This window comes from Jaculus jaculus, chromosome 9 (genome assembly GCF_020740685.1).
Source record: "Jaculus jaculus isolate mJacJac1 chromosome 9, mJacJac1.mat.Y.cur, whole genome shotgun sequence".
Classification (NCBI taxonomy): Eukaryota; Metazoa; Chordata; class Mammalia; order Rodentia; family Dipodidae; genus Jaculus; species Jaculus jaculus.
In genome coordinates this window covers 132,453,998-132,927,211 of record NC_059110.1, presented here as the reverse complement: position 1 = coordinate 132,927,211, position 473,214 = coordinate 132,453,998, and the positions used below count along the sequence as shown (strand labels likewise).

General features: G+C 46.3%; 3 protein-coding genes and 1 pseudogene across 4 annotated transcripts; 2 read left to right on the top strand and 2 right to left on the bottom strand.

Annotated features, from left to right (window-relative positions):
• Positions 1 to 29,664: 29,664 nt before the first annotated feature.
• Positions 29,665 to 56,200, bottom strand: Nol11 (nucleolar protein 11). The gene is made up of 18 exons (XM_045159488.1): positions 56,022 to 56,200; positions 52,357 to 52,470; positions 52,175 to 52,231; positions 49,839 to 49,987; positions 46,431 to 46,488; positions 45,348 to 45,489; positions 44,039 to 44,227; positions 39,878 to 39,954; positions 38,798 to 38,918; positions 38,303 to 38,388; positions 37,438 to 37,512; positions 36,158 to 36,339; positions 35,653 to 35,778; positions 35,266 to 35,502; positions 33,341 to 33,419; positions 32,592 to 32,684; positions 30,273 to 30,380; positions 29,665 to 30,043 (listed from the first exon to the last, which is right to left on the bottom strand). Exons 1-18 carry the CDS (start codon positions 56,160 to 56,162, stop codon positions 29,927 to 29,929), a joined length of 2,151 nt encoding a protein of 716 aa, XP_045015423.1. The 5' UTR covers positions 56,163 to 56,200; the 3' UTR covers positions 29,665 to 29,926.
• A 13,260-nt stretch (positions 56,201 to 69,460) lies between these two features.
• On the bottom strand, positions 69,461 to 404,308 carry Pitpnc1 (phosphatidylinositol transfer protein cytoplasmic 1). Of its 2 annotated transcripts, XM_045158271.1 has the most exons (10): positions 403,537 to 404,308; positions 243,734 to 243,882; positions 224,872 to 224,960; positions 223,522 to 223,529; positions 198,906 to 198,977; positions 133,558 to 133,653; positions 98,701 to 98,856; positions 93,007 to 93,070; positions 80,518 to 80,636; positions 74,674 to 74,811 (listed from the first exon to the last, which is right to left on the bottom strand). In XM_045158271.1, the coding sequence occupies exons 1-10, from the start codon at positions 403,582 to 403,584 to the stop codon at positions 74,806 to 74,808; spliced, it is 807 nt and encodes a 268-aa protein (XP_045014206.1). In that variant the 5' UTR covers positions 403,585 to 404,308; the 3' UTR covers positions 74,674 to 74,805. The 2 variants fall into 2 exon arrangements, with proteins under 2 accessions (XP_004655180.1, XP_045014206.1); XM_004655123.3 differs by lacking the exon at positions 80,518 to 80,636 and having other exon boundaries at positions 69,461 to 74,811; positions 403,537 to 404,307.
• Positions 268,636 to 269,354, top strand: LOC101597977 (annotated as a pseudogene).
• A 19,937-nt stretch (positions 404,309 to 424,245) lies between the features above and the next one.
• Positions 424,246 to 451,391, top strand: Psmd12 (proteasome 26S subunit, non-ATPase 12). The gene is made up of 11 exons (XM_004655124.2): positions 424,246 to 424,446; positions 432,555 to 432,614; positions 432,707 to 432,835; positions 436,040 to 436,147; positions 438,187 to 438,291; positions 440,033 to 440,182; positions 440,271 to 440,405; positions 442,011 to 442,123; positions 445,609 to 445,783; positions 448,012 to 448,089; positions 450,830 to 451,391. The coding sequence occupies exons 1-11, from the start codon at positions 424,339 to 424,341 to the stop codon at positions 451,037 to 451,039; spliced, it is 1,371 nt and encodes a 456-aa protein (XP_004655181.1). The 5' UTR covers positions 424,246 to 424,338; the 3' UTR covers positions 451,040 to 451,391.
• Positions 451,392 to 473,214: the final 21,823 nt, after the last annotated feature.

The window sequence follows — 473,214 nt, the reverse complement described above, 5'->3', positions numbered from 1 at the left end:
CGGTGACTGGGGGAACCGACAGCGGCCGCAGGCCCCGGAGCGCGGTCACGTGAGCGGCTGCGCCTGCCGACGGAGCCCGGGCCGCGGCGGGGGCCCCGAGGCGGCCGCTAGGGGGAGCGCGGGAGCGCCGCGGCGGGGCCGTCGGGGGCGGGGAGCGCCGCGAAGCCGGGCTGGGGGTGGGGGCGGCGGGGCGCGGAGCGGGAGGCTCGGCCCGTCGGCTCGGCGCGGCGCGAGCGCGCGGGGACGGCGGGGTGCCCGCCCCGAGGCCGAACTCCCCTGGATCGCCTTCCTGGACTCGCGCGGGGGGCGGGGGGCGGGGGCGCGGCGGGCTCCTCCCCCCCCCCAAAATCACCGCCCACCCCCGGGGAAACTGATGCCGAGCCCTCTGGAGAGGTTGTCGCCGAAGGGTGGCGGCGACACGCGCCGCTGATCGCACTTCTGCCAGCCGCCGAGGGAGGGAGAGGCGAGCGCTGCCCCCCGCCCCAAAGAAATGTAAAGCACCCGAGGCTTGGATCGTTTCTGCTAGAAGGTTTTGGAGATTGAGCCCCAGGACCACCGCTGCCAGGACTGCCAGGAGCCTGACCCCCCCAACATCCCCCAACGGGGGGTCCCTCCGGGGACTTGTTGCATAGAGAGGCTCCACTCAAAATTGCTCGCTCCTGCAGCACGTTCGAGTCCCCCACCCACCCGGAAAGCCTGCTAGAAACTCCAGAACGTAGCCACATTCCAGCCTCGCATCACCTTTTCTCGCCATCCCAGCTGGGAACTCCACCACTTCCACTTGGGCAGCAACCTGTCTCTCTCTTCCTCGCCATGGAGAAGATGGCATCCTGCCTAACATCTACCCCGCAGCGTTGTGTATGTGTGTTATCAGGAAAGGTTTTCTTTCTAAACTGAGAAGTCACCAGGTCTGACTTTGGCCCAGACAACGAATTGTGTTCTAATTTCAGGTACAGAGCCGGGCGTGGTGGAACACACCTTTAATCCATGCGCTCGGGGAAGCAGAGGTAGGAGCATCACCACTGAGTTCAAGGCCAGCCTGTTGACTACATAATGGATTCCAGGTCAGCCTGGGCTACAGTGAGACCCGACCTCGAAAAACCAAAAATAATAATAATTTCAGGTACATGCACCTACAAAAACACCAAAGCAGGGGCACCCAACCCAGAGTCCTCAATTTAGTTCTGGGAATAAGATAAAGGTTTTATGAACATACATGATTAGATATAAGGGACAAAAAGAAAGCAACCTATACAAAACTAGCCAAGTATGCTGGTGCATGCTTTTTTTTTTTAATTTTTTTTTTTTTTTTAAATTTGAGAGCGACAGACATAGAGAGAAAGACAGACAGATAGAGGGAGAGAGAGAATGGGCGCGCCAGGGCTTCCAGCCTCTGCAAACGAACTCCAGACGCGTGCGCCCCCTTGTGCATCTGGCTAACGTGGGACCTGGAGAACCGAGCCTCGAACCGGGGTCCTTAGGCTTCACAGGCAAGCACTTAACCGCTAAGCCATCTCTCCAGCCCTGGTGCATGCTTTTTAATCAGAGCACTTGGAAGGCTAAGATAGAATCACCTGGTACCTGGCCTATAAAGTGAGCTCCAGGTCAGTCTGGACTAGAGTGTGACCCTGCCTCAAAACAAACAAAAGATAATAGGAAGCCGGATGAGGTGGTGCCTGCTGTTAATCCCAGCACTCAAGAGGCAGAGGTAGGAGAATCACCATGAGACTATATAGTGAATTCCAGACCAGCTTGGCTACAGCAATCCCCTACCTCGAAAAATCAAAAAATAAATGAATGGTAATAGGAGTACACACATAAGAAGAAAAAAAATACGAGTGCTAATTGCCAATTAATTTGCAATTGATTCACTGTACTTCAGTGGAGAGTAGTAAATTTACATACCCACAGGGACCAGGTAAGTGCAAAGAAAGTAAGAAGGCTTCCTTGGCAAGCAAGTGCCTATGTTTTGTTTAGTATTCTACCCACCCTCCCCCAGAGAGAATTGGCATACCAGGGCGGTCTGCTGGTGCAGCCGAACTCCAGACACGTGGGCCCCTTGTGCGCATGTGCAACATTGCAAGCTCTTGTCACTGTGCGTCTGGCTATGTGGGACCTGGAGATTAGGCTTCGCGGGCAAGCTCCTTAACCACTAAGCCATCTCTCCAGCCCTGCTTGTTTCTTTTTTAAAATATTTATTAATTGAAAGAGAGATAGTGAGTTAGAGCATGGGTGTGCCAGGATCTCCAGACACTGAAAACGAACTCGAGGTGTGCACCATCTTGTATATCATAAATAAAAATAAAATATTTTTAAAGAAAATTAAAAGGTGCCAGGATCTAATGTAGACGACGTGGCAGAAAGAATGTAAGAGCAAAAGGAAGGATAAGACTCCTTACAACATGTCCCCCAAAACACAAAATGGCCTGGATATCCATGACCTCACAGTGCCTGACATTACCTACACAAGACCATCATAAGAGAAGGAAAAGGTCATGATATAAAAACAAAAGAGTGACTGAGATGGGGAGGGGATATGATGCAGAATGGACTTTCGAAGGGGAAGTGGGGGGAGGGAGGGTATTACCATGGGATTTTTTTTTTTTTATAATCATGGAAGCTGTTAATAAACAATTGAAAAAACTTAATTTTAAGGTGGAAAAAAGGGGGGACTGAAGAGATGGCTTAGTGGTAAAGGTGCTTGCCTGCAAAACCAAAGGACCGAGGTTCAACTCCCCAGGACCGCATAAGCCAGATGCACAAGAGGGTGGCACACACCTGGAGTTTGTTTGAAGTGCCTGGAGGCCCTGGCGGGCCCATTCTCTCCCTCTACTACCTGCCTATTTCTGTATCTCTCTCTCTCTCAAATAAATAAAAAATAAAATGGGAGCTGGCCGTGGTGGCAATCCCTTTAATTCCAGCACTCAGGAGGCAGAGGTAGGAGGATTACCATGAATTTGAGGGCACCCTGAAACTACCTAGTGAATTCCAGGTGTAGCCAGGGCTAGAGTGAGACTCTGCCTTACAAAGCCAAAAATGGGGTGCTGGAGAGACATTAAGGTGCTTGCCTGTGAAGCCTAAGGACCCAGGGTTTTTTGTTGTTGTTGTTGCACAAGTTGGCTGGCGTATGCATCTGGAGTTGGCAGTGCTAGAGGCCCTGGCACACAGTACCCGCCTCTCTCTCTCAAATAAATAAATAAAAAGCCAGGCACGGTGGCACACGCCTTTAGTCCCAGCACTCAGGAGGCAGAGGTAGAAGGATCACCTTGAGTTCAAGGCCACCCTGAGACTACATAGTGAATTCTAGGTCAGCCTGGACTAGAGTGAGACCCTACCACGAAAAAAAAAGGGGAGACGAGAGATGATTTAAAGGTTTAGGCATTTGCCTGCCAAGCCAAAGGATCCCCATCCGATTCTCCAGGACCCACTTAAGCCAGATGCACAAAGGGGCACATGCATCTGGAGTTCCTTCGCAGTGGCTGGAGGCCCTGACACACCCACTCTATTCATCTCTATCTCTCTCTCTGTCTCAAATAAATAAAATAAAAAGCTAGGTGTGGTGGTGCACGCCTTTAATCCCAGAACTTGGGAGGCAGAGATAGGAGGATCACTGTGAGTTCAAGGCCGCCCTGAGACTACATAATTAATTCCAAGTCAGCCTGGACCACAGTGAGACCCTACCTCGAAAAACAAAAAAATAATAATAATAATAATAATGCATGCTGGGTGTGATAGCACATGCCTTTAATCCCAGCACTCGGGAGGTAGAGATAGGAGGATTGCCATGAGTTGGAGGCCACCCTGAGACTCCATAGTGAATTCTAGGTCAGCCTGGGCTAGAGTGAGACCCTACCTTGGAAAAAAAAAAAAAAAAGAATGCAAGCTGAAAACGGTCACATCTTCTACTTTTGATTCTGGTGGTACATTTTCTTTGTGTTCAAGGTCAGGTCTCACTCTAGCCCAAGCTGACCTGGAACTCACTCTGTAGCCCCAGGCTGTCCTCAAACACCCAGCGCCCTTCCTACTTCTGCCTCGCTCCCAAATGGTGGGATTAAAGGTGTGCAGCACCACACCCAGCTTTTGTCTCGAACTCCTTTAATGCTGAGATTACAGGTACATGCCAACTGTGCTGACTTTTTTTGATGTATGTTGGAAGGAGGTATACATGTGTGTATACATGTCCATATATGTGAAAGCATGTGTGTGTGTGCCCGGATGCTCATACATGTGTATGGTCTTGTGTGTGGAGGCCAAAAGTTGATGCCAGGTATCCTCAATGGCTTTCCACCTTGTACTTTTTTTGAGACTCTGTCACTGAATCTAGCTAGCCCTAGGGAATCTACCTGTCTTCACCTCCACAGCAGTGGGATTACAGGTGTTATCATTACACCTGCCTGGCATCTTACATGAGTTCTGGGAATCTGGATTTAGGTCCTCAAGCTTGCACAACAAGCACTTTACTCACTGAGCCATCTTCCCGACCCCCCACTTATCTTTTCAATGAGAGAAAAGAAAAGGGGGGTGGCTAGAGAGAATGTTCTGTGGTTAAGGCACTTGCTGCAAAGTCTAAGGAACTGAGTTCAATTTCCCAGTCCCCACAAAAAGCCACATAGACAAGGTGGCGCATGTGTCTGGTGTTCATTTAAAGTGACTAGAGGCCCTGATGCGCCCATTCTCTCTCTCTCTTTGCCTCTTTCTCTCTCTCTCTTTCAAATAATAAAAACTAAGGTCTCACTACATTGCACAGCCTGGTGCCAAGCAATTTCTGGCCTCAAGTTGTCCCACCTCAGCACCCTTGAGTGTTCAGACTATAGACACATACCACCGCACTGTGTTAATATTTAGAAAACATTTCAGACTGATGGAAATGTACACTTTACAAGTTTACAATCTGTGACTTAGACTATGTGAAAAGTACTGTGCTGAGCACCGCAGAGCAAATAAAGCTATAGGAGAAGTGGAGACAGCCTTCAAAGTTCACAGCCTAACAGTGGAGGAGGAAGTCTGTTAACAAATAGATGTCACAATGAAACATGTTTTTGTATTTCTTAGAGTTTTCAGTTGCTAGCAACAGAAAACCTTGGTCTGATTCATTTAGTCAGAAAAGGAATTCAGAAGGACAGACACCTTTAGAACTGGGGATCCTGGATGGGCATTGTGGCACATGCCTTTAATCCCAACACTCGGGAGGCTGAGGTGAAAGGATCATTGTGAGTTCAACACCAGCCTGAGACTACATAGTGAATTCCAGGTCAGCCTGGGCTAGAGGGAGACCCTCCCTCAAAAAAGAAAAAAAAAAAAAAGAGAGAGAGAATTGCAGGTCCTAAGTCTAAATGTAATCCAAATGTTCCCTTCTGTCAGCCTTGGAATCCTGACGTTCTATAGAGGAAGCTAGCCATGACTTTGAATTTGAGTCAAAGTACCAAAAAAAAAAAAAAAAGAGCCAGGCTGGGGTTCTGGCCACGTGGCTAAAGCACTTGCTGCATAAGTGTGAGGACCAGGATTTGGATCCCCAGAACTCACATAAATGCCAGGCATTATGGAGAGGGCCTGTAATTCCAGAACTGAGGAGGCACCAGGCTCACTGGCTGGCTGGGCTAGCTGAATTAGGTGGAGGGGGCCTGGGAAGATAGCTAAGCAGTTAAAGGCACTCACTTGCAAAGCCTGCTTGCCTGGGTTCAATTTCCAACCCACCCACATAAGCCATACACACAACGTGATGCAAGCGTCTGGAATTCACTTGCAGCAGCAAGAGGCCCTGGTGTACCGCACACATGCACACCTGCAAGTGAGCAGGAAGATGAGGCACGATAAGGAAGATCTGACGTCACACTCTGGCCTCCACATGCATACTTGCAAATGTGCTCCTACACACATAAGAACACACACTTTTGGACTGGAGACATGGATTAGCCATTGAGGCACTTGCTTGCAAAGCCAAAGGACGTAGGCTCAATTCCCGAGGACCCATGTAAGCCAGATTCACAAGGTGGCACATGTATCTGGAATTCATTTGCAGTGACTAGAGGCCCTGGTGCACCCATTCGCTCTCAAATCAATCAACAAAATAGTTTTTTAAGCTGGGCATGGTGGCATACACCTTTAATCAGAGGTAGGAGGAACCCCTGAGTTTGAGGTCACCCTGAGATGATGACGACATAGCGAATTCCAGGACACCCCAAGCTAGAGTGAGACCTTACCTCGTAAAACCAAATGCTGGGCTGGAGAGATGGCTTAGCAGTTAAGGCACTTGCCTGTGAAGCCTAAAGACCCAGGTTCAGTTCCCCAGTACCCATACAAGCCAGATGCACATGGTGGCACATGCTCCAGGAGTTCTTTGCAGTGGCTAGAGGCCCTAGCATGCCCATTCTCTCCCTCTCTCACACACACACATAAATAAATAAGTCATTTTGGAGGGTTTTGAGGTAGCATCTCACTCCAGTCCAGGCTGACCTGGAATTCACCATGTAGTCTCAGGGTGGCCTTGAATTTATGGTGATCCCCCTACCTCAGCCTCCCAAGTGCTAGGATTAAAGGCATGTGCCACCAGATGCAGCAAATAAATCTTTAAAATATTTTATTTTTATTTATCTATTTGAGAAAGGGAGAGACAGAGAAGGAGGCAGAAAGAGAGAGAAAATGGGTGCATCAGGGCCTCCAGTCACTGCAAACGAACTCCAGACGTATGCGCCACCTTGTGCATCTGGCTTATGTGGGTCCTGAGGAGTTGAACCTGGGTTCCTTGGGTTTGGAGGCAAGCTCCTTAACTGCTAAACCATCTCTCCAGCCCAATAAATAAATTTTTTTTAACGTTGATTTGAGGCTGGAGAAATGGCTTAGCAATTACGGCGCTTGCCTGCAAAGACTTAAGAGCTCGTGTTCCAATCTCCAGGTCCCATAAACCAGACGCACAGTGACACAAGCGCACAACATGATGTCACACAAGTGGGCACGGGGAGGGCACATGCTGAGCCTCAGTTCTAATCTTTTCTCCTTTTGTGTGTGTGTGTGTTTCTATGTTTTTCAAGTTAGGATCTCTCTCTAGCTGAGGCTGAGCTGGAATTTACTATGTAGTCTCAGGTGGCCTTGAACTCACAGTGATCCTCCCACCTTGGCCTTCCCAGTGCTGGGGTTAAAGGCGTGTGCCACCAAGCCCAGTTTATCAGGACTTCGTGAACTGTACTCTATACCTCTGAAGAGCCTCTGTTCTACATTGTGGTTTAACAATAACAGTAGTCTCAAGTCCCATTGAAAATGGGACAGGGTTGGGGAGGTGGCTGGGAACTTGGGTGTATAGCCTGCTGGCCTAGATTCAATTCCCCACTACTAACATCTTTGATTAGAATCCTGCATGACCTTTTTTTCATATATATATATGAAATATATATAATAGAATTTATTATCCTGAAATTGTGGTGTTTCTTTCTTTTTTCTTTTTCTTTTGACAGCTCCCATGATTGTAAACAATATCCCATGGTAATTCCCCCCCGCCACTTTCCCCTTTGAAACTCTACTCTCCATCACAACACCTCCCTATCTCAATCAGTCTCTCTTTTATTTTGATGTCATCATCTTTTCCTTCTAGTTTGATGGTTTTGAGTAGGTAGTATCAGGCACTGTGAGGTCATGGAGATCCAGGCCATTTTGTGTCTGGGGGAACCACGTTGCAAGGAGTCCTACCCTTCCTTTGGCTCTTACATTCTTTCTGCCACCTCTTCTGCAATGGTCCCTGAGCCTTAGAAGGTATGATAAGAGACATTGCAGTGCTGAGCACTCCTCCATCACTTCTTCTGAGCACCATGATGCCTTCTGAGTCATCCCAAATCACTGCCATCTGAAGTTTCTCTAACCAAAAGTGAAAGTAGCATTAATATATGGGTATGAACATTAAGAGAAGTGCTTACTGGGCAGTTTGGTGAGCATAGTATATACATTTAGCCAGACAGCAGCAGACATTGCACCCCTAGGGCTCATGACACCTCTGTTGCAGGTTTTCAGTATCAGGATTGTATTCCCTCGAATGGAGCAGGCCTCCAGTCAAATTAGAGGGTGGTTGGTTTACCCCATAATAGATGTACCACTGTTGCACCCATTGGTTCATTTGGCCTGGATGACCAAATATAAGGCTTGCAGTGTCCACTGTTGAGTCTCTACTGGTGGTTTCTCTCTCCCCCATTGAACTGCCTGAAGCATGGCTTTTTTTGTTTTGTTTTGTTTTGCTTCTTTTCGAGGTAGGGTCTCACTCTAGCCCAGGGTGACCTGTAATTCACTATGGAGTCTCAGGTTGGCCTCCAACTCATGATGATCCTCCTACCTCTACCTCCAGAGTGCTGAGATTAAAGGTATGTGCCACCATACCCAGCTGCAGCTGGCTTTCTGTCAGCTAGTCTACATGGAGGAGGTTTTTAGCTCAGCTCCAGCAGGATTTCTCAGTGACCTTGCAGCCCAAGTATGTGGAGTCTTTAGCAATAGGGTCTTACCATCTATTCCTGGTGGGAAACCAAGGTCCTCAACAGTGGCCTGTAATGTTCTAGGGACATCAGGGGCCTCCCTGGCCAACAACTCAATGGAAGGTATCCAATCCCTGGCACTGAAATTTTTCTAGTAATAATCTATGGCTCTTGTGTGTTCTATTGTCCAAAAAAGTAGGTTTCCATATGACTTATTTATATCCTCTTAGATTTTGATTAGCCCTCCCTCCACCTTTCCTTTACTTAATCTCTTCCCCTGACCCCACTTACGCTTTTTCACCCCTATTAATCTGTTCTTCTACTTACATATATACAATGCCATCCTATTATGTCCCCCCTCACTCCCTTTCTATTCCCTTTATATCTCTTTCTAGCTTACTGGCCTCTGCTACTGAGTTTTCTTCCTACTCACACAGAAGTCCAATCATTTGTAGCTAGGATCCACATATGAGAGAGAACACGTGACATTTGGCTTTCTGGGCCTGTGTTACCTCACTTAGTATAATCCTTTCCAGATCCATCCATTTTCCTGCAAATTTCATAATTTTTTTGGTTTTGGTTTTTGGTTTGTCAAGGTAGGGTCTCACTGTAGCCTACGCTGACCTTGAACTCAAGGGAATCTCCTACCTCTACTTCCATTCTGCTGGGATTAAAGGTGTACCCCACCAATAGACACTCCAACAAACTCCTGATGCATGTACCACCTTCTGCATCTGGCTTTATGTGGGTACTGGGGACGTGAACTCAGGTCCTTAGGCTTTGTAGGCAAGCACCTGAATGACTCATTCTAAGATTGGCTTCTTTGCTGGGATGATAACCCTTGTCACCCTGGGCAAGGAAAGGGGACCAGGAGGGTGGGAGGTGATGTGGCTTGTTACCTGGGCCTCACTCTCTCACAGAAGAGAGGCCTGGCGGCTTAGCCCATGGTAGGTGGGGGAAGCACACTCCCTTGCTATACTCAGAGGCTGTTAGCTGCCATCACCATCCTAATGCAGGGTCCCAGCTGGCTGGGTCCTCCAAACTCCAGTGCCCTTTTTCTTGGGCTGTGTTAGAGTGAGCATCTTTTCTGTAAACCCTCTCACACTGTTGTCTGTTACTGATTGTTTTGATAAAAATAAAATAAAATAATAAAACCTGGTATTTTCTAAGCCGGGCGTGGTGGCGCATGCTTTTAATCTCAGCACTAGGGAGCCAGAGGTCAAAGAATCACTGTGAGTTCAAGGCCACCCAGAGACTACAGAGTGAATTCCAGGTGAGCCTGGGCTAGAGTGAAACCCTACCTCAAAAAAAAAAAAAAAAAAAGCAAAAAACAAACAAAAAAACTCACAGTTTCGGTCTAGAGTAGAGCTTTTTGGTAAAGAACTTGTCTTGTATGTACAGTGTCCTAGGTTCCAGTTCCCAGTGCCATGACAACCCACACACACACACACACACACACACACACACACACACACACACACACAGGCTGGAGACTGGCATGGTGGTTAAGCGGCTTGTCTGCAAAACCTAAAAACATGAGTCCATGTAAAGCCAGATGCACAAAGTGGCACATGCAGCTGGAGCTCATATGCAGTGGCTAGAGGCCCTGGCACACCCATTCTCTGTCTGCTTGCAAATAAATCAATAAATACAAGTATTGAGAAAAAAAAAGCAAAAGTGGAAGCCGGGTGTGGTTGTGCACGCCTTTAATCCCAGCACTTGGGAGGCAAAGGTAGGAGGATCGCCATAATGAAGGCCACCCTGAGACTACATAGTGAAATCCAGGTCAGCCTGGGTTAGAGCAAGACCCTGCCTTGAAAAGCAGACAAATAATAAATAAATAAATAAATAAATACAAATATATTTTTAAAAAGTGGACCCAGGCATGGTGGCAATGCCTTTAATCCCAGCACTTGGGAGGCAGAGGTAGGAGGATTGCCATGAATTCAAAGTTACCCTGAGACTACATAGTGAATTTCAGGAGACCCTACCTTGAAAGGCCAAAAGAACAACCACAAAAAAAAAAAAAAAAAAAAAAAAAAAAAGGAAAGAAAGAAAGAAAAAGAAAGGTTAGAGACATGGTTAAGTCACTTTCCTACAAAGCCAAAGGACCCAGGCTGAATTTCCCAGGACCCATGTAAACCAGAAAGATGTGCAAGGTGGCACATGCATCTGGAGTTCATTTGCAGGGGCTGGAGGCCCTGATGCACCCATTCTCTCTCTCTTTCTCTCTCTCTCCCTCAAATAAATAAATTTATTTAAAAAGTGCTGTGCAATACTGATGACTGGAGTTTAGATCCACAGACCCCATGTAAATCTGAACACAAGTGGCGTAAGTGTGTGTGTAATCCCCTAGCATCTACAGAGAGAAGGGAGGCCAAGCCAGAAGAATCCTGGGACTTGAAGGCCAGCTAGTCTGGCATTTGCAACAGGATAAACCAAGAGAGATCTGGTGTGGTGGAGCATGTGTTTAATCCCAGCACTTGAAAGGCAGAAGTAGGAGGATTGATGTGAGTTCAAGGCCGGCCTGAGACTACATAGTGAATTCCAGGTCAGCCTGGGTAGAGTGAAACCCTACCTCTAAAAACCAGACAAAAAAAAAAAAAATTAGTAGGGCCTGGAGACATGGCTTAGTGGTTAAGGAACTTTCCTGCAGAGCCAAAGGACCTAGGTTTGATTCTTTAGGACCCACATAAACCAGATGTACAAAGTGGCGCATGCATCTGGAGTTTGTTTGAAGCAGCTGAAGGCCCTGGTGCACCCCTTCTCTCTTTCTCAAATAAATAAAATTAAATTAAAAAGATTAGTAAATTGCTGGGCTTGGTGGCACATGCCTTTAAGTCCATCACTCGGGAGGCAGAGGTAAGAGGATCACAGTGAGTTTGAGGCCACGCTGAAAGTACATAGTTAATTCTCCAGTTCAGCCTGGGCTAGAGTTAGACCGTACCTCGAAATATCAAAAAAAAAAAAAAAAAAAAAAGATGAAGTAACCAACACTCTTTGTTTATTTGTTTTGTGTGTAGGCATGGGTACACATATGTGCCACAATATACGTGGGAGGTCAGATGGCAACCCTGGGATGTTGGTCCTTGTCTTTCACCTTATTTGAGACAGGTTCTCTCTTGTTTTCTTGATTTTTTTTTTTTTTTTTTGAAGTAGGGTCTTGGTCTAGTCCAGGCTGACTTGGAATTCTCTATGTAGTCTCAGACTGGCTTCCAAGTTATAGCTATCCTCCAACCTTGGCCTCACAAGTGCTGGGATTAAAAGTATGTGCCACCTTGCCCACACTGGGTCCTCTCTTGCTTTTTTCTTTCTTGCTTGCTTTTTTTTTTTTTTTTTTTCTCGTTTTTTTGAGGTAGGGTCTCACTCTAGCTCAGGCTGACCTGGATTCACTCTGCAGTCTCAGGTGGCATCAAACTTTCAGCAATCCTACTACCTCTGCCTCCTGAGTGCTGGGATTAAAGGCGTGAGCCACCAGGCCTCCAGGGCTGGCTTTTTTTTTTTTTTTTTTTTTTTTTGGGTTTTCGAGGTAGGGTCTCACTCTGGCCCAGGTTGACCTGGAATTCACTATGTAGTCTCAGGGTGGCCTTGAACTCACCACAGTCCTAATTCTGCCTCCCAAATACTGAGATTAAAGGCATGCTCCACCACGCCTGGCTAGAAAATACTTTTTTAGAAAAACAATTATTGTTCAGCATCTTTTTTTTTTGTTTTTTGTTTTTTGTTTTTCAAGGTAGGGTCTCACTCTAGCCCAGGCTGACCTAGAATTCAGGGGCCTTGAACTCACAGCGATCCTCCTACCTCTGCCTCCCAAGTGCTGGGATTAAAGGCGTGCGTCACCACGCCCAGCTAGCATCTTTTTTTTTTTTTTAATGCACTCTTTTTCTAAAGATTTATTTGAGACAGAGAGAGAGAGAATGGATGTGCCAGGGCTTCTAGAAACTGCAAGCGAACTGCAGATGCATGTACCACCATGTGCATCTGCTTTACTTGGGGCCTGGAGAATCAAAACTGGGTCCTTAGGCTTTGCAGGCAAGTATCTTAACTTCTAAACCATCTTCCCATGCTTTGTTCAGCATCTTAATCAGGGAATCAATTTCTTGCCACATTCTGGGTGAAGAGAATGAAATGATTAATCATAATTAATAATAATGATAACAATGGAAACAGCATGTAAAACAAAATGAGAAGAAACATACATTTCAAACTAGTGTTCTTTTTTTTTTTTTCCCCCAATGGAGGGTCTCACTTTAGTACCTATGTACTAGGGACCAAAGAGATTGCACGCCACTTTTTTATTTTGTTTCAAGGTAGGGATTCACTTTAACCCAGGCTGACCTGGAACACATTGTAGCTCCAAACTCGTCTGGAACTGACAGCCATTCTCCTAACTCTGCCTCAACCTCTGCACAACCACCCCACTTTTTTTTTTTCCTGTTTTTTCGAGGTAGTGTTTCACTCTAGTCCAGGCTGGAATTCACTGTGGAGTCTCAGGGTGGCCTCAAACTCACAGCCATCCCCCTACCTCCACTTCCCGAGCACTGGGATTAAAGGTGTGCGTCACCACGCCCCGCTCCACTTTCACTGATGGAGACAGTCTATCCTTGGAACCCAGAGTTTGCTAGGTTGTTTTGGAAATCTTAGGTTCAGTTCCCCAGGGTGCTGGGATTATCCCCACCCTGCATTTTCATGGGTGAGGGGAATCTTAACTCATCCTATTTACATGACAAGCTCTTTATCCACCGAGGCACCTACCTCTCCCGATCATTTGCATGACAACTGTTGTGCCCCAGTCAGTGTAGCTCTCCAGCCCCAGTGTGTGTGTTTGCACGTGAGTGTTTGCTTGTGCAAACAAATGCCCATCTGCCTTACCTGGGTGCTGGGGAATTGAACCTATGCCAAGCTTTGCAAACAAGCACCTTTAACCACGCATGGTACCATCTCCCCTGCTGTTTTTTTTTTTTTTTTTTTCCGAGGTAGGGTCTCACTCTAGCTCAGGCTGACCTGAAATTTACTATGTAATCTCTCCAGGTAGCCTTGAACTCCCAGCGATCCTCCTACCTCTCCCTCCCAAGTGATGGGATTAAAGGAGTGAGCCACCACGCCCAGCATTATTTTATTTTAATTTTTTATTTTTATTTAAAAGAGGCAGAGAATTTTCTGGTCTTTGTTTGGTTTACTTTTTGTGAGTGTGGAGGGGGCAGGTTTCAAGATAGAATGTACTCTAGCAGCTCAGGCTGACCTGAGCTGACCTGAAATGACTGTCAAGCTGGTCCTCAAACTGACAGCAATCTTCCTACCTTGGCCTCCCAAGTGCCGAGGTTAAAGGCATGTGCAGAGAGAGACAGACAGAAAGAATGGGTGCCTGGCAAACAAACTCCAGATGCGTGCACCACCTCCTGCATCTGGCTTATGTGGGTTCTGGGGAATTGAACCAAGGTCCTTTGGCTTTGCAAGCAGGTGCCTTAACCACTAAGCCATCTACCCAGCCCTTCTTTCTTTTTGATAGGGGCTCATTTAGACCAGGTTGGCTTTCAGCTTATTATGTATCTGAAACTCACCTTAAACTCCTGATTCTCCTACCTCCATCTCTCCAGTCCAAGTACAACAGGTGGCGACACCGTACCCTGTCTTTTTCTGATAGGTTTCACACTAAGCTGCTCTTTTGTCCCTCCTCCTCCATGTCCTCCATGGACAGGACCAACTAATAGAAAGCACAGAAAGCAGACTCCCCTCCCCCCGCAAATCCCAATTAAGTCTTTCTAATGGGTCATTCACAAGATTCACAAGGAGTAATAGGGCGGCAGAATATTTTTATTTCCTGATTGGCTCAAGCTGTTTCATTATTATCTCCCCCTCCCAAATGTCACTTTCTCAGCCAGGAAACGATAAAGCTATCATCTTAGGAGATTCAGAATTTCATTAAACATTTATTTGCATTACTCAAATTACTCAAAAGTGAATGTATGCTAGCTTGCTCATAATAATTATTTGTTCTGAGAGGAAGGAAGGTAAGAAATGAAATGGGCTACACACTGCCAGCTGATGCTGAAGACATACAAGATTTCCCTGATTGTCCAGAAATAAGAGGCTGGCAGGCTGGGGAGGCACAGATATTCTCCACTGCTAGGGTAGAACAGCGCATCCGGGAATTGATGCTGGAAGATCTGCTTTGGCCTGTCCAAGGAACCCCTACGTGAGCATGTACACACACCTCCCACACCATGCACACACATTATACCTCCACACACACACTACATGTCACACACACGCTTCCATACCCTACACACATATTCCACACACGCCGTATAAACCTCCTCTTCACACACTGCCACGGTTTTGGGTTCTAGATGGAGTCACGAGTCACTGAGACAAAAGGTTTCTTGAGGTCCAAGACCATCTATATCTATCTATCTATATTTGAGAGAGTGTGAGAGAAAGAAGCAGATAGAATGGGCAGGCCAGGGTCTCTAGCTACTACAAATGAAGTCTAGACACATGAGCCTCTGTGCATCTGGCTTTGTGTAGGCACTGGGGAATCAAACTTGGGTTGTTGGCCATCTCTCCAGCCCATTTATTATAATACCAGGGGAGACTGGTGGTGCAAAGCCACAGGAAGAGAGAGGAGGGAGAGAGAGACAGAGAGAGAAAGGAGGAATATATATACCAGAGAATAAGAAAGACAAAGAGAGAGCCTGGTGTGGTGGCACACACCTTTAATCCTGGCACTTGAGCAACTGTGAGGCACAGGATGAAGAATTTCTGTGAGTTTGAGGCCACCCTGGAGGGAGACCCTACCTTGAAAAACCAAACAAAAAAAAAAAAAAAAAAAGAAAAAGAAAGAAAGAAAAGAAAAGGAAAGAGGCAAAGGGGGAAGGGACAAGAGAGTGAGGATTTTAAGGGTTCTGAGGAGACCTTGGGTGATGTGCTGAGTGGAGAGTGGGGGTGGGGAGGTTGGTATTCCTCTTTCTTCACTTACCGTATCAGAAGGGGGTTCTAGAACCCTAGACTTAGTGTGAGTCTGGTCAGGTGGAAGGAGGGAGAAGCTCTGGGAATCACACACACACATGGTAGTTTGCCCTCCATACCAGGCATGGCCAGGTTGGACCTAATGTAAAGTAGTTATTTATTGCCCAGAACACTGCCTTGCTTGGCTGATTCTCAAACTTCAGAAAAGTAGCCCCAGGTCCTGGAGGAACGCACTAGAAGGCTGACTTCCAGACATGCCGCAGCCTGCATGCAGAGATCCAATCCCCTTGGCCAGAGCAGTGGCCCAGAAATGAACGAATGGAATCTCTTAGACTGCCTGCAGCTCTGCCACCCACTGACCCCTCCTTGTGTGTGGGGGGGCTCTACTTAATTGAGGAGGTAACTGAGGAAGATGGTAAGAGTTTACCTCTGTCCAGCCCTGCTTGCAATTTCTTTTTATTGTTTTCTTTTTCGAGAGGTAGGGTCTCCCTGTAGCCCAGGCTCACCTGGACTTCACTATGCAGTCTCAGGGTGGCCTTGAACTCATGGTGATCCTCCTACCTCTGCTTCCTGAGTGCTGGGATTAAAGGCATGCGCCACCACTCCTGGCTTCAGAGAGCAATTCTTTTTTTTTTTTTTTTTCAAAATTTTCTTTTTCTTTTTGTTCCCTCAATTTTTAATAACATCTTCCATGATTATAAAAAATATCCCATGGTAATACCCTCCCCCCCCTTTACCCTTTGAAATTCCATTCTCCATCATATCCCCTCCCCCTCTCAATCAGTCTCTCTTTTATTTTGATGTCATGATCTTTTCCTCATCTTTTGATGGTCTTGTGTAGGTAGTGTCAGGCACTGTGAGGTCATGGATATCCAGGCCAGGTAGCAGTTCTTAAAATATTTGTTTACTTAGTGAAAGAGAAAGGAAGGAGAGAGAGAGAGAAAGAGCGAGCGAGCAAACGAGCTCCATGGCCTCCTGCCATTGCAAATGAACTCCAGACACATGCACTGCCTTGTGCATCTGGCTTTACCTGGATACTGGAGAATTGAACCTGGTCAGGCTGACTTTGCAAGTGAGTGCCTTTTCTGAGCCATCTCTCCAACCCTTGAGACACTGTTTCATGTAACCCAGACTGCCCTCAACCTTGCTATATATCCAAGGATAGCCTTGAACTCCTGATCCTCCTGCCTCCACTTCCCAAGTGCTAAAATTACAGGAATAGACCACCATGCCCCAGGCCAGAGTGAAAAACCTAAGTTGCTATGGATCTGAGATGGGCATTAGAGGCAGAATTCATCATGAATCTTGAGCACTTTGAGAATGTGGCAGCAATGTTATTCTTGTACACAGTATCTGGTACCTGCTGTCTTCCAAGGGCTATGATGTAAGGGTCCAGCTCAGCTTTCTTTCTTTCTTTCTTTCTTTTGAGGTAGAGTCTCACTCTGGTCCAGGCTGACCTGGAATTAACTATGTAGTCTCAGGGTGGCCTTGAACTCACAGTGATCCTCCCACTTCTGCCTCCCCAGTGCTGGGACTAAAGACGTGTGCCACCACGCCCGGCCCAGCTCAGCCTTCAGAGCTGTGAGCTTTTACTGGGTGACATCCTTATTCATTTGCCAGACTGGCCTGAACTTTGATCCAACATTTCCAGTTCAGCATCAGGGGCGCCACCTCCAGGCCACTCTGTACTTTTCAAACAACACATCCTAAACATGCAGAAGGTCTGAGCTCCTGGATTGGGAAACACCTTCCCCCACAAATTCTAGAATCCAGATGACCCTAAATTTTTTTTTTTTTTAAGGTAGGATCTCATTCTAGCCCAGGCTGATCTGGAACTCACCCTGTAGTCCCAGGCTGGTCTTAAACTCACACCAATCCTCCTACCTCTGCTTCCAAAATGTTGGGATTAAAGATGTACACCACCATGCTTGGCCCTTTATTTTATTTTTTTGGTTCTTCAAGGTCTTACTCTAGTCTAGGCTGACCTGGGATTCACTACAAATTCTCTGAGTGGCCTCAAACTCACAGCGATTCTCCTATTTCTGCCTCCAGTGTAGTACTGGGTTGGGATTAAAGGCATGCGCTATCATGCCCAGACTGACCCCTAATTTTCATCTTGTTGGCTTTAGATGGGTATGTGATTCCTCTGATAGCATTCTCACTGTCTGTTTTATTTCACACACAAAAAAATATATATATCCAGGTGTGGTTGGGCACCCCTCTAATCCCATCAGTAGGGAGATACAGGTAGGAGGATCACAACGAGTTTGAGACCACCCTGAGACTACATAGTGAATCCTAGGTCAGCCTGGGCTAGAGTGAAGCCCTACGTTGAAAAACAAACAAACAAAAAAAAAAACAACTATTTATTTATTTTGTTTTTTTGGGTCTAACTCTAGCTCAGGCTGACCTGGAATTCACTATGTAGTCACAAGGTGGCCTCAAACTCACAGTGATCCTCCAACCTCTGCCTCCCAAGTGCTGGGATTAAAGGCGTGCACCACCACAAATGGTATCCATCCATAGTCTTTTTTTTTTTTTTTTTTTTTCCAGGTAAGGTTTCACTCTAGTCCAGGCTGACCCAGAATTCACTTTATAGTCTCAGGGTGGCCTTGAACTCATGGTGATCCTCCTACTTTTGCTTCCCAAGTGTTGGGATTAAATGCATGTGCCACCACACCCAGCTCTATCCATAGTCTTTTAAAAAATTTATTTACTCAGGCTGAAGAAATGGCTTAGTGGTTAAGGCACTTGCCTGCAAAGCCAAAGGACCCAGGCTTGACTCCCCAACACCCACATAAGCTAGATGCACAAGGGGGGACACGATTCTGGAGTTTCATTAGCAGTGGCTGGAGGCCCTAGCATACTCATTCTCTCTCTCTCTCCCTGCCTATTTCTCTCAAATAAATAAAGAAAAATTTTATTTACTGAGCCAGGCATGGTGGCACACACCTTTAATCCCAGCACTTAGGAGGCAAATATAGGAAGATCACCATGAATTCAAGGCCACTCTGAGAATACATAGTGAATTCCAGGTCAGCCTGGGCTAGAGTGAGACCCTACCTCAAAAATCCAGAAAAAAATTTTATTTACTGGGCTGGAGAAATGGCTTACCAGTTAAGACATTTGCCTGCAAAGACAAAGGACCTCAGTTCGGTTCCCCAGGACCCACATAAACCAGATGCATAAGGGGGTGCAGGCACCTGCAGTTCATTTGCAATGGCTGGAAGCCATGGCAACCCTCTCTCTCAAGTAAATAAATAAGTAACAATTTAAAAAAATTAAAAATTTATTTACTTACTCACTTATAAGAGAGAGAGAATATGAATATGGGCATACCAGGGCCTCTAGCCATTACAAATGAATTCCAGATGCATGTGCTACCATGTGCATCTGGCTTATACATGTTCTAGGGAATTGCACCTAGGTTGTTAGGCATTACAGGCAAGTGCTTTAACCACTGCACCATCTCTCTAACCCCATCCACAGTCTTTTTTTTAAAAGGTAGGGTTCACTCTAACCCAGGCTGACCTTAATCTTCTCCTATTTGTGTTTGTCTTTCTCCCTGTCTTTTATATTACTTATCTTTTTCTTCCTTCTCTTCTTGGGTGCTGACCTGTAACTCCCAGTATCAGCATGTGGCTATCATCTACAATGAGTTCTTGATCAGAGAAACCTACAAGGTTTCCCAAAAGAAGACATATTTCTGTCAGAGTACTTGATGACTCACCAAAGTTTAGTGGGAAGACCCTACTGCTGAAGACACCATATGCTGTTGGTATGGCTGGAAGCTGGAAGAGAGTTAGTCCCCAGTTAGCTCGGCTAGTGTCAGAAGGTGCTACATGAGTGACCAATATCTGTCCAAGCAACTCGTGGCCTAAATAACCTGATGTGATGCTCATACAAGTGTAATAGTGGTGCACAGCCATGGTGGGAAACCAACTGCTCTTGATTTGGCTAACTGATCTGCTCAGTGGAATGGATCCCAAAGCTGGAGCTGGGAATCAAGTCAGAACCATATCCAAAATGAGTCTGCGCTCCATTACCAAGCTCCCACCAATCGCAGGCTACAAGACCTATTAAATTTTCTCTAAAAAACAAAGGTTATCCCATCTACCCAGTACTAACTTCACTCTGTTGGGGAACTTGCTTTTCTTTTTCAGATGGACACAGATTCTAAGGAGAGAACCAGCCCATCACACCTCAAAAGGGACCCCGCCAAAACTAAGAATAATTGGGAGAAATGAGTAAGAGTGCTTCTTTCTTGTTGAACCTGGTACCAGCACAAGGGTGAAGGAGATAGACACACAGAACACTCAACTGCTACAAAACCAGAGATCCAGAGACAGAGGTTCCCAAGACCTCATCACTGAAGCAGACCTAAAATGAACACAACATGGCGCAGGGAAATTTGCAGAAGAGAGGCCAGAAAGAATGTTAGAGCCACACGTTGGGTCATGATATACAGACATATTGCCTCATACCCATAACTGATGGCTATCCCCACAATGTATGACCCATATTCCCCAATGAGTGGGGGAGGGCAGGGAGGAGGCTAATGATGGTACCAATTTGACTATATACACTGAGTACAAAACCAATAAAAAAAAAATTGTGGGCTGGAGAGATGGCTTAGTGGTTAAGCGCTTGCCTGTGAAGCCTAAGGACCCCGGTTCGAGGCTCGGTTCCCCAGGTCCCACATTAGCCAGATGCACAAGTGGGTGCACGCGTCTGGAGTTCGTTTGCAGAGGCTGGAAGCCCTGGCGCGCCCATTCTCTATCTCTCCCTCTATCTGTCTTTCTCTCTGTGTCTGTCACTCTCAAATAAATAAATAAAATATTTAAAAAAAATTGTAATCTGCCGGGCATGGTGGCACATGCCTTTAATCCCAGCACTTGGGAGGCAGAGGTAGGAGGATCACTGTGAGTTCAAGGCCACTCTGAGACTACAGAGTGAATTCCAGGTCAGCCTGGGCTAGAGTGAGACCCTACCTCAAAAAAAAAAAAAAAAAAAGTAATCATAAAGGATAAATGAGTGGGGTGTGGTGGTGCACACCTTTAATCCCAGCACTCAGGAGGCAGAGGTAGGAGGATTGCTATGAGTTCAAGGCCACCCTGAGACTACAGAGTGAATTCCAGCTCAAAAAAATCAAAGAAAAAACAAAACAAAAAAAGACAAGCAAGGTCACTTCTTGCTCAACAAAGGAATGATATAACATGAGCACATCACAATCATAAATATACATGCCCCAAACACAGGGACACCACAGTTTATAAAACAAAATCTACTTGACAATAAAACAGAAATAAACACCAACACTATCAGAGTTGGAGACTTCAATACTCCACTATCATTAACAGATAGATCATCCAAGCAGAAAAACAACAGGGAAATAGTAGAGCTCAACAACATCATAGATCAACTAGACCTAAAGGATATCTACAGAACTTTCCACCCCAACTCTACAGAATACACATTCTTCTCAGCAGCCCATGGAACCTTCTCCAAAATTAACCATATATTAGGCCATAAAGCATGCCTTCATAAAGTCAGGAAAATTGACATAACTTCCTGCATCCTGTCAGATCACAATGCTTTAAAACTAGAAATTAACAAGAGACACATCAAGAACACCACCAACTCCTGGAGACTAAACAACACACTTTTAAACAATGAATGGGTCATGGAAGAAATCAAAAAAGAAATTGACCAACTCCTAGAATTGAATGATAATAAAAACACAACCTACCAAAACTTATGGGATTCAATGAAGGCAGTCATAAGGGGAAAATTCTTAACCCTAAATGCCTTCATTACAAAGACAGAGAGATCATAAATCAATAACCTGACTGTCCACCTAAAGGTGCTAGAAAAACAAGAAATATCCAACCCAAAGAGCTCCAGATGGAAGGAAATAATCAAGATTAGAGCAGAAATTAATGAGTTGGAAACTACGAAAACAATTAAAAAAAAAATCAATGAAAGGAAGAGCTGGTTCTTTGAAAAAAATAAACAAGTTGACAAACCCCTGGCCAAAGTAATCAAGCACAAAAAAGAGAAGTCTCAAATTAACAAAGTCAGAAATGAAAAAAGAGAGATCACTACAGTCATCAATGAAATTGAAAGAATCATCAGGGAATATTTCCAAAACCTTTACTCCACAGGATTAAATAATCTGGAAGAAATGGATGAATTCCTAAACACATACCACCTACCAAAACTAAACTCAGAGCATATTAATCTCCTAAACAAACCTATCGCATCCATGGAGATTGAAAAGGTAATCAAAAACCTCCCCAAATGGCCAGGGTGGTCCCTGATAACTTCAAAACATTACAGGCCATTGCTGAGGCCTTTGGTTTCCCACCAGAAATACATGGTAAGACCCTACTGCTGAAGACTCTACATACTTGGGCTGCAAGATCACTGAGAAATCCTGCTGGAGCTGATCTGATAACCTCCTACATGTAGACCAGCTGACAGAAAGCTGGAAAAAGCCTTAGTGCAGTTCAATGGGAGAGATAGAAATCACCCGTGAACTTACAAGACTCAGGGTCTATTGCAGAAGAGGTGGTGGAAAGAATGTAAGAGCCAAAGGAAGGGTAGGACTCCTTACAACATGCTCCCCCCAGACACAAAGTGGTCTACATCCACAGTGAGCTGTTGATCAGAGAGACATACTAGATCTCCCAAAACAAACAAGACAGATTTCTGTCAGAACACTTGATTACCCACCAGAGGTTAATGGTAAGATCCTACTGCTGAAGACACCAATCACTGTCGGCAAAGACCATGGAGAGACCTGATTGGAATCCCGAGGAGAGCCAGTCCTTAGATAATTAGCCCATCTAGTGCTGGAAGGCGCTACATGAGCTACCAGGGGCAAGTGGCCAACATCTGTCCAAGTAACTCAAAGTGTAAGCGACTCAGAAGCAAACAACCTGACATGATGCTCACACAAGTGCAGAAGTGGCACACAGCCATGGTGGGCAACCATCTGCTCTCGGACTGGCTACCAGATCCGGCTCAGTGGAAAGGAAACCATATCTGGAACTGGGAAACAAGTCAGAATCATATCCAGATAATGATTCTGCTTTCCATGGTCAAGTTCCCACTAACCTTATTCTACGAAAGTGTCTAAACCCTTATAATTCTAAATTAGTAACGGTTATCTTATTTCACTGGGGCTGTCTTTTCAGATGGGAACTGGACTTGAGGAGATAAAGGACCCAACACAATTCACCCTGGCCCCAGCTGAAACCACAGAGGAACTGGGGAAATTAACAAGAATGCTGCTCTCTTAGTTAAGCTGACATCAACACAAGGGTGGAGAAATATCCTTTGGACACTCAACACCTAACAAACCAGACACCTAGATGCTCCTAAGTGGACATCACTGAAGTAGATTTAAAGTGCTCCTAGCATGGCTCAGGGAATCTTGCTGTCGAGGGGGCAGATTGTTAGAGCCACAGTTGGGACATTTTGCAGAGACATTGCCTCTCCCCCATAACTGACTGCTGACCCCAAAATGCATGACCCACAATCCCCATGGGGTTGATCGGCCTCCCCAACGAGGAAGGCCTCTTCAGACAAGGGGCAGGGAGGAGGGAAAGGATGGTACCAACATGTGATGTTTAGATACAAAATGTGTCCATATCTAAAAAATACAAAAAACAACTCATGGTGATTTCCTACCTCTGCCTCCCAAGTACTGGGATTAAAGGCATGCGCCACCACGCCAAGCCCATCCACAGTCTTTTAAACAGGTTCTTTCACTGGCCTGGAGCTCACCAAGTAAGCAGGCCTCGCTGGCCAGCAAACCCCAGGGTTCTGCCTGTTTCTCACGTGTGCTACTATGCAGGGCATTTTTACATGGGTTCTGGGGATTAAATTCAGGTTCTTTGAGGCAAGCATTTTGCTGACTGAGCTATCTCCCAGACCATTCTTTCTTTTTTCTTTTCCTTTCTCTTTTTTCCTTCCCTCCCCTCCCCCATGGTAGGGTCTTACTCTACTTACTGTAGCCCAGGCTGGCCTTGAACTCAGTGTGATCCTCCTACCTCTGCCTCCTGAGTGCTGGGATTTAAGGCGTGCACCACCACGTTGGGCTGCGTCTGGCTTTATTTCTAACTTGTCCTTGGCCTCCCCCAATCAGCCCTAGCCTTCCATCTTCAAGTCCACCCCTTCCTGCTGGTTTCTCAAGATGTTCCAGCTAAAATGATTTCCTGACCTACACTCTATGCCAAGAACTTGTGATGGCTAACTCCAGTGATGTGGAAAAAAAAAAAAAAAATCAGAATTGCTCGTACTAGCAGAGGAATCCTGTTTGGCAATTATCCAGTCAAAAGACAAAATGAGAGAGGGTGACAGGAAATTGCCACCCACAAAGCACCATGACCTGAGAATGTTGTAGCCATGTCAACCTTTGGGGTCTGGATTAGACCAATCTGGGGCAGAGATCCAAGCCCAGTGAAACATACAGAACATGTGGGATCCTCCTCCACCAGAACAGCCATTAATGTCCAGCCTTTGGAAGTTGTACACAGTGCTGGGATTGGACAGGACACCTCAGCATGCCGCTGAGGATCAGCTGAAATCCTGAACTTGGCCCAAGGGAGCTTAGGGTGGCCCTGTGGTCACTAAAACTCATCCTATTTTTTTCTTTTTAAAAAATATTTTTATTTGAAAGTGACAGAGAGAAAGAGGCAGATAGAAAGAGAATAGGTGCGCCAGGGCCTCCAGCCACTGCAAACGAACTCCAGATGTGTGTGTCCCCATGTGCATCTGGCTAATGTGGGTCCTGGGGAATTGAGCCTCGAATCAGGGTCCTTAGGCTTCACAGGCAAGCACTTAACTGCTAAGCCATTTCTCCAGCCTGCTTTTTTAAAAAATTTTTAAGTTTTTCTTTCTTTATTTGAGAGACAGAGAGAATGGGTGCATCAGGGCCTCCAGCCCAGCCACTGCAAACGAACTCCAGATGCATGTGCCACCTGGTGCATCTGGATTATGTGGGTCTTTGGAAATAGAACTTGGGTCCTTTGGTTTTGCAGGCAAGTGGTTTAACCGCTAAGCCATCTCTCCAGTCCTCCTCCTTTCTATTCTTCCCTTGAGATAGGATCACAAGATGCAGCCCACTGACCTGAATGAAATTCACTATGTAGTTTGAATTGGCCTGAAAATTGCAGCTATTCTCCTGTCTGACGCCTGAGTGTTGGAAGATGACACTTTTGTAGTATAAGGTTAGTGGGAACTTGACCATGGAAAGCAGAAGATGAGCCACCTTGCCTGGCTCATCTTGCTTTTGCTATGGAATTTTCATTTGGGAGTTCCTTCCCATCCTCTTTCTGCTTGGTACCTGGGTTCTGATTGGCAGTGGTGCTCCTGTGGTGCTGGGATGCCTAGAGCCTAGCTGTTGGGAACATGTGCGGCCTAAGGAAAAACAGCACTTCGGGCACAAGAATAAGCCCCAAGTGGCAGAGTGAAAGGGTGGGAGCTGCAGTTACTTTCTCGTCGCTGGAGTGAAACACCTGACCAAAGCCAGTTTGTGGAAGGAAAGGGTTTATTTTGGCTTCCAGGCTCAAGGGGAAGCTCCATGATGATGGGAAAAATAATGGCATGGCCAACTTCAGATGGACAACAGCAGCAGTAAAGTGTGCCAAACACTGGCAAGGGGAAGCTGGCTTTAATGCAAATAAGCCCGTTCCCCAAAACACATCACCTCAAGGAGGCTTCAATTCCCAACTGCCATTGGGGATCAAGATTTTAGAACACAAGAATTTATGGGGAACACCTAATTCAAACTACCACAGTGGGCTTTCCATTCTTACAGTTATGCGCCCCATGTGCATCTGGCTTATGTGAGTCCTGGGGAATCAAACCGAGGTCCTTTGTCTTTGCAGGCAAATGCCTTAACCGCTAAGCCATCTCTCCAGCACCCCCTTTTTTTGAGGAAGGGTCTCACTCTAGCCCAGGCTGACCTAGAATTCATTATGTAGTCTCAGGGTGCCCTTGAACTCACAGCAATCCTCCTACCTCTGTCTGTGTTGGGATTAAAGGCGTGCACCACCACTCCCAGCCACTCTTCCCATTCTTATCTCTGACCCAGCCATCAGGTCTGAGTTATCTGAGTCCCTAGACTAACCAAGAAAAACTCCTACAAGATCAGTCTTTGGTACAAACTCTGTAAGGTACGGCTAGGACCACAAACAATGCTGTTCCTTTCACTCTGTCTGTGTGACACAGAACACTGATTAGAAGTGAGGATGAGGATCTGTACATGGTGGCACAAGCCTTTAATACCAGCACTCGGGAGGCAGAGGTAGTAGGATTGCTGTGAGTTCAAGGCTACTCTGAGACAATACAGTAAATTCCAGGTCAGCCTGGGCTAGAGTGAAACCCTTCCTTGAAAAACTAAAACAAACACGAAGTAAAAATAAATAAATATATTTTAAAAAGAAGGAGCTACTCAGGAGGCAGATGCCATGAGTTTGAGGCCACCCTGAGACTACATAGCTAATTCCAGGTCAGCCTGGGCCAGAATGAGACGCTGCCTCAAAAATGCAAAACCAGGGGCTGGAGAGATGGCTTAATGGCTAAAGCATTTGCCTGTGAAGGCCAAGGACCCAGGTTTGATTCCCTAGGACCCACATAAGCCAGATGCACAAGATGGTGCATGCATCTGGAGTTCATTTCCAGTGGTTAGAGGCTCTGGTGCGCCCATTCTCTCTTTCAAATAAATACATTAATTAAAAAAAAAAAAACACACAACAAAGGGGGGTGGTGGCTGGAGATGGCTCAGTGATCTCAGTGCTTGCAAAGCCTAACAACCCGAGCTTGATTTGCCAGTACCCACATAAACCCAGATGTCCAGTGGTGCAGGCATGTGGAGAGTTCATTTTCAGTGGCTGGAGGCCCTGGTGTGCCCATTCTCTCCATCTCTCCTCTCTCTTTCTGCTCACAAATAATTTTGTGGTTGTTTTTGGTTTTTCGAGGTGGCCTCAAACTCATGTGATCCTCCTACCACAAGGCCACCAAGACTACATCGTGAATTCCAGGTCAGCCTGAGCTAAAGTGAGACCCTACCTCATGGAAAAAAAAAAAAAAAAAAGAAGAAAAAGTAAAAGCAAGCCCTCAGCTTGCTTTCACTTTTTTTTTTTTTTCCAGTGGTTAGGGTGCTTGCCTGTGACGCCTAAGGGCCCATGTTCAACTCTCCAGATCCCACAAGTTCGTTCATGCTCTTGGACTTTTGCAGTGGCTGGAGACCCTGGTGCACCACTTCTCCCTTTCCCTCTCTGTCTCGTAAACAGGGGTAAGGTGAAGTAAAGCCATTCCTCCCATAAGCTGCATCTGCTTAACAAGGTTACTAAGACCTTAACAACAGAACCATGGTCTCCTGGAGGCAAAAGATGATGGTAGTTCCAGCGCTGTCCTGCCTTGAAGTGCCACAGTCACAGGTCAGCTCCCTGTCTGGGAGAAACTTACCCTGTACACCATGAAAGTGGCTGTGCCCAGACGTGGTCACAGTGGGTGTTTTAGAGGACAGATGTACCTAAGATATCAGACAGACTGACAAGATTACAGCTTGCATCTCTTCCACAAGCAGTGGGCATCGCTGAAGGGAGCCAGGTCAGAGGAAGCAGCAAATGCTGGTGGGTGATCTGGTGTGTGCAGGCTTCTGGGGATGCAGCAGTATGTGGAAACCGAGTAACACTATGATTCTTTCTTTTTCCTTCCTGGTTTCCTGAGGTCTCACGCTAGCCTAGGCTGATTGGGAATTCACTATGTACTCTCAGGATGGCCTTGAATTTACGGTGATCCCACCTCTGCCTCCTGAGTACTGGGATTAGAGATGTGCACCACCACGCTCAGCAAGATTTACAAAAATGTCTTTGAGACAGGCCTTTTGAGACTGGGCATGCCAGGGCCTTTACCGCAAATGAGCTCCAGATGCACGCACCACTTTGTGCATCTGGCTTCTGTGGGTCCTGGGGAATAGATGCTAGGTCCTTAAGCTTTGCAGGCAAGCGCCTTCATTGCTAAACCATCTCTCTGACCATCTTTTATTTTATTTTTTTAAATTTAATTTTGGCCTACATGGTATGTGTTGCAGTCAGGTTCACATTGCTGGTAGAAATCACCCAAGAGCATCTTGAGAAGAAAAAAGATTTATCTTGGCAAATAGGCTTGAAGGGAAGCTCCATCATGGCAGGGGAAATTGATGACATGAGCAGAGTGGACATCACCTCCTCACCAACATCAGGCGGGCAACAGCATTAGTAAGAGTGTGACAAACACAGGCAAGGGGAAAATAGCTATAACACCTATAAGCCTGCCCCCAACAATACACTGCCTCTAGGAGGCGTTAATTTCCAATTGCCATCAGCTGGGGAACCTAGCATCCAGAACACTTGTTTATGGGGAACACCTGAATCAAACCACCATTGTGCGTGTTTGATTTTATGTGACAGTGAGAGAACCCGTCAGTGCATACGTGGGGAGGCTAGAGACATATAATGGGGATTTTTCCTCAAATGTTCTCCACCTTTTTCCCCAATATATATATATATATTGGTTTTTCGAGGTGGGGTCTCGCTCTAGCCCAGGCTGACCTGGAATTCACTATGCAGTCTCAGGGTGCCCTCCAACTTAGGGCACTCCTCCTACCTCTGCCTCCTGAGTGTTGGGATTAAAGGCCTGTGCCACCATGCCTGGGTTCCCCAAATATTTTATTTATTTATTTATGAATGGGAGAGAGAAAGGGCACACTAGGGCCTCTAGCCACTGCCAACAAACTTTAGACATATGCACCAGTCTTGTGGTTTTACATGTGTACTGGGGAATTGAACCCTTATTAGGCTTTGGAGGCAAGTGCCTTAACCATTTAACCACTAAGCCATTTCTCCAGGGCCCCTTTTAATTATATTTTTATTTATTTATTTGCAAGCAGAAAGAAACAGAGTTGAGAAACAGAGAAAATGTGCATACTAGGACCTCTAGCCACTGCAAATGAACTCCAGATTCATGTACCACCTTGTGCATCTGGATTTATGTGGCTAGTGAAGAATTGAACCCTGGTCATTAGGCTTTAAAGACAAGCACCTTAACCCTTGAGCCATCTCTCCAGCCCCTTACCCCCCAATCCCAAGGTAGGGTCTCCCTCTAGCCCAGGCTGACCTGAAATCCACTATGTAGTCTCAAGGTATCCTTGAACTCAAAGATCCTCTTATCCCTGCTTCCCCACACCTGTCTCCCGCTTTTAAAAATATCTTAATTTATTTGAGATAGAAAGAGGCAGATGGAAAGAAAATGTGCACATCAGGGCATCCAGCCCCTACAAACCGCAGACCCAAGTGCCACCATGGGCATCTGGCTTTCCGTGGGTACTAGGGAAAGGAATCTGGGTCTTTGGGCTTTGCAGGCAAGTGCCGTAATCTCTAAGCCATCTCTCTAGCCACCTCCCCACCTTTTTTTCTAGGTAGGGTCTCACTCTAGCCCAGGCTGCCTGTAATTCATTATGTAGTCTCAGGATCTGCTTCCTATGTGCTGGAATTAAGGGTGTGTACCACCAAGGGCGACTCCCCCTTTTTTTTTTTAATTTTATTTATTTGAGAGAGAATGGGCACACCAGGGTCTCCAGCCATAGCAAATGAACTCCAGATGCTGAGCCACCTTGTACACCTGGCTTATGTGGGTACTGGGGAATCAAACCTAGGACTTTAGGCTTCATACACAAGCACCTTACCAGCTAAGACATCTCTCCAGCCCTTCCTTATTTTTTTCTTTCGGTTTTTTGAGGTAGTGACTTGCTACCCCAGCCTAACCTGGAATTCACTCTGTAGTCTCAGGGTGGCATCCAACTCATGGTGATCCTCCTACCTCTGGATCCTGAGTGCTGGGATTAAAGGCATGCGCCACCATACCCGGCTAATTCACTTTTGAAATGTTTTTGAGGAAAGATTGTTATTACTTGGCAATGTATTTTTATAACCTAAACTGCTCTTTACCCTCATCAATCGGTCACGGAGGTGATTTCAGTGACAGCACTGGAGGCAGACTTTCTCAAGCCGTAGCAGGCAGAAGCGAGGGGGTGCAGTGCGAGCGGCTCAGGGAGCTGGCAGAGGCGCAGCGGGCGAGGGCTCCTCTGTCACCAGCACAGCCGGGCTGGGACTGCCCGACAACCTCGGCATTCTTCCTGAACTTGCTGCTTCATTTTTTTTTAATTAAAAAAAAAAAAACTATCCAAAACACATAAGAAATTAAGACTTTTATCAGTACACAAATAAGCTTACTTAAAATCAGCTCAGTTGCTTATTAAAAAAACAATTCCATAACCTGTTCCCACAGATGTCCACGACCTAGAAAGGATTCCTGCAAAACCTGTACTTCTGATGGGGGACATCAATATTCGATGACCCAGGTACTCAATGGTCACAAACAAAAACTCTCTTCTGGATGAAGAGGAAGATTTGCATAAAGTAGCTCCATCTGTCCATGAAGGAAAACTGGTGACATCAGAAGAGCTCCAGCACTTCAATGGAGTATGACCCTTTACTCCGCTGTTCTTGGTTTAATTTCCGTAGTTCCCGAAAACTTACTTCAATCTTATTGAGCTCCGAATAGACAGATATCTAAAAAAGAAAGTTTCAGAGGAATTTTTGCCTCTACTTCTATATATAGACAAATCTATGCTTACTAATGACTAGCCATGAACACTTTTATTTTTATTTTTTTGGACTGGGATGAAACTAAGTCTTGAGTATGCCAAGTACAAGCCCACCACTGAGCATATCCCCCAGATTCTAATTTAGGTAATAACCGGGTTCAAGTAGAATGTATATATATTAAATAACCACAAACCTGAGATTTCACAAACTTGTAAAGATGAGTCAGGAGCCTTTTTGCTTCTGGTATCATTAACACAACAGTAAAATTAGCATCTAGAAGTAAGCATATCCAATCCATAATCTGAAGATAAACATAAAATGATTAATTTATGTTACAAGTTCATCATTATCTCAAACAGAAGAAAAACAAGACTAAACACACAGTTTAAAGAGATGGATTAGCCATCATGGTGGTGGCGCATGCCTTTAATCCCAGCACTCGGGAGGCAAGGGTAGGAGGATCGCCGTGAGTTCAAGGCCACCCTGAGACTCCCTAGTGAATTCCAGGTCAACCTGGGCCAAAGTGAGACCCTACCTTAAAAAAAAATTAATTAATCAGCAGTAGGAATGCCATATGATATTTAATCCAAGAGAGTAGTCCCTTGTCCTTTGCCTGGAGTGGTGGCACACCTTCAATCTGAGCATTGGTGAGGTTGAAGCCTGAGGACTACCGTGAATTTGAGGCCAACATGGACTATATTGTGAGTTCCAGGCTAGACTGGAGAGAGACCCTGTTTCCCAAAAAGCAACAAAACAAATCACTTAAAATCGCATGTATGAGTGAACATATATATGGGTGCACTCTAGCCACAACCACAGCACAGAAGGAAATAATAGTATCTCTAAAAGCCCTAGAGGTGCACTTTTTGTTTTTGGTGTTGCGAAGGCGGGGTCCTGAGCCCTGGCTGACTTGGAAATCACAGCCCAGGCTGGCCAGGGAATCAGAGACCTTCTATCTCAGCGCAGAGTGCTTCCACTACAAGCATGGGATGCCACACCCCACTGAAGCTTTACTTCCATCTCTCCGGCCCAACTTTTTTTCTTCTTCTTTTTGAAGGTAGGGTCTTACTGTAGCCCAGGCTGACCTGGAATTCACTAGGTAGTCTCAGGGAACCTTGAACTCACAACAAGCCTCTTACCTTCGCCACAGGAGTGTTGGGAGAAGAGGTGTGAGCAACCACACCCAGCCTTCAGGCTAAAAAAATTTTAAACATATATATATTTCAAGGTAGGAATGGTGGCTCATGCCTTTATTTTACTTTTTATTTGAGAGAGAGAGAGGAAGAGGCAGAGAGAAAGAGAGAATGGGCATGCCAGAGCCTCCAGCCGCTCAAAGGAACCCCAGACACACGTGCTGCTTTGCGCATCTGACTTTTGTGGGTCCTGGGGAATTGAACTGGCGTTCTTAGGCTTTGCAGACAAATGCCTTAACCACTAGGCCATTTCCCAAGCCCTCCAGCCCAATTTTTTTTTTTTTTAATTTATTTGAGAGCGACAGACACAGAAAGACAGATAGAGGGAGAAAGAGAGAATGGGCGTGCCAGGGCTTCCAGCCTCTGCAAACAAACTCCAGACGCGTGCGCCCCCTTGTGCATCTGGCTAACGTGGGACCTGGGGAACCGACCGAGCCTTGAACCAGGGGTCCTTAGGCTTCACAGGCAAGCACTTAACCACTAAGCCATCTCTCCAGCCCTTTTTTGTTTTTTGAGGTAGGGTCTTACTCTGGCTCAGGTTGACCTGGAATTCACTATGTAGTCTCAGGGTGGCCTCGAACTCATGGCGATCCTCCTACCTCTGCCTCCTGAGTGCTGGGATTAAAGGCGTGCGCCACCGCGCCTGGCTCCAGCCCAATTTTTTTTTTTTTTTTTTTTTTTTCCAGCCCAATTTTTAATGGTCCATGTTTCTCAAATAAACACTCGAGTTTACCTGAGTGTCTCTGTTAGCCACTGTTACATTAATCTTCATGCTCTTGCTATGAAGCCCAAGCTGGCCTGGAACTCCTGATCCTCTGTTCTCAGTCTTCTGACTACTGGGATTATAGCGGTGTGCCACCATGCCTTTTTTATTTTTATTTTTATTTATTTATTTATTTATTTATTTATTGTTTTTTCGAGGTAGAGTCTCGCTCTAGCCCAGGCTGACCTGGAATTCACTATGTAGTCTCAGAGTGGCCTCAAACTCAGAGTGATCCTCCTATTTCTGCCTCCCACGTGCTGGAATTAAAGGTGTGTGCCACCATGCCTGGCTCATTCTCTTAAAAGATTATTAGTTGGGACAACCTATTACCAACCCCTTCTTGATTTATCCAAATTCTTGGAAAGGGTCACAATGAAGAATCAGGCATTGGGAATGCTAATATAAATTTGGAATCTAGAAATGTACTAGATTGATAGGCCTGCTCCAAATCTAAGTTTATATAAGAAAAAGAACAGATTCTAGTCAAGGCAAGGAGCAAACAATCAGTCCCCAAGTTCCAGCTGCTGACAGTGCACAAAGTGAGAAGTTACCTGACCTGGCTCAGGGTTGGAGGGTGTTTTCCAGGAAGAGTCATAGGAGCATTCCCACTACACTTTAGATAAAGGAAATACAAATACTGGAGAAATAGCTGGGGGAGAAAAAGCACAATTCACCACTTTGGTAGAAAATTTCCTCTGCACATAAACTTTAACACTTACTTGAATTTAAAATGGCTATTCAATTTAATAACCCATGTCAAACAACTACGACACAGAAATGAGTCATATATAGTTCCCGCCATCACTGAGGGTGTCTCTGGTTTGGGATGAGTGAGTGATAAGCTTACATCTGTAAGTAACAAGTATAAAAGAGAAATTGTTCTTTCAGAAATTCTTTATTTTTGTTTTTTTGAGGTACGGTCTCACTCTAGCCCACGCTGACCTGGAATTCACTATGTAGTCTCAGGGTAACCTCAAACTCATGGTGCTCCTCCTACCTCTGCCTCCCGAATGCTGGGATTTAAGGTGTGTGCCATCATGCTTGACTTGAGAAATTCTTTTTAATGTCTATTCACTTACAACTTAAGAAGGTATAACCTAGACTCCAAGCATGGCACAAGGAATATGCTAAGGTCTAAGCTCAAAATCACTCATTTCCTCAGCAGTTTGTGTCCTAAGGACTAGGTAATCTCTTATTCACACAAAAGAAATTTCCAGTGTTTACAATGTCCTAACAGCTGGTCAGAGTTAAGTAGCATAATCCAAAATAGAAATAAAATTCCACAAAACTACCAGAACAACTTACAGTGATATGCTGTGCAGGGATGTCCTTCAAGTGTGGCAGAAGAAAGGCCTCGCTGTATGCTGAATGAAGAATTGCATTTCTACTTGGACTCAAGGAAAAAATTTTTCTTTTTTAAAATTTTGAGGTAGGATCTTACTCTAGCCCAGGCTGACCTGGAATTTGCTATATAATCTCAGGGTTGCCTCAAACTCACAGCAATCCTCCTATCTCTGCCTCCTGAGTGCTGGGATTAAAGGCATGCACCACCACATCCAGCAAAAATCTTTTTATTAAACTATTTTTTAATTTAAAACTATTTTATTTGGGGCAGGTGAGATGGTTTAGTGGTTATGTCTCCTGCCTGAGAAGCCTAAAGGACCCAGTTTAACTCTCCAGAACCCACATAAGCCAGATGCACAAGGTGACACATGTGTCTAGAGTTCAACTGCAGTGGTTAGAGGCCCTGGCACGCCCATTCTGTCTCTCTCTCTCCCTTTTTTTTATGGTTTTTCAAGGTAGAGTCTCACTCTAGCCCAGGCTGACCTGGAATTCACTATGTAGTCTCAGGGTGGCCTCGAACTCACGGCGATCCTCCTACCGCTGCCTCCTGAGTGCTGGGATTAAAGGCGTGCGCCACCGCGCCTGGCTCTCTCTCTCATTAAAAAAAAAAAAAAAATTAAAGGGAATATGATGGAGTGGAGTTCCAAAGGGGGAAGTGGGGGAAGGAGGGAATTACCATGGGATATTGTTTATAATTATGGAAGTTGTCAAAAAGTTAAAAAAAAAAACTTTCCTATGAAGCCTAAGGATCCAGATTTGAGGCTTGATTACCCAGTTTGACTCCCTAGAACCTACATAAGCCAGATGCACAAGGTGGTGTATACATCTGGAGTTTGTTTGCAATAGCTGGAGGTCCTGGCACTCCCATTTTCTCTCTGCCTGTCGTTCTTAAATAATTAAAAGGAATACCTACATTAAAACAAATTACCCTTGGGGGCTGGAGGGCTTAGCTGTTAAGCGTTTGCCTGTGAAGCCTAAGAACCCTGGTTCGAGGCTCAATTCCCCAGTACCCATGTAAGCCAGATGCACAAGGTGGCACATGCATCTGGAGTTTGTTTGCAGTGGCTGGAGGTTGTGGCACGCCCATTCTCTCTTTCTCTCTGCTTCTCTCTCTCTGTGTCACTCTCAAATCAATAAAAATAAACAAAAAAATTAAAAAATTACCCTTATATGAAAAAATTATTCTATTCAGTTTGGAAGGAAGGAGATAAAAGAAAATGGGCCCATTTAGGCCTCTAGCCACTGCTAATGAACTCCAGATGTATGTGTGCCACCTTGCACATCTGGCTTTACATGGTACTGGGAAACTGAACCCGGGTTGTTAAGCTTTGCAGCCAAGTGCCTTAACCACTGGGCAATCTCTCCAGCCCCACAAAATCTTCCATTATTTACTTTTTTTTTTAAGGTTGGTCTTGCTCTGGGGCCCAGCTGACCTGGAATTCACTCTGTAGTCTTAGGTCAAGCTGGGCTACAGTAAGAACCTGCCTCGAAAACAAACAAAAATGTCCTACTTATTTAGAAGACAATATTACCACAGACTTTTCTAGCATTAAGGATGTAGAATACTTTCACTTAATCCCAGCACTTGGGAGGCAGAAGTAGGAGGATCATCATAAATTCAAGGCTACTCTGAGACTACAGAGTGAATTCCAGGTCAGCCTGGACTAGAGTAAAACCCTACCTCGAAAAACCAAAAATAGAAAAAAAGAATAAACAGGTTTAAGTACATCATTTGAATATAGCACTGTAATATAATACATTTTCAAGCCAAAACTGAAAAAGTTGAAAAAGAAAACCCAAAAATATCTAATTACTCGTGCACTCTACTTTGGTATGTAACTGTACTTCTAGAAGAGAAAGCACAGGAAGAATGTTTCAAAGGATACAGCAGAGCCGCTCGCTTGGGTATCACAGGACATGAGGTCACAGGGTGTAAGGCAGTCTCTGGTGCAAACGGAGGCTTTTCATGCGACTCCTGATGACAGTTACTGCAGTTGCTGTCTACGGGATTGAAGCCGTTGTGCAGAATTTCACTTTGCTCTTCCATTTTCTCATTGTGGGCACTATAATCAAACACTGAATCCATACTGATATTAAGGTCCTGAAGACTGTCATCAGCAATGCTACCATGTGAAATTGAAAGCAAGAGGTTAATTCTCATTACTACTTGAACCCTTGGGAAGAAAATTCATTTTCTAAGCATCCAGTTTTAGAACTCAAATAATGGAAGGTTTAAATGCAGTGAAGAAAAAAAGACCACTGGGCCAACCTACCTCAAGAAAAGTTTCAGACAGGCGGAGGTGACAGACTCTGGGATGTCGGGGAACTGGCGCAGGCAGAGCTGCAGCAGCTGCACGTCCTTGTGCTCCAAGGCCAGCTCCATTAAGCCAGGGCACAAGCTGAGACACAAAACCAGAGATCAGAATGGCCTTTTTTTTTTTTTGGTTTTTCGAGGTAGGGTTTCACTCTGGCTCAGGCCGAACTGGTATTCACTCTAGTCTCAGCGTGGCCTTGAACTCATGGCAAGACACCTACCTCTGTCTCCCAAGTGCTGGGATTAAAGGCGTGAGCCACCATGCCTGGCTTAAGATAAGAGTCCCAGTATATAGTTCAGGCTGTCGTGGAATTCATGGTCCTCTTACCTCAGCCTCTCATGAATAGAAATACAGTTATATGGCCATGACTAGCTTAGGTTCAACCTTACATGCTAAGAAAAAACTCAGCTACACAAAAGGTGAATGAATTCTGCACGTAAAGCATAGCTTGCTACGTGTCTACCTGTAGGAAAGCACATGTGTCTGGATGAGCGGCACGAAGCAGTTCCGGGGATAAAAGGACGGCTCTGCTTTACATCTTCCCAGAAGTCCTGCCGTTACGTCCCCAATGACACTATGAAAGGTCGGTGTCCACTTGGCCAACAATTTACGTAGCTCTACTTCAATGTGTTTTTCTGAATCTTTCTGCAGGGTAGAATTGAAGAATTTAGTCTGGTATGGTAATAAATAAAAAAGTGTCATTCCAAAGGGTTCATTAACAATATTCATGCATTCCTGTGAAACAAGTTGATACTAGAATTTGCAAAACACACACACACACACACACCCAGCAGCAGCTCAGGAAGTGACAGAATCACACAAGTCCAAGTGTGGGCCCTCCACCCTTATCTTCATCCTCCCCTCTTTTTTCAAGGTAGAATCTTACTCTAGCCCAGGCTAACCTGGTATTCACTGTTTTCTTAGGGTGGCCTTGATCTCATGGCAATACTCCTAATTCTGCTTCGCGAGTACCTGGATTAAATGTGTGTGTCACCATGCCCAGCATTCTCTCCATTTTTCGTTTCTCCTTCCTCTCTCTCCTCCTTGCCCCTTCTCTCTCATCCACCACAATAAAGTTTTAAACTCAAAAGAAAGCCAAAATTTTGGTCAAGTCTGACAACTTAATATATAATACAGATATTACCTACAGCTAACAGGAAATACTAGTGGTTAAAGGTGTTTGCTTACAAAGCCTCACGGCCCTGGTGCACTTATTCTTTCTACCTCTTTGTCTCTAATAAGGTATTTAAGAAAAAAAAATAGCTATGGGCTGGAGAGATGGCTCAGCAGTTAAAGTGCTTGCCTGCAAAGCCTAAGGATCTGGGTTTGATTCCCTAGTACCCACGTAAAGCCAGATGCATAATGTGGTGCATGTGTCTGGAATTTGTTTGCAATGGCTAGAGGCCCTAATGTGTTAATTCTCTCTATATATCTGCCTTTTTTTTTTCCCAAAAATAAAATTAGAAAAATTTTTTTTCTAAAGAGGCAGAATAAAAAGTAGATGAGAGCCAGGTGTGGTGGCACATACCTTTAATCCCAGCACTAGGAAGGCAGAGGTAAGAGGATCACCAAGAGTTTGAAGCCACTCTGAGACTACATAGTGAATTCCAGGTCAGCCTGGGCTAGAATGAGAGCCTACCTTGGGATAAATAAATAAATAAATAAATAAATAAATGGCAGATGAGTTTCCTTTAACCATTTGAGTAGATTTTTTCCCCCCAAACTTCTAGCACTTAAACTTACCCTTATTGCTGATAAGAGTTGTTCAGATCCTGGAATGTTTGATTGTGAATTCGTTTCAATTTTTTTCCTCCTTAACTAGAATTAGGTAAACTGATTAGGATCACAAAACAATGTAAAAGGATATATTAAACATTTAGGACATGAAACATAGGTCAGAAGTATGTCAGGAATTATACTTAAAAAAAAAAAAAAATTAGCTGCCACAGCACTCAGGAGACACAGGTAGGAAGATCACCATGAGTTCAAGGTCACCCTGAAACTACACAGTGAGTTCCAGGTCAGCCTGGGCTAGAGCTTGGCCCTACCTCAAAAAACCGAAAAATTTTGAGTGTTTTGTAATTGTCTGGAGATATGGCCTCACTATGTAGCTTAGGCTAGCCTAGAACAAACTATGTAGCTAAGATCAGCCTCTAAGCTGCAATCTTTGTGCCTGTTTGCTAGGTACTGAGGCCTCCACATCTGTCTGAGTTTGTTTGTTTTTTTTTTTTGTTTGTTTTTGAGGTAGGGTCTCACTCTAGCCCAAGCTGACCTGGGATTCACTATGTAGTCTCAGGCTGGACTTGAACTCATGGCGATCCTCCTACCTCCGCCTCCCAAGTGCTAGGATTAAAGGCGTGCACCACCATGCCCGGCTTGGTTTTTTCTATAACTAGACCCTATTAGTTAATACCACACACACACCCCCATAAAAATAAACAGACTATACATGTCAATTTTTGAAAAAGGCCCTGATGCTACAATGTAAGAATCAGATTGTCTTATTATTATTAAGGCCAAACCTGTAAGAGTTATGCAGATATAAATCACTACTTTTTCCTGTTTTTCAACTTTTGCCTAACAGTTCTCATTCAACTACTACACTTACAACTCTTGACTGCTCCTCACTGTAGGATTCAGGTCCACACCCCTGACAGGTTTCCCAGTTCACAAAATGTGGTAGGGGATGAGTGCCTAAGAAAACACAAAACATACAACGTTTGAACTGCTTCGACATATGGTTATTTAAAGGACAATAAGATCACTTGCTCACATATAACTGCAGAGAGGCTTCAGAGTCTATGTGAATCAGTGTAGCCAAGGGCTACATGCCCAGGTCAGCAACAGCGAGCCAGTGGAGGTGGGCCCTGATAAGGGACTTCCCCTCAGCTCCTGAGAACGCTGCCATTGAGAACAATGTGGTTTTTCAAAGCACGGCAGCACTAGCAGTGTGACCGTCCCCAAGGCAGCCACCAAGGCCAGGGAGGTTTCAATGAACAGCAGCAAAGTTCACAATGAAGAGCAGGTAGGCAAGTAGGAGGCTATGTGATCTACACAGAAGCCGGGGTCACTCAGGTATGAATAAAACAAGTGTAAGCTTCACCTGGATCTTTACGCTGGAGTTTTCCAAGGGCGCCTGCCAACGATGACACACCACACTTGTAAGGAATCACAGTTAGAAGTTTCCCACGTAGGAGGAATAAAGTTTCCCCGTAATACCAGAGCTGCAAGTGGAAGAGAAATGTAAGCATTTTTTTCTTTTCTTTTTTTTTTTTGGTTTTTCGAGGTAGGGTCTCACTCTGGTCCAGGCTGACCTGGAATTAACTCTGTCATCTCAGGGTGGCCTTGAACTCATGGCAATCCTCCTACCTCTGCCTCCTGAGTGCTGGGATTAAAGGTGTACGCCACCACGCCCGGCTCTTGTTTGGTTTTTTGAGGTAGGGTTGTACTCTAGTCCAGGCTGACCTAGAATTCACTATGTAGTCTCAGGGTGACCTTGAACTCTCAGCAATCCTCCTACCTCTGCCTCCTAAATGCTGGGATTAAAGGTGTGCGCCACCACGCCTGGCAAAATAATGGATTTTGTCATGACATTTTCATACATGTATATCACGTACTTTGCTCATATTTCCTCCCCATGACCCTCTCTTGACTTAAAGCTAGCTGATTTAGGGCTGGAGAGATGGCTTAGGGGGTAAAGGTATTTGCCTGAGAAGCTTAAGGACCCAGGTTCAATTGCCCAGGACCCATGAAAGCCAGATTTTCAAGAGGGCGCATGCGTCTGAGGCCTTTGCAGTAGCTGGAGGCCCTGATATGCCCATTCTCAAATTAAAAAAAAATAAAAAAAAAACCCTAACTGACTTAGTTTTTCTTGGGAAGTGAGATACAGAAACTATTATAACTTTAATCATATTTAGATGTACAACGATCTCTTCCTTTACAAAAATACTTATCAGTATCAAAATAACTAACTTTGGTCCAGTGTGATAGGACACACGTATAATCCCAGTATTCAGAAGGCTAAGACAGGAGGATTCGGATTCCAAGTGTGAGGCCATTCTGGGTTACATACACAGTAACACCTTATCTCAAGCAAATGTACACACCAAATCCAAAACCAGACCCAAGTTTGAAAAGTCAAGTGATTAAACAAAAAAAAAAAAAAAAAAAAAAAAAAACTTACTTGACCACTGGTTCCTTGTGGCAACTCTTTTGAAGTCTGTAATGTCTGAAATTTTATGTTCCATATGGAGAGGCATTCTAGAAAAGAAGATATAATTTCAAGGGCTGGGGTGTGAGTCACTGGTAAAGTACTCACTGCTCAAGCCCAAGCCCGAGTGCGTGAGTTCAAGCCTCCCCAGAGCCCATGTCCACGGCAGGAACCCACGGAGAGCTTCTGCAGTCACACTATGTGGGTGGCAAGATGGGAGGCAGAGAAAGGAGAACTTCCCAGAAGTGCTTGTGGTGGGAGGAACAAAGGAAAACCATGGAGGGACTCAGGGTTCAGAGAACCCTGTCTCAAACTGAGGTGGAGAGGTGAGAAATGAGCTGAAAGTTGGCCTCTGACCACTACACACACTCTGTGGCATGTGCAAGCCACTCTCACAGGCAACTGAACAACCCCCCCCCCTCCACAGTTTAAAAAAAGATACAATTTCAAGCTGGGATGGTAGGCCTTTACTCCTAGCACTCAAGAGGCAGAGGTAGGAGAACTACTGTGAGTTTGAGGCCAGCTTGGGCTAGAGTGAGACCATACCCTGAAATTATATATAAAAAAAAAGGTACAATTTCAGAAATAAATTGCAGAGGTGATAACCTGTGGTAGGGAAAGAGTCAGAGATAAACATGCAAGCTTTGGTTTATGAAATATAAAACTAAACAGTGCACAGAACAACTTCCACAAGAACTGAAGGGAATGAGCACTCAGGACAAATGAAGAGGACAGGACGGTGAGCTGAGGGAGGCCCCAACGGCTACATGGACTGTAATTAAGCAAGCTGTAATCAATACAAAACACCCAAAAAGAAAAGCTCAGGACTAGGTGCCTTAATGCATTCTATTAAACATCTAAAAAATTAACACCGAACTATTTTTTTTTAAGACTTTTTATTTTGAGAGCACAGAGGAAGAGGCAGAGAGACAGAGAATGGGCACGCCAGGGCATCCAGCCACTGCAAACGAACTCCAGACGCGTGCGCCCCCTTGTGCATCTGGCTAACGTGGGTCCTGGGAAATTGAGCCTCGAACCGGAGTCCTTAGGCTTCACAGGCAAGCGCTTAACTACTAAGCCATCTCTCCAGCCCCTTTCTTTTGTTTTTCAAGGTAGGGTCTTGCTCTAGCTCGGGCTGACCTGGAATTTACTATGTAGTCTCAGGGTGGCTTTGAACTCACAGCAATCCTGGTACTTCTGCCTCCTGAGTGCTGGGATTAAAGGCATGTGGCACCATGTCTCGCCTAAGACCAATCTTATAAGTGCACCATGAGACTACACAGTGAATGCCAGGTCAGCCCAGGCTAGAGAGACCCTATCTCAAAAAAGAACAACAAGGGCTGGAGAGATGGTTTAGCGGTTAAGTGCTTGCCTGTGAAGCCTAAGGACCCCGATTCAAAGCTCGATTCCCCAGGACCCACATTAGCCAGATATACAAGGGGGTGCACGCGTCTGGAGCTCGTCTGCAGTGGCTGGAAGCCCTGGTGTGCCCATTCTCCGTCTGTCACTCTCAAATAAATAAATAAAACAAACCAAAAATTAAAAAAAACAACAACAAGGGCTGGAGAAATGGTTTAGCAGTTACAGTATTTGCCTGCAAAACCAATGGATCCCAGTTCAACTCTCCAGGACCCACATAAACCATCTGCACAAGGGGGTACATACATCTGGAGTTTGTTTGCAGTGGCTAAAGGCCCTGGTGTGCCCATTCTCTCTCTCTCGCTCAAATAAATAAACAAGATGGCTCAGCTGTTAAAGACGCTTGCTTGCAATGTCTGTTGGCTTGGGTTCAATATTCTATAAAGCTAGATGGACACTTGTCTGCAGCAGCATGAGACTCTGTGTGTGCATACACACACGGTACAAATAAATAAGTAAATAAATAATTTTTTCTTTTCTTTTTTTTCCAAGATAGGGCCTCACTCTAGCTCAGGCTGACCTGGAATTCACAATGTACTCTCAGGGTGGCCTGGAACTTAAGGCAATTCTCCTGCCTCTGCCTCCCAAGAACTGGGATTAAAGGTGTGCGCCACCACACCCCGCGTAAATAAATAATTTTAAAACATGGCTGGAGAGATACCTGAGAAGTTAAAAGTGCTTGCTTGCAAAGTAAATTCAGTTGCACAAAATGACACATGTGTCTGGAGTTCATTTGCAGTGGCAGGAGGCTCTAGTGCAGCCATGCTCTCTCTCTTTTAAATAAATAATCTATAACCAGGGCTGGGAAGATGGTTCAGCCATTAAAGGCACTTGCTTGCAAAGTCTACTGGCCCATGTTCAATTCCTAAGCCAGATGTAAAAAGTGGCTCAAGTGTTTGTGTTCATTTGTAGTGGCAAAAGGCCCTGGCACACCCTCCCCTCCATGCAAATAAATAAAAAATAAATGTGGGCTGCAGATGGCTTAGCGGTTAAGGCGTCTGCCTGTAAAGCCAAAGCAATCAGGCTCAATTCTCCAGGACCCAGGTAAGCTAGATGCATAAGGTGGCACATGACCCTAGGCTTTGCTTACACTGGATGGAGGTCCTGGCGTACCCATTCTTTCTTTCTCTCCCCCCCCCCGATATAAATTGATAAAAGTAAATGTGACTAAGTGGGACTTGTTTGAAGGATGCAAGAAAGATTCAACATAAAAAACTGACAAGGGTCACACACCGTATCAGTACAACACAGGGAAGAAAACACACCATCATTCTTAGTCGGCACAAAGAAAGCATTTGGCAAAAATCCAACACTTCTTCCTGGTAAAAGTACTCAGAAAACTACAAAGTGCAAGGGACTTCTTCAACCAGATAAAGGGAGGGCACTTATTAAAAAAAATGCACAACTATCATGCAAATGGTTAGAGGCAAAAATTTTCCTCTAAGATCAGGAGCAAGAGAACAACAAAAAACTGAGCCACCCTGAGACTCCAAAGTGAATTCCAGTCAGCCTGGGCTAGAATGAGACCCCCACCTCGAAAAACCACAAACAACTTCACTTTAGTAGTTGACAGAATCTTACATAAAAAATTCCCAAGAATATATACACACAAACTAATATTAAATTCAGTGAAGCCATAAGACTAGCATATAAAAAATTAGCCATGCTTCTTTTATACCCTAGAAATAAAAAATCTGAAAAGGAAATTATCAAAATAGGAGAGGACTGGTTAGGAGGAAGGAAGAGGTTTAATAGGAGAGGTATTAAGGAAGGGGGACAAGAAAGAATGATGACAGGGTTTATGATCAAAATATATTACAAACATGGGCTAGAGATGGCTCAGCAGTTAAGGCACTTGCCTGCAATGCCTAAGAACCTGGGTTTAATCCCAGTACCCATGTAAAGCCAGATACAAAAAGGGGTGCATGCATCTGGAGTTTGTTTGCAATCGCCTGGCATGCCCTTTCTCTCTCTGCTTGAATATATATATTTCACATACAAAAAACTGTCCATGGAAGTGACAAAAATTCCTTCACATTAGAATCTAAAAAACTAACTTTAACTGAGGAAGCAGATGATTACATACTGTAAGCTGTAAAACACTGATCAAATGAAAGGAGCCAGGAGTGTTGGACAACACCTTTAATCCCAGCAATCAGGAGGCAGAGATAGGAGATTGCTGTGAGTTTGAGGTCACCTGAGAATAGAGTGAATTCCAGGTCAGCCTGGGCAGAGTGAGACTCTATGAAAGGAGGCAACGATGAACGGAGGGGATTGTCAGTTAAGACGGCAACAGGCGAGGCAGCACATACCTGTGATTCCAGTGTCTGACAGGCTGAGGCAGGAGGACCCTGGGCACAAGGCCAACCCTGACTATACAGCAAGACTCTGTCTTAAACAAACTAAATGAGAGAGTAATAAAAAGAAATGGAAGGGGTTGGAGAGATGGCTTAGCAGTTAAGGTGCTTGCCTGCAAAGCCAAAGGACCTAGGTTCGATTCCTCAGGACCCACGTAAGCCAGATGCACAAGGTGACGCATGCATCTGGAGTTCATTTGCAGTGGCTGGAAACCCTGGCATGCCCATTCTCTTTCTCTCCCTTTCTCAAATAAATAAGTAAAAATAATTTTAAAAAGAGAGAGAGAGAAAGAAATGGAAGGCTGAAAGCTAAATTTGAAGGAAAATATGCAAGGAATTCTTTAGTGCTTTCAGTTACCCTTGGAAGCTGGTAGCGGAGGCCCCAGGACTGCAATGTGATCTTGATCCAGAATGCTGAGGGCAACACCACCGTGAGCAGCACCCGACACGACAGTCTTGAGCAGCAGTGATCTCACTACTTTCTGATTATTTTCTGTGTCACTTGAATATATTGGTATCAAGGATTCATATATACATCCATCAGAGCCTGTTGGGAAAAACATTTGTTCATTAGTGAGTAAGGGACAGATTTACTACATTAAGACTTTACCAGTCTAAGACAGAACATCCAACAGTCATGCTCTGTGCCTTTCTTTAACAAACATGCTATAAATTTAATAGGAAAGGGGGGATTAGCAGGAGTCAAGTAGGAAACATCTCAATCAGCTAGGCATGGTGGCATGTGGCTTAACCTCAGCACTCAGGAGGCAGAGGCAGAAAGATCTCCAGTTTGAGGCAAGCATGGGCCATGTAGGAAGACTATCTCAAACTAATACAAGAAGTTTAATAGCTAAGAAATAAAGACTGACCATCGAGCTGAGGCTGGCGTGCAGGAACAGAGCATTTGCCTGGCAGTTGCCAGTCCTGGTTTTGATCCTTAGCACTAAACCAAACAGCTATAAATGCCTGTTGTAAGTCAGCCTCATGGTAGGGACCATTCATGTGAACAGAGACACTTTTCTGTCTGTGTGGCATGATGGGGAGGCAACAGCAGGTCTTGTGCGTGCTAGGCAAGCACTCTAAAATGGGGCTAACTCCTAGTCTGTGGTGTGTTTTTTTTCTTCGAGGTAGGGTCTCCTCTAGCCCAGGCTGACCTGGAATTCACTATGGAGTCTCAGGGTGGCCTCGAACTTATGGCAATCCTCCTACCTCTGCCTCCCGAGTGCTGGGATTAAAGGCGTGCGCCACCACGACCGGCTTAGTCCGTGGTTTTTTGAGACAGGCTCTTACTCTGTTCTGAGGCTGGCCTTAAACTTGTGATGTGGTTTTCTTGACATGGCAGGTAGAAAAAGCAAACAAAGCAAGAAGGGCATGGTGGCACACACCTTTGCTCCCAGTACTCAAGAGGCAGAGGTAGGAGGATTGCCGTGAGTTCAAGGCCACCCGGAGACTACACAGTGAATTCCAGGTCAGCCTGGACTAGAGAGAGACCCTACCTCAAAAAATCAAAACAAAACAACAAAAAAGAAAGAGCAAAGGCATAAATGCTTACATGCAGACGTGGCAGAAGGGCCGTAACAGAAAACCGCAAAAAGCTTAAGAACTGAAGCTACACACTATCCGACTGCGCCCGCCTAGTCCCCTTCTAGACGCTGAAGAAAACTTACCTAATGACATCAAGGAGATAAATTTCCGATCCACACATGCAGTAAAATTTGGGTTAGCAGATTTTTCTTGTCCAAGTAAGAGCGTATATTTGCTTAAGTTATGTGATTTGCACAATTGTATATAAGCAAAATAATGTCCATGCTGCAACAAAAGAATTTTATTTGATAAACATTCCCATTTCCACTAGCTATATTTAAATGTTGAAACTAGAACTTGTTACTCCATTTTAATTACTTTAATGAATACTTAAAAAACCTCACATCCAGCCTGGTTGTGGTGGCTCAGGCCTTCAATCTCAGCACTTGGGAGGTTAAGGTAGGAGGATCACCATGAGTTCAAGCCTAGCCTGGCTATAGTCAGGGCTATAGGAAGACCCTGACTCATAAAAAGATTAATCAACAGCCAGGGTGCAGTGGCGCACACCTTTATTCCCAGCACTCAGGAGGCAGAGGTAGGAGAATCACTGTGAGTTCAAGGACACCTGAGACTACATAGTGAATTCCAGGCCAGCCTGAGCTAGAGCAAGACCCTACCTCAAAAAAAAAAAAAAAAAAAAAAAAAAGGTATTTTCTTCCACAATGGGGATGGACCCAAGGTTCTGTGCATGCTAAGCAAGAGCTCTACTTTTTTTTTTTTTAGTTTTTCGAGGTAGGGTCTCACTCTGGTCCAGGCTGTCCTAGAATTAACTATGTAGTCTCAGGGTGGCCTCGAACTCTTGATGATCCTCCCACCTCTGCCTCCCAAATTCTGGGATTAAAGGCGTGCGCCACCATGCCGGCAGAGCTCTACTTCTGAAGTATATCTCTAACCCTGCGTTTTTTTTTTGTTTTTTTTTGAAGAGTTTCACACACTAGCTTAGGCTGATCTTAAACTCTTCTTCCTACCTAACCCTACTAAGGACTAGGATTCCATGGTGTGTGTATCACCATGTCTGCTTGGCTTCAATCAAACTTAAAATACACAAAAATATCTGCTGAATTTAGGCACAGAAGTAGTAATAACAGACTTTTAAGAATCTTCTAAGAACAATACTAAGGTGGTGACTTTAAAATTTCAAAAAATGACCAGAAGATGTCACTTACTTTTTCAGTAATAAAAATTAAAACTGGATGCTTAAACACCATGAAAAACTGTGACCACCTTTAAAAAGAAAGAATTACATATGTAAAACTCAGTTGAGCAACATTATCAGCCAAACTAAAGGAAATACCTATTTCTGGGGCTGGAGACGGCTCGGTGGGTAGAGGTGCTCGCATGCAAAGCCTGACAGCTCAGGTTGGCTTCACAGATTCCCACGTAAACTAGATGCACAAAGCTGTGCGTGCAATGAGAGTTCATCTGCGCTGGCAGGAGGCCCGTGTGTGTCCATTTTCTGTCTGTATTTATTTATTTATTGGTTTTTCAAGGAAGGGTTTCACTCTAGCTCAGGTTGTCCCGGAATTCACTATGTAGTCTCAGGGTGGCCTGGAACTCATGGTGATCCTCCTACCTCTGCCTCCCAAGTGCTGGGATTAAAATTGTGCACCATCATGCCTGTATATCCATTCTCTCTCAAATAAGTAAATAGATCTTTAAAATAAAAAATATACATCTGGGGCTGGAGAGATGGTTTAGTGGTTAAGGTCCTTGCTTACAAAGCCAAAGGACCCAGGTTTGACTCCCCAGGGCCCATGTTAGCCAGATGCACAAGGGGGCACATGCACTGGGAGTTTGTGTGCAGTGCTAGAGGCCCTAGTGAGACCATTCTTATTCTTTCTCTAGTTCTCTCTCTCTCAAATAAGTAAAAAACTAAAGTATTTTAAAAAATCTGTTATCTGGGGCTGGAGAGATGGCTTAGCTGTTAAGCGCTTGCCTGTGAAGCCTAAGGACCCTGGTTTGAGGCTCGATTCCCCAGGACCCACGTTAGCCAGATGTACAAGGGGGCGCACGCGCCTGGAGTTCGTTTGCAGTGGCTGGAGGTCCTGGTGTGCCCATTCTCTCTCTCTGTCTGTTGGTCTCAAATAAAAAATAAAAAAAACCTGTCATCCTTTTCTGCAGTAATAAAGACACCAAACACCTAAAATCTGTTTTAAAACATACACTTGGGCTGGAGATATGGCTCAGTGGTTAAAGCACCTGCCTTCAAAACCTAATGACCATAGTGAAATTTCCCAGTACCCACATAAAACCAGATAGACAAAATGGGTGCAAGCATCTGGAGATCATTTGCAGGGGCTAGAGGCCCTGGCGCACCCATTCTCTGCTTGCAAATAAATTAAATTAAATTAAAAAAGATAGACAGCACTGGGTGTGGTGGCACATGCTTTATCTCAACACTCAGGAGGATGAGGTAAGAGGACTGCCTTGAGTTTGAGATGCCCCTGAGACTACATTGTGAATTCCAGGTCAGCCTGGGCTAGACTGAGACCCTACCTCAGGAAAACAAAACAAAAAAACCACGGCAGGCAGGCAGTGGGCAATTCCCTTCACAGACAATTATGACACTGTGAACTCTGAAGTTCACTGCCTCATTGCCTGTCCTCAACATTACTCTGGAGGCCAGTGTTGAGGAGAAACCAGGATCAGCTGCTTTCTTCAAACAAGGGAGGAAACGGAGTCACAGGAAAGCCCAAGGACTCATAACCAAGGCAGCTGTGATGCAGTGGAGATGACAACCCAAACATTCCCCCAGATGGCCGCTCATACCTGACAGGAACACCAGGTCAGAGTGAGATTGGGCAGTGCTTGCTCACAAAGTCTTCACTTTGATTTAAAGAATTTCAGTTTCTACCAGGTGGACTTGGGGAGGCAGCCAGTCAACTGAACAGGACATGTGATGAAACAGTAAAGATCAGAAAGATGTGAAATTGTGGACCGTCCTTCTACCGCCTGGAGGAGTCATTTTTCCAGTTATTCCAGAATCAGGGAAAGCAGGGTTTGAAGCACCATCATGGTCTCTTCTCCATAGGAAAGCAGTGTGGCCTGGCCACCTGGGCAGTCAAGAGGCTTGGTCTTTTGGGACTATCCCATTTCTTCTGCAGAGAGCTGACTGCCTAGTTCTGTCATTTGACCAGGACTCCTATGACTATGGTTTTCTCGAACGTCCATCACCCCACGAGCTCTTGGGGATTTTGGTCAGTGTAGGAGTGGTATCTTGTTTTCAGGAAGAATCTTATTAAATTGCCCAGGTTGACCTGGAACTTACTCAGTAGCCCAGGGTGGCTATAGTGTCCTGAGTGTTGGGATTATAGGTGTAAGCCATTATGCCAAGCTATTCGTGTAATTTTGTTTGGTTTTTCAAGGTAGGGTCTCACTCTGGCCCAGACTGACGTGGAATTCACTATGGAGTCTCAGGGTGGCCTTGAACTCACGATGATCCTCCTACCTCTGCCTCCCCAGTGCTGGGATTAAAGGCGTGCGCCACCACGCCCGGCTCTATTCATGTAATTTAAAAAATATTTATTTGAGAAGGAGATGGATAGAGAAGGAGCATATGGGCACACCATGGCTTTTGCTGCTGCAGACACACTATCACTTTCTGCATCTGGCTTTAAAGCGAACACAGGCCTGCAGGCCAGTGCCTTTAACCAATGGGCTGTCTTCCGAGCCCCTATAAACTTTATTTTGGTGGGGGGGAGGCGCTCTCAGGGTTGGGTCTCACTCTAGCCCAGGTTGACACTTTTTTTAAGGTAGGGTCTTGCTGTAGCCCAGGTTGACCTAGAATTCACTAAGTAGTCTCAGGCTAGCCTTGAACTCACAGCGATCCTCCTACCTCTACCTCCCCAGTGCTGAGATAGGCATACACCAGCATGCCCGGCTACTGACATTTTTGTTCTTGGGAAGCTGGGCACTGACGCTAGACTTTGTATGTGCTAGGCAAGTGTTGTACCATTGGGTTACACTCCCTATTATGTTTATAAAAAAAAAATTACTGGCCGAGCATAATGGGGCATGCCTTTAATTCCAGCACTCTGGAGGCAGAGGTAGGAGGATTGCCGTGAGTTCGAGCCCTGAGACTCCATAGTGAATTCCAGGTCAGCCTGGGCTGGAGTGAGACCCTACCTCGAAAAACCAAAAACAAACTAACAAGCAAACAACAACAAAAAACCAACAACACTAAGTAAACTACTTAGCCTGAACTAGAGCGAGACCCTACCAAAAACCCCCTCAAAAAAAAGGAAAGAAAAATTACTTTCAAAATTATTTTTTTATTTAAGAGAGAAGAGAAAGAAATCAGACAGAGAGATGAGCGCACCAGGGCCTCCAGCCACTGCAAACGAACTCCAGATGCATGTGCCACCTTGTCCATCTGGCTTATGTGGCTCTTGGGAATTGAACCTGGCTTCTTTGGCTTTGTAGGCAAGTGCCTTAACCACTAAGCCATCTCTCCAGCCCCAGAAAAATTACTTTTAAACATGGTACAGATTATTCACATGCCTAAGATTATCCACAGCACCTTTTCATGTTGTTAACAATTTACTTACAAGTCACTGACAAGTATTGGAACTTACTTAATCACTTCTTCATTTGGTATGATGGTTTCAATCTTCTGCTGAGGCTCTGCAAGCAAGGCCTCTAAACCACGAACAGCACCACTGCTGAACAATACTAACGGTTCTGTCCCTTGTATTGAGTGGATCCTATGTACCTCAGCTGACAACTGAAAAACATTAAATTTTATGCACACACACACACTTATATACGTATATCGGATTTTTGAGGTAGAGTCTTACTCTAGTCCAAGCTGACTTGGAATTCACTATGTAGTTTCAGGGTGGGCTCGAATTCATGGCATTCTCCTACCTCTGGCTCCCAGTGCTGCAAATAAGGGTATATACCACCACACCCGGCTCTGATTCCTATTTACTGAAAGCACACACACGAGCACGCAAGGCCTCCAGCCACTGCAAACAAACTCCAGACTCACGTGTCACCTTGTGCATTTGGCTTGCATGGGTTCTGGGGAATCAAATTTGGGTTCTTAGGTATCAGTTAAGCATCTTAACCACTAAACCATCTCTCCAGCCCAAGAGTATTTAAGTTTTATTCTAAAACACTTCATAAGCAATATGACATTTACAGAAGATTTTCTTCTTGGATGAAGTTTTGCTATGTTCTCGGGGTGCTCTCAGATTGATGACTTTCCCGCATCAGTCTCTCAAAGAGCAGGGACTACAAAGGTATGCCACGGCACCACTAAATCACCTCTCCGAGCCCAGAAGACTTGCTTATTTATTTATTTATTTACTTATTTGTGTTTTTGTTTTCCGAGGTAGGGTCCCACTCTAGTCCAGGCTGACCTGGAATTCACTATAAGGTTTCCGGGTAGCCTCAAACTCACCATAATTCGCCCACCTCTGCCTCCCAAGTGCTGGGATTAAAGATGTGCACCTCTATGCCCAGCCAGAAGGCTTATTTTTCAAGAGACCAATTTTCTCTTTCTTGCTGCTAATTAAAAGTGGTGCTGAGACCAAACCTAGGGCCTTCTACAAGCCAGGTGTGTCACTACGCTCTGTCCTAAGCCCTTATAGATGGGGTTAAAAACTTTCACTGAAAGGGCTGAAGAGATGGCTTAGTGGTCAAAGCGCTTTCCTGGGAAAACTAAGGATCCATGTTTGACTCTCCCGACTCTACATATGCCATACAGACAAGTGAGACAAGCACAAGGTCATACAAGACGACTAGGTGGCACAAGCTTCTGCAGTTTGACTGCAGTAGCTGAGGCCCTGGCATGCCAAATTCCGGCTCTCTAAAATAAAAATAACCACCACAACAAAACCTTGCCTGAGGGCTGGAGAGACGGCTCAGAGGTTGAGGGGCTTGCCTACAAAGCCTAATGGACATGAACTTGATTCCACAGTACCCTTGCAAAGCCAAATGTACAAAGTGGCACAGGTGTCTAGAGATTGTTTGTAGTGGCTGGATGTTCTGGTGTGCGCACGCGCTCTCTCATCTTTGCTTGCAAATAAATAAATATAAAACAAAAAATAAAAAACCTCCACTGAGTAAAATTCAGGATATATATACATATACACATACACATGTACATATATTTCTGTTGTTGTTTGTTTGAGATGGGGTGTCACTCTAGCCCAGGCTGACCTAAAACTTGCTGTTGTCCCATGCTGGCCTTGAACTCAATAGTGATTCTCCTACCCGTGCCTGGATTAATGTCAGGAGATAGCACATCCAGCTAGACAGAACTTTCCAGGGTCCAGGTTAAGAACTGTATTTTATCTGAATTAGCCTTATTGTTGAGTCATTTCTAATTTGTGCCAATTATATTTTATCATTTAGAACTATAAGTGTACATTAACCTCATTTGTGATTCTTAGTTTTTGAAAAATATATTTTATTTGACAGAAAGAGAGAATGGGCATGCCAGGGCCTCCAACCACTGCAAAAGAATTCTAGATGCATGCACCCCCCTTGTGCACTTAGCTTACGTGGGTACTGAAGAGTTAAACCCAGATCCTTTGGCTTTGCAGGCAAATGCCTTAACTTAATGTTCCCAAGGCCCCCCATTTTATGAATTCAAAAAGAAAAAGGCTAATTAACATACTTTGGGTCACTCTCAGAAAAAAATATTGTTACTCATTTCTTTGGGGGGCACTCTATGTTGTTCTCAAAACAGTGTAAGCCGGGTGTGGTGGTGCACACCTTTAATCCCAGCACTTGGGAGGCAGAGGAAGGAGGATTGTCATGTGTTCAAGGCCACACTGAGACTATATAATGCTTCAGGTCAGCCTGGGCTAGAGAGAGCTTACCATGAAAGAACCAATAAATAAATAATAATGAAAAAAAAAAAAGCTCCCTTTTACCAATAGTTTGGAAAATACAGACTTACTGTAGCTTTAAATACTTTTTCCAGGTTTACATCTTCATTGTTCCATATTCTCAAAACCTTAAATTAAAGCACACAAGTTAGAAAGTGTTCTAGTCTGTACTTACAAGGAACAAATGTAACAGTGAGCACATCAACATTCAACTTGTACTGTACATATTATCATCTACAAGTGTTACACTTACCTTATGATCATGTACAACAATATATTCTCCAGTTTGGAAGTTGCACACAGCTGGACATGTTATAACTTGGCCTTGTTTCACTGACCAGCTCCCCAAGGGTTTCTGATCGGAAACCTAATGAAAGTAAAAGGGACACAACAGTCAAGAAGTCATTTGCATTAAAACAATCAAGTTTACAATAAAATCCAGACAATATCTAACAAATCTTTTTTAAGTACGAACATAAGCAATCATAGACAAATCCTGTAGATTCCACTCTATAAAGTTCTGAAGTTGTCAAAACTGACAGAAAATGGTGGTTCCCATGGCCGGGAGGAAGCCCAAACTGGCTTCAAATTCATGATCCTCCTGCCTCGGTATCCTGAGTGGAGAGCTATTTAAGTTATTTTGTTTATTTATTTGAGAGAAAAAGAGAAACAGAATAGGCATGCCAGGGCCCTTTAGCCACTGCAAAGGAACTCCAGACACATGCACTGTCTTGTGAGTTTGGCTTTACGTGGGTACTGGAGAATCAAACCTAGGTCCTTTGGCTTTGCCAGCAAGCACCTTAATGGCTAAGCCATCTTGTGGAGAGCTATTTAATGAATATAAAATCTTAGGGCTGGAGAGATGGCTTAGCGGTTAAACGCTTGCCTGTGAAGCCTAAGGACCCCGGTTCGAGGCTCAGTTCCCCAGGTCCCACGTTAGCCAGATGCACAAGGAGGCGCACGCGTCTGGAGTTCGTTTGCAGAGGCTGGAAGCCCTGGTGCGCCCATTCTCTCTCTCTCCCTCTATCTGTCCTTCTCTCTGTGTCTGTCACTCTCAAATAAATAAATAAATAAATAAAAATTAAAAAAAAAATTTCAGTTCAGGTAGCCCAAGCGTGATGGTATGCCTTTAATTCCAGCACTTGGGAGGCATAGGCAGGAGAACTGCCTTGTGTTCAAGGCCACCCTGAGACTACATAGTGAGCTCCAAGTCAGCCTGGGCTAGAGTGAGACCCTAGCTCAGAAAACCAAATAAATAAATTTCAGTTCAGAAGATAGCTGTGGTGATGGCTGCTCAACAAGGTAAATGTTCTCACATCTTAATCATTTTTGGTAAGTACACTGAAGATGGTTAAGATGTTAAGATGTGGGCCGAGGAAATGGTTCAGCAGTTAAAAGCACTTGTGTGCAACCCTGCTGACCTAAGTTTGAGCCTCTCTAGCTCCACATATGGCTGAATGCAAAGTGGTGCATGCATGTGTGATCCCAAGGTGCTTACAGCAATGGGAGGCAGACTCGGAAGCTTACAGATCAACTAGTCTGGCTCATGTGGTGGCCAGTACAAGAGAGACCCTGTCTCAAAGAAGGTGGAAGGAAAGGGTGGACACCTGGAGGTTGTCCTTTGAATTACACATGTACACTGTGGCAGGCACACACATAATCCAATTTAAAAATAAGGCTGGAATCAGGTGTGGTGGCGAACACCGCCCCGCCCCAGGAGGCAGAGGTAGGAGGATCGCTATGAGGTTGGGACCAGTGTGGCACTACAGAGCAAGTTCCAGGTTAGCCTGGGCTGGGATGAGACCATACCACAAAGGGGGGGAGGGACGGGACTGCTAAGTGGTTAAAGTCTTACCTGCAAAGCCTGTAGCCTGGGTTACATTTTCCACTAGCCACGTAAAGCCAGATGAACAAAGTGGAGCATGCATCTGGAATTCATTTGCAGTTGCTGGAGGCCCTGGCACATCCATTTCCTTATTCCCTCCCTTCCTTCCTCTTTGCTTGTAAATAAACTAAATTTAGCTGTGCATGGCGGCCACGCCTTTAATCCCAGGCAGAGGTAGGAGGATCACCAGGAGTTTTAGGTCATCCTGAAACTACAGAGTGAATTCCAGGTCAGCCTTGGCTAGAGACCCTACCTCAAACAAGAAAAAAAAAAAATTAGGCCCCCCAAATTCAAAAGAAATTCTAACTAGGAATGATAGCTAACAACTAAATTCTGACACTAGGAAAGCTGAGGATCACAAATTCATGTTCAAGACCAGCCTGGACTGCAAGAAAAGTAATTAATTAAAAACAGCTACAGGGGCCCGAGAATGTGGCTCAGTTGGCAAAGTGTTTGCTAACATGCACGAAAAGCTGGGTTTGATCCCTAGCACCATACAACTGCTTGGAGCCATGGGTGGTGAGGCGCACCTCTGATCTCATCACTGGAGGAGGCAACCGTGGGGGGACTGCGTGAGTTCCAGGTCAGCCTGGGCTAGTAAGACCCTACCTTGGAAAAACAAAACAAAGCAACAACATTAAACCCTGCTTGGAGGTACATGCCTGTAATCCCACCACTTGGGAGGCAGTTAGATCAGATGTTCAAAAGACACCCTCAACTATACAGCAAATTTGAAGACAATCTGGGCTACATGAGACCCTGTCTCAAAACAAAACAAAGAACATGGTTACATTTAAAAATGGATTCCAGGGCTGAATAGATGGCTTGCTTGCCAGCAAAGCCAAAGGACCCAGGTTCAATTCTCCAGTTCCTACGTAAAGCCAACTGCACAAGGTGATGCATACACCTGGAGTTCTTTTGCAGTGGCTAGAAGCCCTAATGTGCCTAGAGAATTCCAGGTCAGCCTGAGCTAAAGTGAGACCCTACCTGAGAAACCAAAAAAAAAAAAAAAAAAAAAGGAATTCCAGGCTAGAGAGATGGCTTTGCGGTTAAGGTGCTTGCCAACAAAGGCAAAGGACCCAAGTTCTATTCCCCAGGACCCACATAAAGCCAGATGCACAGGGAGCCCAAGAATTTGGTGTTTGTCTGCAGTGGCTAAAGGCCCTGGCACGCCCATTCTCTCTCCCTTTCTGCCTCTTTCTCTCTCAAATAAGCAAACCGTATATTGAAAGTGGATTCCATTATGAGTCTGGAAAAAGGGCATGGTAAATTAGGTAGTTCTAACTAGGATCAGGTCCAGTCAATTCTCGCTGGCCACTGTCTTTCTATGCAGGAGTGGCAAGCCCATTGACCTGCCCAAAGAAACATCACTAATCTGCAGAGGAGTCTAAACAAACAGTTGACAACGTGGCCTCAAAATCGCAAAGCAGATGGGTTATTTCTCAATGACACATGAAACTACTCAGCATTCCGGAGTTTGTTTGTCGGTTTCTTTTTACTGCTTTCTACAAGACTACCTAAAGTTAGGTTACTTTTGCTGAGCCAGTATCGGGTAGACAAATCCAATCGGACGTGCAACTTTCCAGGGACTCACAGCGTGAATCCGAGTTGCCCTCAAACAAATCACTCGAAGTCAACATTCTTTGCAGGCTATCAAGAAATCTCCGTCTCTTCGTCCGCAAAAATAATATAAAAATAAATAAAATGAAACCCCCTTAAGAGCGGGGTCAGAAGAGCCTGTAGACAAGAGACGGCATGCACCCTGTCCGTGGCATCCTCCGCCGGCCAATCTCCGCCGACCCTTCGGCAAGCCAGCGGCGCGGGGCGACGGCCCTCGGCGAGGAAAACTCGGGCTCCCAGCGGGTCCCACGTGCACGAGAAATAATGCCTCCGGGACCCGAAAGCCTGCAGGTCCTGGACGTCGTTCCCAGCGTCGCACACCGGCGACCGCCAAGCCCACGACTGCGCTTTCCAGCCTGGGAGAACACCGCCCCCCGCCCCGAGACGGCAGCCGGGCGCTCCTGCCGCCCTACCTTATAGAGCACGATGGTCCTGCCGCTGTCCGTCACTAGGAACTGGTCTGCTCTGTCACTCGGCTCCACGCCGAGGAGCCCTTCAGGCCCGGTTCCCAGGACTCCAGTAGACAACGTGAATTCTTCTTCCAGGGCTGCCATCTTGAGCTCGTCTCCGCACGGCCGAGCATCCCTCCCGGCAGGCCTCGCGCTCGCTCTCGCGATACCGAACGAGGCTAACGGGGTTCGCGCGCTCTGCGACCCCTGGCGGTCAGAAGCGGCTCCCGGAGCCCAGGGCCGCCGAGTGGGTGGAGCCTGGGCCTCGCGCCTAGTCTCCGCCTCCTGAGGACACGCCTCCCAGGGTCCCGGATGTGCCCCTGATGGCGCTAATCTTTCCTATGTCCGCAACTGCCTTACTTTGCGTCAGTCGCCCTAGGGAAAACTGAAGTTTCAGTTTAGAAAATGACTTCATCGGCCGGGCGCGGTGGCGCTTGCCTTTAATCCCGAGACTATGTTGTGAATTCCAGGTCAGCCTGGGCTAGAGTGAGACCCTGTCTCGGAAAACAACAAAATAAATTGTTTTTGACTTAAAAACAAAAGGAACTGGAGGGCGCTTGCCTGCAAAGCCAAAGGATCCAGGTTAGATTCCCCAGTACCCACATAAGTCAGATGCACAAGGTGGCGCATGCATCTGGAGTTCGTTTGCAGCAGCTGGACGTCCTGGTGTGCCCATTCGTTCTATCTGCCTCTTTCTCAAATAAATTAAAAATAAAAAATGCTTATCGCTACAGAGGGACTCTTAACCTGCTTTTCCTAAATGGCTAATCACCCTTGATTCTCTGAAGCTTTCCAGTTCCATTGGCATCTGGGGGAAGTCTCAGTGTCTGCATGGCCCAAACTGAGGCGGGCGCAGGAGGATCATGAGTAGGAAGATAGCCTGAGCTCCTGGGAGATGCTGTTATAAATAGTGAAGTTCAAGGTTCCCTGAGCTATTTTTGGCCAAGCTCCCTTTCTGGGAGAAATGTGTTACTAGATAAGTGTGGGTAATTCAATAAGGTTAATAAAACAAATGGGTGTGGTGGCACTTGGCTTAATTCCAGCATTTGGGAGACTGAGGTAGGAGGATCACTATAAATTCAAGGCCAACTTAGGCTACAAAGTGAGTTCCAGGTCAGCCTGGGCTACAGTGAGATCCTACTACAAAAAATAGGGCTGGGCTGGAGGCCCTGGCGTGCCCATTCTCTCTCTCTCTGTCAAATAAATAAATAAATAAATATTTAAAATATGTAACTAAACCAGGAGTGGTGGCTTACACCTTTAATTTCAGCTAAAACATGACCCTACCTTGAACTTAGATAAAAAGAAGAGGCACTTAGCAAACCATCTGTAGCAGATACCTTCTCTCTCTCTTTTTAAATATGTTATTTATTTATTTGAGAGAGAGAGAGAGAGAGAGAGAGAAAATGGGTGTGCCAGGGCCTCCAGCAACTGAAAACAAACTCCAGATACATGTGCCACCTTGTGCATCTGGCTTACGTGGATCCTAGGGAATCAAACTTGGGTCTTTAGGCTTGTGCAGTTAAATGCCTTAAACTCTAAGCCATCTCGCCTGCACAACAGATACCTTCTCCTTACTGGGATAAGACACCCACCTGTAGCAGCTTATCAGAGGAAAGGGTTTATTTCAGATTTATATGTTTTTTTTTTTTTTTTTTTTTTTGAGATAAAGTCTCACTCTGGCTCAGTCTGACCTGGATTATTTCACTATGTAGTGTCTCATGTCAATCCTCCTACCTCTGCCTCCCGAGTGCTGGGATTAAAGATGTGTGTCACCATACCTGGCTTTCAGATTTAACAGTTTTTTTGTTTTGTTTTTCTTTCTAGTCCAGGCTGACCTGGAATTTACTATGTAGTCTCAGGGTGGCCTCAAACTCACAGCACTCCTCCTACCTCTGCCTCCTGAGTGCTGTGATTAAAGGCATCCACCATCATGCTTGGCAGGCTTACAGTTTTGAGGGGAAGTTTAATCACGGTGAAGAAAGCATAGCAGAGGATTGCTGGGAACCACATCTTGCAACAACGTTTAGGATACAGCAGCAAGAGTGAGCTTGCTCTGGCCAGGGGGACTTGGTCTCTAACACCCCAAGTGATACACCTCCTCTAGCAACACCCCACCTCCCAAATTGCCACCAACTGGTGATTGAGGCTTAATCATAGACGCATGAACGCACAGGGCCCATTTCACATTCAAACTGTTATACTACCTTGCTCAAGTCCTGAAGCCTGGGTCAGGTGGAAGGGCCCCACAGACTGTGGAAGAATAGCAAAGGGATCCCATCCCAGAATTAAAGGTCCAGTCCCCTTCTCTCTCTTTCTGATGTCCAGCAGATCTTAGAACGAGGAAAACAACAGAGCTTCTGGCTGGCTTAGAATGTGATATGTAGCCCAAGCTGGCCTCAAAGTGATCTTCCTGCCTCTGTTTCCCTAGTGTTAGGATTACAGGATGGCACCACCATGCCTAGCTTCTGGGATCAAGGCTTTTTTATTTATTCGGTTTGTTTAAGGTAGGGTCTCACTCTAGTCCAGGCTAACCTGGCACTCATTCTGTAGTCCCAGGCAGGCCTCAAACTCATAGTGAACCCCTCCCTCTGCCTTCCAAATGCTGGGATTAAAGGTGTGTACCACCATGTTTATGGAATCGAGTTTTGATAGTTTAGGGATTTCATAAAATATGCAGGTTAGATCTTAATAATATTTCACCTTCAGACCAGGTGGTAGTTTCTGCAAGATGTAATTTATTATTATACTTCATTATTGACATTATAGTAAGTGGTGGGGAAGGAAAAATCAGGTTCAGAAGGAGAGAATTAAGTGTGAGTGTTGGTATGTATGTGAACATTTCTTTTCTTTAAAATATCTTATTTAGGGCTGGAGATATGGCTTAGCGGTTAAGCGCTCGCCTGTGAAGCCTAAGGACCCCGGTTCGAGGCTCGGTTCCCCAGGTCCCACGTTAGCCAGATGCACAAGGGGGCGCACGCGTCTGGAGTTCGTTTGCAGTGGCTGGAAGCCCTGGCGTGCCCATTCTCTCTCTCTCCCTCTATCTGTCTTTCTCTCTGTGTCTGTTGCTCTCAAATAAATAAATAAATAAATAAATAATGAACAAAAAATATAAAAAAAAGATTTAAAATATCTTATTTAAAGCTGGGCCTGGTGGTGCAAGCCTTTAATCCCACCACTTGGGAGGCAGAGGTAGGAGGATCACGGTGAGTTTGAGGCCACCCTGAGACTACATAGTGAATTCCAGGTCAGCCTGGACCAGAGTGAGACCCTACCTCAAAATAAACAAACAAAAATCTTATTTATCTATTTGTAAGGAGACAGTGAGAGAGAGAGTATATATGCCAGGGCCTCTAGCCACTGCAGGTGAACTTCAGATTCATGCACCAGTTTGTGCATCTGGCTTTATGTGGGTACCAGGAAACCAAACCCGGGTCATTAGGCCTTGCAGGCAGGTGCCTTAACTGCTGAGCCATCTCTACAGTCCTATCCTATGTGGACTTTTTTTTTTTTTTTTCAAGACAGGGTCTCGCTTTAGCCTAGGCTGACCTGGAATTTACTATGTAGTCTCAGGCTAGCCTCAAACAATCCTTCTGCCTTTGCCTCCTGAGTGCTAGGATTAAAGGCATGCACCACCACACTCAGATAAAACTGTCTTTTCTTTCTTTCTGTTTTTGGTTTTTTGAGGTAGGGTTTCACCCTAGTCCAGGCTGACCTGGAATTCACTATGTAGTCTCAAGGTGGCCTTGAACTCACGGTGATCCACTTACCTCTGCCACCCAAGTGCTGGGATTAAAGGCGTGCACCACCATGCCTGGCTATAGTTTTATTTTTTTTAAAGATTTTGTTTTTATTTATTATAGATAGAGAGGGAGAAGGAGAGACAGAGGGAGAAAGAGAGAGAGTGTGTGTGTTCAAACTCCAGATGCATGTGCCACCATGTGCATCTGGCTTATGTGGGATCTGGAGAATCAAACTTGGGTCCTTAGGTTTCTCAGGCATGCGCCTTAACCACTGAGCCAACTCTCCAGCCCCCGGCTGTACTTTCTTTTTAAAATATTTTTCATTTTTATTTATGTATTTGAGAGAGGGAAAGAGGCTGAAAGAGGGACAGAGAGAGAGAGAAAGAATGGGCATCACTGCAAACAACCTTCAGATGCGTGCGTCTCCTTGTGCATCTGGTTTATGTGGGTGCTGGGGAACCACACTGAAGTCCTTTGGCTTTGCAGGCAAGTGCCTTAACTGCTAAGCCACCTCTCCAGCTCATCCTGGCTATACTTTTTAATCAAATGAATGACTACGTTTTTATGTCCATACCATTGACATTCGCAACATTAGGGGAAAGCAGGACTTATTGGTTGAGAAACCTGGAATAGTACTTGTATATTCATTTGTAAATCCGAGTCCAAGTTTGGTAACTGTTAAAGGAGCTTGCAATCCATTTTTAGAAAGAACACCAGCTGTAACAAGGGAACTAGGGACCTTCCCAAGCTAGCCTAAGCTAGGAATGGGTCAAAATGTTCCCCTTTCAAAATGCATCTATCAAGGTCAGTGAGCAACAGGTCTTGACTATTCATCACTGGCGAGAGCCATGCAAGGGCCTCAGTCTTCAAGGACAGCTGTGACCTTGGTCGTTTTACTGTGTGTGGTGGAGGTTCTGTCTGGTCTGCTTGTTTGTGTGGCTTGGCTGCCTCTCTGTGAGGACCGTGGGAAGATAATGCCTCTCACCTGCCACCCCTAGGGTGAAATGAGTGATACGCATGCAATGAGTAAGACCGACTAGAAATGGGCATCAAGGGTTGGGAAGATGGCTCAGTGGTGAAAGGTGCTTGCTTGCAAAATCTGGCCTGGGTATGAGTGCCCACTATCCGCATAAAGTCCGATGCACAAAGCGACACGTGCATCTGGAGTTTGTTCGCGGGGTAAGAGGCTCTGGTGTGCTCTTGCAGTCCGGTTCGCATAGCTGGTAGAAATCACCCGACCAAGAGCAGTTTGTGGGAAAAAGAGGTTTATGTTGACTTATAGACTCAAGGGGAAGCTCCACATCGGCAGGAAAAATATGATGACATGAGCAGAGGGTGGACATCACCCCCTGGCCCACATAAGGTAGACAATAGGAACAGGAGACTGTGCCAAATACTGGCACATGGGGAAACTGGCTGTAACACCCATAAGCCCACCCCCAACAATACAGAAGGCATTAATTCCCAAATCTCCATCAGCTGGGAACCTATCATTCAGAACACCTAAGTTTATGGTGGACACCTGAATCAAACCACCACATGTGCCTATTCTCTCTCACACAAATAAATTAAAAAAATAAATAAATAGCCAGGCATGGTGGCTTACTCCTTTAATCCCAGCACTGGGGAAGGCAAAGGCAGAAGGATTCCTGAGTTCAAGGCCACCCTGAGACTACATTGGAAATTCCAAGTTAACCTGGGCTAGAGGAAGACCCTACCTTGAAAAACCAAAACAAAACCAAAAATTAATAATAATAAAATAAAATAAATAAATAATAAAACGGGTAAGAAGAGATACTCGCCCATATTCAGAAGGGAAGGTCTTGCCAATTATGGATTTGTCTCAAAGGTTAAAAGTTGGTGGCATATATCAATGCATAAGTGGGGCATAGTTCATTTATTTGATTTAAAAATTTATTTATTTGCATGTGTGTGTGTGTGTGTGTGTGTGTGTGTGTGTGTATGAGTGTGCCAGGGTCTCTTGGTACTACAATTAGATGCTGTTGTAGTTATCTTTGAGTTTCTGGGATAAAACATCAAACCAAAAGCAGCTTATGGAAGGAATGGATTTATTTATTTATTTAATATTTTGTGTGTGTGTGTGTTTGAGATATAATTATATATAACTTATATATAGTTATTATATATAATATATAAATATATATTATATATATTTATATATAATTAAATATTATATATATTATATATATGTATAAAATGAGAGAGCAAGCAAGAAAATTGTTGTACCAGGGCTTTAGCCACTGCAAATGAACTCCAGACCTGTGTGCCACCTTGTGCATCTGGCTTATGTGGGTTCTGGGGAATTGAATCTGGGTCCTTAGCCTTTGCAGTCAAGCACTTTAACTGCTGAGCCATCTCTCCAGCCATCAAAGCTCCCTTTTATTTATTTATTAATTTTTGGTTTTCCAAGGTAGACTGGGGAATTGAAACCAGGCTTTCAGGCTTTACAAGCAAGCACCTTTAGCAGCTTAGTCATTTTTCTAGTCCCATCCTTGAAGCATTTAAAAAATATTTTTTTAAAGCTGAGCATGGTGGTGCACGTCTTTAATCCCAGTACTTTGGAGGCAGAGGTAGGAGGATCTCTGTGAGTTCAAGGCCACCCTCAGACTACATAGTGAATTCCAGGTTCAGCCTGAGCTAGAGTGAAACCCTACCTTGAAAAAAAAAAAAAGAAGAAAAAATAATTTTTAAAGATTTATTTTATTTATTATTAGAGATAGAGAGAGGGAGAGAGAGAGTGTGAGAGACAATGGATGTGCCAGGGCCTCTAACTACTGTAAATGAACTCCAGACACATGTGCCACCATGTGCATCTGGCTTACATGTGACCTGGATAATCGAACCTGGGTCCTTAGGCTTTGCAGGCAAGTGCTTAACTGCTAAGCCATTTCTACAGTCCCTAAAATTTTTAATTGATTAATTAATTAATTAATTTGAGCAAGAAAGAGTCAGATAGAGAGAGTGTGAGTGTGGAAGTGCCAGGGCCTCCAGCCACTGCAAACGACCTCCAGATGCATGTGCCTTTTTGTACAGGTGGCTTTACATGGGTACTGGAAATTGAATCTGGACAGTCGGGCCTTGCAAGCAAATGCTTTTAACCTCTGAGCCATCTCTCCAGTCTAAATCATGTTACTGAAAGGCGAGTATCCAGAAATTGTGATCCCCACAGGAAAGAGAAAAATTTCTCGGAAAAAAATTATTTTATTGGGCTGGAGAAATGGCTTAGTGGTTAAGATGCTTGCCTGCAAAGCCAAAGGACTGACTTGCCAGGAGTCACGTAAGACAGATTCACTAGGGGGCACATGCATCTGGAGGTCGTTTGCAGTGGCTGGAGGCCCTGGAGTGCCCATTCTTTCTCTCTCTCTCTAGCTGCCTATTTCTGTATCTCTTTCTCAAATAAATTAATAAAAATAAAATAAAAAATTATTTCATTTGTAAGGGGGGAGAGAGAGAGAGAGAGAGAGAGAGAGGGAGAGAGAGGGAGAGAGGGAGAATGGGTGCACCAGGGCTTCACATTGCTGGTAGGAATCACCCAACCAAGAGCAGCTTGTGGGAAAAAGAGGTTTATTTTTGGCTTACAGGCTCGAGGGGAAGCTCCAGGATGGCAGGGGAAAACGATGGCATGAGCAGAGGGTGAACATCACCCTCTGGCCAACATAAATTAGGCCACAGGAACAGGAGAGTGTGCCAAACACTGACATGGGGAAACTGACTATAACACCCATCAGCTCGCCCTCAACAATACACTGCCTCCAGGAGGCGTTAATTAATTAGCTGGGAACCTAACATTCAGAAACCTAAGTTTATGGGGGACACTTGAATCAAACCACCACACCAGGTCATGAGGCTTTGCAAACAAGTGCCTTTAACTCCTGAGCCATCTCTCCAGCCCAACGTATTGTATTGAAAGGTGGGTATCCAGAAATTGTGTTTCCCACAGGAAAAAGAAAAGTTTCTTTTAAGTGTGGGGAGTAGAGTTGGGGAATGAACATTTAGTCAAATTCTAAAATATTCAACAGTGGTAACATATCACATCCTTGGATTTATATCACAGATTTTATTTTATTTATTTATTTGGTTTTTTTTATTTTTTATTTTTCAAGGAAGGGTCTTGCTCTAGCCCAGGCTAACCTGGAATTCACCATGTAGTCTCAGAGTGGCTTCAAACTCACAGTGATCCTCCTACCTCAGCCTCACGAGTGCTGGGATTAAATACATACGCCACCATGCCTGGCTATATCAGAGATTTTTACTAAATGCAGAGAAAACTCCAAGACGGTGGTGGGAAAATTCAAACTTGTAGAAATCTTTCAAAGTTTCCAAGGAGTCTTCAGAGAGGAGACAAAAGCTGCTTTGAGCCCTGACAGTGACTTCCAGTGTCCTGCGCATGGGGAGAGGCAGCTGTGTTTGGAACACTCCAGTACAATCCCTTGTATGCGTAAGGACACAAAACGACTCTCAGGGGTCGCTGGAGAGCTGCACACAGCCAGCATCATGCAAGGAGGATCCCCTGGGAGCAGGAAAGCTATTTTGGAATAAGACTGAAAAATCACCCAGATCTGGCTGTCTCAAAGTCCCTCCAGTGACAGCCCCAAATCGCTCTTCATTAAGCTTAAGACAGGCCAGTGTCTTAGGGAGACTGCTGACTGAGTGTGGCCATGCTGCAAGGGTGACAAGAAGAAAGACATGGGAAAGTCAGCCAAAAAGGATAAAGACCCAGCAGAGCAAAGCAAACAGAAGTGGTTCAAAGGCAAAGCTCCGTCGCTCTGTCTTGTCTCACCATGCTACCAGGACAAGGTCAGTGAGGAAGTTTCCAGCCGAGTCTATGACCCTCGCTGTGTGTGTGGGAGAGAGAGGGAGAGAGAGAGAGAGGGAGAGAGGAAAAGAAGGAGAGAGAGAGAGAGAGAGAGAGAGAGAGAGAGAGAGAGAGAGAGGGAGAAAGAGAGAATGGTGCACCAGAATCTCTAGCCACTGCAAACAAACTCCAGATGCATGCGCCACGTTGTGCATCTGGCTTACACGGGACCTGGAAAATCAAACTTGGGTCCTTGGGCTTTGCAGGCATGTGCCTTAACCACCAAGCCTTCTCTCCAGCCCTGTATCCTGAATTTAAAACCAAGGTGCCCCTGGAGGTCAGAAACCTGAAACCCCTAGTGGAATGTCATTGGAGGAAAAGTTTTTAAAAAGCATGTGGGGGCTGGAGAGATGGCTTAGCGGTTAAGCACTTGCCTGTGAAGCCTAAGGACCCCGAGGCTCGATTCCCCAGGTCCCACGTTAGCCAGATGCACAAGGGGGCACACGCATCTGGAGTTCGTTTGCAGTGGCTGGAGGCCCTGGCGCGCCCATTCTGTTTCTCTCTATCTGCCTCTTTCTCTCTCTGTCACTCTTAAATAAATAAAAATTAAAAAAAAAGCATGTGGGTATTCCAAAGTTTAAATATGGGCTGGAGAGATGGCTTGGAGGTTAAGGTGTTTGCCTTCAAAGCCTAATGTCCAGAGTTCGATTCCCTAGTACCCAAGTAAAGCCAGGTGCACAAAGTGGTGCATGCATTTGGAGTTTGTTTGCAGTGGTTAGAGGCCCTAGCATGTCCATTCTCTTTCAGTCATTTCTCTTCTCCCTATCTCTTGCAAGTAAATAAATAAACTTAAAAAGTCTAAGGTTATGCTCAAACGAGAAAACATTTCTTTTATTTATTTAATTAATTAATTAAAAATTTTTTTTGGTTATTTATTTATTTGAGAGTGACAGACAGAGAACGAGGCAGAGAGAGAGAGAGAGAATGGGCGCGCCAGGGCTTCCAGCCACTGCAGACGAATTCCAGATGTATGCGCCCCCTTGTGCATCTAGCTAACATGGGTCCTGGGGAATCGAGCCTCGAACCGGGGTCCTTAGGCTTCACAGGCAAGCGCTTAGCCGCTAAGCCATCTCTCCAGCCTGAGAAAACATTTCGATTAAAAGTTCTACTAAGAACTTGAGGGTGTTACAAAAACTTATGGATTTAACATTAGATATTTAAATATTTAACCTTCCCAGCTAGTTCAGCAATATGCTGTAATCCCCAAACTGTTGAGTGAACACCCAGCCAGATGATACCCAAGATCCTGAGTCAGCCATCAGTTGTGTGGGAGTTTCGTGTGTTTTGAATGGAAAATTAAAAGGCAGGATGGGGGTGGTGATGGTGAAGTTGAATCTACAGAAGCACATATTGTAGTTAATATTGGATTAGTGGATTGATATTTTATAGTTTATTATTGGATTGATAGTATATACTTTATTATTGGATTGATACTATATAGTTTATTATTGGAACGATACTGTATAGTTTATTATTGGATCGATACTATATACTTTATTATTGGATTGATACTATATAGTTTACTATTGGATCGATACTGTATAGTTTATTATTGGATTGATACTATATACTTTATTATTGGATTGATACTATATAGTTTATTATTGGATCGATACTGTATAGTTTATTATTGGATCGATACTATATACGTTATTATTGAATTGATACTATATAGTTAGTTTATTATTGGATTGATACTACATAGTTTATTATTGGATTGATACTATATAGTTTAGGGAAATGTTCAGTGTAGGAAGCTGTGTGTCTGGTCCCCTCAGAGACCAGCCTGTGACATTCCTCTAAAGACTAAGTAGAAGATGCAATGGGGGGCATTACTTCTAACACTCCACAGAGACTAATGGATGAGGGCAATGAAGCATTTCTGTTCTCACACTACCCATCTCCAGAGGACCTGTGTGTAAAAAGCAGGAGTTACTTGAGACAGAGAAACCCCAGCAGAATGAAAAGTGGCCCGGGGTAGATAAAATTGCTCCCAGAAACCAGAGGTCATCCAGCGAAAATCCCAGTGCCAGGGATGGGCTACCAGTTGTTGGTTGACAGGGGTCGGCTAAAGCTCCCAAAATAACACAGGCAATTGCTACTGCCATTAGTTGCCCACCAGAACTCAAATGCCCCCACTGCTGAAGATGCCCCACACCTTGAAGATGCAAGACATAGACAAACTAAAATCTGGGAACGCCTTTAATCCCAGCACTCAAGAGGCAGAGGTAGGAGGATTGCCATAAGTTGAGGCCACCCTGAGACTATGTAGTGAATTCCAGGTCAGCCTGAGTTAGAGTGAGACCCTACCTCATAAAACAAAAAAACAAAACAACAACAACAACAAAAAAATCCACATAGAGAAAATGAGCTGGAACTGATTTGAAAGCTTCCTCCCTGATGGCTGGTTGTCATAGCGCTGGAAGGTGCTACAGCAGCTGCCACCAACAGTCGCTCAGCTATGTGCCCTGTGAGCAACAATACCAACTGGCCAGGCAAGTCTGTTATGGGGGTAACCAACTGTTTACTTATTGGATTTATCTCAGCTCCACATCTGGTATGGTAAGCCTGGCCAGATTGTATTATTATTATATATTTTATATTACATATATTATTCTTATATACAAGAGAGGTCATAGGCCCTAGCGGAGAAACTACTGCTATTGTTTTGGTACATGGACATAATGTGCCCATCCGACTGCCTTCGGAATCATTGCTCGTGTCCATAGATTAGAGCTACTGTCACTTAGACCAGAGAAGATCCTTTTTCGCAGTGGTCAACAGTGTTTGCGAAGACATAACATCAAAGTGCTGATTGATAAGTGACCATTTAGTACTGCTTTCGTTAGCATCTCATTGCTGGGACAAACACCTGACCAAAGGCAGCTGATGGGAGGAAGGAGTTTATTTGGGCTTACAGTCTGGCGGGGAAGTTTCAGCACGGCAGGGAAAGGACGGTAGAGCAGAGGCTGGACATCACTTCTTGTCAAGGCAGCGGGCAGGAAGCAGCAAGAGTGTGAGCTAGCAAGAGGGAGCTGTTTTTTGGGGTTTTTTTTGTTCATTATTTATTTATTTATTTGAGAGTGATAGAGAGAGAAAGAGGCAGATAAAGATAGAGAGAGAGAATGGGCGCGCCAGGGCCTCCAGCCACTGCAAACGAACTCCAGATGCATGCGCCCCCTTGTGCATCTGGCTAACGTGGGACCTGGGGAGCCGAGCCTCAAACCAGGGTCCTTAGGCTTCACAGGCAAGCGCTTTGCCGCTAAGCCATCTCTCCAGCCCGGGAGCTGGTTTTAATACCCCAAGGCCCCTCCCCGCCCTCCCCCGCCTCGCAACACACCTCCTCCAGCAAAGCTTCACCTCCCAAACTGCCACCAGCTGGGAACCAAGTATTCAAAACACTTGAGGGAAATTGGATTCAAACCACCACAAGTGTTCAGTCTAAATGGGACATCTGTATTACCCCTTCCAAAGCTCAGAGAACATTCTGGAAAGAATTTAGGAACAGAGAAAGTAGTGCAGTGACCTGTACAATATGTTTATTTATTTATTTTTTTTTTGAGGTGGGGTTTCACTCGCTGATCTATGTAGTGTCAGGGTGGACTTGAACTCATGGCGATTCTCCTACCACTGCCTCTGAGTGCTGGGATTAAAGGCGTGGGCCACCATGGCAGGCAAAGATGTGATTATCTTCAGAGGATCGGCCCAGTAAATATCTGTTGTGGGGGTTTGAGTGGCTAACCAGGTCCACCCCTCCCTGAGAATTTATCTACAGTTAATGGTTGCTGGGGGAGGGGCAGACAGACACTTTCTTCTGGTAAGGTGACCACGCCTCTATAAACAACCCTAGTGACACTCATGGATTACAGAAAGAAAAAAAAAGACATGAAAATAGAAGGGGGCTAGTTTAGAAAAGTGATTTCTGGAAGTGAGAGAGGGACAAGAGAGGGTAGTGGGGGAATAGAATCAAAATAAATTATGTACCTGGATGGAAATGCCATAATGTACCTCCTGTGGGTTCCATCTCCAGCAGTGAAGGAAAAGGACGGGGTGGAGCGCCTGCCTAGCGCGTCAAAGCCGTGGGCTGCACCTCGGGAGCTGAGGAAAAGGATGACTGAGCTATCATGAAAAGCATCTGGTGTCCCTCTGGGGGAGAGCTGCCCATGGACTCCCCTGGGGTATGTGAACTGGAATTCCATGAAGGGGAACAATGTGCCTGATAGACAGATCAGTGAGTCCATGCTCATATTCTATGGGGTATAGACTCACCTTGACTCTATATTTGGTTGGAAAAACCAGAATTCGGGGCTGGAGAGGGCTTAACGGTTAAGGCATTTGCCTGCAAAACCAAAGGACCCAGCTTCAATTCCCCAGGACCCAAGTAAGCCAGATGCACAAAGGGCACATGTGTCTGGAGTTCATTTGCAATGGCCAGAGGCCCTGACGTGCCCATTCTGTCTGTCTGTCTGTCTTCTCTCTATCTATCTCTCTGCTTGCAAATAAATAAATCAAAAAACAAACAAACAAACAAACAACAAAAAAAAAACAAACAAAAGAAAACCAGGTTTCCCAAACATTTTCTTCCATTTCCTGATTCAAAAGGGCACCATGTGCCCATTAGTAGATGAGGCATCCTTACATACCAGGCCCTACAACTGGGTCTTTAGTAGCTGCAGTTGGCTTCCTCCTTCCTGCAGATCTTCCTCATCTATCCTCAAGTTAACAAGGGCCCCCATTCCCTGGACACTGGTTGGGAGAGACAGAGAGGAAGCCACACTTGGAAAGAAGATTGCTTTGTACTTTATTTACAACAGAATGTAAGAAAAGGTAAGTTATTAACAATAATAAATAACGAGGGGGGACAACGACGCCGAACAGCCGTAAAATGACACAAGAGGATGGCGCATGTGAGGAGCGACTTCCGCTTGCGTGGCTAGCACTGTGCACCCCAACACTCGGTCCTTCGGTGGTGGCAGTGGTGTTTTGACTACTTTAACCAATCGAGATTGCAGTTCCAAATGTAAGCACTGAAATTACACGTAAGTGGCATAGGGGTAACATCAACTCAAACCTCTCTTCCTGGTTATGCAGAGAGACCGAAGGGAGACTTGTAATTCAACAGACCAGCATTCAACTGGAAAGCAAAAACACCAAGAGGCTTGTCCTAAAGGAAGCATCGGGTAACTTCACAACAATGTGACCGTTAACAGTGGTATCTGCAGAGTTCTGAACATAGTCACATTCTCTTATGGCGCTAATGCCGACCAAGTTGAGACACCTAGATTTCAAATGTGAATTATTTTGAAGGTAGAACACAAAAGGGCCCAGTGCGTTTTGCCTCAGCATGCCACTACTGGGTAACACGTTAGTTTCAGCAAGAATAAAGAGCTTAACATATATAGTTTATTCAGGATCAACGTACAGTCACCAGATTTTTTGTTTTAATTATCAAGAACTGTGGCTCAGATGGCAGATTGTCACCTAGCCTCCTAGTCAGATGACCAGAAAAGTAATGAAACTATTTAGACAATTTTCTTTCTATTACATTATCTGGCTATGGATTTTAAGTAGATTAATTCTACTCTGCTCTTTCTCAAAATATGAAGATTCCTGTTGTGACTTATTACCTTGTTATCTCTGAGCTATGAAGAGACACTAAAGAAAGGAAAATTAATTTTTTTTTGTTTTTTTGAGATAGGGTTTCGCTCTAGCCCAGGCTGACCTGGAATTCACTATGAAGTCTCAGGGTAGCCTCGAACTCATAGCTCCTACCTCTGCCTCCTGAGTGCTGGGTTAAGGGAATGCTACCATGCTCAGCAAGAAAGTAAAATTTAAAAGTATGCATAAACACACACCAGCCTTGAAACTTTCACTGGGAAACAATTGATCTGAATGTGTAAAATTCATTCCCTTAGTTCACTTTATTATGGTGCCTTGAAAAAAAAAAACAACACATACTTTCAGCAGTATTTCTTAAGAGCGTGTGTGTGTGTGTGTGTGTGTGTGTGTGTGTGTGTGTATACACCAGGATCTCTTGCTGCTGCAAACAAATGCTTGTCTAGCTTTATGTGGATGTCTGAGAAATTGAACTTGGACCTGCAGGCTTTGCAAGCAAGTGCTTTTTAACTGCAGAGCCATCTTCCCAGCCCCTTGGTGTGTGTGTGTGTGTGTGTGTGTGTGTCTTCATTATACACACTTACAATTGGGCCAACTTGTTTCCACATTCCAAAACTGGCCAACATATACCTCTAAATAAATGAAAGCACTCCCCGCCCCACATAAATGCAAAACCACGATGGAAGATTTTACAAATGAGCTCACTTACGGACTGACACTGCTTCCATTTGTTGTGACAAGCAGCAGTGTCATAGCCTCCCTTCATCATGACCTGTTTCCTTGGCTTTGTGTTACTGCAGCCCCAAATGAAATGACCTTCAGAAGGGAACTTCTGCCCAAGTGTAAGCACTGCGAGCCCCGGAACCTCCTCATCCCAGGAAAGCGCAGCTGAAGTGAGGGTGCTGTGGGCAGGCCAACCCATGCACAGACACACTCCACATTGGAACTCCACCCAAGCCGAGAAGCGTATGGCCATTTTGGGGGTGTCCACTCACACGAGTGATGGAGAGGGAGCAGACACACATGTTATCCTGTGGGTTATTTACTTCAGTTTGGCTACCAGAGACGTAAAATTGGTGGTGTGTAACTCACTATGCTACATTCATATATATATATGTATCTATATATACAAGTATAATACAGTTTTGGTGAACAAAGTTGAAGGTTTCCACATGGCAGACAGAGGCACTGAGTCAAGGATTCTATTTTTTCCTCAAACATGCTTAGCGAATTCAAGTTTCTGCTTTTTTTTTTTTTAAATTTTGTCTTCTAAATTCCCATCATGCAGCCATTGGATTTCCATCCTTATGAGAATTACTAATGTTCTATATACACATTCATCGCAGGCTTGGATTCCCACAATAACGTATTCGTGGATGGAGAAAGTGAAACGATGCCCGGAAACCAAGATTCAGTGAATATTGAAGTCGTGTAGGCCTTGTGACGATGACGGGATTAAATGTTGAAAAGCGGCTAAAGTAAATATCTGCAACCCTACGTGTAACCTACACACAGACCACATGGAGACAGAAAAACTGAACATACCTTAAGAGCACACACACATGTTGGCTAAGAATCATGTGATCTTAAACAACTGCAAATTGATGTCTAAGGTATGATTGCACTGACTAGAAAAGAAAACTCTATATTTTATAATCATGGAAAATGTTAATAAAAATTAAAAAAAAAAAAAGAAAACTCACAAAAGGAAATCAGAAAGCAGCTCTCTAAAACACACTGTTGGCCTTGACACACAAGCTACTTTACACAGGGAGAACAGCACAGTATGGATGGAAAAACTAGGTGCCAAGATGTGTTAACAACCTGCCCAAAATCAATTTGTTCTATGTGAAAAGAACGAGCCTACCCCGCCCTGATTTCAGTACGCAAATGGTAACCAAATGCACATACGTGATCTCCATGTCTTCTGAATGAAGAATTTCAACTACTAAAGCCAAATGTTCGCCTTAAGTACTTAGTACTGTGTGGAGAGGAGAGTCCAAGGGGCTTGATAAGAGATTAAGTTTTCCCACGAGCAAAATTCATGCTTCGATACCATGCAAAGAAGGTGGTCATACTAATAGATATGCTTCTTAAGAAAAAGGTGCGCTGTTGATCTAAGTTCATTTGCCACTGGTTTCCTTTGAGTACTGGACCTATATATAGAGATATATGACTTTTTTTCTTTCAAGCTAAATGCCCATCTATAGATAAAGAAATGGTGTAGACACTCTTAAGCACTTTTGTGCTGGGCTCATTGGGCCAGTGCGTGCACCTTGGGAGAAAACCAGAAAAGCACTAGCGTGTGAGGGCCACGGAGAGGAAGCGGGCCAGGGGCCCTGGCTGAGAAGTGGGTGGGGTAAGGAGAATCGGCTCTCTGGCCTGTTCCGTTTCCTTTGGAATCTGTGGGTGTGTGAGGGTGGGGGGAAGGTTCCTTTCCTGAGGTTGGAGGTTAAGGTCAGGAAGGCTAGCTATGGCATCATGGGCTTTGAACTTGCCCAATCACCTTGCTTTCTTCTTTCCACGGAGGACACATGTCACAGGTGAGGTTCTGCTTGCCCTCCTCCTGTGTCTAAAGGCAGTGAGGTGCAATGGTGACAGACTTCTTTCTTGATGAACGGCCCTGCTTGCTGTCATCCTTGATTCTAATCTCGCCTCTCTCTCCTTGGAGCCATTCAAGTAAGAGAGAGGGGTGTTTAGGATCGGTTCTCTGTTTTATAAACAGGAGTCAGCAATTCTACTTATTTTCTCCTCCCACTTGGCAGTTTTTACTTGATTTCTGCAACATCCCCAATATTTGAATTGTATGTTTGTTTTTTCCTTCAGTGTTGGGGACTGAACTCGGGGGCTCATGTATGCTACATTGAGCTACATCCCAGGCTCAAATATTTAGATTTCAAGGAAGAAGCAAGAGAATGACAGTCTTTTCTAAGGTCTAGTGAAGAGCAACCCATTCTATGGAAGCCTGGATGTTAGTAAAAGTGAAACCAGGAGCGGGCAGGCGATTCTCTCTTGCAAGGTTCCTAACCAGACATGTGGTACGGTGAAGCCCAGTTAGCTTGGTCTACCCTGAACATCTAATGGGCAGAGAGTCAATGAATTCTATTCAGTTAAATGAAACTTCTAAGGCTCTTAATGGATGATGGAAACCGATGAGTCAAGGGTCGTTGAACCTTATAGAGAAAATGACGTTTGTCTCACCTGGGGCCCCTTGGCTCCTAAGGTGAGGCATCCCACAGTCTGTCAGCTATGGTCCTAAGTCATCTATGCAAATCTTAGAGACTTCTGAGGCCACAGGGGGAAGTTATTAAAAGACAGAAACAAGTGGTATTTTTTTTATTAAATTCTGTGAAAGGTATAAATAAGTTATCATTAAATGTACTTGGAGCCTCTAGAAGTCGGTAATTAAAATTTTCAAAAATTTAAAGAGCTAATTAGGCCCCAAATCCTGAGTCAGATTAATCAAAATAGGAATCTTAGCAACAATTGGTATTCAAGTATTGGTGGTCAGCAGTTCAAAATTTAAGTTCGGCATGTGACACCTGAGAGTGTGTAGTTTTTTTTTTGTTTTTTTTTAAGAGAATTTCAGGTTTGATGGGAAGAAATTGACTTCACTTTCTCACCACACCTCGCATCAGCTTTGTATCCATTGACCCCTGAGGTCCATGCTAACCTCATGTATTGCCCAATTACAAGGATTCTCTCCTGGCTCACAGTTGTGGCTATAAAAGATTCCTTCTGGGTTCTGTTTTTGTTTCTATTTTGAGACAGAATCTCATGTATCCCAGGCTGGTCTCAAATTCGCTATGCAGCCAAGGATGACCTTGAGTTTCTTCCCACCCTCTGCCTCTCCTTCCTGAATGCTGAGGTTAGAGGCAAGTACTACCACACCTGGTGTATGCAGTGCTGGGAATCGAACTCAGGGCTTCATGCCTGCTAGGCAAGCACTCTGCCCCCTGAGCTACACCCCCCAGCCCTTCCTTGTATAATCCTTACATCTCCCATCTACTGTGATGCTGTGTGGCCTACTTGGAGATTCTTTTTATCTGTGAAATTACTTAACCACGTGCACACTTGGAGATCAAAGAACATGTTTGAGTGACAAGGCAGTCTTTTCTTGTATCAGAAGATTCTTAAAAAAAAAAAAAAAAAAAAAGAGCCTCAAATGAAAGTATAAAACCCCATGGGATATTCACATGAAGTTACTCTGACTTGGGCCGACATGGCTTATCTGAAGAGTGCATGACAGGCAAATTGAGGGTTGCTTTTTTCTCAGGATCTGGAAGCGTGAGAGTTTCTGGAGCAGACTTTTTCCGCGGCCGGTCTTTGGGGACCGACAGAAATTCTGGCGCATCTGTGGAGAGCGGGGTGGAGGGAGCGCTGGATGGCGCGTTGCGCACCGAGGAAGGCAGCAAGGAGATGCTCGAGATAGAAATCGCAGGAGGGAAAACGCCAATCTTCTTGTTGGTGGCTTCCTGAGTGGCTCGTTCGAATTCTCGAACCTCATCCATTGTCATGTCTGCAAAGAGGAAAACATCCAGAAAGAGGAGCAGTTACGTGACATGCAAATAGATTTGTCACTATACCCGATTCAGCCATGGGGACGCTACCATTAAAGAGGCCTTGGGTAATTACCAACTCAAATGTCTTTGAAATACTAACTCTCATTTTCCCTTGTTACTGAGGACCACCCATCCTTCCTTCTTTCCTCTATTTCTTCCCTCCCTCCCTCCCTCCCTCCTTTCTTTGTTTCACTCTTTCTTTCTTTCTGAATGCCTTTGGCTTAATAGAGAGCTAGAGAATTGAACCTAGGCTGGCAGGCTTTGTCAGCAAGCATCTTTAATTGCTGGGCCACTTCCCTGGCCCCAATATTTCTTTTTGAACATCCACCCAAGATTTTCCCAGTGACTCTTCAATTAGCATTGTAACTATCCTAAATACAAATATAACAGAAGCGCATAGAACTTGATGCAGAAATGTGTGTGCATGTGTGTGTGTTATTGTGGTTATTGTGGGTTATAATATTGGCTATAAGGAGAAAGTTATCAAAGCACTTAGTGGCTTTGACAATATTATTGTGAAGTTTAGATGACAAAAGAACCAGTATGCCAAGACAAGGTAAACTCAGGTAAATCACGAGAAATCCTTAACAGGCTATCTTCTTAATAAATAGGTTTCATGACTACCAGGGGCACACATGTGCTATGATTACAGACTCCCTGACTGCGTATCACCCTGGCATTGTCAAGATGCTACATTTTAATCCACCATAAGAAAAACCAAGAGGACAATAGCAATAAATCCTTATGTTTATTCCAAAACCAAAAAAAAAAAACCCAAACCCTACTTCTCAAGGAAATAGAAAAGAGAAAGAATAAAAGGAATGAAAAGAGAGCATAACTTATGACCAAGATTTATTTCAAGAGGAAAAGAAACATTATGTGAAAATTCAATGAGTCAGTCAGTCATGCCTTATGTAACAAGCATTGTCAGATGATGTGCTTTTTTCAAATGCCCAAAACTTTCTTTTGGTTTGTTTTTTTTTTTGGTTTTTTGAGGTAGGGTCTTGCTCCAGCACAGGCTGACCTGGAATTCACTATGTAGTCTCAGGGTGGTCGAACTCACAGTGATCCTCCTACCTTTGTCTCCCAAGTGCTGGGGATTAAAGGTGTGCACCACCACACCTGGCGCAATATATATATATCTATATCTATCTATCTATCTATCTATCTATCTATCTATCTATCTATCTATATCTATATATATGTACACACACATATACATATATATACATACATATATTTTTTAATGTACATCTTTCCTTAATCTATTTAACATATGTAGTGCATATATTTACTACCTTAAAGACATGACATTGAAACTATATCACTGGGTAACAATTCAGTGATGGTTTCCTTCTGGGGTCTATTTGTCCTATGTGGCTTGGTATTTCTTCTCTGGAATGGTATTTTCATTGTTATTATTAACTACTCTTAGTCTGGCTATTCCTGATGTTCTGCTTTAAAAAAAAAATTATTTATTTATTTGCAAACAGAGAAAGATAAAGAGAAGAGACAGAGAGAATGGGCTCATTAGGGCCTCCAGCCTCTGCAAACAAACTCCAGATGCATGGCTACTTTGTGCATCTGGCTTTACGTGGGTACTGGGGAATTGAACCCAGGTTGTTAGGTTTTGCAAGCAACACCTTAATTGCTGAGCCATCTCTCGAGCCAACTCTGTGCCATTTTTATTTACTGGAAACTGGAAAAATAGGTAATTTGGATTTATTAAAATAACCATGAAGTGTGGCCCATGGATTTTCTATGTCTGTTTTGGCTCTCAGAGACCCATTTTTCTTTTCTTTCTTTTTTTTTTTTTTGGTTTTTTGAGGTAGGGTCTCACTCTAGCTCAGGCTGACCTGGAATTCACTATGGAGTCTCAGGGTGGTCTCGAACTCACGGTGATCCTCCTACCTCTGTCTCCCGAGTGCTGGTATTAAAGGGGTGTGCCACCACACCTGGCTCATTCTTTTATTTTTAAATATTTATTTATTAATTTATTTGAGAGAGAGAGAGAATGGGTGCACCAGGGTCTCTAACAATTGCAAACAAACTCCAGATGCATGTGCATGTGGCGTAAGCAGGTTCTGGGGAGTCTAACCTGGGCCATCCTGAGACTCCATAGTGAATTCCAGGTCAGCCTGGGCTAGAATGAAACCCTACCTTGAAAAATGAAATATATATATACATATATTGCTTTCTCATTTAACATCTTAACTGTGCATGGTAGTACACGCCTGTATTCTCAGAACTTGGGAGGTAAAGGCAGACAGATCAAAGGCCAAAAGGGTCCTCAGGCTCTGCAGGCAAGTGACTTAACTGCTAAGCCACCTTTCCAGCCCATTCTTCATTCTTTCTTGCCCTTTGCCATTACTTAGGAGTTAACACTTCCTCAGGTAAAAATACACGACTGTATATTCACTTCGGGAATGTTAAAGATGGCGTGAATATTCATAACACAATATTATTAACTAGGGTTCTATTTGGTGCCAGGGGTCAAACTTAGGGCCTTAAGCATGCCAGGCAAGAGCTCTACCACTAGGGCACATACCTACTGCCATTGTTAGGTTTTGTAACCCCTGAACAAATGTTTTTCATAAAATGAAATCCGTGAGGATTTCCTTGTGAATAACCACCAAATTTTCCTGAAAGAGAAAAGCTTTCACAAGGGAGTTCAAGAATTACAACTGGGTCTGGGGGAATGGCTCAGCAGTTAATAGCCCTTGCTTGTAAAGCACGCTGGCCCAGGTTCACTTCCCCAGTACCCACGTAACGGCAGATGCACAAGGTAGTGCATGTGTCTGGAGTTCACTTGCAGGGGCTAGAGGCCTTGGAGCAACCGTTATCTCTCTCTTTTTCTGCTAGAAAATTAATAAATAAAATTTAAAAAGAAAAAGAATTATAATTGAGTTGTTCTTATGTGAAATTCAGACTATTTTAAGAACACATTTACCCATGGGCTGGAGAGATGGCTTAGTGGTTAAGTGCTTGCCTGTGAAGCCTAAGGACCCCGGTTCGAGGCTCGATTCCCCAGGACCCACGTTAGCCAGATGCACAAGGGGGCACACGCGTCTGGAGTTTGTTTGCAATGGCTGGAGGCCTTGGCGCGCCCATTCTCCCTCTCTCTCTCTCTATCTACCTCTTTCTCTCTCTATCTGTTGCTCTCAAATAAATAAATAAAAATAAAAACAAAAAAAATTTAAAAAAGTTTACACATAAACTTAGCACTTTTAAAAATATTGAGTATTAAGCTAATAAACAAGACTAAGTTTTCTAAAAATAGTATCTACTTAGAAGTAAAACTGGGCTGGAGAAATGGCTTAGCAGTCAAGGCAGTTGCCTACAAAGCCCAAGGACCCAGGCTCGATTCCCCAGGTCCCTGGTTAGCCAGATGCACATTGTGGCACATGCATTTGTATTGGCTATAGGCCTGGGCACACTCATTCTCTCTCTCTCTCCCTCTGTATCTAATAAATAAACAAAACAATAAAAATATTTTAAAAAAGAAGTAAAACTGAGATTCTTGGAGAAATTTTAATGACTTGGGCTACTGGTACGTTTTTGCTGTAATAAGTGGATAGCATCCTTGAAAAATTACTTTGCAAGCAAGTGGCTGACTATACTGCTCTACTAGATACGTCCAGCAGGGGGCGGAACTCATCCAGAACAGGGAATCCAGTTTCCGCTCCCAAAATCTATCGGAAACTCCTTTCCTTCAAGGTTTTGAAACTTCTCAATTGAAAACTAGACGGTTGTTTCTTTATTGCTGTGCTCATAGATGTTAAACATTTTGTCTAATTTCAATCTATTTTTTCCCTGTACAGGGTGATGATTTAAATTTTACTTTTGCCACCCATCATGCTGTTCATTTTATTTTTTATTTTTAAAGCCAGGGTCCTACGTGGTCCAGGCTAGCCTCAAACCTTGAAATTGTGATCCTTCTGTTGGTACAGGTGTGGACCATGACCTCAGTTATGCAGTGCTGAGGACTGAATCCCCAGGCCTTTGTAGATGCTAGGCAAAGTACTTTACCAAGGGAGTACATCTCCAGCCTCCTAGGCAGTATTTGTTTTTAATTTTATTTTTTTCAAGCTGGGGTCTTGCTCTAGCCCAGGCTGACCTGGAATTCACTAGGTAGTCTCAGGGTGGCCTCGAACTCACAGCAATCCACCTACCTCTGCCTCCTGAGTGCTGGGATTAAAGGCGTGCACGGCCACGCCAGCATCTCTAGGCATTTTTTTTGTGTGTGCTAAATATAGCCTCTTGATTTTGACTGTTTTTCATTATGATAGAGAGGAAAGACTGTGGAAAAATAAATGATCCCCAATTTCATAGAATTCTAAAGAATAAGGGAAATGTCACAACATTCAAAATAAACCACTTCGTGTAACTTTATGGAGGTAGGTAGGGAGAAGGCATCTCCTACGCTGATGACATGGGAAAAATTGTGATTTGCAGCCAGAGAATATATTAGACTTGTGGAGGGCAGAAGACCCATTCTAGCTTATCACCTTCCACACAGCCAATTAACTTTATAATACCAATGATAATAGTAATAATGGCAATAACAATAAACAGTAAAGCAGAAAGAATGGACTGGAGAGATGGCTTTGTGGCTAAGGTGCTTGCCTGAAAGGCTAAAGGACCCAGGTTCGATTACCCAGTTCCCAGGTTAGCCAGATGCATAAGGTGGCACAAGCATCTGGAGTTCGTTTTGGTGGCTGAAGGCCCTGGCGTGCTCCTTTTCTCTTTATCTCTGCACCCCCACCCTCTCTCAAATAAATAAAATAAAATAAAGAGGAAAGCAGACAGAAGACCATAAAAGAGACTTAAGCTATAAGCACACACCATATCGTCAGCTCTCACAAAGCTATATTCTAGTCACATGCTTGGATTTGAAAGCATTTAGGGTGCATTATTCCAGGCCCTGGGCTTAGCAGGCACGGAATCTCAAAGAGGAACTCAGAGAGAACACAGCTCTAGCTGAGAATGGAAATGATTTGGTCATATTTTCCATCGTTAACTGTACCTCCTCTTTATTAGCCTGAGTGATTGAGAGATAACTATATTTAAATGCTGGCACACAGCATACAGCCAGCCTTCAATTTCTGACTCAGTAACCTAAGCCTCCCCCAGGCTTTTGCTCAGTCTCGGGCTCCATCCGCTGCCCAGCACGCAGTATCCCCACTCCCAGCGCATCCCTCACTTCGCTGCTGCTCGCGATAAGGACCGGCTCGTCTCGAGGTGACCGTAAGCAGAGAGGAACCGGCTTCGAACATGCTCGTAACGAAACCCCAACTAGCAGCCGAGCCCAAAGCCCACCCCCGAACGCGTGTGCTCGCCGTGTTCGAAAGAGACACTGGTGTTATCCTCGCTTCCAGCTGACAGCCTCGCCCACTCCTTTGCTCTTTTAGGATCCCTGCGGGCTGTTCTCCTAGAGCCACAGAAAAACACCTTCCCGCGCTCCACGTCCTGAGGCTCCGCGACTACAATGACAAGAGGGCAAGCCGGCCGTGTCTGGAAGAGACAGGGGACTCTGCCCATCCTAGGCTCAGCTCAGCATCTTCCTCAGTGGCCTCTGAGTGATGGAAGGCCGGGATGCGAGAGACGAATACACGTGTCTGTTTCGTACCGGGTGGGCAACGTGTTTGAAAGGTTCTACATACACTCGTTTGGGCATGGCTCTCTATGTCATCCACAGTGGAGGAGTGCTGATTGCAAACTTTTATGTTGGTTTGTTCATGCATGTTTTTCTCGTATTCCCGAACATCATCCATTGTCATATCTGAAAGAGGTCAAGATGTCGGCAACTTCCGTTATTAAATGCAAACTTTTCAATGGGGACTTTAGGAGAAAGGATAGTAGCTTAGCGGTAGCCAGAGAGGTTTTATTTATTTTACGTATTTACTTTTCTTAAAGCAAGGAACTGACTAACTTTATGGAATGAAACATAAAGTTAGCTAAACCAGCCAAAGAGGGAGCGAGGACAAAGAAGTCACGTCGAAAAGAGACTTAGGACAGAGAAGAGTGGGGGTGATTACTTAGGGGTGATTCTTGCCAAGTGAGCTTGGTGGTGCAGAGGACAGCGTGTGGGCAGTGCGTCGCCCGAGATCTCCTAAGCTTGGGTTAGAAGATCCCTGCGGGCACAGAGGGCCAGGTTTGTTTTGGCTGCATACTTACCTTCCATAGACCTTTCCAAAGACATTTGGGGCATCTTTGAATTAGTGCATTCCACAATACAAAGGACACTTGCATTGCTATGGTAGGAGACAGGATGAGGAAGGGGAAAAAAACCACAGATTCACTGGTACCAGCTATTCCCACACGGAGGTGCTTTTGCCTAGAATACCTGGTGTCAGAAGGTGCAGGCCTTCAAGTCTAGCCCAACAGCTTGAAGGTGGCTGGCACCCCTTCCACCCACACTGATCTATAAATAATATGACACATGACACGATCTTTGGCCCGAGTCTGCAATTTTTCAGCATTTTAGGATAACGATCTCTTAATCCATAATGATTCTCAACAGGAGACAGTTTGGTGACATTTTCCGTTGTTATGACTACGTATGGGCTTCTTTGGGCATATATTGAGCAGGTGTAGGCCAGACACACTGCAGAACATTCCTCATACATGTGATCCCAGCTCCCAACAAACTATCATCTAACCCAAAATGTTCATCGTGTAAAGACCAAGGAATTCTGTCTTATTCCAACTGATTAAAAAAAAAAAAACTTGGGGCTGGAGAGATGGCTTAGCGGTTAAGCGCTTGCCTGTGAAGCCTAAGGACCCCGGTTCGAGGCTCGGTTCCCCAGGTCCCACGTTAGCCAGATGCACAAGGGGGCGCATGCGTCTGGAGTTCGTTTGCAGAGGCTGGAAGCCCTGGCGCGCCCATTCTCTCTCTCTCCCTCTATCTGTCTTTCTCTCTGTGTCTGTCACTCTCAAATAAATAAATAAATAAATAAATAAATAAAAAACTTAATGGTGCTGGAGAGATGGCTCAGGGGTTAAGGTGCTTGCCTGAAAAACCTAAGCACCTGGGTTCAAGTCCCATAATACCCACATAAAGCCAGATGACCAAAGCGACAGATGCGTCTGGAGTTTGTTTGCAGTGGCAGGAGGCCCTGGCACGCCTAGTCTCTCTCTATTTCTGTCAAATAAATAAAAAATTAATTAAAAAAATTTATTATAAAAAAGAAACAATTTAGCTGGGCATAGTGGCGCACACCTTTAATCCCAGCACTCGGGAGGCAGAGGTAGGAGGATTGTGGTGAGTTCGAGGCTACCCTGAGACTACATAGCGAATTCCAGGTCAGTCTGGCCTAGAGTGAGACCCTACTTGAAAAACAAAACAAAATCTTAATTTAGCAAGGGCATGGTGTTAACACCTGCAATACCAGCACTCAGGAAACTGAGGCAGAAGGATTATGAGTTTAAGACCAGGCTGAGCTATATGGTGAAACCCTGTCTCAAAAACAAACAAACAAAATTCTGAAAACACCCTCCTTAAAAAAGAATCCAGAGGGCTGGAGAGATGGTTTAGCGGTTAAGGCGTTTGCCTGCAAAGCCAAAGGATCCTGGTTCAACTCCCCAGGACCCATATAAGCTAAATGCACAAGGGGGTGCACGCGTCTGGAGTTTGTTTGCAGTGGCTGGAGGCCCTGATGTGCCCATTCTCTATCTGCCTCTCTCTCAAATAAATAAATGAAAAACTAAAAATAAGAAAAAAAAATCCAGAGTTGGGCGTTGTGGTGCACGCCTTTAATCCCACACTCAGGAGGCAGAGGTAGGAGAATTGCCATGAGTTTGAGGCCAGCCTGAGACTACAGAACGAATTCCAGGTAGCCTGGGCTAGAGTGAGACCTTACCTTGAAAATAAAAAAATCCAGGGTTGGAGAGATGGCTTAGCAATTAAGGTACTTGCCTGCAAAGCCTAAGGACCCAGATTTGATTCCTCAGTGCCTATGTAAGCCAGATGTACAAGGTAGCACATGCATCTGACACTTGTTGGCAGTGGCCGGAGGCCCTGGCATGCCCATTCTCTCTCTCAAATAACTAAATAAATAAAATGTAAAAAAAAATCCATCCATCTTCAGTATGTGAAATGTATAAAATTGACATTAGTCTCTCTAAATGCTTCCTTCATTTTGTTCCCACTCCTTAGTTATTTCACCATATTTTATCAGTGATTTTTCCCAGATGGACAAATTTCCCTATTATTATCTTGGTGGAATTTTACTTCATACCTCTTTACCAATGAAGGGATGCAGCATAATTGTCTAATCTACTACCCTGATCACTAATTAGCTTAGTGGGGGATTTGTAGTGTGTATTCACAGCCGGAAGTTTCCTTAAGTATTTTCTGGAACATGTGGCCCAGTGTCTTTTGATATCAATCCATGTGTCATGAGAGATTGTTTTCGTTTCCAAAGGGCAGACATGCCAGAACTCATGATTTAATTCAATGTGGTCTGGGGCCAAGATGGAATATGCCTCTAAAACCCAGGTCTGTGTTTTTTTTTTTCTTTTTTTTATCTAATGACACCCCTCCCATGCTAAAATCATCAATCAAACCGCTGCCCATAAGCAATGTAAGTATCAAGAATGCCAAGCGGCAAGCTGGCCAAGCAAGGAGCAGGCTTTTTATTTGGAAAGCAGAATGAACTGCAAAGCAATGAGAGAAGGCTTTAGGGTGAAAACAAACACATCTTAAAAACACATCCCACAACATAACCACTTTAATTTCAATGGCTAATCACTAATAGTTCTTACAGAAAACACACCTGGGATGAATCCTAAGCGGTCATCCTTAACTAAAAGTTGAAGATTTAAAGAAATTTCTTCATGTATATATCATTAAACACTTAATAAAGAAAACAAAAGCAAGGGGGTTCTCGTCTTTTGCTCTAGTGAACCCCAACAGAAATCATTCCTTATTCTTAATTAGCTCAGGGTTGGGAAGGGACGCTGTGTTAAGAGTGTGACTATGGGCTTTCCAAGATATATCAATTTTATGGATGTGACAAAAGATTTGGCAACAAAGATGCTCATTACTGCCTTGTTCATAATAGTGAAAAACTGGAAATAGCTCAAGGGACTGTTTGTTCTAAGCAATCACTAAGCATGAGGTTGAAGAATATTGAATACTAGTATGGAAACATATTCTTGATATATTATCAAGCAAAAATAGGAAGAGAAATTACACATCATAAATATTATAATTTTAGTCAGAAAAACATCATCTACATGCAAAAACAATCAATGGAAGCATACATTTCAAAATGTTAAGTGGCTTCTTTTTGAGGTAAAGGTGTCATGTAGCCCAGGTTGGCCTCAAGTTTGTTTTGTACTCAAAGATGACCTTGAGGCTTTAATCCTTTTGCCTCCACCTTCAAAGTGTTGGAATTATACTACGTCAGGATTTATGCAGCGCAGGGCTTGAACACGGGGCTTCAGGCTAGGCGGGCATTCTGCCAACTGATCATTTTGAGGAGTTGAAATAACAAGTAACTTTCATTTCTGCTTCGTATTTTCTTTTTTTTTTTTTTTTGAGGTAGTCTCAGGGTGGCCTCAAATTCAATGTGATCCTTCTACCTCTGTCTCCCTAGTGCTGGGATTACAGGTGTGTGCCACCACGCCTGACCTTTTTTTTTTTTTTTCTTTTTCTTTTGAGGTTGGGTCTCTAGCCCAGGCTGACCTGGAATTCACTATGTAGTCTCAGGGTGGAGTTGAACTCATGGTGATCCTCCTACCTCTGCCTCCTGCATGCTGGGGTTAAGGACGTGTGCCACCACGCCCAGCTTTTTTCTGCGTTTTCTGTATCAAATATGTATTATGTAGATAAGCAAGAAATAGATTTAAAAATCTACTCTTGCTGGGTGTGGCTATCCACACATATAATCTCAGCATTCAAGAGGCTGAAATAGGAAGAATGGATGTGAGTCTGAGGCTCAGCCTGAAGTACAGAGTGACCTCCAGGTCAGCCTGGGCTACAGTGAGACACTGCCTCAACCTATCCCCCTGGCCTGTCTAAATCTACTCTTTTGGGTTACTAGAAGATGAACACCATAAATTTGGAATTGGAAAGAAGATAGACTTTTTTTTTTTTTTTTTTTTTTACAATTTCTGGTTACACTAAAAGTACAATTGCTAAGTTTTTCAAAGAAATGAATAATTAAGAAACAGCGTTTTGGGGATTTGGGAGATGATTCAGGGGTTAAAGGTATTTGCTTGCAAAGCATCCTGCCCTGAGTTTAGTTTCCCAGCCCATGTAAAGCTGACGGGTATTCATTTCCAGCAGCAAGAGACCCTGGTGTTCTTTTGCTCTCTCATAAACAAAAATTGAAAAGAAAAAAAAAAAAAAGAAATAAAACTTCAGTTCAAATGAATTCAGTTGAGGGGGGATTCAGGAGAGTGCAAAGGGAGCGTGGTGGGAGGGGACTACAATCATGATCTATTGTCCATATGTATGGAAGTTGTCAATAAAACATTGAAAAAAAATTCAGCTCAGTTGTTAATGCTTGCTTAGCAGTCATCATTTGTGGGATCCTGTCCTCAGCTCTGGAAAGGAAGGAAGGAAAAGAAAGAAGAGAAAGGGAGAGAGAGAAAAGAAAGGACTTCAGAAGATTCCATCTAAAACAGACCACATAAGGATGGGCATGTGTAACTGATCACTTTCTAACGAATGATGACAATTTGGTCTCTGCTGATGCTGGAGGAAAATGTGTGCCTAAATCCTGAAACATCCTCATATGCAATCCGTCAACAGGCACACGATGTAAGCATTTCAGTCTTCCTCAGTACTTTATGGAAATCCTCCTAATCAAGTGAAAATGCCCCCTGGCTCAGGTTATCTGGCAAAATCACTGAGTCTTGTGTTTGCAAAGTATATTGCCTCAAAATCTATATACAAAGAAAAAAAATCTATATATGAATCAATTTTGAGGAACATTCAATTACATGTGTCCAATAAAAATGAAACTTTCAGGGCCGATTCATCTTCATTACTGATTGATTTTCAATGATCAGAGTGACTTCTAATAATTGAAGTACAGATCTCTGAGCTTGCTGTGAACAAACACTTTCTTAGATGCACCAGACAAACTGTGCATACATGTGTGTGCGTGCACACGCCACAGCACACGTGTGGAAGTCAGAGGACCACCTGTAGGTGTCAGTCCTCACCTTCACTTGTTTGAGACAAGATCTCTTCTCTTGGTTGCCAAATAACAGACTAGCTTTCCGGTGAGCTTTGGGATCCTATTGACTCCACCTCTCAATGCCATAGCAACATGGGGATTACAGAAGTGTGTGCCACTTTGTGTTTGGCTTTATGTGGGTTCTGGGGAATCTGAACTCCGGTGGTCAGGCTTGTGTGGCAAGCATACTTAACCATTGACCCATATTCCAAGCCACTCAGGTAAACTCAATGAAAGAAACCTATGGCAAATATGATTTTTGCAATTGAATTGGTAAATAATTACCTGTAAGTTTATAAATTTTGAAAGGTCATTTATTGATTGATTGATTTAGTTTTGGTTTTTCGAGGTAGGGTTTCACTCTAGCTCAGGTTGACCTGGAATTCACAATTTATCTCAGGAATTAGGAATATATCTCAGGGTGGCCTTGAACTCATGGTGATCCTCCTACCTCTGCCTCCTGAGTGTTGGGATTAAAGGCGTGTTTCACCATGCCTGGCTTCATCATTTATTTTTATTAAGTAAAGTTTTAAAATTGTGGCCTCTGCTGGGTATGGTGGCACATGCCTTTAATCCTTTAATCCCAGTTTAAGGCCAGCCTAAGACTACATAGTGAATTGCATCCTGGGCTAGAGTGAGACCCTACAACCAAAACAAGACAGAACAGAACACCAGGACAGCCAAATGGAACCAATGCCTTGGTGAAGCCCTGGTGCCAAGAGGAATTCACGGAGCTCGATGCCTTCCGTGGGAATCCCACTGCTATTGTATGTATTTGGAAGAGCATGAAAAATGTGTTAAAGTCTTGGTCCCCAGCTTGGCACTGGGCATTGGGAGGTAGTGAAACCTTTAAGAGGAGTGACCAAGTGAGAGGAAGTGAGGTCATTGGAAGTGTGGCCATGAAGGATAATTTGGGATCCTAGCCCCTCCTGTCATTCTCTTTGCTTCCTGGTCTCCATGAGGTGAACAGGCCTGTTTGGCCATATGTTTCCACCATGATACATATTGTGCCACCCAGACCCAAAGCAATAGGGGAGGGAGGGAGAGAGAGAGGGAGAATGGGGCATGCCAGGGTCTCTTGCCACTACAGATGAATTCCAGATACGTGTACTACTTTGTGCATCTGGCTTTACATGTGTCCTGGGGAATCAACTCTGGGCCATCAGGCTTTGCAAGCTAGCACCTTTAACCACTGAGCCATCTCTTCAGCCCCTTTTATTTTTTATTTTTTAATTTGTGTGGCCGGGTATGTTGGCACAGGCCTTTAATGCCAGCACTTGGAAGGCAAGTAGGAGGATTGCTGTGTCTGAGGCCAGCCTGGGACTACATAGTGAGTTCCAGGTCAGCCTGGGCTAGAGAGAGAACATAGCCTCAAAAAAAAAAAAAAAAATTGTGTGTGTGTCTGTCCATGCGCATGTGCGTATATAGGGGTGTGTAGATGCGTGGCACAGTGAGAGGTCAGGACAGCTCCAAGGCGTCTGTCCCCTACTTTTACCTTCTTTGAGACAGAGTCTCTCTGTTCTTTTGCCACTGGGTACAACTGCATGTGCTGAACTAGCTGGCCAGCGGGGTTTGGTGTTCCCCTGGCTTCTCCTCCCGTTGCTGTGGGTGCGTTAGGATCACGGATGCATGCCCCACTTCACATCCAGCTTTACGTGGGTACTGGGAGGGACTGAACTCAGGCCATCAGGCTTGCAAGAAAGCACCTTTAGAATAATTACAATTCAACACATGTTGGTTACAAAAGGCTTAGGGTGCCTCTACCTTCTTTTTAAAAAGTACTTATTGATTTGCACGAGTGTATATGTGGGTCTCTTGTTGCTGTAAACAAACGTCCATCCAGCTTACTTGGGTGGCTGGGAAATTAAACCTGGGCCAGCAGGCTTTGCAAGCAAATGCCTTTAGTCACTGAGACATTTCCCCAGCTCCATCTCTACTTTCTTTGTATTGAATTGAAAGCTTGCTGTGAAGCCTTTCCACGTCATTCAAACCAGTAAGAGCTAGAACTATAATTGACAGCTACACTTTTTATCCATTGCATTATTTTTAAAAATTATTTATTTATTTATTGTAGAGAAGGGAGGGGGAGAGAATGGGCACGCCAAGGCCTCCAGCCACTGCCACCAAACTTCAGACGCATTGTGCCGCCTTGTGCATCTGGCTCATGTGGTTGATGGGGAATGGAACCTGGGTCCTTAGGCTTCCCAGACGAGTGCCTTAACTGTTAAGCCACCTCTACAATCCTATCCCTGGTATTCTTTTTCTGTTTTGTTTTCTGAGATAAGATTTTATTTTGTATCCTTGGCTGGCCTATAACTCACTATGTATCCCTGGCTGGCCTCATGCTTGTGGTGATGCTCCTGCCTCTGCCTCCTGAGTGCTGGGATTATAGGCACATAGCACCATACTTGGACTTCCTCTCACTTTAACTGGAGTTAGAGTCTGGACAGAGGGTTTACAGATTCCTTTGAGAATCTCATGGAAAGTTATGAGCCCTGTCCTTATAAAAATAAACATAAGCACACTCACGTAAAACGTTGCGTAAGTCTTGACACTCAAGGTCATAGTTTGGGGAACTTGGAGCCATTGGAAAAGGCTGGCCTGATAAACTCACCCCGACATTTCTCCACCTGAGCTTGCTCTCTTCATTTCCTGCTCCAGGGACTTTGGCCGACTTCTAAGTCACTTTCATGAGACAGTTTCATGTAGATGAGCCAGAACTCACCCTCCCTCGTACATTTTAGGAAGAGGTGGGTTTTCAAAGATATTCATGAGGTCCCCCTCAGTCACAGGACCCCTCTGGCAATCTTCAGTACTCCTCTCTGAGAACACTTGCATATTTAAGAAGCAAGAGCATGTTTTTGTGAAGCTGGGTTGGCTATTTTTATCCGCCTCCCCTCTCACCCCATCTCCCAAGATGCGTTGATGTGGCTTCTCTGATTAGTGTTCTAATCATACAGAGAGACTCCGGGCTCAGGGGCAAGGACCAATCAGGGCCTTGGAAAATGAACTCAACTCCTCTAACATGGAAATGGTTACACTTTACACCGAACACGAGCAGAATAAAATCTGTTTAGGGAAATAGTTTCGTGACAGCCGAATGCTGGAACTCAGAAAAGATGCAACATTAATCCTCCGGTGAGAAAAGCTCACCCTCTCTACAGTGTCTCTTTTCTTCACTCAGAGTGAAGCACTGGAAGTGGACAGTCCAGTCAGAGAGGAGGACAGCCAGGGCCGGATGATGCACACGTGTGTACAGTGAGTGTGCACTGTGTGAACACATCAGGGGCTGAACGGGGCTAAAACTCAGCCCCCAAAACACAGTATCTGCTGAGTGTGTCCAGAAGGGGTACCTTTTCCAATCCATTTGTTTAAACAAGGTTTTTTTCCCCCCCTTTCCTAATCCTCACAAGGCATCAGGGCTTTGGCAGTTGGGTCTGAAGATGTCTATGATTCTCTAATATATATACGGTCTGGATTATTTAAACTGTCCTTGCAATCCAATCTGGTTTACAGCTCATGCTACCAGCCAATAGTTCAAAATTTTCTGGAAGGCTTTCTAAAACACTGGGGTCCGGGGATTTGGAAATGTGCATTTCTTTTTTTTCTTTTCTTTTTTTTTTTTTGAGGTAGGGTCTCACTCTAGCTCAGGCTGACCTGGAATTCACTATGTAGTCTCAGGGTGGCCTCGAACTCATGGTAATCCTCCTACCTCTGCCTCCTGAGTGCTGGGATTAAAGGTGTGCGCCACCATGCCTGGCCTGAAAATGTGCATTTCTCACAAATACCTGGGGGGCACCGATGTTGCAGGTCCAGGGACCTCACCTTGAGAATCGGACCTATAAGCTGTGGCTGCAGGTGAGGATTTCTTTACTTGAGACCTCGTCCATGATTACTAAGGAGAGCCTTATGGAGTCTGTATAGAAGACAAAAGAAAACTAAACAGCTCCAAGTACCCAAACTGAAGCTCCACCTTGGCATGTGCTTGGCCTTGGTTATAGACACGTCCATTTACCTGAAAGGCCCAGTGTACCCCTCACAGCCTTGAGTCAGTGGTTGAGGAGGTGCTCTGTGACAGGAGCTGTTACTGTTCATTTCGTTTCCTGAGAAGCTGGGTCAGGTAATGAAGGGGCCACTGTGTTCCTAGCCAGCAGCTCCAGGCTGCTGAGGCCTGCGGTGAAATTGATGGTGTGGCTCTTGGATGCCACTTGAAAAGCCTGCTTGTTTTGGTTGGGGCTGTGCTTGTGGATGTAGGGGGTGGAGACCCGCACTGGGGCATGCAAGCACCCTGGTGATCTACGTCCCCAAAAGCCAACGCCTTCCTCCTCCCATCCAGACACAGAAAGGATCTTGTGATGGACAGACTCCTCCTTGGGTTGTTAACTGTCCTCCTCCCTAAACCAGTCTAAGTAAATAGGTAGTTCTTAAGACAGAGGAGTCTGTATTTCCTTCAATGTATTATTCTAGCTCTTGTAATAATCTGAGAATTCTTTTTTTTTTTTTTTTTTTTTTTTTTTTTTGAGGTAGGGTCTCATTCTAGCTCAGGCTGACCTGGAATTTACTATGGAGTCTCAGGGTGGCCTTGAACTCATGGTGATCCTCCTACCTCTGCCTCCCAAGTGCTGGGATTAAAGACATGTGCTACCACATCTGGCTTAACCCCTCTTTTCTGCTAAGACTTGCAGTGTTTCCTCCCCTTGATCAGAGTCCAGCTTCCCATTTTGATGTCTTTTGTGTGAAGTTCCCGGTCACATTATGGTGCTAGAGAGAAGCCTATCCATGTGATCTGCCTCTTGGTCTTCCGAGTGGGAGGCTTTTGGTCTTCTGGGCGCCTGTCCTTTTGCCAAACTCCTAATCAGCTCAGGACCCCTGGACTATCTGTAGGCTATCCCCCAGGTCCTGGCAGCTAGAAAACCACTACAGTTGAAAAGGACAAGTCACAAGACGCCTGAAGTCAGTTGTTCACTTTGGTATTTTTTTTTTTTTTTCGAGGTAGGGTCTCACTGTAGCCCAGGCTGACCTGGAATTCACTATGTAATCTTACAGTGGCCTTGAACTCCCGGCAATCCACCTACCTCTGCCTCCCAAGTGCTGGGATTAAAGGCGTGCACCACCACGCTCAGCTTACTTTTTTTTTTTTTTAAGGTCTATATTCCCTCTGAGAATCTGAGTAAAGCTTGCAGAAAGAAAGAAAAAAAAAAAAAAACCAAAAACCACCCAGAAAGATTTATTTGGGGATGGGCTGATGGCTCAGTGGATGGGTATAGCACTTTCTGTGTATGCATGAGGTCCGGAGTTGGGATCCCCAAAGCGTCCACGGAAATGCCGGGTGGACCTGTAATTCCGGTGTTTGGGAGACAGAGACAGAGACTGCTTGGGACAAGCTGCTGGCTAGACTGGCTGAATCTGTGAGCTCTGGACTCAGGTGAGAGACCTGCCTCAATAAATGAAGTGGGGAGTGTCTGAACACACCCAGTGTCAGCCTCTGGCCTCAGCACGCATGCCCACACACGTGCATAAGCACCTGCACACCCACATATGCAAAAAATAACAAAATACAATAAAATAAGGGTTTCTTAAGGTATCAGAGGATATCATGTTTTTCCCCCACCTTGCCTTACAAAAGACAAGGCGGATAGGTCTTGGGGAGACTTCCTGACCGTGGGGTGCATGAGGGAAGCATCCTAGGGATGCGTGAAATGCTAGTCAAAATGATGATGCGTGTTTGGACCCACTAGGAAGATGCCTTCCCTCTTTGGCAGGTGCAGATCTGGGAAAACTGAAAAATCAAACTAAATAAAACCAAACCTAGAGCCTAGAGAACCGGCCCTTTTCAAATGTGGCTCAGAAACAGCTGGTCAATCGCTAACTTAACAGCTACCACTGTCTCCCCTTCCTGCCCGGTGCACCCTTTCATTTTAGGTTGAGGGCCTTCTGCTAAGAAAAGGGAAGGAATGGGTCAAATAATGATGGACCAAAATACAACCTAGGTGACATTCGTAGCACATCTAATGTGACTTAGGAAAAGGCCAAGGAGGAGGGCATTTCATCAGACAGTGGATTTGACAATCCCATTTGGAGTGTTCCTTTCTATTTCTAGCCAAGGACATACGCCACCTGACAACTGAGTCGGAGGGTGCAGGATTCCTGTGGACACTGAGCATCTGGGGGTGCATGGTTCATCCATCATGGGACGAACCACACCTCTGTGTACATTTTCTGGCAGTGCGCAGAACTTGTTTCAAACTTTCCGTGCCTTGACGAATAAAAAAGCCAGAGCAATAGTTTCAGTAAGAATTAGCAGGGCAGCTATGCCCTTGAGTTCTTGTAGAACCCTCGTGTGTTTGATGAGGGGCTGCTTCAAGAGCTCTCTGAATCAAAGACCGCTTTCACTCAGCATGACGCTCCAGACAGCTTTGATCTTGAATGGGAGTTTGGGATGAATTGGAACGCGCTTGACGTCCACGCAGCAGGGAGGAACGGAGCCCTGCCTACCAGCCAGGCGGCACCGAGCGCCCTGAGCTCCCACCCAGCCAACAGTCCTGTGGTTATTTTTGACCAGGCTTCTATAATTACATCATTAGTGTGCCCGCTGGGCAGTGCTATTTCCGATCCAGGAAGCAGGAGCCTGCCTTTCTTCTCGTCCTTCTAAGGTGGCCTTTGAAGCCAGATAGACTGAAAGTCCAAGCCGGCACACTATGACGTTGCTCTACAAGCCGGCACACTATGACGCTGTTCTACAAGCCCGCACACTGTGACGTTGCTCTACAAGCCGGCACACTATGACGCTGTTCTACAAGCTGCACACTATGACGCTGTTCTACAAGCCCGCACACTATGACGCTGTTCTACAAGCCCGCACACTGTGACGTTGCTCTACAAGCCCGCACACTGTGACGTTGCTCTACAAGCCAGCACACTGTGACGTTGTTCTACAGGCCTCCCAGGAGAGGGACTTACCGTACCACTCGTCAACCCACGCAAACGCTTGTCTGTGTCCAATCAGCAGAATGTCCCGGACCACCTAAAAAAAGTGCGAGAAAGGTTGAAATACGCGGGGGTTCATCAAGAAGTGGGAAGTAGGTATTCCCAAGTAGTATTTCCAGTGCTGGAGATCATGACAACCGCGGGTGTCTCAATCCCTCTGTCCACTTGTGATGACAACCACAGGCTAAAACACACAGATAGGGGCCTGCTCACGGCCCGCCCTTGCCCAGCTAACTTGTCATAAACCAACCCTCCATCTTATGTGCGAGTCCAGCCAAAAGCATGCAAACTAATGACAGCTACTTGACAGTCACCTGGCAGGAATTCAAACGACCTTCCAGGCTGAGCATGCCCCACTCTGAGCACTTGGCTTTATGTGGGTACTGGTGAGCCAAACCCGAGCCTTCAGGCTTCGCCAGCATCTTAACTGCTGAGCCATCTCTCCAGCCCCTGCCCCGCCCTTTTTTTTTTTCTTTTTTAGCTAGCACGGAATCTACTTTTCTTTTCCTTCCTTCCTTCCTTCCTTCCTTCCTTCCTTCCTTCCTTCCTTCCTTCCTTCCTTCCTTCCTTCCTCTCTCTCTCTCTCTTTCTCTCTTTCCTTCTTTCTTTTTTTTAAATTAATTAATTTATTTATTTGTGAGCGACAGACACAGAGAGAAAGACAGAGGGAGAGAGAGAGAATGGGTGCGCCAGGGCTTCCAGCTTCTTCAAACGAACTCCAGACGCGTGCGCCCCCTTGTGCATCTGGCTAACGTGGGACCTGGGGAACTGAGCCTCAAACCGGGGTCCTTAGGCTTCACAGGTAAGCGCTTAACCGCTAAGCCATCTCTCCAGCCCTCCTTCTTTCTTTTTAGGTAGGGTCTCACTCTAGTCCAGGCTGACCTGGAATTCACTATGTAGTCTCAGGTTGGCCTCAAACTCACAGAGATCCTCCTACCTCTGCCTCTCGAATGCTGGGATTAAAGGTGTGCGCCACCATACCTGGCTTACTTTTCTTTATTTCCTTTGTCTTTTTGTGGGTGTGGGTGTGGTGTGTGTAGGTGGGTGTACATGCACATGTGTGCACAGGCCAGAGGACAACCTTGGGTGCTATCCTCCGGAATGAAGCTCACCTCTCTTTCAGATAGGGTCTCTCAGTGGCCCAGAGCTCACCAATTAGGCCACACTAGCTGGCCAGTGAGCCCCAGGGATTCCCACTTCCTCAGCACTGGATTATAGGTGTGTACTGCCACACCTGAATTTTTTTTTTTTTTTTTTCCGAGGTAGGGTCTTGCCCAGGCTGGTCTTGAACTCCCAGAAATCCTCCTACTTCTGCCTCCCAAGTGCTAGGGTTAAAGGTGTGTGCCACCATGCCCAGCCCAAGAACATTCCCCCCGTCCCCCCGGACATGGTGGCTCACGCCAGAACTCCAGCCCTTGGTAGGCTGAGGTATAAGGATTGTCATGAGTTTGAGGCCAGCTTGGGCTACTGAGTTCCAGTCAGCCTGGGCTAGAGAGTAAGATTCTACCTGGAAAACAAAACACAAATGCTTCCCAAGCAAAAAGAAAACAAGCAAACAAAAAACTCCCACACTTTTGTGAATAGCAAGTCACTTCTAAGCAAAGATCATTTAGCATTCTTTTCTCACTGACAAAATATCCTAAATGTTGATTCAATTTTTTTTTTATCCTTCTAGACTTGATTTCCATGTAATAGAAGGGAAAAAAACAAAAACAAAAAATGGTTAATGAACTATTACTGAGAGAGATGACATAAGAAAGCTGGACTAAAGCCAGCCGTGGTGCCTCACACTTTTAATCCCAGCACTCAGAAGGCTGAGGTAGGAGGAATGCCATGAGTTCAAAGCCAGCCTAGGTTACAGCATGAGTTCTAAATCAGCCTGGACTAGTGAAACCCTGCCTTGAAAGAAAGAAAGAAAAAGACAGAAAGAAAGGAAGGAAGTAAGAAGAAAGAAATAAATCTGAACTAGAAGGGTAATCATTATTGGTGACCCAAGGAATGCCCCTATTTCCTACGGAGACCATGGTAAAAGAAGGTACGGAGGAGAACATTGTGTGCATGTGTCACACGTCCCACTACTCATGTGTCCTTCCTGTTGGGGTTGCCTTTTCGTCCCATACAAACATGCCTTTTTACACTTCTTGGGTACTCACAGCTCCCCCTCCCCCCAGCATTCCTTTCTTCCTGCCAAACAAATTCAGTGATTGTAAAACACACACACACACACACACAAAACCCCAAAACAAACAAACAAAAACCCCCACAAAAACCCTCTCCTGGAAGGCTGAAGTGTGTTTCTGGAAGGGCAGGACTTTCATCTGCAGAAACAAGGGAGCATTTCTAATGAAGTGTTTATTCCTCCAGGCCTCTGGATAGCTGGGGGTGGAGGGGCTTTGTGATTTGGAAAGAGGAAACGTGTGATGAATATAAGACACAGGGGCAGCCGTACACACTTGAGTGCCGAGTGTGTCAAACTCATCGAAATCAAAAGAACAGCCTGGAGGCATCAGTGAACATCCCCTATTACATTAAGCACAACACAGCTGTCTGCTGGAAACAAGAATTCAATAATGTGCTAATGGCTTGCTTTCTGCCTTCCAACACCCCCTCACACTGTGAGTACATTCTTAAAACAACAACAACAACAACAACAACAAAAAACCAAGGTGTTCAGAGAAAGGCATCCCCAGCACTTTCGTCCTGTGCAAATGCTCCCCTTGTTAGCAACTCCTGTGCCCAGAGCAGGTGCGCGTTGGGGGTGTAGTTGACAATGCTTCACTCCATTTGGAACCGGGCAATGGAGCACACGTGGTCAAAGCGGCAGGCTTACATGTGTTTTAAAGAAATAGTTTCTTCAAAATTAGCCCAAGTCATCTGCATGGATATAAATGCAATGAGCTGCAAGCAATATAAACATGCTTTATGAGAGAAAATAAACCCCACAGTGATGAGCACCCTAGGGAGAGGAGATGGCTTGGAGGTTAGAAAGAACGCCAGCACGGCCACTAGAAGAAGGAGGAGGAGGAGGAAGAGGAGGACTAGGAGGAGAAGGAGAAGAGGAAGAAGAAGGGAGAAGGAGTGAGGAAGGAAGAGAGGGAGATAGAGAATGAATATAAGGAATGGTTGCAGGAAGCAAGGAAAGTACAGGAACAAAGCCACAGCCAAGGCTACAGAATATTTGCTCTGTGAGATGTGATGATTTTCTTGCTTAATGACCAGGACATAGAAAGAAAATAAGGGGGGCTGGAGAGATGGCTTAGCGGTTAAGCGCTTGCCTGTGAAGCCTAAGGACCCAGGTTCGAGGCTCAATTCCCCAGGACCCCTGTTAGCCAGATGCTCAAGGGGGCACAACGTGTCTGGAGTTCGTCTGCAGTGGCTAGAGGCCCTGGCGCGCCCATTCTTTCTCTCTCCCTCTATCTGTCTTTCTCTCTCTGTGTCTGTCGCTCTCAAATAAATAAATAAATAATTAAAAAAAAAAAAGAAAGAAAATAAGGGGACTCTAAGCTTCACTTCTGGACCTCTCATTCCATCCCTATGCCTGGCTGGCAGGATGAATTTCAAAACCTAGCAGAGATTTGCGTGTGTGTAGGAAAGGACCAAAGCACCAGGATGCTCTAATGTGTTCCAGAGTCTGCTATTGCTACAAGCCTCAGAGATGAAGGGTAGAGACAGTGCATTCAACTTCTAAGTTCTACATTCAAGAACGAAGCTGGGCGTGGTGGCGCATGCCTTTCATCTCAGCACTTGGGAGGCAGAGGTAGGAGGATTGCCGTGAGTTCAAGGCCACCCTGAGACTACACAGTGAATTCCAGGTAAGCCTGAGCTAGAGTGAGACCCTACCTTGAACAACCAAAAAAAAAAAAAAAAAAAAGAATGAAACTTCCATGCGCTGGGCTGGAGAGATGGCTTAGCAGTTAAGGTGCTTGCCTGCAAAGCCTAAGGATTCATGTCCAACTCTCTCGAGGTCTCACATTAAGGCCAGATGCTCAAGGTTGCACATGACCACTAGGTGGCGCAAGTCTCTGGAGTTCAATTGCAGTGGCTGAGATCCTGGGCCAATTCTCTCTCTTAAAAAAAAGAATGAAACTTTCTGAAACCTCAGCTTGTGTGGAGGTTGAGGCAGGAGAATTTCAAGTTCAAGGCCAGCCTGGTCAATGTGGCATGAACCTCACGTCAAAAACAGGGCTAGGGTATGTGGTTCAGCAGTTAAAGGCACTTGTTTGCAAAGCCTGCTGGCTCAGGTTCAATTCCCCAATACACAGTAGAGCCAGATGCACAAGGTGGCAAATGCATCTGGAGCTCGTTTGCAGTGGTAGGAGGCCTTGGCATGCCCTTCATTTTCTCTCTACAAATACTATATATTTATATAAAAGAAAACCCAGCTGGGTGTGGTGATGCACGCCTTTAATCTCAGCACTCAGGAGGCAGAGAAAGGAGGATCGCCATGAGTTCAAGGCCACCCTGAGACTACATAGTGAATTCCAGGTCAGCCTGGGCTAGAGTGAGACTCTACCTCAAAAACAAACAAACAAACAAAAACCCCACAAAAACAAACCCTTAAAATGGACTGTTGCTTGGCTACCCAGTCAGTAGATAAGCCTAGTTAAGAAATGAAAGGCTTTAGTGCATGAAGGAAGAATACCGGAGTCCCCAAAAGAACTCTGGATAGCCACTCTTCATCAGTTTTTAAGTGGAAAACAAACAGATGGCCAGCCTCCCCGGGACATAGCAACAACTTGGAGACTATTCATTCTTACGAACATGAAAGCAGCTATACAGGGCACCTCATTTCTCATTATTTTAGAGTCACATGGATAAGTGTTGTATCAGAACTCCCAAGAAAGCTTCAGTCATCACCAAGTGGCTCCTGCTACAGAATTAATCTGATGAACCAAAGTGAGCACACTAGTGATTTCTACAGTTTTAAAAAATGACTTATTAACTTGCATGTGTGTGTGCGGGGGGGGGGTGCTCTTGATACTGTAAACAAACACCATATGCTTATACCACTTTTTGCATCTGGGATATGTGGGTAGCTTGGGAATTGAACCCAGGCCAGCAGGCTTTGCAAACAAATGCTTTTAGCTGCTGAGCCACTTTCCTAGCCCTGAAGTCTGTGTTTTGAGATGGTTAATCATTTTTTTTTTTTTTTTGTTAATCATTCTTTAGTACCAGAACAATTAGGTGAGTAGAAACGCTGAGCTATGCCTTCTAATAAGACTACACGGAGTTCTGTTCTGTCTCTTGAGGCATCTCCTACTTCTTGTGCCTACATCTGCACGATCTCCTGAGTGAGAATTATCCCTGTGAGCTATGCAAGCAGAGCGAAGGTTTCTGGCCTCTTCCCAAGTGCCTCTCTGCCTGAGGTAGATTAGCCTGCTGCCAAAGTGAGAGAGACACGCTATAAGCCTCATTTCCCAAATATATTCATCCAATACACACAGAGGTCACAGAATGAGAGCGGAAGTGTGAAACAGCTATGTCTACTAATGGGATGAAATTTGTCCATAAGTAAAATACATTTTTAGCCAAAAAGCTATTATCTGGATAAAGGTACCTGGTACTCATTCAGCACTGGGGTACCAGATGCATATCCAACTTGCCTCCAGCTTGGCAGTAAGGGTAGTGGCCTTGTCTTCATCCCTGGGACCAAGGTTGATCACTTACCTTATGCACAAATTGTTCCACTCGGGTCTGGAGGCCCCAGACCTCAAACTTCACAGTCACCAGCTTGTAGGAGCACATGATGGGCTGGTGATTGTCTCTCCAGCCTTCCCTTAACTGGCCTCGGCCTGTCTTCTCTGACTTGAAGTGCTTAGGATCCTAGAAAAGATAGATCAAAGAAATTGGTATGTAAAAAGTTTAGGCCAGGGGTGGAGAGATGGCTCAATGGTTAAAGGTGCTTGCTTGCAAAGACTGCCTGCCTGGGCTTGATTCCCCAGTATCTATGTAAAGCCAAACACTCAAAGCGGCACATGCAGCTGGAGTTTGTTTGCAGCAACAAGAGGCCCTGGTATATTCATACTCATGCTCTTTCTCAAATAAATTAATGGTTTTTACTTTTTGAGGTAGGGTCTCACTCTGGCTCAGGCTGACCTGGAATTCACTATGTAGTCTCAGGGTGGCCTCGAACTCATGGAGATCCGCCTACCTCTGCCTCCTGAGTGCTGGGATTAAAGGCGTGTGCCACCATGCCTGGCTTATACATTTTTTTTTTTAAATTAGGCCGGTGTGGTGGTGCACAGCTGTGATCCCTACACTCAGGAGGTGGAGGCAGGGGGATCAGGATCAGGAGCGCAAGGTCATCCTTGGCTAGACAGTAAGCTCAAGACCAATCTGAGCTACATGAGACCCTATCCAAAAGAGACAGAGGGAGGGAGGGAGGCTGGGAAGATGACTACGTGGTTAAGGGAGATTGCTTTCAAAGTCTGCCAGCCTGACTTAATTCCCAAGCCACTCATGTAAACTGAACAGAAGTAACCAGAAACAATTCAAGTACACGCTGTGTGATGCAGATTGAAATTTGAGAACAAGCACGGCATGTCTATGGTATTGAAGGCTAGAGGACTTCACAAAACCCTCCCCCCAGCAATCGCTCACTACCTGTAACTCCTCACGGAGGGATGGGGCACTGGAGGCCCTCCATTCTCCATGATGGAACGTGGGTGTGCCCAGTCTTGAACAGGTCTTATAACGGCAGCCAGAGCTGTTGAGAGTTTAAGAGAGCAATAGCCATGCCATGTCCAAGAGTGTCCCACACACTGCCCCTTCCTTTAGGAAAGCGTTCAACAACACTCCATCCATCCATCCTCTGATATCTTTTCCCTCCCCTTTTCTGAAATGTTCTTTGAACCTTAGTAACCCTAATTAAACTCACTTTTACACACACACACACACACACACACACACACACACACACAACACACACACACACCATGAAAGTAGGAGCAGAGGGGGGACTATTTGGGATGAGGAGGGGATCAGTAGGACAGGGAAAAGGGTAATGGGAGTGAATGTGGTCAAAGTATATTAAATATGTGCATGAAATGTCATAATGACTTTCCAAGGCTCAGGGTCCATTGTGAAAGAGGTGGCGGAAAGCCAAAGGAAGGGTAGGACTCCTTACAATGCACTCTTCCAGACACAAAATGGCCTGGACATCCATGACCTCACAGTGTGTGACACTACCTACACAAGACCATCGTCATAGGAGGAAAAGATCTTGAAATCAAATTAAAAGAGAGACTGAGCCAGGTGTGGTGGTGCATGCCTTTAATCCCAGCACTCAGAAGGCAGAGGTAGGAGGACTGTCATGAGTTCAAGGCCACCCTGAGAATACATAGTGAATTCTAGGTCAGCCTGGGCTAGAGCAAGACTTTACCTCAATCCCCCCAAATAATAATAATTAAAAAAATAAATTTAAAAAAAAGAGAGACTGAGGGGGGAGGGGATATGATGAAGAGTGGAGTTTCTAAGGAGAAAGTAGGCGGAGGGAGGGAATTGCCATGGGATATTGTTTACAAATACAGAAGTTGTCAATAAAAAAAATAAACATTAAAAAAGAAATGAAATCCATTATGATGAATAATGAATATATATTCATAAAATACTTGAAAAATAAAAGTGGAGGTCTAGAGAGATGGCGTTAGTGGTTAAGTGCTTGCCTGCAATACCTAAGGATTTAGGTTGGAGGATCTATTTCCCAGGACCCATGTAAGCCAGATGTACAAGGTGGCCCATGCATCTGGAGTTCCTTTGAAGTGGCTGGAGCCCCTGGCATGACCATTCTCTCTCTCTCTCTCTGCCTCTTCCTCTCTCTGTCTGTCGCTCTCAAATAAATAAATAAATAAATAAATAAAAATAAAAATATTAAAAAGTGGAGAATTAGTAGCATCTCAGGAGGAAGGTAAATTTGAAGAAACATGAAAACATTTCTTTTTTTTTTCTTTTTAAAAATTTTTTTCTAGGTAGGGTCTCGCTCTAGCCCAGGCTAACCTGGAATTCATGTAGTCTCAGGGTGGCCTCAAACTCATGGTGATCCTCCTACCTCTGCCTCTCAAATGCTGGGATTAAAGGCATGCGCCACCATGTCTGGCTCATGGAAACATTTCTGAGATGATTGACTATATTAATCTTTTAAAAATAATTTATCTATTTTTAAATACATTTTGTTTTAATTATTTAATTGTTTTAATTAGTTTTAAGTAAAATGTTAAAGCAAGTGTGTGTGTGTGTGTGTGTATGTGTGTGTGTGTGTGCACCAGGGCCTTTAGCCAATGCAAATGAACTCGAGGTGCATGTGCCACATTGTGCATCTGGCTTTATGTGGGTACTCAGGAATAGAACCCACGCCTTCAGACTTTGCAAGCAAATGCCTTTAACCACTGAGCCATCTCTCCTGCCTGGTTATATTGATGTTGATGTAGTATGCAAAATCCAATCAGTTCTATACTTCAGACTTTTTTTTCTAGTTTTTTGAGGTAGGGTCTCACTCTAGCCCAGGCTGACCTGGAATTTACTAGGTAATCTCAGGGTGGCCTCGAACTCATGGCAATCCTCTTACCTCTGCCTCCTGAGTGCTGGGATTAAAGGCATGTACCACCACGCCCGGCCACTTCAGACTTTTTTTACACTTCAATAATAAGAATGAAGTAAAGGGCTAGAGAGATAGCTTAGTGGTTAAGGAGTTGTGTGCAAAACCAAAGGACCCAGGTTCAATTCCACAGGACCCATGTAAAGCCAGATGCACAAGGTATTGCATCTGGCATTTGTTTGCAGTGGCTAAAGGCCCTGGCACGCCCATTTTCTTTCTCTCTGTCTCCTTCTCTCTCTCTGTCTCCAAATAAAATAAAATAGAACAAATGATAAAATATTAGAAAAAAAGAATACCATCAGATAACATCTGAAACCTGTATCAGTGACTTCCCCACTTGGCTGTAACTTGCCTACGTTGTCTCCACCAATGTATTTGGAAAATACTTTGATTTATGACTTTCTTTTGTTCTGTGTCTAAAAAACACCGTGAAAATGCTTCCACAGTGGAACATGTCACTCAGAGCAGCGTGAGTCTGTGTTCTTGGGCCACGGTCACTCATAATTGGCTCACGATAAACTATGTCTTATTCCCTTTAGAGCGAGAGCTGTTTTGCATTCACCTTGCTCCTCCCACTTCAGGCCCCCAATCTCCTATTCCAGAATATTCTCTGAAACCAAAAGAAATCCTGACCTCCTTGCTCCTCTCCTCGGAGTCTGCCCATGGCACCATGAGTTGAAGACACAGTTCAACGCTAAGCATGACATCCTAGACTCTTCACACTGTTGTCTATCTAGCATTGTATCTCGACCACTGTCTCTACGGAGTCTCAGGCTGGCCTCGAACTCATAGTGATCCTCCTACCTCTGCCTCCCCAGTGCTGGGAGTAGAGGATGCATCCCCATGCCCGGCTCCTGGGGAACCAAGCCTCGAACCGGGGTCCTTAGGCTTCACAGGCAAGCGCTTAACCGCTAAGCCATCTCTCCAGCGCCCCTAATTTTTTTTTGAGGTAGGGTCTCGATCCAGTCCAGGCTGACCTGGAATTCACTATGCAATCTCAGGGTGGCCTCGAACTCATGGTGATCTTCCTACCTCTGCCTCCTGAGTGCTGGGATTCAAGGTGTGCGCCACCACGCCCGCACGCCCTCAGGACTCTTGAACCTCCTTGGCAGGCAGTGATTCCTCTTCCTGGGCTTCCTTCTCCCTAGCCAGGCCTCCGTTCTGTCTCTGCAGGTGGGTGATGTGGCAATCATGAGCTGCACAGGCTTAGCTATCTCTGCTACACTGTGACTTCCTGCAGGACAGTGGGTCCCACTGTCATGGTCCTGGAACACCACGATGTTCATTTCAGGGTCATACTTCTCAAGAATAAAACAAGACCCTGAAATATTAAAACCAGAGCCTTGGTGGAAGGCTTTTCCAAAGTACTTGAGAATTACAGGACTTCCCAGCAAAATTTACTTCAGAATGAGACCAGAAAAGTATTGCTTCCACAGCAAAAACTACAGAGGTGGTTCAGCCAATTTGTGATTTAAAATTTTCTTTTAATATATTTATTTGAGAGCGACAGACAGACAGAGAGAGAAAGAGGCAGCTAGACAGAGAAAGAATGGGCACGCCAGGGCCGCCAGCCACTGCAAACGAACTCCAGACGCATGAGCCCCCTTGTGCATCTGGCTAACGTGGGTCCTGGGGAATCAAGCCTTGAACTGGGGTCCTTAGGCTTCACAGGCAAGCGCTTAACTGCCAAGCCATCTCTCCAGCCCCAATTTGTGATTTGTTTTAGAAAAAAAATTAATAATTGGGCTGGAGAGAGAAAGAGATGGCCTAGAGGTTAAGTGCGCTTCCTGCACAAACATGAGAGTGTGAGGGGGCTGGAGACTACACAAGTTCGAATCTCCAGAGCCCATGTAAACAGCTAGGTGTGACCATTAATGTCTGTAACTCCGGTTCTGTGGGAGAGTGGAGACCAGAGACCTTCTGGGGCTGACAAGTGACAGGCTGCGGAATCAGTAAGCGACTCCATTGCAAGGAAAAACAGGCAGGTGGGTGATGGAGGGAGACACCTGATGTTCTCCTTCAGCTATTGCATAAACATATACATATACCCCCCCCCCCACACACACACTACACATACTACTAAGCCCCTACAAAAAGCACTCAGTTAATATCTGGGTGTGCATGTGCATGCCCAGAGATCGGAGAACCACCTCAGGTGCCATCCTTAGGAATGCCACCTCCTTTGAGACAGGGTCTCTCATTGGCCTGAAGTTCACCAGTTCGGCTAGAGTGGCTAGCCAGCAGGCACTAAGGGTCCACTGGCCTTTGCTTCCCCAGCATTGGGATTTCAGGCACATGCCACCATGCCTGGGTTTGATGTGGGCACTGGGGATCAAACTCGGGTCTTCACGGTTAGGAGGCAAGCAATTTCCCCACTGAACTGTCTCCCCAGCCCTCAATGTGTGGTCCCTGATGGCACCATACGGTTCTTAACTTGCATTAGGCTATCGCTAAGTCAAGCCGCGGGAAAGGGCGAGGCAGGAATGAGAAATGTACGGTTCACGAGTGACCCAGACTGCGGAGACCACTCTGAGGCAAAGCTGGGAGCTTTTGTTCGGGAAGAACATGAGCTGCCAGGACTGACTCTGAAGAGGAAAGCACAGTCCACTTTGAGGTTACAGAGAGTGGGCTGCATAGAGCTCTTCAGCTGGGAAAGGTGAGGCAGGGAAATAGCTAGGGGGTGAGACCAGAACAGTGAGCAGGTGACCCGAGAGATAAGGGGCAGGAAACCTAGACCTGGGGCGTTGTTAGGCAAGGAAGGGAAGATGGCTGGGCGGTCCCTGAGGAATGTGGATGGCCCACTTCCTTGTGTCTCTGTCTCCATCCTGCTGACTCCACTTTGTCCTGACCCAGCAAGAAGTATACTGTGTCTTCAAGAGTCGGTGTAGAATTTTGAAGCTAAAGGCGACAATTGGGTTACATGCCCTCAGTTTTAGAGAGGAGGACGCTGAAGCCTGAGAGAGCTGAGATATTGTGCCTCCAAGTCACAGGCCCCCCATTACAGGTATCTCCCCTCACCCTGCCTAATTCCACTCCACTGTTATTTCCACAACAGTTAACTTTAATTTTGATGTTATTTATGAGGGTGAGCCAATGAGTGAGAGACAGAGAAAGGAGAAAATGGGCACACCAGGGCCTCTAGCCATTGTCAATGAACTCAAGATGCATACGCCACCATTGTATCTGGCTCACATGGGTTCTGGGGAATTCAATATGGGTCTTTAGGCTTCATGGGCAAATGCCTTAACCACTAAGCCATCTCTCCAGCCTTCCCCCCGCCCTTTGGCTTTTCAAGGTAGGGTCTCCCTCTAGTCCAGGCTGACCAGGAATCCACTCCATAGTCTCAGGCTGGCCTTGAACTCACAGTGATTCTCCTACCTCTGCCTCCCAAGTGCTGGGATTAAAGGTGTGTGCCACCATACTTGGCAACATTTACTTTTATTTATTAATTTTACTTAGAGAGAGAGAGAGAAAGAGAGAGAGAGAGAGCCAGAGCGAGAGAGAATTGGCACTCCAGGGCTCTGGCCACTGCAATCCAACTCCAGATAAGTGCACCATCTTGTTTACATGCGCGATCTTGTGCATCTGGCTTACATGGGCTCTGGGGAGCTGAAAACAGGTCGTTAGTGTTCTCAGGCAAGTGCTTTAACTGCTAAACCATCTCTCCAGCCCAACATTTACTTTTAATATTAAACAGCAAAAGGGTGTATTTTTTTTGCCATAGCTACATGCCAAAGAAGCAATTAACAATTGGGGCTTTTTATGGTAACAGTGTGTCGATTTTTTGCAAGACTGGTGGCAGAGCTACAGCTGATGATTTCATCTCGTAAATTTCAAACATGGCCTATAATTAGAGTCACTATGGAAGTGGGGAGGAGGCAAGAGAGGAGGGGCTACCAAAGGACACCTTTAATCAAACCTCCCCATCAGCTCAGTGCGTTTGAATGGCAATGAACCAAGAAAGGGAGGGGAGATTGTCAGCAGGTGATGTCTGCAACGGTCTAGTCACCACAATGTCTCTTTTCACGTTCTCCCTGCCCTCCGGTCTCCCCCGCCTCCCAGTGTCCATCACTCTTGAAATAGGCCCTTCTGCTCTCTCTTGCACTTCTGAAGCCAAGTGCTAAGTGGCTCTATTTACACACCAAGTAGCCTTTCTTACAACCAGTTTTCTTGGGAAAGATTAGTCTTAGATGTATTTGTTTATTTATTAAAAATAATGGGGCTGGAGTGATGGCTTAGCGGTTAAGCGCTTGCCTGTGAAGCCTAAGGACCCCGGTTCGAGGCTCAGTTCCTCAGGACCCATGTTAGCCAGATGCACAAGGGGGCGCACGCGTCTGGAATTCGTCTGCAGTGGCTGGAAGCCCTGGCGCGCCCGTTCTCAACCTCTCTCTCTCTCTCTCTCTCTGTCACTCTCAAATAAATAAATAAATAAATAATGAAATGTATTTGGGCTGGAGGGATGGCTTCGTGGTTAAGGCGTTTGCCTGCAAAGCCAAAGGACCCAGGTTCGATCCCCCAGGATCCATGTTAGCCAGGTGCACAAAGGGGGCACACACGTCTGGAGTTTGTTTTCAGTGGCTGGAGGCCCTGGCGCACCCATTCTCTCTCTCCCTCTTTCTCTGTCAAATAAATAAGTAAAAGAAAAATAGGGCTGGAGAGATGGCTTAGCGGTTAAGCGCTTGCCTGTGAAGCCTAAGGACCCTGGTTTGAGGCTCGGTTCCCCAGGTCCCACGTTAGCCAGATGCACAAGGGGGTGCACGCGTCTGGAGTTCATTTGCAGAGGCTGGAAGCCCTGGCGTGCCCATTCTCTCTCTCTCCCTCTATCTGTCTTTCTCTCTGTGTCTGTCGCTCTCAAATAAATAAATAAATAAAATTAAAAAAAAATAAAATAAAAGAATGCATTTGTTTATTTATTTATTTATAAGCAGAGAGAAAAGGGGGGGGGGGAGAGAATGAGAAAGTGCACCAGGGCCTTTGGCCACTGCAGAGGAACTCAAGATGCATGGGCCATTTTGTGCATCTGGCTGGGGAATCAAACTGGGGTTGTCAGGCTTTCCAGGCAAGTGTCTTAACCACGGAGCCATCTCTGCAGCACATATTTCTTTTCTTTCTTTCTTTTTTATTTATTTGAGAGAGGGCTGGAGAGATGGTTCAGCAGTTAAGGCATTTACCTGTGAAGCCAATGACCCAGGTTTGAGTCCCTAGGACCCATGTAAGCCAGATACACAAGGGGCACATGCATCTGGAGTTTGTTTGCCATGGTTACAGGCCCTGGAATGCCCATTCTCTCTCTGTCTGTCTCTATCTCTCTTGCTCTCTGCTTGCAAATAAATAAATAAAAATTTAAAAAAATGTTTATGAGAGAAAGAGAGAGAGAGAGAGAGAGAGAGAGAGAGAGAGAGAGGGAGGGAGGGAGAACATCAGCATCTGGCTTTATGTAAGTACTGGGGAATTGAATTCTGATCATTAGGTTTTGCAGGCAAGTGCTTTAACTTAACTGCTGAGCCATCTCTCTGGCCCCTCTTTTTCTTTTTCTTTCAGGGTAGGGCTTCACTGTAGCCCAGGCTGACCTGGAATTTACTCTGTGGTCTTGAACTCACAGCAATGTTCCTATCTCTGCCTCCCGAGTGTGACACTGCATGGCTTTTTTTTTTTTTTTTTTTGAGGTAGGGTCTCACTGTAGTCCAGGCTGACCTGGAATTCACTATGTAGTCTCAGGGTGGCCTCGAACTCACAGTGATCCTCCTACCTCAGCCTCTTTAGTGCTGGGATTAAAGGCATGCGCCACCATGCTCAGCTATATTATTTTAAACCCATTTATTTATTTATTATTTGTAAGCAGAGAGGGAAAGACAGAGGGAAGGAGGGAGGAAAGGAATAGGCACACCAGGGCTTTCTACTGCAAATGAACTCCAGATGCATGCGCCACTTTGTGCACCTGGCTTTATATGGGTACTGAGGAATTGAACCCAGTCTATCAGGCTTTATAAGCCAACACCTTTTATTGCTGAGACATCTTTACAGCCCCAACATTTTTACTACTGCTACTACTATTATTTTCTTGTTGTTGAAGTGGTGGGGATGAAACCCAGGCTAGCAAGCACCACTGGAGTATATCCTTGCTCTAGGTTTCCTCCTATTTACTTTTTGGGTTCTGAGGTAGGGTCTCACTCTGGCCCAGGCTGACCTGGAATTCACTATGTAGTCTCAGGGTGGCCTTGAGCTCACAGCGATCCTCCTACCTCTGCCTCCTGAGTGCTGGGATGAAAGATGTGTGGCACTACACCTGGCCCAAGAGCTTTTTTTAAAAAAAAAATTATTTATTTATTTGAGAGTGACAGACACAAAGAGAGAAAAAGAGAGACAGAGAAAGAGAGAGAGGGAGAGAGAGAGAATGGGTGCACCAGGGCTTCCAGCCACTGCAAAAGAACTCCAGATGTGTGCGCCCCCTTGTGCATCTGGCTAACATGGGTCCTGGGGAATCGAGCCTCAAACCGGGGTCCTTACGCTTCAAAGGCAAGTGCTTAACTGCTAAGCCATCTCTCCAGTCCCCAAGAGCATTTTTTTTTTTCCCAAAAAAGCATTTATTTATTTCTAAGGGGGGAGAGAAGAGAATGGACACACTAGGGCTTCTTGCTACTGCAACAAACTCTAGATAGATGCACCCACTTTTGTGCATCTGGCTTTATATGGGTACTGGGGAATTAAACCCTGGTGGTTAGGCTTTGCAGGCCAGCACCTTAACCACTGGCTTTAACTCAGCACATGTCAGAGAGGTGTGGTAGTGAATTTTGTTATTGGGTAATAAAATGCAACTTGGGCTGGGTGACAAGAAGCAATTCAAGGGAAGAAAGGTTTAGTTATACAGGCTCCTGGTTTCTGAGGGTTCAGTTCATCACGGTAGGGAAGATGGGACGGGGGAGCTCACGGGGGGGGGGGACCCCTCACACCTTGGACAACCAGGAAGCAGAGCAGCAGGCCAGAACCAGCAGTGGGTACGAGCTTCAAGGCCCTGATCACCTACTTCCACCAGCAAGGCCCCATGTCCCCAAAATTCCACAACCTCCCAAAACATAGTCACTGCTGGGGGACCAAGTGCTCAATAACAAGAGCCCATGGGTGGCATCTCATATTCAAATCACGTGCAGAGTATTTCACAAGGCCGTGTCTCCCAGCTGATGCTACCATTTTCCACTGACTTGGTCACGGAATTCCCCAAGCAAGCTGTTGGATCCCCTCAGTTTTACGAATATAACTTTCTTTTTTCTTTTGGTTTTTCAAGATAGGGTCTGCCTCTAGCCCAGGCTGACCTGGAATTCACTATGTAGTCTCAGGGTGGCCTCAAACTCACAGTGATCCTCCTACCTCTGCCTCCTGAGTGCTGGGATTAAAGGCGTGTGCCACCATCCTCCAAAGATTATGAAAGCAAGGCTCTTCTTATCTTCAGGGACCTGCCAACTCCTGTAGCCCAGCAGCTGGCTGGCTGGGAGGTGTGATGCCATGCCCGTCTTCTGGCTGGGAGCTGACAGCTACATCCACAATGAGCTTTCTAGCCCCGGATGTTGCTGGCACTCTAGGGGCTAGGCAGATGGTCAACTGGACCCTTGCAGTCAAAGCCTAACTATAAATAGCAGGAGCTGAGCTGGTGCCAGGGCCATGTTCCCAGGACTTGGCTGGCCACCTCTTTCCTTTGGCATACCTTCCTGGGAGGGCTTTCCCTCCATGGGGTCAGTCACACGTGCAGGCATTACCATCTTACTGTGGGAAGCAGGTGGACCAGGGGTGCTGTGGGCTATGTGGTTTATGCAGCCTGGGGGACAACCTGGAAGGCACAGGACATTTCGGTCCAGCCTCAGCCAGTTGCGTCTCTGAAGCAACATTATCAGGTGCCCTTTGCTGAGACAGAAACAACCCAAACCACTAAGGACAATAACCAACAGGGCCTTGCCCTGCCCACTGAAATTAGAAGCTTTTGGTAAACGTTAAACTGCAAGAATGGCTAAGCAGGAACCTCACCAGGTCTGCTACATTATATAACTGCGCTACTCGGCCCTAAAGCAGAGGGAAACTTAACAAGGCACGGATTACATGTTAGGACTTTTACTGATTTCTGAAACCTTTCTCGAACTTTCCCTCGTCCTCTTCCCATGTTGTTTGTGCTTGGGCTTTTGAGACAGCCTAGTTTGTTGTGTAGCCCGGGCTAGCCTGGAACTTATGATCCTCCTGTCTCAGCCTCCTCGGTGCTGGGATCCATTTTTCTCCAATGAATGGCCATTTCAACCAAAAAAGATTTATCCCTAAATTTAGCGTGAGATTTATTAAACTTGAATCCTAAGATGGATACACAAAGACACTAAGGACCTTTCAAGGAAGCTTGTCCCAAAGGGCCATATGATGCCATTAGACAAAATGTCCAGGGAAGGGAATCGATGGAGACAGAAAGTGGATCAGCGCCTGCCCAGGGCTGGGGTTGAGGTACGCAGCAAGCGGATAGGGATGCTAGCTAACGTGCAGGTGGTTTCTTCTTAGAGTAAGGAAAAAAAATTTTAATTTTCGTTTATTTATTTTTGAGCCAAGAAAGAGAGTGAGAGGGAAGGAGGAGGAGGAGAAGAAAGGAGAGGGGGGGGGAGGAGAGGGGAGGAGAAAAGGAAGGAGGTGAGGACAAGAGGGAACGCACCAGGGCCTCTTGCTACTACAAACAATCTCCAGACACATACATGCACTACTTTGTGCATCTGGCTTTACATGGGTACTGGGGAATCGAACCCAGGTCAGCATGCTTTGCAAGTAAGTGCCTTTAACCACTGAGCTATCTCTCCAGCTCCATAAAAATGTTTTACAAAGTTGATTGTAGTTATGATTACAGATATCTAGGACTATGATTATACACTCAAAGTGAATTCTGGGGTGTATTATGTATAGCTCAGCAAAGGTGTAAAAAAAAAAAAAGCCAGGGGGAGCATTTAGGGTGTACTGAGAATTAACCCAAGATTACTTAAAAGGTCAGCTTTGATACACCAGTCAAAAACACAAAACAAAATTCCCTAAGTGCAAATCATAACCAGAAGAGGCAGTTCTTGCTTTGTTAGCAGTTAATACCTAAAGTGCTATTTTTAAAACCTTTGCTCTCGGCACCAGAGTGTACCGCGAACACAGCAATTTACGCCATGCCTTTGCAAAGTGACTCTATTAAAGGAGTTGGGAGTTTGGCTCCCCTAAGTTTTGTCTGACAAGGAGGTGGCTAGAGGAAAAGGTGCTGGAGTGGGGGAAGTGCTTTGGTGTGAGTTTGGTGCCCTTCTCGGGGCACAATTTGGGGTCACAAACACTTAAAACTCACTATTCTGAGAAGAGACTGTGAAAATAGGGACTTTGTGTCCACACCATGGAAGAACTCCATAGTCCACAAAGATTAGCGCACATGCGTATGTTCAAGAGCTGCTACGACCCACCCCCAGACCAGGTCTGGAATTCTGTTTTGTTTCGAGGTAAGGTCTCACTTTAGCCCAGGCTGACCTGGAATTCACTGTGTAGTTTCAGGTTGGCCTCGAACTTACAGCAATACTCCTACCTCAGCCCCCCTAATGCTGGCCACCACCAGGGCCAGGTCTGCCATTCTGGAATGACTTCCAAATTGAGTAAGCAAGGACTGAGAAAGGCCGCTACGTCCCCTGCCCGCAGCTCCTGCCTCAGTCACATCACACAGGGCTCTTCCCTGGCAGTGTAGTTCCCCACCTCCTCTCTCCCTTCATTCTTTCTTTATTTTTATTTATTTATTTGAGAGAGAGAGAGAGAGAGATACAGAAATAGGCAGGTGGAGAGACAGAGAATGGGCACGCCAGGGCCTCCAGCCACTGCAAACGAACTCCGTATGTATGCGTCCCCTTGTGCATCTGGCTTATGTGAGTCCTGGGGAGTCAAAACTGGGTCCTTTGGCTTTGCAGGCAAGCGCCTTAACCGCTAAGCCATCTCTCCCATCATTCTTAAAAGCCCTCTCCTCTCCCTAGGGCTTCTGTTCCTACTAGTTTCTCCTGGCATTAAATAAAAGTCTTGGGCCTGAGATGCAGTTTGTCTCCAGTCTCCTCTACCTTGAACCCAGAACCAGACACACTACTGATACCTTCTGGGGCCTGGGGTAGAAACTAGGGAAGAGTAAAAGTAAAAGGCCACCCAAGGGGGCTGGGGAGAGAGGACTGGGCAGTTCAGGATGCTCTCTTGCAAAGCCTACCAGCCTGGGTTCAATTCCCCAGCACCTACTTAAAGCCGGATGCAAGGCAGAAGATGCAGGTGGGACCCCAAAGGACGCCTGACAATGGGAGGTGGAGCTGCCAGAACCTCCAGTGAGAGGGTCAGTTAGGGGGCGCCCCACGCGGACCACTGCTTACAGAAGCGCTCCCATAGTTCCAGGGCCCGTGTCAGGCACTCTGGACCCGGTCTCTCAATCCTTGTGGCGTAAGGAGAAATATATTTGACATTTGTTCTGGAGCTCTCACAGGCCTTAGAATTTCCAGAGATTCAAGTGTCTTTGCTACTCTTAAGGAGCCTCTTCCATCACACCTTAGTTTATGCTAATAAGGTGATTTAGGGTAGAGTCCCAAACTGGAAAAGCCGATGGCTTTGGAGCTTTCAGTTTACGGTCCTCTGGCCCCGTTGCTCTGGGCCCGCGGTGGCTCAGTATGCACCACGGCGGAAACAAATGGCCAAACAGACCTGTTCACCTCATGGAGGCCAGGAAGCAAAGAGAATGAATGACAGGAGGGGCTAGGATCTTTCATGGCCACACCTCCAATGACCTCACTTCCTCTCACGTGGTCACTCCTCTTAAAGGTTTCACTACCTCCCAATGCCCAGTGCCAAGCTCGGGACCAAGTCTTTAACACATTTTCATGCTATTCCACATACATACAATAGCATCGAGCTCCGTGAATTCCTCTGGGCACCAGGGCTTCACCAACGCATTGGTTCCATTTGGCTGTTCTGGTGTTCTGTTCTGTCTTGTTTTGTTTTGGTGGTAGGGACTCGCTCTAGCACAGGCTGACCTGGAATTCACTATGTAGTTTCAGGCTGGCCTTTGAACTCACAGTAATCCTCCTACCTCTGCCTCCCTAATGCTAGGATTAAAAAGGTGTATACCACCACGCTTGGCTCTTTTCAATTTTTCTAATTAGAAAGTCAGTTCTTTAGGTCTGAAGAGAAGCTCAGTGGTTAAGGCACTTGCCTGCAAAGCCTAACAACCTGGGTTTGATTCCCCAGGACCCACATAAGCCAGATGCACATGGTGGCACACACATCTGGAGTTTGTTTGCAGTGACTAGGGACCCTAGCGTGCCCATTCTCTCTCTCTCTGCTTCTTTCTCTCAAATAAATAAAATAAAATATAACAAAATACCTGAGACTGTGGGGGACATACATTCAAACCACCACAGTGATTAACAACGAACTCTTGAAGTCTGTGGGGGTCATGACTCTTCTTGTCCCCAGAGTCAGGCCTGGTTCCCAATTCCGGTTCAACAAGAGACGTTTCCCAAACATCCTGTTACATAATGCTACCCGATGCCTCTTGGCACTAACAGATATATCAAGATCACTGCTAATCAAAGTCAACAAGATGACTCAAGGGCACCCAGGAAAGGACCTCATCTTAAAACATGTGACCGCAGATGGCCAGGGACCAGTACTTCCAAAGCCACTGAACCAAGTTCCTCCATTAAGGAAGCCAACAGGACGCAGCTGGGTTTGTAACCTTTGAGCCAGGACTGCCTTTTGAGACGGTCCCCACCCACTCTGATTTAAGCAGTATTCCACACAGCCCTGATCCATATGGAGAATGTACAGTTTGGCCCATAGATAGCTCAAGTTAAATAATAAAAAAAGAATCATAGGCTCACGAATGTTCTTTTTTTGGGGGGTGCGTCTGATGTATATAAGCACGTACGTACGCACACGTTCATGCGCATGTGGGGTGCAGCATGTGTGTGGAGGTCAGAGGACAACTTTCTCCTTGTTCGGTGCTGTGTTCGCCAGGCTAGCTGGTCCACGAGCTTCCAGGAAATTCTCTGGTCTCCTCCTCTCAGCTCGCTGTCAGCACGCTGGGATTACGGCAGCCCAGTCTGGTGACCCAGACTCGGATACTCAGCAAGGGCTTCTTTATCGTTCGGTATCTGCCCAGCCTCAGCAAGAGTCATCTGGTTTCTGTGGGTCCTGGGGAATCAAACCTGGATCCCTATGCTTCGCAGGCAAACGCCTTAACCAGAAGACATCTCTCCAGCCCCCTCATAATATTCTTTTGTTTTGTTTTGTTTTTTGAGGTAGGGTCTTGCTCTAGTCCAGGCTGACCTGGAATTCACTATGTCATCTCAGGGTGGCCTTGAACTCATGGCGACCCTCCTACCTCTGTCTCCCAAGTGCTGGGATTAAAGGTGTGTGCCACCATGCCCGGCCCATCACAATACTCTTAATGAATCAACAGGGACTGGCATTGGATTTAAACTGCCTGCCCGTGAGGCTAACTTGCCCTGTAATCTACTAAATGATTTTGGGAAACTTGGATCTCTAATTTGCTGAACAGAAACTAGAAGAGAGATGTTCAATAAGTCAATCATGCCTTAATTTGAAGACATAAAGGAATTTCCATTTGGACAACTGGATAGATTGAATATTTATTTTAACTTTAGAACTCATTTTGATTTTCCAGGCAGGTAAACATGATTAAGTGGAATTGATTCCTTTGGGTGGTTCAGCCTTCAATGTTTAACACAATATAGCTATTATTATTATTTTAAAAAATATATATTGTTTTGTTTTGTTATTTTTTGAAGTAGGGTCTCAGTCAGGCTGACCTGGAATTCACTATGTAGTCTCAGGGTGGCCTCGAACTCTTGGTGATCCTCCTACCTCTGCCTCCCTAGTGCTGGGATTAAAGGTGTGTGCCACCATGCCCAGCTATTTTAAAAATATTTTATTTATTTATTGGAGAGAGAGAGAGAGAGAGAGAGAGAGAGAGAGAGAGAGAGAGGGAGAATGTCAGGGCATCTAGCCACTACAAACAAACTCCAGATGGATGCACCACCTTGTGCATCTAGTTTATGTGGGTTCTGGGGAACAGAACCTGGGTTCTTAGGCTTTCACAGGCAAGCACCTTACCCACTAAGCAATCTCTTCAACCCCAATATAGTTATTTTATTTTTATTTTTATTTTTTTTTATTTATTTATTTGAGAGCAACAGACACAGAGAGAAAGACAGATAGAGGGAGAGAGAGAGAATGGGCACGCCAGGGCTTCCAGCCACTGCAAACGAACTCCAGACGCGTGCGCCCCCTTGTGCATCTGGCTAACGTGGGACCTGGGGAACTGAGCCTCGAACCGGGGTCCATAGGCTTCATAGGCGAGTGCTTAACCGCTAAGCCATTTCTCCAGCCCAGTTATTTTATTTTTTGCAGCAGGCTCTCACACTAGCCTGGGCTGACCTGGAACCTGCTCTGTAGCCCTAGGCTGGCCTTAAACCCACAGCCATCATCATGCCTCCGGCTCCCCAATGCTGGGATTAGAGGTGTGAGCCACTATACTGCTTGCTTGTTTATTTATTACCCTGCTGACAGGTGCCACTATATGGTTAGAGGTTTCAGGAACAGAACTGAGGGAGAACTTTAAAGGCTTGGAATGAGACACTCCAGCAACTATCGTATGAATGAAGGCAAGTTATTCAGCTCCAAAAGTGTGGAAGACATCATAGACATCATGAGGAAAGTAATAGTTTCCAAACTGGGGTCTATGGATACATTCTTCAGGGACAATGTTTATCTTTTCTTTCTTTCTTTTCTTTTCTCTTCCTTCCCTTTCCTTTATTTTCTTTTCTTGCTTGCTCTCCCTCCCCACCTCTGCCTTTGGTTTTTCAGTGTAGGGTCTCACTCTAGTTCAGGTTGACCTGGAATCCACTATGTAGTCTCAGGGTGGCCTTGAACTCTCAGTGATCCTCCTACCTTTGCCTCCCCATGCACGGCAAATAAAATATTTTTTAAAAAAGAAATAGCTGGAGCCAGGCATGGTGGTGCACGCCTTTAATCCCAGCATTGGGAGGCAGAGGTAGGAGGATTGCCATGAGTTCAAGGCCACCCTGAGATGACAGAGTTAATTCCAGGTCAGCCTGGACCAGAGTGAGACCCTACCTCGAAAAACAAAAAACAAAAACAAAAAAAAAAAAAAAGAAAGAAAGAAAAGAAATAGCTGGGCATGGTGGTGCATGCCTTTAATCCCAGCACTGGGTGGTGGGGGGACAGCAAAGTTAGAAGGATCACCGTGAGTTCGAGGCCTGAGACTACACAGTGAATTCTAGGTCAGCTTGGGCTAGAGTGAGACCCTACCTCGAAAAAACAAACAAACAAACTATATATATGACTTATTTATTTGCAAGCCTGGCAATAAGTAAAATATTTTTAAAAGAATGAGTTTGCCAGGTGTGGTGGCACACATCTCTAATCCCAGTGCTCAGAAGGTAGAGGTAGGAGAATCACCGAGAGTTTGAGACCACCCTAAGACTACATAATGAATTCCAAGTCAGCCTGAACTACAGCAAAACCCTATCTTGAAAAGTAAAAAAAAAACAAAAAAACAAAGGAGTTTCTATTAGTCAATTGAAGGATGTACAGTGTGTTTTCTCTAGGCCTGAGTCTGCTTTGACCATCCACTATTTTCTGGAATGCTCGTGAAGAACTGCCCCCTCCCAGATCAGGGATTGGACTTCCATCGGATCAGACTGCCAGGCCGTGGCAAAGGTTCCTCCTCTTCCGTTACCTCCTTTCCCTGGGACCCCCCATCCATAGGCCAGTGAGGGTGCAGTTTGTGAGATATATTTAAGGGGAAAACAATCTCTTAGAACGTTGTGCAAAGACAACAGCGATTCTCCAGTTTTCTTTGGTGTGGGGGAAGTGCTTATCTTTGGGCGTTGGACATGTAGGGGTTTGAATTCAGGCTTCTAGAAACTTCCAGTAAGTTACTTAGACTTACTTAAGTGCTCAGTGCTCTTATTCATCAGATGGGGACAATCTCTACTTTTCAGGCTGTTAGGATTAAATGGTACCATTGAATCAGACACCTTCACCTCACATCTATTCTTTTTTTTTTTTTTTTTTTTCTCCCCCTCAGACGTTAATTCCTGACCCTGTAAAGCTAGGCTGAACAAGTCGGTAAGAAATCTGTTGAACATTCTAAGGCCCAAGTTAATGAGCTAGTAATTTGTATGTCTTTCTCAGAACCCCTTTAACAATACAAGATGCAGACAAGTACCTTAATAGCATCTATTCTTTCCTGGATATTTTTGGAGCCAAAGCTGAACACTTGTACTTGGCGTCTGAATAAATAGGAGAAGCAGAGGAGGCAACCGCTGGGTCAGGTCTTATTAACACAACAGGAAAAATACCACTTCCAGCATCCCGGCGTCCTAGCCACAGACTGGGAGAAATCAACTTCAACAAGGCTCAACCCGAAGTATCCCCAACTCTGGAGCAATTTAGGGGGAAATCTACAGAGTCAAGTCATGATTAACTCTTGTATGATGGTATCAGTTTTTGCCCATCAGATGGGATGCCATTCTAAGCCACTCCCTCCCCTTTAGTAGGGGAATAGTCAGGCTTTTGGGTTTATATTGCTATCCTCCCTCTCAAATTAAGTATCAATAAAATGACTTAGGGCTGGTAAGGTAGCTCAGTCAGTAAAGTGTGTTTGCCTCACAAGCATGAAGACTTGGGTTCAATCCCTAGAAGCCATGTGAAAAAGGCAGGTATGGCTGGGCATGGTGGCGCACCCCTTTAATCCCAGCACTCGGGAGGCCGAGGCAGGAGGATCACTGTGAGTTTGAGGCCAGCCTGAGACTACATAGTGAATTCCAGGTCAGCCTGGGCTAGAGCGAGACCCTACCTCGAAAAACCAAAAAAAAAAAACCAAACACCAAGAAACAAAAAACGAACAACAACAAGAAGCCAGTGTGGCCACATGTGTGGGGAGGTAGAGACAGTCTAGCTCAGCTGCTGAGTTCCAGGCATTAGGAGCCCGTCTCTGCTAGGCACAGTAGCGCATGCCTTCAAGTATAGCAGTTGGGAGGCCGAGATAGGAGGTTCACTGAGTCTGAAGCCAGCCGGGGACTACAGAGTGAGTCCTAGGTCCCTGGGCTGTAGTGAGACCCTGCATCAAAAAAGAGACTCTGTCTTTAAAAAATTAAAAATAATTAAAAAAAGGGAAACAGTGACAAGAGAAGTTGTTGTCTTCTGATCTCCATAGGCACTTACACACACACTCACTCACTCTCTCTCTCTCTCTCTCATTTAAAGTGACTAGTTTAAAGACTTGAGTACAATAACCAAAGCTGGCTTAGGCAACCCTCCCTTACTTGGAATGGATAACAGACTCTAAACAAACCATTCCCTGGTCTTTGAGCAGACAGACTAACTCCCTACCTCAGCCTCCTGAGTGCTGGGCTTAAATGCACAGCTACTACACCTAATTTTAAAAAGTATATTTTAATTTATTTGCAAGCTGAGATAGAGAGATAGAGATAGAGATAGAGAGAGAGAGAGAGAGAGGGAGGGAGGAAGAGAAGGAGGCACACTAGGGACTCTTGCCATTGCACTTGTTCATTTGGGCCACTTTGTGCATCTGGTTTTACGAGGTACTGGGGAATCGAACCCAGGCTACCAGGCTTTACAAGCAAGCACTTTTAATGGCTGAACCATCTCTTCAGCCCCTTACTTCTTTAGATGGAGTCTCACTCTAGCCCGGCCTGGCCTTTAACTCATGGTCATCCTCTCACCTCAGCCTTCTGAGAGCTATGATCTGAGGCACGGCTTCTTCTCCTCATTTGTGAGCTTCTGAGACCTTCTCCTGTCTCCACCTCCCTTCTCACTATAGGCACACGGGGATTATGGAAGCCTGCCACAGCGTCCAAGGTTTATGTGGGGTCTGAGGACGCGCAGCCTTGTCCTTTCTCCACTGGGCCATCTCCCCATGCCCCGGAGCTCTTTCACTGACACAACCGCTCGGTACCATTATAGGCAACCCATTCCAGCCAGATATTTTGAGCGCCTGGTTTTGATTTGGCATTTAGAAATTTATCTGCCTAGATTTTGTTTGATTTACTTGGTCTGGTATTTCACTACCAAATCCAATTGGTAAGATTTCCAACTGCTGTTTTGGACATTAGGCTTAGGAGTGCGGGAGCCTCATTCATGCAAATTATGGAGCAGATTAAATTGTCTTGTTTTTCCTTTGAAAATCAGAAAACAAAACCCCTTTATGTACTACTATTTCTTCAGCATCCCCAATAAGAGCCAGCTTTGTCAAAATGTCATAGCAGTGCCACATAATTAAGACAGAACATCAACAGTGGTTCAAACCTGGCCCCAGGGGTGGGGAAGCTCAGTGGTAGCACGCCTGCCTCACGTGTGCAGGATCCTAAATTCAATCCATGGCATGCAAAAAATAAATAAATAGGCCAGGCATGGTGGCACATACCTTCAATCCCAGCACTTGGGGTGGGGAGGATCGCTACGAGTTCGAGGCCAGCCTGAGACCCCATGTCAGCCTGGGCTAGAGTGAGACCCTACTTCAAAACAAACAAACAATCAAAACCCAGGGCTGGAGAAATGGCTTAGTGGTTAGGCTTGCCTACAAAGGTAAAGGACCTTGGTTCAATTCCCCAGTACCCACGTAAGCGCACGTGTCTGGAGTGCATGTGCAGTGGCTGAAGGCCCTGGCATGCCCATTCTCTCTATCTACCTCTATCCCTTCCTCAAATAAATAAATAAAAATAAAATAAAACAAATAAATAAACTCGGGCTGACTTTGGGCATGGCGGCTTAAACTCAGAATTCCAGGACTTAAGAGGCGGAGGTTGGGAGGCCTGTGTGAGGCCAGCCTGGGCTACGCAGTAAGACCCCATCTCAAAGTCAGACACCAGCACCCCAGTAGCGGACATGGCCCTTGAACGAGTTTGGAGTCCCAGCTTCTGAAGGTGAGGTCTGAAGGTGAGTGCCCGTCTGCTCCTTGGGAAGCAAACTGCCAATTATTCTTCTAAAAATAATGCAGTCAGAGGGGCTGAAGGCTGGACTTCTGCTTAATGCCCTTTCGTTTCCAAATCTTTCCACTCAGTAACAAAATACTTTTATTGACAGGGTGAATGATACAAAAGTGGGAGGCGGGGGTGGGGGTGGGGGTGGGCAGAGGTGATGGATGTGGAGGGAACCAAACCTTTTAGCACCCAGAAGCTTGTTCTCACCATCCCCATGAGAGCAGTCTCTCTAAGAAGGTCACAAATGGAGTCACCTAGCATGACGGCTGGTGACTTTTGCTTTGGAAGCCCCATGCCACCCAAAGAATAAAGGTCACAGTCCTTGGTTAGGCGTTCTGGGCCTCCCCTTTCTGCTGCATTCAAGCCGCCACTCATGGGACCTGCCCTCCTTGTCGGCATTGGCTACACTGCCTGGTCTTATTTGCCCCCCCAGATCAGCCTGAGTCTGGGGGCAGTCTGGCTGTTTCTCTAGAAGCATTTAAACCAACAGATCCACTGACTTACCTACTCTGCCTTGAGACTGAACATCCAAATGATATTTAGGCTGCTTCTTGTTATTGCAAAAGAAGACCTTCAGTGTTCACCGAATGGAGACTCATAAAGATAGCTGCTCGCTGCTGGAATTCTAGGACTTGGGAAACGGAGGCAGGAGGATTATGAATTTGAGGCCAGTCTGGGGCACACAGTGAGTTCCAGGCACTTCTGGGATACAGCATGGGACCTCTTCCTCCTCAACAATAACAACAAAAAGCAAGCAAATGAAACAAAAGAAAAAAACACACTCCAGGGCCATTTCACACACGTTTTAAGCTACGATGACATGCTAGTGAGTTGGTGATGTGTGCCCAGTACACACCGAGCTTCATAAAATACTGCGATCTATGCAGACTGCTCTGGGATAAACAGCACAGACCTCCACTTTAACAAGAGCTGCATTTGGGATAAGAAGGTCATGGGACATTGCCTCCCCCCCCCCCCAGGACTGAACTCAGGGCTTCCTGCATGTTAAGCATATGGTGTGGCCCTGAGCCCCTGGCACGTGCTGTTTACTTTTGTATTGCTGGGGGTGGACCTCGGGGCCTGGCAGGTGCTGTGTAAACACAACAGAATCGCACCACAACGCTTTCCCCTCTTGGTTTTGCTCTCTCGTTTTTCATGTGTGTGTAATGCAGTGTGTGTGTGTGTGTGTGTGTGTATCTATGTGGTGTGCTGCATGATGTATGCACGTGTACGTGCCCGTGTGATGCCACAGGCACTCACCTATGGTGGTGGTGGGCCCACTGGAGGTGGCCGGAAGGGGAACATTGGGGTGTCCATCAATTTTCTGCCCACTTTTTTTTTTTTTTTGGTTTTTCGAGGTACGGTCTCACTCTGGCTCAGGCTGACCTGGAGTTCACTATGGAGTCTCAGAGTGGCCTTGACCTAACAGCAATCCTCCTACCTCTGCCTCCCAGTGCTGGGATTAAAGGCGTGCGCCACCACGCCTGACTTTTCTGCCCATTCTTACTTGATCTAGAGCTTACTGATCCCAGAACGTGGCCCCCCACCTCCCCCATCACCAGCCTTGGTGATTTTCCTGGTCTCTCTGCTCCCTTACAGGACTAGGGTTACGGATGAACGGGGCTCCACCCCGCTGTGTCTGTGGGTCCTGGGGAATGCACACAGTCTCTAGGCCTCACACCCTAATGCGTGCACAGCAATGAAGCGCTCCTAGCTGCTGCCCCCTCCCTCCAGCCCTCCCCCCTTGGTTCCTAATAGAACAGGCCTCGCTCAGACTCGCTGCACAGGAAAGGCCCTGGGCCCTGGGAGGCAGCAGCCGCTGCGGAGTCCACCCTGGCATGCTTGCAGGCTTCCTACTCCTTGGCTTCAAGAATTACGCTGGGGGGCTGGAGAGATGGCTTAGCGGTTAAGCGCTTGCCTGTGAAGCCTAAGGACCCCGGTTCGAGGCTCGGTTCCCCAGGTCCCACGTTAGCTAGATGCACAAGGGGGAGCACGCGTCTGGAGTTCGTTTGCAGAGGCTGGAAGCCCTGGCAGGCCCATTCTCTCTCTCTCTCTCTCTATCTGTCTTTCTCTCTGTGGCTGTCGCTCTCAAAATAAATAAATAAATAAAAATTTAAAAAAAAAAAAAAAGAATTACGCTGGGGACCACTGTGGTGGTGAAGACGTCCCCCCACATCAAGGGTGCAGTGGCTCCTCTTACTGTCTGGGAGGCCCCCAGATCCCTATACGTTGGCACCATCACAAAACAGCTGTGACCCTCTCAGAAAGAAACATGGCCTGAGGGGGAGGGAAAGGACAACAGCAGCGACACCCCCAAGCTGCGCTTAACCACGCACCCCAGCACAAGGCAGCTGTGTTAAATCTGGTCATTTGGAGACAACTGACAAATCTTTAGCACCCTCACTTGCCAAGATGAGGACCCAAAGGAAAATATTTTTAATTTGAGAGAGCCAAGTGGTTTGGAGGAGGCACTTTTGTGTTGAAGGCTAAGGCCAACCCTATTTTCTCATCTGGTGCCTCTGCTCCGTTTCTGGGGGCCAGCTGTCCTTAGCAAACAGAATTTCATCTCTTACCCCTGACAGTTATTGGAAAACTTAGATGTATCTGTCTTTGTCCTCTTCTCTCGGCCTTAAGAGAAAATTCAATGGACGTTTGGGTTCGTGTGGCCGATGAGCCGCTGTCCAGGGTTCCTTGGCCAGGAAGACTAAAATCCAGGGATCTGGAGGCTGAGTTTTAAGTTACCCTGGTGGCACACGCCTTTAATCCCAGTGCTCGGGAGGCAGAGGCTGAAGGATTGCTGTGAGTTCGAGACCACCCTGAGGCTACATAGTGACTTCTGACCCAGCCTGGGCTAGAGTGAGACCCTGCCTCAAGAAACCAAAGAAAAACAAAACCTAAACCATACATTTCCCCCAGGAAAATGACAACACTCTATCCTTGTAAGACAATGACTCCCTTACGTCCTCCCAAATGATAGGGAAAGTCAAGTTCAGAAGGCAGCAGAATGCAAGACCTTTGAGATATGACACTGTCTTATCTTTATACCCTCAGTGCTGTGGCACAGAGCCTGGCACCTAGCCAAGGAAATACATTAGAAGGGCACATGGTGGCACATTGCAGTACTGAGGAGGTAGAGGCCGGGCTGGGCTTCCTGAGACCCTGCTTCAGAAACAACAAACCCAAAACAAAAGAACCGATGAGAAGGAATTAATTATGGTCTTGCTACTCACGGATTTTTAAAAAATTAAATTTACTTATTTATTTCAGAGGAGGAAGAGAGAGAAAGAGGCAGATACAGAGTGAGAATGGGCACACCAGGGCCTCCAGCCACTGCAAACTGACTCCAGACGCGTATGCCCCCTTGTGCATCTGGCTTACGTGGGTCCTGGGGAATTGAACCTGGGTCCTTAGGCTTCGCACTCTAGTGCCTTGACCGCTAAGCCATCTCTCCAGCCCCACAGATTAGTGTTATTTTTTTTAAGTTTTGAATTTCCTGCCCTTGGGCTGGGCAACATCAGAGTGTCTGGATCGCAGCTAAACTGACGCCTGTACTGTGGCGTGTGTTCTGGGTGTTGTAGAACGTTCAGTAACCTTCCTGGCAGCTGCCCACCGAGTGCCATGGCACTGGCTGTGATAAAAACGTCTCCAGACGTGGTGCGATTTTCCTGAGGGGCAAAAGTTTTCCCCAATGGAAAACTGCTGGCGTCGAGAATCCCGTCCTTTGCATTTATGTAAAACAATGAAAAATTTAAAAACAAAACACAAGGGACTGGGGAGATGGCTCAGTGGTTAAAGGTGCTAGCTTGCAAAGCCTGTTGACCTGGGTTCGATTCCCCAGCACCCATAGTCATACCCAAACAGTCAGACCCCAAAAGTGGCACAAGCATCTGGTGTCTGTAGCAGCATACACACACACATGCAAATAAATAAATTTGAAAGTATATATTTTTATTTTTTCATTTTTATTTATTTATTTTGGGGGGGGTCAAGGTAGGGTCTCACTCTGGCCCAGGCTGACCTGGAATCCACTATGTAGTCTCAGGGTGGCCTTGAACTGACAGCGATCCTCCTACCTCTGCCTCCCGAATGTTGGGATTAAAGGCGTGCGCCACCACGCCTGGCTATTTATTTATTTGAGAGCTACAGACAGAGAGAGAAAGGGAGAGAGAGAGAGAGAGAGAGAGAGAGAGAGCGCATACTAGGGTCTCCAGCCACTGTAAACAAACTCCAGATACATGCACCACCTTGTGCATCTGGTTTATGTAGGTACTGGGGAATTGAGCCTCAAAACAGGGTCTTTAGACTTCATAGGCAAGTGCTTAACTGCTAAGCCATCTCTCCAGCCCTAAAAAAGTTTTTTTTTTGTAAAGGTGGCACACACCTTTAATCCCAGCACTGGGGAGGCAGAGGTAGGAGGATTGCTGTGAGTTTGAGACCACCCTAAAAAAAAAGTTTTTTAAAAACCCAAAACACATACATACACTGACACATAGACTCCTTCTAAATTTTCTCCACTAGGGAATTACATTTCTTTTTTGTGGTTTTCCTAGATAGGGTCTCACTCTAGCCCAGGCTGACCTGGAACTAACTCTGTAGTCTGAGGCTAGCCTCGAACCCACAGCGATCCTCCTACCTCTCTGCCTTCTGAGTGAGTGCTGGGGTTCAAGGCGTGTGCCACCACGCATATTTCTTTTTCCTCCATGTCTGATAATTTAGAAGCTGGACATTCCTACACATGGCCAGCTTGTGTCCCCAGGGAGGAGCTGCAGGGGGCAGCATTGAGACCAACAAAGGTGCCATCATTCTCTGGGCACACCTGCCTTGTCACCGGAGCCAAGCCCAGGAACCACAGCACTGAATGAGAAGGCAAGTGTACCAGACTTAACATAAGCCAGCACTACTGCTTCTCTGAGCTCGACTTTGGAGACCATCCAGGGTGGACTAGTCCTGCAGGCTGGGCACTGAGATTTATTTTAATCATCCTAAAACTGCCTGCTCAGCTTTATAGCACCCATCTTTTAGCCTGTGCCCTCTGCAGGGGTGCAGTGACTTACTGCCTGGAGGGCCTCCCTCTTCGGCTGGGATTGTCACCTTGAAATCTTGGCAGAGCATCAGAGTCAGAATGGAAATCTTGGCAGAAGCAAGAAGCCATGTGTCAACCTCATAGCGAGGGCAACCTGCTCCAAGCTTGGCTTCATCTCCTCCCCGGCTTCGGTGCCACTGATGGATGGCCAGCTCCACGGGGAGCCAGGCTTTGGTGTCTGCGTTGCTGAATGGATTTTTCCCTGTCTAAAAATATCACACTGGGGCTGGAGAGATGGCTTAGTGGTTAAGGTGCTTGCCTGCGCAACCAAAGGACCTAGGGTCGATTCCCTGGGACCCACGTGAGCCAGATGCACGTGGTGGCATATGCGTCTGGAGTTGGTTTGCAGCAGCTGGAGGCCCTGGTGCTAACTGCCTCGTCTTCTCTCTTAAGTAAATAAAAATTTAAAAAGTATTTAAAAAATATCACACTGGGGGTCGAGGAGATGGCTCTGTACCCGAGTTCAAACCCCAGCACTCAGGTAGGAAGCCAAGCATGGCTGTTCATGCTTGTAACCCCATGGGGTGTAGAGATAGGAGGACTGCGGGACGCCCTGCTCAACCAGCCTAACTTGGGGAGCTTTGGGTTCAGTGTGAGACGGTAGAGAAAGTCTTCTTCTGGCTTCTGAGGCACACACATAAAGTGTGCATATCTACACTTACATGTGCATTACACACACACATACACACATACACACTCCCCACATATTCCCCCCCAAAAGAAAAACTACTATTTTTTTTAAACAATCAAGCACTGACTATAGGATCCTCTGATTGAGGCTAAGAGGCTCTTAGGAGCAGCCACTGGGGCCCTTGATTAGGATAGGAAATAGAGGTACTGTTAAAATAAAACTACAAAGAGCCCCGGGCTGGCCTATCAGCTGAGGCTGAGTCCCCAAGATTATCTTCTTGAATCCTGGTTAGTTGTGGTGTGAAGGCTGCCAAGAAGAGACCAGCTATTGGAAAATTGCCATATCTGGTCACCTTAATGAGGGACAGTCTTGGCCGTATGGCCTAGATGTTTCCAGGGAGTGACAGTAGCCTCGCTGGGCGGAGAGGCCTACACCCCAGACGACCCTAGTCTGGATTCATCACCATCAGAACAATCTCACAACAGGGCAGCTGGCGAGATGGATCAATGGATCAAGTGCTCACAGCTCAAGGGGGAGTAACCACGTTCGATCTCCAGCCCTGCGTAACAACCTGCAGCTTCTGTGATCCCGGCTGCCACTGGCCGGTGAGACAGGAGGCTGAGACTGGAGCATTTCCTCGTCCTACAGCCAGACTTGCAAAGCACAACAGCAGAGCAGGAATCCCGAGGGAGAAACCCCAGCTCGCCGAGGTGGACACGCGATGAGGGACCCAGAAGTTGCCCAGCTGAGAGCTGGCTCAGTGTTCGGGTGTCCTTCCTGCACGATCACGAGGGGCTGCAGGCTCCCAGGCCCACTAGAGTTCAAAAGCACAGACCTCACGGTGTGGCTATGCATGCCTGTGACCCAACCCCAGAGGGGAGCAGAGACCAGAGCTTCGATGGAGCCTTGCAAATTCTGGAAACAGTGAAGAGAGATCCTCAAGCTCAAAGCTAGGCCAGGTGGGGTGTCCAACGTTTTACGCTGGGCCACTGCAGGTGAGTGATCCCCACCACCCAGCTGCAGGCAAGCGTATGGGGCACTGCAATGACACATACATGTGTTTATATCACACGCACCACACTACACACACACACACACACACACACACAGAGCAAAAAAAGTTGTTCTCTGATTTTGATGTGTGACACAGGCGCACTCACAAGTATACACTTAGATACACAAATGAAAAAGTCTTCCAGCAGCCCGCAAGCACTCGCCCCCCCGCCCCCCCGCACAGAAAGCAAGTTCTGGGCTGGAGAGATGGCTTAGAGGTTAAGCGCTTGCCTGTGAAGCCTAAGGACCCCGGTTCGAGGCTCGGTTCCCCAGGTCCCACGTTAGCCAGATGCACAAGGGGGCGCACGCGTCTGGAGTTCGTTTGCAGTGGTTGGAGGCCCTGGCGCGCCCATTCTCTCTCTCTCTGCCTGTTTCTCTCTCTGTCACTCTCGAATAAATAAATAAAAATGAACAAAAAAATTTAAACAAAAAGTGAGGTCCTATGTACGATGCTGACAGAGCGCACATGCAAGGGTGGGTGGGAAGGCAGCCACGAGGTAAGTCTCAGGTTAACAACGAAAAACAACTCCGGTTCACAACCACTAGCTGCATGGCCACAAGTTCATTCTCTCTGACATTCGTTCTGAAGCTGTCACGGCTGGATGAAAACACAAAGCCTGTGGCCCTCGCTGGCTCCTGCAACAACTGTGGGCCAAGCACCGGCCGAGTGAGGGTGCAGATGTAGCAGGTGAAGTGTGACAACAGAGGCAAGTGACATGGGCCCGAGAGTGGGTTTGGAGGGGCCGTGTGCTCAGGACGGCCCACTAAAGGGAAGTCAGGTCTGAGCTGTGCAGAGAAATGGAAGGTGTTAACTGTTTACTGTGCGCTGGATAGAACCGTACTTGGAAATGATTTTGCATCTCAACCGGTTGCCATTCTTTTTTCTGAAGGAATATTTTATTATTTTATTCATTTGCAAGCAGGGAGGGAGGAGAGAGACAACAGGTACACCAGGGCCTCCTGCCCCTGCAAACAAACTCCAAGTGCATTTGCCACTTTGTGCATCTGGCTTTACATGGATGCTGGGGAATTGAACCCCGTCATGCTCTGCAAGCAAGTACCTCTGACCTCTGAGCCCTCTGTCCAGCACCTCCACCCTTTTTGAGGTTGGGTCTCGCTCTAGCCCAGGCCGACCTAGAATTCACTCTGTAGTCTCAGGCTGACCTTGAACTCATAGTGACCCTCTACCTCTGCTTCTCGAAGACACCTTCCCATCTTCCCACGAGCTCTCCAGCCAGGGCTGCATCGACTCATCGGCATCCCGCTGCTCTCTAGTCTCGCTGCTCCGGGGCCTTCCCCATTATACTTTGTGCTCTTTCCCTGCCGTGCGCTCCCAGGATTCTAAACGGCCTCTCAGCTGTGTCCCCAGCCCAGGTCTTGACTACGCTTCAGATCCGTGGCTCTGTTTTAGATGTCTCATGAGCATCGTGAAATTCACCCCTCTTCCTCTGAAGCCCGTTTTTCTTTTCGTCTTCCCACTTCAGCCGAAGGCGCCTCTATCTGACTGTTGCCTGTGGCGGGATCTGCGGGGTCTTGTGGAGTTCTCCTCTCTCAGCTGCACGTGTAGCCCATGGCTGATCCCTGTCAAATTTGTCTTCAAGTCGTACCTCCAAACCTCCCGCTTCCTGTCTGCTGTCGGCGCCTCAGTTTCAAGCCACCACATAACCTAAGTAAGCAAAGATGTGACGAACTACAGCCATCTCGTGGTCCTCTGACTTCCACTTTGTTTTTTCTCTAGTGCAGTCTTCACCCAGAACAATCTTTGAAAAGCATAAATTAGACCACATGATGCCCAGGCTTCAATTGCTTCAAAGATATTCTACTGTACCTGAATAAACCCCAAAGTTCCTTTTTTTAAAAAAAAAATTATTTATTTGACAGAGAGAGAGAGAGAGAGAGAGAGAGAGAGGGAGACAGAGAATGGACACGCCAGGGCCTTTAGCCATTGCAAATAAACTCCAGATGCATGTGCCACCTCATGCATATGGCTTACATGGGTACTGGGGATTTGAACCTGGGTCCTTAGGCTTAACAGGCAAGTGCCTTAACCACTAAGCTACCTCGTCAGCACCCCCAAATTGTCTTAACATAGACTTTCCCTCCTTTCTAACCTTCATTGTATCACTTTTCCTCCTGCTTGTGCAGTCACCACCATTTTGGTCTTCTTTAAATACGTCACTGTGGGGTGCAGTGCCCACACATTGGATGTTATCCCCCAGCACCTTTCACCATTGTCACTTCTTCCAGATCATTCTCATAGAAAGCTTCCCATACACATTTTTGTTTGTTTATTTGAGGTAGGGTCTCACTCTGTTCCAGGCTGACCTGGAATTCACTATGGAGCCTCAGGGTGGCCTCGAACTCACAACGATCCTCCTACCTCTGCCTTCTGAATGCTGGGATTAAAGGCGTGCGCCAACACGCTCGGCTCCCATACTCTTAAATTCATTTTCCTATCATAGTCTCTCCTATATTTTCTGCTTACATTTGTGACTTTCTTTTTAAATTTATTTAGTTGCAAGCAGAGAGAGAGATAGATAGAAAAGAGAGAGAGAAAATGGATGGCCTAGGGCCTACAGCTGCTGCAAACAGAGTCTAGATGCATCACCACCTGCCTTTATGTGGGAACTGGGGAATCGAACTCAGGTCATTAGGCTTTGCAGGCAAATGTCTTAACTGATGAGCCATCTCTCCAGCCTCTGTACTTGTGACATTTATTTATTTAGAGAGAAAGGGGCAGATAGAGAAAGAGAGAGAGAAGGGGCACACCAGGGCCTCTAGCCATTGCAAACCAACTCCAGACACAAGTGCCACCTTGTGCATCTGGCTTTACGTGGGTACTGGGGAATCAAAACCAGGCCCTTTGGCTTTGCCAGCAAGCACCTTTAATTGCTAAGCCACCTCTCCATCCCGTGACTTTTCACTCCATGTGTTCATGAGCTTATTTCTTTTCTTTATTCTTTTGCTTGTGTATGTGTGCAGCGCATGTGTGTGCACATGCGTGTGCTCATGCATTTGCCTTGTGTGTGGGTGCATAGAGTGGCCACAGGAGAATGTCGGGGGTCCTCCACTATAATTCAACCATGTTTCCTTCAGATGGAGTCTTTGAATTTAGAGCTCCTTCCTTCCTTCCTTCCCTCTATCTCTCCTTCCTTCTCCCCTCCCTTCCTCTCTCTCTTCCATTTTTAAAATTTTTATTTAGAGAGAGAAAGAGAAACAGAGAGAGAGAGAGAGAGAATTGGCACGACAGGGCCTCAGCCACTGCAATCGAATTACAGATGTTTGTGCCACCTAGTGGGCATGTGCAACCTGGCGCTTACCTCACCTCTGTGCATCTGGCTTACATGGACTCTGGAGAGTCAGACATGGCTTTGCAGGCAGGTGCCCTAACTGCTAATCCATCTTTTCAGCCATCTGTATTTTTTTTTGTCAAATGACTGACCAGCGATTCACCAGTCTCTGCTCCCTACAAGGCTGGGGTTACAGGGGTGCATGGCCAGTCCCAGCAGTTTACACAGACGTTGGGACATCAAACTCAGTGCCAATCAGCACCTCTGAGGCCTCATCTTGCATGACAAATGCTCTTAGCTGCTGAGCTCCCTCCTTAGCCCTCCTTCTTTTCTTTTTGAGACAGGCTCTCATGTAGCCCATGCTGGTCTCGAACTCACTATGCAGCTGAGGATGACTTTGAACTTCGGACTCTCCTGTCTCTACTTCACAAGTGCTGGGATTACTGTGCATGTCCACCCCCAGCTTACGGGATCCTTTATGATTTGACTCCCCTGCTAGAGAAGTGTCATGGGAAGGGGACTCTGAGACTCTCCTTGGTTCACTGCCACATGTCTCCCTTAACCTTGCATGTGATACACAGTGGATGCTCCTGGGTCAAGTTGCATCCAGGAAAGAATGCTCTGTGACCCAGAGAGAGATGCGAGTGTGCCCCGTGTCTGTGAAGGACAAGAGGCTTTCAAGTACTGATTCTTGGGAGCACAAAGCCCAGGGAAGTGAGTCAGGCGCCCGCTGACCTTCAATGAGACATGTTGACTCCTTCTTGAATGTTCCCTATTTGTCCCAAGACTTTCCACTACCTGGGGAAGGCGAGACCAGGCAAGACCTCACCAAGGCACTCTGGGAGGAAGAGCTGAAATTAGTCCAGGGTCTGCCGACAATACCTTCCTGGAAAGAGCAGAGGTGTCGGAGAGGCAACAGGACCCCTTGAGCCAAGAGCCACAGAAATGATGTGACAACAGCCTTGCTCAGTGCTTGTACTTTGTCAGAACCCCAAGGATGTGACATCCGGGCTTGGGAGGAAAGCACGCAGGTAGCTTTGCAGAGGGGGACAAGGGGAAGGAAAAACGGGGTCCTCTTTTATCCTCTTGTCCACAGGTCCACGGTCACGCGGGGAGCATTTCACTTCCTCCCTCCCTTCATGTGTGCGTGTGTGTGTTCGTGTGTGGGCGTGTGCATGCCACAGCACACGTGTGGAGGTCAGGGGACAGCCAGAAGCGTCGCTCCTCACTTCCCGCCCTGTCGTACGCGGGGCGTCTCATTATTCAGCACCCTCTTTGCCTAGTTGGCCCACGAGCTTCCAGGGGATCCATGTGCCTCTGTCCCCCGTCTTTCTGTAGGCACAGCGGGGTTGCAGACTACTGAGCTACTCCTATGTCGGGCTTTATGTGGGTTTTGGGAATCCAAACCCAGGCACCCCAGCTTGTGCAGCAAGTGCATTACCCAGTGAACCCCCAGACCTTGTGTTGCGCTCTTTTCAAGGCAGGGTCTCACTAAGCAGTCCAGGCTGGCCTCGAACTCGTGGTGATCCTGCTGCCTCAGTCTCCCGAGTGCTATGATTACAGGTGTGTGCCATCACATCTGGCTCTTCAACTTTTCTTTCTTTTTCTTTTTGGTTTTTCGAGGTAGGGTCTCACTCTAGCCCAGGCTGACCTGGAATTCACTATGGAGTCTCAGGATGGCCTCAATCTCATGGTGATCCTCCTACCTCTGCCTCTCGAGTGCTGGATGAAAGGTGTGCACCACCACGCCCGGCTCTTAACTTTGCTTTTCTTAAAATGCACAAGTGTGGTTGGCTGCGGAGTATAATATAAGTCGATGGCAACGTGTTCAGCCTTTGGGTTCACGTGTGAATCAGACAGCTGCTCCCCAGACTTCAGGGAACAGCAGCTGGTGAGCCTCAATTAAGCAGCTACACCACGTAAGAGGTTTTTTTTTTTTTTTTTTTTTTTTAGTTAGGCTCTCACTGTAGCCCAGGATGACTTTAAACTCACAATGATCCTCCTGGCTCCAGTTAAGACTTCTAAACATTTTACTTTAAAAATTTATCTACGAGAGAGAGCACATGGGTACGCCAGGGCCTCCAGCCATTGCAAACAAACTCCAGACACATGTGCCACCTTGTACATCTGCCTTACGTGGGTCCTGGGGAATCGAATCTGAGTCCTTTGGCTTTGCCGGCAAGCACCTCCAGCCCCAGGTAAGACTTTTTTTGGGGGGTGGGGTTTCATGGTAGGGTCTCACTCTAGCTTAGGCTGACCTGGAATTCACTATGTAATCTCAAGGTGGCCTCGAACTCACAGCGGCGATCTCCTACCTCTGCCTCCTAAATGCTGGGATTAAAGGTGTGTGCCACCACGCCCGGCCTAGGTAAGACTTCTAAAGTCAAAAATATATCCAGAATATGGAGGAGAAAAAACAAATTCGCACCACAGCACAGTCCATGTTGTGTGTGACCCAGTGAGATTCACTTTTAACGGGGTTCTCTCTGATATCTTCAATCAGCTTTAATGAGTCTGGGAGGAAAGCTGTGTTAAAGGTCAAGGACGCGCCTGCCCCCCCCCCCCCCAGTCCAAACACACTGTGATTGGCTGCATGGGGCTAAACCACAAAAACAGCTCCGCAATTTGTTGTCATTGCAGGGCTGGGACATTACTTACAAGCCGGTCACTCAAGCTCCATGAGCAGCCATTAAGAAAATACTAAGGAGCTAGAGACGATGGCATGGCCCTAGCAACCAGAAAGGGAGAAGCAGGGCGGGCAGTGGCTCGTGGCAGGGGGCGAAGCAGAGGGAGGGGGGTTCTCGTTAACGGGGCCTCATCTGGGGAGAAGAAAGAGGCCTTCGTCCAGGTTCTTGCTATTTTAGGGGAATGGTTTCTGGGCCAACTATCAAAGTTGGGAGGATTGATTGAGGATTTTCTTTATGTTAAACCCCCAGAGATAGGAATAAAATAGAGTCCCTGTTCTCACAGAGACAGAAAGGCCAACGCATCGGACCCTTGGCCCTGTGAATACTGATGTCGCACCGGGTGGTGGCAGTGGGCGGATAGGAAAACTGAATGGAGACCAGGCGTCAGCCAGGTTTACCGACGGGCCTTGAGCAGCGAAGACTGAATGTGGAGCTGTGCATTGAAGGACTCAGCAAGTGGGGCTGGGGAGACGGCTGCATGGGTAAGGCGCTTGTCTGGCAAGCATGAGGACACAGGGTCGATCCCCAGCACCCACGTGAAAACGCTAAGGATGGCAGCTTGTGTCTGTAATCCCAGTATTGGGGAGACAGAGACCTGGGGACCCCTGAAGCCCGCTGGCCAGCCAGTCTAGCCTACCTGGTGAGTTCCAGCCCAATGACAGACCCTGCGTCAAAAAGGAGGTGGATGAAAGTGCTGGGCATGGTGGCGCACGCCTTTAATCCCAGCACTCGGGAGGCAGAGGTAGGAGGATCACTTTGAGTTCAAGGCTAGCCTGAGACTACATAGTGAATTCCAGGTCAGCCTGGGCTAGAGCCAGACCCTACCTCAAAACCAAAAAACAAATGAAACAAATGAAAATAATTAAAACCACACACACACGGTGTTCCTGTGGATAACACCTGAGGTTGTCCTCTGGCCTTCAAACACATGTTCCCACACACATGAACATGCACACTCATACATGTATACCACATATACATGCACATATGCAAGCACAAGAAAAAGAAAAGAAAGAACCCAGCAAGATGTGAGACCAAAGTAAACGACCACAAAGACAAGCAGAAGGCTCCCAGGACGGGAAGCTGGGGCCGACGCGAGTCTCCTCCACACGGTGGCCCTCAATCGCTTACCTCAGACTCTTTGTAGTAGCGCTCCGGAATTTCATCACAGGCAATGTCAATAAAGCAGACTTCTCTCTCCAGGTCTTTGGCTTCATTGTCAAAAATCTGAAAGTGCAGAGCAACATATCAAAGGTTAGTGATGTCAGAGGAAATCCCCCAAGGGGAGGCTGAAGAGATGGCTCGCCAGCAAAAGCTCTTGCTTGCAAAGACTGCCAGCCTGGGTTCGATTCCCCAGTGCCCACATAAAGCCAGACACACAGTGGTACGCGCATGTGGAGTCCATTGCAGCGACAAGAGGTCCTGGTGCACCCACTCTCCCCCCCTCCCCCCGTGTTTGCCGAAAAAATAAAAATGTTTGAAAAAGAAATTCTCCAAGGAGCCTATGGGTCAGCCATGCCAGAGGCAGAATAATAACACTCCACAGTGGGTCTTCACGACTCCGTGCGTCCCCAGATAGAGCTCTCATCTGCCTCAGAATGTGCGAGAATCAAAATAAGCCTTTATTCGTCCCTTGGGCTGTGGCCCATCAGAGGCAGGTGTAGCATCCTTCATCTCATGGTGAGGGGTGGAGGAAAAGGTGGGCTACTTTTAGACGTTCAAGAGTGAGGAAATAAATCTCTTCTAAAAAACCTCTTCCAAAGCTGAAGACTGCTGAGTTCTGGCTGGGAAGGGTCTGGTTAGAGCGGAGGCACATCCGAGATGGAGAGAAGGAGGCGTGTGCGTTTCCATCCACCTTTCATGTGGATTTAATTTCACAGATAACACGTACTTATTGCAGAAAATAGAGAAGAGCAAAAGGAAGAAAATGAACCTCACACTGCAGTCTCACCGCCCAGTGATAAATGCCTGTCTTTTCTTTCTCTATCTTTTTTCCTTTCTTTTATTCTTTCATTTTTTTTTTTGTTTTTTTGAGGTAAGGTCTCACTCTGGTCCAGGCTGACCTGGAATTAACTCTGTAGTCTCAGGGTGGCCTTGAACTCACGACGATCCTCCTACCTCTGCCTCCCGAGTGCTGGGATTAAAGGAGTGAGCCACCACGCCCAGCTTCTTTTTCTCTTTTATTGTATCTTTCTTTCATTTCTTCCTTCTTTCCTTCCTCCCTCTTTCATTCCTTCTTTTTTTTTTTAAGTGGAAGAGGAAGTCTCTCCCATTCTTTTTTTTTAATTATTTTTTTTATTTTTGTTTATTTATTTGAGAGAGACAGGGAGGGACAGAAAGAGGCAGATAGAGAGAGGGAGAGAGAATGGGCGCAACAGGGCCTCCAGCCACTGCAAACGAACTCCAGATGCGTGCGCCCCCTTGTGTATCTGGCTAACGTGGGTCCTGGGGAATCGAGGCTCGAACCAGGGTCCTTAGGCTTCACAGGCAAGCGATTAACCACTAAGCCATCTCTCCAGCCCCCTTCTTTTTTTTTCTTTTAATGAGGGAGATTGAGAATTTGTGTGCCAGGGTTTCCAGCCACTGCAATCGATCTCCAGATGCGTGAGCCACCTTGTGCCCATGTACAACTTTGAGCGCTTGTGTCACCGTGTGTGCCTGGCTTGCATGGGATCTAGAGCTGAATATAGGTCCTTAGGCTTTGCAGGCAAATGCCTTAACCACTAAGCCATCTCTCCAGCCCTCATTCTTTTTTTTTTTTTTTTTCTTTTGAGACAGGGTCAGCTCATACAGTCCAGGCCGGCTATGTACATCAGGATGACCTTGAATTGGTGCTCCTGCCTCCACTCCTAAGCACTGGGATTACAGTCGTGTGCCACTGCATGTGGTTTATACAGTGCTGAGGATGCAGCCTAGAGCCATGTATATGCTAGGCTACCACTCTACCAGCCGAGCAACTGAGGCACACTCCAGCATCAGATATTTTTTTTTTTTTTCCTGGGGTAGGGTCTTGCTCTAGTCCAGGCTGACCTGGAATTTACTATGTAGTCTCACAGTGATCCTCCTACCTCTGCCTCCCAAAGTGCTGGGATTAAAGGCGTGTGCCACCACACCTGGCTCTACAAAGCACAATTTTGGAGATGGCTTCTTGCCAGTCCATTAAGTTCCATTGGTCTAGAATGCCCATTAATTGCCACAAGGAAGGCACCCGCAATATGTAGATATAATCTGGCAGAATGATCAAGTTCCTCTAGCTTGTCCCCTAGCCCTCCCACCCCCCCTCCCGGTCTAAAGCAATGAGAATGCTTTGGAAGGACAGTAAAGAGGCCAGGCTTGGAAAACCACTCCATCCTAGGCAGAAATATTATCTGTACCCCCCCCACACACACACAGCTGAGCTAGTCCCTGCAAGGAGTCATCAGTTAACACTAATCACATCAGTGGAAGATTTTGGAAGAACGGGACGGTTGATGCCTGAGAACACTGTCTTGGTTCATATTTGTTGCCCATCAATAACATGACTCCCTGTAAGACAGCACCCGCAGGGCTCTTTTCTTGAGTCCAGGTGGGAATTTTAGCCCTCTGCAAAGGTTTCCCAAATCCTATCTTCACCGGCACTTGTCTGCCATTTGCTCTATTAGAGCATGTCTTCTTCTCAGACGTTTGGACTCTGCTTGGATAAATGTCTTCAGGTGGATTGGAGGAGAATGACTAACCTCCAGTCTGCCCCAAGATAACCACACCACATTTTCCTTAAAGGTAGAGAAGGATTGGCCCTTAGACCAGCCAGGATTCCTCCCCTTGCCTCTTCAAGTCAAGGCAGTGGGCAGACAGGCTCAGGGAGCAGCGGAGGGAAGTCGTGGAAGAAAAGACTGGGCCTCAGCTTGTGTGCGCCAGAGTCTGTCTCACGCTCCCTCCAGTGTGAGCCAAGAAACAAGAGGGAACAGCGCTCTGGACGCGAGTGAGCTTCTAGACAGTAAATTACAAGTGAAGCAAAAGAGGCTTTGGCAAAAGAAATGGGATTCAAAGAAAGGAAAATTAGCAGGGGTTAAGGGAGCTATTGACAAGATATGTGACTTTAATTTAGTTAGGACTCTGCGTGCGTGTGCATGTGTTGGGTGTACATGTGTATACATGTTCCTATGTGTGAGCATGTGTTTGGAAGACAGGGGCCAATGCCAGGTATCTTTCTTAATTGATTTCCACCTTAATTAAAAAATAATTATTTATTTGCATACTAGGGTCTCCTGCCACTGCAAAAAAAAAAAAAAAAAGCCCATCTGGATTTATGTGGGTGGCTGGGGAACTGAACCTGGGCTGCCAGGCTTTGTTAAGTGAGAGCCTTTAAGTACTGCTCATCTTCCCAGCCTCTACCATTCTTTTCTGATTTATTTTATTTATTTATCTATTAGAGACAGAGAGAGAGAAAGAAAGAAAGAAAATGATCACACCAGGGCCTCCAGCCACTGCAAACGAACTCCAGATGCATTCGCCCCCTTGTGCATCCGGCTTCTGAGGATCCTGCGGAATCGAGCCTCAAACCGGGGTCCTTAGGCTTCACAGGCAAGCGCTTAACCGCTAAGCCATATCTCCAGCCCCCTGAAATTTTTTTTTTTTTTGCTTGTCCATTTATCACCTTATTGTCTCTTAGCTTTAAACACACCCCTTGGCCTTTGAGGTGCTTGCTGGAAGGGACTGCCCCTTGTATTTTGCCTTTGAGCATGCACTACCCGAGGCTTGCCAGCAGGGGGCGATGAAAGGCTATCGCAGGGAGAAGGGCTCTTGGCTTCTAAGTTTGGATGTTGGAGTGGGTACGCTGAGTAGCGTTGTGCCCTGCTGTGCACCTGAGGGCGGTGACCCAGTGACCTTGCAGCCCTGGCCTGGGCCCAGGAGTCACTTCACTGTGGCCCACATGATGCAAGCACTATGCATTTCAGCCTTGCGTTGGCAGCACGCTCTGACTCCACACACCTGTCCTCCAACCTCCTCTTGTCTAGACCCAGGTGACTTCCTGCTGCCCAGTGACCGTGAGCCTGTTGTGGTTCAGGCAACCCAGTGGGCTTCTCTGCCATCCTGTGGGTGACATCTGTGAACACCCTAGCCATGGAGAAGGGCCCCTTCTGGGTGTGCCCTTTCTTGGGTATTTGCTCATCCTTAGGGTACCTTCCTGAGTGCCCCATCCATCTTGGTATTATCAATGATGAATAACTTCCTACATTCCACCCATCCTGTTCAAATTATTGGGTGTCTTCTGTCTCCTGCTTGGGCCTTGTGGTGGTCTGAATGTAAAAAGTCACTCATAGCCTTATGGGTTTGTGACTAAAAGTTTCGCGCTCATTTCCCCTGCTGGTGGGAGCCTTTGGGAAATGGAACCTTGTTGGGGGGGTGGGTTGCTGGGGCAGCCCTTGGGGTAGCCCAGCTCTGCTTGCTAAATGTGGTGGTTTGATTCAGGTGTTCCCCCATAAACTTAGGTGCTCTGAATGTTAGGTTCCCAGCTGATGGAGATTAGGGAATTAATGCCTCCTGAAGGGAGTGTATCGTTGGGGGCGGGCCTATGGGTGTTATAGCAAGTTTCCCCTTGCCAGTGTATGGCACACTCTCCTGTTGCTGTGGTCTACCTTATGTTGGCCAGGGGGTGATGTCCACCTTCTGCTCATGCCATAGCTTCCCCCTGCCATTGTGGAGCTTCCCCTCGAGCCTGTAAGCCAAAATAAATCTCTTTTCCCCCAGAAGCTGCTCTTGGTTGGTTGGGTGATTTCTACCAGCAACGCGAAACGGACCGCCACACTACACTTGGCTTGTTCTTGCTGCTTCCCTGTGCTGCTGTGTGAAGACGCGACACCCTCCGAATGCTCCTGCTGCGCTTTTCTTGCCACAGTGGCACATCCCATCGAAAATGGAAGCTGGAAACAACCTGCTCCCTTCTGTAAGTGGCTTCTGGTTGGGTGTTTTGTCCCAGCAACGTGAAGGTTAACTGTTACAGGCAGTGACCGGCACACTCGTTGCACGCAAGTGCGGTCGTAGCCTTGGAGGACGACGGAGACGCCGTCCAGTGAGAGGTTATTACCCCGACTTCAGAGCAGAATAAAGCAAGTACTACAAAAGAACAGGTTGCAGATCCAGGGAGAGGAGCCACTGAACAAGAACAACGCTATTTAGATGACATTATCATTCCAGTCACTCAGGGTCATCCAGTCAGTCAGCAGAGAACTCGGATCAGAGGGCGAGGCTCACACTCCATAAGCAGGCTCCCCACCCCTGACAAAAGGCTGCCTACTGACAAGACAAATACTAGCCCAGTGTGCTTTTTCTAGAAAGATGTGCTCAGCACCTGGCTGTCCTCCTTATAAAATGCATGTCCTGGGGATCTGTCACTAAGAAAGCTCCTGAGACTTGGGGTCCTTTGGTGCCTTGGCTGAATGGCTAGAGCATTTTACTTATGTATAACCTTAGTACAGCCTCTGATCTCCTCCACGAATATGATGTTTAACTTGTGCCCAAGCGTGGAACGTCTGCATGACGTCAACTTCTTTACAGTAAACACTTCAGGGCGAGGGTTCCCTACCACCCAAACAATGGCGCCCGAGGTCACGTGAGCATGCCAGCATCTTCAGGCATGAGATGACAGAGTCTAAACTTCCAATGAACAACGTGCCTTCTAGTGATTTGAGATTTTAGGAAGCACTTGTAAGCCTGAATACTGGAAGGCATAAGCTTCAATTTCCAAAGAAGAATCGATGGCAGGACTGCTTAATGACTGATTTTAGTTTCCTTGCATTTTGTGTTTTTTTTAAATCTTTGAAAATTTTTGTTTATTTATTTATTTGACAGAGAAAGAGGGAGAGGGAGAGCATGGGCGCATCAGGGCCTCCAGCCACTGCAAACAAATTCCAGATGCGTGTGCCTCCTTGTGCATCTGGCTAATATGGATCCTGAGGAATCGAACCTGGGTCCTTTGGGTTTGCAGGCTTTGCAGGCAAACGTCTTAGCCGCTAAGCCATCCCTCCAGCCCACCTTTTGGGATTTTTATCTCGCGCGTGCGTGTGTGTGTGTGTGTGTGTGTGAGAAAATGCAGGTGTGTGGGTGTTTTGGTATGCTTGTGGAGTTCAGAGGACAAGCCCAGGAATCTTTCCTCACTTTGCACCTTGTCTGAGGCAAGGTCGCTCGTTTGTCCCTGCAAACACTAGACTAGCTGGCCCATGGAGTGTCTGAGGACTGTCTTGCCCACCTCCCACCTCACGCCCGTTACAGTGTTAGGATGACAGATGCAATCTACCACATCTTCTTTGCTCTGTGGATAGACAGGCTTTGTCTCCTGACATGGGTCTTGGGTTAGGGAGGTAACTGAGGCTCCTCCCACTTCACCTGTAGTGTGCTAGCCTTCAGGTGGGTGTGCATCACGTACATTGTACCAGCATGTTTCCATTGCTACAATGAAATACCCAAAGCAGGCTAGCTTTGCAATGAAAGAGGTTTGTTAAGCTCATAGTTCTGGAGATTCTGGGGCACGGAAAGTCAATGGCATAAGCTGGACCCTGGTGTGGCCTTCATGGTGGATGGCAAGAGTGTACGTGAGAGGGCTGGAGACATGGCTTGCTGTTAAGGAGCTTGCCTGCAAAGCCAAAGGACCTCAGTTCGATTCCCTAGGACCCATGTAAGCCAGATGCACAAGGTGTTGCATGCGTCTGGAGTTCGTTTGTAGTGGCTGGAGGTCCTGGTGTGCCCACTCTCTCTTTGCCTCTTTCCCTCTCTCTGAAAAGGAAAGGAAAGGAAAGGAAAGGAAAGGAAAGGAAAGGAAAGGAAAGGAAAGAGTGACCGTGAGGGGGTGAGATTCTATCAGTAAACAGGAAGCGAGCATGCATTTGAGAGAGAGGAGGGAGAGAAAACATAGTCCTATAATCCCTTCCAGGGTACAGCTCCAATGAACCTGATGATCTCCCTTTAGCCTCATCTCTTAAAGGTTCTACAATCTTTTAACACTAGCTCCACGGGGCTCCGGCCAGGGAAACCACACTGAGACGTAGCAGGCATGCAGGGAAGCATATTTATCTCGTATCTGCTCATGCGTCATCCTCAGTAGGTTTTGGTGTGAACTCTCCTGACCTCCATCCCCATGAGGGAAGGAACACTCAAGAAGACAAATTCCTCGTGTGGACTGAACAGCGCAACAGTGACGCCATTCACATGGCAAAGCTGGAAGACTACCTTCCAGGTCCCAAAATAAAAAGGAAGAAACTTCTCTCTCTCTCTCTCTCTTTTTTTACAGTAAAGCATTATGAACAAGTATCTTAAAAATCTGCACATATTTTGACTTAGTGAATTTATACACTGAGACTTTATGTAAGGACATAATCTTAATGAAGAAAAAGGTTTTTTTTTTTTTTGTTTTTTGTTTTCTCTGTTTTTCAAGGCATGGTCTCACTCTAGCCCAGGCTGACCTGGAATTCACTAGATAGTCTCAGGGTGTCCTCAAAGTCATGGCAATCCTCATACCTCTGCCTCCTGAGTGCTGGGATTAAAGGCATGCGCCACCACGCCTGGCATTTTTTTTTTTTTTTTTTTTTTGAGGTAGAGTCTCATTAAGCCCAGGCTGACCTGGAACTCACTATGTAGTCTTAGGGTGGCCTTGAACTCGTGGCTATCCTCGTACCTCTGCCTCCCGAGTGCTGGGATTAAAGGCCCGGCAAGAAAAGCTTTATGTACAAAGACTTTCACTGAAATATCATTGTAACAGCAAGGGGAGAGAAGACAGAAAAGAGAAGAAGGTTAAGTATTCCATTATGGGAAAATGAGCAAGAAAATCAGGGTAAATCTATTTGTTCAACTACCATGCGTGGTGTGGTCATAATGGAGGGAGAGGCGCCCTCAATAAACATGCGATGAGTCTTCACATTCCAGATTCCCTTTGAGGAGGCTGCTTTCTGGACTTGACATTCTTTCTTGTGTTTTTCTCAATTTTGTAATTTGGTTCTGTTCTACTGGGGAGGACTCTTAAAGATCCCAAACCCGTAGTTCTTGACACTGTCGCTTCTGCAGACCGCTCTCTGTTAGAACTGCTTTCAGGCCTGGGGAGATGGTTCAGTTGAACTGCATGCCTCACAATCACAAGGACCCGGATTTGATCCTCAGGACCTGAGTAAAAATGCTGGGCACACGCACATGCACACATATGCGCACACACAAATACCCCACACATTAAAAAACAAAAGGGGCTGGGCGTGGTGGCGCACACCTTTAATCCCAGCACTCAGGAGGCAGAGGTAAGAGGATCGCCGTGAGTTTGAGGCCATCCTGAGACTCCACAGTGAATTCCAGGTCAGCTTGGGCTAGAGTGAGACCCTACCTTGAAAAACCAAAGCAAAACAAAACAAAACAAAAACCAAAAAGATCCAAACTTAGGGTCTAGGGGTGTAGCCCAGTTGAAGCATGCATGTCGACCATGCATGAGACCCTAAGTTCAATTCCCAGCTCCCTAAGGGGAGAGAGAAAAAAAAAAGAAGAAATAAAACAAGCTTAGATGAGAACTCTTTGTACTTTCACACAATTCTCTGTAAACATAAAAGTGCTCTACAAAATAAGTTCCTTTTTTTTTTTTTTGAATTGAGGTTTTAAAAAAGGCCCAAGCTTGTGGCTGTGTGGATTTCTGACTCTTCTTGCCATGTGCCAAAGCTACGTGAGGAGCGTGGGTGAAGGCTGCTGACTGGTAGAGATTTTGAGAAAAATTGAGCGTCATCTCATCTTACGTTTCAGATGTGACTAAAAGGACAAAGAGGCCCAGCGAAGTCACGGTTCTCTTCCACTTTATTTTCAGCGCTGGAGGCAACTGAGACATACCAAGAAAGGACAGGGTCAGTGAGAGGGAACGCTGGAGGCAGAAGGGCTGTTTGAACAGTGCTTGCCCTCCAGAGATCTGGATCGGCACAGGGGCCACTGGTTTGGGGGCGGGGCTGCTGGTGGCTGGCTAAGACTTGGGTCTATGGGGACCACAGTCAGTGTGCGGTTTATCCATGTTACCTGAGAACCACGTGTCCAACTGGGGAGAGCCAAAGAAGCACTTATAGCCACGGCATAAAAAGTATTCGGGGGCATGGGCTGGAGAGATGTGGCTTAGCGGTTAAGCACTTGCCTGTGAAGTCCAAGGACCCCTGTTCGAGGCTCGATTCCCCAGGACCCACGTTAGCCAGATGCACAAGGGGGCGCACGCGTCTGGAGTTCGTTTGCAGTGACTCAAGGCCCTGGAGCGCCCACTCTCTCCACCCCCCACCCCCGCCGCCCTGACTCTTTCTCTGTCACTCTTAAATAAATAAAAATAAACAACAAAAAAATTTTAAAAAGTATTCAGGAGCAGAGGCTAGACAGATGGCTCAGAGGTTAAGGCATTTGCCTATAAAGCCTAACAACTGTGGTTCGATTTCCCAGTACCCAGGTAAAGCTAGAGGCACAAAGTGGCACATGCATCTGGAGTTTCTTTGCAGTAGCTGGAGGCCCTCATGTGCCCATTCTCTCTCTCTCTCCCTCTCTCTCTCTCTCTCTCTCTCACACACACACACACACACTCACCACCCTCTCTCTTTTTCTCTCTAGCCCTCAGATATATAGATATAAATTCAGGGCCCTAAAGCAATAGCTCAGCAGTTTAAGATGCTTGCTTCTAAGCCTGCCAGCTTGAGTTCGATTTCCCAGTACTCAGTAAAGCTGGATGTATCTGGAATCCCAATGCACTTATGGCAATGGGAGGCAAAGCCAGGAGGATCTGGAAGTTCACAAGTAGCAGCAGCAGCAAGAGAGTCCTTGACTCACAAGAGGGTAGAAAGAGGGGTCCTCTGACCACCACATGCATGCTGTGGCAAGTGCGTGGGCACACACGTAAATAGTAAACATCAAAGCTGGGAACGGCGGTGCAGGCCTTTCATCCCAGCACTCAGAAGGCTGAGGTTGGAGTACTGCCACAAGTTCCAGGCCAGCCTGGGCTACAGAGTGAGTTCTTTTTTTTTTATTTTTTGGTCATTTTTTATTTATTTATTTGAGAGCGACAGACACAGAGAGAAAGACAGATAGAGAGAGAGAGAGAATGGGCGCGCCAGGGCTTCCAGCCTCTGCAAACGAACTCCAGAGGCGTGCACCCTCTTGTGCATCTGGCTAACGTGGGACCTGGGGAACCGAGCCTCAAACCAGGGTCCTTAGGCTTCACAGGTAAGCGCTTAATCGCTAAGCCATCTCTCCAGCCCCAGAGTGAGTTCTTGCCTCAAAAAAAAATTGAAAAAAAAAAAACCCAGGTTATTAATGATGCCACTGTCATCTCATTATGCTGTCTGTTCTGGCACCGTCACTGAGAACATGCTCAAGGCCACACAGCTCACTGGTGACTTCTTCCAAGGTACGTGTGCTCTAGGAAGTGGCCCAAGTGCATTTGAACTTGTCTTCCATTAAGCCAGGGGGAAAAGACTAGCCTTCCCTGACCTCTTAAAATTCATTTATTCAAAAAAAAATCTCTATTTTTCCCTCCCCCCCACATTTTCTGGGATAGGGTTGAGTAACTTACTCGTCCAAAAGACAGATTTATCTAAGGATGGTCCTCTGCAGAGGAAGGAGCTGGATACGCATCAGCAGTATTTATTAAGCACCTATTATCTGTTCCACATGGTGCCTCTTTCCTCTAGGGGGCTTAGAATTTTGTAGAGAGTAGGCTTTTTAAAAATGTATTTTTTCTCTTTTTAATTTTTTCTCTTTCTTTTTTATTATTAATTAATTTAGTTTTTTATTAATTAGTTTTGCACTCAGTGAATACAGTCAAGTTTGTTAAAAAATATTTTTTCTTTATTTATTTATGAGAGAGTTAAAGAGAGAGACAGAGAGTGAGAGAGTGGGCACAACAGGGCACCCAGCCACTGCAAATGAACTCTAGACACATGCACCACCTTGTGCATCTGGCTTTCTGGGGAATCAAACCCTCGTCTTTATGCTATGCAGGCAAGTGCCTTAACCACTGAGCCATCTCTCCAGCCTCCCCCTCCTTTTTTGCTTGTGCATGTGTAATGTGGGGTGTGTGTTTGTTCCCATGCAGTGCCCCCTGTGGTGGTGACTGGAACAGAAATCAGGTGAGGGGCTCCATCACTCTTTTGCCAGTTATTCCCCCCCCCCCCCCCCCGAGTCATTATCTCTTACTGATCTAGAGCTTGTTGCATCTTTTTTCCCCTCAGAGCTCTTGGGTGATTCTTGGGCCTCTGCTCCCCTTGGAGACTGGGGTTACAGACCTGTATTGCCACACTCAGCTGTTTATGTGGGCCCCAGAGATTCAAACTCGAGTGGTTTCTCAGGCCACCTCAGGCCCTCATGCATGCACAGGAAGTACTCTTAAGCACTGAGCCATCTTTCCAGACCAAGGTTTAAGCATATAAGATCACATAGTATATAATCTATAAGTACAGCTGCCCTCTGATATTCCTGGGGTTCATTCCAGGACCCATTTTGAATACCAAAACCCAAAGATGCCTAAGTCCTTTACATGTAAATGGCACAAAACCCACAAGATCCTTCTGTGTACTTTATTTTTTTAATTTATTTTTTATTTTTACTTATTTTTTTGAGAGTGACAGAGAGGAGGGAGGGAGAGAGAGAGAGAATGGGCACGCCAGGGCTTCTCTCCAGCCCCCTTCTGTGTACTTTAAGTCACCCATAGATTATTTATAATATCTAATACAGGGCTGGAGAGATGGCTTAGCGGTTAAGCGCTTGCCTGTGAAGCCTCAAGGACCCTGGTTCGAGGCTCGATTCCCCAGGACCCACGTTAGCCAGATGCACAGGGGGCGCACGCGTCTGGAATTCGTTTGCAGTGACTGGAGGCCCTGGCGCGCCCATTCTCTCTCTCTCTTTTTCTCTGTGCTTCTTTCTCTCTCTGTCTCTCACTCTCAAATAAATAAATAAAAAATTTTTTAAAATTTAAAAAATCTAATACCTTGTCAATGCTATGTAAATAGTTGTCTTACTGGAGTATTAGGAAATAATGACATGAAAAAAGTATACCTATTCAGAGCTAATATAATTTTTTTGGTATATATGTATATTTTTTATTTATTTTGGGGTGAGGGCATGTGCCATGGCACACAAATGGTGGTCAGAGGGCAACGTGAAGATGTCTGAGCTCCACCTTCTTTGAGACAGGGTTTCTTGTCACTTCAAAGGAACTACCAGACTACAAACAAAGGTCACACTGCCTGGTACTGAAGCTTTGGATCCTCTTGGCTCCACCTCCCGTTGTCACAGGCCTGTTGGGATCACAGATACATGCGTCACTTGTCTATGGGTCCTGGGGGATTGAATCCAGGCCAGCAGGCTTTACAAGCAAGCTCCTTTAATCAGTGAGCCACCTCTCTAACCCTCACTATGCTTTTTAAAATAATTTCTATTTATTTATTTATTTATTAGCAGAGAGAGAGAGAGAGAGAGAGAGAATGGGTACACCAGAGCCCCTAGCCACTGCAAACAAACAAACTCCAAATACATGTGCCACTTTGTGCATCTGGATTTACACGGGTACTGGAGACTCAAACTCCAGTCATTAAATTTTGCTGACAAGCAGCTTAACTGCTTAGTCACTTCTCCACAGCCCTGCTCAGTATGTTCTTTCTTCCTTCCTTCCTTTCTTTCTTTTTCCCCGAGGTAGGGTCTCACTCTGGCCCAGGCTGACCTGGAATCCACTGTGTAGTCTCAGGGTGGCCTTGAACTCACAGCGATCCTCCTCCCTCTGCCTCCCAAGTGCTGGGATTAAAGGCGTGCGCCACCACGCCTGGCTCCTCAGTATGTTTCTGATCTGCAGTGGCTGCATGGGAATGTGCCAGAGGAGCGAGTTCTCAAAGGTGCGCTTTAGATGACAGTGTCCCATCCAAACTCAGGAGAGAAACCCACACAGGCCACGGCCTGCGCCGCGGGTGCTCTGGACTCTGGAGGCTCTGGGTGCAGAGGAGAGTAGAATCCCATGCAATAACGGGCTGCATGGTGGGCCCCAGAGACCCCAGGCTCAGGGGTCTAACCCGCAGCCACAGAAGTTTCCAGAACTGACTGCTGGTGTTGCGAGACCTGGGGGGAGGAAATGGCCTCAGACCCACTCTTGAACTGACCTTGGTCTTGGAGCTCAATTAGAGCCCCAGCTGGCAGTGCAGTGGGAGGTGAACTGCTTTTTATTTAATCCTCATCAAATGTTCCACTCACCACAGGCTTTAGGGGTATTAAGGCTGGGGCTGGGCGGGATCGACTTGGAAGCTGGGTAAACGGTAGGTCTCTCTAGAGAATGCTCCCGGTGGATAGCGTCCTCCTTAGGCCTTTGGTCGGGGAGAAGTGAAGAGGGCTTTTTTAATACCAGCAGGGAGTGGCAAAGCAAACAGCGTGAGGGGTTCGGTCCTGGGAGTGTCTGCTCCGGGAAGGGGTTGCCAGGGCTGGCAGGTGGGCAGGGGCTCCGGAGCTCCATGGCTCTCTCTGGGTTCTGCTCTTTTTTTTCTCTGGCTCACTGACAGCTCGATTGCCGCCAGTGTATACAGTTTTAAGGACTTTCCTGTTTCCAATTTCTTTTTAAAAATATTTTAATTATTTATTTATTTGAGGGAGGAAGAGTGGGGGGAAACGAGTATGTCAGGGCCTCCAGCAACTGCAAACAAACTCCAGACACACGCACCACCATGTGCACGTGGTTTCTGTGGGGACTGGGAAATAGATCCTGGGCCCTTAGGCTTTGTGGGCAAACACCTTTCTTTCTTCTTTCTTTTCCGTCCTTCTCTCTCTTTTTCTTTCTTTTTTAGTTTAGACAGAATGAGAGAGAGAGAATTGGCATGCCAGGGCCTCATCCACTGTGATAGAATGCCGGATGCTTACACCACCTAGTGGTCATGTGCAACCTTGCGCTTGCCTCACCTTTGTCATCTGGCTAACGTGGGATCTGGAGAGATGAACATGGGTCCTTAGGCTGTGCAGGCAGGTGCCTTAACCACTAAGCCCCCTTTTATTTCTATGTTAAAAAGTATATTTAGTTATTTGCAAGCAGAAAGAGAGAATGGGCATTCGAAGGCCTCCTACCACTACAAACGAACTCCAGACACATGTGCCACTCTGTGCCTCCAGCTTTACATGGGTACTGGGGAATTGAACCCAAGCTATCAGGATTTGCAAGCAAGTGTCTTTACCTGCTGAGCCATCTCTCCAGCCTGTGTTATCAATTTAAAAATTTTTAATACGTGTATATTTTGTAATCTAGGTCTCTTTTATATGGGACAAATCGCTGGGCTCACACCCAACACTTATTTTTTAGGGGCTAAGGAGATTGCTCAGTGATTAAAGGTGCTTGCTACTGGCCCTGATTCGATTCACCAACACCCACATACATGGGTACTGGGGGAATGAAACGTAGGCCATCAGGCTTTGCAAGCACCTTTAATCCCTGAGCCATTTCCCCAACCCCCACGGTATAACATTTTAATATATGTATACAAGGTGTAGTGACCAGATTAAGGTAACAGACACCCATCATCTCAAACATCAATTTTCGTGTGTGTGTGTGTGTGTTAGAAGCATTCAAAAATCTTCTCTCTTAGCTATTCTTCAAATATCCAGTTAATTGTCAATCAGTTACCCTAACGTGCTGCAGAACATAGGGAAAAAAATCATCTCTCTTATCCATATTGGGGCTTGCTTTTGTAGGCAGTGTTGGGGATCAAATCAGGACATCAAGCAGGCTAAGTATTCGCTACCCCTGAGCTATGGCACACCCCTAGCCGGGGGCTGTCCCACGGAGGGCTCTAGACGACCTAGTGAGGAGACGCTTCAAAGGAGTTCTCACTCTAGAAACCTGCCTTTGCAACTTGGTTAAACTGTTCCACGTACGGGATTCAGGAAAGAGCCAGAGAGCGATCAGGGTGTGAGTTGGTCATGTGAGGGTGTTAGAGAACAGCACACTGTTGACCCACAGGTAGGACACTGGCACAGCCTGGCAATCCACTAGCTGCCCCTGGGGCAAGTCTGTTGAGTGAGAAGAGGCGGGGGGCGGGGGGACACTTGGTGCTCTTTTATGCCTCCAGAGCCGGGGGGCGCCACATGGCCGTCCTCACACCCCTACCTGCAGTCTGCATAGCTCTTCTGGTCTCCGAGGAGGCCATCGCACACTGGGAGAGCTGGTCAGGGCTCCCACAGGGATGCTGAGCACCTGGAGGGAGGGTCCCAATGGGGGGAGGGGGCCCTTGGGAGGCTGAGGAGCACTAGCAAAGAACTCCCATATCTTGAGTCACCAGAGGGAGCAGACTGAGCAAAATGGGGGTACTGATGGCGGCAGGAAAGGAGGTTTACTTGATTCATTCAATAACGGTTCTCTGTATCAGTGTAAACTAATTAAACTCCAAAATAGAACTCTCTGCCCAGAAGGCTTGTAAGATGGAAGCTGGAGGAAACCTGGCCTAGTGGCATTTCCAGAGGCTGGGCTTGGAGCTCAAGGCCTCTCAAATGCTTAGGCGTGTGCTCAACCACAGTCCCTATGTTATATGATTGTTATTTTGGGGAGGTTTCTTTTCTTTAAATATTACTGACAACTTTCGTGCATGTAAGTGATGTATTTTGACCATATTCACCTCGCCCCCTGCCCCCACCTGTGAAACCCCTTCTTCCCAGCTTGCCCCACTTCGACTTTAATGGCTCTCTCTGTTGCAGTTATCATCTCCCTGCTGGAACCCACACCCGACCGGAAGCAGCCGATGAGAGTAGCGGTGTTCATTTTGGCTTATCGTCTCGAAGCGAATCTTCGCGATGGCAGGGAGAAGATGGTAGCGCAAAGGCTGAACATCACCTCCTCGCCAACATCAGGGGACAACAGCAGCAAGGAGAATGAGCTGAACTCTAGCTAAGGGGAGCTGGCTAGAACACCCCTAAGCCTGCCCCAACCACACCCCTCCTGCAGCAAGTTTCCACTTCCCAAACTGCCATCACCTGAGAATCAAGCATTCAGAACACATGAGTTGGGGCTGGAGAGATGGCTCAGCAGTCAAGGCACTTGTCCGTGAAGCTTAATGACTTGGGTTCCATTCCCCAGTAATGATGTAAAGCCAGATGTACAAAATGGTGCATGCATCAGGAGTTTGTTTGCAAGTGGCTGGAGGCCCTGACACACCCATTCTCTCTGTCTCTCTTCTATCTCTCTCTGCTTGCAAATAAATAAATGAAAATACTTTTTAAAACCACATGTGTTTATGGGGGACATCTAATTCAAATCGCCACATTTTCTCTCTCCTTTGCTTTTTTTCCTTTCTTTTTTTCAAATATTTTATTTTTATTTATTTATTTGACAGGGAAAGGCAGGGGAGGGAGAGAGAGAGAGAGAGAGAATGGGTGCATCAGGTCCTCCAGCCACTGCAAACAAACTCTAGACACGTGCACCCTCTTGTGCATCTGGCTAACACGGGTCCTGCAGAATTGAACCTGGGTCCTTTGGCTTTGCAGGCAAACGCCTTAACCACTAAGCCATCCCTCCAGCCCCCTTTCCTTGGAGTCTAATTAAGGTTGCTGCCACGAGCATGGGTTTGGAGTTCCTTGCCAGAGCAGCCAGGCAGCTTACCAGTGCCTACACCACTGAAGAGAACCTTATTTTATTGTTATTATTTCTTTCTTTTCTTTTCTTTTTGTTTTTTTCCTGAAGACAGGCTGGTCCTGAACTCATGATCCTCCATGGAGTTACAGGTGTGTGTCACATGTCCAGAACATTCTCAGTTTGAGCACTTAGAAACAAGCAGTTGTGACCCATATTCTTTTATTTTTTTAAAAAAAATAAATTTGATAGAGACAGAGTCAGACAGAGGAAGAGAGAAAGATAGAGAGATGGGTGCACCAGGGCATCCAGCCAGTGCAAACGAACTCCAGATGCATGCACCATCTCGTGCATCTGACATACATGGGTCCTGGAGAATCAAACCTAGGTCCTTTGGCTTTGCAGGCAAGTGCCTTAACCACTAAGCCATCTCTCCAGCCCCATGACCCATCTTCTTTTAGTCTGTCCCCTTCTTGTGTGAAAGCACATGGAGGCACCCACCCCTTCCCAAATTGTTTGTTTCTTTCATTTTAAAAAAAGGTTTCTCAGGAACTTACTGTTTTTAATATGAAAGATAAAATCAAGTACAAGCAAGAAATTAGCAGCTATCCTAAAGAGGCATCTCAACTGGCTAATCCTTCACTTTTATACAAAATGTAGTTCCATCTTGTCACGCACAAATGCAAATGACAACCTCACACCTTTAGTAAGCTATAGAGATCTTTGTTTTGAATGTTAGTCTTTGTCCTACAAATAATCTTTTTTAAAAAATGAGTTTTAGCCTGGCATGGTGGAGCACGCCTTTAATCCCAGCACTTGGGAGGCAGAGGTAGGAGGATCACCATGAGTACAAGGCCTACCTGCGACCACATAGTGAATTCCAGGTCAGCCTGGACTAGAGTGAGACCCTACCTCTGAAACCAAAAAAAAAAAAAAGAAGAGTTTTAGCTTGGCATGGTGGTGCACGCCTTTAATCCCAGCACTCAGGAGGCAGAGGTAGGAGGATCACCATGAGTTCAAGGCCACCCTGAGACTCCATAGTGAATTCTAGGTCAGCCTGGGCTAGAGCAAGACCCTACTGTGAAAAACAAACAAACAAAAAAGAAAACAAGAATTTTTTTGGGAGAGACTTATAATTTAGTGAATTTTAACATGAGTTTTTGCAATCACTACTACAACTGTTCCATCACCCCAAGAAACAGATTCACAGGGCTTACTCCTACATCCCTGCCCCTGGCAATCACAGACAGGTTCTGTGGTGTTGGCTTTGCTAAAGTTTCAAACAGGGCTTGAAGTGGTAGCTAAGTGATACTGCATTTGTCTAACACGCATGAGACCCCGGGTTCGATCGTCGGTCCTTTAAAAATGAGAGTGAAATTCCAGGCTCGTGGAGTTATGTAGATGTAACCTTTGGAGACTGGCACTGCTCACTTAGTATAATGCCCGTGAGATGCAATGGTGGCGCTGGATGGCGTTGCATGCCACAGTGTTTGTTCCTTTCTAGTGCGGAGTGGTGCCCTACCCACGCCTCTGAACAAAGCTGCTAAAAGCATTTGTAGACAGTTCTGCGTGCACGTGAGTATGTGAACATCAGTTTTCACTTCCCGAGGCTCGGCAGTCAAGAGTGGGATTTCTGGAATGTATGGTGTGCATGTTGATTATTCCTTAAATGTAGAGACAGCTGAACTGCTCTGGTAGATGGAAAAATGTCCCCTCCCCAACACTTGTCTGCCAGGAAACTCAGAATGAGTTTATTTGATGACTTTATTGAAGCACAGGGTCTTTGCAGATATGATTAGTTAAGGATCTGGGGATGAAATCCTGGATTGAAGATGTCCCTAAATCTAATGACAGAAGTCCTTATAAAATGGAGGAAGGGTACGGACACAGTGAAGAGAGAGGACAGCTGGTATAGGGAGAAGGGGTCCTGTAGAGAGACGCAAAAACTAGATGTTATGACCCACAGCCACAAGTTGAGGAATGCTGGTGCCACCAGATGCTGGAAGAGGCACGCTCCTCTGTAAGGACTACGGTGCTGCAAACACCCTGAGTCCAATTCAGGCGTCCCGTACCGTGAGCGGGCACATTTCGATACTGTGTGTGGTGCATGTGTGGATGTATGTCCGTCTATGAGGGTGCAAATGTCTGTGTGGGGGTGCATGCATGTGGGTGAAAGCACAGCACAGCAAGCATCACATCATCTGGGAGGGCTCAGCAAGAGTTAACTAGCCCTCAGATCCAGAAGGCTGGACTAATAATCCTCAAGGCTTGCCAACAATGACACACCAGCTTCAGTAAGGCTCCACCTTCCAAAGGCTCCACCAGCAGGGGACCAAGTAGGAGGCTTAATCACAAACATTTGAGGTACATCTTATTTTTTTAAAAACTTCTTTTTTCCAAATAATTTTAGAGAGCGCAAGCGAGCGCGAGAGAGAATTGGTGCGCCAGGGTCTCAGCCACTGCAATTGAACTTCAGACCCTTGCGCCACCTAGTGGCCATGTGTGACCTTGAGCTTGCCTCACCTTTGTGCATCTGGCTAATGTGGGATCTGGAGAGTCCAGTGCCTTAACTGCTAAGCCATCTCTCCACCTCACTGTGCCCTATATCTGCCTTCCCAGCTCTGGGATTATCGGTGCATAGCACCGGCATTTTTATGTGGTTCCAGGGATCCAAATTTAGGCTGTCATACTTGTTAGGCATGTCACTGCCCCAGCCCATTTCTATCGTGTTCAGCCTCCTAGCTGGTGGGGTTTGCACAGCAGTCTAGGAAGCTACCATAACCCCTAGTCTTCATGCCGCAGACCAAGATGGTGCTCTCCCTCCCTGAAGTCAGAAAGGCTCATGTCCTAAACGTCCACTGATGAAGGCAACGAGGCAATTTGTCCTCTGTTATTAAATATGAGGTGCGGAGAGGCCAATGGTGGACACATCTTCCTTTTCTACACCCACCTCAAAGGTAGCCAAAATTTTAAAACACCAGACAGAAGCCCTGTGACCACAATGCATCTGAGAGATGGGAGGACAGGAAGAGCTTAGGGCATGGCCCCTTGGTGAGATTCAACATAAAAAGCCACCAGTAAATGCACCTGGGGGGAGCCAGGACAATAAGATAAAAGAGCAAAGGATGCTGGGAAAAGTGGTAAGGCAGAGAGACCCAAAGGTAAAAGAAAGTAACACAACGGATATGAATTCACAGTGGCAATTCCTTTGAGGGAAGGGACATTTCTATTTTGGGCTTCGTGTCTAAAAGGAGTTCCTGCAAACCCAGAGGAGGGCTGAGAACTATGTCAAACCATGCCCTCAAGTTCCATTCTAGGGACCTGATGATCCCAGGCCCATGTGGGTGAGACTAAAGCGGAGAAAGAAGGTTCATTAGAGTGTAATCAGAGTGTCATAGTGATCGATGAGCAAAAGATTCTATTTGGGAAAACAATGTCCTAATCAAGGTGCTCCAGGCCACGGCAACTAATTACACGGAGGGCAGAGAAGCACATTAAAGCCGCGCGGCTGGGTCACAAATGCTAGGGCTCCATTCATTTACTAAAAAGGCTTTCAGAGGCACAAAGAAAATTTGTAAGTTTCAGTTCCCAGGGTAGCTGTAACAAGGCTCCTTTCAGAAGGAGCCTGGTCTAATTTCGGTGCAGAGTACACCCCATCCAAAATTTCCCCCTGCGTTGGCCACAGCTTGCTCTGGAAATAATGTGCTCGGGAGAGTGGGCCTGCCCCTCCCGTGGGCAGGTGTGGATATTGGCATCGGGGCCAGGGTATGGTTTCCCTGCAGTAGGATCAATAATGTTTCCAAAAATAAGACTGAGAAGCTGGGCTTAAAATAGCTCCAATTTCTCCCAGTTCTTTCTTATTTCAGTTCCCAGGGTGGTCTCTGGGAACGGGAACTGCTGGTTTTCTCGCAGATTGGCAAATCGATATTGAACCTGGAAATGCTCCTGGGCCTGCGTGGGGCCGGCCTTTAATAGCCTGTGTTTGGTGTCTGTCTCCTCGAGGTGACTTTGACCCTGCCGTTCCCTAAACTTCTCTGGAGCCCAAACAATGAATGCCTTGCAACAAAAAGGCTGAGTTCCTGACACAGAAAATTTACGGACGCAGGCTTTTCCATGAACTCAGCCTTGAGAGAAGAGGCTAACCTATGAGAGATGGATGGACTGAAGCCCATGGGTGGGGTGGATGGCCCTTGGGGGTGGGGGGAAAATGAAAGGGATGAGGCCGGTAGCCTGGATGGCTGGAGGTCAGTTTCCTTTGTCGCTGTCAAACCAGCTTCCAGAGGCACTTTAGAGTCTCTGTCTCCTTCCAGCTTATTCCTGCGAAGCTCTCTGGGCAAAACAATGCAGCGGGCACCAGCCCAGAACCACTTAAGAATCGTGAGAGATTGCATCTCTTGTCAACAAGGACAAAATCAAAGAACTGGTATGTTTTCCTCATCAACGTTTTGTTTACTTTTCCCTTCCACGTGAGAGGGTTGTAATTCCTCTGAAGACAGAGACAGGAACTAAGCAAGGCTCCCCAGACTGAACTGCACAGGCTGCCCCACCCTGGCAGCTGTGGAAGCCTCCAGAAGGTGGAGGCAAAAGGAAGACAGACCTGGGCCAGCAGGTGGGCATCAAGAGGTTGACATCTAGAACTCTTCTCAAGGTAGTGATAATGAAGAGGCCCTAAGTCCCATGGTGGGTCCATTCTAGTTTTCCTCAGTGGGAAGGTGCCCACTGCCTCATCTGGCCTCAACAGACCAGCTCTCAAATCCACTCTTGTGGGGCTGGAGAGATGGCCCAGTGGTTAAGGTGCTTGACTGCAAAGCCTAAGGACCTTGGTTCAATTCCCCAGTACCCACATAAAATCAGATACAAAAAGTGGCACATGTATCTGGAGTTCGTCTGCAGTGGTAGGAGGCCCTGGCATACCTATTTGCCCTCTGTCACTGTCAAATAAGTAAGTAAATGAAGTATTTTTTAAAAATCCACTTGGCCGGGCGTGGTGGCGCACGCCTTTAATCCCAGCACTCGGGAGGCAGAGGTAGGAGGATTGCCGTGAGTTCGAGGCCACCCTGAAACTCCATAGTGAATTCCAGGTCAGCCTGGGCTAGAGTGAGACCCTACCTCAAAAAAAAAAAAAAAAAAATCCACTCTTGTCTGGGCATGGTGGCAAACACCTTTAATTCCAGCAGTTGTGTGGCAGAGACAGGAGGTTCCGTGAGTTCATGGCCACCTTGAGAGTACATAGTGAATTCCAGATGGGCCTGGGCCAGACTGAGACCCTACCTCAAAAAAAAAAAAAAAAAATTAAATTAAAAAAAAAAAACTCTCCTGTGTGTGATGTCATTTAAAACATAATTATTTAAGGCCAGCCTGAGACTACATAGTGAATTCCAGGATGAGACTACCTCTAAAAACAAAACAAAACAAAACAAAAACCATATGTATTAAACTGGGCATGGTGGTGCATACCTTTAATTCCAGCACTCGGGAGGTAGAGGTAGGAGGATCGCCATGAGTTAGAGACTACATAGTGACTTCCAAGCCAGTCTGGGCTAGAACCAGGCCGTACCTCCAAAAAAAAAAAAAAAAAATTATTTATTTGCAGGTATGTATGGGTGTGCCAGGGTATCTAACTAGACAAACACTAGATTCATATTCTATTTTCTGCCTGACTTTTTGTGGGTGCTGAGGAATTGAACCCTGGTCATCAGGCTTTGCAAGCAACAGCCTTTGGCCACTGAGCCATCATCCCTGCCTGTGTGATGTCATTTTTCAGTGAGCAACTTTTTCTTCTTTCTTCTTCCCAATAAACTAGACCAGTTTCTTATTATGATACTTAAAAAATTATTTTTATTTATTTACTAGAGAGAGAGGCAGACACAGAGAGAAAATGGATGTGTCAGGGCCTCCAGCCACTGCAAGTGAACTTCAGACTCATGTACCACCTTGCGCATCTGGCTTACGTGGATACTGGGGAATTGAACCTGGGTCCTTAGGCTTCACAGGCAAGTGCCTTAACCGCTAAGCCAGCTTTCCAGTCCAATAATACTTTCTGTAAATGTATGTTCATGTAACTTTTAGTGTTTTTCTAAAGATTTGTTTTGGGTTTGTGCTGGAGGTGGAACCCTGGGTTTTATACATGCTAGGCAAGGGTTTTACCACTGAGCTATATCCCCAGGCCATAGTAATTCTTTTTAAAAAGATATTTATTTATTTGAAAGAGAGAGAGAGAAAGAGAGAGACACAGAGAAAGAGATAAAATGGGTGTGCCAGGGCCTGTAGCCATTGCAAACAAACTCCAGATGCATGCGCCACCTTGTACATCTAGCTTAATGGGTACTGGGAAACTGAACCTGAGTCCTTAGGCTTTGTAGGCAAGCACCTTGACCCCTAAGCCTGATCACTCCAGCCCCATAATAATCCTTTTTTTTTTTTCTTTCAGTTTTTCAATGTAGGATCTCACAATAGTTCAGGCTGACCTGGAATTCACTATGTAGTCTCAAGGTGGCCTTGGACTCTCGGTGATCCTCCTACCTCTGCCCCCCTAGTGCTGGGATTAAAGGTGTGTGTCACCACACCCAGCTAATAATTCTTTATTATAGAGCATATAGTGTTGGAGCAAAGAGTTCAGTGGTGGAGTGTTTTCCTAGCATCAACAAGATCCTAGGTTCCATCCTCAGCAACTCAGTGGGGATATATATGTGGGGAGAGAGAGAAAAAAAATACGGAGTCAGGGACCAGCAGAGCTAGCTTGAGATCAGTGTCTGTTGTGTGTGGCTGGGTGGTCCCACTGCTCTGTGGAAGGTTACTGGACTCCCTTTCTCACCTGTAAGGTAATAGCACTAGTGAAGATTCAGTGGCATTAAGCAGGTAAAACCCACTTTATTTTGACTTAGCCACGGTAAGTGCCCTGTGTTAGATGCTTGTATTGTTAAGGGGGAAAATGCTCACAAATCTATAACATTTTTTCTTTTTTAAAACATATTTTTATTTTTATTTACTTATTTGAGAGACAGAGAAGAAGAGGCAGATGAAAAGAGAGAGAAAATGAGCATGCCAAGGACTTTAGCCACTGCAAACGAACTCCAGATGCATGTGCCACCATGTGCATCTGGCTTACATGGACACTGGGGAATTGAACATGGGTCCTTAGGTTTCTAGGCAAGTGCCTTAACCTCTAAGCCATCTCTCCAGCCCATACGTTATTATTATTTTTTCTTTACAAGGGATGGAATCTGGGACCTTGTACATGCCAGGTATCCCTAGACACTTTTTAATTTGGTTTTGAGTTAGAGTTTTATTAAGTTGCTCAAGCTGGTCTTGAACTCACAATCCTCTTTCTTGCTCTAGTCTCCAGAGAATCTAGGTATGTGCCTCCAAACCCTTAGACCCCAGCTCTCATTTTTTTTTTTCAAGGTAGTGCCTTACTCTAGCCCAGGCTGACCTGGAATTCATTATGTAGTCTCAGGGTGGCCTTGAACTCACAGCAATCCTACTACCTCTGCCTCCCAAGTGCCGGAATTAAAGGCGTGCACCACCATGCCTGGTTTATTCCTCATTCTTTAAGTATTTCTAATGTTAAACAAGGTGACTACTGAGCCAGCCTGGGGTACATAGCAAGACACCATCTCTATTAAAACAAAGCAATAACAATGACAAAAAAAATTCCCACTAGCACTTACTTTTTATTGTTTGCGTGGTTAAACAGCACAATTAAATACCATGAAACCCAAGTTTTAAAAAAATATTTTTGGGCTAAAGAGATGACTTAGTGGTTAAGGTGCTTGCCTGTGAAGCTCGGTCTCTCTCCAGATCCCACTTAACCAGATGCACAAAGGTGAGATAAGTGGAAGGTTGCACATGCCCACTAGGCAGTACAAGAGTCTGGAGTTAGATTGCAATGGCTGGGGTCCTGGCATGCCAATTCTCTCTCATGTGCACAATCTAAAAAATACATTTAAAAAAATTTATTTGGGTCATTAGACTCTGCAGGCTGAGCCATCCATCTCTCCGCCTCCACCTCCACCTCCACCTCCACCTTTTTTTTTTTGGGTGAAAAGGCTTTTTTTTTGTTGTTGTTGTTGTTTTTATTTTTCGAGGTAGGGTCTCACTCTGGTCCAGGCTGACCTGGAATTAACTATGTTGTCTCAGGGTGGCCTAGAACTCATGGCAATCCTCCTACCTCTGCCTCCCGAGTGCTGGGATTAAAGGTGTGCGCCACCACGCCCGGCTTGAAAAGGCTTTTTTGTTTTGAGCCTGTAGCCTAGGCTGACCTGGAACTCACTCTGTAGGCCAGGATGGCCTCAAATTTAGGATGATCCTCTCACCTCAGCCTCCCAAGTGCTGGGATTATAGGTGTGAGCTGTCACTCCCAAGCCCCAAATTTAAAAAAAAATATATTTTATGCATTTATTATGAGAGAGAAAAAGACTATATATATATATGTATATATATATATATATATGTATGTATGTATGTATGTAGGGGCGAATATGGGCGTGCCAGGGCCTCCAGCCACTGCAAACAAACTCCAGACACAAGTGCCACCTTGTGCATCTGGCTTTACATGGGTACTGGGGAATGGAGCCTCCCCCTGATCCTCAGGGTTTGTAGTCATGGGTCCTGAGGAATCAAACCTAGGTCCTTTGGCTTTGCAGGCAAATGCCTTAACCACTAAGCCATCTCTCCAGCCCCCCCTTTTTTGTTATTGCTTTGTTAACTGCTAAGCTATCTCTCCATGCCACCAAACCCCAAGTTTTAACATTAGCATTTGTTTGCTGGTAGTTGATTCATTTTGTCGTCTGCCAGAAGATGACTTCAGGAGAGCCAAAAAGTAGCAGCAGATGTCAGTTTAGGGGTAAAAAAAAATGTGACAGGAAAACAAATTAAATTCAGACTAAGCGCATCTACTAAATTGATTTTATTTCTGAATATTAGGAAAATAAACAATTTCAAATTGAATTTGGGGAGTTAGACCTCTTGAATCAGAGGCTAGTTTGGGAATCATGACCTAGTAGCAAAGACCACAGAATCTGAGGAGCAACTTAAGTTCCTTGTCTAAAACATGCCCTTCCCGCTCATTCTATTGAGGCTTTTCTTGTTTGGATGAGTGCTGAAACACTCAGGGAATTGTGCTTGCTTCAGCACAAATTTTTTTTTTTTTGGAGATAGGGTCTCGCCCTAGCCTAGGCTGACCTGGAATTCACTATGTATTCTCAGGGTGACCTCAAACTCACATGGATCTTCCTACCTCTGCCTCCCAAGTGAATGCTGGGATCCAGCTCAACACAGGTTTTGATTCAGTGGGTTTAGGGTAGGGCCTGAGATTCTAACTAGCTCCAAAGTAATGCAGATGCTGAAGATTCGTCAGATAAATTTGAGGCTGGAAACATGGAATAGTGCTGGGCGTGGTGGCGCACGCCTTTAATCCCAGCACTTGGGAGGCAGAGGTAGGAGGATTGCCATGAGTTCAAGGCCACCCTGAGACTACATAGTAAATTCCAGGTCAGTTGGGCTAGAGCCAGACCCTACCTTGAAAACTGAAAAAAAAAAGGGGTGGGCCTGGAGAGATGGCTTAGTGGTTAAGGCATTTGCCTGCAAAGCCAAAGGACCTAGGTTTGATTCCTCAGGACCCATGTAAGCAGATGCACAGGGGGGCGCATGCGTCTGGAGTTCATTTGCAGTGGCTGGAGGCCCTGGCATGCCCATTCTCTCTCCTTCTCTCTCCCTGTGTCTGACCCTGTCTCGCTCAAATAAATGAAAAGGTTTTTTTTTTTTTTTTAAACAAAACAAAAACCCTGAAAATACAAAAAAGAAGAAGAAGAAGAAGAAGAAAAACATGGAATAGATGAAAGGGAAAGAAGGAAAGCAGTGGCCGGATGATAGAGAGTCTCAGATGACAGAGGTCATGGATGACAGAGGGTCTCGCGTACCAGGTTCTGGTAATGGGAGTGACCGGGGAAGGGTCAGATCTGGGTCTCAGTAGACGCCCTCACCTACAGGCAGTTGTGTGGGAGATGGATGCACTGAAGAAGACATTGGGGTCTTTATGGTCACTGGAATGCCAGAGTAAGATGGATGTGCTATTGTCTTCTGATGGAGCTGAGGCCTGAACCCAGAACCTTGCAAAGCCTACCAACTGAGCTATCTCACCAGCTCAGAATGGATTTATTATTTAAGAGACCAAGCCATCCAAACAATGTGCTCAAATTAGGTATAAAAGACAGGCTTGATGCCAACTGAATTTGGCCTGTTTTGGTTCATTGAGTCAGATCCAAGGCTGCTTTTGTTGTTTGCTGGACTGGAGAGATGGCTCAGCAGTTAGAGGCGCTTGCTTGCAAAACTTGCCAGTCCAGGTTTGATTACCCAGTACCCACGTAACGGCCAGGTGCACGATGTGGTTTTGTTTGTTTACTTTTGAGACAGGGTCTCATGTACCCAGGCTGGCGTAGCGTTCACTAAGTAGCCAAGGATGACGTTGAACTTCTGATCCTCCTTCCTCCACCTCCCTACTGTTGGGATATTAGCTCATGTGCGCACACAAGCAGTCCACCAACTGAGCCACACCCCTGCCTCTCGCTCGCTCTCTGTATATTTTTATTTTTGGTTTTATGAGGTAGGGTCTCACTCTGGCCCAGACTATATATCTATTTTTTAATTAATTAATTAATTAATTTGACAGAGAAAGAGAGGGAGGGAAAGAGAGAATGGACGCTCCAGGGCTTCCAGCCACTGCAAACGAACTCCAGACGCGTGCTCCCCCTTGTGCATCTGGCTAACGTGGGTCCTGGGGAAGCAAACCTGGGTCCTTTGCAGGCAAACGCCTTAACCACTAAGCCATCCCTCCAGCCCCTATATTTGTTTGTGAAGCAGATCTCACTGTGTTGTCTGGGCTAGTCTTGAACTCATGGGCTCACGTTATCCTCTTGCACCCGTGACCATTCCCAGGAGCCACCTCGCAGACTGGTTCTACTCTGAATGAAGGTTTCACGAGCATTTCTTTTGCACGAGTTTGAGGCCAGGTGGGTTGTGTTTCAGGATTTGCCCCACTCGCTCCTCCAGGGGAACTCTGAGGCCAAAGCAGCCAATACAACAGCCGGAGTCCCGGCTCACACGGACCCCTCATACCCCCTCATACCAAGCCCGTACCAGCTCTGAGATGGGCGTAGCGTGGAAAACCAAAGCAGACCAAAGTCTTATCAAAGGCTAGAAATGCAGAGAAGCGGGAGGCCACCCAGGAGGGGGACAGGACATTGGGAAGGTGCATAAAGACCAGATATGGCTCCTGCAGAATTCCTGCTGAAGAAACAGTCTGAGTCTAATCCTGGAAACGCAGTGAGGAAAACCTGAGAGTGAGAGATGCCATGGAATGACCAGTGCTTTTCAGAAAGACAAAGAAAACTGGAGACCATGCCACACAAGAGGACACGCAAGGGAACAGCCATCAAAGGCAAAACAAGAACATGTATTAGAAGACAAATGATCAGGAAGGTGTTTTTTTTTAAACCATTTTTTCAGTATTTTATTTGTGTGTTTGTATGTGTGTGTGTGTGTGTGTGTGTGTGTGTGAGAGAGAGAGAGAGAGAGAGAGAGAGAGAGAGAGAGAGAGAGAGAGAGAGAGAGGGAGAATGGGTGTGCCAGGGCCTCTAGCCACCACAAATAAACTCCAGATTCATGTGCCACATTGTGCATCTGGCTTTACATGCATGGGTACTGGGGACTCAAACTCAGGTCCTTAGGTTTTGCAGGCAAGCACCTTAACAGCTGAGCCATCTCTCCAGCCCCACCATGAAGTTGTTATTGCTGTTTGTTGTAAAAGTTACTGGGATAGCTGGGTGTGGAGGTGTACATTGTAATCCCAGCATTTGGGAGGTAGAGGCAGGAGGAGCAGGAATTCAAGGCCAATATCAGCTATATAGTGAGGTTGAGGTCAGCATGGGCTACCAGAACCCCTTAAAAAAAAGTGATTGGTACAATTGGTGAAATGATCTGTATCTCAGCTATTAGTGTTGTATCAATGTTAAAACCTTCAGAATTCAACCATTGCACTGTGGTTACATAAGGGGAAAGTCCTTGTTCTTAGTACACCCACACTGACGTATTCAAGGGTGAAGGTCATGATGTCTGTAACATACTCTCAAAGGGTGCTGAGGAAAAAAAATTCATGTGTAAACATTTACACACACACACAAAGAGAGAGAGAGACAACGTGAATGAATAGAAATGTTAACAATTGGTGAATCTAGAGACACATTACTCTTCTTGGAAACTTCTGAGAGGGCTTGACATTTATCAGAGGACAAAGCTGAAGACGTGTGCTGGTCTGGGGAAAGCGGGATTGCTGGGTCCCTCATCCAGTCTCCAAGGGCTGCTTGCATGGGAGACCCCTACCCATGTGTAGAGCTCAGACGACGGGCAGTCAGCGACGCGTGCCTGGAATGGGGCGGTTGTGGTGGTTAGAGCGCCCCCCACCCACCAAAGCTCTTTTAGAGCATCCACTTGGGCTCTGTTGCATGTTCAGGCGCTGGTCCCTCCTCCCAAAATCCCAGAAGGTTATGCTCCCGTGGGAGCGAGCGGGCTGCTGGGAAGGCGGGATCTCACCTGGGTGTCACTGAATGCTAGAATGATCCTCCACACCGGGGCTCCGGTACCAGAGTTTCCAAGCTCTGCACGGTCCTTCTTTTTCTTTCTTTCTTTCTTTCTTTCTTTCTTTCTTTCTTTCTTTCTTTCTTTCTTTCTTTCTTTCTTTCTTTCTTTCTAAATATTCATTTATTTATTTGAAACAGAGAAAGACACAGGGAAAGAGAGAGAGAGAACAGGCACGCCAGGGTCTCCAGCCACTGCAAAAGAAACTCCAGATGCATGAGCCACTTTGGGCATCTGGCTTATGTGGGTCCTGGGGAATCGAGCCTATGTCCTTTGGCTTTACAGGCAAATGCCTTAACCACTAAGCCATTTCTCCAGCCCTGCACGGCCCTTCTTGATACATGAGTGTGGCAACCCCAAAATCTGGCTCCAGCAATGCGTCTTCCTCCAACTCCAAGTTGTAATGGGCCCAGCTGACCATCAGTCCTCCTGTGTTGGAGGTAGCTCTGCACATGGGCTGACCAAGGACTGCTGCGTGGGGCAGGCTGGAAGGGTTGGTACACAGACCATTTTAAGGTCAAGCCATTGCCAAGTTTTCAAACAGGCCCTGAGTGGTCTGTTTGCAGGCTTATCTGGATATTCAAGGACAGCGATCTGAGTGAGGTGTGTCAAACAAGAATTGGTTTGCAAAAACTTCCTTCTCTTTCTTTTTCCATCTCTCTGTCTCTCCTCTTGGTGATTATTTTTTAATGAAAAGTGGGTGATAGCGGGGGCGGGGGGAGGTGAAAGCCATCACCTCTCCTGGCCCTGAGTCTAAAATCTTACTTGCGATGCTAATCTCTCTTGGCTGGCTCCATGCCATTGCTCTTGGCTCTGTGCCAGTTTAATATCGAGGTTGCTGATAGCAGGTTGTGGCAGTACTTCCATTATGAAGGTTGGCATTACAAATGCTTCTGAGATGGAGATACAGCCTTCCAGGCAGAGGCACCTTACGAATACTTGTCTTCCAGGAGCGGCCAGGAGTCTCCAGCCCGCATTAGTCAACCTCTCCTATCTAGTTCAGTTCAATGTGGTACTTATGTCTTTGGAAAAGCCAGTTCCCAGACTGAGGCTTCATTCTCTAAACATTGTCCCATATATCTCTGAGGGATCTGAATTTGGTTGAGATTAAGAACAAAAACAAAAATGGGGGGGGGGTGGGCTGGAGAAATTGCTTAATGGTTAAAGCGTTTGCCTGCAAAGTCAAAGGATCCCAGTTTGATTCTCCAGGACCCAGGTAAGCCAGATGCACAAGGGGGCACATGCGTCTGGAGTTTGTTTGCAATGGCTGGAGGCCCTAGCACACTCATTCTCTCTCTCTCCCCCCTATCTCTCAGCCTCTTTCTCTCTCTCAAATAAATAAATTAAAAAATATTTTTTTAAAAGGAGGGGGTCGGGCTGGAGAGATGGCTTAGCGGTTAAGCGCTTGCCTGTGAAGCCTAAGGACCCCGGTTCGAGGCTCGGTTCCCCAGGTCCCACGTTAGCCAGATGCACAAGGGGGCGCACGCGTCTGGAGTTCGTTTGCAGAGGCTGGAAGCCCTGGCACGCCCATTCTCTCTCTCTCCCTCTGTCTTTCTCTCTGTGTCTGTCGCTCTCAAATAAATAAATAAAAAATTTAAAAAAAAAAAAAGGAGGGGGTCACTTGAGGGCCTTCAGTGTGATGTGGCTCAATGGTAGAACAGTCCTGGGTTCAATTCCCAGCACCACCACAAAAACGTTGAATCACTTGTCTCAATAAGAACAACCAAGTTCAATGCCACAGTGAGTACCAAAGAAAGGACGCTTTCTCCAAGACTTGATTATCTATTTCTCCTTTTATTATCCTTCCTCGTTTCTCTCAACCCCATTTTTCATGACTTCCATACATAAGACTTGTTTATACACTGAGAACTTTTCAACCAGACTTACTGCTTAATCCCCTCATTTATCACCCACTGACCATTTTCCATTAATACAGCCAGCCAGGTTAGGGCAAAAAGCGTCTATCTCTGAGAAATCACCCCCAAGACCCGCTGTTCAGAGGATCTGCTTCTGGAGCAGATGTGGTTGAGTGTGAGAAGGATGTACAATCAAGACAGGGAACGTGTGTGTGTGTTAGAAATGCCATGATCGCTGGGCGTGGTGGCGCACGCCTTTAATCCCAGCACTCGGGAGGCAGAGGTAGGAGGATCACCATGAATTTGAGGCCACCCTGAGACTCCATAGTGAATTCTAGGTCAGCCTGGGCCAGAGTGAGACCCTAGTTCAACCCTCCCCCCCCCAAAAAAGAAATACCATGATCTCTAGGGAGCCGTCCCTGTACGTGTGGGCGTGAGCTGAGAAGACACTCCGTGTTACAAGTGTTGGGTTTCACGCTTCACTGCCAGGATCACCCAGCAGCTCTGGGCATTGCACACTCACAGGGCTTCTCTAACACTGCGCAGGAGCCTCGCTCCACAGGAGTTTCCAACCTGGCTTTAAGAGCCGTCTTCCTGCCATTACTGATTATTTTATTGTCCACTGCGATTCTCAGGAACAGCCCGCCCCAAACTCAGGGCCTCACGGGCCGCCTTCACTTACAGCCAGCATAATGGAGAGGCCTGCCAGGCTACGCGAGCGGCTAATGCAATTTTCCCCCAGCTAAAATCTTCATTAACAAAAGGTCGGGAGGTTTCCAGGATGAAGATGCAAAACCAGAGAAGTCCACAGTGAACCTGGTGGGGACTCTCCAGAGTCAGGAATGAGATCAGTTCCCCAGGGTGGCGGGCGGCACGTATCCGACGCCTCACCCGGACTACGGAAAAGCCACAGGCGGTTCAGGTCAAGGCAGTTGGCGGCACTGACTCTCTCTCCCCACGGGGAGATATGCTGAGGAGTTTTGGCTGTGGGTATTTTGAGATGTCCTTTGTCATCTGATCTTGGCTAAGGGAGGCACGTGGAGGGGATGGACTGAGAGGTAGGAAAAATAAACTGTCCAGGCACTGGGCTCTAGGAATAGACTTCTCTGTTCAACTTTGATCCTGCCAAGGGGCCCTTACGTTTCATCTTTCTTTTATTTAAAATTTATTTCCTTTGCCTGTGAGTCTCCAGGGCCAGACATTTTCCTACCATGGTGTTCCCACCAAGATCCTCTTTCTCTCAGAAGATGATTGTTTTCCTGAGAAACATCCTGCATGTTCAGTTATCAGCAGCTCACTAGTACTGGCATCAGCCTCACTGTCTGCCTTAGCCTGTTTTGTGCAACTGTATTCAGACCTCTGCGGCCGAGTACGTTGACGAGGAAAAGGAAAGGAGACCAGTTTGGAGTGCAGGGCTCTAAAGGTACAAGGTTGAGAGCTCACATCTAGTTGTGGCCTCTTAAAGGCAAGGTTCCAAGAGGGCATAGAGCATCACATGGTAAGAGATGGGTTGGAGAGATGGCTTAGCGGTTAAGCCCTTGCCTGTGAAGCCTAAGGACCTGGCTCGAGGCTCGATTCCCCAGGACCCATGTTAGCTAGATGCACAATGCATCTGGAGTTCATTTGCAGTGGCTGGAAGCCCTGGTGTGCCCTCTCTCTCTCTCTCTCTCTCCCCCCGTCTGCCTCTTTCTCTCTCTGTCGCTCTCAAATAAATAAATAAATTTATTTTAAATAAAGAGATACTGTGTGTGTGTGTGTGTCTTCTTGTCTCTCTCTTCTAAAGCCATGAGGATTCCATCACTCTGAAGACTTTAGCTAATCCTAAGCCTTTCCAAAGGCCTGCCTCTGAAGACCACAGCTGAGTTGTTTCTACCCTCTTATTAAAAAAAAATTATTTATTTGTATGCATATGGGTATGCAAGGCTCTCTTGCCACTGCAAATGAATGCCAGACATCAGGCTTTATGTGGGCTCTGGGGAATTGAACCCAGAACAGCAGGCACTGCAAGAAAGCAGCTTTAATTGCTGAACCATCTCTCTAACTCTGTCTCTACCCTCTTAATACCTCACGGGCAACAGGGGAGCGATTCAGCTTCAACCCTGGAACATAACACAGCACATCCAGCCCACAACCTTCTCCACTCATAGCAATCTGACTCGGGTTAGACTTAAGATGATCTACCTCGGTCCCTCTTCCACTTTTGAAGATGTCTAAAAACCAAGGACATGGCTGGAAAGCCATTTTCCTGAGTACCCAGTTGATAAACACCTCTTGTGAGACACAAAACTTCCCAGAAAATCATAACTAATATAGTTATTAAAATACAATGTGATGCGATATATTACCATCATCATGATTGCTTTCAGGAATATTTGCTGCCCTACCAAAACTTGGAAGGAGAAAAATAATTTTTGGGGGGGATTTTTCAAGGTAGGTCTCACTATAGCTCAGGCTGACCTGGAATTCACTATGTAGTTTCAGGGTGGCCTTGACCTCATGGCGATCCTCCTACTTCTGCCTCCCAAGTGCTGGGGTTAAAGGTGTGTGCCACCATGTCCGGGTATTTTTTTCCTTATTCTCCTTGGTTTTTTCTTTTTTGAGGGAGTCTTTTTGTGACCCTTCCCCAGTGCTGAGGACTAAACACAGGCGGGTCAAGCACAAAGCTAAATCCTCAGTCCCTCAACCAGATTTAAAAGTTCAAGTAGGGGCTGGAGAGATGGCTTAGAGGTTAAGTGCTTGCCTGTGAAGCCTAACGACCCTGGTTTGAGGCTCGATTCCCCAGGACCCACGTTAGCCAGATGTGGAAGGGGCCACATGCATCTGGAGTTCGCAGTGGCTTGAGGCCCTGGTGTGCCCATTCTCTCTCTTTATCTGCCTCTTTCTCTCTCTGTCTGTCACTCCCAAATAAATAAATAAAAATAAACAAAAAAATTTTAAATAAAAATATAAATAAAAGTTCAAGTGGGGTTGGGCATGGTGGCATATGCCTTTGGGAGGCAGAGGTAGGAGGATTGCCATGAGTTCGAGGCCACCCTGAGCCTGAGCTAGAGTGAGACCCTACCTCGAAAAACAAAACAAAATGAAACAAACAAAACCTCAAGTAAAGATTCCACATATAGTTTTATAAATCCATTTTAACTTTATTTTAAAAACCTTATTACTATTTTGCAGTACTGGGGATTGAACCCAGGACCTAGACACTTGCTAAGCAAACTGCTCTACCACTAAGCTACATCCCCAGCCTAATAGTGCATGGTTTGGGGGCCAAGATTTACACAACAGCTGTGTGGAGCTTGCTTTTCAAGGCTAAATGGATCTGCAGTGGACTCCCAGGTCCGGCACCTGCCGGCTCTGACCCAGCGTGGATCGCCGGTGTTCACTGAGCTTCGTGCTGGCTGGTAAGGCCTCTCAAGGACTTAACGAGGTGGTAACTACAGGCAGGATGCTGTCACTGCTGTCATTGTCACTAGTGATCTTCCACATGGTTACTGCCTCCTTGGAATTGCTGGTTACCTTGTCTGGTTGGCTCTCCCTCCCTGAGAGACAGAAAGGAGCCTGCCAGCTCTGTCTGCGCTTCACAGAAGGGCCGTTAGGTGGGGCCCTTGCCATCACATCACCAGGGCAGCCAGTGGCTGTGACTTTGGACTTTGAAACCCAGGGAGAAGGTATGAGAGGACTTTCAATGTTTTGAGGTAGGGTTTTACTGTAGCCCAGGCTGACTCTGCACTCACTCTGAAGTCCCAGGCTGGCTTTGAACTCACAGCATTCCTCCTACCTTAGCCTTCTGAGTACTGGGATTAAAGGCATGCAATACCACGCCTGGCTCTGTGAGAGGACTTTTAACTTCTGTGTCTACTGCTCAGACCGACCCAACAAACCCATTCACTGTGGTGCAGGAGGCAGCCCAGGGTCTGTAGGGAGGCCTGTGTATTAACCCAGTCCACCCCACAGGCTCCAATAAGGGTCCATGGGGGGCACCAGCTGGGCCCAGCATAGGGAGAAGGGGAGACATGTGTCTCCCTCGAAATACATAGCTCGTTATTGAAGAGACAGCAAATTTGAATCATTAAGCCATTTCTAGAATGTAATTACAAAAAGACATTTGGAGTGACAAAAAAAAATAATAAATAACACATGAGCACACTAAAATTCCTAAGAGGTTGGGCTGGAGAGATGGCTCAGTGGGTAAGGCATTTGCTTACAAAGTCTACTGACCTAAGTTTGAGTGCCCAATACACATATAAAGCCAAATGCAGAAAGTGATGCATCCAACTGGAGTTTCTTGGCAGCATCTGGAGGCCCTGGCACACCCATTCTCTTCCTCTGTCTGCTTGTAAATTAATGCCATACACACACACACACACACACACACACACACACACACACACACACATATTTTTCACTCTAGCCTCAGGCTGACCTGAAATTCACTCTGTAGTCTCAAGGTGGCCTTGAACTCACAGCAATCTACCTACCTCTGCATCCTGATTGCTGGGATTAAAGGTGTGTGTCACCATGCCCAGCAAGTAAAAAAAAAAAAAAAAAAAAAAAAAAAAAATATATATATATATCTCTTGGTTTTTTGAGGTAGGGTCTCATTCTAGCCCAGGCTGACCTAGAATTCAACAGGTAGTTTCAGGGTGGCCTTGAACTCATGGCGATCCTCCTGCCTCTGCCTCCCAAGTGCTGGGATTAGAGGTGTGAGCCACCATGCCTGGCTAACAAGTAAAAATATTTTTAAAAAATTCCTAGAGGCAGGCTGGAGAGACTGCTCAGCTGTTAAGGCTCTTGCCTGCAAAGCCTAACAACTCAGGTTCAATTCCCTAGTATCCACGTAAAACCAGATGCACAAAGTGGAACATGCATCTGGAGTTCATTTGCAGCAGCTGGAGACCCTGGCACACCCATCTTCTCTCTCTCTTTCCATCTCTCCACCCCATTTGTCTCTTTCTGCTTGCAAATAAAAATAAATAAAATTATTTTTTATAAAAGGCTAGTGGTCACCGGCAGGAGGCCTCACACGACTCTTGGGGTCCTCCTCAGTCTAAATGTGTTCTTTGAGCCACAGGGCCTCACTGATGATCCCTGCTGCTCACAGACCACTATGAACCCCAATCCCTGACCACCAGATCCTACCATGCTCCAGTCCATGTCTACACCCTTATGATGTCAGTGTCCACTGGGCAGCCAGTCCATCAGCAGCACAGGCCAGCCTCCTGTGTCCTTTGCTGTGTCTCCTCCTTTGACCTTTAACCCCATTTTACTTTAGCTAACCATGTTCCCTGTAGACTGAAGCTCAAAGTGGAAAAACTACACCTGCGATAGACATTGAAGTCTGTTCAGAACTTCAGTGGTTATGCGGAGTTGGAACATTGACGGTCCAGAGCTAAATTATCATGGGAATTATCACAGCCCCCTTAAATAGACATAGAACACTGAGTGTGACCTGACATCCTTGTGACTATTAGGTAAATTATTTTATTTTTTAAGTATTTTATTTATTTAGTTAGTTGAGAGAGAAAGAGGCAGATACAGAGAAAGAGAATGGATGCTCCAGGGCCACTGTAAACAAACTCCAGATGCATGTGCCACCTTGTTCACCTGGTTTATGTGGGTCCTGGGGAATCGAACCTGGGTCCTTAGGCTTTGCAGGCCTTAACTGCTAATCCATCTCTCCAGTCCCATTTTATATTATTTTACTTTTAAATATATTTTTATTTATTTGAAAGATAGAGACAGAGAGAGGCAGATAGAGAGCAAGAATGGGCACGCAAGGGCCTTTAGCCACTACAAATGAACTCCAGACACATGCACCACTTTCAGCATCTGGCTTATGTGGGTCCTGCAGAATTGAACCTGGGGACTTTTGGCTTTGCAGACAAGTGCCTTGACCACTGAGTCATCTCTCCACCCTGACAAATTATTTTAGAATGTACTAACCCCTAGCTTCCATCAAATTGAGGCTTACGGCAGAGATTTCCCCACTTTGCTGTAAACCCACCTACCTGATGACCCACCAATGTATTTGAAAAGTGTGTTGGTATTTAGAGAGAGAGATTAGAATGGTGGATTAGCTGCTTGGAGTCAAATTCCAACACCTAGCCGGGGGACCTTGGGCAAGTTACACATATTCGCTCTTGACCGGCTTATTCTTGTGTAACATGCTCTTTCTTATGGCAGGGTGATTAGAACTTCATGACTTGGTACATGGGAAGCATGCAGAATGCTACCTGTAACAGTCGGGCTCTGCAGACACTGGTTATCATTTCTTACTGTCCAAAGTGCACACTGATCTGAGGAATTGTGCCTCTTCACAGTTGTACAAAACGGCTAGCGTTTGTTGCTTCAAATATTGTAGCAGTCACCTTCTCGCATCTGGGACAAAGTACCCAGCCAGAAAGAGCTTATGGGAGGAAAGGGCTTATTTCGGCTTACAGTCTTGAGGGGGAGTTTTATCATGGCGGGGAAAGCATGGCCGAGCAGGCAGATGAGTGTCACATCTTGTCACATCAGCTGGAAGGAAGTAGAAAGAACGAGCTAGCTAGCGCCGCCTGGGGGGCTGGGCTATAAACTCCCAAGACCCGCCCCCAGTGACACACCTCCTCCAGCAAGGCTCCCCCGCTGGGGAGCAAGTATGAGGTGTCATCATCCACTGCGGGGGACATTTTATATTCAAACCACCTCTAATATTCATACCTTTGCTACTACTTCCTCTGTGGTTCTTTTCTGCTCCAATGAGATAGCAACTTACCTCTTCCTCCTTTTTATTTTACAAGTTATTTATAAAATATACTTGGGTCTAGGAGGATGGCTCAGTGATAGAGCTCACAAGGCAAGTGTAAGAACTTGGTTGAATCCATAGCATGGTGTGAGGGTTGGGCGGGGGGGGGCAACTGGAAAGCAACTTCCTACTTTTGTCTACAAGTGGGTGTGTTCCTCAACACTGCCCTCTAACTCAGTAGCCATGCCTTCAGTTGCATCTACCCTAGACTTTATCTTACCTACTCTACTGGCTCTTCCATTTCAAGAACTCAGTCCCCAGATATGTTTTTTCCCCCTCACCCCAGCTAGGCTGGCATCAAACCCAGGACCTTGGGCATGCTAAGAAAACACTCTGAGCCCGGTGTAGTAGCACACACCTTTAATCCCATCATTCAGGAGGCAGAGGAAGGAGGATCACTGTGAGTTCAAGACCACTTTGAGATTATATAGTGAATTTCAGGTCAGCCTGGGCCAGAGTGAAACCCTACCTTGGAGAAAGAAAGGAAGGGAGGAAAGAAGGAAGGAAGGAAGGAAGGAAGGGAGGGAGGGAGGGAGGGAAGGAGGGAGGGAGGGAGGGAGGGAGGGAGGGAGGGAGGGAGGAAGGAAGGAAGGAAGGAAGGTTGAGAGGGAAAGAAAGAGAAGGAAAGAGAGAGAGAGAGAGAGAGAGAAAACATTCTGCCACAAAGCCACATGTTCAGCTATTTTTGTTTGTTTGTTTTGGTTTTTGAGGCAGGGCCTTGCTCTTGCTCAGGCTGACCTGGAATTCACTATGTATTCTCAGGATGATGGCAATCCTCCTACCTCTGCCTCTTGAGTGCTGGGATTAAAGGTGTATACTACCATACCCAACACCAGCTATTGGTTTTTTGAGACAAGGACTTGCCAGGAAGCCCAGACTGGCCTTGAACTCACGATCCTCATTCACGCATCCCGAGTGCTGGGATCACAGGAGTGTACCACTGGGCCCTCTTTTCACAGCCAAGCATCTCTGAATTCCTCTTTGGTTCACTGCAAGCTGGCTTCTGTCCCACTATTTCAACTGCTGCCATAAAGGTCACCAATGACCTTATTACTCAGTCCCCCAGGACCTTCTAAATCCTGTTCATTGAACTCTGTGGCTGTTATTGTTGGGGTACAGTTTTCCTTGGCGCTCTCACCTTCCTAGACCTGTAACCTCTAAGCATCTCGATTCTTTTTTAAAAAAATATTTTATTTTTATTTATTTGAGAGGGGGAGAGAGAGAGAGAGAGAGAGAGAGAGAGAGAGAGAGAGACAGAAAGAATGAGAATGGGTGTGTCAGAGCCTCCAGCCGCTGCATTCAAGGCATGGTCTCGCTCTAGAGCAGACTGGCCTGGAATTCACTGTGTAGTCTCAGAGTGGCCTCAAACTCACAGAGATCCACGTAACAGGTTTGTGCCACCATGGCATCTCAATTCTTGTGTGACATTACAGATGATCCTCCTCATCTGTCTTCTTCTTCTTTTAATTTTTATTTATTTGAGAGAGAGAGAGAGAGAGAGAGAGAGAATGGGTGCACCAGGGCTTCCAGCCACTGCAAGCAAACTCCGATTCATGTGCCCCATTGTGCATCTGGCTAATGTGGGTCCTGGGGAATCAAACCTGGGTCTTTTGGTTTTGTAGGCAAATGCTTTAACCACTAAGCCATCCCTCCAGCCCCTCACCTGTCTTCTTAAGATGCCCATGCTTCACTGAACACCAGTCTTCTCATGGTCCCATCTCTGATTGGCTCTTCTCTTGACTCCTTATGTGTCTTTTAGGAAGTAGTCTCCGCCTGTACAGCTTCGAGACCAACTTCATGACTTCCAGACCTACCTCTAGCTCTCAGCTTTGAAGTTTTGACACCCAATTTCCTCTACTGGTTATTTTCACTCAATTTCCCAGGCTCACTTCAGGCTGCCATAACACAACACCCTGAGCTGCAAATTTATTTCTCACAACCTTGGAGATTGGGTTTGGTGTGTGATGGAGGCACATTTGTCGGATTAGAGATGGCACATTTTTGCTGCGTCTTTACATGGTGGGAGCATTGAGGGTCTCAGTGAGGCTCACTTTATAAGGGCATTAATCCTTTATGGAAGGGTTTCCGCCCTTAAGGCCTGATCCCTGCTGTCAAGATGGAGGGTGTGAATAGGGTTGCAACAAGAATTTGGGAGGACAGGGGACATGAATGTAACATCTCCTGGACCGCTTAAAAACATTCCTTATGGGCTGGAGTGATGGCTTAGCAGTTAAGCACTTGCCTGAGAAGCCTAAGGACCCCGGTTCGAGGCTCAACTCCCCAGGACCCACGTTAGCCAGATGCACAACTATCTGGAGTTCGTTTGTAGTGGTTGGAGGCCCTGGAGTGCCCATTCTCTCTCACTCTCTCTCTGCCTCTTTCTCTCTCTGTCTGTCGCTCTCAAATAAATGAATAAAAATAAACAAAAAAATTAAAAAAAAAAAAAACTTTCCTTATGGCTCAGGGTCTATTGCGGAAGAGGTGGTGGAAAGACTGTAAGAGCCAAAGGAAGGGTACCACTCCTTACGTGCAACTGTCTGGACAGAAACTGGCCTCGATATCTATGACCTCGCAGTGCCTAGCAATACTTACACAAGACCCTCATAATAGGAGGAAAAGACGATGACATAAATAAAATAAGTGACTAACGGAGAGAGGGAGGGGATATGATGGCGGGCAGAGTTATGAAGGGGAAAATGGGGGAGGGGAGGGAAATGTCATGGTTTGTTGTCTCTAAGTATACAAGTTGTCAATAAAGAATATATTAAAAAATAGTTCAGAAATGGGAAAAAAGAAAAAGTATATTCCTTGTGGCTTGAGAGGTGGCTCAGCGGTCAAAGGCAAAGCCTAATGGAGCGGGTTCAGACCCCTGGTACCCACGCAAAGCCAGATGCACGAAGTGGCACATGGTCTGGAGCAGCAAGAAGCCCTGTTGTGCCCATATATGCTCTTTTTTGTCTTCTTGCACATAAATCAATAACAATACTTAAAAGATATTCCTTGTCCGAGTTGATAGCGCCGCTCCTCCCCTGTGAATCTCAATAATTGACCTTAGGGTTAGTTGTCACATCTTCTTTCCAAATGCAACTAGGGACCAATGACCCTGATCACCACTTCTACCGTCACCTAAGTCCTGGGCTGCTTCTCTCTCGCCTGATGTGCTTCCAAAGTCTCCTGTGTCCTCATGTCGCCTCTCCCTGCATCCAGTCCTGTCCTACCTTCCAGGCTCACCCGCCACCCAGGCTTCTCCACACTAGACTGCAGTGAATGACATACTTGCTTCCCCAGCGGACCAGCAACCCTTGCTGCAGACAGATGCTCAACTTGTCTCTTGTACAGTGAAGTCAATGCACCGTCGCGATAACTCTCCACTTTCAGCACAAAATGAAGGACTTTTCAGGTCCTTCCTTTTCAGTTAAGACAAAGGATTGAGAAGATGACAAACACCTGTTTGGAACTACAAGTGGTTTATATCAGTTATTTGATACAATTTCTTTTTTTGTTTGTTTTTGTTTTTCAAGGTAGGATCTCACTCTAGCCCAGGCTGACCTGGACTTCACTACATAATCTCAGGGTGGCCTCGAACTCATAGCGATCCTTCTACCTCTGCCTCCCAAGTGCTGGGATTAAAGGCGTGCACCACCCCGCCTGGCTAATTTCTTTTTTGTGACGGTGTTATGGACCCCAGACTGGTTTAGGATTTGCAATGTAACAGGCTGGCCTTGAACTCCCGACCTTTCCACCTCCCCTCTCAAGTGCTGGGATCACAGGCATGCTACACCAAGCAGGGCTGATTCACAACATTCTTTATGATTTTGAAAGATGACACTGGGGAATAAAGAAAATTGAAAGGAACGCGTCTTTGCTAGCTCACAAGGAGACAGAGAACACCCAAGGGAACAGTCTTCAAACCAGAAGTCTTCCCATCCTTGTCAGTTTAGAACAATGGCTGTGTGAATTGTGAGTAAATCAAGGTCTGTTGGAAACAGGACCAACCCCCCTTCCATGGCAGGCGTGGTCTGCCCTTGAGATGGGCCAGGACTATTGAAGGGTGTCAGGCACCTTCGTGGCAGGAGAAGACTATGTCTGTTTTAGAACATTTCTCCCAATAAAATCACTTCTTGACACTGCCCAGTGTAACTAAACACCTGTTATCTGTAGGGACACTGGCCTGGTACGAGATAAAACGTAAGGACGTGGAAAGTTCTTTACACTGGACGTTCCTGTTTGCACGAGGGCGTGATAGTTTTTACCTGCTGCACATGCCGTCCCTCAACACCTCACTGTGCAAACTCACAAGAGCAGCAGCCACAGCAGCTATGGAAGAGACCCGACAAAACAGTGCTTAAACATCTATGCCTCGAGAGGGTCACTGATTAGTTTTTTAACCTTTATTATAATGCGAGATTTTTTTTTCAGAGTAAGAGTCAATATAACAAGGTCTTCAGTAGGCATTAGAGGGAAAAGATGATTTAAGCATGATTTAGCAGCTGAATAGATTTTTTTTTTCCTGAAGTGGGGACTCACTCTAGCCAGGGCTAAGGCCCCAGGCTGGCCCCAAACTCATGGCCATCCTCCTACCTCAGCCTTCTCAATGCTGGGATTAAAGGTGTGTACCATCACACCAGGCCAACCTCCTCCATTTTTTGAGACAGGTTCACAGAATAGCCTCAAACTAAGTAGTTAAGTCTGGCGTTGAGCTCCTGCTCCTCCTGTCTCCACCATGTGAGAGCCGAGACTACAGGGTCTCTCATCAGCTGGATTGGCTGGCTAGTGAGCCCGTTTTTCTCATGTCTCTACCCCTCCCTCAGCACTGGGGTTATAGGCATGTGTGGCCATATCTGTCTTTTTATGTGGGGGCTGGGGACCTCAACTCAGGTCTTCAGGCTTGCTAAGTAAGTTTTTATTTATTTATTTATTTTTAAAATTTTTATTAGCATTTTCCATGATTATAAAAAAAATCCCATGTTAATTCCCTCCCTCCCCCCAACACTTTGCCCTTTGAAATTCCATTCCCCATCATATTACCTCCCCATCACAATCATTGTACTTACATATATACAATATCAACCTATTAAGGACACTCCTCCCTTCCTTTCTCCACCCTTTATGTCTCCTTTTTAACTTACTGGCCTCTGCTACTAAGTATTTTCATTCTCACGCAGAAGCCCAGTCATCTGTAGCTAGGATCCCCATATGAGAGAGAACATGTGGTGCTTGGCTTTCTGGGCCTGGGTTACCTCACTGTTTTTTTTTTTTTTTTTTTTTTTTAACCTATAGAACCATCTCTCCAGCCCTGAATCCCTGTTTTTTAAAAAAGCAAACTGGTTTGCTTTGCTTTGCTCGGCTTTCAACCCAGAGTGCTTCATTTGCTACAGCAATACTCTACCACACAGCGACACCCCCAGTTCCAGCAAGACTGTTCTCCGTTACAAGAAGCCCCAACAAAGGCACGCCATGTGTGCAAATGGCATAAAATCTATTCCAAGAGACCCAGATGGTTCTAAGCAAATTTAGTTGGGTGCTGAAAACAAGGCTTCCCCTATAGATCAAAATAATGTTACTAGGGGAAAAAAATAAAAGATCTTTTTAGTGTCCTTCATTGCTGAGGATTTTCCTAGTATGTTTCATATTTCGTTTCATTAATTCAGTTTAGTTTTGACAGGCAACCAAGGTGAAGTCGAGTGAGAAACCATCTCCTACCAGATTACTGAACCTAGATATAAGTGCCAATTAAGACATTTTAGCCCCAAGGATCAGTTTTTTGGTTTTGCCTTTAAGTATCTACTCTGTGATGTTATTTATTCACTTATATGGACTGTGTGTGTGTGTGCGCGCGTGTGTGCGCGTGTGCGCACGATGTGCGTATATATATGACAGGTGTGAATGAGTGCGGGAAAACATAGGAAGTTCTGAAAACAACCTGGGGCGCTTTGTCTTCTTTACTTTGCTTGAGACTGGGACTCTGCTGGGCACTGCCAGGCACAGGCTGGAGCCTTCAGGAGACGGGCCTGAGCTGCCAGGCATGGCTAAGGACCCCCGGGCTACAGGAGGCCACTCCCGCTCCAAGCCCGGCACACCTGAACTTAGGCTCTGCCCATCGCCCTGTGACCTCTGGCCAGTTGCCTAGGAAACTCCTGATCTGCCAGCAGCCTTCACACAGCCCCTCCCCCAGCGACCCTCTTCCGCCACCATGCATATCACCTGACTCTCTCCCTACGTGCTGGAATGACCGTCCCTAGGCATCGGCTGGCAACTTGTGAACCCACCAATCCCCTCAGGACCCTCTTCCTGCTCTCAACTGTTTATAAACCCATTTCCCTGACAAATACACGAGCTGTTCACTGAGTCTGCCTCCCAAAGTGGTTCTTTCGTCGTGCTCACGGCCGTTCAAGACCCTGCTCTCCATGGTTGCCTGGACGCCTTTGGGGAACTGCAGCCCTGAGGATCCAGGGACCCACAGGTCTCCTTTGTTGTTGTTTTAAAATTTATGTATTTATTTGCCTTCTGTGTGTACACATGCATATGGGCATGCCAGGATCTCTTGCTGCTGCAAATGACGCCTGTCTGGCTTTATGTGAAATTCAACCCAGGCCACCAGGCTTTGTCAGCAAGCACCTTTGACTGCTGAGTTGTCTCCCCAGCCCTGTTGCTGTTTCTTGGTTTTGCCACTTCATTTCATATGTGCCAGTCTAGCTGGCTCGTGAGCTTCTTGGCTTTGCCTCCCACTGCCATGGGCATGCTCAGATTACAGATCGGCGCTCCATCTTGAGTCGGTTTTTACATGGATTCCGGGGAACTGAATTCAGGCCAGCAGGCTTGCAAGCAAGTGCCTTTTCCTGCTGTGGTATCTTTCCAGCCTTATTAATTTATTTATAGACAAGGTCTGACTCCGTAGGCTCAAACTCACTTTGTAAGCACGTAGCTCAGGCTGACCTTGAACTCACTATGTAGCTACATAGCCTCAAATTCACGATCTTCTTGAGCACTGGGATTATAGGGGTGAGCACCACACCAGGCTTCATGAAGGCATTCAGCTGACACTTTTCCTTCCTCCCTTCCTCCCTCCCTTCCCTCCCTCCCTCCCTCCCTCCTTCCCTCCCTCCTTCCTTCCTTCCTTCCAAGATATTTTACTTATTTGCAAGAGAGAGAGAGAGAGAGGGAGAAAGGAAGAGAGAGAGAGAGAGAGAGAGAGAGAGAGGGAGAGAGAGAATGGGTGCACCAGGGTCTCTTGCTACTGCAAACGAACTCCAAATACATGCACCGATTAGTGCATCTGTTTTTTTAATATGGGTACTGGGGAATTGAATCTGAGTCAGCAGGCTTTGCAAGCAAGCGCCTTTCACTAAGGAGCCATCTCCTCAGCCCTCAGTGGACACTTTCAACATCCATTTATCAATAACCTGATAAGCATAATTAAGATAATTAAAATGACTCCAGAAAGGTTTGTATATTCCAGAGTTATTGATGACCAGATACTTAAAGGTCGGGAAGAGGACGAAACATTTCCAGATGCAAGTCCATGAAGTTTTTATTTAATTGACCTAGGTAACAAATGGTTGTATATATCTGAAGGAAGAGAAATAAATCTTCAGCCAGACATGGTGGTGCACGCCTTTAATCCTGGCACTCAGGAGGCAGGAGTAGGTGGATCACTGTGAGTTCGAGGCCAGCTTGAGACTACAAGGTGAATTACAGGTCAGCCTGGGCTATAGTCAGACCTTGCCTTGAAAAACTAAAAAAGTAAGGACTGGAGAGATGGCGTAGCGGTTAAGCGCTTGCCTGTGAAGCCTAAGGACCCCAGTTCAAGGCTTGATTCCCCAGGACCCACGTTAGCCAGATGCACAAAGGGGCGCAAGTGTCTGGAGTTCGTTTGCAGTGGCTGGAGGCCCTGGCGCGCCCATTCTCTCCCTCCCTCTCTGCCTCTTTCTTGCTCTGTCTGTTGCTCTCAAATAAATAAATAAATAAATAAATAAACAAAATTAAAAAAAAAAAACTAAAAAATAAACACTAAGTCTTCAATCAACATTAGTGAAGGAAAGGTGAGTTAAGCATGCTGGGACAGCTGGTACTATTCTCAAGGTGTTGCTCTTAGTCTCAGAAGAGCCACAGCTGACACCCTGCTGCGTGGCTCAAAAGCACAATGTGTGGCGAGCGCAGGAGCAGACGGAAGCGCCACACTGAGGACATCGGAAGACTGCTTAAAAGCTGCGGCCACTGAGTCATTAACGTTTCCGTCTGCTCAGCTTCCTTCCGCCATACTCTTGTCCCCCTATCTAAAAAAAAATTATTATTTATTTATTAGAGAAGGACAGAGGGAGAGAACGGGCACACCAGGGCCTCCAGCCACTGCAAACAAACTCCAGACGCGTGCGGCCCCTTGTGCACCTGGCTTACATGGGTACGTGGGGAATCAACCCTGGGTCCTTAGGCTTCACAGGCAAGCGCCTTAACTGCTAAGCCAACTCTCCAGCCTGCACATATACATACATACATACATACATACATACATACATACATACATACATGTGTGTGTGTGTGTGTGTGTGTGTGTATATGTATACACACACATATATTTAGAAGCTAAAATAACCAGCCAAGACTTTGTCCTTGAAGGTGTGGTTGTCAGATAGAGGGCATTCGGGGATTTTATTTTGAGAGAGATCCATTTTACAAGGAGGACGACTCTGAAACTTCCCATGGGAGGCAATTCAGTGGTCCCCTTTCCAGAGCTCTCTTAAGTGATCAGCATTACTAGGAAGTCTGTCAGAGCTCTGGGGAAAAAGTAACACTCTTCCAGGCCTGAATGACTGAGTAACCCAGTATTTAATGACTTTTCTTTGGCAGAATCCAGTGGCCCTTTCAAGGAGAAAAAAGAAATGTATCTGAAACTCGAAGTCCATCCTCCCGGCAGGAGGCGCTCCCACAGAGGCTCTGGGGTGTGGGCCGGTGACCCTCCTCCACCTTGGAGAAGTGAACTCATCTACCCCTGGGTTCAGTAGATAAAGGCTGACACCTGAAAGTTGTTCTCTGACCTCCACATGTGCATGGTGGCCTAGATGTGTCCCACCCCCTATGAACACACACACACATGCACACACACATGTACAAATGCTCCCGTGTCTGAGGGTGCCCCTGGGTGGTGGGAAAGGGGAGACTACAGGCTTCAGAAACGTGAACGCTCAGCACCTTCTCCAGACTAATTTCCCCATTTGCAGATTTCTGGAAAGTCCAACTCCGAAGTGGTTCCCATAACTGAAGCCAAACAGAAGAAGGGGGCCGCCATTGGCAGAGAACATTTGGCATGCAGCATCTCACCGGACAGTCCTGTGACCGGGGCCGCATTTCCTCATTTGTCAGCTGGGCTGTGACCACAGCGCTCTGCTTTGAACCCCGTCTGCTCCAAGGCTGGTGACTTCACTGAGCCTAGTACATCACCCTACTGAGTGGGTCTGACCAGCTGTGAGCTTTTGGGATTCCTAACGTGTCCTCACCCCACGTGCCCCAAGACCCCAAAAGCTGTTGACCACCATCTGTTGTGAGCAGTCCATCCCCAGCAGTGGCAACAGCAGCTCAACAAGCATAAACACATGGACCTAGGTAAATAAACAGGACAGCTGTGCCTTGTTGTTTTTTATTTTTTAAGTAAAGTGCAGCGTTTTCCCACAGTAATTAGGTCTCTTATGACGGGGATCTGAAAAACGACTGCAAAGCTAAGGACGGGGAGCTGAGAATGAATTCTATTATTATTATTATTATTATTATTATGATTATGATTTTAGAGGTTGGGTCTCACTTTGTGTATCTGTTAGGCTTTGCAGGCAAGCACCTTAGCTCCTCAGCCATCTCTCCAGCCACTTATGTTCTTTAATTTAATTTATTTATGAGAGAAAGAAATAGGGAAAGAGAGAGAGAGAGACAGAGAATGGGTGTGCCTGGGCCTCTTGCTGCTGCAAACGAACTCCAGATGTAAACACCACATTGTGCATCTGGCTTTATGTGTATACTGGGGAATCGAACCAGGGTTATTAGGTTTTGCAGGCAAGTGCCTTAACTGCTGGGCCATCTTTCCAGCCCCGATTATGTTATTTTAGCACGTGAAAGGTCAACTAACCCAATGTCCCTTACCATGGATGTTACCTTTCCTCCCCTCTCTGACCTGAGACAACAGATTTACTAAGCATCAGACTTCCATTATCAGCTGAGCTCTGTCCTGCCTTTGGGTCTTTACCACACCTTTTCACAGGTTTTGTAATCTGATAAGATGAATCTCTCTAAATTATTTGTCCTGGCTATTTTTTGGATTTTTATTTTTCCATTGATCTTTGCAATGACAACTCTGCTAGATTTCCATTGGAATTACATATAATTAGGTGGTTAATTTAGGAAAACATTTACTTTTTTTAAAATGTGTGTAAAATCCTGTTTCCAAAAACCAAAGTCTTGGGCTGGAGAGATGGCTTAGTGATTAAGGCATTTGCCTGCAAAGCCAAAGGACCCAGGTTTGATTCTGTAGGACCCAGGTAAGCCAGATGCACAAGGTGGCACATGTGTCTGGAGTGTGTTTACAGCGGCTAAAGGCCCTAGCACGCCCATTCTCAATCTCTTAAAAAAAAATGAAAAAAAAAATTAATTCACCAAAGCCTTTTGGCCAGTTGTTTTGTAAAAAGTGTTGCTCAACTTGTTTCTGTCCTCTTATTTCATTATGATTAAACTCAGGGTAAACATTTTGGAAAGGGTGTTTCTTATGTGAGGGAGTGTCCTTTTCAGTGGGACACAATGGAAGTCCCTTCCTCCCTTCCCCCATGATTAGGGATGTAAAATTTGCTCCATGTGGTGTGTGCAATATACTCCTTTATCATCAGTCCCTAATCTTTAAAATAATACATTCAAATAGTAGGAGCATCCTGTTCCCCAGCACTTGTTCCACTCAATGGATTTGGAGTCCATTCATGAGTCATTGCTACCATGGTAACTGTAAAATGGTCACCCAAACCTTGATGCTTGATGTGGTAGTCCTTTGATGGTTATTTATTTATTTATTTATGAGAGGGAGAGCAAGAGCGAGTGAGAGAGAAAGAATTGGTGTGTCAGCCACTGCAAATGAACTCCAGACACACGTGCCACCTGGTACAGCTGCCTGACATGGGTCCTAGGGAATTGAACTTGAGTCCTTTGGCTTGGCAGGCAAATGCCTTAACTGCTAAGCCATCTCCCCCCGCCCCCTGCTGGTTTTAAACTCTGGTTTCCCAGTCACGATTCAGTACTGCCTCTGATTTCCGCTGCTTTCGATGGTTTACTTATGTTTGTGTGGTGGTTCGATTCAGGTGTCCCCCATAAATTTGGGCATTGTGAATGCTAGGTTCCCAGCTGATGGAAATTTGGGAATTTACGCCTCCTGGAGGCGGTGTTATTGTTGGTGGCGGGCTTATGGGTATTATAGCCAGTTTCCCTTTGCCAGTGTTTAGCACACTCTCCTGTTGCTATTGTCCACCTGATGTTGGCCAGGGGAATGATGTCCACCCTCTGCTCATGCCATCATTTTTCCCTGCCATAATGGAGCTTCCCCCTTGAGCCTCTAAGCCAAAATAAACCTCTTTTTTTTTCACAAGCTGCTCTTGGTTGGGTGATTTCTACCAGCAGTGTGAACCTGACTGCAACAGTTTGTTTATTTATTTTTATTGTTTTGAGATAGGGTCTCCAGGCTGTCCTGGAACTCTCTATATAGCCCAGGAGTAGCCTCCAACTTAAGGCAATTTTCCTGTCTCAGCCTTTCTTGTACTGGGATTACAGTAGTGTGTCACTATGCCCAATTTGTGTTTCTTAAAAACAAGCAGGGCTGGAGAGATGGCCCAGTGGGTAAGGACCTGGGTTTGATTCCCCAGGACCCACATCAGCCAGATGTCCAAGGCGACACATGCATCTGGAGTTCATTTGCAGTGGCTAGAGGCCCTGGCATGTCCATTCTCTCTCTCTTTCAAATAAATAAATAAAATGTCATTTAAAAAAAAATCCAACTCCCAGGTGACAAGTTGTACTGCAAATAGTAACGACCACATGGTAACAAATCAAATACGATCTATCTCTATTGTCCTTGGAATGGTACCATTAGACACCGACGGAGCAAGGTACTGACTTTCCACCAAAGTGGACCATAATCCTCTGAAACTGAAAATGGGGTGTTTTGTGCAGCCTCCTTTTCCCCATGTACTGACTTATTAGAGAAAATTACAAATTTTGTAGGTGGCTGGTGATAATAATCTAAGGTTAAAAACAGAAGCATAAAAGTTGAATACATCAGAGACCATCTCTAAAAATAAAGCCAATGCTTTTTCCCCCTGTAATCCTCAATTAGAAGCCATTTAAGGCAAAAATAATCTGCTTCAGAGACCTGTAAATAAGCAGGTTTTGGTTCTCATAGGCACTCCTTCACAAATTAGTCTTAGTACATTGTGAAATGTGTTCAAATTATTTTAGCATGTTGCCCTCTGGATGTTACAAATACTAATAATGAAACAAGCCTTCTTGAACACTATTGTAATAATAAATTCTCAATAAATACAGCTCTTGGAAAAGGATAAAGTTCCCCTTCTGTCAGCAGATAACTCTTAGGGGTCAGAAGGCATCTAGGTGTGGCCATCTTGCACAGCAGGGCAAGTTGAGCTCCATCGAAGCATTGAGATGTTTGTGAAGTTGACCCAAAAGTGGCTCCCAGGGGAAAACAAACAAACAAACTTGATTTCTCTGGTTTGTTTTGTAGTTAACTAAATGAGGTCTAACTTCCTGAAACCAAGAATAACTTAGCAAGTGAACAGAGTCCTCAGCCTTGCCTGGTGCGCAGGCATGTAAATGGGCAAGGCTGAGACCGGAGGATTACAAATTCAAGCCTGGGCTAGAGAGGGCTATCTTGGACAATTTAGTGAGATCTTGTTTCAAAACAGGAAGTAGAACAAGAGCTGGGGGTAGCTCAGTGGTAGAGTGATTGCTCAGTAGGCACCAAGGCCTAGGTTCAATCCTGCACTACAAACACATAGACAAACAGAAAATGAGCTTAACCAAGGACCAAACAGCTATGGAAGATCCTTTTCAGGACTGAAGAACTCTGGAACCTTCTATTTTCTTTCTTTCTTTCTTTCTTTCTTTCTTTCTTTCTTTCTTTCTTTCTTTTCTTTTTTTTCGAGGTAGGGTCTCGCTCTAGCTCAGGCTGACCTGGAATTCACTCTATAGTCTCAGGATGGCCTCGAACTCTCGGCGATCCTCCTACCTCTGCCTCCTGAGTGCTGGGATTAAAGGTGTGCGCCACCACGCCCGGTTTTCTTTTTAAAAAATTATTTGAGAGAGGGGGGCCAGAGAGAGTCGAGAAGAGTGGAGTGTAGGTGTGACAAAGGCCTCCTGCCACTGCAAACTCCAGACACATGCACCACTTGGTGCATCTAGCTTTACACGGGCAGTGGAGAACCAAACCCAGGCTGCCAGGCTTTACAAGCAACTGCCTCTGACTGCTGAACCGTCTCTCCAGCCAGAACATTTTATTGTCTGCCACTTAGCCCCTGAATAATGTCACCCATTTCCACCTCTGACTCATGATCTACACCTCTCTGAAGTGCAGGTTTATATATCCAACTGCTACCTGTCATTGCTTGAAAATATCACCGGAGGGCTGGAGAGATGGCTTAGCGACTAAGGCACTTGCCTGCAAACCCTAAGGACCCAGGTTCGGTTCTCAAGGTCCTACGTAAGCCAGATGCACATGGTAGCACATGAATCTGGAGTTCGTTTGCCAGTGGAAAGGTCCTGGCATGCCTATTCTCCCTCCCTCTCTCTCTCTAATAAATACATAAAAATGAAAACTTAAATAGAAAATATCACTGGAACCTCCATTAGCCTGTCTCACACAGCACTCTTGATTTTCTGCTTGGCGCCTCCTTCTCCCCTACTGTTCCCTGCTCAGGTCAAAGGACAATGCTAGGAATCCTAAGGGCCTCTGTGTTTTGTCCCTCTTTCACGCCTCACATCAGTTCAAGTTCAACAGAGAGCAGGTTTGTTTCCAAAGTGCAGCCCTTTCTTCCTACACAGCCACTCCCCAGCTCAACCCATCTCCTCGATCCGGGGTGCGGCGGCACCCCGTTAAGTGGACTCCGGGCTTCCTTCTTGAGATCTGAGCACTTGCTCTTGGCACTCTGTCGCTACCAGCTTGCTGGAGCTGCGGTGACAAACGACCACGGACTGGCTGCTCAAACAACAGAATTTGGCGGCTTCTTAGCCCTGGGGATGGGAGCTCTCAGATCAAGGTGCCAGAAAAGGTTGGTTTTATCTTTTTCTTTTTCTTTTTTTTTTTCTTTTTGAGGTAAAGTCTCACTCTAGCCCAGGCTGACCTGGAATTCACTATGGAGTCTCAGGGTGGCCTTGAACTCACAGCGATCCTCCTACTTCTGCCTCCGAGTGCTGGGATTAAAGCCGTGTGCCCCCACACCGATCTTTTCTTTCTTTCTTTTTTCTTTTCTTTCTTTCTTTCTTTTTTTTTGGTAGTAGGGATTGAGCCTAGGGTCTCATACTTGCTAGGCATGTGCTCTATTACTCATTTACTCAGCAATTTCTCCAAGGCTTGCAAACGGCCAATTACTTACTGTGCCCTCACCTGGTATTTTCTGGTGCCGCACTATGGACCTAAGTTTTCTTGTAAGAACATAGGTTAGGCTTCTTTAGAGCTAGCATAATGACTTCATTTTAACTAACTTCCTTCCTTCCTTCCTTTCTTTTCTTTTAATAATTAATTAGAAGCTGGGTGTGGTGATGCATGCTTTTAATCCCAGCACTTGGGAAACAGGGATAGGAGGATCACCATGAGTTTGGGGCCACCCTGAAACTACATGTGAATTCCAGGTCAGCCTGGGTTAGAGTGAAACCTTACCTTGAACCCCCCCAAATTAATTAATTTGTTTGTATGGGTGTATGAGCACGCCTGCATGTCATGGTGTGTATGGGGAGGTCAGAGGACACCCTCGGGGTACTGGTCCCTCTCTTGTTATTTTTACTGCCAGGTCTGCTGATCCCCCAAGCTTAGGGTTTCTCCTGACTCCACGTCCTGTTGCTGTAGGCGCTTTGTGACTATAGGTGCCCGTGCCTCTTTTTGGCATCTGTCTTTATGAGGGCGCTGGGACCAAACTCTCGTAGGCAGGCTTGTGAAACAAGCACTTTCAACCACCTAGCCACTTTCCCAGCCCCAACTTAATAATTTCTTAAAAAAAAAAAAACCAAAAAACATTTTATTTATTTATTTGAGAGAGAGAGAGAGAGAGAGAGAGAGAGAGAGAGAGAGAATAGGTGCACCAGGGCCTTTAGCCACTGCAAACAAACTTCTGACATATGCACCACCTTGTGCAGCTGGCTTACGTAGGCTCTGGGGAATCAAACCTTGGTCCTTAGGCTTCACAGGCAAGTGACATAACCACTAAGCCATCTCTTCAGCTCACCTTAATCATTACTTTAAAGGCCCCATCTCTGAATACAAATCATGTTTTGGGGGCTCTAACCTTTGAATTTTGGGGAGTAGGATGCACCTGTCAGATGGCTGGCTCTGTCACAGACTCAGGTCCCATGAGGACTTTCTGTCTATCCTAAGAGACCTTCCTGACAATATGATTTGGAGCTGGGGCTTCCCATCCTGTTTAATGTCTTCTTAGCACTTAATTACAGCCGTGATCATCTTGTTCAGTTACCTGGTCAGGATGTGCTTTCCTCCATCCTGTGAGCAGAGGGGGACTGGCCAGTCCACCTACTGCCTGGCACATAGTAGGTGCTCCTAACTTGCTAAGCAACAGATGGTGCTTTGACAACTGGGAATGAACCAGTGTCATTGGGAAAACATCACCAGCTCAAGGCATGGCACAGTTCAGTTTATATGGTGTGTCCACATGAACTGGGATCTCTCCTCACTCAGATCCATCATTTATCACTACTTTCTTCTTTTAGTTTTCAGTGTGTGTGAATGTGTGTGGCATGTGTGTGTGCACGCACACTACAGCGTGTGCACGGAGGCCACAGGACAACTTTCTGGGTTTGTTCTTCACCTAATACCTTGTGGTTCACAGCTCTGTTCTCCAGGTGTGGTGGTTTGAATGTGAATGTGTGCTCCCCATAGACTCAGGTGTTTCATCCAAGCTTATAACTCGGGTCTCCGACCACCTGGCTAAGGAAGTGTTACTGGGGGGTGGATCCCGGGATCCAGTCCAAAGGTGTTCAGAGAGGTCTAAGCTCTGGCAGGGTCCCTGCTGGCTGCTTTTTGGTGTTTGCTGGCTGCTGGTGGTTTTTCTCTCTCCGCTTGTATGTATGAATAGGAGCCAGTTTCTTCTGCCATTGATGGAACATCTCCTGGATCTACAAACTTCAAATCAATCCCTTCCTCCCATAAAACTGTGTTTGGTTGGATGTTCATCCCAGCATCTTGGAACTGACTCCTACACCAGGCTGGCTGGCCTACCAGCTTCAGGGGAATGCTATGTCTGCCTCCCACCTCACCCCCAGTGTGCTGGGGTCACAGAAGCCCGCTGTGGCTCTGACTTTTTACGTGGCATCTGTGGTTCTGAACTCAGGAGCTCAGGCTTCTGTGGCAAGTGCTTTCTCATTGAGCCATCTTCCCCAGCAGTATTCTGCTTTCTTAATAAAGAAGCCAAGAGCCAGACCTTTAATCCCAGCACTCAGGAGGTAGAGGTAGGAGGATCGCCATGAGTTCGAGGACAGCCTGAGACGATATGTGAATTCTAGGTCAGCCTGGGCTAGAGCAAGACCCTACCTCGAAAACAAACAAAATAAAATAAAAAAAACCAAGACTCTGATTAACTTGAGGTCAGGTCATAGAGGTAGAACTTCAATGCTGATCTTTCTGTCTCCCAAAGAACAACTCTGTTCTCTCATTACAACACAGATCAACCAGGAATTCAATACAATCCAAACACTCCTTTCAGGCAACCTCCCGGGAGATCTCTGTGAGAGGCGAAACTCAATTTCCAGGAACTGGAAAAGAACTAGACGTCCTTCTGTTCTTATCGGAGGACTTCCCTCACTGAGGAACTACGTCCTTGGTGATGAATGGCTAACAGGAAGATGGACAGTTCCCTGTGGCCGCGGGGCCAGCTGGTGGTTACAAAAAGGGCTTTTGGGAAACTGTTCTATTTTCAGGGAGCATGAAGAACTGAAAACATCTGGATAACCTGCTTTCCAAGTTTTTTTTTTTTTTTTTGTCTTCAGTCAGCTTTATTGCCCCTTAGATTCACCTGGAGGTGTTTAGAAACCCTAGTACTTAGATTTTACCCACGACCAGTGAAATCAGCGTCCCTCAGAGTGGGGCAGAGGCATAGGATTGCTGAGTTTTCCAAGTGACTTCAAGATGCAACCAGGGTTAAGAATCATAAGTCCAGGGGCTGGAGAGATGGCTTAATGGTTAGGGCACTTGCCTTCAAAGCCAAACAACCTAGGTTCAATTCCCCAGGACCCTTATAAGCCAGATGCACAAGGTGGTGTATGCTTCTGGAGTTCGTTTGCAGTGGCTGTAAGCCCTGGCATGCCCACTCTCTCTCAAACAAATAAATAAAAATGTTTAATTAAAAAAAAAAGAATCACAGGTCTGGGGGTGGAAATATTGTAAGAGGCACAGGCTGGGACAGCATGCCTAGAGGCATTGCCTTTCCCCCCAAACTGACTGCTGCTCCCAAAATGCATAACCCACAACCCATGGGGAATACCAGCAACTGCAGTGAGGAGGGTCCCCAGCGGAATGGGGGCAGGAATGAGGGGGAAGAGGGTACCGACACATGATGCATACATACAAAATACATTGTTAATAATAAATAAATAGATATAAAATAAAATTGTGACATATTCATTAAAAAAAAAAAAAAGAATCACAGGTCTAGGGCCTGAGAAGATGGCTCAGAGATTAAAGACACTTGCCAGATGCAAAGTGGTGCACGCGTCTGGTGTTTGTGTGGAGCAGCAAGAGACCCTGCTGCTCCCATGCACCCACACAGGTATATAATTAAAAAAATAGAATGGCAGGTCTAGATTCCCACAGAGCGTGGGGACAGCACATTCTGTGTGTGTCCCACCAAAAGAACATGCGAGGCACAAGTAGACTGTCAAACTATGCTCATGCCCATTGGAAGAATTCAGTCTTCTAAAGAGGCCTGCGTCTTCCTTTGAGTCTGCACTGCTAGTTGACCAGCCTGTATCCAAGACCCATGCAACCCAACTCCCGAGTGCTGCAGGCAAGGGACCTAAGCAGTTAAAACTTCTCAAGGGAGTTGGATCTGGCGACACAGACCTGTAACCCTAGCAGTTGGGAGGTGAAGGCGGGAGCATCACCCTCGAGTTTCTGCTCTCCCTGGACTGCACGGCGAGATTTTGTGACAGACGACAGAAAGGCTTAGGTAAGCCTAGTGTACGACCAGGGCTGAGGATCACTGCTTTGTTTGGAAGAGGAGCCTGAGGCCAGACTGCCCCCATTAACCTCAGGGCACACGGGTCACCCGGCAGCAGATGTCATAGGCGCCGTCTCCCCTTTGGCTGAGTCAGGCAGTGCCAAGCACCGGCTCTCTGGGGTCCAGATTTATTATGGCCCTGGACAAGCGAACAGCACCTTGCCTTGGCATGGTGCCAACCTCTGCAGCACTAATTAAGGCCTAAATAATTCTCATCAGTATGTGCATAAGATAAATAGGCCTCAACTTAAGACAACTTCCCCATTGTATCCTGGCTAGTGTAATCACACTGTAAGTTTGCACAGTCATAAAATTTACTAGTTTTATTTTTAACGAGGAGAAGATATTTATATCTAGTCACCCTGCCACTATATATATATATTTTCTAACTAGAATTTTTGGAATATGTTAAGAATTTACTTATATGATAATTGATAATAGGATAACAGCATGTACTCTATTCAGCCACTAATCAATGTGATTATCACTAGAGTCTTTCAATTTAATTATTGCTTCTTATCATCACCCATTTCATTAAATTTTTGGCAGGTAGGGAAGGAAACGGTGTACGGAATAGATCACAGCGTGAAGGATAGCAGATGAGTGATAAGATTGCATGCCCAGAAAAGGCAGAGGTGAACCGACTTTATTAAATAACTTGGCAATGCAGCGAAATGAGTGAACTATCCACTGCCGGGCTGATTTCGAAACCATGCTGGCTCCCGCGCACTACACAGGACAGAGGAGCCAGCCAGCACAAGCCATTTGCTCAAGACTCTGGATCTGAAACCCTGGCTGGACAGAGCTGTCTCGTCATAATTGACAGTCCTAGATAAATGTGTCCATGTGTTCCGGAAGTATTAGCAAGCATGAGTGAAAACCGAGTCCTCCTTCTCTTCCTCCCTCAAACCGACTTTGAGCCTGCCGAAGGAGGAACCCTGCTGTTGATTTTATTTGTTTATTTGAGAGACAGAAAGACAGAGAGATACAGAAATAGGCAGGCAGAGAGAGAGAATGGGCACGTCAGGGCCTCCAGCCACTGCAAACGAACTCCAGACATGTGCGCCCCCTTGTTCATTTGGCTAGTGTGGATCCTGGGGAGTCGAACCTGGGTCCTTTGGCATTGCAGGCAAGCGCCTTAACTGCTAAGCCATCCCTCCAGCCCTGTTGATGATTTTAAATGAGAGAAGGGTGACTTGGTAAAGGATGATCATCAAGTGAAGACTGGGTTCTCTGGTCCACCGGTGGCCCCAGAAGGAAGACCTGGAGACCCAGAAGTAGAACTGGGTGGAGATTAAGGGAGGGATGTCAAGCCAAACCACATGTAGGGCCTCTCGGGAGAAGGTGACCGAGTGTGGACTTGAGCAAGGTGAGGGTCATGTTAGAGTAACGCAGCCCCTCAGGCACTGTCACGGTCAGCATGCCGGGGTGGAGCCAGACCAGGACATGGGCTGACATTTCTCCCAAAACTGGTGAACTGAGGTCAACAAGACACACAGCAGTGCACGGGATGCTGACTTGGCATGTCACAGACCTGGATCCTCACACTAAAGTCAGACTGACAGATATTTTAAAAAATACCTAGAGGGTTGGAGAGATGACAAAGCCTAAGGACCCTGGTTCGAGGCTTGATTCTCCAGGACCCACGTTAGCCAGATGCACAAGGGGGCGCATGCGTCTGGAGTTCGTTTGCAGTGGCTGGAGGCCCTGGCACACCTATTCTCTTTTTCTCTCTATCTGCCTCTTTCTCTTTCTCTGTGTCCGTTGCTTTCAAATAAATAAATAAAAATATACAAAAAATTTTTTTTTTTAAATACCTAGAAATTTAGAGGCTAGGGAGAGAGCTCAGTGAGTAAAGTGCTTGTCTCTAAAGCCATGAGGCCCTGAGTTGGAGCCCCAGGATCTGTGTGAGATACAGGGCATGGAGGCCTGTGCTGTAACCCCAGTTCTGGGGAGGTGGAGACAGGAGGACCCCAGAGGCTTGTTGGCCAGCTTAGCCCAGTTGGTGAGCTCCAGGCCAGCGAGAAAGCCTGCCTCAAAAAGAGGTGGACGGCGTTTCTGAGAAATAACACCAGAAGTTGTCCTCGGGCCTCCACATACAAGTACACACACATGTACATGCACACACATGTAAGGTTTGAAAGTTTTGATACATGATAATTGTACACACATCAGTGTACATAGACAAAAATGCACTGCCCAAATTTGCATAAGTAAGCAAATCCGTATTCAGTAAATAAATCTGTATTCAATATGTAAACCTATAATCAGTACGTAAATTTGTATTCAATATGTCAGATCAGATCAAGGTAATTGGCAGATCCATGACCCCCAACATTTATCATGTTACAGGGTTGGAACATTCAAAAGTATAACCTGATTTTTTTTCTCTTTTTTTGGTTTTTGTTTTTTTGAGGTAGGGTCTCGCTCTAGCCCAGGCTGACCTGGAACTCACTATATAGTCTCTGGGTGACCTCAAAGTCACGGTGCTCTTCCTACCTCTGCCTCATAAATGCTGAAATTAAAAGTGTGTGCCACCATGCCCAGCCTTAACCTGATATTCTAAATTCTTAGTTAAGTAGCAAAAAAATTAAAAAGTGCCACATTTCTGGGCGCCTAGGGGAAAGAATGTAGCACCTTCCAGAAAGAGATACAAGCTACAAAATGTAAACTGCAAGAGAACTCCAGATGCACACGCTCCCTTGTGCTAACGTGAGTCTGGGGGAATCGAACCTGGATCCCTTGGCCTTGCAGACAAACGCCTTAACTGCTGTCCCTCCAGCCCTGTACACTTCTTTTTGATCTGGTCTTGACATAGGCACAGTTTGGAAAGACAAATCCAAACAACAACAACAAGGAACAAATGGGGGCCGGGAGCTGGCACACTGGATAAAGCACTTGCTACAAGCATGCATGCCTGAGCTCGGATCCGCAGAACGCATGTGATATTGCAGCGCCAGCCTCTGTCCTTCCAGCAGGCCAACAGAGAGTAGCGAAGAGCACACAGGGAAACCTGCTGGGAGCTCAGGGGTTAGCGAGCCTGCACAACCAGAGAGGTAAATGATGAGGTACCCTGCCTCAATGTGGTATAAGCGTGCGACCAACGCTTGACAGTTGTCCTCTGACCTGCACGTGGGGGGACATGGATGCAGTGTCCACTCACACACAGAACAATGAACACGGGGCTGGACCGATGGCTTAGTGGTTAAGGCGCTTGCCTGTGAAGCCTAAGGACCTAGGTTCAATTTCTCAGGACCCACGTGAGCCAGATGCACAAAGTGGCCCCCATGTGTTTGGAGTCCATTTGTAGTGGCTGGAGGCCCTGGCATGCACCTGTCTCTCTCTCTCAATCTCAAGTAAATAGAATAAAATGAATTCCATGAGTTCCTTTCCTTTTTTTTGGGGGGGGGAGGGGTTTTGAGGTAGGGTCGCGATTTAGCCTAGGCTGACCTGGAATTCACTATGCAGTCTCAGGGTGGCCTCAAACTCATCACGATCCTCCTACCTCTGTCACCTGAGTGCTGGGATTAAAGGCGTGTGCCACCATACCTGGCTCTTCTTTCCTCTTTTTTGGTGTCTGTTTGTTTGTCTGTTTAATTTTACTTATTCATTTGAGAGTGACAGACAGAGAGAGAAAGAAGGAAAGAAGGAGAGAGAGAGAGAGAGAGAGAGAGAGAGAGAGAGAGAGGGAGAGAATGGGCACACCAGGGCCTCCAGCCACTGCAAACAAACTCCAGATGTGTGTGCCCCCTTGTGCATCTGGCTAACATGGGTCCTGGGGAATTGAGCCTCGAACTGGTATTCTTAGGCTTCACAGGCAAGTGCTTAACTGCTAAGCCGTCTCTTCAGCCCTCTCCTTTCCTTTTTTAAAGAAGAAAAAAGCCAACAATGCACATGCACTCATACAACACAACTCATGCACATGTTCCGTCCCTCCCCCCCCCCCCGCAAAAAATCCCCACGTCTTCCAATCATGGCAGGAAAAGCAGTTCTGGTGTCTAATCTTCACTGTTACTTCCCTAAAGTGCCCGGCTATGCCCACTTCACCATCCAGCAAGCAGCAATTGCTCCAAGTACACTGACGTATGGGAGGCAGTAAGGTCATTAACATTCATATGGGGAAGGTACATCATGCCTTGTTAAAAATAGCATACTGTATGACTCAACTTTGGAGAAACTGGCTAGAAAATAAATCATTAATGACCAACAATGTGAACTGAAATGCTAGTGACACTCATCTCTGAATCATGGGACTACTATTGGCTTCCTTTTCCTTTAAAAAAAAAATTAAAAAATTTAAAAAAAGATTTAAAAAGGTGTGGTGGTGCACACCTTTAATCCCAGCACTTGGGAGGCAGAGGTAGGAGGATGGCCATGAGTTCAAGACCACCCTGAGAATACATAGTGAAATCTAGGTCAGCCTGAGTTAGAGTGAGACCTTACCTTGAAAAACCAAAACCAATATATACATAATTTATTTGAAAGCAGAGAGAGAGAGCGAGCGAGAGAGAGAGAATGGGTGCACCAGGGTCTATAGCCATTGCAAATGAAGTCCAGTTGTATGCACCATTTTGTGCAGCTGGCTTGCATGGGTCCTGGGGAACTGAACCCAGGTTGTTAGGCTAGCAGTGAAGCACCTTAACTGCTGAGCCATTTCTCTGGCTCCTCCTTCTCCTTTTGCAGCTGTTTTTTTTTAAAAGCATATTTCTACTTCTTTTCTTCATTTATTCTTATTTATTTATGAGAGAGAGAGAGAATGGGTGCACCAGGACCTCTGGCCACTGCAATCAGACTCCAGATTTTACGAACCATCTTGTGTGCATGGGTCACCTTGTGCACCTGGCTTACCCGAGTTCCAGGGAGTCAACCTGGGTCCTTAGGCTCCACAGGGAAGTGCCTTAACCTCTAGGCCATTTCTCCAGCCCCATATTTCAACTTTTAATAACTGAGCATTAATTTCCCAATCAGAAGAAGTCATTATTTCGGGCTGGGAAGATGACTTAATGGTTAAAGGCACTTGCGTGCAAAGTCTGTCAGCTCAGGTTTAATTCCCCAAACACCCACATAAAGCTGGATGAAAAGAGAGGTACAAGCATCTGGAAGTCACTCGCTGCAAGAGCTATTGGTGTGCCCATGCACATGTGTGTGCATATACACACACTCACTCAAATAAACAAATATTTAAACAAGAAAGCTCATTATTTTACAAGGATTCAGATGTAACACTGTGTGATATTCTTAGGCATGGTGGTTTTGATGAAATTGGCCAGCAAAGTGCATTGATTTTAGGCTGTGGACAGTGTACGCATTTACTTTGGATAACCACCTTGGGGGAGGCTCACTGTGGGTTTTCTTTTCCTCCTCCCCTTCTCCTCCTCCTTCTTCTTTTGTTGTGTTTTTGTTTTTTTTCAAGGTAGGGTCTCACTCTAGCCCAGGCTGACCTGGAATTCACTATGTAGTCTCAGGTTGGCCTCAAACTCTTAGCAATCCTCCTACCTCTGCCTCCCGAGTGCTGGCATTAATCAGCCTGGCCTTTTCACTATGGGTTTTCTAACATAGTCAGAGGACAGAGGACAGTACCCCTGCCAGGGGCGTTCTCTCTGGAAAGTTCCGGGAACTCTGGAGTAGGCATATGGCTGTGACAACTGGTGGGGAGATCAACAAAGCAGCCAGGTTTTGAGATCTTGGGGGCACCAATCTGTTCTGAGTCTTTCGAAGCCAGAAACTTTTTTTTTTTTTCTAGAAAGATTCACAGTGTAAATACATTGGGTTTTGCTGGTTATGTGATCTTTATCGCACCCATTTACCTTAATGGTTGAGAAACAGTTGGGATAATTCCCAATGGATGGGCATGGCTATGTCTCCAAAAAGCTTCCTTTGGAAAGTTGTCAGTTTGCAACATCTGAAGAGCTCGAACTGCCCTCACATAGGAACCGAACAGGCTCCAGCCAGCTCAGTCCCCGTTAAACAGGCGGTGGGTCTTTATAGAAAGCACTGCTGATTCTTTTTTATTATTATTTTTTATTTCTTTGAGAGAGAAAGAGGGAGAGAAAGAGAGAAAACAGGCATGCTAGGGCCTTCAGCCACCACAGACAAATTCCAGATGCATTGCGCCAGCTTGTGCATCTGGCTTACATGGGTCCTGGAGAATTGAACCTGGGTCCTTCGGCTTTGCAGGCAAGTGTCTTAACCACTAAGGGATCTCTTCACACCAAGCACCACCAATTGTATGAGTTGATAGCTGGAGACTTCACAAACGGGGTGTGTGTGTCGGCGGGAGGGGGGGGAAGGCAGATAAACTATTAGTATATGATATGACACTTGAGCTTGCTTTTTGAGGCAGGGTTTCATTATGTAGCCCAGGATGCCCTCAAACTGAAAGATCCTCCTCCCTCAGTCTCCTGAGTTCTGGAATTACAGGCATGTACCATTATACCCAGCAAGTCTGTATTGTTATTCCCATCCAACTGGCTCATCCAATGGCCTGTAAATACTCGGCACTCCCTTGCTGAATGAATGAATGGCTCCTTTCACGGAGCTGTTATGAAGCAGATTTTGGGTGTCACCTCTTGGGACCCACTTAAGCTCACGCAGTCAGACACTCCACCTTGACTGAGACCTTCTGTGCTTCTGGGATTGGGGAGAATAGCCCGAACAAAGAGCCAGGCAACAAAAAAAGTGTCCCAGGGCCTCTGATGTTCACTTGCTCCACAGTAGCCAAGAGTACACACTGCAAGCTTGTCTGTCCCACAAATACCACCATACCCGCTAGAGAAATTTGGTCCTACTCAGGGCAGAAACTTTCTAGAAACTTTTAGAAGATGCCAACACAAAGAACCACACAATAGGCCTGGTCAAAGTGATCCATTCTGCAGTGTTTTTTAAATAGATCTTCTCAGTAACTTTTTTGTTTTTGACGTAGGGTCTCACGCTAGCCCAGAATGACTTGGAATTCACTATGTAGTCTCAGGCTGGCCTTGAACTCACAATGATCCTCCTACCTAGGCTTCCCAAGTGCTGGGATTAAAGGTGTGTGCCACCATGTTAGGTGGCTGGTTTTTGTTTTGAATATTTTTTTAAAATTTATTTATTTATTTGAGAGACAGAAAGAGGGAGGGAGAGAATGGGCACACCAGGGCCTCCAGCCACTGGAAATGAACTCCAGACACATGCACCACTTTATGCATCTGGCTTTATGTGGGTACTGGGGAATTGAACTCTGGTCTTTAGGTTTTGCAGGCAACACCTTAACTGCTGAGCAATCTCTCCAGCCCTTAATATTTTTTATTTATCTATCGGACAGACAGAGAGAAAGTATGGGGGCTGTAGGCCTTCTGACACTGCGCACAAACTCCAGACGCATGCATCACATCGCTTCTAGCATCTGGCTTTATGTCGTACTGGGGATTTGAACCTAGGGTGTCAGGCTTTGCAAGCAGTGTCCTTAACCACTGAGCCATCTCTCTAGCCCTCTTTTTTTTTTTTTTTGAGGTATGGTCTCATTCTAGCTCAAGCTCACTATGTAGTCTTAGGATGGTCTCGAACTCTCTGTGATCCTCCTACCTCTGCCTCCCAAGTGCTGGGATTAAAGGCTGCGCCGCCCTGCCTGGCCCTCACTGACTATTTTTAAATTTCTTTTTCTTTTGAAAAAAATTATTTTAGTATTTTATTTTTTATTTATTTGACAGAGAAAGAGGGAGAGAGAGAGAGGGAATGTTTTTAAACAATGGTATTGGGCTGGAGAGATGACTTAGCAGTTAAAGCATTTGCCTACAAAGCCAAAGGAGCCAGGTTCAAGTCCCCAAGACCCACGTAAGCCAGTTGCACAAGGTGGTGCATGCATCTGGAGTTCATTTGCAAAGGCTGAAGGGCCCTGGTGCGCCCATTCTCTCTCTCCCCCTCTCTACCTCTTTCTCTCTCTCTCTTAAATAAACAAATAAACAATGGTGTTTGTGTTCTTATGTCTTGCTTGGTGGCACCTTGCTACCTTCACAATCCCGGCAGCCTGTCTTGTACCCACCCCTTTGGTTCAGATAGCCCCACACGAGTCAGCTTGTCATCAAACTCTCTCTTACCAAGTTGACCCAGTCCTGATGTTCCTCACTCTCTACAAGCACCAAACATGTCAACAAGGCGGCAATGAATTCTCGTAGGTTCAAGTCCAGCCTGTTTTCCTCACAGGACTGGTGGAACCTAGGGCCCCATCACCAGTGAGAACCTGGGTGATACCGAAGCACTCACTCCATGAGGAGGGAGCTTAGAATCAGATGGCCAGACAGGAAGGATGGGGAGGGGGTGGTCAAAGCCAGGTCAGAAGGTGTATTTTCAGCAATGTTAATAAGCAAAGTATTTGACTGAATTTTGTAAGAATCGGAATGGCTGCTGAGGTAAACATTTTGCAGAGATCCCCCTGATTTCCAGGTAGTACTTGAGTTTAAGTGCATAAACATGTGAATACATAGTCAGGCCATGTGGTACGTACACAGATATTTGAACCTTGAACCTTGTGCTTCGACCTTCCAAGGGCTAAGATTACAGGCAGGCATCACAGTTCTGAGCAGACAGGAGTCGTCACTGAGAAGGTATTTGCCCAGTGCTGTAGTCAGAAGCCAAATCCTGAGGGTGGGAAGGGGTATCCTGGCATTGCCTTCCCCCGAGACTGACTGGTGCATTCATGACCCCATGGGGAATACCAAGAACCGCACTGAGGGGCCCCTCAGGGAAAAGGGATATAAGAGTATAACCAGATGAGAATATGACCAATGTGTGATTTGTTCATACAATAAAGTTCATAGTTTTAAAAAAGTAATAAAAATTCAAAATTAAGAAACCAAGCTGGGCATGATGGCACGTGACTGCAGCATTTAGGAGGCAGAGGTAGGAGGATGGCCATGAGTTGAGGCCACCCTGAGACTACAGAGTGAATCCAGGTCAGCCTGAGCTGGAAATTCCGGTCATCCTCCCCACCCCAGACATGAAGTCTCCAATCACAGAGACGCCCATAGAAAGGACCGAGGAGAAGGAAGAAAAGCTGCCCCACAAGCCAGTCCGAGGCCAAGTCCCGGGAAATGAGCCTTGGAGGGTCAAAGGCCCAGACTTCTCTACGTCATGGGTGCCCGGGGCTGGGCGGAGCGCTGAGCGCCAGCGGGGAGCCGCGCCGGAGCCAGGGTACTCACGCTGTCGTTGCTGCCTTTGTTGTCCTCATACTTGGTTTCTATGTGGATGGAGAATTTCGGCAGAAAGGAGCACTAGGGAGAAAAAGCAGACTTTGATTAGCACTGTGTTGTCTCTGGTCACACTCTAGGTTTGCTGAGCTCCCTGGGTTCCTGGGGACCCCACCTTCACTTTAATGGAAATCAGCATGTAAAATTAGAGACATGGCACGGTGAAGCTTAGAGTCAGCAGTTACTCAAGTCAGACAGAGCTGATGTTAGATAAGTCATTTTTGGAACTCCAGGTATTAAAACATAAGTTACTGGCCTGGAGAGATGGCTCAGCGGTGAAGGTGCTTGGCTGCAAAGCCTAAGGATCCAGGTTCAGTTCCCCAGGACCCACGTAAAGCCAGATGCACGAGGTGGCGCATGCATCTGGAGTTCATTTGCAGTGGCCAGAGGCCCTGGTGCATCCATTTCCTCTCTCTCTCTCTCTGCCTCTCTTTCTTGCAAATAAATAAATAATATAAAAATAGATCATTATCTAAGCATGGTGTGGCGAAGGCATATGGGGGCTGGTGAGATGGCTCAGCAGTTAAAGACGCTTGCTTGCAAAGCCTATCAGCCTGTGTTCTACTCCCCAGCATCACACACACACACACACACACACACAAATAAATAATAATAAATAAAATGACATGCATAAAAATATAGTGCCCAGAGGCGGAGGTAACAGCTCACTGGTAGAGTGTTTCAAGCCCTGTGTTCATCTCTGAGTGAACGTGCAACGTGATGAGCGTGAGGCTGGGGGGCCTGACCAGAAAAGGCAGCCGCCCTCCATAACTACGCGAGGGACAGAGGCCTCAAAAGCAGCGCTGCCTTAATGTCTCAGTCCTGTCTCATGTCTCCCGTAGATTTAAAAGGTGAAGAAGTCTGCAAAGAGGGTTCTGCTGGATCTTGATGAATGTTGGTGTAACGGCCCTCCTGCTGGCAGTTAGCAGGACATTACCTTTCTTGGCCACCAGAGATGGGACTGAAAGCTAATGGGCAAAATGACCCAGTGACTCCACTGCGAAGCGGCAGGTGTGGGAGCAACGAGACGTGGCTTGCTCTGGCCACAGTCACAAGAGGCTGGGTCCTCTACACACTTGTCCATATGCTCTCTGCATCTGGCATCTTCCGAGTGCTTTCAAGGTCTTACGTATTTGGAAAAGACCCCAAGGGGTAAACAGTGTTACCAACCCATCTTTCAAGATGAGGAATGGAGGTGCCGAGAGGTTAGGTCAACAGTCCCCAGTCACGAGTAGCTGTGAGTCCCAGAACTAACACTGAAGGCTAAGTGGCTTGCTCCCAGTGTCCATGTTCTTGGCCACAACCCCAGTGGTTCTTAAAGTGGGGTGTCTATTCCAGCAGCAGCACCCCAACTTACTAGAAAGGCAAAGTCTCAGGATGCTGAGGTGGCTCGGTAGATAAAGCGCTCGCCGCATGGGCATGAGGCCCTGAGTTCAGTTCTCCAGAACCCACACCAAACCTGGGCATGGCAGTGTGCACCCCGAATGCCAGCACTGGGGAGGCCGAGGCAGGAGTATCCTTGGGGTTGTTGGCTAGCTAACTAGTCTACCCAAGGCAGTAAACTCTGGCTGCAGTGAGAGATCTCTTCTCAAAAAAGTGGTGTAGAAGGCTGGGAAGATGGCTTAGCAAGGTGCTTGCTTGAAAAGCCCGGCCGTCTGGGTTCAATTTCCCAGCACCCATGTAGAGCATCTGGAGCTTGTTTGCAGTATCAAGAGGCCCTGGTGCGCCCATGCTCATTCCCTCTCTCTCAAATAAGTAAATAAAAATATTTCTTTTTAAAACGAGGTAGGTGGGCTGGGCAGATGGCTTCGCTGTTATGGCACTTGCCTGCAAAGCCTAAGGTCCCAGGTTTGATTCTCCAGAGCCTGCGTAAGCCAGCTGCACAGGGTGGTGCATGTGCCTGCAGTTGATTTGTGGTGGCTAAAGGCCTTGGCATGACCATTCTCTCTCTCTCTCCTTCCCCCTCTCTCTATCTCAAATACATAAAAATAAAAACAACAACAGTAAAGGAGGTAGAGGGAACTGGAGAGATGGCTTAGTGGTTAAGGTGCTTGCCTGTGAAGCCAGAGGACCCAGGTTTGATTCTCCAGTACCCATGTAAGCCAGATACACAGGATGGCGCATGCATCTGGAGTTTGTTTGCAGTGGCTGGAGGCCCTGGGAGCAATTATTCTCTCTCTCCCCCTCCCTTCTTTCTCTCTCTCCCAAATAAATAAATAAATAATATATCTACACACACACACACACACACACACACACACACACACACATACTTTTTTTTAAAAATGAGGTGGAGCTGTCAACCTCTGGCTTCCACAAGTAGATGCACATATATTAACAAGTACCCACACAGACATGTGCGCCCATACACATATGGACAGATATAAACACATACAAGCATACCACAGGCACACAATAGGAACAACAACAACAACAAAAAGACACGCAACGTCCTGTCTCTCCCAAAGAACAACTGAGTTTTGAAAACCTGGAGGTGGAATCCAGCAACCGAATTTTCCCAAGTGGGTGCACGCTTCCGCAGAAAAGCCAGCTCACCGCCCCACCCGATGGGAGGGAAGCGGAGATGGCGCCATCTAACACCAGCCGGAGGTGGTTTGAATGTAAAATGGGCCCCATAGCTTCATATGCTTATGAATAAGCCTCCTGCTTACGCCCCGGCTGGTGAGACCTTTTCCAGGTAGAGTCTTGTTGGAGAAGGAGTGTCAATGGGGGTGGACCTTGGGGTTCATTAGTCCAGCCCCACTGGGTGTTCAGAGCTAGCTCACTCTTCCTGCTTCCTCCCAGCTGATGTGACACCCTGCTGCCTGTTTTTGCCAAGTTTCCCCTGCGACGATGAGAAGTCCCCTCAAAAATGTAAGCTGAAATAAACCCTTTCCCTCCATAAGCGGCTTCTGGTTCGGTGTCTTGTTCCAGAAATGAGAGGGCAACGGCTACACAACATCTACAGACGCCGCTCTGAGCTCATGGGATCCAGCCCCCACCATGACCACACTGCCCTTTTGGCTCAAGCCAAGACCCCCAGGGGCATGGGTACAAGAAGGTGGAGGCCTTGGACGTGCCATGGCTAATTCTTCTAGCAACACATGCCAGTATGCACCTGGCACACACCCGTCTGCAGCCGAGGGAAGCAGGCGGTCGGAGCCGTGACTAAGGCAGTGCGGAAACAATCAATCGCGGTAATTGCCTCGAGGAGACCGAGGACCTGCGATTACTCATCAACACCTTCCCGCCGTTTCCTCTCCAACCTTGCACTTGGTAACTGCTGCCCTCGCACCCACTTCCAGGGACTCCCAAGGAGGGGCCGGTCATCTCGGATCACGACCCCAAGGGACTCAGAGCCCCCAGCGGGGCTTTGATTGACTCATGAGCATGGAGACATGTCCTTGCAAAGAGACCTTCTTAAAGGTAACGAGCTTTCAGGGAAATCAATTTTGTACTTTTTAAACCATAATTCATCTGACGGTCAATCCGGTCAGTGGCGTGAGAGAAGAGGCTGATTGATGCAGGGTGTGAGTGGGTCTCAGGTGACATAGAAAACCGCGTGGGCTTTCTGTTTGTGTGGTTTTATTTTATTTAATTTCTTAGATTACTTATTTATGAGACAGATAGAGAGAACACTAGTCTGTTGCTGCTGCAAACAAGCGGGGCGTGGTGGTGCACACCTTTCGTCCCAGCACTGGGGAGGTGGAGGTAGGAGGATCACTGTGAGTTCAAGGCCAGCCTGACACACTACATGGTGAATTCCAGGTCAGCCTAGGCTAGAATGAGACCCTGCCTCAAACAAACAAAAAACCCTCACCCATCTACCTTTATGATTGTAGGTGGCTGGGGAATTAAACCTAAGCTGGTAGGCTTTGCAAGCAAGCACCTTTAATTACTGAACTATCTCCCCAGCCCCCCCCCCATGCCACTGTTTTTCACTTGAATCTTTAAACCATTTGCTAGGTCAAACAAATTTTAGAGTTTGGGCCTCAAACCTAAATATGAAATCCAAATATGAAGTCCAAAACTCCCATGCAAATTGGCAGTTTTTTTTTTAATTTTTTATTTATTTATTTGAGAGCGACAGACATAGAGAGAAAGACAGATAGAGGGAGAGAGAGAATGGGCGCGCCAGGGCTTCCAGCCTCTGCAAACGAACTCCAGACGCGTGCGCCCCCTTGTGCATCTGGCTAACGTGGGACCTGGGAAAGCAAGCCTCGAACCGGGGTCCTTAGGCTTCACAGGCAAGCGCTCAACCACTAAGCCATCTCTCCAGCCCAGCAGTTTTTTTTTTTAATATGGGCCTCTGTGTGTGTGTGGGGGGCACATACACCTTGGTGTGTGCAAAAGTCAGAGGCCAACCTCTCCTTCCACCTTCTTTCTTGTTGCTTTGTTGCTGTGTGCGCACCAGCTTGATGGATCAGGAGCTCCCTGATTCCCCTCCTGGCTCCTCCTCCCATTCCCCGGGGCATGTTGGGATCACAGAACTGTGCCATTCTGTGTCCTGCTTTACATGGGCGCTGGGGGATTGAACTAGGGACAGCAGGATTGCAAGTAAACAACCCTAACCACTAAGCCATCTCGCCAGCCCCAGGCGTTGCCATTTTTGAGTGGAGGGCTAAGATTATTTTCCTATTAGAACGATAACTTTACTGCAAGGTGGAGGATGCACCCGCCTTCAGCCAGGCCACCAGAGGCCTGGGGGTGAGCTCTTCTGAGGCAGATAGGGTGGGGCTGGAAAGCCCTGTGAGATATCTGGTGGCTGGTCCTCAGAGTCCTGTGCATGTGTCTAGTTAAAAACCAAAAGTCTGGGTGTCTCCAGGCACTTTAGAGCTGTCATTAAACTTTCTTCTCTGTGAGGTGTTCATCTCAAGATCAACTTCTCCTTGCCCCACGCAGGCTGAAACCCAGCCTCACTTAAGGAAAAAAAAAAAAACAACACAAAAAAAAACCCAGAGATTTTTCTCTTGGCTTTGAAGTTGAGGGCCAGGTGGCTGGGATGAGTGGTGAGCATCTGGTGGCTAAGGGGACAGCCAACTGAGAAGGGGGAATAAATCCTACCTCCACAGGGAAGCACAGACGTGAGGCTGGCAGACGACGGCAGCCCCGGATGCAGTGGGAGTCTTGAGGCTAACATACCAACTTCAACATGCACAGGAGCTCAGCCAGCCTGGGCCTCAACTCCTGCCCTTGAAGACAGCGAGATGATAATTTTTTAAGTTACATATATATATATATTTTTTTTCTATGTGTTTAAATTAGAATGATGAGGAAAGGTATAATAAAACTTTGTTTTTCTTTTTGAGGTAGAGTCTCACTTTTAGCCTAGACTGAACTCACTGCAACTCCGGGCTGGCCTTGAATTCATAACCCTACCTCTGTGCCCCAAGTGCTGGGATTAAAGGCATGCACCACCATATCCAGCCTAATATATCTTTTTAAAAATAATATTTTATTTTATTTTGTTTATTTAAGAGAGAAAGAGACAGATAGAGACATACACAAAGAGAGAGACAGAGACAGAGAGAATGGGTGCTCCACGGTCTCCAGCTACTGCAAATGAACTGTAGATGCATGTGCCACCCTGTGCTTCTGGCTTATGAGGGTCCTGGGGAATTGAACCTGGGTCCTTTGGTTTTCTAGGGAAGCGCCTTAATGGCTAAGCCATCCCTGTAGCCCATAGCCTAATATATGTTTATGAAATAGTCATCTTGACATGAACATTTGAGGGAGATTGCTGCCAAAAAGGCTTTCCAGCTAGCAGAGGGTGTGTGTGTATGTGTGTGTGTGTGCACATTTGTGCATGTGTGTGCACGTGTGTCAGCATGTGCACGTACACACATGCACACAAACGTGTGCCAGAGGACATCCTTGGGTTCTATTTTTCAGACACCAGCCACCTTATTTATGTATTAATTTATTTATTTGAGAGAGTCAGAGAGAGAGAGAGAAAGAGAGAGGAGAGAGAGAGAATGGGCATGCCAGGGTCTCCAGGCACTGCAAACAAACTCCAGATGCATGTGCCACCTTGTGCCTCTGGCTTACATGGGTCCTGGGGAATTGAACCAGGGTCCTTTGGTTTTGCAGGCAAACACTTAAACTTCTCAGACATCTGTCCAGTCCACCAGTCACCTTTTTGGAGACAGGGTCTCTTGCTGGCTTGGAACCCACCAAATAGGCCCGACTGGCTGGCTAGGGAAGCCAGGCTCCACCTCCTCGGCACTGAGGTTGTAAATGCACATCATCATGTCTGGCTTGTCCGTTTGTTGGTGTAGTTTCTGAGGCAGGATCCTGACCTGGGCTCTGGCAGTGCTAGGACTGAAGGTGTGTGCACCATGCCCGACATTGTTTTTTTCTTCTAAATGTGGGTTCTGGGAATTGAACTCAGGTCCTCATGCTTGCAAGACAAGCACTTTGCTGACTGAGCAATCTCTCCAGGCTTTGCATTTCTTGTTTTTTTTAATCTTGCTGAGCTTGTGGAAATTTTGTCACATGGCAATAGAAAAGCAAACAACACCCAACTTGGTAACTGTTCCTCTTGCAGGTCATTGGTGCGGTCAAGTTCGCACTGCTGGAAGAAATCACCCGACCAAGAGCAGCTTGTGGGGGGAAAAAGGTTTATTTTGGCTTACAGGCCAAGGGGGAAGCTCCATGATGGCAGGGGGAAACGATGGCATGAGCAGAGGGTGGACATCACCCCCTGGCCTACATAAGGTGGACAATAGCAACAGGAGAATGTGCCAAATACTGGCAAGGGGAAACTGGCTATAACACCCATAAGCCTGCCCCCAACGTAAGCCTGCCCCCAACAACACTGTCTCCGGGAGGTGTTAATTCCCAACTCCCCATCAGCAGGGAACTTAGCATTCAGAATACATACTTTATGGGGGCCACTTGAATCCAACCACCACATCACCCATTTGACAACCATGTGTTAAGAGCTCGTTTTACAGTGTGGGCACCAGGGCATGGGAACCTCTACTCTTCCTAAATTGTCATTGCACCCATGAGCTGACCTGTCTCATCTGTGGCCAGTGCTGACTGCCCTGATATTTACTAGCAACTGACCCCAGGAAGCTTGTCACACACTTGGAGGTGTGTGCCTGATCCACACACAGGAAAGATAGGGGTGCAGTAGGAAGAAAAGAAAAGAAAAGAAAAAAAAATTCAGGTTTTGGAGTTAAATAGACTTGAGTTCAAGCCCCAGATCTCTTCTCCCAAAGTTTGTGATTTTGGAAGGGAAACAAAGAAGAGGGGGGAAATCATACAACTATTTCTCATCCACAACTCCCTGCAAGGCCCAGGGAGTAGGGGAAGAAGGAATCTAAGAGCTGGAGAGCAGGGAGGAAGGCTGTGGAGCTCTTGCCATGTTGCCTGGCTCTAACACCGTCACCGCACTCAGGAACGCACAGCAGCTGCAGTTACCTGCATAAGACTTACACAAGATTGGGGGGCCAGTCAACATTCTACCATGGATGGGAGAAGGCTCATAAGACCCCACCTTTCCCTGAGGAGCTTGGCCGTTTTAATGGGTGCTCGGGGACGGGATTCATTCTCATCAATGCTGTATCCCTTAGTATGCTGGGATGGGCAAGAAAGGGGTTCAGGGGCTGGGGAGATGGCTCAGCAGTTAGGTACTTACTTGCAAAGCCTGCTGAACCAGGTGTGATTCCCCAGTACCCACGTAAAGCTAGATACACAAAGTGGCGTATGTATCTGGAGTTTGTTTGCAGTGGCAAAAGGTCCTGGCACACATATATTCTCTCTCCAAGTAAATGTATATATGTGTACGTATATATGTGTGTGTGTATTTTTTAAAATAAGGGGGCTGGAGAGATGGCTTAGTGGTTCAGACGTTTGCCTGCAAAGCCAAAGGACCCAGGTTTGATTCCCCAGGACCCATGTAAGCCAGATGCACAGGATGGCGCATGCACCTGGAGTTCGTCTGCAGTCTCTGGATGCCCTGGTGCGCCTATTCTCTCTCTCTGCCTCTCTCCCTTATCCTCTCTCGGTCTTTTTCTTTCTTTCAAATAAAAAAAAAATAAAAATATTAAAAAAAATAAGGGATTTAGCAGGACCAGGGACAGGATAAGAAAGGGCAACAGAGAATCTATATGATCAAAATGCAATATATGAGTATGACATTGTCAAAGAGTAAATAAAAAGTATTTCTTTCATGATGCCCAGGGTTTGTTGCACCATCCATCTGTGAAAAAGAGCAGCAGAGTCATGAAGAAATCAGGATGGTGGGACAAAAGCCACCTTCGACGCATTTCTGATTGTGCGGCTTAGACCCTCCCAAGTAGGTAGACTTTCATGGATGTGGCTGCCACCTGCTTCCCACCGTCACCAGCTCCCTTTGTGTGGTGTATCGGTACATCTTTAATTAGCCTTCTATCCCAATGGAATCTACCAGAATAAACCTGCTATTGAAAAGTGATCACTGGGTACCTGCTAAATCTTCAGCACTCAGACTGAACACGCAGAGGGGGATGGCTTCGTTGAACACTGAAATGAGTCTATTTGGGGCTTTTGGAAGTGATGAGGGAGGGGGGAAGCGACGTGAGGCGTCTGGGCTTCTGCAAGAATAATTTCCAGACACACGCCCTCCCAGGTTCAGCTTCGGGCAACGAAAGCAGTGTACGCACAACGCGACGGAGAGCTGCGCTCCCAATTCACTACAGACACGCTTGGGGGGTGGGGGAGATGAAAGAGCTATTTTTGGTCCTGTGATTGATTAGGGTTGCTATAGTGATAAGAAATGCTTAAGAGAACAAAACTAAATGTAAGCAGAGAGAAAGAGGTAAGCGCACAAGGAATTTCAGAGTCAGTATGAGTGGTGCAGGAAGCCCTTGCGGAGGGTGCCACGCTGTGCAGGGAGAGGAGCTGGTGGCCAGGGGGACAAGCCAGGACCCTGACCTTCGGAAGCAGAGAGGAACAAAACTTCTGAGAGAAAGCACAGATGCACTTTGAAGACTGTCATTATCGCCATCCAGGGATATGATACTCCCATAGCAAATAGCCCACAGCCAAATGGTGCTACTTTCTGGTGTAAAATAAAAAAACTATTCTCCATAACAATGCATTTCTAAAGTCTGTTTAACAATGCTTCATCTGCCCATCACATTCCAGATTCTAGGGGGCTGGGGAGAAGGCTTAGGGGGGTAAACTACTTACTATGTAAAGCATGAGTTTGGATCCCCAGCACCTATGTAGAATGCCAGGCATGTACCTGTGATCTCAGCACTGGCGAGGCAGAGACAGAAGGCCCCCCAGCTTCTCTGGCTACCTAGTCTAGCAGCTACAGTGAGCCCCAGGTTCAGCAAGAGACCCTATCTCAAAAAATGAGGTAGAGTGTAATTGAGGAAATCACCCTCCCGCCCCCCACATGCGCTCACATAAATATGAACTAGGATACACACATGCAATCAAGAAGAAAACCCAAAAGATTTCAAGTCTCTCTCCTAATGATTTCCTTCAAGAAAGTTGGTGGAGTGCTGGTGCCCACCTCCAAACTTGGAGTTGAGTTTTCCTTTGTTTTATTTACTTTTTGTTGTTGTTTTGTTTTTTTGTTTTTTCCAAGTAGGGTCTCGCTCTAGCCCAGGTTGATCTGGAACTCACTATGTAGTCTCAGGATGGCCTTGAACTCATGGCGACCATCCTACCACTGCCGCCCAAGTGCTGGATTAAAGGTGTGCACCACCACGCCCGTCTGATTTATTTACTTTTAAAAAGTATATTTTATTTATTTATTTGAGAGAAAGAAGGAGAGAGAGAAAGAGAGAGAGAGAGGATGGGTGGGCCAGGGCATCTCGCCACTACAAATGAACTCCAGATGCATGTGCTCCCTTGTGCATCTGGCTTACGTGGGTCCTGGGGAATCAAACCTGTGTCCTTAGGCTCCGCAGGCAAACGCCTTAACAGCTAAGCCATCTCTTCAACCCTGATTTATTTATTTATTTATTTTTATTCATTTAGGAACACCTGATGCTTGTGCCACTTTGTGAGTCGGGCTTTAGGTGGGTGCTGGGGAGTGGAACCAAAGTGGGCCCAGCAGGCTTTTGAGCAAGTGCCTTTAACCCTAAGCCATCTTCCCCAGCCCTTGTTCTATGTTTTGAATTGTTTCATTCAGAGACCAGGCACAGAGAACAGGCTTAATATCTGGGAGGCTCTGGGTTCCATCGCCCGTATGAAAGCAGCCTTATTCACCACGGACGCATTTCATGGATACAGCTTAGTAGCTCTTATCATGTTCACAGTGGTGCAACCATTGCCAAAGCCTAACCCTGGTGCATCTTCATCATCCCCACCCAGCCCTGTGGCCCTTAGCACTACCGTCCTGCTCAGGTCTCCCCTCAGCACCGCCTGAGAGCCGCTGCCCCTCCCTCCGCCACCGGGATTTGCTGGCTCGGCATCGACGGGATCCTACTACATGCGCCTTTGTGTGGGTTTAGCTTCTTTCAGCTGACATAAAGGACCAGTACCCCACTCCCCTATCTGGCTCAGGATCGCTCCACTGTATGGACAGACCCCACGAACTGTAGCCACTCATTAACGACGGTCTCACTATTTAGCCCAGTCTGGACCTGTGATCCTCCTGCCTTTGCCTCCTGAGTCCTGGGATTACAGGTGTGTGCCATCACATGTGCTCTGTCCATCCATCTATCGTCTACCATCTAATCTATGTATCTATTTACCCGTTTATCCATTTTGCATTGCTAGGGCCTTATGCACACGCACCAAGCACTCTGCTGTTGCGCTTCACTCCCAGTCCCCAATCACTGTTTTGTTTTTGTTTTTTTCCCTTTGGTTTTTCAAGGTAGGGTTTCACTCTAGCTCAGGCCAACCTGGAATTGACTATGTAGTCTCAGGGTGGCCTCAAACGTCGACCTCTGTCTCTGGAGTGCTGGGATTAAAGGCATGTGCCACCATGCCTGGCTCCAATCACTTCTTTTTGTTTGGTTTTCTGAGGTAGGGTCTCATCTAGCCCAGGCTGACCTGGAATTCACTATGTAGTCTCAGGGTGGCCTCAAACTCTCGGTGATTCTCCTACCTCTGCCTCCCGAGTGTTGGGATTAACGGTGCGCACCACCACGCCCGGCTCCCAGTCACTTTTTGTTGAATGAATTGCTGCACTGGTGACCCAGCCCTGCCTGAGTATGTTATTTCACACCCTAATTTCTCTCTCTCTCTTTCTGGTTTTTAGAGGTAGGGTGTCACCTAGCTGGTGAACCATGGCTGGTCTAGAACTCACTATGGAGACCATGCCGGTCTCCAACTTGCAGTGACCCCTCTGCTTTGGCTTCCTGGGTGCTGGACTACATATTACTTAGATTCACCATGTCCAACCTTGGGAGCTAGGTCTAGAGTTCCTTCTCCCTTTCTTAAGCTTCATCACGCCAGGACCCCTTGCCACTGCAAAAAGACACCAGACCAGACCTTGCACCACTTTCTGGGTCCAGCTTACGTGGGTGGCTGGGGAATTGAACCTAGGCTAGCAGACTTTGCAAGTAAGTGCCTTTAAACACTAAGCCACCTCCCCAGGCCCGTTCATCAGGACATTTTTTATCTTTCCATGTTGACAGAAGTCCAGCCCATGCATAGAAGGCAAGATATAAACTTCTCTGCCATGTGGCGGCGTCCACCGGCCCGCCATCCTCTCGTCATGCGGGCAGAAATGCAATGGAAGTGAGGGGAGACCTTTGGGATCCTGGGCTCTGATGGCCAAGTAGGAACTCTCTGTAGATGTGGTCTATGGGCACACTGAACCAGAAGTTGGGGGGGGGGGTTGCAAAGAAGTTAATTTCAGTGTGCAGAATTCAAGTGGAGAAGACAGGAAAAGAATTCTTCAGCTACAAGGAGAGGGAGAGATAGCACTGCATAGGAATCAAGTAAGGGCTGAGGATGAATCAGAGAGTGACTTCCCAAATATAAACTGCACAGGAGGAAGCACGTGTCCGAAAATGGTGGAGGGTGGGAGGAAGTAAGCAAGGCAGGCAGAGTGCTGAAGAGCAGCCGGAAGCAGCTGCCTGTGTCCCAGGCCTCAGCAAGGAAATAAAGGCTCGAGGGCCAGCAGCCCGCGGCTCTGTTCATTCATTAGTTCAGCCATTGATGGAGCCCCACCGCCCTCTCATGCACTGGAGCACCAACCGCTGGAGAAGCCCGGCCAGGAGGGAGCCCGAGCCGAGCACATGAATGAGAGTGTGGTTTCTGAATGGGGAGTGAGCTGCCATTGGCACTTCTGGGCAAATGGAGCACAAGGAAATTACACTGAGCTTCATGCAATCTGGAGCTAGACCTGAAGAGGCAGAAATAAGCAGGGGTGCCAGTGAATACTGATAACTACACACCATGATGGCAAGGCAGGGATTTAAAGAGACGGGCTGACCACCTCCCTTAAACCTGTATTGTGAGCCGGGCATGGTGGCGCACGCCTTTAATCCCAGCACTCGGGAGGCAGAGGTAGGAGGATCGCTGTGAGTTCATGGCCGCCCTGAGACTACATAGTGAATTCCAGGTCAGCCTGAACTAGAGTGAAACCCTAGCTCAAACAAACAAACAAACAAACAAACAAACAACAAAAAAAACGTATTGTGGAGAGATGGCTTAGCAGTTAAGTACTTGCTTGTGAAGCCTAAGGACCCCGGTTCGAGGCTCAATTTCCCAGGACCCACATAAGCCAGATGCACAAGGGGGCGCATGCGTCTGGAGTTCATTTGCAGTGGTTTGAGGCCCTGGCGTGACTATTCTCTCTCTCTCTCTCTATCTGCCTTTTTCTCTGTCTGTCACTCTCAAATAAATAAATAAAAAGGAACAAAAAAATTAAAAATAAAAAAACCTCTCTGGGTAGTAAAGATGTGTGCTGTCTGGGTTCCAAGCAGTTTAGAGACTGCAAAGGTTCAAAGAGAAGGGGTGACTTCCATTCACTTTAGTGATCAAATGTGCTACCCTACTATACCAATGATCACAAATGTTGGGTTTTATTCTTTAGTGCATGCCTGTGTACTGAGTGTGTGGGTGTGCATGTGTTGGTGGAAGCTAGAGGACAACCTCAGGTCTCATATGTGTGTGTGTGTGTAATTTTTTTTGAGACTGGGTCTGTCCTGGATTTCACCAGTTAGGCTAGATGGGCTGGTCACTGAGCTTCACTGCTCCCTGACCCAGTGTGCCCGCCGCTCCCTGATTCGCCAGTGAGTTCGCCGCTCCCTGATTCACCAGTGTATTCTACTACAAAACTTCTAATATGGTTCACTCTCTAACATGCCCCTGCTTCTCTGTCCTTCACCACTTGTTTTGAGTCAGGGTGTTCCTATATAGCTGTAGTACTTACTTTGCCTCACTGTGACAAAATGCCTGATGGAAAAAACTTATAGGAAGCAAGAATTATTGTGGCTCTCATCTGTTGGGCATTCACTCAATCATGGTGGGTGGGGTAGCTTGAATGGGTGTCCCTCAATATATTCTGAGTTTATAACTTGTGCCTGGTTTGGAAGTTCATTGCAGCGATGTTGAAAGCTGACTGACTACTATAGCTGAGAAGGCTCAGCCCAGCAGGTTAGTCCATGGCAGTGGGAGTGTGTGATGGAGTGTGTTCACATCACGATGGATCAGAAAACAGAGAGAGGTTATGCCAGGGGCTGGGTGTAACCCCAGTGGCCCATTTCCAACCCCCCCTCCCACCAGGTTGTGGTTTGACAGCCTCCCACAATAATGGCACCGGCTGGGGAATAAACATTCAAAACATGAGCCTGTGGAAATCGTTTCAGACTCAAATCACAAGCAAGCCAGTCTGCGCTCAAACTCCTAGTTCCCCAACCACAGTCCCTTGAGCACTGGGATTGTAGGTGTGGGCCACCATGGTGGGCATACAGTCCCATTCCTAAAAATGGTTGGGGGGGGGGGTTCTTTTTAGGTGTAAAGGGACTCCAAGGCTGGCCTGGAACTCACTGTGGTCCTCCTACCTCAGCCTCCTGAGTGCTGGGACTCACGATGTGCGGCAGCACTCCTGGATCCCTAATATTTGTGAGCTGGAGGGATGGCTTAGCGGTTAAGGCACTTGCCTGGAAAGCCAAAGGACCTAGGTTCAATGCTCCAGGACCCACGTAAGCCAGATGCATGAGGTGGAGCATGCAGTTTGTTTCTGCAGATGGAGGTCCTGGAGCGCCCTTCCTCCCTCCCTCTCTCTTAAATAAATGTGTGTGTGTGTGTGTATGGGCATGCATGCCAGAGTATACATGTGGAGTTTAGAGGACAACCTTGGGGTATTTGTCCTGTGGTTCTGCCTTCCTTTTGAGGCAGGGTATCTTGTTCTGCAGCTGTGTGGGGGTCACTGTGGCTGGCCCACAGCATCTGCATTCCTCTGCTTCCACGTTCCATTGCTGTGGGCGCGTTGAGTTCGCCTGGAGCTTCCTCTTCAACCTGGCTTGATGTGAGTGCTAGGGAGCTGAGCTCAGGCTGGCTGGCAGGCTTGCAAGCAAGCACTTTAACCACGGAGCCATTTCCCCAGCCCCTCAAATGGATACATTCTTTGTTCCCAAAAGTTATGTATCACACTGGATAGTCGGCATTGACTGTAAGGCAGAGATAGAAGTCAGCGCCTAATGCATGTGTCCATGACCCCAAAGAAGGGCACCTGGAGACTGTTATTCTCCTAGCTTATGTGGTAGTTGAGCTGGACAGATGGTTCTCTAATTTTCTTCCAAACAGAACCAGTCCTTGAGTTCTGATATAATCAACACATCCTTCCCTGCCCTTGTCTCTGGCTTCCTCATTACGTGACTCAGTAGTTTACCCTACCCTTAGGCTGGGGCTCTGGAAGGTGTGAAGGGAGCTTTAGCAGGGGGAGAGGGACCGAGAGGGACAGAGGTCATCAGTTCAGAGGCATTTGTCCCCGCTTTATGACTGGGGAAGCCGACAAGGGCCAGACAACATGCATGTCCTACTCAAGATAGCGAGCTGCTTTCAGAATATGCCCTCAAAAAAAAAAAAAAAGAAAGAAAGAAAGAAAGAAAAGAAAAGAAAAGAAAAGAAAAGAAAAGAAAAGAAAAGAAAAGAAAAGAAAAGAAAAGAAAAGAAAATGCCCTCCATTTCCCTGTTACCATTTCTCGGAAGGATGGCCCGAGATCCCGTTGCATGACTGACCACAGACTCTCAGCTGTGAACAACATCCTTTACTCTCCTGCCTCAGGCTGGTCTAGGCCTGGTTTGAGGAGCTCACTAAAGAGTCATTTCAGGGCTGGAGAGATGGCTTAGTGGTTAAGGCATTTGCCTGCAAAGCCAAAGGATCCCAGTTCGACTCTCCAGGACCCAAGGGGAGCACACGTCTGGAGTACATTTGCAGTGGCTGGAGGCCTTGGTGTGCCCATTCTCTCTCTCAAATAAATTTATATACATACATATACATATACATATATATATATATATATATATAAAATATACATACATACATATATATGTATGTATGTATATTTATTTATTTATTTAAGAAAGAGTAATTTCATTCTCCTGTTACAACTTTATTTTTCTCCATCTTTCATCTAAATCATTGAAATGTGTAACCGTGGACCATCCCTCACAGCCTGGTTTCACTGTAGAGGGGGGTCATTTAACTAACAGAAAGGGACATCTACATGCACCTCAGGAGGCAGAGGCAGGAGGATCTCTATGAGTTCGAGGCCACCCTGATACTACATAGTTCATTCCAGATCAGTCTGGGCTGGAGCAACACCCTACCTTGAAACACAAAAACAAAACAACCCCACCATACGTGTTGGGCTGGAAGGATGATTCAGCGGGTAAGGTGCTTGCCTGCAAAACTTTGTGACCTAGATTCCCTTCCCCAGAACCCACATTAGGCCAGACACACAAAGTGGCACATGTCATGTGCAGTGGTAGGAAGCCCTGGTGTACTCATTCTCGCGCTCTCTCTCTGCTTTGCAAATAAATAAATAAATATATTTTTAAAATATAAATAAGTAAATAAAAAGGGCATCTACCTGCAATGCATGGCCTCTTCCACGGATTCTCTGTGTGTGAATGGGGGCTGCTACATGTGTGTTCACAGCGTCATAGACGCAGACATGTATGGAGACCAGAGACTGACACTGGTGTCTTCCTCAGTGACTCTCTACCTTAATTCTTTCAGACGGCCTCTCTCCCTGAGCTCAGAACTCACCAACTGGGCTGCACCAGTTAACCAGTGAGCTCCAGACATGTTAGGGTTACAGGTTCGCTCTATCAGGTCTCACTTCAGGTAGGTTCTGGGGGTCTGAACACACTATGTAATTCAGGGTGGTCTCGAACTCACAGCAATCCACCTACCTCTGCCTCCCAAGTGCTGAACCTTCTCTAAGCCCCAGATTTTTTTTTTTAAGCTTCAAGGGAGGGAAAAACCCAAACCAACTACCCTGGAAAACAGCCAGTCTCCTTCAGTACCTTCCTTTGTGACTCGTGAAACTTCAGGAGGATCTGCCAGTTTTGAAGAACTGGCTAAACAGTCTGTCCTCTGGAGAAATGCTGTGGCATACTTCTTTGTTTACTGTATAATTAAGATTTTTCCCATAATCAAGTTAAACATACTTTTCCACTTCCTGAGCAAATGAAGTTTCCATTATAATTCTAAACACACAGCCACTCGCAATGATGAAAAAGGCTTTGATGTCTTGATCACTGGGGTAATGTTGACATCCAGACAACCCTGTAGAAAGTCCTCTTGCCTGGGTTTTGTTGTAAATAAGGGCAGGCTTAGGTCTAAGCAACAGGCTGGACCGTCACATCCAGACCTAGGGGATCCTGAGTGCAGACTTGCCATGTCTCTGGGTGACCGGGGTCTGAGCAGACACTTTGGTCTGGAGGCTTGTAGCCCCAGCACTGCCTCCCAAGGGAAAGGACAGTGTGGTATCCTCCTACTTGGGAATCTGGCATTGGGGAAGTTTTGTTTTTGGATATAGAACAGGAAATCTGGAGCCTGAGCCAGACATCAAAAAGAGGTATTTAGATTTAAAGGACTGGGAGATAAAGAGCTCAACCAGAGCACATTTGCAACAGGAAGAAGGATGACGGTGGTTGAAGGCATCCGCCACCCGTCCTGGAGGCCGACCTGTGCTCAGAATGACGGGTGGGCAGAGGGCGTGGGAATAGGGAGACGGAGCCAGGGGGTGGCAGCTTCACAACGTGCTCTGCAGGCCTGAAGGAGCGCACCTGGAGCCAGAGAGAGACCGTTCCAGAGCCCTAGTGACGGGAGAGATGGAAAGAAAAGCTAGCCTATTTCGGGGATGGAAAATAAAGCGAACTAGTGGGAACAAATGGCTTCCCTACGGAAGGCTAATTGCAGACCTTGACCCAACATTCAGAGGACCATGACTGTCCCTGTGCTCATCACATCTGCACCGCGGGCCTGGACGTGAGCATGCTCTGCAGTCCTCACCCTCTCCGGAGCTCGAAGTCCTAACTCCCAGTGGGAGCTTTAGAAGGAAGTTAGGCTTAGATAAGGTCATGAAGGCAGAGTCCCCGTGATGACATTAATGCCCTGATACAAACAGAGCAGAAAACGTGTTTTCTCTCCTGGCCATGTTTGGATATAGGGAGAAGCTGATCATTTGCAAACAAGGAAGAGAGCAGTTTCCTGTGTGTAATGGGCACAAATGCAGAGGCCAGAGGAAGACACTGACTGTCTTTGGTGACTCTCCCGCCTCACTCCCCTGAGACAGAATCTCTCACTGAACCTGCCCTGTTTTTTGGCCAAGCTAGTTGACTAGAGAGTTCTAAAGACCCTCCTGTCCCCTCCTGACTCACTGCTAGGGTTGCAGCCATGGGTTCCATGTTCCACTTTCTTTTGTTGTTGTTGTTGGTGGTGGTTTTTTGAAGTAGGGTCTCGCTCTAGCCCAGGCTGACCTGGAATTAACTGTGTAGTCTCAGGGTGGCCTCGAACTCACAGCGATCCTCCTACCTCTGCCTCCCGAGTGCTGAGATTAAAGGCATGCGCCACCACACCCAGCATGTTTCACATTAAAAAAATATATTTTATTCGTTTATTTATTTGAGAGAGAGAGAATCGGCATACCAGGGTCTCCCGCTACTGCAAACAAATTCCAGATGCATGTGCCACTTTGTGCATCTGGCTTACATGGGTCATGGGGAATTGAACCTGGGTCCTTTGGCTATGCAGGCAAGCACCTTAACCACTAAGCTATCTCTCCATCCTCATGTTCTACATTTTATGTGAATGCTGAGGATGGAACTCAGGTCCCCACGCTTGCACAGCAAGCACTCTTACCCCACTGGGCCATCTCCACAGCCCCAGTCTGTGGTATTTTTTTTTTACAGTGGCCAAGCTGGCTGACTAAGACAGAGTAGGTATCTGCAGGGGTGAGTTCTATTGTCCCTCAGGTTAGCTTAAATGTCACCTCACAGAAATCTTTCTATATTTTACCCAGAGAACATTTCTTTCTACATTCCTCTGTCCTGTAACGTTTATATATAACACAGATCTTCTTTGAAATACTGACACTTATGGATCCATCTGCTCCCACTTAATGCCCACCAAGTGCCTGTCCATGTCCCCTCCTGTGTCAATCCCGATCAAGGCAGGAGGTACTTGTCAGGGTTTCCCACTAACACTTGACAGCAGAACAAGTTCCCAAGTTAGCCACTTCCTGTCCCTTCTCCTCTCTTGGCCCACCAGGGTGCCTCTGTTGTCATAGACAAATTATCTTTTTAAAAAAATGTATTATTTATTTGCAAGGAGGAAGGGAGGAAGAGAGAGAGAGAAAGGGAGGGAGGGAGGGAGGGAGGAAGGGAGAAAGCGCACCAGGTCCTCTCGCCACAGCAGAAGGCGCTCCAGATGTATGTGCCACTCTGCATCTGGCTTTACGTGGGTACTGGGGAATTGAACCCGGCTCATCAGGCTTTGCAGGCAAGCACCTTACCTGATGAGCCATCACTCCACCAAAAGACTGATTATTCTAATTGGGTTCTTAAGGACCTGCTTAAGGACAGTTCTACCGAACGGCCTTCTCGAAAAGAGGGCTGCCGGATAAAAGACAAGACGACAATCTTTTATAGTAACTATTGTCCATGTAGTATTTAAGGGTGTGTGTGCGCGTGCGTGTGTGTCAGGGGAGGGATGGAGCCCAACTAGACAGCATGTAGCGCAGGTTTGTAGCAGCTGGGGAAGACTTTGGACTGCTGATCCTCCTGCCTCCACCTCTGAGCTCTGGGAGTACAGACACACACCACCACACCTGGTGCCCACAGCGCTGGGGACTGAATCCAGGACTGCGCATGCTAAGCAAGCGGTCTACCAACTGAGCCACTTCCCCAGCCCCCAGGGAATACGTCCTCCTATGGGAAGCTACCATTTCTCTGAAAACACACGCATAACTGACACCCTGTACTTTTACTTACTGAGGCTGACGCCCTCGCCTCCCCAGGGTCAGGCAGCGACGACCTCTACTCCTGCCTGTCTCCCTCACAGGGACTGAAACCCTGTCCCTGAAATCCAAGGCCTCAGTCCAGAGGCTGAGGCATGTCTGCTTGCTTGGATTCCCAGCCTCCTGGCCTCCGATCTGAACCTCAGCTGGCGGCTGGCCTTGGGCTCATCCAGGCCTTTGGAACAGATCTAGTGCTAGCTGAGTCTTCTCGGGGCTCCAGAAAACTCCAGGAACTTGCTGACAATTCGGAGGCTTTGTCTAAAATGTCCAGATTATTTGCCATCAGACTGTCACCCCCAAAAGGCAGAAAGGATGGCTCAGTGGTGGCGATGGTTTTTTAAATATTTTTACGTTTATTTACAAGGAAAGAGAGAGGGAATGTGGGGTGCTCCAGGGCTTCCAGCTGCTGCAAATGAACTCCAGATGCATGCTTCACCCTGTGCATCTGGCCCTATTGGGTACTGGGCAATAAAACCCAGGTCATTAGGCTTTGTAGGCAAATGCCTTAACTGCCGAGCCATCTCTCCAGCCCTAGCATAGTGCTTTGCACACATGGATGTCCCATAAATGACTGTTGACCTCATACTCAACGATGTAGCCCAAAAGACTGGAGAGAAAAAGAACTGGTGAAAAATAAGGCAGAATAATGAGAGACCACGTAAGAGAGAGTAAGCGATATTTTGGGTCAAACAGAATAGCATATATTATAAGCATGTATTATAACTAGAATGAACTTCCTCTGAAATGTTTTGTCTCCGAATGTTCTGGAACAGGAATAAAGTAATTTTTATACCTCTTTAAAAGTCTCATAAAAATTTCTCTTCTCAGGGCTGGAGGGATGGCTTGGCAGTTAAGGTGTTTGCCTGCAAAGCCAAAGGAACCAGGTTCGATTCCCCAGGACCCACGTTAGCCAAGAGCACAAGGGGATGCACGCATCTGGAGTTCGTCAGCAGTGGCTGGAGGCCCTGGCACACCCATTCTCTCCCTCACTCCCTCTTTCTCTGTCACATAAATAAGTAATATTTTTTAAAAATTTAAAAAATTCTCTTTCAGATGGCAGCGACTACTGTGTAGACTCAAAACACCTCAGTGTGCTGAGAAGAAGTGACTGTGGAGTGTTTAGAATTAAATGAGGCATCTCCACCACATGCTCCTAGGCTCAGGTCCCATTGCAGAAGAAGAGGGGGCAGAAGGAATGAAAGAGGCAAAGGAAGGGGAGAAGTATTTTGAAATGCTGTCTTCCAGATACCAAGTGGCTGTTGCATACATGACCTCAGGGTGGTTGATGCTGCCTATAAGACCTGCGTTACATGAGGTAACAAAACTGAAGACCCCCCCCCTTGCAATGACTGACTGAGGCTCTCACATCTACACCCTGCAAAGCTAGGGGGAATACCATAATCCCACTGTGGGGGGCCCTCAGTGGAATGGGGGCAGGGAGGATGGAAATGATAACACTAACATGTGGTTTTCATACAACTTCCTACCTAATAAAAAAAATTTACATAGGAAAAACATGGCATCATACTAGAAGAGGGATTACCTGGAAAGAACTGCCTTGGGATGGCGAGGCCCGATGGGATAGCATCCGAGTCATGTTTCCTGTCTGCTTCCAGAACCCCCGCCCTGAATACACCATGACAGCTAATAGTGACTGTCAACTTGACAGGCTCTACGATCGCTGACGAGACAAGCCTCTGTGCATGTCTGTGAGGGAGTTTCTAGATCATGCTCACTGAGGTGGGAAGCACCATCCCCAGGGGTTGGGGCCCCCAGAATGGGCTCAGCACGAGAATTCATCTCTCTCTGCACCCTAACTGGGTGCCGCAGACCAGCTGCCTCACGCTCCTCCTGCCTTGTCAGCCCAGATGGACTGTGCCCTCAAACTGTGAGCAAAATAAATCTTTTCTTCCTTCAGCTGCCTTTGCCAGACGTTTGGTCATAGCTATGAGCACAGCAATGAATGCATACAGATTCTTTAGAAATGACCACAGTAAGTACGGCTCAGCCTTTGATTCCCTGTTACCTGTTACGTGGGCATTTCATGCACCATCACGAGCTTATAGAGAATGAGTGATGTTGGTTTTGGGTCAAATCAAGGTGACTTCATTCCAAGGCTCACCAGGCAAACAGCTGCCTTTGTGTAGTTATCCAGACAAGAAATCCTCTTGTCCGCATAACTATTGATTCTACTGCAAATCAAAAGTCCAGGCACAAGCTGTCAGGGAAGTGGGGAGAAGGAGAAGATCAGATGTCTCTAAAATAAAACAACTCCCTTGACAATTAGTGCCTCCCAGTGTCAAAACCAGAGTCAAGTCTGCCTTGAAGAGAAATAAGATCTGTTCCCCCCACTTCCAGACAGTGTCCATTGTAGAGAGCGCAGTTCCCAACACCCCAGAGCCCACAACAAAGAACACATGTTGAACATTAACCTCGGGCCCAGCATTTCAAGAAGCAAGTGGGGCATGGTGGTGCACACCTCCAGTTCCAACACTGGGGCTACACAGTGAGTTCCAGGCCATCCTGGGCTAAAATGAGCCCATGATTTCAACAAGTTATTTAATACAATATCATATCACCTTTATGAGATAATTGTTACATTTTCCTAACTTAGATGGAGGCTTAAAGGGAGGTCATTGGCAGGTATAGGAGGCAGGCTACAACCAATCCCAAAGTCTACCTTTGATGATTATCCAATGGCCAGAGCAATGGAACCAGGAGCAGGGCTGCTGGGGAACGACCAAGTTGTCAGCTGTCCGCAAACCATGAGCTGGCAGTTTCCCATGCCACAGTGCTGGGGTTGGCACACTAGCCTGGGTGAATACAAGCATGCTCACTGTCTATGACTGCTCTGGCAGTGTCAGATACTATACTGACCCTTTAATGAAAGTGTTTTCCAGCCCTGGTGTTTGATCATTGAATCCTTCTGCTAATAGTTCTAGGAAGGAGGGACCTGGGCCAGTTCTAAGAAATAAGAAAACATGTTCAGAAAAGTTAAGCTACGTGTTGTAAAAACAGTGGTTCCTTGACTTTTAAGTTTGGATTTTGTTATAGAGTGACTGCTTCTTTTATATATATACATGTACAGGCTAGAGGGATGGCTTAGCAGTTAAGACATTTGCCTGCAAAGCAAAAGGACCTAGGTTCAATTACCCAGGACCCATGTTAGCCAGATGCACAAGGGGGCACATGCATCTGGAGTTCGTTTGCAGTAGCTGGAGGCCCTGGCACTCCCATCCTCTCTCTCTCCCCTCCCCTTTATCTTTCAAATAAATAAGTAAAAATAAAATTAATATATATATATATATATTTAAATTTACTTATTTGAGAGATAGAAAGAGAGAGAGACAGAAAGAGAGAGAGAGCAAAAGAGCGAGCAATCATGGGCATGCCAGGGCCTCCAGCCACTGCAAACTAACTACAGATGTGTGTGCTACCTTGTGCATCTGGCTGATATGGATCCTGGAGAATCAAACCTGGGTCCTTTGGCTCTGAAGGCTAGCACTTTAACAGCTAGGCCATCTCTCCAGCTACTTTTATTTTTAAAGTTAGGAGTGTGAGATAAAATAAATACTCTATGTTCCTATCAATTTATAAAAGAAAAGACACTTAATATGCAAGTCCTTCAGATGAAACTAATTTTATGGAAAACTTTGAATATTCTCTCCCCTTTTTTTCCATTCTGTAGAGAACAGGTGAGAACAAGGTCATGGGCCAGCATGAGTCCAAGAACTGGAACTTGGGGCTTATGTGCTAAAGAACTCTTCCAAAAAGAGATAAACCAGAAACCAGAGAACACCCGGTCTATCTGACTCCACAGCCCATGAAGTTACATCTCTCTCTCTCTCTGCCATCTATCTATCTATCTATCTATCTATCTATCTAATCACAAGTACCTTCTTGTTGCTGGGACAAAACATCTGACCAGAAGCAGCATATGAAAGCAAAGGGTTTATTTCAGCTTTCAGTCTCCAGGGTAAATTTCTTCATGGCATGGCAGAGCAGAGGCTGGGCATCCCATCCTACCACAGCAGTGGCAGGGTAGCAGCAAGAGCTAGAGTTCTGTCAAGGGTGGGCATGGTCCTTGACACCCTAAAGATAGATTGCCCCTAAGGAACACACCTCCTCCAGCAATCCTCCATCTCCCCAAAAGCCACCAGCTGGGGATTATGAGTTTTAAACACACACACACACACACACACACACACACACACACACACACACGGAGAGAGAAAGCGAGCTATGGGAGACATTTCACATTCAAAACACCACATTATCTCTCATGCATCCATTCTCTCATTCCACAATGACTTATTGAGCACTTACTAGATGTTATGCTTACATCAAGGACATGATTAATCATTCCCCTCCATGTCCTTCACTGTCTCTCTTTCCTTTGGACAGTTTTTATTTATTTATTTTTTTTATTTTTTTGGTGGTGGTGGTTCTAAGGCAGGCTCTCACTCCAGCCCAGGCTGACCTGGAACTCACTCTGTAGTCCCAGCCTGGCCTCAAACTCGATCCCCCTACCTCTGCCTCCCCAGTGCTGGGGTTAAAGGTGTAAATCACCACTCTTGGCCAGCTTTTATCAGTTAACCATTTTTTTCCTCTCACTTAGGGGCTGCTGAGAAAAATGATCCAAGTGAAAAGAACAACACCATAATGATATTATGGGACCTGTCCCTTAGAACAGCAATAAATTAAATGATTTAATCAAACCATAGACATGGACCACTTGAGCACTGGTAATGGTTTGCCAATATATCTTCCCAATTTTGTGATCTTCCAAAACATCTCTCTCTCCTCCAAGAATTCAAATAGCCTGTAATGCCTTTAATATCATAATGCTGAATGCTGTTCAATTACAGTAAACTATCACCAAAGAAGCAGTCAAGTTATTGAAGAATTACAAACAAAAGCTAATTACACAAAGTGACTACCAAGGCACTATGTATTAACATTAATATCCTTTTAAAAATTGGAATAGTCAAATTATTGCATTAGATATGACTATATAATAGTCCATTATGAATTATTCCTCTTTATTAAAATTACTACCTTGGTAGTCAAATATAAGGAGCATTCCAATTAATCCACCAATCATAGAATATTTTAAAAAATAAAATGACACTTACTGTGTATTCTGATTCCAGATGTTCACATGGAGGAGATGGAAAAGAGAGAGAGGGAGACAATGATGAATTAGGCCAGTTACATATAACACAAACCACAGAACTAACAAACATGGGTGAGTCATAATTATTAAAAATGTACTAGGGCTGGAAAGATGGCTTAGCAGTTAAGGCACTTGCCTACAAAGCCATAGGACCGAGGTTCAACTCCCCAGAACCCATGTAAGCCAGATGCGCATAGTGACACATGCATCTGGACTTTGTTTGCAGTGGCTAGAGGCCCTAGCATGCCCTTTCTCTCTCCCCTGCCCCCATTCTCTCTCTCTCTCTAACAAAAATAAAAACTATTTAAAAAAACAAAAACAAAAACATGTGGGCTGGAGAGATGCTTTAGCGGTTAAGCGCTTGTCTGTGAAGCCTAAGGACCCTGGTTTGAGGCTTGATTTCCCCAGGACACACGTTAGCCATATGCACAAGGTGATTCATGCATCTGGAGTTCATCTGCAGTGGCTAGAGGCCCTGGCGCGCCCATTCTCTCTCTCTCTCTCTCCCTCTTTCTCTCTCTGTCTGTCGCTCTCAAATATGTAAATAAAAATAAACAAAAAACTTAGAAAAAACAAACATGTTAAGGAAACTTTCCAAAACTTAGATCTCCACAAGAACTGAGGGCTTCCATGCTGGCTCTGAAACTCTTTTACATGCTTCTGTGGTTTACCAGATAAGGGCAGTAACAGAAGATTCAATTACCCTATAGGTTTGTGGCTAATTAAATCCTAAGAGTTGGCATTATAAAAACAGGAATTAAGGAATTATAATTGCAGTAGAGCATTTCAATAACCACAAAAGAAACCTTTTATGCAGAAAAGTGGCTTTTATAACTAATATAAAGAGCTTGTTATGATGTTGAAGGGGGAATTTTAGATTTCTTAAAATATTTAAATATTTATTTAAGAGAGAGAGGGTTATCTGTGGCAAGCACTTGAAGTCCCTGCCCTGAGGAGGTGTAGACTGGGAATCCCTGGGGCTCGCTGACTCCGTAGCTAGTCTAAACAACTGGTGAGCTCCAGGCCCAGCAAGAAACCCTGTCTTTCTGAGTAAGCTGGAGGGAGACAAGAAGGAGGCTATAGAACAAATGAGCCAAAGTAAAGAACTTGTTTGTGAACAAATCATAGGGAAATATAAGTTAAAGAAAAAAAAAATATCTCTAGCAATGTCCCTTCCAAGCTCTTCCTTCCTTCTCTATGGCTCCCTCAAGGCCCAGTGGGGACAACCAGGCCCACCTTAGTAAAATCCCGTCACTGCTATGTCCCTGCATTTACTCCGTGTGGCAAGCCTGCAGTACCTAGGACTTACCTGTAATTGTGTAGGGATAATAGTTCCAAGCCTTTTCGGTCACATAAAATATTTTTGGGACAACAGCTCTAGCCCAGCTAGGAAGTTTGCTAAGGGGAAAGAAAAAAGAGAGAGAGAGAGAAAGGTTAATTAGAGTCTACTCAGCACCTCACTTCAACTTTCCAGACCTACTGAGGCACCTCTTCTCTTTCTGACCATCCCTCCCCCACCACTCTGGTCGACAGTTAAATCATTTCCTGTACATAGTCAAGTGTTTTCAAAATACGTGAAAGTGAAACGTGACAGCCTGGCTTGGAAGACTCCTAGATGGTAAGCCTCTTTGATTGGATGTGAGAATTTGAGAGTGAGATGTGCCATGGTCAGAGGGCTTGGCCAACCTGGCATTTTCCTCCTAGGGGTGATATGATAGAAGTGGCATAAAAGGGTATTAATTACAAATAGGGTGGAGACAGGGGCAAACGGCAGAGACAGGATTCAGCCTAAATACTTACACAAATGGCCTTTTGAAAATGGGCAAAGGCCACAATGAGTAGAAACTTGGTGTGGTGGTTTGAATGTTAAATGTCTCCCATAGTCTCGTGTGTTTGTGATCAAGCCTCCTAGTTAATCCCCAGCTGACGGAGCCTTTGGGAGGTGGAGGAGGTGGATCACTGGGAGTGTGCCCTGAGGTTCACTCATCCAGCCCCCCTGGGTGTTCCGGGCTCACTGTACTTCTTCCATGCTGAGATGAGACTGTGTGAGCCAGCTTCCTGCTCCTGCCGTGTTTCCCCACCATGATGAAGCTTCCTCTCGAAACTGTAAGGTCAGATGGCTTAGCGGTTAAGCGCTTGCCTGTAAAGCCTAAGGACCCGGGTTTGAGGCTTGATTCCCTAGGACCCACGTTAGCCAGATGCACAAAGGGGGCGCATGCATCTGGAGTTCGTTTGCAGTGGCTGGAGGCCCTGATACGCCCTCTCTCTCTCTTTCTCTCTGCCTCTTTCTCTCTCTGCCTGTCGCTCTAAAATAAATAAATTAAAAAAAAAAACACCTTTCCTTGCGCACACTGCTGCTTCCGCAGGTATTCTGTCCCAACAACAAGAAGGTCACTGCTGCGCTCAGCCATGAGCAGAGGAACACAGACCAGCTCTTTGATAACGAAAGAGAACTGACTTGGCTGTGACTTGACCTCCAATAGCTCTGAACAGGATCTTAACTGGGAATAGAGTGGATGGTGGTTTGAATGAACGTCCCCTGATAGGTCCAGGGGTTTCATTGGCACATCGCTGTGGGTGGATCCTAAGGTCCAGCCCGAAGGTGTGGGGGTGCATCTGCAATTCCAGTGGGTGGTTGCTGCCGGCCGGGCGTGGGCCAGCTTCTTCTGCTCTGTAAGTGTCAGTAAATCCTGTTTCTCCCCAGCTTGTGCCTGGTTTGGAGGTTCACCCCAGCAACCTGAAGCTGACGGCCGCAGGGCCTGACAAAGGATATGAAGATGACCTAGGGCGGGCCTTCGCTGACATCCTTACCAATGAGAGAGGGTGTCTGCGACTCCAGAGACCCAGGAACATCGCCAAGGATGGCTCCAGACACCAGAGGCTGGGAGACAGGGGATGGACCGACACTTGGGGCACCCCGCCTTTCTCACTTCCGCTTCTCAGAGCTACGCGAGGGTAAGGAATACGAAGTACTAAGCCAATGTCTTAGCAAGCTACCTAGTTGGGCAATTTGTTGTGTTGACCCTAAAAAACAAGCCCAGGGGCGGAGCCACTCTTCTGGAGCCCGGCCACGGGCAGACGCTCGCAAAGCACAAATCCTCGAGGGCGAGCTGGGGAAATGTGGTAAAAGTGGGTAAAGTGCTTGCTGTCCAAGTCTGGAGGCCTTAGTTTGGACCCCCCAGCACCCAGGTAAGGACATGTGGTGTCATGGGCAGTACCTGAAGCCCCCGTGTTTGGGAGGCGGAGACAGGGAAACTCTAGGGCTCCTGGCCAGTCAGTCCGGCCGAATGGGTGAGCCTTCATTTTCTGTGCGAGACCTTGTCTCAAAGACTAAGGTGGAGAACAACTGAGGAAGAGCCTTGACATTGACCTTTGCCCTCTACATGCATGTGCACACAGGTTGTAAATGTGCACCTGCACACACATGCACAGTCCCACACATACAAACATACACACACATATGCATGTGCACACACCACAAACCCACAAAAAATTCTGAAAAGACACTAAGTCCTTTGGTCATTTACAAACCAAATACTAATTGGATTTTGTCTTCCTTCAGAGGCAAACCCCACGGTACAGTGCCTTCTTTAAATATCCCTAGTCATAGGTAAGAAACAGATCAGATTATCTAGCTCCTAAAAACACATCTGAATGGGGCTGGAGAGATGGCTTAGTGGTTAAGGCGTGTGCCTGCAAAGCCAAAGGATCCAAGCTCAATTCCCCAGGACCCACTTTAGCCAGATGCACAAGGGGCACATGTGTCTGGAGTTCGTTTGCAGTGGCCAGAGGCCTTGGCATGCCCACTCTCTCTCTATCTGTCTCTCTTCTCCTTATCTCTCTCTGCTTGCTAATAACTAAATAAAATTTTTAAAAGTGCATCTGAGTGATTTGATCCTGCCCCACCTCAGCACGATCACAGGGTTTCCTGTCTTTCCAGAGCCTGCTGTTCCACCTCTTCTGAGACGAGGGTGCTAATGTCTAGTGTGATCCAGGGAGGTGAGCTCTTGGCTCCTTAAGGATGCACGTTGGCAACCAAGGGCATCAAGAAGCAGTTTGGAAACTGAAGCTGCCAGCTCCAAGAGAAGGAGTGATCCCAGTCAACCTGGCTGGATGTAGAATCACCATGGAAACACAGAAAGAGTTAACTGAGGAGGGAAGACCCACCCTGAATGTGAGTGGAACTATCTCCTGGGCTTAGGGTCCTGGGCTGAATAAGAAGGAGAAAGCGAGCTGAGCACCAGCATTGGTCTCCCCTCTGTTTCCTGTCTATGAATGCCATGTGACCAGCTGACTCACTCTCCTGCCACCAGGCCCCCCTAGGATGGACTGTCCTCTCAAACCGTGAACAAAAATAGCTGGGTGCGGTGACGCACACCTTTAATCCCAGCACTTGGGAGACAGAGGTAGGAGGATCCACCAAGAGTTCGAGGCCATCCTGAAACTACAGAGTGAATTCCAGGTCAGCTTCGGCTAGAGTGAGACCCTGCCTTGGAAAACACAACCAAAAAGTAAATAAAGAAACCATTCCTCTCTTAGGTTCTTTTTGGTCAGGTATTTTTTTCCACAGTTATGAGAAAAGCAATAGACCATGCCCTACATCCCAGCCCCTTTCTGATGTGGAATATAAATGACAAGCAGAATCAGTAAAATACTGTGTGGCTTCACAAAGTGTTTCTCTTCTTTCTTTTAAAAAAATTATTTTTATTTATTTAGTTAGTTTTTCGAGGTAGGGTCTCACTCTAGTCCAGGCTGACCTGGAATTCACTATGTAGTCTCAGGGTGGCCTAGAACTCACAGCAATCCTCCCACCTCTGCCTCCTGAGTGTTGGGATGGAAGGCATGCGCCACCACACCCAACAAAAATATTTATTTTTATATTTTATTTATTTACTGGAGAGAGAGACAGAGAGAATGAGTACACTAGGGCCTCCAGCCACTGCAAACAAACTCCAGATGCATGTGTCTACCTTGTGTATCTGGCTTACGTAGGAACTGGAGAATCGAACCTGGGTCCTTAGGCTTTGCAGGCGAGTGCCTTAACTGCTAAGCCATCTCTCCAGCACGTGTTTCTCTTAGTTCTGAGAGTATCCAGGCCCCAGCTTTTGAAGAGACAAATGCATGTTTTCAATAGCTGGCTGGACCCCACCCAAAGTTCTGAGCTGTTAATCAAGGTCCAAGCAAATGGGAAACTCTAAACTGGGTGAGCCAGGGTCCACGGCCTTTGTTCTCAGGTGGGCTGTGAAGAGGAAGCCTAAGTTATCTTAAAATTCACATACACGGACTTGAGAGATAGCTCAGTGGTTAAGGCACTTGCCTGCAAATGCTAACGACCTGGGTTAGATTTCTCAGGACCCACGTAAAGCACAAAGGGGTGCATGCATCTGGAGTACGTTTGCAGAGGCTGCAGGTCCTGGCATACCTATTCTCCCCTTCTCTCCTTTCTGTCTCTCTGTTTGCAAATAAGTAAATAATTTTAAAAGGGGGCTGGAGAGATGCCTTAATGGTGAGACCACTTGGCTGCAAAGCCTAAGGACCTAGGTTCCATTCCCTAGTACCCACGTAAGCCAAGGGCACAAGGGGGCACATTCACCTGGAGCTTGTTTACAGTGGCTGGAGGCCCTGGTGTGCCCATTCTCTCTCTTATAACTAACTAGCTAACGAAACAAACAAACAATAAATAAAAGTCACATAACACTTCTGAATGCTGTTCAAATACAGACGTTCTCACCCCTATAAAAACTGTCTCCACAGCAACTGCTCATTTTCTTTGCCTTAGCATTGCTCAAAGCACAGGGCTGCTCCCTGACAAGGGCTTTAGGGTTCGGGCTGATGACTGATTCCATCAGCCTCTGACGCCCGCCCGAGTGCACCTGAGGTTGACGAGGGGGGGGGGGTCCCCGGGCCTTCCTGCAGACAATGAGTACAAGACGAACTTCCCCTGGGGGACTTCCTGTGTGTGCCTACGCCCCGCAGCAACATGCCAATGGACAGCGGAGGGAAATGTGGAATCTCGTCACAGGCATGGGTTTTTCTGATGTTTTTAATGGTCTGAAACAGGATGGGAGACTTTGTTCAATTTAAGCAAAGCTTTGTTCAGCTTAGACAAACTGCAGACTCTCCCTGTAGCCGCAGAGCTCACTCTCCACTGCCCATCTCTATTTCATGTCTCCTGAAAGCTGCTGGCCTTCTCCTATGTCCACTGTGGGGACCAATCCCTCTTCTCATTCCCTACAGTACTTTAAAAGCCTCTTAGCAGAACTATTTCCCTAAGTAACAATCATTTTCGGGAAGAGAGATGAAAACCAGTGGCAATTTTCCACTCACATCAAGACTTCCTATTCTACAAGGTTTTCTTTTTTTTCCCCCCTTCTGTTTCATCCAACAACACATGCAGGATAACAGTGGCCTTTTTCAACGAGAGGCACAATCAGTTAGTCAAGGTGGTGGCTATGATTTTACCTTTACCATTTACCGGGTCAAGTGCAGGAGTTGGTGGTGGCAACAAGTCCCTTGATGTCGTATTTCTGCTTGTTAAATGTCTCCCACCAGAGACGGAAGCATCTAAGTTTGATCCCCAAGATGGTGATGGTGGGAGATGAGACCTTTTGGAGATGGGGCCTCGTGGGAGCAAGTGAGGTTATTAAGGGTGAGCCTTTTGAAGCACCCTGGCCCTCTCTCACCTTGTGTGTGTGTGTGTGTGTGTGTGCGCGCGCGCGTGCATGCATGCACACTTACGTATGTGTGGGTACATGTATGTGTGTGCACTTCAAGGCCAGCAGTGGACGTTGGGCATCAAGCCCTCTCCACCTATGACCCTAGGTAACCCGCTGCACTCATGGGGTGGAGGGGTTCTCGTGCTCAACCCACTGAGCCACCTCCTCCTCCGCCTCTTCTTCTTTTTTTTTTTAATACGTTTTTGTTTTAGTTTATTTATTTGAGAGCAACAGACACAGAGAGAAAGAGGCAGATAGAGAATGGGCACGCCAGGGCCTCCAGCCACTTGCCAACGAACTCCAGATGCGTGCGCCCCCTTGTGCATCTGGCTAACGTGGGTCCTGGGGAATCGAGCCTCGAACCGGTGTCCTTAGGCTTCACAGGCAAGCGCTTAACCGCTAAACCATCTCTCCAGCCCTCCCCAACTCTTCTTTTTCCACACTTGGTTCCTGGCCACCAAGCTAGTAGTTTGTCCTGCCGTGTGCCTTCCCCTGGCGCACGGACACCTGCCCCCCCCCACCAGATGCCTACAACGCTGGCTCTAGCCAGCATGTGCTGGAACCGATGACTGTGGGAGGCGCAATGAAGACTGGAAGCCCATTACCTCAGGTGTTCGAGGAGACCGATGGGAAGCGGACTACCACAATGCTACTCAGGAACTGCGAGAACCACGAGCCGATCTTCTTTCAGCCCCCAGCTTCCCCAGAGCACATCTTTATTTCAATCATGTTTGTCTCAGAAAGTCAAGTTTATCCCCCCCCCCCCCCCCCCCCCCCCCCCGCCGGCCGCAGCAATGAGTCAGCAGGACCTGCAAAGGAGATTAAATCAGTCCTCACTGCTGCTGTCACCGCCATGATGTCTACTGTCAAGATTTCAAGACGAAGTCTGTCACTCAAACACGCTACGAGGTGTCTCACAACAGCCTGTCTCTTCTAGAGAGACAGTGAGTTTGAATCGGGTCCTGGGTCCACGCAAGGGCTAGGACAGACCTCCCACTGGCCCACCCCACTAACACTCTGGCTTTCGGAACACTTGACTGGGATGTGAAAATGTGAGAATATGGGGTGATAATGCACATGGTCCACACTCCCTAGAAGCTGTTGTCAGTATCCCCAAATGCCTGCTGTCTTACTTAAAAAAAAAAAAACCAAAAAAACCTGATGACATCGTCAGCCTGAGACATTTCTGGTTTTAGAACTGAAATTCCCCAAATTATCCTTTAGTCTCAAGAAAACTGTTGATGATGATTACCCTGCACATTCAGAGGTCTTCCTCAATCGCTCTCCATCTATTCCCTCCCTCCCCCGCCCCCGAGGTAGGGTCTCACTCTAGCCCAGGCTGCCCTGGAATTCACTGTGTAGTCTCAGGGTGGGCTTGAACTCACAGCAATCCTCCTACCTCTGCCTCCCAAGTGCTGGGATTAAAGGTGTGAGCCATCATGCCTGACTCCTATTTTTTAATTAAATTTAATTATTTATTTGAGAGAGAAAGTGGGAGAGAGAGAGAGAGAGAGAGAGAGAGAGAGAGGGCCCACCAGGACCTCTAGCCATTGTAAATGAATTCTAGACACACGTGCCACCTTGTACATCTGGCTTATGTGGGTCCTTGGGAATCGAGCCTCACACCGGGGTCCTTAGGCTTCACAGGCAAGCACCTTAACTGCTAAGCTGTCTTTCCAGCCCCCATCTCCACCATATTACTTTTATTTTTATTTTTTAAATATTGTACTTATTTATTCAAGCCAGGTGTGGTGGCACACGTCTTTAATCCCAGCATTCAGGAGGCAGAGGTAGGAGGATCACTGTGAGTTCAAGGCCACCCTGAGACTACACAGTGAATTCCAGGTCAGCCTGGGCTAGAGTGAGATCCTACCTCAAAAAAAAATTGTATTTATTTATTTGAGAGAGAAAGAGGCATATAGAGAGAATGGGCACACCAGGGCTTCCAGCCACTACAAATAAACTCCAGATGCATGCACCACCTTTGCATCTGGCTTATGTGGGCACTGGCAAATTGAACCTGGGACCTCAAGCTTTGCAGGCCAAGCCACCTCTCCTGCCCTACCCTATTTAAAATGTTTTTTTTTTTTAAAGTTTAATTTAATTTAATTTATTTTTATTTTTAAAAAACATTTTCTTTTTCTTTATTTATTTGAGAGAGAAAGAGAGAGAAATAGGCAGAGAGAGAGAGAGAATGGGCATGCCAGGGTCTCTAGCTGTTGCAAAAGGACTCCAGATGTGTGTGCCCTTTGTACAGCCTGCTTATGTGGGTTCTGGGGAGTCGGACCTTGGTCCTTAGGCCTTCCAGGCAAGAGCCTTAACTGCTGAGCCATCTCTGCAGCCCTCCACCCTATTTTTGAGGCAGGATCTGAACCTGGAGCTCACCGATTAGACTAGACTCGGGGAGCGTCTTGTCTCTGTGCCCCTGGTGCTGGGATTGCACCTGGGCGTCCGTGCGGCCGGCTGTTATGCAGGGGCTGGGGTCTGAACTCAGGTCCTCACGCTGGTGCGGCAGCCCTCTACCCCATCCCACAACATCTGGCAGTGCCTTGGAGACAGGACAGCTTCATGTGACACAGGTCTGATCAGCCTGAAAGGACGTTGTTAACAAGGCTAGAAGACCGGAACCACCATCACCCCTCATCTCCTGCAGGGTTCCCTAAACCACCACGACTCTAATGAAGGTAGCTCTGAGCTCGCCTCGCATGCAAGGCTCTCGCCTGCTTCACGGAGCTTGTGGGGCAGAACCCGAAACCTGTTCCTCCATTGGAAGCTCCTGGGTCTTTCCAGTGCAGATTACCTAACCTCACAGTGGATTTCTTCCAGGATGTACTGAACCTCACCAGGCCAAAGATGCTCTCAATAGAGTTGAATTTTATGTTCTCATCTGGGGTCAGAAATGCAGCAGTTGGGCTGGATAAATGGTTTAGTGGTTAAGTCGCTTGCTTGCAAAGCCTAAGGACCCAGGTTTGATTCTCTAGATCCCACATAAGCCACATGCACATGGTGGCGCATGCGTCTGGAGTTCGTTTGTAGTGGCTAGAGGCCCTGGCGTGCCCATGCTCATTCACTCACTAATAAACAAAAATAAATAAATAAATAAATAAATAAATAAATAAATAACGAATCCATTTAAAGAAAGAAAGGTGGCAGGTTTTTGTTTTTATTTTGGTTTTTCGCCATAGGGTCTCACTCTAGCCCAGGCCGACCTGGAACTCACTACGGAGCCTCAGGGTGGTCTTGAACTCACAGCAATCCTCCTATCTCTGCCTCCCGAGTGCTGGGATTAAAGGTGTGCGCCGCCACATCCAGCTAACGTGGCAATTTTAACTGGAAATAATCTGAGATTTACACATTCCCAGCACAGAGGCCAGGCCGGGGGCTTTCTCCTCAAAAGCACACCTAACCCTTGTCACTGGGGTCAGGCTGTAACGACAGCAGCTTACTTTAAGTTGCAAGCCGGCTCTCCTTGGGCCGCCCCGCCCTCACCTCTACCAATGACCTTGTCTCCCTCTTGTCCAGGAGTAATATTCTGACCTCCTGTTTCCCTTGTGCTGAAACGTGGCAGGTGATGATGATTTGATAGTGCTCAGTGGCTCCTACCCAGGGGTACACGCAGGGGCTTTGGGGTCTCCAGGTTTCGTATCCAGAGCGCCCATCCACTCCCTTACTCTTCTAAACAGCTGAACTGGGAGGTCTTTCTGCTACACTCTTTGTGTGTGCACGCGAACGTGTATGTAATGTACATGTGGAGGCCAAAGGATGACGTCAGTGCCTTCCTTGGCGGCTCTTCACTGTCTGTACTGAGACAGGGGCTCTCGTCTGAGCCCCGAAGCTGGATGACTCAGCTGGTCTAGCTAAGCAGGGATTCCCTATCTCCGCCTCCCGGGCTGGGATTGCAGGTAGGCTGTCACATGTCCCCGGCATTTACGTGGGTGCTGAGGATTTGAACTCTGGTCCTCAGCCTTGCAGGGCAAGTGCTTTATCCACTGAGCCATCTTCTCAGCCCTCCACTGCGCTCTTTGTGTGGTTGTTGATGTGTCAGCAAGCATAGAGGAGGATAGTTTCTCAACCAGAGCTCTCCCTGTGGGAGGCAGGTCTGCCTGGACTTCGCCTACTAGACGTGTCCAGAGCATGAGTTCAATGAAGTTAGACGTGAACTCCGCCACTCTCTCCAGTTAAAGAGACTGTGTCAGATGGAGGGGAAGGGGCTTGCCTGCTCCAGTCTCTTGCTTGTGTGGTCAGCAGGCTGGAGCTCCCAGTCACCCACATCAACAGCACCTTTAGGGATGAGGCCACCCTGACACTACAGAGTGAGTTCCAGGTCAGCCTGGGCTAGAGTGAGAACCTACCTCAAAAAAAAAAAAGGCAAGGGGGCGGGGGGGGGGGGGGCTGGAGAGATATCTTAGCAGTTGAGGCACTTGCTTGCAAAGCCAAAGGACCCAGGTTTGAGTTCCCTGGACCACATAAGCCAGATGAGCAAGGTACCATATTTGTCTGGAATTCATTTATAGCCACTGAAGGCCCTGCATACTCATTTCTCTATCTGCCTCTTTCTCTCTCTCTCAAGTAAACAAAATTAAATAATTTTTTTAAAAAAATTTTTTTAATTTTTTTATTTGAGAGCGACAGACACAGAGAGAAAGACAGATAGAGGGAGAGAGAGGGAATGGGCGCGCCAGGGCTTCCAGCCTCTGCAAACGAACTCCAGACGCGTGAGCCCCCTTGTGCATCTGGCTAACGTGGGACCTGGGGAACCGAGCCTCGAACTGGGGTCCTTAGGCTTCACAGGCAAGCGCTTAACCGCTAAACCATCTCTCCAGCCCAAAATTAAATAAATTTTTTTGAAAAATTTTTATTTATTTATTTGAGAGTGACAGACTTTCTGTCATTCCCAAGTATAATAAAAGTCCCACCAGGACAGGAATCTCTATTCTGCTCACTGATAAACACCCAACATCTACAGCGGTACTTTCTATTCATCTACCTACCTATCTACACACACGCGCACATGTGGCGCAGTACAAGGAATCGAGCTCCGGGCCTTGCGAGCGATACACAAGCACCCCACTGCTGAGCTTCACCCCCAGTCCCAACAAGCTTTCTTAAAAGAAAAAATACTTTTATTTGTTTATTTGTGAGGAGAGGAAAGGGAGGGAGGCAGAGAGAGAGAGAGAGAAAGAGAGAGAGAGAGAGAGAGAGAGAGAATGGTGTGCCAGGGCCTCCAGCCACTGCATACAAACTCCAGGTATCTGGCTTTCCTGGGTCGTTAGCTTTGCAGACAAATGCCTTAACCACTAAGCAATCTCTCCATCACCCAATACGTATTAAAAATATTTTATTTATTTATTTTTAGAGAGAGAGAGATGCAGATAGAGAGAGAATGGGTGCACCAGGGCCTCTAGCCACTGCAAACAAACTCCAGATGCACGCACCACCTTATGCAGCTGGCTTATGTGGAAACTGGGAATTGAACTGGAGCCCTTTGGCTTCATAGCCAAATGCCTCAACCACTAAGCCATCTCTCTAGCCCAAGCATTTATTTATTTATTTTATTTTATTTTTGGTTTTGTTTTTCGAGGTAGGGTCTCACTCTAGCCCAGGCTGACCTGGAATTCACTATGGAGTCTGAGGGTGGCCTTGAACTCTCAGCAATCCTCCTACCTCTGCCTCCCGAGTGCTGGGATTAAAGGCATGAGCCACCATGCCTGGCTTCAACCCAAGCATTTTTTCAATGAATGAAGAAATCAATAGAGACGACGAAGATTCTTTGAAACATCACATGGAGACAGTGATTGGGCCAGAATCTATACTACTTTGCCCATCACCTGTTGCCTAGGCAGCAGGCTCTCCCAAAGCCTCAGGTGATTTGAGGACCATGTGGAAGTTTGCTCAGCAGGTCTGGATGACCTGGGAGCCCGGGAAGAGGAGGCGGGAGAGAAAGCCCGAGCCCCAGCAACAAGCTTCTACCGTGTGATGCTGGGCGTGTGCCGGCTTCAAGAGGACTCAGGACTTCCAGAAGCTTTGCCTTCTATAAACCCACCTGAGGCTAGGGGACATTTCTGGGGAAGGGAAGGGAGGCATGGGGAGAAGAAGGCTGTTCTCTCCCCAATCGATCCAGGCCTTAGGTGGACGCTGGGCTGGAGGCTGGCGATCCTCCCCGACGGACAGCTGCCAGCCAGCCTAGTTAACAGGCAGCCTCGGTGTGAGGAACACGACACTTCAGGACTGAAAAACAAGCCTAAAAATAGACCCTGTTCTCCAGCGCCCTTTCCTCCACCTCTGACCCCACCCCTCCCTCGTGGGCTTCTGTGGGCAGGGGTAGGAGAGATGCTTGGGATAAAGTGAAAAAGAAATGGTGACTTAAGAAGAGCCAGCCTTCTGATGTGACCAGGTGACAGTTTTGTTTAGAATCATGATTCCAGGGTCTGATTCGTATTTTCCCTCCTTCCTCTGTATACCAGTTGAAACTAGGAGCTTTGAGGACAAACCAAGAAATACCATGTATTTGGTCAGGGAACTGGATCAAAGGCTCGGGGTAGCCGGCACGTGGACCACTGTAACGGCAGCCCTGAGAAGGTCCGGTGCCCTGGTGCTAATACGCCAACTGCACCAGATGCCACCAGATGTACCGTGCACCCAACAGGCCATGGGCTGCTGCGGGAAAGGCTGGAGGAAAGCGTTCTCACAGGAAGATGAGGATCAGCACCAGAAGAAGACCAGCACTTCAAGAAGACATTATGGGGCTCAGTGGGAAACGGTGCTTACCATGCAAGCGTGACGCCCAGGAGGGCCAGCTGTGGCTAGGTACATGGCCAGGTTTACTTAAGGGTCACATAATGAAGGTCAGGGATAAATTTGATTGAATTGTGGCTTATTATTATCTTAGTCATCAGATGGGCCAGTGTTATATGGGATTTTGATATCTATGTCCTTTGCTAAGACTGACCTGAGGATGAAATTCAGGGCCTTGACTATGCTAGGCAAACACTCTATCACTAAGCGACATCCCAAGTCCTTTATTTTATTTTATTTTAGCTTAGTTTAGTTTAGTTGAGGCTGGGTCTCATTCTAATCCAGGCTCACCTGTTACTCACTCTGTAGTTCTAGACTAGCTTCCAACTCACAGCAATCTTCTTACTTCAGTCTACTGAGTGCCAGAATTAAAGGCACCCACCATAACATCTGGCCCAGTCCTTCATTGTACTATTACTGCTCAGTTCTACAATCAATACTCAGAAGGCAAAAATAAATAAATAAATAAAAAGACTCAGAAGGTAAGGCAAGGTTAATTGTCTTCCAATATTCACTTTCCTTCTATTCCTCCTTTCTCCTTCTTCCTGAAGGCCTTTTTTATTATAAAGCCATAAATAAAGCATTGACATGAGATCATTTATGCAACTGGTCCTCTGACTTAAAATGTCTTTGAGCCAGGCATGGTGGCACACACCTTATAATCCCAGCACTTAAGAGGCAGAAATAGGAAGATCGTTATGAGTTTGAAGCCACCTTGAGACTGCATAGTGAATTCCAGGTCAGCCTAGACTAGAGTGAGACCCTACCTTGAAATACAAAACAAAACAAAGCATGTCTTTGGATCTTGGTGTCATCCAACCAGGAACAATTATGTAAGCATTCAGAGATTCAGGGGTGTTCTTCCCCTTTCTTTTTTAAAAAAATTGTGTGAGCTGTAGAGATGGCTTAGCAGTTAAGTGCTTGCCTGTGAAGCCTAAGAACCACAGTTCGAGGCTCGATTCCCAGGACCCACGTTAGCCAGATGCACAAGGGGGCACACGCGTCTGGAGTTCGTTTGCAGTGGCTAGAGACCCTGGTGTGCCCATTCTCTCTCTCTCTATCTGACTTTCTCTCTCAGTCTGTTGCTCTCAAATAACTAAATAAAAATAATCAGAAAATTAAAAAAAAAATTGTGTGTGTGGTGGGGGGAACATGTCACAGCATGCGTGTGGAAGTCAGAGGACAGCTTCAAGATATCTGTGTTGCACCTTCTTTGAGGCAGGGTCTCTGCCACTACAAACAAACTGCCAGGCTGCAAATCATTTGCATCTGGCTTTACGTGGGTGGCTGGGAAATTAAACCCAGGCTGGCAGGCTATGCAAGCAAGAGCATTTAACTGCTGAGCCATCTCCCCAACCTCTCTCCTCCTTTCTTAAGCAGATCATGCCCCTCATGAACAGAAAATGAAAGCCGCTTGAACTTTCTTTCTCTTTTTTAAAAAAATATTTTTTATCTTATTTATTAATATTTTAATAATGTGTTACTTATTAATGAGAGAGAGAGAGATTGGGCACACCAGGGCCTTTAGCCACTGCAAATGAATTCCAGATATATGTGCCACCATATGCATCTGGCTTACGTGAGTTCTGAGGAATCGAATCTGGATCCTTTGGCTTCACAGGAAAGCTCCTTAACAGCTAAGCCATCTCTCCAGCATTTCTCTTTCTATTAGAGATGAAACCATTTTGCCTTACTGGTCAGAACTAGGCCACATGGTCATCCTGAGTTGCAAGGGTGACGGGGAAAGTAATCTGACATTTATCTATCATAATTATATTTATCTATCATAATTTGTTTTCCTTTATTTTATTTTACTATTTATTTATTTGTTTGAGGGGGAAAGAGGCATGGAGAGAGACAGAAAGAGAGAGAGAATGGATGCACCAGGGCATCCAGCCACTGCAAACAAACTCCAGACACATGCATCTGGCTTATGTGGGTCTTGGGGAATCAAACCTAGGTCTTTTGACTTTGCAGACAAGAGCCTTAATCACTAAGCTATATCTCCAGTCCTGTTTTCCTTTTTCAAAAAAATACTTTATTTTATTCATTTGAGAGAGAGAGAGAGAGACCAAGAGGCAGATAGCGAGGCAGAGAGAAAGAATGTGTCAGGACCTTTAACCACTGCAAACAAACTCCAGACATGTGCCACCTTGTGCATCTGGCTTATATGTGTACTGGGGAATTGAACCTGAGTTATAAGGCTTCTCAAGCAAGCGCCTTAACCACTAAGCCATCTCTCCAGCCCTGTTTTCTTTTCTTTTCTTTTTTTTTGGTTTTCGAGGTAGGGTCTCACTCTAGCCCAGGCTGACCTGGAATTCACTATGTAATCTCAGAGTGGCCTCGAACTCAGGCCAATCCATCTACCTCTGCCTCCCAAGTGCTGGGATTAAAGGTGTGCACCACCACGCCCGGCAGCCCTGTTTTCTTCTTAAAAAAATATTTTATTTTTATTTATTTTGGAGAGAAAGAAGCAGATACACACACACACACACACACACACACACACACACACACACACATATATATTTTTACACACACACACATACATATATATATACATATACATATACATACATATATATATCTGCCTCTTTCTAGAGAGAGAGAGAGAGAGAATGGGTGTGTCAGGGCCTTTAGCTACTGCAAATGAACTGCAGACTCATGCGCCACCATGTGCATCTGGCTTGTGTGGGTGCTGGGGAATCGAACCTGGGTCCTTAGGCTTCGCAGGCAAATGCCTTAATCGCTAAGCCATCTCTCCAGCCCCACAATCTGTTTTCTATTATACCTGTCATCTATGCAGTAATCCTGTGATCTCTTAGAAGTTACTTATTGCATTACTATCTCTCCACAAGTAACTTTTACATTTTGACTATGCCTGCTTGCATTAAAAGCATAAAACAACCAACATCTCTGCAATACTTATTACTGTGTTCTCATTATAATTTTTATCCTTCAATCTTCTGTTATTGTTGTCTACTGTTTAGATTCTCCACATATGCCCCCAATGAGCCATTGTTAGGGTTATTTTATTTATTTATTTATATGAGAGAGAGAGAATTGTCATGCTAGGGCCTCGGCCACTGCAATCAAAGTGCAGACACATGCGCCGTCTGTGCACATGCACGTTGTGGTCCTGCACCACCTTGCGCATCTGGCTTACGTGGGTTCTGGGGAGCCAAGCCTGGGTCCTTAGGCTTCGCAGGCAAATACCTTAACCACTAAGCCATCTCTCCAGCCTCACTGCTAGTGTTTTTTTGTTTTTTAATTTTTTGACGTAGGGTCTTGCTGTAGCCCAGACAGACCTGGAATTCACTTGGTAGTTTCAGGGTGGCCTTGAACTCATAGCAATCCTCCTACCTCTGCCTCCCAAGTGCTGGGATTAAAGGCATGAGCCACCACGGTTGGCTCATTATTAGTGTTTTTAATGCATTCGATGCTTGTTCAGATTTGCCACGGTCTCATTCTACTTAGTTCATTATTTCTTCCAGACACCTCTCCTTCTTTCTGGGCTCTGTCTTCTCTTTGTTGAAGCATTATACTTCAGTAGTTCTTTCAGTGGGAGTCTCAGGGTAGTAACCTCTCCCAGCCCTTCTTTTTTTTTTTTTTTTCCCCGAGGTAGGGTCTCACTCTAGCCCAGGCTGACCTGGACTTCACTATGGAGTCTCAGGGTGGCCTTGAACTCACGGCAATCCGCCTACCTCTGCCTCCCGAGTGCTGGGATTAAAGGCGTGCGCCACCACGCCCGGCTTCTCCCAGCCCTTCATTGTCCGAAATCGCTATGTATGCCTGTTTCTTAGTTCCAGTTCCCCATTTGTGCAGGCCTGAGACCACACTTCCTGCTCTTCTCCTGGGCCCTTAGATATCAGGGTGTCGTGGTTGGAATGTAAAATATCTCCCCAATAGCATCAAGTGTCATTAAGGTTCCTACTTTGTGCCCAGATGGTGGGACTTGCTGGGAAGGGCGTGTCACTGGGGTAGACCTGTGGCTTGGTTAGCCCATCCCACTGTGTGCTCAGAGCTGCCCTGCTCTCACCTTGCTACTGATGTGTGGAGATGCCACCCCCAGCTGCCTGCTCTGCCACGATGAGACTTTCCCTTGAAATTGTAAGCCTGAAGTTATCCCCCAGCCATTCCCACCACCATTCACTCCATAAGCTATTTCCGGTTGGGTGTTTTGTCCCAGCAATAGGAAGCTGATTGCTACGCAGGGCCTACACTGGGTTTCGATGTCCCCTGGCTTCTGGAGTACTCACTGGTCTGCTTCCTGCTCTGGTTCAAGTTCCCTTCTGGTCTACTGCCTGAGGATTTCCCTGTCTTTGTTTTAAGCTCAGATTTATATTGCTATATTTCATGCCATGTTTGTCATAGGAAGTAGGGGAGGGTCTACATGAATCTTTTCAGTTACTATTCCTGGAAGGCCACATATTCTATTTATAACAAATTTCCCTCTTACTAATGTTTATGACTCTTCTTTAAAATAAATATTGTATATTTTGATAGGGAAAACAGACATGACAGAGACAGCTGGAAATGTCTTACACTGTTTCAGCAAGTTAGAAAGTTTCTAAAATTCTTCTTGATTTTGGTGCATAGGAAACATTCCCCAGGCAATAACTGTAACTGTCAGCCAAGAAATGGAATTTTCCATACTTTCTATTTTTCTGCCTCTCCCTCACTTCTTGCTCCTCAGAGGTGATCCCTAAGGGGAAACGTGCTCTGTGTCTGCTTCGCACCCTCCACTCTGAGAATGCCAAAGCAGCGCATGAAAAAAAAAAATCTGTCTTGGTAAGGAAGCCATGCCCGGCTGGACCAGGAGCTCAGCGACCTCTGCAGATCAACAGTTGATTGGAGCCTGAAATGGTTCCAAATCTTGGGAATTCACAGATTCTATTAGATGGATGGGATCGATCTCATTTACATCTCATCATGACTCAGGAGCTCCCTGATTCTGTAACCCTGGGCAGATGAAAATGCTTAATGGGACCTGCAGCAAGGCCTTCACTGCAGAAGATTTCTATCTACCCAAAGTCTCACGACAGGGGTGGTGGACTTTAACCTGCTGGAGGGTAAACTTCCACTTGAGAATGGTAGAATACAGGGCCAGAGGGATGGTTTAGTGGTTAAGGTGTTTGCCTGCAAAGCCAAAGGACCCAGGTTAGATTCCCCAGGACCCACGTTAGCCAGATGCACAAGGGGGCGCATGCATCTGGAGTTCGTTTGCAGTGGCTAGAGGCCCTGGCACACCCATTCTCTCACTCTTTCTCCATCAAATACACACACACACACACACACACACACACACACACATACATATAAAGAAAGAATGATAGAATCCAAGTACGGAAATGGCTGCCCATATCCACAGCACCAAGGATCGGTAACTGTTCACAGGTGCCAAGGATAAGCTGGGGGCACTGTCCAGCTAATATGACAGAAACACGTCTCAATATCAGACAAGGATCAGCCGGGGGGTGGGCAGAGGTAGGGGGATTGCTGTGAGTTTGAGGCTAGCCTGGGACTACCGAGTGAGTACCAGGTCAGCCTAGGCCAGAGTGAGACCCTGCCTTGAAAAATAAAAAAGAAAAAGAAAAGAGATGGGGGCTGGAGAGATGGCTTAGCGGGTAAGGCATTTGCCTACAAAGCCAAAGAATCCCAGATTTGATTCTCCAGGACCCACGTAAGCCAGATGCACAAGGGGGCACATGATTAGAGTTTGTTTGCAGTGGCTGGAAGCCCTGGCGCATCCATCCTCTCTCTCTCTCTAGTAAATAAATAAAATATATTAAAAAAGAAAAGAGATAGACCAGTGGACAAGGCAGTGCATGTATGGAGAGGAGGGGAAATACATACTCATGAAAAGGCTAATTCAAGGCTGGGTTGCTGAAGCAGTTCATTTCAACACAATATATTTCTTGTCATCTCACTACAAATATTTTCTGAGCAAGAAAAAAATAATTGAACAGAAGAAGCTGTGTTGGGGGTGGTTATATGGTGGAGAGAAGATCACTGTAGCCCTAATAATCAACTGTGCCATCGGCAACAATAAAATAGCAAAACATTAAAGGACACATTTTACAAAGCAGAAAACATAGTGTGGTTTATAATCACCGATGTTTTGCCCATCCTGTATGAGAATGCCAAGCTCCACCTTGGGAAGGCAGGGTGCTCTGGAGACACAAAACCCACCTTCCCCACCTCGGATCAAGGTCAGAGGTGGTCACTCTGTCGTGTCCCTTTGTGGATACCTGAGCAGCCGCTTGACAGTAACTGGAAACCTTACCGAGGCCACATCCAAAGAAAGGCACATTGCCCTAGCATTCAGAGAAAGAGCCGTTTCCTTCCTGCGGCTAACAGTGTCTAGGGGAAAAGACCAAGTCACTGGAGTCACTCGGTTCTTAAGGTCAGACTTCAACTTACGCCATCGGGGTTAGCCACTCTCCTAATGAAAACTCCATTAAGATTTATTTTGCAGAACGTCAGAAAGGAAGGTAGATTCTGTTTTTGAAAGCGACCATACTGGTGACAGTGGAGGCTGGAGGCCTGACTGTCCGGCGACCTTTTTAACCGTATTTTAACCGTATTTCCTTACCTCGCTGGTGCCAGGGAGTCGGTGGGAGGGACTCCAAGGTGCATCCCTGGCTGCCATCAACTCACCTGTTGAGATACACTCGCTTCTCCGTGAACTGCCCGTTGCCATGGTGAGGGTCCTCGAAGGGCTCGTTCTGGACAACCTCCACCCCTTCTCCCCGGTCACTCTGCTCATGGCTGTGTTTGCTGATCATATACAGCTGTCCGATTTTGTACTACAAAGCACAAAGAGAGATGGAGACAGACGGTGAGATGAGCGCCAGCCCCCCTCCAAGAGACCCGACCCCTCCTCCGACCACGGGGCAGAGAGTAAAACGAATCGCATCAGCACCTTCTGCCGAGAAAAGCAAGTGGCCGCTTGGGCCTAACGTGACTGTCCTTGGGAGCCGGGGGGAGAGCGAGCCGCGGGCAGAATGCAGAAACGGCGTGTTCCTGCGAACACCACGCGCCGCCGTTGCAAGCACTCCCCGGGGCCCCGGCCGTCTACAGAGGCCCAGGCGACAACGAGCCTATGCGGAGCGCGGAGAAGGAGGAAACTGCGGCCACCCTCGCCGCTCTGGCCTGTCTGGCTTGGGCAAAGGCAGCCTCGGGTGTGTAGGTTCTGTCCTGCCTTGGTAGCTAATTGATGGCATTGCTGAGGACAAAGGACTAAGTGTCACCTGCCTCTTCTCCCTCCTTCTGCGAGTGCCCCCGCTCGCCGGGAGGCTTGTTCCCTAGGACAGCAGGTCTCATAGGTGGCTAGACATCAGCATCACCTGGGTGTTGTCTCTGGGAGACAGGGTTTCACTCCGTAGCCCTGGCTTGCCACAGTCCTCCGAATTGGTCTCCTATTACAACATAAGACACCATGCCAAGACCCTCACACAATTTTAAGTCTGTTTTTTGTGATTTTTTCTTTTTTCTTTATTCAGTTCTGGGAACCAAAAACAGAGCTTTGTGCTTGCTAGGCAAGTGTTCTACCACTGGGCTAAACCCCTAACCCCCAAGGGGTCTTTTTAAAATTATTTATTTATTTATTTATTTTTACAAAGGTTATAGTTTCATGCCCCTTCTCCCCCACCCCCCTTTCCCTGAGGGCTCTCCTCAGTGAAGTTGTTGGTGGTCACTATTGGGTGACTGAGGCTTCAGTCAGTCTCTGTGTGGAGAGGGAGAGCTGTGCCTTAGGGTATTTCTACCCACTCTGTGGCTGTTACAATCTTTCTGCATCCTCTTCCCCAATGGTCCCTGAGCCTTAGTGGGTCTGTTAGCAGTCTGGTTTAGTGTTGAGCTCGCTGTAGCCACGAAGTTTCTGATTCCGTGTGTTCTGATTGACTGCGGTGCCTGTTGCCTTTCTGCTGGAGCTGGTTGTCAGATTAGCAGCGGGAGCCAATACCATGTCGGCACTTCCTCTGCAACTTCCCATGGGTCCCTGGCAGATGTGGTAGAAGGGGCATGTCTTATGGCAGGCAGTCGGCTAGCTTTTCTTGTATTGATTGATGGGTCTTGGATCTCCTGGGTTTTCTCTGCCATCTTCATGCTTTGGAAGAAGGATTATTGTGAGGAATCTTATCTCTGTTTTCACCTGTTGTTTATTAGTGTGGCTCCTATTCCACCATCTTGACCAGAAGTCCTTTATCTTCAAAAATATTTTATTTATGTATTTATTTTTCAGACAGAGAGAAAGAGAGAGAGAGGGAGAGTATGGGTGTGTCAGGGCCTCTAGCCACTGCAAACGAACATGTGCCACTTTGTGCATCTGGCTTTCTTAGAGTGCTGGGGAATTGAACCTGGGCTGACAGGTTTTACAAGTAAGTGCCTTTAACTACTGAGCCATCTCCCCAGCCAAACCGAGATTTAAAAAAAATATATTTATTTATTTATTTATTTGAGAAAGAGGCAGACAGATATATAGAGAGAATGGATGCACCAGAGCTCTAGGCAATGCAAACAAACTCCAGACACATGTGCCACCTTATGCATCTGGCTTTATGTGGGTACTTGGGAATCTAACCCAGGTTCTTATGCTTTGCAGGCAAGTGCCTTAACCACTGAACCATCCCTCCAGCCCCCATCTACCGGGTTTTAAAATTTCCAAATGTCCAGGCCTGGTCACAAGCGAAGCCATGTTCTAGAAGCCCTCACTACATGCAGGACCATTCTCAGTGCCTCTGACTTGTTTTTATCCAATTCTCCTGGCTGTGTGGAGCTTCCAGGCCCAAGTCCCAGAAGCCTCATCTTACCCTAAAGTGATAACATGGAGCACATGACAGGACCACTTTCCACCCTGCCTCTCTTCTGCGCTTGTCTACTCTCTTTCTGGCCGCTCTGAACACTCCAGTGCCCTACAGAGGTTTCTTTCCCCAGTGGACTTCCAAAGTAGCAAAACGAATTTGAAGTGTGTGTGTGTGTGTGTGTGTGTGTGTGTGTGTGTAGCGGAAGATGGAGGGAAGGAGGGAGGGAGGATAGGAAAGAGGAGTAAAACAACTTTTTGTTTCAAGGGAGAGTCTTACTCTAGTCCAGGCTGACCTGGAACTCACTCTACTTAACACTGGCCTCTGGCTGGAGAGATGGCTTAGCAGTTAAGGCACTATCCTGCAAAGCCAAAGGACCCAGGTTCAATTCCCCAGGGACCCACATAAGTCAGATGCACAAAGTGGCGCACACATCTGGAGTTTGTTGGCAGTAGCTGGAGGCCCTGGCATGCCCATTCTCTCTCCCTCTCTCAAGTAAATTATACATATACATGTATATAACTAGCCTTGAACTCACTGTGATCCTCCTACCTCAGCCTCCCGAGTTCTGGGATTATAGATGTGAGCCACCACACCTAGTGAGTAAAGCAACATTTGCATCTGCTCAGGTTCAGGACATTGTAACTCTGCTGTAGTGGTCCATCTTGCATATTCAGGGTGAACTAACAGATACAAGGTCACGGCCACCAATTCCACCAACCCTCAGCAGGAAGCTAATGCTGGAGCTGAGTGGTGGCTAAAAGGGCCCTGGTCAGGAGGGATTCAGGTCCTCTGTCTCTGAGCAGAAAAAAGAAAAACCTATTTTATTAAAAAAAAAAAAAAAAAACAAAAAAAAAAGATGGGCTGGAGAGATGGCTTAGCGGTTAAGCACTTGCCTGTGAAGCCTGAGGACCCCGGTTCGAGGCTCAATTCCCCAGGACCCACATTAGCCAGATGCACAAGAGGGCGCACACGTCTGGAGTTTGTTCACAATGGCTGGAGGCCCTGGCGCGCCCATTCTCTCTCTCACTCTCTATCTGCCTCTTTCTCTCTTTGTCTGTCACTCTCAAATAAATAAATTAAAGTAAACAAAAAAATTAAAAAAGAAGATTTTAATGTGTTATTTACGTGTGTATGGGAGAAAGAGAGAATGTACCAGAGCCTCTTACCACTGCAAATGAACTCCAGACACATGAGCCACTTTGTGCATTTGGCTTTATGTCAATACTGGGAAACTGAACCTGAGCCAGTGCCTTTAACCACTGAGTGATGGTGCCCCAGTGATGTGGGTGCATATCACTGGTGCACCAGGATCTCCAGCCACTGCAAACGAGCTCTAGATGCATGAGCCACATTGTGCATCTGGCTTCACATGGGTAGTAGGTAATCAAACCCAGGTCATCAGGCTTTGCAAGCAAGTGCCTTTAACTGCTGAAGCCATCTCTCCAGCCCCAATTTCTCTCTTTCTCTCTCTCTCTCTCTTTTAATAAGGATATCAGCCATATTGTGTTAAGACCCCATCCTAATGACTTCATCTTAACGTGATTATCTTCAAGAGGCTTTATTTTCAAAGTGTGTACGTGTGTGTGTGTGTGTGTGTGTGTGTGTGTGTGTTATGCATGGGGGTGCACCCCAGCCCCCCAAAACTGTTCAAGTCAGCAGTGCTTTGGGTCCCAAAGCTGAGAGGGCGCGTCATGCAGAGGCGTTGCAGGGAGGAGGGTGAACAAGTTCCTTCAGGCTCGTCTAGTCTGTGGCCAGCCTGGGGGACCGGCCCAGTCACCATGACAACAGAGCAGGCTTCTGCTGGTCTCCTCCAAGGGCTGCGCTTCCTATCTGGCCATGCCCCTCTCCAGAACAGGTCTGTGTTTAAAATGCTTTTAATGCGTATTTACGCACTGGCGGGGGAGAGGGTCGGCTAGATAAGAGCAGGAAGAGGAGAGAGGAAGCACAAAGATAAAAGCCATTTTTAAAATGAATCCAGGCCCAGAGGCCTGACCTGGCTTCCCCTCTGTCCACACCGTTTTTACGTCTGCTCACAAAGACTAGCATTCCTGCCATGATGACGGCAGTGGAAGCAGGTTTAGGGATTGTCGATTTAGGAGCCAGACCTGGGAGGTCAGCGGCCCACCTCGCCCTGCCCGAGACGGGCTGCTTAGCAAGCGCAGTTCTCACCGGCAAGTGAATGTGCGCCTGACACTCAACACTCACTCAACAGTTAGAGGCGACGGGGTTCTTCGGCCACAAAAGGAGTAACGTTGCTGACACTGAGACTGCTGGTGTGTGTTAGGGACTGAGCTCCCAGCGTTCAAAGGGCGAAGCCCTCACTCTCACCTCTCAAGGTGACCGCACAGCTGGGAGGGTGGCTCAGCGGTCCGAGCACCTGCTGCATGTATGAGGGCCCGAGGCCACCTGAGTTTGCTTTCCCAGGGCCCATGGAAACAGCTGGGCGAGGCTGTGCACATCATAACCCCAGCTCTGGGAGGAGCACAGAGCTGAGAATGGTTGGGGCGTCATGAAAACTTCAGCTCCATACTGAGAGAGACTCGGCCTCAAGGAAACACACGGAGGAGCAACAAGGGAAACCCTGGGTTCTCCTCTGGCTTCCTCATGCCTGCAAGTACATCTGCAATACACATGCATAACACACACACACACACACACACACACACACACACACAGGCTCTTTGAAAATAAGGCCCCTTGAAGATAATCAAGTTAAGATGAAATCATTAGGATTGGGTCTAAACCCAACATGACTGATGTCCTTATTAAAAACAGAGAAAGAGAGGGAAAAACTGGGGCTGGAGAGATGGCTTCAGCAGTTAAAGGCACTTGCTTGCAAAGCCTAATGACCTGAGTTTGATTGCCTACTACCCACGTAAAGCCAGATGCACAATGAGGCGTCTAGAGTTCGTTTGCAGTGGCTAAAGAGCCTGGTGGATCCCACATTCATTCTCACTCTGTCTCTCTCCCTCTCTCTCCTTGAAAATAATTTTTAAAAAAGATTAAAAAGAGAAACCTGTACATCGAGGCAGACAGCACAGGGGAAGAGGATGTGAGCAGAAGACAGCTGTCTACAAGCCACAGGCTGAGGCCCATGGCAGGTGATGCTTGCCTGCAAAGTGTAACGACCAGGGTTTGAGTTTTTAGTGACCAGGGAAAGCCAGGTCCACAAAGAGGTGCATGCATTTGGAGTTCATTGCAGTGGCTAGAGGCGCTGGCGCACCCATTTTCTCTGCCTGTGTCTCTCTATCTCTCTCTCTCTCTACGAGCAAAAGATTTTAGAAGGATGGCATTCTTAGTTGGGCATGGTGGTGCACACCTTTAAACCCAGCACTCGGGAGGCAGAGGTAGGAGGATCACCGTGAGATCGAGGCCACCCTGAGACTCCATAGTGAATTCCAGGTCAGCCTGCGCTAGAGTGAGACCCTACTTTGAAGAAAAGGAATGACACCTGAGGCCATCCTCTGACCTCCACACACACATTTACACATATCTTTCTCCCCACATACAAAAATAAAAAGCAAGCATGAGGACCTGAGCTCGATCCCCAGCACCCTTGTAAAAAGCCAGGCAAAGCCACGCTCGCCTTGCAGCTCCAGCTCTGAAGAGAGTGGACGCGAGAGGATTGCTGGAGTTCGCTGGTCAGCCAATCTGACTGAAAAATGGCAGCTCCACGAGAGGCTGTCTCAGGGAGGGAGAGTGATGGAGGAGGATGCTAGGGGGTCTGCTGAAAAGCTGTGTCTACTAGCAGACCACCCTGAGCAGCTCCGGCCTACTCATAGATGAAAAATATATGGGACCAAGGTCGACGCGTGACATGGAAAAGCCGTTAGGCAGACAAGAGTCAGCTTGGCTGGGCGCAGCTCAACTGCTTGCTGCTGGGTGGGGATGAAATGGCAAGGCAGGGCGGCTGATTCATCGCGACCAGCGCAGGGGCCCGGCTGCCTGGCCTCCCTGATCACTGCTGCGGCTCCACATGGGCTGATGCAGGGCAGGTGACAGCATTAGCTCAGTAGCTCAGTAAGAAATGTCAGTCCAGGGGTGACCCTTTGATGCTGGCAGTGGCCCAGACTCAAGGATGGACAAGGGCTCCGTGTCTGCCCCTTTCTTCTAACCCATGAAAAACAAGCCTGCTCCGTGGGTACAGCCATCACACAGAGCTGGACATTCAGAGGTAGTCGGTTTATTTATTTATTAGCAGTAGTGGGGATTGAACTCGGGTCCTTGTGCATGCGAGGCAATCACTCTACCACTGAGCCATGTTGCCAGCTTGGCCTACTGTCTTCAATTCACACTTATAGGCAGGGTAGATGGCTGACTCAGTAAACAACTTGCTGTACAAGAATGGGGACCTGAGTTCAAATCTCCAGAACCCAAGTAAATATAGGGCAGGGGGTGTGTCTGTAATCCCAGTGCTGGGGAGGTGGAGGCAGTAGAAACCTGACTAGCTCTAATTTCAGCGAGACTGTTTCAAAAAATAAGGTGGAGTGTCACTGTGGAAGACGCCCGGTGTCAACCTCTGGCCTCCACATACGCACATGTTTATATGTGCCCATGTACATGTGAACATGCATGAACGCATGCTCACCACACAATGCAAAATAGAAAGAAAGAAAGGAAGAGGAAGAAGGAAGGAAGGAAGGAAGGAAGGAAGGAAGGGTGGAAGGGAGGGAGGGAGGAAGGGAGGACAGACAGGTGTGGTGGCGCACGCCTTTAATCCCAGCACTCGGGAGGCAGAGGTAGGAGGACTGCTGTGAGTTCAAGGCCACCCTGAGACTACATAGAGAATTCCAGGTCAGCCTGGGCTAGAGTAAGGTCCTACCTTGAGAAGGAAGGAAGGAAGAAAGAAAGAAAGGAAGGAGGGAAGGCAGGAGAAGACCACATTTGTGGGACTGAGGAGATGGCTCAGAGGTTAAAAGTACATGCTTGCAAAGCGTACCAGCCCCAGTTCACTTCCCCAACACCTATGTAAAGCCAGATGCAGAGTGGCACCTGCATCTGCGATCCCATATGCCTACAACAATGTGAGGCAGAGCCAGGAGAATCCAAAGCTCTGGGGACAATGAGCCTGACTTGCCTTGGCAGTCTGGAAGTTCATTTTCAGTGGCAAGAGACCCTGTCTTGTTTCAAAGAAAGTGGAGCACAGACACGTCTGCGAGTACCCCATAACAGGTGCACCTCCTTCCACACACACAGTACATAAATGAAAAGAAAGAGCCCTAGGGATGGGGGAAGTTGAGCGACAGAGTCTGATTGCTTGACGTGTGCTCACAGCACGGTGGGACAACTGGGCTCTAACTCTGCAGAATCTGGGTTTGGTAACCATCATTACAGGTGATCAAGGGGGGAGGCAGCTCCATGCCGCAGGCTCAGCCTGCATGAGCGCTTACATCAGGACAGCTAGCCCAAATAATCATCTACGCAGCCAAAGACATCACAGAGATCCAGACTGCGCGCGTGTGCACACAGTGGACGTGTGGCGGCATGTCAGGCCTGGGGCAAGGTGGAGCTGCAGAATGTGTCCGGAGAAGCTGCGTGTGGCCCACAGTCCGTACTGCATAAGCTGAGGTGTGAGCAGCCTTAAGTCACTTAACACAGTTCCATAGTGAGCCTTGATTTTTAAAAAATTTATTTATTTGAGAGTGACAGAGAGAGAGAGAGAGAGAGAGAGAGAGAGAGAGAGAATGGGCGCACCAGGGCTTCCAGCCACTGCAAATGAACTCTAGACGCGTGCGCCCCCTTGTGCATGTGGCTAACGTGGGTCCCGGGGAATCGAGCCTCGAACTGGGGTCCTTAGGCTTCACAGGCGAGCGCTTAACCACTAAGCCATCTCTCCAGCCCCCTTGATTTTTTTTTAATGGAGACCGAACTAGGTATACGAGCACATGCCTATAGTGCCAGCACTTGGGAAGTGGAGGTAAGAGGATCACGAGTTTAAGGGTCAGCCTGAGACACAAAGTGGAAGCCTCCCTAAAACAACCACACAACCGGGCTGGGGCGACGGCTCAGCTGTAACGTGCCTGCCTGCCTTGCAAGCACGAAGGCCTGAATATGGGCTGCAGAGACGGTGCCTGCCTGCAAAGCCTAAGGATCTGGGTTCTAAACCCGCAGAGATGGTGCTTGCCTGCAAAGCCTAAGGATCTGGGTTCTAAACCCCAGGACCCATGTAAAGCCAGATGCACATGGTGGCAACATTTCTGGAGTTCATTTGCAGAGGCCCTGCTGTGCCCTTTTGCTCTCCTCTCCCTCTGTCTCAAATAAATAAGTAAATAAATAAAAATTTTACTTAAAAGGTCTGAATGTGAGCTCTCAAACCCACATAAAATGGAGCCTGGTGGCTCTCTGGGCTCAATGGCCAGCTTAACTGGTGAGGTCAAGGCCAACAAGTGACCTTATTTCAAAGGGGGTGAACAACGGCCCTGAGGCCGGTACCTGAGGTTGTCTTGGGTGCACACACATAAAAATGGCCAACATAAGCCAGGTGTCGTGGCTCATGCCTTTAATTCCAGCACTTGAGAGGCTAACATAGGAGAATGGCTGTAATTTCAGGTCAGCCTGGGCTACAGTGATATCCTGCCTCAGGGTGGGGGAAATCCTAAATAAATTAATTAAATTAAAAAGAAGAATCCAGGCCAAAAATTCTAAATATGTTCAGGGATTACTAATTGATCACCCTATCTTCAACCACAGCCTTGCCTGAAGAAGTGTTGGACCCCATGTTCTGGGCACAACAGAATTCTAGAACATAGGTTGCTCTTCATCAAACGCTTCACTGCCTGCTGGACTTTAGAGTCTTGGCAAAGTCCACCTCCCACATCCTAAAGAACCAAGAAGATGGCATCTTCCCTGTCCCCAGCCCATGTCCAAACATCGCAATGTCAACAACAGGAAAAAATTTACTCTTCAGTAAACACGACCAACTCCTGGTGAACTTGTTCCTTGGTGACATCACTCACGGATCTCAAGGCCCCGTGTTTACAATCATAATATACATCTGTTTTGGCCTTTGTTATCAAACTGGATGGACGCTACATAACACAATGCACACTTAGTACCCGTCCACCTGATTTAGCATGAAATCATGTGCTTTTCCATCTGAGAAATGTGCCTGATTTCTGCACTTGTGCGCTCTCCCTCTCTCCCTCTCTCTCTCTCTCTCTCTCTCTCTCTCTCAGAAGCACTAGGTGCTAATTCTTGGGCAGGCCTACATTGTTTATATGACAATGCTTTTTTTTTTTTCAAGGTAGGGTCTCACTCTAGCCCAGGCTGACCTGGAATTCACTATGGAGTCCCAGGGTGGCCTCAAACTCACGGCGATCCTTCCACCTCTGCCTCCCGAGTGCTGGGATTAAAGGTGTGTGCCACCACGCCCAGCATGACAATGCTTTTGACTAGGGCTTTCCTCAGACTTCCCCATTCTCAACGCATGGACTTGGGAGCGCAGGGAAGCAGTTGCTTTATGGGGTGCATGGAACATTTGATAGGCGCACCAGCAGGACCCAGGCCCCTTGCCAGCTCCACGCCAACTGGTGTCACAACTGCAATCACACACAGAGAAGGAGCAACCTCGTCTCAGAAAGCTAGGGGCTGATTGTTTTCCATGACCCCACAGCACAGACCAGGCGCCCTGACAGATGTCCTATTGTACTGTCTGGAGAACTCTGTGTTTGTGTGTCCCGTGAAGTAAAACCTTACTGGAACACAGCCACGTTTATTCAACCCGTGGGCTTCTTTCAGGCTACGGGTGGTAGAGAAGCGCCTCTGTAATCCCAGCACTCTGGAGGCAGAGGCAGGAAGATCAGAAGTTCAAGGTCATCCGTGGCTACATAATGAGTTTGAGGCCAGCCTGAGCTTAATTTTTTAGGAAGTGCCTGAAAAAAGGGCTTGTTAATAATTTATATATTGACTGCCATATTGAAATGCTAACATTTTGTATCTAACTATTCTTTGTTTCGTATGTGCACATATGTGTGGGTGCCCGTGTACATGCCCCATGTGCACGCATGTGGAGGTCACAGTAGAACACTGGGTGTCCTCGCTTATCCGTCTTCTGCATTGTTGAGATGAAGTCACGTAGACAGACCAACACGCTCCAGTGATCCTCCTGTTTCTACCCACCACAGGACAGGGATTACAGGCATGCACGGCCATGCCCTAGGTTTTAACTTTTCATCTTTTAGAGAGAACGAGCAAGAGAGAGAATGGGCGCACCAGAGCCTCAGCTACTGCGCTCAAACTCCCGCCTCCTACGCCACCTAGTGGGCATGTGCAACCTTGCACTTGTCTCACCTTTGTGCGTCTGGCTTCCATGAGAGCTGGAGGGTTGAACATGGGTCCTTAGGCTTTGCAAGCAAGCACCTTAACAGTTAAGCCATCTCTACAGCCCATGCCCCGGGTTTTTACATGAGTGCTGGGGACTGAACTCAGGCCATCAAGCTTGTGTAACAAGCACTTTGACTCAGCAAGCCTCCTTGGCTCTCATAACTAGACTATATTCTAAATTTAACTTCACTTGTTCCTTTTACTTTTAAAAAACGTGGCTTTTGGGAAACTTAATATTCCAGAGATAGCTTGCTTCTCACATATTCCTGCCAGACACTGTGATGGTCTAGACTCTAATCTAGACCAAATGGGATTCAGAGAGAGTCACTGTGTCATGCCAGGACATCACCACACCTTGGGAGGGTAGCTGCCAGGCGTCAGGGCCCAGCCAACAGTTTCTGAGTGTTTCCAAGCTAGTGAGGTGGAACATGGGTAATTAGGGATGCGCTCAGAGAAGCCCTCTCTTGTTCATGACCAGTGATTACCTGGGCCTCCAGAGAGGTGATAATTGTTCCTTGTATGACAGGGTGAGAAAGTGCCGAGGTGTCAGATGGAGCCCTTGTCCTGATTCAGCCTTTGAATTAGCTTTGTGACCTTAAGACCATCAGTCACAAATAGACCTCATAAAATACCTCACAGCAGTTAAGATGCTCGCCTGCAAAGCCTAATGACCGGGGTTCGATTTCCCAGTACCCACATAAAACCAGATGCACAAAGTAGTGCAAACATCTGGAGTTTGTTTACAGTGGCTGGAAGTCCTGGCGCACCCATTCTCTCTCTTCTTAGAAGTAAGTAAATAAATAAATAAATAAACAAACAAAATATTTGAAAAGAAAATACCTCATAGGACGTGAGCATGTCCAGTCCCTCTCTCTTTCTCTCTCTTCAATAAATAAATATATAAGATGTATTCAAAAAAAAATTTAAAGCTGGGTATGTCCATGCACATCCATAACCCCAGTCTGCAGGGGGTGTGGAGACCTGAAAATTGCTAGAGCTCACTGACTGAAGACAAAAGCTCTGGGCTGAGGGAGAGACCCTCTCTCAAGGGAAGGCATGGAAGAGCAACAGAGAAGAACAGGCACCGGCGGCTCTCCGTCCTACGCGCACCCATACGTGATACGCCCATGTACACACGCAAGTGCACACACAACATGTCATCCGCTACAGCACACACGCTCCACACATGCACACAAAAAGCTTTATGAAAGGACATGAATGTCTGTATTTGTCCCTTTTGGTGAAGAGACTTAGTTTGAAGGTGTTGCCACTGGAGGACAGGAGAAGTAGACATGACTTCTCAGTGTCGCCCTGAATGTCCACTCGCTGTGCTCTCTCCCAGGTAACCCGCTGCTTAACCTGACATGCAGCAGACAGTGACCCTGGCAGAAGGGAGAAGTAATTAACTGAATGCAAATGCATTCTGACCTTCCTCCTCTTAACACCTCGGCTTCCCCTCCAGCAGTTCCTCAGCCTGGGGCTCTGCCCAAGACTTGTCTTCACCCCAAGACCAGCTCCAATGCCACTTCCTCTGGGTATTTTTTTTTTACCTGCTTTGGGGTTCTGCCCAGGATAAGGACATGACTAACTAGCTAGCCCCCACTCAGGCTTCCGGGCTCTGTGATTCAATGTCCAGATTTCTCCACTGAAGACAGAGCATTTTTTTTTTTTTTAAGGTGTAAAGTTCTTGGGTGTTTCGTCAGATGTCACTCTGCCAGGTCAATAAACCACAAAAAGCAATATCCGATCCCACAAAGAGAATACAGCCTGCAGCTCGCCTTTCAGGATATCAGCACATCAGCACATTTATCGTTTCTTCTGGACTTTTATAAGCAGCCTTCTAAGGTGCCTTGTTGACGTGATGCCTGTGACATTATGCTAGGGTGCAGGAATGAAACCTCATTAAAAAAAAAAAAAGATTTTAAAAGTTGGGTTATTGACATTTACTTTAAAAAAAAAAGTCTTCCTTTTGTGACAAACTCTATATGAGCAGCACTGCATGGTGATGTTTAGCCCGTTCCAAGTTCTGGAGAACTGAAGCGGAGTGACTCATTCCTGGTGAACGGTTCCGGGTAGGCTTCGTGTGGGTGCTAGGCCAATGCCAGCCCCGGGGTGGCTAACAGGTAAGTCAATGGGAGGAGAACCTATCCCCCCAAGCACTTTATAGAATAGGACAAAAAAAAAAAAAAAAAAAAAAGTGCACATTTTGCCCGGATCTCCCAAGGCTTACATGTATTTGGTGGTGGTACTCAGGCCCCAAGAATTCACTTGCTCACAAACTGAAAAGCCAAAATGATATCATATGCACTCGCAAGCTACGTGACAGTATCAGCTAAGGGGCGGGGCGTGTCATTTCCTTGCTTTTATAAATGACAAGTTGAACAGATCAGCCATTAGTGGGAGCCTGGAAGAGTCATTAAGAGAGCAAGGATGGAAACTTCTAGAACACAATGCAAAATCACAAGGGGAAGCCAGGTGTGGTGGTTCATGCCTGTAATCCTAGCACTCGGGAGGCTGAGGTAGGAGGATCTCTGTGAGTTCAAGGATAGCCTGGGCTATACACAAGGTTCAAAGTCATCAGCCTGGGCTACTGTGAGACCCTGCCTCAAAACAAACAAACAAGGGCTGGAGAGATGGCTTAGCGGTTAAACGCTTGCCTGTGAAGCCTAAGGACCCCGGTTCGAGGCTCGGTTCCCCAGGTCCCACGTTAGCCAGATGCACAAGGGGGCGCACGCGTCTGGAGTTCGTTTGCAGAGGCTGGAAGCCCTGGCACGCCCATTCTCTCTCTCTCCCTCTATCTGTCTTTCTCTCTGTGTCTGTCGCTCTCAAATAAATAAAAATTTAAAAACAAACAAACAAACAAAACCACAAAAGGAGCTACTTCAGAGCATCATGTGAAATTTCTCTAGACACAGACTGCACATTCTTGGTACTTGAGTCTTGTGCATTCTGGATCATTCTTTCAACAAGCAGGTCATGTGTCAGGCCCCTTAGATATTGGAGGCAGAGCTGTGAATGACAGATCGGTCGTCTGGTGAGGAAGATCCCTTGGGGGCTGTTCTAAAGACGCGAGACTGCCAGCTGTGAGAACTTGATGCATTCGCTGCAACTCTCTAGCCATTCGCCAGCAACTGTGACGTGGATCTCAGCTTGAGGAAATGAAGAGGTGTGATGACAGGTCTGACCTTTAACAAGCAAACAAGGCGCTCACGTTTACTACGGAACATAAACTCCTAGCCGATCCCAGGACCGGAAAGGGGGGTAAGATCAAGAATCGGCTTTTCTGGGACATACAACCTCTGCCATCTACATGGGACGCCTTTGTCAACATTCGTCTTTACGCCTTGGTGTTCCCAAGACAGACATTCATCTGATAGCTATCAGGGTAATGCGATCTTTCCAGAACAAGGGAACCCTGTTTGTAAAAAGTCTATGGACGCTATTGATTGATGAACCCCCATCCCCACCCCCGGGGCAATGACACACAGTATCTGGGAAAGCTGAAGAAGGTCTGGTGTGGTGGTTTGATTCAGGTGTCCCCCATAAACTTAGGTGTTCTGAATGCTAAGTTCCCAGCTGATGGATATTTGGGAATTAATGCCTCCTGGTGGGAGTGTATTGTTGGGGGCGGGCTTATGGGCTTTATAGCCAGTTTCCCCATGCCAGTGTTTGGCACACCCTCCTGTTGCTATGGTCCATCTTATGTTGGCCAGGGGGTGATGTCCACCCTCTGCTCATGCCATCGTTTTTCCCTGCCATCGTGGAGCTTCCCCTCGAGCCTGTAAGCCAAAATAAATCTCTTTTTCCCAGAAGCTGCTCTTGGTTGGGTGATTTCTACCAGCAATGCGAACCGGACTGCAACATCTGGCTAAATGGGGACATGATATAGACAGTCACTAACAACAGCAATTAGTTTCTGGGTCTCTGGGACCTTGGGAGAAGAGAAGGAAAGACTGAATGCAAAGACAAACATTTGCCTCATGTGCCACCAAACAATGGCAGTTCTTTGTGAACGTCATGCCAAGCCACTTGAGGCCTAGAAAAACAAGCTCTCGGGAGAGTCTGAAGGTCACCAAACTGCTCGGCCCACGGATGTGCCGGCTGGCAGGGCAAGTGTCGCGCGTGGCTCTAGTCACTGTGAAGTGGTTCTGGAGGGGGTTGAGGATAACACGTTAAGTCTGCAGACAGAACCCTGGAAAATTCCAGTGGTTTCTTTATTCCTTCCGGAGGAGGGCTCCACACGCATGGTGGTACTCAAAGTCAGAAAGTGTATGCGGTTATCTCTAGGGAACCCCATACTTTTTTTTTTTTTTCATTTTCTCAAGACAGGGTTCTCACTATATAGAGCCCAGGTTGGCCTTAAATTTGCAATCCTCCTGCCTCCAACCCCCAAGTTCTGGGATTATAGATATGAACCACCATGCTTGAAAGCCCCATTGCTTTAAGCAAAAGTAGCTTAAGAATATTTTTTCCTTGTTATAAAATAAACAGAGGCGGTAGAGATGCTTGCTTGCCTGCAAAGCCTAACGACCAGGGATGGATTTCCCAGTACCCATGTAAGCCAGATGCACAAGGTGGTGCATGCATCTGGACTTTGTAGTGGCTGGAGTCCCTGGTGTGCCCATTCCTTCTCTCTCCCTCTCTCTCTCTCTCTCTCTCTCTCTCTCTCCCTCTCTCTCTCTCTCTCTCTCTCTCTCCTCTATATCTCTCTCTGCTTGCTGCTGTAGGATCCAGCCATTTCACCACTGGGTCTCTACTCAAAACAATAGAAAGTACAGACTCAAAAGCAATACTTGGATACTAGCAATCATGACAGCATTAGTTACAATAGCTGAAAGGTAACAGTAGCAACCCGATATCTCCCAACAGGTGAGTGGGTAACCACCATGGTCTATCCATGCAGTGGAGTATCATTCAGCCAATAAAAAGGAAGGGAATGCTGGCACATGCTGCACCATGGATGTTCGTGGAGAGATGAGATTAAAATGCTATGCCATGTGGTGAAACAAACCAGATGCTAAAGGACAATTGTTGCGTGATTCCAAGGGTGGCTGGAATAGACATCCACAGAGACAGAAAGTAGAATACAGGGGAGCAGAGAGTGGGAGAAACAAGGAGTGGCTGTTGTAAAGGTACTGCGGTTCCCTTCAAGAAACTCTAGCACTACCAGACATCTAGGTGGGTGTGATGGTGGTGGTTGTATAACACCGAGAATGGATTTACTGCCACTGAATTGTACATTTAAAAGTCACTAGAGGGGGGCTGGAGGGATGGCTTAGTGGCTAAGGCATTTGCTTGCAAAGCCAAAGGACCCAAGTTCAATTCCCCACTACCCACATAAGCCAGATGCACACAGTGGCTCATACATCTGGAGTTCCTTTGCAGTCGCTAGAGGCCCTGGTGCACCCATTCTCTCTCCTCTCAGCTCTCTCTCAAATAAATAAATAAGATCATATTAAAAGTGCTTAGGGGGGGCTAGAGAGATGGCTTAGTGGTTAAGTGCTTGCCTGTGAAGCCTAAGGACCCCGGTTCGAGGCTCGATTCCCCAGGACCCATGTTAGCCAGATGCACAAGGGGGCATACACATCTGGAGTTCATTTGCAGTGGCTGGAAGCCCTGGCGTGCCTATTCTCTCTCTCTCTCTCTCTCTCTCTGTGTTATTCTCAAATAAATAAAAATAAGCAAAACCTTTTTTAAAAAGTGCTTAGAAGATTGGGGAGATGGCTCCATGGGAAGGAGCTCTTGCTGTGCAGGAATGAGGGTCTGCATTTGAACCCCATCACCCACATAAAAAGCTGGGCGTAGCCACAGACATCTGTAATCCCTGTCTCCTTAGGGGTGGAGACAGGAGACTCCCTGGGGCCTGCTGGTCAGCCAGTCTGGCTAAAATGGAAGCAGCTCTAGATTCAGTGAGAGACTCTGACTTCAAGGAGACGTGTAAATGAGTGATGGAGGAAGGGTGCTCCATGCATGCATGCCTGAGATGCACACATCTGCATGCCAAGCCCATGTACACGTACCACACACACACACACACACATACCATAATAGTACACACACACATGTGTGTGTGTGTGTGTGTGCGCACACCTGTAATCCCACTGCTTAGGAGGTAGAGGCAAGAAGATCAGTAGTGGGCTGGAGGGATAGCTTAGCGGTTAAAACGTTTGCCTGCAGAGCCAAAGAATCCAGGTTCAATTCTCCAGGACCCACATTAGCCAGATGCACAAGGGGGTGCATGCGTCTGGAGTTCTTTTGCAGTGGCTGGAGGCCCTGGCGCGCCCATTCTCTCCCTCCTCCCTCTCTCTCTATCTCTCTACCTCTCCCTCTTTCTCTGTCAAACAAATAAATAAAAAAATATATATTAAAAAAAAGAAGATCAGTAGTTCAAGGCCAGTGGCAACATAGCAAGTTTGAGGCCAGCCTAGGCTATATGAGACCCACGCTTAATCACAAAAGCAGTTGAGATGGCTAGAGCTGTAGCCGTTTAAGGCCCACTGTCCAGCATCAAATGAAAAGTTAGTAAGTAAATGTACCAGGTCAATTTGATCTGTGCACTTTGCCATTGTACAATAAGAAAAACTACCCTGTGAAGAACATTATTTCCTATCGATCGCTTTGCTTGCTGTGTACTTATGTTTCCTCTCAACTCTTAGAAAATATGGTTAATTGCATCCTCACGGTGGCTTTGGGGACTTGCTCACATCCTCCCTTAGGAGGTTATGAAGGAGACTGGGAACGGACAGGGCTACCAGATGACAGAGTTTTAAATGTAGCAATTTCTGGGTTTGGAATACCAAATTTTACCTGTCTTCATTAACTCTTGGGAGTACAGGGGTAATACTCTGTGTTCTAGATCAGTTGGGGTATTTTTTGGTCAATTTTTAATATTTTATTTATTTATTTGAGAGAGAAAAGAAAAAGAGAGAGAGAATGGGCATGCCAGGGCCTCCAGCCACTACAAATGAACTCCAGACACACGTGCCCTCTTGTGCATCTGGCTTACATGGACCCTGGGGAATCAAACTAGAGTCCTTTGGCTTTGCAGGCAAAGATCTTAACCACTAGGCCATCTCTCCAGCTCCCACTTTTATTTATTTATTTTCAGGTAGGATCTCATTCTATCTCAGGCTGACCTGGAATTCACTACGTAGTCTCAGGGTGGCCTTGAACTCATGGAGATCCTCCTACCTGTCTCTCGAGTGCTGGGATTAAAGGCGTGCACCACCACAACAGGCCTCTATGCTCAACTTTTTAAGGGACCCCCAAACTGCTTCCTCAGTAGTGACTCCACTTTGCTTTCCCCTCCGCAGTGCCCAGGGGTTGTCACTTCCCCACACTCCCATCAACACTTACTTCCCTTCTGTGGACTGTAGCCATCTTAATGGGTGTAAAAAGGCCACAGGATGCTTTAATGTTTGCTGTAGGTTCTTTCCTGGACCTCTTGTGGTTTTTTTTTTTTTAATATTTTTATTTACTTATTTGAGAGAGGGAAAGAGACTGAGAGACAGTGAAAGAATGAGCACGCCAGGGCTTCCAGCCACTGCAAATGAACTCCAGATGCATGGTGTGCATCTGGCTTACATGGATACTGGGGAATTGAACCGAGGTCCTTTGGCTTTGCAGGCAAGTGCCTTAACCGCTAAGCCATCTCTCCAGCCCATGGACCTCTTATTTTTGCAAAGCCCATTTGAGTTGGTGGTTGAGCACCAAGTAAGCACCAAGAGGGCCTGGGGAGGTACGATTGGTATAAAGCAGGGAGGCTCATCTGTAGACTTATACAAACGCTTCAACGGTATTTATCAGGGGGCTGGAGGTTGGCCCCTGGAGTGCTCTGGTAGCAAATGTAGATGAAGTCAGTGCAGTTGACTTTAAGGCTGAAAAGGCCCATACACGTTTGCAGTTTAAGTTACTTTGGGTAAGGGTACCACAAGGGGGCAGCTAGGAATTATTACCAAGGGGAGCCCGGGGGTGGCTAAGGTGGGTATGATGTGTAAATGTGCTACTATTTCTGTTACAGAGCGGCGTTAAGTGCTCTTTGTCTGTTTGTTTGTTTCGGTGCTTTCTGCATGGCCTGGTCAGGAACGTAGTAAAGGGTAGACTCATACTGTAGCAGGCATGAGTCAGGCGTAGAACGGATTCTCAGTAGGTGGGAAAAGGGGAAGCCACTTCGTTGGGCGGAAACCTCCATCCTCTTCCTCCTCACAAGCCAGGCAAGTGGCTCTACCACTGAGCAGACGGCACGCCCCTGCAAAGCATCTTTATTTTTTATTTTATTCATTTATTTATCTTGAGGTAGGATCTCTAACCCAGGCTGACCTGGAACTCACTCTGTAGTACCAGGCTGGTCTTGAACTCACTACCTCTGCCTCCCCAGTGCTGGGATTAAAGGTATGTGCCACCACACCAGCTTCAAATAATTTTTTTTTGATTGTTTATGTTTTCCTGGTGGACTGCCACTATTCTATGTGGCAGCTGTTCTTGAGGAAGCTGTCTTGGAGTTGACTTTATACGCTGTACCAGACTGTACCATTGTTTTTGGAGTACATAACTCAGTGATTCTTACCATTCTCACAAGGTGTGCAAGTAGCATCAGACCCTAATTCCGGTAAGTTTTCATCACCCAGATGAAATCCCAGACTCGTGAACTGTCATTCCTTATTCTCCCTGAGCCCAGGACAGGTCCTGGCAGCCACTGCTCTGATCTCTGTCTCTGGAAGTGTTGATTCTGGATGTTTCTTATAAATTAATTATATAGGCTGGAGAGATAGCTTAGTGGTTAAACGCTTGCCTGTGAAGCCTAAGGACCCCAGTTCAAGGCTCAATTCCCCAGGACCCACATTAGCCAGATGCACAAGGGGGCAAATGTATCTGGAGTTCGTTTGCAATGGCTGAAAGCCGTAGCGTGCACATTCTCTCCCTCTCTCTCTCCCTCACTCTGCCTCTTTCTCTGTGTCTGTCTCTCTCAAATAAATAAAAATAAAAATAAATAAAAAATAAATTATATGGTAAACATCCTTTCATGACTTTTTTGTTTTGTTTTTCGAGGTAGGGTCTCGCTGTAGCCCAGGCTGACCTGAATTCACTATGTAGTCTCCGGGTGGCCTCGAACTCATGGCGATCCTGCTACCTCTGCCTCCCAAGTGCTGGGATTAAAGACATGCACCACCACGCCCAGCACGTGACATTTTTAAAAAAGTACTTATTTATTTGTTTGATTGAGAGAGAAAGAGGCAGATAGAGAAAGAGAATGGGCATGCCAGGGCCTCTAGCCACTAAAAATGAACTCCAGACGCATGTGCCACCTTGTGCATCTGGCTTACATGGGTACTGGGGAATTGAACCTGAGTCCTTAGGCTTCGCAGGCAAGTGCCTAAACTGCTAAACCATCTCTCCAGCCCGTGACTGGTTCCTTCCTTCCTTCCTTCCTTCCTTCCTTCCTTCCTTCCTTCCGTTCTTTTTTTTTCTTTTTTTCCTTTTTTTTTTTTTTTTTTTTTTTTTTTTGAGGTAGGGTCTCACTCTAGCCCAGACTGACATAGAATTCACTCTGTAGTCTCAGGGTGGCCTTGAACTCATGGCGATCCTCCTACCTTTGCCTCTAAGTGATGGGATTAAAGGCGTGCGCCACCACGCCCGGCTGGTTTCTCATTTAAAGGTTTACCCATTGTGCTGTGACAAAATCAGTACTTGCCTTTCGTTACTGAATATGATTCCATTGCATGGACATACCACATTTTGCTTATCCACCCACTGAGGGACATTGGGGGGGCTTCCGCCTTGTGGCTGTTATGAATCCTGGCGCTGTGAATGTCTGTGTCTCTGGAGAGCCCTCAGCTCATCTTTCTGCCGGGAGCAGGACTGCTGGGTCACAGGGGCACAACATCTGACCCTGTGGAGGAGCCGTCTGATTGTTTTCACTGCAGCTACACCATTCTCCCTTCCCTCCTGCTCTCTCTCTCTCTCTCTCTCTCTCTCTCTCTTTCTCTCTCTCTCTCTCTCTCACACACACATACACACACACACACACACACACACACACACACACACACACACACGACAGAGGTAGGTTCCCTGTGAAAACAAGAACAACGAACAAGCAGCTTCCGAAGCCAAGAGTAAAGCACGGGAGCAGCACGGCCTGGCTGCTCACACCCACCTGTCCTTCACTTGGGCACGTGGTCCATTGACCAACTATCACCAGCACCTTTCCAGCCACAGGGCACCCTTTCGTCACATTGCCGGAAGACAAAGGAGCCGACCTCACATTTCAGATGATTAATGTGAGATGCTAAAACAGCAGAACCCAATGTGCAAGGGGGGGGGGTCCTGGGGAGACGGTTCAATGGGTAAGAGTGCTGGCCGCCCAAGCACAAGAACCTGAGTTCGACCCCCAGCACCCACGCCAGAAACCCCAGCCAGTTCAACTGCAAAAGTGAGTTCCAGGTTCAGAGAGACACTGTCTCATGGGCTGGAGAGATGATGGCTTAGCGATTAAGCACTTGCTTGTGAAGCCTAAGGACCCCGGTTCTAGGCTCGGTTCCCCAGGACCCACGTTAGCCAGATGCACAAGGGGGCGCACGCGTCTGGAGTTCGTTTGCAGTGGCTGGAGGCCCTGGCGCGCCCATTCTCTCTATCTATCTGCCTCTTTCTCTCTCTGTCTGTCACTCTCAAATAAATAAATAAATAAAATTTTTTTTAAAAAAAGAAAGAGACTATCTCAGAGAAGCAAGGCAGGACAGTGACACCTGATGTCTTCCTCTGGCCTCTCTATGCACAAGACATGTATTTGCATGTGTGTGCACACACACACACACACACACACACACACACACACACACATGCGCGCGCAAGAGGTTAGAAAGAGAGCAGAGGGCTTGAGAGATGGCTTAGCAGCTAAGGCATTTGCCTGCAAAGCCAAAGGACCCCGGCTTGCTTGTCCAGGACTCACGTAAGCACAAGGGGGTGCATGCATCTGGAGTTCGTTTGCAGTGGCTGGAGCCATGGTGTGCCCATTCATTCTCTCTCTCTCTGCCTTTTACTCTCTCTCTCAAATAAATAAATAAAATTTTTAAAAATTAAAAAAAGAGAGAGCAGAGCCGGAAGTGGTGGCACACGCCTTTAATCCCAGCACTCGGGAGGCAAATGTAGGAGGATTGCTGTGAGTTCAAGGCCACCCTGAGACTCCGTAGTGAATTCCAGGTCAGCCTGGGCTAGAGCAAGACCTTACCTTGAAAAAACAAAAGAAAAGAAAGAAAGAGAGAAAGAGAGACCAGCATGAGGGACAGTTGTGTGGGAGAGGTGCCCATTGCCAGTGACTTGGTATGTTCGAAGACAGGGAATAACCCCACAAGAAGGAAGGAGGAAGTCGCTTGCTTACAACAAAACTCTCTGGCTTCACTAGGGTCCCCGCAGAGGCATGACAGAAGTCATCCAAGAAGCCGCTATGCAGCACTGGCATCCCCGGGCTCAGCCTGGTGCTAAAATATTTATACTGTATCTACTTAATTCTCACAATGACTCCGAGGTAGGCAGTGTTTTTGCTTCTATTTGGCAAGGAAGAAGCCGACGCGTCGGGAGGTTAGGTAACTATCCCAAGGTCACCCAGCTAGCAGGCAGTCCGGCTGGGATCTGAGGCCGGGCAGGCAGGCAGTCCAGCTCTGGCGTCTATGCAGTCACTGACCTTCTTGGCCAATTGCTTGGCATCTCGAGAACAGGCCACTGAATGATCTGGGTGAAGAAAGGTAGAAAGTAAAGTCACTTGTTCTCACTCCTGCCTGCTGCTTTAAGATGCGGCTAGCAGACAGACAGACAGACAGACAGACAGAGGAAGTCACCAGAGGTGAGGACACAATTTGAAGCTAAGAGCCTGAGGTCTTGCTCCTATTCTTTTTTCTTTCTTTTTTTTTTTTTTTTTTTTCCTGAGGTAGGGTCTCACTCTGGCCCAGACTGACATAGAATTCACTCTGTAGTCTCAGGGTGGCCTTGAACTCATGGCGATCCTCCTACCTTTGCCTCTAAGTGCTGGGATTAAAGGCGTGTGCCACCACGCCCGGCTTGGTCCTACCCTTAGAAAGTGGTCCTCACACATGAAATGACACACACACACTATCTCTCTCTGTCTCAGGGAAGCATGGCCACCCATGGATGTCCTTGTGGTCTGAAGTAAAAATTTCAAATTAAAGAGTCCATCTCATGTGGACTCACCAATTGTGTGGGTGGAAGATACTCCCTCACCTGACAGCTGAGTGACAGCTATTTCATGAAAGGGAACAGCCCCTGCCTTGGGGGCTCGGTCTTTCCACATGTGAGAGGAAACCCCAGCCGGCAATGAGTGGGGGCAAAAAGTGGAGGTAGAAATTCCCTGGGGAAGAGAAATGCCTTCACCTCGCCCGTGGACCTGATGTGGGAGAAGCGGGCGGGCGGGAGGCCTCTGGGTTCACCTGTCTTCAAAGCTCAGGCTGAAGCCCAGTTCACATCATCAGTGGGAAATGAGATTCCCACTGACCATGTGGGAGGCAAGAACAGAAGATTCAAAGCCTTCATTATGCTCTTCCAGGGATCTGGATCTCATGTTTTGTGACCCATACGCCTCCAGGGGCATTCTGAGCGACACCTGAGGGATGTCCCCACCGCACCGCAGGGCTAAGGCCTCCGCTGGGGAACAGCGCAGGAAAAGCGCTGGCTAAGGCGCATTACAGTCCCTGCCTGGTTTTCTTCTCTCCAACATCCTTTCTTCTGTGCCCCCAGGGAGATGTTTCCAGAACCTCGGACAGCCAAGCAAGGAGCAAGGCCTTTCTTGCTTTCTCCTCCTGGGCAGATGGGATTTGCATACTGACATATTGTGAATCCAGTCACCCAGGTAACAGGGCTCCAGTTAGCAACAGTGGAATGAAGGTCAGCCCAGTTCCTTCTAAAATTAGAAGGCAGACAGATCTGATTTTTAACCGTTCAAGGTAGGATGGCCGGCTACATGTCAAATGCAATTCTTAGAACGAGTTAACAGATGGGATACTCGGCTCCCTGGTGACTATGAGGGGACATTTCTACGGGTTCAGAACATGTTTTTGTTTTTTTTTTAATGTGTGGAAGTTGTGGTCTCCTGTCTTTCTGACTGTACCTCCCAACATGAGAATGTCATCTTGGGCCCTGGTCTGCCCTGACTTCCAAGTCACAGGCACTAGGGTCTGATCATTCCCTACCAAGAAGTTTAGGCCATGCCACACACTTTGGCTTTGCCCAAGTCTACCTCGTCCCCACTCCCCATAGTCTCACCATGGTGGAATGGACTGGTAACTGGCAGACGCATTGCTTCCAGCCCCTTCTGTCTCAGCACACATCAATGGCCCCTACCTGGAATTTCCTTCCTTCTTTGATTTCCCCAGCCGTGGAGGTGGCGGCAGGGCAGCAGCGGGGTGGGGGGCAGATACGGTACTGGGTGGGGTTTCAGGGGTTCCTCAACAGTTCACCATCTTCCCCAGCCATCCTTTTCTCTTTTTTATTTTATTCTTATTTTTTAATTTTTATTTATTTATTTGAGACTGACAGACAGAGAGGGATAGAGGCAGAGAGAGAGAGAGAGAGAGAGAGGGAGAGGGAGAGAGAGAGGGAGAGAATGGATGCGCCAAGGCCTCCAGCCACTGCAAATGAACTCCAGACATGTGCAGCCCCTTGTGCATCTGGCTAACGTGGGTCCTGGGGAATCGAGCCTCAAACCAGGGTTCTTGGGCTTCACAAGCAAGCACTTAACTGCTAAGCCATCTCTCTAGCCCTAACCATCCTTTTCTTAAAACATCCATGTCTCCAACAAAGTTAAGAGCCATCAGCTATCTATACAAACAGCATCTATACCAGCATAGTAGTTTGAATGTGAAATCTCCATAGCTTGTGTTTGTGATTAAGCCTCATCTTCAGTCCCCAGCTGGTGGTAATTTGGGCAGAGGATCCTTTGTGGAGGAGGGGTGTCACTTAGGGAGGACCTTGGGGCGCTACAGCCCAAGGCCCTTGCTGGAGCTAGCTCACTAGAACCACTTCTTGCCATGCTGTTTGCTGGGATGACAGTTCCACTCAAAACTAAGCCGAAATAAACTCATTCCTTCCATATGTTGCTTTTGATTGGGTGGTTTTTTTTGTTTTTTTTGTTTTTTCGTTTTTTCCTTGCAAGAAGAGAGAGACAGAGAATGGGCATGCCAGGGACCTCCAGCCACTATAAACAAAACTCCAGATGCGTGTGCCACCTTGTGCATCTGGCTTACATGGGGTGCTGGGGAGTTGATCCTGGGTCCTTATATACTGCAGGCAAACGACTTAACTGCTGAGCCATCTCTCCATCCCCTGGCTGGGTGCTTTGCACCAGCAGCAAGAAGGTACCTGCTGGCGCGTGCGCAGGGGCTCCGGCCCTCGGCCTGCAGGTCTGTGTGGGGCCCCGGTCACGGGATGGAGTTTGTTAAACTTGTCAAGAATAAGACCTACTTTTAGAAATACCAAGTGAAATTTAGGAGGCAACGAAACGGTAAAACTGACTACTATGCTCACAAACGCTTGGTGATCCAAGGCAAAAATAAGCACAAAGCACCCAGATACGGGATGATTGCTTGTGTAACTAACAGAGATATCATTTGTCAGATTGCTTATGCCCGTATAGAAGGGGATATGATAGTCTGCACAGCATATGTTCACGAACTGCCAAAATACGGTGTGAAAGTCGGCCTAACAAACTATGCGGCGGCTTTTTGTACTGGCCCGCTGCTGGCCCGCAGGCTTCTCAGTAGGTTTGGCATGGACAAGATCTGTGAAGGCCAAGTGGAGGTGACTGGAGAGGAATACAATGTGGAGAGCATTGATGGCCAGCCTGGTGCCTTCACGTGGTAGCAGGCCCACCGTGGGTCAGAATGCTGCAGATCACATGCGTCACCTGATGGAAGAAACAGTTCTCTCAGTGCATAAAGAACAGTGTCACTCCAGACATGGTGGAGGAGACGTATAAGAAAGCCCATGCTGCTGTACGAGAGAATCCAGTCTGTGAGAAGCCCAAGAGAGAAGTTAAGAAGAAGAGGTGGAATCGTCCTAAAATGTCCCTTGCCCAGAAGAAAGATCGGGTCACTCAAAAGAAGGCAAGCTTCCTCAGAGCTCAGGAACGGGCTGCTAAGAGCTAAAGGAATTTTCTTTTATTTTTATTTATTTTTTTTTTGAGTTTTTCGAAGTAGGGTTTCACTCTAGTCCAGGCTGATCTAGGATTCACTATGGAGTCCCAGGGTGGCCTTGAACTCACGGCGATCCTCCTACCTCTGCCTCCCAAGTGCTGGGATTAAAGGTGTGCGCCACCACGCCCGGCCCACTAAAGGAATTTTCTATGAAGAATTTTTTTACAGAAAGACAATAAACGTATTGACAAAGTAAAAAAATAAAAAAATAAAAAAAAAAAGAAGGTTAACTGCTACGTCAGCCTTTCCCCACAGCAATCATAAAGAATGCTAGTTCCAGAGGGTGTCACGCCATCAGGGAAAGGACTCCAGAGTAAAAATAAGGGAGGGAAACATTAGGACACCTACCGCCAGGCACGGTGTGAATAAAGACCTCAAGAGCTTTTACTACGCCGGTGGGGAATGAGTCACAACCTGATGGCACCTCGGAGTTCTGGTCTCAGCACACTCCTCTTGATGTCTCCCCAGTGTCCCAAAGAACACATTGATAGGCGAGATGAGCTTTAGGTCTACTTGGCTACCATCAAGTCATGTACTACTTTGTGATGGCTCTTCCATTACATTTTATTCTTTTAAGTTTGCCTTTGTTTGAGGGAGGGTCTCACTCTAGCTCAGGCTGTCCTGGAACTCACTATATAGTCTTGGGGCAGCCTCAAACTTATGGTGATCCTCCTACCTCTGCCTCCCAAACGCTGAGATTAAAGGCGTGCACCACCACACTGGGCTTCCATTGTATTTTAAAGTATTGATATTTAACTTCATAATTTAATGACTATTACACATTTATCACTGCAGTTACCACAGTATACTCCTTTTATATCTGTGCTCTCTCTTACACTGGAAGTCACTCTGAGAGTGAATTACTAAAAAACTTTTTCCAAATATTATTTATTTATTTGAGAGAGAGGGAAAGAGGCAGATAAAGAATAGGAGCGTCAGGGCTTCCAGCCTCTGCAAACGAACTCCATATGCATGCACCACCTTGAGCATCTGGCTTATGTGGGTTCTGGAGAATTGAACTTAAGCCCATTTGGCTTTGCAGGCAGGTGCCTTAACTGCTAAGCCATCTCTCCAGCCCTAAGAGAAAGTGCCTTTAATCTCAGCACTTTGAAGGCAGAGGCGGGAACACTGCCTGGGGCTGCAGAGAGAGACTCAACCCAGAAAAACAAAGCAAACAAACAAGACTTACACACCTGGATTTTATCTTTTATCCCCCAACTCCTAGTGTCATCAGACTGAAGTGTAGATGTTTAGGGCATGTTGAATAACTGAGTGACCTAATGAATGAATGATGGAGCTTTGTGCCCCAGTTGGATAAATTCCTTCAGGATAGGAGCTACATTTTAAATTTTCTCAGTATTCCCATAGTGTCTAGAAAAGAGTAGCTGTTCTTTTTTTCTTTTCTTTTTTCTTTTCCTTCCTTTCCTTTTCCTCTTTTCCTTTCTCCTTCCCTCCTTCCTTCCCCCTCCCTTCCTTCCTGCCTTCCTTCCTAAAATAGGGCCTCCCTATGTACCCCAGGCTAACCTGGAATGAGAGAGCCTTCTCCAGCCTTGTCTTCCTATAAAGGCTGGAAATACAAGTGTGTGCTACTGTGCCCAGCAAACCTAGCTTTTCTTAGGGTAAAATAATAGTCAATCAACTTCTTAAAAATTAAACACATTAAAAACTATTTTTATAGGCACTGGGGAGACAGCTTGGTCAGTAAAGTGCTTGTAGGACCTAAGGTTGAGCCTCAGAATGACAAGTGAAAAGAAATAAAAAACAGGGTGTGTCAACAAGCACTTGTAATCTTGGCCCTGGGGCAGTGGAGACAGGCAGATGCTTGGGGCTCACTGGCCAGCCAATCTAGCCTAATTGGTAAACTCCAAGCCAGTGAGAGATCCTGTACTGATGGCAGACACCACCTGAGAACCGACACCTGAAATCATCCCCTGGCCTATACATGCATGTGGAGGCAAGAGGATCAGAAGTTCAAGGTCAGCCTCAGCTACACTGGAGGTCTGAGAATAGCTTGGGATATGTGGGACCTGTCTCAAAAGGGAGGGGAGGAGGGAGAAAGGGAAGGAGAAAAAGAAAGATTAATACAGCAGGCCTGTGTTGGTGAGAACAGGCCTTTTATCCACATTGTTCCAAGAGAGGAAAGTGATTAAACCCTTTAGGAAAAGGCCTGGTGATAGCTGTTAAAAGGCACAGTGTTTCAGCCATCTGATCTAGCCACTCTACCTAGGAATTTCTCCTAGAGAAACCCTTTTGCAATTGTTCAGAGATTCATCTGCTTAAGATTACTCATGCCCACTTTATATGCAACAATAAAAAGCTGGAAAGACTCCAATTGTCCATCAGGGGGACCATTTAGATAAATCACGGTACATCCAAATAATGAAATACAATACGGCCATTAAATCATGAAATAGGTCTCTATTTGCCAAAATGGAAAGATGCCCCAAATGCGCCATTAAGTAGGGGTGGGTGGGGGTGAGGAGCTGCAAAACAGTAGGTACAGCAAGAGTTCTGTTAAAATGCGCACGCACACCTGGATGCGACGAGGAAAAAGAAAACTACAAAGACTGCCCAGTTAACGGCAGTGATGGCAGACAGGGTGATGGGACATGTACTTCACAGAGGATGCTGGGAAACTACTTGTTAAAAGTTTTGGCCTGAGGGCTGGAGAGATGGCTTAGCGGTTAAGCGCTTGCCTGTGAAGCCTAAGGACCCCGGTTCGAGGCTCGGTTCCCCAGGTCCCACGTTAGCCAGATGCACAAGGGGGCGCACGCGTCTGGAGTTCATTTGCAGAGGCTGGAAGCCCTGGAGCGCCCATTCTCTCTCTCTCCCTCTATCTGTCTTTCTCTCTGTGTCTGTCGCTCTCAAATAAATAAATCAATTAATTTAAAAAAATAAAAAAAAAAAAGTTTTGGCCTGAGCTGGGCGACTTTAATCCCAGCTCTTGGGAGACAGAGGTAGGAGGATCACCATAAATTCAAGGCCAGCTTGAGATTACATGGTGAATTCCAGGTCAGCCTGGGCTAGAGTGAAACCCTACCTCGAAAATCAAAACAAAACAAACAAAAAAAGTTTTGGCGGCATGGTGATGCCCACCTTTAATCCCAGCACTTGGGGGGCAGACATAGGAGGATTGCCATGAGTTCAAGGCCACCCTCTGACGACATAGTGAATTCCATCCAGGTTATCCTGAGCTAGGGTGAGACCCTACCTCAAAGAAAAGACTTGAAGCACATACTCTTCATGTAGAAGAAATAACAAGCTGGCACGGGGAGGATTGCATGCTGAAATGCAGGGCACACTTCCAATTCCTGGGGAGGAAGGAAGACAAAATGGCTTGAGAATCCTTGTGGAGTTGGGTGGTCAACTAGAAGGTTCCTTCTGAGGCTGGGTAGTACGGGGGCTCTGGAAACAGGAACTCAGAAAGGCAAGTAAGCAATAGCCCCGGGGTCAAAGCAAAGGCACTCGCTTTGTGACCAGAGGGCCGCCGGGACAGGAGGTAATGGGTGTGCATGTTAGCTCTGCAGATCGGAGTTAGTTATGGGGTGAGGCTGGGGTGTGCTGAAAATGGGCTTCAGAGCCACCAAAGGAGCTCACTAAAGGCTCTGGCTACCAGGTATGCAGAGCAGCAGACATTAAATGTGGATGCCTCCTGTGCACCTCTGGTCTCAGACCTGGGGGAGTGTGGGACCTAGGACTGAGGAAGGAGGGACAAACCCAGTGTCCATGGCTGCCGTCTGCTTCCTCCTCACCCAGCTCCCAGAGCGCAGCCCGGAGTTCCAACCTTCCCAAATCTGAGAGAGCAACCGCAAGCCCTGACTTCACTAAATCAAAGGAGGCCCCTGTCTTCCCAAAGCAGTTCACAAGCCAATGAAAAAAGCAAGCAAGCTCTGTTTAGAGTGAAGTAACCTGGATTGATCTGAAGGGACTGTGTTCTAGAAGATTTTATCCAGGCTCTCCAGCTGACCTCCAGATCCACTCACTCTCCCTGGAAATAAGTACATTTCTCAATGGATTCTTCCAGAGAAGAGTGACTGGCCCACAATTACCCTAAATAAAAACACAATGACTGTTTCTAATGATTTCTATAAGGAATGCCCTTAGTTCCACAGGGGTGAACAGCTTTGGTTCTCCCTGCCAATCTCCAATTTGGAAAGGATGAGAGAGAGAGGGAATGGGATGGGCACACCAGGGCTCCAGCCACTGCTTATGTGGGTCCTGGGGAATTGAACCTGGGTCTTTTGACTTTGTAAGCAAGTACCTTAACCACTAAGTCATCTCTCCAGTCCTTTTTTTTGGGGGGGGTTAAACTGGCTGACTAGTGAGCCCCAGTGATCATCCTGTCTCTGCGCCACCTGGTGCCAGGGTAACAGGCATGTGTAATCATGCCTGGCTTTTTACATAGGTGTTGAGGATCGAACTCAGTTCTTCATGCACAGCCAACAATGTTACCTGTTGAGATACCTCCTTGGAGCCTGTTTGTTTTTAAGACAGGGACTTGCTATGTAACTCAGGATAGCCTAGAACTCACAATCCTCCTGCTTCAGCCTTGCTGATTCCAAGCATGTACCAGCAGGCCCAGCTGAGGGGACGGAAGGTTCTAGAAGGCTAAAAAAAGTCACTGGACAACTTTAGGTGAGATGAGTGGGACGTGATGAAACACACAGTGGTTTGGAGCCAGGAACAGATCTGGACTGGAAGATCATGCTGCAGGGAGTTCGGGTGGAGTGGAAGTTAGCCCTGAGGAGAACGGTGGGCTGGGTCCAATTCAGAAGTGACAAAGAACAAAGACGTCACAGCAGAGCCAGAGCCAGAGCCAGAGGGAGCACTGCTCCTAGCAGACCTTCCAGTCCTCAGCTTGGCCTCAGCCCTCCTTCCAGAGTTTCCTGTCTACACACAGATGTGCCCTTGACATGATGATTCTCTTGCCGCAGATCTGAACGAAACCTTCCACGATCTTCCCCAAAGCCTGCAGCCAACGCCGACTTCTCACAGGACGTGCAGCTCTCCGCAGCTGGGGCCCTGCTCTCCATCCGCTCCGGCCAGTTGCTGGACATAAATGGGTTCTCGGTATAATTCTCCGATTCACCCTTCCTCCAAGGCCCTTCTTTAATCTCTTTCTTCAAGAGCTCAAAATAGATCTCTGAAGTAGGAAAGAAGGTACCCATTGCCTTGAATCCTAAAAAGCAGAGCCTTGTCCTTAAAACACCATTGCCACCACCACCATCACACTATACCATCTGGTCCTAAAACCCATTTGTTTTCATTTCAGGAAAATCAGAATATGGGGAAAAAATTACTGATCCAGAAATAAGCAATATTGACATTTAGAAACATACTCTTTTTAGTTTTGAATTTTTTAGATGAAAAGGAAATTACACTGAATATATCACTTTGTAATGTGCTTTTTCTAACTGAATATTTTATCAGCATTTTCTATATCCTTAAATATTCTTCGAAAGTTATCAATGGTGAGTGAGAGTATGGTAGCTGACAGAAATAATCCTAGAACTCAAAAGGCAGACATGGAAGGATCTAGAATATGACTAGCTTGGGCTACAAAGTGACTTTAAAAGCCAAAAATTTTTAATGATCACATAAGACATCCCCTTATATGGATATAATTTAATCAATTCCCAATTACTCAATGAAAACTATATAAACATTTTTGTTAAAATTTTTGCTTAACAACCCTAACACTGTATAGAGTTAGTAAGAAGATATTAGCTGAATTCAAAATTTTATAATTACAAAAAAAAAAAAAGTTGCCCGGCATAGTGGCACACACCTTTAATCCCAACACAGAGGTAGGAGGATCGCTGTGAGTTTGAGGCCTCCCTGAGACTCCATAGTGAATTCTAGGTCAGCCTGAGCAAGAGAGAGACCCTACCTTGAAAAATAAAAAAAATTTTAATAAAATAAAAGGAATGATGGGCTAGAGAGATGGCTTAGTGGTTAAGGCGCTTGCTTGCCTGCAGAGCCTAAGGACTCATGTTCGACTCTCCAGGTCCCAGCCAGACACACACAGTGACACAGGATGCGGTGTCGCACACGTGCACAAGGGGATGCACGCATCTGGAGTTTGATTCCCGTGGGTGGAGGCACTACTGGCCAATTCTCTCCCTCTCATTAAAAAACAAGACAAAACAAAATAAATCAAAACAAAACTTCAGGGCTGGAGGTATGGCTTACCATTTAAGGTACTTGCCTGCAAAGCCTAAGAACTCACGTTTGAACCTCCAGGTCCCACATAGCCAGGCACACAGTGATGCAAGTGCACAGTGTTGCACACGTGCACAAGAGGGTGTGTGTGTCTGGAGTTCATTTGCAGCAGCTGAAGGTCCTGGTGTGCCCATTCTCTCTCTCTCTCTAAATAACCTTTTAAAGTAAAAGAAGAAATAAATAAAAGGGATGGCACATAGCTTAAAGGTATAATTTTTGACTAGCTTGTGAAAGCTCTACACTTCATTCCCAGCAACACACACACACACACACACACACACACACACACACACCACTGTTCTGAATTTACTTCATTGTCCAAATAAATCATTTAAAATGGAAAATGAATTTATTTGCAGTTTGTAAAATATACACCCACAGAATTTATAAACTTTTTTCAATTAAAAGCGAACTTAGAGCTGGGCGTGGTGGCACACACCTTTAATCCCAGCACTTGGGAGGCAGAGGTAGGAGGATCGCGGTGAGTTCGAGGCCACCCTGAGACTCCATAGTGAATTCCAGGTCAGCCTGGGCTAGAGTGAGACCCTACCTCAAAAAAAAAAAAAAAAAAAAAAAAAGCCAACTTAGTCTGAAGAAATTCCTGCTTCCCCCATCCTATGCGAGCCACGTGTGCTTTCACAGACTAAAATTCGTGATTAAAGCAGTAATTTCGTGGGAGAAAGGTGCGAGCACGGGGGCGTGCCCCTGTGATTCCAGCACTCTGGGACGCTGAGGCAGGGGGTTAAGAATGCAGGAATGGTGTCTTGTACTTATCATCCCAGCACTTAGGAAGTAGAGCTAGGACCAGGTCGTCAAGACCAGCTTTGTCTGTGATGTAAGATCTAGACCAGCTTGAACTACACAGAGAGACCCTATTTCAAAAACATAAAGCAGGCCGGGCGTGGTGGCGCACGCCTTTAATCCCAGCACTCGGGAGGCAGAGGTAGGAGGATCGCCATGAGTTCAAGGCCACCCTGAGATGACAGAGTTAATTCCAGGTCAGCCTGGACCAGAGTGAGACCCTACCTCGAAAAACCAAAAAAAAAAAAAAAACATAAAGCAGAGCTGGGGAGATGGCTCAGTGACTTAAAGCACATGCTTGCAAAGCCTGCCACTCTGGGTTCAATTCCCCAGTGCCCAGGTAAAGCAAGATGCCAAACGTGGCCAGGGACCTGGTTTTTGTTGGCAGCAGCAAGAGGTACTATTTTGCATGAATGCCCACACGTGTGCAAATATATAGTTACTTTACTATTGCTTTTTTGAAGTAGAGTCTCATTCTAGCCCAGGATGACCTGCAATTCATTATGTAGTCTCAGGGTGGCCTCGAACTCACAGTGATCCTTCGACCGCTGCCTCCCAAGTGCTAGAATTACAGGTGTGTGCCACCACTCCCAGCAATATATACATACATATACATATGTATGTACATATGCATGTGTATGTGTGTGTATTTTTTACAAAAGCAAACAAAAAATAAATCTACAAAGATTATATACTTAGGAAAACTTGTATCAGCTAATCTGAAAAGTTATGTAACATCTTCCTTTACCTCTTCTGGCTCATCTTTTCTTTCATTAAAGTCTATTGGAATTCTTTTGGTTGGTAAGAGGCAGGTATGAACATGATTTATGTGCTTACCTATAATACAGTGACCTTTTGGTATCATTAATTAATATCTGCCTAGTGCATACTGTTTTATCTCCCAAGCATGTAACTTAGTAGGGGAGGGAAGGGAATTAAAAGGACATGAAGCTTCCCGGTGCCCAGGTAGGCAGGAAAAGGGCTTCAAGGGCAGAAAAATGACTGAAGGTCAACGACTCAATAGAGGGACGCCCACAAGCTCTGGGGCAGTTGAGGCACAGAGGAGGGAGCTGGTGTCACTGGTGAAAATGCAAAGGGACACTATCTTAAGAATTCTGAGAGGAAGCCGGGCGTGGTGGTGCACGCCTTTAATCCCAGCACTTGGGAGGCAGAGGTAGGAGGATTGCCATGAGTTCGTGGCCACCCTGAGACTCCATAGTGAATTCCAGGTCAGCTTGGGCCAGAGTGAGACCCTACCTCAAACAAACAAACAAACAAACAAACAAAAATTCTGAGAGGAAAAAAGAGCATGATTGTAAAAACCTTACATATGGCTGAGCTGTCCTTTGTGGGCAAGGGCAGCACTAGGACTGGCAAGCACCCCTCTGGGTGCCCCGGAGAACAGCTGTCCACTTGAAGATCTGCCCTAGATGCTGAGAAGTGCGTGTCTGGCGATAAGCAATGGAACCAGCAAAGTAGTATGTGTAACTAGTCACCATAACTATGACATAATCATAGCTGGAAATATTTTTAAATATATATTTTTTTTGTGGGGGGGTTCCAAGATAGGGTCTGGCTCTAGCTCAGGCTGACCTGGAATTCACTATGGAGTCTCAGGGTGGCCTCGAACTCATGGCAATCCTCCTACCTCTGCACTCCCCCCCCCAAGTGCTGGGATTAAAGGCGTGCACCACCACGCCCGGCTAAATTTATATACATTAACAAGGACAGAGAGAAAGTATGTGTGAGGCCTCTTGCCACTGCAAAGGAACTCCAGATGCATGAGCCACTTGGTGTAGCTTTATGTGGGTACTAGGGAATTGAACCTGGGCCAGGAGGCATGGCAAACAAGTGCCTTTAACCACTGAGCTATCTCCTCACCCTCAAAATAAATATTTTTTAAGTAAAATACATGGTGCAAAATCAGTATTGCTAAGAATGTGAGCTGCACACATTGCTCTAGGAGGAAGCTCCGACAGTGGGGCGCAGAGCGGGTGATCAGAAGTGTTCTCTGAGGAAGAGCTGTTTTGACCTTGAGAATCAGGAAAGGCAAAAGTTGAGAATGCTCTTGACCAGAATTTTAGACCAGGTGTGCATTTTCAAATGACTGCAGAAGATGGGGCGAATATGTAAAACCACAGGCACTGAAGACCAACTGAAGTATAAAAAATAGAAATAAATAAAATAAGATAGAGCTGGGCACGACGGTGCACATTGTCGGCACAGCACTCAGGAGGCTGAGGGAGGAGAACCACAAGTTCGAGCACAGCCTGAGCTACAAAGCAATACCTCGTCGCAAATAAATAAACAGAAAAGGAAAATAGTTGTTTTAAAAGACCAGCTATCCCTGGGTTATGGAATTTCTGTTATCTTTTGAAATTTCCATGCACATGTAGTACTTTTAAAACCGGGGTAAGATTTTTTAAAAAAGCACAAACAAAACATAATTTATAGTCATAGGTTAGGAAAAACAAAACAAAACCAAACAAAACACCATCTTGCCAAGATGAGAGAAGCAATTAAAATTCTTTCCTCTGCTTTGATTTGCAGGCCGTCGCCTGGCGATGGGTCATTACAGCCCTGTTGTCTGGGTGCTTTGGCACCGTTCTGCCCTCTGGTCTTGTGCCTGGAGAACAGGCATGCCGTGTACTGGTTGACAACGCACAGCCAACACTGTCTTTTTATGGAAAATCGAGCTTCCAAAGTGGTGAGCAACTGTAGACAGCACCTGTGATCCTGCTGTCTGTTGTAAGCTTAATAATTATTTTCATAAGACAGCATCTGTGTTACAGAATCAATGGCAAAAAAATAATAGCACACACACACACACACACACACACACACACAGACAGAGATGGGCATGGGGGCACATGGTTTTAGTCCTAGAACTCTGGAGGCAGAGGTAGGAGGATCACGGTGAGTTCCAGGCCACCAAGACTATGATAGTGAGTTATGCGTCAGTGTACCCCAAAACAAAACAAAACAAAACAAAACAAAACTTCCCAGACCTTCCCTGAGCACCCGAATCTCCCTCTCACATTCTCTCACTACAACCTCCTACTGACCTTCAGGAGAAAAGGTCAAGGTCAGGGTGAGGCCAAGATATGTCAATGCACCAGAGCAGACTGGGTCACCTCCTGACAACAGCCCTGAGCCCAGAACCTCTTCCTAAGTGCTCTAGGCGGCCACTATCGACCAGGGCCTCTGATGGTTTCCTGCTTTTTGTACTTGGGCCAACCTATTCCTTAAACCTTCCATATCCGCAATTTCCCATCCTCTCTGAGCTGCTTACAAATCTGCTTGCCTACATCTAAACTGAATTTGCATTACAACCTAAATCCATTTCCTGGAAACGACTGCCTTGCTAACATTCCAGAGAAATAAGAATAGCCTAGTGACCTAAAAAAAAAAAAAAAAAAAAAGGCAGTAAATCCTAAATCATTGATTATGATTTTACAAAAGCAGAAGAGAGCGTTAAGAAATAATTCATAAGCCTGTGGTTCAGCTAGGGTCCTAGGGTAATTGTTTATTTCTTCACAAACTGGCATTGTGTTACTTTACTGTTAGTCCAAGTGACGTTTCTGAGAGCACAAGATGCCACGACACATCTACTCCTCTTCAGCGACCTCGAGAGTCTAAACGCGTCCCACATGAATTCGTAATGTGCCGTAAATTGTATAAGAGCTTTCCCCACAACAACACATTCAATTCTCACGAATGACTCTAACAGGTAAGTGCCATTAGGATTGCTCTCACTCTGCAGATAAGGAAACTGAGGCAATGACAAAATAGAAGATTCCCCTGCCCCCCCCCCAAAAAAAGATAATTTTAAGCATGCCAGAAACTGGAAAGCTTACTTTCTCTAACGCTTTCTTCTGTGAAATTGACAAGAGGCTAAGTTCATTCATAAACCTATAACATAAAAGACAAGGGGCTGGAGAGATGGCCTAGAGGTTAAGGCACTGGCCGGCAAAGCTTGGCACACGTTCAACTCTCTAGGTCCCACGTAACCTAGATGCACAGTGACCCAGGTGTTCAAGGTCACACATGTGCGCAAGGGGGTGACTGGAATTTGATTACAGTGGCTGGAGGCCCTGGTGTGCCAATTTTCTCTCTCTGTCTGTCTGTCTGTCTCTCTCTCTTGCATTAAAAAAAAAAAAAAAAAAAAAAGAAGCAGTCTATTGGACTTGCCTCAAAAAAAAGAGCCGGGCGTGGTGGCGCTCACCTTTAATCCCAGCACTCGGGAGGCAGAGGTAGGTGGATCGCTGTGAGTTCGAGGCCACCCTGAGACAACAGAGTGAATTCCAGATTAGCCTGGGGTAAAGTGAGGCACTACCTTGCAAAACTTAAAAAAAAAGTACTAGAAGGAATCTGAGGAAGGAGGAAATTGGCCATGTTTGAGACAAAGTGGTGAAGGAGAGAGGACAGTGGCCCTGAGACATCAGTGGCGGGCACGCAGACACGCGTAGGTGTGGCACTAGATTCTGGGCTCTGATGCTATACTATGCCGTGAGGTCTTTTTGACCACATGAAAAAGAAAGTAGAAATTCCAGAAAAACAAGCCATTATTTAAATACATTTTATTTATTTATTTATTTAGGTATTTATGTGTTTATCAGAGAGAGAATGGGCACGCCAAAGCCTCCAGGCACTGCGAATGAACTCCAGACACATGGACCCCCTTGTGTTTCTGGCTCACATGGGTCCTGAGGAGTCAAACTGGGTTACTCCGGCTTTGCAGGCAAACGTAAGCCATCTCTCCAGCCCCAAAACAAGCTGTTAAGGTGCACCAGTGTGGTGGTTTGAATGAGATGTTCCCCCCATAGTGTCATGTGTTTTAAAATACTCGGATGCCAGCCGGGGTGTAGGCTGGAGAGGCTTGTCTGTTGATGGTCAGAAATGAACTGAGAGCGGCCGGCTCACTTTCGTAAGATGAGCTTGGGACCTGGCTGGACACCTCTGGTGCGGCACGAAGGGGACAGGCTATTTCCCAAAGGACTATCTCCACCCTAGAAGGCAAGGAGGTGTATTAGTTATACTTTCCCATTGCTGCGAACAAAAACCTGACCAGAGGGACTGGAGGCATGACTCAGTGGTCAAAGGCCTCCCAAATGCTGGGATTAAAGGTCACACAGAAGTTTAACAAAAAAAAAAAAAAAAAAAGAATTCAGAATTTGTCTCTTAGATTAGCAATCCTAGAAATCCAACCTGGGAAAGGTTTACATAAAGACACATAAACAAACAGATGGGTTTATGGGAATGTATTTATAACAGAAAAAGAGCTGAAGTTTCTTACATTTCCATCATTAAGGGGATCAAGTTTTATTCGCGTATTTAATAAGCTCCAACTAAACAGAATGAAGCAGCTGTAAGTTACCTGAACAAAGTGGCTCCTGTTATAAATTGTGGATTTTGTTTGCTTGTTCTTCTTTGTGCTAGAGATAATGTGTCTCTGTGTTGCGTGGGCTGCTCAATAACTTCTGAACAGAGGCAATCCTCCCGCCTTATCCTCTTAAATAGAGGGGACTATGGCCACATACCACAATTATCCAACTATAACTTGTTTAAAAGGGGAATTTATGTCTTAATGTGACTGCTTATTTTTTATTTTATTTTATTTTTTGAGGTAGGGCCTCACTTTACCCAATCTACCCTGGAACTCGCTCTGTGGTCTCAGGCTGGGTCTCAAACTCATGGCGATCCTCCCACCTCTGCCTCCTGAGAGCTGGGATTAAAGGGGTCGCCACCACGCCCAGCTTGACTATTCTTTAAACTACATACATCTCTCTCTTTTTCTCTGTGTTCCTGTCTCTCCCTGGGGATGGAGCCTAGGGCCTTGCACATGCTAGGCACGTGCCCTACCCCCGTCAGCAGTCCACCCTCCACCTTCTCACCTCTGTTCTAACTAGGAACGATTCTGTAAGCTCCTGGGATCCCATATCCGTCCGCGTAACTTCTGGTGTTGAAATCTTGAGGCTCTCTGACAGTGAACCTATTCTTTCCAGAACAAACTGTACCTGTGGTGCTCAGGAGGGCTCCACCAGAGTGCAACAGGGAGGGTTACCACTTCTAGAAGAGCAAAATGACAAAGCCAGGAGGGCTGCTGACTCAGTACTGACAGAGCAAGTATGGGGCGACTGGGACTCAGGATTGGGGTGACAGTCACAAACAGCCCCAGAGTAATGCGGTCTTCGCCAAAGCAAGCAATAACCTTGATGTGACTCAACTCCAAGACAGCCACGCGTGGGACTTAAAGGCCTCTTGGAACTAGTTAAAAAGCTGTATATTTGGTAACATAGCTGGAGGACTGAAAATATTTTCCATATACTTGCTTGACATGGGGGAATTATGACAGAAAAGGATTTGTGGGAAGTAGGAAAAATGAGAAGAAAAGTTCAGGGATGGGGGAACATCGCGTCACAAATGTGCTGGTCAGGATGGAGTGATATTTTGAAAGTAAGACCCTTTTTCTTTTTTCATACTTTTCTTTTTCAGACTTGTGTTTGTGCTCCTCTCTGGTGCCAAGGTGGCAGGCACCCTTCCAAAAGTGTGCTCTAGGGCCTGGAGAGATGGCTTAGAGGTTAAGCACTTGCCTGTGAAGCCTAAGGACCCCGGTTCGAGGCTTGACTCCCCAGGACCCACGTTAGCTAGACGCACAAGGGAGCGCACGCGTCTGGAGTTCGTTTTCAGTGGCTGGAGGCCCTGGCGCGCCCATTCTCTCTCTCTGCCTCTTTCTCTCTCTGTCTGTTGCTCTCAAATAAATCAAGAAATATTTTTTTTTAAAAAAAATGTGTGCTCTATAATTCCAGCAACATGTGCTTCCCACAGTTCCATTCCCAATAGCAAAAATTGGTTTGTATTTTAGAACTTACAAAACTGTAAGCATAAGGAGTAAAAAACAATTGAATGAAAGAGGGTCAAGTACAGAAAAACTGGCCCACATTCTGAGATATTTCTATGCAGCTTTCAGTTCTAAGGCTAGGACTGAACTCACCTCCACAGTGAGACATGTCAAAGCATGCTGGGTGGCTGGGGCGCTCCCTTCCTGCCTTCTTCAGGGCAGGTGCCTCGAACCCTCGCCTGATGTCCTTAGCTCTGGAGAAAGTTGTTCGGTGCATGCAGAGCTGCTCAACTTGGAGTGACTGTAGATCAACGAAGCATCTTACTCAACTCCATCTTGCTCTTCCATACCTCTGAGATGTGTGTGTGTGTGTAGGTCAGAGGAGAAATTTGGGTGCCCTTCTCTATAACTCAACCATATATTTCTTTTTATATTTTATTTTTTTAGAGAGAGAGAGAATTGGTGCGTCAGGGCCTCAGCCACAACACTCAAACTCCAGATGCTTGCACCACCTAGTGGTCATGTGCGATCTTGCACTTGCCTCACCTTTGTGCATCTGGCAAACATGGGATCTGAGGAGGAGAACATGGGTCCTTGGGCTCTGCAAGCAAGCGCCCTAGCTCTAAGCCATCTCTAGCCCAAATATTTTATTTTTATTTATTTCAAGGGGAGATAATGGGCATGCCAGGGCCTCCAGACACATGTGCCACCTTGTGCATCTGACTCACATGGGCCCTGAGGAATCGAACCTGGGTCTTTTGGCTTTGCAGTCAAGCGCCTTAACCACTAAGCTCAAACATGTATTTCTTTGAGAAAAGTTCTCTCTCTTAATCTGGAGCTGCCAATGATCCTCCTTGCCTCCACCTCCCAAGTTCTGGGATTACTGGCATGCACCACCATGCTTGGCCCAAATGTATTTTATATATCAGCCTTTCTTAGAAGGTCAGTTCCATCAGGATGGGGCAAGGGGATGACATCTGATTTATTCATGATATCCCCAGAGACTGGTACACAGCATCAACGAATATTTCCTGACTAGAAATAAACAATGCGTCCACACAAGAAGAGAGGCTTGTTGTATAAGGAAATATATCCAATTAAATGAGAGTACAGGCTCGGTGGGTGTGTTCTGGTGGGCCTGTATTTTTCCTGTTCCTGCAAGGAAGTTGCACTACTTTCGTATGAGGAAAAGAAAGACTTGTCTTTCACAATAATAGCTGGGCTTTTATCACTGCACACACGTCATCACAGGTCAGTAGGGAAAACAACCCTCCCCCTTCGAGTCCTCATTCCAGTACTTCGAGTTCAAACTCACCCGCCCCCACCTCCATCAGGCAAGTCAGACTCAGCTCCACTTCCGACAGCTGGGACCCTGGATTTTAATCTAGTCCTGTCTGCCACCCTGGCACCATTTCCAACACATATCAAAGCAGGATATTCAGAAACTGCATCTCGTGCGGACGCATCCTAAGTTACAGAGCGTAAAACTTGAAAGCTGGAAAGGAGAATTAGACCGGGAGCTCCTAAAAGATGCAAATTTATTTCTGAGACACGAGATGGAGGGTACGACAGCTGTGCCATTCATCTTTCCAGCGATGGGTTAAGAATGCTTAAAATTCACAGTCAGCAGCCCAGCGCTCTGATTCCCAGAAATTGGTGTGCTCTAACGTCTGCTCAGCTTGTAAACCCTGTAATGGGCTCTTTTGAGACATGGAGTTCAGCAATCCTACCATCTGTGGGGGATAAATTCCAAGACCCCAGTAATGCTTAAAACTGCTTAGCACCAAGTCCTATGCACTGCCATGTTTGCTCTTTACATACATACTTACTTATGATAAGTAGAAATAATAAATTAGGCATGATAAGAGAATAACAATAATGAATATAAAATAGCACATACCATAATGGGGCTGGGGAGATGGCTTAGTGGTTAAAGTTGCTTGTTTGCAAACCTGCTGACCCGAGTTTGATCCCCCTCAATGCCTAGGTACAAGTGGCTGTAGGGCTGGAGAGATGGCTTAGCGGTTAAGCGCTTGCCTGTGAAGCCTAAGGACCCCGGTTCGAGGCTCGGTTCCCCAGGTCCCACGTTAGCCAGATGCACAAGGGGGCGCACGCGTCTGGAGTTCGTTTGCAGAGGCTGGAAGCCCTGGCGCGCCCATTCTCTGTCTGTCTTTATCTGCCTCTTTCTCTCTCTGTCTGTCGCTCTTAAATAAATAAATAAACAAAAAAAATTTTTTAAGTGGCTGTAAAGTATCTATAATCCCAATGCCCCCATGCAACGGGAAGCTTGCAAACAGCAGTAAAAGAGCAAGTGAGACCCCGTTCCAGAAGGAGGAGGAAGAGGAGAAACATCCTAACAGAGTCCTTTAACCTCCACACAAGTGGGGTATGCACATGCTCACATACACACATCATAAACATACACACATATGTACACAAGGATACGTGTAAAAAGAACATACTATAGCAATATTCGTACAAGTCACACGTGAATTACTAGTGTTTCTTTTTTATCTTTTTGTATTTTTATTTGTTTATTTGCAAGCAAGAGGAAGAGACAGAGAGTGAGCGGGTGAGTGAGTAGGTATGGGTATGCCAGGGCCTCCTGCCACTCCACATGGGCACCAGGTGCACACACCACTTTATGTTTCTGGCCTTACTGGGTACCAGATTAGCAGGTTTTATGAGCAAGCACCTTTAAATACTGACCCATCTTCCCAGCTAGTGCTGTTTTTTTTTTTTTTTTTAATCCCTTCTGAGATGAGTCGGTGGATAATACACTTGCCACAAAACCACAGTGACCTAAGTCCAAATCCCCAGCGCGCACACCAGTGCTCCGTGGGCGTGGCAGCCTGCCGAGAGCGGCTGCGCTCAGGAGGTGAGACACGGCACCCTGGGGCCATCTGGCTCCCGGACTAGCGGAATCAACAAGCGCTGAGCTCAACTGACAGACCTGTCTTAGTAAATAAGGAGATATACACTCCACATCAACCTCTGGCCTCCACCTGCACAGGCACACATGTGCATGTGAACCTGCACAAACATGTGAACATGTATACACACGCATGCACACACACACACACCTGCAAAAAATCCTCTCCCCTCATGTTTATGCTTTTGCTTTAAAATTGATTATCTGTGGTGGCCTCATTCATTCCTTCTTTTGCTATCTCGGTCCCTCTTTCAAAATTCGTCTAACTCTTCTCTTCAATCTTCTAGCTAATGAGTTTTCAGGGTGGGGAAAACATGGGAGTTGGCTTAGTGGTGGCTTAAGGAGACAAAACTCACGTCTAAGGCTGGAGGGATGGCTTAGCGGTTAAGGCATTTGCCTGCAAAGCCAAAGGACCCAGGTTCGGTTCCCCAGGACCCATGTTAGCCAGATGCACAAGGGGGTTCATGTGTCTGGAGTTCGTTTGCAATGCTTGGAGGCCCTGCTCCCCACCCCCATCTGCCTTTCTCTGCCAAATAAATAAATTAATTATTTTTTTAAAAAAAACTCACTTCTAGCCACTGGCACAAGATGGCTGCAGATGTTGAGAACTTGGTTCCCTCTAAGTTTCTCACAGAATTCGCCATGTTTTCTCATGAAAAGATGTTTCCAAACAAATGGGGAAATGTAAAGGTGGCATATACGGTCATGGAAGGAGGCTATGCTACTTACTGCAGAGCTTCTGGATCATGCCAGGGGCCATGTTTCTCTTTTCTTTCCTTTTAAATATATTTTTTTAATTTGTTTATGACACAGACAGAAAAATATAGGTGTGCCAGGACCTCCAGCCACTGCAAAAGAACTCCAGACGCATGAGCACCTTGTGCATCTGGCTTATGTAGGTCCTAAGGAATTGAACCGGGGTCCTTTAGCTTTGCAGGCAAGTGCCTTAACCACTAAGCCATCCCTCTGGCAGACAGTGATAGAGAGAATGGGAGCTCCAGCCACTGCAAAGGAACTACAGAGGCACGTGCCACTGTGCAACTGGTTTTATGTGGGGACTGGGGAATCGAACGCTGGGTTGTTAGGCTTTGCAGGCAAGTGTGTTAACCGCTGAGCACCCCACGCAGCCTGCTTTGACAATTTCCATACAGGTGCATGATGTATTTGGGTCACAATCTGTTCCCATCACTGACTCTTGTGCCCTGTCTTCACAGTCTTGCCAGCGAGCCCCTTCTTCTTTCCAAGTAGTCCTCTTCAATGTTGATATTTTTCTTCTCTTTCTTTCTTTCTTTCCTTCTTTCTTTTTTTGCCTTCCTCCATCATCCATCCACGACAACATGCCGATGGATCCAATACTGTGCCAATAACTGTAGCCATGAGGTCATGCATGCAACAGCCACTCCACGTCCCCATCCTCTGGCTTCCACATTCTTTCCTCCACCTTTTTTCTCCGAAGCTCCCTGACGCTTGCCGGGTGTGATAGACGCGTCTCATGTGGTGCTGAGCATTTGAGCATCACCTCGTCCCAGCACGTTGATGGGTCTTGAGTCTCCCCAGTGGTTACTGCCATCCACATAAAGAAGCTTGTCCGACCCAAAGTGAGAGACTTGCTCCCCTTCTCTCAAAGGAGAATGTGGACTCAAGTTCAAAGCCAGTGAGCCCTGTCTGTGGCTCTGTCCTGTACAATTCCAAAAGTCCAGCAGCCTTCCTTTGTTCTACCTAGTTTTCCATGTCCCTTTGTTCTAACTGGCCCGACAGCTTCTATCTTTTTTTTGGGGGGGGGGTTGGTTTTACAAGGTAGGGTCTCACTCTAGCCCAGGCTGACCTGGAATTCACTATGTAGTCTCAGGTTGGCCTCAAACTCATGGCGATCCTCCTACCTCTGCCTCCCGAGTACTGGGATTAAAGGCACCACGCACGACTGCTTCTATCTGTTTTTGAGGTGGATTTTTCATTTTGTTTTGTTTAGGGGAAGGTTGAGTTGCTGGGGATTGAACCCAAAACATTTTTTCATGCTAAGCAAGTGCTCCACCACTAAGCCATCTACCCAGCCCCCCTTCTATCTCTTCTAAGGGTCCACAGGTAATCCAAAATAGTCTCATCTCCAGACCCTGGGTTCAGTTATGTCTGCAAAGACCTCCTTCAAAATGAGAATAACCACAGGCTGTCTTTCTGTTATCTAGGTGTGAAATTCATCCAGCCATGTACATACTTTTCTGATTGCACATTACATACTGACATGAAATTTTTCCCTCCTTCCCTGACATAAAATATTTTTAAAGGTCAGTTTATAATTTCTCAGATATATATTTGTCATTCTCTGTGATGCATCTTTCACATATCTAATTTTTAAAAATACCACAATTCCTGGCATTGCATTGGCATAGTGCCAGGAGAGTTTTTGGTTTATCACAACATACCATCCTATTTCTGATCTTACCAGAAGGTGCACAAATGTCCCTGTAATTTAGCACATTATTATTTAGAAGGTGGAGGCTGTGGAGCTGGGAATCTAACCCTGGACCTTACAAGTAATCCACCACGGAGTCATACCCCTGGTCCAATACATTTTATTATCTGCTTCCCAACCTTCACTTCCCAAAGAAGTGAAATCCTTTAACAAATTACGAGTCAGAGACCATGGGAGCGCTGGGGCTGTGCACTGTGTCAACTCAAGAGAACCGAGCTGTAATTTTTTATAAAATTTTTTGTTTATTTTTATTTATTTATTTGAGAGTGACAGACAGAGAGAGAGACAGAAAGAGACAGATACATACATACATACATACATACATACATACATACATACATATATATATATATATATATAGAGAGAGAGAGAGAGAGAGAGAACACACCAGGGCCTCCAGCCACTGCAAATGAACTCCAGAGGCATGCGCCACATTGTGCATTGGGTTTACGTGGGTTCTGGGGACATGAGCCTCAAAACGGGGTCCTTAGGCTTCACAGGCAAGCGCTTAACTGCTAAGCCATCTCTCCAGCCCAAGGCTGTGATTTTGTTTTGTTTGTTTTGTTTGCAAGGTAGGGTCTCACTCTAGCCCAGGCTGACGTGGAACTCACTCTGGCCTCGAACTTCTAGCAATTCTCCTACCTCTGCCTCCTAAGTGCTGGGATGAAAGGCGTGTACTGCTATGCCTAGTCAGGCTGCACTTTTTGACAGATATTAGTGCATCTGGGGATTCCTGGGGTGTGGACTTGGTGCCTCCAACCCCAGACTGCAGGGGAGGCTGCCTGCACTCCTTGCCCGCACGACCCAGAAAGCATTTCTTCATGAATCGCCCAGCGTGGCTCATGCTGGCTGCCACATCTGGGTTACATCACGGGCCTCAGTTCCCGTGTGTTCCTGGGAATGCGCTGCCCAAGTCAAGTGCAGCAGCTGCGGCGGCTGGCTGCATTCACACGCCTCTCTGTGTCATGCGTCACCCCGATGGCCGCATGCTATGGGTCTGGCTCCAGCTCCCAGTCCCAGAGCCTGAGCTGGCTGAGAGAAGGTCACTTCCCTCTCCCTTTCCCATAGGCCTACCAAGTCCCCCGAGGAAGTCAAATATTGTGCCCAGGGCAATCACGCGTTCTTTGTATTTCTACAATAACAGCTCCTGCATCGTAATTCTACCACATTAGCTGGGCTAATCCAGGAGAGGGGAAGAAACAAAAGCAAAACGGTGAGCCATTTACATTCTTCAAATAGGATCCCAGGAGGAGAGCAGTATAAAGGAGGAAAGGATCCCAGGGAGAAATGGTGATTTGAACAACTCTCTGCTGAGGTGGGCGATGGAAGGGAGGTAACAATTTTTGTACAGACAACAGTGGAACTAGACTTCCGCTGTGTGGGCTCCATCAGTTACAAAGTCTCCAACTCTCTCTTATAGAGTCTCCCTGGTAAGTTATTCCTGCTTTCTTATTAACTACAGAGCCTTCCAGATCTTTATTTCATATCCTTTTATTCACTGATCAGAACTGCCCTGAAAGCTGCTTCTGGGGCACTAGAAATTTCCAGGACTGCCCTGTGGGAAGCCTCTTTCTCATCCACCTGCTCGATATTGCTGGAACACAAAGGCCCTCACAGCCACGCGCCCCGCTTCCAGGCCTCCCTACCGCCCTTCAACTCCACCTGCTCATTCCCAGAGTCAGAGGGGACATTTTAAAACTATCATTAATCTAATTCTTCCAATTGATTTGCTGATCTGTGTTCTAATTTTAAAGCCAAGATGAAAAAAAAAACAAACAGATTCTGACAAATAGAATAATTTATCATCTTTGGATAGATAATGACATTCAGAAAAGTATGGCCCAAGTATCACCCTTCTTATAAGTTCCAAATTACATCATGCAGACTCTTTAACTTAAAAAAAAATGTTTTCTTTGAAGGGGGGGCTGGGATAATGGCTCAGCAGTTAAAGATGCTTGCTTGCAAAGTCTGTCAGCCCAGTTAACTACCTAGCCACCCATGTAAAGCTGGACAGGCATTTGTTTGGAGCAACAAGAGAACGTAGTGCACACACACACACATTCACACACATGCAAGTAAATAAATAAAAAAATTAAAAAAATATTTTTAAAACTGTGGAAGATGTAACTCAGTGACAGAGCACTAACCTAGAGGTTGGGAGAGTCTGATTTCATTCCCAGCACTGCAAAATTTTTAAATGCTAAAATAATAAAAATAAAAACAATCAATCAGGAGCCCATTTCCAAACCTTTAAAACTACTGGCTAAGGTTCTTCATACCTATAGATGTGTTCTACAGAGATAACCAATAAGAAGGAAGGCAGATAGACATAGAGAGAATATGCTGGTTCAGTCACTGATATGGGTTCTATAGAACCCAGACAAATACTCACTGGGCTCCCTGGAAGCATCCAGGAGTCCCTTGCCCAGCTCAGGCCTCTAAACCCCTAGCCCTTGCCCAGCTCAGGCCTCTAAACCCCTAGCCAGACTCTCCAGAGGTGAGCACTGGACATCAGGAGGCAGCCACAGGACTCCCCTGCACAGCCTGTGAGAAGCATCATTGATTCTCATTCAGGCTACCATCATGTATCTAGATCAAAACTTTAGAAAAAGGAAAGCAACAAAGAAAAAGAGAAGTGTGATGGTTTGAAAGTAAAATGTCCCTCATAGCCTCAAGCGTTTGTGATAAAGCTTCCTACTTGGTCCCCGTAGGTGGAACCCTTGGGAGATGGAGCCTTGCTGCCTGTGTGTTACTAGGGGCAGACCTGGGTTGGCAGTCTGGCCCACTGGGTATGCATAGCCAACTCGCTCGGCTCACTCTTGCAATTCCCTCCCTGCTGCTGATGTATGCCAGCTGGTCAACCTGCTCTGCCGTGCTTTCTCCACCATGATGAAACTTCCCCTGGAAACTGTAAGCCTGAAATAAACTCCTTCCTCCCACAAGCTGCTTCTGATGGGGTGTTTAGTCCCAGCAACGAGAAGGTAACTGCTACAAAAATGGGAAAAGAAGGAAGGGCTTATATGACTCGATCTTCAGTTTGGTCTGCAACTGTCTCTGTGTGGGAGGTGGAGGTGGTCATCAGACATGGGGCTGAGGCAGGGCCACCCTTGCTCACCAAGACAACAGAGGCCTGTGGCCACAAAGGGAGGAAAAGGAGACAGAACAAGCTGCCTTGTCCTGAGCACTTGGAGAAGTACCAACTCCTTCCTTCCTTCCTTCCTCTCTCCCTCCCTTTCTCCCTCTCTCTCTTTAAGGGGGTGCTGGGGTAATAGCACAGTGGGTAAAGTGCTCACTTAGCAAGCATGAGGATATGAGTTCAATCCCCAGAACCCATGTAAAACCCTGGGCGTGGTGGAGCGAGCCTGTAATCCTAGTGCAGGGAGGCAGAGACAGGAGGGTCCCCGGGGCTTGCTGGCCAGCCAGTCTAGCCCCATTTGTGAACTCTAGGCCAATGAGAGACTCTGTCTCAGAAAAGGTGGATGATGTTACTAAGGAACGACATCTGAGGTCGTCCTCTGGCCTCCAAATGCACATGCCCCCCCCCATACACACACAGGAAAAAAGGAGCCCATTACCAAAAAAGGAATCTGTTACTTAGCATATAATTCAGCAACTTCAATTCTAGACAAAAACCAAAAAGCAGGGACTCAGAAAAGTATTTGTACATCCACGTTGCTAGTGGCAATGTTCTCAGTAGCCAAAAAGGAATTAAGTTTGAGTGTCCCCTGATAGGTGAAGAGATGAACAAGTTGTCCCAATCATAATGGAATATGACTGTCTTTAAAAAGAAAGGCAAGGGCTGGAGAGATGGCTTAGCGGTTAAGCGCTTGCCTGTGAAGCCTAAGGACCCCGGTTCAAGGCTCGGTTCCCCAGGTCCCACGTCAGCCAGATGCACAAGGGGGCGCACGCATCTGGAGTTTGTTTGCAGAGGCTGGAAGCCCTGGCACGCCCATTCTCTCTCTCTCCCTCTATCTGTCTTTCTGTCTGTGTCTGTCGCTCTCAAATAAATAAATAAATTAAAAAAAAAAAAAAAAAAGAAAGGCAAAGCCGGGCGTGGTAGCGCAGCATTTAATCCCAGCACTTGGGAGGCAGAGGTAGGAGGAAGGCCTTGAGTTCAAGGCCACCCAGAGACTACATAGTGAATTCTAGGCCAGTCTGGGCTAGACAGAGACCCTATCTCAAAAATAAATAAATAAATAGAAAAAAAGGAAGATAATGCCAACAGGCACTACCTCATGGATGACCCTTGACATTGTGCTAAGTGAAATGAGCCAGAGTTAAAAGACAGATAATAGGGGCTGGAGAGAGGCTCAGCAGTTAAGGTGTTTGCCTGCAAAGCCTAACAACCTGAGGACCCATGTAAAGCCAGATGTGCACATGGTACACGTGTCTGTTGTTTGTTTGCAGCAGCTGGGGGGTCTGGCACATGCCCATCCTCTCTCTCTCTCTCTCTCTCTCTCTCTCTCTCGCTTTATCTTTCTTCTTCTCTCTTTCTCTCTGCTTACAAGTAAACAAATAAAAGATCTTTTAAAAAGACAAATATTTAAAAATCCGGGTGTGGTAACACAAGCCTTTAATCTTAGCACTTGGAAGCCTGAGGTAGGAGGGTCACTGTGAGTTCAAGGCCACCCTGAGACTACATTGTGAATTCCAGGTCAGCCTGGGCAGCTTGAGAGATACTACCTCAAGGGGGAAAAAAAACAAAAGACAAATACTATGCTTCTGCAGCCAGATGCAGGGAAAGAAAGTGGAATGTGGCTAACAGGGACCAGGGGTAGGAAAGAGACAGTTATTTGTCACTTGGGAAGAGACCCGTGGATGGTGAAGATGGTAGAAACTCAACGAGAACACTTATGCCAACAAACCTCAAAACGTTTCAGATGGTAGATTTTGTTACTATGAATGTGGTGGCTCAAGCCTTTAATCCCAGCGCTTGAGAGGGTAAGGTAGGATGAGGGTGGTGAGTTCAAGGCCAGCCTGGGCTGCAGAGTGAGTTCTGGGTCTGCCTGAGCAAGAGTGAGACCGACCAGCCCCAAACCGAAAAAGAAAAAAGAAAATGTTGGGGCTGGAGAGATGGCTTGGCAGTTAAGGCACTTGCCTGCAAAGCCTAAGGACCCAGATTGAATTCCCCAGGACCCACATAAGCCAGATGCACAAGGTGGCGCATGTGTCTGGAGTTTGTCTGCAGCAGCTGAAGGCCCTGGCGTGTCCGTTCTTTCTCTCTATTTGCCTTTCTTTCTCTCTCTCTCTCCCTCTCTCTCGCTCTTAAATAAATAAATATTTTTTAAAAAGGAAATGTTATTGTGGGCTGGAGAGATGGTTCAGTGGTTAAAGTGTTTGCCTGTAAAGCCTAAGGACCCAGATTTGACTCCCTAGTACCTAGGTAAAGCCAGATGCACAAGGTGGTGCATGTACCTGGCGTTTGCTTGCAGTGTCTGGAGGCCCTGACGTGCCCACTCTCCTTCTCTCTGTCTCTCTTCTCTCTCTCTCTCTCTCTCTTTGAAAATAAATAAATATTTTCTTAAATGTCCTATTGTGTTTTGTGGTGGTTTGAGTACAGAGTATACTCCTCATGTATCTGTGATTAAGCCTCCTACTTAATCCCCAGCTGGTGGAGCCTTCGAGAAGTAGTCTTGTGGGGAGGTATGTCACTGGGGGCGGGGAGGAAGGGGGCCTGAACCTTGAGGTTTATCAGTCTCGCCCAGTGGGTGTTTAGAGCTAGCTCACCCCTGCTGCTTTCTCCCCTCCAATGTGACAAACTGTGACCCCTTGATGTTTGGTCTCCTCATGCTTTCCCACCATGATGAAACTTGTGGAACTGTGAGCAGAAGTAAACCCTTTCCGTCCATAAACTCCTTCTTCTCATCAGGTGAATAGTCTCAGCAACGAGGAAGTAAATGCTAAGTACAGTATTTTACCTCAATTTCATGTGGTTTTCACTTAATGTCTGTCCGTCAGATCTGTTACTAAAGACAACGTCCCAAGGGTGACAATGTCATCTGTAAGATTGTGAGGGCCAAACTCTGTGCCCAGCGTGCCCCAGGACAACGGAATCTATCTGGCTGGCTGGAGAAAGACAGAGAGAGCCTTGCAATTCCCCAGGGGAGGCTGGCCGGCCGCAGCACCCACGTTACATAACCACCAGGCTGCCAGTTTTCCAAACAACATGAGGTGAATTGAGATGGGCTCCAGGCCTGGACGCATCATCTGATACTTAATGCCTAGACGGCTTGGCTGTGACTGAAGGTGCCTGCGGATTGCCCACTTTCCAGTGCCACTCACTCATCTGCTAGCCGAGCCACTGGGCTCTTCTCTTTGATGACTTGCCTCGAACATCTTTTTCGAGAGGACGTTATTATCTCTCATCCTTTCCTTCCTGTTTGCTTAGGATTCTAGGTGCAAAGAAAAACTTCAGTGAGAAGAAATCCAGCCTGCAATGGCTCTTTAAAGCCGCTCAGTAATCCAAATCTTCTGAGTGAGTAAGTTTTCTCCTCCATGGACGCCCCAGGACTAGATAGACGGTTGAAGTAATCACAGCTTCTCTCTGATCTGTGGTCCCGACCCTTTTCTTCCACCAGAAACCCATGGTGATCATATATGGGGATGGGACAGGAAGGCGTTTCCTGGGGGACATCTCCTGAGCCCTGGAGGCTGACCTCCTGGTCTTCGCGTCTGAACTCCAGCCAGGCAGCTAAATAAATGGGTCACGCCTCAGCACCCCTCACAAGGGCAACCCAGAGCATTGCTCACACTTGGCCTAGAAAGTCTGTCCTGATGATTCACCATGGAGTCCAAAGTTTGGCAGCTGGAAAATTTTAAACCTTCCCCTTTCTAGAGTTTGCAAATTAACAGTTCAGCCAGAAGTCCATCGTTTCGGGGAAGCCGAATGAGGCACCTCTCCTTTGGGCACACTGGGGAGCCCAAAGAAAACTCACTTGTCTCCTTAACATTGTTTTGCAAAGTAAAAATATCTGAGCAATAACGACCAAAACGGGGGTGGGGGGTGGAAGAGGGTCTTTGTCCGTGGTTGTAGTAGACAGGTGAACTTACATGGGTTGGAGTTTTTTCTTTACTATGGGTGATAAAATTTTAACTCATATTCATATCTTTTTAAAAATGTATTCATTTGAGAAAGAGACAGAAAGGAAGAAAGAAGCAGTCAGCAAGAGAGTCAGTATGGGCACGCCAGGACCTCCCACCACCGCCAACGAACTCCAGATACATGTACCACTTAGCACTTGTGATTTTTTTTTTTAATTTAATTTATTAGTTTTCATTTCAGTGAATACAGGCAGTTTGGTACCATTATTTAGGCTCATCTGTGATCTACCCCCTCCCATTAGACCCTCCTTGTTAATGAAAATGGGTCGTGCATTGTGGAGATAGCCCCCAGTTATTAGTATGATAAATGTCTCTGCAAAGCACTTGTGATTTTGTATGGAACTGAGGAATTGAGCCCAGGCCATCAGGCTTTCTAAACAAGTACCTTTAAAACCTGAGCCATCTCTCCAGACCGAACATTTATATCTTATGTAGTGGGTTTTCTTTTTCATACAGCGACTTAAGAATAAACTATAGGGGGCTAGAGAGATGACTTACCAGTTAAGGCACTTGCCTGCGAAGCCTAAGGACTCAGGTTCAATTCCCCAGGACCCACATAAGCCAGATGCACAAGGTGGCACATGTGTCTGGAGTTCATTTGCAGTGGCCGGAGACCCTGGTGTGCCCATTCTCTCTCTCCAATACATAAATAAAATATTTTTTAAAGAATAAACCATAGGGGCTGGGGAAATAGCTCAGTGGTTAAAGGCATCTGCTTGCAAAGACTGCCAGCTGGGATTCAATTTCCCAGTACCCATGTCAAGTCATGCATCTGGAGTTGTTTGAAGTGGCAAGAAACCCTGGCACACCCATTCTTTCTCTGCCCAGAATGTCTCTCTGAAATAAATAAACAAAACATTTTTTGAAAGCGTGGACTATGTAGGAAGGGGCCTGTAGCTCGGTGCTGGAGTGACTACCTAACATGTCTGAAGTCCTGAATTCAATCCCCGGTGTGGCACAAACACCCAACTAGAAGCAACTTATGGGAGGAAAGGGTGTATTTCAGGCATACAGTTTTGAAGGGACGCTTCACCATGGTGGAGGAAGCTGGCTCACTTCATCACAACCAAAGTGGAGAGAGAGAGAGAGAGAGAAGAAGAGAGAGAGAATGCCGGCTCTCATCACAGTAGGCTAAACTCATCAATCTCAAGGTCTTCCCCTGAAAGTTTCATGGAAGACCAGCTAGAAGGTTAATCATAAACACCTGAGGCTACGGGGATGTCTGTACATCCATCACACCCAGCACTGCAGACCTAGAAACAGATAGATAGTAAATAAATAAAGTTATAGCCCATGAGCTTCCAGAGAATCTTCTGTTTCCACCTCCCACCTCACTGCAGCTGCGCTGGGATGACAGCCACTCACACTAGCCCAGCTTCACGGGGACTTGGGGGATCCAAACCCCGGTCGTCACAACTGCGCAGCAAGTGCTTTTCTCAGCTCAGCCATCTCCCAGCCCTGTGACATTCTTTTAACACAGAGCATGCCATTTCTGGAATCCCTGAAGAATGGCTGTAGGGAGAGAAGGAAGGTTTCTGAGCTGCCTGCCCACACCCAGGGCTCCAACTGGCTAGGCAGCTTTCATTCAGTTATCTTTCTCACTATGTGTCTGGATTGCATGCATACCCTGCCACCTTCCAGCCTCGTGTTTGCCCCATCTGCATGCCCTGGGAAGAAGATGCGGGCTGGGGACGCAGCTCAGTGGTAGAGCATGTGCCCAGCATGCATGAAGTCCCAAGTCTGATCTCCTACACGATAGGAAACAGAAGAGGAAAGGAGCTGGGTGCAGTGATGCACACCTTTATTCCAAGCACTTGGGAGGGAGAACCAGAAGGTCCTGAAGTTCAGAGCAGTCAGTCTTGGCTATGTAATGAGTTCAAGACTAGCCTGGGCTACATGAGGCACTATAGAAAAAAGAAAGAGAGAAGAGGGAGGGAAGGAGGGAAGGGAAGGAAAGAAAGAAAGAGAGAAGACAAAAAAAAAGAAGGGGCTGGGCTGGAGAGATGGCTTAGCGGTTAAGCGCTTGCCTGTGAAGCCCAAGGACCCCGGTTTGAGGCTCGGTTCCCCAGGTCCCACGTTAGCCAGATGCACAAGGGGGCGCACACGTCTGGAGTTCGTTTGCAGAGGCTGGAAGCCCTGGCGCGCCCATTCTCTCTCTCTCCCTCTATCTGTCTTTCTCTCTATATCTGTCACTCTCAAATAAATAAATAAATAAAATTAAAAAAACAAAGAGGGGGAAGGACGCAGGGGAGGGGAGGAGAGAGGAGAGGGAAACAGAAAGAAAAAGAAAGGAAGGGAAGAGAGAGAAAGGAAAAGCCCTTGGCACTCTGGAGGCATGAGACGAAACACAGATGTGTGGCCAATAGGGCACTGGTACCATCTCACACCAATGTCACCCTCTTGTCAGGACTTTGTGGGAGACATAAGCTTAGCAAAACTACACACAGGCCAGCCAGAGGAAGAGGAGAAAAGGGCATGTTTTGATTTGTTTTGTTTTTCCTTACTGCTATTCCTTAAAGACATGCTGGGCTTCATGTGTTATATTCCTTCCTCTGCTTATAAGAGAGAATTCAGCTCATAAAAGCAAATACCATCATCAATATATAGTGAGCGTTTGTTATATATGTGGCAAGGAACTAAGATAATATACCAGAATCCAAAACACTGCCAAGACTCTGAGAACATTTTTTGGCACCTTTAAACAGTGACATGACCATAAATTAAATAAAGGGAGAATTTTCTTAGTATATTTCACCCCAAAATACAATAAAACCTGCTAGCAGCAAAATTTAGTGCTTAACAATACTCACATGGTAAAAGTTTCAGATTAATCAACTGAGACTTTTGAAATTGTACTTAATGTATCTCAGAAACATCACGGAAAGAATAATTTTAATACTGCCTCTAAATTCAATTAGAGCCGTTACATTTTTATGACGGAAGACCATCTGCAGAGACATTCTTTAATACACAAGTTATTAAATCCCACAGTCCTTTAATCCACAGCACAGACTAATCTAATGGATTTAAGCCGCCCCTGAGAAACTGCCCCATCAGCTGGTGGCTCTCACAGTGTGATAGCTTTGGCTTTTTCTTTCTTTCTTTTTTCCTTAACATAGGAAGTCATTTTTTATCCCTCTCTGGACGTCTTAGGAGTCATCTTTAATAATGTTTCTCTGTAGCTGCAATGTCCCTCAACTTCTGACGCTCCAGGAGGACTTGGCAGGTCAGTTTTTCTCCCTTAGAAACATTGATGAGCTCCAGCGTCTGACAGCTCCTAGGCACACAACTCCAGAGCACAGCTTGGCGGATACAAAATCCATGAATCCAGAGGATAGCATAAGCATCTGATTTCCAGTCTGCTCCACACACTTCCTACTACGTACCAGATGAAGGCGCCTGACGGCAAGACCAGTGGAATAGGGACACATGGGTGCAGGGTGAGACACAGTAGGCAAGAGGTTACGTGCAAGGATTCTGTGGCTATAATGCCCAGATTCAAATCCTACTTCTGCCTCTACCTATCAGCTAATTCACTTGACCTGAGCTCTCTATATGTAAGATAAAAATACTAGGGCTGGAGAAATGGCTTAGTGGTTAAGCACTTGCCTGTGAAGCCTAAGGGCTCCGGTTCGAGGCTCGTCTCCCCAGCACCCACACTAGCCAGATGCACAAGGGGGCGCATGTGTCTGGAGTTCATTTACAATGGCTGGAAGCCCTGGCATGCCCATTCTTTCTTTCTCTCTCTCTTTCTCTTTGTTTCTGTCTCTTTCTCTCTGTCTGTCATAAATTAATTAATTAATTAGTTAATTTTAAAAAAATACTAGGTCTAGGGCTAGAGAGATAAAGTGCTTGCCACAAGACAAGCATGAGGATCTGAGATTGGATCCCAGATCGCATGCAGCAAGCCAGGACTAGCTGCTATAATCCCAACCCTGGAAGGCAGACACAGGGGATACCTAGGACTAGCTGGCTAGCTAACTTAGCTAAGTTGGTGAGCTCATGCTTTGTGAAAAACCTGGTCTTAAAAAATAAGTTGAGCCGGGCGTGGTGGTGCACGCCTTTAATCCCAGCACTCGGGAGGCAGAAGTAGGAGGATTGTCTTGAGTTCAAGGCCACTCAGAGACTACATAGTGAATTCCAGGTCAGACTGGACTAGTGAGACCCTACCTCGAAAAACAAAAACAAAACAAAAAGTAAAGGTAGAGAGAGCTAGAGAGATAGCTTAGTATTTAACGTGTTTCCCTGCAAAGCCTAAGGACCTAGGTTTGATTCCCCTAGTATCCATGGAAGCCAGATACTCAAGGTGGTGCATCTGGAGTTTGTTTACAGTGGCTACAGGCCCTGGCAAGCCCATTCCCTCTCTATCTGCCTCTTTCTCTCTCTTTCAAACAAATAAATAAGTTTTTTTTTTTTTTTACAATATTTTTACAAAAGGCAGAGAGCAATTAAGGAACACATCCAACATTGATCTCTATTGTGCGTGTGTACACTCATGCATATACGAGTGCATGTGCACACACATACAAACAACTAGCTACACACACATGCATACTCACAAAGAATTCCAAATAAAAACTTTTTTCAGTATCATTACCAAGAGATAAAAGAAAACCTAAAGCCAGGGAGAGGGGCTGAGGTGGAAAAACAGTGAGAAAGGAAGGGAGGAAGGGATCCTAGTACTTAACAATACTTTCTGAAATTTTTATAAAATCTGTAATCTTTCTTTGTTTCTCTAGATCCCCAATTTGGTCTCCCCCATTTCTTATGTTATTGGACTAATATTTTCATAGGTTCAGACTAATTGGTAAACTAAGATCCAGTAGTTTTAAATTAGGCCTCGGCAGCCTTAAATATTTTTGAGAATAAGGTCAGATGTAAATTAACAATGACAGCAGCCCCAGGAGAATTAGACCCGCTTATGTGGTAACTGAAGTAGGGATAAATGATTTGATGTCAAGACAGGATGGTCCTCATTTAGAACAACAAAGCATTTCAACAGAGCCTCATGTTTTTAATCTAGAAAAAAAAAAAAAAAGACTATAAATGACCTGAGTTTCACAGAAATCTAATTAGACAAAGTTGAGTAGGAACCAACAACTTTCAGAGATGGGTATTACATGCCTGTCAGTCTGACAAGGGAATGGAATTTAATTTAAAAAAAAACAAAAAAAAAAACAACTGCTAAGGATAATGTATCCAAATTGGTAGAGTGCCTGTCCAGCAGGCATGAAGCCCTCGGTTAGATCCCAGCACCAAATAAACCTGGGCGTGGTGGTGTACACCTGTAATCCCAGCATGTGGGAAGTGGAGGTATGAGGGTTAGGAGTTCGAGGTTCTCCTTGGGCTAGTTGGAAGCTGTGAAAAGAAACAAAGAAGGAAGGGATGGAAAGAGGGCGGGAGGGAGGAAGGAAGGGAAGGAAAGAAAGGAGGAAGAGAGAAATAGAGAGAAGGGAAGGGAGAAGAGAGGAGAGGTTACAGTAACATTACATCAGAAAACTTCCTCTCCAATGACATAATGAACTCTACTTTAAAAAATAAGATGGAAGGCTGGAGAGATGGCTTAGCGGTTAAGCACTTGCCTGTGAAGCCTAAGGACCCCGGTTTGAGGCTCGGTTCCCCAGGACCTACGTTAGCCAGATGCACAAGGGGGTGCACGCGTCTGGAGTTCGTTTGCAGAGGCTGGAAGCCCTGGCTCGCCCTCTCTCTCTCTCTCTCTCTCTCTCTCTATCTGCCTCTTTGTCTCTCTGTCACTTTCAAAAAAATGAAAATAAACAAAAAAAAATAAATAAAATAAAAATAAAAAATAAGATGGAAAAAACTCAGTAGCAGAGGCCAGTAAGTTAAAAAGGACATATAAAGGGAAGAGAAAGGAAGGGAGGAGGGTACTTAATAGGCTGGTATTGTATATATGTAAGTAGAATGATTGAGATGGGGAGGGGATATGATGGAGAAAGGAATTTCAAAGGGGAAAGTGGGGGGAGGGAGAGAGGGTATTACCATGGGATATTTTTTATAATGATGGAAAATGTTAATAAAAATGGAGAAAAAAAATTAAGATGGAAGCTGGTCGTGGTGGTGCATGCCTTTAATCCCAGCACTTGGAAGGCAGAGGTAGGAGGATCGCTGTGAGTTCGAGGCCACCCTGAGATTGCACAGTGAATTCCAGATTAGCCTGAGCTAGAGAGAGACCCTACCTCAAAAAAAAAAAAAAAAATTAAGATGGGCTGGGGAGATGGCTCAGCAGTTAAAGTGCTTGCCTGAAAAGCCAAAAGACCCAGAACTGATTCCTCAGTACTAACACAAAGCCAGATGCACAAGATGACACTTGTGTACGGAGTTCATTTGCAATGGCTATAGGCCCTGGTGCACCCGTTCTCTCACTCGCTCTCTCTCCCTCATAAATAAAAAATATAAACCTTATTAAAATAAATTAATAAAGCTGGGCGTGGTGGCACACGCCTTTAATCCCAGCACTCGGGAGGCAGAGGTAGGAGGATCACTGTGAGTTCGAGGCCACCCTGAGACTACATAGCGAATTCCAGGTCAGCCTGAACTAGAGTGAAACACTACCTCAAAAAACCAAAAAAATAAAAAAATTTAAAAATCAGTAAAATAAATTTTTTTTTTCCAAATAGAAAACCATAATGTGAAGTACCAAGCATCCCAGGCCTTCAACTCCACCAAACACAAGCTACCCGCCCCTCAGTGAGAGCATCCCCATCTGTTCCCAGGTGGGTAGCTGATGGATAGGTGGACAGATGGGATTTATAGTCTTGGAACTCAATAAACCTGCAATCCATAAACATTTCCCAAAGAAAATTATAATAATTAAACTGGAACCAGGCCCCCCAAATGGCAATTTATCTTTTGTGCATCCAAAAATGGGGAGACATTGATTTTCAAAGGTAGCATCACTTTTCTTTTTTCTTTGGCTATTTGTTAACAAGAAGGGAATATTTTATTTTTGTTGTCACTGTGAGATTCCAGCTCTTAGCATTCTGAGGAACAGGAGTGGAGGGGAGAAATTTTCTTTATCTAGAGATGGTTTGGCTGCAAAATTTCCTTACAAAAATGGTTGCAAGGGCTGGAGAGATGGTTTAGCGGTTAAGCACTTGCCTGTGAAGCCTAAGGACCCCAGTTCGAGGCTTCATTCCCCAGAACTCACTTTAGCCAGATGTACACGGGGGCACATGTGTCTGGAGTTCATCTGCAGTGGCTGGAGGACCGGGTGCACCCATTCATTCTCTCTCTCTCTCTCTCTCTGCCTCTTTCTCTCTCTCTCTGCCTCTTTCTCTCTCTGTCTGCCACTCTCAAATAAATAAATTACTTAATTAAAAATATATTTAAAAAATGGTTGCAACTCCAATTTCTGCCCCAAATAGATTTATTTGTTAATATGGATCAAGGCACATTTCTCATTCTCCCTGTAGAAAGCATGCAGAAGTGAGAAAATCTCTCACTTTCCCTTCACTCCAGTCCAAAGCCAACCCCTAAAAATCAGCAGCTAAGAGGGGAAGCCAGTAATCCCAGCATGTGGGAGGCTGAGGCAGGAGGATTGCTATGAGCTCAAGGCCAGCCTAAGGTACAGAGTGAGACTCTTGCCTCAAAGGAAGGGAGAGAGAGAAAGAGAGAGAGCGAGCGAGCGAGCGAGTGAGTTTGAATGTAAACGTTTCCCCATAGCCTCCTGGGTTTGCGATTAAGCTTCAATACTCAACCCCAGCGGTGGCCATCTGGAAGGTGGAGCCTTGCTGGAGGAGGCGTGTTACCTTGAGGCAGGTCTTGAGGTTTATCAGCCCAGCTCCATGCTCAGGGCTTAAACTACTTCCAGCCAGCTTCCTGCTCATATCATGCTTTCCCCGCCAGGATGAAACTTCCTCTAGAAACTGTAAGGCTGAAATAAGCTTTCCTCACCCATAAGCTGCATCTGGTCAGCTGTTTTTGTCCCAGCAACTAGAAAGGTAACTGAGATCGATGATAGATAGATAGATAGATAGACAGACAGACAGACAGACAGATAATAGATACATACATACATACATTCAACCTGAAGTGCCTTTCAATAATGAAAAGCAAAGTGGATGAGTTACCACAACAGTGATCATATAAAGAGAGACCAGATACCAGCTACAGCAAGGGGACCAGAAAACTGAAGGCCAGAGCCAATGGTACTGAACTCCATGACACAGGAAAAGATCCGACCTCTTCTTAGTTCAGGTCCTCAGCCACTAGACCAGGCAAGTAGATCATTCAGTTTTTATAGTTCTTCCCAGCTGCAGACATCTTTATTTCAAGAATTAAGTACAAAGTACAAAATAGCAATTTTCAAATCTAGCTCTCATTTGCAATAATTCTTGAATCCCAGGGCTCCGGAAGCATGCTCTTTCTGAAAAGACCACCAAGACACTCAAATATTTTGTTGTGGCTCATGGAGTCTCCAGGGAAACACCAAACCAAAGGCACACGGATGCCAGTGGTGGTGCTTGCTTTAATATTTATTTATTTATTTATTTGCAAGCAGAGAGAGAGAGAGAGAGAGACAGACAGAATGGGCGTGCCAGGACCTCCAGCCACTGCAAATAAACTCTAGATGCATGCGCTACCTTGTGCACCTGGCCTTACTGGGGAGTCAAACATCAGTCATTAAGCTTTGCAGACAAGTGCCTCAACCAATAAGCTATTTCTCTAGCCATTGTTGTTTTGAGACAGGGCTGTCCTGAACTCATGATGTAGACCAGGCTGGCTTTGAACTTATGGCAATCCACCTACCTCGGAGTGTTGGGATTACGGGTGTGAGCCACCACGTCCAGCTCCATAACTATGTTCTAGGAAATTTTGTTTGGCATAGGTGTATGTATATAGTACATATGTGGTGTGCCATACAGTGTATGCACATGTGTATGCAAATACACATGGCACTGAGGTCACGGCACACACGGCTGTACCCTGCTGTTTACGCGTGCCAGCTCAGTCCTTGCTTTTGCAGTTCAAGTGCTCTTACCTGCTGAGCCACAGGGTACAACTGTTGTGCCTTGCGTGGTGGTGCACGCCTTTAATCTCAGCATTTGGGAGGCAGAGGTAGGAGGACTGCTATGAGTTCAAGGCCACCCTGAGAGTACATAGTGAATTCCAGGTCAGCCTGGGCTAGAGTGAGATCCTTAAAAAAAAAAAAAAGATTGCTAAGGGATGCCGGGCATGGTGGCACACGCCTTTAATCCCAGCACTCGGGAGGCAGAGGTAGGAGGATCACCGTGAGTTCGAGGTCACCCTGAGACTACATAGTGAATTCCAGGTCAGCCTGGACCAGAGTGAGACCCTACCTTGAAAAACCAAAAAAAAAAAAGATGTCTAAGTGAAAACCACTTTAAGCCTTAAATTAATTTTGGTCAGAAGGCAAATTCAGTTCCTCTATGTTGTAAAAGAAGGCCATGTTACCCTTGAAATGTCATAAAACACAAGTAGTTTCATTTCTCATGTGAGTACAAGTCAGTCATACTGGTACTCCAAGAAGTAAAATCACAAGCTATTCAATTGATCTAAACCTGATCCTTTTTTGTCTTTGCATTTCTCAGAATATTCTTTTTGGCCCTTTGCTTATACAACTTTAAATACTTTTTTATTTTTAAGTGAATTTTTTTTGGGGGGGTAGAGTCTCGTTCTAGTCCAGGCTGACCTGGAATTCACTATGTAGTCTCAGGGTGGCCTTGAACTCATGGTGATCCTCCTACCTCTGCCTCCCGAGTGCTGGGATTAAAGGCGTGCGCCACCACGCCCGGCTCTGCTTTTTACTTTTAATTAATTCATTATTTATTTGGGAGGTGGAGAGAGAGAGAACGGGAGCCCCAGGGCCTTCAGCCACTGCAAGCAAACTCCAAAAGCATGCACCAACCTAGGCACCTGGTTTACATAGGTCCTGGGGGGTTGTACCTGGGTCCTTTGGCTTTGCAAGCAACTGCCTTAATCACTTAGCCATCTCTCCAGCTGGCTTCGAATTCTGCTGATCTCATCTCTCAATCAGACTGTCACTCCCAGGAAGGACAGTAACCAAGTTGTGTATCTTTTCTGAACACTTATTTCCCAAAGGACACACTCCCCAAAGACACCTCATCTATAACGCCTCAATGTTTCAACTGGGCTTCCTGTTATTCAGGTGATGCCATTTAGCAGAGACTGAAGACTGCTCAGCAAAATGCATCCTCTCTGTTTTCTGTAAGATAGCCTATCACTGATTACATCAATATCACAATGGTTTTGTTCCCAACCCATCTTGCAGGTGCATAAAATACAGCCAAGGAACTTCATTCCTACCAAGGGACAGGACTTCTCCTGAGAGCTGTGGCCATTTAGCACAGTGCTGCCCATTTACAAGAAGGGGGGGGGAGACTGGAGAGATGGCTTAGCAGTTAAGGTGCTTGCCTGCAAAGCCTAAGGGCCCAGGTTCGATTCTCCATGTCCTATGTATGTAAGCTAGATACACAAGGGGGTGAATGCATCTGTAGTTTGTTTGCAGTGGCTAGCGACCCCTGGTGTGCCCATTCATGCTCGTTCTCTCTCTCTCTCTCTCTCTCTCTCTCATTCTGTCTCAAATAAATAAATAAAAAGATTTAAAACATAAGGCGTCTACACCATGGAGAAAGAAGAAGCCACAAGCTGGAGGGAACCTGGATCATGTAAATCCAAATGGAACAGAGCGCCACCTGCCTTTTGGGAACAATGACCCTGCACTGCTCAATGAGAGCGAGTCCCTTCTTTAAACCCCAGCACTGCTGATGTCTTACTTGAGCAGACGTTTTACGATGACTGGCGCATGCATATTTATCATGCAGACACTGAGAAAATACGTAACGCAGAAGAAAAGCCACCCTGCACTCTCCTACCCCTAACCAGGCGCTGCTAATATTTTGTAGTAGTTCCTTCTAGATTTTTCTCTATGTCTTAAAAAAAAACAAAAACACATATACGTGTTTTTTCTACAAAAGTGAAAGCATGTTGGTTTATAATTGTTCTCACTTACATTATCTTATTATTTACTTTTCCAAATAAAAGGAAATACATGTGCATCATCTAAATGGCTACATACTATTTCATCACTTGGATCTACCAGAATTTACTTAAAGAATCTTTCTTTGGTGGGCTTTTTAAAAATTTAATCATGGGGGGCTGAGAAGATGGCTCAGTGAGTCAAAAGCTCTGGCTGCACAAGCTTGAGACCTGAGTTTGATCCCCAGCACCCATGTAATAAGCCAGACAGGGTCATGTTTGCTTGTGACCTCAGCACTGAGAGGGTATGAAGGCAGGAGGGTTTCTGGAGCAGACTGCTCACCCAGTTTCATTTAAAAATGGTTAGCCCCACGTTCAGTAAGAGACTTGATATGTCAAGGAAGTAAGGTGGAAAAGTGACAGAGGTAAACACCCAGCATCTTCCTCTGGCCTCCATACATGTGCATAAGGATCTAGACACAAACATGCAAACACCACGTGCACCGTACACATTACACACATTTTAAAAAAATGCAATCGTGGCTCTGGAGAGATGGCTTAGCAGGTAAGGTGGTTAAGGCACTTTACTTGCCTACGAAGCCTAAGCACCCAGGTTCGATTCCCCAGCACCCATGTAAGCCAGATGCACAAGGGGGCACATATGTCTAGAGTTCATTTGCAGTGGCTAGCCCATTCTCTCCCCCTCTCTCTGTCTCTCTCTCTCTCATAAACTAAACCAAATTTCAAAAAAGTCAATCACAGGGCTGGACAGATGGCTTAGCAGTTAAGGTGTCTGCCTGCAAAGCCAAAGGACCCAGGTTCAGTTCCCAGGACCCACATAAGCCAGATGCACAATGTGGTGCATGCATCTAGAGTTCATTTGCAATGGCTGGATGCCCTGGCACACCCATTCTCACTTTCTCTCCCTTTCTTTCTCTCTCTCTCTCAAATAACCTTGCAGGAAGCATTCTCTTTTTTTAAATGTTTTTGTTTATTTTTATTTATTAATGTCAGAGAGGCAGATAGAGAAAGAGAGAGAGAGAGAATGGGCACGCCAGAGCTTCCAGCCACTACAAATGAACTCCAGACACATGCACCCCTTATGCATCTGGCTAACGTGGGACCTGGGGAACCGAGCCTCGAACTGGGGTCCTTAGGCTTCACAGGCAAGCGCTTAACCACTAAGCCATCGCTCCAGCCCTACAGGAGCATTCTTATATCAGAGTTTTTAATTATCCAACACATTGGGTTCCCCCTCCCTACATCTCTATTCTTTTCTTTGGAGGGCCTCTATTCTGAATATGTCCCTGCAAACACAAATATCACCTTCTTCTGGGGAGGAGGGGACATGAAGCCATGGTGTCTGAAAGAAAGCTGCAAGGGAGCATTCATTAGTTGTTCCTAAATGAATTCTCATCTGTATTCCATAAGCCGCAGACAACCTGGAAACGCACCCAGGTCCCTGCTCATCAGCAAGAGGATGAATGACCAACTCCCTGAGCCAGGGCATCAAACTCCTCTTCTACAATGAAGCCCCGGCTATTACCATGCACACAAGGCGAGGATGTGGGGGACCTTGTTGCCTGCTGACAAGCCTTGATCTACATCTGTGTTGCCAATTACTTGCTCAACAAACCTGTTACTTTTTTGGAAATAATAAATAATTCAAGGAAAAATCATTTTGAATCCTCTGACATCTGTTGCTTGTATAAGTCTGAATTATTCATCAGTGAGCATAAGCAGTATTAATTAAAGAAAAGTACTGAGGCGAACGAACCATTGAAATAGGAGTGAGCAGTGCAGAAGAAAATGCCTTCACTCAAACATGCTTCATGTCATTGACAAATATCTCAAAGAACATGCTGGTCCTTGGAATCTAAAGTACATGTAGAAACCAGGAGGCAGGAGATAATGATGAGCATTATTTGATTTTTCCAAATTTACCTTTTCCTTCTCTCCAGGGGAAAAAAAAAATGGTGTTTTTTTTTTTCTTTTTTTCATCTTTGACTTGGCCTCTTTCTGCGTTCTGTTTACTTGCTATCGGTACAGAGGAGTCTTACTGTATCCCAAGAGAAAGTCTTCCATACGAAGTTGCAAGGAAAAAAAAAATGGCAAGAAGGAGGATGCAGGATCAAATCATCACACGCTCATTTGTAAGTTGACATTAGACATATTAATGGACGAGCCCCTCCCTGGCACCCCCCCCCCCCGCAAGCCCGCCGCCACTAACGATGGCTCAATTCCTCTAGCTAATGATTTACTTCCATGGCAACTTTGCCACATCCATTTTGACAGCTTTGCCACATTCTCGTGACAGCCAGCCTAGCGCCAGGGCCAGGGCCACTGAGTGCCCAGGCATGGCCAGCAGCGAGTCCTTTCATCTTTGCCCTCACCACTCTGCTGGCTGCGGGAGAGCTTGCTGCAGGCGGAGGAGGCTTTGGGAGGATGTGAGCTTGGAGGCAAAGTGTGAACAGAAGGAAATGTGTGAAAGAGTTTACGAAGCACTGTTGGTAAACAGACTCCTCCAAAGGTGTGGCTAGGCGGTGTCTGCGCTTGAGAGGAAAGGGGCTTCTTCTGACAAGGTGGGTTACATGCTGGAGGTGGGCTGGACTGGGAGATGCTCCGAGAAACCTGCCCAACAATAGGCAACCCACGCAGCTCCCTCCACCCTGAGATACCAGCCACTAGGGTTGCTGCGGGCAACAGAGGAGATGCACTGGAGGTGGAAGAGAAGCAGCAGTGGAAAAAAAGAAAAAAAAAAAAAAAGACTGAATACAGGCACAAGCCCAGTTTGGGTCCTTTCAAAACCACCGAATTCAAAGGACTAAGGGGCACTGGCGAGGTCGTTCAATCAATGGCAGCTAATGAATGGCTTCTGTGCGTATAATTAGCGCTCTGATCTCTCCAGGTTGCATCCACAGAGACCTCCCGGGATTTTCAGAAAGGGGGAGAGACACAGACACCCTTCCTCAGTGCCATCCTTTCAAGAGAGTTCACCAGTGGGGACAAGCCTCTCTTGTTTCTTCAAGCTTGGGATGGAGTTGTTTGCGTTTGGGGAGGAAGTCTGGAAGTGGGGCAGGAGATGGTAAGGGGAGCATAGAGAAAAGGAGAGCTCCCTCCACCCCTCTGTCAAAGGAAACATGCTGAGGAGGGCAGGAGAGAGGCTGGAAATGAGGCCAGGGCCCTGGGCTTCCCCAAAAGAGCCTCAACAAGAGCCTCTCTGTCTTCTCTAGGATCTGTCCAGAATGAAACCAGATTCGGAAAATCCCACTGGTTCTTATACCATACTGGAGACTCAGAAACGAAGCAAAAAGACGAGCTAGGTATGGTGGTACGTGCCTGTAATCACAGCACTCGGTGAAAAGTGGAGGGTCAGGAGTTCAGCTTAGTGGCTAAAGCACTTGCCTGTGAAGCCTAAGCACCCAAGTTCAATTCCTCAGTACCCACATAAGCTAGATACACAAAGCAGCACATGTGTCTGGAGTTTATTTGCAATGGCTAGAGGCCTTGGCATGCCCTCTCTCTCTCTCTCTCTCTCTCTCTCTCTCTCTCTCCCCCCCCTTTTTCTATCTCTCTCAAGTAAATAATTTTTTAAAAAATGAAATGAGGGGTGTGGTGGCGCACGCCTTTAATCCCCGCACTCGGGAGGCAGAGGTAGGAGGACCACTATGAGCTCGAGGCCACCCTGAGACTACATAGTGAATTCCAGGTCAGCCTGGGCTAGACTGAAACCCTACCTCGGGAAAAAAAAAAAAAAAAAAAAGCCAGGGCTGCAGAGATGGCTTAGTGGTTAAGGTGCTTGCTTGCAAAGCCTAAGGACACAAGTTCGACTCCCCAAATCTCACGAAAGTCAGACTCACAAGGTGACGCATGTGCAAAAGTCACACGTGTACACAAGGTGGTGTATGCGTCTGGAGTTCAATTGCAGTGGCTGGCAGCCCTGGCACGCCAATTCTCTCTCTCTCTCATTAAAAAAAAAAAAAAGAAGTTGAAGCTCTTATGATGTGTTAACCCATCACTGACCTAGCTACCTCTCCCATAGGAGGACCCTGAAAACAGCCTTCAACCCCAGCTTGGTGACTGCACTACGACACACCCAGAAACGGGGGGCTATGAAATCCTCGCCTTTTTAAGTTTCACAGGGGATTCTTAGGAGCAGCCAGGGTGAAGGGTCTGCTGGCCAGGCTTGGAGAGGAGGAAGGGAGCTCCCTGCTCATAGAACTTACAGGACAAGGGAACACCTGGGATCGATGGAGCCCACCCAAACCGGGCCTTGAATGTCGCCTGAATGAGAAGAACTACGCACATCACACATCCTTGGCAAAGCTGGTGGCTCTGACCTTCAAGCCTCTCTCTGGGGCAGTGCCCCATGTTTCCAAGCATCACTGTGCGCAAGAATGGCCGAGAGTCTCGTTACAATGCAGGTTTCCATTCGGAGAGCCCGCAGTGGGGGCCCACATGCTGCCAACGGGCCAGTGCAGTCCATGGACCATACACCGGGCAGCAGCACTTTCGGCAGAGCACAGGGGGGGCACCCATGACTGAGCCCAGGCCAAGGAAATCAGCACGTCCCAAGGAGCAGCCAGGGTGAATGAGGCCCTGGCTGGACTCACTCTTGCTCTCATTATCAGCCAGATGGACAGTCGTAAGTCTCTGGGAATCTCAGAGGGTTTTCTTTTCTATTTGTTTGTTTTAATGTGTTGAGTTGTCATCATTTTTAGCTTGTGGGGGGTCGCGTGGTGTGGTGTGTGTGGCATACAGCGCCCCGTGTGCATGCCCGCATGAGAGATCCACTCACCAGTGCACATCAAGTGTCCTGACCCTCACTCTTCGGCCCATTCTGATTGGTGCTACACTCGCTTACTGATCTTAGAGCTTGCAGGTTTTTTTTCAGAAGCTCTTGTCATTTTCGGAGCTCTAGTGTTTTTCGGATCTATGTTCCCCCATGGAACTGGGGTTCCAAGTGCACATGACCACACCTAGCTGCTTATGTGAACCCTGGGGGATTGAACCCGTGTCTTCTTAGGCCCTTGTGCTTGTTCAGAAAGTGCTCTTAACCACAGAGCCATCTCTCCAGCTCTGTCTTATGGGTTTCTTTCTTTCTTTTTCTCTTTTGTTTTTTTGAAAGAGGGTCTTGTTGTAATGAAGAAGGCCTGGAACTCTTTCTGTAGGCCAGGCTGGCTTGGAACTCTGTCTGCTCCCAGCTATTGGGATGACAGGTGCGTGCCTCCACTTCCAGTAGAGACTTTTGGGTTTGGGTTTGGGTTTGGGTTTTGTGGTGGTGAGAATTTAACCCTGTGGCCTGCCAGGCTCTACCGCTGAGCTGCCATCCCCAGCCCAGAAACTCAGTTATTATCATCAGAAATATAAAGATGCATCAGCCTAACAAGATTGATACAGACGTAAAGAAAGGACTCTGAAAGAAGCTAGGTTACAACAGATGGTTGGATGTGGCTGTCTTCATTTCTTGGGTGAGCGTGGAGTCATGTCCCTCAGTAAACTCATTCCACAAACGGTGAGCTAACTCTGGAGAAGACACTGAACTTCTGCAGTGGTTGCTGTTTAGAGAGGTCTCTGTTGCTCTGTCAATTCCCCACAGCCCAATTTCTTAGCTGAGCACTGACTTCTAAGTGGATTTCAGGTCCCAATCATCCCAGCCAATGCCTTGAGAAAATATACCTAAAATTTCCTCTCTGGACTCCCAGCACTGCCTGATCTACAAAGCAAAGCCGTCTTCTCTCCCCTTGCACGCCTCTGAATCCTGCCAATCCTCTGCTCCCGGTGGAAAGAAGGTTCTCCGCTGCCAACTTCAACTTTCCCTGGTAATCAACACAGCTCTATTCCCAGCAAAGGGCATCAGTTCTGCCAGCCACCAACAGATGGCATCAGCAGCTGCACAAGGTCGTTCTGACCCCAGCCTCGGCCTTCTTCCTTCACCTCTGTCACCTTTGCTATGTTCAAAAACAGCAATGTCTTCTAAAAACTAAATGACACTGAAAACCAACTTGGCCAGAATGCAAGCGGCTTTGGAGTTGTAAAGAGAGTAAAGTCCCTCAACTGTCTTAGGCAACAACTTTACCAGCAACCAATGAGCACCCAGCTCAGTGGGCGTCCTGTTGGATTTCAACCAAATGGGCTTCCAGAGACTAACCGGTGAGAAGAGCTTCTGTGTCCCCAACTGTCATAACAACCAAGTCGCTTCTCACAGCCCACACAGAAACCACAGAGAAAGCAAAACAACCTTCTACCACGAAGCAAGGCTGGAAACACAGAAACCCTTTTTTTGAGCCATTTCAGACCCTCTGTTGATTCTACCGGCCGAGGGCTAAGAGGGCCAGGGCTGGACCCGAGAAAACAAGGCCATTCCTCGCCCCGTTCCGTACCGGGCGCACTGGCTGCAGCCACGGCGTAGGGAAGCAGCAGGTGAAGCCGTGGGCCTTGGCCCTTCAAGGTGATGACGGTCACAATCGTGTGTATTCTTTTCGATCAATGGCCCTCAGCCCGGGGTGACTGAGTTCCCCAGAGGATATCTGGCACTACTTGGAGATATTTTGGTGGGCACTGCTGGGAAATAAGAGAAGAAGCTCCTTGTACCCAGAGGCAGAGGCCTGGGGATGCTATGAACATCCTTCAGAGTACAAGACCACAAGATGAATTATCCCGCCCGAATGTCAACAGTGAAAGTTGGACAGACACAACTCTAGGAGCTGGGACTTGGACCAATCACATTGCAATTCCAAAACCCCATTTCCCCCTGTTCTCATAGAAAACATCTTGACATGGAAGACAAGAGCCAATGAACCACAGTGCCTTCCAAGCCCTCCCTCCTGAGGGGACCCTCCCACGCTCTCTTCCCGCCAGCTTTTGAAGGACAGAGTATTCCTATTTCTGCCAAGGACCCTCTCCTAGGTTGCATTCTTGCTGACCTTTTCAGGAACTCTGTTCCCCACACCATCATCTCTTCCCCAGAATCTAATCTACTACCTTCCTTACCTGACCCCCACACATACCATATGGTTCAAAGAGGTTGTTTTCAGCTGAGTGTGGTGGCACACGCCTTTAATCCCAGCACTTGGGAGGCAGAGGTAGGTGGATTGCTATGAGTTTGAGACCACCTTGAGATGGTAGAGTGAATGCCAGGTCAGCTCGGGCTACAGCGAAACCCTATGGGAGGAGTGGTGTTTTCCTATTTTAAAACATTTCTCACCCAAGGAATAAATAATTATCTCTGAGACCATTCTGGGACAAATAAATGTGTGGAAAAGAGAAGAATTCCATGTAATAAATGCAGAAGGAATAATAATACAAAAATCACCAGTAGAACATTCCAGAAACAATGGCTGCAGGTAAGATGCACTGAAGGATGTTAAAAATCAATGGTCAAGCCGGGCGTGGTGGCGCACACCTTTAATCCCAGCACTTGGGAGGCAGAGGTAGGAGGATTGCTGTGAGTTCAAGGCCACCCTGAGACTACAGAGTTAATTCCAGGTCAGCCTGGGTTAGAGTGAGACCCTACCTCTAAAAACCAAAAAAAAAAAAAAAAAAAAATCAATGGTCAAGCTTTTTTCTAATTTTTAAAAATTGTATTTATTTATTTTAGAGAGAGGTAGAGAGAGGGAGATGCAGATAGAGTGAGAGAATGGGCACACCAAGTACTCCAGCCACTGCAAACAAACTCCAAATGCATGTGCCACCTTGTGTATCTACCTGGCTTACGTGGGTCCTGGGGAATCAAACCTGGGTTCTTTGGCTTCTTAGGCAAGTGCCTTAACCACTAGGCAATCTCTCCAGCCCAACAGTCAAACTTTTAACAGGACACTTGCAAAGGATCAAAGCAGTTCTCCCACAATGTGTATTGATCACTAGGGTGACTTAGCTATGTCTGCAAACTCTGAGGTGCCAATGGCTGGGAAAAGCTCCCTCTCCGCGAACGCAGGCTGGGGTGGGTGACTTTCTGACACAAAGAAGATAGACAGGGAAACTGATGGCTGTGCAGTGGAGAACTCTAGCAGGCAAAGCCAGAAAGGTTCATTTCATCAACGTGGGCGTGGTGGTACACACCTGTAATCCCTGCACCTGGGAGACTGAGACAGGAAGATGATGAGGTAGAGGCTAACTTGGGCCACATGGGGAGGACCCAGTCTCAAAAACAAAGCTAACAAAAGTGTGGTGGTGCACGCCTTTAATCCCAGGACGCAGAGGTAGGAGGACTGCTGGGAGTTCAAGGCCACCCTGAGAAGACATAGTGAGTTCCAGGTCAGCCCGGGCTAGAGTGAGACCCTACCTTGAGAAAAAAAAAAGGTGAGCTTCGACAGACATCAGGGAGGTTGCTGTCACATGCTGTCCCTCACCCACGGCCAGGCACGGGATGCTGAGGAGCAGTAAGGGACCTGGGCTTTTCACGCTTCCGCTCGTAGGTGGATTCCAGGATGATACTGAAGTGTAGAGCCTGAAGGAACAGGCAGGGTGAGACCTGAAGGTCCCGCCTTGCTCACAAGCCCTGGGTAAGAAAACGCTGTCAGCTACAGGCTGCCCTGTGAGTCTGGCACGAAGAGAACAAAAATGTAGATACAGCAAGAGGGCAGAGAGGGAGGCAGAGAGGGAGGACAGCTCTGGCTGAGATGCCAGACAGGTCCTGCGCATCCTGGGGCCACTGCGGGGATAACAAGATGGAAGACGCAAGTGCGCGTGGCCGCCTTCCCCAGTCTCCCAGATGGCAGCCTTTTGCCTCCTCGTTGGAACCCCGTATTCTCTCAAGGAAGCCGCCTGTGCAGCCCGTGGCCTCACCATCACCTCCCCGAGCAGCTCCCAAAGTTGGCCCTGAAGGCGTGTCCCTGACCTCACCATGTCATTAGCTCAGTCCTGAACCTGGGTCTGACCTGGATGCTCCCCTCAGCATCTGACAACCCAGAGCCAGGGGCAGCCCCTCGCACCGTCTCCTTTAGTCTCTCATAGGACCGTTCCAACTGTAGTGAACCGCAGACAGGATTAGCTGCCAAGGCTATCTCCCTCACAGGGCATTAAATGGGCAAGAGCCATTTGTACCCAGTGATCTGTTCCCTCAGTGCCCTTGCACTGAGCCCAGAACCTGAAACATTATACAAAGCACATAGCGACTTTGCAAGTGAGTGAGAGCCTACCTTGAAGAAAAAAGAAAAAAGAATCCACTCCATTTTACTGTATTTACACTTTCATTGTGTCTCTGTGTGTGCGCAGGTGTGTGTGTGCACTTGTGTGTGGAGGCCAGAGGCCAACCTTGGGTGTCATCCTCAGATACGCTGGGCACCTTTTCTGAGACAGTGGTCTCATTCGGCCTGGAGCTCGCCAATTAGACTAGACTGACCAGCCAGCAAGTCCCAGAGATACCCTGGTTTCTATCACGCTAGGGCCGGGGCTGTAGGCACAAACCTCCATGCTCAGCATTTTTATGTGGGTTCCGGGGACAGAACTCAGTTCCTCATACTTGCAAGGCAAGTACTTTACTGACTGAGCTATCGATCCAGCCCCCACCTCGCTTTTATTTTCTTTATTTATATTTTATTTTATATTTATTTGCAAGCAGAAAGAGAGAGAGAAGAGAGACCAGCGGAGAGAATGGGTGCGCCACTCCAGGTGCATGCACCATTTTGTGCATCTGGATTTACATGGGTCCTGGGGAATCGAGCCAGGGTGGTTAGGCTTTGCAGGCAAGCATCTTAACCCTGAGCCATCACTGCAGCCTTCACTTTGTTTTCTGAAGCAGGGCCTCACTATGGAGCTTAGGCGGGTCTCAAGCTCCTGACTGATCCTCTTGCGTCAGTCTCCTCAGTTCTGGGGTTAAAGGTCAGCACTACCATGTCTGGCCTGATCTAATTCATTTCTAACACTCTAGGAGCCACTAAGCATGCATATGAATGGCCATCTCAGATGTCTAAAAGGCCCTTGTTTACTAATTTCTTTTTTTTTTAATTTTTTAATTTATTTATTTGAGAGTGACAGACACAGAGAGAAAGACAGATAGAGGGAGAGAGAGAGAATGGGCGCGCCAGGGCTTCCAGCCTCTGCAAACGAACTCCAGATGCATGCGCCCCCTTGTGCATCTGGCTAACGTGGGACCTGGGGAACCGAGCCTCGAACCGGGGTCCTTAGGCTTCACAGGCAAGCGCTTAACCGCTAAGCCATCTCTCCAGCCCCTTGTTTACTAATTTCTAATCGTTGTCCAAGAGAGAGCTTTCTAGAAGGCTAGGCTGACCTCTTGGGAAAGACCTTATTTTATTCTTAGATCATGGAGATACTCTGACATAATCCAAACACACAACATCCATCTGGTTTTGGTTCACAAGTGACTTTGCTTTTTAGCTACAGAACTTGGTGTTTGCTCTGAGTAATGATAACTTATAACACAAATGTGTTTAGGGCACAAACAAAGCAAAACATGTTAAATTCCTAAAGGGACAGGTTAGGACAAGGAGAGCAATGACTGGTTCTAAAATTCAGAATTATGTAACTGTCAACCCAGCAAGACCACTTCAAAAGCTTGTGACAACACCCATTAAGTTAATACCCCAATCACCCCGGGTCCAAATAAAAATGAAAATAATGCAAATGGACCCTCACCACATTGCCCTCCTCCAAACCTCACGTCTGGAAAAGGAAAAAACATCTCCTGGGTGGCTCACAGTCCTTCCCACCTACAATGGAGCCAAAGCAAGGCTCAAGAAGGAATCGAGGGTTGGGGCGATGGCTTGGTGGTCACAGGCACTTGTTTGCAAAGCCTGCAGGTCTAGGTTGGATCCCTCAGTACCCAAACATAGCCAGAAGCACAACCTGGCGCATTCATCGGGAGGTGGTTTTCAGCAACAAGAGGCCCTGGTGTACCCATTCCTCTCCCCTCCTCAAGTAAATAAAAATATTTCAAAATAATTTTTAAATATTTATTTATTTGCAAGGGGAGAGAGAAAGAGCGCGTGACAGAATAAGCACACCAGGGCTGCTTGCCACTGCAAACAAATTCCAGATGCATGCGCTACTTGGGAACTGAACCCCGGGCCAACAGGTTTGGAAGCCAACGCCTTTACCCACTGAGCAATTTCCCCAGCCTGAAAATATTTTTTAAGAAAGAAGGGAGTTGGGGAGATGGCTTAGTGGTTAAGGTGTTTGTTTACCTGGAAAGCCAAAGGACCCAGGTTGGATTCCCCAGTACCTACTTAAGCCAGATGCACAAAGTGGAGCACACGTCTGGAGCTCATTTGCAGTGGTTGGAGGCTCTGGCGCGCAACAGTCTCTCTGCCTCTCTCCCTCCCTATCTCTCTCTCTCTCAAATAAGCAAATAAAAGCCAGGCGGGGTGTGAGTGAGCTTCTTTGTAGACCTCATCTGCATGTGAGGAGGCTGAAATAGACCCTGAAGAAAAATGTTCTAAAGTTTTATTTGCTTGAATATCTAGGGGATTTCTGATTGCTCATGAGATGTGGTGGCAACTCAGTAATATAATAAGCAACATTTTTTGTTTGTCTGTTTGTTTTTGTTTTTCATTTTTACTCCAATTCACTGTGCCAATTAAACACACACACACACACACACACACACACACACGCGCGCGCGCGCGCCAGCCGGGAGTGGTGATGCCTTTAATCCCAGCCCTTGGGAGGCAGAGTTAGGAGGATTGCTGTGAGTTCAAGGCCACCCTGAGACTAGAGTAAATTCCAGGTCAGCCTGGACTACAGTGAGGTGCTACCTCAACACCCCCCCAAAAAAAACCAGAAAATGAAAAAAAGTACAAATAAGTAAATAAATAAATTTAAAAACTTTTTTTAAAGCTTAAAAAAAGAAGGAAGGAACCAGGACTGGAGAGAAGAACTCAGGTTTCAGTCCCCAGGACCCACATAAAGCCAGATGCACAAAGTAGTCCATTCATCTGGAGTTCTCAGCAGCTAGAGGCCCTGGTGCACCCATTCTTGTTCTCTCTCTCTATCTCTCTCTCTCTCTCTCCTTGCAAATAAATAAAAATATTTTTAAAAAAATAAAGAAGAAGCCGGGCGTGGTGGCGCATGCCTTTAATCCCAGCACTCGGGAGGCAGAGGTAGGAGGATTGCCCTGAGTTCAAGGCCACCCTGAGATGACAGAGTTAATTCCAGGTCAGCCTGGACCAGGGTGACACCCTACCTCAAAAAACAAAAAAATAAAAAAAAATTAAAAATAAAGAAGAAAAAAGAAAGAAGGAGCCAAGTGGACCTCAGCACAAGAATTCCTGGCTATAATTTTGCTGACAGTACAGTCAAAGCCTTGTACAGAAGAGAAACACATTTTTTAAAAAAATGTTTTCTTTATTTATTTGAGAGTGACAGAGAAAGAGGCAGAGGGAGAGAGAGAATGGGCGCGTCAGGGCTTCCAACCACTGCAAACAAACTCCAGACACGTGCGCCCCCTGGGCATCTGGCTAACGTGGGTCCTGGGGAATCGAGCCTCGAACCGGGGTCCTTAGGCTTCATAGGCAAGCGGTTAACCGCTAAACCATCTCTCCAGCCCGAGAAACACGTTTTTACAAAGCCAGGTCAGCTGCTGAATTGTTAGGGGCAGAAAACCAATAACTTGCTACTGACATCTTACTGCCTTCCACCACATCTGGAAGAAAGTGGGCAATGGACACCAGGATTGAAGCAGACGTCACCTACCACTACATCTGCCACCCAACACCGTGCCACCAGTGACCCCAGTGGGTCCCACTCAAGACAGAGACGCAGGAAACACAGATACGTGGTGCTCCCTTCCCCATGTCCAGCAGGGATAGAGTGTTGCTAGGTGTGGTGACGTATACCTATAATCCCAGCACTTGGGAAATAGAGGCAGGAGGATCAAGAGATCAAGATCCCTCTTGGTTACATAGCAAACTCAAGGCCAACCTAGGCTACATGAGGCCTCTGTCTCCCCTCAGCCAAAAAAAAAAAAAAAATTATCAAGGTGGAGCGGCTCAATGCCACTGGCTTTGGAGGGCCAGAGGAGCTCTTTGAAGAGGGACACTTGCGAGACTGGTATTAAATGGACAGGCTGGGAATGTAGCTGAGTGGTTGAGCACGTGCCTAGCATGCGTGATGTCCTACGTTCCATTCCCAGTATAATAATAACCATTATTAATTTTTTTTTAAATTTATTTATTTGAGAGCGACAGACACAGAGAGAAAGATAGATAGAGGGAGAGAGAGAGAATGGGTGTGCCAGGGCTTCCAGCCTCTGCAAACGAACTCCAGACACGTGTGCCCCCTTGTGCATCTGGCTAACGTGGGACCTGGGGAACCGAGCCTCGAACCGGGGTTCTTAGGCTTCATTGGCAAGCGTCTAACCACTAAGCCATCTCTCCAGCCCCATTATTAATTTTTTAAAACCAATGCCTAGCCCTGTTCTTCTTACTGTCTTGGGTAGTGAAGGGGGGGGGGGCTTGCTGGGATCTGCCCAGATCTCTAACCATGGAGAAGCCCAAAGTGTTACAATTGTCACAGGCTGGTTCCCATCTGCCCATGGGACCCACCAACCAATCAGCGGCTGAACTGGGAGCAGGGACAAAGGCTTCCCTTAGAGCTGGGGGTGTGGTTCTGGGGTAGATCCCTTGCCTAGCACGCACCCCCACGCAGCACTACGGTGACCTGACGGGAAAGGGAGAGGGAATCCTCCTTAACTGGGTGGGAGAAACCTACTTCACAGTGCGCTTCATGCTCCCAAGGGTCGCAAGAACATCTGTAGTTCAGCTTCCCCTCACTCCGGCCCTCCTGTACCCAGCTCACACCTCCTCTCTCTGACTCTCCCCTGGACTCCCAGGGAACCTGATCCAAGACACTGACCTATCTTGGATCCTCCGTGAAGTTTAGGAGCACTTGGCTGATCCTGGGAAGAGATTATCAGTCCCAGTTCTCCAGCATGCCCTTAAGGACAGCTACGCAAAGAGGACTGAGACCGGGGCCCAGCCAGCACCTACACACCAGCAGTGACACTCATCTGTTTCATACAGATTGCAGGAAGGACATCTGAAGGAGGGGCTCTCTCTTCCTGGGTGACAGACCATCTTCCAGAAAGATCCTACAACAAAAGGCTCATTTTACTAGTTCCTAGACACTGCGGGTCCGAGTTGGTAGTAACTCAAGGTAGGCAAGCCAAATCTCCAAGGTCATTCACAAGGTAAAAAGTCAGCTACCAAGTCTCTTTCAACACGGATGGTTATGTGGGGTGAGGGGTTTAGAGAAGCCTCTCCTTGGGGCTTCTCTAAACTGTCCTCCAGAGCTGGATGCATCTCAGTGGGAGAGAGCTCTTCTGATGTCTGTGAGTCCCTGGGTTCGATTTTCAGCACCCAAAACGCAAAGCCCACCTCCGTGACCGACCAGCAGGAACAAGCTAGTCAGGCTGCCTGATTCTTCGGCAATGGACCTAAAGTCAGACAGTGAGAGTCATCAAACCCTGGTCCAAACCAGCCTGGGAACTTTATTAAACTCCCAACACCATGCTCCTGTTGTGCGGTTTTAAATTAGCTTAACAAATGAGCTTTCATAAATCTTCACCGCGACCATTGTGCTTCAGATGTTGGATTTAGGACAGTGCTCAAAGATGTTTGTATGGGTTGAGCTCCACGGTTCCAATTCCAATTTACCATTCTTCCTTTTCTGGCTTCCTTTTGGCATTCACCAGCCTATGAGTCCTTGAGGACTGAAAAAAGCCAATGAATTAATCAAAGGGAAAAAAATGTTCTGTTTCCCCCATTTAGAAATTCGTTGAAATATAGATGAAGTCCATCACGAACAGCAGGACGTTCTGAGAAAGCCATCAGCCTAAATGCCTTTATGAATAACTATTATGTTAGAAGCTCAAAAGATCTTACATCTCAGCTAGATGAACAACCCGGCCACCCATGAAGCCCTGGGAAGCAAGTGAACGTATCGTAGGTCCCTGCGTTTTCCTCTGCCTGTACGAGACAGGCTCGATTTCCTTTCATTTTCTACATCACAGTCATACTAAGGCTTCTCTTAAGCGAGTGATGATTCTTGACCCTGAAGGTAAGGACTTTCAGTCACCTGAATCTGCTTCTTCAGATGTCTAACATGCTAAGTGAAATACAAAATGATCATTACATGAAATCAACATCCTGTTTCCCTTGTAAGAACCAATAGTTTGGGCTTAGGAAAGCTGAATCACTGTTGCCACAAAGACATATTATGGAAATATACTCCACAAATTCGATTAGGACATTGAACAGTATTAAAAATAAGTAGCACTTTTTTTTTTAATAAACTGACCAAAATTAAGCTTCTGTTCCCCCCACGTCCTGTTAATCTCAAATTTAAAAAAGAAAGAAAGAAATGCCATCTGTGGGCTAGAGATGGCTTAGTGGTTAAGGTGCTTGCCTACAAGTTAAGGAATTTGCCTGCAAAGCCTAAGGACCCCAGTTCAATTCCCCAGGACCACATAAGCCAGATGCACAAGGGGGTGCATGCACCTGGAGTTTGTTTGCAGTTGTTGGAGGCCCTGGCGTGCCCATTCTCTCTCTCTGCCTCTTCCTCTGTCTCTCTCTTAAACAAATAAATTAATTAAATATTTAAATACAAATGCTAGGGGGCGGGGATTGCTCAATGGTTAAAAGTGTCTGCCTGCAAGCCTCAGGGGTTCCCCCAGGTCCAAAAAAAGCTAGATAGAGAAAGTGACCCATGCGTCTGCAGTCCATTTACAGCAACAAGAGGCCTTGGCATGCCCTCTCTCTCTCTCTCTCTCTCTCTCATACACAAATATAAATAAACAAACAAACAAATGCTAGCTATAGCCATTACTCCAGAAGCATACAATAGAAAGAAAACTCGTAGTCCAGTCCTCCAATAATAAACGGAACTCCCTTCCTGGCCAAAGGATCAAGGAACAAAGAGCACAGAAGACAGCCATTAGCTGTGGGGGTTTTGTTTGGTTCTGTTTTGTTTTCATTTAATTCAAGAGGTGCCTTGTGAAAGCAAATGGACTGCTCCTCGCTCCTCGTGCCCGAGAGAAGAGGGGCAGAAGCCCCATGGGAACAGAGTGCCCAGGACATGGAGAGACCCAGGTTACTATGTTTGGCAAGTAGCTGACTAGTTTCAGGCCCTGTGTGCATTAAGTAGTACATTTAAGTCTCTGATCTCTTTATATGTAAAGTTAGAATATGGGATTAAGGACTGGGGAGGTGACTAAACTGTTAAAAGCTTGCCAGGCATGGTGGCGCACTCATGTCTTTAATCCCAGCACTTGGGAGGCAGAGGCAGGAGGATCCCTGTGAGTTCAAGGCCACCCTGGGACCACACAGGGAGTGCCAGGTCAGCCTGGACCAGAGTGAGACCCTACCTCGAAAAACCAAAATTAAAAAAAAAAAAAAAAGTATTTAAATTTTAAGAAAGAAAACCGGATCAAAAGATCTAGGCCAATGCCAACTCAAAATTCTAATAATTTTGAAGCCGGGTGTTCTAGTGCACGCCCTTAATCCCAGCACTCGGGAGGCAGAGGTAGGAGGATCTCCATGAGTTCGAGGCCACCCTGAGACTATATAGTTAATTCCAGGTCAGCCTAAGTTAGAGTGAGGCCCTACCTCGAAAAACAACAACAAAAACTTCTAATAATTTTAGGACAATCTCTTCAATATATAAGGCTCAAAGCACTGATCCTGCCTCCCAAGTTTTGTTGAAGTTGCTGAAATATTATTGCTTCATCACTCTTCAGCACAATGGGATGGGTGTGGATGGAAACAGGAAAGACACTCCTCTGTGATAAGTAAGTGCTCCCCTTGAGTGACCCTGGTTCTATTTCCTGCAGGGTGCTTTCATTGACCACAGAGCACTCCCTGCTCCGGCCGTCCTCCAAAGCCGCGCTACAGTTACTGCGGGCTCCTCTTTGACACTTTTTTGTTTTGTTTTTTCGAGGTAGGGTCTCCCTCTAGCCCAGGCTGACCTGGAATTCATTATGTAGTCTCAGGGTGGCCTTGAACTCACGGTGGCCTCCAACCCCTGGCAATCCTCCTACCTCTGCCTCTTAAATGCCTACATTAAAGGCGTGTACCACCATGCTCGACTGGGACGTATTATTATATATTTTTTAAATATTTTATTTTTGTATTTATTTATTTGACAGAGAGAGAGAGGGAGGGAGAGAATGGGCATGCCAGGGCCTCCAGCCACTGCAAATGAACTCCAGATGCATGCACCACCTTGTGCATCTGGCTAACGTGGGTCCTGGGGAATTGAACCTGGGTTGTCCTTTGGCTTTGCAGGCGAAAGCCTTAACTGCTAAGCCATCCCTGCAGCTCCTATTGTTATATTTTGACTCAAGTTGGAAGATTCTAGAAGCATTTTCCAAACTTGTAGGATGTCATATTACTCACTTGAAATTCTTGAAGTACCAGTGGAATACAGGCAAGAATACAAAAGTTTCACGGACTTTGAACATGAGGTTAAGGTTGCCATCAGGACAATGTGGACTTGATCATTTCTGCCTACTGCTTAAAAATGCACTCGTTTGAGGAAACTGCCCCTTTCAGGGGAAGATGTCCTTCAGGAAGATGAACAACAGAGACCTGTGCCAACTTTGAAACTGATCTGTTGCCACCAGATATGCTCTGTGTTGTTAACAAATAACCTCCAGGTACCCCAGGTGAAGGACAGTAAACGGACGGGTCAGCCTTCATCATCTCGTATCATCAGCTGAAGCAGCCCAGGTGTCCCCTTCGGAGCCTTAAGGAAAATGACATCACCTTCCTCTGTGAGAGTCAGCTGTTCCTTGAGGTGTTCCTCAGCAATACAAACTGGAAGCACTCGGACCTCAGCCTCACCCCCTTTCCCGTGAGGACGCACAGCTGCTCTGTGATGTCTTGAGCCATCTGGAATGCAGCGCAGAAGAGCTGCTGTGACCTCTCAGCTGAGGACTGCAAGGTTCTTGCCTCGGTCCTGCTCAGCAGCGGTAAACTGAAGCCTCTCAACGTCTCGCGCAATGACTTGGGCAAGGGCATGCCCTGACTGGGCTCAGCTTTGTGCCACCCGGGCTGCGCCATCTTGTTCTTGGCTAATTGCTACCTCAGTGAGACCTGCTGGGAATTCCTTTCGGATGCTCTTCTGCAGAACAAAAACTTGAGTCACCTAGACCTTGGCGCCAAAGCCCTGAAGGATGAAGGACTGAAGATTCTCTGTGAGGCCCGGGCACAGCCAGACAGTGGCATACAGTCACTGACATGGCAACGATGTCTCATCACTGTGCATGGCTGTGAAGACCTTGCCTTGGTCCTCACTGGCAATCAGAACCTGAAAAGTCTGCAGATGTCGAACAATAAGCTCGAAGGCTGGCATGAAGTTGCTGTGTGAAGCCCCGGCACATCCCAACTGCCTCTTACGGAGCACTGGGCTGGAGGCGTGTGCGTTAGCCAGCGCCTGCTGTAAGGACCTGGCTTCCGTTTCTACCGCCAGTAAGACCCTGTGGGGAACCAACCTGCTGGAGAAGGATTTAGGCTACAGTGGTGTGTCCATGCTGTCTGAAGCCCTGAAACACCCAAATCGTACCCTGGATGTGCTCAGGCTAGGAAAATCCGACTTTGATGAGAAAACCCAAGCGCTTCTGGAGGCCGTGGAAGACAGAATTCCCTACTTGATGATCGTAAGCAATGGTTAAGCAGAAACTGGAAACAAACGTGGAAAACCTGGGTTCATTCTGACTGGAAAGCACGTCCGAAGAGCAGGGAGTGGCCCCCAATTTTCCTACCTGTACTCCAGCCCCTGACATTCCCATGGGAGAGGATCTCGCTGGCGTCACACTCAAATGTGCTTGATGAAATGGTTATGGTCTTTAAGTTGTTCTCTGGCCTTAGACAAGCCACCTTCATGTTAAAAATTTCTACCCTATCTCACAATAACATTTTATTTTTGTATTAACAGTGATATTTTAAGCACTCAATGAAGTGTTAAATCTTTTTTAAAAAGAATACAAAGGTTTTGAGGGTTTTTTGCACGTATGTAGAGTGTATGTACATGTGTGTGTGCAGATGTGTGCACCCCATATGCATGTGTTTGGAGGTCAGAGGAGAACGCCAGGTGCCCGCTTATCCGTCATCCAAGTCCTGCCTTGCGATGGGGATTCTCTCTCAACCCAGAGCTGCGGTCAGTCACAAAGCTCTAGCAATTCTATGCTTTCTGCCCGCCACGGACCGGAGTTACAGGAATGTGTAGCCACATTCAACTATTTATGTGGGTTTTGGGGAGTTGAACTCGGTGGTCTCCAGCCCAAAAGGCCGTCGTGCTTAAGCAGCGAGCGCTTTTAACAGCTGAGCCATCTCCCCAGCCCCAAGGCTTGAGGGTTTTTTTTTTTTTAATATTTTATTTGAGAGAAAGAGAAAGTGAAAGAGGCAGAGAGAGAGAAAGACAATGGGCATGTCAGTGTCTCTAGCCATTGCCAATGAACTCTAGACACATGCACCACCTTGTGCATCTGGCTTTATGTGGATACTGGGGAGTTGAACCTGGGTCCTTTGGCCTTGCAGGCAAGTGCCTTAATTGCTAAGCCATCTCCCCAGCCCAAGGTTTGAATTTTGTGACCAACAACACACATGCCCTATAGCAGAAGACCCTGGCAGGGAGTACACCTGCCTCCTTAAGCTGCTTAGCCACCTCTAGCAAACAAGGGAAATCCAGAGGTAGACAGGGAAGGTATGGAAGATCAATACACCCTCATTTTGACACAATCCTGGGTGCGGAATACCCATCACAGGCAATAACTCACTTCGTTTCAGTTTATCTTTCCAGCAGAGCGGAGTGGGGCCACCCCATACATCGCTGCAACCTCTCTCTTCTGCCCTGTGGACAAAGGACAGTTTGGGAAGGAGGATGAGAAAGTTGAAGGGAAGGGGTGACGATGGTGAAGTTGGGGTTCGGGAGGAAAGCAGAAGAGCTCTGTTACCAGGCCTCTGAGATGCAAGGAATCATACATATCAGGAAATTAGGTTGTGTTCTCTAAGCTGTCATTTACAAAAGCTTACAGAGCTGTCTGGATTTACCAGCGGAGTTGGAAAATACAGAAAACCTTCTTTCCACACCCTCAGGATACACTATCCATAACAGTCAGCACATCTCCCACAAGGTGCTGTTTTAATAATGGGCGAGTATATGGGCTTTACTAATGACACTGCTTAGAGAAATGGGTGCCGGGCTAGACAGGTGACTAAGCAGGTAAGGTGCTTACCTGTGAAACCTAAGGGCCCATGCTCGACTTTCCAGATCCCACATAAGCCAGACGCACAAGGTGACGGAAGCACACAAGGTCACACATGCTCACAAGATGGCACATTTGTCTGGAGTTCCATCACAATGACTAGAGGCCCTGGCATGCCAATCTCTTTCTCTCTCCCTCTCTCTCTCTCTCTCTCTTTCACTTGCTCTGTCTCTCATAAGAAAAGAAAAAAAAAGAAGAAAAGAAGCTGAACACCATCTTGAGGAAAAGTCAACAGAAAACAGAACAAACAAGAAGTTTGGTGGGGCTGGGAAGATGGCTTGGCAGTTTAAGACACTTGCTTGCAAAGCCTGCCATCCCAGGTTCAGTTGCCCCAGTACCCACATAAAGCTAGAGACAGAAAGTGGCACATGCACCTGGAGTTTGTTTGCAGTTGCAAAAGGCCCTGGCGCACCCATATTCCCATTCTCTCCCTCTCACACACAAATCAATATTTAAATATAACCATGTTAAAATTATTAATGGCAGAGTCAGGCGTGGTGGCACACACCTTTAATCTCAGCACTCAGGAGGCAGAGTAGGAGGATCATGTGAGTTTGAAGCCACCCTGAGACTATATAGTGAATTCCAGGTCAGTCTGGACCAGAGACCCTAACTTGAAAAACAACAACAAAGTAAACAAGGGACTAAAACTCTGAAAAACGTATCCTTGGCCGGGTGGGGCAGGGGAGGGAGGGAGGAGAGATAAAAGATGGTTGTGAAAATAAGCCAAACAGTACATCCAGAAATAAATATGATCATAACAGTTACAAAGTCAATAGATAGGTATTGAACTAAGTCAAATGGAAGACAGATTATCCAAAGGGCTATCAGCAGATAAAAGGAGTGAAAGAACAGACAAGAGAAATGAAACAGCTGGGCACCTACACTCATAAAAAAATACACACGCCCCGCGCACAAACGATGGTGAGCTGGGCGTGGTGGTGCACACCTTTAATCCCAGCACTACGGAGGCTCAGGCAGAAGGATCGCTGTGAGCGCAAGACCACCCTGGAGCTACAGAGTGAATTCCAGGTCATCTTGGGCTAGAGTGAACCCCTACCTCCAAAAAGAGGAAGAGAGAGGGGAGGGAGGGAAGGAGAGACAGAGAGAAATGAAATAGAGAAAAGACAGACATCGATTTAAAGGGGAGGGGATGGGAGAAATATTAAGGGCCTGAGAGCAGGCTGAGAAGACGGCCTGCAAACGTGAACACCATTGTAGATGGTTCTGTGTCAGCCTGCGCCCCTCTAAGAAGCGGGTCCCTGGACAGCAGTGCCAAAGACGGAACAGCAGAGTCACCAGCGGCTCAACACTGAAATGCAGTCGTGAGCAGCAGGTGGAGGCTGGAGGTGTGGTTCAGTGACAGAGCGAGCGCAGGGCTCTGGGTGGCTGATGGGAGAAGTGCGGGGTGGGGGAGGAACACGGGGAGGGAGGGAGGAAGCGTTTGTCATGCTGATGAAGAATTCTGAGTCAGTCTCATTACTTGTTACAGGCGCCCCGCATCTGTAGGAACGCACCGGCACCGGCAGCCCTGTCTTGTTCAACCATCTTGTTCAACCCAGGGGAAGAGTGTCTTCTCAGTAAGCCCTAAGGTGTGGCCTCTGGGTCTGTCAGATAAATCTTTCCCACAGGAGATCCTACCAGCACATTTTTATGGCTGTCACAAAGCAGGAGAAGCAATATTTCAAAACAGACTAGTTAAGAATTTGCCATGGGGCTGGGGAGATGGCTCAGCACTTAAAAGGTGCTTGCTTGTAGAGCCTGACAGCCCGGGGTTGATTTCCCAGGACCTACATAAAGCCTGACGCACACAGCGGCATGTGTATCTGGAATTCACTTGTTCATAGGTGGCCCTGATGCACTCATACTCACTTTCTCTCTCTCTCTCTCAAATTAATAAATAGTATATTTAAAAATTGTTTAAAAAGAAGTTTTCATAAGCCAGGCATGGTGGTGCACGCCTTTAATCCCAGCACTCAGAAGGCAGAGGTAGGAGGATAGCCGTGAGTTTGAGGCACCCTGAGACTACATAGTGAATTCCAGGTCAGACTGGGCTAGAGAGAGACTCTATCTCAAAAAAAAAAAAAAAAAAAAAAAAAGCCGGGCGTGGTGGCGCACGCCTTTAATCCCAGCACTCGGGGAGGCAGCGGTAGGAGGATTGCCATGAGTTCAAGGTCACCCTGAGATGACAGAGTTAATTCCAGGTCAGCCTGGACCAGAGTGAGACCCTACCTCGAAAAACCAAAAAAAAAAAAAAAAAAAAAATTAGGGCTGGAGAGATGGCTCAGTAGTTAAGCACTTGCCTGTGAAGCCTAAGGACCCCAGTTTGAGGCTCGATTCCCCAGGAACCACGTTAGCCAGATGCACAAGGGGGTCATGTGTACGAAGTTCGTTTGCAGTGGCTGGAGGCTCTGGAGCACCTATTCTCTCTCTCTCTCTCTCTCTCTCTGCCTCTTTCTCTCTCTGTTGCTCTCAAATAAATAAATTTTTAAAAATGCATGTGCAGGCTGGAGAGATGGCTTAGCAGTTAAAGCACTTGCCTCCAAAGCCAAAGGACCTAGGTTCAATTACCCAGGACCTACATAAGCCAGATACACAAAGTATTGCATGCGTCTGGAGTTCGTTTACAGAAGCTAAAGGCCATGGCACGTCCATTCTCTCTATATCTGCCTGTTTCTTTCTCTCTCTCTCTCTCTCTCTCTCTCTCTCTCTCTCTCTCTCTCTGTGTGTGTGTGTGTGTGTGTGTATGTGTGTGTGTGTGTATGTGATGTGCGTATGTCAAATAAATAAAATTAAATTTTTAAAAGTTTTTTAAAATGCATGTGAATTATGTACACAGACAGCAGGCTGGAAGGATGCAGAACAGTATGTAAATAGTGAGGTACCTCTTAGCTGTGGAGATTGTGAATAACTTTACTGTGCTTTTCTGTTTTCCAAGTTCCCTGAGGTAAGCATAGGTGCTCTGCAATTAAGGGGAAAAAAGCAATCATTGTTTCTCAAGTAAAGTGGCAATCATTCCAGCATGTCCCCTCATGGGGGGTCCACAGAGTAGATCTGCAGGCCAAATTCAGCCTTCCACCCATTTCTGTACAGCCTTTAAGAATGGCTTTATGTTTTAAATGGTTGAAAGAAAAATCTCACAAAGAAAAACTACTTAGAGCATGTTACTCTAAATCTGTGTATTTAATTTTATAAGAAGTCTCTGTAGATACTATTATTCATATTTTTTTTTAAGATAGGCTCAGGGCTGGGGAAATGGCCTAGCAGTTAAGGCGTTTGCCTGTGAAGCCTAAGGACCCAGGTTCAATTCCCCAGGACCCATGTAAGCCAAGCACAAGGGGGCGCATGTGTCTGCAGTTCATATGCAGTGGCTGGAGGCCCCGGCATGCCCATTCTCTCTCTCTCTCTCTGCCTCTTCCTCTCTCAAATGAATAGATGAATATTTCAAAGACAGAGTCACACTTTGATGTGTAGGCTGTGTATACAGTGCATGTTGCCCATGTGTGCACAGGCAGAGGTCAAAGGAAAGCATTGGGTGTCCTACCCTATCGCTCATCCATGTCTAAAATGCACTTTGTTTTGTTTTCTTGAGACAGCGTCTCACTGAATCCAGAATTGCTGTTTGTGGTCAGGCTAAGCCGCAGTTCTTCCTAGTCTCTGCTCCTCGCGGGATGGGGTTACAGGCAACACTGCCATTTGTTTATATGGGTGCTGGGGAACTGAACTCGGGCATTCTCGGCTTACCTCAGGCCTCATGGTTGCATGGGAAGCTCTCTTACCCTCTGAACCATTTCCCCAGCCCCAGGATCTTGCTTTATAGCTCAGAGTGGCCTTAAATTCACTGTAAAACACAGGTTGGGAGCTGGGCACGGTGGAGCATGCCTTTTTTACCCCAGCACTTGGGAGGCAGAGGTAGGAGGATTGTCATGAGTTCGAGGCTACCCTGAGACTACATAGTGAATTCCAGGTCAGCCTGAGCCAGAGTGAGACCCTACCTCAAGGTAAAAAAAAAAACAAAAAAAACCAACTCAGGTTGACCTTAAGCTTCAGATCCTCCTGCTGGGAGCGGTAGGAATTATAGGTGTGTGCTACCACACCTGGCTCACTGTTACTCATCTTATAGATGAGGGAACAGAAGCTTCTAGATGGGTGAGTGTGATGGTTTGAATCAGGTGTCCCCCATAAATTTAGGTGCGCTGAATGCCAGGTCCCCAGCTGATGGCAATTTGGAAATTAAAGCCTCCTGGATGCAGTGTATTGTTGGGGGCGGGCTTATGGGTGTTACAGCCAGTTTCCCCATGCCAGTGTTTGGCACACTCTCCTGTAGCTATTGTCTACCTTATGTTGGCCAGGGGGTGACATCCACCCTTTGCTCATGCCATCATTTTCCCCTGCCATCATGGAGCTTCCCCTTGAGCCCATAAGCCAAAATAAACCCTTGTTTCCCAAAAGTTGCTCTTGGTCGGGTGATTTCTGCAAGCAATGCAAACCTGACTGCAACAGTGATGAAAAATAATTAAAGATGTCACAGTTAATGAACCTTTGTGCTGGAATTCAATTACACGGAGCCACCTCAGGGCCTGTAAACTTAACTTGCTTCTCTCATGTGAAAATTCTCCAGAATCACAAAGACAAATCTAGAAGCATATGCTGGTGGATTCTCAGGAGGGAAACCACCATGTTGCAGAGAAGCTTTGCCGAAGAAATGAGGCCACATTTCAACCACAATACAGGAAGCGTTAACTTTGACCTTCCAATTAAACAAAATGTTTATTCCCCTGTCCCCAAAGAACTCCATTCTTCCCCTTGGTAGACCTCTATTACTGAAGACTGTGTCCAACTGTGATCATGTTTCAAATTGCATCAAAAAAAAAAAAAATGCAGTAGAGACCATACCATGAAATAAACAAAAACAAACAAATAAAAACATGAAAATGTGTTTTGGCTCTCATTACATGAACACCTAGATGGAATACTTAATGCTATCTCTTGGCCCATAGTGCCTAAATTATTTACTACCTGATCCCTTCCAGAAAATGTTTGCAAGCCCCCCCCCACCCCGCCCGCTCTAACAGGGAAGTGGCAGGCCCCGTCTGCACAGAAGCTTCCACACCTGAGACCATGGAGGAAGCTATAACCCATTGGCTTCCACCCAAGCTATACCACAAGCTCTTAGTCACTGAGAGATTGGATTTCTTTCCTCCTCCTGTTCTGTCTATATTCTATCCATTTACTTCTCACTAAGGGGTGAACAAAGCAAAAGGAGGGGGAAAAAAAAAAAAGCAAACTTAGTAGAGCATAGCATTCCTTAGACTGGCAAAAAAAAAAAAAAATGTTCAGAGGAAAGGATTTGACTTTTCTATCTCTGGAATCAATTTATCATTGTAACGGAGGGTTGGCCACTCAGTAAGTGCATTCACGTTTCCAGTTGCTGGGACCGAATCCCGACACAAGAAGCGACTTACGAGAGAAGGGGCTTACTTTGGCTCACGGGGTGAGCCGCTGTGGGTGTCACGGTGGGGGCCCGGCTGCAGGAGCCGCAGGCTGCTTGCTGACATCTCTGCAGACCAGGGGCACCGGGCTGGCTTCCTTTTCTTTGCCCTTTTTCTCCAGTTCAGGACCCCAGCCCATGGGGTAGTGCCACCCACATGCAGGGTGGTCTTCTTCCCTCTTTAATCCCTCTGTAAAGGAGCTCATAGATTTTTCATTAATCCTCTAGACATTTCTTCTAAAAAAAATATTCTATTTGTTTGAGAGAGAGAAAAGCAGATAGAGAGGGAGAGAATGGGCATGCCAGAGCCTTCAGCCACCGCAATCGAAGTCCAGATGCAGGTGCAACTTGTGCCTCTGGCTTACGTGGGTCCTTGGGAATCGAACCTGGGTCCTTTAGCTTTGCAGGCAAGGGTCCTAACCCCTAAGTCATCTCTCCAGCACTAGACATTTCTTATACAATCAAATTGACAATAAATATTGATCATTACAGTATTGGTTTAACCCCTCATTTAACAGACCCAGAGTATTTGCCACATACCTGCCCAGTGGGCACAGGAATGGATCGGTAGTGAACCAATTAGACCAACTCACAGATTATCAGTAGAGGCATGTCTATATAAACGCAACACATTCTAGAATTGGAAGCACTCTTAACCAGAGTACAGGAAATGCAAATTAAAACCACAATGTCATTCCACCACACACCCATTAGAAGAGCTGTAATTAAAAGGACAGGAAGTACCAAGTACTGTCAAGGATGTATAAAAGCAAAAACCCTCAGACATTGTCAGAATGTAAAATACAACAGCCACATTGGAAACTAATCTGGCAGCTCCATTAGAAGTTATGCATTTTATACATTTACTTCTAAGCGTCTATCAGAAGGACAGACCAGGTAACATGTGTCCACACCAAGACAGGCATACAAATATTATTCACAATAACCCCATTTTGGAAGGCAGAGGTAGGAGGATCATCATAAGTTCGAGACCAACCTGGTACTACAGAGTGAGTTCCAGCTCAGCCTAGGCAAGAGCAAGACCCTATCTCAAAAAATCAAAAAGAGAAGCCGGGTATGGTGGCACACGCCTTTAATCCCAGCACTTGGGAGGCAGAGGTAGGAAGATGACTGTAAATTCATGGCCACCCTGAGACTATGTAGTGAATTCCAGGTAAGCCTAGACTAGAGTGAGACCCTACCTCAAAAAAAAAAAAAAAAAATCAAAACGAGGGGGAAATAAAAGACATGAAGCAAAGGTGCTTTCCTCACAGTCTCTGTTCTTTTTTCTAAATGTTTTTATTTATTTATTTGCAAGGAGAGAGAATGAACACCAGAGCCTACAGCCACTGCAAACAAACTCCAGATGCATAACCACCATGTGCATCTGGCTTTATGTGGGCACTGGGGCTTCCAACCTGGGTCATTAGGCTTTGCAGGCGTTTTTAAACACCTTAACCACTATGCCATCTCTCCAGCCCCTTTCTGTTCTTTCAAAGCATACTACCAACAGATGTTAGAGAGATGGTGAAACAAATATGCAATGATGATGAACTAACTGGGGACAAACATACAGATTGGATATTGAAATGGCAAAACCCAACAGGAGCAGTTTACATTGTATAGATCTGATACCTAGAAAGTATTATTACAGCATTTAGCTGCCTTGGAAACTCTCCCATTGCTAACGTCAGCCTGCATCAGTTTCCACACACAGTCTTTGTCTAGACAATCATATCCAAGTACTTATCAATTCTGTCACCCTGGGCGATAACCTACCTAGCACTTGGGAAGCTAAGGCAGAAGGATTTCCATGAGGTTTAGGCTAGCCTTGGCCACAGGGTGAGTTACAGACCAGGGTCAGGGCTACTGAACTCCTGTCTCAGAACAAACAAAGAGATGAACTAGCTTTCCTGCGAGCATTTTAGTAACATTTTTTAAAAAAAAGAGCTGGACATAGTAGTAATGTCATAATTTCGGCTACTTAGGAGGCTGAGGAAGAAGGATCTAAATCCAGGGCTAGCCTAGGGTACACAGTGAGCCACTGTCTCCAAATGAAAAATAGGCAGCCAGGCCTGGTGATGTACACCTTCAATCCCAGCACTCTGGAAGCAGAGGTAACAGGACTGCTGTGAGTTTGAGGCCAGCCTGAAACTACAGAGTTAAGTCAGTCTGGGCTAGAATGCAATCCTATCTTGAAAGAAACATGAAAAAAAAAAAAAAAGGGAAAGAAGAAAAGGAACAAAGAAAGGAAGGTAAAACAGGAGCCTGAGGAAGATGGTTCAAGTCCCCATCCACCCACAAAAGCCAGGTCTGTTTATAGGGATAAGAGACACTGGTATAGCCATACTTACACACATCAAGCAATCAATCAATAAAATTTTAAAATGAGAAATAAAATAATAAAATGCTTCAGGATATAACTCAGTGGTATATGCAAAGCTCTGGGTTCTGTCCCCACCCCCACCAAAAACATCTTGATCAAGAACAAAATAATATCCTTACTCCTAATAGCTCTAGGTGTGTGGGACATCCTGGCTAAGTTTTCACTTCTTGGGACACAGAGATTTCTCCCTCTCTGGGTACAAAAGATTTTAGCAAAAGGATGAATGTGTCTAGATTAAGCACTGAAGGAGCAGGAATGAAAATAATATAGAGAAAAAGAAGAGAAAAAAAAAAAAACATGACCACTTGTGGCCTCAGGCAAAAAAAGAAAAGAAAGGAAAAAAAAAATCAGAGTCCAACAAAGCTACCAGGAGTCAGATTGGAACTTTTTGGAGCAATTTAAGCTTTGTGCTCCAAATGCCGAGACAATGGTCCCTATTTACGCACAGTGCCTCAGAAGGCACCTTCGAATAAAAAAATCACAGCTAATTCCCCTGGCAGCAGAGATCCCCTCCCGTGAATAACAAAGCACTGCTCTGTTATTCATAAGAGGGATTAAGCCCAGTGGGATAAAATGCACCATAGCGAGGTCCTCTCCGTGGGGCTGAGCATGGGAAAACGCCAGTTCCCACTTCTCCCCCAGGAAGGCGTCCACAGTGGGCACGGAAACCTGCCGGAGCGGGTTTCTTTAAGTGCCCGGGTCACAGCTCCTCTCCCTGCTCAAGGAGAATGGACAAGGAAGGTGTTTGGATTAAAGACACAAAGACATTGCAAAAGTTACAATGCCGTGCTCAGCCCCATGTACCCATGGCAAAGGCAACCCTTCAAGATAAATCACATCGTTACATAAAAGGAAAAGGCTCCCCAACCCGTCTCCTCACCCAAGAAGCTGCCTCGACCCCCAGCCTTGATCTCCCTTCCCACTCACTCCCTCCACCCTGATCCCAAGCTTGTGAAAACTACAGGCTAACAATCCGCTGACCACATGCCTCCCTACAGCTTCCCAGACCCAAGCCTCCCCTGCCAAAATCCATATTCGTCCTGAATGACTTGCTTCAAAGGACTTCCCCGTGACCCAAGTTCAACGTGATCTCTTCTTAACATGTGGCTCATGGTGAGTTTGCAACCAACTGAGATGCTCGTGGTCTTGCAGAAATAACCACAGATTAAGCGCATGTTGCCCGGTTTGGTTTCAAAATAATCTGAGATGGGAACAGGTAAAGGGGACATTTTTCAAGAAATCAGCCTGGCTGTGAATTGATTGCTGAAATGGGATAATAGGTATGATGGGGGACTCGTTACACTGCTCTACCTTGGGTTTGGATGTTTCTATGTTGTTATTGTTGTTTTAATATATTTTTTTAATTTATTTGAGACAGGGAAAGAGGCAGAGTAAGAGAGAATGGGCACACCAGGGCTTCCAGCCACTGCAAAGGAACTTCAGATGCATGCGCCACCTTGTGTATCTGGCTTATGTGAGTCTTGGGGAAGCGAACCAAGGTCCTTTGGCTTTGCAGGCAAGCGCCTTAACCGCTAAACCATCTCTCCAGCCATATGTTGTTGTTTTTCAATCTGAAAATAATTAGTGTCAAAAGCTGGCTGGCTGGTTAGCAACATTCGAACCCAAGACCAGCATCCTCTTGGCTATGCAAATCGTTTTTCATGGGGCATTTTGTGGTTGAAATGATTTCCTTTTTTTTTTTTTCCTGGTTTTGCTTTTTCAAGGGTCTCACTCTAGTCCAGGCTGACCTGGAATTCACTAGATAGTCTCAGGCTGGCCTCAAACCCACAAACAATCTTCCTACCTTGCTCATCCAAGTGCTGGGATCAAAGGTGTGCACCACCACATTCAGCTGACTGAGCTTTGTTTGTTTTGTTTTAAGTCAAACTGTATTCACTTGTTCATTTAGATGAAAAGTTCTGGTTGATCTCCTCAAGGAGCTGCCAGTAGAACTGAGGATAGAGGTAAACAGCCAAATCCCAGTCCAGTAGGGAGTGTGACAACCAAGACAGCGATTGAGTGGAATCAAGCAGCTTCCCATGTCCGATAGGCAAACAGAGTAATGAAGCCTGCTTGAGGGAGTCCAGCCAGGAGCAGGTGTCTCAGGTGGCATTCAAGAGTAAGGTAGGGTTATTTTGGGTGAAGGGCTTTGGGGACAAGGGCACAAATCAGGCAGAAGTGACCGCATGTGCCCTCTCAACTGTACAGGCTTGAAGAGGACTTAGGGGAGGAGAGGAAGGAACAGAGACAGGCAGGACAGATGACCTGGTGAGTTAAGTGGGGACACTGAACACCAAGCCCAAGGCGCTGGCAACCAGAAGCCGACGAGAAAGAGTCGTGATCAGGGGCTGGAGAGATGGCTTAGCAGTTAGGCACTTACCAGCAAAGCCAAAGGACCCAGGTTCGATTGCCCAGGACCCACGTAAACCCAGCTGCACAAGGTGGTACATCCTGTTTGCCATGGCTAGAGGCCCTGGTATGCCTTTCTCTCTCTCTTTTTCAAATAAGTAAACACACACACACACACACACACACACACACACACACACACACACACATGCATGCCATAATCAAGCTGGAAAGATGGCTCAGCAGTTAAAACCATTTGATTACAAAGCCTGATGGTCTAGGTTCGATTCCCCAGTACCCACAAAAAGCCAGATGCACAAAGTGGCACATGCACCTGGAGTCCATTTACAGTGGCAGAAAACCCTGGCCCATCCATACTCACTTACTCTCCTTCTGTCTGTCTCTTTCTATCTATCTCTGTCATAAATAAATAAGTAAATAAATAAATAATACATGTTAAAAAATATTTTAAAAGAGCCATGACCAGTGAGTACGAGGAAGGCAGAGGACAGCCCAGAAGTGGGCTTGGATAATAGACAAGAACCAGTATTAGGGTGAGGGCTAGAGGTACCAGCCTCAGGTGCAAATATTAAGGGGGAATCAAAAGCTTCAGGAATCCAGAAAAATATTACCTAAATGTAATACTTTTAAAACAATCAAAATGTCAGCCAGGAGTGGTGGTGCACACATTTAATCCCAGCACTTGGGAGGCAGAGGTAGGAGGACTGCCCAGACTTCAAGGCCACCCTTAGACTACAAAGTGAATTCCAGGTCAGCCTGGGCTAGACTCTACCTCAAAAAAAAAAAAAAAAAAAAAAAAAGGAAGAAAGAAAGAAATCAAAATGTGAGGCTGGGGAGATGGCCCAACAGTTAAAGGTCACCTGGGTTCAATTCCCTGGTACCCACGTAAAGCCAGATGGACAAAGTGGCACATACATCTGGAATTTGTTTGCAGTGGTAAGAAGCCCTAGTGTGCCTATTATCCTCTCTCTCTCTCTCTCTCTCTTTCTCTCTCTGCTTGCAAATAAATAAATTAGATTAAAATATTTAAAAATAGGGGCTGGAGAGATTGCTTAATGCTTAAGGTGCTTGCCTATAAAGCCAAAGGACCCAGGTTCAATTCTCCAGTACCCATATAAGCCAGATGCACAAGTTGGTGCATGTGTCTGGACTTTGCTTGCAGTGACTAGAGGCTCTAGTGTGTTTATTCTCTATCTGCCTCCTCTCTCTTTCTGTCTCTCAAAGAAATAAAATTAAAATACAGATATTTAAAATTCCACCACGAGGGCTGGAGAAATGGCTTAACGGTTAAGCGCTTGCCTGTGAAGCCTAAGGACCCCGGTTCGAGGCACAATTCCCCAGGACCCACGTTAGCCAGATGCACAAGGGGGGCGCACTCCTCTGGAGTTCGTTTGCAGTGGCTGGAAGCCCTGGCGCGCCCATTCTCTCTCTCTCTCTCTTTCTCTCTCTCCCCCCCCATTTCTCCCTCTTTATCTCACTCTGTCACTCTCAAATAAATAAAAACAAACAAAAACAAATCCACCACAAAAAAAATCCAGTTTATGAGGGAGGTTGTTGGTGTTTGTGTATTGTACATGTGGTGTATGCACATGTATGTGCGTGTGTGTGTGCAGATGCATAGGCCCCATGTGCATATGTGCAGAGGCCAGAGGAAGATGTCGGGTGTCCTTCTCTAGTGAGAAGTCCCTCTCTAGAGCCATGTACAGCCATAATCAACTTTTTGTGTCAGTGCCAGGGATGGAACTCAGGTCCTTGTGTTTTTGCTGCAAGCAGAACCATGTACCCAGCTCCCACTCCCAACCTGCCATTTTTATGCTTGGAATGCTCACCTACCTATCTATCCCAGTCAGAGAGTTCATGAGGGTTGGTAATGACCTGGAGAACTAGGGATAGAACTCAATGATAAACTTGTGTAGCATGGGAGCTGCTGTGAAGTCAAGCCCCACTACCAAGTTAAAAAAAAAAAATGGGGCTGGACAGAATGGTTTGGTGATTAAAGGTGCTTGCCTGTGACGCCTAAGGACCCAGGTTCAGTTCCCCAGAACCCACCTATGCCAGATGCACATGGTGGCACATGCGCCTGGAGTTTGTTTGTAGAGGCTAGAGGCCCTGGTGTACCCATTTTTTTGTCCATCTCTCTCTCTCTCTAATAAAAAAAATAAAAATTAAATATTAAAAAATAATAAGTTGGATTTGGGAAGATGGCTCAGTGGTTTTAAAAGTTCTTGCCTGCAAAGCTTGCTGTCCCAAATTCAATTCCTCAGCACCCATATAAAACCAGATGCATCTGTGATCCCAACACACCTACAATAAGGAGCCAGAGCCAGGAGAGTCCCAAGCTCATGGTCTAGCTAATCCGATGTTCCCTTACAGCCTGGCAATTCGTCGGCAGTGACAAGAAACCCTGTCTCAAAGAGAGTGGAGGACACACACCTCAAAGTTGTCCTCTGACCTCCACACAGGCATTATGGTACACCCACACCCACACCCACATACATAAAATAAACTGCTGTAGAGGTTTATTAACTTTCCCCATTTGCTTCTTTATATATATATATATATATATATATATATATATATATATATATATATATATATATATATATATATATCTTTGTCCCAGACCCCATTCTTTATTATCTGGAATGTCGATGCAATAGATAAGTCGATAAATAAGGAGGGATGGACCCAGAGCAACAGCCAAAGTTCAGAAGTTCTTGAGTGGAGAGAAGTCAGCAGCATTTCCAGAGCAGGAATGAGAGAAGGGAGAAACAGGGAAGCCATGGCTCAGCTCCAGATGAGTGGAACCTCCCCTACCCACTTAAGTCAAAAAGGCTTTGGGGACAAAACCCCCATTCTCCTGTTTTCCTCTATTGTTCTGCTTCCTGTTCAGTAAGTTCCTGCTAACTAATTAAGTTTGAAAGCAGAGCCCCAACCCACAGCGCGGCACACGGCGCGCTGGAGCCAGGTCCCTCGGCACAGCAGGGCGCGCTGATGAATATTCAAAAGTTACAACCATTAACGCGGACTAAGGCCCCCAAAGTCTAAGAAGTTATTTTAGCGACACTCTTTTGTCATTTTCTTCCCATCTCACTTTGCATCCTGGGGGCGAGGGAAAAGAAAAATTGAAGGAAGGGCTCCATTTCCTGGCCTCCACCGCTACGATGGGATTAGGACAGAGGCCAGTTTTCCAGTTTGCTGCGTCCCGTATTACCCAGCTCCCCACTTCCCCCGCCGATGACTTCCAGCACCCCATCTCCATGGAGTGAGCTGGGATGGCATGAATGACAATAAGATGAGGCGTCATCCCAATGAATCATCAGGTGTGGGAAATGCATTGGAAAGACTGGAAGTGACTGAAGAGGCCTCCATTAAGGAAAACGGGCGAAACACGACGTCTATACATCCAGAGAAGGGCAGGTTGCCTTGGAGGGAAGCACGGGGCTGGTTAATTCATGGCCCTGGCCAGGCCCAGGCAAGGAGCTATGACTAAACAGGAAACTGGTTACTTAACAGTTGAACGGATGTAGGAGTGTTCACAGCGCAGGCAGAAAAACTCTGATATGAACTCTGAAGTTAAGCAAAGCCAGGTTAACCTTGACAGATGCGTGGGGTGCTTGGGTAGAGCCTGGTCATAAGTCCTGGCACCCTTAGCAGCCTGTGAATAACCACCAGTTATTTAAAGCTGCTTATTGGCTGTCACTACGCACCCAGTGTTTCCCAGGTTGACTTTTTAAACCATCCAAAGAACCCTGCAGGAAAGTCAAGGAAGGTCAGAGAGGCTGTCATTGATCTGAGATCACAAAGCGGGCCATAACGGAGTCCGAATTCCAACCGAGGACAAATCCAAGCTTGGAGAAACTAGCAATGTTCCTTTTCAGGATTCAGTGACCTTACTTGGGGTTACTCAAGGTCAAGACAGAGATTAGAGGGAAGCATGTCAGGTTGAACTTGCCACTGCAGGGTCAGAGCCTGTCTTTAACATGTTGGTACTATGTTCACTAGGAAAAGTTTGCATCAACTTGATCATTTAAATATTATATTCAAATATTGTTTATCCTGATTGTTGAGTTTTTCATCCAATAGGCATGCCTTTGCTCCAGGCTCTGCTTAAGGCCACAGATAACCTGTGATCATGAGCTCAGCCACCAGACAAGTCTCATGTCAGGCCAACTTTCCATCTTCCTTTTGCTTGCCTCATCACTTTTCATGTATAAAATTAGTACTTCCTGGGGAAATAAGACTGTTATGTGGCTGGGAAGATGGTTCTGTGATTAAAGATACTTGTTTGCAAAGACTGGCGGCCTGGATTCAATCCACTAAGACCCACGTGAAGCCAGATGCACAAGGTGGGCACATGTATCTGAAGTTTGTTCACAGTAGCAAGAGACCCTGGAGTGCCCATTCTCCTTCTCTCTCTCTCTCATTGTCAATCATTCCATGATGTAGGCTAGAAGCATAGTTCAGCTCTATAATGCTTACACGGGGCCCTTGGCTCAATTCCCAGCACCATAAGGAAATAACAATTAAAAATCATTCCAGGGGCTGGAGAGATGGCTTAGTGGTTGAAGGCCCTTGCTTGCAGAGCCTGATGGCCTGGGTTCAATTCCCCAATGTCCACATAAATACAGATGCACAAAGTGATGTATGCCTCTGGAGTTCATTTGTAGTAACAGGAGGCTCATTCTCGCTCTCTCCCTCATAAATTAATGAATTAATTTAAAAAAATGGCTTAGTGGTTAAGGTGCTTACCTGCAAGGCCTAAGGACCCAGGTTCAATTCCCCAGTACCCATGTAAGCCAGATGCACAAGGGGGTGCATGTGTCTGGAGTTTGTTTGCAGTGGCTACAGGCCCTGGCTCACCCACTCTTTCTGCCTCTTCTCTTTCTCTCAAAATAAAGTAAATAAATAAAATAATTTTTAAAAATCATTCCAGGTCAGGGCTTGGTGATGGATGCCTGTAATGGTAGCACTCAGGAGGCAGAGGCAGGAAGATTAAGAGCTGCATGACCCTCTCTCAAAAACAAACAGCATGGTGGTGCATGCCTTTAACTGCAGTACTTGGGAGGCAAAGGTAGGAGGACTGCCATGAGTTCAACGATACCCTAAGACTACATAGAGAATTCCAGATAAGCCTGGGCTAGAGCAAGACTCTACCTTGAAAAACAAAAATAAACATATAAAGTAAAAAATAAAGGCAAAATATATACATATAACAAAAAACTACAATATACCATACACACATGTATACATATGCATAATTTTTTTACTTGCCAATGCATGAATAAAATGCTCAAGATTAACGTCATAGCCCCTGTCCAAACTGAAGAACATATTTATTTCTGTGAGACATTAGCTTCCATAATTATCCACCTTTCAAACATCTGCCTCACAAAATGGACTCTGAGGCCCATCAACAGATACAAAAGTAAATAAGCACCAGCAGCAGAGGCTGTGGCCTGTTACTGGCAGCTACCGAGACAAAAGCCGTCCTCCGATTCCTAAACTTCTGTTTCTGTGGACATGGTCCTGGAACGGCCACGCCGACCGCAAACACAGCTGCCTTCAATCCTTTTTGCGCCTCTCTTAGTAACTAAATATAGTGCTTATTTATTTATTTATTTATTGAATCAACAATAGGAGGTTCATCAGTTACACTGGGAAAGAACTGTGACAGAAATTGATACCTTTTATATATCAGTTAAAAAATATACATCACGAGCCAGGCATGGTGGTGCATGCTTTTAATCCTAGCGCTTGGGAGGCAGAGGTAGGAGGATCTTGGTGAGTTCAAGGCCACTCTGAGACTTCATAGTGGATTTCAGGTCAGCCTGGGCCAGAGTGTGACTCTATCTCAAAAAGAAAATAAACAAATAAATAAATATCATCGTAGCTAGGTATTGTGGTACACACCTATTATCCCATGACTTAAAGTAAGAGGATCTCAAGTTCGAGACCAGCCTGTGCACTAATTTAGGAGATGCCATCTCATAACACGTGCACAAATAAATAGAAAGAGAGAGAGAAAAAGGAGGAGAAAAAATTCAAATTCCTTCAGAAACTTGCATTTAACCGTTTAATATCTTTTTTTAATGGATGAACACACTAAAACTTTTTTTTTTTCTTCTTGCAGTGCTGGGATGGACCGTGGCCTTGCACATGCTGGTGAGTAGGTGAGCATACCACCTCTAAGCCACGCTCCTGGCCTGCTCCCATGCTTTTTCAGATGATTGAAGAATTATTCCTTTTTTTTTTTTTTTTTTTTTGGTAGGGTTTCACTCTAGCTCAGGCTAACCTGGAATTCACTCTGTAGTCTCAGGCTGGCCTCAAACTCATAGTGATCCTCCTACCTCTGCCTCCCGAGTGCTGAGATTAAAGGGGTGCGCCACCACGCCCGGCTAAATTATCCCTTTATTGTGTGACAGGTCTAAAATGCACACTCGTGTCTGTTTGGCTCCAACTACCGTACTCTTCTCCCTACGCAGTTATTGAAAAGGGCGAAAGCAGAGCTCAGGAGAACAGAAAGATAGAATGTGGAGCTGGGTCTTGGCAGCATTGGGAGGCAAAGGGTGCTAGGCATGGTGGTGGCTTCAGGCCTGTAATCCCCAGCACTAGGAAGGCTGCGGCAGGGGATTTCTGCAAGTTCAAGGACAGCCGGGGCCGGGCGGGGGGGGGGCAGGACACTCTGGTATTCCCATAAATACACACGAAAAGAAATGGAAGGAAGGAAGGAAGGAAGGAAGGAAGGAAGGAAGGAAGGAAGGAAGGAAGGAAGGAAGGAAGGAAGGACGAAAGAAAGAAAGAGGAAAGGCTGCAGAGGTGGTTCAGCAGTTAAAGGCGCTTGCCTGCAAAGCCTGCCAGCCTGGCTTCAGCTCCCCAGTACCCACATAAAGGCAGATGCACAATGTGCCACATGTGTGTGGAATGCATTTGCAATGACAAGAAGGTCTGGCATGCCCATATTCTCTTTCTCTTTCTCTCCCCCGCCCTCTCTCTTTTCTCTCTCCCTCACTCATAAATAAAAATATTTAAAAATAAGTAAGTAAAATATTTAAAACCGGCTGAAACAAACAAAACAAGCAACATTTAGATATAATTAGATAAAGCAGAGACCTTTTTATTTTAAGAAGAAAAAGAAACATACAAGCATTATAAGGTTCTGCTAGGCATGGTAGCCCATGCCTAGATAGGAGGATCGCCATGAGTTCAAGACCAGCCTGGGCTACAGAGTGGGTTCCAAGTCAAGCCTAGTCTAGAATGATACCTTACCTCAAAAAAAAAAAAAAAAAAAAGAAAGAAAGAAAGAAAGAAAGAAAGAAAGAAAGAAAGAAAGGAAGGAAGGAAGGAAGGAAGGAAGATTATAGTGTTCTATTAATAAAATGATGTAAAATAAAATAAAAAACAGCAAAATGATGCCATTCAGGTAACATGTATCTAATCAATTCCCTAGACAAAGTAGATGCCTCTTGGCCACATAGTATCAGCAAACTCAGGGACTCCCTCAACTCTCAACTTACAGTGGGGCTGTGTCCTGATCAATAACACACTGCAAGCTGAATCCATCGTAAGCATCCCAGAACTGCCTGGGAGCTCAAGCACACGATAGCTACCCAACGAGGCAAGAGAATATACAACCCGTGCATCGCCAGCCCAGGAAAAATACCAAATCCAAAAAAGTCAAAGAACCATACCTTTGAAAGGTAGAAGAAGTCACAAGCCAAAATCTCAGGTTGTGTGGACTGTGTATATTTCCTTTCAGCCCCAACTTCAAGGAAAGAAATAATCAGGGCGGGGGAGATAGCTTGGGTAGAAAAATGCTGCCTCACAAGCTGAAGAACCAGAGTTGGGTCTGCCGAGCCCATGGTGGCATGTGCTTGTAATCCCAGCACTAGAGAGGCAGGGATAGCCAGCCTAGCCTAATGGCAAGCTCCAGGCTAATGTCTCAAAAAAGGGGGAGGGGTGCTGGAGAAATGGCTTAACGGTTAAGGCACTGGCCTGCAAAGCCAAAGGACCCAGGTTCAACTCCCCATGGCCCACACATGCATGCATGCGTCTGGAGTTTGTTTGCAGTAGCTGAAGGCCCTGACGTACCCATTCTCTCTCTCTCTCTCTCTCTTTCTCTGTCTCTCTCTCCCTTTTCCCCTTTCCTCTCTCTCAAATAAAAATAAATAAGTAGCCAGGCATGGTGGTGCACGCCTTTAATCCTAGCACTAGGGAGGCAGAGGTAGGAGGAGCGCTGTTGAAGGACTCAGGAACCAGATGGACGCCATAACAGGCTTCAGAGTTCTCAGTAGGCCTAAGTTTCTGTTTCCCGGCAAGACCTAAGTTTTTTATCTTCTGGTAAGGGTGGGTTTAACAGTTACTGGAAACTGACTATGCCATGCATTCCTGAAGTCATAAAGTTCAATTCCCCTAGCTCCAGCCCGCCAACCTTGCCATAAGGAAGGGTAGGCTTAACAGTTAAACCAGTTATGCCATACATTATGCCATAGAGTCCTGAAGTCATGAGACATTCTCAAAGTCATGGATGAGTTCAATTCCCCTAGCTCCAGCCCGCCAACTTTGCCCGCCAAAATCCTAAGCCAACCAGAAGAGTAGACTGTTTAAATCAGCCAATCATGTACCATCCCCTTCTTCTATGTTCAGATCCCTATAAAAACCCTGCCCTCCCACTACTCGGGGCTCTTGCACGGATCCACTGCTGCGTATATATGTAAGTACAATGACTGAGATGGGGAGGTAATATGATGGAGAATGGAATTTCAAAGGGGAAAGTGTCGGGGGGGAGGGAGGGAATTACCATGGGATATTTTTTTATAATCATGGAAAATGTTAATAAAAATTTAAAAAATGTTTTTAAAGTTAAAAGTAAAGTATTAAAAAAAAAAAGAGAGAGAGACCGAGCTTAAGCCCGAATTAAAGCTCCTTGCCCTTGCATACGTGTTTGGGTCTCCTTGGTGGTCACTGGGGGCGCCGAGAACTGGGCATAACAGTAGGAGGATCACCAGGAATTCAAGGCCAGCCTGGACTGCACAGTGAGTTCTAGCTAATGTGAGACTGCCAAAAAAAAAAAACAGACTGGAGAGACGGCTTAGAGGTTAAAACGCTTGCCTGCAAAACCTAAAGACTCAGGTTCAGGGCTGAAGAGATGGCTTAGCGGTTAAGTGTGTGCCTATGAAGCCTAAGGACCCTGGTTCAAGGCTCGATTCCCCAGGACTCACGTTAGCCAGATGCACAAGGGGGCGCATGCAGCTGGAGTTTGTCTGCAGTGGCTGGAGGCCCTGGCACACCCACTCTCTCTCTCTCTTGCTCTCTATCTGCCTCTTTCTCTGTCACTCTCAAATAAATAAGTAAATAAATCTTAAAAAAAAAAAAGACCCGGGTTCAATGTTCGATGTCCTATGTAAGTCAGATGTACATGGTGCCGCAAGCATCTGGAGTTCCTTTGCAGTTGCAAGAGGCGCTGTTGGGCCCATTCTCTCTCTCCCCCCTGTCTCAGATAAATAAATAAATAATAAGGCTGGAGAGATGGCTTAGCATTTAAGGCACTTGCCTGCAAAGCCAGTGGACCTGGGTTCAATTCCCCAGGACCCACATAAGCCAGACGCACAAGGCAGCACATGTGTCTGGAGTTCTTTTGCAGTGGCTGGAGGCACTGGTGTGCCCATATTCTCATTCTCTCTCTCTCTCTCTCTCTCTCTCTCTCTGTTAAAATAAATATATATATAGATAAAATAAAAATATTTGTGAGATAATTGCAACATCTTTTAAAAAATTTAAAAAAAAAAACAACTCCAGGTGTGGTGGTGCACGTTTTTAATTCCAGCACTCGGGGAGGCAGAGGTAGGATGATCACTGTGAGTTCAATGCCACCCTGAGATTCCATAGTGAATTCCAAGTCAGCCTAGGCCAGAATGAAACCCTACCTCAGGGAAAAAAACAAAAAAAACAAAAAACAGAGAACCAGGTAACACACAAAAGCAACCAACGCCTACAGTCTATTGGTGGGGTGTTATTTAAACCCAGCCCCGGGAACTTGTATCGCGAAGACAAAAGGCAGGGTTTCCTGGGAGACACAGGTGACCTCCAGGGCACTGCCATTTGGACATGAGTTTTGCAGAGAGTGCAGTTCATTAGCTTAATTAGAACAAAGTGCTTAATCGATGTCCCCGTGTGCTTTCACAGGGCAAGTCAGGGGAAAATTTCTCTGCAGAGGATGGCCCTCTGGAAGGATTACAATACAATTGCATTCCTGTGGCCTGGAGTGTCCTCTCCCTTTTTAGCACTTTCAACTGTGAACAAGAAAAGTATAGTAGCAGCTAAGCTAGCAGAAGGACCTTTAGTACTGATGGTGTCCAAGATGACCCTTGAGGGCTCTTCCCAATCTAGATCAACAGTTGAAAGGGAGGAAGGGCGGGGCCTGAATGCCAGCACTCTGGGAAACAGAGGTAGCTGGATTGGCACAGATTTCAAGGCCACCCTGAAACTGCATTGTGTCAGCCTGGGCTAGAGCAAGACCCTACCCCGAAAAGGTGAGGGTTGGGGGGGATGCAGGGCATGGCGACACGTACCTGTATTAACAGTACTGAGGCAGGAGGATCATGAGGTCAAAGACAGCTTGGGCTACAGTGTGATAGCCTGTCTCAACCAGAACCAACAACAAATGGGAAATTGGAAAGAAGGGATTTAGGGAAGGAGGAAAAGGAAGGGTGGTGGAGGGGTTATGATCATGGCACATTGTGCGTGTGTATGGAGGCTGTAAAAAGAACTAATTACACAAAAAAGTAAATAAATAAAAAGGGGGAGGAAGGAAAAATTATTTCCGAGCCCAGAAAAAAACAAAAAAACAATGGTATAAAGTCCATATTCTAAAATTCACATGTGTGTTAGAATGTTGCTCAGCTCTCACTCAGGACCTCTGTCTCTTTATCAAAATTCTAACAAATATCTAAAGGTACCCGTTTGCTTGCAAAGCCTGATGGCTCTGGTTTGATTCCCCAGTACCTACATCTGGAGTTCGGTAGCAGCAGCAAGACGGTCTGGCACACCCATTTTCTTTCTGTCTCATAGATAAATAAGTAATCAGACACCGGGCGTGGTGGGGCACGACTTTAATCCCAGCACTCGGGAGGCAGAGGTAGGAGGATTGCTGTGAGTTCGAGGCCACCCTGAGACTCCATAGTGAATTCCAGGTCAGCATGGGCTAGAGCGAGACCCCTACCTCGAAAAACCAAAAAGTAAATAAATAAATAATAAAAATTTCTAACAAACATCTTAATCTCGTTTCTGATCCCACAGGAATGTAGAAGGCACACAGCAGTAGTGATCATGCAAGGTACAGGGCAATGATTATCATCACAGCTGAGGCTTCGGAGTGACCCACAGGGCACACTCGGTGGAGTCTCATCAGTTCGTTCACTCACTCATTCACTCACTCACTCACTCACTCATTCATGCAGCACAGGCCCCTTCTGGACTCCAGTGTGCCTTTGCTTTCCTAGTAAAATCACCCCTTCAGGGCCTAAGGGAGTTTGTAGTCCTGACATTCTGGTAACATGTGGTCTCTCTAAGTCCTCTGCTCCAAGGCACAGCCTCCTAAGGGCCCAGTGACCTGCATAAATCACTGTATTTCTTTTCTCTAACAGCTGTTAAGGACAGGTGTAACAAGTTAGGTGTTTTGAGTCCCAGAGGGTCAAATCCAAATGAAGGTGTGATGGGAACCATGGTCCATTACAAAGGATCTGGCAGGGAGCAGTGGTGCGGGGAGAGGGGTCCTTACTTGCTTCTTCCGGCTTCTGGGGGCTCCGGGTACCCCTTGGCTTGTGGCTGCACAAGCCCAGTCTTTGCCTCGTCTGCACAAGGCCACCTTCTCCCTGTGTCTGTGTCCCTTTCTCTTTTTATAAGGACATCAGTCATTTGGCTCAAGGACCTAGTCTGAATCCAGGATGACATCATCTTGAGGTCCTTGACATGATAGCTACAAAAACTCTATTTTCAAATAAGGACAGATGGTCAAATTCTAGGTGAACATGGATTTTTCTTTTTCTGAGGTAGGGTCTCACTGTAGCCCAGGCTGACCTGGAATTCACTATGGAGGCTCAGGGTGGCCTCGGACTCACGGCGATCCTCCTACCTCTGCCTCCCGAGTGCTGGGATTAAAGGGGTGCACCACCACACCTGACACTTTTCTGCATTTAAAGAGCACCTACTGTGGAAGGTGAAGGTTATTGAGTAGTCCCCTCGAAAACCATGTTCACCAGCTGGGCATGGTGGCGCACGCCTTTAATCCCAGCACTCGGGAGGCAGAGGTAGGAGGATTGCCATGAGTCCGAGGCCACCCTGAGCCTCCATAGTGAATTCCAGGTCAGCCTGGGCTACAGTGAGACCCTACCTCCAAACACCCAAAAAAAAAAAAAAAAAGGCAGAAAAGACCATCAAATCTGCTCTCCCCCAAGTGCAGAGCTCCAGAACCATCGGCTCTCATTCCTACTTCCAACTCCTACAAGGCTCTGTGATGTGACAAAGACATGCGCATACTTAGAATTACACCCGCCCTGGGCCGTGGCTCCCAGTGCAGAAGGGACGCGTCCCAAATCCCAGTCAGTAGCCCCAGCCCTGTGATCTACTTGTCTCTGCTGCTGTCCTCTTGGCTCAGCACGTTTACCTCCTTTATTCTACCATTTTCTACTCTGTAATTGTCTCCTTGAGCACACCACAGTCCTTCCAGCAGTTGCTGATCTCTGTCTGGACAGTTGCCCCCAGCCTGTCACTTGAATCACATCATTGTCTGCATGTTAAGTCCTAGCAGAGGCCGGTCACCATCCTTCCAATTTGAAAGACACTCCCCTCCTCATACATCTTAGGTCACCCCACATTACCCTGATTTATTTCTTCTCGATCACCTGAAGTTGTATTACTAGCTCTCTGTGGGTTCACGAGGTTACAGTCTGTCCCCAGCAGAATGTCAGCCCCACAAGGACAGAGGCTTGCCTACCTCCGCGCAGCCCGCCATCTGGAAGCAGGCACTAGAAGATGCGGATTGCTGAGCGAGGCTGCGAACGCGTATGCCTCATGGAGTGTTGGCTCCGAGAGCCCAGCAGAGTCTGGCTCTGGAAGGCTGTGTGGTCCAGTGAGGGGATCCACTGTGAAAGGGCAGCCGGACACTGTCCAGTGGCATTTAGTTCACAGTCCTGCGTGTGAGGCGGGTACTATCTTTTCTATTATTATTTTATTTATTTATTTTAAAATTATTTATTTGAACAAGAGGAAGAGAGAGAGAGAGAAAGGATGGGCACATGCCCATAAGCCACATGCCTCTGGCTTATGTAGGTACTGGGGAGTCGAACCTAGATCCTTGGGCTCTGCAGGCAAGTGCCTTAACCACTAAACCATCTCTCCAACCTAGTACTATCTCTTCTTTAAATATTTTATTCTTATTTATTTATTTACTGGTTTTTCAAGGTAGGGTCTCGCTCTAGCTCACGCTGAATTCACTCTGCCTTCTCAGGGTGGCCTTGAACTCACAGCGATCCTCCTACCTCTGCCTCCCGAGTGCTGGGATTAAAGGTGTGCGCCACCACACCTGGCTATTTATTAATTTGACAGAGAAAGAGGGAGAGAGGGGAAGAGAATGGGTGCACCAAGGCCTCCAGCCACTGCAAAGGAACTCCAGATGCATGCGCCCCTTGTGCATCTGGCTAACGTGGGACTTGGGGAATTGAACCTGGATCCTTTGGCTTTGCAGGCAAATGCCTTAACTGCTAAGCCATCCCTCCAGCCCCAGTACTATCTTTTCTAGATGGAGAAAGTGAAGTGGTATAACCTGCCTGTAGGGAACCAGGGTCAAACCAGGTGGCCCAACCCTAGGTCCTGAGCTCTGGGCTCGCAGTCCTCCGTTGAGAGTACTACGAAGGTTCCTTGCTACAGGCCCGTGGGAGCCAGAAGAGGAAACTGCCTCCCTTGGGGTGGGGGGAGGACCAATGAGAAAAGTAACTAACACACTGTCATGATCGCTTCTGTACACTCGTTTATGCTGTTACTATGGCTTGTCCCAACTCCATCCAGAATAGAAAAGCCGTGAGTAAGCCTGCATCACGGCTGTGTATGGGTCCAGACTACTATCTACTGCATTAATAACCGCTCAACCAGTAGTGGAGATCGAATGAGTACAACAGACCTTCACGCATATCTGAAACTGGCATAAAAGGGCCCAATGTAACTGCTGACCTTTACAAAGGCCTCTCAGGAATCAATATGGAGTTGAGCACGTTGGCGTGTGCCTATCGTCCCAGCACTTGGGGGATAAGAGGCGGGAGGACCAGAAGTTCAAAGTCAGGCTCAGCTACATACCAAGTTCAAGTGTGGCCTTGTCTCAAAAAGCTAGAAAACAAAGAAGGAACGGGAAGGAGGAAGGGAGGGTAGCAGAGTCAAGATGGGTTATAATGGAACCCACTGTTTTGTACAATTATTAATCTATGCTAATGGAAGCCAGGTATGGTGGTACGTGCCTGCAATGCCAGCCCTTAGAGATAGGAGGATCGGGAGTTCAAGGCCAGTGTCAGCTTAGTTCAAGGACACCCTAGGCTACATAATACCCTATTGCCAAAAGAAAAACAAACTGGGCTGGGGAAATTGATCAGTGGTTAAAGGCCACTTGCTTGCAAAGCCTGCAGACTCAGGTTCAATTGCCCATAACCCACATCTCTCTATTTCTCATAAATGAAAATGTTAAAAAACAAAAACAAAACTTAACAGCTGGGCTGGAGAGATGGTTCAGCAGTTAAGGCGCTTGCCTGCAAAGCCTAAGAACTTTGGTTTGATTCCCCAGTACCCATGTAAAGCCAGATGCACATCATGGAGCATGTGTCTGGAGTTCATCTGTAGTGGCTAGAGGCCCTGGCACTCCCATTACCTCTCCCCCACCCTCTCAAATAAATAAGAAGTTTTGTCTGGAGTTGTAATGAAGTTTCTAGAACATAACAAGCATGAAAAAATGTGAACTCAATATAGAAACCAAGCTTGAGACCCTTCCTTTCAGGAACACCCGGTTAGCCTCGTGATAGCCGCTTTCCTGGAGGGTTGCAGCACTGAGCCAAGACACAAGAGCTAAGGGGAAGACACTTTAAATAGAGGGGCTGTTGTCAATTATCAAGAAAGTCATGACCTCAAGACAAAGGAAGTTGAGTTTTTCAGAGTGGCTACATCTTTCTCGTTGATATAAAACGGGTGGAGATATGTGCGCCGTGCATTTCTACGTGCTTGTGGTTCTTAGGTGAGCAGAGCTAAGGCTAAAGAGTGTGCTTGTAATTAAGGTGATTGAAACCCTCTGGGGGCTGGGAGTGTGGCTCCAGGGCAGCATGCTGGCCTAGCAGGCTCAAGGTCCTGGGTTCAGTCCTCATGGTTTACAAATTACTGTGTATGCAAGAAGGAGCACGTGAGATCTATTTTAAGCATATCCTTTTCTTATTAGTATTCTGCTGGATGTCCAAGTCTTTATTAATATCTCTAGTCAAAACCACAACTTACAAACTGCAAACTCACAGCTGAGAATTCACTGGACTATTAAGGAATGTTTCCTAAGTATACCCCAAGGGCAAAGAGCCAGGCATGGGGCCCCTTGGCATGAATGAGGGTACCCAGAGGCTGATGGGATATAAAAAGATGGGGTGGGGAGAATGCAGAAAGAGAAATAGCCATTGAAATAAGACTAGATAGGAAACAACAGAAATGATTAAAGAGCCAGGCATGGTTGGGTAGTCTTGAAATCCCAGTGCTTGGGAAGCAGAGGCAAGAGGATCAGAGGTTGACTCAGAGAGTTCGAGGCTGTCTCAGGACTAGGAGAGCCTATCTCAAAGAACAAAAACAAACAAAAAACCAGGGCTAGGGAGCCGCCTCAGTGGATAACGCAGTTGCTGCATGACTCTGCATACCTGGGTTCAGATCCCCAGAACCCACAAGAAACCCGGAAGCTGTGGAGGGTTTCTGGAATCCCAGCAAGCCTAAGGTGAGAAGGGAGGAGAGACAGGAGAACTGGAGGAACCTGGCAAACAGTAACAAATCCAGCGAGACACCCTGCCTCAAAGGAAGTGGAAGAAAGGACCAAGGACCGACCTGAAAGTCCACACACATACACAGACACACCCACCTGTAAGAAAAAAAGAAAGAGGAAGAAAGGAAGGAAGGAAAGAAGGAAGAAAATTCAATAAAATAGTTTTTAAAATACAAAAACATTATCAAAGAGACAGCTTATTATAAAGTAACATCACATCATAAACTTCATTCAACACTTCAAATTTTTCTTTAATTTTTTTTTGTTACTTTTATTGATTTACATGAGAGCAACAGACAGAGAGAGAAAGAGATAGACAGAATGGGTGCGCCAGGGCCTCTGAACTCCAGATGCCCCCTTGTGCATCTAGCTAACATGGGTCCAGTTAACGTGGGTCCTGGGGAATCGAGCCTCGAACCAGGGTCCTTAGGCTTCACAGGCAAGCATGTAACTGCTAAGCCATCTCTCCAGCCCAACACTTGAAATTTTTATATCACAGAGCAACAAAGACAGAAATGGTCCAGAAAAGAAACATCACTACCAATAAACATCTACATACACAGAGCATTCTCTTGCCTTTTCTAAGCTTTGTCATGAGATGGGTAAAGTGAGGTTCGGAAGAACCCAGTTGCCACAGCAGCTGGAATCCAGCGCAGGGTGTGGAATCCTTGCTCCCTGCGAGGCGCTTTCTACAGCCCAGTGGTTCCTAGCTGACCCCAAAGCAAGAGTGCACGGGTTCAAACGGAAACAAAGCTAGTGGAGATTGTTTCACAAAGCTAAATATAGACTATTTAAATCCTGAAATCATCTTTCCTAATGTCTCAGGCCAAACAGCCTTCCCGATCAGAAGAGATATGGGAAAGATAAATTGACATGACAATTTCCTCAAATAATTAAAATTATAGAAATAGCCTGGCATGCACATGCCTTTAATCCTAACACTCAGGAAGCAGAGGTAGGTGTGAGTTTGGGGCCAGCCTGGAACTACAGAGTGAATTTCAAGTCAGCCTGAGCTAGAGTCAGATATGACATGGGGGGCGGTGGGGAGAAAGTAGCTAGAGAGATGGCTTAGCAGTTAAGGCATTTATTTGCCTGCAAAGCCAAAGGATCCCTGTTCGACTCTCCAGGACCCACATAAGACTGATGCACACAGGGCACATGCGTCTGGAGTTTGTTTGCAGTGCCTGGAGGCCTTGGTGTGCCCATTTGTTCTCTCTCTCAAATAAATAAATGTATATTTTTTTAAAAGAAAGAAAATAAAAATATGACAAGTAGAAGAAATGGTTGCTTTGGAGATTTTAAAATACCATGACTTTGCAACATAAAAAAGAAAAATCTGTGTCTGGGAAGATGGTTCAGTGGGTAAAGGCCTTTGCTGGCAAAGCTAGCTGGCCCTCGTGCAATTCCCCAGCACCCACATAAACTGGATGCAAAAAAAATGGCACCGACATCTAGTGTTTGTTTGCAGTAGCAAGAGGCCTTGGTGAGCATGCAGGTGTGTGCGTACACACACGCAAGTAAGTAATTTTTAAAAGGAAAAATTTACATTGCATGCCCCCCTTTTCAAAAAATATTTATTTCTTTGAGAGAGGGAAAGAGGCAGATATAAAAAGAATGGACACGCCAGGGCCTCTAGCCATTGCAAACGAATGCCAGATGCATGAGCCCCAGTGCATTAGGCTTCTCAGGCAAACGCCTTAACCGTTAAGCCATTTCCCCAGCCCCTTCCCTCCCTTTTTAAAAATATTTTGGAGCTGGAGAGATGCTTTAATTAAGATGCTTGCCTGCGGAGCCTAAGAACCCAGATTCAATTCCCCAGAACTCATGTAAGCCAGGTCCATATGGCAACCCATGCTTCCAGAGTTTGTTTGCAGTGGCTAGAGGCCCTGATGTGCCCATTCTTTCTCTCCCATATATAAATAAATAATAAATAAAATATTTTATTTATTATTTATTTGCAAGCAGAGAGAGAGAGAATTGGCATGCACCAGGGACACCAGCCACTGTAAATGAACTCCAAATACATATGCCACTTTGCACATCTGGCTTTATATGGATACTGGAGAATCAAACCTGGGTCAGTACGCTTTGCAGGCAAGCACCTTAAGTGCTGGGCCATCTCTCTAGTCCTTCCCAACTTTTTAACTATTGTATTTATTTATTTTCAAGCAGGGGGAGAGAGAGAGAAAACAGAGAGTGAAAGAGAGAGAAATACAAAGAAAGTAGTTGTTACAAATGAACTCCAGACACGTGCACCACTTTGTGCATCTGGCTTACGTGGGTCCTAGAGAATGAAACCCAGGTCATTAGGCTTTACAGGAAAGCACCTTACCTGCTGAGCCATCTCTCCAGCTCCCCTTTTTTATTTTACTGATCCATAAAATGCAAGATTGGCAACTGAAAAAATCAGTATTTTTTTCAGTTTTCTCATCAGTGGTTCATGAAACCATTTTACTAGGTCAATCATGAAATCCTCTTCTCTTTCCTTTATTTTTCTTCAGTAAAATAAGATGTAAATCTGGCATGGTAGTGCATGCTTTTAATCCCAGCACTTAAGGCAGGAGGATAGCCATGAGTTTGAAGCCGCCTTGAGACTACCGAGTGAATTCCAGGTCAGCCTCAACTAGAGCAAGACCTTACCTCAAAAAAACAAACAAAACAAAACAAAACAAAACAAAAAAAGACTTAAAACACAGAAAACCAGGTAAGAGTGCAGCTCAACAATGGAATACTTGCTTAACATGTACAAACCACAGATTGAATCCCCAGCACTTAAAAAGAAAAAGAAAAAGTAAAAGGGCTGGAGAGATGGCTTAGTGGTTAAGCGCTTGCTTGTGAAGCCTAAGGACCCCGGTTCGAAGCTCAATTCCACAGGACCCACATTAGCCAGATGCACAAGGGGGCGCACGCGTCTGGAGTTCGTTTGTAGTGGCTGGAGGCCCTGGCGCGCCCATTCTCTCTCTCTTTCTCTCTTCATCTTTCTCTCTCTGTCACTCTTAAATAAATAAAAAAAAAATAAACAAAAAATGTATGTTTAAAAAGGAAAAAGAATATTGTTTTTAAAAATCAAAGGTTAAAAAAATAGTAACAAAAAAATTGACAAATGTTTCAGAAGTGTTGCGCCAATGTTACAAACACATAAATCCGTGTTGGTGCGTGGTCAGGGTAAAATGTGCTTACTATGTAGGTCCCACTGAACCACCTTGAGGAAGGCCGGGGCAGTGACCCAGGGGTAAAATCACTTGCTATGCAAATTCTGAAGACCACAGTTTGCATCCCAGGAACTCACATGAAGCCGACTGCTGAGACATGGGCGGCGGAGGCAGGTAAACCCTGGAAGCTCAAAGACCAGCTAGCCTTGCACACACGGTGGTGAACATCAAGAGACCCGCACGGAATAAGGGAGGATGCACACGTGAAGTTGTCCATAGCTCTCACATGCCCACACTCACACCCCCCCCAACCCCTTCTCTCTCTCTCTCTCTTTCACACACACACACACACACACACACACACACACACACAGATAATTTAATTTTTTTAAAGGCTTTTAAGGGCTGGGGACGTAGCTCAGTTGGCAGGATGCTCGCCTAGCATGCACAAGTCCCTGGCTTCAGTTCCCAGCACCTCATAAGCCAGGCCTGTTGATACAAGCCTATAAATCCCAGCACTGGAAAGGTGAAGTCAGGAAGATCCGAAATGCAAGATCGTCCTTGGCTGCTTAGAGAGGGCAAGGGTCTTGGAGTATTTTCCTTACAGTAATATAGATTGATGAATAAACATTTGTAGGGCCAGAAAGATGGCTCGGTAGTTAAGGTGCTTGCCTGCAAAGCCTAACTTCCAGAGTTCAATTCCCCAGGACCCACATAAGGCCAGATTCACAAAGTGGCACATGCATCTGGAGTTCAGTTTGCAGTGGCTGGAGGCCCCTGGCATGCCTATTCTCTCTGTCTCTCCTCTCTCTGCTTGCAAATTAATGAATAAAAATATTTTTTAAAAAAATGAGCACTTGTAAAACACAGAAAAAATTATGAAGAAAACATCTGAAATCATCTACAATCCCATCACTCACAGGCAACTATGATTAATATCTGTGTGTCTTGGGCACGGTGTTTTCATGTTATGCGGACAGTACTTGCAGGCACTAAACATCCTTCCATCCTCTAACATAGCAGCTGACTTCAATGAGAGCGTCTGACACAGCCAAGATGAACGACTGTCATTCCACGCACTTAGGCTTCCATCGGCCTCTCTGATTATGAAGAAAGACAGGTGAAATTGATTTCCATCCATCCGTCTTGCTCCACACGAAAAGGAATCAACCTTTCATCTTCAAGATAAGCATTTGATTCCACCATTAACATTTTCCACAAAGACTCAATCAAATCAGATTATGTATTTGCCTGGAATTTTGCTTCCAAGTGTTAAATATGGTTTATTTTTAGCTGTGGGAGCGATGGAATTTGTGTTAACAGGCCCTGGTGAGAATAATCAACTCACAGCCAAGCCCGAGGTGCAGCCAGTGTTCACGTGTAGTGAAGGATGACTTTGGCAAGATGGCAAAACCCCAGCTCACGTGCCCTTGTGAGCAACAGGAGGAGGCTGTAGTAGAGAGGAAGCGATGCCAGGTTTAGGAATAAGGTAGCCAGTCTCACAGTGCCTGAGCCCCGAGGACTAACACAGGCCCACCCCCGTCCACCAGCCCCCCCCCCAGGCAAAGCCGCGAGCCTTGAAGTACTCAGTGACCATGAGGTTCTCCGTATGCTACAAAGGGCATAGGTGTGGACATCCAGAGCTTGAGACTCAGTGGCGTGTGGAAAGAAACTTCAAAATGAATAGAAATTCAATCCCTGCTGATGAATTTGCTTCATCTCAAGCACAGATTCTCCAACCCAGCATTTGGGAGGATTTCTTTTTTTTCTTTCTTTTAATTTATTTGAAAGAGAGAGAGAGAGAGAGAGAATGGACACACCAGGACCTCCAGCCACTGCAGACGAACTCCAGACGCATGCGTCCCCTTGTGCATCTGGCTAACATGGGTCCTGGGGAATCAAACCTGGGTCCTTTGGCTTTGCAGGCAAATACCTTAATCACTAAGCCATCCCTCCAGAGCCCAGATTTCATTCTTTAAGACAGAAATGTATGAGGTTTATATACAAATCAAATAAGTCTGTTTTTCTTTCTTTCTTTTTAATTTCTATTTATTTATTTATTTTAGATAGGGCCTCACTCTAGCCCAAGCTGACCTGATCCACCTACCTCTACCTCCCAAGTGCTGGGATTAAAAGTGTGTGCCTGTTTTTTTTTTTTTCCATTTTTTGAGACATGGTCTCATACAGCCCAGGCTGGCTTCATACTAATTATGCAGTAGAGGTTAGCATTTAACTCTTTTAAAAAAAATGTCTATTTGCTTACAAGGGGAAGAGAGTGAGGGAGAGGGGGGAGAATGGGAGTGCTAGGGCTGCAAACAAACACCAAATGGATGCGCCACTTTATGCATCTGGCTTTACGTGGGCACTGGAGAATCAAACTTGGGTCGTTAGGTTTTGCAAGCAAAATGCCTTAACTGCTGAGCCATCTCTCCAATCCAAGCTCAGCTTTTTTTTTTTTTTTTTTTTTTTTGTTTTTTGAGATAGGGTCTCACTCTGGCTTAGGCTGACCTGGAATTCACAGTGGAGTCTCAGGGTGGCCTCGAACTCACAGCGATCCTCCCACCTCTGCCTCTCGAGTGCTGGGATTAAAGGCGTGCGCCACCACACCCGGCCCCCAAGCTCAGCTTTTTACTTGGGTGCTGGGGATCAACCTCAGTCCTTCTGCCTGAATAGCACGTGCTCACTGAGCCATCTCCCCAGCCGCTGGGACTCTCGAGAGAATCACGGAAACTCTCCTCTGTTCTTTCAGCAACTCTCTATATCCTTCTTCACTGGACCAGTGGATGGAAACCTGCAAACACAGCGCCTGGGTACACACACTCCCTCATTCAAACACAGGTAAACCGTATAGGCTGGAAACACTAGTCACCACAGCTCACCTCTCTATAGAAAACTCAAGTCCTTACCTTTAGTAAAGAAAGCTGTGCTGGGTGAGGTCATGAGGGTACACCTGGCAAATATCACCTTCCCACGGGCAAGGCAGCACCTGGAAATGCACAGCGTGCCCTCCTTGTCTGTGGGTTCACAACGGCAGATTCAACCAATCATGGGCGAAAAATATTCTTTTAAAAAAATGTATCTGAGGGCTGGAGAGATGGCTTAGCAGTTAAGCGCTTGCCTGTGAAGCCTAAGGACCCCGGTTCGAGGCTCGGTTCCCCAGGTCCCACGTTAGCCAGATGCACAAGGGGGCGCACGCGTCTGGAGTTCGTTTGCAGAGGCTGGAAGCCCTGGCGCGCCCATTCTCTCTCCCTCTACCTGTCTTTCTCTCTGTGTCTGTCGCTCTCAAATAAATAAATAAATAAATTTTTTTAAAAGTTTTTTAAAAAAAAATAAAATAATGGGCTGGAGAGATGGCTTAGCAGTTAAGCGCTTGCCTGTGAAGCCTAAGGACCCCGGTTCAAGGCTTGATTCCCCAGGTCCCACGTTAGCCAGATGCACAAGGGGGCGCACGCGTCTGGAGTTCGTTTGCAGAGGCTGGAAGCCCTGGCGCGCCCATTCTCTCTCTCTCCCTCTATCTGTCTTTCTCTCTGTGTCTGTCTCTCTCAAATAAAAAATAATAATAATAAAATAATTGTATCTGAGCCAGGAGTGGTGACGCACACCTTTAATCCCAGCACTCAGGGCACTGACGTAGAATTGCCATGAGTTCGAGGCCATCCTGGAACTACAGAGTGAGTTCCAGGTCAGCCTGAGCTAGAGTAAGACCCTACCTCAAACAAGTAATTATGTTTGTCCTGGACATGTCAGACTTTCCTTTGCCATTGTCCTTAAGCAATAAATCAAGTATTTACATAGTATTTTCCATTGTCATAGGTATTATACAGATAAGCTCTTTGCAATACTATGTCATTTATATAAAGGGCGTTGTGCATCCTCAGATTTCAGTATTCTGAGAAGTCCTGGAACCTGCTGTCCTCAGACACAATTTTATTGCCCCAACAAATTAGTTATTTTAAATTTTTATTTTAGTTTATTTGTGAGCAGAGAGAGAAAGAGAATATGGGTGCACCAGCACATCTTGCCACTGCAAACGCCAGACTCATGGGCCACTTTATGCATCTGGCTTCATGTGGCCACTAGGAAATGAAACCCAGGCTGGCAGGCTTTGCAAGCAAGTGCTTTTAACCTCTGATCCATCTCCCCAGCCCCACATTAGAATTTTTTACAAGGAAAATCAAGGCAAAGACCTTATTCAATTTATAGGAAATGATTTGGAAGCGAAATCCAAATCTTGATGCCATTCTGACAATATTTCTATTAAACCAAATCCTCTGTTTTGTTGAGGGCTTTTAAAATCAATCTGCCACAAAAGCCTGTGAGGAAGTTAATAACACAGACGGCTGATTCACTCACTCCTCCACGAACAATCAATGGACTTTGTTCAACATTTCAAAACAGTTAGCAGTTCAGCAGTGATACAATTAAAACCCAGCTCTTCCTTGCCTAATTCTTTCTCACATTAAAAAAAAGTCACACTCAGTCAATCTCCTAACTCTGGTAATTAAACAATGGCAAAGTCTACAGCCTTCCGGCTCGTGCTGGGACAAGCCTAGGGCGTGCTGTTTGTTTTTCTTCTCGCTGCCTCTCCTTTGACTTTGGAAGTCCACATTCTTTCTTCAGACTTTCTTCAGTCTTGGTGTAAGCCTTCTTGGTAACAGTCACCATTGAGTCATGCTTCCTGCTCACCTTGTTGAGCTCTAAGGGACTCACAGAGTCTTAGCTCATCTCTCATACTGTGAATTTTAACTTGGACCTGAGGTCATTTCCTGTTGGGCTCATGCATCACCCACCTGCAGAATCTGGCCCTCAATATAATTTCTGGAAGGTCTCTGATTTGCCTAAACCCTGCTAAACTGTAACCCCTCCCTCCTCCAATTAAGGAAGGATCTGCTGGTTCCTTCACCACTCTACTCCCGGAACTTGATGAATATTAATGAGATGATGGGACTGGGGAGATAGCTCCATGGGTACATGAAAGTATGAGGACCTGAGTTCGAATCGCCAGCACCCATATAAAAGCTGGGCATCATAGTGCACACCTATAACCCCAGCACTCGGCGGGGAGGCAGAGACAGGAGGATTCTCCAAGACTAGCTAGTTAATCTAGGCAAATAGGTGAGCTCAGTAAGAGAACTTGTTTCAAAAAATATAGCAATTTGTGCCTATATTTCAAGTATTTCAGTACTTGAGAGGCTGAGATAGGAGGATCACCATGAGTTTGAAGCCAGCATGGGCTCAAGTGAGTTCCAGGCCAACCTGGGCTAAAGTGAGTCAAAAATGAATAAAGAAAACAATAGATGCAGTGGTGCACACCTTTAATCCCAACATCCAGGAAGCAGAGATAGGACTGCCACAAGTTTGAGGCCAGCCTGAGACTACACAGTGAATTCCAGGGCAGCCTGGGCTACAGCGAGACCCTACCTCCAAGAAAAAAAGAGAAAGAAAGAAAAGAAATAGGGGCTGGGCGGATATCTCAGTGGTTAAAGGCACTTACTTACAAAGCCTGCCAGTCTGGGTTTAATTCCCCAATACCCATGTAAAAAAATGGGGCAAGTATCTGGTATTAATTTACAGCGGCAAGAGGCACTGCCATGCCCCCCATACACACACATATTAAAAGTCAGTCAATAAATACACAAGGGAAAGCAGGCATGGTGGCACACACCTTTAGTCCCAGCATTTGGGAGGCAGAGGTAGGAGGATCGCCGTGAGTTCAAGGCCACCCTACCTCAAAACAAACAAATAAAGCACACAAGGAGAGGAGGCCTGAGTGCTATCTCAGTGAACAAAGCACTGAGCATTCAAGCTGGAGTTCCTGAGTTCAGTGCCTAGGCCCCATGTGAGAAGCCAGAGGCATGGCGGGCTTCTGTCACGCCAGGACCTCATGCTAGTGGGGAGACGCGGGGCAGAGGCAGGAGAATTTCCCGGAAATTCAAGGCAAGAACAGCAAAAGGAGAATCTGCCTAAACAAAGTGAACAGGTGAGGAGTGATCTGAACGTTACCCTTTCACAACCACACTAGAGCCGTGGCACACCCACAGTCACACAAAACGTGTGCGTACACATTCATAATAACAACAATAACAATGAAAACACTGACCACAACAAAAAAGTAGGTGAGCCGGGTGTGGTGGCGCACGCCTTTAATCCCAGCACTCGGGAGGCAGAAGTAGGAGAATCACCGTGAGTTCAAGGCCACCCTGAGACTACAGAGTTAATTCCAGGTCAGCGTGGACCAGAGTGAGACCCTACCTCGAAAAACAAAACAAAACAAAAAAAAAAAGAGGATCACCATGAGTCCGAGGCCACCCTAAAACTACATAGTGAATTCCAGGTCAGCCTGGGCTACAGTGAGACCTTACCCAAAAAAGTAGGTGACTTTTTTTTTTTTTTATGAAAAACACAAGTGGCCACATGTGGATTTTTTATTTGCTTGTGGCTACATTCAGGGGCATGATTTTAGGGTATGATTTAGCAATCCCTGAAAACCTCCCACTGAAGGTTTCCAAATCATATTTAACACAAAGCTTGTCATAAAAAGGTGCACTAATCATTGATAGATAAAATATATCTCCCCCCCCCCATGAAATGCCTATTTTTAGCTTTGATCTGAAAAGCACCGCTATTTCTGCTACCTCTAAGCAGGCTGATGTCAGGCCTTGGAGCACAGTGCAAAAGGAGTGCAGATGTGTTTCTGGTGATTCTCCTGTTGGATTAAAAAAAAAAGTGTGGATGGTTCCCGGACAAAAGGTTCTACCGCTTTAATGAATTTGTATACTCTTTAATCCAAGGGCTTCTTTCCTTTCTTGGGATTTTCCTGATACGATATTTAAGGTCAAAACTAGAAAATGGGGCTGGGGAGATGGCTAATGGCTAAGAGCATCTGCTGTTTAAACATAAGGGACTCTGATCCAGAACCTACATAAGAAGCCAGGCTGGAGAGATGGCTTAGTGGTTAAGGCGCTTGCCTGCAAAGCATAAGGACCAAGGTTCAATTCCCCAGGACCCACGTAAGCCAGATACACAAGGTGGCACATGCATCTGGAGTTCGTTTGCAGTGGCTGGAGGCCATGGAGTGAATATTCTCTCTCTCGATATATATATATGCTTCTACTTCTCTCTCTCCCCCTCTGTCTCTCTCATAAATAAAAATGAAAATGAAAATAAAAAAGCCAGGCTACATGCATCTATAACCCTGGTCCATGGGGAATGGAGGGGTAGAGACCAGAGAATCACCAGGGCTCGCTGATGGTCAGCTGCTCTGCATTGAGGGAGAAACCTCAAAGGAATACAAAGAAATATACTGATGAACAATCAGAGAAGGACATGTGATTTCCTCTTCTGGCCTCCACAAGCATGTGCATGGGGTGTGCACAGCTGAACACGTGTGCATACAACATACACCACACAACACACACACACACGCATCAAAAAGACACTAGAAAGTGTACCGGGTAGGTATGAAAGTCTAACCTGCCACAGATTGAACCTGTGTCACTTGAGGCAAGGACAGAAGGAGGGACAGATGACAGTTGTGGGATACGAGTCTATCTGGGTGGAAAGTGCACCGGGTCTGTGCTCCATCCCCATAAATAAGAAACTTCTAGAACCTGTGCCAGTGAGATGGAACTGACTGAACAAATCCCACTGGGAGAGCTTTCATTTTTCCACTTACTTGAACCAGTTGTCCCACCGCCGCCTCTCTTTTCCAAGCTCCCCTCTCTCTCGCTCTAAGCCTGCCTTTTCAGTGGAGAGCCCCGGTCATCAATTACCAATCCAGGATCAATCTGGGCCAAGAGGCTGTTGCCCTGTCTCTCACCTGGCAAAACTTCATAGCGACCACACCTAAGAGAACAAAGTTCTCACAGGCTGCGGAACCTCTCTACGGATCACCCAGGGCACCCTTTCTCTCTGTCAAGGGCACATCCCCATCAGGACTTTATTCGGCAAAATTCCTTAAATGACTCCTTCCTCGGCTGCTGGTTTCTTGCTTCCTACCTGCCTCCTTCCAGCAAAGAACAAAAAACGCAGTTCCCTTGTGACAGGAAATTTTTGCATAAGACAGTAAAATTCCATTTTCCTGCATGCTAATTTTTTAGGTCACTACTTACTAACCACACGTCGACTATTCTGCTTAAATATAAAATTGTCCACTCTCATGACAGGCAGAACAATGCTGTCATGAGCAGACCAATTGCCTGTTAGAAATTTGGTCTTCAGCGACAATCGGTAGTGAGGGTTTCATATACTTGACAAGGCAGTGAGCAGATCGTCTACTGTCTAATCAGCTTCCAATAATACTGAGGTCTTGCGCCTGGGAGCTTTAAGACTCAAAATATCTGTGGTGAGATTTATGACGCACACTGCCCGCGGATGTCCCAGCATGCTGCCCCATACCATTCACTCTGGGCACTAGGAGCTCCCATGTCCGAGGGAAACCATCGCAGTGGTTTTGACAGCAGAGGTATGGCTATCAAAAGGCTGTGGCTGGGCTGGAGAGGTGGCTTAACAGCTAAGGCATTTGCCTGCAAAGCCAAAGGACCCCAGTTCAACTCACCAGGACCCACCTAAGCCAGATGCACAAGGGGGAACATGGGGAGTTTATTTGCAGTGGCTGGAGGCTCTGGTGGCCCAGTCTCTCTCTCTCTCAAATAAATAAATACGTATTTTAAAAAGAGTAAAATATTTAAAACAAAAAAATAAATAAATAAAGCAAGGCTATGGCTGTAGTTCAATGGGTAGAATGTTTGCCTAACTTGCCCAAGGTCCTAGGTTCAATTACCCAGTACTGCATTAACCAGATGTGTGCTACACGTCTGCAATTCTAGCACTCAAGAGGTGGATTTGACTCTGTTTTGACTGCTCACCCCTCCTGAACTGCCAGGTCCCTCCTTGTAAGCCTCCTATCTCTACCTCCCAAGTACTGGGATTAAAGGCATGTACCACTACACCTTCACAGATAAGAGATTAGAATGTATTTTTAAAGTGTGCCTTTAATACCAGTACTCGGCCAGCCTTGACCAGAGTGAGACCCTACCTCAAAAAAAAAAAAAAAAAAAAAGATACTGTGCATATACAGAGCAGAATGTATAGCTCAGTGGTAGAGCACTGGTATCTGAAACCCTTGGTTCAATCTCCAGTAGGGTCAATAAAGAAGTGGCCAGGCGTGGTGGCGCATGCCTTTAATCCCAGCACTCGAGAGGCAGAGGTAGGAGGATCACCGTGAGTTTGAGGCCACCCTGAGACTACATAGTGAATTACAGGACAGCCTGGGCTAGAGTGAGACCCTACCTCGAAAAACCAAAAAAAAAAAAAAAAAAAGACAATAAAGAGTGTGCAATATGTTATAACGTAAGACCTAGCAGCTAGTATTCAGAACTATATAGAAAATATAGAGTTTCAAGGGGCTTTAAAAATTTTTTTTAAATTTATTTATTTGAGAGGCATGATGGAGAGAGAGAGAATGGGCGCGCCAGGGCCTCCAGCCACTGCAAACAAACTCCAGACACCTGCGCCCCCTTGTGCATCTGGCTAACGTGGGTCCTGGGGAATCGAGCCTCGAACTGGGGTCAACCGCTAAGCCATCTCTCCAGCCCTCAAAGGGCTTTTTAAAGGCAAGGTCTCTCACTGACCTAGAACTTGCCAAGTAAGCTAGCCTGGCTGGTTGGCAATCACCAGGAATCTGTCTGTCTCCACCGCCCTGCCCTGGGGGACTATAAGCACGTGCTACCATATCTGGAAGGGACCCCACCCACCTGCAAGACTCAGCTGAGAGTCCTGGTCTAGTATGTGCTAGGCTCTAGAGCCCATCTTTAGTGAATCAAAGAAGGAAAGGAAAGGAAGAGAATAGACATGGAGGGAGGGAAGAAGAAGGGAGGGAGGAAGTAAGGGAGGGAGGATGGGGGAAGGGAGGAAAGAAGAGAGAAGGGAGGAAGGAAGGGGAGAGAGGAGGGATGGAGGAAGGAAGGAAGGAAAGGAGAGAGGGAGCGGGGAGAGATAACTCCGTTTTCAATCCAAGCTTTAAAATACTATACATTTGTGGGCTGGGGAGATGGCTTAGCAGTTAAGGTGTTTGCCTGGGAAGCCTAAGGACCCTGGTTCCATTCCCCAGGACCCACATGAGCCAGCTGCACAAGGGGGCGCATGTGCCTGGAGTTCATTTACAGTGGCTGGAGGCTCTAGCGCGCCCATTCTCTCTCTCTCTCTCTCTCTCTCTCTCTCTGTCTCGCAAATAAATAAATATTTAAAAAAAAAATACTATACATTTGTAATGGCTTCTTGGCCTTTTGGCTAAGAGCAAGCGCACAAAGTACGCGTCTGTAGGACTATGGGTTTTAAGAGAACCAGGAAGCCTGGCAAGCAAGAAATTTGGTGCAGGCCTGATCAGCCCTACCTCTGCTTTCCTTGCTGACATCACACCGGGGCTTAAGAACCAGGAAGGTGACAGGTGCTGTGACCCTCTCCAAACTGAGCAGAGAGGCAGGGTGCAGCACAGGCTGCTGCACTCCTGAGGCTCGGCAGGTGCCTGAGCACCTTTGCATGTGGGAGCCACGGGCGAGCGGCAGGAGCCACACCACAACCAGGAGGAGCAGAGGAATCTAGAAAACACGCTGCCTGCATGTGACCTGCTTACCCATAACCACTTGTTTTCCCTGGGTTTGTGTAGACTTAGGTAAAAATACAGGATCTCTGTCTGATCTTGCAGAAGGTAAGAAGATTATGTAAAACTCCATTATAAATAAAGCGGCAATACGTGCTTAGTTTTGGATTGGTACAACAAAATATCAGAGACTGAGCCAGGCGTGGTGGCGCACGCCTTTAATCCCAGTACTTGAGAGGCAGAGACAGGGGGATCACTGTGAGTTCGAGGCCAGCCTGAGACTACAGGTCAGCCTGGACTAGAGAATGAGACTCTACCTCGGAAAAAAAGAAAAGAACATATCAGAGACTGGAGAATTTATAAAGAAGCTGATTTGGCTCATGGGTCCAAAGGCTATGAAGCCCAAGAGCCTGTGCTGGGAGCCAGGAGAGGCCTTCCTGCTGCGTCACTGCAAGGGCCCACAGAACAAGCGTGCTGATTCAGGTCTCTCTTCTTCTGAAGTCACTAATGCCATCAAGGGGCCTCACCCTGATGTCCTCATCCAACCCTTTCTGTGGTGGTGGTGGTGTGTGCGTGTGTGCTCAGAGGACAACCTCAGGTGTCATTCCTCAGGCACTTTCTACCTTAAAAAATTATTTGTGGGCTGGAGAGAAGGCTTAGCGGTTAAGTGCTTGCCTGTGAAGCCTAAGGACCCCGGTTCGAGGCTCGGTTCCCCAGGTCCCACGTTAGCCAGATGCACAAGGGGGCGCACGCGTCTGGAGTTCGTTTGCAGAGGCTGGAAGCCCTGGCGCGCCCATTCTCTCTCTCCCCCTCTATCTGTCTTTCTCTCTGTCGCTCTCAAATAAATAAATAAATAAAAATTTTTTTAAAAAAATTTATTTGTGAGGGCTGGAGAGAGGGGGCTGGAGAGCTTGCCTGTGAAGCCTAAGGACCTCAGTTCAAGGCTCGATTCCCCAGGACCCATGTTAGGCAGATGCACAAGGGGGCACACGCATCTGGAGTTTGTTTGCAATGGCTAGAGGCCCAGGCACACCCATTTTCTCTCTCTCTCTCTCTCTCTCTCTCTCTCTCTCTCTGTCGCTCTCAAACAAATAAATAAAAATAAACAAAAAAAATTATTTGTGAGCCGGGGGTGGTGGGGTACGCCTTTAATCCCAGGAGGAGGATCGCCGTGAGTTCGAGGCCACCCTGAGAGTACATAGTGAATTCCAGGTCAGCCTGGACTAGAGTGAAATCCTACCTTAAAAAAAAACAACAAAACAAAATTGTGTGTGTGTGTGTGTGTGTGTGTGTGTGTGTGTGTATTTGAGAGTCTTGCCACTGCAAACAAACACCCACCCATCTTTACATGGGTGGCTAGGAAATTGAACCCAGGCCAGCAGGCTTTGTAAGCACACACCTTTAACTAGCTGCTGGGCCATCTCTCCAGTCTCAGCAACAGAGAGAGAATGGGTGTGCCAGGGCCTCCAGCCACTGCAATTGAACTCCACATACACGCACCACCTTGTGCATCTGGCTTACATGGGTACTAGGGAGTCAAACCTCAAACTGGGGTTCTTAGGCTTTACAGGTGAGCACTTAACTGCTAAGCCATCTCTCCAGCCCACCTTCTAAACCTTTTATGAGTTAGTCTCTCTCACTGGCCTAGACCTTGCTAAGACTGGCTGGCCAGCCGTCCCCCAGGAATACACCTGTCTCGACCTCCCAGCTCTGGGGTGGCAAAGCCTACCAATCCTGAAGAGGCCCCACCCACCTGCCTTCGGAGCTTTTTTTCACCCTCTCTGATGCCCTCGGCCCAGGGATCCAATGTGGGTCCTCATGCTTGAAAGGCAAGCACTTTACTAACTGAGCAATCTCTTTTTGGGGTGTGTGTGTGTGTGTGTGTGTGTGTGTGTTTTGAGGTAGGGCTTACTATAATAGGGCTGGCATGAAACTCCACATGTATCCCAGGTTGGACTCAGACTGCTGGCAATTTCCTGTCTCTCAAGTGCTGGGATTATATATGTGTGCCACCACGCCCAGCTCATCTAACCCTAATTACCCCTAATATAAGGATTTACAGGTCAAGTTTCCAACATATCTTTAGGGACCATATTCAAATGATAGCTTATGTAACAGTTAAAAAAAAAGCTGCGCAGTGGTTGGAATGTGAAGCGTCCCCCCATAGCCCCATTTGTTTGTGACTGAGCCTCACGCTTGATCCCCAGCCGATGGCAATCTGGGAGATGGAGGGGGTGTTACTGGGGGGTAGGCTTTGGGATGTTAGAGCCCAGCTCCCCCTTACCAGAGCAAGCTCACTCCTCTGCGGTCATGGCAGCTGTTGTGGCAAGATGTGATGCGCAGCCTCTGTTTGTCATACCAAGGTTCATGTCAAGGTGAAACTTCCCCTTGGGACTATATGCCTGAAATAAACCCTCTCGTTCCCTCAGCTGCTTCTGGTTGATTTTTTTTAATACATTTTTATTTATTTATTTATTTATGAGAGAGAGATGGAGAGGCAGACAGACAGAGAGAGAGAGAGAATGGGCACGCCAGGGTCTCCAGCCATTGCAAATGAACTCCAGACACATGTGCCCCCTTTGTGCGTCTAGCCTACGTGGGTCCTGGGAAATAGAACCTGGGTCCCCTGGCTTTGCAGGCAAATGCCTTAACCGCTAAGCCATCTTCTCCAGCCCAATTTTTTTTTTTTTTAAATGAAAGAGAATGGGGATGCCAGAGCCTCAAGCCACTGCAATGGAACTCCAGACACATGTGCCACCTTGTGCATTTGGTTTACATGGGTACTGGAGAACTGAACCTGGGTCCTTAGGCTTCGCAGGCAAGCACCTTAACCATTTAAGCCATGTCTCCAGCCCCTGGCTGGGTTTGTTTGTTTGTTTGTCCCATCAACAGAAAGGTGACTGCATCAGGTCACATATTTCTGTACAAAAGAAGACAAATCCTTATTTGGAAGCTAAGCTTTTCAAAGTCAGTTCCTAGAATAGTAAAAGTCCAGTCATAGCCACCCTCAGCTATGTATTAATTATACATCAATCCATATAGAATACTGGTATGGCTGTGTCTTCAGTTTTGTAATCAATATGCAACATATGAGCAATACAGTACAGACTAGTCCTGCAAGCTCATTGTTAAGCATATAACAAACACTGAATCTATTCAAGTTCATGTTTCTACACTGAAGGACATGACCATCACGTATTCACCATGTTTACCTCTATCACTGCCTCCTCCAGGAGAAAGAGCAAGAGTGCAGCATGATCCGCGGGTGAACGAAGTGCGAGTGAGTTTCTGCGTTCAAGGAGACGTAACACTGAAAATCTCATTTATTAAGGGCTTCGTGGAGCCATTACATAACCGTGCCCTGTAACTGTAATAGGCAACATTTCATTAGCTCTGATTTTTTGAAAGAGCCAAAGCAATAAAATAAAGAGATATTAAAAGTTAACTACATTGTACATTTGGGGAACTGTAATTAGTTTGATTTGGCTGGCGCGCAAGACTTAGAAGAAGGCAGAGAATGAGGCTGGGCGGAGTCAGTGCAGGAGACTTTAAATATCACACAAAGGGGACTTTTGCCTTGTAAAGAGGCTGTGATGACCCACGGGGGCCGGACAAGGCGGCCCCACGGCTCTTATTAATAGGAAACACACAGTGCGATGGGAGCAACACCCAGAGTTTCTTGAATGAAGACAGGCAGGAGAGAGATGGAAAGCAGCCTGGTGAGGAAGATGAGGTCACCTTCCCTTGGGAACTTGGCATCTAGAGGACCCCGAAGGGTGCCCGCCTGACTGCCTTCCAGGGCCCTTTCCTTGCCATCTTGTGGGCCTTGGAGCGGCCCTGACCTGTTGAGCTTTCTAGGTAAGACTCTTTCATCACCAGAAGAGGGTCTGCCCCACCCCAGGGAGCGCTTCCTTTTCCTCCAAGGTTCTCAGCGCTTCCCACCCAACCTGACACTTGTCACCTGTTTCCTGTGCTAGCACCCAATGCGATGTTTCTGATCTCTGGGGACACAACATAGCCCAGGCATGACCACTGTGTACTAATATATTATACCAAGAAAGAGTCACATCCCCACCCTTCCCTCCACACAGGGATTGCACTCTGCCCTAGTGTGTGAGACCTGAGGCTCTGGAGGAAAGCCCGAAGGGGCTGCTAATTGAATTAACACGCAGGCTCCTCTATAGGAGCCAGCCGTACCTAAGACCCCTGCGGATGTCTGAAACTAGACAGTGCCCAACCCTAGATATTTCCTATGCTTTTTTTTTTTTTTCTAGAAGATTGATTCTCCCCTCCATCCCATTTTTCTTTTGAGACAGAATCTTGTTAGGTTATCCCAGGTTAGCCTCAAACCTGTGACCCTCCTGTTTCTGCCTTCCAGTGCTAGGATTCCAGGTGGGCTAATGTTTTCCTTTTCACATAAAGGAAGTACTTTACTGCCTCTCTTTGGCAGATCCAAATTGCCCGCAACAGTACTTCTTATCCACTGACACCATTATTATGATAAATTGGGGGCTGGTGAGACAGCTTAGCAGTTAGGGCACTTGTCTGCAAAGTCTAAGGACCCAGGTTTGACTCCCCAGAGCCCACATAAGCCAGATGCACAAGGTGGCACATGTGTCTGGAGTTCGTTTATAGTGGCTAGAGGCCCTGGCATGCCCATTCTCTCTCTCCCCCCCGACTTTTCTTTTCCTCTCTCAAATAAATATTAAAAAATATTAAAATTTAAAAAGTATTTAAAAAGAAAGAAAAGAAGGAAGGCAGGAAGGAAAGAAAGTAGGAAGAAAGAAAGAGAAAAAGAAAAAGAAAGATTGGAGAGTGGCAAGATGGCTCAGCATTAAGGTGCTGCTTAGAGCCTAAGGCCAGAGTTTTTGAGTACTCACATAAAGCAAGATGCACAAGGTGGCACATGCATCTGAAGTTCCTTTGCAGGTGCCAAGCGGCCTGACATGCCTATTCTCATTCTCTCTCTCCTTCCCTTCCCCCCTGTTTGCAAATAAATACATTTAAAAAGAAAAGAAAAATAGGAGTTACATGAATACAAATGCTGCAGTACTTGAGATCAGTCTGATAACCAAAAGGCCTATCACATGACCACCGCCTGGACACAGGGACAGTTCACACCTCCAGAGGGATGGGATGGAAGAGCATGAGACTTTTATCACCCTAAGAACAGAAGCAATTAAGAACTTATCAATTGTTTATTTCTAGAGTTTTCCATATCATATTTTCAGATCACAGTTGGCCACAAGTAACTGATACCTTAGAGAACAAAACTGTGGGTCAGGAAGACCAGTGTACTGCTAGCAAAAAGTCTCACCACACCAACAGCCAAAGATCTGTTTAAGCCACACACTAATATTTAAAAGTTGAGCTGGGCGTGGTGACGCACGCCTTTAATCCCAGCACTTGGGAGGCAGAGGTAGGAGGATCATTGTGGGTTCAAGGCCACCCTGAGACTACGTAGCGAATTCCAGGTCAGCCTGAGCTACAGTGAGACTGTACCTGAAAAACAAAAACAAAAAACAAACAAACAAAAAAAAGTGCTGAGATTTTAACTGCATACCAGGTTCTGTAGCTATTCCCTTCCCCCCCCTTTAACCTCACTCTTATTAACAATAACTTATGTAGAACCCTAAATGGCAAATTCTACTTGAAAATGCTACATCATTCTTGTTAGTAATGACTTCCCCCACCCCAGAGGCACAAAACAAACAGAATGCTTAAGACTTAAGTTTTCCCAAATGTAATTTTCATACATTGCCAACAGCGGCAGGAGTATTGCAATCACGTCGGAAATCTTGTGCTGCTCTCCACTCCTAGGCATATACCAGAGCAATTCTCACATAAGAAGCAAGAGAATGTTCAAGAATGCTCACAGCTGTGGGTTCATGACAGCAACCTCTAGGAATAGCCCAATGTGTATGAGGCAAAGAACAGAGAAATAATGTTACAGCAGGTTCATATAAAAGATACTATCATCGTGACCATAAAAAAAAAAAATGAGGGCTGGAGAGATGGCTTAGCGGTTAAGCGCTTGCCTGTGAAGCCTAAAGACCCTGGTTCGAGGCTCAATTCCCCAGGACCCACGTAATCCAGATGCACAAGGGGGCGCACGCATCTGGAGTTCGTTTGCAGAGGCTGGAAGCCCTGGCGCGCCCATTCTCTCTCTCTCTCTCTGCCACTTTCTCTCTGTCATTCTCAAGTAAATAAATAAAAATGAACAACAAAAAAAGATTTTTGTTTTAATGAGCGGGGGCTGAAGAGATGATTTAGCAGTTAAGGTGCCTGCATGTCAGGCAAGAGCTCTACCAACTGATCTACATCTCCAGCCCTTGGTTTCCTTTTTAAAAAAGTATTTTTATTTTATTTATTTATTAGAGAGAGAGGGAGAGGCAGAGACAAACATAAAGAGAGGGGGGGAGAGAGAGAGAAAGAGAGAAAGGGAGAGAGGGAGAGTGGATGTGCCAAGACCTCAAGCCATCTTGTACATGTGGCTTTATGTGGGTACTGGGGAATCGAACCTGGGTCCTTCAGCTTCACAGGCAAGCACCTTAACCACTAACCAATCTCTCCAGCCCTTGGCTCCCTTTTATAAATTGCTGTTAAGGAGTAAGCATGTGGGATGGCAGCATGCTTGTTGAATTGTAAAGAACTTGTTTACAAGGATTCTTTCATCATTCAAAGTTGTGTAGTTTTACAGCCCTGACTTGAATGATATCTTTAGATTGTCACACCTTCTCATACAGGCTTTATTACATCTTAGTTTCTGAATATTCATATAATGACATCATGATGTGCAAGATATAGTCTAGATAGAGATGCTTTCTAAAATCAGTCAAAGGTTCCCTCAAGATTTAAACAGCTCTAAGGCACTCTAACATTGTGTCTGTTTCCAGTGTTACCAAAGAATGGCAAGCGAAGACAGTATTAATTTGGACTGTCCCCTCCCCCTGAGGTCAATATTCTTTTTTGTTACTTATGAACTTATTTGCCTGTGTGAGTGTGTGTGCCCATGTGTGCACACCAGGGCCTCTTGCCATGGCCAACAAACACCAGACACTTGCACCACTTTTTGTGTCAGGCTGATGTGAGTGGCCTGGGAATTGAGCCCAAGCTGACAGGCTTTGTAAGCACATCTTTAACCATTACGCCATCTTCCCAGCCCCTCACTCTTCTTCATTTACATCATTTCTGAGGCACCTGCTCCAGAAATACATCATCCCAGTAAATATTTCAGGAATATGCATTCCTTTCTGGATATCTAGTATATTGACTTCCACTAACTCAGTAATGAACTGGTGTGTCGGCTTTCCTGGCTGTGGAAAACACGTGCAATGGTGGTGGTACAAACCAATGTAATGAGTAATCAAAAGACTCATGTATTGACCCCAATGCTGCTGCTGATGAGCTCAGTGAGTTGAGCAAATCCTCTGTGTATCAGTTTCCACGTCTGCAAAGCAAGCATAACAGGGTCCCTCAGAAGGGTTGGTGCAAGGAAGAAACGACGTGATGAGCGCACGGGATCTGGCCTGCTGGAAGGGACCTTGGATGCCGGCCCTCTGCAGTTCCCCACTCTCCTCCCTTTAAGTCCATGTCCACATAGACAAAGAGATCGTCTTAATTAAATGTTTATACACTTCGAAATAAATTGGCTTCATCCCTTTCTAAATTTTCTCCTCTGCAGGCTAAATTAGAATCTTAGTTAAACTGTTTCACAAAATATTTAATAAGAACCTCATTTCAAAAATTAAAACTAATGAGGAGGTAGGGAATAATCCAGGCTTAAGCTTATTAGTATAATTGAGGGTTTCATTTCTATACCCGATACCTACTGGCTTCTGCAACAAAGGCAAGCAGTAATGACCTACATTTTATGATGGAGATGTTTCTGAAAAGGCCGTGGGTTTGAGAACGACTGTCATCCTCTTCATACATCCAGCACCAAACGAAGAGGAGTGACATGCAATAGGCAACGAAGCAAGAACGATGCACTTCTGGCAATAATGCCTGCCTTGATATTGGGGTGTTGCCTTTTTTCAGAGATATCGAGAGTCTTGTGTGCAGTCCAGGCTGGCTTTAAGCTCTCTACAGTCATCTTGAATTCCTGACCCTCCTTCTCCAAGCGCTGGGATTAAAGACTTGTTCCACCGTGCCCTGCTCAAAATGACTTTTTTTAATTAGATGTTTGGTTTGGGTTGGTTTGGTTTTTTTTTTGAGGTAGGTTCCTGCTGTACCCAAGGCTGACCTGGAATTCACTATGTAGTCTCAGGCTGACCTCGAACTCACAGCGATCCTCCGACCTGTGCTGAGTACTGGGATTACATGTACATGCCACCACGCCCGGTGAGGATTATGGTTTTGTAGTGCTGGGTTTCAAGCCTAGGTCCCCATGCACACTATCGACTGAGCCCCGAAATGTTCACTATGTTTACTGTTATGCAGGTGTGTGCCACACACGTGTGTATGTGGGTGCCCACATGTCACAGGGCACATGTGAAGATCTGAGGACCACCTTGGGGTGTTTGTCCTCCCCTTCCACCTTACTTGAGACAGTCTCCCCTTTTTTTGCGACTGTGCGTATGCCAGTCTAGCTGGCCCAGGAGCTTCCAGATTCTCTTGGCTCTGCTCCCATTTTACTGGAAGATACACGGGGCACTGTGCGACAGGCTTCATGTGGGGAATAGAATTCAGGCTGGCAGGCTTACAAGCAAGCTCCTTGAATGACTAAGCCATCTCCCCAGCTGCTCAATAGTTTGCAAGGGTGCTAACACAGGAATGGGAGGGAGACTCTAGACGACTTAATAAATACAATTGTTCATTTTAAGCCATTGTAAGCGAAGCCTGAAGGACAAGACTATAAACTTCTTTCAACATATAAACACCAGTGTGTGGAAGGGGCTTGTGTATGTGCCAGTGTAGTAAAAGAACTTCTAGCAAGTCAGATATCAGCTAACATAAAATGCTCACATGTTGAGGCCATTTCAGCCAAAAGGCAAGAAGAACGCCACCCAAGATGACTTCGGAAAGGATTCTCACTGCAGCAGGAAGTTGAGTTGGTTTATAGCTCAGGTTCTTCCCATACTTTACCTCAAAAGAAAATGACTAGAACCCAGGATGTAGCTCAGATGATAGTGTTGACTTGGCATGCACCAGGCCCTGGGTTCCATCACCAGCACCAAGTTAAACCAGCGGGGGGGGGGGGGGGGCATGTCCATAACCCTAGCACTTGAAAGGTGGTGATAGGGTCAGAAGTTCAAGGTCACCCATGACTACATAGCAAATTTGAGGCCAGCTTGAACTACATGAGACCTAGAGAGAGAAACAGAGAGACAGGAAGGAGGAAGAAGAGAAGGGGGAGGAGAAGGAGAAGGAGAAAGAAGAAGGGAAGAGGAAAAAAAGAAGAAAAGACAGCCGAGATCCAAGAGCCAAGTGCATACCTCACATCTGTAATCCTAACATTCAGAAGCTGAGGCAGGAGGATTGCTGCAAGCTTGAGGCCAGTCAAACTACAGAGTCACTCTAAGTCAGTATGGGCTACAGGAACATCCTACAGGCAGGCAGGAAGGAAGGAAGGAGGGAGGGAGGGAGAGAGGAAAGAAGGAAGGAAAGTTACATAATTGACAGGTTAATACATAATGCACAACTTCTACTTTGATATTCAGTAAGGATTGCCTTGTGGGGAAATATATTCTAGATAATATATTTAAATATTTTATTTTTATTTATTTATTTATTTGACAGAGAGAAAGTGGGAGAGGGAGAGAGAAAGAGAGAGAGAGAGAGAATGGGCGCACCAGGGCCTCTAGCCATGGCAAACAAACTTGAGATGCATACGCCCCCTTGTGCATCTGGCTAACATGTGTCCTGAGGAACTGAACCTGGGTCCTTTGGCTTTGGAGGCAAACACCTTAACCGCTAAGCCATCCCTCCAGCCCATATGATATATATTTGATACATGTATTTTGTTTGTTTATGTGGGAAATAAATAGATATCAATTGAAAGGCACATTTTAAAAAGAGGTCTTCCAAGTAAACAAAGGGCACTCCAGCTATAATAAGAATCACATTAGGAAAAGACGGGCTATTTTTAGGAGGAGGGCTCCGATTACACAAAATAAGGAAAGGACATCCCCAGGCTAAATGAAGGAGCTGAAATCTTTCCTCACGTTACTACAGGAAATGGGCATGGTCTTACTTGAAGGATGGAAAAGTCTATAAATAAAATGGAAAGGGTGAGGAATGTGTCCCCCACCACAAAGAAAACAAAAAGGACTAGCTAAAATGAGCGCAGGGAAGGCAGAGCTGTGTGGCCGCCTGCACTGGCTCTCTTCACAAAACGGCGTCACTCCCAACAGCCACCTGTTAGCACCGTTATTTCGGCCCATCTATTTTCAATGCCAACCTTGCCACCCTCAGCAGAGACACACCCCCATAGCAACATAAACATCAGCATGCTGGAGTAGAAAACTGTAAAGGGCTGCAAAGAAATGAACCTTTGAACATCTATGGCTCTGACGCATTCCAACAGGGCAAACCCAGACTCCATGGACAGGTCAGGATTCCCTTCTCGGCCATTTGGAAAGTAAACACTCTGAGACATTAATCGTACTCTATGATCCCCTAACATAAGGAAAAATTTAAAGGCAAAGGAGCTTATACAGAAGAGAAACCAAAGCATTCTCTTGAGACATTTAAAAGTGGAAATCCCAGCACTTGGGAGGCAGAGGTAGGAGAATTGCTGTGAGTTCAAGGCCACCCTGAGACTACAATAGTGAATTCCAGGTCAGCCTGAGCTAGAGGGAGACCCTACCTTGGAAAACCAAAAAGAAAAAAAAAAAAAGAAAGAAAGAAAGAAAGAAAGAAAAGAAAGAGAGACAGAAAGAAAGAAAGCAGAAAAGGAAAAGAAAAAAGAAAGAAAGTGTATGCACACATCAGGAATATCACATAGCAGACTCGGATCCACGAACAACCTGTCTACTCTCCTCTACCCTGTTACACGAACTTAAACCAGAAATCTCAACTTCAATATAAACATACAGGTATATTGTCTTAGGAAGGAAGCATTCAATTAAAAAGAAAAAGAAAAAAGAAACAGAGAAGAATCCAGGGAACATCACATTGGAAAGTGACATCATGTCTTTTCATGGCTGAGGCTGTCTGTTGGTGGGGACGCGGTGGGATTGCCAGGACTTAATGGTGTCAGCATCGTAAGGTGCGGCTGATTCGCCCTCCGAAAAGATCCAAGAAAAGCAGAAAGCGGAAAAAGCATGACAGGCCTGAGCAAGAAGCTTGGGTCACATCTGGTCACAGCAGCAGAGGCAGGAAACAGAGTGAGTGAGTAAGCACCCAGTGGGGGTCGACTGATAAGCCCAAAGGCCGGCCCCCAGGGACACACCTCTTCCAGCAACTCCCCATCTCACCAAGGCTCTGCTGGGGCGGGGGCGGGGGGGGGGCAGTAGGGGAGGTGGGAGGGGCCGAGGCTCAGTCACAAAGAGACTACAGGGGACACTTCATTCAAACCACCACATAGACAGAATGAACGTACAAAAAAAAGACAGGAAGGGAGCTGGAGAGATGGATTAGTGGTTAAGGTGTTTGCCTGCAAAGCCAAAGGATCCCGGAGCCACGTAAGACAGATGCACAAGGGGGCACATGTGTCTAGAATTCGTTTGCAGTGGCTGCAGGCCCTGATGAACCCATTCTCTGCCTTTTTCTCTCAAATAAATAAAATATATTAAAAAGAGAGAGAGAGAGAGAGAGAGAGGAAGAAGTCCAGGAGGAGTGTGGGCCGGAGACTGAGCACCTCTGTAAACAACAGCTCATTTTAAATACACTTGACCCCTTTCAGAAGTGTTCTTCCTGAAAGCCTTCGGGGCATTATTCCATTTAGACAACTAATAGCCTAATTACTATTTTTTAAAAAGGAAAAATCAACTACCAAGCTGTTTCTCAGCCAGAACTTGGAAAGAAAACGCATCTAAGTACCTTTCTATCTGCGCCGTATATCATCCTGCCCCACACTGTAATTACAGTTGGCTGCGTCCAAGTTTCTGTCACGCTCAATCCAAAAGAAGTGAACAATTGAACATGATACCTTTTTTTTCTTTGGTAGGTTTTGTTTTTTGTTTTTCGAGGTAGGGTCTCACTCTAGCTCAGGCTGACCTGGAAGTCACTATGTAGTCTCAGGATGGCCTTGAACTCCTACCTCTGCCTCCCGAGTGATGGGATTAAAGGCGTGCGTCACCACGCCCAGCTCGAACATGATGCCTTTTACGAGGGGCAAAAGCAACCTAGCAAAGAAATAATAAGCATTCAAGCCAAGTGTGGGGGCTCAGAGCTGTAACCCCAGCCCTGGGGAAGCTGAGGCGGAAGCCCTGCTGTTACTTGGACACTTGTGACTCCCAAATCAATCTGGGCTACATGGCAAGGCTCGGTTTCTAAGCACAAAAATTTATTTTAAAATTATTTTTTTATTTTATTTGCAAGAAGAGAGAGCTTCTTGCCACTGAAAATGGAACTCCAGACACATGTGCCACTCTGCATCTGGCTTTACACGGGCACTGCGGAATCAAACCCAGGCTGCTGGGTTTTTGTAAACAAGCACCTTTTAACTGCTGGGCCATCATCTCCTCAGCGGGAAGGGGGTGGGGGTGGGGGGGGAGGGGATGTAAAGCATTTATGGAGCTGGAGAGATAGTGAGTGGGAGTGCTTGCTGTGGAAACATCACGACCTGAGTTCAACCCCAGCACCACATCAAACTAGGCGTGGTCATATATGCCTTAACCCCAGTGATGACAGCAGCGGAGACAGGAGGATGGCTGAGAATTACTGATCTAAAGCAAAATACAGTGAGTTTCACTCTCCCGTGGATTCTGCATGATGTGCACACATGATGTACACACCAAAAATAAATAAATTAGAATAATTTAATTTTTATTTGTTTATTTGAGAGAAAGAGGCAGAGAGAGAGAGAGAAAGAATAGGCAAGTCAAGGCCTCCAACAGCTGCAAATGAACTCCAGATGCACGCACCACTTTGTGCATCTGGCATACATGGGCCCTGGGGAATTGAACCTGGGTCCCTTGGCTTTGCAGGCAAGCCCCTTAACCGCTAAGCCATCTCTCCAGCCCTCTCCCCACCTTTTGTTTGTTTGTTTTGTTTTTGGTTTTGTTTTTGGTTTTTCAAGGTATAGTCTCACTGTAGCTCAGGCTGACCTGGAATTCTCTATGTAGTCTCAGGGTGGCCTTGAACTCTTGCTGATCCTTCTACCTCTGCCTCCCGAGTGCTGGGATTAAAGGTGTGCACCACCACACCCAGCTCCTTTTTTATATTTTATGTATATATTTATTTATTTATTTATTTGAGAGAGAGAGAGAGAGATTTTTTTTTTTTAATTTTAAATATTCATGGTAGGCTTCAATAGACAAGAGTCAAGTCTTTAGCTTGCAAGGTACAGCTTGTGCCCCAATGACCAAATGCAATTCATTACTCTTTGCTTGTGGGCATTGGAGGATTAAACAGTCACTTTTCAAGTCTTTCAACCTGTGTCAATAAGCAAAGGAATTTTGTTTTTACAGTACCCCTCCTTTTTTTTTCCCCCAAGGTAGAGTTCCACTCTAGCCCAGGCTGACCTAGAATTCACTATGTAGTCTCAGGGTGGCCTCGAACTCACTGCGATCCTTCTGCCTCCATCTCCTGAGTGCTGAGATTACAGGTGTGTGCACCACGCCCCAGCCTCACAGCCCTTTTAAGTATGAAGAAAACCACCTTCAGCTGTCGTGGGGTGTTTATGAAGACTGGAGACATGTGTGCCTTGGCAGCAGCACTATCTCCACGCTGGTGACAAGTTGGGGAGGTTTGGAGCCTCTGGGGGGCGCCGACTTGCAGGAGAAGGCGTGTCACCGAGGGTGGGCCGTGAGGTTTTATAGTCCAGCCCTGCTAGGGCTCCACCAGTTAGCTCGCGCTTGCGCTTCCTCTCAGCTGGTGTGACAAGATGTGACACCCTGCTGCGTGCCTGGGCCATGCTTTCCCGGCAATGAAACTCCCCCTTAAATGCACATCAGAATAACCTCTTTCTTTCCATAAGCTGTTGCTGGTTCAGGGTTTTGTCCCAGCAATGAGAAGGGAACTGCCACATTGTTTAACGCACACATAGCCTGGTGGGGTACCTCTGTAATCCCAGCTACTCAGCTGGCCAAGGTAGGAGAATAAGGCTTGAGGCCAGAAGTTCAAGACCAGCCTTAGTAACAAAGCGAGAACATCGCCCAAGATATCTGACAGGAGTGACGGCAATACAAGGTTAATGTATTAAGAAACCATTGACCTGACACGTTATTTTTTTCTCTTGCGTTAAACATTTATGAAATTCTAAGAAAATAAGGTCAACATTTTAACTGTACTTCCTTGCCTAGCAGAAGTCCAGTTAACAGAAACAAAGCACCATCTTTTCACTAATTTTTTTTGCATTACCTTTTTAAAAATTTTATTTACATGTGTGTGTGTGTGTCCATGCATGCATGTGTACACGTGCCAGAATCTCTGGCTGCTGCAAATGCATGGGGCACTTTTGCATCCAGATTTACATGGGTGTTGTGGAATTGAACCCAGGCTGGCAGATGTTGCAAACAAATGCCTTTAACTGCTGAGTCATCTCCCTAGCCCATAAAACACTATCTTTAATCAAATATTCCATTGTCTAGGCGGGCGTGGTGGCGCATACCTTTAATCCCAGCACTCAGGGGGCAGATGTAGGAGGACCGCCCTGAGTTCGAGGCCGCCCTGAGACTCCATAGTGAATTCCAGGTCAGCCTGGGCTAGAGTGAGACCCACCTTGAAAAAAATAAATAAATAAATAAATAAAAAGGAAAGAAGGGAGGAAGGTATGAAGGGGGAAGGAAGGGAGAACGGAAGAAAGGGGGGAAGAGGGGAGAAAGGGAGGGAGGGAAGGAGAAAAATAATAACAGAAAAAAGAAGCAGAATTCAGGGGGGAAATTTCTTTAGATTCCATTAATTTCACTTTTTGAGATCCACTCAAGAAACAATGTGTGAAGCTGGGGCGTGTGCGCACCTTGAGCTACTGGGAGGCTGAGGTAGGAGGGTCACTGAGAGTTTGACGCCAGCCTTGGGTAGTGAGTAAGTTCCAAGTCAGTCTAGGACAGAGTGAGACCCTACTTTGAATAAAAGGAAGAAAAAAAAGAAAGAAAGAGGGGCTGGAGAGATGGCTCAATGGTTAAAGCCCTTGTCTATAGGGCCTAATGACCCAGGTTCAGTTCCCTAGTACCCACGTAAAGCCAGATACACATGGTAGCCCATGTACCTGGGGTTTGTTTGCAATGGCTAGAGGCCCTGGTGCACTCATTCTCTCCCTCCCCCGGCCCTCCCTCTGTCTCTGTCAAATTAATTAATTAATTTTAAAACAGGAAACACTGTTGGTTTTAAAATGTAGTATAAGCCAGGCGTGGTGTTACATACCTTTAATCCTAGCACATGGGAGGCAGAGGTAGGAGGATCGCTGTGTTTGAGGCCAGCCTGAGTCTACACAGTGAATTCCAGCTCAGCCTGAGCTACAGTGAGACTCTGCCTAAAAAAAAACCACAACAAAAAAAAAAAGAAAGAAAAAAGAAAACATGTAGTATAACTAACGCTTACAAAAATATTGTCCACCCACCTAGCAGTCACAGCCATAGTAGAAAGTAGGGGCTGGAGAGACGGCTTAGCTGTTAAGGTACTTGCCTACAAAGCCAAAGGACACAGTACCCACATAAAGCCAGATGCACAAAGTGGTGCATGCATCTAGAGTTCTTTACAGGGGCTACAGGTCCTGGTGTAATAATTCTTCCCCCACCCCCCTTGCAATTAAATTTTTAAAAATTAAGTGGAATGATGGAACTATACGTATACATTACAATCACTTTTTTTTTTATTTTTTTTTATTTTTTTTATTTTTTTATTTTTTTTTATTTGAGAGCGACAGACACAGAGAGAAAGACAGATAGAGGGAGAGAGAGAGAATGGGCGCGCCAGGGCTTCCAGCCTCTGCAAACGAACTCCAGACGCGTGCGCCCCCTTGTGCATCTGGCTAACGTGGGACCTGGGGAACCGAGCCTCGAACCAGGGTCCTTAGGCTTCACAGGCAAGCGCTTAACCGCTACGCCATCTCTCCAGCCCTACAATCACTTTTTAAAAATTATTTTTTAAATATTTTATTTATTTATTTATTTATTTATTTATGAGAGAGAAGAAGACAGAAAGAGAGAATGGCATGCCAGGGCCTCCAGCCACCGCATATGAACTCCAGAGACATGTGCCCCCTTGTGCATCTGGCTTATGTGGGTCCTAGGGAATCAAACTGGGGTCCTTAGGCTTTGCAGGCAAATGCCTTAACTGCTAAGCCATTTCCCCAGTCCCCAAAAATTAATTTTTAAAATTAACATAACATGAAAGTTGCCACCTTGGCCATTGCTGACATTTTTTTTATAATGTTGTCATTTATGTATGTATTAGCAAGACAGAGAGACACAGAGAGAGATTGGGTGTGCCAGGGCCTCTTGCCATTATGAACTCCTGATGAATGTCTGATTTTACGTGGGCAGTGGGGAATCAAACCCAGGAGAAACGGCTTTGTAAGCAAACACCTTCGGCCACTGAGCCATCTCCCCAGCCCTGTTTGATTATTTATGGGCACACGTACCACAGGGCACATGTGGCGGTAAAGGACAACTTTGAGCTGTCAGCACCTTTTGGGAGGGTCTCTTTCTACTACAAACAAACTGGAGACTGCAAATGAAAATCAACAAACTGGGCCCAGAGCTTTGACTTCTCCTGGCTCCACCTCCCGCTATCTTAGGTGCTTTGGGATCACAGACACATGTGCCAGTCGCATCCAGCTTTCCATGGGTGCTGGAAAACTGAACATGGGTGAGCAGGCTTTGCAACAAATGCCTTTAACCTCTGCATCACCTCTCCAGCCCCAATATTAGTAAATATCTTTTGAGGATAGTTGTGAATTTTGAAATAAGTCTTTTAGAGTTCCTTATTTTTTAAATTTTTTTTATTTTTTGGTTTTTTGGAGGTAGGGTCTCGCTCTAGCCCAGGCTAACCTGGAATTCACTATGTAGTCTCAGGGTGGCCTTGAACTCACGGCGATCCTCCTACCTCTGCCTCCTGAGTGCTGGGATTAAAGGGGTGTGCCACCACGCCCGACCATTTTCTTTTTTAAAAAAATATTTTGCTTTATTTATTTATTGAAGAGAGAAAAAAATGGGCACGCCAGGACCTGAAGCCACTGCAAAGAAGCTCCACATGCATGCAACACCATGTGCATTATGTGGCTTATGTGGGTTCTGGGGAGTCAGTCAAACTTGGGTCCTTAGGCTTCACAGGCAAGCTCCTTAACTGCTAAGCCATCTCTCCAGTCCCAGAGCTCCGATTTCTTCCCCTTTCTTTCTTTCTTTCTTTCTTTCTTTCTTTCTTTCTTTCTTTCTTTCTTTCTCTCTTTCTCTCTTTCTCTCTTTCTCTCTTTCTCTCTTTCTTTCTTTCTTTCTTCCTGTTTTGTTTTGTTTTTCAAGGTAGGGTCTCACTGTAACTTAGGCTGACAGAATTTACTATGTAGTCTCAGGCTGGCCTTGAACTCATGGTGATCCTCCTGCCTCTGCCTTCTGACTACTAGGTTTAGAGTTGTGGGCCACCATGCCCAGCAACAATCTTTTAAAAATATTTTATTAGTTTACTTCTTTTTAACAAAATTTTAATTTATTTTTATTAGTTATCGACTTACTTATTAGTATGTAAACAACACATGTTGGTACCTTCCTTTTCCTCATCCCTTCCCCTTTTCCAAAGGGGCTCTAACAAAACTTTTTTTAAAGTGTATTAATTTATGAGAGAGAGAGAGAGAGAAAGGGGTGGCCAGGACCTCTAGCCACTGCAGAGGAACACCAGATGCATGTGCCACCATGTGCATCTGACTTACGTGGGCTCTTGGGAATTGAATCTGGGTCCTTAGGCTTTCCCAGGCAAGCGCCTTAAGCAGTAAGCCCTCTCCCCAGCCCATAGTTTACTTTGTAATGCCAAGGACTGAACTCAGGGCCTTTAGCATGCTGAGTATGTGATCTGCCACTCAAAATAATAATCTTATTGAATTAAAAGGAAGTGGAGTGGATCAGTGGTCCGCTGCTTGTCTACCCTCACCATCAATAATATATATATATGTGTGTGTGTGTGTGTGTGTATATATATATATATATATATATATATATATATATATATATATATATGGTATTATTTTGTATTTTATAATGTACATATATTATGCATATTTTTGAAGCCATGCAGTGTGACTATGGAAGAACATGCAAGAACAATTTTAATTTGCCCATGTGTTTGTAAGCGGTCTCCAGAGGCAGAGAGGGGAGCCAGAAACCCCCACTGAGCCTCACTACAGCTGGGTCGGTGAACACACTGCTTTGAATTGTACATTTTGATCAATTTTAAGACCTATTTGCCCAACTCCACGTGAACAGTTTTAAGTTTTTGGCTAAATGTATCAGAGTCACGGCGCCTCGTCTGTTCCCAGCGTTATTTTCAGACACTAATTTTGAGCAAGTCACAGGTGCTCCTGAGCTCACAGCCCTGCAAGATGATGCCTCTGAAAGCCAAAGGTTTCTGCTGCCGTTAAAAGAAACAATTTACAAAAGTGTAGGGGTGGTTCTCTTTTTGGAGCACGAACTACAAAACTTCTTTTCAAAGAGGAATATGATTCATTTCTTAAAGTTCCATGGAGGTTTAATAGATAAACCTAATCTAGTTTTTCCCTTTTTGAGACAGGGTCTCATGTAGCTCAGGCTGACCTCGAACTTGCTATGTACTCAAGATGACTGAACTTCTGGTCCTCCTGCTAGGAGGATCTCTTAAATGCTAGGATTATAATCACCAGCTAGCTAAACAATTGATATATTTTTTTTAAGATTGAGTATTTATTTATTTGAGACAGAGAGAGGGAGGGAAAGCGAGTGAGTGAGAATGGGTGTGCCAGGGCCTCTAGCCACTGTAAACGAACTCCAGGCGCATGCACCACCATGTGCATCTGGCTTACGTGGGACCTTGAGAATTGAACCTGGGTCCTTAGGCTTCGCAGGCATGTGTCTTAACCGCTAAGCCATCTCTCCAGCCCACAATTGATATTTTTAATCTCCAATAAAACTTATACCCCAGGTGTGGTGGCGCACACCTTTAATCCCAGCACTCGGGAGGCAGAGGTACGAGGATCGCTGTGAGTTTGAGGCCACCCTGAGACTACAGAGTGAATTCCAGGTCAGCCTGGACTAGAGGGAGACCCTAGCTCAAAAACAAAAACAAACAAAAAGCTTCTAGGCTACTTCTCTCTCTCTTTGTAGGTATGTGCATATGGCATGTGAAGGTTTGCGTGAGGTCACGTGCACATGTGAAGCCGGAGGTTGACTTGACGTGTCTTCCTCCGTGCCTCTCCTCTTTATTTTACTCAAGCAGGGTCTCACTCGAGCCCAGAGCGCTCTGATCAGATGGTCTAGCCAGCCAGGGAGGCTCCTGTCCCCACCTCCTTGTGTGCTGGATATGGGGGACCACCAGGCCCACCCAGCAGTTATGTGGGTGCCAGACAGCCGAACTCGGGCTCTCACTTTTCATTTACTGCAGCATTATTTCCCAAAATTATTATTTTTTGACAATCTCAAACAGATTATACAATCTCTAAGGAACTGGGATTTTGGGTGGTGACAGAACGCCCAAATTTCCTTCTACTTTTAGTACTCTCAGAAAGGCAAAAATTTGTACCAAAAAGAACCAAAGAATGTTTAGCTATAGGGTCTGAGAGGTCTATGTGTGCCTAATCCAGTGTCTCACTCATCAGTCATGATTGGTATCTGGAAAATAGGGATGATAATATCTAACTCTTGGGATTGTTATGAGGACTAAGTGGAATGAGCAGTTATTCAACAAATGCAATTTCTCTCTTTCCCTCCTTTGCATGTGAAAAATGAGTATAATAGTCCAAGCATAAACTTAAGACCAGCTGGGCGTGGTGGCGCGCACCTTAAATCCCAGCACTCGGGAGGCAAAGGAATGAGTACTGCAGTGAGTTCAAGGCCACCCTGAGAACATAGTGAATTCCAGGTCAACCTGGGCTAGAGCCAGACGCTACCTTGAAAAAAAGAAAGAAAGAAAGAGGGAGGGAAGGAGGGAGGGGGGAAAGAAGGAAGAAAAGAAGGAAGGAAGGAAGGAAGGAAGAAAGGGAGAAAGAAAGCAAGAGGGAGAAAGACAAGCTGGGGCACGTTCAGGATGGTACAGCCATAGCTGAAAGAGAGAGAGGAAGGAAGGGAAGGAGGGAGGGAAGAAGAGAGAAGCAGGGCTTGGTGATGTGGCCTATGATCCCAGCATTTAAAAGGCTGGAGAAAGCCGGGCGTGGTGGCGCACGCCTTTAATCCCAGCACTCGGGAGGCAGAGGTAGGAGGATCGCCGTGAGTTCTAGGCCACCCTGAGACTACATAGTGAATTCCAGGTCAGCCTGAGCCAGAGTGAGACCCTGCCTCGAAAAACAAAAACAAAAAAAAAAAAAAAAAAAACAAATAAAAGGCTGGAGAGATGGCTGAGCGGTTAAGCGCTTGCCTATGAAGCCTTAGGACCCCGGTTCGAGGCTCGGTTCCCCAGGTCCCACGTTAGCCAGATGCACAAGGGGGCGCATGCGTCTGGAGTTCGTTTGCAGAGGCTGGAAGCCCTGGCGTGCCCATTCTCTCTCTCTCTCTCCCTCTATCTGTCTTTCTCTCTGTGTCTGTCACTCTCAAATAAATAAATAAAAAATTAAAAAAAAAAAAGGTGGGCTGGAGAGATGGCTCAGTGACTAAAGGTGCTTGTAAAGCCTGATGGCCCGAGTTTGATGAGTTTGATTCCCCAGTACCCACATAAAGCCAGATGCACAAAGTGACTCATGCATCTGGAGTGTGTTTGCGGCGGCAGAGGGCCTGGTGTGCCCGTTCTTATTCTCTCTCTTCACAAACAAATTAATTAAATAATTTTAAGATAAATAAATAAAAACAAAACAAGGCTGGCTGGAGAGATGGCTTAGCAGTTAGGCACTTACCTGTGAAGCCTGACGACGCTGGTTCGAGGCTCAATTCCCCAGGACCCACGTTAGCCAGCTATGCACAAGGGGGCGCACGCGTCTGGAGTTTGTTTGCAGTGGCTGGAAGCCCTGGCGCGCCCATTCTCCCTCCCTCTCTCTCTCTCTCTCTCTCTCTCTGTTGCTCTCAAATCAATCAATAAATAAATAATTTCTAAAAAGGCTTGAGGAGATGGCTCAACAGTTAAAGGTGCTTGCTTTGAAAAGCCTTCTGGCCCAGGACTCAATTCCCACATAAAGCTGGACAGGCATTCAGTTGCAGTGGCAAGAGACCATAGCACGTTCATATGTGCACACGCACAGACACAATTAATTAATAAATAAAAATAAAACAAAAAGCTGGATGTGATGACCCAAGCCTACAGTCTCAGCACTAGGGAGGTAGAGGCATGACAATTAGGAGTTCAAGGTCATCCTCAACTACAAGTTCAAAGCCAGCCTGGAATAAATGAGACCCTGCCTTAAATCAGAAGACCAAAATAAATAAATAAATAAAGCTTAAGATGTATTCAATAGCAGAATGCCCAGAAGAGGCCCTCAGCACCATAAGAAAATAACTAAATAAAGAACAAGCCGAGCGTGGTGGCACACACCTTTAATCCCAGCACTCCCGAGGCAGAAGTAGGAGGATCACTGTGACTTTGAGGCCAACCCACGACTTCATAGTGAGTGGACCAAATAAAACAAGACCCTACCTTGAAAAAAAAAACATAATAATGATAAATATATTCTGCCACAAGTAAAACCAGAAAACGTGGAGATACTGGGAAATATACAGAACCTAGCAAATAAGACAATGCCATGGAAAATGTAAATAATTTCATTTTTGCAACATCCAAATTAATAATGATTTCTCGTTCTTCAGTTGATAGATTTTCTTTAGGTCTTTTTGCTGTTGTTATTTTGGGTTTTTCGAGGTAGGGTCTCACTCTAGCCCAGGCTGATCTGGAATTCACTCTGTAGTCTCAGGGTGGCCTCGAACTCAGAGCAATCTTCCTACCTCTGCCTCCCAAATGCTGAGATTAAAGGCATGCGCCACCACACCCAGCCTTGTCTCTCTTTTAAAATTATTTATTTCTTACTTATTTGTATGTACCTGTATGTGCATGGACCTATGTGCCATGATGTACGTGTGGAGGCCAGAGGACAGCTTTGGGGTGTCCGTGCTCCGTCTTCTTTGAGACAGGGCTCCTTACTCTGCAAAATCAGACTAGCTGGTCAGAGAACTTCAGATATTCTGGGCTCCACCTCCCACTGTCAAAGGTCTATTGAGATCACAGATGCTTATGGCATTTTGCAACCTGCTTTACATGAGTGACTGGGGAATTGAACCCAGGCCCCCAAGCTTTGCAAGCAAATACCTCTAACTACTGAGCTACCTCCCAGTCCCTAGATTTTCTTTTAAAATATTTTATTTTTCTTTATTTATTAGAGAGACAGAACGAGGCAGAGAGAGGAGAGGAACTCTAGATACATGCACCACCATGTGCATCTGACTTACGTGGGTCCTGGAGAATTGAACCTAGGTCCTTTGGCTTTGCAGGCAAGCACCTTAACCACTAAGCTATCTCTACAGCCCTATAATTTCTTTTAAATAAGCACACTAGTGAGTTATCTTCAGTATGAAAATTCACAGACTCAAATATCTAGATTAGGCTGTAATACAACTAATCAGGGTAGATAATGTGTGAGAGAGAGATAGGAAGAGAGAGACAGAGATTATATGTCTGTGTGTGTAAATGGCATGAGGCAGGGCAGCAATCTTGGGAGATCAGCTACTTAAATTAGGTGCTTAAGCAACTTTACTACAGGTTATCAAATTACATTAGTTGGGCTGGGGAGATGATTCACAGGTTAAGGCACTTGCCTGCAAAGCCTACGGACCCAGGTTTGATTCCTCAGAACTCACATAAAGCCAGATGCACAAAGTGGTGCATGCATGTGGAATTCATTTCTTGTAAGGTCTGGAGGCCCTGGCACACCCATTCTCTCCCTCTCCCTCTTGCTCTCTCTCTTTCCTCAAAAAAAAATTATTTATTTATTTTTTTTTAATTTAGAGAGAGAAAATGGGCATGCCAGGGCCTCCAGCCCCTGCAAACTGTATGCCATTTTCTGTGCATGCATCACCTTGTGCGTCCAGCTCGTGGGTTCGGGGGAGCCAAACCTGGGTCCTCAGGCTTCAGTGGCAAGCACCTTAACCACTAGGCCATCACTCCAACCCCTAGATTTTTTTTTTTAAGGTTAAAGAAAATTACATTTGTCCACTCTTTCTTACCAGGGTTATTCGGCCTAGGAAAGAAACACACTGTAGACAGTCAGATAGAACTTAAGGAAATTAAAGGATGCTGAAGTTTTTCTTTACCTGAGAACAATGGGAGCTATTGAAGGTCATGCTTTAGCCAAACAAAAGGAGTAAGAGCTGAGCGTGGTGGCGCACACCTTTAATCCCAGAATTTGGGAGGCAGAGATAGGAGGATCACAGTGAGTTCAAGGCCACCCTCAGACTACATAATGAATTCCAGGTCAGCATGGGTTACAGTGAAACCCTCCCTCAAAAACAAATCAAACAAAAAAACATTAATAAAAGGGCTGGAGAGATGGCTTGCCTGCAAAGCCAAAGGACCTCGGTTCTATTCCCCAGAACCCACGTAAACCAGATGCCAGATGTCCAAGGTGGCGCATGTACCTGGAGTTCGTTTGCAGAGGCTGGAAGCCCTGGCGCGCCCATTCTCTGCCCCCCCCCCCGCCTCTTTCCCTCTCTCAAAACAAATAAATAAAAGTAAAATAATTGCCAGGCGTGGTGGCGCACACCTTTAATCCCAGCACTCAAGAGAATCACTGTGAGTTCGAGACTAGCCTGAGACTACATAGTGAATTCCAGGTCAGCCTGAGCTAGAGTGAGATCCTACCTCGAAAAACCAAAATAATAGTAATAATAATAATAATAATAATTTTAAAATAAGTTATTAAAAAAAGAAAAGAAAGCAGTACGAGACCTATAATCCCAGCATTGAGAAGGCTGGGACTGAAGGATCATGAGGTCAAGACCAGCCTAGACTACAATATAGCTATCCCGAGCTCCAAAGTGAAACTGTTGGAAGGAAGGAAGAGAAGGAGGGAGGAAGGAGAAATAAGAGAAATGGAGTCATCAGATAATTTGGCGGAGACATTGGCTACCCGTTTGATATATGAGTTGATTTCCCCCGGCATCTAAAGAGGAGTCGTAAGCATGGGCTCCGTTTGTCAAAGTGCTGGGAAGTGACAGAATGAGTCACTTTAAGACTTAATGTCAAAACCTTGCTGAGCTCTGACTTTAGTGTTTCTAAGTCAACAAACAGCATTACATGATGTTGTCCAGGCAGCCAGCCAGGAAGTGGTGGGTGACACTCGACTCCCTCTGTCATTTGCAAAGCCAGTAGCCACGACAGTGTCTTGTGCCACAGGGCTCACCGCTGGTAGTGAGCATCCTGAGAGACGTGCCCAGCCTAGCGTGGTGGGACCCCACCGTCCTAGGCAGGTGACTGAGACACCATTCAGCCAGCCAACTAGCCACCTTCTGAATCAGGTGCAGGAGTCTAGATGCCCTACAACACCTGTGAGACATCAGTATCACCAAAGAACGGCTTCTCTTGTTTATTTATCTAGTTATTTGCATGTGCGTGTGCACGTGTGTGTAACGGCACACCAAGGTCTCTTATGGCTGCAAATAAACTCCTGTCTGGTTTTTCATAGGTAACTAGGGAATCGAACCCAGGACGACAGGTTTGCAAGCAAGCAACTTTAACCGCTGAGCCATCTCCCCATTTCCAAAGCTGGCCTTTTGTGTGAACCCCTCTCCTTCTGTGTGGGGGTGCTAGGGTTCATCCCGCCTTGGGTCACTTCCCATCTGAACACAGAGGAACACAGACGCCGGCGCTGAGAAAGTGCCAGTGACAGAAAATGCTGAGCTAGAATTATTCGAGTAAATTGAAAAGTTATGATCTCTGTCCTCAAGGAGATAGCTTGGCTGTCCTCGATTTAGACATCTTTCCAAAGGAGCATGCCCTCTTTCGTGTTAGTGTGGGGAAAACGCGTGGGCCAGATTTGGACTGGAATAGCTGCAACTGAGGTCAGAACTTGATACATGGCGGGGGGATGCAATCCTTGCTTAAAAACTAATCTAAGGCCAGGTACAATGCTGTGGGCTACTGCACACCTTCCTTGTCACACTCCAGCTCTCTGAAGCGTCCTCAGTCTGGCTTACGTGGGATCTGGAGAGTCGAACCTGGTTCCTTAGGCTTCACAGGCAAGTGCCTTAGCCACTAAGCCATCTCTGCAGCCCTCCTACAAGCTTCTCTCCACCCATTCAGCGCGAGGTTATTCTATGCCAGACCCGGGGCTGAAGCACATAACTGCAGCGTCCAACATGACAGCCACAGGCCACCCGTGGCTGGTGAACACTGCACAGCGACCCGAGCAAGCTCCGATGAGCTGTGAAGGAAAAGCGCACACCCAGCTTCAGGGTCGTCCTATGGAGGAAAAATAAGTCAAAAGATCCTACCAGCGCATGTGGGCCACATGTCGACGAGATAATGATGAAGACGAATGCCAAGTAAGAAAGCAAACAGGGAGCACAGGTGGTGACAAACGCCAGGCGGTGGGCATGTGGACATGGGGACGGAGAGCTGCGTCTGCCTGTGTCCGCGGCGCTGGCGTGGGAAGCAGGGCCTCGCGCCTGCAGGGTGGGGGGGTCTTGCTCTTCCCCCCACCCAGCGCAGCCCCAGCCCGCGTGCAGCAGCCGGGGAGGGACGGTCGGGGAGTCGCCACTTACACACTCACACGGTCACGATCACCGTCATCGTTAGCGCATGGCGGGGCTGAGCCGGAGAAAGGAAAGGACAGAGGCGGTTGGTGAGTCACAGGATTCCCATTGGGTCCACGTAAATGGTGCTCCCTGGAAGTGTTCTCCACTGACCCTGCTTGTATGAATACTGTTCTTCTTGTCTTCTTTTTTTTGTTGTTGTTCATTTTTATTTGAGAGCACCAGACAGAGAGAAAGAGGCAGAGAGAGAGAGAATGGGCGCACCAGGGCCTCCAGCCACTGCAAACGAACTCCAGACGCGTGCGCCCCCTTGTGCATCTGGCTGACGTGGGACCTGGGGAACCGAGCCTCGAACCGGGGTCCTTAGGCTTCACAGGCAAGCGCTTAACCGCTGAGCCATCTCTCCAGCCCATCTTCTTGTTTTTTTTTTAAATATTTTATTTTTATTTATTTGCAAGGAGAGCAAGAATGTGTGTGTGTGTGTGTGTGTGTGTGTGTGTGTGTGTGTGTGTATGTGTGTGTGAGAGAGAGAGAGAGAGACAGTGTGCCAGGGCCTCCAGCCACTGCAAATGAACTCCAGATACATGCACCACTTTGTGCATCTGGCTTTATGTGGGTAATGGCCAATTGAACCCCAGGTCCTTAGGCATTGTAGGCAAGCACCTTAACCACTGAACCATCTGTCCAGCCCCTGTTTTTGTTTTTAGTTTTGTTATGAATGATACTTTCCATAAGTTGAAGTTAGTATGATATGATATGAAAGGTTCCCAAGATAATTTGTGTGTGGTGTGTGTGTGTGTGTAGATCAGAAGACAACTGGGTGTCAGAACTCACCTTCCCCCTTGCTTAAGGCACAGTGTCTCTCGTCGTTCATTCACTGCCATATTTCCCAGGCCAGCTGATCACCGGCTTTCAGGGACGCTGTCCTCCTGCCTCTGTCTCCCATACAACTATTGGCATGCTGGGACTACGGAAGCCTGTCAAGGCTCCCAACTTTTGTGTGGGGTCTGGGGATGGGACTCAGGTACTTCACTTTCAGTGACAAGGTCTTTTTATCTACTGAACCATCTCCCCAACCCTCCAAAATAATTTCTTCAAACAACTTTTTCTATTTCCCAGATGAGTTTGAGTTTATAATATTGGTGACGCATTTGGGATTCATCTACCTAGCAACCTACCCAAAATCAAATCAATCAATCAATCTCCATTTGGGAATCCCACAAACTTCCTGGTTTCCAGGAGGAGGAGCCCCAGCTGGCTGGAGGTTGGCAGAACATAACCTGAAATTCACGTTTTTCTCTCCCTGTGGGCTGAATGTACCCCAAGAAGCATGCAACCTTCCTGACTCCCCTCTACCAACTGAATTCCAGAACTTGGTCTTTTTCCACCAACAAAGAGAGAAGTGTTTCCTAGTTTTCCAAAGGGTTTTCAGAGCTGCCTAAACCAGTCAGACCTCTAATCAACAGAAAATAAATAAATAAAGCCTACTCCAGCCTGCCAACCAAGGGACCTGGCTTGCCCCAATGCGACTAAAGCAATGAACTGTACACACTTTCCAACAACTACTGCTCCTGAAAAAAAAAAAAAAAAAAAAAACACTGATGGCCTGTCTTTGTACACACACGTATATTTAAAAAAAAAAAAAGGAAGTGGAGAGATGGATCATCAGCTAAAGGTCCTTGATTGCAAAGCTTGCCACCCCAGGCCCAGTTCCCCAGTGCCTAGGTAAAGCTAGAGGGGGAAAAAATGTGGCATATGCATCTAGCATTGTTTGTAGTGGCAAGAGACCCTGATATGACCCCCCACGCTCACACACAAAATAATAAATAAAAGATTTTAAAATAAAACTCAGGCTGGACATAGTAGCACATGCCTTTAATCCCAGCACTTGGGAGGCAGAGGTAGGAGGATCACTATGAGCTCAAGGCCAGTCTCAGACTACATAGTGAATTCCAGGACAGCCTGGGCTAGCATGAGACCCTACCTTGAAAAAAAAAAAACATGGATATCCATGACCTCACAGTGCCTGACACTACCTACACAAGACCATCATAAGAGGAGGAAAAATTTGCCGGACGTGGTGGCGCACGCCTTTAATCCCAGTGCTCGGGAGGCAGAGGTAGGAGGATCACTGTGAGTTCAAGGCCACCTTGAGACTCCATCGTGAATTTCAGGTCAGCCTGGGCTAGAGTGAAACCCTACCTTGAAAAACCAAAAAAAAAAAAAAAAAAAAGAGGAGGAAAAAATCATGACATCAAAATAAAAGAGAGACTGATTGAGATGGGGAGGGGATATGATGTGGAGTTTCAAAGGGGAAAGTGGGGGGAGGGAGGGTATTACCATGAATATTTTTTATAATCATGGAAGTTGTTAATAAAAATTTGAAAAATAAGCCGGACATGGTGGCGCACGCCTTTAACCCCAACACTTGGGAGGCAGAGGTAGGATTGCCGTGAGTTCAAGGCCACCCTGAGATTCCACAGTGAATTCCAGGTCAGCCTGGGCTAGAGTGAGACCCTACCTCAGAAAACCAAAAAAAGAAAAAAATTGAAAAATAAAACTTAAAAATAAATAAATATATAAAAATAAAATAAAATGGCACAAGCATCTGGGGTTTGTTTGCAGCAGCAAAAGGCCTTGGTGTGTGCACACACATACACACAAATAATAATAAATAGATATTTTTAAAGACTCTCACACTGCCTTAGGGAGGAGAAAAGTCATCAATGGTCTTTAACAGCAGTGGACCCTGCAAGCTTCACGGCTGCTCACCCAGGCCAAATGCACCAACTGGTGTAACGGTAGCTTGTCTGATTGTGGAGAAACCCAACTGCTCTCTGACTGTATCTACGGCCCGCTCCACCAAAGTTCCCGCCCAGTATGGAAAACCTAGTCAAAAGCTGAGGAGGTCATAAGCCCTAGAGGGTAAACTACTACTGCTATCTGACTAAATGGATGTATATGACCATTAAGTTAACCTCGAAACACTTATGTTCATGACCATATATTAATGCTACTCTCACTTTTGGTTAGAGAAGCTTCTCTCATCAGATGGCGATGACCACTGGGGAGATTCAAAGCTCACCAGAAGTGACAGTGGAGTGTTGAGCGACCTCCCCGTCACACCCGCAGAGGCTCAGGGACCATTGTCAAAGAGATAGGGGAAAGAACGTAAAAGCCAAAGGACAGCCGGCCATGGTGGCGCGCGCCTTTAATCCCAGTACTCAGGAGGCAGAGGCAGGGGGATCACAGTGAGTTCATGGTCAGCCTGGGACTACAGAGTGAGTTCCAGATCAGACTGGGCAAGAGTGAGATCCTACCTTGGAAAAAACAAATTAAAAATGTTAAAAAAAAAAAAAAAAAAAAAAAAGGAACCAAAGGAAAGGGAGGAGTGTGTAGACTGCTGTCATCCAGACACAAAGTGGCCTGGATATGCATGACCTCACAGTGGTTAGCGCTGCCCACACCCCCTGCATAATAGATGGCGGGAATGATGGCATCAGAATAGAAGGGAAAGCCGGGCGTGGTGGCGCACACCTTTAATTCCAGGTAGAAGTAGGAGGGAGGATGGGTGTGAGTCCAAAGCCACCCCGAGGCTACATAGTGAATTCCAGGTCAGCCTGGGTCACAGCAAGACCCTACCTCAAAAAACCAAAAAGTAGATAAGTAAATAAAGGGCTTTTTTGCCCCCTAAATTCCCAGAATCTGTTTCCTGTGACAGGCATGGCCCCTCAAAGGGCAGGGGAAATAGTGTCTTTCACACACAAAGTCTACTTCCCCAAGCAGCCAGCAGAACTCATCTCTGTTCCATTAGTGATAAAAGGCTGGCACTCGCCCATTAGTGGACCCTCCCCCGCCCCGCCCCACCCCCGTGCCACTCACAGTAGAGACCCAAGCTTTGCAGATAACAGGTGGCTTCGGGAACATTGTACTCTGGATGTGAATGACGCAGACAGAAAGCCAAAGCAACCGACTAGGGTCACCCAGAAACCAAACTCATGACCCTGTCCTTGGCCCTGGTCCCTCTGAACTAGGCAAACAGTCAGAAAATTAAAAACAAAAGAAATAATAATACTGGCGGGGTGTGGTGACACACCACTCCCAGCACTTGGGAGGCTGAGGTGGGAGAATCTGCTGGGAGTTCAAGGCCACTGTGACGGTACAGTGAATTCAAGGTCAGCCTGCACTAGAGGGAGGCCCTACCTTGAAAAACCAAAAGAAAATAATACAATAAAAAATAAAGTGGGAGCCGGCCGTGGTGGCGCACGCCTTTAATCCCAGCACTCGGGAGGCAGAGGTAGGAGGATCGCTGAGAGTTCAAGGCCACCCTGAGACCACAGAGTGATTTCCAGGTCAGCCTGAGCTAGAGTGAGACACTACCTCAAAAAAACAAAAAATAAAATAAAATAAAGTGGGAGATGGAGATATGGGTTATTGGTTAAACCTCTTGCCTGCAAAATCAAAGCACCCAGATTTGATTCCCCAGGACCCAGATGCACAAAGTAGTGCATGCGTCTATAGTTTACAATTTCTGGAGGCCGTGGTATACCCATTCTCTCTCTCTCTCAAATAAATATATCATTTTTAAAAAGTAAGGTGGAAAAAAAGAAGGAACTAGGGTCTGGAGAGGTGGCTTAGCCTGCAAAGCCTAAAGACCCAGATTCAATTCCCCAGTACCCATGAAAACCAGATACACAATGTGGTACATGTGTCTGGAGTTTGTCTGCTGTGGCTAGAAGCCCTGGCATGCCCATTCTCTCCCTCCTTCTTTCTCTCTCAAATAAATAAATAAAATATGTTTAAAATAAGTAAGGTTGAGCAGCCAGATGTGAGAACTCACACTTTATAATCCCAACATTTGAAAGGCCAAGCTAGAAAGATCACTGTGCGTTGGAGGGCAGTGAGTACTGGGGTACAGTGAGACTCTGTCTCAAATAAATAAATAGGGGCTGGGGAAAGGGCTCAACGGCTAAAGGCACTTGCCTGCAAAGCCTGCTAACACGGGTTCGATTCCCAGTACCTAAGTAAAGGCAGACGCACAAAGTCGCACGTGCATCTGTAGTTCATCTGCAGCAGCAAAAGGCCCTGGTGAGCCCATACTCTCTCCTTACAAATTAACATATTTAAATATATGCATTATTTTAAACAAATAAACAGGACTGGGGAGATGGGTCAGCAGTTAAAGGTGCTTGCTTGCAAAGCCTGAAGGACCAGGTTTGATTCCCCACTATCCAGGTAAAGCCAGATGCACAATGTGGAACATGTGTCTGGAGTTCATTTGCAGCAGCAAGGAGCGCTGGCATGCCCATCCTCCCTCTCTAGTTACTTAATTAAAGAATACACCTCGAGCTGGGCATGATGGTGCATGCCTTTAATCCCAGCACTTGGGAGGCTGAGGCAGGAGGATGGATTGCCACGGGTTCAAGACCAGCCTGGGCTACAGTGTGAGTTCCAGGTTAGCCTGGGCTAGAGTGAAATTCTACCTCAGAAAATAAATAAATAAATAAATAAGGTGGAAAGCCATCTATGTCAGCCTCCAGCCTCTGCACACACGTTCACGCACGTACACACACACACACACACACATGAGCATGCCTGCCCTCCTGTGTTTGCAGATGCATTTCAAACACGTCATTTCAAACGGAGAGCAAAGAGCGTGGCTGAACATTCTCACGTCTTTGTTCTTGTTCTTCCAGAGGTGGGAGCACCCAGATCCCAAATCTGTTCTCAGAAACCTGCCAAAGAGAACTCTCCCAGGGCCAGAGGAGCCTGGGTAAAGTGTGTTGGCTCCCTGCCAGGACCTAGCACAAAATAATATTCTGGATGAAAAGCTCTTGTTCTTTCTCTTGCCTTGACAAGGAGGGAGTGTTTCTATTTTTCTTCATTGTGCAGTATATCCCTAAAGCCCACAAATAAATCCCTAAACATGCACATGATAATGCTACCACAGTCAGAATAGGAACTGTTAGGCAGTTTTTAAAAAGGGGGAAAAAATGAATGAAAACAAAAACAAATATTCCTACCTTGCATACTGTTAGAATGTGCTTAGTTCCAGGGATGCAGAGTGTGTGTGTGTGTGTGTGTGTGTGTGTGTGTGTGTGTGTATTTGTTTGTTTTGTTGACACAGGGTCTTACCACGTAGTCAAGGCTAGCCTTGAACTTGTGATTCTCTTTCTTCAGCCTCCCGGGTGCTGGGATTAGAGTTATATAGCATACATAATGTCCAGCTGGTAATGATTTTTTTTCGGGTTGGTTGATAATAATTATTTTTGAGGCTTCATGCATGCCATAGCCGCCCCTCAGTTTATGCTGCTAATGAGCACTTCTGTCAGGGTGGAGAGAAGAGATCCTCAGACTCTGCTCCAGGGAACCCCAAAGATGTGAACAGGATGCTGAAGCCAATGAGGACCTCAAGAAATGATGTGGGAAACGGGAGGCGCTGAACCCCACCATCATCTCTTCTCGAGCCTTGTATCACAAGGACCATACACGTGAGAGCAACAACAGCCATGACATCTAAGGGCAACCAGTGCACTTGTCATTATAAAGCAGCCCACAAGAGAGATCCCTGGCCACCCTTCCAGGAGATTCCATCAGAGACTATCCTGGTATGTCTCTTAGGTGAGTCTCCAAGCCACCTTGAACTAGGGAAGGCCCAGCACACCTGTTGTACACGGCCACAGCTTAGGGTTCAACTTCCAACAAGGAAGCCCACAGAGAGACACTGCAGCCCTCACAGCCGACAGGGACACAGTCCCAAGACCTGGGGTCCAGCCTAGCCCCTGCTGTAGCTAAGAGATGAGTAATTAACTGGGTCTTCTATAAGCCTGGAGTTTGCTAGAAACACCACAAATGAGCAGCTTTTCCAAGTCTAAAATTCTGGAATCTACATGTCTCAAATGAAGGCAATGATAATTTCCTCTGTAGAACACATACCAGCCCCACAGACCTTCCTTGTTTAATAACTTTCAAACAGGCTTGTGTTTCGTTCAGACATGGCTGTATTTGGCACTGATAACATTTTTAAATTCAATTAATACATGGAATGTTAGTTCTTATAACTCTTTTCTCCAACATTCTTGTTATTAATGCTTTGGGTTTTTTGGTTTGTATTTTTTTTAGTGCTGGGGATTGAACCCAGAATACCACGCATGCTATGTAAACTGTCTTCCACTGAGCTATACACCCAGTCCTGAAACCGGCATACGAGACACACCCTTAACACTCAGATCTAAATGCAGTTCAGTTCGGCTCAGTTCTTTTTTTTAAATCTCTTGGTGCTGTTCTTTTTTCCTGGAACTAAAGAACATTTTATGTGTTAAAATAAGGCTAGAGAAAGAGTAGAAGTCAATACTGTCTGTAACAATTCGAAGGCCTCTAACTTTTTATTTCGTTGATAGTGCTGACTTTATCTGTTTTTTCAATAAATGATTTTCCCCCCTGGATTAAACACTAGTGACAGGCAAAGCGCAGAGTAAGGAAAAAGAAATAATGGTTTTACCAGAGTTCTCCTCCTTGCTTGGCTATTAACTAGCTGTGTGGTCTAGAGCACATTAATTAACTTTTTTTTTTTTGTCTCATGTTGCCCAGGCTGACTTTGGCTTCCAAGCCCCAGAATGACCTTGAACTTCTCCCCATTCCTGTGCCTCCACTTCCCCAGTGCTGCTGGGACTAAAGGCATGCACCACCATGCCTGACTTTACTTAACCTCTTTGAACCTTGGTGCACTGATTGGCAAAATATGGGTAGTCACACACCGGTTCTAACTTCCCGCCAGCAGCAGGAGTCGAGTACGGAGAGGCGGTCCAGCCAGGGACCAGGACCACATGCGTACTCTCCAAAACACAGGAATTCTCTTCACCTGCAAAATCCTGGTCACTGCTACTAATTAACAGTGGTGGTTAATCAGAAGCAAGTTCTAGAAGGTCCACAGAGGTTGAATCAGGTCCAAATAGAATCAAACAATGAAGCCAAAGTTCAGCTTCCAAAAATCTACCTAAGCTGTTCCTACCATCTCCTGGGAAGACACTACAGTTGCTTCCCAGTTTGAAGTGTTAAGGTCAATGGGACACCATCATGGGATGGTGGAGACAGTGGGATCTACTACCAGTTGAGTTTCAAATAAATAAATAAATGTGTGTGTGTGTGTTCTTTTTTTTTTTTTACTGAGAGACAGCAAGAGAATAGACATTCCAGGGCTTCTTGCTGCTATAAAACAACTTTAAATTTATTTGCAAAGAGAGACAGAGAGAATGGGCATGCCAGAGTCTCTAACCACTGTAAATGAACTCCAGGAGCATCCACCACTTTGTGCATCTGGCTTTACGTGGGTACAGGGGAACCGAACCCAGGTCATTAGGCTTTGCAGGCAAGTGCCTTAACCACTGAGCCATCTCTCCAGCCCTAATTTTTGGGTGGGAAGTGGGGAATTGAGCCTGGGCCATAATGCTTTGCAAGCAAGCGCCTTTAGCTGCTGAGCCATCTCCCGGGCCTACGATCAGTTCAGACCCTAGGAGTCTAGCAGCCAGCCAGGCCTCCTTTCCTCACACATCACCTGGTTTGGCTAATCTGAATTCTTTAGCTTGAGACCTGCTGTCTAAATCTCCCCTTGGCTTCTCTGACAAGAAAACAACTTCAGCCTGAATCATACTTTAGTCCAAATGAGCTACGCATTAAATAATTTATAATTATACATTATACTACAGGTGGAGCCTGGTTTCCTTCACAATTAAGAAAGGGCGTCCACCTATACCACTCAAATGCAATTACTTCACTGAGTACTTAGGACGATTTTTTTTTTTAAGCGAGAAAGTGTTCTGCCTGAGTGTTTACGAAAGCCCCAGAAAAAAAAGAAAAAAAAAATCAACCAGGATAGAGAGACACGGTTGACAGAAGATTCTAGAACTGGTTCTTCTCTTGGCTACCATTGGCAGCTGTGGTGTATATCAAGCAGTCTCCACACTGCCCCTGGATGGCACACGCCTGTCCATCACTTCAGTAGTGGCCGGATCCTCGAGTGGAAGCAAGTCTGCCTCCACCTCCACGCTGAACTGGTCCAGCTCAGCCGGACCACAAGGCGGGAAGACTCCAAGCGGCCCTGGAGGCATCTGGGTAAAGCGATCCCATTCATGGGCCTTCCTCATTCTCCAGGAATCTGTTCGCCGGCTTCTCCATTGACAAGACAGGGTGCGCGCGTACTCGTGCCGCGGCTCCCACCCTTCCAGGGCCCGCTCGGGATGTCACCGGTCCTCAAATGCTAGCAAACGCCAAGGCTTGTGGGGTCAGCCCCGGGGTTGAGGGTTGGCAGCGGGGGAGAAGAATTCTCCCTCTTTGCTTTGGAAGAGAGCATCCCTGTGATGCGTTGTATAAACTTCAGCCTACTTTGATCTTGCTTTGGATTATCCCACGGACTTGTCTTAACCCTTGCTCCGTGAACATAAACCCGGGGTGAGCAAAGACCCCTGTCGCCCCCACCCACACCTTTCACAAAGTAGTGAGCCGGTCACATGTCTGCCAGGTTAAATGAACTGTTTTTTAAACACAAATACATTTTGAGGTCGCTGATTTCTTGTGTTTGCCACATCGGACCACACTAGTGAGTGAGTTTCAGAGCCTCGACTGGCTTCCCCACTCTCTTGAGTGTGTGCGTGGGGGGCGAGGGGGGGAGAATCCCTGGATAGACCCAAAGCCCTAGTGAAACATTAATTTTTTAAAAAGTGGGGACGAAAGGGAAACCTGGGCCCAGAAGAGCCCTCCCTGAGTCACTATTTCCTGGATAGTGGAGCTGGCTGCTCGCGGGGTGAGGAACGGGCAGGACGGATGCAGCCCGATCCTTGCCCGGAGCCCCCCGACCCCAGCGCGGCGGGCCGGGGAGCTGGAGCGCCTCCCGGTGGCCGCTCGGGGCGCGGCCTCGAACCACGCTGCCCGCGGCCGAAGGCACGAGACACGCAGAAAGTTTCCGAGCCAGGCGTTGTGCCAAAGGACCAGCCCGGGTCCGGGGAGCCTCCGCGGTGCCGGGGCGGGGCGCGAACGGATCCCCAAGCCAGCCGGGGCCCACAAGGAACCCCTGGAGCTCCGACATGCCCTCTGCTGGGACTCGGTCCCCGGATCCCGCCGGCGCAAGACTGTGTGTGTGTGTGTGTGTGTGTGTGTGTGTGTGTCCGTCCTTAGGGACCTGATGGGGACCAGGGGGAGGGTGGCATCCACCGCCAGGACAGGGTGGCCCCAGACACCCCGGCCACAGGGCGCGCTTGGGCTCCGGGGTTCGCTCCCTGCATTTTCTTAATTGCAAGGAAGGGGCGCAGCAGCTCCCTTTGGCGCATCGTGGTCCCCAAGTCATCCGATGCTAGATGTTCCCCCCGCAGCACCCACACACACAAGGCCACCTGGGGTTCCCTGGTCCTCAACCCCTAGCTGGTGAGAACAGCGGATCAATCCCCTGCCTCCTCGTCGTCCAGCCTTCGGGGTGTAGGACGCTCAGGTTCCACCTGGGTTTCCCCCTCCCCCGCGAGAGGCGGTGACGAGGGGACCCCGGGGGCGGGCGAGGCCCCCCGGCGCGTCGCCTTACCTCGTCCACGGTGAGCGGCATGCAGATCCGGTACTCCTTCAGCAGCATGGTCCTGCCGACCGCGGGCTCCCGGGGCGGGAAGCAAGGGGGCGTCCTCCCCCCCCTCCCAGATCAGCCGGGCGAAGGAGGCGCGGGGCTCGGGGAGCCGAGGTGAAGGCGACGACAGCCCCCCGCGCGGTGCTGCTCAGCTCCGGGCTTCCTCGGGGCGGCCCGGGTGCATGTCAAGGTCCGAGGGCTCGGTGTTCGCGGCTCCCCCTTCCTCGCCTAGCTCGGTGCTCCCGGAACGCGGAGTGGCAAAGTCAGGGAGAAATGCAAAGCGGGGAGACGGAGACGACGGCTGGGAACGGCAGCCCGAGGCTCTCTCCCGGGTAGGCGCGGCCACCAAGATCAGGACATGCCCGGCAGCGAACGAAGGGAGGGAAGAATTAAAAAAAAAAAAAAAAAGCCAGAGAGATGTCCACAAATGCGCAAAAGTCACCGGCTCGATCCTCTTGCTTCGGAAAGGCGAGCTGAACGGGGCGCTGGCCCCCCGCCCCCCGCAGCCCTTTCCCCCGGCCGCTCTGCCCGGGACTAACGTCCCCGTGAGCACATTGCAGCGGGAGCCGGCGATGCTGACTTTCAGACAAAGGCTCGCTCGCTCCTCTCCCCGGGCGGTAAACAAGATTTCCGGCTCTTCTTTTTGTTTTTGCTTTTGTTTTTTAAGAGCCAGTCCCCAAGTCTCTCCAGAGCTCGGCAGGAAGAAGGGAGGAAAAAAAAAATTAATAATAATAATAATAAATAAATGAGATAAAATAAAGATTAAAAAAAAAAAAGGGAAGCAGCAGCCGTGGCCGCAGCCTGGCTCTGACCAGCTCGGGCCCCGGGGTGCTTCGATCCTCGCCACCGGGCGGGTGGTGCCGGGGCCGGGCCGGAGGAAGCCTGGCGCCTCCCCGCGCGCGTCCCCTCCCCCGGGTCCCCGAGGCTCGGCGGGCGCCGTGCGTACCCGCGAGTGTGCGGCCAGCCTCGCCCGGGCAGGAGCAGCCGCGCCGAGCTGCAGTGTGCCTGGGGCCGGGAGGTGGGTGCGGGAGGAGCGACGGCGACGGGGCTGACATCAGCAGCGGCCGCGGCGGGGAGGGTAGCCCCATCCGGCCAATGGGGAAATGGCAAAGAATGTGGAGGATTTAAACAAAACAGCATGTCTCTCTCTCCCCGGTGGCTGCCAGACCACAAGGGCTGCCCCAGAGCAAAGCAGTGCGCACCCCGGCAAGCATCTGAGCGAGGGTCTGCCCTCGACCCCTTCACCTTTTGAATCTGTTTTCAAACGTCCCCTAGGTGCCACGGGGAAGGCGGGGGCGGGGGGGTGGGGAGGAGGACGGGACTCTACACCAGCCACTCTGATTCCAAGGTGCACAAGTATCCCTTGACTTTTGCCCACCACGAACCGGGCCAAAGGAGAAGCAGCGATGGATTGAAAGCCAGAGAAGGAATCTTGCAAAACTGAGGCGTGCAGCAGTGTGAAGGAAGACGAAATGCAAACAGAAAGGTGACAGTGAGAACAGGCACCCTGTGCCCCGCCTGTCACCTCTCTCTGGCTAGTTCTGCAATCCCACTGCAGGCGTCTCTCAACAGAGGGAATAGGTTTGCGTGTCAGCATTCCTAAGTTGGAAAAGTCACTGTGAAAGATCAAGGAAAATGCCTGGAGTGTTGGTATTTCATCCATATTAAACAGATCTCTCATTCTAACCACGAGAAGCACATTCTTCAGTGATTCAGGAAGCAGTGTGTAACTGCTGAAGTCTGTTTTTCATTTGTCTGGTATTTTTCTGAGCTTGTTTTTCTGAAAAGTTGCTGGATGAAAAATGCATCCGTTGCCTAAATGAGCATAACCCATAAGCATCATAGTTTCGCTTATAAAAAAAAAAAAAAACTTTTTTATGCCCCGGAGACCTAAAGTTTCTCATAGAATTTGCATTGAGCAATACAGATGGCCTCAATAGCATAGTATTTGAAATTAAGAGATTAATGTCACTCACCAGTGTAACCAGGATAGGCTGTGGCTAAAGTCATCCAGATGGCTGGCATGAATTTATAGCTCTGTGAACATGATACAAAGCCTGCTAAGAAAATGATACCCTATATCCAGCTGATATTTTAGTGAAAACTATTTTCTAGATAAATGCTTCTCCGAGTTGACTTTGAAATATTTACAGTGACTAATTAAAACTAACCCAAAATTCCTCGAGGTGGAAAAGTCTAAATCTGTCACTGATGTGTCGGATAATAACACATGGAAAGTCTGTGATGGGAAAGAACCTCAGGCTGTTATTCCTTCTCTCTACTTCTTTTTTTTTTTTAAAATATATTTTGTTCATTTTTAAAATTTATTTATTTGAGAGCGACAGACACAGAGAGAAAGATAGATAGAGGGAGAGAGAGAGAATGGGTGCGCCAGGACTTCCAGCCACTGCAGATGAACTCCAGACACGTGCACCCCCTGTGCATCTGGCTAACGTGAGAACCGAGCCTCAAACGGGGGTCCTTAGGCTTCACAGGCAAGTGCTTAACCGCTAAGCCATCTCTCCAGCCCTTCTCTCTACTTCTTGCAAAGTGGAGTGGCTCCCCTCTGGGCAGGCCGAAATCTCTGCGGAGGCAGCTACTGAGTGCGTGAATAGTCCTGGGCGCATGTGCACAGAGACTCCACTCCTGACTTCTAGAGACTTGCTGGCATTGATTCTGCAATTAACTATTCAATTTATGGAGTGAAAGAATTAGGACCAGGCATGGTACTGCACGCCTTTAATCCCAGCTCTCAGGAGGCAGAGGTAGGAGGATCACTGTGAGTTTAAACCCAACCTGTGACTCCATAGTGAATTCCAGGTCAGCCTGAGCAAGAGCAAGAACCTACCTTGAAAATAAAATTTAAAAAAAAAGAAAAACGGGAAGAAGAAGGATTATCCTAAATTTGTCCTAGGGCTCAAGAGATGGCTGCTAGTGTTTAAGCCTAAGACCCAGGCTTGATTCCCCAGTACCCACGTCAGCCAGATGCACAAGATTATGCATGTGTCTGGAGCTTGTCTGTAGTGACTAGAGGCCCTGGCCCACCCATTCTCTCTCTCTCTCTCTCTCTCACTCTCTCTCTCTCTCTGTCTGTGTGTGTGTGTCTTTCTTGCTCTCAAATAAATAAATATAAAAAACATTTAAAAAAACATTAATTTGTGCTAGAGTTTCCACAGTATGCTGCCTCTAGGACTCCACAAGGATATGCACATTTAAGGATGCCCAGCTTCCTTTATAAAATGCCCGAGTATTTTCTATATAACCTACACACATCCATATATATATATATATATATATATATATATATATATATATATATATCTCCATATCCATATACGTATATGTATCCTCCCTTATATATACATGTATATATACATATATAAGTATATATGTATATGTGTATATGTATATAGTTACAGAGAGACAGGATGTCATGTAGCCCTTGAACTCGCTATGTAGCCAAGGTCTTGAACTTGCTATGTAGCCCAAGATGACCTTGAACTCCAGATCTTTCTAGCTCCCAGTGCTGAAATCAGTGGTTCGTGCTTCCAACACACAGTTTGTGCAGTGCCAGGGGTTGAACACAGGGCCTCAGGTATATTAGGAAAGCTTTCTACCCACTGAGCCACACCTTCAGCCCCTCCCATATATTTAAATGATCTCTGATTGTTTATAGTGTCTAATGCAGTGTACATGATATGTAAATGTTATTGTGCCATACTGTTTAGGGAACACGGACAGGAGGGAGCATTTGTACATGTTCAATATAGTCAGAATATTTTTGATTTGCCAGAGGTTCCATCTATTTATTTATTTGAGAGAGAGAAAGAGGCAGATACAGAGAGAAAGAGAATGGGCACCCCAGGGCCTCTAGCCACCTAATTGCTGCAAAGGAACTCCAGACACATGTGCCACCTTGTGCATCTGGCTTTACATGGGTGCTGGAGAATCAAACCCAGGTCCTTAAACTTTGCAGGCAAGCACCTTAACCACTAAACCAGCAGCCCAGGAGGTTCTGTCTATAGGCACAGAGGCAACACATGCTGCTGGTGGACTGCGTATCCTTCTCCTCATGTTGCATAGTAACTTCTCCATCAGATTCTCTGTGCCTTGTCATTCAGTTGTCTTTAGTGCCTGATCACGTTAATACTATCAAGCACGGCTCTAACCCTGCTACCATTTTTTTTTTATAAGTAGAGGTCGATCTCAGACCTTTGACAATTCTTTTTTTTTAATTTTATTTATTTATTTATTTAAGAGCAACAGACACACAGAGAAAGACAGATAGAGGGAGAGAGAGAGAGAATGGGCGCGCCAGGGTTTCCAGCCTCTGCAAACGAACTCCAGACTGTGCACCCCCTTGTGCATCTGGCTAACATGGGACCTGGGGAACCGAGCCTCGAACCGGGGTCCTTAGGCTTCACAGGCAAGCGCTTAACCGCTAAGCCATCTCTCCAGCCCCCTGCTACCTTTAAAATCTATATGGTGGCAGCAGGCGGTTCCAGACTCTGAGTCTGCCTTTTCCATGTTAGTCCGCTGCTTTTCCCTAGCCTTCCTCCAGCCAAGAGACACATCTGGCAGCAGGAAAAGGCCTCCACTTCTCTCCCTTGACCCTTGTGCTCATGCCACTGCTTTCTGAGAATCCCTCATCCAGCCCAGCCCAACGCCCACCACCCCATTTATTATGTATTCATTTGTGTGTGTGTGTGACACACAGATGCCTTGGGATCACAGGCGTACGCTTTACATGGGTGCCGAGTAACTGAAACCTGGGCCAGCAGGCCTTACAAGCAAGCACCTCCAACTGCTGACTCATCTGTGTGTGTGTGTGTGTGTGCGTGCACCCATGTCAGACATGCACCACTCTTTGTCTGGCTTTACATGGGTACAGAGGAATCAAAGCCAAGCCGGGCAGGCTTGCAAGCATGCCCCTGTAACCAATGACCCATCACCCCAACCCATAAAAGCATTCTTTTTAAAAAATGTTATAAGGCCGGGCGTGGTGGCGCACGCCTTAATCCCAGCACTCGGGAGGCAGAGGTAGGAAAATCACCACGAGTTTGAGGCCACCCTGAGAGTACATAGTGAATTCCAGGTCAGCCTGGGCCACAAAGAGAGAGAGACCCTACCTCAAAAAAAAAAAAAAAAAAAAGTTTTATTTGGGGACTGGAGAGATGGCTTAGTGATTGAGCGCTTGCCTGTGAAGCCTAAGGACTCTGGTTCGAGGCTGGATTCCCCAAGACCTACGTTAGCCAGATGCACAAGGAGGCGCACATGTCTGGAGTTCATCTACAGTGGCTGGAGGCCCTGGCGTGCCTATTCTCTCTTTCTCTATCTGCCTCTTTCTCTCTGTCTGTCACTCTCAAATAAGTAAATAAATAAATAAATATTTAATTGTATTTATTTGACAGAGTCTTTCTCTAGAGAATGGGCCCACCAGGGCCTCCAGCCACTGTAAAACAGCTCCAGATGCGTTTGTCCCCTTGTGCATCTGGGTCCTGGGGAATCCAAGCTGGGTCATTTGGCTTTGCAGGCAAATGCTGCTAAGTCATCCCTCCAGCCCAAAACATCCTTTTTCTTTTGTTCTTTTCTTAGGTAGAGACGTATTCTAGTGCCAGCTGACCTGGAACTTACTCTGTAAACCCAGGTTGGCCTTGAACTTACAATGATCCTGCCACTTCAGCCTTCCAGGTTCTGGGATTAAAGGCAGAGCCAACATTCCTGACCTATGACACCATTTTTAAAAAAATTTTATTGTGAACATACATACTGCAAATTGGTCCTATTCCTCTCTGGTTATTCTGTTATGTCCCCTCTTCCCAGTCCCCACTCTCCTGAAGGTCCTCAGTGGGGTATCAGTAGTCATGTGGGGTCATAGTTACACCAGTATGACAACATTTTTAAGGCAAGCATTGACAATCTGTTTTGTTCTTTTTGTTTGTTTGTTTTGTTTTACGAGGTAGGGTCTCACTCTAGCTCAGGCTGACCTGGAATTCACTATGGAGTCTCAGGGTGGCCTCGAACTCATGGCGATCCTCCTATCTCAGCCTCCCAAATGCTGAGATTACAGGCGTGCGCCGCCTGGCCCGGCTGACAAACTGTTTTTGGAAAGTGATAGCGAGGGTCTTGTGCTGTAGTTAGGACAGGATACCAGATGCAGGAGGTCACTATACTATCATAATGCTTCAGGAAACGTACGGGATGGGTCTTAACTAGACAGGAGTGAATAAAAGAGGATGAATTCAAAGGATCTGGGCAGGAACTGGGGATGTTTTACTACTTACTGTTGCTCTTGGTGAATGTATTGGGGCGGGTGGGAGTTCATTTATAATTCCTTTGGTCGAAGGGAAGAGGGCGCCACCTACTGGTCAGGAGCGATTTCTTTACAATCAAGTGCAGTCGCCATCAGCGAGACTTGTTATCTTTGTTTCTTTTCAACCAATGAATTGGCAGTAACGACCTACATAGGAACCTTAGAAGAGTTGCTGTCGTCATTTTAGACGGTGCGGGTATTCCTTGGACAGCGTGCCATTAGCATCACCACATGCAAAAAACAAGGGTGGGGCCCAAAGTACAGACATTCCATGTGTTGACTTGTGGGGTTCCCTGTAGGGTGTTAGCATGCCTGACCTCACCCACTAAGCCCCTCTTCCCCAGCACGTGACAACGTTGAGGTGGGGTGATGAATCATGAGTGTAGCATTCATCCATCTTGTGAAAAGATCCAACTACTCCAAGAAGGTTTGGGGGACAGTAACTTGAGCTTGTCCAAAAATGACTAAGGAAGGGGCTGGGGATACCGCTGTCCGCGGAGAGCAATGATGCCCCAAGTCTTAGGTCCCATCCCCACACCACATGTGGACCTAAGGGAAATGACAATAAAAAGATATCTCTACCCTCACTCCCTTCCCAGTTTTAGATTGTCAGTGTAACCCTTGGCACAGAATCCTTTGTGTTTGTTTTAATCTTATTTTAATCTCATCAGCATCACATGGCTAAGGCACTGTCTGCCAACTTTTTCTGTGTGAAGTAACCTACTTCCCCATGGAGCCCAGCCCTCACTCAAGGGAACGCACTTCAGTCCCACCTCCTCAAAGGGAGAGCATGCACGCTGTAAAGTGGAATTCCTCTTCAAAACTTGCCCCTTTTCTCCCATTTATTTATTCTGTTTTTGTTTTCCTGCAGTGCTAAGGATTGAACTCCAAGGCCTCTGAGGTCCAAATGCTCTGTCACTGAACTACACCCATAGGCCAATTTATTCAATCATTTCTTTAATCATTATATATATTTTTATTTTTTATTTCATTTATTTATTTTTTATTTCATTTATTTATTTATTTGCAAATGAGAGAGAGGAGATAGACAGAGAATGGGCATGCCAGGGCCTCTAGCCACTGCAAACGAACTCCAGATGCATGCATCTGACTTATATGGGGTACTAGGGAATTGAACTTGGGTTCTCTGGCTTTGCAGGCAAGCGCCTTACCTGCTAAGCCATCTCTCCAGCCCTCATACATATTTGTTTTATACATTGTGTTATAATCAATACTACATTATTAATTTTACCGCTCCAAACCATCCCAGCTCTAGCCACTGGTAGCTCTTTGGGCTGTCTCCTATGTCCTTCTAGCCTTCCTGGCCCTTTTCCTCACATGTGCATGTGTGTGTGTCTGAGGTGCAGGTGCACATGGACCGATGTGTGCGTGTGCATGTGTGCATGGTGGCCAGAGGCTGACTTCAAGTGTTGCGGTGGTTTGAATATGGCATGGCCTCCATAGCCTCATGTGTTTGTGATTAAACCTCGTACTCGATCCCTAGCTGGTGTGTGTGGTGGGGGGAGTGAGGTAACGTCTTGCAGTAGGAGGTATGTCACAGTGGGAGGGGGTGGACCTTGAGGTTCCTTAGTCTAGCCCTACTGAGTGCTCACTGCCTCGCTCACTCTTGTGGCTACCTCTCAGCTGATGTGACAAGACGTGATGCCCAGGCTCTGCTCTGCTATGCTTCCTCCATCAGGATGAAAGTCTCCCCTGAGACTGTGAGCCAAAACAAACCCGTATGCTGCTTCTGGTTGGTTTCATCCCAGCGACAAGACGGGAACTGCTACAAGTGTCTTCCTCAGTCACTGGCTTCCTTATTTGGTGAGACAGCATCTCTCATGAAACATGCAGCTGACCAATTAGTGTCCACCTTCCCAGCCCCGAGATGGTTGGCACGATCCGCATGGGTGCTGGGGACCCAGACTCGGGTCCTCATGCTTGCACGGCCACTGCCTTGCCCACAGAGCATCTCCCCAGCTTTCTGCCCCTTGTTGTTTTTTTAAGGTTTTACTTATTTATTTCTTTGAGAGAGAGAGAGAGGAAGGGGTAGAGAGAAAGAGAGAATGGGTGTGCCAGGGTCTCCAGCCACTGCAAACAAACTCCAGACACATGCCCCCCCCTTGTGCAGCTGGCTTACATAGGTCCTAGGGAATCGAACCGGGATCCTTAGGCTTCTCAGCAAATGCCTTAACCATTAAGCCATTTCCCCAGCCCATCCCCTTGTTTTTAAAGGTCAGGTATTTGGGGATTTTTTTTTTTTAAGTTTAAATTTTTTAAGATTTTTTTTAAATTTTTTTTTTTATTTAAGAGAGGGAGAAATAGAGTGTATGGGCATACCAGGGCCTCCTGCCACTGCAGTGTCTAGATGCATGGGCCATTTGTGCATTTGGCTTTACATGGGTACTAGGGAAATCCAACCTGGACCAGCATTGGGCTTTGTGACAAACACCTTTAACCACTACGCCACCTCTCTGGCTCTAAAGGTCAGTTTTAAACAATCAAGCTAGGCATGGTAGTCCGCATTTAATCTCAACACTCAGGAGTCTGAAGTACAAAGATTGTCATGAGTTTGGGGACAGTCAAGGCTATAGAGTGAGTTTCAGATTAGCTAGAGTAAAACCCTGTTTCAAAAAAATTAAAAAAAAAACAAATCAATGTTATTCAATGTTATCCTTTGCATTTTTGTTTTATTAAATATTAATTGCTTGGTTCTTAAAAAATGTAGTTGTGTGTAAAAAATATACAAATGTATATATATATACACACAGCCAGGCGTGGTGTCACATGCCTTTAATCCCAGCTCTTAGGAAGCCTGGGTAGGAAGATCACTGTGAGTTTGAGGTCACCTTGAGACTAAATAGTGAATTCTCCAGGTCAGCCTGGGATAGAGTGAAAACCTACCTTGAAAAACCAATATATATATATATATATACACACATATATACATACACATATATTCACACACATATATAAATCCCTATGTTTAAATCCCTATATGCCTGCTCTTTTTTGGTCATTAAGCATTACATCCTTTCTCTCTTTCTTGTGTGTGTGTGTGTGTGTGTGTGTGTGTGTGTGCATGTGGAGGTCAGAGGACAACCTTGAGTAACATTCCTCAAGTGTCATCTACCTTTTTGGAGACAAAGCCTCTCACTGGCCTGGAGTTGCCAAGTAAGCTAGACTGACTGGCCATCCAGCCCCAAGGATCCAACTCTTTCTACCTCTCATTTGCTGAGATTCCCGGCTTAGGCCACAACACCCAGTTCAGAGAATGTCTTTGATGTGAAGCTGTATGTAATTGTACAGTAAGAGCCTATGAAATAAAAATGAACTGACAGAGTGATGTACAAATTGCTTCCCACAGAGAAAGCCTGGAAGTCCCATAAGGGGGGGGGAGTTTCTGTTTACAGATAAGCTACCAGTAATAGATCAATCAAAGCCTTACTTTTTTGTTGTTGTTGTTTTGTTTTTCAAGGTAGGGTCTTGCTCTAACCCAGAGTGACCTGGAATTCACTATGTAGTCTCAGGGTGGCCTCAAACTCACAGCCACCCTCCTACCTCTGCCTCTTGAATGCTGGGATTAAAGGTGTGTGCCACCACGCCCGGCTCACTAAGTTTTAATTACCTATAGTGTGACAAATGCCTTAGCAACCCTCACACAGAAAATGTCTTAGGAGAAAAGACAATGGTATGATCATTGAATTATTGTTATAGGTCCCTCATTTCAGACATATTGAGACCCCCACAGTCAAACCCTGGGGAAGGAGAGATCAGGAGTGGAGTGTAAGTTTTAGCATGCATGCACGAGACCTTGGGTTCAATCCCCAGAAGAAAATTTCCAATCCAGCATTCTGCTCATACTATGAAGCTGCATGTGACCTGTAACCATGGTGAGAAATTTTAGTGATGACAGAAAACATTCACTTGGATCCTGCATGTCTTTAAGAAAAGACATCGGAAGCCAAGAAGCCAAGCTGGGCATGATGATGCACACCTTTAAGACAGGATCTCAGCTTTACTCTCTCCTTGGTCCTGTGAAAGCAGGGCCAGCTTCTTCTCCCATTATGAAACTTCCCCTGTATCTGTAAGCTTCAGCAAATATCTTTCTCCATTAAAAAAAAAAAGACTGGATCTCATGTTCCAGGCTGGCCCCAAGCTCACCCTGTAGCCATAGAAAGCAGAGGCAGCTACGATACATAAAACTTTGTCAGATTGCATCAAAACAAAAAAAAAGTTCCTTGGAATAAACCTAACAAAGGAAGTAAAGAATCTCTACAATGAGAACTTTAAAACACTCATGTGAGAAATTGCAGAAGACACTAGAAAGTGGAGAAACATCCCTTGTTCCTGGATTGGAAGAATCAATATTGTGAAAATGGCAATCTTACCTAAAGCAATCTACACATTTAATGCAATCCCTATCAAAATTCCAAAGGCATTCTTCATGGAAATAGAAAAAACAATCCAAAAATTCATTTGGAATCACAAAAAACCTCGAATATCTAAAATAATACTGAGCAACAAAAATAAGGCTGGTGGTATCACCATACCTGATTTTAACCTATACTACAGAGTCATAGTAACAAAAACAGCATGGTACTGGCACAAAAACAGACCTGTAGATCAGTGGAACAGAATAGAGGACCCAGATGTAAGCCCAAGTAGCTATAGCCACCTGATATTCGATAAAAATGCCCAAAATACTCATCGGAGAAGACAGCCTCTTCAGCAAATGATGTTGGGAAAACTGAATATATATCTGCAGAAGGATGAAAATAGATTCTTCTCTCTCGCCATGCACAAGAATTAAGTCCAAATGGATTAAAGACCTTAACATCAGAGCTGAAACTCTGAAAGTGCTAGAGGGAAAAGTAGGGGAAACCCTTCAACATATTGGTCTTGGCAAAGACTTTCTGAATACAACACCAATTGGTCAGGCAATAAAACCACAGATTAATCACTGGGACCTCATGAAATTACAAAGATTTTGCACTGCAAAGGACACAGTGAAAAAAGCAAAGAGGCAACCTACAGAATGGAAAAAAATCTTCGCCAGCTATATATCTGATAGAGGATTAATATCTAGGATATGAAAAGAACTCAAAAAGTTAAATAATAAGGAAGCAAACAAGCCAATCAAAAAATGGGCTATGGAGCTAAATAGAGCATTCTCAAAGGAAGAAATACGAATGGCATATAAGCATCTAAAAAAACGTTCTACGTCACTAGTCATCAGGGAAATGCAGATTAAAACTACATTGAGATTCCATCTCACTGGCCACCATCATGAAAACAAATGATCATAAATGTTGGCGGGGATGTGGAAAAAAAGGAACCCTTCTACACTGCTGGTGGGAATGCAATCTGGTCCAGCCATTGTGGAAAACAGTGTGGAGGTTCCTAAAACAGCTAGAGATTGATTTACCATATGACCCAGCTATAGCGCTCCTAGGCATATATCCAAAGGACTCATCTCATTTCCTTAGAAGTACATGCTCAACCATGTTTATGGCTGCTCAATTTATAATAGCTGGGAAATGGAACCAGCCTAGATGTCCCTCAACTGATGAGTGGATAATGAAGATGTGGCACATTTATACAATGGAGTTCTACTCAGCGGTAAAGAAAAATGAAGTTACGAAATTTGCAGAAAAATGGATGGACCTGGAAAGGATTATACTAAGTGAGGTAATCCAGGCCCAGAAAGCCAAGCGCCACATGTTCTCTCTCATATGTGGATCCTAGCTGCAGATGACTGGGTTTCTGCGTGAGAATGAAAATACTTAGTAGCAGAAGCCAGTAAGTTAAAAAGGAGACGTAAAGGGAAGAGAAAGGAAGGGAGGAGGGTACTTAATAGGTTGATATTGTATATATGTAAGTACAATGATTGAGATGGGGAGGTAAAATGATGGAGAATGGAATTTCAAAGGGGAAAGTGTGGGGGTGGGGAGGGAGGGAATTACCATGGGGTTTTTTTTATAATCATGGAAAATGTTAATAAAAATTTAAAAATTTAAAAAAAAAAACTTTGTCAGCACATGCACACACACACACACACAGGAGGAACACTGGTGGTTTGAGTCAGGTGTCCCCGGTATAACCTTATACGTTCTAAATGCTAGGTCCCTGGCTGGTGTCAATTTGGGAACTGTCGCCTCCTGGAAGCAGCTTATTGTTGAAGGCGGGCTTATGGGTATTAGAGCCAGCTTCTCCCCGACAGCGTTTGGTACAGTCTCCTGCCGCTGTTGTTCACCTGATGTTGGCCAGCGGGTGATGTCCACTCTCTGTCCATGCCACATTTCCTCTGCTATCATGGAACTTTCTCTTGAGTCTGTAAAGCCAAGATAAACCCTTTCCTCCCAGTTCTTGGCTGGGTGTTTTCTGCCAGCAATGCGAAGCTGACTCCCATAGATACCAAGTCCTAATTTCTAGAACCTGTAAACATTGTTTTACATAGAAAGAGCCTTTGCAGATATGATAAAATTAAGGATTTTCAGTTGAGGTGATACTAGTTTATCTGTGGGAGCCCGAAAAATGATCACAAGGAGCTGAAGAAATGGCTCAGTGGTTAAGGGCACCTTCTGTGCAAGCATGAGGGCCTGAGAAGAGAAACCACTGGAGGTCAGTGCCCAGGACACACACAAGCCAGCTGGGCCAGGACACGCACGTCTGTCGTCTCAGTCCGGCAGGGGAGCAGGGACCTAAGAATCACCGCAACTCAGGAAGAAGCACCAGGCTCTGGGGTCAGTGAGAGACTCCAGCTCAAACAAGAACAGGTGGAAGACCGGGAGAGCAGGACACCCAATATTCTGCTCCAGCCACCACAGGCGAGCACACCCCAGCGCAGGTGAGCACACAAGGAGCTGTGAGGGTACATTCAAGCGCCTATACCACACACACCACATACACACATCACATATTATACACACACACACACACACACACACACGCACGCGCGCACACACAGAGGCTAGCTAGTTAGATGACTGATACACAAGCAACCATCTGCAAAAGAGAAATTGGGGTGCTGGAGAGATGGCTTAGTGGTTAAGCACTTGCCTGTGAAGCCTAAGGACCCCCAGTTCGAGGCTTGATTCCCCAGGACCTACATAAGCCAGATTCACAAGGGGGCACACGCATCTGGAGTTCATTTGCTGTTCATTTTCAGTGGCTGGAGGCCCTGGCATGCCCATTCTCTCTCTTTCTCTCTCTCTGCCTCTTTCTCTCTCTATTGCTCTCAAATAAATAAAAATAAACAAAAAAATTAAAAAGAAAAAATAGAAAATGGGGCTGGAAAGATGACTTAGCAGTTAAGGTGCTTGCCTGTGAAGCCTAAGGACCTGGGTTCGATTCCCCAGTGCCCACATGAGCCAGATGCACAAGGTGGCACATGCGTTTTGGAGTTCATTTGCAGTGGCTAGAGGCCCTGACATGCCCATTCTCTATCTGCCTCTCAGTTGCTCTCCCAAATAAATAAATAAATAAATATTTGAAAGAGAAAAGTGGAATGAGCTTTGATTCCCACAGAAAGGAGGAGAGAATATAACCTCAAACGCAGAGATCAAAGTGGTGCAGCCACCAGTAGTTAGAACGGGTGAGGAGCAGCAGCCACACCTTGATTTCTTTTAGGGAAACTGACTTAGGGCTTCTTGAGAGAAAAGGTATCTATTCTTTTTTTTTTTTTTTTTTTTTTGGTTTGGTTTTTCAAAGGAGGGTCTCAGCCAGGTATGGTGGTGCACACCTTTAATCCAGCACTTGGGAGGCTGAGGTAGGACGATTGCCATGAGTTTGAGGCCACCCTGAGACTACATAGTGACTTCCAGGTCAGCCTGAGCTAGAGTGAAAAACTACCTCAAAAAAAAAAAAAAAAAAAGAGAGAGAGAGAGAGAGAGAAAGAAAAGGAAAGAAAGAAAGAGCAAGCTAGGCATGTTGGCTCACACCCTTAATCACAGCACTTAGGAAGGATAGGAGGATTTCTGTGAGTTCTAGGCCAGCCTGGAACTACACAGTGCGTTACAGGTCAGCCCCAGCTAGAGTAAGACCCTACCTAGAAGATAAGGGAGGGAAGGAAGGAAAGACAAGATAAACAACAAAGCAAGCAGTCTGTAGGGGGTGAGGATCATCTTGCTCCTGGGCAAAGGACACAGCAGCGCATGACTGAGATGCTCATAGCCTGCCGTGCAGCAAGTCTACACAATAAGACCTTGTCCCACATCCCTCCAGACTCTCAGTTACTGCCAGACACCTGCTCCTGAGTCTGAGGGCCAGGTTACTTCGATTCTACATATTATGCTAAACTGCTTTTTTGAAATAAAAACTGAGCCGTGGTGGTGCATGCCTTTAATCCCAGCAAGTGGGAGGCAGACCTAGTAGGATTGCAGAGAGTTCAAGGCCATCCTGAGGTTACGCAGTGAATTCCAGGTCAGCCTGGGCTAGAATGAGACCCTACCTCGAAAAATTAAAAATAAATAAATAAATAAATAAATGAAAGTCAGAACTTTGCCAAGAAGTTATTTGGAAGCCAGGCATAATGGCACGGGTCTATAACCCCAGCACCAGGGAGACTAAGGCAGGCAGATCATGAGTTTGATAGCCCGTGCTACTTAAGACCCTGTCTCAAAAGGAGAAGAAAAGCTGGGGCGATGGCTCAGCAGGTAAGAATGCTTGCTGTGTAAGCATGAGGGCCTGAGACCGTCCGAATTCAGTTCCCCAGCAGCCATGTAATAAGCTGGACATGGAGATGCATGCCAGTAACTGCAGTCCTGTGGAGGGCCCGCTGGTCAACTAGCCTGACCAAAAATGGCAGTCCATGGGCTGGAGAAAGGGATTGCTTAGTGGTTAATGCGCTTGCCTGCAAAGCCAAAGGACCCAGGATCAATTCCCCCAAGACTCATGTAGGCCAGATGTACAAGGTGACACATGCACCTAGAGTTTGTTTCAGTGGCTGGAGGCCCTGGTGGGCCCATTCTCTTTCTCTTTCTCTCTCTGCCTCTTTTTTTCCCTGACAAATAAATAAATAAATAAAGTGGCAGTCCAGGTTCAGTGAGAGACTGTGTCTCAAGGAAATAAAACCAAGGAGTGATAGAGGAGGGTGCCCAATGCTCTCCTCTGGCCCCTGAGAATGTGCACACGAGGCACATGCTTCTGTGCACACATATTCAACATGCCTACTGGATACGACACATAGGCATGCACAAAGAAAGAGGAGGAGAAGGAAGGGAAAGTCAGCGCTTTAGGAAATTCATAGCACTAGCAGCAAGCCCGTATGATGCCTGAGGTGTGGACAGCACACCCTGTTGCAGTTACAGCCTTTGCTTGGTACAAGGACTTCTCTGAATTTTCCTTTTGTTGTTGTGACTGGGGATTGACCACAGGCTTCCTACCTGCAGGGATTCTGCCACTGAGGCAGCTCCTCATCCAGCCTCTGTCTTTTCTTCTGTAAGCTTGATATATCCCACATGTACACACACACACACACACACACACACACACACACACACACACTCACACAGTGCAATGCTAGAGATGTAAACTGAGTCCTTGTACAGGGTAGGTGAGCAGCGTCACTGAATCACAACCCCAGCATTAGGTTTGCTATTTTCAGGTATAAATTTTCAAGTATATATGTGTGTGTGTTTGCTGAACTAGAGAGACTGAACCCATAGCCTATTTTGCTGTCTTGTGATATATACATACATACATACATACATACATACATACAAACATACATATATATATATATTTGTGTATGAGCACATGTGTGGATGTGTGTGATATATATACAGTTTGGGTATGTGCTCATGTTTCTGTGTGATATGTATAGTGCATATATAGTTTGTATACATGCACATGTGTGGAAGTGTATGTGCGTGTGCATGCATGTAGAGGCCAGATGTCAACATGTCTTTCTCATTCACTCCCAACTTACTTTTTATTTTCTTTTTTTAAAAATTTTTTTTTTGTTTATTTATTTGAGAGTGACAGAGACAGAGACAAAGAGGCAGAGAGAGAGAGAGAATGGGTGCGCCAGGGCTTCCAGCCACTGCAAACAAACTCCAGACGCGTGTGCCCCCTTGTGCATCTGGCTAACATGGGTCCTGGGGAATCGAGCCTTGAACCGGGGTCCTTAGGCTTCACAGGCAAGCGCTTAACCACTAAGCCATCTCTCCAGCCCTATTTTCTTTTTTTAATTTAAAATTTTTTTGTTGTTTTTTGAGGTAGGGTCTCACTGTAGCCCAGGCTGACCTGGAATTCACTATGTAGTCTCAGGGTGGTAAAACCCTATTGCTGAATACCCCACATACTTGGGCTACAAGGTCACTGAGAAATCCTGCTGGAACTGAGCTGAAAACCTCCTCCATGTAGACCAGCTGACAGAAAGCTGGAAAAAGCTATGCTGCATGCAGTTCAATGCAAGCCTTATATTTGGCCAACCAGGCCAATGAGCCCACGGGTGCAATAGCGGCACATCTGTTATAGGGGAAACCAACTGCCCTCTAATTTGACTGGAGGTCTGCTGCATGGGAGGGAATACATCCCTGATACTGAAAACCTACAACAGGGGTAGTTATGAGCCCTAGAGGTGTAACATCTGCTGCTCTCTGATTAAATGTATATACTGCTTATCAAACTGCCCAGTAAGCACTTCTCTAAATGTTCATACCCACATATTAATGCTACTCTCACTTTAAAAAATTTATTTATTTATTTGAAAGTGACAGAGAGAGAGAGAAAGAAAGAGGGAGAGAGAGAGAGAGAGAGAGAGAGAGAGAGAGAGACAGATTGAGAATGGGCAGATCCGGGCTTCCAGCCACTGCAAATGAACCCCAGACACATGCTCCCCCTTATGCATCTGCTAATGTGGGTCCTGGGGAATCGAACCTGGGTCCTTAGGCTTCACAGGCAAGCGCTTAACCACTACGCCCTCTCCAACCCTACTCTCACTTTTTCATTAGAGAACTTTCTCTTTTCAGATGGCAGTGACCTTGGGATGACTCAGAAGGCATCATGGTGCTGAGAAGAAGTGACAGAGGAGTGCTCAGCACTGCAATATCTCTATCACACCTTCCAAGGCTCAGAGTCCATTGCAGAAGAGGGAGCAGGAAGAATGTAAGAGCCAAAGGAAGGGTAGGACTCCTTACAACGTGTTCCTCCAGACATAAAATGGCCTGGATATCCATGACCACACAGAGCCTGACATTGCCTACACAAGACCATCATAATAGGAGGAAAAGATCATGACATCAAAATAAAAGAGAGACTGATTGAGGGGGGAAGGAATGTGATGGAGAGTGGAGTTTCAAAGGGGAAAGTGGGGGGTAGGGAATTAACATGGGATATTGTTTATAATCATGGAAGTTGTTAATTATAAAAATAAATAAATAAATAAAAATTTAAAGAATAGTTATTATAGGCTGTATGTGGTGGCACATGCCTTTAATCCCAGCACTTGGGAGGCAGAGGTAGGAGGATCGCCATGAGTTTGAGGCTACCCTGAGACTACATGGTGAATTCCAGATCAGCCTGAGCTAGAGTGAGACCCCACCTTGAAAAGCCAAAGAATATATAATCACTATTATTATTATTATTTATGTGAGAGAGAAAGAGGCAGAGAAAGAGAGAATGGGTGTGCCAGAGCCTCTAGCCACTGCAAACGAACTCCAGATACTTATTGTAACTTGTGCATTGGCTTAAGGTCCTGGGGAACTGAACCTGGGTCCTTTGGCTTTTCAGGCAAACACCTTAATTGCTAAGCCATCTCTCCAGGCCTGGCCTTGAACTCTTGGTGATCCTCCTACCTTTGCATCCCAAATGCTGGGATTAAAGGCATGTGCCACCATACCAGCTTTTATTTGATTTTTTAAAAAAATTATTTTACTTATTTGCAAGTAGAGAGACAGAAAGAAAGACAGAGAGAGGATGGAAGTGCCAGGGCCTCCAGCCACTGCAAATGAATTCCAGATGTATGTACCACTTTGTGTATTTGGCTTTATGTGGGTACTGGGAAACCAAACCTGGGTTAGGCTTTGCAGGCAAGCTCCTTATCTGCTGAGTCATCCTTCCAGCCCTCCCCTTCCCCCTTTTGAGGTAAGGTCTCACTGTAACCCAGGCTAATCTGGAACTCACTCTGTAGTCCTAGGCTGGTCTCAAATTCAAAGTGATCCTCCTACCCCTGCCTCCCAAGTGCTGAGATTAAAGGCCCATTCCATCATGCCTGGCCCCTTATTTGATTTTTTAAAAAGTTCTATTGATGGGCTGGAGAGATAGCTTAGCAGTGAAGGCACTTGCCGGCATAGCCAAAGGATCCCAGTTTGATTCTCCAGGATCCGCATAGGCCAGATGCACAAGGGGGCACATGCATCTGGAATTTGTTTACAGTGGCTGAAGGCCCTGGTGCGCCCATTCTCTCTCTCTCTCTCTCTCTCTGTCTCTGCCTCGTTTTTCTGTATCAAATAAATAAAAAAAATTTTTTTTAATTCTATTGACAACTTCTATTTATACATATATATATGTATATGTATATACATTATGCTATGATCATAATCCTCTTCCATCATCCTCCTTTTCCCCCTTCCAAATCTCTTCTCCACTGAATTCCTTTGGTACACCTTATCTTTCTTCTATTTTGAAATCATCATTTTTCCCCTCTCCTATTGTGCAGGCCTTCAGTAGATGTTGTCAGCCGCTGTGAGCGCTTGACTTTTGGAGACACAGTCTCTCACTGTGGTGATGTGATTCAGTGTTCCCCATAAACTTGGGTGCTCTGAATGCTAGGTTCCCAGCTGATAGAGATATGGAAGTTAACGCCTCCTGGAGAGAGCGTATTGTTGGGGCGGGCTTATGGGTGTTGTAGCCAGTTTCCCCTTGCCAGTGTTTGGCACACTCTCCTGTCGCTACTTTCCACCTTATGCTGGCTGGGGGTGATGTCCACCCTCTGCTCATGCCATCGTTTCTCCCTGCCATCATGGAGCTTCCCCTCAAGTCTGTAAGCCAAAATAAACAAATGTTTTTGGTTTGTTTTTTTTTTTTTCCTCCAAAAAAGCTCCTCTTGGTTGGGTGATTTCTGCCAGCAATGTGAACCTGACTGCAACGGTGAAGTTGGTATCAAGGAGTGGTGTCATTTGCCTAGGACTACAGAGTGAGTTCCAGGTCAGCCTGGGTTACAATGAGACCCTACCTCAAAAAAGGTGTGAGTGTGTGTGGGGGTGCATGGTGGTACACACCCTTAATGCCAGCACTCAGGCGGCAGACAGAGGTAGAAGAATCGCCTCAGTTCAAGGCCACCCTGAGACTACATAGTGAATTCCAGGTCAGCCTGGGCTAGAGTGAAACCCTACCTCAAAAAAAAAAAAAAAAAAAAAAGGCGGGGGTGGGGAGGACTGGGGCAATGGCTCAGCAGTTAAGGTGCTTGTCTGCAAAGCCTAACAACCCAGGTTCAGTTTCTCAGTACCCACATAAATCCATATGCAGAAAGTGGTGCATACATCTGGAGTACATTTGCAGTGGCTGGAAGCCCTGCCACTCCCATTTTCTGTCTCTGTTTGCAAATAAATAAAATGAAATTTAGGGGGTTGGATAGATGGCTTACCGGTTAAGGTGCTTGCCTGTACAGCCAAAGAACCCAGGTTCCATACCCCAGAACCCATGTAAGCCAGATGCACAAGGTGTCACGTGCGTCTGGAGTTCCTTTACAGTAGCTAGAAGACCTGGCGTGCCCATTCTCTCTCTCTCTCTCTCTCTCTCTCTCTGCCTCTCTTTTTTTCTCTGTCTCTCTCTCTCTCTCTCTCTTTTTTTTTTTTTTGGTTTTTCGAGGTAGGGTCTCACTCTAGCCCAGGCTGACCTGGATTTTATTATGTAATCTCAGGGTGACCTCGAACTCATGGCGATCCTCCTACCTCTGCCTCCCAAGTGCTGGGATTAAAGGCGTGCGCCACCACGCTCGGCTTGGTAAATTTTATATTACTTTTATTTATTTATTATTTGAGAGAGACAGAGAGTGAGACCCTACCTCGAAATAAACAAACAAAAAAATCGCCTCCAGCACTATTAACATATTTTGCTTGTATTTATGACAGTAAGGTATTTAAGATATATGTTTACTTTGTTCCAAAAAATAAGATAAGATTTAAATCGCTTTTCGAAGCAGGAGATGTAAGAATATAACGGGATGTACTATGACACTTCCCTCAACCACTAATTTCAGGTAAATCTGACGTAAGCAAAGAGCAGAGCGGCAAGCCCCGCCCCCGCCGCGGTGCCCCGCCCCCGCCCCGCCCCCAGGGCTGTCCGCGGCAGTGCCTGACTTGCGGCCGGTGCTAGGGGTCCTTCGCGGGGTCCTCGGCGCGGGCTCCCGACGCACTGCCTGAGTGAGTACGCGGGCGGCTTCCGGTGTGGGTGACGAGCTGGTGGCCGAAGTCGGGGGACAGCAGTGGACTCTCAGATTAGCGACCATGGCAGACGGCGGCTCGGAGCGGGCTGATGGGCGCATCGTGAAGATGGAGGTGGACTACAGCGCCACGGTGGACCAGCGCCTGCCTGAATGCGAGAAGCTGGCTAAGGTGAGGGGAGGCCGGCTGGCTCTTGGCGGGCGCCAGGGGCTGAGTCACGCCGTGCAGCCCGCTTAGGCCTCTGGGGGCCTGCGGGCTGGAGCGCGCGGCCCCGAGGCCTGTCCGGCCGGGGTCGAGGCTGCCTGAGCGGGAGACCCCAGCTCTATCCGCCTGGGAGTCCCCGCAGCCGGAGTGTGCCAGTCCCTCCAGCTTCCCAAACCCTCCCCCAAGATGGATGGTCATGGCTCTTCCGGAGAAGTTGGGGTCCCGTTTTCGTTTCTGCCTTGTCTTGGGGTCACTAAGTAAACGTGTAGTGTAGTGATTCCTCGGGGTGCAAGAATGGCACTTCATCATTCGGGCCAGATCGGAAAGTTTGGCTCCAACGTTGATGTCACCCAATTTGGTTCTAATGTTGCTGTTGCGTTAACGTCCATGGATCATTGGGATGTGCCTGGTCTTCGGCCGGGAAATGGGGCGGGGAAATGATTGTGCCGAGATAATTAACCGGGGACCCATGTTCTTGAAGGAGAACGGGTTTTTAACGAATTAGTCTTAAGTCATGCATGGTGATGAGCCACTCAAGGGGAAAGTGATGCTGCTGTTCTGGCGACAGTCTGAAGCTCGTATTGGGCCTGAGTGAGAAGACATAAGATGGGCAGAGAACAGTCATTCCAAGAGAGGGCAATACGGGAAGAAAGAAGCAGGCACAGACTTGTACAATAGTCTAATAGGGTAGGATAATGAACAGTGGCCCACCACCTTGTCTTTCATTGATTGGCACGTGATGTTTGTTTTGCGATGCTGGAAATCCAACTCAGTGCCATGTATGTGCTAGGCAGATGCGCTCCCATGGAGCTATAATTCCCCCACCCCGCGCCCCTCGACCGTGGAATGCAGAGATGACATGGCCTAAACATTTTGGCACCCGGTGATTTCTGTTGCATAAAGAAGCCACGACTGAAAGTAATTTTCCCAACAAGATTATAGTTAGTAATAGCCTGAATGAGGGATTCAAAACTAAGTTTGCCTTATTAGGATATGGGTTGTTGGTAAGGATTACACCCAGACCTCGCTAAATTCCTTGATCAGATCAGCTACATAAATGTGTTAAAGACTCACCTAGGATGCATTTGCTGCAGGAGTTGTTTCTGTATAAAGGCATCACAGAGTAGTAAGTTTATAGGCAAAAGGTGTATTGAGCAGTGTGTCCTTATGAGCCTTTTCAGGGCTTGAGAGATGGCTCAGAGGTTAAGGCACTTGTCTTCAAAGCCTAAGGACCCGAGTTTGATTCCCCAGTACCTACATAAAGCCATATGTACAAGGTGAAGCATGCATCTGGAGTTGGTTTGCAGTGGCTAGAGGTCCTGGTGCATCCATTCTCTTTCTCTGTCTCTCAAGTAAATGCTTTTCTTTTCTCAGAAAACAAATTAATGGAGCTTTGCAAAAATAGGGATGGACAAGGATGGTAACATTGATACGCCTGAACTTCTTAGGTTCAGTTTGCATTCTGAGGGGGAATGGTAGATTCACCTCAGCTTTAGAGCAGATAATGGTAAAAGAACATCATTGATTCTGCAATGGTGGGAAGACTCACATACCTACCATGTCAGGCCAGACAATAGCCGGCCTTTATTGAGTTCTTTCTACAATGCTGGGTGGTCTTCTGGGTGCTTATATGAATGGAAGTTACTCAGTCCTCAGCCCTGTGATAGTTATTACTATCCTTGCATGCAAGGCAGCTGAGGTTAGAAATAGTTGAGTGACATGGCTCAAAATCATAGCCAGGATGCAAATCCAAGCAGTCTGGCTCTAGAGCTTGTAATCTCACCCAGCATGCCCTGTAATGTGGATCTGAGCTTCTGAGCATCTGCCTAGGGAAAGGAGCAATGCCAGTTAAATCTTTGCCAGTTGGGGACGAAGATGGATTCTGGTGAATGCTGTTAATTTAAAGGAGGAAACAAGGGGCTGGAAAGATGGTTTAGTGGTTGGGGTGTTTGCCTGCAAAGTCAAAGGACCCAGGTTCAATTCCTGAGGACCCACATAAGCGAAATGCGCAAGGTAGTACATGTGTCTGGAGTTCATGTGCAGCTGGAGGCCCTGGTCCGCCCATATTCATTCATTCTCTCTCTCTGTCTCTCAAATAATTTTTTTAAAATTTATTTATTTATTTATTTATTTGAGAGCAACAGACACAGAGAGAAAGACAGATAGAGGGAGAGAGAGAGAATGGGTGCGCCAGGGCTTCCAGCTACTGCAAACGAACTCCAGACGCGTGTGCCCCCTTGTGCATCTGGCTAACGTGAGACCTGGGGAACCAAGCCTTGAACCGGGGTCCTTAGGCTTCACAGGCAAGCGCTTAACCGCTAAGCCATCTCTCCAGCCCTCAAATAAATTTTTTAAAAGGAGGAGACAAGATTGTGGATTAAAAAATTTTTTTGTTTATTTTTATTTATTTATTTGAAAGGGACAGACACAGAGAGAAAGAGGCAGATAGAGAGAGGGAGAGAAAATGGGTGTGCCAGGGCCTCCAGCCACTGCAAATGAACTCCAGACATGTGCCATCCCTTGTACATCTGGCTAACGTGGGTCCTGGGGAATCAAGCCTTGAACCAGGGTCCTTAGGTTTCACAGGCAAGCGCTTAACCGCTAAGCCATCTCTCCAGCCCAAAATTGTAGATTTTTATGTGAAATATCTTAATATTTTAGAAACTGGATACTAATCTGTCTTAAAATGCTATTCAGAGGGTGGAGAAATGGCTCAGTGGTTAAAAGTGCTTGCCTGGTGCGGTGGAGCATTCCTTTAATCCCAGCAGAGGTAGGAGGATCTCTGGGCCACCCTGAAACTACATAGTGAATTCCAGGTCAGCCTGCACTAGAGTGAGACCCTACCTCAAAAAAAAAAAAAAAAAGAGCTTGCTTGCAAAGTCTGACAGTTTGGGTTTGATTCCCCAGTACCCATGTAAAGCCTGATGTACAAAGTGGTGCATGCACCTGGAGTTTGCTCACAGTGACAAAAGTCCCTAGTATGCCTGTGCTTTTTGATGCTTTCTTTCAAAATAAAAATATTTTTAAAAAGTCAGGTGTGGTGGTACACACCTTTAATCCCAGCATATGGGAGACTGAAGTAGGATTGCCATGAGCTCAAGACTACCGTGAGACTGCATAGTGAATTCCAGGTCAGTCTGGGCTAGAGTGAGACCTTACCTTGAAAAACCAATAAATAAATAAAATAAAAATACTATTTGGGGGCTGGAGAGATGGCTTAGTGGTTAAGTGTTTGCCTGTGAAGCCTAAGGACCCTGGTTCAAGGCTCGGTTCCCCAGGTCCCACGTTAGCTGGATGCACAAGGGGGCGCACGCGTCTGGAATTCGTTTGCAGAGGCTGGAAGCCCTGGCGCGCCCATTCTCTCTCTCTCCCTCTATCTGTCTTTCTCCCTGTGTCTGTCACTCTCAAATAAAATAAATAAATAAAATGAAATAAAAATAAAAAAAATACTATTTGGGCCAACATGAATAGATCAAACAAAACATACCTGAGGGCTAAAGTCACCTCCTGAACTTCCACACTGGAATTAGTAAAATAATAGTGTCCATAAAGTGGAAACCAGCTTTGCCTTAGAAGACTGGGGAGATGAATCCATGGATAAAGCACTTGCTACACCTGAGTTCCCATCCCCAGGCTCTGCATAAAAGCCAAAGGCTGTGGTGGCTTCTGTAATCCCAGTGCACCTGTAGGCAGAAGGGAAGTGGAGACAGAATTGCTCAGAAGCCTGGGCCAGCCAGCCTGGTGAAAGAGACCCTGCATCAAAGTGGAAGGTGAGGGCAAACCTGAAAGTTGCAGATTCTGGCTTGAGCATGTGCAGTAAATAAATAGCTTAGCCGGGCGTGGTGGCACACGCCTTTAATCCCAGCATTTGGGAGGCAGAGGTAGGAGGATCTCTGTTAGTTTGAGGCCACCCTGAGAATACATAGTGAATTCCAGGTCAGCCTGAGCTAGAGCAAGACCCTGCCTCAAAAAACCCAAATAAATAAATAAATAAATAAGTAAATAGCTTAGAAAGTACAACAAATCTGGTATGGTGGCTCAAGTCTGTAACCCTATAATTTGGGAGGCTGAGGCCAGCCTGCACAGCATAGTGAGACCCTGTGAAAAATAAAGGAAAAGGTGGGCTGGAGAGATGGCTTGGCAGTTAAGGCACTTACCTGCAAAGCCAAAGGACCCAGGTCCCATTCCCCACGTAAGCCAGACGCACAAGGTGGAGCATGCAGTTTGTTTCTGCCTCTGTAAACGAATGCCAGATGCATGCACCACTTTGTGCATCCAGTTTATGTGAGCACTGGAGAATTGAATCTGGGTCCTTTGGCTTCGCAAGCAAATGCCTTAATCTCTAAGGCATTTCTCCAGCCCCCCTTCTTTACATTTTGATTAAAAAAAAGAAAGGGCCGGGCGTGGTGGCGCATGCCTCTGATCCCAGCACTCTGGAGGCAGAGGTAGGAGGATCACTGTGAGGTCGAGGCCACCCTGAGATTACAGAGTGAATTCCAGGTCAGCCTGAGCTAGAGTGAGACCCTACCTTGAAAAAACAACAACAAAAAGCAAAACAACAAAAGAAAGGAAGGAGGGAGAAGAGTGGGAGCTGTTGTCCAGGAAAAGAAGCCTTCAGGGCTGCAGGTGCAGTTGTCTCCCGTGTGGGGCGGCTGTGCGTCTCCCGGAGAGGAGAGCAGAAGCTCAGGAAGCGCACGCTGGTGGTTTCCTCCCAAGGGTGCCCAGTGGTAGACTGAGATGTAGACCAAGCAGTCTAGTCTACAGACGAGCCCTTTCCTTCTAATGCTTCTGAGGACAATAAACGTGACTCTAGGTTTTGATGGCAGCTTTCTTCACCTTGTATTGAGGAGTTGAAAATTAATCTGCAAAAGACCTTTCCTGAACTACAGAGAGGGCCTTTTTTTAAAAAAATATTTTTATTTTTATTTATTTATTTGAGAGAGGGAGAGAGAGAATGGACATGCCAGGGCTTCCCGCCATCTTGTACATCTGGCTTACATGGATCCTGGGAAATCGAGCCGAGATCCTTTGGCTTTGCAGGCAAGCACTTTTAACTGCTAGGCCATCTCCCCAGCCCAAGAGAGAGTCTTTAATAGTTGTGGGATTTTCCTTTTGATTGTGGTATACTTGGCACATGGATATGTGGGCACTACTTAGTTTCTCTTTGGTGTTTGTTTTTCACGGTAGGGTCTCACTCTAGCCCAGGTTGATGTGGAATTGACTGGGTAGTCTCAGGGTGGCCTCGAGCTCACAGCAGTCCTCCTACTTCAGCCTCCCTAGTGCTGGGATTAAAGATGTGTGCTAACACATCCATCACTACTTACGTTCTTTAAAAAAAAAAAAAAAAAAAAACTTATTTGCAGAGAGAAAAGGCACTTACGTGGTGCACCAGGGCCTCCAGCCACTGCACATGAAGTCCCAGGTGCATTCACCACTTTGTGCATCTGGTTTTACATGGGTACTGGGGAATTAAACATGGGTCGTTAGGCTTTGCAGGCAAGCACCTTAACCACTGAGCCATCTCTCCAGCCCGCTACTTACATTCTTAAATTCTGTATCTTTTATATCTCCTCTTAATGCTTGTCATTTCTTTCAGTCACCCACAGTGGTTTCCTGAGCTGATAGTAAGGAGGCTGCAGAGTATGAACCATATTATTGTTAGCAACTTGAACAAAAGGCCCTTTGAGAAATGGGTCACTTAAAGGCATTGGATCAGCTGTAATATTCAGCTCTTTGTGCTAACCTGGTATTAGCCTGCTTGCTTGTTTAGCAAATCATTAACAGATCGGATCCACTGAGAGTTCATGCAGGCACAAAGAACCTACAGATAGTCAGCATGTGTTGATGATGTTTAATAAACTCTAGTCACCCCCTTACAAGGATTATGTTAATGAGGACAGTGAGTTCTAGAAGTCTAACACCTTGGCTTTGGGTGTCTGTTACTCTCTTGTTCCCTTTGAGTTGAAAAGTGGCAGTGGGAATTCGGAACCGAGATGCTTCCTCACGGGGGGGGGGGGGGGGAGGGGGGGGAGATGATTGGGTTTAATGGAGTTGATGATAGAGACCCTCAAGTAGCATTAGAATGACAGCCACGTGATTTATCACTTGCTTCCTACTGTAGCAGAATCAAGAATTGCAAGCCACTCACTTGGGAGGCAGAGGTAGGAGGATCACTGTGAGCTCGGGGCCACCCTGAAACTACAGAATGAATTTCAGATCAGCCTGGACTAGAGTGAGACCCTACCTCGAAAAACCAAAAAAAAAAAAAAGAATTATAAGCCATTAGTATCTGAATGGTTGGGGTCAACATCTGTCTGTCCAACACATGTGATGTTGATATCAGGGAAGCTACAATTAAACAAAAGTTCAGGGGTCCCTAGCACTGGTGTAAAGCCAGACACACAAAGTGGTGCATACATCTAGTGCATTTGCATCAAAAGACCCAATTGCACCCATATACACACTCATGCAAGTGACTTTATTAAATCAATAAATAATAAATAAATAGAGCTGAGCATGGTGGCGCACACCTTTAATCCCAGCACTCGGCAGGCTGACGTAGGAGGATGGCTGTGAGTTCAAGGTCAGCCTGAGACTACATAGTGAATTCCAGTTCAGCCTGGGCTAAAGAGTAAATAAATAAATAAGGGTCCAGCCCTAAAGGAAGACCATTTGGAAAGTAGGAAAAATACAGGAATAACTATAATATAGAGTATGAAAAGATACCTACAAACTGGGCTGGTGATTCACACCTGTAATCCCAGTACTCAGGAGGCTGAGTCACTACTCCCCCCCCCCATTTGTTAGGAAATGAGGCAGGGGTACCAAGGATCAAATCCAGGGCCCTGTGCATGCTTTGCAAGCAAAAAGTCATTTTTTAAAACAAAACTCATCGTTTCTCATTCATATTAGAGCTGTATACAGGCTAGTAATTGGGAATTGTTTGGTTTGTAATGCTGAAAGTTGAATCCAGGTCCATGGGCATGCTAACTTTGAGCTGCCATCCTCTAGCTCCATTAAGTTTCCTGGGTTATCCTTGAACTTGACAAACCTCCTGGCAATCCTTAGGCCTGCCCCTCCCCATGTATTTAGGTTAGACCAGTTTCTGCCTAAGCACAGCATGTGGCTATTCTTAGGTGGTCTCTGATTTGGAATTCACTGTAATCTCAGGGTGGCGTCATACACCTGCCTCCCAAATGCTGTGATTAAAGGCATCTGCCACTATGCCTGGCCTGTCTTTTATTAAATATTTTATATTTATTTACGAGAGAGCTAGAATGGGCACACCAGGGCCTCTAGCCACTACAAAGGATCTCCAGATGCATGCACCACCTTATGCATCTGGCTTATGTGGATCTTGAGGAATTAAAACTGGGTCCCTTAGGCTTCACAGGCAAGTGCCTTAACTGCTAAGCCATCTCTTCAGCCCTCAGGTGGTCTTTAAAGCTTTAATCCTCCTGGTTTCTTTATTCTTCAAAGTCACACTGCCAGTTAAGGTTCTGTACAGAGCAAGATAAACAGGTATTACCAGTCTGAGTTGATAAGGTACACTCCAAACAAAGACTTGGTGTTCTTCTCAGTGAGGCATCTCTGCTGTCTCAGGTTCTTTTTTTTTTTTTTTTTTTTTTTTTTTTTTTGAGAACCTTCTTTTTCTTAGAGAGAAAGAGAGAGTGTCTTGCCATTGCAGTGGGGGTGCACATGAGACTGTGTCTCAAAAAAATAAAAATAAAAGCTTGTTGACTGGGGACTGGGCTGGGACTATAGCTCCATGTAGAGCACCTGTATGTATGTTCAAGGCCCTGGTTCTGTCCCAAGAGAGACAGAGCAGAGACAGGCATAAAGTGAAAAGAAAGCAAAGCTTGTGGGTCCCAAGCAGGGAACCATTGTCTTAGGAATGAATGCATGGAGGACTATAAGCACCATCATGAAATGAAAATGGTAGTGTTCGTGGGTACTGTTTTTCCTCTATAATGGACCATTGATTTTTCTCTTTTCCTCTGAGAAACATCTCAGTTCAGGTATTTGGTTTGGGTTAGTAATGGCTTTTCATTATTCATTTTTATATTTTGTTTTAGGAAGGAAGACTTCAAGAAGTCATTGAAACTCTTCTCTCTTTAGAAAAACAGACCCGCACTGTGAGTAGATTATTGTGAAAAGTTCAGTTACCATTAATTTCATTTGCCATTGTTTCATTGACTTTTAACATGTCTTGTTTTCATCTTTGCAGGCCTCAGATATGGTGTCTACCTCCCGCATCTTGGTTGCAGTAGTGAAGATGTGCTATGAGGCTAAAGAATGGGATTTACTTAATGAAAATATTATGCTTTTGTCAAAAAGGCGAAGTCAATTAAAACAAGTAAGTTTGTGATTGCTAAAAAGAAACAATGTGGCCGGGCATGGTGGTGCACGTCTTTAATCCCAGCACTCAGGAAGCAGAGGTAGGAGGATCGCTGTGAGTTCGAGGTCACTCTGAGACTACAGAGTGAATTCCAGGTCAGCCTGGGCTAAAGTGAGACCCTACCTCAAAAAACCAAAAAAGAAAAAAACAAAAACCAGTGTATCTGCATTGAAATAAGGACTTGGGCCTGGGGAAATGGCTCGTTGGATAAGAGTTTACCATGCAAGTGAGAGGGCCTGAAACCATCTGAATATAAACCACCGCATTACAAGGTGGGTGTGCCCCCCATCCTTATAACCCCAGTGAGGGAGACAGATGCCAGAGACTCCCTTGGGCTCACCGGTCAGCCATTCTGACTGAAAGTGGTACCTGCAGGCTCAGAGAGACACTCGTCTTGAGGAAAACCCGGGGGAGCAGTAGACGAGGACGCTGATGCCCCAGCCTGCTCACCCTGCTCACACAGACCCATGTCCCACCCCACGCCCAAAGAGAAGGACTCCTAGGAAACTCTTCTCATCTGAAAGCTTGTTAAATAAGCGTCCCAACATTCTAGAGCTTGTACGAAATTCTACTTTAGTTACTTTAATGACATGGTCATCTCATTTCTGTTTTTGTTCCCATGTATGTTTAAAGAATCATATGAGTGAGCAAGGCAGCTTTGTTCTGTTTCCCTACTGCTTTTTATCCTCATTTTCTTTTTAAAATTGTATTTAAGCCAGGCATGGTGATGCACGCCTTTAATCCCAGCACTTGGGAGGCAGAGGTAGGATCACTGTGAGTTCGAGGCCACCCTGAGACTACATAGTGAATTTCAGGTCAGCCTGAGCTAGGGTGAGACCCTACCTCAAAAAAAAAAGGGGGGGGCAGGGTGTGGGGGCACCCACAGGAGGATTGCCATGAGATCAAGGCCACCCTGAAACTGCAGAGTAAATTCCAGGTCAGCCTGGGCTAGGATGAGAACCTACCTTGAAAAACCAAAAGAAAAGAAATTATTGAAAGGAAAAGGCAGATAGAGAGACAGAATGAGCATGCTAGGGCCTCTGGCCACAGCAAACAAATTCCAGAAGCATGCACCACCTTGTACATTTTGTTTATGTGGATACTGGGGTCCTTAAGCTTCACATGCAAGTGCCTTAACTCCTAAGCCATCTCCAGCACTTTTACCCACATTTTTATCATTTTTATTTTTATTTGGGAAAGAGAGAAAGAGAAAATGGGCATGCCAGGCCACTAGCCACTGCACAGAAACTCCAGACACATGTGCCACCTTGTGCATCTGGCTTACGTGGGATCTGGAGAGTTGAACCTGGGTCCTTGGGCTTTGCAGGCAAGCGCCTTAGCCATTAAGCCATCTCTCCAGCCCCTCATTTTTCTTTTTTTTATCATTTAAAGTGGTTGTACTACAATCCCTCAGTTTGATAAACTGATAAAATTATCTCTTTTGTTAATCACTTAATCTTTAACTGATTTGAGGCCATTTCTAGATTATTTTCACTCCTCATTTTGTTTAAAGATCATTTAAGTTGACTCTGGTGTGGTGATGTGATGCAGGCCTGTGTTGCCAGCTCTCCAGAAACGGGAGCAGGAGGATCTCCAGTTTGCGGGCAGCCTGGGTGGCATAGCAAGACCTTATCTCAAAAACCAAAAAATAGGCGTTGGGATTGGGGACTGGTGCTTGCCCAGCACAGAAGGCCACGTGTTTGATTCCCCAGCACCAAAAAAGAAAAGAAAAAGCGGATGATAAGTGTTTTTGCAGAATTTTGTACAGCTGGGTTTTATGTGTGTGTTTTATTTGGCTTGTCTGTATATGCCGTGTCTGTATGCATGCTCCTATATGTCTTCACGTGTGTGTGCATAGTACCTGATAAACGACACAGAAATAGTAAGAGGGCTAAGCAGTGTGGCGGGGGAGAGGTGGGCTGGTCGTATGTATTAGGAAGGGCTCCTGAGGGACTAGGAGTGGAGTCGACTCTCCGCAGTCACTCTTCCCCATAGCTGTGTCACTGTAGCACTTAAGAGCGCTTTGAACTCAAGACGTCTCTGTCCTGTTTATTTATTTAGAGAGGGAGGGAGCATGTGTGCCCCTGGGCCTTTTGCTACTACCAGTGAACTCCAGTCGCATGCACTGACTTTCCAGTGGCACATGCTAACTGAGGTGAGTAGGGTGTCTCTCACTCCTCCTCACCAGAGGCCAAATCTCTTTTACTTGCCACCTCTCCCACATGCCTTCCGTCACAGCATTGGCGGTCATGGCCTCTAGCCGCTGTGGAGCTCTGCTTTTGCCTTCCCTTTGATGCCCTTCAGCGGGCTCCACCTCTTCCATGCCCTTCTGCTTGGCTGCTTGTTGATGGAGGTTCAGTACTTTATGGCTAGCAGCAGCGGTTCTGTTGTTAGCTATTTGGGTTTGTTTTTTGTTTTTTCTAGGTAGGGTGTCATTCTAGCCTAGGCTGAATTCACTGTGGAGTCTCAGGGTGCCTTCGAACTCATGGTAATCCTCCTACCTCTGCCTCCTGAGTGCTGGGATTAAAGGGGTGTGCCACCACACCTGGCTGGCTATTTGCTTTTGTGAGAGGATCTTTTGTATCCTAGCTGCCACAAAGTCATAGTTGAGGACCTTGAACTTCTAATTCTCCTACCTCTGCCTCCCAAGTGCTGGGGTTGCACCCATGTGCTAGTTTATGTGGTGCTGGGGGTCAAATCCAGGGGGCTTTGTGCATGGTAGGCAAATAGTCTGCCAACTGAACTGTACCCTAGCTCTACTACCAAGTAGGATTCTGTGTGCTTTAATGTTCTACTACAATTATTTCATCTAGACTTAATTAAAAAGACAAAATTAGGGCTGGAGAAATAGCTTAGTGTTTAAGGTACTTGTTTGCAAAGCCAAAGGACCCAGGTTCAATTCCCCAGGACCCATGTAAAGCAGATGCACAAGGGGCCGCACCCATCTGGAGTTCATTTGCAGCGGCTGGAGGCCCTAGCGTGCCCATTCTCTCCCTCCCCACCCCCACCTATTTTTCTATCTCAAATAAAGAAAGAAAAATAAAATATTTTTTAAAAAGACAAAATTAGATCATAGTCCTATTATTTCACTTATGCATGGTTTATAATATTTTTTCATACAAGAGGAATGATTTTCATTTATGAATTTCACTTATGAAATAGGCTGTTGCAAAAATGGTTCAGCAGTGCTGCACTTACGTTGACGAGATCACAGACCTCCCAATCAAACTCCGATTAATTGATACTCTACGAATGGTTACAGAAGGAAAGGTGAGTTTTTCTTTCTTTGTTTCTTTAATACTTTATAGCTGGGTGTGGTGGCGCATGCCTTTAATCCCAGCATTTGGGTGGGAGGCAGAGGTAGGTGGATTGCTGTGAGTTAGATGCCACCCTAAGAATACAAAGTGAGTTCCAGGACAGCCTGGGCTACAGTGAGACTCTACCTCAAAACACCAAAAAAAAAAAAAAAAAAAAAACCTTTATGCCAGGATGGCAGTGTACCCCTTTAATCCCAGCACTCAGGAGGCAGAGGTAGGAAGATTGCCTTTGAGTTCGAGGCCACCCTGACATTACTTAGTGAATTCCCAGGTCAGCCTGTGCTAGAGTGAGACCCTACCTCAAAAAGAAAAAATAAATAATACTTTATTTGTTGGGGGGGGGCAGATAGAAAATGAGAGAATAGGGACTCAAAGGCCTGTAGCCACTGCAGACAAACTCCAGATGCATATGCCACCTTGTGCATCTTGCTTTATATGGGAATTGAACCTAGGTCCTTTGGCTTTGCAAGCAGGCACTACTAAGCCATCTCTCTAGCTCCTTTTTCTACTAGCTTTCTATAAGTAAATTAATATGCTTAGGTAGTATTGTTTTTAGCATAACCAGATTTTTCTAGGAATTAGTGATCTTATCCTAAGTCTTATGTAGCAGTTTTTGTTTGAGACAAAGTCTTGCTATGTAGCCTAGCCTGGCCTGAAACTTGTGATCTTTCTGGATCAGTGTCTAAAGTAGCTGAATTCATGGCTTTTCAAGAATGAGTAAGAATTTTACAGAGCCAGGGAGAAGAACATTTTATTTTATTTATTTACTTATTTGCAAGCAGAGAGAGATATAGAGAAAAGAGACAGAAAGTGGGTGCTTCCCAGGCTTCCAGCCATTTCAGACTCAGACACATGTGCCACCTTGTGCATCTATCTGTCTAACGTGGGCACTGGGGAATTGAACCTGGGTCCTTAGGCTTCACAGGCCAGCGCCTTAACCACTGAGCAGCCCAGAGAAGGACATTTTAGATATGAGGGAATTACATCCAAAGATACCTAAGTTAGAGCATGCAGTATATTTAGGAGACGGAGCAATCTGTTATTTCCAATGTGTACACTACCCTTGGATTCAGGTATTTTTATAAGGAACCTTGTATTTAAAGATGAATTGGACTTGTATATAACTAGGTGGTATAGCATGTTCTTAGTGTGTATGAGGCCCAAAGTTCAATTTCTAGCACCAAAAAAACAAAAACAAAAAACATGGGGCTGGAGAGATGGCTTTGCAATGAAGGAACTTGCTGGCAAAGCCAAAGGAGCAGGTTTGATTCCCCAGTACCCTCATAAAGCCAATGCACAAGGTGACACGTGCATCTGGAGTTCATGGCACACCCATTCTTTCTCTATATCCCTCATTTTCCAGGCATGGTGGTGCATGTCTTTAATCCCAGCTGAAGGAAGAGGTAGGAGGATTACCTTGAGTTGGAGGCCAGCCTGGAACTACAGAATGAATTCCAGGTTAGCTTGGGCAAGAGCGAGACCATACCTTTTAAAACAAAGCAACAAAAAACAGTAATTTTAGGCCCTACCTTGAAAGAACAGGAAACACACGAAAGAAATTATTCCTAGTCTTCATCTTTGCTTTGAGAACCTAAATTAAAATTACTGGTTTTTTTTTCTTTTTTTCTCCACAAGGTAGGGTCTCATTAAAGTCCAGATTGACCTGGAATTCACTATGCAGTCTCAGGCTGGCCACAAACTCACAGTTATTCTCCCACCTCTGCCTCAGTGCTGGGATTAAAGGCATGCACCACCATGTGCAGCTTGGAATAATGTTTTATAAATCCATTTTTTAAAATTATGACCATATGAACTATAACATGTGTCACAGCTTTATACGGAAAGGAAAAGTGCATAGTAGCATCAATATCAGCACCCTCCTACCTACTGTGAATAATAGTTCAATCTACTTTTTCTTTCTTTCTTTTTTTATAATCATGGAAAATGCTAATAAAAATTTTTAAAAAATCAATCTACTTTTTCTATTTGTAGATTTACGTTGAAATTGAGCGGGCTCGACTGACAAAAACGTTAGCAACCATAAAGGAGCAAAGTGGCGACGTGAAAGAGGCAGCTTCCATCTTACAAGAGTTGCAGGTGAGGCCACTTTAGAACCAAAGCCACAGGCTGGGTTGGTATTTTCTTGTGGAAGGAGCTCGTTTTGATGCTTCCTCACTTTGGCTAAATCAAGAGTAACAGGGTATGCGGTGAGTGTGATGTTCTTCAGGCCAGTGGAAACTGTGTGATCACAGGAACTCGCTGGAGAGAGAGGTTGGTCCGTGGATAAGGCAGTTGTGCAAGTGTGATGACCTGAGTGTGTATCCCCAGAGCCCGTGTGAAGCCACACACCACACCTGGTGTGACACTTTCTTATCAATAAAAGCTAAATGTAAGCCGGGCATGGTAGTGCATGCCCTTAATCCCAGCAGAGGTAGGAGGATCACCCTGAGTTCGAGCCTGAGACTACATAGTTAATTCCAGGTCAGCCTGGGCTACAGTGAAATCCTACCTATAAAAACTAAAAAACAAATAAACAACAACAACAAAACCCACAAATTAAAAGCTAAATGTAGCTCACACCTATAATCCTAGCACTTGGGAGGTAGAGGCAAGAAGATCTCAGATTGATTCCAATCAGGAACACATGAGATTCTCAAACAAACCAAATAGTAAAAGCTGTTGATATGAATGATGTATGAATCTTCCAGTTCAAGACAGTATGTTGTCGTCAGCTTTACATTGTTGGGATGAACCTCCAAACCAGACACTGTTTTAAGGAGAAACAGAATTCATTTGAAGCTTACGTATCCAGGGGAAATTCTATCATAGTGAAAAAGAAAACCTGCCACCGAAAGTAAGCAAAAATCAGCAGGCAAACCACAGGGAACCCAGACAGAACTTGGGCTGGAAACAGAGCCTCTCTCAGCTCCCAACAACACCTTAGGGCTGGGCCCAACATCCACCCACAGTGACACTTCCTCTAGCCAGGTGACTGGAGAACTAAGTTACAAGCTTCAATGAACTCCTGCATCTATTGGCAGATTTCCGTTCAAACTGCCACATATGTGGAGCACGTCAAGAGTCTCACAAAGCTACATACTACATCTCCTACTTCGTTTTTCTTTTTTAACTTTTTCCTTTATTTTTTTTATTTGAGAAGGGGGCGAGGGGTGGGGCCAGGGAGAGAATGGGCACACCAGGGCCTCCAGCCACTGCAAACATATACTGAACCCCTCCCCCTAGCACTTGGGAGGTAGAAGTAGGAGGATCACTGTGAGTTCAAGGCCACGCTGAGTCTACATAGTGAATTTCATGTCAGCCTGGGCTAGAGTGAGACCCTGCCTTGAAAAAAAAAAAACCAGACTCATGTGCTACCTTATGCATCTCACTTACATGGGTCCTGGGGAGTTGAACCTGGGTCCTTTGGCTTTGAACACAAGCGCCTTAACTGCTGAGTCATATCTCCAGCCCTGTGTGTGACATTCTTGAAAGAAAAGTCTGTGCTGATGTGGAAGAGACCCTTTGTCAGGCTTCAAGTGGGGAGGTTTGTGGCTGTACACGGTACAAAGAGGGAGTTCTTTGAATTGTTGTTAGTAACAGTCCAGATCTCCATTACGATGGGTAGACACAAGCCAGTGAGTGCTAAAATTTATAGAACTTTATACCAAAACTATATGATAATTGTTGAACTTACAATTTTCTGCAGGTAGCTAGCATTTATAGAATTAATAGTTTATAATAGAGTGTTAGTATTTGACACAAGTGAATATTTTAATTTCTACCTTGTTGCAACTCAAGAAAAATACTCATAAACTTAGTTGGGGAATCCCTCTGCTAGGTGGAAACCTACGGGTCAATGGAGAAGAAGGAGAGAGTGGAGTTTATTTTGGAGCAGATGAGGCTCTGCCTCGCTGTGAAGGACTACATTCGCACACAGATCATCAGCAAGAAGATCAACACCAAATTTTTCCAAGAAGAAAATACAGAGGTGAGCATGATCTCTGGATAGCTTGTTTGCTTTCAAGTGCTTGGATAACTCCATAAGCCTTCATTTACTTTTGTCCACTCTTTTTCAGACATTAAAGTTGAAATACTATAATTTAATGATTCAGCTGGACCAGCATGAGGGATCCTATCTGTCTATTTGTAAGCACTACAGAGCAATATATGATACTCCCTGTATACAGGCAGAAAGTGAAAAGTGGCAACAGGTAAGAAGATACTCTTAGAACTGACAGTGACACTTGTTTAAAAAAAACCTGGGCTTGGATGATGGTTCAGTGTTACTAAGGCTCTTGCTTGCAAGCCTGCTAGCCCGGGTTCAAATTCCCCACTACCCGTGGAAAGCCAGCCTCAGTTTGATCCCTAGCACTTAAGGCGTTGGGATGAACTTGCCATTTGTTTCCTGCTGGGTCACTGTAACCACAGTGGTTATGTGCAGGTGTGTGGTGCTGTGTTCAACAGAGAGTGGAGAAATATTGCTTAATTTGTCCAACAAAGGATGCAGATGAAACTGAGTGTTAGCTCATCATGTTGGAACACTTCTTTAATCCTAGCACTTGAGAAGCTGAGGTAGGAGGAATGTTGTGAGTTTGAGGCCAGCCTGGAACTGCAGCGTGACTTCCAGATCAGCCTGGGCTAGACTGAGATCCTACCTCGAAAAAAATTACAAACATAGCCCAGCTTGGTGGCACACTCCTGTAATCCCAGAATTGGGAGGCAAAGGTAGGATCACCATGAGTTCAAGGCCACCCTGAGACTACATAGTGAATTCCAGGTCAGCCTGGGGTACAGCAAGATCCTATCTCAAAGAACAAAAGAACCTGACCATTACTATGGAAAGTACTTTTAAAAAATCCACTTTTGATGGTGAGGAGAAGGGAGACTATGACACAGTGAATATAGTGGATGCTGGCCTTGAGCCTCTTTTTTTGTTTTACCATTGGTCTTTTCAGGTAGGGTCTCACTCTAGCTCAGGCTGACCTGGAATTCACTATGGAGTCTCAGGGTGGCCTCGAACTCACAGCGATTCTCCTACCTCTGCCTCTCTAGTGCTGGGATTAAAGGTGTGCACTACCACGCTCGGCTTTGGGCTTTGAACTCTTGACTGTCCTGGCTCTGCTTCCAAACTGCTGCTTTAACAAGCTTGCAGAGCCAGTTGTAATGGCACATGCCTATAACGCTAGCACTCAGGAGGTGGAGGCAGGAAGATTGTGAGTTTGAGGCCAACTTGAACTACATAGCAGGAGCCAGTCTCAAAAGGGCAAATGAGGTGGTACATGCCTGTAATCCTGGCATTGGAGAGGCACAGACAGAGGATCCCATGTAAATTTAAGGCCAGCCTAGCCTACATAGTCAACCTGGGCAGGCCAGTGACACAGTGGTCAGATCTTGTTTCAGAAAAAGAAAAAAAGTATGTATGTTCAACATTTATGCTGCCAACAATTTCATTAGTTTTTGTCAAAAATCAGCATTTTTAAAGCCAACTGAAGTAATAATTCAAACTAACAAATATTTACTGTAGTTGTTTTCATTTTATTTCTTTTTTGCTTTTTTGAGGCAGGGTCTTGCTCTAGCCCAGGTTGACCTGGAATTCACTATGTAGTCTCAGGGTGTCCTTGAACTCACAACAATCCCCCTGCCTCTGCCTCCCGAGTACTGGGACTAAAGGTGTGTGCCACCACACCCAGCATTTGTAAGATTTTTTGAGTATAACATTGAAAATTACAGCATGCAACCACTCCGTGATTTTTCAGTACTTGTTCAAGGTCCATTTTATGGTTCCAGTTACATATGAATTGTACCACTTTTTGTAGGCTCTGAAAAGTGTTGTTCTCTATGTTATCCTGGCTCCTTTTGACAACGAACAGTCAGATTTGGTTCACCGAATAAGTGGTGACAAGAAGTTAGAAGAAATCCCCAAATACAAGTAAGTGCTGTGGTATTGGCAGAATGTGTCCCAGTGGAAACACTGCTTTGACGGAAAACTGGTTTCTCTGACTGCATTTTGGAGTTGATTGCTGACAGATTGTAGTAGAACAGAACTCAACATAATAAGCTGGTGATGTGTTTAGTATTGCACCAAACATTAAGATAATGACATTTTTTTAAAATTCTAAATGACTTATCAAGTGGGAGTTCTGTATCAAGCCCTGTTTAGTAGCTTTTTAGTTAATGAACCAGTTTGTAAAGTTTTTTCACTTTTAGTTTGGAACTTTGTGAATTTCCAAAATACATAAAAGTGCATGTTTTATTGTGTCATGGGCTTTTAAGAGGTGTCTTTCTCATCTCTGGTTAGTGTGCTCACAGTTACTTAAGAGGGCGACAGCTTTGATAGAGAAGCAGGATGGGAAGCAAGGGAGTGTTCCCTTCAGAATTGCTCTAGGGAGGGTGCCAAATAAGTTGGCAAAAATCAATTTGTTGTGTTTGTAAATAAAAGTGTAAAAACTAGCATGGTGTGGTGGTGCACGCCTTTAATACCCACCCTCAGGAGGCAGAGGTTGGAGGATCACCGTGAGTTCAAGGCCACCCTGAGACTACATAGTGAATTTTTTTAAAAAAAAGTGTAAAAACTTAGCTGGGCGTGGTGGCACACGCCTTGAATCCCACCCTGTGACTACGTAGTGAATTCCAGGTCAGCCTGGGCCAAAGTGAGACCCTACCTCAAAAAAAAAAAAAGTATAAAAACTATTGGTTTTGTTTTTGTTTTGTTTTTTAATTTGCTGTTATCCAGACTGAGGTGCCCTTATTCAAAATGCTCGACATCAGAAGTGTTTTCCTGTTTCAGATTTTGAAGTATTTGTGTGTGTATAGGATGATGCACTGGGGACAGGACCCTAGAATAAACAAACTTTTCACATTTCACATATCCTTCATACACATAGTCTGAAGGTAGTATCATGACATACTTGAAATTTTGCACATGAAACACAAGCTTGTATACGCTGAACCATCAGGAAGCTGGTGTCACTTATCTGTCGTACTCCTGACTCTGAAGCAATCGTTTTGTTACACTTATTCATGCAGAAAGTCTGAAACTTATTTTCTGTGGATGTTTGTATGTGTGTTCATATGTGTAGGCATGTGTGTGCATGTGGGGCCAGAGGTAGATGTCTCCAACTTGGTTTTTGAGACAGAGTCTTTCATTGATCTGGAGCTCATTGATTGGCTAGACTTCATTAGCCAACAGGTCCCAGAGTCCCTCTTGTCTGCCTCCCCAGCCCTGGGCTTATAGTCAGTGCCCCATGCCCAGCTTTTTGTGGCTGTTAGGGATCTGAACTTGAGTGTTCTTGCTTGCAAGGTCAACACTTTTCCAATTGAGCCATGTTCCTGACCCCATGTTTGATTTGTTTGTGTGTTTGTTTGTTTGTTTGTTTTTCTAGGTGGGGGTCTCACTCTAGCCCAAGCTGACCTGGAATTCAGTGTGTAATCTCCGAGTGGCCTGGAACTCACAGCGATCCTCCTACCTCTGCCCCCAAGTGCTGAGATTAAAGGCATACACCACCATGCTTGGCTTAGTGTGTGTGTGTGTGTGTGTGTGTGTGTGTGTGTGTGTGTGTGTGTGTGTGTGTGTTTTAGACTCCAGACACATGCATTGCCTTGTGCATCTGGCTTACATGGCTACTGGAGAATCAAAGCAGGATCTTTAGGCTTTGCAGGCAAATGCCTTAACCACTAACCTATCTCTCCAGCCCTGATTTTTTTACATTGGACACAATAACAATCGTTTATTTAGAAGCTTAAGATGAATACAAAAGGATACAAAGATCACAAAATAATACATACTGCAACATGTGTCATCTCTTAGATGGTATAAATGAATGCACTGGGAAGGCACTCAACCAAAAATAAAACCAAGTATCAAATGCAGTGCTCACTGAGTCTACACACATTCTCATACAGATTTAAAAGGTATCAAAATGAGTTGCTGCTGGACTGGGGAGATGGCTTAGTGGTTAAGGTGCTTGGCTGCAAAGCCTAAGGACCCAGATTCAATTCCCTAGTACCCATGTAAGCCATATGCACAAGGTGATACACATATCTGGAGTTCCATTTGGTGGCTGGAGGCCCTAGTGCACCCATTCTCTCCCTCCCTCTCTCTACCTCTCTTCCTTTTTCTTTTTTAAATAAATAAAAAATTAGTTAACTGCAAAGTCAGTTATTGCCTGTGATTTTTAGCTTAAAAGATTTCAGAAACCTCTGAAATGTCAGTTTTGTTTTTGAAAGCTATAATGTCAAGGATACTCAAAGCAAGAAAAAAATCTATAATACAACAGAATCCAGGTATATATCTTACATGCTGGCCTCTTGCGGGATTGTACAAGGTTATGTCTCACCAGGCATGGTGGCGCACACCTTTAATCCTAGCACTCAGGAGGCAGAGGTGGTTGGATAGCTGTGTGTTCGAGGCCACCCTGAGATTACATACAAATTCAAGCTAGAGGAAGATCCTGCTTTAAAAACCATAAAAAATAAAAATCAATAAACCAAGTCTGTCCATACTAGTGCAGGGTCAAACTTCTGCTGGGTAAACTAGATACAGCATTTATGATACAGGATGGGCAATGCTAGAAAGAAACCAGTCAACGATGGGCACACGGTAACATATCATAGGCAGCACTTGAGGAGGTCTCAGACTGCAGACAGCACGTTGGATGTTGTAAACGCCCCTTCACGTGCTTGAAGCTCGGGGTAGAGTACGTGCAGTATGGCAGCCTCACAGGCGGAAGGTCTGGCTGGCCGTGGTGCCGCACACCGTGGTCCCTGGACTTGGGAGGGTCACTGAGAGTTCCAGGCCAGCCTGAGACGACATAGTGAATTCCAGGTCAGCCTGGCCTAGAGTGAGACTTTGCAGTGGCTAGACACCCTAGCACATCCATTCTCTCTCTCTCTGTCTCCCTTCCTCTCTCTGTCTAATAAATAAATATAAAATCTTTGTAAGAGAGAGACAGACCCTACTTTGAAAAACCAAAGAAAAAAAACGATGTCATATTTGGGCTGGAGAGATGGCTGAGTTGTTAAGGTGCTTGCCTGCAAAGCCAAAGGACCCAGGTGTGATTCCCCAGAACCCACGTAAGCCAACATGCACAAGGTGGCACATGCATCTGGAGTCCTTTTCAGTGGCTAGAGGCCCTGGTGCACCCATTCTCCCCACCCCCTCTCTCTCACCCAGCCCTCCCTCTTTCTCTCTCAAAGAAAATACTTTTTTAAAAAAAGTATAAGCCACTGGGCATGGTGGCGCACACCTTTAATCCCAGCACTCGCAAAGCAGAGGTCAGCTCACTATAAATTCAAGGCCACCCTGAGACTAAATAGTGAATTCCTGGTCAACTTGGGCTATGGTGAGACCCTACCTGTATTAAATGCTCCTTAACAATTGTAGATTTGAAATATTCAGTTTTATACAATTTACAGGGATCTCTTGAAGCTTTTTACCACAATGGAGTTAATGCGCTGGACCACACTTGTTGAGGACTATGGGATGGAGTTAAGGAAAGGTTCCCTTGAGAGTCCCGCAACGGATGTTTTCAGTTCTATAGAAGAAGGTGAAAAAAGGTGGAAAGACTTGAAGAACAGAGTTGTCGAGCATGTAAGAATCTGCCATAATAAAGATGCTTGTTTTAGCTGGACCTGGCGGCCCACGCCTGTAATCCCAGCACACTGGAGGCAGAGGTAGGAGGATTGCAGAGAGTTTTGAGGCTACCCTTGAGACTACATAGTGAATTCCAGGACAGCCTGCGAGTGAGACCCTACCTCGAAAAACAAGAGGAAAAAAATGCTTGTTTTATTTTAAAACCTTTAGTAAATTTACTTTTCTTGATTGGCAAATTTAACCATATGAGCTATTTTTGTTTTAAAACTGTCTCATAAAGCTCAGATATTCCTCCAACTCGACCCTCCTCCATCATCCCCTGGAGTATCTCATACCACCATGAACTCTGTGTTTCGTTTTGAGGCATGGTCTCACTTTTAGTCCTGGCCGGCTTGAGACTGGCTATGTAGGTCAGTCTGGCCTCAAGCTGTTAGTGGTCCTTTGCCCAGGCATGCACCGCCAAGTCCAGCAAGGAGTGCCATTGCAGCATGCCTCCGAGCAGTTGGCTTGACGGTAAGTGTAAGCATAGAGGTGCATCCAGTCCTTCCTTTGTTTTTGTTCTGAGGTGGGTTTGGGGCTTTTACTGCATTGTTGCCCACATTAATGCACAGTCTCAAGCTGTCCTCCTGCCTTATAGCTCCAGAGTAGCTGGGATTATGTGTGTATACCCATACAGCTTAATGGAGTTTTGAGTTTTAGCCTTGAAAATATTGTGTCATGGGCTGGAGAGATGGCTTAGGGGTTAAGGTGCTACACTCGCTGGTTAAGCCTAGGATCCTAGGCTCGATTCCTCAGTACCCACATAAACCAGATGCCAAAGTGGTACATGCTTCTGGAGTTCTTTTGCAGTGACTGGAGGCCCTGGTGCCCTTCTCTCTATATGTACTTTTTTGCTTGTAAATAAATATAAAAACAATCTTTTAAAAAATTATGTCATGGGCTAGAGAGATGGCTTAACAGTTAAGGTGTTTGCTTGCAAACCAAAGGACCTCAGTTTGATTCCCCAGGACACATAAGCCAGATGCACAAGGTGGCATGTGTGTCTGGAGTTCGTTTGCAGTGGCTGGAGGCCCTGGCATGCATTTTTATGTATTTCCTTGATAGAGGGAGCACTCCAAGGCCTCTTACTGCTACAAATTAAATCTAAGTGCATGTGTGACATTGTGTATTTAGTTTTATGTGAGTACTGGGGAATCGAACCCAGGGTAGCAGGCATCTTTAACCACTGAGTAATCTCCCACCCCCCCAAATATTTTAGTACAGGTATCATTTTCAGCCACTAATCAAGTTACTGCAAGCATGCTTTTTGGCTTTTTGAGACAGGATATCACTATATAGCCCTGATGGGCCTAGACTCTGTAACCAGGCTGGCCTTCTAGCCTTAAACTTGGAGTGATCTTCCTGCCTTTGCCTCCCAAGGACTGAGATTTAAGGTATAAGCCACCTTGCCTGGCTTGACTACATACATAATCAGAGGTGTATAAAATACTCAGTTCACAAGTACCTACAGAAACCAAAACCTCAGTGTTCAGTTTTATTTTTGAAGTTTAGAACCAAGTTGTTTCCAGTAGTAGGCTATAGAAAACAAAAGTTCTGGCTGGGCATGGTGGCACATGCCTTCAATTCTAGCACTTGGCAGACTTGAGGTTGGAGGATCACAGTGAGTATAAGACCAGTCTGAGCTAGAGAGACTGAAAAAAAAAATTAGAAATAAGCCAGGCATGGTAACGCATGCCTTTAATCCCAATGCTCAGGAGGCAGAGGTAGGATCACTATGAGTTTGAAGCCAGCCTGAGACTACATAGTGAATTCCAGGTCAATCTGGGCTAGAATGAGACCCTACTTTGAAAAACCAAAACCAGTGAAAGTTAAAATAAATGAAAAATAAATTTCTAGCAGGTCTTGATAAAATGTTTGCTGTCCAGGTATGAAGACCTGAGTTCAAATCTCCAGCACCCATGTCAAAAGCAGGTGTGGTGCACCTGCCTGGAATCCCAGCAGTAGGGAGACGGAGGCAGAAGGATCCCTGGCTCTGGATGGCTGCCTAGTCTAGCCCTGTGGGTGATCTAGACTCAGTGAGAAGTCATGTTTGAACAAAGGCTCTGTCCTCCTTATACACAAGCTCTGAGAGTGGTAATTGTCAGTAAATTTACCTGGATATAAAAACAAATGAAAATTCAGCCTTACTGACAACTGTTGTGTCTCCTGCCTTATTCCTCTCACAGAATATTAGAATAATGGCCAAGTACTACACTCGGATAACTGTGAAAAGGATGGCACAACTTCTGGATCTGTCCGTGGACGTAAGTCATGAACATTGTCATCTGGGTGGTTTGTGGCCATTTTGAGTATTGAGCACTTGGTCAAAATGGAGTGAGAAGCCGGGCACAGTGGCACATGCCTGTAATCCAGCACTTGAGAGGCAGAGGTAGAGAATTGCTGAGTTTGAGGCCACCCTGCCAGGTCCGCCTGGACTAGAGTAAAACCCTACCTCAAAAAACTTTAAAAAAAAATGGAGTGAGGGGAAAAATTAGTTATTTATTATTGTTGCTTATTTATTTATTTGGAGATAGCATCTTGCCATGTGACCCATGCTGACCTCAGACTTTCTGTATATACTCTGTCCGTCCTTCTGCCTCAGCCTCTAAAATGTTAGGGTTATAGGCAGGTGTCGCCATACATGGCTTTTATGCTTAATTTTTAAAAATATTTTTTAATATTTATTTTTATTTGTTAGAGAGAGAGAATGGGCACACCAGGGCCTCTAGCCACTGAAAACAAACTCCAGATGCATGCGCCACCATTGTGCATCTGGCTTATGTGGGACCTGGAGAATAGAACCTGGGTCCTTAGGCTTCACAGGCATACACCTTAACTGTTAAGCTATCTCTCCAGCCCCCAAAATATTTTTATTTATTTTTGTTTGTTTTTTTTTTTTGTTTTGGTTTTTTGAGGTAGGGCCTCGCTCTAGCCCAGGCTGACCTGGAATTCACTATGTAGTCTCAGAGTGACCTCAAATTCATGGCAGTCCTCCTACCTCTGCCTCCTGAGTGCGTGCCTTACCATACCCAGCTTTTTTTTTTTTTTTTTTTTTTTTAATTAATTTGAGATAGAGGAGAGAATAGGCACTCCAGCCATTACAAACAAGCTCCAGCTGTATGTGCCACCTTTTCCATCTGGCTTATGTGGGTACTGGGAGTTGAACCTAGGTCCTTACCCTTTACAGACAAGCTCAACTGTTCAGTCATCTTTCTAGCCCTTTATTATTAATTTTAAATTTAGGTGATTTAAAGTATCCAAAGCTGTTTTGAGTACTCCCAAATAACCTAAATAATAAGTTTGTAGTTACATTTAAATTTATGTTACAGTATATTATTTATATTATATTTAGGTTAGGTAAACATTTAACATAAATTTTACATTGATTAATTTGGTCTGATGTACATATGCAATAAATACATTCAGATTTCCACAAAAACTAACTGCATACATAAAATTTGTGAAAAACCAGGAGAGCTACCAGGCGTAGTGGCATACACCTTTAATCCCAGCACTCAGGAGGCTGAGGCAGGAGGATTGCCATGAGTTCGAGGCCACCCTGAGACTACGTACTGAGTTCCAGGTCAGCCTGAGCTAGAGACCCTACCTTGGGGAAAAAAAAAAATCAGGGGAGCAGAGGCCCAAGAATCTTGGGACACCACAAGGACACATGCATGTGTATGCGTCACACTCACCATGCTACACACACATACACAAGCAGTAGTAATAATAACAGGGGCTGGCCAGGTGTGGTGGCGCACATCTTTAATTCCAGCTCTCAGAGGCAGAGGTAGGAGGACTGCCATGAGTTCAAGGCCACCCTGAGACTACATAGTGAATTCCAGGTCAGCCTGAGGTAGAGTCACACCCTACCTTGGGGGAAAAAAAAAAAAAAAAGAATTAACAGAAGTGTTCATAATGGCATGAAAAACTATTTCTGTCACCAGAAGTGACAGTTCAGCTCAAAGTGTTAAATTGTGGCCCATCAGAGTTGAAAGACTTGATCCTTGGTTCACTGCTTGGTTATCGTGGAGGGGGACACCAGATCTCCATACAAGTAAACTGTCTTATCTGTAGCCACATATTTGCCAGGCAGAGATACATTCTTCTCACCTTTTCTGGAAACAGCTATGCCGGAAGGGGATGAGACTGGAGAGGTGACTCAGTGGTGCCCTGGGTTCAGTCCCAGCAACTCAAAGGAATAAAGGAAGGAGGACCATAGAAAAGGGAGGTGGCCAACTTAGTGTCGTGTAGCTCTGTTTCCCAGCATGCACAGGATTACGTCTAAGGGAGGCACATTCCAACTGAGCTCTGGCCCTGAAGATACTTGTGTTTGTGCAGGAGGGGTGGTGTGAGACAGAGCTAGCAGACACCTTTGATGGCCTCCAACTCCTGATCTTGCCTTCTGAGTGGTGGTGTTCTAGGCTTGTGCCACCAAGCCTGGCACGAGATTCAGATTTTGCTCATTCATTAGATTGTCATAAATACGTATGTTACATCATTTGGCCAGCAGTGCTAACTCAGTGGTGACCTTTACTAGACCAGGGAGATAGCTCCGTGAGTGAAGCCCCTACCACGCAGCAGAGGGGACTTGAATTGGGAGCCCAGAAGCCACGAAAAGCAAACACTGTGGCGCATGTTGTGATCCCAGCACACCATGGCACGATGGGAGGCGGAGGCAGAATTCCCTGGAAGTTTTGTGGCAAATCTGCTAGTGAATGAGAAGACCCTGCCTCAAGCAAGACGGATAGATGAAGGCAGACACCGAGGTCATCCTCTGACAGCCATGTGCGTGCTTAGGCACACATATGCACACACACATACAAACGACAAGTGCTTTTCTACTTTATTTTTATTTATTTGCATACAAATGTGGCTTTATGTGGGTGGGCCAGCAGGCTTTATAAGCAAGTGCCTTTAACTGCTGAGTCATCTCCTCAGCCCCAATAAATGCTTTTCTTATTGTTAGCCTGTTTTAATCCAGTTTGTTTTTCTCTCTTCTAGGATTCAGAGGCTTTTCTCTCAAATCTAGTTGTAAACAAGACCATCTTTGCTAAAGTAGACAGGTTGGCTGGAATTATAAACTTCCAGAGACCCAAGGATCCAAATAATTTATTAAATGACTGGTCTCAGAAACTGAACTCATTGATGTCTTTGGTTAACAAGACTACACACCTCATAGCCAAAGAGGAGATGATCCATAATCTACAATAAGGTCTTGATGTTTTTAGAAAAGACAAAATTGGAAGTCATTAAAAACAAAAAGACTTTCATGGTGTATATGTTTGTTTGTTTGGTTTTTTGCCTCCCTATTCTCTGCTCCTTTGTCTATAATTTTAAAATAGTGAATATGTTTGAGGCTCCCTCTGACTTCTCAGTTCCCTGGTTTCATTGTTCAATCTGTGTTTACATTTGGTGCAAAAACATACACATTCTTATTGTCCGAATACATCAAAACTTGTGTCATATTTACCTTAGTATGTTTTCCTATCATTTGAAAACTTTAGTATTTTTCACTCAACTAGCAACCATATAACAAGAATAAATGCAATGTATGTGCAGTTTCTTCCTATAGTTACCTCTGCTTTTTGGAGTAGTGACTGGCAAATATTTTTGAGTAAATTGTGGTATAATGCTGTGGTCAATCTGCTGGAATAAAAAGGTAGAATGGAATGTGCACACATCCTGGGATAGAGTTGTGATCTGTGTTTTGGAATTTGTAGGAAGTCTGTAGGTGGAGTATGTATGGGGTGGTTTGGCAAGGCATAGACTTCTTTAATTTTTATTATTTTTTGGGTTTTTGAGGTAGGGTCTTGCTCTAGCCCAGGCTAACCTAGAATTCACTATGTAGTTTCAAGGTGGCCTTGAATTCACAATGATCCTCCCACCTTTACCTCTGAGTACTGAAATTAAAGGCAAGCGCCACCACACCTGCTGACTTTGTTGAGTTTTCTAGTTTTGTTTTTTGGGTTTTATTCTATTTTATTTTGGTTTTTCAAGATAGGGTCTTGTTCTAGCCCAGGCTGACCAGGAATTAGTCTCAGGCTGGCCCTGAACTCACAGCAGTCCTCCCACATCAGCCTCCTGAGTGCTGGGATTAAAGGTGTGTACCACCATACGCAGCACTTGTTTTTTTGGTGTTTTTGAGGTAGGGTCTCACTCTAGTCCAGGCTGACCTGGGATTCACTACGGAGTCTCAGGGTGGCCTCAAACTCACAGCAATCCTCCTACCTCTCTGCCTCCTAAATGCTGGGATTAAAGGTGTGTGCCACCACGCCTGGCTAATTTTTTTTTCTTTTTAAGTGCTGGGTTAGCTAGGCGTGGTGTTGCACGCCTTTAATCCCAGCACTTAGGAGGCAGAGAGGTAGGAGGATTGCCGTGAGTTTGAGGCCACCCTGAGACTCCGTAGTGAATCCCAGGTCAGCCTGGACTAGAGTGAGACCCTACCTCAAAAACACCAAAATAAATAATCATCTGGTCTTGCAGATGTACTGTTGAATCTAGCCCAGGTCATTAAGTTCTACAGGCAAGCGCCGTAACAGCTGAGTCATTTACGGTAGCCTGACTTTTTTCTTTTTAATTGAACTGCCTTCATTCACAATGATTTAGTTACTTTTATCCCCTTCCCCTTACTTGACCAGTTGTTTGTTTTTGTGGGGAGGAGAAGGGGATGTTTTCTGTTGAGACAGGGTCTCATGTAGCACAGGCTGAACTAGAACTTTCTATGTCTTAGAGGGTGACTTTAAACTCCTGATCCTCCTGCCTCTGCCTCCCAGGTGCTCCAAACCATATTGACCAGTTATTTAGCCAGGTCAGGTGACATTAGTGACATGGACTGTTGGTTGTCCATCTTCTTCCACATAGGGATTATGATCGGTGGGGTGCTGTTCCCTCACCACCACTTCCCTGTTACGAACCCAAGTTTAACATAAAATTTTAGGGTGAGGGGCTACTGGGGATCTAACACAGGGCCTCACACATTTGAAACACACTCTACCATTGAGCTATATCCCCAGCCTTCTTTGAGACAGGAACTCGGGTTGCCCTGCTGGAGGGTTATAAGCCCGGATCAGTAAGCCTGGCATATAGCCATGTATAAGGCTTCTTGTGGGTCAGTTATGGGTCAAGCTGCATCATTAATACTCCAAATTCATTATAATTCCATGGGAACATTAGTTCTGTGGCCTGATTCCGAATGAAGTGCCTTCTTGCTCTATCCCTAAAGATGTCTAAGAGAGATTTAAGGCCCTCAGTAAATTTTTTATTAAACCTTAAAAATACTTTTTACTTTTATTTATTTGAGAGAGAAATGCATATAGAGAGAATGAGTGTGCCAGGGCCTCTAGGCACTACAAATGAACTCCAGATGCATGTGCCACCATGTGCATTTGGCATTATGTGAGTATTGGGGAGTTGAACGTAGGTCCTTCCTTAGACTTGGCAGGTAAGTGCCTTAACCATTAAACCATCTCTCCAGCCACTCAGTAAATTTTATGGTCTTCCCCCCCCCACGCACACACACAACTGAAACAAGTTGTTTTACTGTCAAATATCAGATCAGTTTAGGGTAAGCGAATTCTGGGAGTGTTTTAAATTTCAGAGAAAAGTGGAACAATGTTGGCAAGTTTTAAATGAAGAAAGTGTGGTGTAGGCTTTAATTGAAAAATATAAATGAGAGACAAACATTCTAAAAAGGGGGTTTCTTATAATTTCCTATTTAATGGTCACACTAAATTGTCCCATTTCATGATCCCAGGATTTGGAACAATTGTGGGGTCTGTAATATGTTCTGAGTCATTGTGAATAATGACAAATAATATGATTTTACCCTGGAAATTAATGTATTAATACCAACATCTGCTATCACTTGTCCTTAAGAAACCAAAAATATGCACGTTGGGAAACAAGTTTACTCCAGCATTTGAATATGGTTTCAATTGTCTTCTGAATGAACAAGATGGAATCATCTTGCATTGTTCGTTTGTAAGCATGTTGAAGCTAATTTGAACCTAGCTTCATCTTTCTAGATGGACTCATCACCCAAAGGCTGTTGTGACACTCTGGACACCTCAGATGTTCCTGCTTGGTCAGAAGACCCACCTACTCTCCTCTCAAGCTCAGCCTTGGGCTATTTAACTGATGACTGACTCTCAGCTGGGCTTCATAAGCTAGCTGTTCCTCCATTGCTTTTTCTTGTCAAATAGTAAGCAGTTGTTTACTTATTTCTGGACATTACCAATATATATATCATCCTTCATCAAAATTTGAGTTGTTCAGAACTTAAATCCTTTCTAACATTTGGGTCCTAAAGTTGACTTTCGTGAATGGATAAAATGTAGCCTTTAATCTCAGCACTCGGGAGGCAGAGATAGAAGGATCACCATGAGTTCAAGGCCACCCTGAGACTACATAGTGAATTCCAGGTCAGCCTAGGGCTAGAGTGAGACCGTACCTTGGGGTGGGGGGACAACTTTGGTTTATGTGAGCAATCATCTGTGGTTCTTTGGCATTCTTGTGTGTGTGCTAGACAGTGGGTGAGGTGAAAGTCACCTTATATTTCCATATCATTTGTTGGTTTAGAGTAATACTCAGTTTCTGTATGCTTACTACTAAATCATTGAGAATTCATCTTCAAAATTTATACAGTTCCCTTGTGTGTCTTAACTGTATGATAAAAGTACATACTTTGAGTTCTTTTCAGCTTCTGATACAGCAGCAATAAAATGCTTATTTGTGGGTCTTAAAACCTACAGAATAAATTCATACTTTAGAAGGTCACTTCTTCAGTTTTCTTCCTGTTTAAAACAAGTCAGGTGTAGTGGTGCACACCTTTAATCCCAACACTCTGCAAGCTGAGGTAGGAGGATCTTCATGAGTTGGACACCAGCCAGAGTTCAGATCATCCTGGGCTAGAGTGAAACTTTGCCTTGAAAAAGCAAAGTAGTCATTTTCACCTTCCTAAAATCATCTCTTAAAACTTAACTTGCTTTTACAAAGACTTTCTGTTTTGGTTTTGGTTTTTCTGAAGTAGGGTCTCATTCTAGTCCAGGCTGACCTGGAATTCACTGTGTAGTCTCAGGGTGGCCTGCAACTCACAGCGATCCTCCTACCTCTGCCTCTTGAGTGCTGGGATTAAAGGCGTGTGCCACAATGCCCGCCTCTTTTTTTTTAATTTTCTTAAGATTTCTATTTATTTACTTATTAGAGAAAAAGGAGGAGTGCATTTGGTCCTCCAGCCACTGCAAATGAACTCCAGATGCATGTGTCACCTTGCGCATCTGGCTTCTGTGTGTTCTAGGGAATCAGACCTTGGTCCTTAGGCTTCAGGCAAGTGCCTTAACAACTAAGCCATCTTTCTAGCCTCAAAGACTTTTTTTTAACTTTTTAAAAAATTTATTTATTTGACAGTGACAGAGAGAGAGAATGGACGCGCCAGGACTTCCAATCATTGCAAATGAACTCCAGACGCATGTGCCCCTCCCCAACTGCTTTAAATTTTAAAAAAAAGTCTTTAGAGGGGCTGGAGAGATGGCTTAGCGGTTAAATGCTTGCCTGTGAAGCCTAAGGACCCCAGTTCAAGGCTGGATTCCCTAAGACCCATGTAAGCCAGATACACAAGGGGGCACGTGCATCTAGAGTTCATTTGCAGTGGCTGGAGGCCCTGGCGCACCCATTCCCCCCCCCCCCCTTTCTCTATCTGTCACTCTCAAATAAAAATAAACAAAAATTTTTAAAAAAGAAAAAGCAGTTGTGGGTTCATGCCAAATTGAACAGAAGGTGGGGGTATTTCCACAGCAGCCTTGCTTCCACGCACACAGCCCCTTCCTCCATGACGAAACACGGCACAGTTGATGAGGCCGCTGACACCAAGACAAGCGCGGAGTTCACATGACTCGTTCTTGGTGTGCGTTTGTGACTTCAGACAGCACCTTGCTCTGCTGCAGCACTTGATTAGCATGCAGGGAGCCCTGGAAGATTAAGCCCCATATTGCCAAAAGAGCTATATATGGGTGTGGATTATTTATTTGCAAGCAGAGAGAATGGGCATGCCAGGGTCTTCTGCCACCTACTGCAAATGAACTTCACATGCATGCACCACTTTGCATCTGGTTTTATGTGGGTACTGGTAATTTGAACCTGGGCTGTCAGGCTTTGCAAACAAACACCTTTAACTGCTGAGCCATTTCTTCAGTCATAATTTTTTTTTTGTTTTATTTTTCTAGGTAGGGTCTTGGTCTCTAGCCTGGAGTTCACTATGTATTTTCAGGGTGGCCTCTCAAACTCATATCAGTCCACCTACCTCTGCTTCCCACGTGCTGGGATTAAAGGTGTGCACCAACATGTTTGGCTTTTTTTTTTTTTTTTTTTTTTTTTTTGAGATAGGGTCTTCTAGCCCAGGCTGAAGGCTGACCTGGAATTTATTATGTCTCAGGGTGGCCTGGAACTTATGTTGACCCTCAGACTACCCTCTGATTCACAGTGATCCTTCTACCTCAGGCTCCTGAGTGCTGAGACAAAAGGCCTGCGCCGCCACGCCTCGCTATATATTTGTTATGAGAATCAAGTTAAACTACGCATGTGTTAAGGTGGTGTGACAGGGAAGCCATGGGCCCCTCTGCGGCCAGTCTCTGAGTGTACTGATTTGAGAGTGGGTTTAGATGCCTCCTGAAAGGTAGTGCTCTCATTTTTGAAGTAGCTGTCAACTGGGGCCAGAATATTTAATACAAAGAATTTAATGACATTTTCAAGTTGCAAGTTTCAACTTGCTATTTTTCTCCTGATAAAGTTGGGGACAAGCTGGGCACTCCAATAATCCCAATTCTCAGGAGGCTGAGGCAAGTTCAAGGGCAGCTTCAGCTACATCAAAAGACCTGTCTCAAAAAGAAAAGATTGAGGACTTTGTTAATACTTGTGTCTATATCATTGTGGTAAAGGTAGGAATAGACTGAGATACAGCTCCTCTGATAGAGTGCTGGCCTGACAGACATGGAGCTCTGGGTTTAATCCCCAGCACAGCTGCGCATGATGGCCCACACCTGTAAGCCAGCTCTTAGGGAATGAAGGTAGGAGGATGAGAAAGTTCGAGGCTATCTTTAGCTACATAGTTTTAGGCCATTCTGAGTTACATGACCCTGGCTCAAACAACAGAAACTTAAATACTTAATGAGTTGTTACTTAACCTATTTTTTTTTTTTTTTTTTTTAGGTAGAGTTTCATTGTAGCCCAGGCTGACCTAGAATTCACCATGTCTCAGAGTGGCCTGGAACTCATGGTGACCCTCCTACCTCTGCCTCCAGAGTGCTAGGATGAAAGGCATGTGCCACCACACCCAGGTCTCTTCATATATCTTTTTATTTTTTCAAATTTTTATTAACAACTTCCATGATTATAAAAATATCCCATGCTAATACCCTCCCTCCACTTTCCCCTTTGAACCTCCATTCCCCATCATATCCCCCCCTTCTCAATCAGTCTCTTCTGTTTTGATGTCATGATTTTTTCTGTCATTTAAAAAATTTATCTTTTTTTTAGAACTGGTACACCAGGGCCCCAGCCACTGCAATCAAACTCCAGATGCTTGTGCCATCTAGTGGGCATGTGCAGCCTTGCACTTGCCTCACCTTTGTGTGTCTAACTTACATGGGATCTAGAGAGATCAAACATGGGTTCTTAGACTTTGCAGGCAAGCGCCTTAACCACTAAGCCATTCTCCAGCTCCATTAATCTTTTTATTTTTTTAATATTTATTTCTTTGAGAGAGAGAAAAAGAGACAGAGACAGAATGGGTGCTCCAGAGCCCCTAGCCACTGCAAACTCCAGATGCATGTGCCACCTTGGGCATCTGGTTTTACATGGGTACTAGAATCAAGCTTGTATCCTTAAGTGCTGAACCATCCCTCCAGCCCTCTGTTAATCTTTCTTTTTTTTTTTTTTTTTTTTGTGGAGGGGGGAGTTTCAAGGTAGGGTCTCACTCTGGCTCAGACTGGCCTGGAATTCACCATGTAGTCTCAGGGTGGCTTTGAACTCATGGCAATCCTCCTACCTCTGCCTCCCAAGTGCTGGGACTAAAGGCATGCGCCAACACACCCTGCTCCTTCCGTTTGCAACTTTGCTCTAGGATTTCTCACCACCACCAGGAGTAAATTCACCCTAAAACAAACGTTCAGGTTCCTACAGCATTCCCTAGCTTGTGCCTTCTTGGGTTGTGTTAGCTCTTCACATTTTCCAACACAAGACAGTTTCAACAGCAACTTGAAAGGCCCATTTGTCAGAAATGGGTCAGGGACTCCACTTCTCTTCCCAGCACCCCCAGAGTTCCTCCTCAGGCACTTCTGACTTCTCTGGAAGCATGTCCTTGGCTCGCTGGTACACACTGTGGTATGCCACCCAGATAGTCTCCCTCAGACTCAAATTCTTGCTCTGGGAGTGTTAAGGATGCAGCTGAGTTTGTCCTTGCCTGCCTCTCCAGTTCTCCCTGGGTACCTTCAGAAGCAGTGAGCTGCCTCCCACTGCTGCAGGCTAGGACCACTCTGAGAGGCCATCCCAGCTCTGGAGAACACTCCCAGAACATTGATGGAGGCCTGGGAAGCAAAAATGTTCCTGTGGGTCAACTTCTCTGTTTCCAATCCTTTTCTTCACTTGCCCACAGGTGTGGCTCTCCCAAGCAAGGCCTAGTAAGCCTTTTGTGCAAATATCTCAGTCAGCTTCTGGGGGACCTGGACCTATTTCAGTTGATGCTGGCCCTGAATCAAGAAAATACTACAATGGGGTTTTGTAACCAAATTACCCACTGGCTAGCTATAGTGAAAACCCCACTACTGGCAAATCACAACTAATAGATCAAGCTGGGATAGCCCCTAGCAAACATTAGGGATGCCCTTGTTAAAACCAACCAGTGGGAACTAGACTGACTGGTGGAAGGGAATACCCAGGCCCTTAAGAAATCTGTGGACATACTCAGAAGCAAAGTGGAATTGAATGGCTATTTCTTGGGGCGGTCATTACTTGGGAGAAAGACAAAGGCTTATGGTGACTCATCATCAACGGGGGATTGAGAGTGACAACCAGATGACGCCCCTTGGCAGCTTCTGAAGAGATTCATCCACAGTGTCAAGAGATCTCTCTCTCTCCTCTTTTTTCTCTCAGTGATTGCAAATAAAGTAAAATTTTTAAAAAGAGCTTTGAGACTTGGGCCTTGGATTACAAGTACGAAGTCCCGGAGGCAGAGCAGTCCACCTCACGTTGTGATTGCCCTCCACAGATCATTCCAGCCATGTGGGGGGTGTCCTAGCCAGAAGCCACAACCGAGCAACTACCACTAAACCAGGCCTTCCTGCCTTCATGATAGTAGTAGCCTTCTGTCTGAAATCCACCCAGAACTTTCTTTTGTTGGGGGGGGGGGGAATTCGAGGTAGGGTTTCACTCTAGCTCGGGCTGACTTGGAATTTACTACATAATCTCAGGGTGGCCTCGAACTCACTCCTACCTCTGCCTCCCAAGTGCTGGGATTAAAGGCATTGCACCACCACACCCGGCCACCCAGAACTTTTTGAGATATTGGAGCCAAACACTGGAAAGCACATTTGATATTGCTGAGGACAAATAGAGAGTATTGTGAATCAAAATAGGCACTAGAGGGATGGCTTAGCTGTTAAGGCGTTTGCCTGCAAAGCCAAAGGACCCACATTAGCCAGATGCACAAGGGGGCACACGCATCTGGAGTTTATTTGCAGTGGGGCACAAACAGCGGCTGGAGCTGGAGGCAATGGGCCACGTTGTGTTTGGTCAGGAGGCAGAGAGCAACCTTCTGTCGGTGCAGCCAGGACCCAAGGCCATGGAATGATGCTACCCGCATGTAGGGTGGATCTTCCCACCTCAATCTGGAAACTCCCTCACAAACATGCCCAGAGGTTTGTTTCCATGGTGATTCTAAATCCTGTCAAGTTGACAACAGATACAACTCGTCACACCTAGCATACTCCCCAGCACTTCATAGACACACACACACACACACACACACACACATACACACTTAAAATCCCAGAACTCAGGTGGTAGAGGCAAGAAGATCAGGAGTACAAGGTCATCCTTGGCTACATAGCAAGTTGGAGGTTGGCTCTGCCTCAAAAGAAAAAAAAAAAAGGTGGGGGCTAGAGAGATGGCTTAGCAGTTAAGGTACATTCCTGTGAAGGATCCCAGTTCGATTCTCCGGGACCCACGTAAGCCAGAAGTACATGGAGATACATGTGTCTGGAGTTCATTTGCAGTGGCTAGAGGCTCTGGCGTGCCCATTCTCTCTCTCTCTGTCTCTAATAAATAAATAAAAATAAAATCTTTGGGCTGAAGGGATGGCTTAGCGGTTAAGGTGTTTGCCTGCAAAGCCAAAGAACCTAGGTTCTATTCCCCAGGACCTATATTAGCCAGATGCTCAAGGGGGTGCATGCGTCTGGAGTTCGTTTGCAGTGGCTAAAGACCCTGGCATGCCCATTCATTCTCTCCCTCTATCCCTCTTTCTCTGTTAAGTGACTAAATAAATAAAAATTTAAATAAAATATATTTTAAAAGCCTTGATAAAATAATAATGATTATAAATAACTCAAAACAGTTTATATTTCCATAGAAACACGCATGGGCTAAGTTTTCAGGAACTTGAGGGCCTAGAAGTCATGTTTTCAGCAGTAGCAGCCTTGTCTGTGAGGAAGAGGGAAGCTGGCATATCAACATTCCCTTCGTCTTCCAGGGTTGCCAGTTTATTTAACAGGTAACGACATCCATTAACAGCTAACAGTAAAATCATCTTTGTCCTTAAAGAGGATAATATTTCTAAATTTAGTGTCCTATTCTATTTCATACCTTAATTTGACCTTTCAACATTTTCTTTGAACTGTTGAAAACTTTCTGGTTTCATAATGCTTTTTTGTCTCTCCCTCTCTTTTAAGGCTTCAATATTATATGCAAGTACAGAAACTATAAAGGTTATAGTAATATAATATAGATTTACTTGATCAAGGTCCTTGCGTTGTATTCATTTAAAATGTGTCAGGATCTGAAGAATTAAGTAAATTTAGATGTTTTTCGTTTGCTTGCTTGTTGGGGTTTTGTTCTCGCTCTCACCCAGTCTGACCTGGCACTCACTGTAGCCCAGGCTGGCCTTGAGCTCACTGTGATCCTATTACCTCAGCCTCCTGATTGCTGGAATTTAAGATGTGCATCCCTCTGTGGTGGTTTGAATGTAAATGGCCCCATAGCTTCAGGTATTTTTAAATATTTTATTCTAATTTATTTATTTGAGAGAGAATATAAACATGGGTATGCCAGGACCTCCAGATGCATGCGCCATCTTGTATATCTGGCTTACATGGGTCCTGGGGAATTGAACCCGGGTCCTTTGGCTTTGTGGGCAAATGCCTTAGCTGCTAAACCATCTCTCCAGCCAGCCTCAGGATTTAGTTGTTGTGTTGTTTTTTAGAGGTAAGAGTGCTGGGATTAAAGGCATGAGGCACCACACCCGGCTCTCTCGCTCTCTCTCTCTCTCTCTCTCTCTCTCTCTCTCTCTCTCTCTCTCTTTTCTGTTTATGTTTTTCTAAGTAGGGTCTCCCTCTATCCCAGGCTGACCTGGAATTCACTATGGAGTCTCAAGGTGGCCTTGAACTCACAGCGATCCTCCTACCTCTGCCTCCCGAGTGCTGGGATTAAAGATGTGTGCCACCATGCCCAGCTCTTTTTAAAAAATATATATTTTATTTATTTATTTGAGAGAGAGAGAAAGAGGTACAGAATGGGCCTCCAGCCACTGCAAACAAACTCCAGATGTATGCACCTCCTTGTGCATCTGGCTTATGTGGGTCCTGGGGAATTGAACCAGGGTCCTTTGGCTTTGCAGGCAAATGCCTTAACTGCTAAGCCATCTTCTCCAGCCCAGCCTCCCAGCCTCAGGTATTTTTGATTAAGCTTCCTACTTAGTCTTTAGCAGGTGGAGCCCTACTGCAGGAAGAGTGTCATTGGAAGCTGGTCTTGGTCTTGTGTCCAGCCCTAAGGTGTGTTCAGAGTCAGTGGGGCTTGCTGCTGTCTGTGCTGTGGACGTATGATGTGGTGAGCCGCCTTCTTCCGCCGGGACGAAGCTTCTCCTGGAATCTGTGAGCCTGAAATAAACCATTTCTTCCCATAAGCTGCTTCTGGTCAGGTGTTTGTCCAGCAATACAAAGGTACTTGCAACAGTCACCATGCCCAGCAACCTTAGGTAATTGTGAAGAGCTGAACGCACCTCCAAGCAAGAGCAATGGAGCAAAACCTTGAGCACCTTCAGGCTGGCACGGATAAGCTCCTTCTTCTAACACGCCCATCGTGTCTGCTGTTGCTGAAGGCGCAGGGCTGGAGGTCCCTGCTGAATTCCAAGTACCAAGTTTCCTGATGCCTCCCCCTGGAGCCTCGTGTCTGCAGAGTGCAGGGCCGGCCTCTTGTTCAGGGCCGGCCTCTTGTTCATTGGGAGGGCTCCCACTTAATGGAAAATACTATGCAAAACCACATTTCCTTTATTTTGTTAGAGTGCAAAGCTTAAGAGAGAATACTAATGTGATTTTCTTCTGTTGTCAGCACTTAGGGATATCAGGGAGAATTGGATTTTTTTTTTTTTTTCGAGGTAGGGTCTCATTCTAGCCCAGACCTGGAATTCACTATGGAGTCTTAGGGTAGCCTTGAACTCACGGCGATCCTCCTACTTCTGCCTCCCAAGCGCTAGGATTAAAGGCGTGCGCCACCACGCCCGGCTGGAAATTTATTTTTACGTCACTGAAATTCACATTGCAGAGCCAGGTGTGATGGTGCATGCCTGTGGTCCCGGCACTAAGGAGGCTGGGGCATGCAGTGAACTCGAGGCCGGCCTGCGAAACCATATGATTTATTTTCTTTCACTGAGACAAATGCATGACAAAAGTCACGTGAGGAAGACAGCTTCTTTTGGCTCATCATGCAGGGGAAGTTGGGATGGCGGCAGGAGAGCGAGAGGTGACCATACTTCGTCCACAGTCCAGAAAGAGAGATGAAGGCTAGTGCTTGACTGACCTTCTCCTTCTGAGTCTATCTGAGACCTCATGGAATGCGGCCACCCACAGTTACAGTGGGGGCTCCCGCCTCCATTCACCTAACCCAGAGACACTCTCACAGACATGCCCACTCACTGCCTTTTAAGAGATTCTAGTTCCAATCGAGTTGACCTTGCAAGCATGGGGACTTGAGTATGATCCCCAAAAACCCATGCAAATACTTGGGGGGAGGGGGTAGTAAGAACCTGAACTGCCAAAGCTGGGGAAGCAGAGACAGGAGAGCCTCTGGGGCTCACTGGCCATCCGGTCTAGCCTAAAAGATGAGCTCCAGGCCAGTGGGCAACCGTGTCCCAAAAAGAGATGACAGCACATTTGAAGAGCAGCACCCGAGGTCATCCTTTTGCCTCCATAGGCAGGGGACACACACACGTGCGCACACGCCTGCACACGTGCACGCCTGCAAAAAGCGTTTAAAGCTCTGTATTGGTTATTACAGCTACAGCACCCCTTGTGACTGTTGCATTAGATGCTATGTATTGTGTGTGTGTCTCTGTGTGTGTCTGTGTGCATTCATGTGGAGGCAAGAGAACACCAGTGTCCTTCCTGTATTACTCGTCCACGTGTTTCCTTGACAGAGTCTCTCACTGAACCTGCTGAAGTCATTTCCGGCCGGATTGGCTGACCAGTGAGCCCCAGCAATTCTCTGGTCTCTGTTCTCCACAGGACTGGGGTTACAGGCATGTGTGCGCATGCCCAGCTGGGGAATGAACTGCAGAACAAACGAGGCCCTCTTGCCTGCACAGCAAGCACTCTGACCCGCTGAGCTCTTTCCCTGTCTTGCTATGGATTTGGAGGTGATCTTATGCTGAACTGCATGTTATGAATTACCTGTTTCACCTGTGGGGTGTGCGCTGCCTGGCAAAGCCATTTCCATGCAGTCCTGGGGTTTGTATCTAAATTACCCAGTTACAGCATATTTAAATAAAGAGACGTGGGCTGGAGGGATGGCTTAGCGGTTAAGGCACTTGCCAGCAAAACCTGAGAACCCAGGTTTGATTCCCCAGGGCCCATGTAAGCCAGGTGCACAAGATAGTACATTTGTCTGGAGTTCATCTACAGGGGTAGAAGCCCTGGTGCACCTATTCTCTCTCTCAAGTAAATAAGATATTTTAAATAAAGAGAGTTGCAAAAGCTGTTTTAATTTTTATTTTCCCTGATGCACTTCAAAGATGTTTTCAAAACTTTCATCTGTGGTATTCAAGGCCTGCTGACCAAGACAACGTGTGAGGTGCCCAGATGACGTCACAGCGCCCCAGGAAAGGTACGCTGGGACTCTCTCCCACTTACTAATGGGGAACAGGACTTATTGACCTGGTTGCGTGTTGCTCCCCATACAGTGAGAGACTCAAAACCAGATAAGAAACCGGGCGTGGTGGCGCCTTTCATCCATCCCAGCACCCGAGCGGCAGAGGTAGGAGGATCGCCATGAGTTCAAGGCCAGCCTGAGATTACATAGTGAATTCCAGGTCAGCCTGGGCTGGAGCGAGACCCTACCTTGAAAAACCAAAAACATAAAAGAAAGAGCCGGGCGTGGTGGCGCATGCCTTTAATCCCAGCACTCGGGAGGCAGAGGTAGGAGGATTGCCGAGAGTTCGAGGCCACCCTAAGAATACATAGTGAATTCCAGGTCAGCCTGAGCTAGAGTGAGACCCTACCTTAGAAAAACCAGAAATAAAAATAAATAAAAGAAAGAAGAACCGAAAATTTCTCCCTGTTACTCCAAGAAGCCTTGAGTTGGTGTGTCCCTGTTCCCTTTCCTTCAGTGCTACCTGAAGCCAGCGCTGGAGGCGCTGAGGTTGGAACAGAGGGTTAACGGAGGGAGGGCTGCTGAGACCTCAGTGAGAGCAGGGGAGGGAGGCCGGAGGGAGTTGCTGATTTCCCTAAGCCTGACCAGAGTCATGTGGACACATTCTTTTTTTGCTGTGTTTTGTTTTTTTGAGGTAGGCTCTCACTCTAGCTCCGGCTGACCTGGAATTCACTCTGTACTCTCAGGGTGGCCTCGAACTCTTGGAGATCCTCCTCCTACCTCTGCCTCCTGAGTGCTGGGATTAAAGGTAAGCGCCTCCATGCCCGGCTTTTTTTTTTTTTTAATTTAATTTATTTATTTGCAAGCAGAGAGAGATAGATGACAGACAGACAGAGAGAGAATGAGCATACCAGGGCCTCCAGCCACTGTAAACAAACTCCAGATGCATGTGCCCCTTGTGCATCTGGCTTATGTGGGTCCTGGGGAATTGAACCTGGGTCCTTTGGCTTCGTAGGCAAATGCCTTAACCACTAAGGTATCTCTCCAGCCTATGTGGACACATTCTTGCTGTCATCAGAGCTCTATGCTAGCAGGTTAGAAGAGGAAGTGACAAATGTCAGATGGAGTGGGGTCAATACCTCCTCTGAAGCAAAATTTTATTTTTTTTTTATTTTTAATTTTTATTAGCATTTTCTATGATTATAAAAAATATCCCATGGTGGGCTGGAGAGATGGCTTAGCGGTTAAGCGCTTGCCTGTGAAGCCTAAGGACCCTGGTTCGAGGCTCGGTTCCCCAGGTCCCACGTTAGCCAGATGCACAAGGGGGCGCACGCGTCTGGAGTTCATTTGCAGAGGCTGGAAGCCCTGGCGCACCCATTCTCTCTCTCCCTCTATCTGTCTTTCTCTCTGTGTCTGTCACTCTCAAATAAATAAACAAAAAATTAAAAAAAAAATAAAACTACTTATTTAAAAAAAAAAATATCCCATGGTAATTCCCCCCTTCCCCCCCCAACACTTTCCCCTTTGAAAGTCCATTCTCCATCATATTACCTCCCCATCTCAATCATTGTACTTACATATATACAATATCAACCTATTAAGTACCCTCCTCCCTTCCTTTCTCTTCCCTTTATGTCTCCTTGTTAACTTGCTGGCCTCTGCTACTAAGTATTTTCATTCTCATGCAGAAGCCCAATCATCTGTAGCTAGGATCCACATATGAGAGAGAACATGTGGTGCTTGGCTTTCTGGGCCTGGGTTACCTCACTTAGTATAATCCTTTCCAGGTCCATCCATTTTTCTGCAAATTTCATAACTTCATTTTTCTTTACTCCATTGTATAAATGTGCCACATCTTCATTATCCACTCATCATTTGAGGGACATCGAGGCTGGTTCCATTTCCCAGCTATTATAAATTGAGCAGCAATAAACATGGTTGAGCAAGTACTTCTAAGGAAATGAGATGAGTCCTTTGGATATATGCCTAGGAGTGCTATAGCTGGGTCATATGGTAGATTGAAGCAAAATTTTCTTATGGAGGGCTAGTGCCTGCCACCTAGTTCCAACACAGCCCCAAGGATTGTGCCTACCTATGCAATCTGCAGTCTGGTTCTCCCAGGATTTCTCTCTCTTCCTTCTTTCCTTTCTTCTCTGCCTTTCCTTCCTTTCTCTCTACCTCCCTCTTCCCTTCCTCCTTTCCTTCCCCTCTTCTCATTTTCTTCCTCTCTCTCTCTCATATTGGGAATTGAACCCACAGCCTTATTTATACTGGACACTCAGGAAGTACACTCACAACCCTCCTCCAGTTGTTTTGGAAGTGAGTTCTTTTTTTAAAAAATATATTTTATATCTCTATCACATCTTCCATGGCTCAGGGTCCATTGCAGAAGAGGGGGCAGAAAGAATGTAAGAGCCAAAGGAAGGGTAGGACTCCGTACAACATGCTCCTCCAAACACAAAATGGCCTGGATATCCATGACCTCACAGTGCCTGACACTACCTACACAAGGCCATAATAATAGAAGGAAAAGATGATGACATAAAAATAAAAGAGAGACTGAGAGGGGGAGGGGATGTAATGGAGAATGGAGTTTCAAAGGGGAAAGTGGGGGGGTGAGGGAATTACCATGAGATATTGTTTACAATTGTGGAAGCTATCAATTATATATATTATTTATTTGAGAGAGAGAAAGAGGGAGAGAGAGAATGGGTGTGCCAGGGCATCCAGCGACTGCAAACAAACTCCAGATGCATGTGACTCCTTGTGCATCTGGCTTTCATGAGTCCTGGAGAATTAAACAAGGATCCTTTGGCTTTGTAGGCAAACACCTTAACTGCTAAGCCATCTCTCCAGCCCTAATTTTTTCTCAAACTTTTATTAACAACTTCCATGATTATAAAAAATATCCCATGGTAATACTCTGCCTCCACTTTTCCCTCTGAAACTCCATTCTCCATCACATCCCCTCCCCATCTCAATCAGTCTCTCTTTTATCTGATGTCATCATCTTTTCCTCCTATTATGATGGTCTTGTGTAGGTAGTATCGGGCACTGTGAGGTCATGGATATCCAGGCCATTTTGTGTCTGGGAGGAGCACATTGTATGGAGTCCTACCCTTCCTTTAGCTCTTACATTCTTTCCGCCACCTCTTCCATAGTAGACCCTGAGCCTTGGAAGGTGTGATAGAGATATTACAGCACTGAGTACTCCGGTCACTTCTTTCCAGCACCATGATGCTTTCTGAGTCATCCCAAGGTCACTGCCATCTGAAAAGAGAAGATTCTCTACCAAAAGTGAGAGTAGCATTAATATAAGGGTGTGAACATTAAGAGAAGTGCTTACTGGGCAGTTTGATAAGCATAGTATATACATTTAGCCAGACAGCAGCAGACTACCCCTGTTTTAAGTTTTCAGTATCAGGGATGTATTCCCTCCCATGGAGCGGGCCGCCAGTCCAATTAGAGGGCAGTTGGTTTCCACCATGACAGATGTGCCACTATTGCACCCATTGGCTCATTTAGCCTGGCTGGCCAAATATAAGGCTTGCAGTGTCCACTGTTGAGTATCTTCACTGGTGATTTCTCTTGCTCCCATTGAACTGCATGCAGAATGGCTTCCTCCAGCTTTCTGTTAGCTGTTCTACATGGAGGAGGTTATCAGCTCAGTTCCAGCAGGATTTCTCAGTGTCCAGCACTAATTTAAAAAAAAATATTTATTTATTTATTTATTTGAGAGAGAGAAAGAGGGAGGGAAAGAGAGAGAGAGAATGGCTGAGTTCTTTAAAAAAATTTTTTAAAACCTACCAATGGTTTGTGTTGATTTTTATTAATATGTTACTTATTTATTTGGGAGAAAAAGAGAGAGAATGGCAAATGGAAAGAATGGGCACATCAGGGCCTCTAGCCATTGCATGCACCTCCCTGTGCGTATGGTTTACGTGGCTCCCAGGGAATTTAACCTGGATCCTTAGGCTTTGCAGGCAAGCACCTTAATGGCTAAGCCATCTCTCCAGCCCCCCATGGAACTGAGTTCTTATACCAACTGCACAGGTGGAAGAGAATACCCAGAACTGGCCAGGCTTAGAATTCCTCCCATCCAGGTACCTGCTTAGCTTCCATACATGTGAGCGAGTTAGGGTGGGGCCAGTTAGGATTTACAAGCCAGATTGAGATTTGGGGGAACTTTATTCGCAGTGCTGGGGATTGGTCAACCCATGCTCTTATGCATGCTGGGCAATTCCTCAGGCACTGGCCACACTTCTTAAAATGAATGAGCTGATGAACTTAATTCTTACTTTTTGAGTCTTTTTGCTTGTGTGTGTGTGTGTGTCCCACACACTCGCACATAGCTGGGGGGTGGGGGTGACTGCCTGCAGTGGCTGAGCAGAATGGAGGCTGTCCCCCGCTCTTCCCCGGTTCTCATTTTGAGTCTCTTAGCGAGGCTGGCGCGGGCTGTTTTCCGGAGTCCTCGGCAGGCCTCGCAGGGCGCAAGCCACGCCCGGCTGTGTGAGCGCGCTCTATCTGGAGAGGCGGGTCCTCATGCTTGCCCAAGCGCCCTAGCCCACCAAATCAGCCCTCCACCCCTGATTCTTACGATTTTCTCCTTCTTTGAACTCTAGGAAGGGACTGTGCGGAAGACTGGGAGTGAGTAGAGGGGATCTGAGAAATCCATCCTGGCTGTTCTCATCAGATGCATTCTGATTCGCTCTTTGTTCCAACTTCCCACATTTTTCCTGCAGGAAACAGTGGACCAGGGATTCGCCTTGTTTCGCATTAGGAGGTTTCTTCAGTATTTGGTCTGTAAGCTTACTTCAGATTCTGATTCATAACACAAATTTGATCGTCATGCAAAGTATGTTACCTGAACAGAGCATTTGTTTAACAATAAGTGGAAAGTGTATAGTTGCGTGTGTGTGCGCGTGTGTATGGGTGTGTGGGTATGGGTGCCTGCGTGCCACAGCACAAGTGTGGAGGTATAATGACAACCTCTGAGTGCCAGTTCCCACTTGTCGCTTTGCAGGCCAGGGTCTCTCGTGCCCACCAGACTAGGTCACTTGTGAGCTTCTCGAATTTTCCTGGCTCAGATTCCCATCCTGCTGTAGATGCACCGGGATTACAGACACCCGAGTCACTGTGTCCAGCTGTCCCGTGGGTTCTGTCCATCTCAACTTGCATGGCAAGCACTTTTAACCACTAAGCTTGAGCTCCCTCACACCCTTTTTTTGTTTGTTTGTTTTTCGAGGTAGGGTCTCACTCTAGCCCAGGCTGACCTGGAAGTCACTCTGTTGTCTCAGGGTGGCCTCGAACTCACAGCAATCCTCCTACCTCTGCTTCCCGAGTGCTGGGATTAAAGGCGTGTGCCACCACACCCAGCTGTTTCTTTTGATCACATCTTACAACATCATCCTTTCCAAAGAGAATAGAATCCAAACTTCCATCCGGGCATGGTGGCACACACCTATAATTCTAGCTACTTGGGATGCTGAGGCAGGAGGATCACAATTCAGGGCCATCCTGGGTGAGTTATCAACACCTTGTCCCAAAATAAAGTAAAAAGGGGCCATAGATACTGCTCAGAGGTAGAGCGTGTGTGCGTGCCTGCCATGTGTGAGACCCTGGACCAACCCCCACGCTGTCAAAGGAAGTCAAACCTCCAGACGCAAGCCCAGCCTGACTGTCCCTTCTGACCTTAAGGACCTGCCTTGTCCAGCTTCCACGCCCTCTTCCTTCTGACCCTGGACCGTCACCTCGGTTCTGGTGCTGCCCTCCCTCTTCCTCAGCTACTTCCCACCCAGACTGGCGCGTGACTGGATCTTCCTGGGTGCAGTGCTTTGACTCAGGTGTTCCCCCTAAACTCAGGTGTTCTGAATGCTCGGTTCCCAGCTGATGGGTAAATCATTATCATCTCAGGGAGCCGACTTTCAGTGCTTAATTAAACTACCTCGGAGGCATAATACAGAAAGCCTTCACCACTCAAACCGTTAGGTGTTCTGAACTCTCGGTTCCCAGCTGATGGAGATTTGGGAATTAACGCCTCCTGGAGGCAGTGTTTTGTTGGGGGGCGGGCTTATGGGTGTTATAACCAGCTTCCCCATACCAGTGTTTGGCTCACTCTCCTGTTCCTCTTGTCCACCTATATGGGCCAAGGGGTGATGTCCACCTTCTGCTCATGCCATCATTTTCCCCTGCCATCATGGAGCTTCCCCTTGAGTCCATAAGCCAAAATAAATCTCTTTTTCCCACAAGCTGCTCTTGGTTGGGTGATTTCTACCAGCAGTGCAAACCTGACTGCCACACTGGGCTTCTCTTCCTTTCTAAAATATTAAGATATTTTATTTATTTATTTATGAGAGAAAGAGAGAGAGAGGCAGATGGAGAATGGGCATGCCAAAGCCCCTAGCCACTCCAGACACATGCACCACCTTGTATACGTGGCTCACTTGGGTTCTGGGGAATCAAACGTGGGTCCTTAGGCTTCACAGGCAAAGGCCTTAAACTGCTAAGCCATCTCTGCAGCCCCTAAAATATTTTTATTTACTTGAGAAAGAAAGAGAGGGTGAGTATAGATGCACCAGGGCCTCTTGCCACTGCAAATGAACTCCAGACACATATGCCAACTTTGTGCATCTGGCTTTGGATCCTGGGGATCCAAACCTATGCCATCAGGCTTTGCAAGCAAGTTCCTTTGACTGTGGAGCCATCTCTCCAACTTCTTTCTTTCTTATCTACCTTCTTTCGTCCCTTCTTCTTTTCTTTCAATCTCCTCTTTTTTATTTGCACATGCGTGTGTGTTCAACTGTGATGTGCATGTATGTGGAGATCAGACATTGGCATCACTGTCTCTGTTACTCTCCACTTTTTCTTTTTTGAGGCAGGGTCTCACACTGAACCTAGAGCTCCCCATTTTTCTTGACTAGCTAGCCAGCAAGCCCTAGGGATCTTTTTGCCTCCACCTCTCCAGCATTGGGATTACAGAGTCGCCACCAGACCCAGCATTTTACGTGAGTGCTGGGATCTGAACTCAGGCTCTCACGCTTGCATGACGAGCACTTTACCCCCTGAGCCATGTCTCTGGCCCTCTTGGGCTATCTTGCAACATGGAGGTCTCAGCTCCAGGGTCACTCCTTCAAGAGATCCCCCTGACAATTCTGATCAAGGTGATCTCTGGCCCAAGAATCTCTCTATCCCATCACTCAGCATTATTTTAGCCAAATCACACACGACTGTATCAAGTGATTCCACCAGCTATGTTCCTTGTTCTCTCTCCTCTAGGCAAAAGCTGACCGACTCCTTCTCCTGGACTTCCTGGCCCAGCAGGGGGGAGCTTTGTCCTGTCTGTACCATGTCCTTGGTATTTACAGCGTTGCCCGGACCACAGTACAAAGTTCTGTTTGTTGAATATGAAACCCCCAGTTGTTGAATTGATGAATGGTGTGTGGTAGAATTCTGGGTTGGTTATTCCCCTTGGGCAGGCTGTTTTAAATTACTTGGGACAAATGAGGTCAAAAGTGGTTTGCAATCTTTGCGAATAACCAGCTTTCCAGCCCATGGACAGATTTCACTGGTCTTTTTTTTTTTTTTTTTTTCTCATCACATTTACAATTTCTATTCCTTGCCCAGAGTCAAGACTATCGGAGTTATTGGGCAGGCCTGGGCTTGTAGCTCCTCTGGTAGAGTGCTTGCCCGGAGCTCCGGGTTCGATCCCTAGCACTGTAGAAAGTGAGTGTGGTGGTGCTCTCCTTGGATATCAGCACTCAGGAGGTGGAGTCAGGGGTATGGGAAGTTCAAGGTCATCCTTGGCTACATAGCAAGTTCCAAGGCAGCCTGGGCTCCTGTCTCAAAAACGGGGGTAGGGATTAGGGGCAAGCACAGGCCATGCTTCCCCCTGTATCCCATGGTCTTGGTGTCAGGACAGTTCAGCTAGCTCAGACTCCTTATTTTATCAAGAGGAGCTCGAGCACTGCGATCCAAAGTTTTGAATCATGAAGAACCGTGTGTGGCTGAGCGTGGTGGCGCACGCCTTTAATCCCAGCACACAGGAGGTGGAGGTAGGAGGGTCACTGTGAGTTCGAGGCCAGCTTGAGACTACATAGTGAATTCCAGGTCAGCCTGGGCTAGAGTGAGACCCTACCTTGAAATATAAAATAATTTTTAAAAATTAATTTTAAAAAAGCCAATCTGGCTTTACTGGGTACTTGGGAATTGAACCTGGGCTGACAGGCTTTGCAAGCAGTTTCCTTTAACCTCTGCATCATTTTTGCCTTTTCCGTGTGTGACCCTCTTAGTTTAGTCATGGGTGGTCTCATGAACATAGGTAGGGGACTGACAGAGCACATGCAACTCACTGCTGATCATGCCACTGAAGAGACTGACACTCCTCCCCCAAGTTTTGTTTCTTTTTCCTTCCTTCCTTTCATTTTAATTAATTAATTAATTAATTTTGTTTTTTCTTTTATATATATAATTTTTTGTTTTATCTTTATTTATTTATTTGAGAGTGAGAGCAAGAGAGAGAGGGAGAGAGAGAATGGGCGCGCCAGGGCTTCCAGCCACTGTAAACGAACTCCAGACGCGTGCGCCCTCTGTGCATCTGGCTAACACGGGTCCTGGAGAATCAAGCCTTGAACCAGGGTCCTTAGGCTTCACAGGCAAGAGCTTAACTGCTAAGCCATCTCTCCAGCCCTTATTTTGGTTTTTCAAGGTAGAGTCTTACTCTAGCCCAGGCTGACCTAGAGTCACTATGTAGTCTCAGGATGGCCTTGAACTCATGGCGATCCTCCTACCTCTGCCTTCTAAGGGCTGGGACTAAGGACGTGCCCCGCTACACGGTTGTTCCATTTTCTTGAGACAGGGTTTCATTATGTAGCAGAGGCTGCCCTCGAACTCCAGTTCCTCCAGTTTCAGCTTTGGTTGGACTCCAAACCTATGTCAGCATGCCAGGACCCTTTTCTTCCCTTTGACCGGGCAAGTTAAACATGCCTCAGGCTTCCCGCCCTCTCCACCTGCTGTTTTCTACCCTCTCCTGGCCCCTTCTCCTC

Excerpts from the sequence above, each read along its gene's own strand:
- Nol11 (XM_045159488.1), bottom strand. The coding sequence starts at position 56,162 with ATGGCAGCCCTGGAAGAAGAATTCACGTTGTCTACTGGAGTCCTGGGA. Across the intron at positions 35,503-35,652 it reads TGTCTGAAACTTTTCTTGAG|CATTGCTGATGACAGTCTTC; the intron begins GTAGGTTGGCCC and ends TTCACATGGTAG. Across the intron at positions 30,044-30,272 it reads ACAAGTTTGTGAAATCTCAG|ATATCTGTCTATTCGGAGCT; the intron begins GTTTGTGGTTAT and ends TTTCTTTTTTAG.
- Pitpnc1 (XM_004655123.3), bottom strand. The coding sequence starts at position 403,584 with ATGCTGCTGAAGGAGTACCGGATCTGCATGCCGCTCACCGTGGACGAG. Across the intron at positions 243,883-403,536 it reads TGCCGCTCACCGTGGACGAG|TACAAAATCGGACAGCTGTA; the intron begins GTAAGGCGACGC and ends TGTGCTTTGTAG. Across the intron at positions 133,654-198,905 it reads ACAAAGGCAGCAACGACAGC|ATTTTTGACAATGAAGCCAA; the intron begins GTGAGTACCCTG and ends CTGCACTTTCAG.
- Psmd12 (XM_004655124.2), top strand. The coding sequence starts at position 424,339 with ATGGCAGACGGCGGCTCGGAGCGGGCTGATGGGCGCATCGTGAAGATG. Across the intron at positions 432,836-436,039 it reads GGCGAAGTCAATTAAAACAA|GCTGTTGCAAAAATGGTTCA; the intron begins GTAAGTTTGTGA and ends CTTATGAAATAG. Across the intron at positions 436,148-438,186 it reads GAATGGTTACAGAAGGAAAG|ATTTACGTTGAAATTGAGCG; the intron begins GTGAGTTTTTCT and ends TTCTATTTGTAG.